Source organism: Microcebus murinus, unplaced genomic scaffold (assembly GCF_040939455.1).
Source record: "Microcebus murinus isolate Inina unplaced genomic scaffold, M.murinus_Inina_mat1.0 scaf020_hap2_Mmur4.0, whole genome shotgun sequence".
NCBI lineage: Eukaryota > Metazoa > Chordata > Mammalia > Primates > Cheirogaleidae > Microcebus > Microcebus murinus.
Window position 1 is genome coordinate 1 of NW_027438966.1, and position 412,472 is coordinate 412,472.

Consider the following 412,472-nt stretch of genomic DNA (forward strand, 5'->3'; position numbering starts at 1 on the left):
CAATCATAGAGGTAAGAGACACTTTTTAAAAATCATGAATCCGAAGAGAAAAGTAAAAGGAGGCCTGTGGAGCAGGTCTGGGTGTGACTCCGGATCCCCCAACATCAGGTGCCACCACCAAAGATTCCTGCGTGTAGCCCATAGAACCCCAAAAGCAACGGGACGAGTTCTGGTCACATACTCCCTCAAAATGACATCCTGGCCTTCTTCTGGAACTCCCTCCCCTCTCAGACTCTCAAGGTTTCCTCCAGCGTGTCGGTTCCCACAGAGCAGACCTTTGGTCTGAGACCTGACAGTCCAGATGCCACGCATGCTGCCGCGTGGCGGCGGTGTCGCGGCTTGGGACAAGAGGAGGCCCCACGGTGAGGGCTGGGGCGCCAGGCACCGCGGGCGGGCGCTGAGGGTGGGGGTGACCCCCACCCCGGGCCGCCGCCGCGCTCCCAGAAAGGGGACAGAACAAGAGGCAAAAAAAAAAAAAAAAAAAAAAAAGCAGCAGCCTGTGGCACCCGGTATTCCCAGGCGGTCTCCCATCCAAGTACTAACCAGGCCCGACCCCGCTTAGCTTCCGAGACCAGACGAGATCGGGGGCGTTCAGGGTGGTGTGGCCCTAGACGGCGGCGGCGGAGGGCGCCCCTGCCCCGCTCAAGAAGCCGAGCCTCTCTGGGCTTCCCCGCCGCCGCCTCCCGCCCCAGGCCCCGCGCCGGGCCGGGCCGGTTGAGTTCGCCGGCCGGGTCCCGCGGGCTCCCAGGGACGGGGGTGATGGGCGGGGCGGGGCGGGGCGGGGGGCTGTCTCTCTATACACACACACACACACTCACACTCACTCACACTCACACAAGATGCGCCTCCACGGCTGGACTCGCCAAGGTGGAGCCCTCCCAGCCCCCCTCGTCTCCTCGCCCGGCCTCCTTCACCTACCCGCTGCCCACCCCCAGCGCGTCGCTGCCTGCCGCTGACTGCGCACGCGCGGGACGCTCGCCCTTTGACCCCAGCCAGGGGCCGCCCTCCCCCACAACCCCTTTCAGCTGCGCCCCCCCCCTCGCCCTGTGGGTGGGCTGCCGCCTATTCCCCCGGGCCAGGGCTGGGGCACAGCCAGTGTATGGGGCGTCTCTCTCTGGGGATGTGTCCCATGGGTGGGGTGGGGTGGCCTGGTTTGGGGGGCGCTGAAGAAATCAGTCCCCTCCATCTCCTACCTCTGGAAAACGCCCAAGCCCGTGGAGAACTGCCGGCACCGCTTCGTGGGGGCCGGGACCCTCCTCCGTGTCCTCCTGTGGCCCAGTCCAAGGGGCCTGGGCCTGGCCGGGGCTGCATTGGACCCCGACCACCCTGGCGTGTGGACTCGCTAAAAATCGGCCATTAGATATTGGATTCCAGCTTCCTGGAGGTCATTTCACTAATGAGTGCACCGGAAAGAGTTTCCTAATCCATCTGTGAGGGTGGCAACTGAAAGAGAATTTTAAAGCTGACAGAATAGGCGAGGGAAGGCATAGGAGATTTCCACACCCAGCAAGGAAGACTTTCCCGAAATGGAAGAAAGAAACGAGCAAACAGAGACACCGGTAGCCCGCCCGGAAAAGAGTCTGCCCCTTAGAGAAAGCACCCTGACCGGGTTCACCCGTGGGTGGGTGGCGAGCTAGCGGCATTCAGAAGAGCGAGGCCCGCAGTCTGTGCGGAAGACACCTGCGCTCGGGTGTGTGTGGCGGCGCGATTCACAAGCAGCTCCAGATGTTAAACCAAGGAGAAGCCAGGGAGTTCCCAACGCCCCAGGTGTCCTCAGCCCACGACTGGCTGCTGTGGGAATGGGAAGCCCGGCTCCTTGTCTCAGAGCGGGGTTCCCAGGAGGATCAGGCTGAAGCTGGGACTTGGCCTCAAAGTGTCCCCTCGCATGGCCACCCCCTTCCCCTTCCTGCTCCTCTACTCCTGGTGCCCCTCCATCCAGGGGCCAGACCTTAAAGAGTCACCGCAAGAGAATCCTGGTCCCAAAGGAGCCTTCTGGGGGACCGGTGCTGAGAGAGGTTGTGGGCATGGCCCGCTGGGGCTCTGCCCGACCCAGGGCTGAGAGATGCCACCTCCCAGCTCTGGGTCCCTGCAGGAAGTGTTGGCAAGCACAGGGCCGGTCCTCCAAAGGCCCAGGTGCAGGGAGCCCAGGCCAAGCAGCCTGTGGAAGAAGCCACTTGCCGTGCCACCCCGGGAACAGGACTGCAGGCCCCGGCCCTTCCCACCTCCTCCTCCTCCTCCTCCTCCTCCCCCCCGCCCCCCCCCACAGGGCACAGGGCTCAGAGACACCTCAGACTCTTGCTACCCAAAGTGCAAAGGGCATCAGTTGCTCCTCCAACCCCCCCGCCCAGCAGACCACGTTGTCCAGCCAGCCCCCGGGCCTCCCTGGGGTGCCCAGCACAAAAGTGCAGACACCCACCGGACCCTCAGTCTCAGTTTTCGGAGGTTTTTGCCACTCTAAGGACCCGCAGGCCGGCTGGGCCTTCGGGCAGGACAGAGAGCCCCGGAATCCGACTTGGAGAGCTGCGTGTACGTCCCCATCAGGAGGCGGTCCCCACCTCCGCGGCTCTCCCCTTGCGGGGAGCGGCAGCCCAGCCGGCAGCCGCAGGGCCTCAGGGAAGACACCAGGCTGGGCCCCCGCGGCACAGCGGGGGCACGTCCCCCGCACTCACGCGACTTAGGGACGGCTGCTGGAGACTGCTGCGGCCACCCTGCTGCCGGGTTTCTGGAGGGCTTCCTGGAAGCAGCGTCCACACCAAGCCCTTGGAAGGCCCAGGCGACGGAGGAGCCGGTCAGGCAGGGGCCGAGGACGGTGAGAGGCCGGGCGGGAAGGAGCATGTCAGGCAGGGGCAGAGGACGGTGACAGGCCGGGCGGGGAGGAGCCGGTCAGGCGGGGGCCCAGGACAGTGACGGGCCTGGCCGGGGAGGAGCGCGTCAGGCAGGGGCAGAGGAGACGGGCTGGGTAAGGGTTAGGGTGACAGTTAGGGCACAATTCACAATCGCAAAGACGTGGAAGCGACCCGAGTGCCCATCCATCCAGGAGTGCATTAATAAAATGTGGCGCGTGGACACCACGGAGTGCCATTCGGCTGTGAGGAGCAGCGGTGAGAGGGCGCCTCTCGTGTTCTCCTGGCCAGAGCTGGAACCCGTTCCAGTAAGCCAGGTATCCCAAGAATGGACACACGAGCACCACGTGAGCGCGCTCACCAGCAAATTGATACGAACGGATGGACGCCTAAGTGGACAGAGAGGAATCACCTTCATCGGGTGGGTGTCGGGCGGGTGGGGGGAGGGGAGGGGCATACACATCCATTAGGCATGGGGTGGGTGCGCACCGACTGGGGGATGGGCGCACTTGAAGCTCTGACCCGAGGGGGGAGGCTTGGAGAGGGCAAGGCACCCGACCTTAACATTGGTACCCCCACAATACCCTGCAACAACATGAGAGGTATATGAATAAGAACACAGGGGGGGCCGGGCGCGGTGGCTCACGCCTGTAATCCTAGCTCTCTGGGAGGCCGAGGCGGGCGGATTGCTCCAGGTCAGGAGTTCGAAACCAGCCTGAGCAAGAGCGAGACCCCCGTCTCTACTAAAAATAGAAAGAAATTAATTGGCCAACTAATATATATAGAAAAACACAGCCGGGCGTGGTGGTGCATGCCTGTAGTCCCAACTACTCGGGAGGCTGAGGCAGCAGGATTGCTTGAGCCCGGAGATTGAGGTTGCCGTGGGCTAGGCTGACGCCATGGCACTCACTCTAGCCTGGGCAGCAAAACGAGACTCTGTCTCAAAAAAAAAAAAAAAAAAAAAAAAAAAAGAACACAGGGGGGAGGGGGGCACGGGCAACACATGTCACCTGAATACTTGTACTCCCATCATCTGCTTGAAAAGAGAGAGAAAAGAAAATGCAATCATAGAGGTAAGAGACACTTTTTAAAAATCATGAATCCGAAGAGAAAAGTAAAAGGAGGCCTGTGGAGCAGGTCTGGGTGTGACTCCGGATCCCCCAACATCAGGTGCCACCACCAAAGATTCCTGCGTGTAGCCCATAGAACCCCAAAAGCAACGGGACGAGTTCTGGTCACATACTCCCTCAAAATGACATCCTGGCCTTCTTCTGGAACTCCCTCCCCTCTCAGACTCTCAAGGTTTCCTCCAGCGTGTCGGTTCCCACAGAGCAGACCTTTGGTCTGAGACCTGACAGTCCAGATGCCACGCATGCTGCCGCGTGGCGGCGGTGTCGCGGCTTGGGACAAGAGGAGGCCCCACGGTGAGGGCTGGGGCGCCAGGCACCGCGGGCGGGCGCTGAGGGTGGGGGTGACCCCCACCCCGGGCCGCCGCCGCGCTCCCAGAAAGGGGACAGAACAAGAGGCAAAAAAAAAAAAAAAAAAAAAAAAGCAGCAGCCTGTGGCACCCGGTATTCCCAGGCGGTCTCCCATCCAAGTACTAACCAGGCCCGACCCCGCTTAGCTTCCGAGACCAGACGAGATCGGGGGCGTTCAGGGTGGTGTGGCCCTAGACGGCGGCGGCGGAGGGCGCCCCTGCCCCGCTCAAGAAGCCGAGCCTCTCTGGGCTTCCCCGCCGCCGCCTCCCGCCCCAGGCCCCGCGCCGGGCCGGGCCGGTTGAGTTCGCCGGCCGGGTCCCGCGGGCTCCCAGGGACGGGGGTGATGGGCGGGGCGGGGCGGGGCGGGGGGCTGTCTCTCTATACACACACACACACACACTCACACTCACTCACACTCACACAAGATGCGCCTCCACGGCTGGACTCGCCAAGGTGGAGCCCTCCCAGCCCCCCTCGTCTCCTCGCCCGGCCTCCTTCACCTACCCGCTGCCCACCCCCAGCGCGTCGCTGCCTGCCGCTGACTGCGCACGCGCGGGACGCTCGCCCTTTGACCCCAGCCAGGGGCCGCCCTCCCCCACAACCCCTTTCAGCTGCGCCCCCCCCCTCGCCCTGTGGGTGGGCTGCCGCCTATTCCCCCGGGCCAGGGCTGGGGCACAGCCAGTGTATGGGGCGTCTCTCTCTGGGGATGTGTCCCATGGGTGGGGTGGGGTGGCCTGGTTTGGGGGGCGCTGAAGAAATCAGTCCCCTCCATCTCCTACCTCTGGAAAACGCCCAAGCCCGTGGAGAACTGCCGGCACCGCTTCGTGGGGGCCGGGACCCTCCTCCGTGTCCTCCTGTGGCCCAGTCCAAGGGGCCTGGGCCTGGCCGGGGCTGCATTGGACCCCGACCACCCTGGCGTGTGGACTCGCTAAAAATCGGCCATTAGATATTGGATTCCAGCTTCCTGGAGGTCATTTCACTAATGAGTGCACCGGAAAGAGTTTCCTAATCCATCTGTGAGGGTGGCAACTGAAAGAGAATTTTAAAGCTGACAGAATAGGCGAGGGAAGGCATAGGAGATTTCCACACCCAGCAAGGAAGACTTTCCCGAAATGGAAGAAAGAAACGAGCAAACAGAGACACCGGTAGCCCGCCCGGAAAAGAGTCTGCCCCTTAGAGAAAGCACCCTGACCGGGTTCACCCGTGGGTGGGTGGCGAGCTAGCGGCATTCAGAAGAGCGAGGCCCGCAGTCTGTGCGGAAGACACCTGCGCTCGGGTGTGTGTGGCGGCGCGATTCACAAGCAGCTCCAGATGTTAAACCAAGGAGAAGCCAGGGAGTTCCCAACGCCCCAGGTGTCCTCAGCCCACGACTGGCTGCTGTGGGAATGGGAAGCCCGGCTCCTTGTCTCAGAGCGGGGTTCCCAGGAGGATCAGGCTGAAGCTGGGACTTGGCCTCAAAGTGTCCCCTCGCATGGCCACCCCCTTCCCCTTCCTGCTCCTCTACTCCTGGTGCCCCTCCATCCAGGGGCCAGACCTTAAAGAGTCACCGCAAGAGAATCCTGGTCCCAAAGGAGCCTTCTGGGGGACCGGTGCTGAGAGAGGTTGTGGGCATGGCCCGCTGGGGCTCTGCCCGACCCAGGGCTGAGAGATGCCACCTCCCAGCTCTGGGTCCCTGCAGGAAGTGTTGGCAAGCACAGGGCCGGTCCTCCAAAGGCCCAGGTGCAGGGAGCCCAGGCCAAGCAGCCTGTGGAAGAAGCCACTTGCCGTGCCACCCCGGGAACAGGACTGCAGGCCCCGGCCCTTCCCACCTCCTCCTCCTCCTCCTCCTCCTCCCCCCCGCCCCCCCCCACAGGGCACAGGGCTCAGAGACACCTCAGACTCTTGCTACCCAAAGTGCAAAGGGCATCAGTTGCTCCTCCAACCCCCCCGCCCAGCAGACCACGTTGTCCAGCCAGCCCCCGGGCCTCCCTGGGGTGCCCAGCACAAAAGTGCAGACACCCACCGGACCCTCAGTCTCAGTTTTCGGAGGTTTTTGCCACTCTAAGGACCCGCAGGCCGGCTGGGCCTTCGGGCAGGACAGAGAGCCCCGGAATCCGACTTGGAGAGCTGCGTGTACGTCCCCATCAGGAGGCGGTCCCCACCTCCGCGGCTCTCCCCTTGCGGGGAGCGGCAGCCCAGCCGGCAGCCGCAGGGCCTCAGGGAAGACACCAGGCTGGGCCCCCGCGGCACAGCGGGGGCACGTCCCCCGCACTCACGCGACTTAGGGACGGCTGCTGGAGACTGCTGCGGCCACCCTGCTGCCGGGTTTCTGGAGGGCTTCCTGGAAGCAGCGTCCACACCAAGCCCTTGGAAGGCCCAGGCGACGGAGGAGCCGGTCAGGCAGGGGCCGAGGACGGTGAGAGGCCGGGCGGGAAGGAGCATGTCAGGCAGGGGCAGAGGACGGTGACAGGCCGGGCGGGGAGGAGCCGGTCAGGCGGGGGCCCAGGACAGTGACGGGCCTGGCCGGGGAGGAGCGCGTCAGGCAGGGGCAGAGGAGACGGGCTGGGTAAGGGTTAGGGTGACAGTTAGGGCACAATTCACAATCGCAAAGACGTGGAAGCGACCCGAGTGCCCATCCATCCAGGAGTGCATTAATAAAATGTGGCGCGTGGACACCACGGAGTGCCATTCGGCTGTGAGGAGCAGCGGTGAGAGGGCGCCTCTCGTGTTCTCCTGGCCAGAGCTGGAACCCGTTCCAGTAAGCCAGGTATCCCAAGAATGGACACACGAGCACCACGTGAGCACGCTCACCAGCAAATTGGTACGAACGGATGGACGCCTAAGTGGACAGAGAGGAATCACCTTCATCGGGTGGGTGTCGGGCGGGTGGGGGGAGGGGAGGGGCATACACATCCATTAGGCATGGGGTGGGTGCGCACCGACTGGGGGATGGGCGCACTTGAAGCTCTGACCCGAGGGGGGAGGCTTGGAGAGGGCAAGGCACCCGACCTTAACATTGGTACCCCCACAATACGCTGCAACAACATGAGAGGTATATGAATAAGAACACAGGGGGGGCCGGGCGCGGTGGCTCACGCCTGTAATCCTAGCTCTCTGGGAGGCCGAGGCGGGCGGATTGCTCCAGGTCAGGAGTTCGAAACCAGCCTGAGCAAGAGCGAGACCCCCGTCTCTACTAAAAATAGAAAGAAATTAATTGGCCAACTAATATATATAGAAAAACACAGCCGGGCGTGGTGGTGCATGCCTGTAGTCCCAACTACTCGGGAGGCTGAGGCAGCAGGATTGCTTGAGCCCGGAGATTGAGGTTGCCGTGAGCTAGGCTGACGCCATGGCACTCACTCTAGCCTGGGCAGCAAAACGAGACTCTGTCTCAAAAAAAAAAAAAAAAAAAAAAAAAGAACACAGGGGGGAGGGGGGCACGGGCAACACATGTCACCTGAATACTTGTACTCCCATCATCTGCTTGAAAAGAGAGAGAAAAGAAAATGCAATCATAGAGGTAAGAGACACTTTTTAAAAATCATGAATCCGAAGAGAAAAGTAAAAGGAGGCCTGTGGAGCAGGTCTGGGTGTGACTCCGGATCCCCCAACATCAGGTGCCACCACCAAAGATTCCTGCGTGTAGCCCATAGAACCCCAAAAGCAACGGGACGAGTTCTGGTCACATACTCCCTCAAAATGACATCCTGGCCTTCTTCTGGAACTCCCTCCCCTCTCAGACTCTCAAGGTTTCCTCCAGCGTGTCGGTTCCCACAGAGCAGACCTTTGGTCTGAGACCTGACAGTCCAGATGCCACGCATGCTGCCGCGTGGCGGCGGTGTCGCGGCTTGGGACAAGAGGAGGCCCCACGGTGCGGGCTGGGGCGCCAGGCACCGCGGGCGGGCGCTGAGGGTGGGGGTGACCCCCACCCCGGGCCGCCGCCGCGCTCCCAGAAAGGGGACAGAACAAGAGGCAAAAAAAAAAAAAAAAAAAAAAAAAGCAGCAGCCTGTGGCACCCGGTATTCCCAGGCGGTCTCCCATCCAAGTACTAACCAGGCCCGACCCCGCTTAGCTTCCGAGACCAGACGAGATCGGGGGCGTTCAGGGTGGTGTGGCCCTAGACGGCGGCGGCGGAGGGCGCCCCTGCCCCGCTCAAGAAGCCGAGCCTCTCTGGGCTTCCCCGCCGCCGCCTCCCGCCCCAGGCCCCGCGCCGGGCCGGGCCGGTTGAGTTCGCCGGCCGGGTCCCGCGGGCTCCCAGGGACGGGGGTGATGGGCGGGGCGGGGCGGGGCGGGGGGCTGTCTCTCTATACACACACACACACACACTCACACTCACTCACACTCACACAAGATGCGCCTCCACGGCTGGACTCGCCAAGGTGGAGCCCTCCCAGCCCCCCTCGTCTCCTCGCCCGGCCTCCTTCACCTACCCGCTGCCCACCCCCAGCGCGTCGCTGCCTGCCGCTGACTGCGCACGCGCGGGACGCTCGCCCTTTGACCCCAGCCAGGGGCCGCCCTCCCCCACAACCCCTTTCAGCTGCGCCCCCCCCCTCGCCCTGTGGGTGGGCTGCCGCCTATTCCCCCGGGCCAGGGCTGGGGCACAGCCAGTGTATGGGGCGTCTCTCTCTGGGGATGTGTCCCATGGGTGGGGTGGGGTGGCCTGGTTTGGGGGGCGCTGAAGAAATCAGTCCCCTCCATCTCCTACCTCTGGAAAACGCCCAAGCCCGTGGAGAACTGCCGGCACCGCTTCGTGGGGGCCGGGACCCTCCTCCGTGTCCTCCTGTGGCCCAGTCCAAGGGGCCTGGGCCTGGCCGGGGCTGCATTGGACCCCGACCACCCTGGCGTGTGGACTCGCTAAAAATCGGCCATTAGATATTGGATTCCAGCTTCCTGGAGGTCATTTCACTAATGAGTGCACCGGAAAGAGTTTCCTAATCCATCTGTGAGGGTGGCAACTGAAAGAGAATTTTAAAGCTGACAGAATAGGCGAGGGAAGGCATAGGAGATTTCCACACCCAGCAAGGAAGACTTTCCCGAAATGGAAGAAAGAAACGAGCAAACAGAGACACCGGTAGCCCGCCCGGAAAAGAGTCTGCCCCTTAGAGAAAGCACCCTGACCGGGTTCACCCGTGGGTGGGTGGCGAGCTAGCGGCATTCAGAAGAGCGAGGCCCGCAGTCTGTGCGGAAGACACCTGCGCTCGGGTGTGTGTGGCGGCGCGATTCACAAGCAGCTCCAGATGTTAAACCAAGGAGAAGCCAGGGAGTTCCCAACGCCCCAGGTGTCCTCAGCCCACGACTGGCTGCTGTGGGAATGGGAAGCCCGGCTCCTTGTCTCAGAGCGGGGTTCCCAGGAGGATCAGGCTGAAGCTGGGACTTGGCCTCAAAGTGTCCCCTCGCATGGCCACCCCCTTCCCCTTCCTGCTCCTCTACTCCTGGTGCCCCTCCATCCAGGGGCCAGACCTTAAAGAGTCACCGCAAGAGAATCCTGGTCCCAAAGGAGCCTTCTGGGGGACCGGTGCTGAGAGAGGTTGTGGGCATGGCCCGCTGGGGCTCTGCCCGACCCAGGGCTGAGAGATGCCACCTCCCAGCTCTGGGTCCCTGCAGGAAGTGTTGGCAAGCACAGGGCCGGTCCTCCAAAGGCCCAGGTGCAGGGAGCCCAGGCCAAGCAGCCTGTGGAAGAAGCCACTTGCCGTGCCACCCCGGGAACAGGACTGCAGGCCCCGGCCCTTCCCACCTCCTCCTCCTCCTCCTCCTCCTCCCCCCCGCCCCCCCCCACAGGGCACAGGGCTCAGAGACACCTCAGACTCTTGCTACCCAAAGTGCAAAGGGCATCAGTTGCTCCTCCAACCCCCCCGCCCAGCAGACCACGTTGTCCAGCCAGCCCCCGGGCCTCCCTGGGGTGCCCAGCACAAAAGTGCAGACACCCACCGGACCCTCAGTCTCAGTTTTCGGAGGTTTTTGCCACTCTAAGGACCCGCAGGCCGGCTGGGCCTTCGGGCAGGACAGAGAGCCCCGGAATCCGACTTGGAGAGCTGCGTGTACGTCCCCATCAGGAGGCGGTCCCCACCTCCGCGGCTCTCCCCTTGCGGGGAGCGGCAGCCCAGCCGGCAGCCGCAGGGCCTCAGGGAAGACACCAGGCTGGGCCCCCGCGGCACAGCGGGGGCACGTCCCCCGCACTCACGCGACTTAGGGACGGCTGCTGGAGACTGCTGCGGCCACCCTGCTGCCGGGTTTCTGGAGGGCTTCCTGGAAGCAGCGTCCACACCAAGCCCTTGGAAGGCCCAGGCGACGGAGGAGCCGGTCAGGCAGGGGCCGAGGACGGTGAGAGGCCGGGCGGGAAGGAGCATGTCAGGCAGGGGCAGAGGACGGTGACAGGCCGGGCGGGGAGGAGCCGGTCAGGCGGGGGCCCAGGACAGTGACGGGCCTGGCCGGGGAGGAGCGCGTCAGGCAGGGGCAGAGGAGACGGGCTGGGTAAGGGTTAGGGTGACAGTTAGGGCACAATTCACAATCGCAAAGACGTGGAAGCGACCCGAGTGCCCATCCATCCAGGAGTGCATTAATAAAATGTGGCGCGTGGACACCACAGAGTGCCATTCGGCTGTGAGGAGCAGCGGTGAGAGGGCGCCTCTCGTGTTCTCCTGGCCAGAGCTGGAACCCGTTCCAGTAAGCCAGGTATCCCAAGAATGGACACACGAGCACCACGTGAGCGCGCTCACCAGCAAATTGGTACGAACGGATGGACGCCTAAGTGGACAGAGAGGAATCACCTTCATCGGGTGGGTGTCGGGCGGGTGGGGGGAGGGGAGGGGCATACACATCCATTAGGCATGGGGTGGGTGCGCACCGACTGGGGGATGGGCGCACTTGAAGCTCTGACCCGAGGGGGGAGGCTTGGAGAGGGCAAGGCACCCGACCTTAACATTGGTACCCCCACAATACGCTGCAACAACATGAGAGGTATATGAATAAGAACACAGGGGGGGCCGGGCGCGGTGGCTCACGCCTGTAATCCTAGCTCTCTGGGAGGCCGAGGCGGGCGGATTGCTCCAGGTCAGGAGTTCGAAACCAGCCTGAGCAAGAGCGAGACCCCCGTCTCTACTAAAAATAGAAAGAAATTAATTGGCCAACTAATATATATAGAAAAACACAGCCGGGCGTGGTGGTGCATGCCTGTAGTCCCAACTACTCGGGAGGCTGAGGCAGCAGGATTGCTTGAGCCCGGAGATTGAGGTTGCCGTGAGCTAGGCTGACGCCATGGCACTCACTCTAGCCTGGGCAGCAAAACGAGACTCTGTCTCAAAAAAAAAAAAAAAAAAAAAAAAAAAGAACACAGGGGGGAGGGGGGCACGGGCAACACATGTCACCTGAATACTTGTACTCCCATCATCTGCTTGAAAAGAGAGAGAAAAGAAAATGCAATCATAGAGGTAAGAGACACTTTTTAAAAATCATGAATCCGAAGAGAAAAGTAAAAGGAGGCCTGTGGAGCAGGTCTGGGTGTGACTCCGGATCCCCCAACATCAGGTGCCACCACCAAAGATTCCTGCGTGTAGCCCATAGAACCCCAAAAGCAACGGGACGAGTTCTGGTCACATACTCCCTCAAAATGACATCCTGGCCTTCTTCTGGAACTCCCTCCCCTCTCAGACTCTCAAGGTTTCCTCCAGCGTGTCGGTTCCCACAGAGCAGACCTTTGGTCTGAGACCTGACAGTCCAGATGCCACGCATGCTGCCGCGTGGCGGCGGTGTCGCGGCTTGGGACAAGAGGAGGCCCCACGGTGCGGGCTGGGGCGCCAGGCACCGCGGGCGGGCGCTGAGGGTGGGGGTGACCCCCACCCCGGGCCGCCGCCGCGCTCCCAGAAAGGGGACAGAACAAGAGGCAAAAAAAAAAAAAAAAAAAAAAAAAGCAGCAGCCTGTGGCACCCGGTATTCCCAGGCGGTCTCCCATCCAAGTACTAACCAGGCCCGACCCCGCTTAGCTTCCGAGACCAGACGAGATCGGGGGCGTTCAGGGTGGTGTGGCCCTAGACGGCGGCGGCGGAGGGCGCCCCTGCCCCGCTCAAGAAGCCGAGCCTCTCTGGGCTTCCCCGCCGCCGCCTCCCGCCCCAGGCCCCGCGCCGGGCCGGGCCGGTTGAGTTCGCCGGCCGGGTCCCGCGGGCTCCCAGGGACGGGGGTGATGGGCGGGGCGGGGCGGGGCGGGGGGCTGTCTCTCTATACACACACACACACACTCACACTCACTCACACTCACACAAGATGCGCCTCCACGGCTGGACTCGCCAAGGTGGAGCCCTCCCAGCCCCCCTCGTCTCCTCGCCCGGCCTCCTTCACCTACCCGCTGCCCACCCCCAGCGCGTCGCTGCCTGCCGCTGACTGCGCACGCGCGGGACGCTCGCCCTTTGACCCCAGCCAGGGGCCGCCCTCCCCCACAACCCCTTTCAGCTGCGCCCCCCCCCTCGCCCTGTGGGTGGGCTGCCGCCTATTCCCCCGGGCCAGGGCTGGGGCACAGCCAGTGTATGGGGCGTCTCTCTCTGGGGATGTGTCCCATGGGTGGGGTGGGGTGGCCTGGTTTGGGGGGCGCTGAAGAAATCAGTCCCCTCCATCTCCTACCTCTGGAAAACGCCCAAGCCCGTGGAGAACTGCCGGCACCGCTTCGTGGGGGCCGGGACCCTCCTCCGTGTCCTCCTGTGGCCCAGTCCAAGGGGCCTGGGCCTGGCCGGGGCTGCATTGGACCCCGACCACCCTGGCGTGTGGACTCGCTAAAAATCGGCCATTAGATATTGGATTCCAGCTTCCTGGAGGTCATTTCACTAATGAGTGCACCGGAAAGAGTTTCCTAATCCATCTGTGAGGGTGGCAACTGAAAGAGAATTTTAAAGCTGACAGAATAGGCGAGGGAAGGCATAGGAGATTTCCACACCCAGCAAGGAAGACTTTCCCGAAATGGAAGAAAGAAACGAGCAAACAGAGACACCGGTAGCCCGCCCGGAAAAGAGTCTGCCCCTTAGAGAAAGCACCCTGACCGGGTTCACCCGTGGGTGGGTGGCGAGCTAGCGGCATTCAGAAGAGCAAGGCCCGCAGTCTGTGCGGAAGACACCTGCGCTCGGGTGTGTGTGGCGGCGCGATTCACAAGCAGCTCCAGATGTTAAACCAAGGAGAAGCCAGGGAGTTCCCAACGCCCCAGGTGTCCTCAGCCCACGACTGGCTGCTGTGGGAATGGGAAGCCCGGCTCCTTGTCTCAGAGCGGGGTTCCCAGGAGGATCAGGCTGAAGCTGGGACTTGGCCTCAAAGTGTCCCCTCGCATGGCCACCCCCTTCCCCTTCCTGCTCCTCTACTCCTGGTGCCCCTCCATCCAGGGGCCAGACCTTAAAGAGTCACCGCAAGAGAATCCTGGTCCCAAAGGAGCCTTCTGGGGGACCGGTGCTGAGAGAGGTTGTGGGCATGGCCCGCTGGGGCTCTGCCCGACCCAGGGCTGAGAGATGCCACCTCCCAGCTCTGGGTCCCTGCAGGAAGTGTTGGCAAGCACAGGGCCGGTCCTCCAAAGGCCCAGGTGCAGGGAGCCCAGGCCAAGCAGCCTGTGGAAGAAGCCACTTGCCGTGCCACCCCGGGAACAGGACTGCAGGCCCCGGCCCTTCCCACCTCCTCCTCCTCCTCCTCCTCCTCCCCCCCGCCCCCCCCCACAGGGCACAGGGCTCAGAGACACCTCAGACTCTTGCTACCCAAAGTGCAAAGGGCATCAGTTGCTCCTCCAACCCCCCCGCCCAGCAGACCACGTTGTCCAGCCAGCCCCCGGGCCTCCCTGGGGTGCCCAGCACAAAAGTGCAGACACCCACCGGACCCTCAGTCTCAGTTTTCGGAGGTTTTTGCCACTCTAAGGACCCGCAGGCCGGCTGGGCCTTCGGGCAGGACAGAGAGCCCCGGAATCCGACTTGGAGAGCTGCGTGTACGTCCCCATCAGGAGGCGGTCCCCACCTCCGCGGCTCTCCCCTTGCGGGGAGCGGCAGCCCAGCCGGCAGCCGCAGGGCCTCAGGGAAGACACCAGGCTGGGCCCCCGCGGCACAGCGGGGGCACGTCCCCCGCACTCACGCGACTTAGGGACGGCTGCTGGAGACTGCTGCGGCCACCCTGCTGCCGGGTTTCTGGAGGGCTTCCTGGAAGCAGCGTCCACACCAAGCCCTTGGAAGGCCCAGGCGACGGAGGAGCCGGTCAGGCAGGGGCCGAGGACGGTGAGAGGCCGGGCGGGAAGGAGCATGTCAGGCAGGGGCAGAGGACGGTGACAGGCCGGGCGGGGAGGAGCCGGTCAGGCGGGGGCCCAGGACAGTGACGGGCCTGGCCGGGGAGGAGCGCGTCAGGCAGGGGCAGAGGAGACGGGCTGGGTAAGGGTTAGGGTGACAGTTAGGGCACAATTCACAATCGCAAAGACGTGGAAGCGACCCGAGTGCCCATCCATCCAGGAGTGCATTAATAAAATGTGGCGCGTGGACACCACGGAGTGCCATTCGGCTGTGAGGAGCAGCGGTGAGAGGGCGCCTCTCGTGTTCTCCTGGCCAGAGCTGGAACCCGTTCCAGTAAGCCAGGTATCCCAAGAATGGACACACGAGCACCACGTGAGCGCGCTCACCAGCAAATTGGTACGAACGGATGGACGCCTAAGTGGACAGAGAGGAATCACCTTCATCGGGTGGGTGTCGGGCGGGTGGGGGGAGGGGAGGGGCATACACATCCATTAGGCATGGGGTGGGTGCGCACCGACTGGGGGATGGGCGCACTTGAAGCTCTGACCCGAGGGGGGAGGCTTGGAGAGGGCAAGGCACCCGACCTTAACATTGGTACCCCCACAATACGCTGCAACAACATGAGAGGTATATGAATAAGAACACAGGGGGGGCCGGGCGCGGTGGCTCACGCCTGTAATCCTAGCTCTCTGGGAGGCCGAGGCGGGCGGATTGCTCCAGGTCAGGAGTTCGAAACCAGCCTGAGCAAGAGCGAGACCCCCGTCTCTACTAAAAATAGAAAGAAATTAATTGGCCAACTAATATATATAGAAAAACACAGCCGGGCGTGGTGGTGCATGCCTGTAGTCCCAACTACTCGGGAGGCTGAGGCAGCAGGATTGCTTGAGCCCGGAGATTGAGGTTGCCGTGAGCTAGGCTGACGCCATGGCACTCACTCTAGCCTGGGCAGCAAAACGAGACTCTGTCTCAAAAAAAAAAAAAAAAAAAAAAAAAGAACACAGGGGGGAGGGGGGCACGGGCAACACATGTCACCTGAATACTTGTACTCCCATCATCTGCTTGAAAAGAGAGAGAAAAGAAAATGCAATCATAGAGGTAAGAGACACTTTTTAAAAATCATGAATCCGAAGAGAAAAGTAAAAGGAGGCCTGTGGAGCAGGTCTGGGTGTGACTCCGGATCCCCCAACATCAGGTGCCACCACCAAAGATTCCTGCGTGTAGCCCATAGAACCCCAAAAGCAACGGGACGAGTTCTGGTCACATACTCCCTCAAAATGACATCCTGGCCTTCTTCTGGAACTCCCTCCCCTCTCAGACTCTCAAGGTTTCCTCCAGCGTGTCGGTTCCCACAGAGCAGACCTTTGGTCTGAGACCTGACAGTCCAGATGCCACGCATGCTGCCGCGTGGCGGCGGTGTCGCGGCTTGGGACAAGAGGAGGCCCCACGGTGCGGGCTGGGGCGCCAGGCACCGCGGGCGGGCGCTGAGGGTGGGGGTGACCCCCACCCCGGGCCGCCGCCGCGCTCCCAGAAAGGGGACAGAACAAGAGGCAAAAAAAAAAAAAAAAAAAAAAAAAGCAGCAGCCTGTGGCACCCGGTATTCCCAGGCGGTCTCCCATCCAAGTACTAACCAGGCCCGACCCCGCTTAGCTTCCGAGACCAGACGAGATCGGGGGCGTTCAGGGTGGTGTGGCCCTAGACGGCGGCGGCGGAGGGCGCCCCTGCCCCGCTCAAGAAGCCGAGCCTCTCTGGGCTTCCCCGCCGCCGCCTCCCGCCCCAGGCCCCGCGCCGGGCCGGGCCGGTTGAGTTCGCCGGCCGGGTCCCGCGGGCTCCCAGGGACGGGGGTGATGGGCGGGGCGGGGCGGGGCGGGGGGCTGTCTCTCTATACACACACACACACACACTCACACTCACTCACACTCACACAAGATGCGCCTCCACGGCTGGACTCGCCAAGGTGGAGCCCTCCCAGCCCCCCTCGTCTCCTCGCCCGGCCTCCTTCACCTACCCGCTGCCCACCCCCAGCGCGTCGCTGCCTGCCGCTGACTGCGCACGCGCGGGACGCTCGCCCTTTGACCCCAGCCAGGGGCCGCCCTCCCCCACAACCCCTTTCAGCTGCGCCCCCCCCCTCGCCCTGTGGGTGGGCTGCCGCCTATTCCCCCGGGCCAGGGCTGGGGCACAGCCAGTGTATGGGGCGTCTCTCTCTGGGGATGTGTCCCATGGGTGGGGTGGGGTGGCCTGGTTTGGGGGGCGCTGAAGAAATCAGTCCCCTCCATCTCCTACCTCTGGAAAACGCCCAAGCCCGTGGAGAACTGCCGGCACCGCTTCGTGGGGGCCGGGACCCTCCTCCGTGTCCTCCTGTGGCCCAGTCCAAGGGGCCTGGGCCTGGCCGGGGCTGCATTGGACCCCGACCACCCTGGCGTGTGGACTCGCTAAAAATCGGCCATTAGATATTGGATTCCAGCTTCCTGGAGGTCATTTCACTAATGAGTGCACCGGAAAGAGTTTCCTAATCCATCTGTGAGGGTGGCAACTGAAAGAGAATTTTAAAGCTGACAGAATAGGCGAGGGAAGGCATAGGAGATTTCCACACCCAGCAAGGAAGACTTTCCCGAAATGGAAGAAAGAAACGAGCAAACAGAGACACCGGTAGCCCGCCCGGAAAAGAGTCTGCCCCTTAGAGAAAGCACCCTGACCGGGTTCACCCGTGGGTGGGTGGCGAGCTAGCGGCATTCAGAAGAGCGAGGCCCGCAGTCTGTGCGGAAGACACCTGCGCTCGGGTGTGTGTGGCGGCGCGATTCACAAGCAGCTCCAGATGTTAAACCAAGGAGAAGCCAGGGAGTTCCCAACGCCCCAGGTGTCCTCAGCCCACGACTGGCTGCTGTGGGAATGGGAAGCCCGGCTCCTTGTCTCAGAGCGGGGTTCCCAGGAGGATCAGGCTGAAGCTGGGACTTGGCCTCAAAGTGTCCCCTCGCATGGCCACCCCCTTCCCCTTCCTGCTCCTCTACTCCTGGTGCCCCTCCATCCAGGGGCCAGACCTTAAAGAGTCACCGCAAGAGAATCCTGGTCCCAAAGGAGCCTTCTGGGGGACCGGTGCTGAGAGAGGTTGTGGGCATGGCCCGCTGGGGCTCTGCCCGACCCAGGGCTGAGAGATGCCACCTCCCAGCTCTGGGTCCCTGCAGGAAGTGTTGGCAAGCACAGGGCCGGTCCTCCAAAGGCCCAGGTGCAGGGAGCCCAGGCCAAGCAGCCTGTGGAAGAAGCCACTTGCCGTGCCACCCCGGGAACAGGACTGCAGGCCCCGGCCCTTCCCACCTCCTCCTCCTCCTCCTCCTCCTCCCCCCCGCCCCCCCCCACAGGGCACAGGGCTCAGAGACACCTCAGACTCTTGCTACCCAAAGTGCAAAGGGCATCAGTTGCTCCTCCAACCCCCCCGCCCAGCAGACCACGTTGTCCAGCCAGCCCCCGGGCCTCCCTGGGGTGCCCAGCACAAAAGTGCAGACACCCACCGGACCCTCAGTCTCAGTTTTCGGAGGTTTTTGCCACTCTAAGGACCCGCAGGCCGGCTGGGCCTTCGGGCAGGACAGAGAGCCCCGGAATCCGACTTGGAGAGCTGCGTGTACGTCCCCATCAGGAGGCGGTCCCCACCTCCGCGGCTCTCCCCTTGCGGGGAGCGGCAGCCCAGCCGGCAGCCGCAGGGCCTCAGGGAAGACACCAGGCTGGGCCCCCGCGGCACAGCGGGGGCACGTCCCCCGCACTCACGCGACTTAGGGACGGCTGCTGGAGACTGCTGCGGCCACCCTGCTGCCGGGTTTCTGGAGGGCTTCCTGGAAGCAGCGTCCACACCAAGCCCTTGGAAGGCCCAGGCGACGGAGGAGCCGGTCAGGCAGGGGCCGAGGACGGTGAGAGGCCGGGCGGGAAGGAGCATGTCAGGCAGGGGCAGAGGACGGTGACAGGCCGGGCGGGGAGGAGCCGGTCAGGCGGGGGCCCAGGACAGTGACGGGCCTGGCCGGGGAGGAGCGCGTCAGGCAGGGGCAGAGGAGACGGGCTGGGTAAGGGTTAGGGTGACAGTTAGGGCACAATTCACAATCGCAAAGACGTGGAAGCGACCCGAGTGCCCATCCATCCAGGAGTGCATTAATAAAATGTGGCGCGTGGACACCACGGAGTGCCATTCGGCTGTGAGGAGCAGCGGTGAGAGGGCGCCTCTCGTGTTCTCCTGGCCAGAGCTGGAACCCGTTCCAGTAAGCCAGGTATCCCAAGAATGGACACACGAGCACCACGTGAGCGCGCTCACCAGCAAATTGGTACGAACGGATGGACGCCTAAGTGGACAGAGAGGAATCACCTTCATCGGGTGGGTGTCGGGCGGGTGGGGGGAGGGGAGGGGCATACACATCCATTAGGCATGGGGTGGGTGCGCACCGACTGGGGGATGGGCGCACTTGAAGCTCTGACCCGAGGGGGGAGGCTTGGAGAGGGCAAGGCACCCGACCTTAACATTGGTACCCCCACAATACGCTGCAACAACATGAGAGGTATATGAATAAGAACACAGGGGGGGCCGGGCGCGGTGGCTCACGCCTGTAATCCTAGCTCTCTGGGAGGCCGAGGCGGGCGGATTGCTCCAGGTCAGGAGTTCGAAACCAGCCTGAGCAAGAGCGAGACCCCCGTCTCTACTAAAAATAGAAAGAAATTAATTGGCCAACTAATATATATAGAAAAACACAGCCGGGCGTGGTGGTGCATGCCTGTAGTCCCAACTACTCGGGAGGCTGAGGCAGCAGGATTGCTTGAGCCCGGAGATTGAGGTTGCCGTGAGCTAGGCTGACGCCATGGCACTCACTCTAGCCTGGGCAGCAAAACGAGACTCTGTCTCAAAAAAAAAAAAAAAAAAAAAAAAAAAGAACACAGGGGGGAGGGGGGCACGGGCAACACATGTCACCTGAATACTTGTACTCCCATCATCTGCTTGAAAAGAGAGAGAAAAGAAAATGCAATCATAGAGGTAAGAGACACTTTTTAAAAATCATGAATCCGAAGAGAAAAGTAAAAGGAGGCCTGTGGAGCAGGTCTGGGTGTGACTCCGGATCCCCCAACATCAGGTGCCACCACCAAAGATTCCTGCGTGTAGCCCATAGAACCCCAAAAGCAACGGGACGAGTTCTGGTCACATACTCCCTCAAAATGACATCCTGGCCTTCTTCTGGAACTCCCTCCCCTCTCAGACTCTCAAGGTTTCCTCCAGCGTGTCGGTTCCCACAGAGCAGACCTTTGGTCTGAGACCTGACAGTCCAGATGCCACGCATGCTGCCGCGTGGCGGCGGTGTCGCGGCTTGGGACAAGAGGAGGCCCCACGGTGCGGGCTGGGGCGCCAGGCACCGCGGGCGGGCGCTGAGGGTGGGGGTGACCCCCACCCCGGGCCGCCGCCGCGCTCCCAGAAAGGGGACAGAACAAGAGGCAAAAAAAAAAAAAAAAAAAAAAAAAGCAGCAGCCTGTGGCACCCGGTATTCCCAGGCGGTCTCCCATCCAAGTACTAACCAGGCCCGACCCCGCTTAGCTTCCGAGACCAGACGAGATCGGGGGCGTTCAGGGTGGTGTGGCCCTAGACGGCGGCGGCGGAGGGCGCCCCTGCCCCGCTCAAGAAGCCGAGCCTCTCTGGGCTTCCCCGCCGCCGCCTCCCGCCCCAGGCCCCGCGCCGGGCCGGGCCGGTTGAGTTCGCCGGCCGGGTCCCGCGGGCTCCCAGGGACGGGGGTGATGGGCGGGGCGGGGCGGGGCGGGGGGCTGTCTCTCTATACACACACACACACACTCACACTCACTCACACTCACACAAGATGCGCCTCCACGGCTGGACTCGCCAAGGTGGAGCCCTCCCAGCCCCCCTCGTCTCCTCGCCCGGCCTCCTTCACCTACCCGCTGCCCACCCCCAGCGCGTCGCTGCCTGCCGCTGACTGCGCACGCGCGGGACGCTCGCCCTTTGACCCCAGCCAGGGGCCGCCCTCCCCCACAACCCCTTTCAGCTGCGCCCCCCCCCCTCGCCCTGTGGGTGGGCTGCCGCCTATTCCCCCGGGCCAGGGCTGGGGCACAGCCAGTGTATGGGGCGTCTCTCTCTGGGGATGTGTCCCATGGGTGGGGTGGGGTGGCCTGGTTTGGGGGGCGCTGAAGAAATCAGTCCCCTCCATCTCCTACCTCTGGAAAACGCCCAAGCCCGTGGAGAACTGCCGGCACCGCTTCGTGGGGGCCGGGACCCTCCTCCGTGTCCTCCTGTGGCCCAGTCCAAGGGGCCTGGGCCTGGCCGGGGCTGCATTGGACCCCGACCACCCTGGCGTGTGGACTCGCTAAAAATCGGCCATTAGATATTGGATTCCAGCTTCCTGGAGGTCATTTCACTAATGAGTGCACCGGAAAGAGTTTCCTAATCCATCTGTGAGGGTGGCAACTGAAAGAGAATTTTAAAGCTGACAGAATAGGCGAGGGAAGGCATAGGAGATTTCCACACCCAGCAAGGAAGACTTTCCCGAAATGGAAGAAAGAAACGAGCAAACAGAGACACCGGTAGCCCGCCCGGAAAAGAGTCTGCCCCTTAGAGAAAGCACCCTGACCGGGTTCACCCGTGGGTGGGTGGCGAGCTAGCGGCATTCAGAAGAGCGAGGCCCGCAGTCTGTGCGGAAGACACCTGCGCTCGGGTGTGTGTGGCGGCGCGATTCACAAGCAGCTCCAGATGTTAAACCAAGGAGAAGCCAGGGAGTTCCCAACGCCCCAGGTGTCCTCAGCCCACGACTGGCTGCTGTGGGAATGGGAAGCCCGGCTCCTTGTCTCAGAGCGGGGTTCCCAGGAGGATCAGGCTGAAGCTGGGACTTGGCCTCAAAGTGTCCCCTCGCATGGCCACCCCCTTCCCCTTCCTGCTCCTCTACTCCTGGTGCCCCTCCATCCAGGGGCCAGACCTTAAAGAGTCACCGCAAGAGAATCCTGGTCCCAAAGGAGCCTTCTGGGGGACCGGTGCTGAGAGAGGTTGTGGGCATGGCCCGCTGGGGCTCTGCCCGACCCAGGGCTGAGAGATGCCACCTCCCAGCTCTGGGTCCCTGCAGGAAGTGTTGGCAAGCACAGGGCCGGTCCTCCAAAGGCCCAGGTGCAGGGAGCCCAGGCCAAGCAGCCTGTGGAAGAAGCCACTTGCCGTGCCACCCCGGGAACAGGACTGCAGGCCCCGGCCCTTCCCACCTCCTCCTCCTCCTCCTCCTCCTCCCCCCCGCCCCCCCCCACAGGGCACAGGGCTCAGAGACACCTCAGACTCTTGCTACCCAAAGTGCAAAGGGCATCAGTTGCTCCTCCAACCCCCCCGCCCAGCAGACCACGTTGTCCAGCCAGCCCCCGGGCCTCCCTGGGGTGCCCAGCACAAAAGTGCAGACACCCACCGGACCCTCAGTCTCAGTTTTCGGAGGTTTTTGCCACTCTAAGGACCCGCAGGCCGGCTGGGCCTTCGGGCAGGACAGAGAGCCCCGGAATCCGACTTGGAGAGCTGCGTGTACGTCCCCATCAGGAGGCGGTCCCCACCTCCGCGGCTCTCCCCTTGCGGGGAGCGGCAGCCCAGCCGGCAGCCGCAGGGCCTCAGGGAAGACACCAGGCTGGGCCCCCGCGGCACAGCGGGGGCACGTCCCCCGCACTCACGCGACTTAGGGACGGCTGCTGGAGACTGCTGCGGCCACCCTGCTGCCGGGTTTCTGGAGGGCTTCCTGGAAGCAGCGTCCACACCAAGCCCTTGGAAGGCCCAGGCGACGGAGGAGCCGGTCAGGCAGGGGCCGAGGACGGTGAGAGGCCGGGCGGGAAGGAGCATGTCAGGCAGGGGCAGAGGACGGTGACAGGCCGGGCGGGGAGGAGCCGGTCAGGCGGGGGCCCAGGACAGTGACGGGCCTGGCCGGGGAGGAGCGCGTCAGGCAGGGGCAGAGGAGACGGGCTGGGTAAGGGTTAGGGTGACAGTTAGGGCACAATTCACAATCGCAAAGACGTGGAAGCGACCCGAGTGCCCATCCATCCAGGAGTGCATTAATAAAATGTGGCGCGTGGACACCACGGAGTGCCATTCGGCTGTGAGGAGCAGCGGTGAGAGGGCGCCTCTCGTGTTCTCCTGGCCAGAGCTGGAACCCGTTCCAGTAAGCCAGGTATCCCAAGAATGGACACACGAGCACCACGTGAGCGCGCTCACCAGCAAATTGATACGAACGGATGGACGCCTAAGTGGACAGAGAGGAATCACCTTCATCGGGTGGGTGTCGGGCGGGTGGGGGGAGGGGAGGGGCATACACATCCATTAGGCATGGGGTGGGTGCGCACCGACTGGGGGATGGGCGCACTTGAAGCTCTGACCCGAGGGGGGAGGCTTGGAGAGGGCAAGGCACCCGACCTTAACATTGGTACCCCCACAATACCCTGCAACAACATGAGAGGTATATGAATAAGAACACAGGGGGGGCCGGGCGCGGTGGCTCACGCCTGTAATCCTAGCTCTCTGGGAGGCCGAGGCGGGCGGATTGCTCCAGGTCAGGAGTTCGAAACCAGCCTGAGCAAGAGCGAGACCCCCGTCTCTACTAAAAATAGAAAGAAATTAATTGGCCAACTAATATATATAGAAAAACACAGCCGGGCGTGGTGGTGCATGCCTGTAGTCCCAACTACTCGGGAGGCTGAGGCAGCAGGATTGCTTGAGCCCGGAGATTGAGGTTGCCGTGAGCTAGGCTGACGCCATGGCACTCACTCTAGCCTGGGCAGCAAAACGAGACTCTGTCTCAAAAAAAAAAAAAAAAAAAAAAAAAAGAACACAGGGGGGAGGGGGGCACGGGCAACACATGTCACCTGAATACTTGTACTCCCATCATCTGCTTGAAAAGAGAGAGAAAAGAAAATGCAATCATAGAGGTAAGAGACACTTTTTAAAAATCATGAATCCGAAGAGAAAAGTAAAAGGAGGCCTGTGGAGCAGGTCTGGGTGTGACTCCGGATCCCCCAACATCAGGTGCCACCACCAAAGATTCCTGCGTGTAGCCCATAGAACCCCAAAAGCAACGGGACGAGTTCTGGTCACATACTCCCTCAAAATGACATCCTGGCCTTCTTCTGGAACTCCCTCCCCTCTCAGACTCTCAAGGTTTCCTCCAGCGTGTCGGTTCCCACAGAGCAGACCTTTGGTCTGAGACCTGACAGTCCAGATGCCACGCATGCTGCCGCGTGGCGGCGGTGTCGCGGCTTGGGACAAGAGGAGGCCCCACGGTGAGGGCTGGGGCGCCAGGCACCGCGGGCGGGCGCTGAGGGTGGGGGTGACCCCCACCCCGGGCCGCCGCCGCGCTCCCAGAAAGGGGACAGAACAAGAGGCAAAAAAAAAAAAAAAAAAAAAAAAGCAGCAGCCTGTGGCACCCGGTATTCCCAGGCGGTCTCCCATCCAAGTACTAACCAGGCCCGACCCCGCTTAGCTTCCGAGACCAGACGAGATCGGGGGCGTTCAGGGTGGTGTGGCCCTAGACGGCGGCGGCGGAGGGCGCCCCTGCCCCGCTCAAGAAGCCGAGCCTCTCTGGGCTTCCCCGCCGCCGCCTCCCGCCCCAGGCCCCGCGCCGGGCCGGGCCGGTTGAGTTCGCCGGCCGGGTCCCGCGGGCTCCCAGGGACGGGGGTGATGGGCGGGGCGGGGCGGGGCGGGGGGCTGTCTCTCTATACACACACACACACACTCACACTCACTCACACTCACACAAGATGCGCCTCCACGGCTGGACTCGCCAAGGTGGAGCCCTCCCAGCCCCCCTCGTCTCCTCGCCCGGCCTCCTTCACCTACCCGCTGCCCACCCCCAGCGCGTCGCTGCCTGCCGCTGACTGCGCACGCGCGGGACGCTCGCCCTTTGACCCCAGCCAGGGGCCGCCCTCCCCCACAACCCCTTTCAGCTGCGCCCCCCCCCTCGCCCTGTGGGTGGGCTGCCGCCTATTCCCCCGGGCCAGGGCTGGGGCACAGCCAGTGTATGGGGCGTCTCTCTCTGGGGATGTGTCCCATGGGTGGGGTGGGGTGGCCTGGTTTGGGGGGCGCTGAAGAAATCAGTCCCCTCCATCTCCTACCTCTGGAAAACGCCCAAGCCCGTGGAGAACTGCCGGCACCGCTTCGTGGGGGCCGGGACCCTCCTCCGTGTCCTCCTGTGGCCCAGTCCAAGGGGCCTGGGCCTGGCCGGGGCTGCATTGGACCCCGACCACCCTGGCGTGTGGACTCGCTAAAAATCGGCCATTAGATATTGGATTCCAGCTTCCTGGAGGTCATTTCACTAATGAGTGCACCGGAAAGAGTTTCCTAATCCATCTGTGAGGGTGGCAACTGAAAGAGAATTTTAAAGCTGACAGAATAGGCGAGGGAAGGCATAGGAGATTTCCACACCCAGCAAGGAAGACTTTCCCGAAATGGAAGAAAGAAACGAGCAAACAGAGACACCGGTAGCCCGCCCGGAAAAGAGTCTGCCCCTTAGAGAAAGCACCCTGACCGGGTTCACCCGTGGGTGGGTGGCGAGCTAGCGGCATTCAGAAGAGCGAGGCCCGCAGTCTGTGCGGAAGACACCTGCGCTCGGGTGTGTGTGGCGGCGCGATTCACAAGCAGCTCCAGATGTTAAACCAAGGAGAAGCCAGGGAGTTCCCAACGCCCCAGGTGTCCTCAGCCCACGACTGGCTGCTGTGGGAATGGGAAGCCCGGCTCCTTGTCTCAGAGCGGGGTTCCCAGGAGGATCAGGCTGAAGCTGGGACTTGGCCTCAAAGTGTCCCCTCGCATGGCCACCCCCTTCCCCTTCCTGCTCCTCTACTCCTGGTGCCCCTCCATCCAGGGGCCAGACCTTAAAGAGTCACCGCAAGAGAATCCTGGTCCCAAAGGAGCCTTCTGGGGGACCGGTGCTGAGAGAGGTTGTGGGCATGGCCCGCTGGGGCTCTGCCCGACCCAGGGCTGAGAGATGCCACCTCCCAGCTCTGGGTCCCTGCAGGAAGTGTTGGCAAGCACAGGGCCGGTCCTCCAAAGGCCCAGGTGCAGGGAGCCCAGGCCAAGCAGCCTGTGGAAGAAGCCACTTGCCGTGCCACCCCGGGAACAGGACTGCAGGCCCCGGCCCTTCCCACCTCCTCCTCCTCCTCCTCCTCCTCCCCCCCGCCCCCCCCCACAGGGCACAGGGCTCAGAGACACCTCAGACTCTTGCTACCCAAAGTGCAAAGGGCATCAGTTGCTCCTCCAACCCCCCCGCCCAGCAGACCACGTTGTCCAGCCAGCCCCCGGGCCTCCCTGGGGTGCCCAGCACAAAAGTGCAGACACCCACCGGACCCTCAGTCTCAGTTTTCGGAGGTTTTTGCCACTCTAAGGACCCGCAGGCCGGCTGGGCCTTCGGGCAGGACAGAGAGCCCCGGAATCCGACTTGGAGAGCTGCGTGTACGTCCCCATCAGGAGGCGGTCCCCACCTCCGCGGCTCTCCCCTTGCGGGGAGCGGCAGCCCAGCCGGCAGCCGCAGGGCCTCAGGGAAGACACCAGGCTGGGCCCCCGCGGCACAGCGGGGGCACGTCCCCCGCACTCACGCGACTTAGGGACGGCTGCTGGAGACTGCTGCGGCCACCCTGCTGCCGGGTTTCTGGAGGGCTTCCTGGAAGCAGCGTCCACACCAAGCCCTTGGAAGGCCCAGGCGACGGAGGAGCCGGTCAGGCAGGGGCCGAGGACGGTGAGAGGCCGGGCGGGAAGGAGCATGTCAGGCAGGGGCAGAGGACGGTGACAGGCCGGGCGGGGAGGAGCCGGTCAGGCGGGGGCCCAGGACAGTGACGGGCCTGGCCGGGGAGGAGCGCGTCAGGCAGGGGCAGAGGAGACGGGCTGGGTAAGGGTTAGGGTGACAGTTAGGGCACAATTCACAATCGCAAAGACGTGGAAGCGACCCGAGTGCCCATCCATCCAGGAGTGCATTAATAAAATGTGGCGCGTGGACACCACGGAGTGCCATTCGGCTGTGAGGAGCAGCGGTGAGAGGGCGCCTCTCGTGTTCTCCTGGCCAGAGCTGGAACCCGTTCCAGTAAGCCAGGTATCCCAAGAATGGACACACGAGCACCACGTGAGCGCGCTCACCAGCAAATTGATACGAACGGATGGACGCCTAAGTGGACAGAGAGGAATCACCTTCATCGGGTGGGTGTCGGGCGGGTGGGGGGAGGGGAGGGGCATACACATCCATTAGGCATGGGGTGGGTGCGCACCGACTGGGGGATGGGCGCACTTGAAGCTCTGACCCGAGGGGGGAGGCTTGGAGAGGGCAAGGCACCCGACCTTAACATTGGTACCCCCACAATACCCTGCAACAACATGAGAGGTATATGAATAAGAACACAGGGGGGGCCGGGCGCGGTGGCTCACGCCTGTAATCCTAGCTCTCTGGGAGGCCGAGGCGGGCGGATTGCTCCAGGTCAGGAGTTCGAAACCAGCCTGAGCAAGAGCGAGACCCCCGTCTCTACTAAAAATAGAAAGAAATTAATTGGCCAACTAATATATATAGAAAAACACAGCCGGGCGTGGTGGTGCATGCCTGTAGTCCCAACTACTCGGGAGGCTGAGGCAGCAGGATTGCTTGAGCCCGGAGATTGAGGTTGCCGTGGGCTAGGCTGACGCCATGGCACTCACTCTAGCCTGGGCAGCAAAACGAGACTCTGTCTCAAAAAAAAAAAAAAAAAAAAAAAAAAAAGAACACAGGGGGGAGGGGGGCACGGGCAACACATGTCACCTGAATACTTGTACTCCCATCATCTGCTTGAAAAGAGAGAGAAAAGAAAATGCAATCATAGAGGTAAGAGACACTTTTTAAAAATCATGAATCCGAAGAGAAAAGTAAAAGGAGGCCTGTGGAGCAGGTCTGGGTGTGACTCCGGATCCCCCAACATCAGGTGCCACCACCAAAGATTCCTGCGTGTAGCCCATAGAACCCCAAAAGCAACGGGACGAGTTCTGGTCACATACTCCCTCAAAATGACATCCTGGCCTTCTTCTGGAACTCCCTCCCCTCTCAGACTCTCAAGGTTTCCTCCAGCGTGTCGGTTCCCACAGAGCAGACCTTTGGTCTGAGACCTGACAGTCCAGATGCCACGCATGCTGCCGCGTGGCGGCGGTGTCGCGGCTTGGGACAAGAGGAGGCCCCACGGTGAGGGCTGGGGCGCCAGGCACCGCGGGCGGGCGCTGAGGGTGGGGGTGACCCCCACCCCGGGCCGCCGCCGCGCTCCCAGAAAGGGGACAGAACAAGAGGCAAAAAAAAAAAAAAAAAAAAAAAAGCAGCAGCCTGTGGCACCCGGTATTCCCAGGCGGTCTCCCATCCAAGTACTAACCAGGCCCGACCCCGCTTAGCTTCCGAGACCAGACGAGATCGGGGGCGTTCAGGGTGGTGTGGCCCTAGACGGCGGCGGCGGAGGGCGCCCCTGCCCCGCTCAAGAAGCCGAGCCTCTCTGGGCTTCCCCGCCGCCGCCTCCCGCCCCAGGCCCCGCGCCGGGCCGGGCCGGTTGAGTTCGCCGGCCGGGTCCCGCGGGCTCCCAGGGACGGGGGTGATGGGCGGGGCGGGGCGGGGCGGGGGGCTGTCTCTCTATACACACACACACACACACTCACACTCACTCACACTCACACAAGATGCGCCTCCACGGCTGGACTCGCCAAGGTGGAGCCCTCCCAGCCCCCCTCGTCTCCTCGCCCGGCCTCCTTCACCTACCCGCTGCCCACCCCCAGCGCGTCGCTGCCTGCCGCTGACTGCGCACGCGCGGGACGCTCGCCCTTTGACCCCAGCCAGGGGCCGCCCTCCCCCACAACCCCTTTCAGCTGCGCCCCCCCCCTCGCCCTGTGGGTGGGCTGCCGCCTATTCCCCCGGGCCAGGGCTGGGGCACAGCCAGTGTATGGGGCGTCTCTCTCTGGGGATGTGTCCCATGGGTGGGGTGGGGTGGCCTGGTTTGGGGGGCGCTGAAGAAATCAGTCCCCTCCATCTCCTACCTCTGGAAAACGCCCAAGCCCGTGGAGAACTGCCGGCACCGCTTCGTGGGGGCCGGGACCCTCCTCCGTGTCCTCCTGTGGCCCAGTCCAAGGGGCCTGGGCCTGGCCGGGGCTGCATTGGACCCCGACCACCCTGGCGTGTGGACTCGCTAAAAATCGGCCATTAGATATTGGATTCCAGCTTCCTGGAGGTCATTTCACTAATGAGTGCACCGGAAAGAGTTTCCTAATCCATCTGTGAGGGTGGCAACTGAAAGAGAATTTTAAAGCTGACAGAATAGGCGAGGGAAGGCATAGGAGATTTCCACACCCAGCAAGGAAGACTTTCCCGAAATGGAAGAAAGAAACGAGCAAACAGAGACACCGGTAGCCCGCCCGGAAAAGAGTCTGCCCCTTAGAGAAAGCACCCTGACCGGGTTCACCCGTGGGTGGGTGGCGAGCTAGCGGCATTCAGAAGAGCGAGGCCCGCAGTCTGTGCGGAAGACACCTGCGCTCGGGTGTGTGTGGCGGCGCGATTCACAAGCAGCTCCAGATGTTAAACCAAGGAGAAGCCAGGGAGTTCCCAACGCCCCAGGTGTCCTCAGCCCACGACTGGCTGCTGTGGGAATGGGAAGCCCGGCTCCTTGTCTCAGAGCGGGGTTCCCAGGAGGATCAGGCTGAAGCTGGGACTTGGCCTCAAAGTGTCCCCTCGCATGGCCACCCCCTTCCCCTTCCTGCTCCTCTACTCCTGGTGCCCCTCCATCCAGGGGCCAGACCTTAAAGAGTCACCGCAAGAGAATCCTGGTCCCAAAGGAGCCTTCTGGGGGACCGGTGCTGAGAGAGGTTGTGGGCATGGCCCGCTGGGGCTCTGCCCGACCCAGGGCTGAGAGATGCCACCTCCCAGCTCTGGGTCCCTGCAGGAAGTGTTGGCAAGCACAGGGCCGGTCCTCCAAAGGCCCAGGTGCAGGGAGCCCAGGCCAAGCAGCCTGTGGAAGAAGCCACTTGCCGTGCCACCCCGGGAACAGGACTGCAGGCCCCGGCCCTTCCCACCTCCTCCTCCTCCTCCTCCTCCTCCCCCCCGCCCCCCCCCACAGGGCACAGGGCTCAGAGACACCTCAGACTCTTGCTACCCAAAGTGCAAAGGGCATCAGTTGCTCCTCCAACCCCCCCGCCCAGCAGACCACGTTGTCCAGCCAGCCCCCGGGCCTCCCTGGGGTGCCCAGCACAAAAGTGCAGACACCCACCGGACCCTCAGTCTCAGTTTTCGGAGGTTTTTGCCACTCTAAGGACCCGCAGGCCGGCTGGGCCTTCGGGCAGGACAGAGAGCCCCGGAATCCGACTTGGAGAGCTGCGTGTACGTCCCCATCAGGAGGCGGTCCCCACCTCCGCGGCTCTCCCCTTGCGGGGAGCGGCAGCCCAGCCGGCAGCCGCAGGGCCTCAGGGAAGACACCAGGCTGGGCCCCCGCGGCACAGCGGGGGCACGTCCCCCGCACTCACGCGACTTAGGGACGGCTGCTGGAGACTGCTGCGGCCACCCTGCTGCCGGGTTTCTGGAGGGCTTCCTGGAAGCAGCGTCCACACCAAGCCCTTGGAAGGCCCAGGCGACGGAGGAGCCGGTCAGGCAGGGGCCGAGGACGGTGAGAGGCCGGGCGGGAAGGAGCATGTCAGGCAGGGGCAGAGGACGGTGACAGGCCGGGCGGGGAGGAGCCGGTCAGGCGGGGGCCCAGGACAGTGACGGGCCTGGCCGGGGAGGAGCGCGTCAGGCAGGGGCAGAGGAGACGGGCTGGGTAAGGGTTAGGGTGACAGTTAGGGCACAATTCACAATCGCAAAGACGTGGAAGCGACCCGAGTGCCCATCCATCCAGGAGTGCATTAATAAAATGTGGCGCGTGGACACCACGGAGTGCCATTCGGCTGTGAGGAGCAGCGGTGAGAGGGCGCCTCTCGTGTTCTCCTGGCCAGAGCTGGAACCCGTTCCAGTAAGCCAGGTATCCCAAGAATGGACACACGAGCACCACGTGAGCACGCTCACCAGCAAATTGGTACGAACGGATGGACGCCTAAGTGGACAGAGAGGAATCACCTTCATCGGGTGGGTGTCGGGCGGGTGGGGGGAGGGGAGGGGCATACACATCCATTAGGCATGGGGTGGGTGCGCACCGACTGGGGGATGGGCGCACTTGAAGCTCTGACCCGAGGGGGGAGGCTTGGAGAGGGCAAGGCACCCGACCTTAACATTGGTACCCCCACAATACGCTGCAACAACATGAGAGGTATATGAATAAGAACACAGGGGGGGCCGGGCGCGGTGGCTCACGCCTGTAATCCTAGCTCTCTGGGAGGCCGAGGCGGGCGGATTGCTCCAGGTCAGGAGTTCGAAACCAGCCTGAGCAAGAGCGAGACCCCCGTCTCTACTAAAAATAGAAAGAAATTAATTGGCCAACTAATATATATAGAAAAACACAGCCGGGCGTGGTGGTGCATGCCTGTAGTCCCAACTACTCGGGAGGCTGAGGCAGCAGGATTGCTTGAGCCCGGAGATTGAGGTTGCCGTGAGCTAGGCTGACGCCATGGCACTCACTCTAGCCTGGGCAGCAAAACGAGACTCTGTCTCAAAAAAAAAAAAAAAAAAAAAAAAAGAACACAGGGGGGAGGGGGGCACGGGCAACACATGTCACCTGAATACTTGTACTCCCATCATCTGCTTGAAAAGAGAGAGAAAAGAAAATGCAATCATAGAGGTAAGAGACACTTTTTAAAAATCATGAATCCGAAGAGAAAAGTAAAAGGAGGCCTGTGGAGCAGGTCTGGGTGTGACTCCGGATCCCCCAACATCAGGTGCCACCACCAAAGATTCCTGCGTGTAGCCCATAGAACCCCAAAAGCAACGGGACGAGTTCTGGTCACATACTCCCTCAAAATGACATCCTGGCCTTCTTCTGGAACTCCCTCCCCTCTCAGACTCTCAAGGTTTCCTCCAGCGTGTCGGTTCCCACAGAGCAGACCTTTGGTCTGAGACCTGACAGTCCAGATGCCACGCATGCTGCCGCGTGGCGGCGGTGTCGCGGCTTGGGACAAGAGGAGGCCCCACGGTGCGGGCTGGGGCGCCAGGCACCGCGGGCGGGCGCTGAGGGTGGGGGTGACCCCCACCCCGGGCCGCCGCCGCGCTCCCAGAAAGGGGACAGAACAAGAGGCAAAAAAAAAAAAAAAAAAAAAAAAAGCAGCAGCCTGTGGCACCCGGTATTCCCAGGCGGTCTCCCATCCAAGTACTAACCAGGCCCGACCCCGCTTAGCTTCCGAGACCAGACGAGATCGGGGGCGTTCAGGGTGGTGTGGCCCTAGACGGCGGCGGCGGAGGGCGCCCCTGCCCCGCTCAAGAAGCCGAGCCTCTCTGGGCTTCCCCGCCGCCGCCTCCCGCCCCAGGCCCCGCGCCGGGCCGGGCCGGTTGAGTTCGCCGGCCGGGTCCCGCGGGCTCCCAGGGACGGGGGTGATGGGCGGGGCGGGGCGGGGCGGGGGGCTGTCTCTCTATACACACACACACACACACTCACACTCACTCACACTCACACAAGATGCGCCTCCACGGCTGGACTCGCCAAGGTGGAGCCCTCCCAGCCCCCCTCGTCTCCTCGCCCGGCCTCCTTCACCTACCCGCTGCCCACCCCCAGCGCGTCGCTGCCTGCCGCTGACTGCGCACGCGCGGGACGCTCGCCCTTTGACCCCAGCCAGGGGCCGCCCTCCCCCACAACCCCTTTCAGCTGCGCCCCCCCCCTCGCCCTGTGGGTGGGCTGCCGCCTATTCCCCCGGGCCAGGGCTGGGGCACAGCCAGTGTATGGGGCGTCTCTCTCTGGGGATGTGTCCCATGGGTGGGGTGGGGTGGCCTGGTTTGGGGGGCGCTGAAGAAATCAGTCCCCTCCATCTCCTACCTCTGGAAAACGCCCAAGCCCGTGGAGAACTGCCGGCACCGCTTCGTGGGGGCCGGGACCCTCCTCCGTGTCCTCCTGTGGCCCAGTCCAAGGGGCCTGGGCCTGGCCGGGGCTGCATTGGACCCCGACCACCCTGGCGTGTGGACTCGCTAAAAATCGGCCATTAGATATTGGATTCCAGCTTCCTGGAGGTCATTTCACTAATGAGTGCACCGGAAAGAGTTTCCTAATCCATCTGTGAGGGTGGCAACTGAAAGAGAATTTTAAAGCTGACAGAATAGGCGAGGGAAGGCATAGGAGATTTCCACACCCAGCAAGGAAGACTTTCCCGAAATGGAAGAAAGAAACGAGCAAACAGAGACACCGGTAGCCCGCCCGGAAAAGAGTCTGCCCCTTAGAGAAAGCACCCTGACCGGGTTCACCCGTGGGTGGGTGGCGAGCTAGCGGCATTCAGAAGAGCGAGGCCCGCAGTCTGTGCGGAAGACACCTGCGCTCGGGTGTGTGTGGCGGCGCGATTCACAAGCAGCTCCAGATGTTAAACCAAGGAGAAGCCAGGGAGTTCCCAACGCCCCAGGTGTCCTCAGCCCACGACTGGCTGCTGTGGGAATGGGAAGCCCGGCTCCTTGTCTCAGAGCGGGGTTCCCAGGAGGATCAGGCTGAAGCTGGGACTTGGCCTCAAAGTGTCCCCTCGCATGGCCACCCCCTTCCCCTTCCTGCTCCTCTACTCCTGGTGCCCCTCCATCCAGGGGCCAGACCTTAAAGAGTCACCGCAAGAGAATCCTGGTCCCAAAGGAGCCTTCTGGGGGACCGGTGCTGAGAGAGGTTGTGGGCATGGCCCGCTGGGGCTCTGCCCGACCCAGGGCTGAGAGATGCCACCTCCCAGCTCTGGGTCCCTGCAGGAAGTGTTGGCAAGCACAGGGCCGGTCCTCCAAAGGCCCAGGTGCAGGGAGCCCAGGCCAAGCAGCCTGTGGAAGAAGCCACTTGCCGTGCCACCCCGGGAACAGGACTGCAGGCCCCGGCCCTTCCCACCTCCTCCTCCTCCTCCTCCTCCTCCCCCCCGCCCCCCCCCACAGGGCACAGGGCTCAGAGACACCTCAGACTCTTGCTACCCAAAGTGCAAAGGGCATCAGTTGCTCCTCCAACCCCCCCGCCCAGCAGACCACGTTGTCCAGCCAGCCCCCGGGCCTCCCTGGGGTGCCCAGCACAAAAGTGCAGACACCCACCGGACCCTCAGTCTCAGTTTTCGGAGGTTTTTGCCACTCTAAGGACCCGCAGGCCGGCTGGGCCTTCGGGCAGGACAGAGAGCCCCGGAATCCGACTTGGAGAGCTGCGTGTACGTCCCCATCAGGAGGCGGTCCCCACCTCCGCGGCTCTCCCCTTGCGGGGAGCGGCAGCCCAGCCGGCAGCCGCAGGGCCTCAGGGAAGACACCAGGCTGGGCCCCCGCGGCACAGCGGGGGCACGTCCCCCGCACTCACGCGACTTAGGGACGGCTGCTGGAGACTGCTGCGGCCACCCTGCTGCCGGGTTTCTGGAGGGCTTCCTGGAAGCAGCGTCCACACCAAGCCCTTGGAAGGCCCAGGCGACGGAGGAGCCGGTCAGGCAGGGGCCGAGGACGGTGAGAGGCCGGGCGGGAAGGAGCATGTCAGGCAGGGGCAGAGGACGGTGACAGGCCGGGCGGGGAGGAGCCGGTCAGGCGGGGGCCCAGGACAGTGACGGGCCTGGCCGGGGAGGAGCGCGTCAGGCAGGGGCAGAGGAGACGGGCTGGGTAAGGGTTAGGGTGACAGTTAGGGCACAATTCACAATCGCAAAGACGTGGAAGCGACCCGAGTGCCCATCCATCCAGGAGTGCATTAATAAAATGTGGCGCGTGGACACCACAGAGTGCCATTCGGCTGTGAGGAGCAGCGGTGAGAGGGCGCCTCTCGTGTTCTCCTGGCCAGAGCTGGAACCCGTTCCAGTAAGCCAGGTATCCCAAGAATGGACACACGAGCACCACGTGAGCGCGCTCACCAGCAAATTGGTACGAACGGATGGACGCCTAAGTGGACAGAGAGGAATCACCTTCATCGGGTGGGTGTCGGGCGGGTGGGGGGAGGGGAGGGGCATACACATCCATTAGGCATGGGGTGGGTGCGCACCGACTGGGGGATGGGCGCACTTGAAGCTCTGACCCGAGGGGGGAGGCTTGGAGAGGGCAAGGCACCCGACCTTAACATTGGTACCCCCACAATACGCTGCAACAACATGAGAGGTATATGAATAAGAACACAGGGGGGGCCGGGCGCGGTGGCTCACGCCTGTAATCCTAGCTCTCTGGGAGGCCGAGGCGGGCGGATTGCTCCAGGTCAGGAGTTCGAAACCAGCCTGAGCAAGAGCGAGACCCCCGTCTCTACTAAAAATAGAAAGAAATTAATTGGCCAACTAATATATATAGAAAAACACAGCCGGGCGTGGTGGTGCATGCCTGTAGTCCCAACTACTCGGGAGGCTGAGGCAGCAGGATTGCTTGAGCCCGGAGATTGAGGTTGCCGTGAGCTAGGCTGACGCCATGGCACTCACTCTAGCCTGGGCAGCAAAACGAGACTCTGTCTCAAAAAAAAAAAAAAAAAAAAAAAAAAAGAACACAGGGGGGAGGGGGGCACGGGCAACACATGTCACCTGAATACTTGTACTCCCATCATCTGCTTGAAAAGAGAGAGAAAAGAAAATGCAATCATAGAGGTAAGAGACACTTTTTAAAAATCATGAATCCGAAGAGAAAAGTAAAAGGAGGCCTGTGGAGCAGGTCTGGGTGTGACTCCGGATCCCCCAACATCAGGTGCCACCACCAAAGATTCCTGCGTGTAGCCCATAGAACCCCAAAAGCAACGGGACGAGTTCTGGTCACATACTCCCTCAAAATGACATCCTGGCCTTCTTCTGGAACTCCCTCCCCTCTCAGACTCTCAAGGTTTCCTCCAGCGTGTCGGTTCCCACAGAGCAGACCTTTGGTCTGAGACCTGACAGTCCAGATGCCACGCATGCTGCCGCGTGGCGGCGGTGTCGCGGCTTGGGACAAGAGGAGGCCCCACGGTGCGGGCTGGGGCGCCAGGCACCGCGGGCGGGCGCTGAGGGTGGGGGTGACCCCCACCCCGGGCCGCCGCCGCGCTCCCAGAAAGGGGACAGAACAAGAGGCAAAAAAAAAAAAAAAAAAAAAAAAAGCAGCAGCCTGTGGCACCCGGTATTCCCAGGCGGTCTCCCATCCAAGTACTAACCAGGCCCGACCCCGCTTAGCTTCCGAGACCAGACGAGATCGGGGGCGTTCAGGGTGGTGTGGCCCTAGACGGCGGCGGCGGAGGGCGCCCCTGCCCCGCTCAAGAAGCCGAGCCTCTCTGGGCTTCCCCGCCGCCGCCTCCCGCCCCAGGCCCCGCGCCGGGCCGGGCCGGTTGAGTTCGCCGGCCGGGTCCCGCGGGCTCCCAGGGACGGGGGTGATGGGCGGGGCGGGGCGGGGCGGGGGGCTGTCTCTCTATACACACACACACACACTCACACTCACTCACACTCACACAAGATGCGCCTCCACGGCTGGACTCGCCAAGGTGGAGCCCTCCCAGCCCCCCTCGTCTCCTCGCCCGGCCTCCTTCACCTACCCGCTGCCCACCCCCAGCGCGTCGCTGCCTGCCGCTGACTGCGCACGCGCGGGACGCTCGCCCTTTGACCCCAGCCAGGGGCCGCCCTCCCCCACAACCCCTTTCAGCTGCGCCCCCCCCCTCGCCCTGTGGGTGGGCTGCCGCCTATTCCCCCGGGCCAGGGCTGGGGCACAGCCAGTGTATGGGGCGTCTCTCTCTGGGGATGTGTCCCATGGGTGGGGTGGGGTGGCCTGGTTTGGGGGGCGCTGAAGAAATCAGTCCCCTCCATCTCCTACCTCTGGAAAACGCCCAAGCCCGTGGAGAACTGCCGGCACCGCTTCGTGGGGGCCGGGACCCTCCTCCGTGTCCTCCTGTGGCCCAGTCCAAGGGGCCTGGGCCTGGCCGGGGCTGCATTGGACCCCGACCACCCTGGCGTGTGGACTCGCTAAAAATCGGCCATTAGATATTGGATTCCAGCTTCCTGGAGGTCATTTCACTAATGAGTGCACCGGAAAGAGTTTCCTAATCCATCTGTGAGGGTGGCAACTGAAAGAGAATTTTAAAGCTGACAGAATAGGCGAGGGAAGGCATAGGAGATTTCCACACCCAGCAAGGAAGACTTTCCCGAAATGGAAGAAAGAAACGAGCAAACAGAGACACCGGTAGCCCGCCCGGAAAAGAGTCTGCCCCTTAGAGAAAGCACCCTGACCGGGTTCACCCGTGGGTGGGTGGCGAGCTAGCGGCATTCAGAAGAGCAAGGCCCGCAGTCTGTGCGGAAGACACCTGCGCTCGGGTGTGTGTGGCGGCGCGATTCACAAGCAGCTCCAGATGTTAAACCAAGGAGAAGCCAGGGAGTTCCCAACGCCCCAGGTGTCCTCAGCCCACGACTGGCTGCTGTGGGAATGGGAAGCCCGGCTCCTTGTCTCAGAGCGGGGTTCCCAGGAGGATCAGGCTGAAGCTGGGACTTGGCCTCAAAGTGTCCCCTCGCATGGCCACCCCCTTCCCCTTCCTGCTCCTCTACTCCTGGTGCCCCTCCATCCAGGGGCCAGACCTTAAAGAGTCACCGCAAGAGAATCCTGGTCCCAAAGGAGCCTTCTGGGGGACCGGTGCTGAGAGAGGTTGTGGGCATGGCCCGCTGGGGCTCTGCCCGACCCAGGGCTGAGAGATGCCACCTCCCAGCTCTGGGTCCCTGCAGGAAGTGTTGGCAAGCACAGGGCCGGTCCTCCAAAGGCCCAGGTGCAGGGAGCCCAGGCCAAGCAGCCTGTGGAAGAAGCCACTTGCCGTGCCACCCCGGGAACAGGACTGCAGGCCCCGGCCCTTCCCACCTCCTCCTCCTCCTCCTCCTCCTCCCCCCCGCCCCCCCCCACAGGGCACAGGGCTCAGAGACACCTCAGACTCTTGCTACCCAAAGTGCAAAGGGCATCAGTTGCTCCTCCAACCCCCCCGCCCAGCAGACCACGTTGTCCAGCCAGCCCCCGGGCCTCCCTGGGGTGCCCAGCACAAAAGTGCAGACACCCACCGGACCCTCAGTCTCAGTTTTCGGAGGTTTTTGCCACTCTAAGGACCCGCAGGCCGGCTGGGCCTTCGGGCAGGACAGAGAGCCCCGGAATCCGACTTGGAGAGCTGCGTGTACGTCCCCATCAGGAGGCGGTCCCCACCTCCGCGGCTCTCCCCTTGCGGGGAGCGGCAGCCCAGCCGGCAGCCGCAGGGCCTCAGGGAAGACACCAGGCTGGGCCCCCGCGGCACAGCGGGGGCACGTCCCCCGCACTCACGCGACTTAGGGACGGCTGCTGGAGACTGCTGCGGCCACCCTGCTGCCGGGTTTCTGGAGGGCTTCCTGGAAGCAGCGTCCACACCAAGCCCTTGGAAGGCCCAGGCGACGGAGGAGCCGGTCAGGCAGGGGCCGAGGACGGTGAGAGGCCGGGCGGGAAGGAGCATGTCAGGCAGGGGCAGAGGACGGTGACAGGCCGGGCGGGGAGGAGCCGGTCAGGCGGGGGCCCAGGACAGTGACGGGCCTGGCCGGGGAGGAGCGCGTCAGGCAGGGGCAGAGGAGACGGGCTGGGTAAGGGTTAGGGTGACAGTTAGGGCACAATTCACAATCGCAAAGACGTGGAAGCGACCCGAGTGCCCATCCATCCAGGAGTGCATTAATAAAATGTGGCGCGTGGACACCACGGAGTGCCATTCGGCTGTGAGGAGCAGCGGTGAGAGGGCGCCTCTCGTGTTCTCCTGGCCAGAGCTGGAACCCGTTCCAGTAAGCCAGGTATCCCAAGAATGGACACACGAGCACCACGTGAGCGCGCTCACCAGCAAATTGGTACGAACGGATGGACGCCTAAGTGGACAGAGAGGAATCACCTTCATCGGGTGGGTGTCGGGCGGGTGGGGGGAGGGGAGGGGCATACACATCCATTAGGCATGGGGTGGGTGCGCACCGACTGGGGGATGGGCGCACTTGAAGCTCTGACCCGAGGGGGGAGGCTTGGAGAGGGCAAGGCACCCGACCTTAACATTGGTACCCCCACAATACGCTGCAACAACATGAGAGGTATATGAATAAGAACACAGGGGGGGCCGGGCGCGGTGGCTCACGCCTGTAATCCTAGCTCTCTGGGAGGCCGAGGCGGGCGGATTGCTCCAGGTCAGGAGTTCGAAACCAGCCTGAGCAAGAGCGAGACCCCCGTCTCTACTAAAAATAGAAAGAAATTAATTGGCCAACTAATATATATAGAAAAACACAGCCGGGCGTGGTGGTGCATGCCTGTAGTCCCAACTACTCGGGAGGCTGAGGCAGCAGGATTGCTTGAGCCCGGAGATTGAGGTTGCCGTGAGCTAGGCTGACGCCATGGCACTCACTCTAGCCTGGGCAGCAAAACGAGACTCTGTCTCAAAAAAAAAAAAAAAAAAAAAAAAAAAGAACACAGGGGGGAGGGGGGCACGGGCAACACATGTCACCTGAATACTTGTACTCCCATCATCTGCTTGAAAAGAGAGAGAAAAGAAAATGCAATCATAGAGGTAAGAGACACTTTTTAAAAATCATGAATCCGAAGAGAAAAGTAAAAGGAGGCCTGTGGAGCAGGTCTGGGTGTGACTCCGGATCCCCCAACATCAGGTGCCACCACCAAAGATTCCTGCGTGTAGCCCATAGAACCCCAAAAGCAACGGGACGAGTTCTGGTCACATACTCCCTCAAAATGACATCCTGGCCTTCTTCTGGAACTCCCTCCCCTCTCAGACTCTCAAGGTTTCCTCCAGCGTGTCGGTTCCCACAGAGCAGACCTTTGGTCTGAGACCTGACAGTCCAGATGCCACGCATGCTGCCGCGTGGCGGCGGTGTCGCGGCTTGGGACAAGAGGAGGCCCCACGGTGCGGGCTGGGGCGCCAGGCACCGCGGGCGGGCGCTGAGGGTGGGGGTGACCCCCACCCCGGGCCGCCGCCGCGCTCCCAGAAAGGGGACAGAACAAGAGGCAAAAAAAAAAAAAAAAAAAAAAAAAGCAGCAGCCTGTGGCACCCGGTATTCCCAGGCGGTCTCCCATCCAAGTACTAACCAGGCCCGACCCCGCTTAGCTTCCGAGACCAGACGAGATCGGGGGCGTTCAGGGTGGTGTGGCCCTAGACGGCGGCGGCGGAGGGCGCCCCTGCCCCGCTCAAGAAGCCGAGCCTCTCTGGGCTTCCCCGCCGCCGCCTCCCGCCCCAGGCCCCGCGCCGGGCCGGGCCGGTTGAGTTCGCCGGCCGGGTCCCGCGGGCTCCCAGGGACGGGGGTGATGGGCGGGGCGGGGCGGGGCGGGGGGCTGTCTCTCTATACACACACACACACACACTCACACTCACTCACACTCACACAAGATGCGCCTCCACGGCTGGACTCGCCAAGGTGGAGCCCTCCCAGCCCCCCTCGTCTCCTCGCCCGGCCTCCTTCACCTACCCGCTGCCCACCCCCAGCGCGTCGCTGCCTGCCGCTGACTGCGCACGCGCGGGACGCTCGCCCTTTGACCCCAGCCAGGGGCCGCCCTCCCCCACAACCCCTTTCAGCTGCGCCCCCCCCCTCGCCCTGTGGGTGGGCTGCCGCCTATTCCCCCGGGCCAGGGCTGGGGCACAGCCAGTGTATGGGGCGTCTCTCTCTGGGGATGTGTCCCATGGGTGGGGTGGGGTGGCCTGGTTTGGGGGGCGCTGAAGAAATCAGTCCCCTCCATCTCCTACCTCTGGAAAACGCCCAAGCCCGTGGAGAACTGCCGGCACCGCTTCGTGGGGGCCGGGACCCTCCTCCGTGTCCTCCTGTGGCCCAGTCCAAGGGGCCTGGGCCTGGCCGGGGCTGCATTGGACCCCGACCACCCTGGCGTGTGGACTCGCTAAAAATCGGCCATTAGATATTGGATTCCAGCTTCCTGGAGGTCATTTCACTAATGAGTGCACCGGAAAGAGTTTCCTAATCCATCTGTGAGGGTGGCAACTGAAAGAGAATTTTAAAGCTGACAGAATAGGCGAGGGAAGGCATAGGAGATTTCCACACCCAGCAAGGAAGACTTTCCCGAAATGGAAGAAAGAAACGAGCAAACAGAGACACCGGTAGCCCGCCCGGAAAAGAGTCTGCCCCTTAGAGAAAGCACCCTGACCGGGTTCACCCGTGGGTGGGTGGCGAGCTAGCGGCATTCAGAAGAGCGAGGCCCGCAGTCTGTGCGGAAGACACCTGCGCTCGGGTGTGTGTGGCGGCGCGATTCACAAGCAGCTCCAGATGTTAAACCAAGGAGAAGCCAGGGAGTTCCCAACGCCCCAGGTGTCCTCAGCCCACGACTGGCTGCTGTGGGAATGGGAAGCCCGGCTCCTTGTCTCAGAGCGGGGTTCCCAGGAGGATCAGGCTGAAGCTGGGACTTGGCCTCAAAGTGTCCCCTCGCATGGCCACCCCCTTCCCCTTCCTGCTCCTCTACTCCTGGTGCCCCTCCATCCAGGGGCCAGACCTTAAAGAGTCACCGCAAGAGAATCCTGGTCCCAAAGGAGCCTTCTGGGGGACCGGTGCTGAGAGAGGTTGTGGGCATGGCCCGCTGGGGCTCTGCCCGACCCAGGGCTGAGAGATGCCACCTCCCAGCTCTGGGTCCCTGCAGGAAGTGTTGGCAAGCACAGGGCCGGTCCTCCAAAGGCCCAGGTGCAGGGAGCCCAGGCCAAGCAGCCTGTGGAAGAAGCCACTTGCCGTGCCACCCCGGGAACAGGACTGCAGGCCCCGGCCCTTCCCACCTCCTCCTCCTCCTCCTCCTCCTCCCCCCCGCCCCCCCCCACAGGGCACAGGGCTCAGAGACACCTCAGACTCTTGCTACCCAAAGTGCAAAGGGCATCAGTTGCTCCTCCAACCCCCCCGCCCAGCAGACCACGTTGTCCAGCCAGCCCCCGGGCCTCCCTGGGGTGCCCAGCACAAAAGTGCAGACACCCACCGGACCCTCAGTCTCAGTTTTCGGAGGTTTTTGCCACTCTAAGGACCCGCAGGCCGGCTGGGCCTTCGGGCAGGACAGAGAGCCCCGGAATCCGACTTGGAGAGCTGCGTGTACGTCCCCATCAGGAGGCGGTCCCCACCTCCGCGGCTCTCCCCTTGCGGGGAGCGGCAGCCCAGCCGGCAGCCGCAGGGCCTCAGGGAAGACACCAGGCTGGGCCCCCGCGGCACAGCGGGGGCACGTCCCCCGCACTCACGCGACTTAGGGACGGCTGCTGGAGACTGCTGCGGCCACCCTGCTGCCGGGTTTCTGGAGGGCTTCCTGGAAGCAGCGTCCACACCAAGCCCTTGGAAGGCCCAGGCGACGGAGGAGCCGGTCAGGCAGGGGCCGAGGACGGTGAGAGGCCGGGCGGGAAGGAGCATGTCAGGCAGGGGCAGAGGACGGTGACAGGCCGGGCGGGGAGGAGCCGGTCAGGCGGGGGCCCAGGACAGTGACGGGCCTGGCCGGGGAGGAGCGCGTCAGGCAGGGGCAGAGGAGACGGGCTGGGTAAGGGTTAGGGTGACAGTTAGGGCACAATTCACAATCGCAAAGACGTGGAAGCGACCCGAGTGCCCATCCATCCAGGAGTGCATTAATAAAATGTGGCGCGTGGACACCACAGAGTGCCATTCGGCTGTGAGGAGCAGCGGTGAGAGGGCGCCTCTCGTGTTCTCCTGGCCAGAGCTGGAACCCGTTCCAGTAAGCCAGGTATCCCAAGAATGGACACACGAGCACCACGTGAGCGCGCTCACCAGCAAATTGGTACGAACGGATGGACGCCTAAGTGGACAGAGAGGAATCACCTTCATCGGGTGGGTGTCGGGCGGGTGGGGGGAGGGGAGGGGCATACACATCCATTAGGCATGGGGTGGGTGCGCACCGACTGGGGGATGGGCGCACTTGAAGCTCTGACCCGAGGGGGGAGGCTTGGAGAGGGCAAGGCACCCGACCTTAACATTGGTACCCCCACAATACGCTGCAACAACATGAGAGGTATATGAATAAGAACACAGGGGGGGCCGGGCGCGGTGGCTCACGCCTGTAATCCTAGCTCTCTGGGAGGCCGAGGCGGGCGGATTGCTCCAGGTCAGGAGTTCGAAACCAGCCTGAGCAAGAGCGAGACCCCCGTCTCTACTAAAAATAGAAAGAAATTAATTGGCCAACTAATATATATAGAAAAACACAGCCGGGCGTGGTGGTGCATGCCTGTAGTCCCAACTACTCGGGAGGCTGAGGCAGCAGGATTGCTTGAGCCCGGAGATTGAGGTTGCCGTGAGCTAGGCTGACGCCATGGCACTCACTCTAGCCTGGGCAGCAAAACGAGACTCTGTCTCAAAAAAAAAAAAAAAAAAAAAAAAAAAGAACACAGGGGGGAGGGGGGCACGGGCAACACATGTCACCTGAATACTTGTACTCCCATCATCTGCTTGAAAAGAGAGAGAAAAGAAAATGCAATCATAGAGGTAAGAGACACTTTTTAAAAATCATGAATCCGAAGAGAAAAGTAAAAGGAGGCCTGTGGAGCAGGTCTGGGTGTGACTCCGGATCCCCCAACATCAGGTGCCACCACCAAAGATTCCTGCGTGTAGCCCATAGAACCCCAAAAGCAACGGGACGAGTTCTGGTCACATACTCCCTCAAAATGACATCCTGGCCTTCTTCTGGAACTCCCTCCCCTCTCAGACTCTCAAGGTTTCCTCCAGCGTGTCGGTTCCCACAGAGCAGACCTTTGGTCTGAGACCTGACAGTCCAGATGCCACGCATGCTGCCGCGTGGCGGCGGTGTCGCGGCTTGGGACAAGAGGAGGCCCCACGGTGCGGGCTGGGGCGCCAGGCACCGCGGGCGGGCGCTGAGGGTGGGGGTGACCCCCACCCCGGGCCGCCGCCGCGCTCCCAGAAAGGGGACAGAACAAGAGGCAAAAAAAAAAAAAAAAAAAAAAAAAGCAGCAGCCTGTGGCACCCGGTATTCCCAGGCGGTCTCCCATCCAAGTACTAACCAGGCCCGACCCCGCTTAGCTTCCGAGACCAGACGAGATCGGGGGCGTTCAGGGTGGTGTGGCCCTAGACGGCGGCGGCGGAGGGCGCCCCTGCCCCGCTCAAGAAGCCGAGCCTCTCTGGGCTTCCCCGCCGCCGCCTCCCGCCCCAGGCCCCGCGCCGGGCCGGGCCGGTTGAGTTCGCCGGCCGGGTCCCGCGGGCTCCCAGGGACGGGGGTGATGGGCGGGGCGGGGCGGGGCGGGGGGCTGTCTCTCTATACACACACACACACACTCACACTCACTCACACTCACACAAGATGCGCCTCCACGGCTGGACTCGCCAAGGTGGAGCCCTCCCAGCCCCCCTCGTCTCCTCGCCCGGCCTCCTTCACCTACCCGCTGCCCACCCCCAGCGCGTCGCTGCCTGCCGCTGACTGCGCACGCGCGGGACGCTCGCCCTTTGACCCCAGCCAGGGGCCGCCCTCCCCCACAACCCCTTTCAGCTGCGCCCCCCCCCTCGCCCTGTGGGTGGGCTGCCGCCTATTCCCCCGGGCCAGGGCTGGGGCACAGCCAGTGTATGGGGCGTCTCTCTCTGGGGATGTGTCCCATGGGTGGGGTGGGGTGGCCTGGTTTGGGGGGCGCTGAAGAAATCAGTCCCCTCCATCTCCTACCTCTGGAAAACGCCCAAGCCCGTGGAGAACTGCCGGCACCGCTTCGTGGGGGCCGGGACCCTCCTCCGTGTCCTCCTGTGGCCCAGTCCAAGGGGCCTGGGCCTGGCCGGGGCTGCATTGGACCCCGACCACCCTGGCGTGTGGACTCGCTAAAAATCGGCCATTAGATATTGGATTCCAGCTTCCTGGAGGTCATTTCACTAATGAGTGCACCGGAAAGAGTTTCCTAATCCATCTGTGAGGGTGGCAACTGAAAGAGAATTTTAAAGCTGACAGAATAGGCGAGGGAAGGCATAGGAGATTTCCACACCCAGCAAGGAAGACTTTCCCGAAATGGAAGAAAGAAACGAGCAAACAGAGACACCGGTAGCCCGCCCGGAAAAGAGTCTGCCCCTTAGAGAAAGCACCCTGACCGGGTTCACCCGTGGGTGGGTGGCGAGCTAGCGGCATTCAGAAGAGCAAGGCCCGCAGTCTGTGCGGAAGACACCTGCGCTCGGGTGTGTGTGGCGGCGCGATTCACAAGCAGCTCCAGATGTTAAACCAAGGAGAAGCCAGGGAGTTCCCAACGCCCCAGGTGTCCTCAGCCCACGACTGGCTGCTGTGGGAATGGGAAGCCCGGCTCCTTGTCTCAGAGCGGGGTTCCCAGGAGGATCAGGCTGAAGCTGGGACTTGGCCTCAAAGTGTCCCCTCGCATGGCCACCCCCTTCCCCTTCCTGCTCCTCTACTCCTGGTGCCCCTCCATCCAGGGGCCAGACCTTAAAGAGTCACCGCAAGAGAATCCTGGTCCCAAAGGAGCCTTCTGGGGGACCGGTGCTGAGAGAGGTTGTGGGCATGGCCCGCTGGGGCTCTGCCCGACCCAGGGCTGAGAGATGCCACCTCCCAGCTCTGGGTCCCTGCAGGAAGTGTTGGCAAGCACAGGGCCGGTCCTCCAAAGGCCCAGGTGCAGGGAGCCCAGGCCAAGCAGCCTGTGGAAGAAGCCACTTGCCGTGCCACCCCGGGAACAGGACTGCAGGCCCCGGCCCTTCCCACCTCCTCCTCCTCCTCCTCCTCCTCCCCCCCGCCCCCCCCCACAGGGCACAGGGCTCAGAGACACCTCAGACTCTTGCTACCCAAAGTGCAAAGGGCATCAGTTGCTCCTCCAACCCCCCCGCCCAGCAGACCACGTTGTCCAGCCAGCCCCCGGGCCTCCCTGGGGTGCCCAGCACAAAAGTGCAGACACCCACCGGACCCTCAGTCTCAGTTTTCGGAGGTTTTTGCCACTCTAAGGACCCGCAGGCCGGCTGGGCCTTCGGGCAGGACAGAGAGCCCCGGAATCCGACTTGGAGAGCTGCGTGTACGTCCCCATCAGGAGGCGGTCCCCACCTCCGCGGCTCTCCCCTTGCGGGGAGCGGCAGCCCAGCCGGCAGCCGCAGGGCCTCAGGGAAGACACCAGGCTGGGCCCCCGCGGCACAGCGGGGGCACGTCCCCCGCACTCACGCGACTTAGGGACGGCTGCTGGAGACTGCTGCGGCCACCCTGCTGCCGGGTTTCTGGAGGGCTTCCTGGAAGCAGCGTCCACACCAAGCCCTTGGAAGGCCCAGGCGACGGAGGAGCCGGTCAGGCAGGGGCCGAGGACGGTGAGAGGCCGGGCGGGAAGGAGCATGTCAGGCAGGGGCAGAGGACGGTGACAGGCCGGGCGGGGAGGAGCCGGTCAGGCGGGGGCCCAGGACAGTGACGGGCCTGGCCGGGGAGGAGCGCGTCAGGCAGGGGCAGAGGAGACGGGCTGGGTAAGGGTTAGGGTGACAGTTAGGGCACAATTCACAATCGCAAAGACGTGGAAGCGACCCGAGTGCCCATCCATCCAGGAGTGCATTAATAAAATGTGGCGCGTGGACACCACGGAGTGCCATTCGGCTGTGAGGAGCAGCGGTGAGAGGGCGCCTCTCGTGTTCTCCTGGCCAGAGCTGGAACCCGTTCCAGTAAGCCAGGTATCCCAAGAATGGACACACGAGCACCACGTGAGCGCGCTCACCAGCAAATTGGTACGAACGGATGGACGCCTAAGTGGACAGAGAGGAATCACCTTCATCGGGTGGGTGTCGGGCGGGTGGGGGGAGGGGAGGGGCATACACATCCATTAGGCATGGGGTGGGTGCGCACCGACTGGGGGATGGGCGCACTTGAAGCTCTGACCCGAGGGGGGAGGCTTGGAGAGGGCAAGGCACCCGACCTTAACATTGGTACCCCCACAATACGCTGCAACAACATGAGAGGTATATGAATAAGAACACAGGGGGGGCCGGGCGCGGTGGCTCACGCCTGTAATCCTAGCTCTCTGGGAGGCCGAGGCGGGCGGATTGCTCCAGGTCAGGAGTTCGAAACCAGCCTGAGCAAGAGCGAGACCCCCGTCTCTACTAAAAATAGAAAGAAATTAATTGGCCAACTAATATATATAGAAAAACACAGCCGGGCGTGGTGGTGCATGCCTGTAGTCCCAACTACTCGGGAGGCTGAGGCAGCAGGATTGCTTGAGCCCGGAGATTGAGGTTGCCGTGAGCTAGGCTGACGCCATGGCACTCACTCTAGCCTGGGCAGCAAAACGAGACTCTGTCTCAAAAAAAAAAAAAAAAAAAAAAAAAAAAGAACACAGGGGGGAGGGGGGCACGGGCAACACATGTCACCTGAATACTTGTACTCCCATCATCTGCTTGAAAAGAGAGAGAAAAGAAAATGCAATCATAGAGGTAAGAGACACTTTTTAAAAATCATGAATCCGAAGAGAAAAGTAAAAGGAGGCCTGTGGAGCAGGTCTGGGTGTGACTCCGGATCCCCCAACATCAGGTGCCACCACCAAAGATTCCTGCGTGTAGCCCATAGAACCCCAAAAGCAACGGGACGAGTTCTGGTCACATACTCCCTCAAAATGACATCCTGGCCTTCTTCTGGAACTCCCTCCCCTCTCAGACTCTCAAGGTTTCCTCCAGCGTGTCGGTTCCCACAGAGCAGACCTTTGGTCTGAGACCTGACAGTCCAGATGCCACGCATGCTGCCGCGTGGCGGCGGTGTCGCGGCTTGGGACAAGAGGAGGCCCCACGGTGCGGGCTGGGGCGCCAGGCACCGCGGGCGGGCGCTGAGGGTGGGGGTGACCCCCACCCCGGGCCGCCGCCGCGCTCCCAGAAAGGGGACAGAACAAGAGGCAAAAAAAAAAAAAAAAAAAAAAAAAAGCAGCAGCCTGTGGCACCCGGTATTCCCAGGCGGTCTCCCATCCAAGTACTAACCAGGCCCGACCCCGCTTAGCTTCCGAGACCAGACGAGATCGGGGGCGTTCAGGGTGGTGTGGCCCTAGACGGCGGCGGCGGAGGGCGCCCCTGCCCCGCTCAAGAAGCCGAGCCTCTCTGGGCTTCCCCGCCGCCGCCTCCCGCCCCAGGCCCCGCGCCGGGCCGGGCCGGTTGAGTTCGCCGGCCGGGTCCCGCGGGCTCCCAGGGACGGGGGTGATGGGCGGGGCGGGGCGGGGCGGGGGGCTGTCTCTCTATACACACACACACACACTCACACTCACTCACACTCACACAAGATGCGCCTCCACGGCTGGACTCGCCAAGGTGGAGCCCTCCCAGCCCCCCTCGTCTCCTCGCCCGGCCTCCTTCACCTACCCGCTGCCCACCCCCAGCGCGTCGCTGCCTGCCGCTGACTGCGCACGCGCGGGACGCTCGCCCTTTGACCCCAGCCAGGGGCCGCCCTCCCCCACAACCCCTTTCAGCTGCGCCCCCCCCCTCGCCCTGTGGGTGGGCTGCCGCCTATTCCCCCGGGCCAGGGCTGGGGCACAGCCAGTGTATGGGGCGTCTCTCTCTGGGGATGTGTCCCATGGGTGGGGTGGGGTGGCCTGGTTTGGGGGGCGCTGAAGAAATCAGTCCCCTCCATCTCCTACCTCTGGAAAACGCCCAAGCCCGTGGAGAACTGCCGGCACCGCTTCGTGGGGGCCGGGACCCTCCTCCGTGTCCTCCTGTGGCCCAGTCCAAGGGGCCTGGGCCTGGCCGGGGCTGCATTGGACCCCGACCACCCTGGCGTGTGGACTCGCTAAAAATCGGCCATTAGATATTGGATTCCAGCTTCCTGGAGGTCATTTCACTAATGAGTGCACCGGAAAGAGTTTCCTAATCCATCTGTGAGGGTGGCAACTGAAAGAGAATTTTAAAGCTGACAGAATAGGCGAGGGAAGGCATAGGAGATTTCCACACCCAGCAAGGAAGACTTTCCCGAAATGGAAGAAAGAAACGAGCAAACAGAGACACCGGTAGCCCGCCCGGAAAAGAGTCTGCCCCTTAGAGAAAGCACCCTGACCGGGTTCACCCGTGGGTGGGTGGCGAGCTAGCGGCATTCAGAAGAGCGAGGCCCGCAGTCTGTGCGGAAGACACCTGCGCTCGGGTGTGTGTGGCGGCGCGATTCACAAGCAGCTCCAGATGTTAAACCAAGGAGAAGCCAGGGAGTTCCCAACGCCCCAGGTGTCCTCAGCCCACGACTGGCTGCTGTGGGAATGGGAAGCCCGGCTCCTTGTCTCAGAGCGGGGTTCCCAGGAGGATCAGGCTGAAGCTGGGACTTGGCCTCAAAGTGTCCCCTCGCATGGCCACCCCCTTCCCCTTCCTGCTCCTCTACTCCTGGTGCCCCTCCATCCAGGGGCCAGACCTTAAAGAGTCACCGCAAGAGAATCCTGGTCCCAAAGGAGCCTTCTGGGGGACCGGTGCTGAGAGAGGTTGTGGGCATGGCCCGCTGGGGCTCTGCCAGACCCAGGGCTGAGAGATGCCACCTCCCAGCTCTGGGTCCCTGCAGGAAGTGTTGGCAAGCACAGGGCCGGTCCTCCAAAGGCCCAGGTGCAGGGAGCCCAGGCCAAGCAGCCTGTGGAAGAAGCCACTTGCCGTGCCACCCCGGGAACAGGACTGCAGGCCCCGGCCCTTCCCACCTCCTCCTCCTCCTCCTCCTCCTCCTCCCCCCCGCCCCCCCCCACAGGGCACAGGGCTCAGAGACACCTCAGACTCTTGCTACCCAAAGTGCAAAGGGCATCAGTTGCTCCTCCAACCCCCCCGCCCAGCAGACCACGTTGTCCAGCCAGCCCCCGGGCCTCCCTGGGGTGCCCAGCACAAAAGTGCAGACACCCACCGGACCCTCAGTCTCAGTTTTCGGAGGTTTTTGCCACTCTAAGGACCCGCAGGCCGGCTGGGCCTTCGGGCAGGACAGAGAGCCCCGGAATCCGACTTGGAGAGCTGCGTGTACGTCCCCATCAGGAGGCGGTCCCCACCTCCGCGGCTCTCCCCTTGCGGGGAGCGGCAGCCCAGCCGGCAGCCGCAGGGCCTCAGGGAAGACACCAGGCTGGGCCCCCGCGGCACAGCGGGGGCACGTCCCCCGCACTCACGCGACTTAGGGACGGCTGCTGGAGACTGCTGCGGCCACCCTGCTGCCGGGTTTCTGGAGGGCTTCCTGGAAGCAGCGTCCACACCAAGCCCTTGGAAGGCCCAGGCGACGGAGGAGCCGGTCAGGCAGGGGCCGAGGACGGTGAGAGGCCGGGCGGGAAGGAGCATGTCAGGCAGGGGCAGAGGACGGTGACAGGCCGGGCGGGGAGGAGCCGGTCAGGCGGGGGCCCAGGACAGTGACGGGCCTGGCCGGGGAGGAGCGCGTCAGGCAGGGGCAGAGGAGACGGGCTGGGTAAGGGTTAGGGTGACAGTTAGGGCACAATTCACAATCGCAAAGACGTGGAAGCGACCCGAGTGCCCATCCATCCAGGAGTGCATTAATAAAATGTGGCGCGTGGACACCACGGAGTGCCATTCGGCTGTGAGGAGCAGCGGTGAGAGGGCGCCTCTCGTGTTCTCCTGGCCAGAGCTGGAACCCGTTCCAGTAAGCCAGGTATCCCAAGAATGGACACACGAGCACCACGTGAGCGCGCTCACCAGCAAATTGATACGAACGGATGGACGCCTAAGTGGACAGAGAGGAATCACCTTCATCGGGTGGGTGTCGGGCGGGTGGGGGGAGGGGAGGGGCATACACATCCATTAGGCATGGGGTGGGTGCGCACCGACTGGGGGATGGGCGCACTTGAAGCTCTGACCCGAGGGGGGAGGCTTGGAGAGGGCAAGGCACCCGACCTTAACATTGGTACCCCCACAATACCCTGCAACAACATGAGAGGTATATGAATAAGAACACAGGGGGGGCCGGGCGCGGTGGCTCACGCCTGTAATCCTAGCTCTCTGGGAGGCCGAGGCGGGCGGATTGCTCCAGGTCAGGAGTTCGAAACCAGCCTGAGCAAGAGCGAGACCCCCGTCTCTACTAAAAATAGAAAGAAATTAATTGGCCAACTAATATATATAGAAAAACACAGCCGGGCGTGGTGGTGCATGCCTGTAGTCCCAACTACTCGGGAGGCTGAGGCAGCAGGATTGCTTGAGCCCGGAGATTGAGGTTGCCGTGAGCTAGGCTGACGCCATGGCACTCACTCTAGCCTGGGCAGCAAAACGAGACTCTGTCTCAAAAAAAAAAAAAAAAAAAAAAAAAAAAGAACACAGGGGGGAGGGGGGCACGGGCAACACATGTCACCTGAATACTTGTACTCCCATCATCTGCTTGAAAAGAGAGAGAAAAGAAAATGCAATCATAGAGGTAAGAGACACTTTTTAAAAATCATGAATCCGAAGAGAAAAGTAAAAGGAGGCCTGTGGAGCAGGTCTGGGTGTGACTCCGGATCCCCCAACATCAGGTGCCACCACCAAAGATTCCTGCGTGTAGCCCATAGAACCCCAAAAGCAACGGGACGAGTTCTGGTCACATACTCCCTCAAAATGACATCCTGGCCTTCTTCTGGAACTCCCTCCCCTCTCAGACTCTCAAGGTTTCCTCCAGCGTGTCGGTTCCCACAGAGCAGACCTTTGGTCTGAGACCTGACAGTCCAGATGCCACGCATGCTGCCGCGTGGCGGCGGTGTCGCGGCTTGGGACAAGAGGAGGCCCCACGGTGCGGGCTGGGGCGCCAGGCACCGCGGGCGGGCGCTGAGGGTGGGGGTGACCCCCACCCCGGGCCGCCGCCGCGCTCCCAGAAAGGGGACAGAACAAGAGGCAAAAAAAAAAAAAAAAAAAAAAAAAGCAGCAGCCTGTGGCACCCGGTATTCCCAGGCGGTCTCCCATCCAAGTACTAACCAGGCCCGACCCCGCTTAGCTTCCGAGACCAGACGAGATCGGGGGCGTTCAGGGTGGTGTGGCCCTAGACGGCGGCGGCGGAGGGCGCCCCTGCCCCGCTCAAGAAGCCGAGCCTCTCTGGGCTTCCCCGCCGCCGCCTCCCGCCCCAGGCCCCGCGCCGGGCCGGGCCGGTTGAGTTCGCCGGCCGGGTCCCGCGGGCTCCCAGGGACGGGGGTGATGGGCGGGGCGGGGCGGGGCGGGGGGCTGTCTCTCTATACACACACACACACACTCACACTCACTCACACTCACACAAGATGCGCCTCCACGGCTGGACTCGCCAAGGTGGAGCCCTCCCAGCCCCCCTCGTCTCCTCGCCCGGCCTCCTTCACCTACCCGCTGCCCACCCCCAGCGCGTCGCTGCCTGCCGCTGACTGCGCACGCGCGGGACGCTCGCCCTTTGACCCCAGCCAGGGGCCGCCCTCCCCCACAACCCCTTTCAGCTGCGCCCCCCCCCTCGCCCTGTGGGTGGGCTGCCGCCTATTCCCCCGGGCCAGGGCTGGGGCACAGCCAGTGTATGGGGCGTCTCTCTCTGGGGATGTGTCCCATGGGTGGGGTGGGGTGGCCTGGTTTGGGGGGCGCTGAAGAAATCAGTCCCCTCCATCTCCTACCTCTGGAAAACGCCCAAGCCCGTGGAGAACTGCCGGCACCGCTTCGTGGGGGCCGGGACCCTCCTCCGTGTCCTCCTGTGGCCCAGTCCAAGGGGCCTGGGCCTGGCCGGGGCTGCATTGGACCCCGACCACCCTGGCGTGTGGACTCGCTAAAAATCGGCCATTAGATATTGGATTCCAGCTTCCTGGAGGTCATTTCACTAATGAGTGCACCGGAAAGAGTTTCCTAATCCATCTGTGAGGGTGGCAACTGAAAGAGAATTTTAAAGCTGACAGAATAGGCGAGGGAAGGCATAGGAGATTTCCACACCCAGCAAGGAAGACTTTCCCGAAATGGAAGAAAGAAACGAGCAAACAGAGACACCGGTAGCCCGCCCGGAAAAGAGTCTGCCCCTTAGAGAAAGCACCCTGACCGGGTTCACCCGTGGGTGGGTGGCGAGCTAGCGGCATTCAGAAGAGCGAGGCCCGCAGTCTGTGCGGAAGACACCTGCGCTCGGGTGTGTGTGGCGGCGCGATTCACAAGCAGCTCCAGATGTTAAACCAAGGAGAAGCCAGGGAGTTCCCAACGCCCCAGGTGTCCTCAGCCCACGACTGGCTGCTGTGGGAATGGGAAGCCCGGCTCCTTGTCTCAGAGCGGGGTTCCCAGGAGGATCAGGCTGAAGCTGGGACTTGGCCTCAAAGTGTCCCCTCGCATGGCCACCCCCTTCCCCTTCCTGCTCCTCTACTCCTGGTGCCCCTCCATCCAGGGGCCAGACCTTAAAGAGTCACCGCAAGAGAATCCTGGTCCCAAAGGAGCCTTCTGGGGGACCGGTGCTGAGAGAGGTTGTGGGCATGGCCCGCTGGGGCTCTGCCCGACCCAGGGCTGAGAGATGCCACCTCCCAGCTCTGGGTCCCTGCAGGAAGTGTTGGCAAGCACAGGGCCGGTCCTCCAAAGGCCCAGGTGCAGGGAGCCCAGGCCAAGCAGCCTGTGGAAGAAGCCACTTGCCGTGCCACCCCGGGAACAGGACTGCAGGCCCCGGCCCTTCCCACCTCCTCCTCCTCCTCCTCCTCCTCCCCCCCGCCCCCCCCCACAGGGCACAGGGCTCAGAGACACCTCAGACTCTTGCTACCCAAAGTGCAAAGGGCATCAGTTGCTCCTCCAACCCCCCCGCCCAGCAGACCACGTTGTCCAGCCAGCCCCCGGGCCTCCCTGGGGTGCCCAGCACAAAAGTGCAGACACCCACCGGACCCTCAGTCTCAGTTTTCGGAGGTTTTTGCCACTCTAAGGACCCGCAGGCCGGCTGGGCCTTCGGGCAGGACAGAGAGCCCCGGAATCCGACTTGGAGAGCTGCGTGTACGTCCCCATCAGGAGGCGGTCCCCACCTCCGCGGCTCTCCCCTTGCGGGGAGCGGCAGCCCAGCCGGCAGCCGCAGGGCCTCAGGGAAGACACCAGGCTGGGCCCCCGCGGCACAGCGGGGGCACGTCCCCCGCACTCACGCGACTTAGGGACGGCTGCTGGAGACTGCTGCGGCCACCCTGCTGCCGGGTTTCTGGAGGGCTTCCTGGAAGCAGCGTCCACACCAAGCCCTTGGAAGGCCCAGGCGACGGAGGAGCCGGTCAGGCAGGGGCCGAGGACGGTGAGAGGCCGGGCGGGAAGGAGCATGTCAGGCAGGGGCAGAGGACGGTGACAGGCCGGGCGGGGAGGAGCCGGTCAGGCGGGGGCCCAGGACAGTGACGGGCCTGGCCGGGGAGGAGCGCGTCAGGCAGGGGCAGAGGAGACGGGCTGGGTAAGGGTTAGGGTGACAGTTAGGGCACAATTCACAATCGCAAAGACGTGGAAGCGACCCGAGTGCCCATCCATCCAGGAGTGCATTAATAAAATGTGGCGCGTGGACACCACGGAGTGCCATTCGGCTGTGAGGAGCAGCGGTGAGAGGGCGCCTCTCGTGTTCTCCTGGCCAGAGCTGGAACCCGTTCCAGTAAGCCAGGTATCCCAAGAATGGACACACGAGCACCACGTGAGCGCGCTCACCAGCAAATTGATACGAACGGATGGACGCCTAAGTGGACAGAGAGGAATCACCTTCATCGGGTGGGTGTCGGGCGGGTGGGGGGAGGGGAGGGGCATACACATCCATTAGGCATGGGGTGGGTGCGCACCGACTGGGGGATGGGCGCACTTGAAGCTCTGACCCGAGGGGGGAGGCTTGGAGAGGGCAAGGCACCCGACCTTAACATTGGTACCCCCACAATACCCTGCAACAACATGAGAGGTATATGAATAAGAACACAGGGGGGGCCGGGCGCGGTGGCTCACGCCTGTAATCCTAGCTCTCTGGGAGGCCGAGGCGGGCGGATTGCTCCAGGTCAGGAGTTCGAAACCAGCCTGAGCAAGAGCGAGACCCCCGTCTCTACTAAAAATAGAAAGAAATTAATTGGCCAACTAATATATATAGAAAAACACAGCTGGGCGTGGTGGTGCATGCCTGTAGTCCCAACTACTCGGGAGGCTGAGGCAGCAGGATTGCTTGAGCCCGGAGATTGAGGTTGCCGTGAGCTAGGCTGACGCCATGGCACTCACTCTAGCCTGGGCAGCAAAACGAGACTCTGTCTCAAAAAAAAAAAAAAAAAAAGAACACAGGGGGGAGGGGGGCACGGGCAACACATGTCACCTGAATACTTGTACTCCCATCATCTGCTTGAAAAGAGAGAGAAAAGAAAATGCAATCATAGAGGTAAGAGACACTTTTTAAAAATCATGAATCCGAAGAGAAAAGTAAAAGGAGGCCTGTGGAGCAGGTCTGGGTGTGACTCCGGATCCCCCAACATCAGGTGCCACCACCAAAGATTCCTGCGTGTAGCCCATAGAACCCCAAAAGCAACGGGACGAGTTCTGGTCACATACTCCCTCAAAATGACATCCTGGCCTTCTTCTGGAACTCCCTCCCCTCTCAGACTCTCAAGGTTTCCTCCAGCGTGTCGGTTCCCACAGAGCAGACCTTTGGTCTGAGACCTGACAGTCCAGATGCCACGCATGCTGCCGCGTGGCGGCGGTGTCGCGGCTTGGGACAAGAGGAGGCCCCACGGTGCGGGCTGGGGCGCCAGGCACCGCGGGCGGGCGCTGAGGGTGGGGGTGACCCCCACCCCGGGCCGCCGCCGCGCTCCCAGAAAGGGGACAGAACAAGAGGCAAAAAAAAAAAAAAAAAAAAAAAAGCAGCAGCCTGTGGCACCCGGTATTCCCAGGCGGTCTCCCATCCAAGTACTAACCAGGCCCGACCCCGCTTAGCTTCCGAGACCAGACGAGATCGGGGGCGTTCAGGGTGGTGTGGCCCTAGACGGCGGCGGCGGAGGGCGCCCCTGCCCCGCTCAAGAAGCCGAGCCTCTCTGGGCTTCCCCGCCGCCGCCTCCCGCCCCAGGCCCCGCGCCGGGCCGGGCCGGTTGAGTTCGCCGGCCGGGTCCCGCGGGCTCCCAGGGACGGGGGTGATGGGCGGGGCGGGGCGGGGCGGGGGGCTGTCTCTCTATACACACACACACACACTCACACTCACTCACACTCACACAAGATGCGCCTCCACGGCTGGACTCGCCAAGGTGGAGCCCTCCCAGCCCCCCTCGTCTCCTCGCCCGGCCTCCTTCACCTACCCGCTGCCCACCCCCAGCGCGTCGCTGCCTGCCGCTGACTGCGCACGCGCGGGACGCTCGCCCTTTGACCCCAGCCAGGGGCCGCCCTCCCCCACAACCCCTTTCAGCTGCGCCCCCCCCCTCGCCCTGTGGGTGGGCTGCCGCCTATTCCCCCGGGCCAGGGCTGGGGCACAGCCAGTGTATGGGGCGTCTCTCTCTGGGGATGTGTCCCATGGGTGGGGTGGGGTGGCCTGGTTTGGGGGGCGCTGAAGAAATCAGTCCCCTCCATCTCCTACCTCTGGAAAACGCCCAAGCCCGTGGAGAACTGCCGGCACCGCTTCGTGGGGGCCGGGACCCTCCTCCGTGTCCTCCTGTGGCCCAGTCCAAGGGGCCTGGGCCTGGCCGGGGCTGCATTGGACCCCGACCACCCTGGCGTGTGGACTCGCTAAAAATCGGCCATTAGATATTGGATTCCAGCTTCCTGGAGGTCATTTCACTAATGAGTGCACCGGAAAGAGTTTCCTAATCCATCTGTGAGGGTGGCAACTGAAAGAGAATTTTAAAGCTGACAGAATAGGCGAGGGAAGGCATAGGAGATTTCCACACCCAGCAAGGAAGACTTTCCCGAAATGGAAGAAAGAAACGAGCAAACAGAGACACCGGTAGCCCGCCCGGAAAAGAGTCTGCCCCTTAGAGAAAGCACCCTGACCGGGTTCACCCGTGGGTGGGTGGCGAGCTAGCGGCATTCAGAAGAGCGAGGCCCGCAGTCTGTGCGGAAGACACCTGCGCTCGGGTGTGTGTGGCGGCGCGATTCACAAGCAGCTCCAGATGTTAAACCAAGGAGAAGCCAGGGAGTTCCCAACGCCCCAGGTGTCCTCAGCCCACGACTGGCTGCTGTGGGAATGGGAAGCCCGGCTCCTTGTCTCAGAGCGGGGTTCCCAGGAGGATCAGGCTGAAGCTGGGACTTGGCCTCAAAGTGTCCCCTCGCATGGCCACCCCCTTCCCCTTCCTGCTCCTCTACTCCTGGTGCCCCTCCATCCAGGGGCCAGACCTTAAAGAGTCACCGCAAGAGAATCCTGGTCCCAAAGGAGCCTTCTGGGGGACCGGTGCTGAGAGAGGTTGTGGGCATGGCCCGCTGGGGCTCTGCCCGACCCAGGGCTGAGAGATGCCACCTCCCAGCTCTGGGTCCCTGCAGGAAGTGTTGGCAAGCACAGGGCCGGTCCTCCAAAGGCCCAGGTGCAGGGAGCCCAGGCCAAGCAGCCTGTGGAAGAAGCCACTTGCCGTGCCACCCCGGGAACAGGACTGCAGGCCCCGGCCCTTCCCACCTCCTCCTCCTCCTCCTCCTCCTCCCCCCCGCCCCCCCCCACAGGGCACAGGGCTCAGAGACACCTCAGACTCTTGCTACCCAAAGTGCAAAGGGCATCAGTTGCTCCTCCAACCCCCCCGCCCAGCAGACCACGTTGTCCAGCCAGCCCCCGGGCCTCCCTGGGGTGCCCAGCACAAAAGTGCAGACACCCACCGGACCCTCAGTCTCAGTTTTCGGAGGTTTTTGCCACTCTAAGGACCCGCAGGCCGGCTGGGCCTTCGGGCAGGACAGAGAGCCCCGGAATCCGACTTGGAGAGCTGCGTGTACGTCCCCATCAGGAGGCGGTCCCCACCTCCGCGGCTCTCCCCTTGCGGGGAGCGGCAGCCCAGCCGGCAGCCGCAGGGCCTCAGGGAAGACACCAGGCTGGGCCCCCGCGGCACAGCGGGGGCACGTCCCCCGCACTCACGCGACTTAGGGACGGCTGCTGGAGACTGCTGCGGCCACCCTGCTGCCGGGTTTCTGGAGGGCTTCCTGGAAGCAGCGTCCACACCAAGCCCTTGGAAGGCCCAGGCGACGGAGGAGCCGGTCAGGCAGGGGCCGAGGACGGTGAGAGGCCGGGCGGGAAGGAGCATGTCAGGCAGGGGCAGAGGACGGTGACAGGCCGGGCGGGGAGGAGCCGGTCAGGCGGGGGCCCAGGACAGTGACGGGCCTGGCCGGGGAGGAGCGCGTCAGGCAGGGGCAGAGGAGACGGGCTGGGTAAGGGTTAGGGTGACAGTTAGGGCACAATTCACAATCGCAAAGACGTGGAAGCGACCCGAGTGCCCATCCATCCAGGAGTGCATTAATAAAATGTGGCGCGTGGACACCACGGAGTGCCATTCGGCTGTGAGGAGCAGCGGTGAGAGGGCGCCTCTCGTGTTCTCCTGGCCAGAGCTGGAACCCGTTCCAGTAAGCCAGGTATCCCAAGAATGGACACACGAGCACCACGTGAGCGCGCTCACCAGCAAATTGGTACGAACGGATGGACGCCTAAGTGGACAGAGAGGAATCACCTTCATCGGGTGGGTGTCGGGCGGGTGGGGGGAGGGGAGGGGCATACACATCCATTAGGCATGGGGTGGGTGCGCACCGACTGGGGGATGGGCGCACTTGAAGCTCTGACCCGAGGGGGGAGGCTTGGAGAGGGCAAGGCACCCGACCTTAACATTGGTACCCCCACAATACGCTGCAACAACATGAGAGGTATATGAATAAGAACACAGGGGGGGCCGGGCGCGGTGGCTCACGCCTGTAATCCTAGCTCTCTGGGAGGCCGAGGCGGGCGGATTGCTCCAGGTCAGGAGTTCGAAACCAGCCTGAGCAAGAGCGAGACCCCCGTCTCTACTAAAAATAGAAAGAAATTAATTGGCCAACTAATATATATAGAAAAACACAGCCGGGCGTGGTGGTGCATGCCTGTAGTCCCAACTACTCGGGAGGCTGAGGCAGCAGGATTGCTTGAGCCCGGAGATTGAGGTTGCCGTGAGCTAGGCTGACGCCATGGCACTCACTCTAGCCTGGGCAGCAAAACGAGACTCTGTCTCAAAAAAAAAAAAAAAAAAAAAAAAAAGAACACAGGGGGGAGGGGGGCACGGGCAACACATGTCACCTGAATACTTGTACTCCCATCATCTGCTTGAAAAGAGAGAGAAAAGAAAATGCAATCATAGAGGTAAGAGACACTTTTTAAAAATCATGAATCCGAAGAGAAAAGTAAAAGGAGGCCTGTGGAGCAGGTCTGGGTGTGACTCCGGATCCCCCAACATCAGGTGCCACCACCAAAGATTCCTGCGTGTAGCCCATAGAACCCCAAAAGCAACGGGACGAGTTCTGGTCACATACTCCCTCAAAATGACATCCTGGCCTTCTTCTGGAACTCCCTCCCCTCTCAGACTCTCAAGGTTTCCTCCAGCGTGTCGGTTCCCACAGAGCAGACCTTTGGTCTGAGACCTGACAGTCCAGATGCCACGCATGCTGCCGCGTGGCGGCGGTGTCGCGGCTTGGGACAAGAGGAGGCCCCACGGTGCGGGCTGGGGCGCCAGGCACCGCGGGCGGGCGCTGAGGGTGGGGGTGACCCCCACCCCGGGCCGCCGCCGCGCTCCCAGAAAGGGGACAGAACAAGAGGCAAAAAAAAAAAAAAAAAAAAAAAAGCAGCAGCCTGTGGCACCCGGTATTCCCAGGCGGTCTCCCATCCAAGTACTAACCAGGCCCGACCCCGCTTAGCTTCCGAGACCAGACGAGATCGGGGGCGTTCAGGGTGGTGTGGCCCTAGACGGCGGCGGCGGAGGGCGCCCCTGCCCCGCTCAAGAAGCCGAGCCTCTCTGGGCTTCCCCGCCGCCGCCTCCCGCCCCAGGCCCCGCGCCGGGCCGGGCCGGTTGAGTTCGCCGGCCGGGTCCCGCGGGCTCCCAGGGACGGGGGTGATGGGCGGGGCGGGGCGGGGCGGGGGGCTGTCTCTCTATACACACACACACACACTCACACTCACTCACACTCACACAAGATGCGCCTCCACGGCTGGACTCGCCAAGGTGGAGCCCTCCCAGCCCCCCTCGTCTCCTCGCCCGGCCTCCTTCACCTACCCGCTGCCCACCCCCAGCGCGTCGCTGCCTGCCGCTGACTGCGCACGCGCGGGACGCTCGCCCTTTGACCCCAGCCAGGGGCCGCCCTCCCCCACAACCCCTTTCAGCTGCGCCCCCCCCCTCGCCCTGTGGGTGGGCTGCCGCCTATTCCCCCGGGCCAGGGCTGGGGCACAGCCAGTGTATGGGGCGTCTCTCTCTGGGGATGTGTCCCATGGGTGGGGTGGGGTGGCCTGGTTTGGGGGGCGCTGAAGAAATCAGTCCCCTCCATCTCCTACCTCTGGAAAACGCCCAAGCCCGTGGAGAACTGCCGGCACCGCTTCGTGGGGGCCGGGACCCTCCTCCGTGTCCTCCTGTGGCCCAGTCCAAGGGGCCTGGGCCTGGCCGGGGCTGCATTGGACCCCGACCACCCTGGCGTGTGGACTCGCTAAAAATCGGCCATTAGATATTGGATTCCAGCTTCCTGGAGGTCATTTCACTAATGAGTGCACCGGAAAGAGTTTCCTAATCCATCTGTGAGGGTGGCAACTGAAAGAGAATTTTAAAGCTGACAGAATAGGCGAGGGAAGGCATAGGAGATTTCCACACCCAGCAAGGAAGACTTTCCCGAAATGGAAGAAAGAAACGAGCAAACAGAGACACCGGTAGCCCGCCCGGAAAAGAGTCTGCCCCTTAGAGAAAGCACCCTGACCGGGTTCACCCGTGGGTGGGTGGCGAGCTAGCGGCATTCAGAAGAGCGAGGCCCGCAGTCTGTGCGGAAGACACCTGCGCTCGGGTGTGTGTGGCGGCGCGATTCACAAGCAGCTCCAGATGTTAAACCAAGGAGAAGCCAGGGAGTTCCCAACGCCCCAGGTGTCCTCAGCCCACGACTGGCTGCTGTGGGAATGGGAAGCCCGGCTCCTTGTCTCAGAGCGGGGTTCCCAGGAGGATCAGGCTGAAGCTGGGACTTGGCCTCAAAGTGTCCCCTCGCATGGCCACCCCCTTCCCCTTCCTGCTCCTCTACTCCTGGTGCCCCTCCATCCAGGGGCCAGACCTTAAAGAGTCACCGCAAGAGAATCCTGGTCCCAAAGGAGCCTTCTGGGGGACCGGTGCTGAGAGAGGTTGTGGGCATGGCCCGCTGGGGCTCTGCCCGACCCAGGGCTGAGAGATGCCACCTCCCAGCTCTGGGTCCCTGCAGGAAGTGTTGGCAAGCACAGGGCCGGTCCTCCAAAGGCCCAGGTGCAGGGAGCCCAGGCCAAGCAGCCTGTGGAAGAAGCCACTTGCCGTGCCACCCCGGGAACAGGACTGCAGGCCCCGGCCCTTCCCACCTCCTCCTCCTCCTCCTCCTCCTCCCCCCCGCCCCCCCCCACAGGGCACAGGGCTCAGAGACACCTCAGACTCTTGCTACCCAAAGTGCAAAGGGCATCAGTTGCTCCTCCAACCCCCCCGCCCAGCAGACCACGTTGTCCAGCCAGCCCCCGGGCCTCCCTGGGGTGCCCAGCACAAAAGTGCAGACACCCACCGGACCCTCAGTCTCAGTTTTCGGAGGTTTTTGCCACTCTAAGGACCCGCAGGCCGGCTGGGCCTTCGGGCAGGACAGAGAGCCCCGGAATCCGACTTGGAGAGCTGCGTGTACGTCCCCATCAGGAGGCGGTCCCCACCTCCGCGGCTCTCCCCTTGCGGGGAGCGGCAGCCCAGCCGGCAGCCGCAGGGCCTCAGGGAAGACACCAGGCTGGGCCCCCGCGGCACAGCGGGGGCACGTCCCCCGCACTCACGCGACTTAGGGACGGCTGCTGGAGACTGCTGCGGCCACCCTGCTGCCGGGTTTCTGGAGGGCTTCCTGGAAGCAGCGTCCACACCAAGCCCTTGGAAGGCCCAGGCGACGGAGGAGCCGGTCAGGCAGGGGCCGAGGACGGTGAGAGGCCGGGCGGGAAGGAGCATGTCAGGCAGGGGCAGAGGACGGTGACAGGCCGGGCGGGGAGGAGCCGGTCAGGCGGGGGCCCAGGACAGTGACGGGCCTGGCCGGGGAGGAGCGCGTCAGGCAGGGGCAGAGGAGACGGGCTGGGTAAGGGTTAGGGTGACAGTTAGGGCACAATTCACAATCGCAAAGACGTGGAAGCGACCCGAGTGCCCATCCATCCAGGAGTGCATTAATAAAATGTGGCGCGTGGACACCACGGAGTGCCATTCGGCTGTGAGGAGCAGCGGTGAGAGGGCGCCTCTCGTGTTCTCCTGGCCAGAGCTGGAACCCGTTCCAGTAAGCCAGGTATCCCAAGAATGGACACACGAGCACCACGTGAGCGCGCTCACCAGCAAATTGGTACGAACGGATGGACGCCTAAGTGGACAGAGAGGAATCACCTTCATCGGGTGGGTGTCGGGCGGGTGGGGGGAGGGGAGGGGCATACACATCCATTAGGCATGGGGTGGGTGCGCACCGACTGGGGGATGGGCGCACTTGAAGCTCTGACCCGAGGGGGGAGGCTTGGAGAGGGCAAGGCACCCGACCTTAACATTGGTACCCCCACAATACGCTGCAACAACATGAGAGGTATATGAATAAGAACACAGGGGGGGCCGGGCGCGGTGGCTCACGCCTGTAATCCTAGCTCTCTGGGAGGCCGAGGCGGGCGGATTGCTCCAGGTCAGGAGTTCGAAACCAGCCTGAGCAAGAGCGAGACCCCCGTCTCTACTAAAAATAGAAAGAAATTAATTGGCCAACTAATATATATAGAAAAACACAGCCGGGCGTGGTGGTGCATGCCTGTAGTCCCAACTACTCGGGAGGCTGAGGCAGCAGGATTGCTTGAGCCCGGAGATTGAGGTTGCCGTGAGCTAGGCTGACGCCATGGCACTCACTCTAGCCTGGGCAGCAAAACGAGACTCTGTCTCAAAAAAAAAAAAAAAAAAAAAAAAAAAGAACACAGGGGGGAGGGGGGCACGGGCAACACATGTCACCTGAATACTTGTACTCCCATCATCTGCTTGAAAAGAGAGAGAAAAGAAAATGCAATCATAGAGGTAAGAGACACTTTTTAAAAATCATGAATCCGAAGAGAAAAGTAAAAGGAGGCCTGTGGAGCAGGTCTGGGTGTGACTCCGGATCCCCCAACATCAGGTGCCACCACCAAAGATTCCTGCGTGTAGCCCATAGAACCCCAAAAGCAACGGGACGAGTTCTGGTCACATACTCCCTCAAAATGACATCCTGGCCTTCTTCTGGAACTCCCTCCCCTCTCAGACTCTCAAGGTTTCCTCCAGCGTGTCGGTTCCCACAGAGCAGACCTTTGGTCTGAGACCTGACAGTCCAGATGCCACGCATGCTGCCGCGTGGCGGCGGTGTCGCGGCTTGGGACAAGAGGAGGCCCCACGGTGCGGGCTGGGGCGCCAGGCACCGCGGGCGGGCGCTGAGGGTGGGGGTGACCCCCACCCCGGGCCGCCGCCGCGCTCCCAGAAAGGGGACAGAACAAGAGGCAAAAAAAAAAAAAAAAAAGCAGCAGCCTGTGGCACCCGGTATTCCCAGGCGGTCTCCCATCCAAGTACTAACCAGGCCCGACCCCGCTTAGCTTCCGAGACCAGACGAGATCGGGGGCGTTCAGGGTGGTGTGGCCCTAGACGGCGGCGGCGGAGGGCGCCCCTGCCCCGCTCAAGAAGCCGAGCCTCTCTGGGCTTCCCCGCCGCCGCCTCCCGCCCCAGGCCCCGCGCCGGGCCGGGCCGGTTGAGTTCGCCGGCCGGGTCCCGCGGGCTCCCAGGGACGGGGGTGATGGGCGGGGCGGGGCGGGGCGGGGGGCTGTCTCTCTATACACACACACACACACTCACACTCACTCACACTCACACAAGATGCGCCTCCACGGCTGGACTCGCCAAGGTGGAGCCCTCCCAGCCCCCCTCGTCTCCTCGCCCGGCCTCCTTCACCTACCCGCTGCCCACCCCCAGCGCGTCGCTGCCTGCCGCTGACTGCGCACGCGCGGGACGCTCGCCCTTTGACCCCAGCCAGGGGCCGCCCTCCCCCACAACCCCTTTCAGCTGCGCCCCCCCCCTCGCCCTGTGGGTGGGCTGCCGCCTATTCCCCCGGGCCAGGGCTGGGGCACAGCCAGTGTATGGGGCGTCTCTCTCTGGGGATGTGTCCCATGGGTGGGGTGGGGTGGCCTGGTTTGGGGGGCGCTGAAGAAATCAGTCCCCTCCATCTCCTACCTCTGGAAAACGCCCAAGCCCGTGGAGAACTGCCGGCACCGCTTCGTGGGGGCCGGGACCCTCCTCCGTGTCCTCCTGTGGCCCAGTCCAAGGGGCCTGGGCCTGGCCGGGGCTGCATTGGACCCCGACCACCCTGGCGTGTGGACTCGCTAAAAATCGGCCATTAGATATTGGATTCCAGCTTCCTGGAGGTCATTTCACTAATGAGTGCACCGGAAAGAGTTTCCTAATCCATCTGTGAGGGTGGCAACTGAAAGAGAATTTTAAAGCTGACAGAATAGGCGAGGGAAGGCATAGGAGATTTCCACACCCAGCAAGGAAGACTTTCCCGAAATGGAAGAAAGAAACGAGCAAACAGAGACACCGGTAGCCCGCCCGGAAAAGAGTCTGCCCCTTAGAGAAAGCACCCTGACCGGGTTCACCCGTGGGTGGGTGGCGAGCTAGCGGCATTCAGAAGAGCGAGGCCCGCAGTCTGTGCGGAAGACACCTGCGCTCGGGTGTGTGTGGCGGCGCGATTCACAAGCAGCTCCAGATGTTAAACCAAGGAGAAGCCAGGGAGTTCCCAACGCCCCAGGTGTCCTCAGCCCACGACTGGCTGCTGTGGGAATGGGAAGCCCGGCTCCTTGTCTCAGAGCGGGGTTCCCAGGAGGATCAGGCTGAAGCTGGGACTTGGCCTCAAAGTGTCCCCTCGCATGGCCACCCCCTTCCCCTTCCTGCTCCTCTACTCCTGGTGCCCCTCCATCCAGGGGCCAGACCTTAAAGAGTCACCGCAAGAGAATCCTGGTCCCAAAGGAGCCTTCTGGGGGACCGGTGCTGAGAGAGGTTGTGGGCATGGCCCGCTGGGGCTCTGCCCGACCCAGGGCTGAGAGATGCCACCTCCCAGCTCTGGGTCCCTGCAGGAAGTGTTGGCAAGCACAGGGCCGGTCCTCCAAAGGCCCAGGTGCAGGGAGCCCAGGCCAAGCAGCCTGTGGAAGAAGCCACTTGCCGTGCCACCCCGGGAACAGGACTGCAGGCCCCGGCCCTTCCCACCTCCTCCTCCTCCTCCTCCTCCTCCCCCCCGCCCCCCCCCACAGGGCACAGGGCTCAGAGACACCTCAGACTCTTGCTACCCAAAGTGCAAAGGGCATCAGTTGCTCCTCCAACCCCCCCGCCCAGCAGACCACGTTGTCCAGCCAGCCCCCGGGCCTCCCTGGGGTGCCCAGCACAAAAGTGCAGACACCCACCGGACCCTCAGTCTCAGTTTTCGGAGGTTTTTGCCACTCTAAGGACCCGCAGGCCGGCTGGGCCTTCGGGCAGGACAGAGAGCCCCGGAATCCGACTTGGAGAGCTGCGTGTACGTCCCCATCAGGAGGCGGTCCCCACCTCCGCGGCTCTCCCCTTGCGGGGAGCGGCAGCCCAGCCGGCAGCCGCAGGGCCTCAGGGAAGACACCAGGCTGGGCCCCCGCGGCACAGCGGGGGCACGTCCCCCGCACTCACGCGACTTAGGGACGGCTGCTGGAGACTGCTGCGGCCACCCTGCTGCCGGGTTTCTGGAGGGCTTCCTGGAAGCAGCGTCCACACCAAGCCCTTGGAAGGCCCAGGCGACGGAGGAGCCGGTCAGGCAGGGGCCGAGGACGGTGAGAGGCCGGGCGGGAAGGAGCATGTCAGGCAGGGGCAGAGGACGGTGACAGGCCGGGCGGGGAGGAGCCGGTCAGGCGGGGGCCCAGGACAGTGACGGGCCTGGCCGGGGAGGAGCGCGTCAGGCAGGGGCAGAGGAGACGGGCTGGGTAAGGGTTAGGGTGACAGTTAGGGCACAATTCACAATCGCAAAGACGTGGAAGCGACCCGAGTGCCCATCCATCCAGGAGTGCATTAATAAAATGTGGCGCGTGGACACCACGGAGTGCCATTCGGCTGTGAGGAGCAGCGGTGAGAGGGCGCCTCTCGTGTTCTCCTGGCCAGAGCTGGAACCCGTTCCAGTAAGCCAGGTATCCCAAGAATGGACACACGAGCACCACGTGAGCGCGCTCACCAGCAAATTGGTACGAACGGATGGACGCCTAAGTGGACAGAGAGGAATCACCTTCATCGGGTGGGTGTCGGGCGGGTGGGGGGAGGGGAGGGGCATACACATCCATTAGGCATGGGGTGGGTGCGCACCGACTGGGGGATGGGCGCACTTGAAGCTCTGACCCGAGGGGGGAGGCTTGGAGAGGGCAAGGCACCCGACCTTAACATTGGTACCCCCACAATACGCTGCAACAACATGAGAGGTATATGAATAAGAACACAGGGGGGGCCGGGCGCGGTGGCTCACGCCTGTAATCCTAGCTCTCTGGGAGGCCGAGGCGGGCGGATTGCTCCAGGTCAGGAGTTCGAAACCAGCCTGAGCAAGAGCGAGACCCCCGTCTCTACTAAAAATAGAAAGAAATTAATTGGCCAACTAATATATATAGAAAAACACAGCCGGGCGTGGTGGTGCATGCCTGTAGTCCCAACTACTCGGGAGGCTGAGGCAGCAGGATTGCTTGAGCCCGGAGATTGAGGTTGCCGTGAGCTAGGCTGACGCCATGGCACTCACTCTAGCCTGGGCAGCAAAACGAGACTCTGTCTCAAAAAAAAAAAAAAAAAAAAAAAAAAAGAACACAGGGGGGAGGGGGCCTGAATACTTGTACTCCCATCATCTGCTTGAAAAGAGAGAGAAAAGAAAATGCAATCATAGAGGTAAGAGACACTTTTTAAAAATCATGAATCCGAAGAGAAAAGTAAAAGGAGGCCTGTGGAGCAGGTCTGGGTGTGACTCCGGATCCCCCAACATCAGGTGCCACCACCAAAGATTCCTGCGTGTAGCCCATAGAACCCCAAAAGCAACGGGACGAGTTCTGGTCACATACTCCCTCAAAATGACATCCTGGCCTTCTTCTGGAACTCCCTCCCCTCTCAGACTCTCAAGGTTTCCTCCAGCGTGTCGGTTCCCACAGAGCAGACCTTTGGTCTGAGACCTGACAGTCCAGATGCCACGCATGCTGCCGCGTGGCGGCGGTGTCGCGGCTTGGGACAAGAGGAGGCCCCACGGTGCGGGCTGGGGCGCCAGGCACCGCGGGCGGGCGCTGAGGGTGGGGGTGACCCCCACCCCGGGCCGCCGCCGCGCTCCCAGAAAGGGGACAGAACAAGAGGCAAAAAAAAAAAAAAAAGCAGCAGCCTGTGGCACCCGGTATTCCCAGGCGGTCTCCCATCCAAGTACTAACCAGGCCCGACCCCGCTTAGCTTCCGAGACCAGACGAGATCGGGGGCGTTCAGGGTGGTGTGGCCCTAGACGGCGGCGGCGGAGGGCGCCCCTGCCCCGCTCAAGAAGCCGAGCCTCTCTGGGCTTCCCCGCCGCCGCCTCCCGCCCCAGGCCCCGCGCCGGGCCGGGCCGGTTGAGTTCGCCGGCCGGGTCCCGCGGGCTCCCAGGGACGGGGGTGATGGGCGGGGCGGGGCGGGGCGGGGCGGGGCGGGGCGGGGGGCTGTCTCTCTATACACACACACACACACTCACACTCACTCACACTCACACAAGATGCGCCTCCACGGCTGGACTCGCCAAGGTGGAGCCCTCCCAGCCCCCCTCGTCTCCTCGCCCGGCCTCCTTCACCTACCCGCTGCCCACCCCCAGCGCGTCGCTGCCTGCCGCTGACTGCGCACGCGCGGGACGCTCGCCCTTTGACCCCAGCCAGGGGCCGCCCTCCCCCACAACCCCTTTCAGCTGCGCCCCCCCCCTCGCCCTGTGGGTGGGCTGCCGCCTATTCCCCCGGGCCAGGGCTGGGGCACAGCCAGTGTATGGGGCGTCTCTCTCTGGGGATGTGTCCCATGGGTGGGGTGGGGTGGCCTGGTTTGGGGGGCGCTGAAGAAATCAGTCCCCTCCATCTCCTACCTCTGGAAAACGCCCAAGCCCGTGGAGAACTGCCGGCACCGCTTCGTGGGGGCCGGGACCCTCCTCCGTGTCCTCCTGTGGCCCAGTCCAAGGGGCCTGGGCCTGGCCGGGGCTGCATTGGACCCCGACCACCCTGGCGTGTGGACTCGCTAAAAATCGGCCATTAGATATTGGATTCCAGCTTCCTGGAGGTCATTTCACTAATGAGTGCACCGGAAAGAGTTTCCTAATCCATCTGTGAGGGTGGCAACTGAAAGAGAATTTTAAAGCTGACAGAATAGGCGAGGGAAGGCATAGGAGATTTCCACACCCAGCAAGGAAGACTTTCCCGAAATGGAAGAAAGAAACGAGCAAACAGAGACACCGGTAGCCCGCCCGGAAAAGAGTCTGCCCCTTAGAGAAAGCACCCTGACCGGGTTCACCCGTGGGTGGGTGGCGAGCTAGCGGCATTCAGAAGAGCGAGGCCCGCAGTCTGTGCGGAAGACACCTGCGCTCGGGTGTGTGTGGCGGCGCGATTCACAAGCAGCTCCAGATGTTAAACCAAGGAGAAGCCAGGGAGTTCCCAACGCCCCAGGTGTCCTCAGCCCACGACTGGCTGCTGTGGGAATGGGAAGCCCGGCTCCTTGTCTCAGAGCGGGGTTCCCAGGAGGATCAGGCTGAAGCTGGGACTTGGCCTCAAAGTGTCCCCTCGCATGGCCACCCCCTTCCCCTTCCTGCTCCTCTACTCCTGGTGCCCCTCCATCCAGGGGCCAGACCTTAAAGAGTCACCGCAAGAGAATCCTGGTCCCAAAGGAGCCTTCTGGGGGACCGGTGCTGAGAGAGGTTGTGGGCATGGCCCGCTGGGGCTCTGCCCGACCCAGGGCTGAGAGATGCCACCTCCCAGCTCTGGGTCCCTGCAGGAAGTGTTGGCAAGCACAGGGCCGGTCCTCCAAAGGCCCAGGTGCAGGGAGCCCAGGCCAAGCAGCCTGTGGAAGAAGCCACTTGCCGTGCCACCCCGGGAACAGGACTGCAGGCCCCGGCCCTTCCCACCTCCTCCTCCTCCTCCTCCTCCTCCCCCCCGCCCCCCCCCACAGGGCACAGGGCTCAGAGACACCTCAGACTCTTGCTACCCAAAGTGCAAAGGGCATCAGTTGCTCCTCCAACCCCCCCGCCCAGCAGACCACGTTGTCCAGCCAGCCCCCGGGCCTCCCTGGGGTGCCCAGCACAAAAGTGCAGACACCCACCGGACCCTCAGTCTCAGTTTTCGGAGGTTTTTGCCACTCTAAGGACCCGCAGGCCGGCTGGGCCTTCGGGCAGGACAGAGAGCCCCGGAATCCGACTTGGAGAGCTGCGTGTACGTCCCCATCAGGAGGCGGTCCCCACCTCCGCGGCTCTCCCCTTGCGGGGAGCGGCAGCCCAGCCGGCAGCCGCAGGGCCTCAGGGAAGACACCAGGCTGGGCCCCCGCGGCACAGCGGGGGCACGTCCCCCGCACTCACGCGACTTAGGGACGGCTGCTGGAGACTGCTGCGGCCACCCTGCTGCCGGGTTTCTGGAGGGCTTCCTGGAAGCAGCGTCCACACCAAGCCCTTGGAAGGCCCAGGCGACGGAGGAGCCGGTCAGGCAGGGGCCGAGGACGGTGAGAGGCCGGGCGGGAAGGAGCATGTCAGGCAGGGGCAGAGGACGGTGACAGGCCGGGCGGGGAGGAGCCGGTCAGGCGGGGGCCCAGGACAGTGACGGGCCTGGCCGGGGAGGAGCGCGTCAGGCAGGGGCAGAGGAGACGGGCTGGGTAAGGGTTAGGGTGACAGTTAGGGCACAATTCACAATCGCAAAGACGTGGAAGCGACCCGAGTGCCCATCCATCCAGGAGTGCATTAATAAAATGTGGCGCGTGGACACCACGGAGTGCCATTCGGCTGTGAGGAGCAGCGGTGAGAGGGCGCCTCTCGTGTTCTCCTGGCCAGAGCTGGAACCCGTTCCAGTAAGCCAGGTATCCCAAGAATGGACACACGAGCACCACGTGAGCGCGCTCACCAGCAAATTGGTACGAACGGATGGACGCCTAAGTGGACAGAGAGGAATCACCTTCATCGGGTGGGTGTCGGGCGGGTGGGGGGAGGGGAGGGGCATACACATCCATTAGGCATGGGGTGGGTGCGCACCGACTGGGGGATGGGCGCACTTGAAGCTCTGACCCGAGGGGGGAGGCTTGGAGAGGGCAAGGCACCCGACCTTAACATTGGTACCCCCACAATACGCTGCAACAACATGAGAGGTATATGAATAAGAACACAGGGGGGGCCGGGCGCGGTGGCTCACGCCTGTAATCCTAGCTCTCTGGGAGGCCGAGGCGGGCGGATTGCTCCAGGTCAGGAGTTCGAAACCAGCCTGAGCAAGAGCGAGACCCCCGTCTCTACTAAAAATAGAAAGAAATTAATTGGCCAACTAATATATATAGAAAAACACAGCCGGGCGTGGTGGTGCATGCCTGTAGTCCCAACTACTCGGGAGGCTGAGGCAGCAGGATTGCTTGAGCCCGGAGATTGAGGTTGCCGTGAGCTAGGCTGACGCCATGGCACTCACTCTAGCCTGGGCAGCAAAACGAGACTCTGTCTCAAAAAAAAAAAAAAAAAAAAAAAAAAGAACACAGGGGGGAGGGGGGCACGGGCAACACATGTCACCTGAATACTTGTACTCCCATCATCTGCTTGAAAAGAGAGAGAAAAGAAAATGCAATCATAGAGGTAAGAGACACTTTTTAAAAATCATGAATCCGAAGAGAAAAGTAAAAGGAGGCCTGTGGAGCAGGTCTGGGTGTGACTCCGGATCCCCCAACATCAGGTGCCACCACCAAAGATTCCTGCGTGTAGCCCATAGAACCCCAAAAGCAACGGGACGAGTTCTGGTCACATACTCCCTCAAAATGACATCCTGGCCTTCTTCTGGAACTCCCTCCCCTCTCAGACTCTCAAGGTTTCCTCCAGCGTGTCGGTTCCCACAGAGCAGACCTTTGGTCTGAGACCTGACAGTCCAGATGCCACGCATGCTGCCGCGTGGCGGCGGTGTCGCGGCTTGGGACAAGAGGAGGCCCCACGGTGCGGGCTGGGGCGCCAGGCACCGCGGGCGGGCGCTGAGGGTGGGGGTGACCCCCACCCCGGGCCGCCGCCGCGCTCCCAGAAAGGGGACAGAACAAGAGGCAAAAAAAAAAAAAAAAAAAAAAAGCAGCAGCCTGTGGCACCCGGTATTCCCAGGCGGTCTCCCATCCAAGTACTAACCAGGCCCGACCCCGCTTAGCTTCCGAGACCAGACGAGATCGGGGGCGTTCAGGGTGGTGTGGCCCTAGACGGCGGCGGCGGAGGGCGCCCCTGCCCCGCTCAAGAAGCCGAGCCTCTCTGGGCTTCCCCGCCGCCGCCTCCCGCCCCAGGCCCCGCGCCGGGCCGGGCCGGTTGAGTTCGCCGGCCGGGTCCCGCGGGCTCCCAGGGACGGGGGTGATGGGCGGGGCGGGGCGGGGCGGGGCGGGGCGGGGGGCTGTCTCTCTATACACACACACACACTCACACTCACTCACACTCACACAAGATGCGCCTCCACGGCTGGACTCGCCAAGGTGGAGCCCTCCCAGCCCCCCTCGTCTCCTCGCCCGGCCTCCTTCACCTACCCGCTGCCCACCCCCAGCGCGTCGCTGCCTGCCGCTGACTGCGCACGCGCGGGACGCTCGCCCTTTGACCCCAGCCAGGGGCCGCCCTCCCCCACAACCCCTTTCAGCTGCGCCCCCCCCCTCGCCCTGTGGGTGGGCTGCCGCCTATTCCCCCGGGCCAGGGCTGGGGCACAGCCAGTGTATGGGGCGTCTCTCTCTGGGGATGTGTCCCATGGGTGGGGTGGGGTGGCCTGGTTTGGGGGGCGCTGAAGAAATCAGTCCCCTCCATCTCCTACCTCTGGAAAACGCCCAAGCCCGTGGAGAACTGCCGGCACCGCTTCGTGGGGGCCGGGACCCTCCTCCGTGTCCTCCTGTGGCCCAGTCCAAGGGGCCTGGGCCTGGCCGGGGCTGCATTGGACCCCGACCACCCTGGCGTGTGGACTCGCTAAAAATCGGCCATTAGATATTGGATTCCAGCTTCCTGGAGGTCATTTCACTAATGAGTGCACCGGAAAGAGTTTCCTAATCCATCTGTGAGGGTGGCAACTGAAAGAGAATTTTAAAGCTGACAGAATAGGCGAGGGAAGGCATAGGAGATTTCCACACCCAGCAAGGAAGACTTTCCCGAAATGGAAGAAAGAAACGAGCAAACAGAGACACCGGTAGCCCGCCCGGAAAAGAGTCTGCCCCTTAGAGAAAGCACCCTGACCGGGTTCACCCGTGGGTGGGTGGCGAGCTAGCGGCATTCAGAAGAGCGAGGCCCGCAGTCTGTGCGGAAGACACCTGCGCTCGGGTGTGTGTGGCGGCGCGATTCACAAGCAGCTCCAGATGTTAAACCAAGGAGAAGCCAGGGAGTTCCCAACGCCCCAGGTGTCCTCAGCCCACGACTGGCTGCTGTGGGAATGGGAAGCCCGGCTCCTTGTCTCAGAGCGGGGTTCCCAGGAGGATCAGGCTGAAGCTGGGACTTGGCCTCAAAGTGTCCCCTCGCATGGCCACCCCCTTCCCCTTCCTGCTCCTCTACTCCTGGTGCCCCTCCATCCAGGGGCCAGACCTTAAAGAGTCACCGCAAGAGAATCCTGGTCCCAAAGGAGCCTTCTGGGGGACCGGTGCTGAGAGAGGTTGTGGGCATGGCCCGCTGGGGCTCTGCCCGACCCAGGGCTGAGAGATGCCACCTCCCAGCTCTGGGTCCCTGCAGGAAGTGTTGGCAAGCACAGGGCCGGTCCTCCAAAGGCCCAGGTGCAGGGAGCCCAGGCCAAGCAGCCTGTGGAAGAAGCCACTTGCCGTGCCACCCCGGGAACAGGACTGCAGGCCCCGGCCCTTCCCACCTCCTCCTCCTCCTCCTCCTCCTCCCCCCCGCCCCCCCCCACAGGGCACAGGGCTCAGAGACACCTCAGACTCTTGCTACCCAAAGTGCAAAGGGCATCAGTTGCTCCTCCAACCCCCCCGCCCAGCAGACCACGTTGTCCAGCCAGCCCCCGGGCCTCCCTGGGGTGCCCAGCACAAAAGTGCAGACACCCACCGGACCCTCAGTCCTCAGTTTTCGGAGGTTTTTGCCACTCTAAGGACCCGCAGGCCGGCTGGGCCTTCGGGCAGGACAGAGAGCCCCGGAATCCGACTTGGAGAGCTGCGTGTACGTCCCCATCAGGAGGCGGTCCCCACCTCCGCGGCTCTCCCCTTGCGGGGAGCGGCAGCCCAGCCGGCAGCCGCAGGGCCTCAGGGAAGACACCAGGCTGGGCCCCCGCGGCACAGCGGGGGCACGTCCCCCGCACTCACGCGACTTAGGGACGGCTGCTGGAGACTGCTGCGGCCACCCTGCTGCCGGGTTTCTGGAGGGCTTCCTGGAAGCAGCGTCCACACCAAGCCCTTGGAAGGCCCAGGCGACGGAGGAGCCGGTCAGGCAGGGGCCGAGGACGGTGAGAGGCCGGGCGGGAAGGAGCATGTCAGGCAGGGGCAGAGGACGGTGACAGGCCGGGCGGGGAGGAGCCGGTCAGGCGGGGGCCCAGGACAGTGACGGGCCTGGCCGGGGAGGAGCGCGTCAGGCAGGGGCAGAGGAGACGGGCTGGGTAAGGGTTAGGGTGACAGTTAGGGCACAATTCACAATCGCAAAGACGTGGAAGCGACCCGAGTGCCCATCCATCCAGGAGTGCATTAATAAAATGTGGCGCGTGGACACCACGGAGTGCCATTCGGCTGTGAGGAGCAGCGGTGAGAGGGCGCCTCTCGTGTTCTCCTGGCCAGAGCTGGAACCCGTTCCAGTAAGCCAGGTATCCCAAGAATGGACACACGAGCACCACGTGAGCGCGCTCACCAGCAAATTGGTACGAACGGATGGACGCCTAAGTGGACAGAGAGGAATCACCTTCATCGGGTGGGTGTCGGGCGGGTGGGGGGAGGGGAGGGGCATACACATCCATTAGGCATGGGGTGGGTGCGCACCGACTGGGGGATGGGCGCACTTGAAGCTCTGACCCGAGGGGGGAGGCTTGGAGAGGGCAAGGCACCCGGGCACCCGACCTTAACATTGGTACCCCCACAATACGCTGCAACAACATGAGAGGTATATGAATAAGAACACAGGGGGGGCCGGGCGCGGTGGCTCACGCCTGTAATCCTAGCTCTCTGGGAGGCCGAGGCGGGCGGATTGCTCCAGGTCAGGAGTTCGAAACCAGCCTGAGCAAGAGCGAGACCCCCGTCTCTACTAAAAATAGAAAGAAATTAATTGGCCAACTAATATATATAGAAAAACACAGCCGGGCGTGGTGGTGCATGCCTGTAGTCCCAACTACTCGGGAGGCTGAGGCAGCAGGATTGCTTGAGCCCGGAGATTGAGGTTGCCGTGAGCTAGGCTGACGCCATGGCACTCACTCTAGCCTGGGCAGCAAAACGAGACTCTGTCTCAAAAAAAAAAAAAAAAAAAAAAAAAAAAGAACACAGGGGGGAGGGGGGCACGGGCAACACATGTCACCTGAATACTTGTACTCCCATCATCTGCTTGAAAAGAGAGAGAAAAGAAAATGCAATCATAGAGGTAAGAGACACTTTTTAAAAATCATGAATCCGAAGAGAAAAGTAAAAGGAGGCCTGTGGAGCAGGTCTGGGTGTGACTCCGGATCCCCCAACATCAGGTGCCACCACCAAAGATTCCTGCGTGTAGCCCATAGAACCCCAAAAGCAACGGGACGAGTTCTGGTCACATACTCCCTCAAAATGACATCCTGGCCTTCTTCTGGAACTCCCTCCCCTCTCAGACTCTCAAGGTTTCCTCCAGCGTGTCGGTTCCCACAGAGCAGACCTTTGGTCTGAGACCTGACAGTCCAGATGCCACGCATGCTGCCGCGTGGCGGCGGTGTCGCGGCTTGGGACAAGAGGAGGCCCCACGGTGCGGGCTGGGGCGCCAGGCACCGCGGGCGGGCGCTGAGGGTGGGGGTGACCCCCACCCCGGGCCGCCGCCGCGCTCCCAGAAAGGGGACAGAACAAGAGGCAAAAAAAAAAAAAAAAAAAAAAAAAGCAGCAGCCTGTGGCACCCGGTATTCCCAGGCGGTCTCCCATCCAAGTACTAACCAGGCCCGACCCCGCTTAGCTTCCGAGACCAGACGAGATCGGGGGCGTTCAGGGTGGTGTGGCCCTAGACGGCGGCGGCGGAGGGCGCCCCTGCCCCGCTCAAGAAGCCGAGCCTCTCTGGGCTTCCCCGCCGCCGCCTCCCGCCCCAGGCCCCGCGCCGGGCCGGGCCGGTTGAGTTCGCTGGCCGGGTCCCGCGGGCTCCCAGGGACGGGGGTGATGGGCGGGGCGGGGCGGGGCGGGGGGCTGTCTCTCTATACACACACACACACACTCACACTCACTCACACTCACACAAGATGCGCCTCCACGGCTGGACTCGCCAAGGTGGAGCCCTCCCAGCCCCCCTCGTCTCCTCGCCCGGCCTCCTTCACCTACCCGCTGCCCACCCCCAGCGCGTCGCTGCCTGCCGCTGACTGCGCACGCGCGGGACGCTCGCCCTTTGACCCCAGCCAGGGGCCGCCCTCCCCCACAACCCCTTTCAGCTGCGCCCCCCCCCTCGCCCTGTGGGTGGGCTGCCGCCTATTCCCCCGGGCCAGGGCTGGGGCACAGCCAGTGTATGGGGCGTCTCTCTCTGGGGATGTGTCCCATGGGTGGGGTGGGGTGGCCTGGTTTGGGGGGCGCTGAAGAAATCAGTCCCCTCCATCTCCTACCTCTGGAAAACGCCCAAGCCCGTGGAGAACTGCCGGCACCGCTTCGTGGGGGCCGGGACCCTCCTCCGTGTCCTCCTGTGGCCCAGTCCAAGGGGCCTGGGCCTGGCCGGGGCTGCATTGGACCCCGACCACCCTGGCGTGTGGACTCGCTAAAAATCGGCCATTAGATATTGGATTCCAGCTTCCTGGAGGTCATTTCACTAATGAGTGCACCGGAAAGAGTTTCCTAATCCATCTGTGAGGGTGGCAACTGAAAGAGAATTTTAAAGCTGACAGAATAGGCGAGGGAAGGCATAGGAGATTTCCACACCCAGCAAGGAAGACTTTCCCGAAATGGAAGAAAGAAACGAGCAAACAGAGACACCGGTAGCCCGCCCGGAAAAGAGTCTGCCCCTTAGAGAAAGCACCCTGACCGGGTTCACCCGTGGGTGGGTGGCGAGCTAGCGGCATTCAGAAGAGCGAGGCCCGCAGTCTGTGCGGAAGACACCTGCGCTCGGGTGTGTGTGGCGGCGCGATTCACAAGCAGCTCCAGATGTTAAACCAAGGAGAAGCCAGGGAGTTCCCAACGCCCCAGGTGTCCTCAGCCCACGACTGGCTGCTGTGGGAATGGGAAGCCCGGCTCCTTGTCTCAGAGCGGGGTTCCCAGGAGGATCAGGCTGAAGCTGGGACTTGGCCTCAAAGTGTCCCCTCGCATGGCCACCCCCTTCCCCTTCCTGCTCCTCTACTCCTGGTGCCCCTCCATCCAGGGGCCAGACCTTAAAGAGTCACCGCAAGAGAATCCTGGTCCCAAAGGAGCCTTCTGGGGGACCGGTGCTGAGAGAGGTTGTGGGCATGGCCCGCTGGGGCTCTGCCCGACCCAGGGCTGAGAGATGCCACCTCCCAGCTCTGGGTCCCTGCAGGAAGTGTTGGCAAGCACAGGGCCGGTCCTCCAAAGGCCCAGGTGCAGGGAGCCCAGGCCAAGCAGCCTGTGGAAGAAGCCACTTGCCGTGCCACCCCGGGAACAGGACTGCAGGCCCCGGCCCTTCCCACCTCCTCCTCCTCCTCCTCCTCCTCCCCCCCGCCCCCCCCCACAGGGCACAGGGCTCAGAGACACCTCAGACTCTTGCTACCCAAAGTGCAAAGGGCATCAGTTGCTCCTCCAACCCCCCCGCCCAGCAGACCACGTTGTCCAGCCAGCCCCCGGGCCTCCCTGGGGTGCCCAGCACAAAAGTGCAGACACCCACCGGACCCTCAGTCTCAGTTTTCGGAGGTTTTTGCCACTCTAAGGACCCGCAGGCCGGCTGGGCCTTCGGGCAGGACAGAGAGCCCCGGAATCCGACTTGGAGAGCTGCGTGTACGTCCCCATCAGGAGGCGGTCCCCACCTCCGCGGCTCTCCCCTTGCGGGGAGCGGCAGCCCAGCCGGCAGCCGCAGGGCCTCAGGGAAGACACCAGGCTGGGCCCCCGCGGCACAGCGGGGGCACGTCCCCCGCACTCACGCGACTTAGGGACGGCTGCTGGAGACTGCTGCGGCCACCCTGCTGCCGGGTTTCTGGAGGGCTTCCTGGAAGCAGCGTCCACACCAAGCCCTTGGAAGGCCCAGGCGACGGAGGAGCCGGTCAGGCAGGGGCCGAGGACGGTGAGAGGCCGGGCGGGAAGGAGCATGTCAGGCAGGGGCAGAGGACGGTGACAGGCCGGGCGGGGAGGAGCCGGTCAGGCGGGGGCCCAGGACAGTGACGGGCCTGGCCGGGGAGGAGCGCGTCAGGCAGGGGCAGAGGAGACGGGCTGGGTAAGGGTTAGGGTGACAGTTAGGGCACAATTCACAATCGCAAAGACGTGGAAGCGACCCGAGTGCCCATCCATCCAGGAGTGCATTAATAAAATGTGGCGCGTGGACACCACGGAGTGCCATTCGGCTGTGAGGAGCAGCGGTGAGAGGGCGCCTCTCGTGTTCTCCTGGCCAGAGCTGGAACCCGTTCCAGTAAGCCAGGTATCCCAAGAATGGACACACGAGCACCACGTGAGCGCGCTCACCAGCAAATTGGTACGAACGGATGGACGCCTAAGTGGACAGAGAGGAATCACCTTCATCGGGTGGGTGTCGGGCGGGTGGGGGGAGGGGAGGGGCATACACATCCATTAGGCATGGGGTGGGTGCGCACCGACTGGGGGATGGGCGCACTTGAAGCTCTGACCCGAGGGGGGAGGCTTGGAGAGGGCAAGGCACCCGACCTTAACATTGGTACCCCCACAATACGCTGCAACAACATGAGAGGTATATGAATAAGAACACAGGGGGGGCCGGGCGCGGTGGCTCACGCCTGTAATCCTAGCTCTCTGGGAGGCCGAGGCGGGCGGATTGCTCCAGGTCAGGAGTTCGAAACCAGCCTGAGCAAGAGCGAGACCCCCGTCTCTACTAAAAATAGAAAGAAATTAATTGGCCAACTAATATATATAGAAAAACACAGCCGGGCGTGGTGGTGCATGCCTGTAGTCCCAACTACTCGGGAGGCTGAGGCAGCAGGATTGCTTGAGCCCGGAGATTGAGGTTGCCGTGAGCTAGGCTGACGCCATGGCACTCACTCTAGCCTGGGCAGCAAAACGAGACTCTGTCTCAAAAAAAAAAAAAAAAAAAAAAAAAAAGAACACAGGGGGGAGGGGGGCACGGGCAACACATGTCACCTGAATACTTGTACTCCCATCATCTGCTTGAAAAGAGAGAGAAAAGAAAATGCAATCATAGAGGTAAGAGACACTTTTTAAAAATCATGAATCCGAAGAGAAAAGTAAAAGGAGGCCTGTGGAGCAGGTCTGGGTGTGACTCCGGATCCCCCAACATCAGGTGCCACCACCAAAGATTCCTGCGTGTAGCCCATAGAACCCCAAAAGCAACGGGACGAGTTCTGGTCACATACTCCCTCAAAATGACATCCTGGCCTTCTTCTGGAACTCCCTCCCCTCTCAGACTCTCAAGGTTTCCTCCAGCGTGTCGGTTCCCACAGAGCAGACCTTTGGTCTGAGACCTGACAGTCCAGATGCCACGCATGCTGCCGCGTGGCGGCGGTGTCGCGGCTTGGGACAAGAGGAGGCCCCACGGTGCGGGCTGGGGCGCCAGGCACCGCGGGCGGGCGCTGAGGGTGGGGGTGACCCCCACCCCGGGCCGCCGCCGCGCTCCCAGAAAGGGGACAGAACAAGAGGCAAAAAAAAAAAAAAAAAAAAAAAAGCAGCAGCCTGTGGCACCCGGTATTCCCAGGCGGTCTCCCATCCAAGTACTAACCAGGCCCGACCCCGCTTAGCTTCCGAGACCAGACGAGATCGGGGGCGTTCAGGGTGGTGTGGCCCTAGACGGCGGCGGCGGAGGGCGCCCCTGCCCCGCTCAAGAAGCCGAGCCTCTCTGGGCTTCCCCGCCGCCGCCTCCCGCCCCAGGCCCCGCGCCGGGCCGGGCCGGTTGAGTTCGCCGGCCGGGTCCCGCGGGCTCCCAGGGACGGGGGTGATGGGCGGGGCGGGGCGGGGCGGGGGGCTGTCTCTCTATACACACACACACACACTCACACTCACTCACACTCACACAAGATGCGCCTCCACGGCTGGACTCGCCAAGGTGGAGCCCTCCCAGCCCCCCTCGTCTCCTCGCCCGGCCTCCTTCACCTACCCGCTGCCCACCCCCAGCGCGTCGCTGCCTGCCGCTGACTGCGCACGCGCGGGACGCTCGCCCTTTGACCCCAGCCAGGGGCCGCCCTCCCCCACAACCCCTTTCAGCTGCGCCCCCCCCCTCGCCCTGTGGGTGGGCTGCCGCCTATTCCCCCGGGCCAGGGCTGGGGCACAGCCAGTGTATGGGGCGTCTCTCTCTGGGGATGTGTCCCATGGGTGGGGTGGGGTGGCCTGGTTTGGGGGGCGCTGAAGAAATCAGTCCCCTCCATCTCCTACCTCTGGAAAACGCCCAAGCCCGTGGAGAACTGCCGGCACCGCTTCGTGGGGGCCGGGACCCTCCTCCGTGTCCTCCTGTGGCCCAGTCCAAGGGGCCTGGGCCTGGCCGGGGCTGCATTGGACCCCGACCACCCTGGCGTGTGGACTCGCTAAAAATCGGCCATTAGATATTGGATTCCAGCTTCCTGGAGGTCATTTCACTAATGAGTGCACCGGAAAGAGTTTCCTAATCCATCTGTGAGGGTGGCAACTGAAAGAGAATTTTAAAGCTGACAGAATAGGCGAGGGAAGGCATAGGAGATTTCCACACCCAGCAAGGAAGACTTTCCCGAAATGGAAGAAAGAAACGAGCAAACAGAGACACCGGTAGCCCGCCCGGAAAAGAGTCTGCCCCTTAGAGAAAGCACCCTGACCGGGTTCACCCGTGGGTGGGTGGCGAGCTAGCGGCATTCAGAAGAGCGAGGCCCGCAGTCTGTGCGGAAGACACCTGCGCTCGGGTGTGTGTGGCGGCGCGATTCACAAGCAGCTCCAGATGTTAAACCAAGGAGAAGCCAGGGAGTTCCCAACGCCCCAGGTGTCCTCAGCCCACGACTGGCTGCTGTGGGAATGGGAAGCCCGGCTCCTTGTCTCAGAGCGGGGTTCCCAGGAGGATCAGGCTGAAGCTGGGACTTGGCCTCAAAGTGTCCCCTCGCATGGCCACCCCCTTCCCCTTCCTGCTCCTCTACTCCTGGTGCCCCTCCATCCAGGGGCCAGACCTTAAAGAGTCACCGCAAGAGAATCCTGGTCCCAAAGGAGCCTTCTGGGGGACCGGTGCTGAGAGAGGTTGTGGGCATGGCCCGCTGGGGCTCTGCCCGACCCAGGGCTGAGAGATGCCACCTCCCAGCTCTGGGTCCCTGCAGGAAGTGTTGGCAAGCACAGGGCCGGTCCTCCAAAGGCCCAGGTGCAGGGAGCCCAGGCCAAGCAGCCTGTGGAAGAAGCCACTTGCCGTGCCACCCCGGGAACAGGACTGCAGGCCCCGGCCCTTCCCACCTCCTCCTCCTCCTCCTCCTCCTCCCCCCCGCCCCCCCCCACAGGGCACAGGGCTCAGAGACACCTCAGACTCTTGCTACCCAAAGTGCAAAGGGCATCAGTTGCTCCTCCAACCCCCCCGCCCAGCAGACCACGTTGTCCAGCCAGCCCCCGGGCCTCCCTGGGGTGCCCAGCACAAAAGTGCAGACACCCACCGGACCCTCAGTCTCAGTTTTCGGAGGTTTTTGCCACTCTAAGGACCCGCAGGCCGGCTGGGCCTTCGGGCAGGACAGAGAGCCCCGGAATCCGACTTGGAGAGCTGCGTGTACGTCCCCATCAGGAGGCGGTCCCCACCTCCGCGGCTCTCCCCTTGCGGGGAGCGGCAGCCCAGCCGGCAGCCGCAGGGCCTCAGGGAAGACACCAGGCTGGGCCCCCGCGGCACAGCGGGGGCACGTCCCCCGCACTCACGCGACTTAGGGACGGCTGCTGGAGACTGCTGCGGCCACCCTGCTGCCGGGTTTCTGGAGGGCTTCCTGGAAGCAGCGTCCACACCAAGCCCTTGGAAGGCCCAGGCGACGGAGGAGCCGGTCAGGCAGGGGCCGAGGACGGTGAGAGGCCGGGCGGGAAGGAGCATGTCAGGCAGGGGCAGAGGACGGTGACAGGCCGGGCGGGGAGGAGCCGGTCAGGCGGGGGCCCAGGACAGTGACGGGCCTGGCCGGGGAGGAGCGCGTCAGGCAGGGGCAGAGGAGACGGGCTGGGTAAGGGTTAGGGTGACAGTTAGGGCACAATTCACAATCGCAAAGACGTGGAAGCGACCCGAGTGCCCATCCATCCAGGAGTGCATTAATAAAATGTGGCGCGTGGACACCACGGAGTGCCATTCGGCTGTGAGGAGCAGCGGTGAGAGGGCGCCTCTCGTGTTCTCCTGGCCAGAGCTGGAACCCGTTCCAGTAAGCCAGGTATCCCAAGAATGGACACACGAGCACCACGTGAGCGCGCTCACCAGCAAATTGGTACGAACGGATGGACGCCTAAGTGGACAGAGAGGAATCACCTTCATCGGGTGGGTGTCGGGCGGGTGGGGGGAGGGGAGGGGCATAACATCCATTAGGCATGGGGTGGGTGCGCACCGACTGGGGGATGGGCGCACTTGAAGCTCTGACCCGAGGGGGGAGGCTTGGAGAGGGCAAGGCACCCGACCTTAACATTGGTACCCCCACAATACGCTGCAACAACATGAGAGGTATATGAATAAGAACACAGGGGGGGCCGGGCGCGGTGGCTCACGCCTGTAATCCTAGCTCTCTGGGAGGCCGAGGCGGGCGGATTGCTCCAGGTCAGGAGTTCGAAACCAGCCTGAGCAAGAGCGAGACCCCCGTCTCTACTAAAAATAGAAAGAAATTAATTGGCCAACTAATATATATAGAAAAACACAGCCGGGCGTGGTGGTGCATGCCTGTAGTCCCAACTACTCGGGAGGCTGAGGCAGCAGGATTGCTTGAGCCCGGAGATTGAGGTTGCCGTGAGCTAGGCTGACGCCATGGCACTCACTCTAGCCTGGGCAGCAAAACGAGACTCTGTCTCAAAAAAAAAAAAAAAAAAAAAAAAAAAAGAACACAGGGGGGAGGGGGGCACGGGCAACACATGTCACCTGAATACTTGTACTCCCATCATCTGCTTGAAAAGAGAGAGAAAAGAAAATGCAATCATAGAGGTAAGAGACACTTTTTAAAAATCATGAATCCGAAGAGAAAAGTAAAAGGAGGCCTGTGGAGCAGGTCTGGGTGTGACTCCGGATCCCCCAACATCAGGTGCCACCACCAAAGATTCCTGCGTGTAGCCCATAGAACCCCAAAAGCAACGGGACGAGTTCTGGTCACATACTCCCTCAAAATGACATCCTGGCCTTCTTCTGGAACTCCCTCCCCTCTCAGACTCTCAAGGTTTCCTCCAGCGTGTCGGTTCCCACAGAGCAGACCTTTGGTCTGAGACCTGACAGTCCAGATGCCACGCATGCTGCCGCGTGGCGGCGGTGTCGCGGCTTGGGACAAGAGGAGGCCCCACGGTGCGGGCTGGGGCGCCAGGCACCGCGGGCGGGCGCTGAGGGTGGGGGTGACCCCCACCCCGGGCCGCCGCCGCGCTCCCAGAAAGGGGACAGAACAAGAGGCAAAAAAAAAAAAAAAAAAAAAAAAAGCAGCAGCCTGTGGCACCCGGTATTCCCAGGCGGTCTCCCATCCAAGTACTAACCAGGCCCGACCCCGCTTAGCTTCCGAGACCAGACGAGATCGGGGGCGTTCAGGGTGGTGTGGCCCTAGACGGCGGCGGCGGAGGGCGCCCCTGCCCCGCTCAAGAAGCCGAGCCTCTCTGGGCTTCCCCGCCGCCGCCTCCCGCCCCAGGCCCCGCGCCGGGCCGGGCCGGTTGAGTTCGCTGGCCGGGTCCCGCGGGCTCCCAGGGACGGGGGTGATGGGCGGGGCGGGGCGGGGCGGGGGGCTGTCTCTCTATACACACACACACACACTCACACTCACTCACACTCACACAAGATGCGCCTCCACGGCTGGACTCGCCAAGGTGGAGCCCTCCCAGCCCCCCTCGTCTCCTCGCCCGGCCTCCTTCACCTACCCGCTGCCCACCCCCAGCGCGTCGCTGCCTGCCGCTGACTGCGCACGCGCGGGACGCTCGCCCTTTGACCCCAGCCAGGGGCCGCCCTCCCCCACAACCCCTTTCAGCTGCGCCCCCCCCCTCGCCCTGTGGGTGGGCTGCCGCCTATTCCCCCGGGCCAGGGCTGGGGCACAGCCAGTGTATGGGGCGTCTCTCTCTGGGGATGTGTCCCATGGGTGGGGTGGGGTGGCCTGGTTTGGGGGGCGCTGAAGAAATCAGTCCCCTCCATCTCCTACCTCTGGAAAACGCCCAAGCCCGTGGAGAACTGCCGGCACCGCTTCGTGGGGGCCGGGACCCTCCTCCGTGTCCTCCTGTGGCCCAGTCCAAGGGGCCTGGGCCTGGCCGGGGCTGCATTGGACCCCGACCACCCTGGCGTGTGGACTCGCTAAAAATCGGCCATTAGATATTGGATTCCAGCTTCCTGGAGGTCATTTCACTAATGAGTGCACCGGAAAGAGTTTCCTAATCCATCTGTGAGGGTGGCAACTGAAAGAGAATTTTAAAGCTGACAGAATAGGCGAGGGAAGGCATAGGAGATTTCCACACCCAGCAAGGAAGACTTTCCCGAAATGGAAGAAAGAAACGAGCAAACAGAGACACCGGTAGCCCGCCCGGAAAAGAGTCTGCCCCTTAGAGAAAGCACCCTGACCGGGTTCACCCGTGGGTGGGTGGCGAGCTAGCGGCATTCAGAAGAGCGAGGCCCGCAGTCTGTGCGGAAGACACCTGCGCTCGGGTGTGTGTGGCGGCGCGATTCACAAGCAGCTCCAGATGTTAAACCAAGGAGAAGCCAGGGAGTTCCCAACGCCCCAGGTGTCCTCAGCCCACGACTGGCTGCTGTGGGAATGGGAAGCCCGGCTCCTTGTCTCAGAGCGGGGTTCCCAGGAGGATCAGGCTGAAGCTGGGACTTGGCCTCAAAGTGTCCCCTCGCATGGCCACCCCCTTCCCCTTCCTGCTCCTCTACTCCTGGTGCCCCTCCATCCAGGGGCCAGACCTTAAAGAGTCACCGCAAGAGAATCCTGGTCCCAAAGGAGCCTTCTGGGGGACCGGTGCTGAGAGAGGTTGTGGGCATGGCCCGCTGGGGCTCTGCCCGACCCAGGGCTGAGAGATGCCACCTCCCAGCTCTGGGTCCCTGCAGGAAGTGTTGGCAAGCACAGGGCCGGTCCTCCAAAGGCCCAGGTGCAGGGAGCCCAGGCCAAGCAGCCTGTGGAAGAAGCCACTTGCCGTGCCACCCCGGGAACAGGACTGCAGGCCCCGGCCCTTCCCACCTCCTCCTCCTCCTCCTCCTCCTCCCCCCCGCCCCCCCCCACAGGGCACAGGGCTCAGAGACACCTCAGACTCTTGCTACCCAAAGTGCAAAGGGCATCAGTTGCTCCTCCAACCCCCCCGCCCAGCAGACCACGTTGTCCAGCCAGCCCCCGGGCCTCCCTGGGGTGCCCAGCACAAAAGTGCAGACACCCACCGGACCCTCAGTCTCAGTTTTCGGAGGTTTTTGCCACTCTAAGGACCCGCAGGCCGGCTGGGCCTTCGGGCAGGACAGAGAGCCCCGGAATCCGACTTGGAGAGCTGCGTGTACGTCCCCATCAGGAGGCGGTCCCCACCTCCGCGGCTCTCCCCTTGCGGGGAGCGGCAGCCCAGCCGGCAGCCGCAGGGCCTCAGGGAAGACACCAGGCTGGGCCCCCGCGGCACAGCGGGGGCACGTCCCCCGCACTCACGCGACTTAGGGACGGCTGCTGGAGACTGCTGCGGCCACCCTGCTGCCGGGTTTCTGGAGGGCTTCCTGGAAGCAGCGTCCACACCAAGCCCTTGGAAGGCCCAGGCGACGGAGGAGCCGGTCAGGCAGGGGCCGAGGACGGTGAGAGGCCGGGCGGGAAGGAGCATGTCAGGCAGGGGCAGAGGACGGTGACAGGCCGGGCGGGGAGGAGCCGGTCAGGCGGGGGCCCAGGACAGTGACGGGCCTGGCCGGGGAGGAGCGCGTCAGGCAGGGGCAGAGGAGACGGGCTGGGTAAGGGTTAGGGTGACAGTTAGGGCACAATTCACAATCGCAAAGACGTGGAAGCGACCCGAGTGCCCATCCATCCAGGAGTGCATTAATAAAATGTGGCGCGTGGACACCACGGAGTGCCATTCGGCTGTGAGGAGCAGCGGTGAGAGGGCGCCTCTCGTGTTCTCCTGGCCAGAGCTGGAACCCGTTCCAGTAAGCCAGGTATCCCAAGAATGGACACACGAGCACCACGTGAGCGCGCTCACCAGCAAATTGGTACGAACGGATGGACGCCTAAGTGGACAGAGAGGAATCACCTTCATCGGGTGGGTGTCGGGCGGGTGGGGGGAGGGGAGGGGCATACACATCCATTAGGCATGGGGTGGGTGCGCACCGACTGGGGGATGGGCGCACTTGAAGCTCTGACCCGAGGGGGGAGGCTTGGAGAGGGCAAGGCACCCGACCTTAACATTGGTACCCCCACAATACGCTGCAACAACATGAGAGGTATATGAATAAGAACACAGGGGGGGCCGGGCGCGGTGGCTCACGCCTGTAATCCTAGCTCTCTGGGAGGCCGAGGCGGGCGGATTGCTCCAGGTCAGGAGTTCGAAACCAGCCTGAGCAAGAGCGAGACCCCCGTCTCTACTAAAAATAGAAAGAAATTAATTGGCCAACTAATATATATAGAAAAACACAGCCGGGCGTGGTGGTGCATGCCTGTAGTCCCAACTACTCGGGAGGCTGAGGCAGCAGGATTGCTTGAGCCCGGAGATTGAGGTTGCCGTGAGCTAGGCTGACGCCATGGCACTCACTCTAGCCTGGGCAGCAAAACGAGACTCTGTCTCAAAAAAAAAAAAAAAAAAAAAAAAAAGAACACAGGGGGGAGGGGGGCACGGGCAACACATGTCACCTGAATACTTGTACTCCCATCATCTGCTTGAAAAGAGAGAGAAAAGAAAATGCAATCATAGAGGTAAGAGACACTTTTTAAAAATCATGAATCCGAAGAGAAAAGTAAAAGGAGGCCTGTGGAGCAGGTCTGGGTGTGACTCCGGATCCCCCAACATCAGGTGCCACCACCAAAGATTCCTGCGTGTAGCCCATAGAACCCCAAAAGCAACGGGACGAGTTCTGGTCACATACTCCCTCAAAATGACATCCTGGCCTTCTTCTGGAACTCCCTCCCCTCTCAGACTCTCAAGGTTTCCTCCAGCGTGTCGGTTCCCACAGAGCAGACCTTTGGTCTGAGACCTGACAGTCCAGATGCCACGCATGCTGCCGCGTGGCGGCGGTGTCGCGGCTTGGGACAAGAGGAGGCCCCACGGTGCGGGCTGGGGCGCCAGGCACCGCGGGCGGGCGCTGAGGGTGGGGGTGACCCCCACCCCGGGCCGCCGCCGCGCTCCCAGAAAGGGGACAGAACAAGAGGCAAAAAAAAAAAAAAAAAAAAAAAAGCAGCAGCCTGTGGCACCCGGTATTCCCAGGCGGTCTCCCATCCAAGTACTAACCAGGCCCGACCCCGCTTAGCTTCCGAGACCAGACGAGATCGGGGGCGTTCAGGGTGGTGTGGCCCTAGACGGCGGCGGCGGAGGGCGCCCCTGCCCCGCTCAAGAAGCCGAGCCTCTCTGGGCTTCCCCGCCGCCGCCTCCCGCCCCAGGCCCCGCGCCGGGCCGGGCCGGTTGAGTTCGCCGGCCGGGTCCCGCGGGCTCCCAGGGACGGGGGTGATGGGCGGGGCGGGGCGGGGCGGGGGGCTGTCTCTCTATACACACACACACACACTCACACTCACTCACACTCACACAAGATGCGCCTCCACGGCTGGACTCGCCAAGGTGGAGCCCTCCCAGCCCCCCTCGTCTCCTCGCCCGGCCTCCTTCACCTACCCGCTGCCCACCCCCAGCGCGTCGCTGCCTGCCGCTGACTGCGCACGCGCGGGACGCTCGCCCTTTGACCCCAGCCAGGGGCCGCCCTCCCCCACAACCCCTTTCAGCTGCGCCCCCCCCCTCGCCCTGTGGGTGGGCTGCCGCCTATTCCCCCGGGCCAGGGCTGGGGCACAGCCAGTGTATGGGGCGTCTCTCTCTGGGGATGTGTCCCATGGGTGGGGTGGGGTGGCCTGGTTTGGGGGGCGCTGAAGAAATCAGTCCCCTCCATCTCCTACCTCTGGAAAACGCCCAAGCCCGTGGAGAACTGCCGGCACCGCTTCGTGGGGGCCGGGACCCTCCTCCGTGTCCTCCTGTGGCCCAGTCCAAGGGGCCTGGGCCTGGCCGGGGCTGCATTGGACCCCGACCACCCTGGCGTGTGGACTCGCTAAAAATCGGCCATTAGATATTGGATTCCAGCTTCCTGGAGGTCATTTCACTAATGAGTGCACCGGAAAGAGTTTCCTAATCCATCTGTGAGGGTGGCAACTGAAAGAGAATTTTAAAGCTGACAGAATAGGCGAGGGAAGGCATAGGAGATTTCCACACCCAGCAAGGAAGACTTTCCCGAAATGGAAGAAAGAAACGAGCAAACAGAGACACCGGTAGCCCGCCCGGAAAAGAGTCTGCCCCTTAGAGAAAGCACCCTGACCGGGTTCACCCGTGGGTGGGTGGCGAGCTAGCGGCATTCAGAAGAGCGAGGCCCGCAGTCTGTGCGGAAGACACCTGCGCTCGGGTGTGTGTGGCGGCGCGATTCACAAGCAGCTCCAGATGTTAAACCAAGGAGAAGCCAGGGAGTTCCCAACGCCCCAGGTGTCCTCAGCCCACGACTGGCTGCTGTGGGAATGGGAAGCCCGGCTCCTTGTCTCAGAGCGGGGTTCCCAGGAGGATCAGGCTGAAGCTGGGACTTGGCCTCAAAGTGTCCCCTCGCATGGCCACCCCCTTCCCCTTCCTGCTCCTCTACTCCTGGTGCCCCTCCATCCAGGGGCCAGACCTTAAAGAGTCACCGCAAGAGAATCCTGGTCCCAAAGGAGCCTTCTGGGGGACCGGTGCTGAGAGAGGTTGTGGGCATGGCCCGCTGGGGCTCTGCCCGACCCAGGGCTGAGAGATGCCACCTCCCAGCTCTGGGTCCCTGCAGGAAGTGTTGGCAAGCACAGGGCCGGTCCTCCAAAGGCCCAGGTGCAGGGAGCCCAGGCCAAGCAGCCTGTGGAAGAAGCCACTTGCCGTGCCACCCCGGGAACAGGACTGCAGGCCCCGGCCCTTCCCACCTCCTCCTCCTCCTCCTCCTCCTCCCCCCCGCCCCCCCCCCACAGGGCACAGGGCTCAGAGACACCTCAGACTCTTGCTACCCAAAGTGCAAAGGGCATCAGTTGCTCCTCCAACCCCCCCGCCCAGCAGACCACGTTGTCCAGCCAGCCCCCGGGCCTCCCTGGGGTGCCCAGCACAAAAGTGCAGACACCCACCGGACCCTCAGTCTCAGTTTTCGGAGGTTTTTGCCACTCTAAGGACCCGCAGGCCGGCTGGGCCTTCGGGCAGGACAGAGAGCCCCGGAATCCGACTTGGAGAGCTGCGTGTACGTCCCCATCAGGAGGCGGTCCCCACCTCCGCGGCTCTCCCCTTGCGGGGAGCGGCAGCCCAGCCGGCAGCCGCAGGGCCTCAGGGAAGACACCAGGCTGGGCCCCCGCGGCACAGCGGGGGCACGTCCCCCGCACTCACGCGACTTAGGGACGGCTGCTGGAGACTGCTGCGGCCACCCTGCTGCCGGGTTTCTGGAGGGCTTCCTGGAAGCAGCGTCCACACCAAGCCCTTGGAAGGCCCAGGCGACGGAGGAGCCGGTCAGGCAGGGGCCGAGGACGGTGAGAGGCCGGGCGGGAAGGAGCATGTCAGGCAGGGGCAGAGGACGGTGACAGGCCGGGCGGGGAGGAGCCGGTCAGGCGGGGGCCCAGGACAGTGACGGGCCTGGCCGGGGAGGAGCGCGTCAGGCAGGGGCAGAGGAGACGGGCTGGGTAAGGGTTAGGGTGACAGTTAGGGCACAATTCACAATCGCAAAGACGTGGAAGCGACCCGAGTGCCCATCCATCCAGGAGTGCATTAATAAAATGTGGCGCGTGGACACCACGGAGTGCCATTCGGCTGTGAGGAGCAGCGGTGAGAGGGCGCCTCTCGTGTTCTCCTGGCCAGAGCTGGAACCCGTTCCAGTAAGCCAGGTATCCCAAGAATGGACACACGAGCACCACGTGAGCGCGCTCACCAGCAAATTGGTACGAACGGATGGACGCCTAAGTGGACAGAGAGGAATCACCTTCATCGGGTGGGTGTCGGGCGGGTGGGGGGAGGGGAGGGGCATACACATCCATTAGGCATGGGGTGGGTGCGCACCGACTGGGGGATGGGCGCACTTGAAGCTCTGACCCGAGGGGGGAGGCTTGGAGAGGGCAAGGCACCCGACCTTAACATTGGTACCCCCACAATACGCTGCAACAACATGAGAGGTATATGAATAAGAACACAGGGGGGGCCGGGCGCGGTGGCTCACGCCTGTAATCCTAGCTCTCTGGGAGGCCGAGGCGGGCGGATTGCTCCAGGTCAGGAGTTCGAAACCAGCCTGAGCAAGAGCGAGACCCCCGTCTCTACTAAAAATAGAAAGAAATTAATTGGCCAACTAATATATATAGAAAAACACAGCCGGGCGTGGTGGTGCATGCCTGTAGTCCCAACTACTCGGGAGGCTGAGGCAGCAGGATTGCTTGAGCCCGGAGATTGAGGTTGCCGTGAGCTAGGCTGACGCCATGGCACTCACTCTAGCCTGGGCAGCAAAACGAGACTCTGTCTCAAAAAAAAAAAAAAAAAAAAAAAAAAAGAACACAGGGGGGAGGGGGGCACGGGCAACACATGTCACCTGAATACTTGTACTCCCATCATCTGCTTGAAAAGAGAGAGAAAAGAAAATGCAATCATAGAGGTAAGAGACACTTTTTAAAAATCATGAATCCGAAGAGAAAAGTAAAAGGAGGCCTGTGGAGCAGGTCTGGGTGTGACTCCGGATCCCCCAACATCAGGTGCCACCACCAAAGATTCCTGCGTGTAGCCCATAGAACCCCAAAAGCAACGGGACGAGTTCTGGTCACATACTCCCTCAAAATGACATCCTGGCCTTCTTCTGGAACTCCCTCCCCTCTCAGACTCTCAAGGTTTCCTCCAGCGTGTCGGTTCCCACAGAGCAGACCTTTGGTCTGAGACCTGACAGTCCAGATGCCACGCATGCTGCCGCGTGGCGGCGGTGTCGCGGCTTGGGACAAGAGGAGGCCCCACGGTGCGGGCTGGGGCGCCAGGCACCGCGGGCGGGCGCTGAGGGTGGGGGTGACCCCCACCCCGGGCCGCCGCCGCGCTCCCAGAAAGGGGACAGAACAAGAGGCAAAAAAAAAAAAAAAAGCAGCAGCCTGTGGCACCCGGTATTCCCAGGCGGTCTCCCATCCAAGTACTAACCAGGCCCGACCCCGCTTAGCTTCCGAGACCAGACGAGATCGGGGGCGTTCAGGGTGGTGTGGCCCTAGACGGCGGCGGCGGAGGGCGCCCCTGCCCCGCTCAAGAAGCCGAGCCTCTCTGGGCTTCCCCGCCGCCGCCTCCCGCCCCAGGCCCCGCGCCGGGCCGGGCCGGTTGAGTTCGCCGGCCGGGTCCCGCGGGCTCCCAGGGACGGGGGTGATGGGCGGGGCGGGGCGGGGCGGGGCGGGGCGGGGCGGGGGGCTGTCTCTCTATACACACACACACACACTCACACTCACTCACACTCACACAAGATGCGCCTCCACGGCTGGACTCGCCAAGGTGGAGCCCTCCCAGCCCCCCTCGTCTCCTCGCCCGGCCTCCTTCACCTACCCGCTGCCCACCCCCAGCGCGTCGCTGCCTGCCGCTGACTGCGCACGCGCGGGACGCTCGCCCTTTGACCCCAGCCAGGGGCCGCCCTCCCCCACAACCCCTTTCAGCTGCGCCCCCCCCCTCGCCCTGTGGGTGGGCTGCCGCCTATTCCCCCGGGCCAGGGCTGGGGCACAGCCAGTGTATGGGGCGTCTCTCTCTGGGGATGTGTCCCATGGGTGGGGTGGGGTGGCCTGGTTTGGGGGGCGCTGAAGAAATCAGTCCCCTCCATCTCCTACCTCTGGAAAACGCCCAAGCCCGTGGAGAACTGCCGGCACCGCTTCGTGGGGGCCGGGACCCTCCTCCGTGTCCTCCTGTGGCCCAGTCCAAGGGGCCTGGGCCTGGCCGGGGCTGCATTGGACCCCGACCACCCTGGCGTGTGGACTCGCTAAAAATCGGCCATTAGATATTGGATTCCAGCTTCCTGGAGGTCATTTCACTAATGAGTGCACCGGAAAGAGTTTCCTAATCCATCTGTGAGGGTGGCAACTGAAAGAGAATTTTAAAGCTGACAGAATAGGCGAGGGAAGGCATAGGAGATTTCCACACCCAGCAAGGAAGACTTTCCCGAAATGGAAGAAAGAAACGAGCAAACAGAGACACCGGTAGCCCGCCCGGAAAAGAGTCTGCCCCTTAGAGAAAGCACCCTGACCGGGTTCACCCGTGGGTGGGTGGCGAGCTAGCGGCATTCAGAAGAGCGAGGCCCGCAGTCTGTGCGGAAGACACCTGCGCTCGGGTGTGTGTGGCGGCGCGATTCACAAGCAGCTCCAGATGTTAAACCAAGGAGAAGCCAGGGAGTTCCCAACGCCCCAGGTGTCCTCAGCCCACGACTGGCTGCTGTGGGAATGGGAAGCCCGGCTCCTTGTCTCAGAGCGGGGTTCCCAGGAGGATCAGGCTGAAGCTGGGACTTGGCCTCAAAGTGTCCCCTCGCATGGCCACCCCCTTCCCCTTCCTGCTCCTCTACTCCTGGTGCCCCTCCATCCAGGGGCCAGACCTTAAAGAGTCACCGCAAGAGAATCCTGGTCCCAAAGGAGCCTTCTGGGGGACCGGTGCTGAGAGAGGTTGTGGGCATGGCCCGCTGGGGCTCTGCCCGACCCAGGGCTGAGAGATGCCACCTCCCAGCTCTGGGTCCCTGCAGGAAGTGTTGGCAAGCACAGGGCCGGTCCTCCAAAGGCCCAGGTGCAGGGAGCCCAGGCCAAGCAGCCTGTGGAAGAAGCCACTTGCCGTGCCACCCCGGGAACAGGACTGCAGGCCCCGGCCCTTCCCACCTCCTCCTCCTCCTCCTCCTCCTCCTCCCCCCCGCCCCCCCCCACAGGGCACAGGGCTCAGAGACACCTCAGACTCTTGCTACCCAAAGTGCAAAGGGCATCAGTTGCTCCTCCAACCCCCCAGCCCAGCAGACCACGTTGTCCAGCCAGCCCCCGGGCCTCCCTGGGGTGCCCAGCACAAAAGTGCAGACACCCACCGGACCCTCAGTCTCAGTTTTCGGAGGTTTTTGCCACTCTAAGGACCCGCAGGCCGGCTGGGCCTTCGGGCAGGACAGAGAGCCCCGGAATCCGACTTGGAGAGCTGCGTGTACGTCCCCATCAGGAGGCGGTCCCCACCTCCGCGGCTCTCCCCTTGCGGGGAGCGGCAGCCCAGCCGGCAGCCGCAGGGCCTCAGGGAAGACACCAGGCTGGGCCCCCGCGGCACAGCGGGGGCACGTCCCCCGCACTCACGCGACTTAGGGACGGCTGCTGGAGACTGCTGCGGCCACCCTGCTGCCGGGTTTCTGGAGGGCTTCCTGGAAGCAGCGTCCACACCAAGCCCTTGGAAGGCCCAGGCGACGGAGGAGCCGGTCAGGCAGGGGCCGAGGACGGTGAGAGGCCGGGCGGGAAGGAGCATGTCAGGCAGGGGCAGAGGACGGTGACAGGCCGGGCGGGGAGGAGCCGGTCAGGCGGGGGCCCAGGACAGTGACGGGCCTGGCCGGGGAGGAGCGCGTCAGGCAGGGGCAGAGGAGACGGGCTGGGTAAGGGTTAGGGTGACAGTTAGGGCACAATTCACAATCGCAAAGACGTGGAAGCGACCCGAGTGCCCATCCATCCAGGAGTGCATTAATAAAATGTGGCGCGTGGACACCACGGAGTGCCATTCGGCTGTGAGGAGCAGCGGTGAGAGGGCGCCTCTCGTGTTCTCCTGGCCAGAGCTGGAACCCGTTCCAGTAAGCCAGGTATCCCAAGAATGGACACACGAGCACCACGTGAGCGCGCTCACCAGCAAATTGGTACGAACGGATGGACGCCTAAGTGGACAGAGAGGAATCACCTTCATCGGGTGGGTGTCGGGCGGGTGGGGGGAGGGGAGGGGCATACACATCCATTAGGCATGGGGTGGGTGCGCACCGACTGGGGGATGGGCGCACTTGAAGCTCTGACCCGAGGGGGGAGGCTTGGAGAGGGCAAGGCACCCGACCTTAACATTGGTACCCCCACAATACGCTGCAACAACATGAGAGGTATATGAATAAGAACACAGGGGGGGCCGGGCGCGGTGGCTCACGCCTGTAATCCTAGCTCTCTGGGAGGCCGAGGCGGGCGGATTGCTCCAGGTCAGGAGTTCGAAACCAGCCTGAGCAAGAGCGAGACCCCCGTCTCTACTAAAAATAGAAAGAAATTAATTGGCCAACTAATATATATAGAAAAACACAGCCGGGCGTGGTGGTGCATGCCTGTAGTCCCAACTACTCGGGAGGCTGAGGCAGCAGGATTGCTTGAGCCCGGAGATTGAGGTTGCCGTGAGCTAGGCTGACGCCATGGCACTCACTCTAGCCTGGGCAGCAAAACGAGACTCTGTCTCAAAAAAAAAAAAAAAAAAAAAAAAAAAGAACACAGGGGGGAGGGGGGCACGGGCAACACATGTCACCTGAATACTTGTACTCCCATCATCTGCTTGAAAAGAGAGAGAAAAGAAAATGCAATCATAGAGGTAAGAGACACTTTTTAAAAATCATGAATCCGAAGAGAAAAGTAAAAGGAGGCCTGTGGAGCAGGTCTGGGTGTGACTCCGGATCCCCCAACATCAGGTGCCACCACCAAAGATTCCTGCGTGTAGCCCATAGAACCCCAAAAGCAACGGGACGAGTTCTGGTCACATACTCCCTCAAAATGACATCCTGGCCTTCTTCTGGAACTCCCTCCCCTCTCAGACTCTCAAGGTTTCCTCCAGCGTGTCGGTTCCCACAGAGCAGACCTTTGGTCTGAGACCTGACAGTCCAGATGCCACGCATGCTGCCGCGTGGCGGCGGTGTCGCGGCTTGGGACAAGAGGAGGCCCCACGGTGCGGGCTGGGGCGCCAGGCACCGCGGGCGGGCGCTGAGGGTGGGGGTGACCCCCACCCCGGGCCGCCGCCGCGCTCCCAGAAAGGGGACAGAACAAGAGGCAAAAAAAAAAAAAAAAAAAAAAAGCAGCAGCCTGTGGCACCCGGTATTCCCAGGCGGTCTCCCATCCAAGTACTAACCAGGCCCGACCCCGCTTAGCTTCCGAGACCAGACGAGATCGAGGGCGTTCAGGGTGGTGTGGCCCTAGACGGCGGCGGCGGAGGGCGCCCCTGCCCCGCTCAAGAAGCCGAGCCTCTCTGGGCTTCCCCGCCGCCGCCTCCCGCCCCAGGCCCCGCGCCGGGCCGGGCCGGTTGAGTTCGCCGGCCGGGTCCCGCGGGCTCCCAGGGACGGGGGTGATGGGCGGGGCGGGGCGGGGCGGGGCGGGGCGGGGCGGGGGGCTGTCTCTCTATACACACACACACACACTCACACTCACTCACACTCACACAAGATGCGCCTCCACGGCTGGACTCGCCAAGGTGGAGCCCTCCCAGCCCCCCTCGTCTCCTCGCCCGGCCTCCTTCACCTACCCGCTGCCCACCCCCAGCGCGTCGCTGCCTGCCGCTGACTGCGCACGCGCGGGACGCTCGCCCTTTGACCCCAGCCAGGGGCCGCCCTCCCCCACAACCCCTTTCAGCTGCGCCCCCCCCCTCGCCCTGTGGGTGGGCTGCCGCCTATTCCCCCGGGCCAGGGCTGGGGCACAGCCAGTGTATGGGGCGTCTCTCTCTGGGGATGTGTCCCATGGGTGGGGTGGGGTGGCCTGGTTTGGGGGGCGCTGAAGAAATCAGTCCCCTCCATCTCCTACCTCTGGAAAACGCCCAAGCCCGTGGAGAACTGCCGGCACCGCTTCGTGGGGGCCGGGACCCTCCTCCGTGTCCTCCTGTGGCCCAGTCCAAGGGGCCTGGGCCTGGCCGGGGCTGCATTGGACCCCGACCACCCTGGCGTGTGGACTCGCTAAAAATCGGCCATTAGATATTGGATTCCAGCTTCCTGGAGGTCATTTCACTAATGAGTGCACCGGAAAGAGTTTCCTAATCCATCTGTGAGGGTGGCAACTGAAAGAGAATTTTAAAGCTGACAGAATAGGCGAGGGAAGGCATAGGAGATTTCCACACCCAGCAAGGAAGACTTTCCCGAAATGGAAGAAAGAAACGAGCAAACAGAGACACCGGTAGCCCGCCCGGAAAAGAGTCTGCCCCTTAGAGAAAGCACCCTGACCGGGTTCACCCGTGGGTGGGTGGCGAGCTAGCGGCATTCAGAAGAGCGAGGCCCGCAGTCTGTGCGGAAGACACCTGCGCTCGGGTGTGTGTGGCGGCGCGATTCACAAGCAGCTCCAGATGTTAAACCAAGGAGAAGCCAGGGAGTTCCCAACGCCCCAGGTGTCCTCAGCCCACGACTGGCTGCTGTGGGAATGGGAAGCCCGGCTCCTTGTCTCAGAGCGGGGTTCCCAGGAGGATCAGGCTGAAGCTGGGACTTGGCCTCAAAGTGTCCCCTCGCATGGCCACCCCCTTCCCCTTCCTGCTCCTCTACTCCTGGTGCCCCTCCATCCAGGGGCCAGACCTTAAAGAGTCACCGCAAGAGAATCCTGGTCCCAAAGGAGCCTTCTGGGGGACCGGTGCTGAGAGAGGTTGTGGGCATGGCCCGCTGGGGCTCTGCCCGACCCAGGGCTGAGAGATGCCACCTCCCAGCTCTGGGTCCCTGCAGGAAGTGTTGGCAAGCACAGGGCCGGTCCTCCAAAGGCCCAGGTGCAGGGAGCCCAGGCCAAGCAGCCTGTGGAAGAAGCCACTTGCCGTGCCACCCCGGGAACAGGACTGCAGGCCCCGGCCCTTCCCACCTCCTCCTCCTCCTCCTCCTCCTCCCCCCCGCCCCCCCCCACAGGGCACAGGGCTCAGAGACACCTCAGACTCTTGCTACCCAAAGTGCAAAGGGCATCAGTTGCTCCTCCAACCCCCCCGCCCAGCAGACCACGTTGTCCAGCCAGCCCCCGGGCCTCCCTGGGGTGCCCAGCACAAAAGTGCAGACACCCACCGGACCCTCAGTCTCAGTTTTCGGAGGTTTTTGCCACTCTAAGGACCCGCAGGCCGGCTGGGCCTTCGGGCAGGACAGAGAGCCCCGGAATCCGACTTGGAGAGCTGCGTGTACGTCCCCATCAGGAGGCGGTCCCCACCTCCGCGGCTCTCCCCTTGCGGGGAGCGGCAGCCCAGCCGGCAGCCGCAGGGCCTCAGGGAAGACACCAGGCTGGGCCCCCGCGGCACAGCGGGGGCACGTCCCCCGCACTCACGCGACTTAGGGACGGCTGCTGGAGACTGCTGCGGCCACCCTGCTGCCGGGTTTCTGGAGGGCTTCCTGGAAGCAGCGTCCACACCAAGCCCTTGGAAGGCCCAGGCGACGGAGGAGCCGGTCAGGCAGGGGCCGAGGACGGTGAGAGGCCGGGCGGGAAGGAGCATGTCAGGCAGGGGCAGAGGACGGTGACAGGCCGGGCGGGGAGGAGCCGGTCAGGCGGGGGCCCAGGACAGTGACGGGCCTGGCCGGGGAGGAGCGCGTCAGGCAGGGGCAGAGGAGACGGGCTGGGTAAGGGTTAGGGTGACAGTTAGGGCACAATTCACAATCGCAAAGACGTGGAAGCGACCCGAGTGCCCATCCATCCAGGAGTGCATTAATAAAATGTGGCGCGTGGACACCACGGAGTGCCATTCGGCTGTGAGGAGCAGCGGTGAGAGGGCGCCTCTCGTGTTCTCCTGGCCAGAGCTGGAACCCGTTCCAGTAAGCCAGGTATCCCAAGAATGGACACACGAGCACCACGTGAGCGCGCTCACCAGCAAATTGGTACGAACGGATGGACGCCTAAGTGGACAGAGAGGAATCACCTTCATCGGGTGGGTGTCGGGCGGGTGGGGGGAGGGGAGGGGCATACACATCCATTAGGCATGGGGTGGGTGCGCACCGACTGGGGGATGGGCGCACTTGAAGCTCTGACCCGAGGGGGGAGGCTTGGAGAGGGCAAGGCACCCGACCTTAACATTGGTACCCCCACAATACGCTGCAACAACATGAGAGGTATATGAATAAGAACACAGGGGGGGCCGGGCGCGGTGGCTCACGCCTGTAATCCTAGCTCTCTGGGAGGCCGAGGCGGGCGGATTGCTCCAGGTCAGGAGTTCGAAACCAGCCTGAGCAAGAGCGAGACCCCCGTCTCTACTAAAAATAGAAAGAAATTAATTGGCCAACTAATATATATAGAAAAACACAGCCGGGCGTGGTGGTGCATGCCTGTAGTCCCAACTACTCGGGAGGCTGAGGCAGCAGGATTGCTTGAGCCCGGAGATTGAGGTTGCCGTGAGCTAGGCTGACGCCATGGCACTCACTCTAGCCTGGGCAGCAAAACGAGACTCTGTCTCAAAAAAAAAAAAAAAAAAAAAAAAAAAGAACACAGGGGGGAGGGGGGCACGGGCAACACATGTCACCTGAATACTTGTACTCCCATCATCTGCTTGAAAAGAGAGAGAAAAGAAAATGCAATCATAGAGGTAAGAGACACTTTTTAAAAATCATGAATCCGAAGAGAAAAGTAAAAGGAGGCCTGTGGAGCAGGTCTGGGTGTGACTCCGGATCCCCCAACATCAGGTGCCACCACCAAAGATTCCTGCGTGTAGCCCATAGAACCCCAAAAGCAACGGGACGAGTTCTGGTCACATACTCCCTCAAAATGACATCCTGGCCTTCTTCTGGAACTCCCTCCCCTCTCAGACTCTCAAGGTTTCCTCCAGCGTGTCGGTTCCCACAGAGCAGACCTTTGGTCTGAGACCTGACAGTCCAGATGCCACGCATGCTGCCGCGTGGCGGCGGTGTCGCGGCTTGGGACAAGAGGAGGCCCCACGGTGCGGGCTGGGGCGCCAGGCACCGCGGGCGGGCGCTGAGGGTGGGGGTGACCCCCACCCCGGGCCGCCGCCGCGCTCCCAGAAAGGGGACAGAACAAGAGGCAAAAAAAAAAAAAAAAGCAGCAGCCTGTGGCACCCGGTATTCCCAGGCGGTCTCCCATCGCACCCGGTATTCCCAGGCGGTCTCCCATCCAAGTACTAACCAGGCCCGACCCCGCTTAGCTTCCGAGACCAGACGAGATCGGGGGCGTTCAGGGTGGTGTGGCCCTAGACGGCGGCGGCGGAGGGCGCCCCTGCCCCGCTCAAGAAGCCGAGCCTCTCTGGGCTTCCCCGCCGCCGCCTCCCGCCCCAGGCCCCGCGCCGGGCCGGGCCGGTTGAGTTCGCCGGCCGGGTCCCGCGGGCTCCCAGGGACGGGGGTGATGGGCGGGGCGGGGCGGGGCGGGGGGCTGTCTCTCTATACACACACACACACACTCACACTCACTCACACTCACACAAGATGCGCCTCCACGGCTGGACTCGCCAAGGTGGAGCCCTCCCAGCCCCCCTCGTCTCCTCGCCCGGCCTCCTTCACCTACCCGCTGCCCACCCCCAGCGCGTCGCTGCCTGCCGCTGACTGCGCACGCGCGGGACGCTCGCCCTTTGACCCCAGCCAGGGGCCGCCCTCCCCCACAACCCCTTTCAGCTGCGCCCCCCCCCTCGCCCTGTGGGTGGGCTGCCGCCTATTCCCCCGGGCCAGGGCTGGGGCACAGCCAGTGTATGGGGCGTCTCTCTCTGGGGATGTGTCCCATGGGTGGGGTGGGGTGGCCTGGTTTGGGGGGCGCTGAAGAAATCAGTCCCCTCCATCTCCTACCTCTGGAAAACGCCCAAGCCCGTGGAGAACTGCCGGCACCGCTTCGTGGGGGCCGGGACCCTCCTCCGTGTCCTCCTGTGGCCCAGTCCAAGGGGCCTGGGCCTGGCCGGGGCTGCATTGGACCCCGACCACCCTGGCGTGTGGACTCGCTAAAAATCGGCCATTAGATATTGGATTCCAGCTTCCTGGAGGTCATTTCACTAATGAGTGCACCGGAAAGAGTTTCCTAATCCATCTGTGAGGGTGGCAACTGAAAGAGAATTTTAAAGCTGACAGAATAGGCGAGGGAAGGCATAGGAGATTTCCACACCCAGCAAGGAAGACTTTCCCGAAATGGAAGAAAGAAACGAGCAAACAGAGACACCGGTAGCCCGCCCGGAAAAGAGTCTGCCCCTTAGAGAAAGCACCCTGACCGGGTTCACCCGTGGGTGGGTGGCGAGCTAGCGGCATTCAGAAGAGCGAGGCCCACAGTCTGTGCGGAAGACACCTGCGCTCGGGTGTGTGTGGCGGCGCGATTCACAAGCAGCTCCAGATGTTAAACCAAGGAGAAGCCAGGGAGTTCCCAACGCCCCAGGTGTCCTCAGCCCACGACTGGCTGCTGTGGGAATGGGAAGCCCGGCTCCTTGTCTCAGAGCGGGGTTCCCAGGAGGATCAGGCTGAAGCTGGGACTTGGCCTCAAAGTGTCCCCTCGCATGGCCACCCCCTTCCCCTTCCTGCTCCTCTACTCCTGGTGCCCCTCCATCCAGGGGCCAGACCTTAAAGAGTCACCGCAAGAGAATCCTGGTCCCAAAGGAGCCTTCTGGGGGACCGGTGCTGAGAGAGGTTGTGGGCATGGCCCGCTGGGGCTCTGCCCGACCCAGGGCTGAGAGATGCCACCTCCCAGCTCTGGGTCCCTGCAGGAAGTGTTGGCAAGCACAGGGCCGGTCCTCCAAAGGCCCAGGTGCAGGGAGCCCAGGCCAAGCAGCCTGTGGAAGAAGCCACTTGCCGTGCCACCCCGGGAACAGGACTGCAGGCCCCGGCCCTTCCCACCTCCTCCTCCTCCTCCTCCTCCTCCTCCCCCCCGCCCCCCCCCACAGGGCACAGGGCTCAGAGACACCTCAGACTCTTGCTACCCAAAGTGCAAAGGGCATCAGTTGCTCCTCCAACCCCCCCGCCCAGCAGACCACGTTGTCCAGCCAGCCCCCGGGCCTCCCTGGGGTGCCCAGCACAAAAGTGCAGACACCCACCGGACCCTCAGTCTCAGTTTTCGGAGGTTTTTGCCACTCTAAGGACCCGCAGGCCGGCTGGGCCTTCGGGCAGGACAGAGAGCCCCGGAATCCGACTTGGAGAGCTGCGTGTACGTCCCCATCAGGAGGCGGTCCCCACCTCCGCGGCTCTCCCCTTGCGGGGAGCGGCAGCCCAGCCGGCAGCCGCAGGGCCTCAGGGAAGACACCAGGCTGGGCCCCCGCGGCACAGCGGGGGCACGTCCCCCGCACTCACGCGACTTAGGGACGGCTGCTGGAGACTGCTGCGGCCACCCTGCTGCCGGGTTTCTGGAGGGCTTCCTGGAAGCAGCGTCCACACCAAGCCCTTGGAAGGCCCAGGCGACGGAGGAGCCGGTCAGGCAGGGGCCGAGGACGGTGAGAGGCCGGGCGGGAAGGAGCATGTCAGGCAGGGGCAGAGGACGGTGACAGGCCGGGCGGGGAGGAGCCGGTCAGGCGGGGGCCCAGGACAGTGACGGGCCTGGCCGGGGAGGAGCGCGTCAGGCAGGGGCAGAGGAGACGGGCTGGGTAAGGGTTAGGGTGACAGTTAGGGCACAATTCACAATCGCAAAGACGTGGAAGCGACCCGAGTGCCCATCCATCCAGGAGTGCATTAATAAAATGTGGCGCGTGGACACCACGGAGTGCCATTCGGCTGTGAGGAGCAGCGGTGAGAGGGCGCCTCTCGTGTTCTCCTGGCCAGAGCTGGAACCCGTTCCAGTAAGCCAGGTATCCCAAGAATGGACACACGAGCACCACGTGAGCGCGCTCACCAGCAAATTGGTACGAACGGATGGACGCCTAAGTGGACAGAGAGGAATCACCTTCATCGGGTGGGTGTCGGGCGGGTGGGGGGAGGGGAGGGGCATACACATCCATTAGGCATGGGGTGGGTGCGCACCGACTGGGGGATGGGCGCACTTGAAGCTCTGACCCGAGGGGGGAGGCTTGGAGAGGGCAAGGCACCCGACCTTAACATTGGTACCCCCACAATACGCTGCAACAACATGAGAGGTATATGAATAAGAACACAGGGGGGGCCGGGCGCGGTGGCTCACGCCTGTAATCCTAGCTCTCTGGGAGGCCGAGGCGGGCGGATTGCTCCAGGTCAGGAGTTCGAAACCAGCCTGAGCAAGAGCGAGACCCCCGTCTCTACTAAAAATAGAAAGAAATTAATTGGCCAACTAATATATATAGAAAAACACAGCCGGGCGTGGTGGTGCATGCCTGTAGTCCCAACTACTCGGGAGGCTGAGGCAGCAGGATTGCTTGAGCCCGGAGATTGAGGTTGCCGTGAGCTAGGCTGACGCCATGGCACTCACTCTAGCCTGGGCAGCAAAACGAGACTCTGTCTCAAAAAAAAAAAAAAAAAAAAAAAAAAGAACACAGGGGGGAGGGGGGCACGGGCAACACATGTCACCTGAATACTTGTACTCCCATCATCTGCTTGAAAAGAGAGAGAAAAGAAAATGCAATCATAGAGGTAAGAGACACTTTTTAAAAATCATGAATCCGAAGAGAAAAGTAAAAGGAGGCCTGTGGAGCAGGTCTGGGTGTGACTCCGGATCCCCCAACATCAGGTGCCACCACCAAAGATTCCTGCGTGTAGCCCATAGAACCCCAAAAGCAACGGGACGAGTTCTGGTCACATACTCCCTCAAAATGACATCCTGGCCTTCTTCTGGAACTCCCTCCCCTCTCAGACTCTCAAGGTTTCCTCCAGCGTGTCGGTTCCCACAGAGCAGACCTTTGGTCTGAGACCTGACAGTCCAGATGCCACGCATGCTGCCGCGTGGCGGCGGTGTCGCGGCTTGGGACAAGAGGAGGCCCCACGGTGCGGGCTGGGGCGCCAGGCACCGCGGGCGGGCGCTGAGGGTGGGGGTGACCCCCACCCCGGGCCGCCGCCGCGCTCCCAGAAAGGGGACAGAACAAGAGGCAAAAAAAAAAAAAAAAAAAAAAAAGCAGCAGCCTGTGGCACCCGGTATTCCCAGGCGGTCTCCCATCCAAGTACTAACCAGGCCCGACCCCGCTTAGCTTCCGAGACCAGACGAGATCGGGGGCGTTCAGGGTGGTGTGGCCCTAGACGGCGGCGGCGGAGGGCGCCCCTGCCCCGCTCAAGAAGCCGAGCCTCTCTGGGCTTCCCCGCCGCCGCCTCCCGCCCCAGGCCCCGCGCCGGGCCGGGCCGGTTGAGTTCGCCGGCCGGGTCCCGCGGGCTCCCAGGGACGGGGGTGATGGGCGGGGCGGGGCGGGGCGGGGGGCTGTCTCTCTATACACACACACACACACTCACACTCACTCACACTCACACAAGATGCGCCTCCACGGCTGGACTCGCCAAGGTGGAGCCCTCCCAGCCCCCCTCGTCTCCTCGCCCGGCCTCCTTCACCTACCCGCTGCCCACCCCCAGCGCGTCGCTGCCTGCCGCTGACTGCGCACGCGCGGGACGCTCGCCCTTTGACCCCAGCCAGGGGCCGCCCTCCCCCACAACCCCTTTCAGCTGCGCCCCCCCCCTCGCCCTGTGGGTGGGCTGCCGCCTATTCCCCCGGGCCAGGGCTGGGGCACAGCCAGTGTATGGGGCGTCTCTCTCTGGGGATGTGTCCCATGGGTGGGGTGGGGTGGCCTGGTTTGGGGGGCGCTGAAGAAATCAGTCCCCTCCATCTCCTACCTCTGGAAAACGCCCAAGCCCGTGGAGAACTGCCGGCACCGCTTCGTGGGGGCCGGGACCCTCCTCCGTGTCCTCCTGTGGCCCAGTCCAAGGGGCCTGGGCCTGGCCGGGGCTGCATTGGACCCCGACCACCCTGGCGTGTGGACTCGCTAAAAATCGGCCATTAGATATTGGATTCCAGCTTCCTGGAGGTCATTTCACTAATGAGTGCACCGGAAAGAGTTTCCTAATCCATCTGTGAGGGTGGCAACTGAAAGAGAATTTTAAAGCTGACAGAATAGGCGAGGGAAGGCATAGGAGATTTCCACACCCAGCAAGGAAGACTTTCCCGAAATGGAAGAAAGAAACGAGCAAACAGAGACACCGGTAGCCCGCCCGGAAAAGAGTCTGCCCCTTAGAGAAAGCACCCTGACCGGGTTCACCCGTGGGTGGGTGGCGAGCTAGCGGCATTCAGAAGAGCGAGGCCCGCAGTCTGTGCGGAAGACACCTGCGCTCGGGTGTGTGTGGCGGCGCGATTCACAAGCAGCTCCAGATGTTAAACCAAGGAGAAGCCAGGGAGTTCCCAACGCCCCAGGTGTCCTCAGCCCACGACTGGCTGCTGTGGGAATGGGAAGCCCGGCTCCTTGTCTCAGAGCGGGGTTCCCAGGAGGATCAGGCTGAAGCTGGGACTTGGCCTCAAAGTGTCCCCTCGCATGGCCACCCCCTTCCCCTTCCTGCTCCTCTACTCCTGGTGCCCCTCCATCCAGGGGCCAGACCTTAAAGAGTCACCGCAAGAGAATCCTGGTCCCAAAGGAGCCTTCTGGGGGACCGGTGCTGAGAGAGGTTGTGGGCATGGCCCGCTGGGGCTCTGCCCGACCCAGGGCTGAGAGATGCCACCTCCCAGCTCTGGGTCCCTGCAGGAAGTGTTGGCAAGCACAGGGCCGGTCCTCCAAAGGCCCAGGTGCAGGGAGCCCAGGCCAAGCAGCCTGTGGAAGAAGCCACTTGCCGTGCCACCCCGGGAACAGGACTGCAGGCCCCGGCCCTTCCCACCTCCTCCTCCTCCTCCTCCTCCTCCCCCCCGCCCCCCCCCACAGGGCACAGGGCTCAGAGACACCTCAGACTCTTGCTACCCAAAGTGCAAAGGGCATCAGTTGCTCCTCCAACCCCCCCGCCCAGCAGACCACGTTGTCAAGCCAGCCCCCGGGCCTCCCTGGGGTGCCCAGCACAAAAGTGCAGACACCCACCGGACCCTCAGTCTCAGTTTTCGGAGGTTTTTGCCACTCTAAGGACCCGCAGGCCGGCTGGGCCTTCGGGCAGGACAGAGAGCCCCGGAATCCGACTTGGAGAGCTGCGTGTACGTCCCCATCAGGAGGCGGTCCCCACCTCCGTGGCTCTCCCCTTGCGGGGAGCGGCAGCCCAGCCGGCAGCCGCAGGGCCTCAGGGAAGACACCAGGCTGGGCCCCCGCGGCACAGCGGGGGCACGTCCCCCGCACTCACGCGACTTAGGGACGGCTGCTGGAGACTGCTGCGGCCACCCTGCTGCCGGGTTTCTGGAGGGCTTCCTGGAAGCAGCGTCCACACCAAGCCCTTGGAAGGCCCAGGCGACGGAGGAGCCGGTCAGGCAGGGGCCGAGGACGGTGAGAGGCCGGGCGGGAAGGAGCATGTCAGGCAGGGGCAGAGGACGGTGACAGGCCGGGCGGGGAGGAGCCGGTCAGGCGGGGGCCCAGGACAGTGAGGGCCTGGCCGGGGAGGAGCGCGTCAGGCAGGGGCAGAGGAGACGGGCTGGGTAAGGGTTAGGGTGACAGTTAGGGCACAATTCACAATCGCAAAGACGTGGAAGCGACCCGAGTGCCCATCCATCCAGGAGTGCATTAATAAAATGTGGCGCGTGGACACCACGGAGTGCCATTCGGCTGTGAGGAGCAGCGGTGAGAGGGCGCCTCTCGTGTTCTCCTGGCCAGAGCTGGAACCCGTTCCAGTAAGCCAGGTATCCCAAGAATGGACACACGAGCACCACGTGAGCGCGCTCACCAGCAAATTGGTACGAACGGATGGACGCCTAAGTGGACAGAGAGGAATCACCTTCATCGGGTGGGTGTCGGGCGGGTGGGGGGAGGGGAGGGGCATACACATCCATTAGGCATGGGGTGGGTGCGCACCGACTGGGGGATGGGCGCACTTGAAGCTCTGACCCGAGGGGGGAGGCTTGGAGAGGGCAAGGCACCCGACCTTAACATTGGTACCCCCACAATACGCTGCAACAACATGAGAGGTATATGAATAAGAACACAGGGGGGGCCGGGCGCGGTGGCTCACGCCTGTAATCCTAGCTCTCTGGGAGGCCGAGGCGGGCGGATTGCTCCAGGTCAGGAGTTCGAAACCAGCCTGAGCAAGAGCGAGACCCCCGTCTCTACTAAAAATAGAAAGAAATTAATTGGCCAACTAATATATATAGAAAAACACAGCCGGGCGTGGTGGTGCATGCCTGTAGTCCCAACTACTCGGGAGGCTGAGGCAGCAGGATTGCTTGAGCCCGGAGATTGAGGTTGCCGTGAGCTAGGCTGACGCCATGGCACTCACTCTAGCCTGGGCAGCAAAACGAGACTCTGTCTCAAAAAAAAAAAAAAAAAAAAAAAAAAGAACACAGGGGGGAGGGGGGCACGGGCAACACATGTCACCTGAATACTTGTACTCCCATCATCTGCTTGAAAAGAGAGAGAAAAGAAAATGCAATCATAGAGGTAAGAGACACTTTTTAAAAATCATGAATCCGAAGAGAAAAGTAAAAGGAGGCCTGTGGAGCAGGTCTGGGTGTGACTCCGGATCCCCCAACATCAGGTGCCACCACCAAAGATTCCTGCGTGTAGCCCATAGAACCCCAAAAGCAACGGGACGAGTTCTGGTCACATACTCCCTCAAAATGACATCCTGGCCTTCTTCTGGAACTCCCTCCCCTCTCAGACTCTCAAGGTTTCCTCCAGCGTGTCGGTTCCCACAGAGCAGACCTTTGGTCTGAGACCTGACAGTCCAGATGCCACGCATGCTGCCGCGTGGCGGCGGTGTCGCGGCTTGGGACAAGAGGAGGCCCCACGGTGCGGGCTGGGGCGCCAGGCACCGCGGGCGGGCGCTGAGGGTGGGGGTGACCCCCACCCCGGGCCGCCGCCGCGCTCCCAGAAAGGGGACAGAACAAGAGGCAAAAAAAAAAAAAAAAAAAAAAAAAAGCAGCAGCCTGTGGCACCCGGTATTCCCAGGCGGTCTCCCATCCAAGTACTAACCAGGCCCGACCCCGCTTAGCTTCCGAGACCAGACGAGATCGGGGGCGTTCAGGGTGGTGTGGCCCTAGACGGCGGCGGCGGAGGGCGCCCCTGCCCCGCTCAAGAAGCCGAGCCTCTCTGGGCTTCCCCGCCGCCGCCTCCCGCCCCAGGCCCCGCGCCGGGCCGGGCCGGTTGAGTTCGCCGGCCGGGTCCCGCGGGCTCCCAGGGACGGGGGTGATGGGCGGGGCGGGGCGGGGCGGGGCGGGGCGGGGCGGGGCGGGGGGCTGTCTCTCTATACACACACACACACACACTCACACTCACTCACACTCACACAAGATGCGCCTCCACGGCTGGACTCGCCAAGGTGGAGCCCTCCCAGCCCCCCTCGTCTCCTCGCCCGGCCTCCTTCACCTACCCGCTGCCCACCCCCAGCGCGTCGCTGCCTGCCGCTGACTGCGCACGCGCGGGACGCTCGCCCTTTGACCCCAGCCAGGGGCCGCCCTCCCCCACAACCCCTTTCAGCTGCGCCCCCCCCCTCGCCCTGTGGGTGGGCTGCCGCCTATTCCCCCGGGCCAGGGCTGGGGCACAGCCAGTGTATGGGGCGTCTCTCTCTGGGGATGTGTCCCATGGGTGGGGTGGGGTGGCCTGGTTTGGGGGGCGCTGAAGAAATCAGTCCCCTCCATCTCCTACCTCTGGAAAACGCCCAAGCCCGTGGAGAACTGCCGGCACCGCTTCGTGGGGGCCGGGACCCTCCTCCGTGTCCTCCTGTGGCCCAGTCCAAGGGGCCTGGGCCTGGCCGGGGCTGCATTGGACCCCGACCACCCTGGCGTGTGGACTCGCTAAAAATCGGCCATTAGATATTGGATTCCAGCTTCCTGGAGGTCATTTCACTAATGAGTGCACCGGAAAGAGTTTCCTAATCCATCTGTGAGGGTGGCAACTGAAAGAGAATTTTAAAGCTGACAGAATAGGCGAGGGAAGGCATAGGAGATTTCCACACCCAGCAAGGAAGACTTTCCCGAAATGGAAGAAAGAAACGAGCAAACAGAGACACCGGTAGCCCGCCCGGAAAAGAGTCTGCCCCTTAGAGAAAGCACCCTGACCGGGTTCACCCGTGGGTGGGTGGCGAGCTAGCGGCATTCAGAAGAGCGAGGCCCGCAGTCTGTGCGGAAGACACCTGCGCTCGGGTGTGTGTGGCGGCGCGATTCACAAGCAGCTCCAGATGTTAAACCAAGGAGAAGCCAGGGAGTTCCCAACGCCCCAGGTGTCCTCAGCCCACGACTGGCTGCTGTGGGAATGGGAAGCCCGGCTCCTTGTCTCAGAGCGGGGTTCCCAGGAGGATCAGGCTGAAGCTGGGACTTGGCCTCAAAGTGTCCCCTCGCATGGCCACCCCCTTCCCCTTCCTGCTCCTCTACTCCTGGTGCCCCTCCATCCAGGGGCCAGACCTTAAAGAGTCACCGCAAGAGAATCCTGGTCCCAAAGGAGCCTTCTGGGGGACCGGTGCTGAGAGAGGTTGTGGGCATGGCCCGCTGGGGCTCTGCCCGACCCAGGGCTGAGAGATGCCACCTCCCAGCTCTGGGTCCCTGCAGGAAGTGTTGGCAAGCACAGGGCCGGTCCTCCAAAGGCCCAGGTGCAGGGAGCCCAGGCCAAGCAGCCTGTGGAAGAAGCCACTTGCCGTGCCACCCCGGGAACAGGACTGCAGGCCCCGGCCCTTCCCACCTCCTCCTCCTCCTCCTCCTCCTCCCCCCCGCCCCCCCCCACAGGGCACAGGGCTCAGAGACACCTCAGACTCTTGCTACCCAAAGTGCAAAGGGCATCAGTTGCTCCTCCAACCCCCCCGCCCAGCAGACCACGTTGTCAAGCCAGCCCCCGGGCCTCCCTGGGGTGCCCAGCACAAAAGTGCAGACACCCACCGGACCCTCAGTCTCAGTTTTCGGAGGTTTTTGCCACTCTAAGGACCCGCAGGCCGGCTGGGCCTTCGGGCAGGACAGAGAGCCCCGGAATCCGACTTGGAGAGCTGCGTGTACGTCCCCATCAGGAGGCGGTCCCCACCTCCGTGGCTCTCCCCTTGCGGGGAGCGGCAGCCCAGCCGGCAGCCGCAGGGCCTCAGGGAAGACACCCCCCCGCGGCACAGCGGGGGCACGTCCCCCGCACTCACGCGACTTAGGGACGGCTGCTGGAGACTGCTGCGGCCACCCTGCTGCCGGGTTTCTGGAGGGCTTCCTGGAAGCAGCGTCCACACCAAGCCCTTGGAAGGCCCAGGCGACGGAGGAGCCGGTCAGGCAGGGGCCGAGGACGGTGAGAGGCCGGGCGGGAAGGAGCATGTCAGGCAGGGGCAGAGGACGGTGACAGGCCGGGCGGGGAGGAGCCGGTCAGGCGGGGGCCCAGGACAGTGACGGGCCTGGCCGGGGAGGAGCGCGTCAGGCAGGGGCAGAGGAGACGGGCTGGGTAAGGGTTAGGGTGACAGTTAGGGCACAATTCACAATCGCAAAGACGTGGAAGCGACCCGAGTGCCCATCCATCCAGGAGTGCATTAATAAAATGTGGCGCGTGGACACCACGGAGTGCCATTCGGCTGTGAGGAGCAGCGGTGAGAGGGCGCCTCTCGTGTTCTCCTGGCCAGAGCTGGAACCCGTTCCAGTAAGCCAGGTATCCCAAGAATGGACACACGAGCACCACGTGAGCGCGCTCACCAGCAAATTGGTACGAACGGATGGACGCCTAAGTGGACAGAGAGGAATCACCTTCATCGGGTGGGTGTCGGGCGGGTGGGGGGAGGGGAGGGGCATACACATCCATTAGGCATGGGGTGGGTGCGCACCGACTGGGGGATGGGCGCACTTGAAGCTCTGACCCGAGGGGGGAGGCTTGGAGAGGGCAAGGCACCCGACCTTAACATTGGTACCCCCACAATACGCTGCAACAACATGAGAGGTATATGAATAAGAACACAGGGGGGGCCGGGCGCGGTGGCTCACGCCTGTAATCCTAGCTCTCTGGGAGGCCGAGGCGGGCGGATTGCTCCAGGTCAGGAGTTCGAAACCAGCCTGAGCAAGAGCGAGACCCCCGTCTCTACTAAAAATAGAAAGAAATTAATTGGCCAACTAATATATATAGAAAAACACAGCCGGGCGTGGTGGTGCATGCCTGTAGTCCCAACTACTCGGGAGGCTGAGGCAGCAGGATTGCTTGAGCCCGGAGATTGAGGTTGCCGTGAGCTAGGCTGACGCCATGGCACTCACTCTAGCCTGGGCAGCAAAACGAGACTCTGTCTCAAAAAAAAAAAAAAAAAAAAAAAAAGAACACAGGGGGGAGGGGGGCACGGGCAACACATGTCACCTGAATACTTGTACTCCCATCATCTGCTTGAAAAGAGAGAGAAAAGAAAATGCAATCATAGAGGTAAGAGACACTTTTTAAAAATCATGAATCCGAAGAGAAAAGTAAAAGGAGGCCTGTGGAGCAGGTCTGGGTGTGACTCCGGATCCCCCAACATCAGGTGCCACCACCAAAGATTCCTGCGTGTAGCCCATAGAACCCCAAAAGCAACGGGACGAGTTCTGGTCACATACTCCCTCAAAATGACATCCTGGCCTTCTTCTGGAACTCCCTCCCCTCTCAGACTCTCAAGGTTTCCTCCAGCGTGTCGGTTCCCACAGAGCAGACCTTTGGTCTGAGACCTGACAGTCCAGATGCCACGCATGCTGCCGCGTGGCGGCGGTGTCGCGGCTTGGGACAAGAGGAGGCCCCACGGTGCGGGCTGGGGCGCCAGGCACCGCGGGCGGGCGCTGAGGGTGGGGGTGACCCCCACCCCGGGCCGCCGCCGCGCTCCCAGAAAGGGGACAGAACAAGAGGCAAAAAAAAAAAAAAAAAAAAAAAGCAGCAGCCTGTGGCACCCGGTATTCCCAGGCGGTCTCCCATCCAAGTACTAACCAGGCCCGACCCCGCTTAGCTTCCGAGACCAGACGAGATCGGGGGCGTTCAGGGTGGTGTGGCCCTAGACGGCGGCGGCGGAGGGCGCCCCTGCCCCGCTCAAGAAGCCGAGCCTCTCTGGGCTTCCCCGCCGCCGCCTCCCGCCCCAGGCCCCGCGCCGGGCCGGGCCGGTTGAGTTCGCCGGCCAGGTCCCGCGGGCTCCCAGGGACGGGGGTGATGGGCGGGGCGGGGCGGGGCGGGGGGCTGTCTCTCTATACACACACACACACACTCACACTCACTCACACTCACACAAGATGCGCCTCCACGGCTGGACTCGCCAAGGTGGAGCCCTCCCAGCCCCCCTCGTCTCCTCGCCCGGCCTCCTTCACCTACCCGCTGCCCACCCCCAGCGCGTCGCTGCCTGCCGCTGACTGCGCACGCGCGGGACGCTCGCCCTTTGACCCCAGCCAGGGGCCGCCCTCCCCCACAACCCCTTTCAGCTGCGCCCCCCCCTCGCCCTGTGGGTGGGCTGCCGCCTATTCCCCCGGGCCAGGGCTGGGGCACAGCCAGTGTATGGGGCGTCTCTCTCTGGGGATGTGTCCCATGGGTGGGGTGGGGTGGCCTGGTTTGGGGGGCGCTGAAGAAATCAGTCCCCTCCATCTCCTACCTCTGGAAAACGCCCAAGCCCGTGGAGAACTGCCGGCACCGCTTCGTGGGGGCCGGGACCCTCCTCCGTGTCCTCCTGTGGCCCAGTCCAAGGGGCCTGGGCCTGGCCGGGGCTGCATTGGACCCCGACCACCCTGGCGTGTGGACTCGCTAAAAATCGGCCATTAGATATTGGATTCCAGCTTCCTGGAGGTCATTTCACTAATGAGTGCACCGGAAAGAGTTTCCTAATCCATCTGTGAGGGTGGCAACTGAAAGAGAATTTTAAAGCTGACAGAATAGGCGAGGGAAGGCATAGGAGATTTCCACACCCAGCAAGGAAGACTTTCCCGAAATGGAAGAAAGAAACGAGCAAACAGAGACACCGGTAGCCCGCCCGGAAAAGAGTCTGCCCCTTAGAGAAAGCACCCTGACCGGGTTCACCCGTGGGTGGGTGGCGAGCTAGCGGCATTCAGAAGAGCGAGGCCTGCAGTCTGTGCGGAAGACACCTGCGCTCGGGTGTGTGTGGCGGCGCGATTCACAAGCAGCTCCAGATGTTAAACCAAGGAGAAGCCAGGGAGTTCCCAACGCCCCAGGTGTCCTCAGCCCACGACTGGCTGCTGTGGGAATGGGAAGCCCGGCTCCTTGTCTCAGAGCGGGGTTCCCAGGAGGATCAGGCTGAAGCTGGGACTTGGCCTCAAAGTGTCCCCTCGCATGGCCACCCCCTTCCCCTTCCTGCTCCTCTACTCCTGGTGCCCCTCCATCCAGGGGCCAGACCTTAAAGAGTCACCGCAAGAGAATCCTGGTCCCAAAGGAGCCTTCTGGGGGACCGGTGCTGAGAGAGGTTGTGGGCATGGCCCGCTGGGGCTCTGCCCGACCCAGGGCTGAGAGATGCCACCTCCCAGCTCTGGGTCCCTGCAGGAAGTGTTGGCAAGCACAGGGCCGGTCCTCCAAAGGCCCAGGTGCAGGGAGCCCAGGCCAAGCAGCCTGTGGAAGAAGCCACTTGCCGTGCCACCCCGGGAACAGGACTGCAGGCCCCGGCCCTTCCCACCTCCTCCTCCTCCTCCTCCTCCTCCTCCCCCCCGCCCCCCCCCCACAGGGCACAGGGCTCAGAGACACCTCAGACTCTTGCTACCCAAAGTGCAAAGGGCATCAGTTGCTCCTCCAACCCCCCAGCCCAGCAGACCACGTTGTCCAGCCAGCCCCCGGGCCTCCCTGGGGTGCCCAGCACAAAAGTGCAGACACCCACCGGACCCTCAGTCTCAGTTTTCGGAGGTTTTTGCCACTCTAAGGACCCGCAGGCCGGCTGGGCCTTCGGGCAGGACAGAGAGCCCCGGAATCCGACTTGGAGAGCTGCGTGTACGTCCCCATCAGGAGGCGGTCCCCACCTCCGCGGCTCTCCCCTTGCGGGGAGCGGCAGCCCAGCCGGCAGCCGCAGGGCCTCAGGGAAGACACCAGGCTGGGCCCCCGCGGCACAGCGGGGGCACGTCCCCACTCACGCGACTTAGGGACGGCTGCTGGAGACTGCTGCGGCCACCCTGCTGCCGGGTTTCTGGAGGGCTTCCTGGAAGCAGCGTCCACACCAAGCCCTTGGAAGGCCCAGGCGACGGAGGAGCCGGTCAGGCAGGGGCCGAGGACGGTGAGAGGCCGGGCGGGAAGGAGCATGTCAGGCAGGGGCAGAGGACGGTGACAGGCCGGGCGGGGAGGAGCCGGTCAGGCGGGGGCCCAGGACAGTGACGGGCCTGGCCGGGGAGGAGCGCGTCAGGCAGGGGCAGAGGAGACGGGCTGGGTAAGGGTTAGGGTGACAGTTAGGGCACAATTCACAATCGCAAAGACGTGGAAGCGACCCGAGTGCCCATCCATCCAGGAGTGCATTAATAAAATGTGGCGCGTGGACACCACGGAGTGCCATTCGGCTGTGAGGAGCAGCGGTGAGAGGGCGCCTCTCGTGTTCTCCTGGCCAGAGCTGGAACCCGTTCCAGTAAGCCAGGTATCCCAAGAATGGACACACGAGCACCACGTGAGCGCGCTCACCAGCAAATTGGTACGAACGGATGGACGCCTAAGTGGACAGAGAGGAATCACCTTCATCGGGTGGGTGTCGGGCGGGTGGGGGGAGGGGAGGGGCATACACATCCATTAGGCATGGGGTGGGTGCGCACCGACTGGGGGATGGGCGCACTTGAAGCTCTGACCCGAGGGGGGAGGCTTGGAGAGGGCAAGGCACCCGACCTTAACATTGGTACCCCCACAATACGCTGCAACAACATGAGAGGTATATGAATAAGAACACAGGGGGGGCCGGGCGCGGTGGCTCACGCCTGTAATCCTAGCTCTCTGGGAGGCCGAGGCGGGCGGATTGCTCCAGGTCAGGAGTTCGAAACCAGCCTGAGCAAGAGCGAGACCCCCGTCTCTACTAAAAATAGAAAGAAATTAATTGGCCAACTAATATATATAGAAAAACACAGCCGGGCGTGGTGGTGCATGCCTGTAGTCCCAACTACTCGGGAGGCTGAGGCAGCAGGATTGCTTGAGCCCGGAGATTGAGGTTGCCGTGAGCTAGGCTGACGCCATGGCACTCACTCTAGCCTGGGCAGCAAAACGAGACTCTGTCTCAAAAAAAAAAAAAAAAAAAAAAAAAAAAGAACACAGGGGGGAGGGGGGCACGGGCAACACATGTCACCTGAATACTTGTACTCCCATCATCTGCTTGAAAAGAGAGAGAAAAGAAAATGCAATCATAGAGGTAAGAGACACTTTTTAAAAATCATGAATCCGAAGAGAAAAGTAAAAGGAGGCCTGTGGAGCAGGTCTGGGTGTGACTCCGGATCCCCCAACATCAGGTGCCACCACCAAAGATTCCTGCGTGTAGCCCATAGAACCCCAAAAGCAACGGGACGAGTTCTGGTCACATACTCCCTCAAAATGACATCCTGGCCTTCTTCTGGAACTCCCTCCCCTCTCAGACTCTCAAGGTTTCCTCCAGCGTGTCGGTTCCCACAGAGCAGACCTTTGGTCTGAGACCTGACAGTCCAGATGCCACGCATGCTGCCGCGTGGCGGCGGTGTCGCGGCTTGGGACAAGAGGAGGCCCCACGGTGCGGGCTGGGGCGCCAGGCACCGCGGGCGGGCGCTGAGGGTGGGGGTGACCCCCACCCCGGGCCGCCGCCGCGCTCCCAGAAAGGGGACAGAACAAGAGGCAAAAAAAAAAAAAAAAAAAAAAAAAGCAGCAGCCTGTGGCACCCGGTACTCCCAGGCGGTCTCCCATCCAAGTACTAACCAGGCCCGACCCCGCTTAGCTTCCGAGACCAGACGAGATCGGGGGCGTTCAGGGTGGTGTGGCCCTAGACGGCGGCGGCGGAGGGCGCCCCTGCCCCGCTCAAGAAGCCGAGCCTCTCTGGGCTTCCCCGCCGCCGCCTCCCGCCCCAGGCCCCGCGCCGGGCCGGGCCGGTTGAGTTCGCCGGCCGGGTCCCGCGGGCTCCCAGGGACGGGGGTGATGGGCGGGGCGGGGCGGGGCGGGGCGGGGCGGGGCGGGGGGCTGTCTCTCTATACACACACACACACACTCACACTCACTCACACTCACACAAGATGCGCCTCCACGGCTGGACTCGCCAAGGTGGAGCCCTCCCAGCCCCCCTCGTCTCCTCGCCCGGCCTCCTTCACCTACCCGCTGCCCACCCCCAGCGCGTCGCTGCCTGCCGCTGACTGCGCACGCGCGGGACGCTCGCCCTTTGACCCCAGCCAGGGGCCGCCCTCCCCCACAACCCCTTTCAGCTGCGCCCCCCCCCTCGCCCTGTGGGTGGGCTGCCGCCTATTCCCCCGGGCCAGGGCTGGGGCACAGCCAGTGTATGGGGCGTCTCTCTCTGGGGATGTGTCCCATGGGTGGGGTGGGGTGGCCTGGTTTGGGGGGCGCTGAAGAAATCAGTCCCCTCCATCTCCTACCTCTGGAAAACGCCCAAGCCCGTGGAGAACTGCCGGCACCGCTTCGTGGGGGCCGGGACCCTCCTCCGTGTCCTCCTGTGGCCCAGTCCAAGGGGCCTGGGCCTGGCCGGGGCTGCATTGGACCCCGACCACCCTGGCGTGTGGACTCGCTAAAAATCGGCCATTAGATATTGGATTCCAGCTTCCTGGAGGTCATTTCACTAATGAGTGCACCGGAAAGAGTTTCCTAATCCATCTGTGAGGGTGGCAACTGAAAGAGAATTTTAAAGCTGACAGAATAGGCGAGGGAAGGCATAGGAGATTTCCACACCCAGCAAGGAAGACTTTCCCGAAATGGAAGAAAGAAACGAGCAAACAGAGACACCGGTAGCCCGCCCGGAAAAGAGTCTGCCCCTTAGAGAAAGCACCCTGACCGGGTTCACCCGTGGGTGGGTGGCGAGCTAGCGGCATTCAGAAGAGCGAGGCCCGCAGTCTGTGCGGAAGACACCTGCGCTCGGGTGTGTGTGGCGGCGCGATTCACAAGCAGCTCCAGATGTTAAACCAAGGAGAAGCCAGGGAGTTCCCAACGCCCCAGGTGTCCTCAGCCCACGACTGGCTGCTGTGGGAATGGGAAGCCCGGCTCCTTGTCTCAGAGCGGGGTTCCCAGGAGGATCAGGCTGAAGCTGGGACTTGGCCTCAAAGTGTCCCCTCGCATGGCCACCCCCTTCCCCTTCCTGCTCCTCTACTCCTGGTGCCCCTCCATCCAGGGGCCAGACCTTAAAGAGTCACCGCAAGAGAATCCTGGTCCCAAAGGAGCCTTCTGGGGGACCGGTGCTGAGAGAGATTGTGGGCATGGCCCGCTGGGGCTCTGCCCGACCCAGGGCTGAGAGATGCCACCTCCCAGCTCTGGGTCCCTGCAGGAAGTGTTGGCAAGCACAGGGCCGGTCCTCCAAAGGCCCAGGTGCAGGGAGCCCAGGCCAAGCAGCCTGTGGAAGAAGCCACTTGCCGTGCCACCCCGGGAACAGGACTGCAGGCCCCGGCCCTTCCCACCTCCTCCTCCTCCTCCTCCTCCTCCTCCCCCCCGCCCCCCCCCCACAGGGCACAGGGCTCAGAGACACCTCAGACTCTTGCTACCCAAAGTGCAAAGGGCATCAGTTGCTCCTCCAACCCCCCAGCCCAGCAGACCACGTTGTCCAGCCAGCCCCCGGGCCTCCCTGGGGTGCCCAGCACAAAAGTGCAGACACCCACCGGACCCTCAGTCTCAGTTTTCGGAGGTTTTTGCCACTCTAAGGACCCGCAGGCCAGCTGGGCCTTCGGGCAGGACAGAGAGCCCCGGAATCCGACTTGGAGAGCTGCGTGTACGTCCCCATCAGGAGGCGGTCCCCACCTCCGCGGCTCTCCCCTTGCGGGGAGCGGCAGCCCAGCCGGCAGCCGCAGGGCCTCAGGGAAGACACCAGGCTGGGCCCCCGCGGCACAGCGGGGGCACGTCCCCCGCACTCACGCGACTTAGGGACGGCTGCTGGAGACTGCTGCGGCCACCCTGCTGCCGGGTTTCTGGAGGGCTTCCTGGAAGCAGCGTCCACACCAAGCCCTTGGAAGGCCCAGGCGACGGAGGAGCCGGTCAGGCAGGGGCCGAGGACGGTGAGAGGCCGGGCGGGAAGGAGCATGTCAGGCAGGGGCAGAGGACGGTGACAGGCCGGGCGGGGAGGAGCCGGTCAGGCGGGGGCCCAGGACAGTGACGGGCCTGGCCGGGGAGGAGCGCGTCAGGCAGGGGCAGAGGAGACGGGCTGGGTAAGGGTTAGGGTGACAGTTAGGGCACAATTCACAATCGCAAAGACGTGGAAGCGACCCGAGTGCCCATCCATCCAGGAGTGCATTAATAAAATGTGGCGCGTGGACACCACGGAGTGCCATTCGGCTGTGAGGAGCAGCGGTGAGAGGGCGCCTCTCGTGTTCTCCTGGCCAGAGCTGGAACCCGTTCCAGTAAGCCAGGTATCCCAAGAATGGACACACGAGCACCACGTGAGCGCGCTCACCAGCAAATTGGTACGAACGGATGGACGCCTAAGTGGACAGAGAGGAATCACCTTCATCGGGTGGGTGTCGGGCGGGTGGGGGGAGGGGAGGGGCATACACATCCATTAGGCATGGGGTGGGTGCGCACCGACTGGGGGATGGGCGCACTTGAAGCTCTGACCCGAGGGGGGAGGCTTGGAGAGGGCAAGGCACCCGACCTTAACATTGGTACCCCCACAATACGCTGCAACAACATGAGAGGTATATGAATAAGAACACAGGGGGGGCCGGGCGCGGTGGCTCACGCCTGTAATCCTAGCTCTCTGGGAGGCCGAGGCGGGCGGATTGCTCCAGGTCAGGAGTTCGAAACCAGCCTGAGCAAGAGCGAGACCCCCGTCTCTACTAAAAATAGAAAGAAATTAATTGGCCAACTAATATATATAGAAAAACACAGCCGGGCGTGGTGGTGCATGCCTGTAGTCCCAACTACTCGGGAGGCTGAGGCAGCAGGATTGCTTGAGCCCGGAGATTGAGGTTGCCGTGAGCTAGGCTGACGCCATGGCACTCACTCTAGCCTGGGCAGCAAAACGAGACTCTGTCTCAAAAAAAAAAAAAAAAAAAAAAAAAAAGAACACAGGGGGGAGGGGGGCACGGGCAACACATGTCACCTGAATACTTGTACTCCCATCATCTGCTTGAAAAGAGAGAGAAAAGAAAATGCAATCATAGAGGTAAGAGACACTTTTTAAAAATCATGAATCCGAAGAGAAAAGTAAAAGGAGGCCTGTGGAGCAGGTCTGGGTGTGACTCCGGATCCCCCAACATCAGGTGCCACCACCAAAGATTCCTGCGTGTAGCCCATAGAACCCCAAAAGCAACGGGACGAGTTCTGGTCACATACTCCCTCAAAATGACATCCTCCTGGCCTTCTTCTGGAACTCCCTCCCCTCTCAGACTCTCAAGGTTTCCTCCAGCGTGTCGGTTCCCACAGAGCAGACCTTTGGTCTGAGACCTGACAGTCCAGATGCCACGCATGCTGCCGCGTGGCGGCGGTGTCGCGGCTTGGGACAAGAGGAGGCCCCACGGTGCGGGCTGGGGCGCCAGGCACCGCGGGCGGGCGCTGAGGGTGGGGGTGACCCCCACCCCGGGCCGCCGCCGCGCTCCCAGAAAGGGGACAGAACAAGAGGCAAAAAAAAAAAAAAAAAAAAAAAAAGCAGCAGCCTGTGGCACCCGGTATTCCCAGGCGGTCTCCCATCCAAGTACTAACCAGGCCCGACCCCGCTTAGCTTCCGAGACCAGACGAGATCGGGGGCGTTCAGGGTGGTGTGGCCCTAGACGGCGGCGGCGGAGGGCGCCCCTGCCCCGCTCAAGAAGCCGAGCCTCTCTGGGCTTCCCCGCCGCCGCCTCCCGCCCCAGGCCCCGCGCCGGGCCGGGCCGGTTGAGTTCGCCGGCCGGGTCCCGCGGGCTCCCAGGGACGGGGGTGATGGGGCGGGGCGGGGCGGGGCGGGGCGGGGCGGGGGGCTGTCTCTCTATACACACACACACACACTCACACTCACTCACACTCACACAAGATGCGCCTCCACGGCTGGACTCGCCAAGGTGGAGCCCTCCCAGCCCCCCTCGTCTCCTCGCCCGGCCTCCTTCACCTACCCGCTGCCCACCCCCAGCGCGTCGCTGCCTGCCGCTGACTGCGCACGCGCGGGACGCTCGCCCTTTGACCCCAGCCAGGGGCCGCCCTCCCCCACAACCCCTTTCAGCTGCGCCCCCCCCCTCGCCCTGTGGGTGGGCTGCCGCCTATTCCCCCGGGCCAGGGCTGGGGCACAGCCAGTGTATGGGGCGTCTCTCTCTGGGGATGTGTCCCATGGGTGGGGTGGGGTGGCCTGGTTTGGGGGGCGCTGAAGAAATCAGTCCCCTCCATCTCCTACCTCTGGAAAACGCCCAAGCCCGTGGAGAACTGCCGGCACCGCTTCGTGGGGGCCGGGACCCTCCTCCGTGTCCTCCTGTGGCCCAGTCCAAGGGGCCTGGGCCTGGCCGGGGCTGCATTGGACCCCGACCACCCTGGCGTGTGGACTCGCTAAAAATCGGCCATTAGATATTGGATTCCAGCTTCCTGGAGGTCATTTCACTAATGAGTGCACCGGAAAGAGTTTCCTAATCCATCTGTGAGGGTGGCAACTGAAAGAGAATTTTAAAGCTGACAGAATAGGCGAGGGAAGGCATAGGAGATTTCCACACCCAGCAAGGAAGACTTTCCCGAAATGGAAGAAAGAAACGAGCAAACAGAGACACCGGTAGCCCGCCCGGAAAAGAGTCTGCCCCTTAGAGAAAGCACCCTGACCGGGTTCACCCGTGGGTGGGTGGCGAGCTAGCGGCATTCAGAAGAGCGAGGCCCGCAGTCTGTGCGGAAGACACCTGCGCTCGGGTGTGTGTGGCGGCGCGATTCACAAGCAGCTCCAGATGTTAAACCAAGGAGAAGCCAGGGAGTTCCCAACGCCCCAGGTGTCCTCAGCCCACGACTGGCTGCTGTGGGAATGGGAAGCCCGGCTCCTTGTCTCAGAGCGGGGTTCCCAGGAGGATCAGGCTGAAGCTGGGACTTGGCCTCAAAGTGTCCCCTCGCATGGCCACCCCCTTCCCCTTCCTGCTCCTCTACTCCTGGTGCCCCTCCATCCAGGGGCCAGACCTTAAAGAGTCACCGCAAGAGAATCCTGGTCCCAAAGGAGCCTTCTGGGGGACCGGTGCTGAGAGAGGTTGTGGGCATGGCCCGCTGGGGCTCTGCCCGACCCAGGGCTGAGAGATGCCACCTCCCAGCTCTGGGTCCCTGCAGGAAGTGTTGGCAAGCACAGGGCCGGTCCTCCAAAGGCCCAGGTGCAGGGAGCCCAGGCCAAGCAGCCTGTGGAAGAAGCCACTTGCCGTGCCACCCCGGGAACAGGACTGCAGGCCCCGGCCCTTCCCACCTCCTCCTCCTCCTCCTCCTCCTCCTCCCCCCCGCCCCCCCCCCACAGGGCACAGGGCTCAGAGACACCTCAGACTCTTGCTACCCAAAGTGCAAAGGGCATCAGTTGCTCCTCCAACCCCCCAGCCCAGCAGACCACGTTGTCCAGCCAGCCCCCGGGCCTCCCTGGGGTGCCCAGCACAAAAGTGCAGACACCCACCGGACCCTCAGTCTCAGTTTTCGGAGGTTTTTGCCACTCTAAGGACCCGCAGGCCAGCTGGGCCTTCGGGCAGGACAGAGAGCCCCGGAATCCGACTTGGAGAGCTGCGTGTACGTCCCCATCAGGAGGCGGTCCCCACCTCCGCGGCTCTCCCCTTGCGGGGAGCGGCAGCCCAGCCGGCAGCCGCAGGGCCTCAGGGAAGACACCAGGCTGGGCCCCCGCGGCACAGCGGGGGCACGTCCCCCGCACTCACGCGACTTAGGGACGGCTGCTGGAGACTGCTGCGGCCACCCTGCTGCCGGGTTTCTGGAGGGCTTCCTGGAAGCAGCGTCCACACCAAGCCCTTGGAAGGCCCAGGCGACGGAGGAGCCGGTCAGGCAGGGGCCGAGGACGGTGAGAGGCCGGGCGGGAAGGAGCATGTCAGGCAGGGGCAGAGGACGGTGACAGGCCGGGCGGGGAGGAGCCGGTCAGGCGGGGGCCCAGGACAGTGACGGGCCTGGCCGGGGAGGAGCGCGTCAGGCAGGGGCAGAGGAGACGGGCTGGGTAAGGGTTAGGGTGACAGTTAGGGCACAATTCACAATCGCAAAGACGTGGAAGCGACCCGAGTGCCCATCCATCCAGGAGTGCATTAATAAAATGTGGCGCGTGGACACCACGGAGTGCCATTCGGCTGTGAGGAGCAGCGGTGAGAGGGCGCCTCTCGTGTTCTCCTGGCCAGAGCTGGAACCCGTTCCAGTAAGCCAGGTATCCCAAGAATGGACACACGAGCACCACGTGAGCGCGCTCACCAGCAAATTGGTACGAACGGATGGACGCCTAAGTGGACAGAGAGGAATCACCTTCATCGGGTGGGTGTCGGGCGGGTGGGGGGAGGGGAGGGGCATACACATCCATTAGGCATGGGGTGGGTGCGCACCGACTGGGGGATGGGCGCACTTGAAGCTCTGACCCGAGGGGGGAGGCTTGGAGAGGGCAAGGCACCCGACCTTAACATTGGTACCCCCACAATACGCTGCAACAACATGAGAGGTATATGAATAAGAACACAGGGGGGGCCGGGCGCGGTGGCTCACGCCTGTAATCCTAGCTCTCTGGGAGGCCGAGGCGGGCGGATTGCTCCAGGTCAGGAGTTCGAAACCAGCCTGAGCAAGAGCGAGACCCCCGTCTCTACTAAAAATAGAAAGAAATTAATTGGCCAACTAATATATATAGAAAAACACAGCCGGGCGTGGTGGTGCATGCCTGTAGTCCCAACTACTCGGGAGGCTGAGGCAGCAGGATTGCTTGAGCCCGGAGATTGAGGTTGCCGTGAGCTAGGCTGACGCCATGGCACTCACTCTAGCCTGGGCAGCAAAACGAGACTCTGTCTCAAAAAAAAAAAAAAAAAAAAAAAAAAAAGAACACAGGGGGGAGGGGGGCACGGGCAACACATGTCACCTGAATACTTGTACTCCCATCATCTGCTTGAAAAGAGAGAGAAAAGAAAATGCAATCATAGAGGTAAGAGACACTTTTTAAAAATCATGAATCCGAAGAGAAAAGTAAAAGGAGGCCTGTGGAGCAGGTCTGGGTGTGACTCCGGATCCCCCAACATCAGGTGCCACCACCAAAGATTCCTGCGTGTAGCCCATAGAACCCCAAAAGCAACGGGACGAGTTCTGGTCACATACTCCCTCAAAATGACATCCTGGCCTTCTTCTGGAACTCCCTCCCCTCTCAGACTCTCAAGGTTTCCTCCAGCGTGTCGGTTCCCACAGAGCAGACCTTTGGTCTGAGACCTGACAGTCCAGATGCCACGCATGCTGCCGCGTGGCGGCGGTGTCGCGGCTTGGGACAAGAGGAGGCCCCACGGTGCGGGCTGGGGCGCCAGGCACCGCGGGCGGGCGCTGAGGGTGGGGGTGACCCCCACCCCGGGCCGCCGCCGCGCTCCCAGAAAGGGGACAGAACAAGAGGCAAAAAAAAAAAAAAAAAAAAAAAGCAGCAGCCTGTGGCACCCGGTACTCCCAGGCGGTCTCCCATCCAAGTACTAACCAGGCCCGACCCCGCTTAGCTTCCGAGACCAGACGAGATCGGGGGCGTTCAGGGTGGTGTGGCCCTAGATGGCGGTGGCGGAGGGCGCCCCTGCCCCGCTCAAGAAGCCGAGCCTCTCTGGGCTTCCCCGCCGCCGCCTCCCGCCCCAGGCCCCGCGCCGGGCCGGGCCGGTTGAGTTCGCCGGCCAGGTCCCGCGGGCTCCCAGGGACGGGGGTGATGGGCGGGGCGGGGCGGGGCGGGGCGGGGCGGGGGGCTGTCTCTCTATACACACACACACACACTCACACTCACTCACACTCACACAAGATGCGCCTCCACGGCTGGACTCGCCAAGGTGGAGCCCTCCCAGCCCCCCTCGTCTCCTCGCCCGGCCTCCTTCACCTACCCGCTGCCCACCCCCAGCGCGTCGCTGCCTGCCGCTGACTGCGCACGCGCGGGACGCTCGTCCTTTGACCCCAGCCAGGGGCCGCCCTCCCCCACAACCCCTTTCAGCTGCGCCCCCCCCCCTCGCCCTGGGGGTGGGCTGCCGCCTATTCCCCCGGGCCAGGGCTGGGGCACAGCCAGTGTATGGGGCGTCTCTCTCTGGGGATGTGTCCCATGGGTGGGGTGGGGTGGCCTGGTTTGGGGGGCGCTGAAGAAATCAGTCCCCTCCATCTCCTACCTCTGGAAAACGCCCAAGCCCGTGGAGAACTGCCGGCACCGCTTCGTGGGGGCCGGGACCCTCCTCCGTGTCCTCCTGTGGCCCAGTCCAAGGGGCCTGGGCCTGGCCGGGGCTGCATTGGACCCCGACCACCCTGGCGTGTGGACTCGCTAAAAATCGGCCATTAGATATTGGATTCCAGCTTCCTGGAGGTCATTTCACTAATGAGTGCACCGGAAAGAGTTTCCTAATCCATCTGTGAGGGTGGCAACTGAAAGAGAATTTTAAAGCTGACAGAATAGGCGAGGGAAGGCATAGGAGATTTCCACACCCAGCAAGGAAGACTTTCCCGAAATGGAAGAAAGAAACGAGCAAACAGAGACACCGGTAGCCCGCCCGGAAAAGAGTCTGCCCCTTAGAGAAAGCACCCTGACCGGGTTCACCCGTGGGTGGGTGGCGAGCTAGCGGCATTCAGAAGAGCGAGGCCCGCAGTCTGTGCGGAAGACACCTGCGCTCGGGTGTGTGTGGCGGCGCGATTCACAAGCAGCTCCAGATGTTAAACCAAGGAGAAGCCAGGGAGTTCCCAACGCCCCAGGTGTCCTCAGCCCACGACTGGCTGCTGTGGGAATGGGAAGCCCGGCTCCTTGTCTCAGAGCGGGGTTCCCAGGAGGATCAGGCTGAAGCTGGGACTTGGCCTCAAAGTGTCCCCTCGCATGGCCACCCCCTTCCCCTTCCTGCTCCTCTACTCCTGGTGCCCCTCCATCCAGGGGCCAGACCTTAAAGAGTCACCGCAAGAGAATCCTGGTCCCAAAGGAGCCTTCTGGGGGACCGGTGCTGAGAGAGGTTGTGGGCATGGCCCGCTGGGGCTCTGCCCGACCCAGGGCTGAGAGATGCCACCTCCCAGCTCTGGGTCCCTGCAGGAAGTGTTGGCAAGCACAGGGCCGGTCCTCCAAAGGCCCAGGTGCAGGGAGCCCAGGCCAAGCAGCCTGTGGAAGAAGCCACTTGCCGTGCCACCCCGGGAACAGGACTGCAGGCCCCGGCCCTTCCCACCTCCTCCTCCTCCTCCTCCTCCTCCTCCCCCCCGCCCCCCCCCACAGGGCACAGGGCTCAGAGACACCTCAGACTCTTGCTACCCAAAGTGCAAAGGGCATCAGTTGCTCCTCCAACCCCCCAGCCCAGCAGACCACGTTGTCCAGCCAGCCCCCGGGCCTCCCTGGGGTGCCCAGCACAAAAGTGCAGACACCCACCGGACCCTCAGTCTCAGTTTTCGGAGGTTTTTGCCACTCTAAGGACCCGCAGGCCGGCTGGGCCTTCGGGCAGGACAGAGAGCCCCGGAATCCGACTTGGAGAGCTGCGTGTACGTCCCCATCAGGAGGCGGTCCCCACCTCCGCGGCTCTCCCCTTGCGGGGAGCGGCAGCCCAGCCGGCAGCCGCAGGGCCTCAGGGAAGACACCAGGCTGGGCCCCCGCGGCACAGCGGGGGCACGTCCCCCGCACTCACGCGACTTAGGGACGGCTGCTGGAGACTGCTGCGGCCACCCTGCTGCCGGGTTTCTGGAGGGCTTCCTGGAAGCAGCGTCCACACCAAGCCCTTGGAAGGCCCAGGCGACGGAGGAGCCGGTCAGGCAGGGGCCGAGGACGGTGAGAGGCCGGGCGGGAAGGAGCATGTCAGGCAGGGGCAGAGGACGGTGACAGGCCGGGCGGGGAGGAGCCGGTCAGGCGGGGGCCCAGGACAGTGACGGGCCTGGCCGGGGAGGAGCGCGTCAGGCAGGGGCAGAGGAGACGGGCTGGGTAAGGGTTAGGGTGACAGTTAGGGCACAATTCACAATCGCAAAGACGTGGAAGCGACCCGAGTGCCCATCCATCCAGGAGTGCATTAATAAAATGTGGCGCGTGGACACCACGGAGTGCCATTCGGCTGTGAGGAGCAGCGGTGAGAGGGCGCCTCTCGTGTTCTCCTGGCCAGAGCTGGAACCCGTTCCAGTAAGCCAGGTATCCCAAGAATGGACACACGAGCACCACGTGAGCGCGCTCACCAGCAAATTGGTACGAACGGATGGACGCCTAAGTGGACAGAGAGGAATCACCTTCATCGGGTGGGTGTCGGGCGGGTGGGGGGAGGGGAGGGGCATACACATCCATTAGGCATGGGGTGGGTGCGCACCGACTGGGGGATGGGCGCACTTGAAGCTCTGACCCGAGGGGGGAGGCTTGGAGAGGGCAAGGCACCCGACCTTAACATTGGTACCCCCACAATACGCTGCAACAACATGAGAGGTATATGAATAAGAACACAGGGGGGGCCGGGCGCGGTGGCTCACGCCTGTAATCCTAGCTCTCTGGGAGGCCGAGGCGGGCGGATTGCTCCAGGTCAGGAGTTCGAAACCAGCCTGAGCAAGAGCGAGACCCCCGTCTCTACTAAAAATAGAAAGAAATTAATTGGCCAACTAATATATATAGAAAAACACAGCCGGGCGTGGTGGTGCATGCCTGTAGTCCCAACTACTCGGGAGGCTGAGGCAGCAGGATTGCTTGAGCCCGGAGATTGAGGTTGCCGTGAGCTAGGCTGACGCCATGGCACTCACTCTAGCCTGGGCAGCAAAACGAGACTCTGTCTCAAAAAAAAAAAAAAAAAAAAAAAAAAAGAACACAGGGGGGAGGGGGGCACGGGCAACACATGTCACCTGAATACTTGTACTCCCATCATCTGCTTGAAAAGAGAGAGAAAAGAAAATGCAATCATAGAGGTAAGAGACACTTTTTAAAAATCATGAATCCGAAGAGAAAAGTAAAAGGAGGCCTGTGGAGCAGGTCTGGGTGTGACTCCGGATCCCCCAACATCAGGTGCCACCACCAAAGATTCCTGCGTGTAGCCCATAGAACCCCAAAAGCAACGGGACGAGTTCTGGTCACATACTCCCTCAAAATGACATCCTGGCCTTCTTCTGGAACTCCCTCCCCTCTCAGACTCTCAAGGTTTCCTCCAGCGTGTCGGTTCCCACAGAGCAGACCTTTGGTCTGAGACCTGACAGTCCAGATGCCACGCATGCTGCCGCGTGGCGGCGGTGTCGCGGCTTGGGACAAGAGGAGGCCCCACGGTGCGGGCTGGGGCGCCAGGCACCGCGGGCGGGCGCTGAGGGTGGGGGTGACCCCCACCCCGGGCCGCCGCCGCGCTCCCAGAAAGGGGACAGAACAAGAGGCAAAAAAAAAAAAAAAAAAAAAAAAAGCAGCAGCCTGTGGCACCCGGTATTCCCAGGCGGTCTCCCATCCAAGTACTAACCAGGCCCGACCCCGCTTAGCTTCCGAGACCAGACGAGATCGGGGGCGTTCAGGGTGGTGTGGCCCTAGACGGCGGCGGCGGAGGGCGCCCCTGCCCCGCTCAAGAAGCCGAGCCTCTCTGGGCTTCCCCGCCGCCGCCTCCCGCCCCAGGCCCCGCGCCGGGCCGGGCCGGTTGAGTTCGCCGGCCGGGTCCCGCGGGCTCCCAGGGACGGGGGTGATGGGCGGGGCGGGGCGGGGCGGGGCGGGGCGGGGCGGGGGGCTGTCTCTCTATACACACACACACACACTCACACTCACTCACACTCACACAAGATGCGCCTCCACGGCTGGACTCGCCAAGGTGGAGCCCTCCCAGCCCCCCTCGTCTCCTCGCCCGGCCTCCTTCACCTACCCGCTGCCCACCCCCAGCGCGTCGCTGCCTGCCGCTGACTGCGCACGCGCGGGACGCTCGCCCTTTGACCCCAGCCAGGGGCCGCCCTCCCCCACAACCCCTTTCAGCTGCGCCCCCCCCCTCGCCCTGTGGGTGGGCTGCCGCCTATTCCCCCGGGCCAGGGCTGGGGCACAGCCAGTGTATGGGGCGTCTCTCTCTGGGGATGTGTCCCATGGGTGGGGTGGGGTGGCCTGGTTTGGGGGGCGCTGAAGAAATCAGTCCCCTCCATCTCCTACCTCTGGAAAACGCCCAAGCCCGTGGAGAACTGCCGGCACCGCTTCGTGGGGGCCGGGACCCTCCTCCGTGTCCTCCTGTGGCCCAGTCCAAGGGGCCTGGGCCTGGCCGGGGCTGCATTGGACCCCGACCACCCTGGCGTGTGGACTCGCTAAAAATCGGCCATTAGATATTGGATTCCAGCTTCCTGGAGGTCATTTCACTAATGAGTGCACCGGAAAGAGTTTCCTAATCCATCTGTGAGGGTGGCAACTGAAAGAGAATTTTAAAGCTGACAGAATAGGCGAGGGAAGGCATAGGAGATTTCCACACCCAGCAAGGAAGACTTTCCCGAAATGGAAGAAAGAAACGAGCAAACAGAGACACCGGTAGCCCGCCCGGAAAAGAGTCTGCCCCTTAGAGAAAGCACCCTGACCGGGTTCACCCGTGGGTGGGTGGCGAGCTAGCGGCATTCAGAAGAGCGAGGCCCGCAGTCTGTGCGGAAGACACCTGCGCTCGGGTGTGTGTGGCGGCGCGATTCACAAGCAGCTCCAGATGTTAAACCAAGGAGAAGCCAGGGAGTTCCCAACGCCCCAGGTGTCCTCAGCCCACGACTGGCTGCTGTGGGAATGGGAAGCCCGGCTCCTTGTCTCAGAGCGGGGTTCCCAGGAGGATCAGGCTGAAGCTGGGACTTGGCCTCAAAGTGTCCCCTCGCATGGCCACCCCCTTCCCCTTCCTGCTCCTCTATCCTGGTGCCCCTCCATCCAGGGGCCAGACCTTAAAGAGTCACCGCAAGAGAATCCTGGTCCCAAAGGAGCCTTCTGGGGGACCGGTGCTGAGAGAGGTTGTGGGCATGGCCCGCTGGGGCTCTGCCCGACCCAGGGCTGAGAGATGCCACCTCCCAGCTCTGGGTCCCTGCAGGAAGTGTTGGCAAGCACAGGGCCGGTCCTCCAAAGGCCCAGGTGCAGGGAGCCCAGGCCAAGCAGCCTGTGGAAGAAGCCACTTGCCGTGCCACCCCGGGAACAGGACTGCAGGCCCCGGCCCTTCCCACCTCCTCCTCCTCCTCCTCCTCCTCCTCCCCCCCGCCCCCCCCCCACAGGGCACAGGGCTCAGAGACACCTCAGACTCTTGCTACCCAAAGTGCAAAGGGCATCAGTTGCTCCTCCAACCCCCCAGCCCAGCAGACCACGTTGTCCAGCCAGCCCCCGGGCCTCCCTGGGGTGCCCAGCACAAAAGTGCAGACACCCACCGGACCCTCAGTCTCAGTTTTCGGAGGTTTTTGCCACTCTAAGGACCCGCAGGCCAGCTGGGCCTTCGGGCAGGACAGAGAGCCCCGGAATCCGACTTGGAGAGCTGCGTGTACGTCCCCATCAGGAGGCGGTCCCCACCTCCGCGGCTCTCCCCTTGCGGGGAGCGGCAGCCCAGCCGGCAGCCGCAGGGCCTCAGGGAAGACACCAGGCTGGGCCCCCGCGGCACAGCGGGGGCACGTCCCCCGCACTCACGCGACTTAGGGACGGCTGCTGGAGACTGCTGCGGCCACCCTGCTGCCGGGTTTCTGGAGGGCTTCCTGGAAGCAGCGTCCACACCAAGCCCTTGGAAGGCCCAGGCGACGGAGGAGCCGGTCAGGCAGGGGCCGAGGACGGTGAGAGGCCGGGCGGGAAGGAGCATGTCAGGCAGGGGCAGAGGACGGTGACAGGCCGGGCGGGGAGGAGCCGGTCAGGCGGGGGCCCAGGACAGTGACGGGCCTGGCCGGGGAGGAGCGCGTCAGGCAGGGGCAGAGGAGACGGGCTGGGTAAGGGTTAGGGTGACAGTTAGGGCACAATTCACAATCGCAAAGACGTGGAAGCGACCCGAGTGCCCATCCATCCAGGAGTGCATTAATAAAATGTGGCGCGTGGACACCACGGAGTGCCATTCGGCTGTGAGGAGCAGCGGTGAGAGGGCGCCTCTCGTGTTCTCCTGGCCAGAGCTGGAACCCGTTCCAGTAAGCCAGGTATCCCAAGAATGGACACACGAGCACCACGTGAGCGCGCTCACCAGCAAATTGGTACGAACGGATGGACGCCTAAGTGGACAGAGAGGAATCACCTTCATCGGGTGGGTGTCGGGCGGGTGGGGGGAGGGGAGGGGCATACACATCCATTAGGCATGGGGTGGGTGCGCACCGACTGGGGGATGGGCGCACTTGAAGCTCTGACCCGAGGGGGGAGGCTTGGAGAGGGCAAGGCACCCGACCTTAACATTGGTACCCCCACAATACGCTGCAACAACATGAGAGGTATATGAATAAGAACACAGGGGGGGCCGGGCGCGGTGGCTCACGCCTGTAATCCTAGCTCTCTGGGAGGCCGAGGCGGGCGGATTGCTCCAGGTCAGGAGTTCGAAACCAGCCTGAGCAAGAGCGAGACCCCCGTCTCTACTAAAAATAGAAAGAAATTAATTGGCCAACTAATATATATAGAAAAACACAGCCGGGCGTGGTGGTGCATGCCTGTAGTCCCAACTACTCGGGAGGCTGAGGCAGCAGGATTGCTTGAGCCCGGAGATTGAGGTTGCCGTGAGCTAGGCTGACGCCATGGCACTCACTCTAGCCTGGGCAGCAAAACGAGACTCTGTCTCAAAAAAAAAAAAAAAAAAAAAAAAAAAAGAACACAGGGGGGAGGGGGGCACGGGCAACACATGTCACCTGAATACTTGTACTCCCATCATCTGCTTGAAAAGAGAGAGAAAAGAAAATGCAATCATAGAGGTAAGAGACACTTTTTAAAAATCATGAATCCGAAGAGAAAAGTAAAAGGAGGCCTGTGGAGCAGGTCTGGGTGTGACTCCGGATCCCCCAACATCAGGTGCCACCACCAAAGATTCCTGCGTGTAGCCCATAGAACCCCAAAAGCAACGGGACGAGTTCTGGTCACATACTCCCTCAAAATGACATCCTGGCCTTCTTCTGGAACTCCCTCCCCTCTCAGACTCTCAAGGTTTCCTCCAGCGTGTCGGTTCCCACAGAGCAGACCTTTGGTCTGAGACCTGACAGTCCAGATGCCACGCATGCTGCCGCGTGGCGGCGGTGTCGCGGCTTGGGACAAGAGGAGGCCCCACGGTGCGGGCTGGGGCGCCAGGCACCGCGGGCGGGCGCTGAGGGTGGGGGTGACCCCCACCCCGGGCCGCCGCCGCGCTCCCAGAAAGGGGACAGAACAAGAGGCAAAAAAAAAAAAAAAAAAAAAAAGCAGCAGCCTGTGGCACCCGGTACTCCCAGGCGGTCTCCCATCCAAGTACTAACCAGGCCCGACCCCGCTTAGCTTCCGAGACCAGACGAGATCGGGGGCGTTCAGGGTGGTGTGGCCCTAGATGGCGGTGGCGGAGGGCGCCCCTGCCCCGCTCAAGAAGCCGAGCCTCTCTGGGCTTCCCCGCCGCCGCCTCCCGCCCCAGGCCCCGCGCCGGGCCGGGCCGGTTGAGTTCGCCGGCCAGGTCCCGCGGGCTCCCAGGGACGGGGGTGATGGGCGGGGCGGGGCGGGGCGGGGCGGGGCGGGGGGCTGTCTCTCTATACACACACACACACACTCACACTCACTCACACTCACACAAGATGCGCCTCCACGGCTGGACTCGCCAAGGTGGAGCCCTCCCAGCCCCCCTCGTCTCCTCGCCCGGCCTCCTTCACCTACCCGCTGCCCACCCCCAGCGCGTCGCTGCCTGCCGCTGACTGCGCACGCGCGGGACGCTCGTCCTTTGACCCCAGCCAGGGGCCGCCCTCCCCCACAACCCCTTTCAGCTGCGCCCCCCCCCCTCGCCCTGGGGGTGGGCTGCCGCCTATTCCCCCGGGCCAGGGCTGGGGCACAGCCAGTGTATGGGGCGTCTCTCTCTGGGGATGTGTCCCATGGGTGGGGTGGGGTGGCCTGGTTTGGGGGGCGCTGAAGAAATCAGTCCCCTCCATCTCCTACCTCTGGAAAACGCCCAAGCCCGTGGAGAACTGCCGGCACCGCTTCGTGGGGGCCGGGACCCTCCTCCGTGTCCTCCTGTGGCCCAGTCCAAGGGGCCTGGGCCTGGCCGGGGCTGCATTGGACCCCGACCACCCTGGCGTGTGGACTCGCTAAAAATCGGCCATTAGATATTGGATTCCAGCTTCCTGGAGGTCATTTCACTAATGAGTGCACCGGAAAGAGTTTCCTAATCCATCTGTGAGGGTGGCAACTGAAAGAGAATTTTAAAGCTGACAGAATAGGCGAGGGAAGGCATAGGAGATTTCCACACCCAGCAAGGAAGACTTTCCCGAAATGGAAGAAAGAAACGAGCAAACAGAGACACCGGTAGCCCGCCCGGAAAAGAGTCTGCCCCTTAGAGAAAGCACCCTGACCGGGTTCACCCGTGGGTGGGTGGCGAGCTAGCGGCATTCAGAAGAGCGAGGCCCGCAGTCTGTGCGGAAGACACCTGCGCTCGGGTGTGTGTGGCGGCGCGATTCACAAGCAGCTCCAGATGTTAAACCAAGGAGAAGCCAGGGAGTTCCCAACGCCCCAGGTGTCCTCAGCCCACGACTGGCTGCTGTGGGAATGGGAAGCCCGGCTCCTTGTCTCAGAGCGGGGTTCCCAGGAGGATCAGGCTGAAGCTGGGACTTGGCCTCAAAGTGTCCCCTCGCATGGCCACCCCCTTCCCCTTCCTGCTCCTCTACTCCTGGTGCCCCTCCATCCAGGGGCCAGACCTTAAAGAGTCACCGCAAGAGAATCCTGGTCCCAAAGGAGCCTTCTGGGGGACCGGTGCTGAGAGAGGTTGTGGGCATGGCCCGCTGGGGCTCTGCCCGACCCAGGGCTGAGAGATGCCACCTCCCAGCTCTGGGTCCCTGCAGGAAGTGTTGGCAAGCACAGGGCCGGTCCTCCAAAGGCCCAGGTGCAGGGAGCCCAGGCCAAGCAGCCTGTGGAAGAAGCCACTTGCCGTGCCACCCCGGGAACAGGACTGCAGGCCCCGGCCCTTCCCACCTCCTCCTCCTCCTCCTCCTCCTCCTCCCCCCCGCCCCCCCCCACAGGGCACAGGGCTCAGAGACACCTCAGACTCTTGCTACCCAAAGTGCAAAGGGCATCAGTTGCTCCTCCAACCCCCCAGCCCAGCAGACCACGTTGTCCAGCCAGCCCCCGGGCCTCCCTGGGGTGCCCAGCACAAAAGTGCAGACACCCACCGGACCCTCAGTCTCAGTTTTCGGAGGTTTTTGCCACTCTAAGGACCCGCAGGCCGGCTGGGCCTTCGGGCAGGACAGAGAGCCCCGGAATCCGACTTGGAGAGCTGCGTGTACGTCCCCATCAGGAGGCGGTCCCCACCTCCGCGGCTCTCCCCTTGCGGGGAGCGGCAGCCCAGCCGGCAGCCGCAGGGCCTCAGGGAAGACACCAGGCTGGGCCCCCGCGGCACAGCGGGGGCACGTCCCCCGCACTCACGCGACTTAGGGACGGCTGCTGGAGACTGCTGCGGCCACCCTGCTGCCGGGTTTCTGGAGGGCTTCCTGGAAGCAGCGTCCACACCAAGCCCTTGGAAGGCCCAGGCGACGGAGGAGCCGGTCAGGCAGGGGCCGAGGACGGTGAGAGGCCGGGCGGGAAGGAGCATGTCAGGCAGGGGCAGAGGACGGTGACAGGCCGGGCGGGGAGGAGCCGGTCAGGCGGGGGCCCAGGACAGTGACGGGCCTGGCCGGGGAGGAGCGCGTCAGGCAGGGGCAGAGGAGACGGGCTGGGTAAGGGTTAGGGTGACAGTTAGGGCACAATTCACAATCGCAAAGACGTGGAAGCGACCCGAGTGCCCATCCATCCAGGAGTGCATTAATAAAATGTGGCGCGTGGACACCACGGAGTGCCATTCGGCTGTGAGGAGCAGCGGTGAGAGGGCGCCTCTCGTGTTCTCCTGGCCAGAGCTGGAACCCGTTCCAGTAAGCCAGGTATCCCAAGAATGGACACACGAGCACCACGTGAGCGCGCTCACCAGCAAATTGGTACGAACGGATGGACGCCTAAGTGGACAGAGAGGAATCACCTTCATCGGGTGGGTGTCGGGCGGGTGGGGGGAGGGGAGGGGCATACACATCCATTAGGCATGGGGTGGGTGCGCACCGACTGGGGGATGGGCGCACTTGAAGCTCTGACCCGAGGGGGGAGGCTTGGAGAGGGCAAGGCACCCGACCTTAACATTGGTACCCCCACAATACGCTGCAACAACATGAGAGGTATATGAATAAGAACACAGGGGGGGCCGGGCGCGGTGGCTCACGCCTGTAATCCTAGCTCTCTGGGAGGCCGAGGCGGGCGGATTGCTCCAGGTCAGGAGTTCGAAACCAGCCTGAGCAAGAGCGAGACCCCCGTCTCTACTAAAAATAGAAAGAAATTAATTGGCCAACTAATATATATAGAAAAACACAGCCGGGCGTGGTGGTGCATGCCTGTAGTCCCAACTACTCGGGAGGCTGAGGCAGCAGGATTGCTTGAGCCCGGAGATTGAGGTTGCCGTGAGCTAGGCTGACGCCATGGCACTCACTCTAGCCTGGGCAGCAAAACGAGACTCTGTCTCAAAAAAAAAAAAAAAAAAAAAAAAAGAACACAGGGGGGAGGGGGGCACGGGCAACACATGTCACCTGAATACTTGTACTCCCATCATCTGCTTGAAAAGAGAGAGAAAAGAAAATGCAATCATAGAGGTAAGAGACACTTTTTAAAAATCATGAATCCGAAGAGAAAAGTAAAAGGAGGCCTGTGGAGCAGGTCTGGGTGTGACTCCGGATCCCCCAACATCAGGTGCCACCACCAAAGATTCCTGCGTGTAGCCCATAGAACCCCAAAAGCAACGGGACGAGTTCTGGTCACATACTCCCTCAAAATGACATCCTGGCCTTCTTCTGGAACTCCCTCCCCTCTCAGACTCTCAAGGTTTCCTCCAGCGTGTCGGTTCCCACAGAGCAGACCTTTGGTCTGAGACCTGACAGTCCAGATGCCACGCATGCTGCCGCGTGGCGGCGGTGTCGCGGCTTGGGACAAGAGGAGGCCCCACGGTGCGGGCTGGGGCGCCAGGCACCGCGGGCGGGCGCTGAGGGTGGGGGTGACCCCCACCCCGGGCCGCCGCCGCGCTCCCAGAAAGGGGACAGAACAAGAGGCAAAAAAAAAAAAAAAAAAAAAAAAAGCAGCAGCCTGTGGCACCCGGTATTCCCAGGCGGTCTCCCATCCAAGTACTAACCAGGCCCGACCCCGCTTAGCTTCCGAGACCAGACGAGATCGGGGGCGTTCAGGGTGGTGTGGCCCTAGACGGCGGCGGCGGAGGGCGCCCCTGCCCCGCTCAAGAAGCCGAGCCTCTCTGGGCTTCCCCGCCGCCGCCTCCCGCCCCAGGCCCCGCGCCGGGCCGGGCCGGTTGAGTTCGCCGGCCGGGTCCCGCGGGCTCCCAGGGACGGGGGTGATGGGCGGGGCGGGGCGGGGCGGGGGGCTGTCTCTCTATACACACACACACACACTCACACTCACTCACACTCACACAAGATGCGCCTCCACGGCTGGACTCGCCAAGGTGGAGCCCTCCCAGCCCCCCTCGTCTCCTCGCCCGGCCTCCTTCACCTACCCGCTGCCCACCCCCAGCGCGTCGCTGCCTGCCGCTGACTGCGCACGCGCGGGACGCTCGCCCTTTGACCCCAGCCAGGGGCCGCCCTCCCCCACAACCCCTTTCAGCTGCGCCCCCCCCCTCGCCCTGTGGGTGGGCTGCCGCCTATTCCCCCGGGCCAGGGCTGGGGCACAGCCAGTGTATGGGGCGTCTCTCTCTGGGGATGTGTCCCATGGGTGGGGTGGGGTGGCCTGGTTTGGGGGGCGCTGAAGAAATCAGTCCCCTCCATCTCCTACCTCTGGAAAACGCCCAAGCCCGTGGAGAACTGCCGGCACCGCTTCGTGGGGGCCGGGACCCTCCTCCGTGTCCTCCTGTGGCCCAGTCCAAGGGGCCTGGGCCTGGCCGGGGCTGCATTGGACCCCGACCACCCTGGCGTGTGGACTCGCTAAAAATCGGCCATTAGATATTGGATTCCAGCTTCCTGGAGGTCATTTCACTAATGAGTGCACCGGAAAGAGTTTCCTAATCCATCTGTGAGGGTGGCAACTGAAAGAGAATTTTAAAGCTGACAGAATAGGCGAGGGAAGGCATAGGAGATTTCCACACCCAGCAAGGAAGACTTTCCCGAAATGGAAGAAAGAAACGAGCAAACAGAGACACCGGTAGCCCGCCCGGAAAAGAGTCTGCCCCTTAGAGAAAGCACCCTGACCGGGTTCACCCGTGGGTGGGTGGCGAGCTAGCGGCATTCAGAAGAGCGAGGCCCGCAGTCTGTGCGGAAGACACCTGCGCTCGGGTGTGTGTGGCGGCGCGATTCACAAGCAGCTCCAGATGTTAAACCAAGGAGAAGCCAGGGAGTTCCCAACGCCCCAGGTGTCCTCAGCCCACGACTGGCTGCTGTGGGAATGGGAAGCCCGGCTCCTTGTCTCAGAGCGGGGTTCCCAGGAGGATCAGGCTGAAGCTGGGACTTGGCCTCAAAGTGTCCCCTCGCATGGCCACCCCCTTCCCCTTCCTGCTCCTCTACTCCTGGTGCCCCTCCATCCAGGGGCCAGACCTTAAAGAGTCACCGCAAGAGAATCCTGGTCCCAAAGGAGCCTTCTGGGGGACCGGTGCTGAGAGAGATTGTGGGCATGGCCCGCTGGGGCTCTGCCCGACCCAGGGCTGAGAGATGCCACCTCCCAGCTCTGGGTCCCTGCAGGAAGTGTTGGCAAGCACAGGGCCGGTCCTCCAAAGGCCCAGGTGCAGGGAGCCCAGGCCAAGCAGCCTGTGGAAGAAGCCACTTGCCGTGCCACCCCGGGAACAGGACTGCAGGCCCCGGCCCTTCCCACCTCCTCCTCCTCCTCCTCCTCCTCCTCCCCCCCGCCCCCCCCCCACAGGGCACAGGGCTCAGAGACACCTCAGACTCTTGCTACCCAAAGTGCAAAGGGCATCAGTTGCTCCTCCAACCCCCCAGCCCAGCAGACCACGTTGTCCAGCCAGCCCCCGGGCCTCCCTGGGGTGCCCAGCACAAAAGTGCAGACACCCACCGGACCCTCAGTCTCAGTTTTCGGAGGTTTTTGCCACTCTAAGGACCCGCAGGCCAGCTGGGCCTTCGGGCAGGACAGAGAGCCCCGGAATCCGACTTGGAGAGCTGCGTGTACGTCCCCATCAGGAGGCGGTCCCCACCTCCGCGGCTCTCCCCTTGCGGGGAGCGGCAGCCCAGCCGGCAGCCGCAGGGCCTCAGGGAAGACACCAGGCTGGGCCCCCGCGGCACAGCGGGGGCACGTCCCCCGCACTCACGCGACTTAGGGACGGCTGCTGGAGACTGCTGCGGCCACCCTGCTGCCGGGTTTCTGGAGGGCTTCCTGGAAGCAGCGTCCACACCAAGCCCTTGGAAGGCCCAGGCGACGGAGGAGCCGGTCAGGCAGGGGCCGAGGACGGTGAGAGGCCGGGCGGGAAGGAGCATGTCAGGCAGGGGCAGAGGACGGTGACAGGCCGGGCGGGGAGGAGCCGGTCAGGCGGGGGCCCAGGACAGTGACGGGCCTGGCCGGGGAGGAGCGCGTCAGGCAGGGGCAGAGGAGACGGGCTGGGTAAGGGTTAGGGTGACAGTTAGGGCACAATTCACAATCGCAAAGACGTGGAAGCGACCCGAGTGCCCATCCATCCAGGAGTGCATTAATAAAATGTGGCGCGTGGACACCACGGAGTGCCATTCGGCTGTGAGGAGCAGCGGTGAGAGGGCGCCTCTCGTGTTCTCCTGGCCAGAGCTGGAACCCGTTCCAGTAAGCCAGGTATCCCAAGAATGGACACACGAGCACCACGTGAGCGCGCTCACCAGCAAATTGGTACGAACGGATGGACGCCTAAGTGGACAGAGAGGAATCACCTTCATCGGGTGGGTGTCGGGCGGGTGGGGGGAGGGGAGGGGCATACACATCCATTAGGCATGGGGTGGGTGCGCACCGACTGGGGGATGGGCGCACTTGAAGCTCTGACCCGAGGGGGGAGGCTTGGAGAGGGCAAGGCACCCGACCTTAACATTGGTACCCCCACAATACGCTGCAACAACATGAGAGGTATATGAATAAGAACACAGGGGGGGCCGGGCGCGGTGGCTCACGCCTGTAATCCTAGCTCTCTGGGAGGCCGAGGCGGGCGGATTGCTCCAGGTCAGGAGTTCGAAACCAGCCTGAGCAAGAGCGAGACCCCCGTCTCTACTAAAAATAGAAAGAAATTAATTGGCCAACTAATATATATAGAAAAACACAGCCGGGCGTGGTGGTGCATGCCTGTAGTCCCAACTACTCGGGAGGCTGAGGCAGCAGGATTGCTTGAGCCCGGAGATTGAGGTTGCCGTGAGCTAGGCTGACGCCATGGCACTCACTCTAGCCTGGGCAGCAAAACGAGACTCTGTCTCAAAAAAAAAAAAAAAAAAAAAAAAAAAAGAACACAGGGGGGAGGGGGGCACGGGCAACACATGTCACCTGAATACTTGTACTCCCATCATCTGCTTGAAAAGAGAGAGAAAAGAAAATGCAATCATAGAGGTAAGAGACACTTTTTAAAAATCATGAATCCGAAGAGAAAAGTAAAAGGAGGCCTGTGGAGCAGGTCTGGGTGTGACTCCGGATCCCCCAACATCAGGTGCCACCACCAAAGATTCCTGCGTGTAGCCCATAGAACCCCAAAAGCAACGGGACGAGTTCTGGTCACATACTCCCTCAAAATGACATCCTGGCCTTCTTCTGGAACTCCCTCCCCTCTCAGACTCTCAAGGTTTCCTCCAGCGTGTCGGTTCCCACAGAGCAGACCTTTGGTCTGAGACCTGACAGTCCAGATGCCACGCATGCTGCCGCGTGGCGGCGGTGTCGCGGCTTGGGACAAGAGGAGGCCCCACGGTGCGGGCTGGGGCGCCAGGCACCGCGGGCGGGCGCTGAGGGTGGGGGTGACCCCCACCCCGGGCCGCCGCCGCGCTCCCAGAAAGGGGACAGAACAAGAGGCAAAAAAAAAAAAAAAAAAAAAAAAAGCAGCAGCCTGTGGCACCCGGTACTCCCAGGCGGTCTCCCATCCAAGTACTAACCAGGCCCGACCCCGCTTAGCTTCCGAGACCAGACGAGATCGGGGGCGTTCAGGGTGGTGTGGCCCTAGACGGCGGCGGCGGAGGGCGCCCCTGCCCCGCTCAAGAAGCCGAGCCTCTCTGGGCTTCCCCGCCGCCGCCTCCCGCCCCAGGCCCCGCGCCGGGCCGGGCCGGTTGAGTTCGCCGGCCGGGTCCCGCGGGCTCCCAGGGACGGGGGTGATGGGCGGGGCGGGGCGGGGCGGGGCGGGGCGGGGCGGGGGGCTGTCTCTCTATACACACACACACACACTCACACTCACTCACACTCACACAAGATGCGCCTCCACGGCTGGACTCGCCAAGGTGGAGCCCTCCCAGCCCCCCTCGTCTCCTCGCCCGGCCTCCTTCACCTACCCGCTGCCCACCCCCAGCGCGTCGCTGCCTGCCGCTGACTGCGCACGCGCGGGACGCTCGCCCTTTGACCCCAGCCAGGGGCCGCCCTCCCCCACAACCCCTTTCAGCTGCGCCCCCCCCCTCGCCCTGTGGGTGGGCTGCCGCCTATTCCCCCGGGCCAGGGCTGGGGCACAGCCAGTGTATGGGGCGTCTCTCTCTGGGGATGTGTCCCATGGGTGGGGTGGGGTGGCCTGGTTTGGGGGGCGCTGAAGAAATCAGTCCCCTCCATCTCCTACCTCTGGAAAACGCCCAAGCCCGTGGAGAACTGCCGGCACCGCTTCGTGGGGGCCGGGACCCTCCTCCGTGTCCTCCTGTGGCCCAGTCCAAGGGGCCTGGGCCTGGCCGGGGCTGCATTGGACCCCGACCACCCTGGCGTGTGGACTCGCTAAAAATCGGCCATTAGATATTGGATTCCAGCTTCCTGGAGGTCATTTCACTAATGAGTGCACCGGAAAGAGTTTCCTAATCCATCTGTGAGGGTGGCAACTGAAAGAGAATTTTAAAGCTGACAGAATAGGCGAGGGAAGGCATAGGAGATTTCCACACCCAGCAAGGAAGACTTTCCCGAAATGGAAGAAAGAAACGAGCAAACAGAGACACCGGTAGCCCGCCCGGAAAAGAGTCTGCCCCTTAGAGAAAGCACCCTGACCGGGTTCACCCGTGGGTGGGTGGCGAGCTAGCGGCATTCAGAAGAGCGAGGCCCGCAGTCTGTGCGGAAGACACCTGCGCTCGGGTGTGTGTGGCGGCGCGATTCACAAGCAGCTCCAGATGTTAAACCAAGGAGAAGCCAGGGAGTTCCCAACGCCCCAGGTGTCCTCAGCCCACGACTGGCTGCTGTGGGAATGGGAAGCCCGGCTCCTTGTCTCAGAGCGGGGTTCCCAGGAGGATCAGGCTGAAGCTGGGACTTGGCCTCAAAGTGTCCCCTCGCATGGCCACCCCCTTCCCCTTCCTGCTCCTCTACTCCTGGTGCCCCTCCATCCAGGGGCCAGACCTTAAAGAGTCACCGCAAGAGAATCCTGGTCCCAAAGGAGCCTTCTGGGGGACCGGTGCTGAGAGAGGTTGTGGGCATGGCCCGCTGGGGCTCTGCCCGACCCAGGGCTGAGAGATGCCACCTCCCAGCTCTGGGTCCCTGCAGGAAGTGTTGGCAAGCACAGGGCCGGTCCTCCAAAGGCCCAGGTGCAGGGAGCCCAGGCCAAGCAGCCTGTGGAAGAAGCCACTTGCCGTGCCACCCCGGGAACAGGACTGCAGGCCCCGGCCCTTCCCACCTCCTCCTCCTCCTCCTCCTCCTCCTCCCCCCCGCCCCCCCCCCACAGGGCACAGGGCTCAGAGACACCTCAGACTCTTGCTACCCAAAGTGCAAAGGGCATCAGTTGCTCCTCCAACCCCCCAGCCCAGCAGACCACGTTGTCCAGCCAGCCCCCGGGCCTCCCTGGGGTGCCCAGCACAAAAGTGCAGACACCCACCGGACCCTCAGTCTCAGTTTTCGGAGGTTTTTGCCACTCTAAGGACCCGCAGGCCAGCTGGGCCTTCGGGCAGGACAGAGAGCCCCGGAATCCGACTTGGAGAGCTGCGTGTACGTCCCCATCAGGAGGCGGTCCCCACCTCCGCGGCTCTCCCCTTGCGGGGAGCGGCAGCCCAGCCGGCAGCCGCAGGGCCTCAGGGAAGACACCAGGCTGGGCCCCCGCGGCACAGCGGGGGCACGTCCCCCGCACTCACGCGACTTAGGGACGGCTGCTGGAGACTGCTGCGGCCACCCTGCTGCCGGGTTTCTGGAGGGCTTCCTGGAAGCAGCGTCCACACCAAGCCCTTGGAAGGCCCAGGCGACGGAGGAGCCGGTCAGGCAGGGGCCGAGGACGGTGAGAGGCCGGGCGGGAAGGAGCATGTCAGGCAGGGGCAGAGGACGGTGACAGGCCGGGCGGGGAGGAGCCGGTCAGGCGGGGGCCCAGGACAGTGACGGGCCTGGCCGGGGAGGAGCGCGTCAGGCAGGGGCAGAGGAGACGGGCTGGGTAAGGGTTAGGGTGACAGTTAGGGCACAATTCACAATCGCAAAGACGTGGAAGCGACCCGAGTGCCCATCCATCCAGGAGTGCATTAATAAAATGTGGCGCGTGGACACCACGGAGTGCCATTCGGCTGTGAGGAGCAGCGGTGAGAGGGCGCCTCTCGTGTTCTCCTGGCCAGAGCTGGAACCCGTTCCAGTAAGCCAGGTATCCCAAGAATGGACACACGAGCACCACGTGAGCGCGCTCACCAGCAAATTGGTACGAACGGATGGACGCCTAAGTGGACAGAGAGGAATCACCTTCATCGGGTGGGTGTCGGGCGGGTGGGGGGAGGGGAGGGGCATACACATCCATTAGGCATGGGGTGGGTGCGCACCGACTGGGGGATGGGCGCACTTGAAGCTCTGACCCGAGGGGGGAGGCTTGGAGAGGGCAAGGCACCCGACCTTAACATTGGTACCCCCACAATACGCTGCAACAACATGAGAGGTATATGAATAAGAACACAGGGGGGGCCGGGCGCGGTGGCTCACGCCTGTAATCCTAGCTCTCTGGGAGGCCGAGGCGGGCGGATTGCTCCAGGTCAGGAGTTCGAAACCAGCCTGAGCAAGAGCGAGACCCCCGTCTCTACTAAAAATAGAAAGAAATTAATTGGCCAACTAATATATATAGAAAAACACAGCCGGGCGTGGTGGTGCATGCCTGTAGTCCCAACTACTCGGGAGGCTGAGGCAGCAGGATTGCTTGAGCCCGGAGATTGAGGTTGCCGTGAGCTAGGCTGACGCCATGGCACTCACTCTAGCCTGGGCAGCAAAACGAGACTCTGTCTCAAAAAAAAAAAAAAAAAAAAAAAAAAAAGAACACAGGGGGGAGGGGGGCACGGGCAACACATGTCACCTGAATACTTGTACTCCCATCATCTGCTTGAAAAGAGAGAGAAAAGAAAATGCAATCATAGAGGTAAGAGACACTTTTTAAAAATCATGAATCCGAAGAGAAAAGTAAAAGGAGGCCTGTGGAGCAGGTCTGGGTGTGACTCCGGATCCCCCAACATCAGGTGCCACCACCAAAGATTCCTGCGTGTAGCCCATAGAACCCCAAAAGCAACGGGACGAGTTCTGGTCACATACTCCCTCAAAATGACATCCTGGCCTTCTTCTGGAACTCCCTCCCCTCTCAGACTCTCAAGGTTTCCTCCAGCGTGTCGGTTCCCACAGAGCAGACCTTTGGTCTGAGACCTGACAGTCCAGATGCCACGCATGCTGCCGCGTGGCGGCGGTGTCGCGGCTTGGGACAAGAGGAGGCCCCACGGTGCGGGCTGGGGCGCCAGGCACCGCGGGCGGGCGCTGAGGGTGGGGGTGACCCCCACCCCGGGCCGCCGCCGCGCTCCCAGAAAGGGGACAGAACAAGAGGCAAAAAAAAAAAAAAAAAAAAAAAGCAGCAGCCTGTGGCACCCGGTACTCCCAGGCGGTCTCCCATCCAAGTACTAACCAGGCCCGACCCCGCTTAGCTTCCGAGACCAGACGAGATCGGGGGCGTTCAGGGTGGTGTGGCCCTAGATGGCGGTGGCGGAGGGCGCCCCTGCCCCGCTCAAGAAGCCGAGCCTCTCTGGGCTTCCCCGCCGCCGCCTCCCGCCCCAGGCCCCGCGCCGGGCCGGGCCGGTTGAGTTCGCCGGCCAGGTCCCGCGGGCTCCCAGGGACGGGGGTGATGGGCGGGGCGGGGCGGGGCGGGGCGGGGCGGGGGGCTGTCTCTCTATACACACACACACACACTCACACTCACTCACACTCACACAAGATGCGCCTCCACGGCTGGACTCGCCAAGGTGGAGCCCTCCCAGCCCCCCTCGTCTCCTCGCCCGGCCTCCTTCACCTACCCGCTGCCCACCCCCAGCGCGTCGCTGCCTGCCGCTGACTGCGCACGCGCGGGACGCTCGTCCTTTGACCCCAGCCAGGGGCCGCCCTCCCCCACAACCCCTTTCAGCTGCGCCCCCCCCCCTCGCCCTGTGGGTGGGCTGCCGCCTATTCCCCCGGGCCAGGGCTGGGGCACAGCCAGTGTATGGGGCGTCTCTCTCTGGGGATGTGTCCCATGGGTGGGGTGGGGTGGCCTGGTTTGGGGGGCGCTGAAGAAATCAGTCCCCTCCATCTCCTACCTCTGGAAAACGCCCAAGCCCGTGGAGAACTGCCGGCACCGCTTCGTGGGGGCCGGGACCCTCCTCCGTGTCCTCCTGTGGCCCAGTCCAAGGGGCCTGGGCCTGGCCGGGGCTGCATTGGACCCCGACCACCCTGGCGTGTGGACTCGCTAAAAATCGGCCATTAGATATTGGATTCCAGCTTCCTGGAGGTCATTTCACTAATGAGTGCACCGGAAAGAGTTTCCTAATCCATCTGTGAGGGTGGCAACTGAAAGAGAATTTTAAAGCTGACAGAATAGGCGAGGGAAGGCATAGGAGATTTCCACACCCAGCAAGGAAGACTTTCCCGAAATGGAAGAAAGAAACGAGCAAACAGAGACACCGGTAGCCCGCCCGGAAAAGAGTCTGCCCCTTAGAGAAAGCACCCTGACCGGGTTCACCCGTGGGTGGGTGGCGAGCTAGCGGCATTCAGAAGAGCGAGGCCCGCAGTCTGTGCGGAAGACACCTGCGCTCGGGTGTGTGTGGCGGCGCGATTCACAAGCAGCTCCAGATGTTAAACCAAGGAGAAGCCAGGGAGTTCCCAACGCCCCAGGTGTCCTCAGCCCACGACTGGCTGCTGTGGGAATGGGAAGCCCGGCTCCTTGTCTCAGAGCGGGGTTCCCAGGAGGATCAGGCTGAAGCTGGGACTTGGCCTCAAAGTGTCCCCTCGCATGGCCACCCCCTTCCCCTTCCTGCTCCTCTACTCCTGGTGCCCCTCCATCCAGGGGCCAGACCTTAAAGAGTCACCGCAAGAGAATCCTGGTCCCAAAGGAGCCTTCTGGGGGACCGGTGCTGAGAGAGGTTGTGGGCATGGCCCGCTGGGGCTCTGCCCGACCCAGGGCTGAGAGATGCCACCTCCCAGCTCTGGGTCCCTGCAGGAAGTGTTGGCAAGCACAGGGCCGGTCCTCCAAAGGCCCAGGTGCAGGGAGCCCAGGCCAAGCAGCCTGTGGAAGAAGCCACTTGCCGTGCCACCCCGGGAACAGGACTGCAGGCCCCGGCCCTTCCCACCTCCTCCTCCTCCTCCTCCTCCTCCTCCCCCCCGCCCCCCCCCACAGGGCACAGGGCTCAGAGACACCTCAGACTCTTGCTACCCAAAGTGCAAAGGGCATCAGTTGCTCCTCCAACCCCCCAGCCCAGCAGACCACGTTGTCCAGCCAGCCCCCGGGCCTCCCTGGGGTGCCCAGCACAAAAGTGCAGACACCCACCGGACCCTCAGTCTCAGTTTTCGGAGGTTTTTGCCACTCTAAGGACCCGCAGGCCGGCTGGGCCTTCGGGCAGGACAGAGAGCCCCGGAATCCGACTTGGAGAGCTGCGTGTACGTCCCCATCAGGAGGCGGTCCCCACCTCCGCGGCTCTCCCCTTGCGGGGAGCGGCAGCCCAGCCGGCAGCCGCAGGGCCTCAGGGAAGACACCAGGCTGGGCCCCCGCGGCACAGCGGGGGCACGTCCCCCGCACTCACGCGACTTAGGGACGGCTGCTGGAGACTGCTGCGGCCACCCTGCTGCCGGGTTTCTGGAGGGCTTCCTGGAAGCAGCGTCCACACCAAGCCCTTGGAAGGCCCAGGCGACGGAGGAGCCGGTCAGGCAGGGGCCGAGGACGGTGAGAGGCCGGGCGGGAAGGAGCATGTCAGGCAGGGGCAGAGGACGGTGACAGGCCGGGCGGGGAGGAGCCGGTCAGGCGGGGGCCCAGGACAGTGACGGGCCTGGCCGGGGAGGAGCGCGTCAGGCAGGGGCAGAGGAGACGGGCTGGGTAAGGGTTAGGGTGACAGTTAGGGCACAATTCACAATCGCAAAGACGTGGAAGCGACCCGAGTGCCCATCCATCCAGGAGTGCATTAATAAAATGTGGCGCGTGGACACCACGGAGTGCCATTCGGCTGTGAGGAGCAGCGGTGAGAGGGCGCCTCTCGTGTTCTCCTGGCCAGAGCTGGAACCCGTTCCAGTAAGCCAGGTATCCCAAGAATGGACACACGAGCACCACGTGAGCGCGCTCACCAGCAAATTGGTACGAACGGATGGACGCCTAAGTGGACAGAGAGGAATCACCTTCATCGGGTGGGTGTCGGGCGGGTGGGGGGAGGGGAGGGGCATACACATCCATTAGGCATGGGGTGGGTGCGCACCGACTGGGGGATGGGCGCACTTGAAGCTCTGACCCGAGGGGGGAGGCTTGGAGAGGGCAAGGCACCCGACCTTAACATTGGTACCCCCACAATACGCTGCAACAACATGAGAGGTATATGAATAAGAACACAGGGGGGGCCGGGCGCGGTGGCTCACGCCTGTAATCCTAGCTCTCTGGGAGGCCGAGGCGGGCGGATTGCTCCAGGTCAGGAGTTCGAAACCAGCCTGAGCAAGAGCGAGACCCCCGTCTCTACTAAAAATAGAAAGAAATTAATTGGCCAACTAATATATATAGAAAAACACAGCCGGGCGTGGTGGTGCATGCCTGTAGTCCCAACTACTCGGGAGGCTGAGGCAGCAGGATTGCTTGAGCCCGGAGATTGAGGTTGCCGTGAGCTAGGCTGACGCCATGGCACTCACTCTAGCCTGGGCAGCAAAACGAGACTCTGTCTCAAAAAAAAAAAAAAAAAAAAAAAAAGAACACAGGGGGGAGGGGGGCACGGGCAACACATGTCACCTGAATACTTGTACTCCCATCATCTGCTTGAAAAGAGAGAGAAAAGAAAATGCAATCATAGAGGTAAGAGACACTTTTTAAAAATCATGAATCCGAAGAGAAAAGTAAAAGGAGGCCTGTGGAGCAGGTCTGGGTGTGACTCCGGATCCCCCAACATCAGGTGCCACCACCAAAGATTCCTGCGTGTAGCCCATAGAACCCCAAAAGCAACGGGACGAGTTCTGGTCACATACTCCCTCAAAATGACATCCTGGCCTTCTTCTGGAACTCCCTCCCCTCTCAGACTCTCAAGGTTTCCTCCAGCGTGTCGGTTCCCACAGAGCAGACCTTTGGTCTGAGACCTGACAGTCCAGATGCCACGCATGCTGCCGCGTGGCGGCGGTGTCGCGGCTTGGGACAAGAGGAGGCCCCACGGTGCGGGCTGGGGCGCCAGGCACCGCGGGCGGGCGCTGAGGGTGGGGGTGACCCCCACCCCGGGCCGCCGCCGCGCTCCCAGAAAGGGGACAGAACAAGAGGCAAAAAAAAAAAAAAAAAAAAAAAAGCAGCAGCCTGTGGCACCCGGTATTCCCAGGCGGTCTCCCATCCAAGTACTAACCAGGCCCGACCCCGCTTAGCTTCCGAGACCAGACGAGATCGGGGGCGTTCAGGGTGGTGTGGCCCTAGACGGCGGCGGCGGAGGGCGCCCCTGCCCCGCTCAAGAAGCCGAGCCTCTCTGGGCTTCCCCGCCGCCGCCTCCCGCCCCAGGCCCCGCGCCGGGCCGGGCCGGTTGAGTTCGCCGGCCGGGTCCCGCGGGCTCCCAGGGACGGGGGTGATGGGCGGGGCGGGGCGGGGCGGGGGGCTGTCTCTCTATACACACACACACACACTCACACTCACTCACACTCACACAAGATGCGCCTCCACGGCTGGACTCGCCAAGGTGGAGCCCTCCCAGCCCCCCTCGTCTCCTCGCCCGGCCTCCTTCACCTACCCGCTGCCCACCCCCAGCGCGTCGCTGCCTGCCGCTGACTGCGCACGCGCGGGACGCTCGCCCTTTGACCCCAGCCAGGGGCCGCCCTCCCCCACAACCCCTTTCAGCTGCGCCCCCCCCCTCGCCCTGTGGGTGGGCTGCCGCCTATTCCCCCGGGCCAGGGCTGGGGCACAGCCAGTGTATGGGGCGTCTCTCTCTGGGGATGTGTCCCATGGGTGGGGTGGGGTGGCCTGGTTTGGGGGGCGCTGAAGAAATCAGTCCCCTCCATCTCCTACCTCTGGAAAACGCCCAAGCCCGTGGAGAACTGCCGGCACCGCTTCGTGGGGGCCGGGACCCTCCTCCGTGTCCTCCTGTGGCCCAGTCCAAGGGGCCTGGGCCTGGCCGGGGCTGCATTGGACCCCGACCACCCTGGCGTGTGGACTCGCTAAAAATCGGCCATTAGATATTGGATTCCAGCTTCCTGGAGGTCATTTCACTAATGAGTGCACCGGAAAGAGTTTCCTAATCCATCTGTGAGGGTGGCAACTGAAAGAGAATTTTAAAGCTGACAGAATAGGCGAGGGAAGGCATAGGAGATTTCCACACCCAGCAAGGAAGACTTTCCCGAAATGGAAGAAAGAAACGAGCAAACAGAGACACCGGTAGCCCGCCCGGAAAAGAGTCTGCCCCTTAGAGAAAGCACCCTGACCGGGTTCACCCGTGGGTGGGTGGCGAGCTAGCGGCATTCAGAAGAGCGAGGCCCGCAGTCTGTGCGGAAGACACCTGCGCTCGGGTGTGTGTGGCGGCGCGATTCACAAGCAGCTCCAGATGTTAAACCAAGGAGAAGCCAGGGAGTTCCCAACGCCCCAGGTGTCCTCAGCCCACGACTGGCTGCTGTGGGAATGGGAAGCCCGGCTCCTTGTCTCAGAGCGGGGTTCCCAGGAGGATCAGGCTGAAGCTGGGACTTGGCCTCAAAGTGTCCCCTCGCATGGCCACCCCCTTCCCCTTCCTGCTCCTCTACTCCTGGTGCCCCTCCATCCAGGGGCCAGACCTTAAAGAGTCACCGCAAGAGAATCCTGGTCCCAAAGGAGCCTTCTGGGGGACCGGTGCTGAGAGAGGTTGTGGGCATGGCCCGCTGGGGCTCTGCCCGACCCAGGGCTGAGAGATGCCACCTCCCAGCTCTGGGTCCCTGCAGGAAGTGTTGGCAAGCACAGGGCCGGTCCTCCAAAGGCCCAGGTGCAGGGAGCCCAGGCCAAGCAGCCTGTGGAAGAAGCCACTTGCCGTGCCACCCCGGGAACAGGACTGCAGGCCCCGGCCCTTCCCACCTCCTCCTCCTCCTCCTCCTCCTCCTCCCCCCCGCCCCCCCCCCACAGGGCACAGGGCTCAGAGACACCTCAGACTCTTGCTACCCAAAGTGCAAAGGGCATCAGTTGCTCCTCCAACCCCCCAGCCCAGCAGACCACGTTGTCCAGCCAGCCCCCGGGCCTCCCTGGGGTGCCCAGCACAAAAGTGCAGACACCCACCGGACCCTCAGTCTCAGTTTTCGGAGGTTTTTGCCACTCTAAGGACCCGCAGGCCAGCTGGGCCTTCGGGCAGGACAGAGAGCCCCGGAATCCGACTTGGAGAGCTGCGTGTACGTCCCCATCAGGAGGCGGTCCCCACCTCCGCGGCTCTCCCCTTGCGGGGAGCGGCAGCCCAGCCGGCAGCCGCAGGGCCTCAGGGAAGACACCAGGCTGGGCCCCCGCGGCACAGCGGGGGCACGTCCCCCGCACTCACGCGACTTAGGGACGGCTGCTGGAGACTGCTGCGGCCACCCTGCTGCCGGGTTTCTGGAGGGCTTCCTGGAAGCAGCGTCCACACCAAGCCCTTGGAAGGCCCAGGCGACGGAGGAGCCGGTCAGGCAGGGGCCGAGGACGGTGAGAGGCCGGGCGGGAAGGAGCATGTCAGGCAGGGGCAGAGGACGGTGACAGGCCGGGCGGGGAGGAGCCGGTCAGGCGGGGGCCCAGGACAGTGACGGGCCTGGCCGGGGAGGAGCGCGTCAGGCAGGGGCAGAGGAGACGGGCTGGGTAAGGGTTAGGGTGACAGTTAGGGCACAATTCACAATCGCAAAGACGTGGAAGCGACCCGAGTGCCCATCCATCCAGGAGTGCATTAATAAAATGTGGCGCGTGGACACCACGGAGTGCCATTCGGCTGTGAGGAGCAGCGGTGAGAGGGCGCCTCTCGTGTTCTCCTGGCCAGAGCTGGAACCCGTTCCAGTAAGCCAGGTATCCCAAGAATGGACACACGAGCACCACGTGAGCGCGCTCACCAGCAAATTGGTACGAACGGATGGACGCCTAAGTGGACAGAGAGGAATCACCTTCATCGGGTGGGTGTCGGGCGGGTGGGGGGAGGGGAGGGGCATACACATCCATTAGGCATGGGGTGGGTGCGCACCGACTGGGGGATGGGCGCACTTGAAGCTCTGACCCGAGGGGGGAGGCTTGGAGAGGGCAAGGCACCCGACCTTAACATTGGTACCCCCACAATACGCTGCAACAACATGAGAGGTATATGAATAAGAACACAGGGGGGGCCGGGCGCGGTGGCTCACGCCTGTAATCCTAGCTCTCTGGGAGGCCGAGGCGGGCGGATTGCTCCAGGTCAGGAGTTCGAAACCAGCCTGAGCAAGAGCGAGACCCCCGTCTCTACTAAAAATAGAAAGAAATTAATTGGCCAACTAATATATATAGAAAAACACAGCCGGGCGTGGTGGTGCATGCCTGTAGTCCCAACTACTCGGGAGGCTGAGGCAGCAGGATTGCTTGAGCCCGGAGATTGAGGTTGCCGTGAGCTAGGCTGACGCCATGGCACTCACTCTAGCCTGGGCAGCAAAACGAGACTCTGTCTCAAAAAAAAAAAAAAAAAAAAAAAAAAGAACACAGGGGGGAGGGGGGCACGGGCAACACATGTCACCTGAATACTTGTACTCCCATCATCTGCTTGAAAAGAGAGAGAAAAGAAAATGCAATCATAGAGGTAAGAGACACTTTTTAAAAATCATGAATCCGAAGAGAAAAGTAAAAGGAGGCCTGTGGAGCAGGTCTGGGTGTGACTCCGGATCCCCCAACATCAGGTGCCACCACCAAAGATTCCTGCGTGTAGCCCATAGAACCCCAAAAGCAACGGGACGAGTTCTGGTCACATACTCCCTCAAAATGACATCCTGGCCTTCTTCTGGAACTCCCTCCCCTCTCAGACTCTCAAGGTTTCCTCCAGCGTGTCGGTTCCCACAGAGCAGACCTTTGGTCTGAGACCTGACAGTCCAGATGCCACGCATGCTGCCGCGTGGCGGCGGTGTCGCGGCTTGGGACAAGAGGAGGCCCCACGGTGCGGGCTGGGGCGCCAGGCACCGCGGGCGGGCGCTGAGGGTGGGGGTGACCCCCACCCCGGGCCGCCGCCGCGCTCCCAGAAAGGGGACAGAACAAGAGGCAAAAAAAAAAAAAAAAAAAAAAAGCAGCAGCCTGTGGCACCCGGTACTCCCAGGCGGTCTCCCATCCAAGTACTAACCAGGCCCGACCCCGCTTAGCTTCCGAGACCAGACGAGATCGGGGGCGTTCAGGGTGGTGTGGCCCTAGATGGCGGTGGCGGAGGGCGCCCCTGCCCCGCTCAAGAAGCCGAGCCTCTCTGGGCTTCCCCGCCGCCGCCTCCCGCCCCAGGCCCCGCGCCGGGCCGGGCCGGTTGAGTTCGCCGGCCAGGTCCCGCGGGCTCCCAGGGACGGGGGTGATGGGCGGGGCGGGGCGGGGCGGGGCGGGGCGGGGGGCTGTCTCTCTATACACACACACACACACTCACACTCACTCACACTCACACAAGATGCGCCTCCACGGCTGGACTCGCCAAGGTGGAGCCCTCCCAGCCCCCCTCGTCTCCTCGCCCGGCCTCCTTCACCTACCCGCTGCCCACCCCCAGCGCGTCGCTGCCTGCCGCTGACTGCGCACGCGCGGGACGCTCGTCCTTTGACCCCAGCCAGGGGCCGCCCTCCCCCACAACCCCTTTCAGCTGCGCCCCCCCCCCTCGCCCTGTGGGTGGGCTGCCGCCTATTCCCCCGGGCCAGGGCTGGGGCACAGCCAGTGTATGGGGCGTCTCTCTCTGGGGATGTGTCCCATGGGTGGGGTGGGGTGGCCTGGTTTGGGGGGCGCTGAAGAAATCAGTCCCCTCCATCTCCTACCTCTGGAAAACGCCCAAGCCCGTGGAGAACTGCCGGCACCGCTTCGTGGGGGCCGGGACCCTCCTCCGTGTCCTCCTGTGGCCCAGTCCAAGGGGCCTGGGCCTGGCCGGGGCTGCATTGGACCCCGACCACCCTGGCGTGTGGACTCGCTAAAAATCGGCCATTAGATATTGGATTCCAGCTTCCTGGAGGTCATTTCACTAATGAGTGCACCGGAAAGAGTTTCCTAATCCATCTGTGAGGGTGGCAACTGAAAGAGAATTTTAAAGCTGACAGAATAGGCGAGGGAAGGCATAGGAGATTTCCACACCCAGCAAGGAAGACTTTCCCGAAATGGAAGAAAGAAACGAGCAAACAGAGACACCGGTAGCCCGCCCGGAAAAGAGTCTGCCCCTTAGAGAAAGCACCCTGACCGGGTTCACCCGTGGGTGGGTGGCGAGCTAGCGGCATTCAGAAGAGCGAGGCCCGCAGTCTGTGCGGAAGACACCTGCGCTCGGGTGTGTGTGGCGGCGCGATTCACAAGCAGCTCCAGATGTTAAACCAAGGAGAAGCCAGGGAGTTCCCAACGCCCCAGGTGTCCTCAGCCCACGACTGGCTGCTGTGGGAATGGGAAGCCCGGCTCCTTGTCTCAGAGCGGGGTTCCCAGGAGGATCAGGCTGAAGCTGGGACTTGGCCTCAAAGTGTCCCCTCGCATGGCCACCCCCTTCCCCTTCCTGCTCCTCTACTCCTGGTGCCCCTCCATCCAGGGGCCAGACCTTAAAGAGTCACCGCAAGAGAATCCTGGTCCCAAAGGAGCCTTCTGGGGGACCGGTGCTGAGAGAGGTTGTGGGCATGGCCCGCTGGGGCTCTGCCCGACCCAGGGCTGAGAGATGCCACCTCCCAGCTCTGGGTCCCTGCAGGAAGTGTTGGCAAGCACAGGGCCGGTCCTCCAAAGGCCCAGGTGCAGGGAGCCCAGGCCAAGCAGCCTGTGGAAGAAGCCACTTGCCGTGCCACCCCGGGAACAGGACTGCAGGCCCCGGCCCTTCCCACCTCCTCCTCCTCCTCCTCCTCCTCCTCCCCCCCGCCCCCCCCCCACAGGGCACAGGGCTCAGAGACACCTCAGACTCTTGCTACCCAAAGTGCAAAGGGCATCAGTTGCTCCTCCAACCCCCCAGCCCAGCAGACCACGTTGTCCAGCCAGCCCCCGGGCCTCCCTGGGGTGCCCAGCACAAAAGTGCAGACACCCACCGGACCCTCAGTCTCAGTTTTCGGAGGTTTTTGCCACTCTAAGGACCAGCAGGCCAGCTGGGCCTTCGGGCAGGACAGAGAGCCCCGGAATCCGACTTGGAGAGCTGCGTGTACGTCCCCATCAGGAGGCGGTCCCCACCTCCGCGGCTCTCCCCTTGCGGGGAGCGGCAGCCCAGCCGGCAGCCGCAGGGCCTCAGGGAAGACACCAGGCTGGGCCCCCGCGGCACAGCGGGGGCACGTCCCCCGCACTCACGCGACTTAGGGACGGCTGCTGGAGACTGCTGCGGCCACCCTGCTGCCGGGTTTCTGGAGGGCTTCCTGGAAGCAGCGTCCACACCAAGCCCTTGGAAGGCCCAGGCGACGGAGGAGCCGGTCAGGCAGGGGCCGAGGACGGTGAGAGGCCGGGCGGGAAGGAGCATGTCAGGCAGGGGCAGAGGACGGTGACAGGCCGGGCGGGGAGGAGCCGGTCAGGCGGGGGCCCAGGACAGTGACGGGCCTGGCCGGGGAGGAGCGCGTCAGGCAGGGGCAGAGGAGACGGGCTGGGTAAGGGTTAGGGTGACAGTTAGGGCACAATTCACAATCGCAAAGACGTGGAAGCGACCCGAGTGCCCATCCATCCAGGAGTGCATTAATAAAATGTGGCGCGTGGACACCACGGAGTGCCATTCGGCTGTGAGGAGCAGCGGTGAGAGGGCGCCTCTCGTGTTCTCCTGGCCAGAGCTGGAACCCGTTCCAGTAAGCCAGGTATCCCAAGAATGGACACACGAGCACCACGTGAGCGCGCTCACCAGCAAATTGGTACGAACGGATGGACGCCTAAGTGGACAGAGAGGAATCACCTTCATCGGGTGGGTGTCGGGCGGGTGGGGGGAGGGGAGGGGCATACACATCCATTAGGCATGGGGTGGGTGCGCACCGACTGGGGGATGGGCGCACTTGAAGCTCTGACCCGAGGGGGGAGGCTTGGAGAGGGCAAGGCACCCGACCTTAACATTGGTACCCCCACAATACGCTGCAACAACATGAGAGGTATATGAATAAGAACACAGGGGGGGCCGGGCGCGGTGGCTCACGCCTGTAATCCTAGCTCTCTGGGAGGCCGAGGCGGGCGGATTGCTCCAGGTCAGGAGTTCGAAACCAGCCTGAGCAAGAGCGAGACCCCCGTCTCTACTAAAAATAGAAAGAAATTAATTGGCCAACTAATATATATAGAAAAACACAGCCGGGCGTGGTGGTGCATGCCTGTAGTCCCAACTACTCGGGAGGCTGAGGCAGCAGGATTGCTTGAGCCCGGAGATTGAGGTTGCCGTGAGCTAGGCTGACGCCATGGCACTCACTCTAGCCTGGGCAGCAAAACGAGACTCTGTCTCAAAAAAAAAAAAAAAAAAAAAAAAAAGAACACAGGGGGGAGGGGGGCACGGGCAACACATGTCACCTGAATACTTGTACTCCCATCATCTGCTTGAAAAGAGAGAGAAAAGAAAATGCAATCATAGAGGTAAGAGACACTTTTTAAAAATCATGAATCCGAAGAGAAAAGTAAAAGGAGGCCTGTGGAGCAGGTCTGGGTGTGACTCCGGATCCCCCAACATCAGGTGCCACCACCAAAGATTCCTGCGTGTAGCCCATAGAACCCCAAAAGCAACGGGACGAGTTCTGGTCACATACTCCCTCAAAATGACATCCTGGCCTTCTTCTGGAACTCCCTCCCCTCTCAGACTCTCAAGGTTTCCTCCAGCGTGTCGGTTCCCACAGAGCAGACCTTTGGTCTGAGACCTGACAGTCCAGATGCCACGCATGCTGCCGCGTGGCGGCGGTGTCGCGGCTTGGGACAAGAGGAGGCCCCACGGTGCGGGCTGGGGCGCCAGGCACCGCGGGCGGGCGCTGAGGGTGGGGGTGACCCCCACCCCGGGCCGCCGCCGCGCTCCCAGAAAGGGGACAGAACAAGAGGCAAAAAAAAAAAAAAAAAAAAAAAGCAGCAGCCTGTGGCACCCGGTACTCCCAGGCGGTCTCCCATCCAAGTACTAACCAGGCCCGACCCCGCTTAGCTTCCGAGACCAGACGAGATCGGGGGCGTTCAGGGTGGTGTGGCCCTAGACGGCGGTGGCGGAGGGCGCCCCTGCCCCGCTCAAGAAGCCGAGCCTCTCTGGGCTTCCCCGCCGCCGCCTCCCGCCCCAGGCCCCGCGCCGGGCCGGGCCGGTTGAGTTCGCCGGCCAGGTCCCGCGGGCTCCCAGGGACGGGGGTGATGGGCGGGGCGGGGCGGGGCGGGGCGGGGCGGGGGGCTGTCTCTCTATACACACACACACACACTCACACTCACTCACACTCACACAAGATGCGCCTCCACGGCTGGACTCGCCAAGGTGGAGCCCTCCCAGCCCCCCTCGTCTCCTCGCCCGGCCTCCTTCACCTACCCGCTGCCCACCCCCAGCGCGTCGCTGCCTGCCGCTGACTGCGCACGCGCGGGACGCTCGTCCTTTGACCCCAGCCAGGGGCCGCCCTCCCCCACAACCCCTTTCAGCTGCGCCCCCCCCCCTCGCCCTGTGGGTGGGCTGCCGCCTATTCCCCCGGGCCAGGGCTGGGGCACAGCCAGTGTATGGGGCGTCTCTCTCTGGGGATGTGTCCCATGGGTGGGGTGGGGTGGCCTGGTTTGGGGGGCGCTGAAGAAATCAGTCCCCTCCATCTCCTACCTCTGGAAAACGCCCAAGCCCGTGGAGAACTGCCGGCACCGCTTCGTGGGGGCCGGGACCCTCCTCCGTGTCCTCCTGTGGCCCAGTCCAAGGGGCCTGGGCCTGGCCGGGGCTGCATTGGACCCCGACCACCCTGGCGTGTGGACTCGCTAAAAATCGGCCATTAGATATTGGATTCCAGCTTCCTGGAGGTCATTTCACTAATGAGTGCACCGGAAAGAGTTTCCTAATCCATCTGTGAGGGTGGCAACTGAAAGAGAATTTTAAAGCTGACAGAATAGGCGAGGGAAGGCATAGGAGATTTCCACACCCAGCAAGGAAGACTTTCCCGAAATGGAAGAAAGAAACGAGCAAACAGAGACACCGGTAGCCCGCCCGGAAAAGAGTCTGCCCCTTAGAGAAAGCACCCTGACCGGGTTCACCCGTGGGTGGGTGGCGAGCTAGCGGCATTCAGAAGAGCGAGGCCCGCAGTCTGTGCGGAAGACACCTGCGCTCGGGTGTGTGTGGCGGCGCGATTCACAAGCAGCTCCAGATGTTAAACCAAGGAGAAGCCAGGGAGTTCCCAACGCCCCAGGTGTCCTCAGCCCACGACTGGCTGCTGTGGGAATGGGAAGCCCGGCTCCTTGTCTCAGAGCGGGGTTCCCAGGAGGATCAGGCTGAAGCTGGGACTTGGCCTCAAAGTGTCCCCTCGCATGGCCACCCCCTTCCCCTTCCTGCTCCTCTACTCCTGGTGCCCCTCCATCCAGGGGCCAGACCTTAAAGAGTCACCGCAAGAGAATCCTGGTCCCAAAGGAGCCTTCTGGGGGACCGGTGCTGAGAGAGGTTGTGGGCATGGCCCGCTGGGGCTCTGCCCGACCCAGGGCTGAGAGATGCCACCTCCCAGCTCTGGGTCCCTGCAGGAAGTGTTGGCAAGCACAGGGCCGGTCCTCCAAAGGCCCAGGTGCAGGGAGCCCAGGCCAAGCAGCCTGTGGAAGAAGCCACTTGCCGTGCCACCCCGGGAACAGGACTGCAGGCCCCGGCCCTTCCCACCTCCTCCTCCTCCTCCTCCTCCTCCTCCCCCCGCCCCCCCCCCACAGGGCACAGGGCTCAGAGACACCTCAGACTCTTGCTACCCAAAGTGCAAAGGGCATCAGTTGCTCCTCCAACCCCCCAGCCCAGCAGACCACGTTGTCCAGCCAGCCCCCGGGCCTCCCTGGGGTGCCCAGCACAAAAGTGCAGACACCCACCGGACCCTCAGTCTCAGTTTTCGGAGGTTTTTGCCACTCTAAGGACCAGCAGGCCAGCTGGGCCTTCGGGCAGGACAGAGAGCCCCGGAATCCGACTTGGAGAGCTGCGTGTACGTCCCCATCAGGAGGCGGTCCCCACCTCCGCGGCTCTCCCCTTGCGGGGAGCGGCAGCCCAGCCGGCAGCCGCAGGGCCTCAGGGAAGACACCAGGCTGGGCCCCCGCGGCACAGCGGGGGCACGTCCCCCGCACTCACGCGACTTAGGGACGGCTGCTGGAGACTGCTGCGGCCACCCTGCTGCCGGGTTTCTGGAGGGCTTCCTGGAAGCAGCGTCCACACCAAGCCCTTGGAAGGCCCAGGCGACGGAGGAGCCGGTCAGGCAGGGGCCGAGGACGGTGAGAGGCCGGGCGGGAAGGAGCATGTCAGGCAGGGGCAGAGGACGGTGACAGGCCGGGCGGGGAGGAGCCGGTCAGGCGGGGGCCCAGGACAGTGACGGGCCTGGCCGGGGAGGAGCGCGTCAGGCAGGGGCAGAGGAGACGGGCTGGGTAAGGGTTAGGGTGACAGTTAGGGCACAATTCACAATCGCAAAGACGTGGAAGCGACCCGAGTGCCCATCCATCCAGGAGTGCATTAATAAAATGTGGCGCGTGGACACCACGGAGTGCCATTCGGCTGTGAGGAGCAGCGGTGAGAGGGCGCCTCTCGTGTTCTCCTGGCCAGAGCTGGAACCCGTTCCAGTAAGCCAGGTATCCCAAGAATGGACACACGAGCACCACGTGAGCGCGCTCACCAGCAAATTGGTACGAACGGATGGACGCCTAAGTGGACAGAGAGGAATCACCTTCATCGGGTGGGTGTCGGGCGGGTGGGGGGAGGGGAGGGGCATACACATCCATTAGGCATGGGGTGGGTGCGCACCGACTGGGGGATGGGCGCACTTGAAGCTCTGACCCGAGGGGGGAGGCTTGGAGAGGGCAAGGCACCCGACCTTAACATTGGTACCCCCACAATACGCTGCAACAACATGAGAGGTATATGAATAAGAACACAGGGGGGGCCGGGCGCGGTGGCTCACGCCTGTAATCCTAGCTCTCTGGGAGGCCGAGGCGGGCGGATTGCTCCAGGTCAGGAGTTCGAAACCAGCCTGAGCAAGAGCGAGACCCCCGTCTCTACTAAAAATAGAAAGAAATTAATTGGCCAACTAATATATATAGAAAAACACAGCCGGGCGTGGTGGTGCATGCCTGTAGTCCCAACTACTCGGGAGGCTGAGGCAGCAGGATTGCTTGAGCCCGGAGATTGAGGTTGCCGTGAGCTAGGCTGACGCCATGGCACTCACTCTAGCCTGGGCAGCAAAACGAGACTCTGTCTCAAAAAAAAAAAAAAAAAAAAAAAAAGAACACAGGGGGGAGGGGGGCACGGGCAACACATGTCACCTGAATACTTGTACTCCCATCATCTGCTTGAAAAGAGAGAGAAAAGAAAATGCAATCATAGAGGTAAGAGACACTTTTTAAAAATCATGAATCCGAAGAGAAAAGTAAAAGGAGGCCTGTGGAGCAGGTCTGGGTGTGACTCCGGATCCCCCAACATCAGGTGCCACCACCAAAGATTCCTGCGTGTAGCCCATAGAACCCCAAAAGCAACGGGACGAGTTCTGGTCACATACTCCCTCAAAATGACATCCTGGCCTTCTTCTGGAACTCCCTCCCCTCTCAGACTCTCAAGGTTTCCTCCAGCGTGTCGGTTCCCACAGAGCAGACCTTTGGTCTGAGACCTGACAGTCCAGATGCCACGCATGCTGCCGCGTGGCGGCGGTGTCGCGGCTTGGGACAAGAGGAGGCCCCACGGTGCGGGCTGGGGCGCCAGGCACCGCGGGCGGGCGCTGAGGGTGGGGGTGACCCCCACCCCGGGCCGCCGCCGCGCTCCCAGAAAGGGGACAGAACAAGAGGCAAAAAAAAAAAAAAAAAAAAAAAGCAGCAGCCTGTGGCACCCGGTACTCCCAGGCGGTCTCCCATCCAAGTACTAACCAGGCCCGACCCCGCTTAGCTTCCGAGACCAGACGAGATCGGGGGCGTTCAGGGTGGTGTGGCCCTAGACGGCGGTGGCGGAGGGCGCCCCTGCCCCGCTCAAGAAGCCGAGCCTCTCTGGGCTTCCCCGCCGCCGCCTCCCGCCCCAGGCCCCGCGCCGGGCCGGGCCGGTTGAGTTCGCCGGCCGGGTCCCGCGGGCTCCCAGGGACGGGGGTGATGGGCGGGGCGGGGCGGGGCGGGGCGGGGCGGGGGGCTGTCTCTCTATACACAAACACACACACTCACACTCACTCACACTCACACAAGATGCGCCTCCACGGCTGGACTCGCCAAGGTGGAGCCCTCCCAGCCCCCCTCGTCTCCTCGCCCGGCCTCCTTCACCTACCCGCTGCCCACCCCCAGCGCGTCGCTGCCTGCCGCTGACTGCGCACGCGCGGGACGCTCGTCCTTTGACCCCAGCCAGGGGCCGCCCTCCCCCACAACCCCTTTCAGCTGCGCCCCCCCCCTCGCCCTGTGGGTGGGCTGCCGCCTATTCCCCCGGGCCAGGGCTGGGGCACAGCCAGTGTATGGGGCGTCTCTCTCTGGGGATGTGTCCCATGGGTGGGGTGGGGTGGCCTGGTTTGGGGGGCGCTGAAGAAATCAGTCCCCTCCATCTCCTACCTCTGGAAAACGCCCAAGCCCGTGGAGAACTGCCGGCACCGCTTCGTGGGGGCCGGGACCCTCCTCCGTGTCCTCCTGTGGCCCAGTCCAAGGGGCCTGGGCCTGGCCGGGGCTGCATTGGACCCCGACCACCCTGGCGTGTGGACTCGCTAAAAATCGGCCATTAGATATTGGATTCCAGCTTCCTGGAGGTCATTTCACTAATGAGTGCACCGGAAAGAGTTTCCTAATCCATCTGTGAGGGTGGCAACTGAAAGAGAATTTTAAAGCTGACAGAATAGGCGAGGGAAGGCATAGGAGATTTCCACACCCAGCAAGGAAGACTTTCCCGAAATGGAAGAAAGAAACGAGCAAACAGAGACACCGGTAGCCCGCCCGGAAAAGAGTCTGCCCCTTAGAGAAAGCACCCTGACCGGGTTCACCCGTGGGTGGGTGGCGAGCTAGCGGCATTCAGAAGAGCGAGGCCCGCAGTCTGTGCGGAAGACACCTGCGCTCGGGTGTGTGTGGCGGCGCGATTCACAAGCAGCTCCAGATGTTAAACCAAGGAGAAGCCAGGGAGTTCCCAACGCCCCAGGTGTCCTCAGCCCACGACTGGCTGCTGTGGGAATGGGAAGCCCGGCTCCTTGTCTCAGAGCGGGGTTCCCAGGAGGATCAGGCTGAAGCTGGGACTTGGCCTCAAAGTGTCCCCTCGCATGGCCACCCCCTTCCCCTTCCTGCTCCTCTACTCCTGGTGCCCCTCCATCCAGGGGCCAGACCTTAAAGAGTCACCGCAAGAGAATCCTGGTCCCAAAGGAGCCTTCTGGGGGACCGGTGCTGAGAGAGGTTGTGGGCATGGCCCGCTGGGGCTCTGCCCGACCCAGGGCTGAGAGATGCCACCTCCCAGCTCTGGGTCCCTGCAGGAAGTGTTGGCAAGCACAGGGCCGGTCCTCCAAAGGCCCAGGTGCAGGGAGCCCAGGCCAAGCAGCCTGTGGAAGAAGCCACTTGCCGTGCCACCCCGGGAACAGGACTGCAGGCCCCGGCCCTTCCCACCTCCTCCTCCTCCTCCTCCTCCTCCTCCCCCCCGCCCCCCCCCCACAGGGCACAGGGCTCAGAGACACCTCAGACTCTTGCTACCCAAAGTGCAAAGGGCATCAGTTGCTCCTCCAACCCCCCAGCCCAGCAGACCACGTTGTCCAGCCAGCCCCCGGGCCTCCCTGGGGTGCCCAGCACAAAAGTGCAGACACCCACCGGACCCTCAGTCTCAGTTTTCGGAGGTTTTTGCCACTCTAAGGACCAGCAGGCCAGCTGGGCCTTCGGGCAGGACAGAGAGCCCCGGAATCCGACTTGGAGAGCTGCGTGTACGTCCCCATCAGGAGGCGGTCCCCACCTCCGCGGCTCTCCCCTTGCGGGGAGCGGCAGCCCAGCCGGCAGCCGCAGGGCCTCAGGGAAGACACCAGGCTGGGCCCCCGCGGCACAGCGGGGGCACGTCCCCCGCACTCACGCGACTTAGGGACGGCTGCTGGAGACTGCTGCGGCCACCCTGCTGCCGGGTTTCTGGAGGGCTTCCTGGAAGCAGCGTCCACACCAAGCCCTTGGAAGGCCCAGGCGACGGAGGAGCCGGTCAGGCAGGGGCCGAGGACGGTGAGAGGCCGGGCGGGAAGGAGCATGTCAGGCAGGGGCAGAGGACGGTGACAGGCCGGGCGGGGAGGAGCCGGTCAGGCGGGGGCCCAGGACAGTGACGGGCCTGGCCGGGGAGGAGCGCGTCAGGCAGGGGCAGAGGAGACGGGCTGGGTAAGGGTTAGGGTGACAGTTAGGGCACAATTCACAATCGCAAAGACGTGGAAGCGACCCGAGTGCCCATCCATCCAGGAGTGCATTAATAAAATGTGGCGCGTGGACACCACGGAGTGCCATTCGGCTGTGAGGAGCAGCGGTGAGAGGGCGCCTCTCGTGTTCTCCTGGCCAGAGCTGGAACCCGTTCCAGTAAGCCAGGTATCCCAAGAATGGACACACGAGCACCACGTGAGCGCGCTCACCAGCAAATTGGTACGAACGGATGGACGCCTAAGTGGACAGAGAGGAATCACCTTCATCGGGTGGGTGTCGGGCGGGTGGGGGGAGGGGAGGGGCATACACATCCATTAGGCATGGGGTGGGTGCGCACCGACTGGGGGATGGGCGCACTTGAAGCTCTGACCCGAGGGGGGAGGCTTGGAGAGGGCAAGGCACCCGACCTTAACATTGGTACCCCCACAATACGCTGCAACAACATGAGAGGTATATGAATAAGAACACAGGGGGGGCCGGGCGCGGTGGCTCACGCCTGTAATCCTAGCTCTCTGGGAGGCCGAGGCGGGCGGATTGCTCCAGGTCAGGAGTTCGAAACCAGCCTGAGCAAGAGCGAGACCCCCGTCTCTACTAAAAATAGAAAGAAATTAATTGGCCAACTAATATATATAGAAAAACACAGCCGGGCGTGGTGGTGCATGCCTGTAGTCCCAACTACTCGGGAGGCTGAGGCAGCAGGATTGCTTGAGCCCGGAGATTGAGGTTGCCGTGAGCTAGGCTGACGCCATGGCACTCACTCTAGCCTGGGCAGCAAAACGAGACTCTGTCTCAAAAAAAAAAAAAAAAAAAAAAAAAGAACACAGGGGGGAGGGGGGCACGGGCAACACATGTCACCTGAATACTTGTACTCCCATCATCTGCTTGAAAAGAGAGAGAAAAGAAAATGCAATCATAGAGGTAAGAGACACTTTTTAAAAATCATGAATCCGAAGAGAAAAGTAAAAGGAGGCCTGTGGAGCAGGTCTGGGTGTGACTCCGGATCCCCCAACATCAGGTGCCACCACCAAAGATTCCTGCGTGTAGCCCATAGAACCCCAAAAGCAACGGGACGAGTTCTGGTCACATACTCCCTCAAAATGACATCCTGGCCTTCTTCTGGAACTCCCTCCCCTCTCAGACTCTCAAGGTTTCCTCCAGCGTGTCGGTTCCCACAGAGCAGACCTTTGGTCTGAGACCTGACAGTCCAGATGCCACGCATGCTGCCGCGTGGCGGCGGTGTCGCGGCTTGGGACAAGAGGAGGCCCCACGGTGCGGGCTGGGGCGCCAGGCACCGCGGGCGGGCGCTGAGGGTGGGGGTGACCCCCACCCCGGGCCGCCGCCGCGCTCCCAGAAAGGGGACAGAACAAGAGGCAAAAAAAAAAAAAAAAAAAAAAAAGCAGCAGCCTGTGGCACCCGGTACTCCCAGGCGGTCTCCCATCCAAGTACTAACCAGGCCCGACCCCGCTTAGCTTCCGAGACCAGACGAGATCGGGGGCGTTCAGGGTGGTGTGGCCCTAGACGGCGGTGGCGGAGGGCGCCCCTGCCCCGCTCAAGAAGCCGAGCCTCTCTGGGCTTCACCGCCGCCGCCTCCCGCCCCAGGCCCCGCGCCGGGCCGGGCCGGTTGAGTTCGCCGGCCGGGTCCCGCGGGCTCCCAGGGACGGGGGTGATGGGCGGGGCGGGGCGGGGCGGGGCGGGGCGGGGGGCTGTCTCTCTATACACAAACACACACACTCACACTCACTCACACTCACACAAGATGCGCCTCCACGGCTGGACTCGCCAAGGTGGAGCCCTCCCAGCCCCCCTCGTCTCCTCGCCCGGCCTCCTTCACCTACCCGCTGCCCACCCCCAGCGCGTCGCTGCCTGCCGCTGACTGAGCACGCGCGGGACGCTCGTCCTTTGACCCCAGCCAGGGGCCGCCCTCCCCCACAACCCCTTTCAGCTGCGCCCCCCCCCTCGCCCTGTGGGTGGGCTGCCGCCTATTCCCCCGGGCCAGGGCTGGGGCACAGCCAGTGTATGGGGCGTCTCTCTCTGGGGATGTGTCCCATGGGTGGGGTGGGGTGGCCTGGTTTGGGGGGCGCTGAAGAAATCAGTCCCCTCCATCTCCTACCTCTGGAAAACGCCCAAGCCCGTGGAGAACTGCCGGCACCGCTTCGTGGGGGCCGGGACCCTCCTCCGTGTCCTCCTGTGGCCCAGTCCAAGGGGCCTGGGCCTGGCCGGGGCTGCATTGGACCCCGACCACCCTGGCGTGTGGACTCGCTAAAAATCGGCCATTAGATATTGGATTCCAGCTTCCTGGAGGTCATTTCACTAATGAGTGCACCGGAAAGAGTTTCCTAATCCATCTGTGAGGGTGGCAACTGAAAGAGAATTTTAAAGCTGACAGAATAGGCGAGGGAAGGCATAGGAGATTTCCACACCCAGCAAGGAAGACTTTCCCGAAATGGAAGAAAGAAACGAGCAAACAGAGACACCGGTAGCCCGCCCGGAAAAGAGTCTGCCCCTTAGAGAAAGCACCCTGACCGGGTTCACCCGTGGGTGGGTGGCGAGCTAGCGGCATTCAGAAGAGCGAGGCCCGCAGTCTGTGCGGAAGACACCTGCGCTCGGGTGTGTGTGGCGGCGCGATTCACAAGCAGCTCCAGATGTTAAACCAAGGAGAAGCCAGGGAGTTCCCAACGCCCCAGGTGTCCTCAGCCCACGACTGGCTGCTGTGGGAATGGGAAGCCCGGCTCCTTGTCTCAGAGCGGGGTTCCCAGGAGGATCAGGCTGAAGCTGGGACTTGGCCTCAAAGTGTCCCCTCGCATGGCCACCCCCTTCCCCTTCCTGCTCCTCTACTCCTGGTGCCCCTCCATCCAGGGGCCAGACCTTAAAGAGTCACCGCAAGAGAATCCTGGTCCCAAAGGAGCCTTCTGGGGGACCGGTGCTGAGAGAGGTTGTGGGCATGGCCCGCTGGGGCTCTGCCCGACCCAGGGCTGAGAGATGCCACCTCCCAGCTCTGGGTCCCTGCAGGAAGTGTTGGCAAGCACAGGGCCGGTCCTCCAAAGGCCCAGGTGCAGGGAGCCCAGGCCAAGCAGCCTGTGGAAGAAGCCACTTGCCGTGCCACCCCGGGAACAGGACTGCAGGCCCCGGCCCTTCCCACCTCCTCCTCCTCCTCCTCCTCCTCCTCCCCCCCGCCCCCCCCCCACAGGGCACAGGGCTCAGAGACACCTCAGACTCTTGCTACCCAAAGTGCAAAGGGCATCAGTTGCTCCTCCAACCCCCCAGCCCAGCAGACCACGTTGTCCAGCCAGCCCCCGGGCCTCCCTGGGGTGCCCAGCACAAAAGTGCAGACACCCACCGGACCCTCAGTCTCAGTTTTCGGAGGTTTTTGCCACTCTAAGGACCAGCAGGCCGGCTGGGCCTTCGGGCAGGACAGAGAGCCCCGGAATCCGACTTGGAGAGCTGCGTGTACGTCCCCATCAGGAGGCGGTCCCCACCTCCGCGGCTCTCCCCTTGCGGGGAGCGGCAGCCCAGCCGGCAGCCGCAGGGCCTCAGGGAAGACACCAGGCTGGGCCCCCGCGGCACAGCGGGGGCACGTCCCCCGCACTCACGCGACTTAGGGACGGCTGCTGGAGACTGCTGCGGCCACCCTGCTGCCGGGTTTCTGGAGGGCTTCCTGGAAGCAGCGTCCACACCAAGCCCTTGGAAGGCCCAGGCGACGGAGGAGCCGGTCAGGCAGGGGCCGAGGACGGTGAGAGGCCGGGCGGGAAGGAGCATGTCAGGCAGGGGCAGAGGACGGTGACAGGCCGGGCGGGGAGGAGCCGGTCAGGCGGGGGCCCAGGACAGTGACGGGCCTGGCCGGGGAGGAGCGCGTCAGGCAGGGGCAGAGGAGACGGGCTGGGTAAGGGTTAGGGTGACAGTTAGGGCACAATTCACAATCGCAAAGACGTGGAAGCGACCCGAGTGCCCATCCATCCAGGAGTGCATTAATAAAATGTGGCGCGTGGACACCACGGAGTGCCATTCGGCTGTGAGGAGCAGCGGTGAGAGGGCGCCTCTCGTGTTCTCCTGGCCAGAGCTGGAACCCGTTCCAGTAAGCCAGGTATCCCAAGAATGGACACACGAGCACCACGTGAGCGCGCTCACCAGCAAATTGGTACGAACGGATGGACGCCTAAGTGGACAGAGAGGAATCACCTTCATCGGGTGGGTGTCGGGCGGGTGGGGGGAGGGGAGGGGCATACACATCCATTAGGCATGGGGTGGGTGCGCACCGACTGGGGGATGGGCGCACTTGAAGCTCTGACCCGAGGGGGGAGGCTTGGAGAGGGCAAGGCACCCGACCTTAACATTGGTACCCCCACAATACGCTGCAACAACATGAGAGGTATATGAATAAGAACACAGGGGGGGCCGGGCGCGGTGGCTCACGCCTGTAATCCTAGCTCTCTGGGAGGCCGAGGCGGGCGGATTGCTCCAGGTCAGGAGTTCGAAACCAGCCTGAGCAAGAGCGAGACCCCCGTCTCTACTAAAAATAGAAAGAAATTAATTGGCCAACTAATATATATAGAAAAACACAGCCGGGCGTGGTGGTGCATGCCTGTAGTCCCAACTACTCGGGAGGCTGAGGCAGCAGGATTGCTTGAGCCCGGAGATTGAGGTTGCCGTGAGCTAGGCTGACGCCATGGCACTCACTCTAGCCTGGGCAGCAAAACGAGACTCTGTCTCAAAAAAAAAAAAAAAAAAAAAAAAAGAACACAGGGGGGAGGGGGGCACGGGCAACACATGTCACCTGAATACTTGTACTCCCATCATCTGCTTGAAAAGAGAGAGAAAAGAAAATGCAATCATAGAGGTAAGAGACACTTTTTAAAAATCATGAATCCGAAGAGAAAAGTAAAAGGAGGCCTGTGGAGCAGGTCTGGGTGTGACTCCGGATCCCCCAACATCAGGTGCCACCACCAAAGATTCCTGCGTGTAGCCCATAGAACCCCAAAAGCAACGGGACGAGTTCTGGTCACATACTCCCTCAAAATGACATCCTGGCCTTCTTCTGGAACTCCCTCCCCTCTCAGACTCTCAAGGTTTCCTCCAGCGTGTCGGTTCCCACAGAGCAGACCTTTGGTCTGAGACCTGACAGTCCAGATGCCACGCATGCTGCCGCGTGGCGGCGGTGTCGCGGCTTGGGACAAGAGGAGGCCCCACGGTGCGGGCTGGGGCGCCAGGCACCGCGGGCGGGCGCTGAGGGTGGGGGTGACCCCCACCCCGGGCCGCCGCCGCGCTCCCAGAAAGGGGACAGAACAAGAGGCAAAAAAAAAAAAAAAAAAAAAAAAGCAGCAGCCTGTGGCACCCGGTACTCCCAGGCGGTCTCCCATCCAAGTACTAACCAGGCCCGACCCCGCTTAGCTTCCGAGACCAGACGAGATCGGGGGCGTTCAGGGTGGTGTGGCCCTAGACGGCGGTGGCGGAGGGCGCCCCTGCCCCGCTCAAGAAGCCGAGCCTCTCTGGGCTTCCCCGCCGCCGCCTCCCGCCCCAGGCCCCGCGCCGGGCCGGGCCGGTTGAGTTCGCCGGCCGGGTCCCGCGGGCTCCCAGGGACGGGGGTGATGGGCGGGGCGGGGCGGGGCGGGGCGGGGCGGGGGGCTGTCTCTCTATACACAAACACACACACTCACACTCACTCACACTCACACAAGATGCGCCTCCACGGCTGGACTCGCCAAGGTGGAGCCCTCCCAGCCCCCCTCGTCTCCTCGCCCGGCCTCCTTCACCTACCCGCTGCCCACCCCCAGCGCGTCGCTGCCTGCCGCTGACTGCGCACGCGCGGGACGCTCGTCCTTTGACCCCAGCCAGGGGCCGCCCTCCCCCACAACCCCTTTCAGCTGCGCCCCCCCCCTCGCCCTGTGGGTGGGCTGCCGCCTATTCCCCCGGGCCAGGGCTGGGGCACAGCCAGTGTATGGGGCGTCTCTCTCTGGGGATGTGTCCCATGGGTGGGGTGGGGTGGCCTGGTTTGGGGGGCGCTGAAGAAATCAGTCCCCTCCATCTCCTACCTCTGGAAAACGCCCAAGCCCGTGGAGAACTGCCGGCACCGCTTCGTGGGGGCCGGGACCCTCCTCCGTGTCCTCCTGTGGCCCAGTCCAAGGGGCCTGGGCCTGGCCGGGGCTGCATTGGACCCCGACCACCCTGGCGTGTGGACTCGCTAAAAATCGGCCATTAGATATTGGATTCCAGCTTCCTGGAGGTCATTTCACTAATGAGTGCACCGGAAAGAGTTTCCTAATCCATCTGTGAGGGTGGCAACTGAAAGAGAATTTTAAAGCTGACAGAATAGGCGAGGGAAGGCATAGGAGATTTCCACACCCAGCAAGGAAGACTTTCCCGAAATGGAAGAAAGAAACGAGCAAACAGAGACACCGGTAGCCCGCCCGGAAAAGAGTCTGCCCCTTAGAGAAAGCACCCTGACCGGGTTCACCCGTGGGTGGGTGGCGAGCTAGCGGCATTCAGAAGAGCGAGGCCCGCAGTCTGTGCGGAAGACACCTGCGCTCGGGTGTGTGTGGCGGCGCGATTCACAAGCAGCTCCAGATGTTAAACCAAGGAGAAGCCAGGGAGTTCCCAACGCCCCAGGTGTCCTCAGCCCACGACTGGCTGCTGTGGGAATGGGAAGCCCGGCTCCTTGTCTCAGAGCGGGGTTCCCAGGAGGATCAGGCTGAAGCTGGGACTTGGCCTCAAAGTGTCCCCTCGCATGGCCACCCCCTTCCCCTTCCTGCTCCTCTACTCCTGGTGCCCCTCCATCCAGGGGCCAGACCTTAAAGAGTCACCGCAAGAGAATCCTGGTCCCAAAGGAGCCTTCTGGGGGACCGGTGCTGAGAGAGGTTGTGGGCATGGCCCGCTGGGGCTCTGCCCGACCCAGGGCTGAGAGATGCCACCTCCCAGCTCTGGGTCCCTGCAGGAAGTGTTGGCAAGCACAGGGCCGGTCCTCCAAAGGCCCAGGTGCAGGGAGCCCAGGCCAAGCAGCCTGTGGAAGAAGCCACTTGCCGTGCCACCCCGGGAACAGGACTGCAGGCCCCGGCCCTTCCCACCTCCTCCTCCTCCTCCTCCTCCTCCTCCCCCCCGCCCCCCCCCCACAGGGCACAGGGCTCAGAGACACCTCAGACTCTTGCTACCCAAAGTGCAAAGGGCATCAGTTGCTCCTCCAACCCCCCAGCCCAGCAGACCACGTTGTCCAGCCAGCCCCCGGGCCTCCCTGGGGTGCCCAGCACAAAAGTGCAGACACCCACCGGACCCTCAGTCTCAGTTTTCGGAGGTTTTTGCCACTCTAAGGACCAGCAGGCCAGCTGGGCCTTCGGGCAGGACAGAGAGCCCCGGAATCCGACTTGGAGAGCTGCGTGTACGTCCCCATCAGGAGGCGGTCCCCACCTCCGCGGCTCTCCCCTTGCGGGGAGCGGCAGCCCAGCCGGCAGCCGCAGGGCCTCAGGGAAGACACCAGGCTGGGCCCCCGCGGCACAGCGGGGGCACGTCCCCCGCACTCACGCGACTTAGGGACGGCTGCTGGAGACTGCTGCGGCCACCCTGCTGCCGGGTTTCTGGAGGGCTTCCTGGAAGCAGCGTCCACACCAAGCCCTTGGAAGGCCCAGGCGACGGAGGAGCCGGTCAGGCAGGGGCCGAGGACGGTGAGAGGCCGGGCGGGAAGGAGCATGTCAGGCAGGGGCAGAGGACGGTGACAGGCCGGGCGGGGAGGAGCCGGTCAGGCGGGGGCCCAGGACAGTGACGGGCCTGGCCGGGGAGGAGCGCGTCAGGCAGGGGCAGAGGAGACGGGCTGGGTAAGGGTTAGGGTGACAGTTAGGGCACAATTCACAATCGCAAAGACGTGGAAGCGACCCGAGTGCCCATCCATCCAGGAGTGCATTAATAAAATGTGGCGCGTGGACACCACGGAGTGCCATTCGGCTGTGAGGAGCAGCGGTGAGAGGGCGCCTCTCGTGTTCTCCTGGCCAGAGCTGGAACCCGTTCCAGTAAGCCAGGTATCCCAAGAATGGACACACGAGCACCACGTGAGCGCGCTCACCAGCAAATTGGTACGAACGGATGGACGCCTAAGTGGACAGAGAGGAATCACCTTCATCGGGTGGGTGTCGGGCGGGTGGGGGGAGGGGAGGGGCATACACATCCATTAGGCATGGGGTGGGTGCGCACCGACTGGGGGATGGGCGCACTTGAAGCTCTGACCCGAGGGGGGAGGCTTGGAGAGGGCAAGGCACCCGACCTTAACATTGGTACCCCCACAATACGCTGCAACAACATGAGAGGTATATGAATAAGAACACAGGGGGGGCCGGGCGCGGTGGCTCACGCCTGTAATCCTAGCTCTCTGGGAGGCCGAGGCGGGCGGATTGCTCCAGGTCAGGAGTTCGAAACCAGCCTGAGCAAGAGCGAGACCCCCGTCTCTACTAAAAATAGAAAGAAATTAATTGGCCAACTAATATATATAGAAAAACACAGCCGGGCGTGGTGGTGCATGCCTGTAGTCCCAACTACTCGGGAGGCTGAGGCAGCAGGATTGCTTGAGCCCGGAGATTGAGGTTGCCGTGAGCTAGGCTGACGCCATGGCACTCACTCTAGCCTGGGCAGCAAAACGAGACTCTGTCTCAAAAAAAAAAAAAAAAAAAAAAAAAGAACACAGGGGGGAGGGGGGCACGGGCAACACATGTCACCTGAATACTTGTACTCCCATCATCTGCTTGAAAAGAGAGAGAAAAGAAAATGCAATCATAGAGGTAAGAGACACTTTTTAAAAATCATGAATCCGAAGAGAAAAGTAAAAGGAGGCCTGTGGAGCAGGTCTGGGTGTGACTCCGGATCCCCCAACATCAGGTGCCACCACCAAAGATTCCTGCGTGTAGCCCATAGAACCCCAAAAGCAACGGGACGAGTTCTGGTCACATACTCCCTCAAAATGACATCCTGGCCTTCTTCTGGAACTCCCTCCCCTCTCAGACTCTCAAGGTTTCCTCCAGCGTGTCGGTTCCCACAGAGCAGACCTTTGGTCTGAGACCTGACAGTCCAGATGCCACGCATGCTGCCGCGTGGCGGCGGTGTCGCGGCTTGGGACAAGAGGAGGCCCCACGGTGCGGGCTGGGGCGCCAGGCACCGCGGGCGGGCGCTGAGGGTGGGGGTGACCCCCACCCCGGGCCGCCGCCGCGCTCCCAGAAAGGGGACAGAACAAGAGGCAAAAAAAAAAAAAAAAAAAAAAAGCAGCAGCCTGTGGCACCCGGTACTCCCAGGCGGTCTCCCATCCAAGTACTAACCAGGCCCGACCCCGCTTAGCTTCCGAGACCAGACGAGATCGGGGGCGTTCAGGGTGGTGTGGCCCTAGACGGCGGTGGCGGAGGGCGCCCCTGCCCCGCTCAAGAAGCCGAGCCTCTCTGGGCTTCCCCGCCGCCGCCTCCCGCCCCAGGCCCCGCGCCGGGCCGGGCCGGTTGAGTTCGCCGGCCAGGTCCCGCGGGCTCCCAGGGACGGGGGTGATGGGCGGGGCGGGGCGGGGCGGGGCGGGGCGGGGGGCTGTCTCTCTATACACACACACACACACTCACACTCACTCACACTCACACAAGATGCGCCTCCACGGCTGGACTCGCCAAGGTGGAGCCCTCCCAGCCCCCCTCGTCTCCTCGCCCGGCCTCCTTCACCTACCCGCTGCCCACCCCCAGCGCGTCGCTGCCTGCCGCTGACTGCGCACGCGCGGGACGCTCGTCCTTTGACCCCAGCCAGGGGCCGCCCTCCCCCACAACCCCTTTCAGCTGCGCCCCCCCCCCTCGCCCTGTGGGTGGGCTGCCGCCTATTCCCCCGGGCCAGGGCTGGGGCACAGCCAGTGTATGGGGCGTCTCTCTCTGGGGATGTGTCCCATGGGTGGGGTGGGGTGGCCTGGTTTGGGGGGCGCTGAAGAAATCAGTCCCCTCCATCTCCTACCTCTGGAAAACGCCCAAGCCCGTGGAGAACTGCCGGCACCGCTTCGTGGGGGCCGGGACCCTCCTCCGTGTCCTCCTGTGGCCCAGTCCAAGGGGCCTGGGCCTGGCCGGGGCTGCATTGGACCCCGACCACCCTGGCGTGTGGACTCGCTAAAAATCGGCCATTAGATATTGGATTCCAGCTTCCTGGAGGTCATTTCACTAATGAGTGCACCGGAAAGAGTTTCCTAATCCATCTGTGAGGGTGGCAACTGAAAGAGAATTTTAAAGCTGACAGAATAGGCGAGGGAAGGCATAGGAGATTTCCACACCCAGCAAGGAAGACTTTCCCGAAATGGAAGAAAGAAACGAGCAAACAGAGACACCGGTAGCCCGCCCGGAAAAGAGTCTGCCCCTTAGAGAAAGCACCCTGACCGGGTTCACCCGTGGGTGGGTGGCGAGCTAGCGGCATTCAGAAGAGCGAGGCCCGCAGTCTGTGCGGAAGACACCTGCGCTCGGGTGTGTGTGGCGGCGCGATTCACAAGCAGCTCCAGATGTTAAACCAAGGAGAAGCCAGGGAGTTCCCAACGCCCCAGGTGTCCTCAGCCCACGACTGGCTGCTGTGGGAATGGGAAGCCCGGCTCCTTGTCTCAGAGCGGGGTTCCCAGGAGGATCAGGCTGAAGCTGGGACTTGGCCTCAAAGTGTCCCCTCGCATGGCCACCCCCTTCCCCTTCCTGCTCCTCTACTCCTGGTGCCCCTCCATCCAGGGGCCAGACCTTAAAGAGTCACCGCAAGAGAATCCTGGTCCCAAAGGAGCCTTCTGGGGGACCGGTGCTGAGAGAGGTTGTGGGCATGGCCCGCTGGGGCTCTGCCCGACCCAGGGCTGAGAGATGCCACCTCCCAGCTCTGGGTCCCTGCAGGAAGTGTTGGCAAGCACAGGGCCGGTCCTCCAAAGGCCCAGGTGCAGGGAGCCCAGGCCAAGCAGCCTGTGGAAGAAGCCACTTGCCGTGCCACCCCGGGAACAGGACTGCAGGCCCCGGCCCTTCCCACCTCCTCCTCCTCCTCCTCCTCCTCCTCCCCCCCGCCCCCCCCCCCACAGGGCACAGGGCTCAGAGACACCTCAGACTCTTGCTACCCAAAGTGCAAAGGGCATCAGTTGCTCCTCCAACCCCCCAGCCCAGCAGACCACGTTGTCCAGCCAGCCCCCGGGCCTCCCTGGGGTGCCCAGCACAAAAGTGCAGACACCCACCGGACCCTCAGTCTCAGTTTTCGGAGGTTTTTGCCACTCTAAGGACCCGCAGGCCAGCTGGGCCTTCGGGCAGGACAGAGAGCCCCGGAATCCGACTTGGAGAGCTGCGTGTACGTCCCCATCAGGAGGCGGTCCCCACCTCCGCGGCTCTCCCCTTGCGGGGAGCGGCAGCCCAGCCGGCAGCCGCAGGGCCTCAGGGAAGACACCAGGCTGGGCCCCCGCGGCACAGCGGGGGCACGTCCCCCGCACTCACGCGACTTAGGGACGGCTGCTGGAGACTGCTGCGGCCACCCTGCTGCCGGGTTTCTGGAGGGCTTCCTGGAAGCAGCGTCCACACCAAGCCCTTGGAAGGCCCAGGCGACGGAGGAGCCGGTCAGGCAGGGGCCGAGGACGGTGAGAGGCCGGGCGGGAAGGAGCATGTCAGGCAGGGGCAGAGGACGGTGACAGGCCGGGCGGGGAGGAGCCGGTCAGGCGGGGGCCCAGGACAGTGACGGGCCTGGCCGGGGAGGAGCGCGTCAGGCAGGGGCAGAGGAGACGGGCTGGGTAAGGGTTAGGGTGACAGTTAGGGCACAATTCACAATCGCAAAGACGTGGAAGCGACCCGAGTGCCCATCCATCCAGGAGTGCATTAATAAAATGTGGCGCGTGGACACCACGGAGTGCCATTCGGCTGTGAGGAGCAGCGGTGAGAGGGCGCCTCTCGTGTTCTCCTGGCCAGAGCTGGAACCCGTTCCAGTAAGCCAGGTATCCCAAGAATGGACACACGAGCACCACGTGAGCGCGCTCACCAGCAAATTGGTACGAACGGATGGACGCCTAAGTGGACAGAGAGGAATCACCTTCATCGGGTGGGTGTCGGGCGGGTGGGGGGAGGGGAGGGGCATACACATCCATTAGGCATGGGGTGGGTGCGCACCGACTGGGGGATGGGCGCACTTGAAGCTCTGACCCGAGGGGGGAGGCTTGGAGAGGGCAAGGCACCCGACCTTAACATTGGTACCCCCACAATACGCTGCAACAACATGAGAGGTATATGAATAAGAACACAGGGGGGGCCGGGCGCGGTGGCTCACGCCTGTAATCCTAGCTCTCTGGGAGGCCGAGGCGGGCGGATTGCTCCAGGTCAGGAGTTCGAAACCAGCCTGAGCAAGAGCGAGACCCCCGTCTCTACTAAAAATAGAAAGAAATTAATTGGCCAACTAATATATATAGAAAAACACAGCCGGGCGTGGTGGTGCATGCCTGTAGTCCCAACTACTCGGGAGGCTGAGGCAGCAGGATTGCTTGAGCCCGGAGATTGAGGTTGCCGTGAGCTAGGCTGACGCCATGGCACTCACTCTAGCCTGGGCAGCAAAACGAGACTCTGTCTCAAAAAAAAAAAAAAAAAAAAAAAAAGAACACAGGGGGGAGGGGGGCACGGGCAACACATGTCACCTGAATACTTGTACTCCCATCATCTGCTTGAAAAGAGAGAGAAAAGAAAATGCAATCATAGAGGTAAGAGACACTTTTTAAAAATCATGAATCCGAAGAGAAAAGTAAAAGGAGGCCTGTGGAGCAGGTCTGGGTGTGACTCCGGATCCCCCAACATCAGGTGCCACCACCAAAGATTCCTGCGTGTAGCCCATAGAACCCCAAAAGCAACGGGACGAGTTCTGGTCACATACTCCCTCAAAATGACATCCTGGCCTTCTTCTGGAACTCCCTCCCCTCTCAGACTCTCAAGGTTTCCTCCAGCGTGTCGGTTCCCACAGAGCAGACCTTTGGTCTGAGACCTGACAGTCCAGATGCCACGCATGCTGCCGCGTGGCGGCGGTGTCGCGGCTTGGGACAAGAGGAGGCCCCACGGTGCGGGCTGGGGCGCCAGGCACCGCGGGCGGGCGCTGAGGGTGGGGGTGACCCCCACCCCGGGCCGCCGCCGCGCTCCCAGAAAGGGGACAGAACAAGAGGCAAAAAAAAAAAAAAAAAAAAAAAGCAGCAGCCTGTGGCACCCGGTACTCCCAGGCGGTCTCCCATCCAAGTACTAACCAGGCCCGACCCCGCTTAGCTTCCGAGACCAGACGAGATCGGGGGCGTTCAGGGTGGTGTGGCCCTAGACGGCGGTGGCGGAGGGCGCCCCTGCCCCGCTCAAGAAGCCGAGCCTCTCTGGGCTTCCCCGCCGCCGCCTCCCGCCCCAGGCCCCGCGCCGGGCCGGGCCGGTTGAGTTCGCCGGCCGGGTCCCGCGGGCTCCCAGGGACGGGGGTGATGGGCGGGGCGGGGCGGGGCGGGGCGGGGCGGGGGGCTGTCTCTCTATACACACACACACACACTCACACTCACTCACACTCACACAAGATGCGCCTCCACGGCTGGACTCGCCAAGGTGGAGCCCTCCCAGCCCCCCTCGTCTCCTCGCCCGGCCTCCTTCACCTACCCGCTGCCCACCCCCAGCGCGTCGCTGCCTGCCGCTGACTGCGCACGCGCGGGACGCTCGTCCTTTGACCCCAGCCAGGGGCCGCCCTCCCCCACAACCCCTTTCAGCTGCGCCCCCCCCCCTCGCCCTGTGGGTGGGCTGCCGCCTATTCCCCCGGGCCAGGGCTGGGGCACAGCCAGTGTATGGGGCGTCTCTCTCTGGGGATGTGTCCCATGGGTGGGGTGGGGTGGCCTGGTTTGGGGGGCGCTGAAGAAATCAGTCCCCTCCATCTCCTACCTCTGGAAAACGCCCAAGCCCGTGGAGAACTGCCGGCACCGCTTCGTGGGGGCCGGGACCCTCCTCCGTGTCCTCCTGTGGCCCAGTCCAAGGGGCCTGGGCCTGGCCGGGGCTGCATTGGACCCCGACCACCCTGGCGTGTGGACTCGCTAAAAATCGGCCATTAGATATTGGATTCCAGCTTCCTGGAGGTCATTTCACTAATGAGTGCACCGGAAAGAGTTTCCTAATCCATCTGTGAGGGTGGCAACTGAAAGAGAATTTTAAAGCTGACAGAATAGGCGAGGGAAGGCATAGGAGATTTCCACACCCAGCAAGGAAGACTTTCCCGAAATGGAAGAAAGAAACGAGCAAACAGAGACACCGGTAGCCCGCCCGGAAAAGAGTCTGCCCCTTAGAGAAAGCACCCTGACCGGGTTCACCCGTGGGTGGGTGGCGAGCTAGCGGCATTCAGAAGAGCGAGGCCCGCAGTCTGTGCGGAAGACACCTGCGCTCGGGTGTGTGTGGCGGCGCGATTCACAAGCAGCTCCAGATGTTAAACCAAGGAGAAGCCAGGGAGTTCCCAACGCCCCAGGTGTCCTCAGCCCACGACTGGCTGCTGTGGGAATGGGAAGCCCGGCTCCTTGTCTCAGAGCGGGGTTCCCAGGAGGATCAGGCTGAAGCTGGGACTTGGCCTCAAAGTGTCCCCTCGCATGGCCACCCCCTTCCCCTTCCTGCTCCTCTACTCCTGGTGCCCCTCCATCCAGGGGCCAGACCTTAAAGAGTCACCGCAAGAGAATCCTGGTCCCAAAGGAGCCTTCTGGGGGACCGGTGCTGAGAGAGGTTGTGGGCATGGCCCGCTGGGGCTCTGCCCGACCCAGGGCTGAGAGATGCCACCTCCCAGCTCTGGGTCCCTGCAGGAAGTGTTGGCAAGCACAGGGCCGGTCCTCCAAAGGCCCAGGTGCAGGGAGCCCAGGCCAAGCAGCCTGTGGAAGAAGCCACTTGCCGTGCCACCCCGGGAACAGGACTGCAGGCCCCGGCCCTTCCCACCTCCTCCTCCTCCTCCTCCTCCTCCTCCCCCCCGCCCCCCCCCCACAGGGCACAGGGCTCAGAGACACCTCAGACTCTTGCTACCCAAAGTGCAAAGGGCATCAGTTGCTCCTCCAACCCCCCAGCCCAGCAGACCACGTTGTCCAGCCAGCCCCCGGGCCTCCCTGGGGTGCCCAGCACAAAAGTGCAGACACCCACCGGACCCTCAGTCTCAGTTTTCGGAGGTTTTTGCCACTCTAAGGACCAGCAGGCCAGCTGGGCCTTCGGGCAGGACAGAGAGCCCCGGAATCCGACTTGGAGAGCTGCGTGTACGTCCCCATCAGGAGGCGGTCCCCACCTCCGCGGCTCTCCCCTTGCGGGGAGCGGCAGCCCAGCCGGCAGCCGCAGGGCCTCAGGGAAGACACCAGGCTGGGCCCCCGCGGCACAGCGGGGGCACGTCCCCCGCACTCACGCGACTTAGGGACGGCTGCTGGAGACTGCTGCGGCCACCCTGCTGCCGGGTTTCTGGAGGGCTTCCTGGAAGCAGCGTCCACACCAAGCCCTTGGAAGGCCCAGGCGACGGAGGAGCCGGTCAGGCAGGGGCCGAGGACGGTGAGAGGCCGGGCGGGAAGGAGCATGTCAGGCAGGGGCAGAGGACGGTGACAGGCCGGGCGGGGAGGAGCCGGTCAGGCGGGGGCCCAGGACAGTGACGGGCCTGGCCGGGGAGGAGCGCGTCAGGCAGGGGCAGAGGAGACGGGCTGGGTAAGGGTTAGGGTGACAGTTAGGGCACAATTCACAATCGCAAAGACGTGGAAGCGACCCGAGTGCCCATCCATCCAGGAGTGCATTAATAAAATGTGGCGCGTGGACACCACGGAGTGCCATTCGGCTGTGAGGAGCAGCGGTGAGAGGGCGCCTCTCGTGTTCTCCTGGCCAGAGCTGGAACCCGTTCCAGTAAGCCAGGTATCCCAAGAATGGACACACGAGCACCACGTGAGCGCGCTCACCAGCAAATTGGTACGAACGGATGGACGCCTAAGTGGACAGAGAGGAATCACCTTCATCGGGTGGGTGTCGGGCGGGTGGGGGGAGGGGAGGGGCATACACATCCATTAGGCATGGGGTGGGTGCGCACCGACTGGGGGATGGGCGCACTTGAAGCTCTGACCCGAGGGGGGAGGCTTGGAGAGGGCAAGGCACCCGACCTTAACATTGGTACCCCCACAATACGCTGCAACAACATGAGAGGTATATGAATAAGAACACAGGGGGGGCCGGGCGCGGTGGCTCACGCCTGTAATCCTAGCTCTCTGGGAGGCCGAGGCGGGCGGATTGCTCCAGGTCAGGAGTTCGAAACCAGCCTGAGCAAGAGCGAGACCCCCGTCTCTACTAAAAATAGAAAGAAATTAATTGGCCAACTAATATATATAGAAAAACACAGCCGGGCGTGGTGGTGCATGCCTGTAGTCCCAACTACTCGGGAGGCTGAGGCAGCAGGATTGCTTGAGCCCGGAGATTGAGGTTGCCGTGAGCTAGGCTGACGCCATGGCACTCACTCTAGCCTGGGCAGCAAAACGAGACTCTGTCTCAAAAAAAAAAAAAAAAAAAAAAAAAAAGAACACAGGGGGGAGGGGGGCACGGGCAACACATGTCACCTGAATACTTGTACTCCCATCATCTGCTTGAAAAGAGAGAGAAAAGAAAATGCAATCATAGAGGTAAGAGACACTTTTTAAAAATCATGAATCCGAAGAGAAAAGTAAAAGGAGGCCTGTGGAGCAGGTCTGGGTGTGACTCCGGATCCCCCAACATCAGGTGCCACCACCAAAGATTCCTGCGTGTAGCCCATAGAACCCCAAAAGCAACGGGACGAGTTCTGGTCACATACTCCCTCAAAATGACATCCTGGCCTTCTTCTGGAACTCCCTCCCCTCTCAGACTCTCAAGGTTTCCTCCAGCGTGTCGGTTCCCACAGAGCAGACCTTTGGTCTGAGACCTGACAGTCCAGATGCCACGCATGCTGCCGCGTGGCGGCGGTGTCGCGGCTTGGGACAAGAGGAGGCCCCACGGTGCGGGCTGGGGCGCCAGGCACCGCGGGCGGGCGCTGAGGGTGGGGGTGACCCCCACCCCGGGCCGCCGCCGCGCTCCCAGAAAGGGGACAGAACAAGAGGCAAAAAAAAAAAAAAAAAAAAAAAGCAGCAGCCTGTGGCACCCGGTACTCCCAGGCGGTCTCCCATCCAAGTACTAACCAGGCCCGACCCCGCTTAGCTTCCGAGACCAGACGAGATCGGGGGCGTTCAGGGTGGTGTGGCCCTAGACGGCGGTGGCGGAGGGCGCCCCTGCCCCGCTCAAGAAGCCGAGCCTCTCTGGGCTTCCCCGCCGCCGCCTCCCGCCCCAGGCCCCGCGCCGGGCCGGGCCGGTTGAGTTCGCCGGCCGGGTCCCGCGGGCTCCCAGGGACGGGGGTGATGGGCGGGGCGGGGCGGGGCGGGGCGGGGCGGGGGGCTGTCTCTCTATACACACACACACACACTCACACTCACTCACACTCACACAAGATGCGCCTCCACGGCTGGACTCGCCAAGGTGGAGCCCTCCCAGCCCCCCTCGTCTCCTCGCCCGGCCTCCTTCACCTACCCGCTGCCCACCCCCAGCGCGTCGCTGCCTGCCGCTGACTGCGCACGCGCGGGACGCTCGTCCTTTGACCCCAGCCAGGGGCCGCCCTCCCCCACAACCCCTTTCAGCTGCGCCCCCCCCCTCGCCCTGTGGGTGGGCTGCCGCCTATTCCCCCGGGCCAGGGCTGGGGCACAGCCAGTGTATGGGGCGTCTCTCTCTGGGGATGTGTCCCATGGGTGGGGTGGGGTGGCCTGGTTTGGGGGGCGCTGAAGAAATCAGTCCCCTCCATCTCCTACCTCTGGAAAACGCCCAAGCCCGTGGAGAACTGCCGGCACCGCTTCGTGGGGGCCGGGACCCTCCTCCGTGTCCTCCTGTGGCCCAGTCCAAGGGGCCTGGGCCTGGCCGGGGCTGCATTGGACCCCGACCACCCTGGCGTGTGGACTCGCTAAAAATCGGCCATTAGATATTGGATTCCAGCTTCCTGGAGGTCATTTCACTAATGAGTGCACCGGAAAGAGTTTCCTAATCCATCTGTGAGGGTGGCAACTGAAAGAGAATTTTAAAGCTGACAGAATAGGCGAGGGAAGGCATAGGAGATTTCCACACCCAGCAAGGAAGACTTTCCCGAAATGGAAGAAAGAAACGAGCAAACAGAGACACCGGTAGCCCGCCCGGAAAAGAGTCTGCCCCTTAGAGAAAGCACCCTGACCGGGTTCACCCGTGGGTGGGTGGCGAGCTAGCGGCATTCAGAAGAGCGAGGCCCGCAGTCTGTGCGGAAGACACCTGCGCTCGGGTGTGTGTGGCGGCGCGATTCACAAGCAGCTCCAGATGTTAAACCAAGGAGAAGCCAGGGAGTTCCCAACGCCCCAGGTGTCCTCAGCCCACGACTGGCTGCTGTGGGAATGGGAAGCCCGGCTCCTTGTCTCAGAGCGGGGTTCCCAGGAGGATCAGGCTGAAGCTGGGACTTGGCCTCAAAGTGTCCCCTCGCATGGCCACCCCCTTCCCCTTCCTGCTCCTCTACTCCTGGTGCCCCTCCATCCAGGGGCCAGACCTTAAAGAGTCACCGCAAGAGAATCCTGGTCCCAAAGGAGCCTTCTGGGGGACCGGTGCTGAGAGAGGTTGTGGGCATGGCCCGCTGGGGCTCTGCCCGACCCAGGGCTGAGAGATGCCACCTCCCAGCTCTGGGTCCCTGCAGGAAGTGTTGGCAAGCACAGGGCCGGTCCTCCAAAGGCCCAGGTGCAGGGAGCCCAGGCCAAGCAGCCTGTGGAAGAAGCCACTTGCCGTGCCACCCCGGGAACAGGACTGCAGGCCCCGGCCCTTCCCACCTCCTCCTCCTCCTCCTCCTCCTCCTCCCCCCGCCCCCCCCCCACAGGGCACAGGGCTCAGAGACACCTCAGACTCTTGCTACCCAAAGTGCAAAGGGCATCAGTTGCTCCTCCAACCCCCCAGCCCAGCAGACCACGTTGTCCAGCCAGCCCCCGGGCCTCCCTGGGGTGCCCAGCACAAAAGTGCAGACACCCACCGGACCCTCAGTCTCAGTTTTCGGAGGTTTTTGCCACTCTAAGGACCAGCAGGCCAGCTGGGCCTTCGGGCAGGACAGAGAGCCCCGGAATCCGACTTGGAGAGCTGCGTGTACGTCCCCATCAGGAGGCGGTCCCCACCTCCGCGGCTCTCCCCTTGCGGGGAGCGGCAGCCCAGCCGGCAGCCGCAGGGCCTCAGGGAAGACACCAGGCTGGGCCCCCGCGGCACAGCGGGGGCACGTCCCCCGCACTCACGCGACTTAGGGACGGCTGCTGGAGACTGCTGCGGCCACCCTGCTGCCGGGTTTCTGGAGGGCTTCCTGGAAGCAGCGTCCACACCAAGCCCTTGGAAGGCCCAGGCGACGGAGGAGCCGGTCAGGCAGGGGCCGAGGACGGTGAGAGGCCGGGCGGGAAGGAGCATGTCAGGCAGGGGCAGAGGACGGTGACAGGCCGGGCGGGGAGGAGCCGGTCAGGCGGGGGCCCAGGACAGTGACGGGCCTGGCCGGGGAGGAGCGCGTCAGGCAGGGGCAGAGGAGACGGGCTGGGTAAGGGTTAGGGTGACAGTTAGGGCACAATTCACAATCGCAAAGACGTGGAAGCGACCCGAGTGCCCATCCATCCAGGAGTGCATTAATAAAATGTGGCGCGTGGACACCACGGAGTGCCATTCGGCTGTGAGGAGCAGCGGTGAGAGGGCGCCTCTCGTGTTCTCCTGGCCAGAGCTGGAACCCGTTCCAGTAAGCCAGGTATCCCAAGAATGGACACACGAGCACCACGTGAGCGCGCTCACCAGCAAATTGGTACGAACGGATGGACGCCTAAGTGGACAGAGAGGAATCACCTTCATCGGGTGGGTGTCGGGCGGGTGGGGGGAGGGGAGGGGCATACACATCCATTAGGCATGGGGTGGGTGCGCACCGACTGGGGGATGGGCGCACTTGAAGCTCTGACCCGAGGGGGGAGGCTTGGAGAGGGCAAGGCACCCGACCTTAACATTGGTACCCCCACAATACGCTGCAACAACATGAGAGGTATATGAATAAGAACACAGGGGGGGCCGGGCGCGGTGGCTCACGCCTGTAATCCTAGCTCTCTGGGAGGCCGAGGCGGGCGGATTGCTCCAGGTCAGGAGTTCGAAACCAGCCTGAGCAAGAGCGAGACCCCCGTCTCTACTAAAAATAGAAAGAAATTAATTGGCCAACTAATATATATAGAAAAACACAGCCGGGCGTGGTGGTGCATGCCTGTAGTCCCAACTACTCGGGAGGCTGAGGCAGCAGGATTGCTTGAGCCCGGAGATTGAGGTTGCCGTGAGCTAGGCTGACGCCATGGCACTCACTCTAGCCTGGGCAGCAAAACGAGACTCTGTCTCAAAAAAAAAAAAAAAAAAAAAAAAAAGAACACAGGGGGGAGGGGGGCACGGGCAACACATGTCACCTGAATACTTGTACTCCCATCATCTGCTTGAAAAGAGAGAGAAAAGAAAATGCAATCATAGAGGTAAGAGACACTTTTTAAAAATCATGAATCCGAAGAGAAAAGTAAAAGGAGGCCTGTGGAGCAGGTCTGGGTGTGACTCCGGATCCCCCAACATCAGGTGCCACCACCAAAGATTCCTGCGTGTAGCCCATAGAACCCCAAAAGCAACGGGACGAGTTCTGGTCACATACTCCCTCAAAATGACATCCTGGCCTTCTTCTGGAACTCCCTCCCCTCTCAGACTCTCAAGGTTTCCTCCAGCGTGTCGGTTCCCACAGAGCAGACCTTTGGTCTGAGACCTGACAGTCCAGATGCCACGCATGCTGCCGCGTGGCGGCGGTGTCGCGGCTTGGGACAAGAGGAGGCCCCACGGTGCGGGCTGGGGCGCCAGGCACCGCGGGCGGGCGCTGAGGGTGGGGGTGACCCCCACCCCGGGCCGCCGCCGCGCTCCCAGAAAGGGGACAGAACAAGAGGCAAAAAAAAAAAAAAAAAAAAAAAAGCAGCAGCCTGTGGCACCCGGTATTCCCAGGCGGTCTCCCATCCAAGTACTAACCAGGCCCGACCCCGCTTAGCTTCCGAGACCAGACGAGATCGGGGGCGTTCAGGGTGGTGTGGCCCTAGACGGCGGCGGCGGAGGGCGCCCCTGCCCCGCTCAAGAAGCCGAGCCTCTCTGGGCTTCCCCGCCGCCGCCTCCCGCCCCAGGCCCCGCGCCGGGCCGGGCCGGTTGAGTTCGCCGGCCGGGTCCCGCGGGCTCCCAGGGACGGGGGTGATGGGCGGGGCGGGGCGGGGCGGGGGGCTGTCTCTCTATACACACACACACACACTCACACTCACTCACACTCACACAAGATGCGCCTCCACGGCTGGACTCGCCAAGGTGGAGCCCTCCCAGCCCCCCTCGTCTCCTTGCCCGGCCTCCTTCACCTACCCGCTGCCCACCCCCAGCGCGTCGCTGCCTGCCGCTGACTGCGCACGCGCGGGACGCTCGCCCTTTGACCCCAGCCAGGGGCCGCCCTCCCCCACAACCCCTTTCAGCTGCGCCCCCCCCCTCGCCCTGTGGGTGGGCTGCCGCCTATTCCCCCGGGCCAGGGCTGGGGCACAGCCAGTGTATGGGGCGTCTCTCTCTGGGGATGTGTCCCATGGGTGGGGTGGGGTGGCCTGGTTTGGGGGGCGCTGAAGAAATCAGTCCCCTCCATCTCCTACCTCTGGAAAACGCCCAAGCCCGTGGAGAACTGCCGGCACCGCTTCGTGGGGGCCGGGACCCTCCTCCGTGTCCTCCTGTGGCCCAGTCCAAGGGGCCTGGGCCTGGCCGGGGCTGCATTGGACCCCGACCACCCTGGCGTGTGGACTCGCTAAAAATCGGCCATTAGATATTGGATTCCAGCTTCCTGGAGGTCATTTCACTAATGAGTGCACCGGAAAGAGTTTCCTAATCCATCTGTGAGGGTGGCAACTGAAAGAGAATTTTAAAGCTGACAGAATAGGCGAGGGAAGGCATAGGAGATTTCCACACCCAGCAAGGAAGACTTTCCCGAAATGGAAGAAAGAAACGAGCAAACAGAGACACCGGTAGCCCGCCCGGAAAAGAGTCTGCCCCTTAGAGAAAGCACCCTGACCGGGTTCACCCGTGGGTGGGTGGCGAGCTAGCGGCATTCAGAAGAGCGAGGCCCGCAGTCTGTGCGGAAGACACCTGCGCTCGGGTGTGTGTGGCGGCGCGATTCACAAGCAGCTCCAGATGTTAAACCAAGGAGAAGCCAGGGAGTTCCCAACGCCCCAGGTGTCCTCAGCCCACGACTGGCTGCTGTGGGAATGGGAAGCCCGGCTCCTTGTCTCAGAGCGGGGTTCCCAGGAGGATCAGGCTGAAGCTGGGACTTGGCCTCAAAGTGTCCCCTCGCATGGCCACCCCCTTCCCCTTCCTGCTCCTCTACTCCTGGTGCCCCTCCATCCAGGGGCCAGACCTTAAAGAGTCACCGCAAGAGAATCCTGGTCCCAAAGGAGCCTTCTGGGGGACCGGTGCTGAGAGAGGTTGTGGGCATGGCCCGCTGGGGCTCTGCCCGACCCAGGGCTGAGAGATGCCACCTCCCAGCTCTGGGTCCCTGCAGGAAGTGTTGGCAAGCACAGGGCCGGTCCTCCAAAGGCCCAGGTGCAGGGAGCCCAGGCCAAGCAGCCTGTGGAAGAAGCCACTTGCCGTGCCACCCCGGGAACAGGACTGCAGGCCCCGGCCCTTCCCACCTCCTCCTCCTCCTCCTCCTCCTCCTCCCCCCCGCCCCCCCCCACAGGGCACAGGGCTCAGAGACACCTCAGACTCTTGCTACCCAAAGTGCAAAGGGCATCAGTTGCTCCTCCAACCCCCCAGCCCAGCAGACCACGTTGTCCAGCCAGCCCCCGGGCCTCCCTGGGGTGCCCAGCACAAAAGTGCAGACACCCACCGGACCCTCAGTCTCAGTTTTCGGAGGTTTTTGCCACTCTAAGGACCCGCAGGCCAGCTGGGCCTTCGGGCAGGACAGAGAGCCCCGGAATCCGACTTGGAGAGCTGCGTGTACGTCCCCATCAGGAGGCGGTCCCCACCTCCGCGGCTCTCCCCTTGCGGGGAGCGGCAGCCCAGCCGGCAGCCGCAGGGCCTCAGGGAAGACACCAGGCTGGGCCCCCGCGGCACAGCGGGGGCACGTCCCCCGCACTCACGCGACTTAGGGACGGCTGCTGGAGACTGCTGCGGCCACCCTGCTGCCGGGTTTCTGGAGGGCTTCCTGGAAGCAGCGTCCACACCAAGCCCTTGGAAGGCCCAGGCGACGGAGGAGCCGGTCAGGCAGGGGCCGAGGACGGTGAGAGGCCGGGCGGGAAGGAGCATGTCAGGCAGGGGCAGAGGACGGTGACAGGCCGGGCGGGGAGGAGCCGGTCAGGCGGGGGCCCAGGACAGTGACGGGCCTGGCCGGGGAGGAGCGCGTCAGGCAGGGGCAGAGGAGACGGGCTGGGTAAGGGTTAGGGTGACAGTTAGGGCACAATTCACAATCGCAAAGACGTGGAAGCGACCCGAGTGCCCATCCATCCAGGAGTGCATTAATAAAATGTGGCGCGTGGACACCACGGAGTGCCATTCGGCTGTGAGGAGCAGCGGTGAGAGGGCGCCTCTCGTGTTCTCCTGGCCAGAGCTGGAACCCGTTCCAGTAAGCCAGGTATCCCAAGAATGGACACACGAGCACCACGTGAGCGCGCTCACCAGCAAATTGGTACGAACGGATGGACGCCTAAGTGGACAGAGAGGAATCACCTTCATCGGGTGGGTGTCGGGCGGGTGGGGGGAGGGGAGGGGCATACACATCCATTAGGCATGGGGTGGGTGCGCACCGACTGGGGGATGGGCGCACTTGAAGCTCTGACCCGAGGGGGGAGGCTTGGAGAGGGCAAGGCACCCGACCTTAACATTGGTACCCCCACAATACGCTGCAACAACATGAGAGGTATATGAATAAGAACACAGGGGGGGCCGGGCGCGGTGGCTCACGCCTGTAATCCTAGCTCTCTGGGAGGCCGAGGCGGGCGGATTGCTCCAGGTCAGGAGTTCGAAACCAGCCTGAGCAAGAGCGAGACCCCCGTCTCTACTAAAAATAGAAAGAAATTAATTGGCCAACTAATATATATAGAAAAACACAGCCGGGCGTGGTGGTGCATGCCTGTAGTCCCAACTACTCGGGAGGCTGAGGCAGCAGGATTGCTTGAGCCCGGAGATTGAGGTTGCCGTGAGCTAGGCTGACGCCATGGCACTCACTCTAGCCTGGGCAGCAAAACGAGACTCTGTCTCAAAAAAAAAAAAAAAAAAAAAAAAAAGAACACAGGGGGGAGGGGGGCACGGGCAACACATGTCACCTGAATACTTGTACTCCCATCATCTGCTTGAAAAGAGAGAGAAAAGAAAATGCAATCATAGAGGTAAGAGACACTTTTTAAAAATCATGAATCCGAAGAGAAAAGTAAAAGGAGGCCTGTGGAGCAGGTCTGGGTGTGACTCCGGATCCCCCAACATCAGGTGCCACCACCAAAGATTCCTGCGTGTAGCCCATAGAACCCCAAAAGCAACGGGACGAGTTCTGGTCACATACTCCCTCAAAATGACATCCTGGCCTTCTTCTGGAACTCCCTCCCCTCTCAGACTCTCAAGGTTTCCTCCAGCGTGTCGGTTCCCACAGAGCAGACCTTTGGTCTGAGACCTGACAGTCCAGATGCCACGCATGCTGCCGCGTGGCGGCGGTGTCGCGGCTTGGGACAAGAGGAGGCCCCACGGTGCGGGCTGGGGCGCCAGGCACCGCGGGCGGGCGCTGAGGGTGGGGGTGACCCCCACCCCGGGCCGCCGCCGCGCTCCCAGAAAGGGGACAGAACAAGAGGCAAAAAAAAAAAAAAAAAAAAAAAGCAGCAGCCTGTGGCACCCGGTACTCCCAGGCGGTCTCCCATCCAAGTACTAACCAGGCCCGACCCCGCTTAGCTTCCGAGACCAGACGAGATCGGGGGCGTTCAGGGTGGTGTGGACCTAGACGGCGGTGGCGGAGGGCGCCCCTGCCCCGCTCAAGAAGCCGAGCCTCTCTGGGCTTCCCCGCCGCCGCCTCCCGCCCCAGGCCCCGCGCCGGGCCGGGCCGGTTGAGTTCGCCGGCCAGGTCCCGCGGGCTCCCAGGGACGGGGGTGATGGGCGGGGCGGGGCGGGGCGGGGCGGGGCGGGGGGCTGTCTCTCTATACACACACACACACACTCACACTCACTCACACTCACACAAGATGCGCCTCCACGGCTGGACTCGCCAAGGTGGAGCCCTCCCAGCCCCCCTCGTCTCCTCGCCCGGCCTCCTTCACCTACCCGCTGCCCACCCCCAGCGCGTCGCTGCCTGCCGCTGACTGCGCACGCGCGGGACGCTCGTCCTTTGACCCCAGCCAGGGGCCGCCCTCCCCCACAACCCCTTTCAGCTGCGCCCCCCCCCCTCGCCCTGTGGGTGGGCTGCCGCCTATTCCCCCGGGCCAGGGCTGGGGCACAGCCAGTGTATGGGGCGTCTCTCTCTGGGGATGTGTCCCATGGGTGGGGTGGGGTGGCCTGGTTTGGGGGGCGCTGAAGAAATCAGTCCCCTCCATCTCCTACCTCTGGAAAACGCCCAAGCCCGTGGAGAACTGCCGGCACCGCTTCGTGGGGGCCGGGACCCTCCTCCGTGTCCTCCTGTGGCCCAGTCCAAGGGGCCTGGGCCTGGCCGGGGCTGCATTGGACCCCGACCACCCTGGCGTGTGGACTCGCTAAAAATCGGCCATTAGATATTGGATTCCAGCTTCCTGGAGGTCATTTCACTAATGAGTGCACCGGAAAGAGTTTCCTAATCCATCTGTGAGGGTGGCAACTGAAAGAGAATTTTAAAGCTGACAGAATAGGCGAGGGAAGGCATAGGAGATTTCCACACCCAGCAAGGAAGACTTTCCCGAAATGGAAGAAAGAAACGAGCAAACAGAGACACCGGTAGCCCGCCCGGAAAAGAGTCTGCCCCTTAGAGAAAGCACCCTGACCGGGTTCACCCGTGGGTGGGTGGCGAGCTAGCGGCATTCAGAAGAGCGAGGCCCGCAGTCTGTGCGGAAGACACCTGCGCTCGGGTGTGTGTGGCGGCGCGATTCACAAGCAGCTCCAGATGTTAAACCAAGGAGAAGCCAGGGAGTTCCCAACGCCCCAGGTGTCCTCAGCCCACGACTGGCTGCTGTGGGAATGGGAAGCCCGGCTCCTTGTCTCAGAGCGGGGTTCCCAGGAGGATCAGGCTGAAGCTGGGACTTGGCCTCAAAGTGTCCCCTCGCATGGCCACCCCCTTCCCCTTCCTGCTCCTCTACTCCTGGTGCCCCTCCATCCAGGGGCCAGACCTTAAAGAGTCACCGCAAGAGAATCCTGGTCCCAAAGGAGCCTTCTGGGGGACCGGTGCTGAGAGAGGTTGTGGGCATGGCCCGCTGGGGCTCTGCCCGACCCAGGGCTGAGAGATGCCACCTCCCAGCTCTGGGTCCCTGCAGGAAGTGTTGGCAAGCACAGGGCCGGTCCTCCAAAGGCCCAGGTGCAGGGAGCCCAGGCCAAGCAGCCTGTGGAAGAAGCCACTTGCCGTGCCACCCCGGGAACAGGACTGCAGGCCCCGGCCCTTCCCACCTCCTCCTCCTCCTCCTCCTCCTCCTCCCCCCGCCCCCCCCCCACAGGGCACAGGGCTCAGAGACACCTCAGACTCTTGCTACCCAAAGTGCAAAGGGCATCAGTTGCTCCTCCAACCCCCCAGCCCAGCAGACCACGTTGTCCAGCCAGCCCCCGGGCCTCCCTGGGGTGCCCAGCACAAAAGTGCAGACACCCACCGGACCCTCAGTCTCAGTTTTCGGAGGTTTTTGCCACTCTAAGGACCAGCAGGCCAGCTGGGCCTTCGGGCAGGACAGAGAGCCCCGGAATCCGACTTGGAGAGCTGCGTGTACGTCCCCATCAGGAGGCGGTCCCCACCTCCGCGGCTCTCCCCTTGCGGGGAGCGGCAGCCCAGCCGGCAGCCGCAGGGCCTCAGGGAAGACACCAGGCTGGGCCCCCGCGGCACAGCGGGGGCACGTCCCCCGCACTCACGCGACTTAGGGACGGCTGCTGGAGACTGCTGCGGCCACCCTGCTGCCGGGTTTCTGGAGGGCTTCCTGGAAGCAGCGTCCACACCAAGCCCTTGGAAGGCCCAGGCGACGGAGGAGCCGGTCAGGCAGGGGCCGAGGACGGTGAGAGGCCGGGCGGGAAGGAGCATGTCAGGCAGGGGCAGAGGACGGTGACAGGCCGGGCGGGGAGGAGCCGGTCAGGCGGGGGCCCAGGACAGTGACGGGCCTGGCCGGGGAGGAGCGCGTCAGGCAGGGGCAGAGGAGACGGGCTGGGTAAGGGTTAGGGTGACAGTTAGGGCACAATTCACAATCGCAAAGACGTGGAAGCGACCCGAGTGCCCATCCATCCAGGAGTGCATTAATAAAATGTGGCGCGTGGACACCACGGAGTGCCATTCGGCTGTGAGGAGCAGCGGTGAGAGGGCGCCTCTCGTGTTCTCCTGGCCAGAGCTGGAACCCGTTCCAGTAAGCCAGGTATCCCAAGAATGGACACACGAGCACCACGTGAGCGCGCTCACCAGCAAATTGGTACGAACGGATGGACGCCTAAGTGGACAGAGAGGAATCACCTTCATCGGGTGGGTGTCGGGCGGGTGGGGGGAGGGGAGGGGCATACACATCCATTAGGCATGGGGTGGGTGCGCACCGACTGGGGGATGGGCGCACTTGAAGCTCTGACCCGAGGGGGGAGGCTTGGAGAGGGCAAGGCACCCGACCTTAACATTGGTACCCCCACAATACGCTGCAACAACATGAGAGGTATATGAATAAGAACACAGGGGGGGCCGGGCGCGGTGGCTCACGCCTGTAATCCTAGCTCTCTGGGAGGCCGAGGCGGGCGGATTGCTCCAGGTCAGGAGTTCGAAACCAGCCTGAGCAAGAGCGAGACCCCCGTCTCTACTAAAAATAGAAAGAAATTAATTGGCCAACTAATATATATAGAAAAACACAGCCGGGCGTGGTGGTGCATGCCTGTAGTCCCAACTACTCGGGAGGCTGAGGCAGCAGGATTGCTTGAGCCCGGAGATTGAGGTTGCCGTGAGCTAGGCTGACGCCATGGCACTCACTCTAGCCTGGGCAGCAAAACGAGACTCTGTCTCAAAAAAAAAAAAAAAAAAAAAAAAAGAACACAGGGGGGAGGGGGGCACGGGCAACACATGTCACCTGAATACTTGTACTCCCATCATCTGCTTGAAAAGAGAGAGAAAAGAAAATGCAATCATAGAGGTAAGAGACACTTTTTAAAAATCATGAATCCGAAGAGAAAAGTAAAAGGAGGCCTGTGGAGCAGGTCTGGGTGTGACTCCGGATCCCCCAACATCAGGTGCCACCACCAAAGATTCCTGCGTGTAGCCCATAGAACCCCAAAAGCAACGGGACGAGTTCTGGTCACATACTCCCTCAAAATGACATCCTGGCCTTCTTCTGGAACTCCCTCCCCTCTCAGACTCTCAAGGTTTCCTCCAGCGTGTCGGTTCCCACAGAGCAGACCTTTGGTCTGAGACCTGACAGTCCAGATGCCACGCATGCTGCCGCGTGGCGGCGGTGTCGCGGCTTGGGACAAGAGGAGGCCCCACGGTGCGGGCTGGGGCGCCAGGCACCGCGGGCGGGCGCTGAGGGTGGGGGTGACCCCCACCCCGGGCCGCCGCCGCGCTCCCAGAAAGGGGACAGAACAAGAGGCAAAAAAAAAAAAAAAAGCAGCAGCCTGTGGCACCCGGTACTCCCAGGCGGTCTCCCATCCAAGTACTAACCAGGCCCGACCCCGCTTAGCTTCCGAGACCAGACGAGATCGGGGGCGTTCAGGGTGGTGTGGCCCTAGACGGCGGTGGCGGAGGGCGCCCCTGCCCCGCTCAAGAAGCCGAGCCTCTCTGGGCTTCCCCGCCGCCGCCTCCCGCCCCAGGCCCCGCGCCGGGCCGGGCCGGTTGAGTTCGCCGGCCGGGTCCCGCGGGCTCCCAGGGACGGGGGTGATGGGCGGGGCGGGGCGGGGCGGGGCGGGGCGGGGGGCTGTCTCTCTATACACAAACACACACACTCACACTCACTCACACTCACACAAGATGCGCCTCCACGGCTGGACTCGCCAAGGTGGAGCCCTCCCAGCCCCCCTCGTCTCCTCGCCCGGCCTCCTTCACCTACCCGCTGCCCACCCCCAGCGCGTCGCTGCCTGCCGCTGACTGCGCACGCGCGGGACGCTCGTCCTTTGACCCCAGCCAGGGGCCGCCCTCCCCCACAACCCCTTTCAGCTGCGCCCCCCCCCTCGCCCTGTGGGTGGGCTGCCGCCTATTCCCCCGGGCCAGGGCTGGGGCACAGCCAGTGTATGGGGCGTCTCTCTCTGGGGATGTGTCCCATGGGTGGGGTGGGGTGGCCTGGTTTGGGGGGCGCTGAAGAAATCAGTCCCCTCCATCTCCTACCTCTGGAAAACGCCCAAGCCCGTGGAGAACTGCCGGCACCGCTTCGTGGGGGCCGGGACCCTCCTCCGTGTCCTCCTGTGGCCCAGTCCAAGGGGCCTGGGCCTGGCCGGGGCTGCATTGGACCCCGACCACCCTGGCGTGTGGACTCGCTAAAAATCGGCCATTAGATATTGGATTCCAGCTTCCTGGAGGTCATTTCACTAATGAGTGCACCGGAAAGAGTTTCCTAATCCATCTGTGAGGGTGGCAACTGAAAGAGAATTTTAAAGCTGACAGAATAGGCGAGGGAAGGCATAGGAGATTTCCACACCCAGCAAGGAAGACTTTCCCGAAATGGAAGAAAGAAACGAGCAAACAGAGACACCGGTAGCCCGCCCGGAAAAGAGTCTGCCCCTTAGAGAAAGCACCCTGACCGGGTTCACCCGTGGGTGGGTGGCGAGCTAGCGGCATTCAGAAGAGCGAGGCCCGCAGTCTGTGCGGAAGACACCTGCGCTCGGGTGTGTGTGGCGGCGCGATTCACAAGCAGCTCCAGATGTTAAACCAAGGAGAAGCCAGGGAGTTCCCAACGCCCCAGGTGTCCTCAGCCCACGACTGGCTGCTGTGGGAATGGGAAGCCCGGCTCCTTGTCTCAGAGCGGGGTTCCCAGGAGGATCAGGCTGAAGCTGGGACTTGGCCTCAAAGTGTCCCCTCGCATGGCCACCCCCTTCCCCTTCCTGCTCCTCTACTCCTGGTGCCCCTCCATCCAGGGGCCAGACCTTAAAGAGTCACCGCAAGAGAATCCTGGTCCCAAAGGAGCCTTCTGGGGGACCGGTGCTGAGAGAGGTTGTGGGCATGGCCCGCTGGGGCTCTGCCCGACCCAGGGCTGAGAGATGCCACCTCCCAGCTCTGGGTCCCTGCAGGAAGTGTTGGCAAGCACAGGGCCGGTCCTCCAAAGGCCCAGGTGCAGGGAGCCCAGGCCAAGCAGCCTGTGGAAGAAGCCACTTGCCGTGCCACCCCGGGAACAGGACTGCAGGCCCCGGCCCTTCCCACCTCCTCCTCCTCCTCCTCCTCCTCCTCCCCCCCGCCCCCCCCCCACAGGGCACAGGGCTCAGAGACACCTCAGACTCTTGCTACCCAAAGTGCAAAGGGCATCAGTTGCTCCTCCAACCCCCCAGCCCAGCAGACCACGTTGTCCAGCCAGCCCCCGGGCCTCCCTGGGGTGCCCAGCACAAAAGTGCAGACACCCACCGGACCCTCAGTCTCAGTTTTCGGAGGTTTTTGCCACTCTAAGGACCAGCAGGCCAGCTGGGCCTTCGGGCAGGACAGAGAGCCCCGGAATCCGACTTGGAGAGCTGCGTGTACGTCCCCATCAGGAGGCGGTCCCCACCTCCGCGGCTCTCCCCTTGCGGGGAGCGGCAGCCCAGCCGGCAGCCGCAGGGCCTCAGGGAAGACACCAGGCTGGGCCCCCGCGGCACAGCGGGGGCACGTCCCCCGCACTCACGCGACTTAGGGACGGCTGCTGGAGACTGCTGCGGCCACCCTGCTGCCGGGTTTCTGGAGGGCTTCCTGGAAGCAGCGTCCACACCAAGCCCTTGGAAGGCCCAGGCGACGGAGGAGCCGGTCAGGCAGGGGCCGAGGACGGTGAGAGGCCGGGCGGGAAGGAGCATGTCAGGCAGGGGCAGAGGACGGTGACAGGCCGGGCGGGGAGGAGCCGGTCAGGCGGGGGCCCAGGACAGTGACGGGCCTGGCCGGGGAGGAGCGCGTCAGGCAGGGGCAGAGGAGACGGGCTGGGTAAGGGTTAGGGTGACAGTTAGGGCACAATTCACAATCGCAAAGACGTGGAAGCGACCCGAGTGCCCATCCATCCAGGAGTGCATTAATAAAATGTGGCGCGTGGACACCACGGAGTGCCATTCGGCTGTGAGGAGCAGCGGTGAGAGGGCGCCTCTCGTGTTCTCCTGGCCAGAGCTGGAACCCGTTCCAGTAAGCCAGGTATCCCAAGAATGGACACACGAGCACCACGTGAGCGCGCTCACCAGCAAATTGGTACGAACGGATGGACGCCTAAGTGGACAGAGAGGAATCACCTTCATCGGGTGGGTGTCGGGCGGGTGGGGGGAGGGGAGGGGCATACACATCCATTAGGCATGGGGTGGGTGCGCACCGACTGGGGGATGGGCGCACTTGAAGCTCTGACCCGAGGGGGGAGGCTTGGAGAGGGCAAGGCACCCGACCTTAACATTGGTACCCCCACAATACGCTGCAACAACATGAGAGGTATATGAATAAGAACACAGGGGGGGCCGGGCGCGGTGGCTCACGCCTGTAATCCTAGCTCTCTGGGAGGCCGAGGCGGGCGGATTGCTCCAGGTCAGGAGTTCGAAACCAGCCTGAGCAAGAGCGAGACCCCCGTCTCTACTAAAAATAGAAAGAAATTAATTGGCCAACTAATATATATAGAAAAACACAGCCGGGCGTGGTGGTGCATGCCTGTAGTCCCAACTACTCGGGAGGCTGAGGCAGCAGGATTGCTTGAGCCCGGAGATTGAGGTTGCCGTGAGCTAGGCTGACGCCATGGCACTCACTCTAGCCTGGGCAGCAAAACGAGACTCTGTCTCAAAAAAAAAAAAAAAAAAAAAAAAAGAACACAGGGGGGAGGGGGGCACGGGCAACACATGTCACCTGAATACTTGTACTCCCATCATCTGCTTGAAAAGAGAGAGAAAAGAAAATGCAATCATAGAGGTAAGAGACACTTTTTAAAAATCATGAATCCGAAGAGAAAAGTAAAAGGAGGCCTGTGGAGCAGGTCTGGGTGTGACTCCGGATCCCCCAACATCAGGTGCCACCACCAAAGATTCCTGCGTGTAGCCCATAGAACCCCAAAAGCAACGGGACGAGTTCTGGTCACATACTCCCTCAAAATGACATCCTGGCCTTCTTCTGGAACTCCCTCCCCTCTCAGACTCTCAAGGTTTCCTCCAGCGTGTCGGTTCCCACAGAGCAGACCTTTGGTCTGAGACCTGACAGTCCAGATGCCACGCATGCTGCCGCGTGGCGGCGGTGTCGCGGCTTGGGACAAGAGGAGGCCCCACGGTGCGGGCTGGGGCGCCAGGCACCGCGGGCGGGCGCTGAGGGTGGGGGTGACCCCCACCCCGGGCCGCCGCCGCGCTCCCAGAAAGGGGACAGAACAAGAGGCAAAAAAAAAAAAAAAAAAAAAAAGCAGCAGCCTGTGGCACCCGGTACTCCCAGGCGGTCTCCCATCCAAGTACTAACCAGGCCCGACCCCGCTTAGCTTCCGAGACCAGACGAGATCGGGGGCGTTCAGGGTGGTGTGGCCCTAGACGGCGGTGGCGGAGGGCGCCCCTGCCCCGCTCAAGAAGCCGAGCCTCTCTGGGCTTCCCCGCCGCCGCCTCCCGCCCCAGGCCCCGCGCCGGGCCGGGCCGGTTGAGTTCGCCGGCCAGGTCCCGCGGGCTCCCAGGGACGGGGGTGATGGGCGGGGCGGGGCGGGGCGGGGCGGGGCGGGGGGCTGTCTCTCTATACACACACACACACACTCACACTCACTCACACTCACACAAGATGCGCCTCCACGGCTGGACTCGCCAAGGTGGAGCCCTCCCAGCCCCCCTCGTCTCCTCGCCCGGCCTCCTTCACCTACCCGCTGCCCACCCCCAGCGCGTCGCTGCCTGCCGCTGACTGCGCACGCGCGGGACGCTCGTCCTTTGACCCCAGCCAGGGGCCGCCCTCCCCCACAACCCCTTTCAGCTGCGCCCCCCCCCCTCGCCCTGTGGGTGGGCTGCCGCCTATTCCCCCGGGCCAGGGCTGGGGCACAGCCAGTGTATGGGGCGTCTCTCTCTGGGGATGTGTCCCATGGGTGGGGTGGGGTGGCCTGGTTTGGGGGGCGCTGAAGAAATCAGTCCCCTCCATCTCCTACCTCTGGAAAACGCCCAAGCCCGTGGAGAACTGCCGGCACCGCTTCGTGGGGGCCGGGACCCTCCTCCGTGTCCTCCTGTGGCCCAGTCCAAGGGGCCTGGGCCTGGCCGGGGCTGCATTGGACCCCGACCACCCTGGCGTGTGGACTCGCTAAAAATCGGCCATTAGATATTGGATTCCAGCTTCCTGGAGGTCATTTCACTAATGAGTGCACCGGAAAGAGTTTCCTAATCCATCTGTGAGGGTGGCAACTGAAAGAGAATTTTAAAGCTGACAGAATAGGCGAGGGAAGGCATAGGAGATTTCCACACCCAGCAAGGAAGACTTTCCCGAAATGGAAGAAAGAAACGAGCAAACAGAGACACCGGTAGCCCGCCCGGAAAAGAGTCTGCCCCTTAGAGAAAGCACCCTGACCGGGTTCACCCGTGGGTGGGTGGCGAGCTAGCGGCATTCAGAAGAGCGAGGCCCGCAGTCTGTGCGGAAGACACCTGCGCTCGGGTGTGTGTGGCGGCGCGATTCACAAGCAGCTCCAGATGTTAAACCAAGGAGAAGCCAGGGAGTTCCCAACGCCCCAGGTGTCCTCAGCCCACGACTGGCTGCTGTGGGAATGGGAAGCCCGGCTCCTTGTCTCAGAGCGGGGTTCCCAGGAGGATCAGGCTGAAGCTGGGACTTGGCCTCAAAGTGTCCCCTCGCATGGCCACCCCCTTCCCCTTCCTGCTCCTCTACTCCTGGTGCCCCTCCATCCAGGGGCCAGACCTTAAAGAGTCACCGCAAGAGAATCCTGGTCCCAAAGGAGCCTTCTGGGGGACCGGTGCTGAGAGAGGTTGTGGGCATGGCCCGCTGGGGCTCTGCCCGACCCAGGGCTGAGAGATGCCACCTCCCAGCTCTGGGTCCCTGCAGGAAGTGTTGGCAAGCACAGGGCCGGTCCTCCAAAGGCCCAGGTGCAGGGAGCCCAGGCCAAGCAGCCTGTGGAAGAAGCCACTTGCCGTGCCACCCCGGGAACAGGACTGCAGGCCCCGGCCCTTCCCACCTCCTCCTCCTCCTCCTCCTCCTCCTCCCCCCCGCCCCCCCCCACAGGGCACAGGGCTCAGAGACACCTCAGACTCTTGCTACCCAAAGTGCAAAGGGCATCAGTTGCTCCTCCAACCCCCCAGCCCAGCAGACCACGTTGTCCAGCCAGCCCCCGGGCCTCCCTGGGGTGCCCAGCACAAAAGTGCAGACACCCACCGGACCCTCAGTCTCAGTTTTCGGAGGTTTTTGCCACTCTAAGGACCCGCAGGCCAGCTGGGCCTTCGGGCAGGACAGAGAGCCCCGGAATCCGACTTGGAGAGCTGCGTGTACGTCCCCATCAGGAGGCGGTCCCCACCTCCGCGGCTCTCCCCTTGCGGGGAGCGGCAGCCCAGCCGGCAGCCGCAGGGCCTCAGGGAAGACACCAGGCTGGGCCCCCGCGGCACAGCGGGGGCACGTCCCCCGCACTCACGCGACTTAGGGACGGCTGCTGGAGACTGCTGCGGCCACCCTGCTGCCGGGTTTCTGGAGGGCTTCCTGGAAGCAGCGTCCACACCAAGCCCTTGGAAGGCCCAGGCGACGGAGGAGCCGGTCAGGCAGGGGCCGAGGACGGTGAGAGGCCGGGCGGGAAGGAGCATGTCAGGCAGGGGCAGAGGACGGTGACAGGCCGGGCGGGGAGGAGCCGGTCAGGCGGGGGCCCAGGACAGTGACGGGCCTGGCCGGGGAGGAGCGCGTCAGGCAGGGGCAGAGGAGACGGGCTGGGTAAGGGTTAGGGTGACAGTTAGGGCACAATTCACAATCGCAAAGACGTGGAAGCGACCCGAGTGCCCATCCATCCAGGAGTGCATTAATAAAATGTGGCGCGTGGACACCACGGAGTGCCATTCGGCTGTGAGGAGCAGCGGTGAGAGGGCGCCTCTCGTGTTCTCCTGGCCAGAGCTGGAACCCGTTCCAGTAAGCCAGGTATCCCAAGAATGGACACACGAGCACCACGTGAGCGCGCTCACCAGCAAATTGGTACGAACGGATGGACGCCTAAGTGGACAGAGAGGAATCACCTTCATCGGGTGGGTGTCGGGCGGGTGGGGGGAGGGGAGGGGCATACACATCCATTAGGCATGGGGTGGGTGCGCACCGACTGGGGGATGGGCGCACTTGAAGCTCTGACCCGAGGGGGGAGGCTTGGAGAGGGCAAGGCACCCGACCTTAACATTGGTACCCCCACAATACGCTGCAACAACATGAGAGGTATATGAATAAGAACACAGGGGGGGCCGGGCGCGGTGGCTCACGCCTGTAATCCTAGCTCTCTGGGAGGCCGAGGCGGGCGGATTGCTCCAGGTCAGGAGTTCGAAACCAGCCTGAGCAAGAGCGAGACCCCCGTCTCTACTAAAAATAGAAAGAAATTAATTGGCCAACTAATATATATAGAAAAACACAGCCGGGCGTGGTGGTGCATGCCTGTAGTCCCAACTACTCGGGAGGCTGAGGCAGCAGGATTGCTTGAGCCCGGAGATTGAGGTTGCCGTGAGCTAGGCTGACGCCATGGCACTCACTCTAGCCTGGGCAGCAAAACGAGACTCTGTCTCAAAAAAAAAAAAAAAAAAAAAAAAAAGAACACAGGGGGGAGGGGGGCACGGGCAACACATGTCACCTGAATACTTGTACTCCCATCATCTGCTTGAAAAGAGAGAGAAAAGAAAATGCAATCATAGAGGTAAGAGACACTTTTTAAAAATCATGAATCCGAAGAGAAAAGTAAAAGGAGGCCTGTGGAGCAGGTCTGGGTGTGACTCCGGATCCCCCAACATCAGGTGCCACCACCAAAGATTCCTGCGTGTAGCCCATAGAACCCCAAAAGCAACGGGACGAGTTCTGGTCACATACTCCCTCAAAATGACATCCTGGCCTTCTTCTGGAACTCCCTCCCCTCTCAGACTCTCAAGGTTTCCTCCAGCGTGTCGGTTCCCACAGAGCAGACCTTTGGTCTGAGACCTGACAGTCCAGATGCCACGCATGCTGCCGCGTGGCGGCGGTGTCGCGGCTTGGGACAAGAGGAGGCCCCACGGTGCGGGCTGGGGCGCCAGGCACCGCGGGCGGGCGCTGAGGGTGGGGGTGACCCCCACCCCGGGCCGCCGCCGCGCTCCCAGAAAGGGGACAGAACAAGAGGCAAAAAAAAAAAAAAAAAAAAAAAGCAGCAGCCTGTGGCACCCGGTACTCCCAGGCGGTCTCCCATCCAAGTACTAACCAGGCCCGACCCCGCTTAGCTTCCGAGACCAGACGAGATCGGGGGCGTTCAGGGTGGTGTGGACCTAGACGGCGGTGGCGGAGGGCGCCCCTGCCCCGCTCAAGAAGCCGAGCCTCTCTGGGCTTCCCCGCCGCCGCCTCCCGCCCCAGGCCCCGCGCCGGGCCGGGCCGGTTGAGTTCGCCGGCCAGGTCCCGCGGGCTCCCAGGGACGGGGGTGATGGGCGGGGCGGGGCGGGGCGGGGCGGGGCGGGGGGCTGTCTCTCTATACACACACACACACACTCACACTCACTCACACTCACACAAGATGCGCCTCCACGGCTGGACTCGCCAAGGTGGAGCCCTCCCAGCCCCCCTCGTCTCCTCGCCCGGCCTCCTTCACCTACCCGCTGCCCACCCCCAGCGCGTCGCTGCCTGCCGCTGACTGCGCACGCGCGGGACGCTCGCCCTTTGACCCCAGCCAGGGGCCGCCCTCCCCCACAACCCCTTTCAGCTGCGCCCCCCCCCTCGCCCTGTGGGTGGGCTGCCGCCTATTCCCCCGGGCCAGGGCTGGGGCACAGCCAGTGTATGGGGCGTCTCTCTCTGGGGATGTGTCCCATGGGTGGGGTGGGGTGGCCTGGTTTGGGGGGCGCTGAAGAAATCAGTCCCCTCCATCTCCTACCTCTGGAAAACGCCCAAGCCCGTGGAGAACTGCCGGCACCGCTTCGTGGGGGCCGGGACCCTCCTCCGTGTCCTCCTGTGGCCCAGTCCAAGGGGCCTGGGCCTGGCCGGGGCTGCATTGGACCCCGACCACCCTGGCGTGTGGACTCGCTAAAAATCGGCCATTAGATATTGGATTCCAGCTTCCTGGAGGTCATTTCACTAATGAGTGCACCGGAAAGAGTTTCCTAATCCATCTGTGAGGGTGGCAACTGAAAGAGAATTTTAAAGCTGACAGAATAGGCGAGGGAAGGCATAGGAGATTTCCACACCCAGCAAGGAAGACTTTCCCGAAATGGAAGAAAGAAACGAGCAAACAGAGACACCGGTAGCCCGCCCGGAAAAGAGTCTGCCCCTTAGAGAAAGCACCCTGACCGGGTTCACCCGTGGGTGGGTGGCGAGCTAGCGGCATTCAGAAGAGCGAGGCCCGCAGTCTGTGCGGAAGACACCTGCGCTCGGGTGTGTGTGGCGGCGCGATTCACAAGCAGCTCCAGATGTTAAACCAAGGAGAAGCCAGGGAGTTCCCAACGCCCCAGGTGTCCTCAGCCCACGACTGGCTGCTGTGGGAATGGGAAGCCCGGCTCCTTGTCTCAGAGCGGGGTTCCCAGGAGGATCAGGCTGAAGCTGGGACTTGGCCTCAAAGTGTCCCCTCGCATGGCCACCCCCTTCCCCTTCCTGCTCCTCTACTCCTGGTGCCCCTCCATCCAGGGGCCAGACCTTAAAGAGTCACCGCAAGAGAATCCTGGTCCCAAAGGAGCCTTCTGGGGGACCGGTGCTGAGAGAGGTTGTGGGCATGGCCCGCTGGGGCTCTGCCCGACCCAGGGCTGAGAGATGCCACCTCCCAGCTCTGGGTCCCTGCAGGAAGTGTTGGCAAGCACAGGGCCGGTCCTCCAAAGGCCCAGGTGCAGGGAGCCCAGGCCAAGCAGCCTGTGGAAGAAGCCACTTGCCGTGCCACCCCGGGAACAGGACTGCAGGCCCCGGCCCTTCCCACCTCCTCCTCCTCCTCCTCCTCCTCCTCCTCCCCCCCGCCCCCCCCCACAGGGCACAGGGCTCAGAGACACCTCAGACTCTTGCTACCCAAAGTGCAAAGGGCATCAGTTGCTCCTCCAACCCCCCAGCCCAGCAGACCACGTTGTCCAGCCAGCCCCCGGGCCTCCCTGGGGTGCCCAGCACAAAAGTGCAGACACCCACCGGACCCTCAGTCTCAGTTTTCGGAGGTTTTTGCCACTCTAAGGACCAGCAGGCCAGCTGGGCCTTCGGGCAGGACAGAGAGCCCCGGAATCCGACTTGGAGAGCTGCGTGTACGTCCCCATCAGGAGGCGGTCCCCACCTCCGCGGCTCTCCCCTTGCGGGGAGCGGCAGCCCAGCCGGCAGCCGCAGGGCCTCAGGGAAGACACCAGGCTGGGCCCCCGCGGCACAGCGGGGGCACGTCCCCCGCACTCACGCGACTTAGGGACGGCTGCTGGAGACTGCTGCGGCCACCCTGCTGCCGGGTTTCTGGAGGGCTTCCTGGAAGCAGCGTCCACACCAAGCCCTTGGAAGGCCCAGGCGACGGAGGAGCCGGTCAGGCAGGGGCCGAGGACGGTGAGAGGCCGGGCGGGAAGGAGCATGTCAGGCAGGGGCAGAGGACGGTGACAGGCCGGGCGGGGAGGAGCCGGTCAGGCGGGGGCCCAGGACAGTGACGGGCCTGGCCGGGGAGGAGCGCGTCAGGCAGGGGCAGAGGAGACGGGCTGGGTAAGGGTTAGGGTGACAGTTAGGGCACAATTCACAATCGCAAAGACGTGGAAGCGACCCGAGTGCCCATCCATCCAGGAGTGCATTAATAAAATGTGGCGCGTGGACACCACGGAGTGCCATTCGGCTGTGAGGAGCAGCGGTGAGAGGGCGCCTCTCGTGTTCTCCTGGCCAGAGCTGGAACCCGTTCCAGTAAGCCAGGTATCCCAAGAATGGACACACGAGCACCACGTGAGCGCGCTCACCAGCAAATTGGTACGAACGGATGGACGCCTAAGTGGACAGAGAGGAATCACCTTCATCGGGTGGGTGTCGGGCGGGTGGGGGGAGGGGAGGGGCATACACATCCATTAGGCATGGGGTGGGTGCGCACCGACTGGGGGATGGGCGCACTTGAAGCTCTGACCCGAGGGGGGAGGCTTGGAGAGGGCAAGGCACCCGACCTTAACATTGGTACCCCCACAATACGCTGCAACAACATGAGAGGTATATGAATAAGAACACAGGGGGGGCCGGGCGCGGTGGCTCACGCCTGTAATCCTAGCTCTCTGGGAGGCCGAGGCGGGCGGATTGCTCCAGGTCAGGAGTTCGAAACCAGCCTGAGCAAGAGCGAGACCCCCGTCTCTACTAAAAATAGAAAGAAATTAATTGGCCAACTAATATATATAGAAAAACACAGCCGGGCGTGGTGGTGCATGCCTGTAGTCCCAACTACTCGGGAGGCTGAGGCAGCAGGATTGCTTGAGCCCGGAGATTGAGGTTGCCGTGAGCTAGGCTGACGCCATGGCACTCACTCTAGCCTGGGCAGCAAAACGAGACTCTGTCTCAAAAAAAAAAAAAAAAAAAAAAAAAGAACACAGGGGGGAGGGGGGCACGGGCAACACATGTCACCTGAATACTTGTACTCCCATCATCTGCTTGAAAAGAGAGAGAAAAGAAAATGCAATCATAGAGGTAAGAGACACTTTTTAAAAATCATGAATCCGAAGAGAAAAGTAAAAGGAGGCCTGTGGAGCAGGTCTGGGTGTGACTCCGGATCCCCCAACATCAGGTGCCACCACCAAAGATTCCTGCGTGTAGCCCATAGAACCCCAAAAGCAACGGGACGAGTTCTGGTCACATACTCCCTCAAAATGACATCCTGGCCTTCTTCTGGAACTCCCTCCCCTCTCAGACTCTCAAGGTTTCCTCCAGCGTGTCGGTTCCCACAGAGCAGACCTTTGGTCTGAGACCTGACAGTCCAGATGCCACGCATGCTGCCGCGTGGCGGCGGTGTCGCGGCTTGGGACAAGAGGAGGCCCCACGGTGCGGGCTGGGGCGCCAGGCACCGCGGGCGGGCGCTGAGGGTGGGGGTGACCCCCACCCCGGGCCGCCGCCGCGCTCCCAGAAAGGGGACAGAACAAGAGGCAAAAAAAAAAAAAAAAAAAAAAAGCAGCAGCCTGTGGCACCCGGTACTCCCAGGCGGTCTCCCATCCAAGTACTAACCAGGCCCGACCCCGCTTAGCTTCCGAGACCAGACGAGATCGGGGGCGTTCAGGGTGGTGTGGCCCTAGACGGCGGTGGCGGAGGGCGCCCCTGCCCCGCTCAAGAAGCCGAGCCTCTCTGGGCTTCCCCGCCGCCGCCTCCCGCCCCAGGCCCCGCGCCGGGCCGGGCCGGTTGAGTTCGCCGGCCGGGTCCCGCGGGCTCCCAGGGACGGGGGTGATGGGCGGGGCGGGGCGGGGCGGGGCGGGGCGGGGGGCTGTCTCTCTATACACACACACACACACTCACACTCACTCACACTCACACAAGATGCGCCTCCACGGCTGGACTCGCCAAGGTGGAGCCCTCCCAGCCCCCCTCGTCTCCTCGCCCGGCCTCCTTCACCTACCCGCTGCCCACCCCCAGCGCGTCGCTGCCTGCCGCTGACTGCGCACGCGCGGGACGCTCGTCCTTTGACCCCAGCCAGGGGCCGCCCTCCCCCACAACCCCTTTCAGCTGCGCCCCCCCCCTCGCCCTGTGGGTGGGCTGCCGCCTATTCCCCCGGGCCAGGGCTGGGGCACAGCCAGTGTATGGGGCGTCTCTCTCTGGGGATGTGTCCCATGGGTGGGGTGGGGTGGCCTGGTTTGGGGGGCGCTGAAGAAATCAGTCCCCTCCATCTCCTACCTCTGGAAAACGCCCAAGCCCGTGGAGAACTGCCGGCACCGCTTCGTGGGGGCCGGGACCCTCCTCCGTGTCCTCCTGTGGCCCAGTCCAAGGGGCCTGGGCCTGGCCGGGGCTGCATTGGACCCCGACCACCCTGGCGTGTGGACTCGCTAAAAATCGGCCATTAGATATTGGATTCCAGCTTCCTGGAGGTCATTTCACTAATGAGTGCACCGGAAAGAGTTTCCTAATCCATCTGTGAGGGTGGCAACTGAAAGAGAATTTTAAAGCTGACAGAATAGGCGAGGGAAGGCATAGGAGATTTCCACACCCAGCAAGGAAGACTTTCCCGAAATGGAAGAAAGAAACGAGCAAACAGAGACACCGGTAGCCCGCCCGGAAAAGAGTCTGCCCCTTAGAGAAAGCACCCTGACCGGGTTCACCCGTGGGTGGGTGGCGAGCTAGCGGCATTCAGAAGAGCGAGGCCCGCAGTCTGTGCGGAAGACACCTGCGCTCGGGTGTGTGTGGCGGCGCGATTCACAAGCAGCTCCAGATGTTAAACCAAGGAGAAGCCAGGGAGTTCCCAACGCCCCAGGTGTCCTCAGCCCACGACTGGCTGCTGTGGGAATGGGAAGCCCGGCTCCTTGTCTCAGAGCGGGGTTCCCAGGAGGATCAGGCTGAAGCTGGGACTTGGCCTCAAAGTGTCCCCTCGCATGGCCACCCCCTTCCCCTTCCTGCTCCTCTACTCCTGGTGCCCCTCCATCCAGGGGCCAGACCTTAAAGAGTCACCGCAAGAGAATCCTGGTCCCAAAGGAGCCTTCTGGGGGACCGGTGCTGAGAGAGGTTGTGGGCATGGCCCGCTGGGGCTCTGCCCGACCCAGGGCTGAGAGATGCCACCTCCCAGCTCTGGGTCCCTGCAGGAAGTGTTGGCAAGCACAGGGCCGGTCCTCCAAAGGCCCAGGTGCAGGGAGCCCAGGCCAAGCAGCCTGTGGAAGAAGCCACTTGCCGTGCCACCCCGGGAACAGGACTGCAGGCCCCGGCCCTTCCCACCTCCTCCTCCTCCTCCTCCTCCTCCTCCCCCCCGCCCCCCCCCCACAGGGCACAGGGCTCAGAGACACCTCAGACTCTTGCTACCCAAAGTGCAAAGGGCATCAGTTGCTCCTCCAACCCCCCAGCCCAGCAGACCACGTTGTCCAGCCAGCCCCCGGGCCTCCCTGGGGTGCCCAGCACAAAAGTGCAGACACCCACCGGACCCTCAGTCTCAGTTTTCGGAGGTTTTTGCCACTCTAAGGACCAGCAGGCCGGCTGGGCCTTCGGGCAGGACAGAGAGCCCCGGAATCCGACTTGGAGAGCTGCGTGTACGTCCCCATCAGGAGGCGGTCCCCACCTCCGCGGCTCTCCCCTTGCGGGGAGCGGCAGCCCAGCCGGCAGCCGCAGGGCCTCAGGGAAGACACCAGGCTGGGCCCCCGCGGCACAGCGGGGGCACGTCCCCCGCACTCACGCGACTTAGGGACGGCTGCTGGAGACTGCTGCGGCCACCCTGCTGCCGGGTTTCTGGAGGGCTTCCTGGAAGCAGCGTCCACACCAAGCCCTTGGAAGGCCCAGGCGACGGAGGAGCCGGTCAGGCAGGGGCCGAGGACGGTGAGAGGCCGGGCGGGAAGGAGCATGTCAGGCAGGGGCAGAGGACGGTGACAGGCCGGGCGGGGAGGAGCCGGTCAGGCGGGGGCCCAGGACAGTGACGGGCCTGGCCGGGGAGGAGCGCGTCAGGCAGGGGCAGAGGAGACGGGCTGGGTAAGGGTTAGGGTGACAGTTAGGGCACAATTCACAATCGCAAAGACGTGGAAGCGACCCGAGTGCCCATCCATCCAGGAGTGCATTAATAAAATGTGGCGCGTGGACACCACGGAGTGCCATTCGGCTGTGAGGAGCAGCGGTGAGAGGGCGCCTCTCGTGTTCTCCTGGCCAGAGCTGGAACCCGTTCCAGTAAGCCAGGTATCCCAAGAATGGACACACGAGCACCACGTGAGCGCGCTCACCAGCAAATTGGTACGAACGGATGGACGCCTAAGTGGACAGAGAGGAATCACCTTCATCGGGTGGGTGTCGGGCGGGTGGGGGGAGGGGAGGGGCATACACATCCATTAGGCATGGGGTGGGTGCGCACCGACTGGGGGATGGGCGCACTTGAAGCTCTGACCCGAGGGGGGAGGCTTGGAGAGGGCAAGGCACCCGACCTTAACATTGGTACCCCCACAATACGCTGCAACAACATGAGAGGTATATGAATAAGAACACAGGGGGGGCCGGGCGCGGTGGCTCACGCCTGTAATCCTAGCTCTCTGGGAGGCCGAGGCGGGCGGATTGCTCCAGGTCAGGAGTTCGAAACCAGCCTGAGCAAGAGCGAGACCCCCGTCTCTACTAAAAATAGAAAGAAATTAATTGGCCAACTAATATATATAGAAAAACACAGCCGGGCGTGGTGGTGCATGCCTGTAGTCCCAACTACTCGGGAGGCTGAGGCAGCAGGATTGCTTGAGCCCGGAGATTGAGGTTGCCGTGAGCTAGGCTGACGCCATGGCACTCACTCTAGCCTGGGCAGCAAAACGAGACTCTGTCTCAAAAAAAAAAAAAAAAAAAAAAAAAAAGAACACAGGGGGGAGGGGGGCACGGGCAACACATGTCACCTGAATACTTGTACTCCCATCATCTGCTTGAAAAGAGAGAGAAAAGAAAATGCAATCATAGAGGTAAGAGACACTTTTTAAAAATCATGAATCCGAAGAGAAAAGTAAAAGGAGGCCTGTGGAGCAGGTCTGGGTGTGACTCCGGATCCCCCAACATCAGGTGCCACCACCAAAGATTCCTGCGTGTAGCCCATAGAACCCCAAAAGCAACGGGACGAGTTCTGGTCACATACTCCCTCAAAATGACATCCTGGCCTTCTTCTGGAACTCCCTCCCCTCTCAGACTCTCAAGGTTTCCTCCAGCGTGTCGGTTCCCACAGAGCAGACCTTTGGTCTGAGACCTGACAGTCCAGATGCCACGCATGCTGCCGCGTGGCGGCGGTGTCGCGGCTTGGGACAAGAGGAGGCCCCACGGTGCGGGCTGGGGCGCCAGGCACCGCGGGCGGGCGCTGAGGGTGGGGGTGACCCCCACCCCGGGCCGCCGCCGCGCTCCCAGAAAGGGGACAGAACAAGAGGCAAAAAAAAAAAAAAAAAAAAAAAAGCAGCAGCCTGTGGCACCCGGTATTCCCAGGCGGTCTCCCATCCAAGTACTAACCAGGCCCGACCCCGCTTAGCTTCCGAGACCAGACGAGATCGGGGGCGTTCAGGGTGGTGTGGCCCTAGACGGCGGCGGCGGAGGGCGCCCCTGCCCCGCTCAAGAAGCCGAGCCTCTCTGGGCTTCCCCGCCGCCGCCTCCCGCCCCAGGCCCCGCGCCGGGCCGGGCCGGTTGAGTTCGCCGGCCGGGTCCCGCGGGCTCCCAGGGACGGGGGTGATGGGCGGGGCGGGGCGGGGCGGGGGGCTGTCTCTCTATACACACACACACACACTCACACTCACTCACACTCACACAAGATGCGCCTCCACGGCTGGACTCGCCAAGGTGGAGCCCTCCCAGCCCCCCTCGTCTCCTCGCCCGGCCTCCTTCACCTACCCGCTGCCCACCCCCAGCGCGTCGCTGCCTGCCGCTGACTGCGCACGCGCGGGACGCTCGCCCTTTGACCCCAGCCAGGGGCCGCCCTCCCCCACAACCCCTTTCAGCTGCGCCCCCCCCTCGCCCTGTGGGTGGGCTGCCGCCTATTCCCCCGGGCCAGGGCTGGGGCACAGCCAGTGTATGGGGCGTCTCTCTCTGGGGATGTGTCCCATGGGTGGGGTGGGGTGGCCTGGTTTGGGGGGCGCTGAAGAAATCAGTCCCCTCCATCTCCTACCTCTGGAAAACGCCCAAGCCCGTGGAGAACTGCCGGCACCGCTTCGTGGGGGCCGGGACCCTCCTCCGTGTCCTCCTGTGGCCCAGTCCAAGGGGCCTGGGCCTGGCCGGGGCTGCATTGGACCCCGACCACCCTGGCGTGTGGACTCGCTAAAAATCGGCCATTAGATATTGGATTCCAGCTTCCTGGAGGTCATTTCACTAATGAGTGCACCGGAAAGAGTTTCCTAATCCATCTGTGAGGGTGGCAACTGAAAGAGAATTTTAAAGCTGACAGAATAGGCGAGGGAAGGCATAGGAGATTTCCACACCCAGCAAGGAAGACTTTCCCGAAATGGAAGAAAGAAACGAGCAAACAGAGACACCGGTAGCCCGCCCGGAAAAGAGTCTGCCCCTTAGAGAAAGCACCCTGACCGGGTTCACCCGTGGGTGGGTGGCGAGCTAGCGGCATTCAGAAGAGCGAGGCCCGCAGTCTGTGCGGAAGACACCTGCGCTCGGGTGTGTGTGGCGGCGCGATTCACAAGCAGCTCCAGATGTTAAACCAAGGAGAAGCCAGGGAGTTCCCAACGCCCCAGGTGTCCTCAGCCCACGACTGGCTGCTGTGGGAATGGGAAGCCCGGCTCCTTGTCTCAGAGCGGGGTTCCCAGGAGGATCAGGCTGAAGCTGGGACTTGGCCTCAAAGTGTCCCCTCGCATGGCCACCCCCTTCCCCTTCCTGCTCCTCTACTCCTGGTGCCCCTCCATCCAGGGGCCAGACCTTAAAGAGTCACCGCAAGAGAATCCTGGTCCCAAAGGAGCCTTCTGGGGGACCGGTGCTGAGAGAGGTTGTGGGCATGGCCCGCTGGGGCTCTGCCCGACCCAGGGCTGAGAGATGCCACCTCCCAGCTCTGGGTCCCTGCAGGAAGTGTTGGCAAGCACAGGGCCGGTCCTCCAAAGGCCCAGGTGCAGGGAGCCCAGGCCAAGCAGCCTGTGGAAGAAGCCACTTGCCGTGCCACCCCGGGAACAGGACTGCAGGCCCCGGCCCTTCCCACCTCCTCCTCCTCCTCCTCCTCCTCCTCCCCCCCGCCCCCCCCCCACAGGGCACAGGGCTCAGAGACACCTCAGACTCTTGCTACCCAAAGTGCAAAGGGCATCAGTTGCTCCTCCAACCCCCCAGCCCAGCAGACCACGTTGTCCAGCCAGCCCCCGGGCCTCCCTGGGGTGCCCAGCACAAAAGTGCAGACACCCACCGGACCCTCAGTCTCAGTTTTCGGAGGTTTTTGCCACTCTAAGGACCAGCAGGCCAGCTGGGCCTTCGGGCAGGACAGAGAGCCCCGGAATCCGACTTGGAGAGCTGCGTGTACGTCCCCATCAGGAGGCGGTCCCCACCTCCGCGGCTCTCCCCTTGCGGGGAGCGGCAGCCCAGCCGGCAGCCGCAGGGCCTCAGGGAAGACACCAGGCTGGGCCCCCGCGGCACAGCGGGGGCACGTCCCCCGCACTCACGCGACTTAGGGACGGCTGCTGGAGACTGCTGCGGCCACCCTGCTGCCGGGTTTCTGGAGGGCTTCCTGGAAGCAGCGTCCACACCAAGCCCTTGGAAGGCCCAGGCGACGGAGGAGCCGGTCAGGCAGGGGCCGAGGACGGTGAGAGGCCGGGCGGGAAGGAGCATGTCAGGCAGGGGCAGAGGACGGTGACAGGCCGGGCGGGGGAGGAGCCGGTCAGGCGGGGGCCCAGGACAGTGACGGGCCTGGCCGGGGAGGAGCGCGTCAGGCAGGGGCAGAGGAGACGGGCTGGGTAAGGGTTAGGGTGACAGTTAGGGCACAATTCACAATCGCAAAGACGTGGAAGCGACCCGAGTGCCCATCCATCCAGGAGTGCATTAATAAAATGTGGCGCGTGGACACCACGGAGTGCCATTCGGCTGTGAGGAGCAGCGGTGAGAGGGCGCCTCTCGTGTTCTCCTGGCCAGAGCTGGAACCCGTTCCAGTAAGCCAGGTATCCCAAGAATGGACACACGAGCACCACGTGAGCGCGCTCACCAGCAAATTGGTACGAACGGATGGACGCCTAAGTGGACAGAGAGGAATCACCTTCATCGGGTGGGTGTCGGGCGGGTGGGGGGAGGGGAGGGGCATACACATCCATTAGGCATGGGGTGGGTGCGCACCGACTGGGGGATGGGCGCACTTGAAGCTCTGACCCGAGGGGGGAGGCTTGGAGAGGGCAAGGCACCCGACCTTAACATTGGTACCCCCACAATACGCTGCAACAACATGAGAGGTATATGAATAAGAACACAGGGGGGGCCGGGCGCGGTGGCTCACGCCTGTAATCCTAGCTCTCTGGGAGGCCGAGGCGGGCGGATTGCTCCAGGTCAGGAGTTCGAAACCAGCCTGAGCAAGAGCGAGACCCCCGTCTCTACTAAAAATAGAAAGAAATTAATTGGCCAACTAATATATATAGAAAAACACAGCCGGGCGTGGTGGTGCATGCCTGTAGTCCCAACTACTCGGGAGGCTGAGGCAGCAGGATTGCTTGAGCCCGGAGATTGAGGTTGCCGTGAGCTAGGCTGACGCCATGGCACTCACTCTAGCCTGGGCAGCAAAACGAGACTCTGTCTCAAAAAAAAAAAAAAAAAAAAAAAAGAACACAGGGGGGAGGGGGGCACGGGCAACACATGTCACCTGAATACTTGTACTCCCATCATCTGCTTGAAAAGAGAGAGAAAAGAAAATGCAATCATAGAGGTAAGAGACACTTTTTAAAAATCATGAATCCGAAGAGAAAAGTAAAAGGAGGCCTGTGGAGCAGGTCTGGGTGTGACTCCGGATCCCCCAACATCAGGTGCCACCACCAAAGATTCCTGCGTGTAGCCCATAGAACCCCAAAAGCAACGGGACGAGTTCTGGTCACATACTCCCTCAAAATGACATCCTGGCCTTCTTCTGGAACTCCCTCCCCTCTCAGACTCTCAAGGTTTCCTCCAGCGTGTCGGTTCCCACAGAGCAGACCTTTGGTCTGAGACCTGACAGTCCAGATGCCACGCATGCTGCCGCGTGGCGGCGGTGTCGCGGCTTGGGACAAGAGGAGGCCCCACGGTGCGGGCTGGGGCGCCAGGCACCGCGGGCGGGCGCTGAGGGTGGGGGTGACCCCCACCCCGGGCCGCCGCCGCGCTCCCAGAAAGGGGACAGAACAAGAGGCAAAAAAAAAAAAAAAAAAAAAAAAGCAGCAGCCTGTGGCACCCGGTATTCCCAGGCGGTCTCCCATCCAAGTACTAACCAGGCCCGACCCCGCTTAGCTTCCGAGACCAGACGAGATCGGGGGCGTTCAGGGTGGTGTGGCCCTAGACGGCGGCGGCGGAGGGCGCCCCTGCCCCGCTCAAGAAGCCGAGCCTCTCTGGGCTTCCCCGCCGCCGCCTCCCGCCCCAGGCCCCGCGCCGGGCCGGGCCGGTTGAGTTCGCCGGCCGGGTCCCGCGGGCTCCCAGGGACGGGGGTGATGGGCGGGGCGGGGCGGGGCGGGGGGCTGTCTCTCTATACACACACACACACACTCACACTCACTCACACTCACACAAGATGCGCCTCCACGGCTGGACTCGCCAAGGTGGAGCCCTCCCAGCCCCCCTCGTCTCCTCGCCCGGCCTCCTTCACCTACCCGCTGCCCACCCCCAGCGCGTCGCTGCCTGCCGCTGACTGCGCACGCGCGGGACGCTCGCCCTTTGACCCCAGCCAGGGGCCGCCCTCCCCCACAACCCCTTTCAGCTGCGCCCCCCCCCTCGCCCTGTGGGTGGGCTGCCGCCTATTCCCCCGGGCCAGGGCTGGGGCACAGCCAGTGTATGGGGCGTCTCTCTCTGGGGATGTGTCCCATGGGTGGGGTGGGGTGGCCTGGTTTGGGGGGCGCTGAAGAAATCAGTCCCCTCCATCTCCTACCTCTGGAAAACGCCCAAGCCCGTGGAGAACTGCCGGCACCGCTTCGTGGGGGCCGGGACCCTCCTCCGTGTCCTCCTGTGGCCCAGTCCAAGGGGCCTGGGCCTGGCCGGGGCTGCATTGGACCCCGACCACCCTGGCGTGTGGACTCGCTAAAAATCGGCCATTAGATATTGGATTCCAGCTTCCTGGAGGTCATTTCACTAATGAGTGCACCGGAAAGAGTTTCCTAATCCATCTGTGAGGGTGGCAACTGAAAGAGAATTTTAAAGCTGACAGAATAGGCGAGGGAAGGCATAGGAGATTTCCACACCCAGCAAGGAAGACTTTCCCGAAATGGAAGAAAGAAACGAGCAAACAGAGACACCGGTAGCCCGCCCGGAAAAGAGTCTGCCCCTTAGAGAAAGCACCCTGACCGGGTTCACCCGTGGGTGGGTGGCGAGCTAGCGGCATTCAGAAGAGCGAGGCCCGCAGTCTGTGCGGAAGACACCTGCGCTCGGGTGTGTGTGGCGGCGCGATTCACAAGCAGCTCCAGATGTTAAACCAAGGAGAAGCCAGGGAGTTCCCAACGCCCCAGGTGTCCTCAGCCCACGACTGGCTGCTGTGGGAATGGGAAGCCCGGCTCCTTGTCTCAGAGCGGGGTTCCCAGGAGGATCAGGCTGAAGCTGGGACTTGGCCTCAAAGTGTCCCCTCGCATGGCCACCCCCTTCCCCTTCCTGCTCCTCTACTCCTGGTGCCCCTCCATCCAGGGGCCAGACCTTAAAGAGTCACCGCAAGAGAATCCTGGTCCCAAAGGAGCCTTCTGGGGGACCGGTGCTGAGAGAGGTTGTGGGCATGGCCCGCTGGGGCTCTGCCCGACCCAGGGCTGAGAGATGCCACCTCCCAGCTCTGGGTCCCTGCAGGAAGTGTTGGCAAGCACAGGGCCGGTCCTCCAAAGGCCCAGGTGCAGGGAGCCCAGGCCAAGCAGCCTGTGGAAGAAGCCACTTGCCGTGCCACCCCGGGAACAGGACTGCAGGCCCCGGCCCTTCCCACCTCCTCCTCCTCCTCCTCCTCCTCCTCCCCCCCGCCCCCCCCCCACAGGGCACAGGGCTCAGAGACACCTCAGACTCTTGCTACCCAAAGTGCAAAGGGCATCAGTTGCTCCTCCAACCCCCCAGCCCAGCAGACCACGTTGTCCAGCCAGCCCCCGGGCCTCCCTGGGGTGCCCAGCACAAAAGTGCAGACACCCACCGGACCCTCAGTCTCAGTTTTCGGAGGTTTTTGCCACTCTAAGGACCCGCAGGCCGGCTGGGCCTTCGGGCAGGACAGAGAGCCCCGGAATCCGACTTGGAGAGCTGCGTGTACGTCCCCATCAGGAGGCGGTCCCCACCTCCGCGGCTCTCCCCTTGCGGGGAGCGGCAGCCCAGCCGGCAGCCGCAGGGCCTCAGGGAAGACACCAGGCTGGGCCCCCGCGGCACAGCGGGGGCACGTCCCCCGCACTCACGCGACTTAGGGACGGCTGCTGGAGACTGCTGCGGCCACCCTGCTGCCGGGTTTCTGGAGGGCTTCCTGGAAGCAGCGTCCACACCAAGCCCTTGGAAGGCCCAGGCGACGGAGGAGCCGGTCAGGCAGGGGCCGAGGACGGTGAGAGGCCGGGCGGGAAGGAGCATGTCAGGCAGGGGCAGAGGACGGTGACAGGCCGGGCGGGGAGGAGCCGGTCAGGCGGGGGCCCAGGACAGTGACGGGCCTGGCCGGGGAGGAGCGCGTCAGGCAGGGGCAGAGGAGACGGGCTGGGTAAGGGTTAGGGTGACAGTTAGGGCACAATTCACAATCGCAAAGACGTGGAAGCGACCCGAGTGCCCATCCATCCAGGAGTGCATTAATAAAATGTGGCGCGTGGACACCACGGAGTGCCATTCGGCTGTGAGGAGCAGCGGTGAGAGGGCGCCTCTCGTGTTCTCCTGGCCAGAGCTGGAACCCGTTCCAGTAAGCCAGGTATCCCAAGAATGGACACACGAGCACCACGTGAGCGCGCTCACCAGCAAATTGGTACGAACGGATGGACGCCTAAGTGGACAGAGAGGAATCACCTTCATCGGGTGGGTGTCGGGCGGGTGGGGGGAGGGGAGGGGCATACACATCCATTAGGCATGGGGTGGGTGCGCACCGACTGGGGGATGGGCGCACTTGAAGCTCTGACCCGAGGGGGGAGGCTTGGAGAGGGCAAGGCACCCGACCTTAACATTGGTACCCCCACAATACGCTGCAACAACATGAGAGGTATATGAATAAGAACACAGGGGGGGCCGGGCGCGGTGGCTCACGCCTGTAATCCTAGCTCTCTGGGAGGCCGAGGCGGGCGGATTGCTCCAGGTCAGGAGTTCGAAACCAGCCTGAGCAAGAGCGAGACCCCCGTCTCTACTAAAAATAGAAAGAAATTAATTGGCCAACTAATATATATAGAAAAACACAGCCGGGCGTGGTGGTGCATGCCTGTAGTCCCAACTACTCGGGAGGCTGAGGCAGCAGGATTGCTTGAGCCCGGAGATTGAGGTTGCCGTGAGCTAGGCTGACGCCATGGCACTCACTCTAGCCTGGGCAGCAAAACGAGACTCTGTCTCAAAAAAAAAAAAAAAAAAAAAAAAGAACACAGGGGGGAGGGGGGCACGGGCAACACATGTCACCTGAATACTTGTACTCCCATCATCTGCTTGAAAAGAGAGAGAAAAGAAAATGCAATCATAGAGGTAAGAGACACTTTTTAAAAATCATGAATCCGAAGAGAAAAGTAAAAGGAGGCCTGTGGAGCAGGTCTGGGTGTGACTCCGGATCCCCCAACATCAGGTGCCACCACCAAAGATTCCTGCGTGTAGCCCATAGAACCCCAAAAGCAACGGGACGAGTTCTGGTCACATACTCCCTCAAAATGACATCCTGGCCTTCTTCTGGAACTCCCTCCCCTCTCAGACTCTCAAGGTTTCCTCCAGCGTGTCGGTTCCCACAGAGCAGACCTTTGGTCTGAGACCTGACAGTCCAGATGCCACGCATGCTGCCGCGTGGCGGCGGTGTCGCGGCTTGGGACAAGAGGAGGCCCCACGGTGCGGGCTGGGGCGCCAGGCACCGCGGGCGGGCGCTGAGGGTGGGGGTGACCCCCACCCCGGGCCGCCGCCGCGCTCCCAGAAAGGGGACAGAACAAGAGGCAAAAAAAAAAAAAAAAAAAAAAAGCAGCAGCCTGTGGCACCCGGTATTCCCAGGCGGTCTCCCATCCAAGTACTAACCAGGCCCGACCCCGCTTAGCTTCCGAGACCAGACGAGATCGGGGGCGTTCAGGGTGGTGTGGCCCTAGACGGCGGCGGCGGAGGGCGCCCCTGCCCCGCTCAAGAAGCCGAGCCTCTCTGGGCTTCCCCGCCGCCGCCTCCCGCCCCAGGCCCCGCGCCGGGCCGGGCCGGTTGAGTTCGCCGGCCGGGTCCCGCGGGCTCCCAGGGACGGGGGTGATGGGCGGGGCGGGGCGGGGCGGGGGGCTGTCTCTCTATACACACACACACACACTCACACTCACTCACACTCACACAAGATGCGCCTCCACGGCTGGACTCGCCAAGGTGGAGCCCTCCCAGCCCCCCTCGTCTCCTCGCCCGGCCTCCTTCACCTACCCGCTGCCCACCCCCAGCGCGTCGCTGCCTGCCGCTGACTGCGCACGCGCGGGACGCTCGCCCTTTGACCCCAGCCAGGGGCCGCCCTCCCCCACAACCCCTTTCAGCTGCGCCCCCCCCTCGCCCTGTGGGTGGGCTGCCGCCTATTCCCCCGGGCCAGGGCTGGGGCACAGCCAGTGTATGGGGCGTCTCTCTCTGGGGATGTGTCCCATGGGTGGGGTGGGGTGGCCTGGTTTGGGGGGCGCTGAAGAAATCAGTCCCCTCCATCTCCTACCTCTGGAAAACGCCCAAGCCCGTGGAGAACTGCCGGCACCGCTTCGTGGGGGCCGGGACCCTCCTCCGTGTCCTCCTGTGGCCCAGTCCAAGGGGCCTGGGCCTGGCCGGGGCTGCATTGGACCCCGACCACCCTGGCGTGTGGACTCGCTAAAAATCGGCCATTAGATATTGGATTCCAGCTTCCTGGAGGTCATTTCACTAATGAGTGCACCGGAAAGAGTTTCCTAATCCATCTGTGAGGGTGGCAACTGAAAGAGAATTTTAAAGCTGACAGAATAGGCGAGGGAAGGCATAGGAGATTTCCACACCCAGCAAGGAAGACTTTCCCGAAATGGAAGAAAGAAACGAGCAAACAGAGACACCGGTAGCCCGCCCGGAAAAGAGTCTGCCCCTTAGAGAAAGCACCCTGACCGGGTTCACCCGTGGGTGGGTGGCGAGCTAGCGGCATTCAGAAGAGCGAGGCCTGCAGTCTGTGCGGAAGACACCTGCGCTCGGGTGTGTGTGGCGGCGCGATTCACAAGCAGCTCCAGATGTTAAACCAAGGAGAAGCCAGGGAGTTCCCAACGCCCCAGGTGTCCTCAGCCCACGACTGGCTGCTGTGGGAATGGGAAGCCCGGCTCCTTGTCTCAGAGCGGGGTTCCCAGGAGGATCAGGCTGAAGCTGGGACTTGGCCTCAAAGTGTCCCCTCGCATGGCCACCCCCTTCCCCTTCCTGCTCCTCTACTCCTGGTGCCCCTCCATCCAGGGGCCAGACCTTAAAGAGTCACCGCAAGAGAATCCTGGTCCCAAAGGAGCCTTCTGGGGGACCGGTGCTGAGAGAGGTTGTGGGCATGGCCCGCTGGGGCTCTGCCCGACCCAGGGCTGAGAGATGCCACCTCCCAGCTCTGGGTCCCTGCAGGAAGTGTTGGCAAGCACAGGGCCGGTCCTCCAAAGGCCCAGGTGCAGGGAGCCCAGGCCAAGCAGCCTGTGGAAGAAGCCACTTGCCGTGCCACCCCGGGAACAGGACTGCAGGCCCCGGCCCTTCCCACCTCCTCCTCCTCCTCCTCCTCCTCCTCCCCCCCGCCCCCCCCCCACAGGGCACAGGGCTCAGAGACACCTCAGACTCTTGCTACCCAAAGTGCAAAGGGCATCAGTTGCTCCTCCAACCCCCCAGCCCAGCAGACCACGTTGTCCAGCCAGCCCCCGGGCCTCCCTGGGGTGCCCAGCACAAAAGTGCAGACACCCACCGGACCCTCAGTCTCAGTTTTCGGAGGTTTTTGCCACTCTAAGGACCCGCAGGCCGGCTGGGCCTTCGGGCAGGACAGAGAGCCCCGGAATCCGACTTGGAGAGCTGCGTGTACGTCCCCATCAGGAGGCGGTCCCCACCTCCGCGGCTCTCCCCTTGCGGGGAGCGGCAGCCCAGCCGGCAGCCGCAGGGCCTCAGGGAAGACACCAGGCTGGGCCCCCGCGGCACAGCGGGGGCACGTCCCCCGCACTCACGCGACTTAGGGACGGCTGCTGGAGACTGCTGCGGCCACCCTGCTGCCGGGTTTCTGGAGGGCTTCCTGGAAGCAGCGTCCACACCAAGCCCTTGGAAGGCCCAGGCGACGGAGGAGCCGGTCAGGCAGGGGCCGAGGACGGTGAGAGGCCGGGCGGGAAGGAGCATGTCAGGCAGGGGCAGAGGACGGTGACAGGCCGGGCGGGGAGGAGCCGGTCAGGCGGGGGCCCAGGACAGTGACGGGCCTGGCCGGGGAGGAGCGCGTCAGGCAGGGGCAGAGGAGACGGGCTGGGTAAGGGTTAGGGTGACAGTTAGGGCACAATTCACAATCGCAAAGACGTGGAAGCGACCCGAGTGCCCATCCATCCAGGAGTGCATTAATAAAATGTGGCGCGTGGACACCACGGAGTGCCATTCGGCTGTGAGGAGCAGCGGTGAGAGGGCGCCTCTCGTGTTCTCCTGGCCAGAGCTGGAACCCGTTCCAGTAAGCCAGGTATCCCAAGAATGGACACACGAGCACCACGTGAGCGCGCTCACCAGCAAATTGGTACGAACGGATGGACGCCTAAGTGGACAGAGAGGAATCACCTTCATCGGGTGGGTGTCGGGCGGGTGGGGGGAGGGGAGGGGCATACACATCCATTAGGCATGGGGTGGGTGCGCACCGACTGGGGGATGGGCGCACTTGAAGCTCTGACCCGAGGGGGGAGGCTTGGAGAGGGCAAGGCACCCGACCTTAACATTGGTACCCCCACAATACGCTGCAACAACATGAGAGGTATATGAATAAGAACACAGGGGGGGCCGGGCGCGGTGGCTCACGCCTGTAATCCTAGCTCTCTGGGAGGCCGAGGCGGGCGGATTGCTCCAGGTCAGGAGTTCGAAACCAGCCTGAGCAAGAGCGAGACCCCCGTCTCTACTAAAAATAGAAAGAAATTAATTGGCCAACTAATATATATAGAAAAACACAGCCGGGCGTGGTGGTGCATGCCTGTAGTCCCAACTACTCGGGAGGCTGAGGCAGCAGGATTGCTTGAGCCCGGAGATTGAGGTTGCCGTGAGCTAGGCTGACGCCATGGCACTCACTCTAGCCTGGGCAGCAAAACGAGACTCTGTCTCAAAAAAAAAAAAAAAAAAAAAAAAAGAACACAGGGGGGAGGGGGGCACGGGCAACACATGTCACCTGAATACTTGTACTCCCATCATCTGCTTGAAAAGAGAGAGAAAAGAAAATGCAATCATAGAGGTAAGAGACACTTTTTAAAAATCATGAATCCGAAGAGAAAAGTAAAAGGAGGCCTGTGGAGCAGGTCTGGGTGTGACTCCGGATCCCCCAACATCAGGTGCCACCACCAAAGATTCCTGCGTGTAGCCCATAGAACCCCAAAAGCAACGGGACGAGTTCTGGTCACATACTCCCTCAAAATGACATCCTGGCCTTCTTCTGGAACTCCCTCCCCTCTCAGACTCTCAAGGTTTCCTCCAGCGTGTCGGTTCCCACAGAGCAGACCTTTGGTCTGAGACCTGACAGTCCAGATGCCACGCATGCTGCCGCGTGGCGGCGGTGTCGCGGCTTGGGACAAGAGGAGGCCCCACGGTGCGGGCTGGGGCGCCAGGCACCGCGGGCGGGCGCTGAGGGTGGGGGTGACCCCCACCCCGGGCCGCCGCCGCGCTCCCAGAAAGGGGACAGAACAAGAGGCAAAAAAAAAAAAAAAAAAAAAAAAAGCAGCAGCCTGTGGCACCCGGTACTCCCAGGCGGTCTCCCATCCAAGTACTAACCAGGCCCGACCCCGCTTAGCTTCCGAGACCAGACGAGATCGGGGGCGTTCAGGGTGGTGTGGCCCTAGACGGCGGCGGCGGAGGGCGCCCCTGCCCCGCTCAAGAAGCCGAGCCTCTCTGGGCTTCCCCGCCGCCGCCTCCCGCCCCAGGCCCCGCGCCGGGCCGGGCCGGTTGAGTTCGCCGGCCGGGTCCCGCGGGCTCCCAGGGACGGGGGTGATGGGCGGGGCGGGGCGGGGCGGGGCGGGGCGGGGCGGGGGGCTGTCTCTCTATACACACACACACACACTCACACTCACTCACACTCACACAAGATGCGCCTCCACGGCTGGACTCGCCAAGGTGGAGCCCTCCCAGCCCCCCTCGTCTCCTCGCCCGGCCTCCTTCACCTACCCGCTGCCCACCCCCAGCGCGTCGCTGCCTGCCGCTGACTGCGCACGCGCGGGACGCTCGCCCTTTGACCCCAGCCAGGGGCCGCCCTCCCCCACAACCCCTTTCAGCTGCGCCCCCCCCCTCGCCCTGTGGGTGGGCTGCCGCCTATTCCCCCGGGCCAGGGCTGGGGCACAGCCAGTGTATGGGGCGTCTCTCTCTGGGGATGTGTCCCATGGGTGGGGTGGGGTGGCCTGGTTTGGGGGGCGCTGAAGAAATCAGTCCCCTCCATCTCCTACCTCTGGAAAACGCCCAAGCCCGTGGAGAACTGCCGGCACCGCTTCGTGGGGGCCGGGACCCTCCTCCGTGTCCTCCTGTGGCCCAGTCCAAGGGGCCTGGGCCTGGCCGGGGCTGCATTGGACCCCGACCACCCTGGCGTGTGGACTCGCTAAAAATCGGCCATTAGATATTGGATTCCAGCTTCCTGGAGGTCATTTCACTAATGAGTGCACCGGAAAGAGTTTCCTAATCCATCTGTGAGGGTGGCAACTGAAAGAGAATTTTAAAGCTGACAGAATAGGCGAGGGAAGGCATAGGAGATTTCCACACCCAGCAAGGAAGACTTTCCCGAAATGGAAGAAAGAAACGAGCAAACAGAGACACCGGTAGCCCGCCCGGAAAAGAGTCTGCCCCTTAGAGAAAGCACCCTGACCGGGTTCACCCGTGGGTGGGTGGCGAGCTAGCGGCATTCAGAAGAGCGAGGCCCGCAGTCTGTGCGGAAGACACCTGCGCTCGGGTGTGTGTGGCGGCGCGATTCACAAGCAGCTCCAGATGTTAAACCAAGGAGAAGCCAGGGAGTTCCCAACGCCCCAGGTGTCCTCAGCCCACGACTGGCTGCTGTGGGAATGGGAAGCCCGGCTCCTTGTCTCAGAGCGGGGTTCCCAGGAGGATCAGGCTGAAGCTGGGACTTGGCCTCAAAGTGTCCCCTCGCATGGCCACCCCCTTCCCCTTCCTGCTCCTCTACTCCTGGTGCCCCTCCATCCAGGGGCCAGACCTTAAAGAGTCACCGCAAGAGAATCCTGGTCCCAAAGGAGCCTTCTGGGGGACCGGTGCTGAGAGAGGTTGTGGGCATGGCCCGCTGGGGCTCTGCCCGACCCAGGGCTGAGAGATGCCACCTCCCAGCTCTGGGTCCCTGCAGGAAGTGTTGGCAAGCACAGGGCCGGTCCTCCAAAGGCCCAGGTGCAGGGAGCCCAGGCCAAGCAGCCTGTGGAAGAAGCCACTTGCCGTGCCACCCCGGGAACAGGACTGCAGGCCCCGGCCCTTCCCACCTCCTCCTCCTCCTCCTCCTCCTCCTCCCCCCCGCCCCCCCCCCACAGGGCACAGGGCTCAGAGACACCTCAGACTCTTGCTACCCAAAGTGCAAAGGGCATCAGTTGCTCCTCCAACCCCCCAGCCCAGCAGACCACGTTGTCCAGCCAGCCCCCGGGCCTCCCTGGGGTGCCCAGCACAAAAGTGCAGACACCCACCGGACCCTCAGTCTCAGTTTTCGGAGGTTTTTGCCACTCTAAGGACCCGCAGGCCAGCTGGGCCTTCGGGCAGGACAGAGAGCCCCGGAATCCGACTTGGAGAGCTGCGTGTACGTCCCCATCAGGAGGCGGTCCCCACCTCCGCGGCTCTCCCCTTGCGGGGAGCGGCAGCCCAGCCGGCAGCCGCAGGGCCTCAGGGAAGACACCAGGCTGGGCCCCCGCGGCACAGCGGGGGCACGTCCCCCGCACTCACGCGACTTAGGGACGGCTGCTGGAGACTGCTGCGGCCACCCTGCTGCCGGGTTTCTGGAGGGCTTCCTGGAAGCAGCGTCCACACCAAGCCCTTGGAAGGCCCAGGCGACGGAGGAGCCGGTCAGGCAGGGGCCGAGGACGGTGAGAGGCCGGGCGGGAAGGAGCATGTCAGGCAGGGGCAGAGGACGGTGACAGGCCGGGCGGGGAGGAGCCGGTCAGGCGGGGGCCCAGGACAGTGACGGGCCTGGCCGGGGAGGAGCGCGTCAGGCAGGGGCAGAGGAGACGGGCTGGGTAAGGGTTAGGGTGACAGTTAGGGCACAATTCACAATCGCAAAGACGTGGAAGCGACCCGAGTGCCCATCCATCCAGGAGTGCATTAATAAAATGTGGCGCGTGGACACCACGGAGTGCCATTCGGCTGTGAGGAGCAGCGGTGAGAGGGCGCCTCTCGTGTTCTCCTGGCCAGAGCTGGAACCCGTTCCAGTAAGCCAGGTATCCCAAGAATGGACACACGAGCACCACGTGAGCGCGCTCACCAGCAAATTGGTACGAACGGATGGACGCCTAAGTGGACAGAGAGGAATCACCTTCATCGGGTGGGTGTCGGGCGGGTGGGGGGAGGGGAGGGGCATACACATCCATTAGGCATGGGGTGGGTGCGCACCGACTGGGGGATGGGCGCACTTGAAGCTCTGACCCGAGGGGGGAGGCTTGGAGAGGGCAAGGCACCCGACCTTAACATTGGTACCCCCACAATACGCTGCAACAACATGAGAGGTATATGAATAAGAACACAGGGGGGGCCGGGCGCGGTGGCTCACGCCTGTAATCCTAGCTCTCTGGGAGGCCGAGGCGGGCGGATTGCTCCAGGTCAGGAGTTCGAAACCAGCCTGAGCAAGAGCGAGACCCCCGTCTCTACTAAAAATAGAAAGAAATTAATTGGCCAACTAATATATATAGAAAAACACAGCCGGGCGTGGTGGTGCATGCCTGTAGTCCCAACTACTCGGGAGGCTGAGGCAGCAGGATTGCTTGAGCCCGGAGATTGAGGTTGCCGTGAGCTAGGCTGACGCCATGGCACTCACTCTAGCCTGGGCAGCAAAACGAGACTCTGTCTCAAAAAAAAAAAAAAAAAAAAAAAAGAACACAGGGGGGAGGGGGGCACGGGCAACACATGTCACCTGAATACTTGTACTCCCATCATCTGCTTGAAAAGAGAGAGAAAAGAAAATGCAATCATAGAGGTAAGAGACACTTTTTAAAAATCATGAATCCGAAGAGAAAAGTAAAAGGAGGCCTGTGGAGCAGGTCTGGGTGTGACTCCGGATCCCCCAACATCAGGTGCCACCACCAAAGATTCCTGCGTGTAGCCCATAGAACCCCAAAAGCAACGGGACGAGTTCTGGTCACATACTCCCTCAAAATGACATCCTGGCCTTCTTCTGGAACTCCCTCCCCTCTCAGACTCTCAAGGTTTCCTCCAGCGTGTCGGTTCCCACAGAGCAGACCTTTGGTCTGAGACCTGACAGTCCAGATGCCACGCATGCTGCCGCGTGGCGGCGGTGTCGCGGCTTGGGACAAGAGGAGGCCCCACGGTGCGGGCTGGGGCGCCAGGCACCGCGGGCGGGCGCTGAGGGTGGGGGTGACCCCCACCCCGGGCCGCCGCCGCGCTCCCAGAAAGGGGACAGAACAAGAGGCAAAAAAAAAAAAAAAAAAAAAAAAGCAGCAGCCTGTGGCACCCGGTACTCCCAGGCGGTCTCCCATCCAAGTACTAACCAGGCCCGACCCCGCTTAGCTTCCGAGACCAGACGAGATCGGGGGCGTTCAGGGTGGTGTGGCCCTAGACGGCGGTGGCGGAGGGCGCCCCTGCCCCGCTCAAGAAGCCGAGCCTCTCTGGGCTTCCCCGCCGCCGCCTCCCGCCCCAGGCCCCGCGCCGGGCCGGGCCGGTTGAGTTCGCCGGCCGGGTCCCGCGGGCTCCCAGGGACGGGGGTGATGGGCGGGGCGGGGCGGGGCGGGGCGGGGCGGGGGGCTGTCTCTCTATACACACACACACACACTCACACTCACTCACACTCACACAAGATGCGCCTCCACGGCTGGACTCGCCAAGGTGGAGCCCTCCCAGCCCCCCTCGTCTCCTCGCCCGGCCTCCTTCACCTACCCGCTGCCCACCCCCAGCGCGTCGCTGCCTGCCGCTGACTGCGCACGCGCGGGACGCTCGTCCTTTGACCCCAGCCAGGGGCCGCCCTCCCCCACAACCCCTTTCAGCTGCGCCCCCCCCCTCGCCCTGTGGGTGGGCTGCCGCCTATTCCCCCGGGCCAGGGCTGGGGCACAGCCAGTGTATGGGGCGTCTCTCTCTGGGGATGTGTCCCATGGGTGGGGTGGGGTGGCCTGGTTTGGGGGGCGCTGAAGAAATCAGTCCCCTCCATCTCCTACCTCTGGAAAACGCCCAAGCCCGTGGAGAACTGCCGGCACCGCTTCGTGGGGGCCGGGACCCTCCTCCGTGTCCTCCTGTGGCCCAGTCCAAGGGGCCTGGGCCTGGCCGGGGCTGCATTGGACCCCGACCACCCTGGCGTGTGGACTCGCTAAAAATCGGCCATTAGATATTGGATTCCAGCTTCCTGGAGGTCATTTCACTAATGAGTGCACCGGAAAGAGTTTCCTAATCCATCTGTGAGGGTGGCAACTGAAAGAGAATTTTAAAGCTGACAGAATAGGCGAGGGAAGGCATAGGAGATTTCCACACCCAGCAAGGAAGACTTTCCCGAAATGGAAGAAAGAAACGAGCAAACAGAGACACCGGTAGCCCGCCCGGAAAAGAGTCTGCCCCTTAGAGAAAGCACCCTGACCGGGTTCACCCGTGGGTGGGTGGCGAGCTAGCGGCATTCAGAAGAGCGAGGCCCGCAGTCTGTGCGGAAGACACCTGCGCTCGGGTGTGTGTGGCGGCGCGATTCACAAGCAGCTCCAGATGTTAAACCAAGGAGAAGCCAGGGAGTTCCCAACGCCCCAGGTGTCCTCAGCCCACGACTGGCTGCTGTGGGAATGGGAAGCCCGGCTCCTTGTCTCAGAGCGGGGTTCCCAGGAGGATCAGGCTGAAGCTGGGACTTGGCCTCAAAGTGTCCCCTCGCATGGCCACCCCCTTCCCCTTCCTGCTCCTCTACTCCTGGTGCCCCTCCATCCAGGGGCCAGACCTTAAAGAGTCACCGCAAGAGAATCCTGGTCCCAAAGGAGCCTTCTGGGGGACCGGTGCTGAGAGAGGTTGTGGGCATGGCCCGCTGGGGCTCTGCCCGACCCAGGGCTGAGAGATGCCACCTCCCAGCTCTGGGTCCCTGCAGGAAGTGTTGGCAAGCACAGGGCCGGTCCTCCAAAGGCCCAGGTGCAGGGAGCCCAGGCCAAGCAGCCTGTGGAAGAAGCCACTTGCCGTGCCACCCCGGGAACAGGACTGCAGGCCCCGGCCCTTCCCACCTCCTCCTCCTCCTCCTCCTCCTCCTCCCCCCCGCCCCCCCCCCCCACAGGGCACAGGGCTCAGAGACACCTCAGACTCTTGCTACCCAAAGTGCAAAGGGCATCAGTTGCTCCTCCAACCCCCCAGCCCAGCAGACCACGTTGTCCAGCCAGCCCCCGGGCCTCCCTGGGGTGCCCAGCACAAAAGTGCAGACACCCACCGGACCCTCAGTCTCAGTTTTCGGAGGTTTTTGCCACTCTAAGGACCCGCAGGCCGGCTGGGCCTTCGGGCAGGACAGAGAGCCCCGGAATCCGACTTGGAGAGCTGCGTGTACGTCCCCATCAGGAGGCGGTCCCCACCTCCGCGGCTCTCCCCTTGCGGGGAGCGGCAGCCCAGCCGGCAGCCGCAGGGCCTCAGGGAAGACACCAGGCTGGGCCCCCGCGGCACAGCGGGGGCACGTCCCCCGCACTCACGCGACTTAGGGACGGCTGCTGGAGACTGCTGCGGCCACCCTGCTGCCGGGTTTCTGGAGGGCTTCCTGGAAGCAGCGTCCACACCAAGCCCTTGGAAGGCCCAGGCGACGGAGGAGCCGGTCAGGCAGGGGCCGAGGACGGTGAGAGGCCGGGCGGGAAGGAGCATGTCAGGCAGGGGCAGAGGACGGTGACAGGCCGGGCGGGGAGGAGCCGGTCAGGCGGGGGCCCAGGACAGTGACGGGCCTGGCCGGGGAGGAGCGCGTCAGGCAGGGGCAGAGGAGACGGGCTGGGTAAGGGTTAGGGTGACAGTTAGGGCACAATTCACAATCGCAAAGACGTGGAAGCGACCCGAGTGCCCATCCATCCAGGAGTGCATTAATAAAATGTGGCGCGTGGACACCACGGAGTGCCATTCGGCTGTGAGGAGCAGCGGTGAGAGGGCGCCTCTCGTGTTCTCCTGGCCAGAGCTGGAACCCGTTCCAGTAAGCCAGGTATCCCAAGAATGGACACACGAGCACCACGTGAGCGCGCTCACCAGCAAATTGGTACGAACGGATGGACGCCTAAGTGGACAGAGAGGAATCACCTTCATCGGGTGGGTGTCGGGCGGGTGGGGGGAGGGGAGGGGCATACACATCCATTAGGCATGGGGTGGGTGCGCACCGACTGGGGGATGGGCGCACTTGAAGCTCTGACCCGAGGGGGGAGGCTTGGAGAGGGCAAGGCACCCGACCTTAACATTGGTACCCCCACAATACGCTGCAACAACATGAGAGGTATATGAATAAGAACACAGGGGGGGCCGGGCGCGGTGGCTCACGCCTGTAATCCTAGCTCTCTGGGAGGCCGAGGCGGGCGGATTGCTCCAGGTCAGGAGTTCGAAACCAGCCTGAGCAAGAGCGAGACCCCCGTCTCTACTAAAAATAGAAAGAAATTAATTGGCCAACTAATATATATAGAAAAACACAGCCGGGCGTGGTGGTGCATGCCTGTAGTCCCAACTACTCGGGAGGCTGAGGCAGCAGGATTGCTTGAGCCCGGAGATTGAGGTTGCCGTGAGCTAGGCTGACGCCATGGCACTCACTCTAGCCTGGGCAGCAAAACGAGACTCTGTCTCAAAAAAAAAAAAAAAAAAAAAAAAGAACACAGGGGGGAGGGGGGCACGGGCAACACATGTCACCTGAATACTTGTACTCCCATCATCTGCTTGAAAAGAGAGAGAAAAGAAAATGCAATCATAGAGGTAAGAGACACTTTTTAAAAATCATGAATCCGAAGAGAAAAGTAAAAGGAGGCCTGTGGAGCAGGTCTGGGTGTGACTCCGGATCCCCCAACATCAGGTGCCACCACCAAAGATTCCTGCGTGTAGCCCATAGAACCCCAAAAGCAACGGGACGAGTTCTGGTCACATACTCCCTCAAAATGACATCCTGGCCTTCTTCTGGAACTCCCTCCCCTCTCAGACTCTCAAGGTTTCCTCCAGCGTGTCGGTTCCCACAGAGCAGACCTTTGGTCTGAGACCTGACAGTCCAGATGCCACGCATGCTGCCGCGTGGCGGCGGTGTCGCGGCTTGGGACAAGAGGAGGCCCCACGGTGCGGGCTGGGGCGCCAGGCACCGCGGGCGGGCGCTGAGGGTGGGGGTGACCCCCACCCCGGGCCGCCGCCGCGCTCCCAGAAAGGGGACAGAACAAGAGGCAAAAAAAAAAAAAAAAAAAAAAAGCAGCAGCCTGTGGCACCCGGTATTCCCAGGCGGTCTCCCATCCAAGTACTAACCAGGCCCGACCCCGCTTAGCTTCCGAGACCAGACGAGATCGGGGGCGTTCAGGGTGGTGTGGCCCTAGACGGCGGCGGCGGAGGGCGCCCCTGCCCCGCTCAAGAAGCCGAGCCTCTCTGGGCTTCCCCGCCGCCGCCTCCCGCCCCAGGCCCCGCGCCGGGCCGGGCCGGTTGAGTTCGCCGGCCGGGTCCCGCGGGCTCCCAGGGACGGGGGTGATGGGCGGGGCGGGGCGGGGCGGGGGGCTGTCTCTCTATACACACACACACACACTCACACTCACTCACACTCACACAAGATGCGCCTCCACGGCTGGACTCGCCAAGGTGGAGCCCTCCCAGCCCCCCTCGTCTCCTCGCCCGGCCTCCTTCACCTACCCGCTGCCCACCCCCAGCGCGTCGCTGCCTGCCGCTGACTGCGCACGCGCGGGACGCTCGCCCTTTGACCCCAGCCAGGGGCCGCCCTCCCCCACAACCCCTTTCAGCTGCGCCCCCCCCTCGCCCTGTGGGTGGGCTGCCGCCTATTCCCCCGGGCCAGGGCTGGGGCACAGCCAGTGTATGGGGCGTCTCTCTCTGGGGATGTGTCCCATGGGTGGGGTGGGGTGGCCTGGTTTGGGGGGCGCTGAAGAAATCAGTCCCCTCCATCTCCTACCTCTGGAAAACGCCCAAGCCCGTGGAGAACTGCCGGCACCGCTTCGTGGGGGCCGGGACCCTCCTCCGTGTCCTCCTGTGGCCCAGTCCAAGGGGCCTGGGCCTGGCCGGGGCTGCATTGGACCCCGACCACCCTGGCGTGTGGACTCGCTAAAAATCGGCCATTAGATATTGGATTCCAGCTTCCTGGAGGTCATTTCACTAATGAGTGCACCGGAAAGAGTTTCCTAATCCATCTGTGAGGGTGGCAACTGAAAGAGAATTTTAAAGCTGACAGAATAGGCGAGGGAAGGCATAGGAGATTTCCACACCCAGCAAGGAAGACTTTCCCGAAATGGAAGAAAGAAACGAGCAAACAGAGACACCGGTAGCCCGCCCGGAAAAGAGTCTGCCCCTTAGAGAAAGCACCCTGACCGGGTTCACCCGTGGGTGGGTGGCGAGCTAGCGGCATTCAGAAGAGCGAGGCCTGCAGTCTGTGCGGAAGACACCTGCGCTCGGGTGTGTGTGGCGGCGCGATTCACAAGCAGCTCCAGATGTTAAACCAAGGAGAAGCCAGGGAGTTCCCAACGCCCCAGGTGTCCTCAGCCCACGACTGGCTGCTGTGGGAATGGGAAGCCCGGCTCCTTGTCTCAGAGCGGGGTTCCCAGGAGGATCAGGCTGAAGCTGGGACTTGGCCTCAAAGTGTCCCCTCGCATGGCCACCCCCTTCCCCTTCCTGCTCCTCTACTCCTGGTGCCCCTCCATCCAGGGGCCAGACCTTAAAGAGTCACCGCAAGAGAATCCTGGTCCCAAAGGAGCCTTCTGGGGGACCGGTGCTGAGAGAGGTTGTGGGCATGGCCCGCTGGGGCTCTGCCCGACCCAGGGCTGAGAGATGCCACCTCCCAGCTCTGGGTCCCTGCAGGAAGTGTTGGCAAGCACAGGGCCGGTCCTCCAAAGGCCCAGGTGCAGGGAGCCCAGGCCAAGCAGCCTGTGGAAGAAGCCACTTGCCGTGCCACCCCGGGAACAGGACTGCAGGCCCCGGCCCTTCCCACCTCCTCCTCCTCCTCCTCCTCCTCCTCCCCCCCGCCCCCCCCCCACAGGGCACAGGGCTCAGAGACACCTCAGACTCTTGCTACCCAAAGTGCAAAGGGCATCAGTTGCTCCTCCAACCCCCCAGCCCAGCAGACCACGTTGTCCAGCCAGCCCCCGGGCCTCCCTGGGGTGCCCAGCACAAAAGTGCAGACACCCACCGGACCCTCAGTCTCAGTTTTCGGAGGTTTTTGCCACTCTAAGGACCCGCAGGCCGGCTGGGCCTTCGGGCAGGACAGAGAGCCCCGGAATCCGACTTGGAGAGCTGCGTGTACGTCCCCATCAGGAGGCGGTCCCCACCTCCGCGGCTCTCCCCTTGCGGGGAGCGGCAGCCCAGCCGGCAGCCGCAGGGCCTCAGGGAAGACACCAGGCTGGGCCCCCGCGGCACAGCGGGGGCACGTCCCCCGCACTCACGCGACTTAGGGACGGCTGCTGGAGACTGCTGCGGCCACCCTGCTGCCGGGTTTCTGGAGGGCTTCCTGGAAGCAGCGTCCACACCAAGCCCTTGGAAGGCCCAGGCGACGGAGGAGCCGGTCAGGCAGGGGCCGAGGACGGTGAGAGGCCGGGCGGGAAGGAGCATGTCAGGCAGGGGCAGAGGACGGTGACAGGCCGGGCGGGGAGGAGCCGGTCAGGCGGGGGCCCAGGACAGTGACGGGCCTGGCCGGGGAGGAGCGCGTCAGGCAGGGGCAGAGGAGACGGGCTGGGTAAGGGTTAGGGTGACAGTTAGGGCACAATTCACAATCGCAAAGACGTGGAAGCGACCCGAGTGCCCATCCATCCAGGAGTGCATTAATAAAATGTGGCGCGTGGACACCACGGAGTGCCATTCGGCTGTGAGGAGCAGCGGTGAGAGGGCGCCTCTCGTGTTCTCCTGGCCAGAGCTGGAACCCGTTCCAGTAAGCCAGGTATCCCAAGAATGGACACACGAGCACCACGTGAGCGCGCTCACCAGCAAATTGGTACGAACGGATGGACGCCTAAGTGGACAGAGAGGAATCACCTTCATCGGGTGGGTGTCGGGCGGGTGGGGGGAGGGGAGGGGCATACACATCCATTAGGCATGGGGTGGGTGCGCACCGACTGGGGGATGGGCGCACTTGAAGCTCTGACCCGAGGGGGGAGGCTTGGAGAGGGCAAGGCACCCGACCTTAACATTGGTACCCCCACAATACGCTGCAACAACATGAGAGGTATATGAATAAGAACACAGGGGGGGCCGGGCGCGGTGGCTCACGCCTGTAATCCTAGCTCTCTGGGAGGCCGAGGCGGGCGGATTGCTCCAGGTCAGGAGTTCGAAACCAGCCTGAGCAAGAGCGAGACCCCCGTCTCTACTAAAAATAGAAAGAAATTAATTGGCCAACTAATATATATAGAAAAACACAGCCGGGCGTGGTGGTGCATGCCTGTAGTCCCAACTACTCGGGAGGCTGAGGCAGCAGGATTGCTTGAGCCCGGAGATTGAGGTTGCCGTGAGCTAGGCTGACGCCATGGCACTCACTCTAGCCTGGGCAGCAAAACGAGACTCTGTCTCAAAAAAAAAAAAAAAAAAAAAAAAAGAACACAGGGGGGAGGGGGGCACGGGCAACACATGTCACCTGAATACTTGTACTCCCATCATCTGCTTGAAAAGAGAGAGAAAAGAAAATGCAATCATAGAGGTAAGAGACACTTTTTAAAAATCATGAATCCGAAGAGAAAAGTAAAAGGAGGCCTGTGGAGCAGGTCTGGGTGTGACTCCGGATCCCCCAACATCAGGTGCCACCACCAAAGATTCCTGCGTGTAGCCCATAGAACCCCAAAAGCAACGGGACGAGTTCTGGTCACATACTCCCTCAAAATGACATCCTGGCCTTCTTCTGGAACTCCCTCCCCTCTCAGACTCTCAAGGTTTCCTCCAGCGTGTCGGTTCCCACAGAGCAGACCTTTGGTCTGAGACCTGACAGTCCAGATGCCACGCATGCTGCCGCGTGGCGGCGGTGTCGCGGCTTGGGACAAGAGGAGGCCCCACGGTGCGGGCTGGGGCGCCAGGCACCGCGGGCGGGCGCTGAGGGTGGGGGTGACCCCCACCCCGGGCCGCCGCCGCGCTCCCAGAAAGGGGACAGAACAAGAGGCAAAAAAAAAAAAAAAAAAAAAAAAAGCAGCAGCCTGTGGCACCCGGTACTCCCAGGCGGTCTCCCATCCAAGTACTAACCAGGCCCGACCCCGCTTAGCTTCCGAGACCAGACGAGATCGGGGGCGTTCAGGGTGGTGTGGCCCTAGACGGCGGCGGCGGAGGGCGCCCCTGCCCCGCTCAAGAAGCCGAGCCTCTCTGGGCTTCCCCGCCGCCGCCTCCCGCCCCAGGCCCCGCGCCGGGCCGGGCCGGTTGAGTTCGCCGGCCGGGTCCCGCGGGCTCCCAGGGACGGGGGTGATGGGCGGGGCGGGGCGGGGCGGGGCGGGGCGGGGCGGGGGGCTGTCTCTCTATACACACACACACACACTCACACTCACTCACACTCACACAAGATGCGCCTCCACGGCTGGACTCGCCAAGGTGGAGCCCTCCCAGCCCCCCTCGTCTCCTCGCCCGGCCTCCTTCACCTACCCGCTGCCCACCCCCAGCGCGTCGCTGCCTGCCGCTGACTGCGCACGCGCGGGACGCTCGCCCTTTGACCCCAGCCAGGGGCCGCCCTCCCCCACAACCCCTTTCAGCTGCGCCCCCCCCCTCGCCCTGTGGGTGGGCTGCCGCCTATTCCCCCGGGCCAGGGCTGGGGCACAGCCAGTGTATGGGGCGTCTCTCTCTGGGGATGTGTCCCATGGGTGGGGTGGGGTGGCCTGGTTTGGGGGGCGCTGAAGAAATCAGTCCCCTCCATCTCCTACCTCTGGAAAACGCCCAAGCCCGTGGAGAACTGCCGGCACCGCTTCGTGGGGGCCGGGACCCTCCTCCGTGTCCTCCTGTGGCCCAGTCCAAGGGGCCTGGGCCTGGCCGGGGCTGCATTGGACCCCGACCACCCTGGCGTGTGGACTCGCTAAAAATCGGCCATTAGATATTGGATTCCAGCTTCCTGGAGGTCATTTCACTAATGAGTGCACCGGAAAGAGTTTCCTAATCCATCTGTGAGGGTGGCAACTGAAAGAGAATTTTAAAGCTGACAGAATAGGCGAGGGAAGGCATAGGAGATTTCCACACCCAGCAAGGAAGACTTTCCCGAAATGGAAGAAAGAAACGAGCAAACAGAGACACCGGTAGCCCGCCCGGAAAAGAGTCTGCCCCTTAGAGAAAGCACCCTGACCGGGTTCACCCGTGGGTGGGTGGCGAGCTAGCGGCATTCAGAAGAGCGAGGCCCGCAGTCTGTGCGGAAGACACCTGCGCTCGGGTGTGTGTGGCGGCGCGATTCACAAGCAGCTCCAGATGTTAAACCAAGGAGAAGCCAGGGAGTTCCCAACGCCCCAGGTGTCCTCAGCCCACGACTGGCTGCTGTGGGAATGGGAAGCCCGGCTCCTTGTCTCAGAGCGGGGTTCCCAGGAGGATCAGGCTGAAGCTGGGACTTGGCCTCAAAGTGTCCCCTCGCATGGCCACCCCCTTCCCCTTCCTGCTCCTCTACTCCTGGTGCCCCTCCATCCAGGGGCCAGACCTTAAAGAGTCACCGCAAGAGAATCCTGGTCCCAAAGGAGCCTTCTGGGGGACCGGTGCTGAGAGAGGTTGTGGGCATGGCCCGCTGGGGCTCTGCCCGACCCAGGGCTGAGAGATGCCACCTCCCAGCTCTGGGTCCCTGCAGGAAGTGTTGGCAAGCACAGGGCCGGTCCTCCAAAGGCCCAGGTGCAGGGAGCCCAGGCCAAGCAGCCTGTGGAAGAAGCCACTTGCCGTGCCACCCCGGGAACAGGACTGCAGGCCCCGGCCCTTCCCACCTCCTCCTCCTCCTCCTCCTCCTCCTCCCCCCCGCCCCCCCCCCACAGGGCACAGGGCTCAGAGACACCTCAGACTCTTGCTACCCAAAGTGCAAAGGGCATCAGTTGCTCCTCCAACCCCCCAGCCCAGCAGACCACGTTGTCCAGCCAGCCCCCGGGCCTCCCTGGGGTGCCCAGCACAAAAGTGCAGACACCCACCGGACCCTCAGTCTCAGTTTTCGGAGGTTTTTGCCACTCTAAGGACCCGCAGGCCAGCTGGGCCTTCGGGCAGGACAGAGAGCCCCGGAATCCGACTTGGAGAGCTGCGTGTACGTCCCCATCAGGAGGCGGTCCCCACCTCCGCGGCTCTCCCCTTGCGGGGAGCGGCAGCCCAGCCGGCAGCCGCAGGGCCTCAGGGAAGACACCAGGCTGGGCCCCCGCGGCACAGCGGGGGCACGTCCCCCGCACTCACGCGACTTAGGGACGGCTGCTGGAGACTGCTGCGGCCACCCTGCTGCCGGGTTTCTGGAGGGCTTCCTGGAAGCAGCGTCCACACCAAGCCCTTGGAAGGCCCAGGCGACGGAGGAGCCGGTCAGGCAGGGGCCGAGGACGGTGAGAGGCCGGGCGGGAAGGAGCATGTCAGGCAGGGGCAGAGGACGGTGACAGGCCGGGCGGGGAGGAGCCGGTCAGGCGGGGGCCCAGGACAGTGACGGGCCTGGCCGGGGAGGAGCGCGTCAGGCAGGGGCAGAGGAGACGGGCTGGGTAAGGGTTAGGGTGACAGTTAGGGCACAATTCACAATCGCAAAGACGTGGAAGCGACCCGAGTGCCCATCCATCCAGGAGTGCATTAATAAAATGTGGCGCGTGGACACCACGGAGTGCCATTCGGCTGTGAGGAGCAGCGGTGAGAGGGCGCCTCTCGTGTTCTCCTGGCCAGAGCTGGAACCCGTTCCAGTAAGCCAGGTATCCCAAGAATGGACACACGAGCACCACGTGAGCGCGCTCACCAGCAAATTGGTACGAACGGATGGACGCCTAAGTGGACAGAGAGGAATCACCTTCATCGGGTGGGTGTCGGGCGGGTGGGGGGAGGGGAGGGGCATACACATCCATTAGGCATGGGGTGGGTGCGCACCGACTGGGGGATGGGCGCACTTGAAGCTCTGACCCGAGGGGGGAGGCTTGGAGAGGGCAAGGCACCCGACCTTAACATTGGTACCCCCACAATACGCTGCAACAACATGAGAGGTATATGAATAAGAACACAGGGGGGGCCGGGCGCGGTGGCTCACGCCTGTAATCCTAGCTCTCTGGGAGGCCGAGGCGGGCGGATTGCTCCAGGTCAGGAGTTCGAAACCAGCCTGAGCAAGAGCGAGACCCCCGTCTCTACTAAAAATAGAAAGAAATTAATTGGCCAACTAATATATATAGAAAAACACAGCCGGGCGTGGTGGTGCATGCCTGTAGTCCCAACTACTCGGGAGGCTGAGGCAGCAGGATTGCTTGAGCCCGGAGATTGAGGTTGCCGTGAGCTAGGCTGACGCCATGGCACTCACTCTAGCCTGGGCAGCAAAACGAGACTCTGTCTCAAAAAAAAAAAAAAAAAAAAAAAAAAAAAGAACACAGGGGGGAGGGGGGCACGGGCAACACATGTCACCTGAATACTTGTACTCCCATCATCTGCTTGAAAAGAGAGAGAAAAGAAAATGCAATCATAGAGGTAAGAGACACTTTTTAAAAATCATGAATCCGAAGAGAAAAGTAAAAGGAGGCCTGTGGAGCAGGTCTGGGTGTGACTCCGGATCCCCCAACATCAGGTGCCACCACCAAAGATTCCTGCGTGTAGCCCATAGAACCCCAAAAGCAACGGGACGAGTTCTGGTCACATACTCCCTCAAAATGACATCCTGGCCTTCTTCTGGAACTCCCTCCCCTCTCAGACTCTCAAGGTTTCCTCCAGCGTGTCGGTTCCCACAGAGCAGACCTTTGGTCTGAGACCTGACAGTCCAGATGCCACGCATGCTGCCGCGTGGCGGCGGTGTCGCGGCTTGGGACAAGAGGAGGCCCCACGGTGCGGGCTGGGGCGCCAGGCACCGCGGGCGGGCGCTGAGGGTGGGGGTGACCCCCACCCCGGGCCGCCGCCGCGCTCCCAGAAAGGGGACAGAACAAGAGGCAAAAAAAAAAAAAAAAAAAAAAAAAGCAGCAGCCTGTGGCACCCGGTATTCCCAGGCGGTCTCCCATCCAAGTACTAACCAGGCCCGACCCCGCTTAGCTTCCGAGACCAGACGAGATCGGGGGCGTTCAGGGTGGTGTGGCCCTAGACGGCGGCGGCGGAGGGCGCCCCTGCCCCGCTCAAGAAGCCGAGCCTCTCTGGGCTTCCCCGCCGCCGCCTCCCGCCCCAGGCCCCGCGCCGGGCCGGGCCGGTTGAGTTCGCCGGCCGGGTCCCGCGGGCTCCCAGGGACGGGGGTGATGGGCGGGGCGGGGCGGGGCGGGGCGGGGCGGGGCGGGGGGCTGTCTCTCTATACACACACACACACACTCACACTCACTCACACTCACACAAGATGCGCCTCCACGGCTGGACTCGCCAAGGTGGAGCCCTCCCAGCCCCCCTCGTCTCCTCGCCCGGCCTCCTTCACCTACCCGCTGCCCACCCCCAGCGCGTCGCTGCCTGCCGCTGACTGCGCACGCGCGGGACGCTCGCCCTTTGACCCCAGCCAGGGGCCGCCCTCCCCCACAACCCCTTTCAGCTGCGCCCCCCCCCTCGCCCTGTGGGTGGGCTGCCGCCTATTCCCCCGGGCCAGGGCTGGGGCACAGCCAGTGTATGGGGCGTCTCTCTCTGGGGATGTGTCCCATGGGTGGGGTGGGGTGGCCTGGTTTGGGGGGCGCTGAAGAAATCAGTCCCCTCCATCTCCTACCTCTGGAAAACGCCCAAGCCCGTGGAGAACTGCCGGCACCGCTTCGTGGGGGCCGGGACCCTCCTCCGTGTCCTCCTGTGGCCCAGTCCAAGGGGCCTGGGCCTGGCCGGGGCTGCATTGGACCCCGACCACCCTGGCGTGTGGACTCGCTAAAAATCGGCCATTAGATATTGGATTCCAGCTTCCTGGAGGTCATTTCACTAATGAGTGCACCGGAAAGAGTTTCCTAATCCATCTGTGAGGGTGGCAACTGAAAGAGAATTTTAAAGCTGACAGAATAGGCGAGGGAAGGCATAGGAGATTTCCACACCCAGCAAGGAAGACTTTCCCGAAATGGAAGAAAGAAACGAGCAAACAGAGACACCGGTAGCCCGCCCGGAAAAGAGTCTGCCCCTTAGAGAAAGCACCCTGACCGGGTTCACCCGTGGGTGGGTGGCGAGCTAGCGGCATTCAGAAGAGCGAGGCCCGCAGTCTGTGCGGAAGACACCTGCGCTCGGGTGTGTGTGGCGGCGCGATTCACAAGCAGCTCCAGATGTTAAACCAAGGAGAAGCCAGGGAGTTCCCAACGCCCCAGGTGTCCTCAGCCCACGACTGGCTGCTGTGGGAATGGGAAGCCCGGCTCCTTGTCTCAGAGCGGGGTTCCCAGGAGGATCAGGCTGAAGCTGGGACTTGGCCTCAAAGTGTCCCCTCGCATGGCCACCCCCTTCCCCTTCCTGCTCCTCTACTCCTGGTGCCCCTCCATCCAGGGGCCAGACCTTAAAGAGTCACCGCAAGAGAATCCTGGTCCCAAAGGAGCCTTCTGGGGGACCGGTGCTGAGAGAGGTTGTGGGCATGGCCCGCTGGGGCTCTGCCCGACCCAGGGCTGAGAGATGCCACCTCCCAGCTCTGGGTCCCTGCAGGAAGTGTTGGCAAGCACAGGGCCGGTCCTCCAAAGGCCCAGGTGCAGGGAGCCCAGGCCAAGCAGCCTGTGGAAGAAGCCACTTGCCGTGCCACCCCGGGAACAGGACTGCAGGCCCCGGCCCTTCCCACCTCCTCCTCCTCCTCCTCCTCCTCCTCCCCCCCGCCCCCCCCCCACAGGGCACAGGGCTCAGAGACACCTCAGACTCTTGCTACCCAAAGTGCAAAGGGCATCAGTTGCTCCTCCAACCCCCCAGCCCAGCAGACCACGTTGTCCAGCCAGCCCCCGGGCCTCCCTGGGGTGCCCAGCACAAAAGTGCAGACACCCACCGGACCCTCAGTCTCAGTTTTCGGAGGTTTTTGCCACTCTAAGGACCCGCAGGCCAGCTGGGCCTTCGGGCAGGACAGAGAGCCCCGGAATCCGACTTGGAGAGCTGCGTGTACGTCCCCATCAGGAGGCGGTCCCCACCTCCGCGGCTCTCCCCTTGCGGGGAGCGGCAGCCCAGCCGGCAGCCGCAGGGCCTCAGGGAAGACACCAGGCTGGGCCCCCGCGGCACAGCGGGGGCACGTCCCCCGCACTCACGCGACTTAGGGACGGCTGCTGGAGACTGCTGCGGCCACCCTGCTGCCGGGTTTCTGGAGGGCTTCCTGGAAGCAGCGTCCACACCAAGCCCTTGGAAGGCCCAGGCGACGGAGGAGCCGGTCAGGCAGGGGCCGAGGACGGTGAGAGGCCGGGCGGGAAGGAGCATGTCAGGCAGGGGCAGAGGACGGTGACAGGCCGGGCGGGGAGGAGCCGGTCAGGCGGGGGCCCAGGACAGTGACGGGCCTGGCCGGGGAGGAGCGCGTCAGGCAGGGGCAGAGGAGACGGGCTGGGTAAGGGTTAGGGTGACAGTTAGGGCACAATTCACAATCGCAAAGACGTGGAAGCGACCCGAGTGCCCATCCATCCAGGAGTGCATTAATAAAATGTGGCGCGTGGACACCACGGAGTGCCATTCGGCTGTGAGGAGCAGCGGTGAGAGGGCGCCTCTCGTGTTCTCCTGGCCAGAGCTGGAACCCGTTCCAGTAAGCCAGGTATCCCAAGAATGGACACACGAGCACCACGTGAGCGCGCTCACCAGCAAATTGGTACGAACGGATGGACGCCTAAGTGGACAGAGAGGAATCACCTTCATCGGGTGGGTGTCGGGCGGGTGGGGGGAGGGGAGGGGCATACACATCCATTAGGCATGGGGTGGGTGCGCACCGACTGGGGGATGGGCGCACTTGAAGCTCTGACCCGAGGGGGGAGGCTTGGAGAGGGCAAGGCACCCGACCTTAACATTGGTACCCCCACAATACGCTGCAACAACATGAGAGGTATATGAATAAGAACACAGGGGGGGCCGGGCGCGGTGGCTCACGCCTGTAATCCTAGCTCTCTGGGAGGCCGAGGCGGGCGGATTGCTCCAGGTCAGGAGTTCGAAACCAGCCTGAGCAAGAGCGAGACCCCCGTCTCTACTAAAAATAGAAAGAAATTAATTGGCCAACTAATATATATAGAAAAACACAGCCGGGCGTGGTGGTGCATGCCTGTAGTCCCAACTACTCGGGAGGCTGAGGCAGCAGGATTGCTTGAGCCCGGAGATTGAGGTTGCCGTGAGCTAGGCTGACGCCATGGCACTCACTCTAGCCTGGGCAGCAAAACGAGACTCTGTCTCAAAAAAAAAAAAAAAAAAAAAAAAGAACACAGGGGGGAGGGGGGCACGGGCAACACATGTCACCTGAATACTTGTACTCCCATCATCTGCTTGAAAAGAGAGAGAAAAGAAAATGCAATCATAGAGGTAAGAGACACTTTTTAAAAATCATGAATCCGAAGAGAAAAGTAAAAGGAGGCCTGTGGAGCAGGTCTGGGTGTGACTCCGGATCCCCCAACATCAGGTGCCACCACCAAAGATTCCTGCGTGTAGCCCATAGAACCCCAAAAGCAACGGGACGAGTTCTGGTCACATACTCCCTCAAAATGACATCCTGGCCTTCTTCTGGAACTCCCTCCCCTCTCAGACTCTCAAGGTTTCCTCCAGCGTGTCGGTTCCCACAGAGCAGACCTTTGGTCTGAGACCTGACAGTCCAGATGCCACGCATGCTGCCGCGTGGCGGCGGTGTCGCGGCTTGGGACAAGAGGAGGCCCCACGGTGCGGGCTGGGGCGCCAGGCACCGCGGGCGGGCGCTGAGGGTGGGGGTGACCCCCACCCCGGGCCGCCGCCGCGCTCCCAGAAAGGGGACAGAACAAGAGGCAAAAAAAAAAAAAAAAAAAAAAAGCAGCAGCCTGTGGCACCCGGTACTCCCAGGCGGTCTCCCATCCAAGTACTAACCAGGCCCGACCCCGCTTAGCTTCCGAGACCAGACGAGATCGGGGGCGTTCAGGGTGGTGTGGCCCTAGACGGCGGTGGCGGAGGGCGCCCCTGCCCCGCTCAAGAAGCCGAGCCTCTCTGGGCTTCCCCGCCGCCGCCTCCCGCCCCAGGCCCCGCGCCGGGCCGGGCCGGTTGAGTTCGCCGGCCGGGTCCCGCGGGCTCCCAGGGACGGGGGTGATGGGCGGGGCGGGGCGGGGCGGGGCGGGGCGGGGGGCTGTCTCTCTATACACACACACACACACTCACACTCACTCACACTCACACAAGATGCGCCTCCACGGCTGGACTCGCCAAGGTGGAGCCCTCCCAGCCCCCCTCGTCTCCTCGCCCGGCCTCCTTCACCTACCCGCTGCCCACCCCCAGCGCGTCGCTGCCTGCCGCTGACTGCGCACGCGCGGGACGCTCGTCCTTTGACCCCAGCCAGGGGCCGCCCTCCCCCACAACCCCTTTCAGCTGCGCCCCCCCCCTCGCCCTGTGGGTGGGCTGCCGCCTATTCCCCCGGGCCAGGGCTGGGGCACAGCCAGTGTATGGGGCGTCTCTCTCTGGGGATGTGTCCCATGGGTGGGGTGGGGTGGCCTGGTTTGGGGGGCGCTGAAGAAATCAGTCCCCTCCATCTCCTACCTCTGGAAAACGCCCAAGCCCGTGGAGAACTGCCGGCACCGCTTCGTGGGGGCCGGGACCCTCCTCCGTGTCCTCCTGTGGCCCAGTCCAAGGGGCCTGGGCCTGGCCGGGGCTGCATTGGACCCCGACCACCCTGGCGTGTGGACTCGCTAAAAATCGGCCATTAGATATTGGATTCCAGCTTCCTGGAGGTCATTTCACTAATGAGTGCACCGGAAAGAGTTTCCTAATCCATCTGTGAGGGTGGCAACTGAAAGAGAATTTTAAAGCTGACAGAATAGGCGAGGGAAGGCATAGGAGATTTCCACACCCAGCAAGGAAGACTTTCCCGAAATGGAAGAAAGAAACGAGCAAACAGAGACACCGGTAGCCCGCCCGGAAAAGAGTCTGCCCCTTAGAGAAAGCACCCTGACCGGGTTCACCCGTGGGTGGGTGGCGAGCTAGCGGCATTCAGAAGAGCGAGGCCCGCAGTCTGTGCGGAAGACACCTGCGCTCGGGTGTGTGTGGCGGCGCGATTCACAAGCAGCTCCAGATGTTAAACCAAGGAGAAGCCAGGGAGTTCCCAACGCCCCAGGTGTCCTCAGCCCACGACTGGCTGCTGTGGGAATGGGAAGCCCGGCTCCTTGTCTCAGAGCGGGGTTCCCAGGAGGATCAGGCTGAAGCTGGGACTTGGCCTCAAAGTGTCCCCTCGCATGGCCACCCCCTTCCCCTTCCTGCTCCTCTACTCCTGGTGCCCCTCCATCCAGGGGCCAGACCTTAAAGAGTCACCGCAAGAGAATCCTGGTCCCAAAGGAGCCTTCTGGGGGACCGGTGCTGAGAGAGGTTGTGGGCATGGCCCGCTGGGGCTCTGCCCGACCCAGGGCTGAGAGATGCCACCTCCCAGCTCTGGGTCCCTGCAGGAAGTGTTGGCAAGCACAGGGCCGGTCCTCCAAAGGCCCAGGTGCAGGGAGCCCAGGCCAAGCAGCCTGTGGAAGAAGCCACTTGCCGTGCCACCCCGGGAACAGGACTGCAGGCCCCGGCCCTTCCCACCTCCTCCTCCTCCTCCTCCTCCTCCTCCCCCCCGCCCCCCCCCCACAGGGCACAGGGCTCAGAGACACCTCAGACTCTTGCTACCCAAAGTGCAAAGGGCATCAGTTGCTCCTCCAACCCCCCAGCCCAGCAGACCACGTTGTCCAGCCAGCCCCCGGGCCTCCCTGGGGTGCCCAGCACAAAAGTGCAGACACCCACCGGACCCTCAGTCTCAGTTTTCGGAGGTTTTTGCCACTCTAAGGACCAGCAGGCCAGCTGGGCCTTCGGGCAGGACAGAGAGCCCCGGAATCCGACTTGGAGAGCTGCGTGTACGTCCCCATCAGGAGGCGGTCCCCACCTCCGCGGCTCTCCCCTTGCGGGGAGCGGCAGCCCAGCCGGCAGCCGCAGGGCCTCAGGGAAGACACCAGGCTGGGCCCCCGCGGCACAGCGGGGGCACGTCCCCCGCACTCACGCGACTTAGGGACGGCTGCTGGAGACTGCTGCGGCCACCCTGCTGCCGGGTTTCTGGAGGGCTTCCTGGAAGCAGCGTCCACACCAAGCCCTTGGAAGGCCCAGGCGACGGAGGAGCCGGTCAGGCAGGGGCCGAGGACGGTGAGAGGCCGGGCGGGAAGGAGCATGTCAGGCAGGGGCAGAGGACGGTGACAGGCCGGGCGGGGAGGAGCCGGTCAGGCGGGGGCCCAGGACAGTGACGGGCCTGGCCGGGGAGGAGCGCGTCAGGCAGGGGCAGAGGAGACGGGCTGGGTAAGGGTTAGGGTGACAGTTAGGGCACAATTCACAATCGCAAAGACGTGGAAGCGACCCGAGTGCCCATCCATCCAGGAGTGCATTAATAAAATGTGGCGCGTGGACACCACGGAGTGCCATTCGGCTGTGAGGAGCAGCGGTGAGAGGGCGCCTCTCGTGTTCTCCTGGCCAGAGCTGGAACCCGTTCCAGTAAGCCAGGTATCCCAAGAATGGACACACGAGCACCACGTGAGCGCGCTCACCAGCAAATTGGTACGAACGGATGGACGCCTAAGTGGACAGAGAGGAATCACCTTCATCGGGTGGGTGTCGGGCGGGTGGGGGGAGGGGAGGGGCATACACATCCATTAGGCATGGGGTGGGTGCGCACCGACTGGGGGATGGGCGCACTTGAAGCTCTGACCCGAGGGGGGAGGCTTGGAGAGGGCAAGGCACCCGACCTTAACATTGGTACCCCCACAATACGCTGCAACAACATGAGAGGTATATGAATAAGAACACAGGGGGGGCCGGGCGCGGTGGCTCACGCCTGTAATCCTAGCTCTCTGGGAGGCCGAGGCGGGCGGATTGCTCCAGGTCAGGAGTTCGAAACCAGCCTGAGCAAGAGCGAGACCCCCGTCTCTACTAAAAATAGAAAGAAATTAATTGGCCAACTAATATATATAGAAAAACACAGCCGGGCGTGGTGGTGCATGCCTGTAGTCCCAACTACTCGGGAGGCTGAGGCAGCAGGATTGCTTGAGCCCGGAGATTGAGGTTGCCGTGAGCTAGGCTGACGCCATGGCACTCACTCTAGCCTGGGCAGCAAAACGAGACTCTGTCTCAAAAAAAAAAAAAAAAAAAAAAAAAAGAACACAGGGGGGAGGGGGGCACGGGCAACACATGTCACCTGAATACTTGTACTCCCATCATCTGCTTGAAAAGAGAGAGAAAAGAAAATGCAATCATAGAGGTAAGAGACACTTTTTAAAAATCATGAATCCGAAGAGAAAAGTAAAAGGAGGCCTGTGGAGCAGGTCTGGGTGTGACTCCGGATCCCCCAACATCAGGTGCCACCACCAAAGATTCCTGCGTGTAGCCCATAGAACCCCAAAAGCAACGGGACGAGTTCTGGTCACATACTCCCTCAAAATGACATCCTGGCCTTCTTCTGGAACTCCCTCCCCTCTCAGACTCTCAAGGTTTCCTCCAGCGTGTCGGTTCCCACAGAGCAGACCTTTGGTCTGAGACCTGACAGTCCAGATGCCACGCATGCTGCCGCGTGGCGGCGGTGTCGCGGCTTGGGACAAGAGGAGGCCCCACGGTGCGGGCTGGGGCGCCAGGCACCGCGGGCGGGCGCTGAGGGTGGGGGTGACCCCCACCCCGGGCCGCCGCCGCGCTCCCAGAAAGGGGACAGAACAAGAGGCAAAAAAAAAAAAAAAAAAAAAAAAAAGCAGCAGCCTGTGGCACCCGGTATTCCCAGGCGGTCTCCCATCCAAGTACTAACCAGGCCCGACCCCGCTTAGCTTCCGAGACCAGACGAGATCGGGGGCGTTCAGGGTGGTGTGGCCCTAGACGGCGGCGGCGGAGGGCGCCCCTGCCCCGCTCAAGAAGCCGAGCCTCTCTGGGCTTCCCCGCCGCCGCCTCCCGCCCCAGGCCCCGCGCCGGGCCGGGCCGGTTGAGTTCGCCGGCCGGGTCCCGCGGGCTCCCAGGGACGGGGGTGATGGGCGGGGCGGGGCGGGGCGGGGCGGGGCGGGGCGGGGCGGGGGGCTGTCTCTCTATACACACACACACACACACTCACACTCACTCACACTCACACAAGATGCGCCTCCACGGCTGGACTCGCCAAGGTGGAGCCCTCCCAGCCCCCCTCGTCTCCTCGCCCGGCCTCCTTCACCTACCCGCTGCCCACCCCCAGCGCGTCGCTGCCTGCCGCTGACTGCGCACGCGCGGGACGCTCGCCCTTTGACCCCAGCCAGGGGCCGCCCTCCCCCACAACCCCTTTCAGCTGCGCCCCCCCCCTCGCCCTGTGGGTGGGCTGCCGCCTATTCCCCCGGGCCAGGGCTGGGGCACAGCCAGTGTATGGGGCGTCTCTCTCTGGGGATGTGTCCCATGGGTGGGGTGGGGTGGCCTGGTTTGGGGGGCGCTGAAGAAATCAGTCCCCTCCATCTCCTACCTCTGGAAAACGCCCAAGCCCGTGGAGAACTGCCGGCACCGCTTCGTGGGGGCCGGGACCCTCCTCCGTGTCCTCCTGTGGCCCAGTCCAAGGGGCCTGGGCCTGGCCGGGGCTGCATTGGACCCCGACCACCCTGGCGTGTGGACTCGCTAAAAATCGGCCATTAGATATTGGATTCCAGCTTCCTGGAGGTCATTTCACTAATGAGTGCACCGGAAAGAGTTTCCTAATCCATCTGTGAGGGTGGCAACTGAAAGAGAATTTTAAAGCTGACAGAATAGGCGAGGGAAGGCATAGGAGATTTCCACACCCAGCAAGGAAGACTTTCCCGAAATGGAAGAAAGAAACGAGCAAACAGAGACACCGGTAGCCCGCCCGGAAAAGAGTCTGCCCCTTAGAGAAAGCACCCTGACCGGGTTCACCCGTGGGTGGGTGGCGAGCTAGCGGCATTCAGAAGAGCGAGGCCCGCAGTCTGTGCGGAAGACACCTGCGCTCGGGTGTGTGTGGCGGCGCGATTCACAAGCAGCTCCAGATGTTAAACCAAGGAGAAGCCAGGGAGTTCCCAACGCCCCAGGTGTCCTCAGCCCACGACTGGCTGCTGTGGGAATGGGAAGCCCGGCTCCTTGTCTCAGAGCGGGGTTCCCAGGAGGATCAGGCTGAAGCTGGGACTTGGCCTCAAAGTGTCCCCTCGCATGGCCACCCCCTTCCCCTTCCTGCTCCTCTACTCCTGGTGCCCCTCCATCCAGGGGCCAGACCTTAAAGAGTCACCGCAAGAGAATCCTGGTCCCAAAGGAGCCTTCTGGGGGACCGGTGCTGAGAGAGGTTGTGGGCATGGCCCGCTGGGGCTCTGCCCGACCCAGGGCTGAGAGATGCCACCTCCCAGCTCTGGGTCCCTGCAGGAAGTGTTGGCAAGCACAGGGCCGGTCCTCCAAAGGCCCAGGTGCAGGGAGCCCAGGCCAAGCAGCCTGTGGAAGAAGCCACTTGCCGTGCCACCCCGGGAACAGGACTGCAGGCCCCGGCCCTTCCCACCTCCTCCTCCTCCTCCTCCTCCTCCTCCCCCCCGCCCCCCCCCCACAGGGCACAGGGCTCAGAGACACCTCAGACTCTTGCTACCCAAAGTGCAAAGGGCATCAGTTGCTCCTCCAACCCCCCAGCCCAGCAGACCACGTTGTCCAGCCAGCCCCCGGGCCTCCCTGGGGTGCCCAGCACAAAAGTGCAGACACCCACCGGACCCTCAGTCTCAGTTTTCGGAGGTTTTTGCCACTCTAAGGACCAGCAGGCCAGCTGGGCCTTCGGGCAGGACAGAGAGCCCCGGAATCCGACTTGGAGAGCTGCGTGTACGTCCCCATCAGGAGGCGGTCCCCACCTCCGCGGCTCTCCCCTTGCGGGGAGCGGCAGCCCAGCCGGCAGCCGCAGGGCCTCAGGGAAGACACCAGGCTGGGCCCCCGCGGCACAGCGGGGGCACGTCCCCCGCACTCACGCGACTTAGGGACGGCTGCTGGAGACTGCTGCGGCCACCCTGCTGCCGGGTTTCTGGAGGGCTTCCTGGAAGCAGCGTCCACACCAAGCCCTTGGAAGGCCCAGGCGACGGAGGAGCCGGTCAGGCAGGGGCCGAGGACGGTGAGAGGCCGGGCGGGAAGGAGCATGTCAGGCAGGGGCAGAGGACGGTGACAGGCCGGGCGGGGAGGAGCCGGTCAGGCGGGGGCCCAGGACAGTGACGGGCCTGGCCGGGGAGGAGCGCGTCAGGCAGGGGCAGAGGAGACGGGCTGGGTAAGGGTTAGGGTGACAGTTAGGGCACAATTCACAATCGCAAAGACGTGGAAGCGACCCGAGTGCCCATCCATCCAGGAGTGCATTAATAAAATGTGGCGCGTGGACACCACGGAGTGCCATTCGGCTGTGAGGAGCAGCGGTGAGAGGGCGCCTCTCGTGTTCTCCTGGCCAGAGCTGGAACCCGTTCCAGTAAGCCAGGTATCCCAAGAATGGACACACGAGCACCACGTGAGCGCGCTCACCAGCAAATTGGTACGAACGGATGGACGCCTAAGTGGACAGAGAGGAATCACCTTCATCGGGTGGGTGTCGGGCGGGTGGGGGGAGGGGAGGGGCATACACATCCATTAGGCATGGGGTGGGTGCGCACCGACTGGGGGATGGGCGCACTTGAAGCTCTGACCCGAGGGGGGAGGCTTGGAGAGGGCAAGGCACCCGACCTTAACATTGGTACCCCCACAATACGCTGCAACAACATGAGAGGTATATGAATAAGAACACAGGGGGGGCCGGGCGCGGTGGCTCACGCCTGTAATCCTAGCTCTCTGGGAGGCCGAGGCGGGCGGATTGCTCCAGGTCAGGAGTTCGAAACCAGCCTGAGCAAGAGCGAGACCCCCGTCTCTACTAAAAATAGAAAGAAATTAATTGGCCAACTAATATATATAGAAAAACACAGCCGGGCGTGGTGGTGCATGCCTGTAGTCCCAACTACTCGGGAGGCTGAGGCAGCAGGATTGCTTGAGCCCGGAGATTGAGGTTGCCGTGAGCTAGGCTGACGCCATGGCACTCACTCTAGCCTGGGCAGCAAAACGAGACTCTGTCTCAAAAAAAAAAAAAAAAAAAAAAAAAAGAACACAGGGGGGAGGGGGGCACGGGCAACACATGTCACCTGAATACTTGTACTCCCATCATCTGCTTGAAAAGAGAGAGAAAAGAAAATGCAATCATAGAGGTAAGAGACACTTTTTAAAAATCATGAATCCGAAGAGAAAAGTAAAAGGAGGCCTGTGGAGCAGGTCTGGGTGTGACTCCGGATCCCCCAACATCAGGTGCCACCACCAAAGATTCCTGCGTGTAGCCCATAGAACCCCAAAAGCAACGGGACGAGTTCTGGTCACATACTCCCTCAAAATGACATCCTGGCCTTCTTCTGGAACTCCCTCCCCTCTCAGACTCTCAAGGTTTCCTCCAGCGTGTCGGTTCCCACAGAGCAGACCTTTGGTCTGAGACCTGACAGTCCAGATGCCACGCATGCTGCCGCGTGGCGGCGGTGTCGCGGCTTGGGACAAGAGGAGGCCCCACGGTGCGGGCTGGGGCGCCAGGCACCGCGGGCGGGCGCTGAGGGTGGGGGTGACCCCCACCCCGGGCCGCCGCCGCGCTCCCAGAAAGGGGACAGAACAAGAGGCAAAAAAAAAAAAAAAAAAAAAAAAAAGCAGCAGCCTGTGGCACCCGGTATTCCCAGGCGGTCTCCCATCCAAGTACTAACCAGGCCCGACCCCGCTTAGCTTCCGAGACCAGACGAGATCGGGGGCGTTCAGGGTGGTGTGGCCCTAGACGGCGGCGGCGGAGGGCGCCCCTGCCCCGCTCAAGAAGCCGAGCCTCTCTGGGCTTCCCCGCCGCCGCCTCCCGCCCCAGGCCCCGCGCCGGGCCGGGCCGGTTGAGTTCGCCGGCCGGGTCCCGCGGGCTCCCAGGGACGGGGGTGATGGGCGGGGCGGGGCGGGGCGGGGCGGGGCGGGGCGGGGCGGGGGGCTGTCTCTCTATACACACACACACACACACTCACACTCACTCACACTCACACAAGATGCGCCTCCACGGCTGGACTCGCCAAGGTGGAGCCCTCCCAGCCCCCCTCGTCTCCTCGCCCGGCCTCCTTCACCTACCCGCTGCCCACCCCCAGCGCGTCGCTGCCTGCCGCTGACTGCGCACGCGCGGGACGCTCGCCCTTTGACCCCAGCCAGGGGCCGCCCTCCCCCACAACCCCTTTCAGCTGCGCCCCCCCCCTCGCCCTGTGGGTGGGCTGCCGCCTATTCCCCCGGGCCAGGGCTGGGGCACAGCCAGTGTATGGGGCGTCTCTCTCTGGGGATGTGTCCCATGGGTGGGGTGGGGTGGCCTGGTTTGGGGGGCGCTGAAGAAATCAGTCCCCTCCATCTCCTACCTCTGGAAAACGCCCAAGCCCGTGGAGAACTGCCGGCACCGCTTCGTGGGGGCCGGGACCCTCCTCCGTGTCCTCCTGTGGCCCAGTCCAAGGGGCCTGGGCCTGGCCGGGGCTGCATTGGACCCCGACCACCCTGGCGTGTGGACTCGCTAAAAATCGGCCATTAGATATTGGATTCCAGCTTCCTGGAGGTCATTTCACTAATGAGTGCACCGGAAAGAGTTTCCTAATCCATCTGTGAGGGTGGCAACTGAAAGAGAATTTTAAAGCTGACAGAATAGGCGAGGGAAGGCATAGGAGATTTCCACACCCAGCAAGGAAGACTTTCCCGAAATGGAAGAAAGAAACGAGCAAACAGAGACACCGGTAGCCCGCCCGGAAAAGAGTCTGCCCCTTAGAGAAAGCACCCTGACCGGGTTCACCCGTGGGTGGGTGGCGAGCTAGCGGCATTCAGAAGAGCGAGGCCCGCAGTCTGTGCGGAAGACACCTGCGCTCGGGTGTGTGTGGCGGCGCGATTCACAAGCAGCTCCAGATGTTAAACCAAGGAGAAGCCAGGGAGTTCCCAACGCCCCAGGTGTCCTCAGCCCACGACTGGCTGCTGTGGGAATGGGAAGCCCGGCTCCTTGTCTCAGAGCGGGGTTCCCAGGAGGATCAGGCTGAAGCTGGGACTTGGCCTCAAAGTGTCCCCTCGCATGGCCACCCCCTTCCCCTTCCTGCTCCTCTACTCCTGGTGCCCCTCCATCCAGGGGCCAGACCTTAAAGAGTCACCGCAAGAGAATCCTGGTCCCAAAGGAGCCTTCTGGGGGACCGGTGCTGAGAGAGGTTGTGGGCATGGCCCGCTGGGGCTCTGCCCGACCCAGGGCTGAGAGATGCCACCTCCCAGCTCTGGGTCCCTGCAGGAAGTGTTGGCAAGCACAGGGCCGGTCCTCCAAAGGCCCAGGTGCAGGGAGCCCAGGCCAAGCAGCCTGTGGAAGAAGCCACTTGCCGTGCCACCCCGGGAACAGGACTGCAGGCCCCGGCCCTTCCCACCTCCTCCTCCTCCTCCTCCTCCTCCCCCCCGCCCCCCCCCACAGGGCACAGGGCTCAGAGACACCTCAGACTCTTGCTACCCAAAGTGCAAAGGGCATCAGTTGCTCCTCCAACCCCCCCGCCCAGCAGACCACGTTGTCAAGCCAGCCCCCGGGCCTCCCTGGGGTGCCCAGCACAAAAGTGCAGACACCCACCGGACCCTCAGTCTCAGTTTTCGGAGGTTTTTGCCACTCTAAGGACCCGCAGGCCGGCTGGGCCTTCGGGCAGGACAGAGAGCCCCGGAATCCGACTTGGAGAGCTGCGTGTACGTCCCCATCAGGAGGCGGTCCCCACCTCCGTGGCTCTCCCCTTGCGGGGAGCGGCAGCCCAGCCGGCAGCCGCAGGGCCTCAGGGAAGACACCAGGCTGGGCCCCCGCGGCACAGCGGGGGCACGTCCCCCGCACTCACGCGACTTAGGGACGGCTGCTGGAGACTGCTGCGGCCACCCTGCTGCCGGGTTTCTGGAGGGCTTCCTGGAAGCAGCGTCCACACCAAGCCCTTGGAAGGCCCAGGCGACGGAGGAGCCGGTCAGGCAGGGGCCGAGGACGGTGAGAGGCCGGGCGGGAAGGAGCATGTCAGGCAGGGGCAGAGGACGGTGACAGGCCGGGCGGGGAGGAGCCGGTCAGGCGGGGGCCCAGGACAGTGACGGGCCTGGCCGGGGAGGAGCGCGTCAGGCAGGGGCAGAGGAGACGGGCTGGGTAAGGGTTAGGGTGACAGTTAGGGCACAATTCACAATCGCAAAGACGTGGAAGCGACCCGAGTGCCCATCCATCCAGGAGTGCATTAATAAAATGTGGCGCGTGGACACCACGGAGTGCCATTCGGCTGTGAGGAGCAGCGGTGAGAGGGCGCCTCTCGTGTTCTCCTGGCCAGAGCTGGAACCCGTTCCAGTAAGCCAGGTATCCCAAGAATGGACACACGAGCACCACGTGAGCGCGCTCACCAGCAAATTGGTACGAACGGATGGACGCCTAAGTGGACAGAGAGGAATCACCTTCATCGGGTGGGTGTCGGGCGGGTGGGGGGAGGGGAGGGGCATACACATCCATTAGGCATGGGGTGGGTGCGCACCGACTGGGGGATGGGCGCACTTGAAGCTCTGACCCGAGGGGGGAGGCTTGGAGAGGGCAAGGCACCCGACCTTAACATTGGTACCCCCACAATACGCTGCAACAACATGAGAGGTATATGAATAAGAACACAGGGGGGGCCGGGCGCGGTGGCTCACGCCTGTAATCCTAGCTCTCTGGGAGGCCGAGGCGGGCGGATTGCTCCAGGTCAGGAGTTCGAAACCAGCCTGAGCAAGAGCGAGACCCCCGTCTCTACTAAAAATAGAAAGAAATTAATTGGCCAACTAATATATATAGAAAAACACAGCCGGGCGTGGTGGTGCATGCCTGTAGTCCCAACTACTCGGGAGGCTGAGGCAGCAGGATTGCTTGAGCCCGGAGATTGAGGTTGCCGTGAGCTAGGCTGACGCCATGGCACTCACTCTAGCCTGGGCAGCAAAACGAGACTCTGTCTCAAAAAAAAAAAAAAAAAAAAAAAAAAAGAACACAGGGGGGAGGGGGGCACGGGCAACACATGTCACCTGAATACTTGTACTCCCATCATCTGCTTGAAAAGAGAGAGAAAAGAAAATGCAATCATAGAGGTAAGAGACACTTTTTAAAAATCATGAATCCGAAGAGAAAAGTAAAAGGAGGCCTGTGGAGCAGGTCTGGGTGTGACTCCGGATCCCCCAACATCAGGTGCCACCACCAAAGATTCCTGCGTGTAGCCCATAGAACCCCAAAAGCAACGGGACGAGTTCTGGTCACATACTCCCTCAAAATGACATCCTGGCCTTCTTCTGGAACTCCCTCCCCTCTCAGACTCTCAAGGTTTCCTCCAGCGTGTCGGTTCCCACAGAGCAGACCTTTGGTCTGAGACCTGACAGTCCAGATGCCACGCATGCTGCCGCGTGGCGGCGGTGTCGCGGCTTGGGACAAGAGGAGGCCCCACGGTGCGGGCTGGGGCGCCAGGCACCGCGGGCGGGCGCTGAGGGTGGGGGTGACCCCCACCCCGGGCCGCCGCCGCGCTCCCAGAAAGGGGACAGAACAAGAGGCAAAAAAAAAAAAAAAAAAAAAAAAAGCAGCAGCCTGTGGCACCCGGTATTCCCAGGCGGTCTCCCATCCAAGTACTAACCAGGCCCGACCCCGCTTAGCTTCCGAGACCAGACGAGATCGGGGGCGTTCAGGGTGGTGTGGCCCTAGACGGCGGCGGCGGAGGGCGCCCCTGCCCCGCTCAAGAAGCCGAGCCTCTCTGGGCTTCCCCGCCGCCGCCTCCCGCCCCAGGCCCCGCGCCGGGCCGGGCCGGTTGAGTTCGCCGGCCGGGTCCCGCGGGCTCCCAGGGACGGGGGTGATGGGCGGGGCGGGGCGGGGCGGGGCGGGGCGGGGCGGGGGGCTGTCTCTCTATACACACACACACACACACTCACACTCACTCACACTCACACAAGATGCGCCTCCACGGCTGGACTCGCCAAGGTGGAGCCCTCCCAGCCCCCCTCGTCTCCTCGCCCGGCCTCCTTCACCTACCCGCTGCCCACCCCCAGCGCGTCGCTGCCTGCCGCTGACTGCGCACGCGCGGGACGCTCGCCCTTTGACCCCAGCCAGGGGCCGCCCTCCCCCACAACCCCTTTCAGCTGCGCCCCCCCCCTCGCCCTGTGGGTGGGCTGCCGCCTATTCCCCCGGGCCAGGGCTGGGGCACAGCCAGTGTATGGGGCGTCTCTCTCTGGGGATGTGTCCCATGGGTGGGGTGGGGTGGCCTGGTTTGGGGGGCGCTGAAGAAATCAGTCCCCTCCATCTCCTACCTCTGGAAAACGCCCAAGCCCGTGGAGAACTGCCGGCACCGCTTCGTGGGGGCCGGGACCCTCCTCCGTGTCCTCCTGTGGCCCAGTCCAAGGGGCCTGGGCCTGGCCGGGGCTGCATTGGACCCCGACCACCCTGGAGTGTGGACTCGCTAAAAATCGGCCATTAGATATTGGATTCCAGCTTCCTGGAGGTCATTTCACTAATGAGTGCACCGGAAAGAGTTTCCTAATCCATCTGTGAGGGTGGCAACTGAAAGAGAATTTTAAAGCTGACAGAATAGGCGAGGGAAGGCATAGGAGATTTCCACACCCAGCAAGGAAGACTTTCCCGAAATGGAAGAAAGAAACGAGCAAACAGAGACACCGGTAGCCCGCCCGGAAAAGAGTCTGCCCCTTAGAGAAAGCACCCTGACCGGGTTCACCCGTGGGTGGGTGGCGAGCTAGCGGCATTCAGAAGAGCGAGGCCCGCAGTCTGTGCGGAAGACACCTGCGCTCGGGTGTGTGTGGCGGCGCGATTCACAAGCAGCTCCAGATGTTAAACCAAGGAGAAGCCAGGGAGTTCCCAACGCCCCAGGTGTCCTCAGCCCACGACTGGCTGCTGTGGGAATGGGAAGCCCGGCTCCTTGTCTCAGAGCGGGGTTCCCAGGAGGATCAGGCTGAAGCTGGGACTTGGCCTCAAAGTGTCCCCTCGCATGGCCACCCCCTTCCCCTTCCTGCTCCTCTACTCCTGGTGCCCCTCCATCCAGGGGCCAGACCTTAAAGAGTCACCGCAAGAGAATCCTGGTCCCAAAGGAGCCTTCTGGGGGACCGGTGCTGAGAGAGGTTGTGGGCATGGCCCGCTGGGGCTCTGCCCGACCCAGGGCTGAGAGATGCCACCTCCCAGCTCTGGGTCCCTGCAGGAAGTGTTGGCAAGCACAGGGCCGGTCCTCCAAAGGCCCAGGTGCAGGGAGCCCAGGCCAAGCAGCCTGTGGAAGAAGCCACTTGCCGTGCCACCCCGGGAACAGGACTGCAGGCCCCGGCCCTTCCCACCTCCTCCTCCTCCTCCTCCTCCTCCTCCCCCCCGCCCCCCCCCCACAGGGCACAGGGCTCAGAGACACCTCAGACTCTTGCTACCCAAAGTGCAAAGGGCATCAGTTGCTCCTCCAACCCCCCAGCCCAGCAGACCACGTTGTCCAGCCAGCCCCCGGGCCTCCCTGGGGTGCCCAGCACAAAAGTGCAGACACCCACCGGACCCTCAGTCTCAGTTTTCGGAGGTTTTTGCCACTCTAAGGACCCGCAGGCCAGCTGGGCCTTCGGGCAGGACAGAGAGCCCCGGAATCCGACTTGGAGAGCTGCGTGTACGTCCCCATCAGGAGGCGGTCCCCACCTCCGCGGCTCTCCCCTTGCGGGGAGCGGCAGCCCAGCCGGCAGCCGCAGGGCCTCAGGGAAGACACCAGGCTGGGCCCCCGCGGCACAGCGGGGGCACGTCCCCCGCACTCACGCGACTTAGGGACGGCTGCTGGAGACTGCTGCGGCCACCCTGCTGCCGGGTTTCTGGAGGGCTTCCTGGAAGCAGCGTCCACACCAAGCCCTTGGAAGGCCCAGGCGACGGAGGAGCCGGTCAGGCAGGGGCCGAGGACGGTGAGAGGCCGGGCGGGAAGGAGCATGTCAGGCAGGGGCAGAGGACGGTGACAGGCCGGGCGGGGAGGAGCCGGTCAGGCGGGGGCCCAGGACAGTGACGGGCCTGGCCGGGGAGGAGCGCGTCAGGCAGGGGCAGAGGAGACGGGCTGGGTAAGGGTTAGGGTGACAGTTAGGGCACAATTCACAATCGCAAAGACGTGGAAGCGACCCGAGTGCCCATCCATCCAGGAGTGCATTAATAAAATGTGGCGCGTGGACACCACGGAGTGCCATTCGGCTGTGAGGAGCAGCGGTGAGAGGGCGCCTCTCGTGTTCTCCTGGCCAGAGCTGGAACCCGTTCCAGTAAGCCAGGTATCCCAAGAATGGACACACGAGCACCACGTGAGCGCGCTCACCAGCAAATTGGTACGAACGGATGGACGCCTAAGTGGACAGAGAGGAATCACCTTCATCGGGTGGGTGTCGGGCGGGTGGGGGGAGGGGAGGGGCATACACATCCATTAGGCATGGGGTGGGTGCGCACCGACTGGGGGATGGGCGCACTTGAAGCTCTGACCCGAGGGGGGAGGCTTGGAGAGGGCAAGGCACCCGACCTTAACATTGGTACCCCCACAATACGCTGCAACAACATGAGAGGTATATGAATAAGAACACAGGGGGGGCCGGGCGCGGTGGCTCACGCCTGTAATCCTAGCTCTCTGGGAGGCCGAGGCGGGCGGATTGCTCCAGGTCAGGAGTTCGAAACCAGCCTGAGCAAGAGCGAGACCCCCGTCTCTACTAAAAATAGAAAGAAATTAATTGGCCAACTAATATATATAGAAAAACACAGCCGGGCGTGGTGGTGCATGCCTGTAGTCCCAACTACTCGGGAGGCTGAGGCAGCAGGATTGCTTGAGCCCGGAGATTGAGGTTGCCGTGAGCTAGGCTGACGCCATGGCACTCACTCTAGCCTGGGCAGCAAAACGAGACTCTGTCTCAAAAAAAAAAAAAAAAAAAAAAAAAAGAACACGGGGGGAGGGGGGCACGGGCAACACATGTCACCTGAATACTTGTACTCCCATCATCTGCTTGAAAAGAGAGAGAAAAGAAAATGCAATCATAGAGGTAAGAGACACTTTTTAAAAATCATGAATCCGAAGAGAAAAGTAAAAGGAGGCCTGTGGAGCAGGTCTGGGTGTGACTCCGGATCCCCCAACATCAGGTGCCACCACCAAAGATTCCTGCGTGTAGCCCATAGAACCCCAAAAGCAACGGGACGAGTTCTGGTCACATACTCCCTCAAAATGACATCCTGGCCTTCTTCTGGAACTCCCTCCCCTCTCAGACTCTCAAGGTTTCCTCCAGCGTGTCGGTTCCCACAGAGCAGACCTTTGGTCTGAGACCTGACAGTCCAGATGCCACGCATGCTGCCGCGTGGCGGCGGTGTCGCGGCTTGGGACAAGAGGAGGCCCCACGGTGCGGGCTGGGGCGCCAGGCACCGCGGGCGGGCGCTGAGGGTGGGGGTGACCCCCACCCCGGGCCGCCGCCGCGCTCCCAGAAAGGGGACAGAACAAGAGGCAAAAAAAAAAAAAAAAAAAAAAAAGCAGCAGCCTGTGGCACCCGGTATTCCCAGGCGGTCTCCCATCCAAGTACTAACCAGGCCCGACCCCGCTTAGCTTCCGAGACCAGACGAGATCGGGGGCGTTCAGGGTGGTGTGGCCCTAGACGGCGGCGGCGGAGGGCGCCCCTGCCCCGCTCAAGAAGCCGAGCCTCTCTGGGCTTCCCCGCCGCCGCCTCCCGCCCCAGGCCCCGCGCCGGGCCGGGCCGGTTGAGTTCGCCGGCCGGGTCCCGCGGGCTCCCAGGGACGGGGGTGATGGGCGGGGCGGGGCGGGGCGGGGGGCTGTCTCTCTATACACACACACACACACTCACACTCACTCACACTCACACAAGATGCGCCTCCACGGCTGGACTCGCCAAGGTGGAGCCCTCCCAGCCCCCCTCGTCTCCTCGCCCGGCCTCCTTCACCTACCCGCTGCCCACCCCCAGCGCGTCGCTGCCTGCCGCTGACTGCGCACGCGCGGGACGCTCGCCCTTTGACCCCAGCCAGGGGCCGCCCTCCCCCACAACCCCTTTCAGCTGCGCCCCCCCCCTCGCCCTGTGGGTGGGCTGCCGCCTATTCCCCCGGGCCAGGGCTGGGGCACAGCCAGTGTATGGGGCGTCTCTCTCTGGGGATGTGTCCCATGGGTGGGGTGGGGTGGCCTGGTTTGGGGGGCGCTGAAGAAATCAGTCCCCTCCATCTCCTACCTCTGGAAAACGCCCAAGCCCGTGGAGAACTGCCGGCACCGCTTCGTGGGGGCCGGGACCCTCCTCCGTGTCCTCCTGTGGCCCAGTCCAAGGGGCCTGGGCCTGGCCGGGGCTGCATTGGACCCCGACCACCCTGGCGTGTGGACTCGCTAAAAATCGGCCATTAGATATTGGATTCCAGCTTCCTGGAGGTCATTTCACTAATGAGTGCACCGGAAAGAGTTTCCTAATCCATCTGTGAGGGTGGCAACTGAAAGAGAATTTTAAAGCTGACAGAATAGGCGAGGGAAGGCATAGGAGATTTCCACACCCAGCAAGGAAGACTTTCCCGAAATGGAAGAAAGAAACGAGCAAACAGAGACACCGGTAGCCCGCCCGGAAAAGAGTCTGCCCCTTAGAGAAAGCACCCTGACCGGGTTCACCCGTGGGTGGGTGGCGAGCTAGCGGCATTCAGAAGAGCGAGGCCCACAGTCTGTGCGGAAGACACCTGCGCTCGGGTGTGTGTGGCGGCGCGATTCACAAGCAGCTCCAGATGTTAAACCAAGGAGAAGCCAGGGAGTTCCCAACGCCCCAGGTGTCCTCAGCCCACGACTGGCTGCTGTGGGAATGGGAAGCCCGGCTCCTTGTCTCAGAGCGGGGTTCCCAGGAGGATCAGGCTGAAGCTGGGACTTGGCCTCAAAGTGTCCCCTCGCATGGCCACCCCCTTCCCCTTCCTGCTCCTCTACTCCTGGTGCCCCTCCATCCAGGGGCCAGACCTTAAAGAGTCACCGCAAGAGAATCCTGGTCCCAAAGGAGCCTTCTGGGGGACCGGTGCTGAGAGAGGTTGTGGGCATGGCCCGCTGGGGCTCTGCCCGACCCAGGGCTGAGAGATGCCACCTCCCAGCTCTGGGTCCCTGCAGGAAGTGTTGGCAAGCACAGGGCCGGTCCTCCAAAGGCCCAGGTGCAGGGAGCCCAGGCCAAGCAGCCTGTGGAAGAAGCCACTTGCCGTGCCACCCCGGGAACAGGACTGCAGGCCCCGGCCCTTCCCACCTCCTCCTCCTCCTCCTCCTCCTCCTCCCCCCCGCCCCCCCCCACAGGGCACAGGGCTCAGAGACACCTCAGACTCTTGCTACCCAAAGTGCAAAGGGCATCAGTTGCTCCTCCAACCCCCCCGCCCAGCAGACCACGTTGTCCAGCCAGCCCCCGGGCCTCCCTGGGGTGCCCAGCACAAAAGTGCAGACACCCACCGGACCCTCAGTCTCAGTTTTCGGAGGTTTTTGCCACTCTAAGGACCCGCAGGCCGGCTGGGCCTTCGGGCAGGACAGAGAGCCCCGGAATCCGACTTGGAGAGCTGCGTGTACGTCCCCATCAGGAGGCGGTCCCCACCTCCGCGGCTCTCCCCTTGCGGGGAGCGGCAGCCCAGCCGGCAGCCGCAGGGCCTCAGGGAAGACACCAGGCTGGGCCCCCGCGGCACAGCGGGGGCACGTCCCCCGCACTCACGCGACTTAGGGACGGCTGCTGGAGACTGCTGCGGCCACCCTGCTGCCGGGTTTCTGGAGGGCTTCCTGGAAGCAGCGTCCACACCAAGCCCTTGGAAGGCCCAGGCGACGGAGGAGCCGGTCAGGCAGGGGCCGAGGACGGTGAGAGGCCGGGCGGGAAGGAGCATGTCAGGCAGGGGCAGAGGACGGTGACAGGCCGGGCGGGGAGGAGCCGGTCAGGCGGGGGCCCAGGACAGTGACGGGCCTGGCCGGGGAGGAGCGCGTCAGGCAGGGGCAGAGGAGACGGGCTGGGTAAGGGTTAGGGTGACAGTTAGGGCACAATTCACAATCGCAAAGACGTGGAAGCGACCCGAGTGCCCATCCATCCAGGAGTGCATTAATAAAATGTGGCGCGTGGACACCACGGAGTGCCATTCGGCTGTGAGGAGCAGCGGTGAGAGGGCGCCTCTCGTGTTCTCCTGGCCAGAGCTGGAACCCGTTCCAGTAAGCCAGGTATCCCAAGAATGGACACACGAGCACCACGTGAGCGCGCTCACCAGCAAATTGGTACGAACGGATGGACGCCTAAGTGGACAGAGAGGAATCACCTTCATCGGGTGGGTGTCGGGCGGGTGGGGGGAGGGGAGGGGCATACACATCCATTAGGCATGGGGTGGGTGCGCACCGACTGGGGGATGGGCGCACTTGAAGCTCTGACCCGAGGGGGGAGGCTTGGAGAGGGCAAGGCACCCGACCTTAACATTGGTACCCCCACAATACGCTGCAACAACATGAGAGGTATATGAATAAGAACACAGGGGGGGCCGGGCGCGGTGGCTCACGCCTGTAATCCTAGCTCTCTGGGAGGCCGAGGCGGGCGGATTGCTCCAGGTCAGGAGTTCGAAACCAGCCTGAGCAAGAGCGAGACCCCCGTCTCTACTAAAAATAGAAAGAAATTAATTGGCCAACTAATATATATAGAAAAACACAGCCGGGCGTGGTGGTGCATGCCTGTAGTCCCAACTACTCGGGAGGCTGAGGCAGCAGGATTGCTTGAGCCCGGAGATTGAGGTTGCCGTGAGCTAGGCTGACGCCATGGCACTCACTCTAGCCTGGGCAGCAAAACGAGACTCTGTCTCAAAAAAAAAAAAAAAAAAAAAAAAAAGAACACAGGGGGGAGGGGGGCACGGGCAACACATGTCACCTGAATACTTGTACTCCCATCATCTGCTTGAAAAGAGAGAGAAAAGAAAATGCAATCATAGAGGTAAGAGACACTTTTTAAAAATCATGAATCCGAAGAGAAAAGTAAAAGGAGGCCTGTGGAGCAGGTCTGGGTGTGACTCCGGATCCCCCAACATCAGGTGCCACCACCAAAGATTCCTGCGTGTAGCCCATAGAACCCCAAAAGCAACGGGACGAGTTCTGGTCACATACTCCCTCAAAATGACATCCTGGCCTTCTTCTGGAACTCCCTCCCCTCTCAGACTCTCAAGGTTTCCTCCAGCGTGTCGGTTCCCACAGAGCAGACCTTTGGTCTGAGACCTGACAGTCCAGATGCCACGCATGCTGCCGCGTGGCGGCGGTGTCGCGGCTTGGGACAAGAGGAGGCCCCACGGTGCGGGCTGGGGCGCCAGGCACCGCGGGCGGGCGCTGAGGGTGGGGGTGACCCCCACCCCGGGCCGCCGCCGCGCTCCCAGAAAGGGGACAGAACAAGAGGCAAAAAAAAAAAAAAAAAAAAAAAAGCAGCAGCCTGTGGCACCCGGTATTCCCAGGCGGTCTCCCATCCAAGTACTAACCAGGCCCGACCCCGCTTAGCTTCCGAGACCAGACGAGATCGGGGGCGTTCAGGGTGGTGTGGCCCTAGACGGCGGCGGCGGAGGGCGCCCCTGCCCCGCTCAAGAAGCCGAGCCTCTCTGGGCTTCCCCGCCGCCGCCTCCCGCCCCAGGCCCCGCGCCGGGCCGGGCCGGTTGAGTTCGCCGGCCGGGTCCCGCGGGCTCCCAGGGACGGGGGTGATGGGCGGGGCGGGGCGGGGCGGGGGGCTGTCTCTCTATACACACACACACACACTCACACTCACTCACACTCACACAAGATGCGCCTCCACGGCTGGACTCGCCAAGGTGGAGCCCTCCCAGCCCCCCTCGTCTCCTCGCCCGGCCTCCTTCACCTACCCGCTGCCCACCCCCAGCGCGTCGCTGCCTGCCGCTGACTGCGCACGCGCGGGACGCTCGCCCTTTGACCCCAGCCAGGGGCCGCCCTCCCCCACAACCCCTTTCAGCTGCGCCCCCCCCCTCGCCCTGTGGGTGGGCTGCCGCCTATTCCCCCGGGCCAGGGCTGGGGCACAGCCAGTGTATGGGGCGTCTCTCTCTGGGGATGTGTCCCATGGGTGGGGTGGGGTGGCCTGGTTTGGGGGGCGCTGAAGAAATCAGTCCCCTCCATCTCCTACCTCTGGAAAACGCCCAAGCCCGTGGAGAACTGCCGGCACCGCTTCGTGGGGGCCGGGACCCTCCTCCGTGTCCTCCTGTGGCCCAGTCCAAGGGGCCTGGGCCTGGCCGGGGCTGCATTGGACCCCGACCACCCTGGCGTGTGGACTCGCTAAAAATCGGCCATTAGATATTGGATTCCAGCTTCCTGGAGGTCATTTCACTAATGAGTGCACCGGAAAGAGTTTCCTAATCCATCTGTGAGGGTGGCAACTGAAAGAGAATTTTAAAGCTGACAGAATAGGCGAGGGAAGGCATAGGAGATTTCCACACCCAGCAAGGAAGACTTTCCCGAAATGGAAGAAAGAAACGAGCAAACAGAGACACCGGTAGCCCGCCCGGAAAAGAGTCTGCCCCTTAGAGAAAGCACCCTGACCGGGTTCACCCGTGGGTGGGTGGCGAGCTAGCGGCATTCAGAAGAGCGAGGCCCGCAGTCTGTGCGGAAGACACCTGCGCTCGGGTGTGTGTGGCGGCGCGATTCACAAGCAGCTCCAGATGTTAAACCAAGGAGAAGCCAGGGAGTTCCCAACGCCCCAGGTGTCCTCAGCCCACGACTGGCTGCTGTGGGAATGGGAAGCCCGGCTCCTTGTCTCAGAGCGGGGTTCCCAGGAGGATCAGGCTGAAGCTGGGACTTGGCCTCAAAGTGTCCCCTCGCATGGCCACCCCCTTCCCCTTCCTGCTCCTCTACTCCTGGTGCCCCTCCATCCAGGGGCCAGACCTTAAAGAGTCACCGCAAGAGAATCCTGGTCCCAAAGGAGCCTTCTGGGGGACCGGTGCTGAGAGAGGTTGTGGGCATGGCCCGCTGGGGCTCTGCCCGACCCAGGGCTGAGAGATGCCACCTCCCAGCTCTGGGTCCCTGCAGGAAGTGTTGGCAAGCACAGGGCCGGTCCTCCAAAGGCCCAGGTGCAGGGAGCCCAGGCCAAGCAGCCTGTGGAAGAAGCCACTTGCCGTGCCACCCCGGGAACAGGACTGCAGGCCCCGGCCCTTCCCACCTCCTCCTCCTCCTCCTCCTCCTCCCCCCCGCCCCCCCCCACAGGGCACAGGGCTCAGAGACACCTCAGACTCTTGCTACCCAAAGTGCAAAGGGCATCAGTTGCTCCTCCAACCCCCCCGCCCAGCAGACCACGTTGTCAAGCCAGCCCCCGGGCCTCCCTGGGGTGCCCAGCACAAAAGTGCAGACACCCACCGGACCCTCAGTCTCAGTTTTCGGAGGTTTTTGCCACTCTAAGGACCCGCAGGCCGGCTGGGCCTTCGGGCAGGACAGAGAGCCCCGGAATCCGACTTGGAGAGCTGCGTGTACGTCCCCATCAGGAGGCGGTCCCCACCTCCGTGGCTCTCCCCTTGCGGGGAGCGGCAGCCCAGCCGGCAGCCGCAGGGCCTCAGGGAAGACACCAGGCTGGGCCCCCGCGGCACAGCGGGGGCACGTCCCCCGCACTCACGCGACTTAGGGACGGCTGCTGGAGACTGCTGCGGCCACCCTGCTGCCGGGTTTCTGGAGGGCTTCCTGGAAGCAGCGTCCACACCAAGCCCTTGGAAGGCCCAGGCGACGGAGGAGCCGGTCAGGCAGGGGCCGAGGACGGTGAGAGGCCGGGCGGGAAGGAGCATGTCAGGCAGGGGCAGAGGACGGTGACAGGCCGGGCGGGGAGGAGCCGGTCAGGCGGGGGCCCAGGACAGTGACGGGCCTGGCCGGGGAGGAGCGCGTCAGGCAGGGGCAGAGGAGACGGGCTGGGTAAGGGTTAGGGTGACAGTTAGGGCACAATTCACAATCGCAAAGACGTGGAAGCGACCCGAGTGCCCATCCATCCAGGAGTGCATTAATAAAATGTGGCGCGTGGACACCACGGAGTGCCATTCGGCTGTGAGGAGCAGCGGTGAGAGGGCGCCTCTCGTGTTCTCCTGGCCAGAGCTGGAACCCGTTCCAGTAAGCCAGGTATCCCAAGAATGGACACACGAGCACCACGTGAGCGCGCTCACCAGCAAATTGGTACGAACGGATGGACGCCTAAGTGGACAGAGAGGAATCACCTTCATCGGGTGGGTGTCGGGCGGGTGGGGGGAGGGGAGGGGCATACACATCCATTAGGCATGGGGTGGGTGCGCACCGACTGGGGGATGGGCGCACTTGAAGCTCTGACCCGAGGGGGGAGGCTTGGAGAGGGCAAGGCACCCGACCTTAACATTGGTACCCCCACAATACGCTGCAACAACATGAGAGGTATATGAATAAGAACACAGGGGGGGCCGGGCGCGGTGGCTCACGCCTGTAATCCTAGCTCTCTGGGAGGCCGAGGCGGGCGGATTGCTCCAGGTCAGGAGTTCGAAACCAGCCTGAGCAAGAGCGAGACCCCCGTCTCTACTAAAAATAGAAAGAAATTAATTGGCCAACTAATATATATAGAAAAACACAGCCGGGCGTGGTGGTGCATGCCTGTAGTCCCAACTACTCGGGAGGCTGAGGCAGCAGGATTGCTTGAGCCCGGAGATTGAGGTTGCCGTGAGCTAGGCTGACGCCATGGCACTCACTCTAGCCTGGGCAGCAAAACGAGACTCTGTCTCAAAAAAAAAAAAAAAAAAAAAAAAAGAACACAGGGGGGAGGGGGGCACGGGCAACACATGTCACCTGAATACTTGTACTCCCATCATCTGCTTGAAAAGAGAGAGAAAAGAAAATGCAATCATAGAGGTAAGAGACACTTTTTAAAAATCATGAATCCGAAGAGAAAAGTAAAAGGAGGCCTGTGGAGCAGGTCTGGGTGTGACTCCGGATCCCCCAACATCAGGTGCCACCACCAAAGATTCCTGCGTGTAGCCCATAGAACCCCAAAAGCAACGGGACGAGTTCTGGTCACATACTCCCTCAAAATGACATCCTGGCCTTCTTCTGGAACTCCCTCCCCTCTCAGACTCTCAAGGTTTCCTCCAGCGTGTCGGTTCCCACAGAGCAGACCTTTGGTCTGAGACCTGACAGTCCAGATGCCACGCATGCTGCCGCGTGGCGGCGGTGTCGCGGCTTGGGACAAGAGGAGGCCCCACGGTGCGGGCTGGGGCGCCAGGCACCGCGGGCGGGCGCTGAGGGTGGGGGTGACCCCCACCCCGGGCCGCCGCCGCGCTCCCAGAAAGGGGACAGAACAAGAGGCAAAAAAAAAAAAAAAAAAAAAAAAAGCAGCAGCCTGTGGCACCCGGTATTCCCAGGCGGTCTCCCATCCAAGTACTAACCAGGCCCGACCCCGCTTAGCTTCCGAGACCAGACGAGATCGGGGGCGTTCAGGGTGGTGTGGCCCTAGACGGCGGCGGCGGAGGGCGCCCCTGCCCCGCTCAAGAAGCCGAGCCTCTCTGGGCTTCCCCGCCGCCGCCTCCCGCCCCAGGCCCCGCGCCGGGCCGGGCCGGTTGAGTTCGCCGGCCGGGTCCCGCGGGCTCCCAGGGACGGGGGTGATGGGCGGGGCGGGGCGGGGCGGGGCGGGGCGGGGCGGGGCGGGGGGCTGTCTCTCTATACACACACACACACACACTCACACTCACTCACACTCACACAAGATGCGCCTCCACGGCTGGACTCGCCAAGGTGGAGCCCTCCCAGCCCCCCTCGTCTCCTCGCCCGGCCTCCTTCACCTACCCGCTGCCCACCCCCAGCGCGTCGCTGCCTGCCGCTGACTGCGCACGCGCGGGACGCTCGCCCTTTGACCCCAGCCAGGGGCCGCCCTCCCCCACAACCCCTTTCAGCTGCGCCCCCCCCCTCGCCCTGTGGGTGGGCTGCCGCCTATTCCCCCGGGCCAGGGCTGGGGCACAGCCAGTGTATGGGGCGTCTCTCTCTGGGGATGTGTCCCATGGGTGGGGTGGGGTGGCCTGGTTTGGGGGGCGCTGAAGAAATCAGTCCCCTCCATCTCCTACCTCTGGAAAACGCCCAAGCCCGTGGAGAACTGCCGGCACCGCTTCGTGGGGGCCGGGACCCTCCTCCGTGTCCTCCTGTGGCCCAGTCCAAGGGGCCTGGGCCTGGCCGGGGCTGCATTGGACCCCGACCACCCTGGAGTGTGGACTCGCTAAAAATCGGCCATTAGATATTGGATTCCAGCTTCCTGGAGGTCATTTCACTAATGAGTGCACCGGAAAGAGTTTCCTAATCCATCTGTGAGGGTGGCAACTGAAAGAGAATTTTAAAGCTGACAGAATAGGCGAGGGAAGGCATAGGAGATTTCCACACCCAGCAAGGAAGACTTTCCCGAAATGGAAGAAAGAAACGAGCAAACAGAGACACCGGTAGCCCGCCCGGAAAAGAGTCTGCCCCTTAGAGAAAGCACCCTGACCGGGTTCACCCGTGGGTGGGTGGCGAGCTAGCGGCATTCAGAAGAGCGAGGCCCGCAGTCTGTGCGGAAGACACCTGCGCTCGGGTGTGTGTGGCGGCGCGATTCACAAGCAGCTCCAGATGTTAAACCAAGGAGAAGCCAGGGAGTTCCCAACGCCCCAGGTGTCCTCAGCCCACGACTGGCTGCTGTGGGAATGGGAAGCCCGGCTCCTTGTCTCAGAGCGGGGTTCCCAGGAGGATCAGGCTGAAGCTGGGACTTGGCCTCAAAGTGTCCCCTCGCATGGCCACCCCCTTCCCCTTCCTGCTCCTCTACTCCTGGTGCCCCTCCATCCAGGGGCCAGACCTTAAAGAGTCACCGCAAGAGAATCCTGGTCCCAAAGGAGCCTTCTGGGGGACCGGTGCTGAGAGAGGTTGTGGGCATGGCCCGCTGGGGCTCTGCCCGACCCAGGGCTGAGAGATGCCACCTCCCAGCTCTGGGTCCCTGCAGGAAGTGTTGGCAAGCACAGGGCCGGTCCTCCAAAGGCCCAGGTGCAGGGAGCCCAGGCCAAGCAGCCTGTGGAAGAAGCCACTTGCCGTGCCACCCCGGGAACAGGACTGCAGGCCCCGGCCCTTCCCACCTCCTCCTCCTCCTCCTCCTCCTCCTCCCCCCCGCCCCCCCCCCACAGGGCACAGGGCTCAGAGACACCTCAGACTCTTGCTACCCAAAGTGCAAAGGGCATCAGTTGCTCCTCCAACCCCCCAGCCCAGCAGACCACGTTGTCCAGCCAGCCCCCGGGCCTCCCTGGGGTGCCCAGCACAAAAGTGCAGACACCCACCGGACCCTCAGTCTCAGTTTTCGGAGGTTTTTGCCACTCTAAGGACCCGCAGGCCAGCTGGGCCTTCGGGCAGGACAGAGAGCCCCGGAATCCGACTTGGAGAGCTGCGTGTACGTCCCCATCAGGAGGCGGTCCCCACCTCCGCGGCTCTCCCCTTGCGGGGAGCGGCAGCCCAGCCGGCAGCCGCAGGGCCTCAGGGAAGACACCAGGCTGGGCCCCCGCGGCACAGCGGGGGCACGTCCCCCGCACTCACGCGACTTAGGGACGGCTGCTGGAGACTGCTGCGGCCACCCTGCTGCCGGGTTTCTGGAGGGCTTCCTGGAAGCAGCGTCCACACCAAGCCCTTGGAAGGCCCAGGCGACGGAGGAGCCGGTCAGGCAGGGGCCGAGGACGGTGAGAGGCCGGGCGGGAAGGAGCATGTCAGGCAGGGGCAGAGGACGGTGACAGGCCGGGCGGGGAGGAGCCGGTCAGGCGGGGGCCCAGGACAGTGACGGGCCTGGCCGGGGAGGAGCGCGTCAGGCAGGGGCAGAGGAGACGGGCTGGGTAAGGGTTAGGGTGACAGTTAGGGCACAATTCACAATCGCAAAGACGTGGAAGCGACCCGAGTGCCCATCCATCCAGGAGTGCATTAATAAAATGTGGCGCGTGGACACCACGGAGTGCCATTCGGCTGTGAGGAGCAGCGGTGAGAGGGCGCCTCTCGTGTTCTCCTGGCCAGAGCTGGAACCCGTTCCAGTAAGCCAGGTATCCCAAGAATGGACACACGAGCACCACGTGAGCGCGCTCACCAGCAAATTGGTACGAACGGATGGACGCCTAAGTGGACAGAGAGGAATCACCTTCATCGGGTGGGTGTCGGGCGGGTGGGGGGAGGGGAGGGGCATACACATCCATTAGGCATGGGGTGGGTGCGCACCGACTGGGGGATGGGCGCACTTGAAGCTCTGACCCGAGGGGGGAGGCTTGGAGAGGGCAAGGCACCCGACCTTAACATTGGTACCCCCACAATACGCTGCAACAACATGAGAGGTATATGAATAAGAACACAGGGGGGGCCGGGCGCGGTGGCTCACGCCTGTAATCCTAGCTCTCTGGGAGGCCGAGGCGGGCGGATTGCTCCAGGTCAGGAGTTCGAAACCAGCCTGAGCAAGAGCGAGACCCCCGTCTCTACTAAAAATAGAAAGAAATTAATTGGCCAACTAATATATATAGAAAAACACAGCCGGGCGTGGTGGTGCATGCCTGTAGTCCCAACTACTCGGGAGGCTGAGGCAGCAGGATTGCTTGAGCCCGGAGATTGAGGTTGCCGTGAGCTAGGCTGACGCCATGGCACTCACTCTAGCCTGGGCAGCAAAACGAGACTCTGTCTCAAAAAAAAAAAAAAAAAAAAAAAAAAGAACACGGGGGGAGGGGGGCACGGGCAACACATGTCACCTGAATACTTGTACTCCCATCATCTGCTTGAAAAGAGAGAGAAAAGAAAATGCAATCATAGAGGTAAGAGACACTTTTTAAAAATCATGAATCCGAAGAGAAAAGTAAAAGGAGGCCTGTGGAGCAGGTCTGGGTGTGACTCCGGATCCCCCAACATCAGGTGCCACCACCAAAGATTCCTGCGTGTAGCCCATAGAACCCCAAAAGCAACGGGACGAGTTCTGGTCACATACTCCCTCAAAATGACATCCTGGCCTTCTTCTGGAACTCCCTCCCCTCTCAGACTCTCAAGGTTTCCTCCAGCGTGTCGGTTCCCACAGAGCAGACCTTTGGTCTGAGACCTGACAGTCCAGATGCCACGCATGCTGCCGCGTGGCGGCGGTGTCGCGGCTTGGGACAAGAGGAGGCCCCACGGTGCGGGCTGGGGCGCCAGGCACCGCGGGCGGGCGCTGAGGGTGGGGGTGACCCCCACCCCGGGCCGCCGCCGCGCTCCCAGAAAGGGGACAGAACAAGAGGCAAAAAAAAAAAAAAAAAAAAAAAAGCAGCAGCCTGTGGCACCCGGTATTCCCAGGCGGTCTCCCATCCAAGTACTAACCAGGCCCGACCCCGCTTAGCTTCCGAGACCAGACGAGATCGGGGGCGTTCAGGGTGGTGTGGCCCTAGACGGCGGCGGCGGAGGGCGCCCCTGCCCCGCTCAAGAAGCCGAGCCTCTCTGGGCTTCCCCGCCGCCGCCTCCCGCCCCAGGCCCCGCGCCGGGCCGGGCCGGTTGAGTTCGCCGGCCGGGTCCCGCGGGCTCCCAGGGACGGGGGTGATGGGCGGGGCGGGGCGGGGCGGGGGGCTGTCTCTCTATACACACACACACACACTCACACTCACTCACACTCACACAAGATGCGCCTCCACGGCTGGACTCGCCAAGGTGGAGCCCTCCCAGCCCCCCTCGTCTCCTCGCCCGGCCTCCTTCACCTACCCGCTGCCCACCCCCAGCGCGTCGCTGCCTGCCGCTGACTGCGCACGCGCGGGACGCTCGCCCTTTGACCCCAGCCAGGGGCCGCCCTCCCCCACAACCCCTTTCAGCTGCGCCCCCCCCCTCGCCCTGTGGGTGGGCTGCCGCCTATTCCCCCGGGCCAGGGCTGGGGCACAGCCAGTGTATGGGGCGTCTCTCTCTGGGGATGTGTCCCATGGGTGGGGTGGGGTGGCCTGGTTTGGGGGGCGCTGAAGAAATCAGTCCCCTCCATCTCCTACCTCTGGAAAACGCCCAAGCCCGTGGAGAACTGCCGGCACCGCTTCGTGGGGGCCGGGACCCTCCTCCGTGTCCTCCTGTGGCCCAGTCCAAGGGGCCTGGGCCTGGCCGGGGCTGCATTGGACCCCGACCACCCTGGCGTGTGGACTCGCTAAAAATCGGCCATTAGATATTGGATTCCAGCTTCCTGGAGGTCATTTCACTAATGAGTGCACCGGAAAGAGTTTCCTAATCCATCTGTGAGGGTGGCAACTGAAAGAGAATTTTAAAGCTGACAGAATAGGCGAGGGAAGGCATAGGAGATTTCCACACCCAGCAAGGAAGACTTTCCCGAAATGGAAGAAAGAAACGAGCAAACAGAGACACCGGTAGCCCGCCCGGAAAAGAGTCTGCCCCTTAGAGAAAGCACCCTGACCGGGTTCACCCGTGGGTGGGTGGCGAGCTAGCGGCATTCAGAAGAGCGAGGCCCACAGTCTGTGCGGAAGACACCTGCGCTCGGGTGTGTGTGGCGGCGCGATTCACAAGCAGCTCCAGATGTTAAACCAAGGAGAAGCCAGGGAGTTCCCAACGCCCCAGGTGTCCTCAGCCCACGACTGGCTGCTGTGGGAATGGGAAGCCCGGCTCCTTGTCTCAGAGCGGGGTTCCCAGGAGGATCAGGCTGAAGCTGGGACTTGGCCTCAAAGTGTCCCCTCGCATGGCCACCCCCTTCCCCTTCCTGCTCCTCTACTCCTGGTGCCCCTCCATCCAGGGGCCAGACCTTAAAGAGTCACCGCAAGAGAATCCTGGTCCCAAAGGAGCCTTCTGGGGGACCGGTGCTGAGAGAGGTTGTGGGCATGGCCCGCTGGGGCTCTGCCCGACCCAGGGCTGAGAGATGCCACCTCCCAGCTCTGGGTCCCTGCAGGAAGTGTTGGCAAGCACAGGGCCGGTCCTCCAAAGGCCCAGGTGCAGGGAGCCCAGGCCAAGCAGCCTGTGGAAGAAGCCACTTGCCGTGCCACCCCGGGAACAGGACTGCAGGCCCCGGCCCTTCCCACCTCCTCCTCCTCCTCCTCCTCCTCCTCCCCCCCGCCCCCCCCCACAGGGCACAGGGCTCAGAGACACCTCAGACTCTTGCTACCCAAAGTGCAAAGGGCATCAGTTGCTCCTCCAACCCCCCCGCCCAGCAGACCACGTTGTCCAGCCAGCCCCCGGGCCTCCCTGGGGTGCCCAGCACAAAAGTGCAGACACCCACCGGACCCTCAGTCTCAGTTTTCGGAGGTTTTTGCCACTCTAAGGACCCGCAGGCCGGCTGGGCCTTCGGGCAGGACAGAGAGCCCCGGAATCCGACTTGGAGAGCTGCGTGTACGTCCCCATCAGGAGGCGGTCCCCACCTCCGCGGCTCTCCCCTTGCGGGGAGCGGCAGCCCAGCCGGCAGCCGCAGGGCCTCAGGGAAGACACCAGGCTGGGCCCCCGCGGCACAGCGGGGGCACGTCCCCCGCACTCACGCGACTTAGGGACGGCTGCTGGAGACTGCTGCGGCCACCCTGCTGCCGGGTTTCTGGAGGGCTTCCTGGAAGCAGCGTCCACACCAAGCCCTTGGAAGGCCCAGGCGACGGAGGAGCCGGTCAGGCAGGGGCCGAGGACGGTGAGAGGCCGGGCGGGAAGGAGCATGTCAGGCAGGGGCAGAGGACGGTGACAGGCCGGGCGGGGAGGAGCCGGTCAGGCGGGGGCCCAGGACAGTGACGGGCCTGGCCGGGGAGGAGCGCGTCAGGCAGGGGCAGAGGAGACGGGCTGGGTAAGGGTTAGGGTGACAGTTAGGGCACAATTCACAATCGCAAAGACGTGGAAGCGACCCGAGTGCCCATCCATCCAGGAGTGCATTAATAAAATGTGGCGCGTGGACACCACGGAGTGCCATTCGGCTGTGAGGAGCAGCGGTGAGAGGGCGCCTCTCGTGTTCTCCTGGCCAGAGCTGGAACCCGTTCCAGTAAGCCAGGTATCCCAAGAATGGACACACGAGCACCACGTGAGCGCGCTCACCAGCAAATTGGTACGAACGGATGGACGCCTAAGTGGACAGAGAGGAATCACCTTCATCGGGTGGGTGTCGGGCGGGTGGGGGGAGGGGAGGGGCATACACATCCATTAGGCATGGGGTGGGTGCGCACCGACTGGGGGATGGGCGCACTTGAAGCTCTGACCCGAGGGGGGAGGCTTGGAGAGGGCAAGGCACCCGACCTTAACATTGGTACCCCCACAATACGCTGCAACAACATGAGAGGTATATGAATAAGAACACAGGGGGGGCCGGGCGCGGTGGCTCACGCCTGTAATCCTAGCTCTCTGGGAGGCCGAGGCGGGCGGATTGCTCCAGGTCAGGAGTTCGAAACCAGCCTGAGCAAGAGCGAGACCCCCGTCTCTACTAAAAATAGAAAGAAATTAATTGGCCAACTAATATATATAGAAAAACACAGCCGGGCGTGGTGGTGCATGCCTGTAGTCCCAACTACTCGGGAGGCTGAGGCAGCAGGATTGCTTGAGCCCGGAGATTGAGGTTGCCGTGAGCTAGGCTGACGCCATGGCACTCACTCTAGCCTGGGCAGCAAAACGAGACTCTGTCTCAAAAAAAAAAAAAAAAAAAAAAAAAAAGAACACAGGGGGGAGGGGGGCACGGGCAACACATGTCACCTGAATACTTGTACTCCCATCATCTGCTTGAAAAGAGAGAGAAAAGAAAATGCAATCATAGAGGTAAGAGACACTTTTTAAAAATCATGAATCCGAAGAGAAAAGTAAAAGGAGGCCTGTGGAGCAGGTCTGGGTGTGACTCCGGATCCCCCAACATCAGGTGCCACCACCAAAGATTCCTGCGTGTAGCCCATAGAACCCCAAAAGCAACGGGACGAGTTCTGGTCACATACTCCCTCAAAATGACATCCTGGCCTTCTTCTGGAACTCCCTCCCCTCTCAGACTCTCAAGGTTTCCTCCAGCGTGTCGGTTCCCACAGAGCAGACCTTTGGTCTGAGACCTGACAGTCCAGATGCCACGCATGCTGCCGCGTGGCGGCGGTGTCGCGGCTTGGGACAAGAGGAGGCCCCACGGTGCGGGCTGGGGCGCCAGGCACCGCGGGCGGGCGCTGAGGGTGGGGGTGACCCCCACCCCGGGCCGCCGCCGCGCTCCCAGAAAGGGGACAGAACAAGAGGCAAAAAAAAAAAAAAAAAAAAAAAAGCAGCAGCCTGTGGCACCCGGTATTCCCAGGCGGTCTCCCATCCAAGTACTAACCAGGCCCGACCCCGCTTAGCTTCCGAGACCAGACGAGATCGGGGGCGTTCAGGGTGGTGTGGCCCTAGACGGCGGCGGCGGAGGGCGCCCCTGCCCCGCTCAAGAAGCCGAGCCTCTCTGGGCTTCCCCGCCGCCGCCTCCCGCCCCAGGCCCCGCGCCGGGCCGGGCCGGTTGAGTTCGCCGGCCGGGTCCCGCGGGCTCCCAGGGACGGGGGTGATGGGCGGGGCGGGGCGGGGCGGGGGGCTGTCTCTCTATACACACACACACACACTCACACTCACTCACACTCACACAAGATGCGCCTCCACGGCTGGACTCGCCAAGGTGGAGCCCTCCCAGCCCCCCTCGTCTCCTCGCCCGGCCTCCTTCACCTACCCGCTGCCCACCCCCAGCGCGTCGCTGCCTGCCGCTGACTGCGCACGCGCGGGACGCTCGCCCTTTGACCCCAGCCAGGGGCCGCCCTCCCCCACAACCCCTTTCAGCTGCGCCCCCCCCCTCGCCCTGTGGGTGGGCTGCCGCCTATTCCCCCGGGCCAGGGCTGGGGCACAGCCAGTGTATGGGGCGTCTCTCTCTGGGGATGTGTCCCATGGGTGGGGTGGGGTGGCCTGGTTTGGGGGGCGCTGAAGAAATCAGTCCCCTCCATCTCCTACCTCTGGAAAACGCCCAAGCCCGTGGAGAACTGCCGGCACCGCTTCGTGGGGGCCGGGACCCTCCTCCGTGTCCTCCTGTGGCCCAGTCCAAGGGGCCTGGGCCTGGCCGGGGCTGCATTGGACCCCGACCACCCTGGCGTGTGGACTCGCTAAAAATCGGCCATTAGATATTGGATTCCAGCTTCCTGGAGGTCATTTCACTAATGAGTGCACCGGAAAGAGTTTCCTAATCCATCTGTGAGGGTGGCAACTGAAAGAGAATTTTAAAGCTGACAGAATAGGCGAGGGAAGGCATAGGAGATTTCCACACCCAGCAAGGAAGACTTTCCCGAAATGGAAGAAAGAAACGAGCAAACAGAGACACCGGTAGCCCGCCCGGAAAAGAGTCTGCCCCTTAGAGAAAGCACCCTGACCGGGTTCACCCGTGGGTGGGTGGCGAGCTAGCGGCATTCAGAAGAGCGAGGCCCGCAGTCTGTGCGGAAGACACCTGCGCTCGGGTGTGTGTGGCGGCGCGATTCACAAGCAGCTCCAGATGTTAAACCAAGGAGAAGCCAGGGAGTTCCCAACGCCCCAGGTGTCCTCAGCCCACGACTGGCTGCTGTGGGAATGGGAAGCCCGGCTCCTTGTCTCAGAGCGGGGTTCCCAGGAGGATCAGGCTGAAGCTGGGACTTGGCCTCAAAGTGTCCCCTCGCATGGCCACCCCCTTCCCCTTCCTGCTCCTCTACTCCTGGTGCCCCTCCATCCAGGGGCCAGACCTTAAAGAGTCACCGCAAGAGAATCCTGGTCCCAAAGGAGCCTTCTGGGGGACCGGTGCTGAGAGAGGTTGTGGGCATGGCCCGCTGGGGCTCTGCCCGACCCAGGGCTGAGAGATGCCACCTCCCAGCTCTGGGTCCCTGCAGGAAGTGTTGGCAAGCACAGGGCCGGTCCTCCAAAGGCCCAGGTGCAGGGAGCCCAGGCCAAGCAGCCTGTGGAAGAAGCCACTTGCCGTGCCACCCCGGGAACAGGACTGCAGGCCCCGGCCCTTCCCACCTCCTCCTCCTCCTCCTCCTCCTCCCCCCCGCCCCCCCCCACAGGGCACAGGGCTCAGAGACACCTCAGACTCTTGCTACCCAAAGTGCAAAGGGCATCAGTTGCTCCTCCAACCCCCCCGCCCAGCAGACCACGTTGTCCAGCCAGCCCCCGGGCCTCCCTGGGGTGCCCAGCACAAAAGTGCAGACACCCACCGGACCCTCAGTCTCAGTTTTCGGAGGTTTTTGCCACTCTAAGGACCCGCAGGCCGGCTGGGCCTTCGGGCAGGACAGAGAGCCCCGGAATCCGACTTGGAGAGCTGCGTGTACGTCCCCATCAGGAGGCGGTCCCCACCTCCGTGGCTCTCCCCTTGCGGGGAGCGGCAGCCCAGCCGGCAGCCGCAGGGCCTCAGGGAAGACACCAGGCTGGGCCCCCGCGGCACAGCGGGGGCACGTCCCCCGCACTCACGCGACTTAGGGACGGCTGCTGGAGACTGCTGCGGCCACCCTGCTGCCGGGTTTCTGGAGGGCTTCCTGGAAGCAGCGTCCACACCAAGCCCTTGGAAGGCCCAGGCGACGGAGGAGCCGGTCAGGCAGGGGCCGAGGACGGTGAGAGGCCGGGCGGGAAGGAGCATGTCAGGCAGGGGCAGAGGACGGTGACAGGCCGGGCGGGGAGGAGCCGGTCAGGCGGGGGCCCAGGACAGTGACGGGCCTGGCCGGGGAGGAGCGCGTCAGGCAGGGGCAGAGGAGACGGGCTGGGTAAGGGTTAGGGTGACAGTTAGGGCACAATTCACAATCGCAAAGACGTGGAAGCGACCCGAGTGCCCATCCATCCAGGAGTGCATTAATAAAATGTGGCGCGTGGACACCACGGAGTGCCATTCGGCTGTGAGGAGCAGCGGTGAGAGGGCGCCTCTCGTGTTCTCCTGGCCAGAGCTGGAACCCGTTCCAGTAAGCCAGGTATCCCAAGAATGGACACACGAGCACCACGTGAGCGCGCTCACCAGCAAATTGGTACGAACGGATGGACGCCTAAGTGGACAGAGAGGAATCACCTTCATCGGGTGGGTGTCGGGCGGGTGGGGGGAGGGGAGGGGCATACACATCCATTAGGCATGGGGTGGGTGCGCACCGACTGGGGGATGGGCGCACTTGAAGCTCTGACCCGAGGGGGGAGGCTTGGAGAGGGCAAGGCACCCGACCTTAACATTGGTACCCCCACAATACGCTGCAACAACATGAGAGGTATATGAATAAGAACACAGGGGGGGCCGGGCGCGGTGGCTCACGCCTGTAATCCTAGCTCTCTGGGAGGCCGAGGCGGGCGGATTGCTCCAGGTCAGGAGTTCGAAACCAGCCTGAGCAAGAGCGAGACCCCCGTCTCTACTAAAAATAGAAAGAAATTAATTGGCCAACTAATATATATAGAAAAACACAGCCGGGCGTGGTGGTGCATGCCTGTAGTCCCAACTACTCGGGAGGCTGAGGCAGCAGGATTGCTTGAGCCCGGAGATTGAGGTTGCCGTGAGCTAGGCTGACGCCATGGCACTCACTCTAGCCTGGGCAGCAAAACGAGACTCTGTCTCAAAAAAAAAAAAAAAAAAAAAAAAAGAACACAGGGGGGAGGGGGGCACGGGCAACACATGTCACCTGAATACTTGTACTCCCATCATCTGCTTGAAAAGAGAGAGAAAAGAAAATGCAATCATAGAGGTAAGAGACACTTTTTAAAAATCATGAATCCGAAGAGAAAAGTAAAAGGAGGCCTGTGGAGCAGGTCTGGGTGTGACTCCGGATCCCCCAACATCAGGTGCCACCACCAAAGATTCCTGCGTGTAGCCCATAGAACCCCAAAAGCAACGGGACGAGTTCTGGTCACATACTCCCTCAAAATGACATCCTGGCCTTCTTCTGGAACTCCCTCCCCTCTCAGACTCTCAAGGTTTCCTCCAGCGTGTCGGTTCCCACAGAGCAGACCTTTGGTCTGAGACCTGACAGTCCAGATGCCACGCATGCTGCCGCGTGGCGGCGGTGTCGCGGCTTGGGACAAGAGGAGGCCCCACGGTGCGGGCTGGGGCGCCAGGCACCGCGGGCGGGCGCTGAGGGTGGGGGTGACCCCCACCCCGGGCCGCCGCCGCGCTCCCAGAAAGGGGACAGAACAAGAGGCAAAAAAAAAAAAAAAAAAAAAAAGCAGCAGCCTGTGGCACCCGGTACTCCCAGGCGGTCTCCCATCCAAGTACTAACCAGGCCCGACCCCGCTTAGCTTCCGAGACCAGACGAGATCGGGGGCGTTCAGGGTGGTGTGGCCCTAGACGGCGGTGGCGGAGGGCGCCCCTGCCCCGCTCAAGAAGCCGAGCCTCTCTGGGCTTCCCCGCCGCCGCCTCCCGCCCCAGGCCCCGCGCCGGGCCGGGCCGGTTGAGTTCGCCGGCCGGGTCCCGCGGGCTCCCAGGGACGGGGGTGATGGGCGGGGCGGGGCGGGGCGGGGCGGGGCGGGGGGCTGTCTCTCTATACACACACACACACACTCACACTCACTCACACTCACACAAGATGCGCCTCCACGGCTGGACTCGCCAAGGTGGAGCCCTCCCAGCCCCCCTCGTCTCCTCGCCCGGCCTCCTTCACCTACCCGCTGCCCACCCCCAGCGCGTCGCTGCCTGCCGCTGACTGCGCACGCGCGGGACGCTCGTCCTTTGACCCCAGCCAGGGGCCGCCCTCCCCCACAACCCCTTTCAGCTGCGCCCCCCCCCTCGCCCTGTGGGTGGGCTGCCGCCTATTCCCCCGGGCCAGGGCTGGGGCACAGCCAGTGTATGGGGCGTCTCTCTCTGGGGATGTGTCCCATGGGTGGGGTGGGGTGGCCTGGTTTGGGGGGCGCTGAAGAAATCAGTCCCCTCCATCTCCTACCTCTGGAAAACGCCCAAGCCCGTGGAGAACTGCCGGCACCGCTTCGTGGGGGCCGGGACCCTCCTCCGTGTCCTCCTGTGGCCCAGTCCAAGGGGCCTGGGCCTGGCCGGGGCTGCATTGGACCCCGACCACCCTGGCGTGTGGACTCGCTAAAAATCGGCCATTAGATATTGGATTCCAGCTTCCTGGAGGTCATTTCACTAATGAGTGCACCGGAAAGAGTTTCCTAATCCATCTGTGAGGGTGGCAACTGAAAGAGAATTTTAAAGCTGACAGAATAGGCGAGGGAAGGCATAGGAGATTTCCACACCCAGCAAGGAAGACTTTCCCGAAATGGAAGAAAGAAACGAGCAAACAGAGACACCGGTAGCCCGCCCGGAAAAGAGTCTGCCCCTTAGAGAAAGCACCCTGACCGGGTTCACCCGTGGGTGGGTGGCGAGCTAGCGGCATTCAGAAGAGCGAGGCCCGCAGTCTGTGCGGAAGACACCTGCGCTCGGGTGTGTGTGGCGGCGCGATTCACAAGCAGCTCCAGATGTTAAACCAAGGAGAAGCCAGGGAGTTCCCAACGCCCCAGGTGTCCTCAGCCCACGACTGGCTGCTGTGGGAATGGGAAGCCCGGCTCCTTGTCTCAGAGCGGGGTTCCCAGGAGGATCAGGCTGAAGCTGGGACTTGGCCTCAAAGTGTCCCCTCGCATGGCCACCCCCTTCCCCTTCCTGCTCCTCTACTCCTGGTGCCCCTCCATCCAGGGGCCAGACCTTAAAGAGTCACCGCAAGAGAATCCTGGTCCCAAAGGAGCCTTCTGGGGGACCGGTGCTGAGAGAGGTTGTGGGCATGGCCCGCTGGGGCTCTGCCCGACCCAGGGCTGAGAGATGCCACCTCCCAGCTCTGGGTCCCTGCAGGAAGTGTTGGCAAGCACAGGGCCGGTCCTCCAAAGGCCCAGGTGCAGGGAGCCCAGGCCAAGCAGCCTGTGGAAGAAGCCACTTGCCGTGCCACCCCGGGAACAGGACTGCAGGCCCCGGCCCTTCCCACCTCCTCCTCCTCCTCCTCCTCCTCCTCCCCCCCGCCCCCCCCCACAGGGCACAGGGCTCAGAGACACCTCAGACTCTTGCTACCCAAAGTGCAAAGGGCATCAGTTGCTCCTCCAACCCCCCCGCCCAGCAGACCACGTTGTCCAGCCAGCCCCCGGGCCTCCCTGGGGTGCCCAGCACAAAAGTGCAGACACCCACCGGACCCTCAGTCTCAGTTTTCGGAGGTTTTTGCCACTCTAAGGACCCGCAGGCCGGCTGGGCCTTCGGGCAGGACAGAGAGCCCCGGAATCCGACTTGGAGAGCTGCGTGTACGTCCCCATCAGGAGGCGGTCCCCACCTCCGCGGCTCTCCCCTTGCGGGGAGCGGCAGCCCAGCCGGCAGCCGCAGGGCCTCAGGGAAGACACCAGGCTGGGCCCCCGCGGCACAGCGGGGGCACGTCCCCCGCACTCACGCGACTTAGGGACGGCTGCTGGAGACTGCTGCGGCCACCCTGCTGCCGGGTTTCTGGAGGGCTTCCTGGAAGCAGCGTCCACACCAAGCCCTTGGAAGGCCCAGGCGACGGAGGAGCCGGTCAGGCAGGGGCCGAGGACGGTGAGAGGCCGGGCGGGAAGGAGCATGTCAGGCAGGGGCAGAGGACGGTGACAGGCCGGGCGGGGAGGAGCCGGTCAGGCGGGGGCCCAGGACAGTGACGGGCCTGGCCGGGGAGGAGCGCGTCAGGCAGGGGCAGAGGAGACGGGCTGGGTAAGGGTTAGGGTGACAGTTAGGGCACAATTCACAATCGCAAAGACGTGGAAGCGACCCGAGTGCCCATCCATCCAGGAGTGCATTAATAAAATGTGGCGCGTGGACACCACGGAGTGCCATTCGGCTGTGAGGAGCAGCGGTGAGAGGGCGCCTCTCGTGTTCTCCTGGCCAGAGCTGGAACCCGTTCCAGTAAGCCAGGTATCCCAAGAATGGACACACGAGCACCACGTGAGCGCGCTCACCAGCAAATTGGTACGAACGGATGGACGCCTAAGTGGACAGAGAGGAATCACCTTCATCGGGTGGGTGTCGGGCGGGTGGGGGGAGGGGAGGGGCATACACATCCATTAGGCATGGGGTGGGTGCGCACCGACTGGGGGATGGGCGCACTTGAAGCTCTGACCCGAGGGGGGAGGCTTGGAGAGGGCAAGGCACCCGACCTTAACATTGGTACCCCCACAATACGCTGCAACAACATGAGAGGTATATGAATAAGAACACAGGGGGGGCCGGGCGCGGTGGCTCACGCCTGTAATCCTAGCTCTCTGGGAGGCCGAGGCGGGCGGATTGCTCCAGGTCAGGAGTTCGAAACCAGCCTGAGCAAGAGCGAGACCCCCGTCTCTACTAAAAATAGAAAGAAATTAATTGGCCAACTAATATATATAGAAAAACACAGCCGGGCGTGGTGGTGCATGCCTGTAGTCCCAACTACTCGGGAGGCTGAGGCAGCAGGATTGCTTGAGCCCGGAGATTGAGGTTGCCGTGAGCTAGGCTGACGCCATGGCACTCACTCTAGCCTGGGCAGCAAAACGAGACTCTGTCTCAAAAAAAAAAAAAAAAAAAAAAAAAAGAACACAGGGGGGAGGGGGGCACGGGCAACACATGTCACCTGAATACTTGTACTCCCATCATCTGCTTGAAAAGAGAGAGAAAAGAAAATGCAATCATAGAGGTAAGAGACACTTTTTAAAAATCATGAATCCGAAGAGAAAAGTAAAAGGAGGCCTGTGGAGCAGGTCTGGGTGTGACTCCGGATCCCCCAACATCAGGTGCCACCACCAAAGATTCCTGCGTGTAGCCCATAGAACCCCAAAAGCAACGGGACGAGTTCTGGTCACATACTCCCTCAAAATGACATCCTGGCCTTCTTCTGGAACTCCCTCCCCTCTCAGACTCTCAAGGTTTCCTCCAGCGTGTCGGTTCCCACAGAGCAGACCTTTGGTCTGAGACCTGACAGTCCAGATGCCACGCATGCTGCCGCGTGGCGGCGGTGTCGCGGCTTGGGACAAGAGGAGGCCCCACGGTGCGGGCTGGGGCGCCAGGCACCGCGGGCGGGCGCTGAGGGTGGGGGTGACCCCCACCCCGGGCCGCCGCCGCGCTCCCAGAAAGGGGACAGAACAAGAGGCAAAAAAAAAAAAAAAAAAAAAAAAGCAGCAGCCTGTGGCACCCGGTATTCCCAGGCGGTCTCCCATCCAAGTACTAACCAGGCCCGACCCCGCTTAGCTTCCGAGACCAGACGAGATCGGGGGCGTTCAGGGTGGTGTGGCCCTAGACGGCGGCGGCGGAGGGCGCCCCTGCCCCGCTCAAGAAGCCGAGCCTCTCTGGGCTTCCCCGCCGCCGCCTCCCGCCCCAGGCCCCGCGCCGGGCCGGGCCGGTTGAGTTCGCCGGCCGGGTCCCGCGGGCTCCCAGGGACGGGGGTGATGGGCGGGGCGGGGCGGGGCGGGGGGCTGTCTCTCTATACACACACACACACACTCACACTCACTCACACTCACACAAGATGCGCCTCCACGGCTGGACTCGCCAAGGTGGAGCCCTCCCAGCCCCCCTCGTCTCCTCGCCCGGCCTCCTTCACCTACCCGCTGCCCACCCCCAGCGCGTCGCTGCCTGCCGCTGACTGCGCACGCGCGGGACGCTCGCCCTTTGACCCCAGCCAGGGGCCGCCCTCCCCCACAACCCCTTTCAGCTGCGCCCCCCCCCTCGCCCTGTGGGTGGGCTGCCGCCTATTCCCCCGGGCCAGGGCTGGGGCACAGCCAGTGTATGGGGCGTCTCTCTCTGGGGATGTGTCCCATGGGTGGGGTGGGGTGGCCTGGTTTGGGGGGCGCTGAAGAAATCAGTCCCCTCCATCTCCTACCTCTGGAAAACGCCCAAGCCCGTGGAGAACTGCCGGCACCGCTTCGTGGGGGCCGGGACCCTCCTCCGTGTCCTCCTGTGGCCCAGTCCAAGGGGCCTGGGCCTGGCCGGGGCTGCATTGGACCCCGACCACCCTGGCGTGTGGACTCGCTAAAAATCGGCCATTAGATATTGGATTCCAGCTTCCTGGAGGTCATTTCACTAATGAGTGCACCGGAAAGAGTTTCCTAATCCATCTGTGAGGGTGGCAACTGAAAGAGAATTTTAAAGCTGACAGAATAGGCGAGGGAAGGCATAGGAGATTTCCACACCCAGCAAGGAAGACTTTCCCGAAATGGAAGAAAGAAACGAGCAAACAGAGACACCGGTAGCCCGCCCGGAAAAGAGTCTGCCCCTTAGAGAAAGCACCCTGACCGGGTTCACCCGTGGGTGGGTGGCGAGCTAGCGGCATTCAGAAGAGCGAGGCCCGCAGTCTGTGCGGAAGACACCTGCGCTCGGGTGTGTGTGGCGGCGCGATTCACAAGCAGCTCCAGATGTTAAACCAAGGAGAAGCCAGGGAGTTCCCAACGCCCCAGGTGTCCTCAGCCCACGACTGGCTGCTGTGGGAATGGGAAGCCCGGCTCCTTGTCTCAGAGCGGGGTTCCCAGGAGGATCAGGCTGAAGCTGGGACTTGGCCTCAAAGTGTCCCCTCGCATGGCCACCCCCTTCCCCTTCCTGCTCCTCTACTCCTGGTGCCCCTCCATCCAGGGGCCAGACCTTAAAGAGTCACCGCAAGAGAATCCTGGTCCCAAAGGAGCCTTCTGGAGGACCGGTGCTGAGAGAGGTTGTGGGCATGGCCCGCTGGGGCTCTGCCCGACCCAGGGCTGAGAGATGCCACCTCCCAGCTCTGGGTCCCTGCAGGAAGTGTTGGCAAGCACAGGGCCGGTCCTCCAAAGGCCCAGGTGCAGGGAGCCCAGGCCAAGCAGCCTGTAGAAGAAGCCACTTGCCGTGCCACCCCGGGAACAGGACTGCAGGCCCCGGCCCTTCCCACCTCCTCCTCCTCCTCCTCCTCCTCCTCCCCCCCGCCCCCCCCCACAGGGCACAGGGCTCAGAGACACCTCAGACTCTTGCTACCCAAAGTGCAAAGGGCATCAGTTGCTCCTCCAACCCCCCAGCCCAGCAGACCACGTTGTCCAGCCAGCCCCCGGGCCTCCCTGGGGTGCCCAGCACAAAAGTGCAGACACCCACCGGACCCTCAGTCTCAGTTTTCGGAGGTTTTTGCCACTCTAAGGACCCGCAGGCCGGCTGGGCCTTCGGGCAGGACAGAGAGCCCCGGAATCCGACTTGGAGAGCTGCGTGTACGTCCCCATCAGGAGGCGGTCCCCACCTCCGCGGCTCTCCCCTTGCGGGGAGCGGCAGCCCAGCCGGCAGCCGCAGGGCCTCAGGGAAGACACCAGGCTGGGCCCCCGCGGCACAGCGGGGGCACGTCCCCCGCACTCACGCGACTTAGGGACGGCTGCTGGAGACTGCTGCGGCCACCCTGCTGCCGGGTTTCTGGAGGGCTTCCTGGAAGCAGCGTCCACACCAAGCCCTTGGAAGGCCCAGGCGACGGAGGAGCCGGTCAGGCAGGGGCCGAGGACGGTGAGAGGCCGGGCGGGAAGGAGCATGTCAGGCAGGGGCAGAGGACGGTGACAGGCCGGGCGGGGAGGAGCCGGTCAGGCGGGGGCCCAGGACAGTGACGGGCCTGGCCGGGGAGGAGCGCGTCAGGCAGGGGCAGAGGAGACGGGCTGGGTAAGGGTTAGGGTGACAGTTAGGGCACAATTCACAATCGCAAAGACGTGGAAGCGACCCGAGTGCCCATCCATCCAGGAGTGCATTAATAAAATGTGGCGCGTGGACACCACGGAGTGCCATTCGGCTGTGAGGAGCAGCGGTGAGAGGGCGCCTCTCGTGTTCTCCTGGCCAGAGCTGGAACCCGTTCCAGTAAGCCAGGTATCCCAAGAATGGACACACGAGCACCACGTGAGCGCGCTCACCAGCAAATTGGTACGAACGGATGGACGCCTAAGTGGACAGAGAGGAATCACCTTCATCGGGTGGGTGTCGGGCGGGTGGGGGGAGGGGAGGGGCATACACATCCATTAGGCATGGGGTGGGTGCGCACCGACTGGGGGATGGGCGCACTTGAAGCTCTGACCCGAGGGGGGAGGCTTGGAGAGGGCAAGGCACCCGACCTTAACATTGGTACCCCCACAATACGCTGCAACAACATGAGAGGTATATGAATAAGAACACAGGGGGGGCCGGGCGCGGTGGCTCACGCCTGTAATCCTAGCTCTCTGGGAGGCCGAGGCGGGCGGATTGCTCCAGGTCAGGAGTTCGAAACCAGCCTGAGCAAGAGCGAGACCCCCATCTCTACTAAAAATAGAAAGAAATTAATTGGCCAACTAATATATATAGAAAAACACAGCCGGGCGTGGTGGTGCATGCCTGTAGTCCCAACTACTCGGGAGGCTGAGGCAGCAGGATTGCTTGAGCCCGGAGATTGAGGTTGCCGTGAGCTAGGCTGACGCCATGGCACTCACTCTAGCCTGGGCAGCAAAACGAGACTCTGTCTCAAAAAAAAAAAAAAAAAAAAAAAAAAGAACACAGGGGGGAGGGGGGCACGGGCAACACATGTCACCTGAATACTTGTACTCCCATCATCTGCTTGAAAAGAGAGAGAAAAGAAAATGCAATCATAGAGGTAAGAGACACTTTTTAAAAATCATGAATCCGAAGAGAAAAGTAAAAGGAGGCCTGTGGAGCAGGTCTGGGTGTGACTCCGGATCCCCCAACATCAGGTGCCACCACCAAAGATTCCTGCGTGTAGCCCATAGAACCCCAAAAGCAACGGGACGAGTTCTGGTCACATACTCCCTCAAAATGACATCCTGGCCTTCTTCTGGAACTCCCTCCCCTCTCAGACTCTCAAGGTTTCCTCCAGCGTGTCGGTTCCCACAGAGCAGACCTTTGGTCTGAGACCTGACAGTCCAGATGCCACGCATGCTGCCGCGTGGCGGCGGTGTCGCAGCTTGGGACAAGAGGAGGCCCCACGGTGCGGGCTGGGGCGCCAGGCACCGCGGGCGGGCGCTGAGGGTGGGGGTGACCCCCACCCCGGGCCGCCGCCGCGCTCCCAGAAAGGGGACAGAACAAGAGGCAAAAAAAAAAAAAAAAAAAAAAAGCAGCAGCCTGTGGCACCCGGTATTCCCAGGCGGTCTCCCATCCAAGTACTAACCAGGCCCGACCCCGCTTAGCTTCCGAGACCAGACGAGATCGGGGGCGTTCAGGGTGGTGTGGCCCTAGACGGCGGCGGCGGAGGGCGCCCCTGCCCCGCTCAAGAAGCCGAGCCTCTCTGGGCTTCCCCGCCGCCGCCTCCCGCCCCAGGCCCCGCGCCGGGCCGGGCCGGTTGAGTTCGCCGGCCGGGTCCCGCGGGCTCCCAGGGACGGGGGTGATGGGCGGGGCGGGGCGGGGCGGGGGGCTGTCTCTCTATACACACACACACACACTCACACTCACTCACACTCACACAAGATGCGCCTCCACGGCTGGACTCGCCAAGGTGGAGCCCTCCCAGCCCCCCTCGTCTCCTCGCCCGGCCTCCTTCACCTACCCGCTGCCCACCCCCAGCGCGTCGCTGCCTGCCGCTGACTGCGCACGCGCGGGACGCTCGCCCTTTGACCCCAGCCAGGGGCCGCCCTCCCCCACAACCCCTTTCAGCTGCGCCTCCCCCCTCGCCCTGTGGGTGGGCTGCCGCCTATTCCCCCGGGCCAGGGCTGGGGCACAGCCAGTGTATGGGGCGTCTCTCTCTGGGGATGTGTCCCATGGGTGGGGTGGGGTGGCCTGGTTTGGGGGGCGCTGAAGAAATCAGTCCCCTCCATCTCCTACCTCTGGAAAACGCCCAAGCCCGTGGAGAACTGCCGGCACCGCTTCGTGGGGGCCGGGACCCTCCTCCGTGTCCTCCTGTGGCCCAGTCCAAGGGGCCTGGGCCTGGCCGGGGCTGCATTGGACCCCGACCACCCTGGCGTGTGGACTCGCTAAAAATCGGCCATTAGATATTGGATTCCAGCTTCCTGGAGGTCATTTCACTAATGAGTGCACCGGAAAGAGTTTCCTAATCCATCTGTGAGGGTGGCAACTGAAAGAGAATTTTAAAGCTGACAGAATAGGCGAGGGAAGGCATAGGAGATTTCCACACCCAGCAAGGAAGACTTTCCCGAAATGGAAGAAAGAAACGAGCAAACAGAGACACCGGTAGCCCGCCCGGAAAAGAGTCTGCCCCTTAGAGAAAGCACCCTGACCGGGTTCACCCGTGGGTGGGTGGCGAGCTAGCGGCATTCAGAAGAGCGAGGCCCGCAGTCTGTGCGGAAGACACCTGCGCTCGGGTGTGTGTGGCGGCCCGCAGTCTGTGCGGAAGACACCTGCGCTCGGGTGTGTGTGGCGGCGCGATTCACAAGCAGCTCCAGATGTTAAACCAAGGAGAAGCCAGGGAGTTCCCAACGCCCCAGGTGTCCTCAGCCCACGACTGGCTGCTGTGGGAATGGGAAGCCCGGCTCCTTGTCTCAGAGCGGGGTTCCCAGGAGGATCAGGCTGAAGCTGGGACTTGGCCTCAAAGTGTCCCCTCGCATGGCCACCCCCTTCCCCTTCCTGCTCCTCTACTCCTGGTGCCCCTCCATCCAGGGGCCAGACCTTAAAGAGTCACCGCAAGAGAATCCTGGTCCCAAAGGAGCCTTCTGGGGGACCGGTGCTGAGAGAGGTTGTGGGCATGGCCCGCTGGGGCTCTGCCCGACCCAGGGCTGAGAGATGCCACCTCCCAGCTCTGGGTCCCTGCAGGAAGTGTTGGCAAGCACAGGGCCGGTCCTCCAAAGGCCCAGGTGCAGGGAGCCCAGGCCAAGCAGCCTGTGGAAGAAGCCACTTGCCGTGCCACCCCGGGAACAGGACTGCAGGCCCCGGCCCTTCCCACCTCCTCCTCCTCCTCCTCCTCCTCCCCCCCGCCCCCCCCCACAGGGCACAGGGCTCAGAGACACCTCAGACTCTTGCTACCCAAAGTGCAAAGGGCATCAGTTGCTCCTCCAACCCCCCCGCCCAGCAGACCACGTTGTCCAGCCAGCCCCCGGGCCTCCCTGGGGTGCCCAGCACAAAAGTGCAGACACCCACCGGACCCTCAGTCTCAGTTTTCGGAGGTTTTTGCCACTCTAAGGACCCGCAGGCCGGCTGGGCCTTCGGGCAGGACAGAGAGCCCCGGAATCCGACTTGGAGAGCTGCGTGTACGTCCCCATCAGGAGGCGGTCCCCACCTCCGCGGCTCTCCCCTTGCGGGGAGCGGCAGCCCAGCCGGCAGCCGCAGGGCCTCAGGGAAGACACCAGGCTGGGCCCCCGCGGCACAGCGGGGGCACGTCCCCCGCACTCACGCGACTTAGGGACGGCTGCTGGAGACTGCTGCGGCCACCCTGCTGCCGGGTTTCTGGAGGGCTTCCTGGAAGCAGCGTCCACACCAAGCCCTTGGAAGGCCCAGGCGACGGAGGAGCCGGTCAGGCAGGGGCCGAGGACGGTGAGAGGCCGGGCGGGAAGGAGCATGTCAGGCAGGGGCAGAGGACGGTGACAGGCCGGGCGGGGAGGAGCCGGTCAGGCGGGGGCCCAGGACAGTGACGGGCCTGGCCGGGGAGGAGCGCGTCAGGCAGGGGCAGAGGAGACGGGCTGGGTAAGGGTTAGGGTGACAGTTAGGGCACAATTCACAATCGCAAAGACGTGGAAGCGACCCGAGTGCCCATCCATCCAGGAGTGCATTAATAAAATGTGGCGCGTGGACACCACGGAGTGCCATTCGGCTGTGAGGAGCAGCGGTGAGAGGGCGCCTCTCGTGTTCTCCTGGCCAGAGCTGGAACCCGTTCCAGTAAGCCAGGTATCCCAAGAATGGACACACGAGCACCACGTGAGCGCGCTCACCAGCAAATTGGTACGAACGGATGGACGCCTAAGTGGACAGAGAGGAATCACCTTCATCGGGTGGGTGTCGGGCGGGTGGGGGGAGGGGAGGGGCATACACATCCATTAGGCATGGGGTGGGTGCGCACCGACTGGGGGATGGGCGCACTTGAAGCTCTGACCCGAGGGGGGAGGCTTGGAGAGGGCAAGGCACCCGACCTTAACATTGGTACCCCCACAATACGCTGCAACAACATGAGAGGTATATGAATAAGAACACAGGGGGGGCCGGGCGCGGTGGCTCACGCCTGTAATCCTAGCTCTCTGGGAGGCCGAGGCGGGCGGATTGCTCCAGGTCAGGAGTTCGAAACCAGCCTGAGCAAGAGCGAGACCCCCGTCTCTACTAAAAATAGAAAGAAATTAATTGGCCAACTAATATATATAGAAAAACACAGCCGGGCGTGGTGGTGCATGCCTGTAGTCCCAACTACTCGGGAGGCTGAGGCAGCAGGATTGCTTGAGCCCGGAGATTGAGGTTGCCGTGAGCTAGGCTGACGCCATGGCACTCACTCTAGCCTGGGCAGCAAAACGAGACTCTGTCTCAAAAAAAAAAAAAAAAAAAAAAAAAAGAACACAGGGGGGAGGGGGGCACGGGCAACACATGTCACCTGAATACTTGTACTCCCATCATCTGCTTGAAAAGAGAGAGAAAAGAAAATGCAATCATAGAGGTAAGAGACACTTTTTAAAAATCATGAATCCGAAGAGAAAAGTAAAAGGAGGCCTGTGGAGCAGGTCTGGGTGTGACTCCGGATCCCCCAACATCAGGTGCCACCACCAAAGATTCCTGCGTGTAGCCCATAGAACCCCAAAAGCAACGGGACGAGTTCTGGTCACATACTCCCTCAAAATGACATCCTGGCCTTCTTCTGGAACTCCCTCCCCTCTCAGACTCTCAAGGTTTCCTCCAGCGTGTCGGTTCCCACAGAGCAGACCTTTGGTCTGAGACCTGACAGTCCAGATGCCACGCATGCTGCCGCGTGGCGGCGGTGTCGCGGCTTGGGACAAGAGGAGGCCCCACGGTGCGGGCTGGGGCGCCAGGCACCGCGGGCGGGCGCTGAGGGTGGGGGTGACCCCCACCCCGGGCCGCCGCCGCGCTCCCAGAAAGGGGACAGAACAAGAGGCAAAAAAAAAAAAAAAAAAAAAAAAAGCAGCAGCCTGTGGCACCCGGTATTCCCAGGCGGTCTCCCATCCAAGTACTAACCAGGCCCGACCCCGCTTAGCTTCCGAGACCAGACGAGATCGGGGGCGTTCAGGGTGGTGTGGCCCTAGACGGCGGCGGCGGAGGGCGCCCCTGCCCCGCTCAAGAAGCCGAGCCTCTCTGGGCTTCCCCGCCGCCGCCTCCCGCCCCAGGCCCCGCGCCGGGCCGGGCCGGTTGAGTTCGCCGGCCGGGTCCCGCGGGCTCCCAGGGACGGGGGTGATGGGCGGGGCGGGGCGGGGCGGGGGGCTGTCTCTCTATACACACACACACACACTCACACTCACTCACACTCACACAAGATGCGCCTCCACGGCTGGACTCGCCAAGGTGGAGCCCTCCCAGCCCCCCTCGTCTCCTCGCCCGGCCTCCTTCACCTACCCGCTGCCCACCCCCAGCGCGTCGCTGCCTGCCGCTGACTGCGCACGCGCGGGACGCTCGCCCTTTGACCCCAGCCAGGGGCCGCCCTCCCCCACAACCCCTTTCAGCTGCGCCCCCCCCCTCGCCCTGTGGGTGGGCTGCCGCCTATTCCCCCGGGCCAGGGCTGGGGCACAGCCAGTGTATGGGGCGTCTCTCTCTGGGGATGTGTCCCATGGGTGGGGTGGGGTGGCCTGGTTTGGGGGGCGCTGAAGAAATCAGTCCCCTCCATCTCCTACCTCTGGAAAACGCCCAAGCCCGTGGAGAACTGCCGGCACCGCTTCGTGGGGGCCGGGACCCTCCTCCGTGTCCTCCTGTGGCCCAGTCCAAGGGGCCTGGGCCTGGCCGGGGCTGCATTGGACCCCGACCACCCTGGCGTGTGGACTCGCTAAAAATCGGCCATTAGATATTGGATTCCAGCTTCCTGGAGGTCATTTCACTAATGAGTGCACCGGAAAGAGTTTCCTAATCCATCTGTGAGGGTGGCAACTGAAAGAGAATTTTAAAGCTGACAGAATAGGCGAGGGAAGGCATAGGAGATTTCCACACCCAGCAAGGAAGACTTTCCCGAAATGGAAGAAAGAAACGAGCAAACAGAGACACCGGTAGCCCGCCCGGAAAAGAGTCTGCCCCTTAGAGAAAGCACCCTGACCGGGTTCACCCGTGGGTGGGTGGCGAGCTAGCGGCATTCAGAAGAGCGAGGCCCGCAGTCTGTGCGGAAGACACCTGCGCTCGGGTGTGTGTGGCGGCGCGATTCACAAGCAGCTCCAGATGTTAAACCAAGGAGAAGCCAGGGAGTTCCCAACGCCCCAGGTGTCCTCAGCCCACGACTGGCTGCTGTGGGAATGGGAAGCCCGGCTCCTTGTCTCAGAGCGGGGTTCCCAGGAGGATCAGGCTGAAGCTGGGACTTGGCCTCAAAGTGTCCCCTCGCATGGCCACCCCCTTCCCCTTCCTGCTCCTCTACTCCTGGTGCCCCTCCATCCAGGGGCCAGACCTTAAAGAGTCACCGCAAGAGAATCCTGGTCCCAAAGGAGCCTTCTGGGGGACCGGTGCTGAGAGAGGTTGTGGGCATGGCCCGCTGGGGCTCTGCCCGACCCAGGGCTGAGAGATGCCACCTCCCAGCTCTGGGTCCCTGCAGGAAGTGTTGGCAAGCACAGGGCCGGTCCTCCAAAGGCCCAGGTGCAGGGAGCCCAGGCCAAGCAGCCTGTGGAAGAAGCCACTTGCCGTGCCACCCCGGGAACAGGACTGCAGGCCCCGGCCCTTCCCACCTCCTCCTCCTCCTCCTCCTCCTCCTCCCCCCCGCCCCCCCCCACAGGGCACAGGGCTCAGAGACACCTCAGACTCTTGCTACCCAAAGTGCAAAGGGCATCAGTTGCTCCTCCAACCCCCCAGCCCAGCAGACCACGTTGTCCAGCCAGCCCCCGGGCCTCCCTGGGGTGCCCAGCACAAAAGTGCAGACACCCACCGGACCCTCAGTCTCAGTTTTCGGAGGTTTTTGCCACTCTAAGGACCCGCAGGCCGGCTGGGCCTTCGGGCAGGACAGAGAGCCCCGGAATCCGACTTGGAGAGCTGCGTGTACGTCCCCATCAGGAGGCGGTCCCCACCTCCGCGGCTCTCCCCTTGCGGGGAGCGGCAGCCCAGCCGGCAGCCGCAGGGCCTCAGGGAAGACACCAGGCTGGGCCCCCGCGGCACAGCGGGGGCACGTCCCCCGCACTCACGCGACTTAGGGACGGCTGCTGGAGACTGCTGCGGCCACCCTGCTGCCGGGTTTCTGGAGGGCTTCCTGGAAGCAGCGTCCACACCAAGCCCTTGGAAGGCCCAGGCGACGGAGGAGCCGGTCAGGCAGGGGCCGAGGACGGTGAGAGGCCGGGCGGGAAGGAGCATGTCAGGCAGGGGCAGAGGACGGTGACAGGCCGGGCGGGGAGGAGCCGGTCAGGCGGGGGCCCAGGACAGTGACGGGCCTGGCCGGGGAGGAGCGCGTCAGGCAGGGGCAGAGGAGACGGGCTGGGTAAGGGTTAGGGTGACAGTTAGGGCACAATTCACAATCGCAAAGACGTGGAAGCGACCCGAGTGCCCATCCATCCAGGAGTGCATTAATAAAATGTGGCGCGTGGACACCACGGAGTGCCATTCGGCTGTGAGGAGCAGCGGTGAGAGGGCGCCTCTCGTGTTCTCCTGGCCAGAGCTGGAACCCGTTCCAGTAAGCCAGGTATCCCAAGAATGGACACACGAGCACCACGTGAGCGCGCTCACCAGCAAATTGGTACGAACGGATGGACGCCTAAGTGGACAGAGAGGAATCACCTTCATCGGGTGGGTGTCGGGCGGGTGGGGGGAGGGGAGGGGCATACACATCCATTAGGCATGGGGTGGGTGCGCACCGACTGGGGGATGGGCGCACTTGAAGCTCTGACCCGAGGGGGGAGGCTTGGAGAGGGCAAGGCACCCGACCTTAACATTGGTACCCCCACAATACGCTGCAACAACATGAGAGGTATATGAATAAGAACACAGGGGGGGCCGGGCGCGGTGGCTCACGCCTGTAATCCTAGCTCTCTGGGAGGCCGAGGCGGGCGGATTGCTCCAGGTCAGGAGTTCGAAACCAGCCTGAGCAAGAGCGAGACCCCCGTCTCTACTAAAAATAGAAAGAAATTAATTGGCCAACTAATATATATAGAAAAACACAGCCGGGCGTGGTGGTGCATGCCTGTAGTCCCAACTACTCGGGAGGCTGAGGCAGCAGGATTGCTTGAGCCCGGAGATTGAGGTTGCCGTGAGCTAGGCTGACGCCATGGCACTCACTCTAGCCTGGGCAGCAAAACGAGACTCTGTCTCAAAAAAAAAAAAAAAAAAAAAAAAAAGAACACAGGGGGGAGGGGGGCACGGGCAACACATGTCACCTGAATACTTGTACTCCCATCATCTGCTTGAAAAGAGAGAGAAAAGAAAATGCAATCATAGAGGTAAGAGACACTTTTTAAAAATCATGAATCCGAAGAGAAAAGTAAAAGGAGGCCTGTGGAGCAGGTCTGGGTGTGACTCCGGATCCCCCAACATCAGGTGCCACCACCAAAGATTCCTGCGTGTAGCCCATAGAACCCCAAAAGCAACGGGACGAGTTCTGGTCACATACTCCCTCAAAATGACATCCTGGCCTTCTTCTGGAACTCCCTCCCCTCTCAGACTCTCAAGGTTTCCTCCAGCGTGTCGGTTCCCACAGAGCAGACCTTTGGTCTGAGACCTGACAGTCCAGATGCCACGCATGCTGCCGCGTGGCGGCGGTGTCGCGGCTTGGGACAAGAGGAGGCCCCACGGTGCGGGCTGGGGCGCCAGGCACCGCGGGCGGGCGCTGAGGGTGGGGGTGACCCCCACCCCGGGCCGCCGCCGCGCTCCCAGAAAGGGGACAGAACAAGAGGCAAAAAAAAAAAAAAAAAAAAAAAAAGCAGCAGCCTGTGGCACCCGGTATTCCCAGGCGGTCTCCCATCCAAGTACTAACCAGGCCCGACCCCGCTTAGCTTCCGAGACCAGACGAGATCGGGGGCGTTCAGGGTGGTGTGGCCCTAGACGGCGGCGGCGGAGGGCGCCCCTGCCCCGCTCAAGAAGCCGAGCCTCTCTGGGCTTCCCCGCCGCCGCCTCCCGCCCCAGGCCCCGCGCCGGGCCGGGCCGGTTGAGTTCGCCGGCCGGGTCCCGCGGGCTCCCAGGGACGGGGGTGATGGGCGGGGCGGGGCGGGGCGGGGGGCTGTCTCTCTATACACACACACACACACTCACACTCACTCACACTCACACAAGATGCGCCTCCACGGCTGGACTCGCCAAGGTGGAGCCCTCCCAGCCCCCCTCGTCTCCTCGCCCGGCCTCCTTCACCTACCCGCTGCCCACCCCCAGCGCGTCGCTGCCTGCCGCTGACTGCGCACGCGCGGGACGCTCGCCCTTTGACCCCAGCCAGGGGCCGCCCTCCCCCACAACCCCTTTCAGCTGCGCCCCCCCCCTCGCCCTGTGGGTGGGCTGCCGCCTATTCCCCCGGGCCAGGGCTGGGGCACAGCCAGTGTATGGGGCGTCTCTCTCTGGGGATGTGTCCCATGGGTGGGGTGGGGTGGCCTGGTTTGGGGGGCGCTGAAGAAATCAGTCCCCTCCATCTCCTACCTCTGGAAAACGCCCAAGCCCGTGGAGAACTGCCGGCACCGCTTCGTGGGGGCCGGGACCCTCCTCCGTGTCCTCCTGTGGCCCAGTCCAAGGGGCCTGGGCCTGGCCGGGGCTGCATTGGACCCCGACCACCCTGGCGTGTGGACTCGCTAAAAATCGGCCATTAGATATTGGATTCCAGCTTCCTGGAGGTCATTTCACTAATGAGTGCACCGGAAAGAGTTTCCTAATCCATCTGTGAGGGTGGCAACTGAAAGAGAATTTTAAAGCTGACAGAATAGGCGAGGGAAGGCATAGGAGATTTCCACACCCAGCAAGGAAGACTTTCCCGAAATGGAAGAAAGAAACGAGCAAACAGAGACACCGGTAGCCCGCCCGGAAAAGAGTCTGCCCCTTAGAGAAAGCACCCTGACCGGGTTCACCCGTGGGTGGGTGGCGAGCTAGCGGCATTCAGAAGAGCGAGGCCCGCAGTCTGTGCGGAAGACACCTGCGCTCGGGTGTGTGTGGCGGCGCGATTCACAAGCAGCTCCAGATGTTAAACCAAGGAGAAGCCAGGGAGTTCCCAACGCCCCAGGTGTCCTCAGCCCACGACTGGCTGCTGTGGGAATGGGAAGCCCGGCTCCTTGTCTCAGAGCGGGGTTCCCAGGAGGATCAGGCTGAAGCTGGGACTTGGCCTCAAAGTGTCCCCTCGCATGGCCACCCCCTTCCCCTTCCTGCTCCTCTACTCCTGGTGCCCCTCCATCCAGGGGCCAGACCTTAAAGAGTCACCGCAAGAGAATCCTGGTCCCAAAGGAGCCTTCTGGGGGACCGGTGCTGAGAGAGGTTGTGGGCATGGCCCGCTGGGGCTCTGCCCGACCCAGGGCTGAGAGATGCCACCTCCCAGCTCTGGGTCCCTGCAGGAAGTGTTGGCAAGCACAGGGCCGGTCCTCCAAAGGCCCAGGTGCAGGGAGCCCAGGCCAAGCAGCCTGTAGAAGAAGCCACTTGCCGTGCCACCCCGGGAACAGGACTGCAGGCCCCGGCCCTTCCCACCTCCTCCTCCTCCTCCTCCTCCTCCCCCCCGCCCCCCCCCACAGGGCACAGGGCTCAGAGACACCTCAGACTCTTGCTACCCAAAGTGCAAAGGGCATCAGTTGCTCCTCCAACCCCCCCGCCCAGCAGACCACGTTGTCCAGCCAGCCCCCGGGCCTCCCTGGGGTGCCCAGCACAAAAGTGCAGACACCCACCGGACCCTCAGTCTCAGTTTTCGGAGGTTTTTGCCACTCTAAGGACCCGCAGGCCGGCTGGGCCTTCGGGCAGGACAGAGAGCCCCGGAATCCGACTTGGAGAGCTGCGTGTACGTCCCCATCAGGAGGCGGTCCCCACCTCCGCGGCTCTCCCCTTGCGGGGAGCGGCAGCCCAGCCGGCAGCCGCAGGGCCTCAGGGAAGACACCAGGCTGGGCCCCCGCGGCACAGCGGGGGCACGTCCCCCGCACTCACGCGACTTAGGGACGGCTGCTGGAGACTGCTGCGGCCACCCTGCTGCCGGGTTTCTGGAGGGCTTCCTGGAAGCAGCGTCCACACCAAGCCCTTGGAAGGCCCAGGCGACGGAGGAGCCGGTCAGGCAGGGGCCGAGGACGGTGAGAGGCCGGGCGGGAAGGAGCATGTCAGGCAGGGGCAGAGGACGGTGACAGGCCGGGCGGGGAGGAGCCGGTCAGGCGGGGGCCCAGGACAGTGACGGGCCTGGCCGGGGAGGAGCGCGTCAGGCAGGGGCAGAGGAGACGGGCTGGGTAAGGGTTAGGGTGACAGTTAGGGCACAATTCACAATCGCAAAGACGTGGAAGCGACCCGAGTGCCCATCCATCCAGGAGTGCATTAATAAAATGTGGCGCGTGGACACCACGGAGTGCCATTCGGCTGTGAGGAGCAGCGGTGAGAGGGCGCCTCTCGTGTTCTCCTGGCCAGAGCTGGAACCCGTTCCAGTAAGCCAGGTATCCCAAGAATGGACACACGAGCACCACGTGAGCGCGCTCACCAGCAAATTGGTACGAACGGATGGACGCCTAAGTGGACAGAGAGGAATCACCTTCATCGGGTGGGTGTCGGGCGGGTGGGGGGAGGGGAGGGGCATACACATCCATTAGGCATGGGGTGGGTGCGCACCGACTGGGGGATGGGCGCACTTGAAGCTCTGACCCGAGGGGGGAGGCTTGGAGAGGGCAAGGCACCCGACCTTAACATTGGTACCCCCACAATACGCTGCAACAACATGAGAGGTATATGAATAAGAACACAGGGGGGGCCGGGCGCGGTGGCTCACGCCTGTAATCCTAGCTCTCTGGGAGGCCGAGGCGGGCGGATTGCTCCAGGTCAGGAGTTCGAAACCAGCCTGAGCAAGAGCGAGACCCCCATCTCTACTAAAAATAGAAAGAAATTAATTGGCCAACTAATATATATAGAAAAACACAGCCGGGCGTGGTGGTGCATGCCTGTAGTCCCAACTACTCGGGAGGCTGAGGCAGCAGGATTGCTTGAGCCCGGAGATTGAGGTTGCCGTGAGCTAGGCTGACGCCATGGCACTCACTCTAGCCTGGGCAGCAAAACGAGACTCTGTCTCAAAAAAAAAAAAAAAAAAAAAAAAAAGAACACAGGGGGGAGGGGGGCACGGGCAACACATGTCACCTGAATACTTGTACTCCCATCATCTGCTTGAAAAGAGAGAGAAAAGAAAATGCAATCATAGAGGTAAGAGACACTTTTTAAAAATCATGAATCCGAAGAGAAAAGTAAAAGGAGGCCTGTGGAGCAGGTCTGGGTGTGACTCCGGATCCCCCAACATCAGGTGCCACCACCAAAGATTCCTGCGTGTAGCCCATAGAACCCCAAAAGCAACGGGACGAGTTCTGGTCACATACTCCCTCAAAATGACATCCTGGCCTTCTTCTGGAACTCCCTCCCCTCTCAGACTCTCAAGGTTTCCTCCAGCGTGTCGGTTCCCACAGAGCAGACCTTTGGTCTGAGACCTGACAGTCCAGATGCCACGCATGCTGCCGCGTGGCGGCGGTGTCGCAGCTTGGGACAAGAGGAGGCCCCACGGTGCGGGCTGGGGCGCCAGGCACCGCGGGCGGGCGCTGAGGGTGGGGGTGACCCCCACCCCGGGCCGCCGCCGCGCTCCCAGAAAGGGGACAGAACAAGAGGCAAAAAAAAAAAAAAAAAAAAAAAGCAGCAGCCTGTGGCACCCGGTATTCCCAGGCGGTCTCCCATCCAAGTACTAACCAGGCCCGACCCCGCTTAGCTTCCGAGACCAGACGAGATCGGGGGCGTTCAGGGTGGTGTGGCCCTAGACGGCGGCGGCGGAGGGCGCCCCTGCCCCGCTCAAGAAGCCGAGCCTCTCTGGGCTTCCCCGCCGCCGCCTCCCGCCCCAGGCCCCGCGCCGGGCCGGGCCGGTTGAGTTCGCCGGCCGGGTCCCGCGGGCTCCCAGGGACGGGGGTGATGGGCGGGGCGGGGCGGGGCGGGGGGCTGTCTCTCTATACACACACACACACACTCACACTCACTCACACTCACACAAGATGCGCCTCCACGGCTGGACTCGCCAAGGTGGAGCCCTCCCAGCCCCCCTCGTCTCCTCGCCCGGCCTCCTTCACCTACCCGCTGCCCACCCCCAGCGCGTCGCTGCCTGCCGCTGACTGCGCACGCGCGGGACGCTCGCCCTTTGACCCCAGCCAGGGGCCGCCCTCCCCCACAACCCCTTTCAGCTGCGCCTCCCCCCTCGCCCTGTGGGTGGGCTGCCGCCTATTCCCCCGGGCCAGGGCTGGGGCACAGCCAGTGTATGGGGCGTCTCTCTCTGGGGATGTGTCCCATGGGTGGGGTGGGGTGGCCTGGTTTGGGGGGCGCTGAAGAAATCAGTCCCCTCCATCTCCTACCTCTGGAAAACGCCCAAGCCCGTGGAGAACTGCCGGCACCGCTTCGTGGGGGCCGGGACCCTCCTCCGTGTCCTCCTGTGGCCCAGTCCAAGGGGCCTGGGCCTGGCCGGGGCTGCATTGGACCCCGACCACCCTGGCGTGTGGACTCGCTAAAAATCGGCCATTAGATATTGGATTCCAGCTTCCTGGAGGTCATTTCACTAATGAGTGCACCGGAAAGAGTTTCCTAATCCATCTGTGAGGGTGGCAACTGAAAGAGAATTTTAAAGCTGACAGAATAGGCGAGGGAAGGCATAGGAGATTTCCACACCCAGCAAGGAAGACTTTCCCGAAATGGAAGAAAGAAACGAGCAAACAGAGACACCGGTAGCCCGCCCGGAAAAGAGTCTGCCCCTTAGAGAAAGCACCCTGACCGGGTTCACCCGTGGGTGGGTGGCGAGCTAGCGGCATTCAGAAGAGCGAGGCCCGCAGTCTGTGCGGAAGACACCTGCGCTCGGGTGTGTGTGGCGGCCCGCAGTCTGTGCGGAAGACACCTGCGCTCGGGTGTGTGTGGCGGCGCGATTCACAAGCAGCTCCAGATGTTAAACCAAGGAGAAGCCAGGGAGTTCCCAACGCCCCAGGTGTCCTCAGCCCACGACTGGCTGCTGTGGGAATGGGAAGCCCGGCTCCTTGTCTCAGAGCGGGGTTCCCAGGAGGATCAGGCTGAAGCTGGGACTTGGCCTCAAAGTGTCCCCTCGCATGGCCACCCCCTTCCCCTTCCTGCTCCTCTACTCCTGGTGCCCCTCCATCCAGGGGCCAGACCTTAAAGAGTCACCGCAAGAGAATCCTGGTCCCAAAGGAGCCTTCTGGGGGACCGGTGCTGAGAGAGGTTGTGGGCATGGCCCGCTGGGGCTCTGCCCGACCCAGGGCTGAGAGATGCCACCTCCCAGCTCTGGGTCCCTGCAGGAAGTGTTGGCAAGCACAGGGCCGGTCCTCCAAAGGCCCAGGTGCAGGGAGCCCAGGCCAAGCAGCCTGTGGAAGAAGCCACTTGCCGTGCCACCCCGGGAACAGGACTGCAGGCCCCGGCCCTTCCCACCTCCTCCTCCTCCTCCTCCTCCTCCCCCCCGCCCCCCCCCACAGGGCACAGGGCTCAGAGACACCTCAGACTCTTGCTACCCAAAGTGCAAAGGGCATCAGTTGCTCCTCCAACCCCCCCGCCCAGCAGACCACGTTGTCCAGCCAGCCCCCGGGCCTCCCTGGGGTGCCCAGCACAAAAGTGCAGACACCCACCGGACCCTCAGTCTCAGTTTTCGGAGGTTTTTGCCACTCTAAGGACCCGCAGGCCGGCTGGGCCTTCGGGCAGGACAGAGAGCCCCGGAATCCGACTTGGAGAGCTGCGTGTACGTCCCCATCAGGAGGCGGTCCCCACCTCCGCGGCTCTCCCCTTGCGGGGAGCGGCAGCCCAGCCGGCAGCCGCAGGGCCTCAGGGAAGACACCAGGCTGGGCCCCCGCGGCACAGCGGGGGCACGTCCCCCGCACTCACGCGACTTAGGGACGGCTGCTGGAGACTGCTGCGGCCACCCTGCTGCCGGGTTTCTGGAGGGCTTCCTGGAAGCAGCGTCCACACCAAGCCCTTGGAAGGCCCAGGCGACGGAGGAGCCGGTCAGGCAGGGGCCGAGGACGGTGAGAGGCCGGGCGGGAAGGAGCATGTCAGGCAGGGGCAGAGGACGGTGACAGGCCGGGCGGGGAGGAGCCGGTCAGGCGGGGGCCCAGGACAGTGACGGGCCTGGCCGGGGAGGAGCGCGTCAGGCAGGGGCAGAGGAGACGGGCTGGGTAAGGGTTAGGGTGACAGTTAGGGCACAATTCACAATCGCAAAGACGTGGAAGCGACCCGAGTGCCCATCCATCCAGGAGTGCATTAATAAAATGTGGCGCGTGGACACCACGGAGTGCCATTCGGCTGTGAGGAGCAGCGGTGAGAGGGCGCCTCTCGTGTTCTCCTGGCCAGAGCTGGAACCCGTTCCAGTAAGCCAGGTATCCCAAGAATGGACACACGAGCACCACGTGAGCGCGCTCACCAGCAAATTGGTACGAACGGATGGACGCCTAAGTGGACAGAGAGGAATCACCTTCATCGGGTGGGTGTCGGGCGGGTGGGGGGAGGGGAGGGGCATACACATCCATTAGGCATGGGGTGGGTGCGCACCGACTGGGGGATGGGCGCACTTGAAGCTCTGACCCGAGGGGGGAGGCTTGGAGAGGGCAAGGCACCCGACCTTAACATTGGTACCCCCACAATACGCTGCAACAACATGAGAGGTATATGAATAAGAACACAGGGGGGGCCGGGCGCGGTGGCTCACGCCTGTAATCCTAGCTCTCTGGGAGGCCGAGGCGGGCGGATTGCTCCAGGTCAGGAGTTCGAAACCAGCCTGAGCAAGAGCGAGACCCCCGTCTCTACTAAAAATAGAAAGAAATTAATTGGCCAACTAATATATATAGAAAAACACAGCCGGGCGTGGTGGTGCATGCCTGTAGTCCCAACTACTCGGGAGGCTGAGGCAGCAGGATTGCTTGAGCCCGGAGATTGAGGTTGCCGTGAGCTAGGCTGACGCCATGGCACTCACTCTAGCCTGGGCAGCAAAACGAGACTCTGTCTCAAAAAAAAAAAAAAAAAAAAAAAAAAGAACACAGGGGGGAGGGGGGCACGGGCAACACATGTCACCTGAATACTTGTACTCCCATCATCTGCTTGAAAAGAGAGAGAAAAGAAAATGCAATCATAGAGGTAAGAGACACTTTTTAAAAATCATGAATCCGAAGAGAAAAGTAAAAGGAGGCCTGTGGAGCAGGTCTGGGTGTGACTCCGGATCCCCCAACATCAGGTGCCACCACCAAAGATTCCTGCGTGTAGCCCATAGAACCCCAAAAGCAACGGGACGAGTTCTGGTCACATACTCCCTCAAAATGACATCCTGGCCTTCTTCTGGAACTCCCTCCCCTCTCAGACTCTCAAGGTTTCCTCCAGCGTGTCGGTTCCCACAGAGCAGACCTTTGGTCTGAGACCTGACAGTCCAGATGCCACGCATGCTGCCGCGTGGCGGCGGTGTCGCGGCTTGGGACAAGAGGAGGCCCCACGGTGCGGGCTGGGGCGCCAGGCACCGCGGGCGGGCGCTGAGGGTGGGGGTGACCCCCACCCCGGGCCGCCGCCGCGCTCCCAGAAAGGGGACAGAACAAGAGGCAAAAAAAAAAAAAAAAAAAAAAAAAGCAGCAGCCTGTGGCACCCGGTATTCCCAGGCGGTCTCCCATCCAAGTACTAACCAGGCCCGACCCCGCTTAGCTTCCGAGACCAGACGAGATCGGGGGCGTTCAGGGTGGTGTGGCCCTAGACGGCGGCGGCGGAGGGCGCCCCTGCCCCGCTCAAGAAGCCGAGCCTCTCTGGGCTTCCCCGCCGCCGCCTCCCGCCCCAGGCCCCGCGCCGGGCCGGGCCGGTTGAGTTCGCCGGCCGGGTCCCGCGGGCTCCCAGGGACGGGGGTGATGGGCGGGGCGGGGCGGGGCGGGGGGCTGTCTCTCTATACACACACACACACACTCACACTCACTCACACTCACACAAGATGCGCCTCCACGGCTGGACTCGCCAAGGTGGAGCCCTCCCAGCCCCCCTCGTCTCCTCGCCCGGCCTCCTTCACCTACCCGCTGCCCACCCCCAGCGCGTCGCTGCCTGCCGCTGACTGCGCACGCGCGGGACGCTCGCCCTTTGACCCCAGCCAGGGGCCGCCCTCCCCCACAACCCCTTTCAGCTGCGCCCCCCCCCTCGCCCTGTGGGTGGGCTGCCGCCTATTCCCCCGGGCCAGGGCTGGGGCACAGCCAGTGTATGGGGCGTCTCTCTCTGGGGATGTGTCCCATGGGTGGGGTGGGGTGGCCTGGTTTGGGGGGCGCTGAAGAAATCAGTCCCCTCCATCTCCTACCTCTGGAAAACGCCCAAGCCCGTGGAGAACTGCCGGCACCGCTTCGTGGGGGCCGGGACCCTCCTCCGTGTCCTCCTGTGGCCCAGTCCAAGGGGCCTGGGCCTGGCCGGGGCTGCATTGGACCCCGACCACCCTGGCGTGTGGACTCGCTAAAAATCGGCCATTAGATATTGGATTCCAGCTTCCTGGAGGTCATTTCACTAATGAGTGCACCGGAAAGAGTTTCCTAATCCATCTGTGAGGGTGGCAACTGAAAGAGAATTTTAAAGCTGACAGAATAGGCGAGGGAAGGCATAGGAGATTTCCACACCCAGCAAGGAAGACTTTCCCGAAATGGAAGAAAGAAACGAGCAAACAGAGACACCGGTAGCCCGCCCGGAAAAGAGTCTGCCCCTTAGAGAAAGCACCCTGACCGGGTTCACCCGTGGGTGGGTGGCGAGCTAGCGGCATTCAGAAGAGCGAGGCCCGCAGTCTGTGCGGAAGACACCTGCGCTCGGGTGTGTGTGGCGGCGCGATTCACAAGCAGCTCCAGATGTTAAACCAAGGAGAAGCCAGGGAGTTCCCAACGCCCCAGGTGTCCTCAGCCCACGACTGGCTGCTGTGGGAATGGGAAGCCCGGCTCCTTGTCTCAGAGCGGGGTTCCCAGGAGGATCAGGCTGAAGCTGGGACTTGGCCTCAAAGTGTCCCCTCGCATGGCCACCCCCTTCCCCTTCCTGCTCCTCTACTCCTGGTGCCCCTCCATCCAGGGGCCAGACCTTAAAGAGTCACCGCAAGAGAATCCTGGTCCCAAAGGAGCCTTCTGGGGGACCGGTGCTGAGAGAGGTTGTGGGCATGGCCCGCTGGGGCTCTGCCCGACCCAGGGCTGAGAGATGCCACCTCCCAGCTCTGGGTCCCTGCAGGAAGTGTTGGCAAGCACAGGGCCGGTCCTCCAAAGGCCCAGGTGCAGGGAGCCCAGGCCAAGCAGCCTGTGGAAGAAGCCACTTGCCGTGCCACCCCGGGAACAGGACTGCAGGCCCCGGCCCTTCCCACCTCCTCCTCCTCCTCCTCCTCCTCCTCCCCCCCGCCCCCCCCCACAGGGCACAGGGCTCAGAGACACCTCAGACTCTTGCTACCCAAAGTGCAAAGGGCATCAGTTGCTCCTCCAACCCCCCAGCCCAGCAGACCACGTTGTCCAGCCAGCCCCCGGGCCTCCCTGGGGTGCCCAGCACAAAAGTGCAGACACCCACCGGACCCTCAGTCTCAGTTTTCGGAGGTTTTTGCCACTCTAAGGACCCGCAGGCCGGCTGGGCCTTCGGGCAGGACAGAGAGCCCCGGAATCCGACTTGGAGAGCTGCGTGTACGTCCCCATCAGGAGGCGGTCCCCACCTCCGCGGCTCTCCCCTTGCGGGGAGCGGCAGCCCAGCCGGCAGCCGCAGGGCCTCAGGGAAGACACCAGGCTGGGCCCCCGCGGCACAGCGGGGGCACGTCCCCCGCACTCACGCGACTTAGGGACGGCTGCTGGAGACTGCTGCGGCCACCCTGCTGCCGGGTTTCTGGAGGGCTTCCTGGAAGCAGCGTCCACACCAAGCCCTTGGAAGGCCCAGGCGACGGAGGAGCCGGTCAGGCAGGGGCCGAGGACGGTGAGAGGCCGGGCGGGAAGGAGCATGTCAGGCAGGGGCAGAGGACGGTGACAGGCCGGGCGGGGAGGAGCCGGTCAGGCGGGGGCCCAGGACAGTGACGGGCCTGGCCGGGGAGGAGCGCGTCAGGCAGGGGCAGAGGAGACGGGCTGGGTAAGGGTTAGGGTGACAGTTAGGGCACAATTCACAATCGCAAAGACGTGGAAGCGACCCGAGTGCCCATCCATCCAGGAGTGCATTAATAAAATGTGGCGCGTGGACACCACGGAGTGCCATTCGGCTGTGAGGAGCAGCGGTGAGAGGGCGCCTCTCGTGTTCTCCTGGCCAGAGCTGGAACCCGTTCCAGTAAGCCAGGTATCCCAAGAATGGACACACGAGCACCACGTGAGCGCGCTCACCAGCAAATTGGTACGAACGGATGGACGCCTAAGTGGACAGAGAGGAATCACCTTCATCGGGTGGGTGTCGGGCGGGTGGGGGGAGGGGAGGGGCATACACATCCATTAGGCATGGGGTGGGTGCGCACCGACTGGGGGATGGGCGCACTTGAAGCTCTGACCCGAGGGGGGAGGCTTGGAGAGGGCAAGGCACCCGACCTTAACATTGGTACCCCCACAATACGCTGCAACAACATGAGAGGTATATGAATAAGAACACAGGGGGGGCCGGGCGCGGTGGCTCACGCCTGTAATCCTAGCTCTCTGGGAGGCCGAGGCGGGCGGATTGCTCCAGGTCAGGAGTTCGAAACCAGCCTGAGCAAGAGCGAGACCCCCGTCTCTACTAAAAATAGAAAGAAATTAATTGGCCAACTAATATATATAGAAAAACACAGCCGGGCGTGGTGGTGCATGCCTGTAGTCCCAACTACTCGGGAGGCTGAGGCAGCAGGATTGCTTGAGCCCGGAGATTGAGGTTGCCGTGAGCTAGGCTGACGCCATGGCACTCACTCTAGCCTGGGCAGCAAAACGAGACTCTGTCTCAAAAAAAAAAAAAAAAAAAAAAAAAAGAACACAGGGGGGAGGGGGGCACGGGCAACACATGTCACCTGAATACTTGTACTCCCATCATCTGCTTGAAAAGAGAGAGAAAAGAAAATGCAATCATAGAGGTAAGAGACACTTTTTAAAAATCATGAATCCGAAGAGAAAAGTAAAAGGAGGCCTGTGGAGCAGGTCTGGGTGTGACTCCGGATCCCCCAACATCAGGTGCCACCACCAAAGATTCCTGCGTGTAGCCCATAGAACCCCAAAAGCAACGGGACGAGTTCTGGTCACATACTCCCTCAAAATGACATCCTGGCCTTCTTCTGGAACTCCCTCCCCTCTCAGACTCTCAAGGTTTCCTCCAGCGTGTCGGTTCCCACAGAGCAGACCTTTGGTCTGAGACCTGACAGTCCAGATGCCACGCATGCTGCCGCGTGGCGGCGGTGTCGCGGCTTGGGACAAGAGGAGGCCCCACGGTGCGGGCTGGGGCGCCAGGCACCGCGGGCGGGCGCTGAGGGTGGGGGTGACCCCCACCCCGGGCCGCCGCCGCGCTCCCAGAAAGGGGACAGAACAAGAGGCAAAAAAAAAAAAAAAAAAAAAAAAAGCAGCAGCCTGTGGCACCCGGTATTCCCAGGCGGTCTCCCATCCAAGTACTAACCAGGCCCGACCCCGCTTAGCTTCCGAGACCAGACGAGATCGGGGGCGTTCAGGGTGGTGTGGCCCTAGACGGCGGCGGCGGAGGGCGCCCCTGCCCCGCTCAAGAAGCCGAGCCTCTCTGGGCTTCCCCGCCGCCGCCTCCCGCCCCAGGCCCCGCGCCGGGCCGGGCCGGTTGAGTTCGCCGGCCGGGTCCCGCGGGCTCCCAGGGACGGGGGTGATGGGCGGGGCGGGGCGGGGCGGGGGGCTGTCTCTCTATACACACACACACACACTCACACTCACTCACACTCACACAAGATGCGCCTCCACGGCTGGACTCGCCAAGGTGGAGCCCTCCCAGCCCCCCTCGTCTCCTCGCCCGGCCTCCTTCACCTACCCGCTGCCCACCCCCAGCGCGTCGCTGCCTGCCGCTGACTGCGCACGCGCGGGACGCTCGCCCTTTGACCCCAGCCAGGGGCCGCCCTCCCCCACAACCCCTTTCAGCTGCGCCCCCCCCCTCGCCCTGTGGGTGGGCTGCCGCCTATTCCCCCGGGCCAGGGCTGGGGCACAGCCAGTGTATGGGGCGTCTCTCTCTGGGGATGTGTCCCATGGGTGGGGTGGGGTGGCCTGGTTTGGGGGGCGCTGAAGAAATCAGTCCCCTCCATCTCCTACCTCTGGAAAACGCCCAAGCCCGTGGAGAACTGCCGGCACCGCTTCGTGGGGGCCGGGACCCTCCTCCGTGTCCTCCTGTGGCCCAGTCCAAGGGGCCTGGGCCTGGCCGGGGCTGCATTGGACCCCGACCACCCTGGCGTGTGGACTCGCTAAAAATCGGCCATTAGATATTGGATTCCAGCTTCCTGGAGGTCATTTCACTAATGAGTGCACCGGAAAGAGTTTCCTAATCCATCTGTGAGGGTGGCAACTGAAAGAGAATTTTAAAGCTGACAGAATAGGCGAGGGAAGGCATAGGAGATTTCCACACCCAGCAAGGAAGACTTTCCCGAAATGGAAGAAAGAAACGAGCAAACAGAGACACCGGTAGCCCGCCCGGAAAAGAGTCTGCCCCTTAGAGAAAGCACCCTGACCGGGTTCACCCGTGGGTGGGTGGCGAGCTAGCGGCATTCAGAAGAGCGAGGCCCGCAGTCTGTGCGGAAGACACCTGCGCTCGGGTGTGTGTGGCGGCGCGATTCACAAGCAGCTCCAGATGTTAAACCAAGGAGAAGCCAGGGAGTTCCCAACGCCCCAGGTGTCCTCAGCCCACGACTGGCTGCTGTGGGAATGGGAAGCCCGGCTCCTTGTCTCAGAGCGGGGTTCCCAGGAGGATCAGGCTGAAGCTGGGACTTGGCCTCAAAGTGTCCCCTCGCATGGCCACCCCCTTCCCCTTCCTGCTCCTCTACTCCTGGTGCCCCTCCATCCAGGGGCCAGACCTTAAAGAGTCACCGCAAGAGAATCCTGGTCCCAAAGGAGCCTTCTGGGGGACCGGTGCTGAGAGAGGTTGTGGGCATGGCCCGCTGGGGCTCTGCCCGACCCAGGGCTGAGAGATGCCACCTCCCAGCTCTGGGTCCCTGCAGGAAGTGTTGGCAAGCACAGGGCCGGTCCTCCAAAGGCCCAGGTGCAGGGAGCCCAGGCCAAGCAGCCTGTAGAAGAAGCCACTTGCCGTGCCACCCCGGGAACAGGACTGCAGGCCCCGGCCCTTCCCACCTCCTCCTCCTCCTCCTCCTCCTCCTCCCCCCCGCCCCCCCCCCACAGGGCACAGGGCTCAGAGACACCTCAGACTCTTGCTACCCAAAGTGCAAAGGGCATCAGTTGCTCCTCCAACCCCCCAGCCCAGCAGACCACGTTGTCCAGCCAGCCCCCGGGCCTCCCTGGGGTGCCCAGCACAAAAGTGCAGACACCCACCGGACCCTCAGTCTCAGTTTTCGGAGGTTTTTGCCACTCTAAGGACCCGCAGGCCGGCTGGGCCTTCGGGCAGGACAGAGAGCCCCGGAATCCGACTTGGAGAGCTGCGTGTACGTCCCCATCAGGAGGCGGTCCCCACCTCCGCGGCTCTCCCCTTGCGGGGAGCGGCAGCCCAGCCGGCAGCCGCAGGGCCTCAGGGAAGACACCAGGCTGGGCCCCCGCGGCACAGCGGGGGCACGTCCCCCGCACTCACGCGACTTAGGGACGGCTGCTGGAGACTGCTGCGGCCACCCTGCTGCCGGGTTTCTGGAGGGCTTCCTGGAAGCAGCGTCCACACCAAGCCCTTGGAAGGCCCAGGCGACGGAGGAGCCGGTCAGGCAGGGGCCGAGGACGGTGAGAGGCCGGGCGGGAAGGAGCATGTCAGGCAGGGGCAGAGGACGGTGACAGGCCGGGCGGGGAGGAGCCGGTCAGGCGGGGGCCCAGGACAGTGACGGGCCTGGCCGGGGAGGAGCGCGTCAGGCAGGGGCAGAGGAGACGGGCTGGGTAAGGGTTAGGGTGACAGTTAGGGCACAATTCACAATCGCAAAGACGTGGAAGCGACCCGAGTGCCCATCCATCCAGGAGTGCATTAATAAAATGTGGCGCGTGGACACCACGGAGTGCCATTCGGCTGTGAGGAGCAGCGGTGAGAGGGCGCCTCTCGTGTTCTCCTGGCCAGAGCTGGAACCCGTTCCAGTAAGCCAGGTATCCCAAGAATGGACACACGAGCACCACGTGAGCGCGCTCACCAGCAAATTGGTACGAACGGATGGACGCCTAAGTGGACAGAGAGGAATCACCTTCATCGGGTGGGTGTCGGGCGGGTGGGGGGAGGGGAGGGGCATACACATCCATTAGGCATGGGGTGGGTGCGCACCGACTGGGGGATGGGCGCACTTGAAGCTCTGACCCGAGGGGGGAGGCTTGGAGAGGGCAAGGCACCCGACCTTAACATTGGTACCCCCACAATACGCTGCAACAACATGAGAGGTATATGAATAAGAACACAGGGGGGGCCGGGCGCGGTGGCTCACGCCTGTAATCCTAGCTCTCTGGGAGGCCGAGGCGGGCGGATTGCTCCAGGTCAGGAGTTCGAAACCAGCCTGAGCAAGAGCGAGACCCCCGTCTCTACTAAAAATAGAAAGAAATTAATTGGCCAACTAATATATATAGAAAAACACAGCCGGGCGTGGTGGTGCATGCCTGTAGTCCCAACTACTCGGGAGGCTGAGGCAGCAGGATTGCTTGAGCCCGGAGATTGAGGTTGCCGTGAGCTAGGCTGACGCCATGGCACTCACTCTAGCCTGGGCAGCAAAACGAGACTCTGTCTCAAAAAAAAAAAAAAAAAAAAAAAAAAGAACACAGGGGGGAGGGGGGCACGGGCAACACATGTCACCTGAATACTTGTACTCCCATCATCTGCTTGAAAAGAGAGAGAAAAGAAAATGCAATCATAGAGGTAAGAGACACTTTTTAAAAATCATGAATCCGAAGAGAAAAGTAAAAGGAGGCCTGTGGAGCAGGTCTGGGTGTGACTCCGGATCCCCCAACATCAGGTGCCACCACCAAAGATTCCTGCGTGTAGCCCATAGAACCCCAAAAGCAACGGGACGAGTTCTGGTCACATACTCCCTCAAAATGACATCCTGGCCTTCTTCTGGAACTCCCTCCCCTCTCAGACTCTCAAGGTTTCCTCCAGCGTGTCGGTTCCCACAGAGCAGACCTTTGGTCTGAGACCTGACAGTCCAGATGCCACGCATGCTGCCGCGTGGCGGCGGTGTCGCGGCTTGGGACAAGAGGAGGCCCCACGGTGCGGGCTGGGGCGCCAGGCACCGCGGGCGGGCGCTGAGGGTGGGGGTGACCCCCACCCCGGGCCGCCGCCGCGCTCCCAGAAAGGGGACAGAACAAGAGGCAAAAAAAAAAAAAAAAAAAAAAAAAGCAGCAGCCTGTGGCACCCGGTATTCCCAGGCGGTCTCCCATCCAAGTACTAACCAGGCCCGACCCCGCTTAGCTTCCGAGACCAGACGAGATCGGGGGCGTTCAGGGTGGTGTGGCCCTAGACGGCGGCGGCGGAGGGCGCCCCTGCCCCGCTCAAGAAGCCGAGCCTCTCTGGGCTTCCCCGCCGCCGCCTCCCGCCCCAGGCCCCGCGCCGGGCCGGGCCGGTTGAGTTCGCCGGCCGGGTCCCGCGGGCTCCCAGGGACGGGGGTGATGGGCGGGGCGGGGCGGGGCGGGGGGCTGTCTCTCTATACACACACACACACACTCACACTCACTCACACTCACACAAGATGCGCCTCCACGGCTGGACTCGCCAAGGTGGAGCCCTCCCAGCCCCCCTCGTCTCCTCGCCCGGCCTCCTTCACCTACCCGCTGCCCACCCCCAGCGCGTCGCTGCCTGCCGCTGACTGCGCACGCGCGGGACGCTCGCCCTTTGACCCCAGCCAGGGGCCGCCCTCCCCCACAACCCCTTTCAGCTGCGCCCCCCCCCTCGCCCTGTGGGTGGGCTGCCGCCTATTCCCCCGGGCCAGGGCTGGGGCACAGCCAGTGTATGGGGCGTCTCTCTCTGGGGATGTGTCCCATGGGTGGGGTGGGGTGGCCTGGTTTGGGGGGCGCTGAAGAAATCAGTCCCCTCCATCTCCTACCTCTGGAAAACGCCCAAGCCCGTGGAGAACTGCCGGCACCGCTTCGTGGGGGCCGGGACCCTCCTCCGTGTCCTCCTGTGGCCCAGTCCAAGGGGCCTGGGCCTGGCCGGGGCTGCATTGGACCCCGACCACCCTGGCGTGTGGACTCGCTAAAAATCGGCCATTAGATATTGGATTCCAGCTTCCTGGAGGTCATTTCACTAATGAGTGCACCGGAAAGAGTTTCCTAATCCATCTGTGAGGGTGGCAACTGAAAGAGAATTTTAAAGCTGACAGAATAGGCGAGGGAAGGCATAGGAGATTTCCACACCCAGCAAGGAAGACTTTCCCGAAATGGAAGAAAGAAACGAGCAAACAGAGACACCGGTAGCCCGCCCGGAAAAGAGTCTGCCCCTTAGAGAAAGCACCCTGACCGGGTTCACCCGTGGGTGGGTGGCGAGCTAGCGGCATTCAGAAGAGCGAGGCCCGCAGTCTGTGCGGAAGACACCTGCGCTCGGGTGTGTGTGGCGGCGCGATTCACAAGCAGCTCCAGATGTTAAACCAAGGAGAAGCCAGGGAGTTCCCAACGCCCCAGGTGTCCTCAGCCCACGACTGGCTGCTGTGGGAATGGGAAGCCCGGCTCCTTGTCTCAGAGCGGGGTTCCCAGGAGGATCAGGCTGAAGCTGGGACTTGGCCTCAAAGTGTCCCCTCGCATGGCCACCCCCTTCCCCTTCCTGCTCCTCTACTCCTGGTGCCCCTCCATCCAGGGGCCAGACCTTAAAGAGTCACCGCAAGAGAATCCTGGTCCCAAAGGAGCCTTCTGGGGGACCGGTGCTGAGAGAGGTTGTGGGCATGGCCCGCTGGGGCTCTGCCCGACCCAGGGCTGAGAGATGCCACCTCCCAGCTCTGGGTCCCTGCAGGAAGTGTTGGCAAGCACAGGGCCGGTCCTCCAAAGGCCCAGGTGCAGGGAGCCCAGGCCAAGCAGCCTGTGGAAGAAGCCACTTGCCGTGCCACCCCGGGAACAGGACTGCAGGCCCCGGCCCTTCCCACCTCCTCCTCCTCCTCCTCCTCCTCCCCCCCGCCCCCCCCCACAGGGCACAGGGCTCAGAGACACCTCAGACTCTTGCTACCCAAAGTGCAAAGGGCATCAGTTGCTCCTCCAACCCCCCCGCCCAGCAGACCACGTTGTCCAGCCAGCCCCCGGGCCTCCCTGGGGTGCCCAGCACAAAAGTGCAGACACCCACCGGACCCTCAGTCTCAGTTTTCGGAGGTTTTTGCCACTCTAAGGACCCGCAGGCCGGCTGGGCCTTCGGGCAGGACAGAGAGCCCCGGAATCCGACTTGGAGAGCTGCGTGTACGTCCCCATCAGGAGGCGGTCCCCACCTCCGCGGCTCTCCCCTTGCGGGGAGCGGCAGCCCAGCCGGCAGCCGCAGGGCCTCAGGGAAGACACCAGGCTGGGCCCCCGCGGCACAGCGGGGGCACGTCCCCCGCACTCACGCGACTTAGGGACGGCTGCTGGAGACTGCTGCGGCCACCCTGCTGCCGGGTTTCTGGAGGGCTTCCTGGAAGCAGCGTCCACACCAAGCCCTTGGAAGGCCCAGGCGACGGAGGAGCCGGTCAGGCAGGGGCCGAGGACGGTGAGAGGCCGGGCGGGAAGGAGCATGTCAGGCAGGGGCAGAGGACGGTGACAGGCCGGGCGGGGAGGAGCCGGTCAGGCGGGGGCCCAGGACAGTGACGGGCCTGGCCGGGGAGGAGCGCGTCAGGCAGGGGCAGAGGAGACGGGCTGGGTAAGGGTTAGGGTGACAGTTAGGGCACAATTCACAATCGCAAAGACGTGGAAGCGACCCGAGTGCCCATCCATCCAGGAGTGCATTAATAAAATGTGGCGCGTGGACACCACGGAGTGCCATTCGGCTGTGAGGAGCAGCGGTGAGAGGGCGCCTCTCGTGTTCTCCTGGCCAGAGCTGGAACCCGTTCCAGTAAGCCAGGTATCCCAAGAATGGACACACGAGCACCACGTGAGCGCGCTCACCAGCAAATTGGTACGAACGGATGGACGCCTAAGTGGACAGAGAGGAATCACCTTCATCGGGTGGGTGTCGGGCGGGTGGGGGGAGGGGAGGGGCATACACATCCATTAGGCATGGGGTGGGTGCGCACCGACTGGGGGATGGGCGCACTTGAAGCTCTGACCCGAGGGGGGAGGCTTGGAGAGGGCAAGGCACCCGACCTTAACATTGGTACCCCCACAATACGCTGCAACAACATGAGAGGTATATGAATAAGAACACAGGGGGGGCCGGGCGCGGTGGCTCACGCCTGTAATCCTAGCTCTCTGGGAGGCCGAGGCGGGCGGATTGCTCCAGGTCAGGAGTTCGAAACCAGCCTGAGCAAGAGCGAGACCCCCGTCTCTACTAAAAATAGAAAGAAATTAATTGGCCAACTAATATATATAGAAAAACACAGCCGGGCGTGGTGGTGCATGCCTGTAGTCCCAACTACTCGGGAGGCTGAGGCAGCAGGATTGCTTGAGCCCGGAGATTGAGGTTGCCGTGAGCTAGGCTGACGCCATGGCACTCACTCTAGCCTGGGCAGCAAAACGAGACTCTGTCTCAAAAAAAAAAAAAAAAAAAAAAAAAAGAACACAGGGGGGAGGGGGGCACGGGCAACACATGTCACCTGAATACTTGTACTCCCATCATCTGCTTGAAAAGAGAGAGAAAAGAAAATGCAATCATAGAGGTAAGAGACACTTTTTAAAAATCATGAATCCGAAGAGAAAAGTAAAAGGAGGCCTGTGGAGCAGGTCTGGGTGTGACTCCGGATCCCCCAACATCAGGTGCCACCACCAAAGATTCCTGCGTGTAGCCCATAGAACCCCAAAAGCAACGGGACGAGTTCTGGTCACATACTCCCTCAAAATGACATCCTGGCCTTCTTCTGGAACTCCCTCCCCTCTCAGACTCTCAAGGTTTCCTCCAGCGTGTCGGTTCCCACAGAGCAGACCTTTGGTCTGAGACCTGACAGTCCAGATGCCACGCATGCTGCCGCGTGGCGGCGGTGTCGCGGCTTGGGACAAGAGGAGGCCCCACGGTGCGGGCTGGGGCGCCAGGCACCGCGGGCGGGCGCTGAGGGTGGGGGTGACCCCCACCCCGGGCCGCCGCCGCGCTCCCAGAAAGGGGACAGAACAAGAGGCAAAAAAAAAAAAAAAAAAAAAAAGCAGCAGCCTGTGGCACCCGGTATTCCCAGGCGGTCTCCCATCCAAGTACTAACCAGGCCCGACCCCGCTTAGCTTCCGAGACCAGACGAGATCGGGGGCGTTCAGGGTGGTGTGGCCCTAGACGGCGGCGGCGGAGGGCGCCCCTGCCCCGCTCAAGAAGCCGAGCCTCTCTGGGCTTCCCCGCCGCCGCCTCCCGCCCCAGGCCCCGCGCCGGGCCGGGCCAGTTGAGTTCGCCGGCCGGGTCCCGCGGGCTCCCAGGGACGGGGGTGATGGGCGGGGCGGGGCGGGGCGGGGGGCTGTCTCTCTATACACACACACACACACTCACACTCACTCACACTCACACAAGATGCGCCTCCACGGCTGGACTCGCCAAGGTGGAGCCCTCCCAGCCCCCCTCGTCTCCTCGCCCGGCCTCCTTCACCTACCCGCTGCCCACCCCCAGCGCGTCGCTGCCTGCCGCTGACTGCGCACGCGCGGGACGCTCGCCCTTTGACCCCAGCCAGGGGCCGCCCTCCCCCACAACCCCTTTCAGCTGCGCCCCCCCCCTCGCCCTGTGGGTGGGCTGCCGCCTATTCCCCCGGGCCAGGGCTGGGGCACAGCCAGTGTATGGGGCGTCTCTCTCTGGGGATGTGTCCCATGGGTGGGGTGGGGTGGCCTGGTTTGGGGGGCGCTGAAGAAATCAGTCCCCTCCATCTCCTACCTCTGGAAAACGCCCAAGCCCGTGGAGAACTGCCGGCACCGCTTCGTGGGGGCCGGGACCCTCCTCCGTGTCCTCCTGTGGCCCAGTCCAAGGGGCCTGGGCCTGGCCGGGGCTGCATTGGACCCCGACCACCCTGGCGTGTGGACTCGCTAAAAATCGGCCATTAGATATTGGATTCCAGCTTCCTGGAGGTCATTTCACTAATGAGTGCACCGGAAAGAGTTTCCTAATCCATCTGTGAGGGTGGCAACTGAAAGAGAATTTTAAAGCTGACAGAATAGGCGAGGGAAGGCATAGGAGATTTCCACACCCAGCAAGGAAGACTTTCCCGAAATGGAAGAAAGAAACGAGCAAACAGAGACACCGGTAGCCCGCCCGGAAAAGAGTCTGCCCCTTAGAGAAAGCACCCTGACCGGGTTCACCCGTGGGTGGGTGGCGAGCTAGCGGCATTCAGAAGAGCGAGGCCCGCAGTCTGTGCGGAAGACACCTGCGCTCGGGTGTGTGTGGCGGCGCGATTCACAAGCAGCTCCAGATGTTAAACCAAGGAGAAGCCAGGGAGTTCCCAACGCCCCAGGTGTCCTCAGCCCACGACTGGCTGCTGTGGGAATGGGAAGCCCGGCTCCTTGTCTCAGAGCGGGGTTCCCAGGAGGATCAGGCTGAAGCTGGGACTTGGCCTCAAAGTGTCCCCTCGCATGGCCACCCCCTTCCCCTTCCTGCTCCTCTACTCCTGGTGCCCCTCCATCCAGGGGCCAGACCTTAAAGAGTCACCGCAAGAGAATCCTGGTCCCAAAGGAGCCTTCTGGGGGACCGGTGCTGAGAGAGGTTGTGGGCATGGCCCGCTGGGGCTCTGCCCGACCCAGGGCTGAGAGATGCCACCTCCCAGCTCTGGGTCCCTGCAGGAAGTGTTGGCAAGCACAGGGCCGGTCCTCCAAAGGCCCAGGTGCAGGGAGCCCAGGCCAAGCAGCCTGTGGAAGAAGCCACTTGCCGTGCCACCCCGGGAACAGGACTGCAGGCCCCGGCCCTTCCCACCTCCTCCTCCTCCTCCTCCTCCTCCTCCCCCCCGCCCCCCCCCACAGGGCACAGGGCTCAGAGACACCTCAGACTCTTGCTACCCAAAGTGCAAAGGGCATCAGTTGCTCCTCCAACCCCCCCGCCCAGCAGACCACGTTGTCCAGCCAGCCCCCGGGCCTCCCTGGGGTGCCCAGCACAAAAGTGCAGACACCCACCGGACCCTCAGTCTCAGTTTTCGGAGGTTTTTGCCACTCTAAGGACCCGCAGGCCGGCTGGGCCTTCGGGCAGGACAGAGAGCCCCGGAATCCGACTTGGAGAGCTGCGTGTACGTCCCCATCAGGAGGCGGTCCCCACCTCCGCGGCTCTCCCCTTGCGGGGAGCGGCAGCCCAGCCGGCAGCCGCAGGGCCTCAGGGAAGACACCAGGCTGGGCCCCCGCGGCACAGCGGGGGCACGTCCCCCGCACTCACGCGACTTAGGGACGGCTGCTGGAGACTGCTGCGGCCACCCTGCTGCCGGGTTTCTGGAGGGCTTCCTGGAAGCAGCGTCCACACCAAGCCCTTGGAAGGCCCAGGCGACGGAGGAGCCGGTCAGGCAGGGGCCGAGGACGGTGAGAGGCCGGGCGGGAAGGAGCATGTCAGGCAGGGGCAGAGGACGGTGACAGGCCGGGCGGGGAGGAGCCGGTCAGGCGGGGGCCCAGGACAGTGACGGGCCTGGCCGGGGAGGAGCGCGTCAGGCAGGGGCAGAGGAGACGGGCTGGGTAAGGGTTAGGGTGACAGTTAGGGCACAATTCACAATCGCAAAGACGTGGAAGCGACCCGAGTGCCCATCCATCCAGGAGTGCATTAATAAAATGTGGCGCGTGGACACCACGGAGTGCCATTCGGCTGTGAGGAGCAGCGGTGAGAGGGCGCCTCTCGTGTTCTCCTGGCCAGAGCTGGAACCCGTTCCAGTAAGCCAGGTATCCCAAGAATGGACACACGAGCACCACGTGAGCGCGCTCACCAGCAAATTGGTACGAACGGATGGACGCCTAAGTGGACAGAGAGGAATCACCTTCATCGGGTGGGTGTCGGGCGGGTGGGGGGAGGGGAGGGGCATACACATCCATTAGGCATGGGGTGGGTGCGCACCGACTGGGGGATGGGCGCACTTGAAGCTCTGACCCGAGGGGGGAGGCTTGGAGAGGGCAAGGCACCCGACCTTAACATTGGTACCCCCACAATACGCTGCAACAACATGAGAGGTATATGAATAAGAACACAGGGGGGGCCGGGCGCGGTGGCTCACGCCTGTAATCCTAGCTCTCTGGGAGGCCGAGGCGGGCGGATTGCTCCAGGTCAGGAGTTCGAAACCAGCCTGAGCAAGAGCGAGACCCCCGTCTCTACTAAAAATAGAAAGAAATTAATTGGCCAACTAATATATATAGAAAAACACAGCCGGGCGTGGTGGTGCATGCCTGTAGTCCCAACTACTCGGGAGGCTGAGGCAGCAGGATTGCTTGAGCCCGGAGATTGAGGTTGCCGTGAGCTAGGCTGACGCCATGGCACTCACTCTAGCCTGGGCAGCAAAACGAGACTCTGTCTCAAAAAAAAAAAAAAAAAAAAAAAAAAGAACACAGGGGGGAGGGGGGCACGGGCAACACATGTCACCTGAATACTTGTACTCCCATCATCTGCTTGAAAAGAGAGAGAAAAGAAAATGCAATCATAGAGGTAAGAGACACTTTTTAAAAATCATGAATCCGAAGAGAAAAGTAAAAGGAGGCCTGTGGAGCAGGTCTGGGTGTGACTCCGGATCCCCCAACATCAGGTGCCACCACCAAAGATTCCTGCGTGTAGCCCATAGAACCCCAAAAGCAACGGGACGAGTTCTGGTCACATACTCCCTCAAAATGACATCCTGGCCTTCTTCTGGAACTCCCTCCCCTCTCAGACTCTCAAGGTTTCCTCCAGCGTGTCGGTTCCCACAGAGCAGACCTTTGGTCTGAGACCTGACAGTCCAGATGCCACGCATGCTGCCGCGTGGCGGCGGTGTCGCGGCTTGGGACAAGAGGAGGCCCCACGGTGCGGGCTGGGGCGCCAGGCACCGCGGGCGGGCGCTGAGGGTGGGGGTGACCCCCACCCCGGGCCGCCGCCGCGCTCCCAGAAAGGGGACAGAACAAGAGGCAAAAAAAAAAAAAAAAAAAAAAAGCAGCAGCCTGTGGCACCCGGTATTCCCAGGCGGTCTCCCATCCAAGTACTAACCAGGCCCGACCCCGCTTAGCTTCCGAGACCAGACGAGATCGGGGGCGTTCAGGGTGGTGTGGCCCTAGACGGCGGCGGCGGAGGGCGCCCCTGCCCCGCTCAAGAAGCCGAGCCTCTCTGGGCTTCCCCGCCGCCGCCTCCCGCCCCAGGCCCCGCGCCGGGCCGGGCCAGTTGAGTTCGCCGGCCGGGTCCCGCGGGCTCCCAGGGACGGGGGTGATGGGCGGGGCGGGGCGGGGCGGGGGGCTGTCTCTCTATACACACACACACACACTCACACTCACTCACACTCACACAAGATGCGCCTCCACGGCTGGACTCGCCAAGGTGGAGCCCTCCCAGCCCCCCTCGTCTCCTCGCCCGGCCTCCTTCACCTACCCGCTGCCCACCCCCAGCGCGTCGCTGCCTGCCGCTGACTGCGCACGCGCGGGACGCTCGCCCTTTGACCCCAGCCAGGGGCCGCCCTCCCCCACAACCCCTTTCAGCTGCGCCCCCCCCCTCGCCCTGTGGGTGGGCTGCCGCCTATTCCCCCGGGCCAGGGCTGGGGCACAGCCAGTGTATGGGGCGTCTCTCTCTGGGGATGTGTCCCATGGGTGGGGTGGGGTGGCCTGGTTTGGGGGGCGCTGAAGAAATCAGTCCCCTCCATCTCCTACCTCTGGAAAACGCCCAAGCCCGTGGAGAACTGCCGGCACCGCTTCGTGGGGGCCGGGACCCTCCTCCGTGTCCTCCTGTGGCCCAGTCCAAGGGGCCTGGGCCTGGCCGGGGCTGCATTGGACCCCGACCACCCTGGCGTGTGGACTCGCTAAAAATCGGCCATTAGATATTGGATTCCAGCTTCCTGGAGGTCATTTCACTAATGAGTGCACCGGAAAGAGTTTCCTAATCCATCTGTGAGGGTGGCAACTGAAAGAGAATTTTAAAGCTGACAGAATAGGCGAGGGAAGGCATAGGAGATTTCCACACCCAGCAAGGAAGACTTTCCCGAAATGGAAGAAAGAAACGAGCAAACAGAGACACCGGTAGCCCGCCCGGAAAAGAGTCTGCCCCTTAGAGAAAGCACCCTGACCGGGTTCACCCGTGGGTGGGTGGCGAGCTAGCGGCATTCAGAAGAGCGAGGCCCGCAGTCTGTGCGGAAGACACCTGCGCTCGGGTGTGTGTGGCGGCGCGATTCACAAGCAGCTCCAGATGTTAAACCAAGGAGAAGCCAGGGAGTTCCCAACGCCCCAGGTGTCCTCAGCCCACGACTGGCTGCTGTGGGAATGGGAAGCCCGGCTCCTTGTCTCAGAGCGGGGTTCCCAGGAGGATCAGGCTGAAGCTGGGACTTGGCCTCAAAGTGTCCCCTCGCATGGCCACCCCCTTCCCCTTCCTGCTCCTCTACTCCTGGTGCCCCTCCATCCAGGGGCCAGACCTTAAAGAGTCACCGCAAGAGAATCCTGGTCCCAAAGGAGCCTTCTGGGGGACCGGTGCTGAGAGAGGTTGTGGGCATGGCCCGCTGGGGCTCTGCCCGACCCAGGGCTGAGAGATGCCACCTCCCAGCTCTGGGTCCCTGCAGGAAGTGTTGGCAAGCACAGGGCCGGTCCTCCAAAGGCCCAGGTGCAGGGAGCCCAGGCCAAGCAGCCTGTGGAAGAAGCCACTTGCCGTGCCACCCCGGGAACAGGACTGCAGGCCCCGGCCCTTCCCACCTCCTCCTCCTCCTCCTCCTCCTCCTCCCCCCCGCCCCCCCCCACAGGGCACAGGGCTCAGAGACACCTCAGACTCTTGCTACCCAAAGTGCAAAGGGCATCAGTTGCTCCTCCAACCCCCCCGCCCAGCAGACCACGTTGTCCAGCCAGCCCCCGGGCCTCCCTGGGGTGCCCAGCACAAAAGTGCAGACACCCACCGGACCCTCAGTCTCAGTTTTCGGAGGTTTTTGCCACTCTAAGGACCCGCAGGCCGGCTGGGCCTTCGGGCAGGACAGAGAGCCCCGGAATCCGACTTGGAGAGCTGCGTGTACGTCCCCATCAGGAGGCGGTCCCCACCTCCGCGGCTCTCCCCTTGCGGGGAGCGGCAGCCCAGCCGGCAGCCGCAGGGCCTCAGGGAAGACACCAGGCTGGGCCCCCGCGGCACAGCGGGGGCACGTCCCCCGCACTCACGCGACTTAGGGACGGCTGCTGGAGACTGCTGCGGCCACCCTGCTGCCGGGTTTCTGGAGGGCTTCCTGGAAGCAGCGTCCACACCAAGCCCTTGGAAGGCCCAGGCGACGGAGGAGCCGGTCAGGCAGGGGCCGAGGACGGTGAGAGGCCGGGCGGGAAGGAGCATGTCAGGCAGGGGCAGAGGACGGTGACAGGCCGGGCGGGGAGGAGCCGGTCAGGCGGGGGCCCAGGACAGTGACGGGCCTGGCCGGGGAGGAGCGCGTCAGGCAGGGGCAGAGGAGACGGGCTGGGTAAGGGTTAGGGTGACAGTTAGGGCACAATTCACAATCGCAAAGACGTGGAAGCGACCCGAGTGCCCATCCATCCAGGAGTGCATTAATAAAATGTGGCGCGTGGACACCACGGAGTGCCATTCGGCTGTGAGGAGCAGCGGTGAGAGGGCGCCTCTCGTGTTCTCCTGGCCAGAGCTGGAACCCGTTCCAGTAAGCCAGGTATCCCAAGAATGGACACACGAGCACCACGTGAGCGCGCTCACCAGCAAATTGGTACGAACGGATGGACGCCTAAGTGGACAGAGAGGAATCACCTTCATCGGGTGGGTGTCGGGCGGGTGGGGGGAGGGGAGGGGCATACACATCCATTAGGCATGGGGTGGGTGCGCACCGACTGGGGGATGGGCGCACTTGAAGCTCTGACCCGAGGGGGGAGGCTTGGAGAGGGCAAGGCACCCGACCTTAACATTGGTACCCCCACAATACGCTGCAACAACATGAGAGGTATATGAATAAGAACACAGGGGGGGCCGGGCGCGGTGGCTCACGCCTGTAATCCTAGCTCTCTGGGAGGCCGAGGCGGGCGGATTGCTCCAGGTCAGGAGTTCGAAACCAGCCTGAGCAAGAGCGAGACCCCCGTCTCTACTAAAAATAGAAAGAAATTAATTGGCCAACTAATATATATAGAAAAACACAGCCGGGCGTGGTGGTGCATGCCTGTAGTCCCAACTACTCGGGAGGCTGAGGCAGCAGGATTGCTTGAGCCCGGAGATTGAGGTTGCCGTGAGCTAGGCTGACGCCATGGCACTCACTCTAGCCTGGGCAGCAAAACGAGACTCTGTCTCAAAAAAAAAAAAAAAAAAAAAAAAAAGAACACAGGGGGGAGGGGGGCACGGGCAACACATGTCACCTGAATACTTGTACTCCCATCATCTGCTTGAAAAGAGAGAGAAAAGAAAATGCAATCATAGAGGTAAGAGACACTTTTTAAAAATCATGAATCCGAAGAGAAAAGTAAAAGGAGGCCTGTGGAGCAGGTCTGGGTGTGACTCCGGATCCCCCAACATCAGGTGCCACCACCAAAGATTCCTGCGTGTAGCCCATAGAACCCCAAAAGCAACGGGACGAGTTCTGGTCACATACTCCCTCAAAATGACATCCTGGCCTTCTTCTGGAACTCCCTCCCCTCTCAGACTCTCAAGGTTTCCTCCAGCGTGTCGGTTCCCACAGAGCAGACCTTTGGTCTGAGACCTGACAGTCCAGATGCCACGCATGCTGCCGCGTGGCGGCGGTGTCGCGGCTTGGGACAAGAGGAGGCCCCACGGTGCGGGCTGGGGCGCCAGGCACCGCGGGCGGGCGCTGAGGGTGGGGGTGACCCCCACCCCGGGCCGCCGCCGCGCTCCCAGAAAGGGGACAGAACAAGAGGCAAAAAAAAAAAAAAAAAAAAAAAAAGCAGCAGCCTGTGGCACCCGGTATTCCCAGGCGGTCTCCCATCCAAGTACTAACCAGGCCCGACCCCGCTTAGCTTCCGAGACCAGACGAGATCGGGGGCGTTCAGGGTGGTGTGGCCCTAGACGGCGGCGGCGGAGGGCGCCCCTGCCCCGCTCAAGAAGCCGAGCCTCTCTGGGCTTCCCCGCCGCCGCCTCCCGCCCCAGGCCCCGCGCCGGGCCGGGCCGGTTGAGTTCGCCGGCCGGGTCCCGCGGGCTCCCAGGGACGGGGGTGATGGGCGGGGCGGGGCGGGGCGGGGGGCTGTCTCTCTATACACACACACACACACTCACACTCACTCACACTCACACAAGATGCGCCTCCACGGCTGGACTCGCCAAGGTGGAGCCCTCCCAGCCCCCCTCGTCTCCTCGCCCGGCCTCCTTCACCTACCCGCTGCCCACCCCCAGCGCGTCGCTGCCTGCCGCTGACTGCGCACGCGCGGGACGCTCGCCCTTTGACCCCAGCCAGGGGCCGCCCTCCCCCACAACCCCTTTCAGCTGCGCCCCCCCCCTCGCCCTGTGGGTGGGCTGCCGCCTATTCCCCCGGGCCAGGGCTGGGGCACAGCCAGTGTATGGGGCGTCTCTCTCTGGGGATGTGTCCCATGGGTGGGGTGGGGTGGCCTGGTTTGGGGGGCGCTGAAGAAATCAGTCCCCTCCATCTCCTACCTCTGGAAAACGCCCAAGCCCGTGGAGAACTGCCGGCACCGCTTCGTGGGGGCCGGGACCCTCCTCCGTGTCCTCCTGTGGCCCAGTCCAAGGGGCCTGGGCCTGGCCGGGGCTGCATTGGACCCCGACCACCCTGGCGTGTGGACTCGCTAAAAATCGGCCATTAGATATTGGATTCCAGCTTCCTGGAGGTCATTTCACTAATGAGTGCACCGGAAAGAGTTTCCTAATCCATCTGTGAGGGTGGCAACTGAAAGAGAATTTTAAAGCTGACAGAATAGGCGAGGGAAGGCATAGGAGATTTCCACACCCAGCAAGGAAGACTTTCCCGAAATGGAAGAAAGAAACGAGCAAACAGAGACACCGGTAGCCCGCCCGGAAAAGAGTCTGCCCCTTAGAGAAAGCACCCTGACCGGGTTCACCCGTGGGTGGGTGGCGAGCTAGCGGCATTCAGAAGAGCGAGGCCCGCAGTCTGTGCGGAAGACACCTGCGCTCGGGTGTGTGTGGCGGCGCGATTCACAAGCAGCTCCAGATGTTAAACCAAGGAGAAGCCAGGGAGTTCCCAACGCCCCAGGTGTCCTCAGCCCACGACTGGCTGCTGTGGGAATGGGAAGCCCGGCTCCTTGTCTCAGAGCGGGGTTCCCAGGAGGATCAGGCTGAAGCTGGGACTTGGCCTCAAAGTGTCCCCTCGCATGGCCACCCCCTTCCCCTTCCTGCTCCTCTACTCCTGGTGCCCCTCCATCCAGGGGCCAGACCTTAAAGAGTCACCGCAAGAGAATCCTGGTCCCAAAGGAGCCTTCTGGGGGACCGGTGCTGAGAGAGGTTGTGGGCATGGCCCGCTGGGGCTCTGCCCGACCCAGGGCTGAGAGATGCCACCTCCCAGCTCTGGGTCCCTGCAGGAAGTGTTGGCAAGCACAGGGCCGGTCCTCCAAAGGCCCAGGTGCAGGGAGCCCAGGCCAAGCAGCCTGTGGAAGAAGCCACTTGCCGTGCCACCCCGGGAACAGGACTGCAGGCCCCGGCCCTTCCCACCTCCTCCTCCTCCTCCTCCTCCTCCTCCCCCCCGCCCCCCCCCACAGGGCACAGGGCTCAGAGACACCTCAGACTCTTGCTACCCAAAGTGCAAAGGGCATCAGTTGCTCCTCCAACCCCCCAGCCCAGCAGACCACGTTGTCCAGCCAGCCCCCGGGCCTCCCTGGGGTGCCCAGCACAAAAGTGCAGACACCCACCGGACCCTCAGTCTCAGTTTTCGGAGGTTTTTGCCACTCTAAGGACCCGCAGGCCGGCTGGGCCTTCGGGCAGGACAGAGAGCCCCGGAATCCGACTTGGAGAGCTGCGTGTACGTCCCCATCAGGAGGCGGTCCCCACCTCCGCGGCTCTCCCCTTGCGGGGAGCGGCAGCCCAGCCGGCAGCCGCAGGGCCTCAGGGAAGACACCAGGCTGGGCCCCCGCGGCACAGCGGGGGCACGTCCCCCGCACTCACGCGACTTAGGGACGGCTGCTGGAGACTGCTGCGGCCACCCTGCTGCCGGGTTTCTGGAGGGCTTCCTGGAAGCAGCGTCCACACCAAGCCCTTGGAAGGCCCAGGCGACGGAGGAGCCGGTCAGGCAGGGGCCGAGGACGGTGAGAGGCCGGGCGGGAAGGAGCATGTCAGGCAGGGGCAGAGGACGGTGACAGGCCGGGCGGGGAGGAGCCGGTCAGGCGGGGGCCCAGGACAGTGACGGGCCTGGCCGGGGAGGAGCGCGTCAGGCAGGGGCAGAGGAGACGGGCTGGGTAAGGGTTAGGGTGACAGTTAGGGCACAATTCACAATCGCAAAGACGTGGAAGCGACCCGAGTGCCCATCCATCCAGGAGTGCATTAATAAAATGTGGCGCGTGGACACCACGGAGTGCCATTCGGCTGTGAGGAGCAGCGGTGAGAGGGCGCCTCTCGTGTTCTCCTGGCCAGAGCTGGAACCCGTTCCAGTAAGCCAGGTATCCCAAGAATGGACACACGAGCACCACGTGAGCGCGCTCACCAGCAAATTGGTACGAACGGATGGACGCCTAAGTGGACAGAGAGGAATCACCTTCATCGGGTGGGTGTCGGGCGGGTGGGGGGAGGGGAGGGGCATACACATCCATTAGGCATGGGGTGGGTGCGCACCGACTGGGGGATGGGCGCACTTGAAGCTCTGACCCGAGGGGGGAGGCTTGGAGAGGGCAAGGCACCCGACCTTAACATTGGTACCCCCACAATACGCTGCAACAACATGAGAGGTATATGAATAAGAACACAGGGGGGGCCGGGCGCGGTGGCTCACGCCTGTAATCCTAGCTCTCTGGGAGGCCGAGGCGGGCGGATTGCTCCAGGTCAGGAGTTCGAAACCAGCCTGAGCAAGAGCGAGACCCCCGTCTCTACTAAAAATAGAAAGAAATTAATTGGCCAACTAATATATATAGAAAAACACAGCCGGGCGTGGTGGTGCATGCCTGTAGTCCCAACTACTCGGGAGGCTGAGGCAGCAGGATTGCTTGAGCCCGGAGATTGAGGTTGCCGTGAGCTAGGCTGACGCCATGGCACTCACTCTAGCCTGGGCAGCAAAACGAGACTCTGTCTCAAAAAAAAAAAAAAAAAAAAAAAAAAGAACACAGGGGGGAGGGGGGCACGGGCAACACATGTCACCTGAATACTTGTACTCCCATCATCTGCTTGAAAAGAGAGAGAAAAGAAAATGCAATCATAGAGGTAAGAGACACTTTTTAAAAATCATGAATCCGAAGAGAAAAGTAAAAGGAGGCCTGTGGAGCAGGTCTGGGTGTGACTCCGGATCCCCCAACATCAGGTGCCACCACCAAAGATTCCTGCGTGTAGCCCATAGAACCCCAAAAGCAACGGGACGAGTTCTGGTCACATACTCCCTCAAAATGACATCCTGGCCTTCTTCTGGAACTCCCTCCCCTCTCAGACTCTCAAGGTTTCCTCCAGCGTGTCGGTTCCCACAGAGCAGACCTTTGGTCTGAGACCTGACAGTCCAGATGCCACGCATGCTGCCGCGTGGCGGCGGTGTCGCGGCTTGGGACAAGAGGAGGCCCCACGGTGCGGGCTGGGGCGCCAGGCACCGCGGGCGGGCGCTGAGGGTGGGGGTGACCCCCACCCCGGGCCGCCGCCGCGCTCCCAGAAAGGGGACAGAACAAGAGGCAAAAAAAAAAAAAAAAAAAAAAAAGCAGCAGCCTGTGGCACCCGGTATTCCCAGGCGGTCTCCCATCCAAGTACTAACCAGGCCCGACCCCGCTTAGCTTCCGAGACCAGACGAGATCGGGGGCGTTCAGGGTGGTGTGGCCCTAGACGGCGGCGGCGGAGGGCGCCCCTGCCCCGCTCAAGAAGCCGAGCCTCTCTGGGCTTCCCCGCCGCCGCCTCCCGCCCCAGGCCCCGCGCCGGGCCGGGCCGGTTGAGTTCGCCGGCCGGGTCCCGCGGGCTCCCAGGGATGGGGGTGATGGGCGGGGCGGGGCGGGGCGGGGGGCTGTCTCTCTATACACACACACACACACTCACACTCACTCACACTCACACAAGATGCGCCTCCACGGCTGGACTCGCCAAGGTGGAGCCCTCCCAGCCCCCCTCGTCTCCTCGCCCGGCCTCCTTCACCTACCCGCTGCCCACCCCCAGCGCGTCGCTGCCTGCCGCTGACTGCGCACGCGCGGGACGCTCGCCCTTTGACCCCAGCCAGGGGCCGCCCTCCCCCACAACCCCTTTCAGCTGCGCCCCCCCCCTCGCCCTGTGGGTGGGCTGCCGCCTATTCCCCCGGGCCAGGGCTGGGGCACAGCCAGTGTATGGGGCGTCTCTCTCTGGGGATGTGTCCCATGGGTGGGGTGGGGTGGCCTGGTTTGGGGGGCGCTGAAGAAATCAGTCCCCTCCATCTCCTACCTCTGGAAAACGCCCAAGCCCGTGGAGAACTGCCGGCACCGCTTCGTGGGGGCCGGGACCCTCCTCCGTGTCCTCCTGTGGCCCAGTCCAAGGGGCCTGGGCCTGGCCGGGGCTGCATTGGACCCCGACCACCCTGGCGTGTGGACTCGCTAAAAATCGGCCATTAGATATTGGATTCCAGCTTCCTGGAGGTCATTTCACTAATGAGTGCACCGGAAAGAGTTTCCTAATCCATCTGTGAGGGTGGCAACTGAAAGAGAATTTTAAAGCTGACAGAATAGGCGAGGGAAGGCATAGGAGATTTCCACACCCAGCAAGGAAGACTTTCCCGAAATGGAAGAAAGAAACGAGCAAACAGAGACACCGGTAGCCCGCCCGGAAAAGAGTCTGCCCCTTAGAGAAAGCACCCTGACCGGGTTCACCCGTGGGTGGGTGGCGAGCTAGCGGCATTCAGAAGAGCGAGGCCCGCAGTCTGTGCGGAAGACACCTGCGCTCGGGTGTGTGTGGCGGCGCGATTCACAAGCAGCTCCAGATGTTAAACCAAGGAGAAGCCAGGGAGTTCCCAACGCCCCAGGTGTCCTCAGCCCACGACTGGCTGCTGTGGGAATGGGAAGCCCGGCTCCTTGTCTCAGAGCGGGGTTCCCAGGAGGATCAGGCTGAAGCTGGGACTTGGCCTCAAAGTGTCCCCTCGCATGGCCACCCCCTTCCCCTTCCTGCTCCTCTACTCCTGGTGCCCCTCCATCCAGGGGCCAGACCTTAAAGAGTCACCGCAAGAGAATCCTGGTCCCAAAGGAGCCTTCTGGGGGACCGGTGCTGAGAGAGGTTGTGGGCATGGCCCGCTGGGGCTCTGCCCGACCCAGGGCTGAGAGATGCCACCTCCCAGCTCTGGGTCCCTGCAGGAAGTGTTGGCAAGCACAGGGCCGGTCCTCCAAAGGCCCAGGTGCAGGGAGCCCAGGCCAAGCAGCCTGTAGAAGAAGCCACTTGCCGTGCCACCCCGGGAACAGGACTGCAGGCCCCGGCCCTTCCCACCTCCTCCTCCTCCTCCTCCTCCTCCTCCCCCCCGCCCCCCCCCCACAGGGCACAGGGCTCAGAGACACCTCAGACTCTTGCTACCCAAAGTGCAAAGGGCATCAGTTGCTCCTCCAACCCCCCAGCCCAGCAGACCACGTTGTCCAGCCAGCCCCCGGGCCTCCCTGGGGTGCCCAGCACAAAAGTGCAGACACCCACCGGACCCTCAGTCTCAGTTTTCGGAGGTTTTTGCCACTCTAAGGACCCGCAGGCCGGCTGGGCCTTCGGGCAGGACAGAGAGCCCCGGAATCCGACTTGGAGAGCTGCGTGTACGTCCCCATCAGGAGGCGGTCCCCACCTCCGCGGCTCTCCCCTTGCGGGGAGCGGCAGCCCAGCCGGCAGCCGCAGGGCCTCAGGGAAGACACCAGGCTGGGCCCCCGCGGCACAGCGGGGGCACGTCCCCCGCACTCACGCGACTTAGGGACGGCTGCTGGAGACTGCTGCGGCCACCCTGCTGCCGGGTTTCTGGAGGGCTTCCTGGAAGCAGCGTCCACACCAAGCCCTTGGAAGGCCCAGGCGACGGAGGAGCCGGTCAGGCAGGGGCCGAGGACGGTGAGAGGCCGGGCGGGAAGGAGCATGTCAGGCAGGGGCAGAGGACGGTGACAGGCCGGGCGGGGAGGAGCCGGTCAGGCGGGGGCCCAGGACAGTGACGGGCCTGGCCGGGGAGGAGCGCGTCAGGCAGGGGCAGAGGAGACGGGCTGGGTAAGGGTTAGGGTGACAGTTAGGGCACAATTCACAATCGCAAAGACGTGGAAGCGACCCGAGTGCCCATCCATCCAGGAGTGCATTAATAAAATGTGGCGCGTGGACACCACGGAGTGCCATTCGGCTGTGAGGAGCAGCGGTGAGAGGGCGCCTCTCGTGTTCTCCTGGCCAGAGCTGGAACCCGTTCCAGTAAGCCAGGTATCCCAAGAATGGACACACGAGCACCACGTGAGCGCGCTCACCAGCAAATTGGTACGAACGGATGGACGCCTAAGTGGACAGAGAGGAATCACCTTCATCGGGTGGGTGTCGGGCGGGTGGGGGGAGGGGAGGGGCATACACATCCATTAGGCATGGGGTGGGTGCGCACCGACTGGGGGATGGGCGCACTTGAAGCTCTGACCCGAGGGGGGAGGCTTGGAGAGGGCAAGGCACCCGACCTTAACATTGGTACCCCCACAATACGCTGCAACAACATGAGAGGTATATGAATAAGAACACAGGGGGGGCCGGGCGCGGTGGCTCACGCCTGTAATCCTAGCTCTCTGGGAGGCCGAGGCGGGCGGATTGCTCCAGGTCAGGAGTTCGAAACCAGCCTGAGCAAGAGCGAGACCCCCGTCTCTACTAAAAATAGAAAGAAATTAATTGGCCAACTAATATATATAGAAAAACACAGCCGGGCGTGGTGGTGCATGCCTGTAGTCCCAACTACTCGGGAGGCTGAGGCAGCAGGATTGCTTGAGCCCGGAGATTGAGGTTGCCGTGAGCTAGGCTGACGCCATGGCACTCACTCTAGCCTGGGCAGCAAAACGAGACTCTGTCTCAAAAAAAAAAAAAAAAAAAAAAAAAAGAACACAGGGGGGAGGGGGGCACGGGCAACACATGTCACCTGAATACTTGTACTCCCATCATCTGCTTGAAAAGAGAGAGAAAAGAAAATGCAATCATAGAGGTAAGAGACACTTTTTAAAAATCATGAATCCGAAGAGAAAAGTAAAAGGAGGCCTGTGGAGCAGGTCTGGGTGTGACTCCGGATCCCCCAACATCAGGTGCCACCACCAAAGATTCCTGCGTGTAGCCCATAGAACCCCAAAAGCAACGGGACGAGTTCTGGTCACATACTCCCTCAAAATGACATCCTGGCCTTCTTCTGGAACTCCCTCCCCTCTCAGACTCTCAAGGTTTCCTCCAGCGTGTCGGTTCCCACAGAGCAGACCTTTGGTCTGAGACCTGACAGTCCAGATGCCACGCATGCTGCCGCGTGGCGGCGGTGTCGCGGCTTGGGACAAGAGGAGGCCCCACGGTGCGGGCTGGGGCGCCAGGCACCGCGGGCGGGCGCTGAGGGTGGGGGTGACCCCCACCCCGGGCCGCCGCCGCGCTCCCAGAAAGGGGACAGAACAAGAGGCAAAAAAAAAAAAAAAAAAAAAAAAAGCAGCAGCCTGTGGCACCCGGTATTCCCAGGCGGTCTCCCATCCAAGTACTAACCAGGCCCGACCCCGCTTAGCTTCCGAGACCAGACGAGATCGGGGGCGTTCAGGGTGGTGTGGCCCTAGACGGCGGCGGCGGAGGGCGCCCCTGCCCCGCTCAAGAAGCCGAGCCTCTCTGGGCTTCCCCGCCGCCGCCTCCCGCCCCAGGCCCCGCGCCGGGCCGGGCCGGTTGAGTTCGCCGGCCGGGTCCCGCGGGCTCCCAGGGACGGGGGTGATGGGCGGGGCGGGGCGGGGCGGGGGGCTGTCTCTCTATACACACACACACACACTCACACTCACTCACACTCACACAAGATGCGCCTCCACGGCTGGACTCGCCAAGGTGGAGCCCTCCCAGCCCCCCTCGTCTCCTCGCCCGGCCTCCTTCACCTACCCGCTGCCCACCCCCAGCGCGTCGCTGCCTGCCGCTGACTGCGCACGCGCGGGACGCTCGCCCTTTGACCCCAGCCAGGGGCCGCCCTCCCCCACAACCCCTTTCAGCTGCGCCCCCCCCCTCGCCCTGTGGGTGGGCTGCCGCCTATTCCCCCGGGCCAGGGCTGGGGCACAGCCAGTGTATGGGGCGTCTCTCTCTGGGGATGTGTCCCATGGGTGGGGTGGGGTGGCCTGGTTTGGGGGGCGCTGAAGAAATCAGTCCCCTCCATCTCCTACCTCTGGAAAACGCCCAAGCCCGTGGAGAACTGCCGGCACCGCTTCGTGGGGGCCGGGACCCTCCTCCGTGTCCTCCTGTGGCCCAGTCCAAGGGGCCTGGGCCTGGCCGGGGCTGCATTGGACCCCGACCACCCTGGCGTGTGGACTCGCTAAAAATCGGCCATTAGATATTGGATTCCAGCTTCCTGGAGGTCATTTCACTAATGAGTGCACCGGAAAGAGTTTCCTAATCCATCTGTGAGGGTGGCAACTGAAAGAGAATTTTAAAGCTGACAGAATAGGCGAGGGAAGGCATAGGAGATTTCCACACCCAGCAAGGAAGACTTTCCCGAAATGGAAGAAAGAAACGAGCAAACAGAGACACCGGTAGCCCGCCCGGAAAAGAGTCTGCCCCTTAGAGAAAGCACCCTGACCGGGTTCACCCGTGGGTGGGTGGCGAGCTAGCGGCATTCAGAAGAGCGAGGCCCGCAGTCTGTGCGGAAGACACCTGCGCTCGGGTGTGTGTGGCGGCGCGATTCACAAGCAGCTCCAGATGTTAAACCAAGGAGAAGCCAGGGAGTTCCCAACGCCCCAGGTGTCCTCAGCCCACGACTGGCTGCTGTGGGAATGGGAAGCCCGGCTCCTTGTCTCAGAGCGGGGTTCCCAGGAGGATCAGGCTGAAGCTGGGACTTGGCCTCAAAGTGTCCCCTCGCATGGCCACCCCCTTCCCCTTCCTGCTCCTCTACTCCTGGTGCCCCTCCATCCAGGGGCCAGACCTTAAAGAGTCACCGCAAGAGAATCCTGGTCCCAAAGGAGCCTTCTGGGGGACCGGTGCTGAGAGAGGTTGTGGGCATGGCCCGCTGGGGCTCTGCCCGACCCAGGGCTGAGAGATGCCACCTCCCAGCTCTGGGTCCCTGCAGGAAGTGTTGGCAAGCACAGGGCCGGTCCTCCAAAGGCCCAGGTGCAGGGAGCCCAGGCCAAGCAGCCTGTGGAAGAAGCCACTTGCCGTGCCACCCCGGGAACAGGACTGCAGGCCCCGGCCCTTCCCACCTCCTCCTCCTCCTCCTCCTCCTCCCCCCCGCCCCCCCCCACAGGGCACAGGGCTCAGAGACACCTCAGACTCTTGCTACCCAAAGTGCAAAGGGCATCAGTTGCTCCTCCAACCCCCCCGCCCAGCAGACCACGTTGTCCAGCCAGCCCCCGGGCCTCCCTGGGGTGCCCAGCACAAAAGTGCAGACACCCACCGGACCCTCAGTCTCAGTTTTCGGAGGTTTTTGCCACTCTAAGGACCCGCAGGCCGGCTGGGCCTTCGGGCAGGACAGAGAGCCCCGGAATCCGACTTGGAGAGCTGCGTGTACGTCCCCATCAGGAGGCGGTCCCCACCTCCGCGGCTCTCCCCTTGCGGGGAGCGGCAGCCCAGCCGGCAGCCGCAGGGCCTCAGGGAAGACACCAGGCTGGGCCCCCGCGGCACAGCGGGGGCACGTCCCCCGCACTCACGCGACTTAGGGACGGCTGCTGGAGACTGCTGCGGCCACCCTGCTGCCGGGTTTCTGGAGGGCTTCCTGGAAGCAGCGTCCACACCAAGCCCTTGGAAGGCCCAGGCGACGGAGGAGCCGGTCAGGCAGGGGCCGAGGACGGTGAGAGGCCGGGCGGGAAGGAGCATGTCAGGCAGGGGCAGAGGACGGTGACAGGCCGGGCGGGGAGGAGCCGGTCAGGCGGGGGCCCAGGACAGTGACGGGCCTGGCCGGGGAGGAGCGCGTCAGGCAGGGGCAGAGGAGACGGGCTGGGTAAGGGTTAGGGTGACAGTTAGGGCACAATTCACAATCGCAAAGACGTGGAAGCGACCCGAGTGCCCATCCATCCAGGAGTGCATTAATAAAATGTGGCGCGTGGACACCACGGAGTGCCATTCGGCTGTGAGGAGCAGCGGTGAGAGGGCGCCTCTCGTGTTCTCCTGGCCAGAGCTGGAACCCGTTCCAGTAAGCCAGGTATCCCAAGAATGGACACACGAGCACCACGTGAGCGCGCTCACCAGCAAATTGGTACGAACGGATGGACGCCTAAGTGGACAGAGAGGAATCACCTTCATCGGGTGGGTGTCGGGCGGGTGGGGGGAGGGGAGGGGCATACACATCCATTAGGCATGGGGTGGGTGCGCACCGACTGGGGGATGGGCGCACTTGAAGCTCTGACCCGAGGGGGGAGGCTTGGAGAGGGCAAGGCACCCGACCTTAACATTGGTACCCCCACAATACGCTGCAACAACATGAGAGGTATATGAATAAGAACACAGGGGGGGCCGGGCGCGGTGGCTCACGCCTGTAATCCTAGCTCTCTGGGAGGCCGAGGCGGGCGGATTGCTCCAGGTCAGGAGTTCGAAACCAGCCTGAGCAAGAGCGAGACCCCCGTCTCTACTAAAAATAGAAAGAAATTAATTGGCCAACTAATATATATAGAAAAACACAGCCGGGCGTGGTGGTGCATGCCTGTAGTCCCAACTACTCGGGAGGCTGAGGCAGCAGGATTGCTTGAGCCCGGAGATTGAGGTTGCCGTGAGCTAGGCTGACGCCATGGCACTCACTCTAGCCTGGGCAGCAAAACGAGACTCTGTCTCAAAAAAAAAAAAAAAAAAAAAAAAAAGAACACAGGGGGGAGGGGGGCACGGGCAACACATGTCACCTGAATACTTGTACTCCCATCATCTGCTTGAAAAGAGAGAGAAAAGAAAATGCAATCATAGAGGTAAGAGACACTTTTTAAAAATCATGAATCCGAAGAGAAAAGTAAAAGGAGGCCTGTGGAGCAGGTCTGGGTGTGACTCCGGATCCCCCAACATCAGGTGCCACCACCAAAGATTCCTGCGTGTAGCCCATAGAACCCCAAAAGCAACGGGACGAGTTCTGGTCACATACTCCCTCAAAATGACATCCTGGCCTTCTTCTGGAACTCCCTCCCCTCTCAGACTCTCAAGGTTTCCTCCAGCGTGTCGGTTCCCACAGAGCAGACCTTTGGTCTGAGACCTGACAGTCCAGATGCCACGCATGCTGCCGCGTGGCGGCGGTGTCGCGGCTTGGGACAAGAGGAGGCCCCACGGTGCGGGCTGGGGCGCCAGGCACCGCGGGCGGGCGCTGAGGGTGGGGGTGACCCCCACCCCGGGCCGCCGCCGCGCTCCCAGAAAGGGGACAGAACAAGAGGCAAAAAAAAAAAAAAAAAAAAAAAGCAGCAGCCTGTGGCACCCGGTATTCCCAGGCGGTCTCCCATCCAAGTACTAACCAGGCCCGACCCCGCTTAGCTTCCGAGACCAGACGAGATCGGGGGCGTTCAGGGTGGTGTGGCCCTAGACGGCGGCGGCGGAGGGCGCCCCTGCCCCGCTCAAGAAGCCGAGCCTCTCTGGGCTTCCCCGCCGCCGCCTCCCGCCCCAGGCCCCGCGCCGGGCCGGGCCGGTTGAGTTCGCCGGCCGGGTCCCGCGGGCTCCCAGGGACGGGGGTGATGGGCGGGGCGGGGCGGGGCGGGGGGCTGTCTCTCTATACACACACACACACACTCACACTCACTCACACTCACACAAGATGCGCCTCCACGGCTGGACTCGCCAAGGTGGAGCCCTCCCAGCCCCCCTCGTCTCCTCGCCCGGCCTCCTTCACCTACCCGCTGCCCACCCCCAGCGCGTCGCTGCCTGCCGCTGACTGCGCACGCGCGGGACGCTCGCCCTTTGACCCCAGCCAGGGGCCGCCCTCCCCCACAACCCCTTTCAGCTGCGCCCCCCCCCTCGCCCTGTGGGTGGGCTGCCGCCTATTCCCCCGGGCCAGGGCTGGGGCACAGCCAGTGTATGGGGCGTCTCTCTCTGGGGATGTGTCCCATGGGTGGGGTGGGGTGGCCTGGTTTGGGGGGCGCTGAAGAAATCAGTCCCCTCCATCTCCTACCTCTGGAAAACGCCCAAGCCCGTGGAGAACTGCCGGCACCGCTTCGTGGGGGCCGGGACCCTCCTCCGTGTCCTCCTGTGGCCCAGTCCAAGGGGCCTGGGCCTGGCCGGGGCTGCATTGGACCCCGACCACCCTGGCGTGTGGACTCGCTAAAAATCGGCCATTAGATATTGGATTCCAGCTTCCTGGAGGTCATTTCACTAATGAGTGCACCGGAAAGAGTTTCCTAATCCATCTGTGAGGGTGGCAACTGAAAGAGAATTTTAAAGCTGACAGAATAGGCGAGGGAAGGCATAGGAGATTTCCACACCCAGCAAGGAAGACTTTCCCGAAATGGAAGAAAGAAACGAGCAAACAGAGACACCGGTAGCCCGCCCGGAAAAGAGTCTGCCCCTTAGAGAAAGCACCCTGACCGGGTTCACCCGTGGGTGGGTGGCGAGCTAGCGGCATTCAGAAGAGCGAGGCCCGCAGTCTGTGCGGAAGACACCTGCGCTCGGGTGTGTGTGGCGGCGCGATTCACAAGCAGCTCCAGATGTTAAACCAAGGAGAAGCCAGGGAGTTCCCAACGCCCCAGGTGTCCTCAGCCCACGACTGGCTGCTGTGGGAATGGGAAGCCCGGCTCCTTGTCTCAGAGCGGGGTTCCCAGGAGGATCAGGCTGAAGCTGGGACTTGGCCTCAAAGTGTCCCCTCGCATGGCCACCCCCTTCCCCTTCCTGCTCCTCTACTCCTGGTGCCCCTCCATCCAGGGGCCAGACCTTAAAGAGTCACCGCAAGAGAATCCTGGTCCCAAAGGAGCCTTCTGGGGGACCGGTGCTGAGAGAGGTTGTGGGCATGGCCCGCTGGGGCTCTGCCCGACCCAGGGCTGAGAGATGCCACCTCCCAGCTCTGGGTCCCTGCAGGAAGTGTTGGCAAGCACAGGGCCGGTCCTCCAAAGGCCCAGGTGCAGGGAGCCCAGGCCAAGCAGCCTGTGGAAGAAGCCACTTGCCGTGCCACCCCGGGAACAGGACTGCAGGCCCCGGCCCTTCCCACCTCCTCCTCCTCCTCCTCCTCCTCCTCCCCCCCGCCCCCCCCCACAGGGCACAGGGCTCAGAGACACCTCAGACTCTTGCTACCCAAAGTGCAAAGGGCATCAGTTGCTCCTCCAACCCCCCCGCCCAGCAGACCACGTTGTCCAGCCAGCCCCCGGGCCTCCCTGGGGTGCCCAGCACAAAAGTGCAGACACCCACCGGACCCTCAGTCTCAGTTTTCGGAGGTTTTTGCCACTCTAAGGACCCGCAGGCCGGCTGGGCCTTCGGGCAGGACAGAGAGCCCCGGAATCCGACTTGGAGAGCTGCGTGTACGTCCCCATCAGGAGGCGGTCCCCACCTCCGCGGCTCTCCCCTTGCGGGGAGCGGCAGCCCAGCCGGCAGCCGCAGGGCCTCAGGGAAGACACCAGGCTGGGCCCCCGCGGCACAGCGGGGGCACGTCCCCCGCACTCACGCGACTTAGGGACGGCTGCTGGAGACTGCTGCGGCCACCCTGCTGCCGGGTTTCTGGAGGGCTTCCTGGAAGCAGCGTCCACACCAAGCCCTTGGAAGGCCCAGGCGACGGAGGAGCCGGTCAGGCAGGGGCCGAGGACGGTGAGAGGCCGGGCGGGAAGGAGCATGTCAGGCAGGGGCAGAGGACGGTGACAGGCCGGGCGGGGAGGAGCCGGTCAGGCGGGGGCCCAGGACAGTGACGGGCCTGGCCGGGGAGGAGCGCGTCAGGCAGGGGCAGAGGAGACGGGCTGGGTAAGGGTTAGGGTGACAGTTAGGGCACAATTCACAATCGCAAAGACGTGGAAGCGACCCGAGTGCCCATCCATCCAGGAGTGCATTAATAAAATGTGGCGCGTGGACACCACGGAGTGCCATTCGGCTGTGAGGAGCAGCGGTGAGAGGGCGCCTCTCGTGTTCTCCTGGCCAGAGCTGGAACCCGTTCCAGTAAGCCAGGTATCCCAAGAATGGACACACGAGCACCACGTGAGCGCGCTCACCAGCAAATTGGTACGAACGGATGGACGCCTAAGTGGACAGAGAGGAATCACCTTCATCGGGTGGGTGTCGGGCGGGTGGGGGGAGGGGAGGGGCATACACATCCATTAGGCATGGGGTGGGTGCGCACCGACTGGGGGATGGGCGCACTTGAAGCTCTGACCCGAGGGGGGAGGCTTGGAGAGGGCAAGGCACCCGACCTTAACATTGGTACCCCCACAATACGCTGCAACAACATGAGAGGTATATGAATAAGAACACAGGGGGGGCCGGGCGCGGTGGCTCACGCCTGTAATCCTAGCTCTCTGGGAGGCCGAGGCGGGCGGATTGCTCCAGGTCAGGAGTTCGAAACCAGCCTGAGCAAGAGCGAGACCCCCGTCTCTACTAAAAATAGAAAGAAATTAATTGGCCAACTAATATATATAGAAAAACACAGCCGGGCGTGGTGGTGCATGCCTGTAGTCCCAACTACTCGGGAGGCTGAGGCAGCAGGATTGCTTGAGCCCGGAGATTGAGGTTGCCGTGAGCTAGGCTGACGCCATGGCACTCACTCTAGCCTGGGCAGCAAAACGAGACTCTGTCTCAAAAAAAAAAAAAAAAAAAAAAAAAAAGAACACAGGGGGGAGGGGGGCACGGGCAACACATGTCACCTGAATACTTGTACTCCCATCATCTGCTTGAAAAGAGAGAGAAAAGAAAATGCAATCATAGAGGTAAGAGACACTTTTTAAAAATCATGAATCCGAAGAGAAAAGTAAAAGGAGGCCTGTGGAGCAGGTCTGGGTGTGACTCCGGATCCCCCAACATCAGGTGCCACCACCAAAGATTCCTGCGTGTAGCCCATAGAACCCCAAAAGCAACGGGACGAGTTCTGGTCACATACTCCCTCAAAATGACATCCTGGCCTTCTTCTGGAACTCCCTCCCCTCTCAGACTCTCAAGGTTTCCTCCAGCGTGTCGGTTCCCACAGAGCAGACCTTTGGTCTGAGACCTGACAGTCCAGATGCCACGCATGCTGCCGCGTGGCGGCGGTGTCGCGGCTTGGGACAAGAGGAGGCCCCACGGTGCGGGCTGGGGCGCCAGGCACCGCGGGCGGGCGCTGAGGGTGGGGGTGACCCCCACCCCGGGCCGCCGCCGCGCTCCCAGAAAGGGGACAGAACAAGAGGCAAAAAAAAAAAAAAAAAAAAAAAGCAGCAGCCTGTGGCACCCGGTATTCCCAGGCGGTCTCCCATCCAAGTACTAACCAGGCCCGACCCCGCTTAGCTTCCGAGACCAGACGAGATCGAGGGCGTTCAGGGTGGTGTGGCCCTAGACGGCGGCGGCGGAGGGCGCCCCTGCCCCGCTCAAGAAGCCGAGCCTCTCTGGGCTTCCCCGCCGCCGCCTCCCGCCCCAGGCCCCGCGCCGGGCCGGGCCGGTTGAGTTCGCCGGCCGGGTCCCGCGGGCTCCCAGGGACGGGGGTGATGGGCGGGGCGGGGCGGGGCGGGGCGGGGCGGGGCGGGGGGCTGTCTCTCTATACACACACACACACACTCACACTCACTCACACTCACACAAGATGCGCCTCCACGGCTGGACTCGCCAAGGTGGAGCCCTCCCAGCCCCCCTCGTCTCCTCGCCCGGCCTCCTTCACCTACCCGCTGCCCACCCCCAGCGCGTCGCTGCCTGCCGCTGACTGCGCACGCGCGGGACGCTCGCCCTTTGACCCCAGCCAGGGGCCGCCCTCCCCCACAACCCCTTTCAGCTGCGCCCCCCCCCTCGCCCTGTGGGTGGGCTGCCGCCTATTCCCCCGGGCCAGGGCTGGGGCACAGCCAGTGTATGGGGCGTCTCTCTCTGGGGATGTGTCCCATGGGTGGGGTGGGGTGGCCTGGTTTGGGGGGCGCTGAAGAAATCAGTCCCCTCCATCTCCTACCTCTGGAAAACGCCCAAGCCCGTGGAGAACTGCCGGCACCGCTTCGTGGGGGCCGGGACCCTCCTCCGTGTCCTCCTGTGGCCCAGTCCAAGGGGCCTGGGCCTGGCCGGGGCTGCATTGGACCCCGACCACCCTGGCGTGTGGACTCGCTAAAAATCGGCCATTAGATATTGGATTCCAGCTTCCTGGAGGTCATTTCACTAATGAGTGCACCGGAAAGAGTTTCCTAATCCATCTGTGAGGGTGGCAACTGAAAGAGAATTTTAAAGCTGACAGAATAGGCGAGGGAAGGCATAGGAGATTTCCACACCCAGCAAGGAAGACTTTCCCGAAATGGAAGAAAGAAACGAGCAAACAGAGACACCGGTAGCCCGCCCGGAAAAGAGTCTGCCCCTTAGAGAAAGCACCCTGACCGGGTTCACCCGTGGGTGGGTGGCGAGCTAGCGGCATTCAGAAGAGCGAGGCCCGCAGTCTGTGCGGAAGACACCTGCGCTCGGGTGTGTGTGGCGGCGCGATTCACAAGCAGCTCCAGATGTTAAACCAAGGAGAAGCCAGGGAGTTCCCAACGCCCCAGGTGTCCTCAGCCCACGACTGGCTGCTGTGGGAATGGGAAGCCCGGCTCCTTGTCTCAGAGCGGGGTTCCCAGGAGGATCAGGCTGAAGCTGGGACTTGGCCTCAAAGTGTCCCCTCGCATGGCCACCCCCTTCCCCTTCCTGCTCCTCTACTCCTGGTGCCCCTCCATCCAGGGGCCAGACCTTAAAGAGTCACCGCAAGAGAATCCTGGTCCCAAAGGAGCCTTCTGGGGGACCGGTGCTGAGAGAGGTTGTGGGCATGGCCCGCTGGGGCTCTGCCCGACCCAGGGCTGAGAGATGCCACCTCCCAGCTCTGGGTCCCTGCAGGAAGTGTTGGCAAGCACAGGGCCGGTCCTCCAAAGGCCCAGGTGCAGGGAGCCCAGGCCAAGCAGCCTGTGGAAGAAGCCACTTGCCGTGCCACCCCGGGAACAGGACTGCAGGCCCCGGCCCTTCCCACCTCCTCCTCCTCCTCCTCCTCCTCCTCCCCCCCGCCCCCCCCACAGGGCACAGGGCTCAGAGACACCTCAGACTCTTGCTACCCAAAGTGCAAAGGGCATCAGTTGCTCCTCCAACCCCCCAGCCCAGCAGACCACGTTGTCCAGCCAGCCCCCGGGCCTCCCTGGGGTGCCCAGCACAAAAGTGCAGACACCCACCGGACCCTCAGTCTCAGTTTTCGGAGGTTTTTGCCACTCTAAGGACCCGCAGGCCGGCTGGGCCTTCGGGCAGGACAGAGAGCCCCGGAATCCGACTTGGAGAGCTGCGTGTACGTCCCCATCAGGAGGCGGTCCCCACCTCCGCGGCTCTCCCCTTGCGGGGAGCGGCAGCCCAGCCGGCAGCCGCAGGGCCTCAGGGAAGACACCAGGCTGGGCCCCCGCGGCACAGCGGGGGCACGTCCCCCGCACTCACGCGACTTAGGGACGGCTGCTGGAGACTGCTGCGGCCACCCTGCTGCCGGGTTTCTGGAGGGCTTCCTGGAAGCAGCGTCCACACCAAGCCCTTGGAAGGCCCAGGCGACGGAGGAGCCGGTCAGGCAGGGGCCGAGGACGGTGAGAGGCCGGGCGGGAAGGAGCATGTCAGGCAGGGGCAGAGGACGGTGACAGGCCGGGCGGGGAGGAGCCGGTCAGGCGGGGGCCCAGGACAGTGACGGGCCTGGCCGGGGAGGAGCGCGTCAGGCAGGGGCAGAGGAGACGGGCTGGGTAAGGGTTAGGGTGACAGTTAGGGCACAATTCACAATCGCAAAGACGTGGAAGCGACCCGAGTGCCCATCCATCCAGGAGTGCATTAATAAAATGTGGCGCGTGGACACCACGGAGTGCCATTCGGCTGTGAGGAGCAGCGGTGAGAGGGCGCCTCTCGTGTTCTCCTGGCCAGAGCTGGAACCCGTTCCAGTAAGCCAGGTATCCCAAGAATGGACACACGAGCACCACGTGAGCGCGCTCACCAGCAAATTGGTACGAACGGATGGACGCCTAAGTGGACAGAGAGGAATCACCTTCATCGGGTGGGTGTCGGGCGGGTGGGGGGAGGGGAGGGGCATACACATCCATTAGGCATGGGGTGGGTGCGCACCGACTGGGGGATGGGCGCACTTGAAGCTCTGACCCGAGGGGGGAGGCTTGGAGAGGGCAAGGCACCCGACCTTAACATTGGTACCCCCACAATACGCTGCAACAACATGAGAGGTATATGAATAAGAACACAGGGGGGGCCGGGCGCGGTGGCTCACGCCTGTAATCCTAGCTCTCTGGGAGGCCGAGGCGGGCGGATTGCTCCAGGTCAGGAGTTCGAAACCAGCCTGAGCAAGAGCGAGACCCCCGTCTCTACTAAAAATAGAAAGAAATTAATTGGCCAACTAATATATATAGAAAAACACAGCCGGGCGTGGTGGTGCATGCCTGTAGTCCCAACTACTCGGGAGGCTGAGGCAGCAGGATTGCTTGAGCCCGGAGATTGAGGTTGCCGTGAGCTAGGCTGACGCCATGGCACTCACTCTAGCCTGGGCAGCAAAACGAGACTCTGTCTCAAAAAACAAAAAAAAAAAAAAAAAAAGAACACAGGGGGGAGGGGGGCACGGGCAACACATGTCACCTGAATACTTGTACTCCCATCATCTGCTTGAAAAGAGAGAGAAAAGAAAATGCAATCATAGAGGTAAGAGACACTTTTTAAAAATCATGAATCCGAAGAGAAAAGTAAAAGGAGGCCTGTGGAGCAGGTCTGGGTGTGACTCCGGATCCCCCAACATCAGGTGCCACCACCAAAGATTCCTGCGTGTAGCCCATAGAACCCCAAAAGCAACGGGACGAGTTCTGGTCACATACTCCCTCAAAATGACATCCTGGCCTTCTTCTGGAACTCCCTCCCCTCTCAGACTCTCAAGGTTTCCTCCAGCGTGTCGGTTCCCACAGAGCAGACCTTTGGTCTGAGACCTGACAGTCCAGATGCCACGCATGCTGCCGCGTGGCGGCGGTGTCGCGGCTTGGGACAAGAGGAGGCCCCACGGTGCGGGCTGGGGCGCCAGGCACCGCGGGCGGGCGCTGAGGGTGGGGGTGACCCCCACCCCGGGCCGCCGCCGCGCTCCCAGAAAGGGGACAGAACAAGAGGCAAAAAAAAAAAAAAAAAAAAAAAGCAGCAGCCTGTGGCACCCGGTATTCCCAGGCGGTCTCCCATCCAAGTACTAACCAGGCCCGACCCCGCTTAGCTTCCGAGACCAGACGAGATCGAGGGCGTTCAGGGTGGTGTGGCCCTAGACGGCGGCGGCGGAGGGCGCCCCTGCCCCGCTCAAGAAGCCGAGCCTCTCTGGGCTTCCCCGCCGCCGCCTCCCGCCCCAGGCCCCGCGCCGGGCCGGGCCGGTTGAGTTCGCCGGCCGGGTCCCGCGGGCTCCCAGGGACGGGGGTGATGGGCGGGGCGGGGCGGGGCGGGGCGGGGCGGGGCGGGGGGCTGTCTCTCTATACACACACACACACACTCACACTCACTCACACTCACACAAGATGCGCCTCCACGGCTGGACTCGCCAAGGTGGAGCCCTCCCAGCCCCCCTCGTCTCCTCGCCCGGCCTCCTTCACCTACCCGCTGCCCACCCCCAGCGCGTCGCTGCCTGCCGCTGACTGCGCACGCGCGGGACGCTCGCCCTTTGACCCCAGCCAGGGGCCGCCCTCCCCCACAACCCCTTTCAGCTGCGCCCCCCCCCTCGCCCTGTGGGTGGGCTGCCGCCTATTCCCCCGGGCCAGGGCTGGGGCACAGCCAGTGTATGGGGCGTCTCTCTCTGGGGATGTGTCCCATGGGTGGGGTGGGGTGGCCTGGTTTGGGGGGCGCTGAAGAAATCAGTCCCCTCCATCTCCTACCTCTGGAAAACGCCCAAGCCCGTGGAGAACTGCCGGCACCGCTTCGTGGGGGCCGGGACCCTCCTCCGTGTCCTCCTGTGGCCCAGTCCAAGGGGCCTGGGCCTGGCCGGGGCTGCATTGGACCCCGACCACCCTGGCGTGTGGACTCGCTAAAAATCGGCCATTAGATATTGGATTCCAGCTTCCTGGAGGTCATTTCACTAATGAGTGCACCGGAAAGAGTTTCCTAATCCATCTGTGAGGGTGGCAACTGAAAGAGAATTTTAAAGCTGACAGAATAGGCGAGGGAAGGCATAGGAGATTTCCACACCCAGCAAGGAAGACTTTCCCGAAATGGAAGAAAGAAACGAGCAAACAGAGACACCGGTAGCCCGCCCGGAAAAGAGTCTGCCCCTTAGAGAAAGCACCCTGACCGGGTTCACCCGTGGGTGGGTGGCGAGCTAGCGGCATTCAGAAGAGCGAGGCCCGCAGTCTGTGCGGAAGACACCTGCGCTCGGGTGTGTGTGGCGGCGCGATTCACAAGCAGCTCCAGATGTTAAACCAAGGAGAAGCCAGGGAGTTCCCAACGCCCCAGGTGTCCTCAGCCCACGACTGGCTGCTGTGGGAATGGGAAGCCCGGCTCCTTGTCTCAGAGCGGGGTTCCCAGGAGGATCAGGCTGAAGCTGGGACTTGGCCTCAAAGTGTCCCCTCGCATGGCCACCCCCTTCCCCTTCCTGCTCCTCTACTCCTGGTGCCCCTCCATCCAGGGGCCAGACCTTAAAGAGTCACCGCAAGAGAATCCTGGTCCCAAAGGAGCCTTCTGGGGGACCGGTGCTGAGAGAGGTTGTGGGCATGGCCCGCTGGGGCTCTGCCCGACCCAGGGCTGAGAGATGCCACCTCCCAGCTCTGGGTCCCTGCAGGAAGTGTTGGCAAGCACAGGGCCGGTCCTCCAAAGGCCCAGGTGCAGGGAGCCCAGGCCAAGCAGCCTGTGGAAGAAGCCACTTGCCGTGCCACCCCGGGAACAGGACTGCAGGCCCCGGCCCTTCCCACCTCCTCCTCCTCCTCCTCCTCCTCCTCCCCCCCGCCCCCCCCCACAGGGCACAGGGCTCAGAGACACCTCAGACTCTTGCTACCCAAAGTGCAAAGGGCATCAGTTGCTCCTCCAACCCCCCAGCCCAGCAGACCACGTTGTCCAGCCAGCCCCCGGGCCTCCCTGGGGTGCCCAGCACAAAAGTGCAGACACCCACCGGACCCTCAGTCTCAGTTTTCGGAGGTTTTTGCCACTCTAAGGACCCGCAGGCCGGCTGGGCCTTCGGGCAGGACAGAGAGCCCCGGAATCCGACTTGGAGAGCTGCGTGTACGTCCCCATCAGGAGGCGGTCCCCACCTCCGCGGCTCTCCCCTTGCGGGGAGCGGCAGCCCAGCCGGCAGCCGCAGGGCCTCAGGGAAGACACCAGGCTGGGCCCCCGCGGCACAGCGGGGGCACGTCCCCCGCACTCACGCGACTTAGGGACGGCTGCTGGAGACTGCTGCGGCCACCCTGCTGCCGGGTTTCTGGAGGGCTTCCTGGAAGCAGCGTCCACACCAAGCCCTTGGAAGGCCCAGGCGACGGAGGAGCCGGTCAGGCAGGGGCCGAGGACGGTGAGAGGCCGGGCGGGAAGGAGCATGTCAGGCAGGGGCAGAGGACGGTGACAGGCCGGGCGGGGAGGAGCCGGTCAGGCGGGGGCCCAGGACAGTGACGGGCCTGGCCGGGGAGGAGCGCGTCAGGCAGGGGCAGAGGAGACGGGCTGGGTAAGGGTTAGGGTGACAGTTAGGGCACAATTCACAATCGCAAAGACGTGGAAGCGACCCGAGTGCCCATCCATCCAGGAGTGCATTAATAAAATGTGGCGCGTGGACACCACGGAGTGCCATTCGGCTGTGAGGAGCAGCGGTGAGAGGGCGCCTCTCGTGTTCTCCTGGCCAGAGCTGGAACCCGTTCCAGTAAGCCAGGTATCCCAAGAATGGACACACGAGCACCACGTGAGCGCGCTCACCAGCAAATTGGTACGAACGGATGGACGCCTAAGTGGACAGAGAGGAATCACCTTCATCGGGTGGGTGTCGGGCGGGTGGGGGGAGGGGAGGGGCATACACATCCATTAGGCATGGGGTGGGTGCGCACCGACTGGGGGATGGGCGCACTTGAAGCTCTGACCCGAGGGGGGAGGCTTGGAGAGGGCAAGGCACCCGACCTTAACATTGGTACCCCCACAATACGCTGCAACAACATGAGAGGTATATGAATAAGAACACAGGGGGGGCCGGGCGCGGTGGCTCACGCCTGTAATCCTAGCTCTCTGGGAGGCCGAGGCGGGCGGATTGCTCCAGGTCAGGAGTTCGAAACCAGCCTGAGCAAGAGCGAGACCCCCGTCTCTACTAAAAATAGAAAGAAATTAATTGGCCAACTAATATATATAGAAAAACACAGCCGGGCGTGGTGGTGCATGCCTGTAGTCCCAACTACTCGGGAGGCTGAGGCAGCAGGATTGCTTGAGCCCGGAGATTGAGGTTGCCGTGAGCTAGGCTGACGCCATGGCACTCACTCTAGCCTGGGCAGCAAAACGAGACTCTGTCTCAAAAAAAAAAAAAAAAAAAAAAAAAAAGAACACAGGGGGGAGGGGGGCACGGGCAACACATGTCACCTGAATACTTGTACTCCCATCATCTGCTTGAAAAGAGAGAGAAAAGAAAATGCAATCATAGAGGTAAGAGACACTTTTTAAAAATCATGAATCCGAAGAGAAAAGTAAAAGGAGGCCTGTGGAGCAGGTCTGGGTGTGACTCCGGATCCCCCAACATCAGGTGCCACCACCAAAGATTCCTGCGTGTAGCCCATAGAACCCCAAAAGCAACGGGACGAGTTCTGGTCACATACTCCCTCAAAATGACATCCTGGCCTTCTTCTGGAACTCCCTCCCCTCTCAGACTCTCAAGGTTTCCTCCAGCGTGTCGGTTCCCACAGAGCAGACCTTTGGTCTGAGACCTGACAGTCCAGATGCCACGCATGCTGCCGCGTGGCGGCGGTGTCGCGGCTTGGGACAAGAGGAGGCCCCACGGTGCGGGCTGGGGCGCCAGGCACCGCGGGCGGGCGCTGAGGGTGGGGGTGACCCCCACCCCGGGCCGCCGCCGCGCTCCCAGAAAGGGGACAGAACAAGAGGCAAAAAAAAAAAAAAAAAAAAAAAGCAGCAGCCTGTGGCACCCGGTATTCCCAGGCGGTCTCCCATCCAAGTACTAACCAGGCCCGACCCCGCTTAGCTTCCGAGACCAGACGAGATCGAGGGCGTTCAGGGTGGTGTGGCCCTAGACGGCGGCGGCGGAGGGCGCCCCTGCCCCGCTCAAGAAGCCGAGCCTCTCTGGGCTTCCCCGCCGCCGCCTCCCGCCCCAGGCCCCGCGCCGGGCCGGGCCGGTTGAGTTCGCCGGCCGGGTCCCGCGGGCTCCCAGGGACGGGGGTGATGGGCGGGGCGGGGCGGGGCGGGGCGGGGCGGGGCGGGGGGCTGTCTCTCTATACACACACACACACACTCACACTCACTCACACTCACACAAGATGCGCCTCCACGGCTGGACTCGCCAAGGTGGAGCCCTCCCAGCCCCCCTCGTCTCCTCGCCCGGCCTCCTTCACCTACCCGCTGCCCACCCCCAGCGCGTCGCTGCCTGCCGCTGACTGCGCACGCGCGGGACGCTCGCCCTTTGACCCCAGCCAGGGGCCGCCCTCCCCCACAACCCCTTTCAGCTGCGCCCCCCCCCTCGCCCTGTGGGTGGGCTGCCGCCTATTCCCCCGGGCCAGGGCTGGGGCACAGCCAGTGTATGGGGCGTCTCTCTCTGGGGATGTGTCCCATGGGTGGGGTGGGGTGGCCTGGTTTGGGGGGCGCTGAAGAAATCAGTCCCCTCCATCTCCTACCTCTGGAAAACGCCCAAGCCCGTGGAGAACTGCCGGCACCGCTTCGTGGGGGCCGGGACCCTCCTCCGTGTCCTCCTGTGGCCCAGTCCAAGGGGCCTGGGCCTGGCCGGGGCTGCATTGGACCCCGACCACCCTGGCGTGTGGACTCGCTAAAAATCGGCCATTAGATATTGGATTCCAGCTTCCTGGAGGTCATTTCACTAATGAGTGCACCGGAAAGAGTTTCCTAATCCATCTGTGAGGGTGGCAACTGAAAGAGAATTTTAAAGCTGACAGAATAGGCGAGGGAAGGCATAGGAGATTTCCACACCCAGCAAGGAAGACTTTCCCGAAATGGAAGAAAGAAACGAGCAAACAGAGACACCGGTAGCCCGCCCGGAAAAGAGTCTGCCCCTTAGAGAAAGCACCCTGACCGGGTTCACCCGTGGGTGGGTGGCGAGCTAGCGGCATTCAGAAGAGCGAGGCCCGCAGTCTGTGCGGAAGACACCTGCGCTCGGGTGTGTGTGGCGGCGCGATTCACAAGCAGCTCCAGATGTTAAACCAAGGAGAAGCCAGGGAGTTCCCAACGCCCCAGGTGTCCTCAGCCCACGACTGGCTGCTGTGGGAATGGGAAGCCCGGCTCCTTGTCTCAGAGCGGGGTTCCCAGGAGGATCAGGCTGAAGCTGGGACTTGGCCTCAAAGTGTCCCCTCGCATGGCCACCCCCTTCCCCTTCCTGCTCCTCTACTCCTGGTGCCCCTCCATCCAGGGGCCAGACCTTAAAGAGTCACCGCAAGAGAATCCTGGTCCCAAAGGAGCCTTCTGGGGGACCGGTGCTGAGAGAGGTTGTGGGCATGGCCCGCTGGGGCTCTGCCCGACCCAGGGCTGAGAGATGCCACCTCCCAGCTCTGGGTCCCTGCAGGAAGTGTTGGCAAGCACAGGGCCGGTCCTCCAAAGGCCCAGGTGCAGGGAGCCCAGGCCAAGCAGCCTGTGGAAGAAGCCACTTGCCGTGCCACCCCGGGAACAGGACTGCAGGCCCCGGCCCTTCCCACCTCCTCCTCCTCCTCCTCCTCCTCCTCCCCCCCGCCCCCCCCCACAGGGCACAGGGCTCAGAGACACCTCAGACTCTTGCTACCCAAAGTGCAAAGGGCATCAGTTGCTCCTCCAACCCCCCAGCCCAGCAGACCACGTTGTCCAGCCAGCCCCCGGGCCTCCCTGGGGTGCCCAGCACAAAAGTGCAGACACCCACCGGACCCTCAGTCTCAGTTTTCGGAGGTTTTTGCCACTCTAAGGACCCGCAGGCCGGCTGGGCCTTCGGGCAGGACAGAGAGCCCCGGAATCCGACTTGGAGAGCTGCGTGTACGTCCCCATCAGGAGGCGGTCCCCACCTCCGCGGCTCTCCCCTTGCGGGGAGCGGCAGCCCAGCCGGCAGCCGCAGGGCCTCAGGGAAGACACCAGGCTGGGCCCCCGCGGCACAGCGGGGGCACGTCCCCCGCACTCACGCGACTTAGGGACGGCTGCTGGAGACTGCTGCGGCCACCCTGCTGCCGGGTTTCTGGAGGGCTTCCTGGAAGCAGCGTCCACACCAAGCCCTTGGAAGGCCCAGGCGACGGAGGAGCCGGTCAGGCAGGGGCCGAGGACGGTGAGAGGCCGGGCGGGAAGGAGCATGTCAGGCAGGGGCAGAGGACGGTGACAGGCCGGGCGGGGAGGAGCCGGTCAGGCGGGGGCCCAGGACAGTGACGGGCCTGGCCGGGGAGGAGCGCGTCAGGCAGGGGCAGAGGAGACGGGCTGGGTAAGGGTTAGGGTGACAGTTAGGGCACAATTCACAATCGCAAAGACGTGGAAGCGACCCGAGTGCCCATCCATCCAGGAGTGCATTAATAAAATGTGGCGCGTGGACACCACGGAGTGCCATTCGGCTGTGAGGAGCAGCGGTGAGAGGGCGCCTCTCGTGTTCTCCTGGCCAGAGCTGGAACCCGTTCCAGTAAGCCAGGTATCCCAAGAATGGACACACGAGCACCACGTGAGCGCGCTCACCAGCAAATTGGTACGAACGGATGGACGCCTAAGTGGACAGAGAGGAATCACCTTCATCGGGTGGGTGTCGGGCGGGTGGGGGGAGGGGAGGGGCATACACATCCATTAGGCATGGGGTGGGTGCGCACCGACTGGGGGATGGGCGCACTTGAAGCTCTGACCCGAGGGGGGAGGCTTGGAGAGGGCAAGGCACCCGACCTTAACATTGGTACCCCCACAATACGCTGCAACAACATGAGAGGTATATGAATAAGAACACAGGGGGGGCCGGGCGCGGTGGCTCACGCCTGTAATCCTAGCTCTCTGGGAGGCCGAGGCGGGCGGATTGCTCCAGGTCAGGAGTTCGAAACCAGCCTGAGCAAGAGCGAGACCCCCGTCTCTACTAAAAATAGAAAGAAATTAATTGGCCAACTAATATATATAGAAAAACACAGCCGGGCGTGGTGGTGCATGCCTGTAGTCCCAACTACTCGGGAGGCTGAGGCAGCAGGATTGCTTGAGCCCGGAGATTGAGGTTGCCGTGAGCTAGGCTGACGCCATGGCACTCACTCTAGCCTGGGCAGCAAAACGAGACTCTGTCTCAAAAAAAAAAAAAAAAAAAAAAAAAAAGAACACAGGGGGGAGGGGGGCACGGGCAACACATGTCACCTGAATACTTGTACTCCCATCATCTGCTTGAAAAGAGAGAGAAAAGAAAATGCAATCATAGAGGTAAGAGACACTTTTTAAAAATCATGAATCCGAAGAGAAAAGTAAAAGGAGGCCTGTGGAGCAGGTCTGGGTGTGACTCCGGATCCCCCAACATCAGGTGCCACCACCAAAGATTCCTGCGTGTAGCCCATAGAACCCCAAAAGCAACGGGACGAGTTCTGGTCACATACTCCCTCAAAATGACATCCTGGCCTTCTTCTGGAACTCCCTCCCCTCTCAGACTCTCAAGGTTTCCTCCAGCGTGTCGGTTCCCACAGAGCAGACCTTTGGTCTGAGACCTGACAGTCCAGATGCCACGCATGCTGCCGCGTGGCGGCGGTGTCGCGGCTTGGGACAAGAGGAGGCCCCACGGTGCGGGCTGGGGCGCCAGGCACCGCGGGCGGGCGCTGAGGGTGGGGGTGACCCCCACCCCGGGCCGCCGCCGCGCTCCCAGAAAGGGGACAGAACAAGAGGCAAAAAAAAAAAAAAAAAAAAAAAAAGCAGCAGCCTGTGGCACCCGGTATTCCCAGGCGGTCTCCCATCCAAGTACTAACCAGGCCCGACCCCGCTTAGCTTCCGAGACCAGACGAGATCGGGGGCGTTCAGGGTGGTGTGGCCCTAGACGGCGGCGGCGGAGGGCGCCCCTGCCCCGCTCAAGAAGCCGAGCCTCTCTGGGCTTCCCCGCCGCCGCCTCCCGCCCCAGGCCCCGCGCCGGGCCGGGCCGGTTGAGTTCGCCGGCCGGGTCCCGCGGGCTCCCAGGGACGGGGGTGATGGGCGGGGCGGGGCGGGGCGGGGCGGGGCGGGGCGGGGGGCTGTCTCTCTATACACACACACACACACTCACACTCACTCACACTCACACAAGATGCGCCTCCACGGCTGGACTCGCCAAGGTGGAGCCCTCCCAGCCCCCCTCGTCTCCTCGCCCGGCCTCCTTCACCTACCCGCTGCCCACCCCCAGCGCGTCGCTGCCTTGACTGCGCACGCGCGGGACGCTCGCCCTTTGACCCCAGCCAGGGGCCGCCCTCCCCCACAACCCCTTTCAGCTGCGCCCCCCCCCTCGCCCTGTGGGTGGGCTGCCGCCTATTCCCCCGGGCCAGGGCTGGGGCACAGCCAGTGTATGGGGCGTCTCTCTCTGGGGATGTGTCCCATGGGTGGGGTGGGGTGGCCTGGTTTGGGGGGCGCTGAAGAAATCAGTCCCCTCCATCTCCTACCTCTGGAAAACGCCCAAGCCCGTGGAGAACTGCCGGCACCGCTTCGTGGGGGCCGGGACCCTCCTCCGTGTCCTCCTGTGGCCCAGTCCAAGGGGCCTGGGCCTGGCCGGGGCTGCATTGGACCCCGACCACCCTGGCGTGTGGACTCGCTAAAAATCGGCCATTAGATATTGGATTCCAGCTTCCTGGAGGTCATTTCACTAATGAGTGCACCGGAAAGAGTTTCCTAATCCATCTGTGAGGGTGGCAACTGAAAGAGAATTTTAAAGCTGACAGAATAGGCGAGGGAAGGCATAGGAGATTTCCACACCCAGCAAGGAAGACTTTCCCGAAATGGAAGAAAGAAACGAGCAAACAGAGACACCGGTAGCCCGCCCGGAAAAGAGTCTGCCCCTTAGAGAAAGCACCCTGACCGGGTTCACCCGTGGGTGGGTGGCGAGCTAGCGGCATTCAGAAGAGCGAGGCCCGCAGTCTGTGCGGAAGACACCTGCGCTCGGGTGTGTGTGGCGGCGCGATTCACAAGCAGCTCCAGATGTTAAACCAAGGAGAAGCCAGGGAGTTCCCAACGCCCCAGGTGTCCTCAGCCCACGACTGGCTGCTGTGGGAATGGGAAGCCCGGCTCCTTGTCTCAGAGCGGGGTTCCCAGGAGGATCAGGCTGAAGCTGGGACTTGGCCTCAAAGTGTCCCCTCGCATGGCCACCCCCTTCCCCTTCCTGCTCCTCTACTCCTGGTGCCCCTCCATCCAGGGGCCAGACCTTAAAGAGTCACCGCAAGAGAATCCTGGTCCCAAAGGAGCCTTCTGGGGGACCGGTGCTGAGAGAGGTTGTGGGCATGGCCCGCTGGGGCTCTGCCCGACCCAGGGCTGAGAGATGCCACCTCCCAGCTCTGGGTCCCTGCAGGAAGTGTTGGCAAGCACAGGGCCGGTCCTCCAAAGGCCCAGGTGCAGGGAGCCCAGGCCAAGCAGCCTGTGGAAGAAGCCACTTGCCGTGCCACCCCGGGAACAGGACTGCAGGCCCCGGCCCTTCCCACCTCCTCCTCCTCCTCCTCCTCCTCCCCCCCGCCCCCCCCCACAGGGCACAGGGCTCAGAGACACCTCAGACTCTTGCTACCCAAAGTGCAAAGGGCATCAGTTGCTCCTCCAACCCCCCCGCCCAGCAGACCACGTTGTCCAGCCAGCCCCCGGGCCTCCCTGGGGTGCCCAGCACAAAAGTGCAGACACCCACCGGACCCTCAGTCTCAGTTTTCGGAGGTTTTTGCCACTCTAAGGACCCGCAGGCCGGCTGGGCCTTCGGGCAGGACAGAGAGCCCCGGAATCCGACTTGGAGAGCTGCGTGTACGTCCCCATCAGGAGGCGGTCCCCACCTCCGCGGCTCTCCCCTTGCGGGGAGCGGCAGCCCAGCCGGCAGCCGCAGGGCCTCAGGGAAGACACCAGGCTGGGCCCCCGCGGCACAGCGGGGGCACGTCCCCCGCACTCACGCGACTTAGGGACGGCTGCTGGAGACTGCTGCGGCCACCCTGCTGCCGGGTTTCTGGAGGGCTTCCTGGAAGCAGCGTCCACACCAAGCCCTTGGAAGGCCCAGGCGACGGAGGAGCCGGTCAGGCAGGGGCCGAGGACGGTGAGAGGCCGGGCGGGAAGGAGCATGTCAGGCAGGGGCAGAGGACGGTGACAGGCCGGGCGGGGAGGAGCCGGTCAGGCGGGGGCCCAGGACAGTGACGGGCCTGGCCGGGGAGGAGCGCGTCAGGCAGGGGCAGAGGAGACGGGCTGGGTAAGGGTTAGGGTGACAGTTAGGGCACAATTCACAATCGCAAAGACGTGGAAGCGACCCGAGTGCCCATCCATCCAGGAGTGCATTAATAAAATGTGGCGCGTGGACACCACGGAGTGCCATTCGGCTGTGAGGAGCAGCGGTGAGAGGGCGCCTCTCGTGTTCTCCTGGCCAGAGCTGGAACCCGTTCCAGTAAGCCAGGTATCCCAAGAATGGACACACGAGCACCACGTGAGCGCGCTCACCAGCAAATTGGTACGAACGGATGGACGCCTAAGTGGACAGAGAGGAATCACCTTCATCGGGTGGGTGTCGGGCGGGTGGGGGGAGGGGAGGGGCATACACATCCATTAGGCATGGGGTGGGTGCGCACCGACTGGGGGATGGGCGCACTTGAAGCTCTGACCCGAGGGGGGAGGCTTGGAGAGGGCAAGGCACCCGACCTTAACATTGGTACCCCCACAATACGCTGCAACAACATGAGAGGTATATGAATAAGAACACAGGGGGGGCCGGGCGCGGTGGCTCACGCCTGTAATCCTAGCTCTCTGGGAGGCCGAGGCGGGCGGATTGCTCCAGGTCAGGAGTTCGAAACCAGCCTGAGCAAGAGCGAGACCCCCGTCTCTACTAAAAATAGAAAGAAATTAATTGGCCAACTAATATATATAGAAAAACACAGCCGGGCGTGGTGGTGCATGCCTGTAGTCCCAACTACTCGGGAGGCTGAGGCAGCAGGATTGCTTGAGCCCGGAGATTGAGGTTGCCGTGAGCTAGGCTGACGCCATGGCACTCACTCTAGCCTGGGCAGCAAAACGAGACTCTGTCTCAAAAAAAAAAAAAAAAAAAAAAAAAAGAACACAGGGGGGAGGGGGGCACGGGCAACACATGTCACCTGAATACTTGTACTCCCATCATCTGCTTGAAAAGAGAGAGAAAAGAAAATGCAATCATAGAGGTAAGAGACACTTTTTAAAAATCATGAATCCGAAGAGAAAAGTAAAAGGAGGCCTGTGGAGCAGGTCTGGGTGTGACTCCGGATCCCCCAACATCAGGTGCCACCACCAAAGATTCCTGCGTGTAGCCCATAGAACCCCAAAAGAAACGGGACGAGTTCTGGTCACATACTCCCTCAAAATGACATCCTGGCCTTCTTCTGGAACTCCCTCCCCTCTCAGACTCTCAAGGTTTCCTCCAGCGTGTCGGTTCCCACAGAGCAGACCTTTGGTCTGAGACCTGACAGTCCAGATGCCACGCATGCTGCCGCGTGGCGGCGGTGTCGCGGCTTGGGACAAGAGGAGGCCCCACGGTGCGGGCTGGGGCGCCAGGCACCGCGGGCGGGCGCTGAGGGTGGGGGTGACCCCCACCCCGGGCCGCCGCCGCGCTCCCAGAAAGGGGACAGAACAAGAGGCAAAAAAAAAAAAAAAAAAAAAAAGCAGCAGCCTGTGGCACCCGGTATTCCCAGGCGGTCTCCCATCCAAGTACTAACCAGGCCCGACCCCGCTTAGCTTCCGAGACCAGACGAGATCGGGGGCGTTCAGGGTGGTGTGGCCCTAGACGGCGGCGGCGGAGGGCGCCCCTGCCCCGCTCAAGAAGCCGAGCCTCTCTGGGCTTCCCCGCCGCCGCCTCCCGCCCCAGGCCCCGCGCCGGGCCGGGCCGGTTGAGTTCGCCGGCCGGGTCCCGCGGGCTCCCAGGGACGGGGGTGATGGGCGGGGCGGGGCGGGGCGGGGCGGGGCGGGGGGCTGTCTCTCTATACACACACACACACACTCACACTCACTCACACTCACACAAGATGCGCCTCCACGGCTGGACTCGCCAAGGTGGAGCCCTCCCAGCCCCCCTCGTCTCCTCGCCCGGCCTCCTTCACCTACCCGCTGCCCACCCCCAGCGCGTCGCTGCCTGCCGCTGACTGCGCACGCGCGGGACGCTCGCCCTTTGACCCCAGCCAGGGGCCGCCCTCCCCCACAACCCCTTTCAGCTGCGCCCCCCCCCTCGCCCTGTGGGTGGGCTGCCGCCTATTCCCCCGGGCCAGGGCTGGGGCACAGCCAGTGTATGGGGCGTCTCTCTCTGGGGATGTGTCCCATGGGTGGGGTGGGGTGGCCTGGTTTGGGGGGCGCTGAAGAAATCAGTCCCCTCCATCTCCTACCTCTGGAAAACGCCCAAGCCCGTGGAGAACTGCCGGCACCGCTTCGTGGGGGCCGGGACCCTCCTCCGTGTCCTCCTGTGGCCCAGTCCAAGGGGCCTGGGCCTGGCCGGGGCTGCATTGGACCCCGACCACCCTGGCGTGTGGACTCGCTAAAAATCGGCCATTAGATATTGGATTCCAGCTTCCTGGAGGTCATTTCACTAATGAGTGCACCGGAAAGAGTTTCCTAATCCATCTGTGAGGGTGGCAACTGAAAGAGAATTTTAAAGCTGACAGAATAGGCGAGGGAAGGCATAGGAGATTTCCACACCCAGCAAGGAAGACTTTCCCGAAATGGAAGAAAGAAACGAGCAAACAGAGACACCGGTAGCCCGCCCGGAAAAGAGTCTGCCCCTTAGAGAAAGCACCCTGACCGGGTTCACCCGTGGGTGGGTGGCGAGCTAGCGGCATTCAGAAGAGCGAGGCCCGCAGTCTGTGCGGAAGACACCTGCGCTCGGGTGTGTGTGGCGGCGCGATTCACAAGCAGCTCCAGATGTTAAACCAAGGAGAAGCCAGGGAGTTCCCAACGCCCCAGGTGTCCTCAGCCCACGACTGGCTGCTGTGGGAATGGGAAGCCCGGCTCCTTGTCTCAGAGCGGGGTTCCCAGGAGGATCAGGCTGAAGCTGGGACTTGGCCTCAAAGTGTCCCCTCGCATGGCCACCCCCTTCCCCTTCCTGCTCCTCTACTCCTGGTGCCCCTCCATCCAGGGGCCAGACCTTAAAGAGTCACCGCAAGAGAATCCTGGTCCCAAAGGAGCCTTCTGGGGGACCGGTGCTGAGAGAGGTTGTGGGCATGGCCCGCTGGGGCTCTGCCCGACCCAGGGCTGAGAGATGCCACCTCCCAGCTCTGGGTCCCTGCAGGAAGTGTTGGCAAGCACAGGGCCGGTCCTCCAAAGGCCCAGGTGCAGGGAGCCCAGGCCAAGCAGCCTGTGGAAGAAGCCACTTGCCGTGCCACCCCGGGAACAGGACTGCAGGCCCCGGCCCTTCCCACCTCCTCCTCCTCCTCCTCCTCCTCCCCCCCGCCCCCCCCCACAGGGCACAGGGCTCAGAGACACCTCAGACTCTTGCTACCCAAAGTGCAAAGGGCATCAGTTGCTCCTCCAACCCCCCCGCCCAGCAGACCACGTTGTCCAGCCAGCCCCCGGGCCTCCCTGGGGTGCCCAGCACAAAAGTGCAGACACCCACCGGACCCTCAGTCTCAGTTTTCGGAGGTTTTTGCCACTCTAAGGACCCGCAGGCCGGCTGGGCCTTCGGGCAGGACAGAGAGCCCCGGAATCCGACTTGGAGAGCTGCGTGTACGTCCCCATCAGGAGGCGGTCCCCACCTCCGCGGCTCTCCCCTTGCGGGGAGCGGCAGCCCAGCCGGCAGCCGCAGGGCCTCAGGGAAGACACCAGGCTGGGCCCCCGCGGCACAGCGGGGGCACGTCCCCCGCACTCACGCGACTTAGGGACGGCTGCTGGAGACTGCTGCGGCCACCCTGCTGCCGGGTTTCTGGAGGGCTTCCTGGAAGCAGCGTCCACACCAAGCCCTTGGAAGGCCCAGGCGACGGAGGAGCCGGTCAGGCAGGGGCCGAGGACGGTGAGAGGCCGGGCGGGAAGGAGCATGTCAGGCAGGGGCAGAGGACGGTGACAGGCCGGGCGGGGAGGAGCCGGTCAGGCGGGGGCCCAGGACAGTGACGGGCCTGGCCGGGGAGGAGCGCGTCAGGCAGGGGCAGAGGAGACGGGCTGGGTAAGGGTTAGGGTGACAGTTAGGGCACAATTCACAATCGCAAAGACGTGGAAGCGACCCGAGTGCCCATCCATCCAGGAGTGCATTAATAAAATGTGGCGCGTGGACACCACGGAGTGCCATTCGGCTGTGAGGAGCAGCGGTGAGAGGGCGCCTCTCGTGTTCTCCTGGCCAGAGCTGGAACCCGTTCCAGTAAGCCAGGTATCCCAAGAATGGACACACGAGCACCACGTGAGCGCGCTCACCAGCAAATTGGTACGAACGGATGGACGCCTAAGTGGACAGAGAGGAATCACCTTCATCGGGTGGGTGTCGGGCGGGTGGGGGGAGGGGAGGGGCATACACATCCATTAGGCATGGGGTGGGTGCGCACCGACTGGGGGATGGGCGCACTTGAAGCTCTGACCCGAGGGGGGAGGCTTGGAGAGGGCAAGGCACCCGACCTTAACATTGGTACCCCCACAATACGCTGCAACAACATGAGAGGTATATGAATAAGAACACAGGGGGGGCCGGGCGCGGTGGCTCACGCCTGTAATCCTAGCTCTCTGGGAGGCCGAGGCGGGCGGATTGCTCCAGGTCAGGAGTTCGAAACCAGCCTGAGCAAGAGCGAGACCCCCGTCTCTACTAAAAATAGAAAGAAATTAATTGGCCAACTAATATATATAGAAAAACACAGCCGGGCGTGGTGGTGCATGCCTGTAGTCCCAACTACTCGGGAGGCTGAGGCAGCAGGATTGCTTGAGCCCGGAGATTGAGGTTGCCGTGAGCTAGGCTGACGCCATGGCACTCACTCTAGCCTGGGCAGCAAAACGAGACTCTGTCTCAAAAAAAAAAAAAAAAAAAAAAAGAACACAGGGGGGAGGGGGGCACGGGCAACACATGTCACCTGAATACTTGTACTCCCATCATCTGCTTGAAAAGAGAGAGAAAAGAAAATGCAATCATAGAGGTAAGAGACACTTTTTAAAAATCATGAATCCGAAGAGAAAAGTAAAAGGAGGCCTGTGGAGCAGGTCTGGGTGTGACTCCGGATCCCCCAACATCAGGTGCCACCACCAAAGATTCCTGCGTGTAGCCCATAGAACCCCAAAAGAAACGGGACGAGTTCTGGTCACATACTCCCTCAAAATGACATCCTGGCCTTCTTCTGGAACTCCCTCCCCTCTCAGACTCTCAAGGTTTCCTCCAGCGTGTCGGTTCCCACAGAGCAGACCTTTGGTCTGAGACCTGACAGTCCAGATGCCACGCATGCTGCCGCGTGGCGGCGGTGTCGCGGCTTGGGACAAGAGGAGGCCCCACGGTGCGGGCTGGGGCGCCAGGCACCGCGGGCGGGCGCTGAGGGTGGGGGTGACCCCCACCCCGGGCCGCCGCCGCGCTCCCAGAAAGGGGACAGAACAAGAGGCAAAAAAAAAAAAAAAAAAAAAAAGCAGCAGCCTGTGGCACCCGGTATTCCCAGGCGGTCTCCCATCCAAGTACTAACCAGGCCCGACCCCGCTTAGCTTCCGAGACCAGACGAGATCGGGGGCGTTCAGGGTGGTGTGGCCCTAGACGGCGGCGGCGGAGGGCGCCCCTGCCCCGCTCAAGAAGCCGAGCCTCTCTGGGCTTCCCCGCCGCCGCCTCCCGCCCCAGGCCCCGCGCCGGGCCGGGCCGGTTGAGTTCGCCGGCCGGGTCCCGCGGGCTCCCAGGGACGGGGGTGATGGGCGGGGCGGGGCGGGGCGGGGCGGGGCGGGGGGCTGTCTCTCTATACACACACACACACTCACACTCACTCACACTCACACAAGATGCGCCTCCACGGCTGGACTCGCCAAGGTGGAGCCCTCCCAGCCCCCCTCGTCTCCTCGCCCGGCCTCCTTCACCTACCCGCTGCCCACCCCCAGCGCGTCGCTGCCTGCCGCTGACTGCGCACGCGCGGGACGCTCGCCCTTTGACCCCAGCCAGGGGCCGCCCTCCCCCACAACCCCTTTCAGCTGCGCCCCCCCCCTCGCCCTGTGGGTGGGCTGCCGCCTATTCCCCCGGGCCAGGGCTGGGGCACAGCCAGTGTATGGGGCGTCTCTCTCTGGGGATGTGTCCCATGGGTGGGGTGGGGTGGCCTGGTTTGGGGGGCGCTGAAGAAATCAGTCCCCTCCATCTCCTACCTCTGGAAAACGCCCAAGCCCGTGGAGAACTGCCGGCACCGCTTCGTGGGGGCCGGGACCCTCCTCCGTGTCCTCCTGTGGCCCAGTCCAAGGGGCCTGGGCCTGGCCGGGGCTGCATTGGACCCCGACCACCCTGGCGTGTGGACTCGCTAAAAATCGGCCATTAGATATTGGATTCCAGCTTCCTGGAGGTCATTTCACTAATGAGTGCACCGGAAAGAGTTTCCTAATCCATCTGTGAGGGTGGCAACTGAAAGAGAATTTTAAAGCTGACAGAATAGGCGAGGGAAGGCATAGGAGATTTCCACACCCAGCAAGGAAGACTTTCCCGAAATGGAAGAAAGAAACGAGCAAACAGAGACACCGGTAGCCCGCCCGGAAAAGAGTCTGCCCCTTAGAGAAAGCACCCTGACCGGGTTCACCCGTGGGTGGGTGGCGAGCTAGCGGCATTCAGAAGAGCGAGGCCCGCAGTCTGTGCGGAAGACACCTGCGCTCGGGTGTGTGTGGCGGCGCGATTCACAAGCAGCTCCAGATGTTAAACCAAGGAGAAGCCAGGGAGTTCCCAACGCCCCAGGTGTCCTCAGCCCACGACTGGCTGCTGTGGGAATGGGAAGCCCGGCTCCTTGTCTCAGAGCGGGGTTCCCAGGAGGATCAGGCTGAAGCTGGGACTTGGCCTCAAAGTGTCCCCTCGCATGGCCACCCCCTTCCCCTTCCTGCTCCTCTACTCCTGGTGCCCCTCCATCCAGGGGCCAGACCTTAAAGAGTCACCGCAAGAGAATCCTGGTCCCAAAGGAGCCTTCTGGGGGACCGGTGCTGAGAGAGGTTGTGGGCATGGCCCGCTGGGGCTCTGCCCGACCCAGGGCTGAGAGATGCCACCTCCCAGCTCTGGGTCCCTGCAGGAAGTGTTGGCAAGCACAGGGCCGGTCCTCCAAAGGCCCAGGTGCAGGGAGCCCAGGCCAAGCAGCCTGTGGAAGAAGCCACTTGCCGTGCCACCCCGGGAACAGGACTGCAGGCCCCGGCCCTTCCCACCTCCTCCTCCTCCTCCTCCTCCTCCCCCCCGCCCCCCCCCACAGGGCACAGGGCTCAGAGACACCTCAGACTCTTGCTACCCAAAGTGCAAAGGGCATCAGTTGCTCCTCCAACCCCCCCGCCCAGCAGACCACGTTGTCCAGCCAGCCCCCGGGCCTCCCTGGGGTGCCCAGCACAAAAGTGCAGACACCCACCGGACCCTCAGTCTCAGTTTTCGGAGGTTTTTGCCACTCTAAGGACCCGCAGGCCGGCTGGGCCTTCGGGCAGGACAGAGAGCCCCGGAATCCGACTTGGAGAGCTGCGTGTACGTCCCCATCAGGAGGCGGTCCCCACCTCCGCGGCTCTCCCCTTGCGGGGAGCGGCAGCCCAGCCGGCAGCCGCAGGGCCTCAGGGAAGACACCAGGCTGGGCCCCCGCGGCACAGCGGGGGCACGTCCCCCGCACTCACGCGACTTAGGGACGGCTGCTGGAGACTGCTGCGGCCACCCTGCTGCCGGGTTTCTGGAGGGCTTCCTGGAAGCAGCGTCCACACCAAGCCCTTGGAAGGCCCAGGCGACGGAGGAGCCGGTCAGGCAGGGGCCGAGGACGGTGAGAGGCCGGGCGGGAAGGAGCATGTCAGGCAGGGGCAGAGGACGGTGACAGGCCGGGCGGGGAGGAGCCGGTCAGGCGGGGGCCCAGGACAGTGACGGGCCTGGCCGGGGAGGAGCGCGTCAGGCAGGGGCAGAGGAGACGGGCTGGGTAAGGGTTAGGGTGACAGTTAGGGCACAATTCACAATCGCAAAGACGTGGAAGCGACCCGAGTGCCCATCCATCCAGGAGTGCATTAATAAAATGTGGCGCGTGGACACCACGGAGTGCCATTCGGCTGTGAGGAGCAGCGGTGAGAGGGCGCCTCTCGTGTTCTCCTGGCCAGAGCTGGAACCCGTTCCAGTAAGCCAGGTATCCCAAGAATGGACACACGAGCACCACGTGAGCGCGCTCACCAGCAAATTGGTACGAACGGATGGACGCCTAAGTGGACAGAGAGGAATCACCTTCATCGGGTGGGTGTCGGGCGGGTGGGGGGAGGGGAGGGGCATACACATCCATTAGGCATGGGGTGGGTGCGCACCGACTGGGGGATGGGCGCACTTGAAGCTCTGACCCGAGGGGGGAGGCTTGGAGAGGGCAAGGCACCCGACCTTAACATTGGTACCCCCACAATACGCTGCAACAACATGAGAGGTATATGAATAAGAACACAGGGGGGGCCGGGCGCGGTGGCTCACGCCTGTAATCCTAGCTCTCTGGGAGGCCGAGGCGGGCGGATTGCTCCAGGTCAGGAGTTCGAAACCAGCCTGAGCAAGAGCGAGACCCCCGTCTCTACTAAAAATAGAAAGAAATTAATTGGCCAACTAATATATATAGAAAAACACAGCCGGGCGTGGTGGTGCATGCCTGTAGTCCCAACTACTCGGGAGGCTGAGGCAGCAGGATTGCTTGAGCCTGGAGATTGAGGTTGCCGTGAGCTAGGCTGACGCCATGGCACTCACTCTAGCCTGGGCAGCAAAACGAGACTCTGTCTCAAAAAAAAAAAAAAAAAAAAAAAAAAGAACACAGGGGGGAGGGGGGCACGGGCAACACATGTCACCTGAATACTTGTACTCCCATCATCTGCTTGAAAAGAGAGAGAAAAGAAAATGCAATCATAGAGGTAAGAGACACTTTTTAAAAATCATGAATCCGAAGAGAAAAGTAAAAGGAGGCCTGTGGAGCAGGTCTGGGTGTGACTCCGGATCCCCCAACATCAGGTGCCACCACCAAAGATTCCTGCGTGTAGCCCATAGAACCCCAAAAGCAACGGGACGAGTTCTGGTCACATACTCCCTCAAAATGACATCCTGGCCTTCTTCTGGAACTCCCTCCCCTCTCAGACTCTCAAGGTTTCCTCCAGCGTGTCGGTTCCCACAGAGCAGACCTTTGGTCTGAGACCTGACAGTCCAGATGCCACGCATGCTGCCGCGTGGCGGCGGTGTCGCGGCTTGGGACAAGAGGAGGCCCCACGGTGCGGGCTGGGGCGCCAGGCACCGCGGGCGGGCGCTGAGGGTGGGGGTGACCCCCACCCCGGGCCGCCGCCGCGCTCCCAGAAAGGGGACAGAACAAGAGGCAAAAAAAAAAAAAAAAAAAAAAAAGCAGCAGCCTGTGGCACCCGGTATTCCCAGGCGGTCTCCCATCCAAGTACTAACCAGGCCCGACCCCGCTTAGCTTCCGAGACCAGACGAGATCGGGGGCGTTCAGGGTGGTGTGGCCCTAGACGGCGGCGGCGGAGGGCGCCCCTGCCCCGCTCAAGAAGCCGAGCCTCTCTGGGCTTCCCCGCCGCCGCCTCCCGCCCCAGGCCCCGCGCCGGGCCGGGCCGGTTGAGTTCGCCGGCCGGGTCCCGCGGGCTCCCAGGGACGGGGGTGATGGGCGGGGCGGGGCGGGGCGGGGCGGGGCGGGGGGCTGTCTCTCTATACACACACACACACTCACACTCACTCACACTCACACAAGATGCGCCTCCACGGCTGGACTCGCCAAGGTGGAGCCCTCCCAGCCCCCCTCGTCTCCTCGCCCGGCCTCCTTCACCTACCCGCTGCCCACCCCCAGCGCGTCGCTGCCTGCCGCTGACTGCGCACGCGCGGGACGCTCGCCCTTTGACCCCAGCCAGGGGCCGCCCTCCCCCACAACCCCTTTCAGCTGCGCCCCCCCCCTCGCCCTGTGGGTGGGCTGCCGCCTATTCCCCCGGGCCAGGGCTGGGGCACAGCCAGTGTATGGGGCGTCTCTCTCTGGGGATGTGTCCCATGGGTGGGGTGGGGTGGCCTGGTTTGGGGGGCGCTGAAGAAATCAGTCCCCTCCATCTCCTACCTCTGGAAAACGCCCAAGCCCGTGGAGAACTGCCGGCACCGCTTCGTGGGGGCCGGGACCCTCCTCCGTGTCCTCCTGTGGCCCAGTCCAAGGGGCCTGGGCCTGGCCGGGGCTGCATTGGACCCCGACCACCCTGGCGTGTGGACTCGCTAAAAATCGGCCATTAGATATTGGATTCCAGCTTCCTGGAGGTCATTTCACTAATGAGTGCACCGGAAAGAGTTTCCTAATCCATCTGTGAGGGTGGCAACTGAAAGAGAATTTTAAAGCTGACAGAATAGGCGAGGGAAGGCATAGGAGATTTCCACACCCAGCAAGGAAGACTTTCCCGAAATGGAAGAAAGAAACGAGCAAACAGAGACACCGGTAGCCCGCCCGGAAAAGAGTCTGCCCCTTAGAGAAAGCACCCTGACCGGGTTCACCCGTGGGTGGGTGGCGAGCTAGCGGCATTCAGAAGAGCGAGGCCCGCAGTCTGTGCGGAAGACACCTGCGCTCGGGTGTGTGTGGCGGCGCGATTCACAAGCAGCTCCAGATGTTAAACCAAGGAGAAGCCAGGGAGTTCCCAACGCCCCAGGTGTCCTCAGCCCACGACTGGCTGCTGTGGGAATGGGAAGCCCGGCTCCTTGTCTCAGAGCGGGGTTCCCAGGAGGATCAGGCTGAAGCTGGGACTTGGCCTCAAAGTGTCCCCTCGCATGGCCACCCCCTTCCCCTTCCTGCTCCTCTACTCCTGGTGCCCCTCCATCCAGGGGCCAGACCTTAAAGAGTCACCGCAAGAGAATCCTGGTCCCAAAGGAGCCTTCTGGGGGACCGGTGCTGAGAGAGGTTGTGGGCATGGCCCGCTGGGGCTCTGCCCGACCCAGGGCTGAGAGATGCCACCTCCCAGCTCTGGGTCCCTGCAGGAAGTGTTGGCAAGCACAGGGCCGGTCCTCCAAAGGCCCAGGTGCAGGGAGCCCAGGCCAAGCAGCCTGTGGAAGAAGCCACTTGCCGTGCCACCCCGGGAACAGGACTGCAGGCCCCGGCCCTTCCCACCTCCTCCTCCTCCTCCTCCTCCTCCCCCCCGCCCCCCCCCACAGGGCACAGGGCTCAGAGACACCTCAGACTCTTGCTACCCAAAGTGCAAAGGGCATCAGTTGCTCCTCCAACCCCCCCGCCCAGCAGACCACGTTGTCCAGCCAGCCCCCGGGCCTCCCTGGGGTGCCCAGCACAAAAGTGCAGACACCCACCGGACCCTCAGTCTCAGTTTTCGGAGGTTTTTGCCACTCTAAGGACCCGCAGGCCGGCTGGGCCTTCGGGCAGGACAGAGAGCCCCGGAATCCGACTTGGAGAGCTGCGTGTACGTCCCCATCAGGAGGCGGTCCCCACCTCCGCGGCTCTCCCCTTGCGGGGAGCGGCAGCCCAGCCGGCAGCCGCAGGGCCTCAGGGAAGACACCAGGCTGGGCCCCCGCGGCACAGCGGGGGCACGTCCCCCGCACTCACGCGACTTAGGGACGGCTGCTGGAGACTGCTGCGGCCACCCTGCTGCCGGGTTTCTGGAGGGCTTCCTGGAAGCAGCGTCCACACCAAGCCCTTGGAAGGCCCAGGCGACGGAGGAGCCGGTCAGGCAGGGGCCGAGGACGGTGAGAGGCCGGGCGGGAAGGAGCATGTCAGGCAGGGGCAGAGGACGGTGACAGGCCGGGCGGGGAGGAGCCGGTCAGGCGGGGGCCCAGGACAGTGACGGGCCTGGCCGGGGAGGAGCGCGTCAGGCAGGGGCAGAGGAGACGGGCTGGGTAAGGGTTAGGGTGACAGTTAGGGCACAATTCACAATCGCAAAGACGTGGAAGCGACCCGAGTGCCCATCCATCCAGGAGTGCATTAATAAAATGTGGCGCGTGGACACCACGGAGTGCCATTCGGCTGTGAGGAGCAGCGGTGAGAGGGCGCCTCTCGTGTTCTCCTGGCCAGAGCTGGAACCCGTTCCAGTAAGCCAGGTATCCCAAGAATGGACACACGAGCACCACGTGAGCGCGCTCACCAGCAAATTGGTACGAACGGATGGACGCCTAAGTGGACAGAGAGGAATCACCTTCATCGGGTGGGTGTCGGGCGGGTGGGGGGAGGGGAGGGGCATACACATCCATTAGGCATGGGGTGGGTGCGCACCGACTGGGGGATGGGCGCACTTGAAGCTCTGACCCGAGGGGGGAGGCTTGGAGAGGGCAAGGCACCCGACCTTAACATTGGTACCCCCACAATACGCTGCAACAACATGAGAGGTATATGAATAAGAACACAGGGGGGGCCGGGCGCGGTGGCTCACGCCTGTAATCCTAGCTCTCTGGGAGGCCGAGGCGGGCGGATTGCTCCAGGTCAGGAGTTCGAAACCAGCCTGAGCAAGAGCGAGACCCCCGTCTCTACTAAAAATAGAAAGAAATTAATTGGCCAACTAATATATATAGAAAAACACAGCCGGGCGTGGTGGTGCATGCCTGTAGTCCCAACTACTCGGGAGGCTGAGGCAGCAGGATTGCTTGAGCCCGGAGATTGAGGTTGCCGTGAGCTAGGCTGACGCCATGGCACTCACTCTAGCCTGGGCAGCAAAACGAGACTCTGTCTCAAAAAAAAAAAAAAAAAAAAAAAAAAGAACACAGGGGGGAGGGGGGCACGGGCAACACATGTCACCTGAATACTTGTACTCCCATCATCTGCTTGAAAAGAGAGAGAAAAGAAAATGCAATCATAGAGGTAAGAGACACTTTTTAAAAATCATGAATCCGAAGAGAAAAGTAAAAGGAGGCCTGTGGAGCAGGTCTGGGTGTGACTCCGGATCCCCCAACATCAGGTGCCACCACCAAAGATTCCTGCGTGTAGCCCATAGAACCCCAAAAGCAACGGGACGAGTTCTGGTCACATACTCCCTCAAAATGACATCCTGGCCTTCTTCTGGAACTCCCTCCCCTCTCAGACTCTCAAGGTTTCCTCCAGCGTGTCGGTTCCCACAGAGCAGACCTTTGGTCTGAGACCTGACAGTCCAGATGCCACGCATGCTGCCGCGTGGCGGCGGTGTCGCGGCTTGGGACAAGAGGAGGCCCCACGGTGCGGGCTGGGGCGCCAGGCACCGCGGGCGGGCGCTGAGGGTGGGGGTGACCCCCACCCCGGGCCGCCGCCGCGCTCCCAGAAAGGGGACAGAACAAGAGGCAAAAAAAAAAAAAAAAAAAAAAAGCAGCAGCCTGTGGCACCCGGTATTCCCAGGCGGTCTCCCATCCAAGTACTAACCAGGCCCGACCCCGCTTAGCTTCCGAGACCAGACGAGATCGGGGGCGTTCAGGGTGGTGTGGCCCTAGACGGCGGCGGCGGAGGGCGCCCCTGCCCCGCTCAAGAAGCCGAGCCTCTCTGGGCTTCCCCGCCGCCGCCTCCCGCCCCAGGCCCCGCGCCGGGCCGGGCCGGTTGAGTTCGCCGGCCGGGTCCCGCGGGCTCCCAGGGACGGGGGTGATGGGCGGGGCGGGGCGGGGCGGGGCGGGGCGGGGGGCTGTCTCTCTATACACACACACACACTCACACTCACTCACACTCACACAAGATGCGCCTCCACGGCTGGACTCGCCAAGGTGGAGCCCTCCCAGCCCCCCTCGTCTCCTCGCCCGGCCTCCTTCACCTACCCGCTGCCCACCCCCAGCGCGTCGCTGCCTGCCGCTGACTGCGCACGCGCGGGACGCTCGCCCTTTGACCCCAGCCAGGGGCCGCCCTCCCCCACAACCCCTTTCAGCTGCGCCCCCCCCCTCGCCCTGTGGGTGGGCTGCCGCCTATTCCCCCGGGCCAGGGCTGGGGCACAGCCAGTGTATGGGGCGTCTCTCTCTGGGGATGTGTCCCATGGGTGGGGTGGGGTGGCCTGGTTTGGGGGGCGCTGAAGAAATCAGTCCCCTCCATCTCCTACCTCTGGAAAACGCCCAAGCCCGTGGAGAACTGCCGGCACCGCTTCGTGGGGGCCGGGACCCTCCTCCGTGTCCTCCTGTGGCCCAGTCCAAGGGGCCTGGGCCTGGCCGGGGCTGCATTGGACCCCGACCACCCTGGCGTGTGGACTCGCTAAAAATCGGCCATTAGATATTGGATTCCAGCTTCCTGGAGGTCATTTCACTAATGAGTGCACCGGAAAGAGTTTCCTAATCCATCTGTGAGGGTGGCAACTGAAAGAGAATTTTAAAGCTGACAGAATAGGCGAGGGAAGGCATAGGAGATTTCCACACCCAGCAAGGAAGACTTTCCCGAAATGGAAGAAAGAAACGAGCAAACAGAGACACCGGTAGCCCGCCCGGAAAAGAGTCTGCCCCTTAGAGAAAGCACCCTGACCGGGTTCACCCGTGGGTGGGTGGCGAGCTAGCGGCATTCAGAAGAGCGAGGCCCGCAGTCTGTGCGGAAGACACCTGCGCTCGGGTGTGTGTGGCGGCGCGATTCACAAGCAGCTCCAGATGTTAAACCAAGGAGAAGCCAGGGAGTTCCCAACGCCCCAGGTGTCCTCAGCCCACGACTGGCTGCTGTGGGAATGGGAAGCCCGGCTCCTTGTCTCAGAGCGGGGTTCCCAGGAGGATCAGGCTGAAGCTGGGACTTGGCCTCAAAGTGTCCCCTCGCATGGCCACCCCCTTCCCCTTCCTGCTCCTCTACTCCTGGTGCCCCTCCATCCAGGGGCCAGACCTTAAAGAGTCACCGCAAGAGAATCCTGGTCCCAAAGGAGCCTTCTGGGGGACCGGTGCTGAGAGAGGTTGTGGGCATGGCCCGCTGGGGCTCTGCCCGACCCAGGGCTGAGAGATGCCACCTCCCAGCTCTGGGTCCCTGCAGGAAGTGTTGGCAAGCACAGGGCCGGTCCTCCAAAGGCCCAGGTGCAGGGAGCCCAGGCCAAGCAGCCTGTGGAAGAAGCCACTTGCCGTGCCACCCCGGGAACAGGACTGCAGGCCCCGGCCCTTCCCACCTCCTCCTCCTCCTCCTCCTCCTCCCCCCCGCCCCCCCCCACAGGGCACAGGGCTCAGAGACACCTCAGACTCTTGCTACCCAAAGTGCAAAGGGCATCAGTTGCTCCTCCAACCCCCCCGCCCAGCAGACCACGTTGTCCAGCCAGCCCCCGGGCCTCCCTGGGGTGCCCAGCACAAAAGTGCAGACACCCACCGGACCCTCAGTCTCAGTTTTCGGAGGTTTTTGCCACTCTAAGGACCCGCAGGCCGGCTGGGCCTTCGGGCAGGACAGAGAGCCCCGGAATCCGACTTGGAGAGCTGCGTGTACGTCCCCATCAGGAGGCGGTCCCCACCTCCGCGGCTCTCCCCTTGCGGGGAGCGGCAGCCCAGCCGGCAGCCGCAGGGCCTCAGGGAAGACACCAGGCTGGGCCCCCGCGGCACAGCGGGGGCACGTCCCCCGCACTCACGCGACTTAGGGACGGCTGCTGGAGACTGCTGCGGCCACCCTGCTGCCGGGTTTCTGGAGGGCTTCCTGGAAGCAGCGTCCACACCAAGCCCTTGGAAGGCCCAGGCGACGGAGGAGCCGGTCAGGCAGGGGCCGAGGACGGTGAGAGGCCGGGCGGGAAGGAGCATGTCAGGCAGGGGCAGAGGACGGTGACAGGCCGGGCGGGGAGGAGCCGGTCAGGCGGGGGCCCAGGACAGTGACGGGCCTGGCCGGGGAGGAGCGCGTCAGGCAGGGGCAGAGGAGACGGGCTGGGTAAGGGTTAGGGTGACAGTTAGGGCACAATTCACAATCGCAAAGACGTGGAAGCGACCCGAGTGCCCATCCATCCAGGAGTGCATTAATAAAATGTGGCGCGTGGACACCACGGAGTGCCATTCGGCTGTGAGGAGCAGCGGTGAGAGGGCGCCTCTCGTGTTCTCCTGGCCAGAGCTGGAACCCGTTCCAGTAAGCCAGGTATCCCAAGAATGGACACACGAGCACCACGTGAGCGCGCTCACCAGCAAATTGGTACGAACGGATGGACGCCTAAGTGGACAGAGAGGAATCACCTTCATCGGGTGGGTGTCGGGCGGGTGGGGGGAGGGGAGGGGCATACACATCCATTAGGCATGGGGTGGGTGCGCACCGACTGGGGGATGGGCGCACTTGAAGCTCTGACCCGAGGGGGGAGGCTTGGAGAGGGCAAGGCACCCGACCTTAACATTGGTACCCCCACAATACGCTGCAACAACATGAGAGGTATATGAATAAGAACACAGGGGGGGCCGGGCGCGGTGGCTCACGCCTGTAATCCTAGCTCTCTGGGAGGCCGAGGCGGGCGGATTGCTCCAGGTCAGGAGTTCGAAACCAGCCTGAGCAAGAGCGAGACCCCCGTCTCTACTAAAAATAGAAAGAAATTAATTGGCCAACTAATATATATAGAAAAACACAGCCGGGCGTGGTGGTGCATGCCTGTAGTCCCAACTACTCGGGAGGCTGAGGCAGCAGGATTGCTTGAGCCCGGAGATTGAGGTTGCCGTGAGCTAGGCTGACGCCATGGCACTCACTCTAGCCTGGGCAGCAAAACGAGACTCTGTCTCAAAAAAAAAAAAAAAAAAAAAAAAAAAGAACACAGGGGGGAGGGGGGCACGGGCAACACATGTCACCTGAATACTTGTACTCCCATCATCTGCTTGAAAAGAGAGAGAAAAGAAAATGCAATCATAGAGGTAAGAGACACTTTTTAAAAATCATGAATCCGAAGAGAAAAGTAAAAGGAGGCCTGTGGAGCAGGTCTGGGTGTGACTCCGGATCCCCCAACATCAGGTGCCACCACCAAAGATTCCTGCGTGTAGCCCATAGAACCCCAAAAGCAACGGGACGAGTTCTGGTCACATACTCCCTCAAAATGACATCCTGGCCTTCTTCTGGAACTCCCTCCCCTCTCAGACTCTCAAGGTTTCCTCCAGCGTGTCGGTTCCCACAGAGCAGACCTTTGGTCTGAGACCTGACAGTCCAGATGCCACGCATGCTGCCGCGTGGCGGCGGTGTCGCGGCTTGGGACAAGAGGAGGCCCCACGGTGCGGGCTGGGGCGCCAGGCACCGCGGGCGGGCGCTGAGGGTGGGGGTGACCCCCACCCCGGGCCGCCGCCGCGCTCCCAGAAAGGGGACAGAACAAGAGGCAAAAAAAAAAAAAAAAAAAAAAAGCAGCAGCCTGTGGCACCCGGTATTCCCAGGCGGTCTCCCATCCAAGTACTAACCAGGCCCGACCCCGCTTAGCTTCCGAGACCAGACGAGATCGGGGGCGTTCAGGGTGGTGTGGCCCTAGACGGCGGCGGCGGAGGGCGCCCCTGCCCCGCTCAAGAAGCCGAGCCTCTCTGGGCTTCCCCGCCGCCGCCTCCCGCCCCAGGCCCCGCGCCGGGCCGGGCCGGTTGAGTTCGCCGGCCGGGTCCCGCGGGCTCCCAGGGACGGGGGTGATGGGCGGGGCGGGGCGGGGCGGGGCGGGGCGGGGGGCTGTCTCTCTATACACACACACACACTCACACTCACTCACACTCACACAAGATGCGCCTCCACGGCTGGACTCGCCAAGGTGGAGCCCTCCCAGCCCCCCTCGTCTCCTCGCCCGGCCTCCTTCACCTACCCGCTGCCCACCCCCAGCGCGTCGCTGCCTGCCGCTGACTGCGCACGCGCGGGACGCTCGCCCTTTGACCCCAGCCAGGGGCCGCCCTCCCCCACAACCCCTTTCAGCTGCGCCCCCCCCCTCGCCCTGTGGGTGGGCTGCCGCCTATTCCCCCGGGCCAGGGCTGGGGCACAGCCAGTGTATGGGGCGTCTCTCTCTGGGGATGTGTCCCATGGGTGGGGTGGGGTGGCCTGGTTTGGGGGGCGCTGAAGAAATCAGTCCCCTCCATCTCCTACCTCTGGAAAACGCCCAAGCCCGTGGAGAACTGCCGGCACCGCTTCGTGGGGGCCGGGACCCTCCTCCGTGTCCTCCTGTGGCCCAGTCCAAGGGGCCTGGGCCTGGCCGGGGCTGCATTGGACCCCGACCACCCTGGCGTGTGGACTCGCTAAAAATCGGCCATTAGATATTGGATTCCAGCTTCCTGGAGGTCATTTCACTAATGAGTGCACCGGAAAGAGTTTCCTAATCCATCTGTGAGGGTGGCAACTGAAAGAGAATTTTAAAGCTGACAGAATAGGCGAGGGAAGGCATAGGAGATTTCCACACCCAGCAAGGAAGACTTTCCCGAAATGGAAGAAAGAAACGAGCAAACAGAGACACCGGTAGCCCGCCCGGAAAAGAGTCTGCCCCTTAGAGAAAGCACCCTGACCGGGTTCACCCGTGGGTGGGTGGCGAGCTAGCGGCATTCAGAAGAGCGAGGCCCGCAGTCTGTGCGGAAGACACCTGCGCTCGGGTGTGTGTGGCGGCGCGATTCACAAGCAGCTCCAGATGTTAAACCAAGGAGAAGCCAGGGAGTTCCCAACGCCCCAGGTGTCCTCAGCCCACGACTGGCTGCTGTGGGAATGGGAAGCCCGGCTCCTTGTCTCAGAGCGGGGTTCCCAGGAGGATCAGGCTGAAGCTGGGACTTGGCCTCAAAGTGTCCCCTCGCATGGCCACCCCCTTCCCCTTCCTGCTCCTCTACTCCTGGTGCCCCTCCATCCAGGGGCCAGACCTTAAAGAGTCACCGCAAGAGAATCCTGGTCCCAAAGGAGCCTTCTGGGGGACCGGTGCTGAGAGAGGTTGTGGGCATGGCCCGCTGGGGCTCTGCCCGACCCAGGGCTGAGAGATGCCACCTCCCAGCTCTGGGTCCCTGCAGGAAGTGTTGGCAAGCACAGGGCCGGTCCTCCAAAGGCCCAGGTGCAGGGAGCCCAGGCCAAGCAGCCTGTGGAAGAAGCCACTTGCCGTGCCACCCCGGGAACAGGACTGCAGGCCCCGGCCCTTCCCACCTCCTCCTCCTCCTCCTCCTCCTCCCCCCCGCCCCCCCCCACAGGGCACAGGGCTCAGAGACACCTCAGACTCTTGCTACCCAAAGTGCAAAGGGCATCAGTTGCTCCTCCAACCCCCCCGCCCAGCAGACCACGTTGTCCAGCCAGCCCCCGGGCCTCCCTGGGGTGCCCAGCACAAAAGTGCAGACACCCACCGGACCCTCAGTCTCAGTTTTCGGAGGTTTTTGCCACTCTAAGGACCCGCAGGCCGGCTGGGCCTTCGGGCAGGACAGAGAGCCCCGGAATCCGACTTGGAGAGCTGCGTGTACGTCCCCATCAGGAGGCGGTCCCCACCTCCGCGGCTCTCCCCTTGCGGGGAGCGGCAGCCCAGCCGGCAGCCGCAGGGCCTCAGGGAAGACACCAGGCTGGGCCCCCGCGGCACAGCGGGGGCACGTCCCCCGCACTCACGCGACTTAGGGACGGCTGCTGGAGACTGCTGCGGCCACCCTGCTGCCGGGTTTCTGGAGGGCTTCCTGGAAGCAGCGTCCACACCAAGCCCTTGGAAGGCCCAGGCGACGGAGGAGCCGGTCAGGCAGGGGCCGAGGACGGTGAGAGGCCGGGCGGGAAGGAGCATGTCAGGCAGGGGCAGAGGACGGTGACAGGCCGGGCGGGGAGGAGCCGGTCAGGCGGGGGCCCAGGACAGTGACGGGCCTGGCCGGGGAGGAGCGCGTCAGGCAGGGGCAGAGGAGACGGGCTGGGTAAGGGTTAGGGTGACAGTTAGGGCACAATTCACAATCGCAAAGACGTGGAAGCGACCCGAGTGCCCATCCATCCAGGAGTGCATTAATAAAATGTGGCGCGTGGACACCACGGAGTGCCATTCGGCTGTGAGGAGCAGCGGTGAGAGGGCGCCTCTCGTGTTCTCCTGGCCAGAGCTGGAACCCGTTCCAGTAAGCCAGGTATCCCAAGAATGGACACACGAGCACCACGTGAGCGCGCTCACCAGCAAATTGGTACGAACGGATGGACGCCTAAGTGGACAGAGAGGAATCACCTTCATCGGGTGGGTGTCGGGCGGGTGGGGGGAGGGGAGGGGCATACACATCCATTAGGCATGGGGTGGGTGCGCACCGACTGGGGGATGGGCGCACTTGAAGCTCTGACCCGAGGGGGGAGGCTTGGAGAGGGCAAGGCACCCGACCTTAACATTGGTACCCCCACAATACGCTGCAACAACATGAGAGGTATATGAATAAGAACACAGGGGGGGCCGGGCGCGGTGGCTCACGCCTGTAATCCTAGCTCTCTGGGAGGCCGAGGCGGGCGGATTGCTCCAGGTCAGGAGTTCGAAACCAGCCTGAGCAAGAGCGAGACCCCCGTCTCTACTAAAAATAGAAAGAAATTAATTGGCCAACTAATATATATAGAAAAACACAGCCGGGCGTGGTGGTGCATGCCTGTAGTCCCAACTACTCGGGAGGCTGAGGCAGCAGGATTGCTTGAGCCCGGAGATTGAGGTTGCCGTGAGCTAGGCTGACGCCATGGCACTCACTCTAGCCTGGGCAGCAAAACGAGACTCTGTCTCAAAAAAAAAAAAAAAAAAAAAAAAAAAGAACACAGGGGGGAGGGGGGCACGGGCAACACATGTCACCTGAATACTTGTACTCCCATCATCTGCTTGAAAAGAGAGAGAAAAGAAAATGCAATCATAGAGGTAAGAGACACTTTTTAAAAATCATGAATCCGAAGAGAAAAGTAAAAGGAGGCCTGTGGAGCAGGTCTGGGTGTGACTCCGGATCCCCCAACATCAGGTGCCACCACCAAAGATTCCTGCGTGTAGCCCATAGAACCCCAAAAGCAACGGGACGAGTTCTGGTCACATACTCCCTCAAAATGACATCCTGGCCTTCTTCTGGAACTCCCTCCCCTCTCAGACTCTCAAGGTTTCCTCCAGCGTGTCGGTTCCCACAGAGCAGACCTTTGGTCTGAGACCTGACAGTCCAGATGCCACGCATGCTGCCGCGTGGCGGCGGTGTCGCGGCTTGGGACAAGAGGAGGCCCCACGGTGCGGGCTGGGGCGCCAGGCACCGCGGGCGGGCGCTGAGGGTGGGGGTGACCCCCACCCCGGGCCGCCGCCGCGCTCCCAGAAAGGGGACAGAACAAGAGGCAAAAAAAAAAAAAAAAAAAAAAAGCAGCAGCCTGTGGCACCCGGTATTCCCAGGCGGTCTCCCATCCAAGTACTAACCAGGCCCGACCCCGCTTAGCTTCCGAGACCAGACGAGATCGGGGGCGTTCAGGGTGGTGTGGCCCTAGACGGCGGCGGCGGAGGGCGCCCCTGCCCCGCTCAAGAAGCCGAGCCTCTCTGGGCTTCCCCGCCGCCGCCTCCCGCCCCAGGCCCCGCGCCGGGCCGGGCCGGTTGAGTTCGCCGGCCGGGTCCCGCGGGCTCCCAGGGACGGGGGTGATGGGCGGGGCGGGGCGGGGCGGGGCGGGGCGGGGGGCTGTCTCTCTATACACACACACACACTCACACTCACTCACACTCACACAAGATGCGCCTCCACGGCTGGACTCGCCAAGGTGGAGCCCTCCCAGCCCCCCTCGTCTCCTCGCCCGGCCTCCTTCACCTACCCGCTGCCCACCCCCAGCGCGTCGCTGCCTGCCGCTGACTGCGCACGCGCGGGACGCTCGCCCTTTGACCCCAGCCAGGGGCCGCCCTCCCCCACAACCCCTTTCAGCTGCGCCCCCCCCCTCGCCCTGTGGGTGGGCTGCCGCCTATTCCCCCGGGCCAGGGCTGGGGCACAGCCAGTGTATGGGGCGTCTCTCTCTGGGGATGTGTCCCATGGGTGGGGTGGGGTGGCCTGGTTTGGGGGGCGCTGAAGAAATCAGTCCCCTCCATCTCCTACCTCTGGAAAACGCCCAAGCCCGTGGAGAACTGCCGGCACCGCTTCGTGGGGGCCGGGACCCTCCTCCGTGTCCTCCTGTGGCCCAGTCCAAGGGGCCTGGGCCTGGCCGGGGCTGCATTGGACCCCGACCACCCTGGCGTGTGGACTCGCTAAAAATCGGCCATTAGATATTGGATTCCAGCTTCCTGGAGGTCATTTCACTAATGAGTGCACCGGAAAGAGTTTCCTAATCCATCTGTGAGGGTGGCAACTGAAAGAGAATTTTAAAGCTGACAGAATAGGCGAGGGAAGGCATAGGAGATTTCCACACCCAGCAAGGAAGACTTTCCCGAAATGGAAGAAAGAAACGAGCAAACAGAGACACCGGTAGCCCGCCCGGAAAAGAGTCTGCCCCTTAGAGAAAGCACCCTGACCGGGTTCACCCGTGGGTGGGTGGCGAGCTAGCGGCATTCAGAAGAGCGAGGCCCGCAGTCTGTGCGGAAGACACCTGCGCTCGGGTGTGTGTGGCGGCGCGATTCACAAGCAGCTCCAGATGTTAAACCAAGGAGAAGCCAGGGAGTTCCCAACGCCCCAGGTGTCCTCAGCCCACGACTGGCTGCTGTGGGAATGGGAAGCCCGGCTCCTTGTCTCAGAGCGGGGTTCCCAGGAGGATCAGGCTGAAGCTGGGACTTGGCCTCAAAGTGTCCCCTCGCATGGCCACCCCCTTCCCCTTCCTGCTCCTCTACTCCTGGTGCCCCTCCATCCAGGGGCCAGACCTTAAAGAGTCACCGCAAGAGAATCCTGGTCCCAAAGGAGCCTTCTGGGGGACCGGTGCTGAGAGAGGTTGTGGGCATGGCCCGCTGGGGCTCTGCCCGACCCAGGGCTGAGAGATGCCACCTCCCAGCTCTGGGTCCCTGCAGGAAGTGTTGGCAAGCACAGGGCCGGTCCTCCAAAGGCCCAGGTGCAGGGAGCCCAGGCCAAGCAGCCTGTGGAAGAAGCCACTTGCCGTGCCACCCCGGGAACAGGACTGCAGGCCCCGGCCCTTCCCACCTCCTCCTCCTCCTCCTCCTCCTCCCCCCCGCCCCCCCCCACAGGGCACAGGGCTCAGAGACACCTCAGACTCTTGCTACCCAAAGTGCAAAGGGCATCAGTTGCTCCTCCAACCCCCCCGCCCAGCAGACCACGTTGTCCAGCCAGCCCCCGGGCCTCCCTGGGGTGCCCAGCACAAAAGTGCAGACACCCACCGGACCCTCAGTCTCAGTTTTCGGAGGTTTTTGCCACTCTAAGGACCCGCAGGCCGGCTGGGCCTTCGGGCAGGACAGAGAGCCCCGGAATCCGACTTGGAGAGCTGCGTGTACGTCCCCATCAGGAGGCGGTCCCCACCTCCGCGGCTCTCCCCTTGCGGGGAGCGGCAGCCCAGCCGGCAGCCGCAGGGCCTCAGGGAAGACACCAGGCTGGGCCCCCGCGGCACAGCGGGGGCACGTCCCCCGCACTCACGCGACTTAGGGACGGCTGCTGGAGACTGCTGCGGCCACCCTGCTGCCGGGTTTCTGGAGGGCTTCCTGGAAGCAGCGTCCACACCAAGCCCTTGGAAGGCCCAGGCGACGGAGGAGCCGGTCAGGCAGGGGCCGAGGACGGTGAGAGGCCGGGCGGGAAGGAGCATGTCAGGCAGGGGCAGAGGACGGTGACAGGCCGGGCGGGGAGGAGCCGGTCAGGCGGGGGCCCAGGACAGTGACGGGCCTGGCCGGGGAGGAGCGCGTCAGGCAGGGGCAGAGGAGACGGGCTGGGTAAGGGTTAGGGTGACAGTTAGGGCACAATTCACAATCGCAAAGACGTGGAAGCGACCCGAGTGCCCATCCATCCAGGAGTGCATTAATAAAATGTGGCGCGTGGACACCACGGAGTGCCATTCGGCTGTGAGGAGCAGCGGTGAGAGGGCGCCTCTCGTGTTCTCCTGGCCAGAGCTGGAACCCGTTCCAGTAAGCCAGGTATCCCAAGAATGGACACACGAGCACCACGTGAGCGCGCTCACCAGCAAATTGGTACGAACGGATGGACGCCTAAGTGGACAGAGAGGAATCACCTTCATCGGGTGGGTGTCGGGCGGGTGGGGGGAGGGGAGGGGCATACACATCCATTAGGCATGGGGTGGGTGCGCACCGACTGGGGGATGGGCGCACTTGAAGCTCTGACCCGAGGGGGGAGGCTTGGAGAGGGCAAGGCACCCGACCTTAACATTGGTACCCCCACAATACGCTGCAACAACATGAGAGGTATATGAATAAGAACACAGGGGGGGCCGGGCGCGGTGGCTCACGCCTGTAATCCTAGCTCTCTGGGAGGCCGAGGCGGGCGGATTGCTCCAGGTCAGGAGTTCGAAACCAGCCTGAGCAAGAGCGAGACCCCCGTCTCTACTAAAAATAGAAAGAAATTAATTGGCCAACTAATATATATAGAAAAACACAGCCGGGCGTGGTGGTGCATGCCTGTAGTCCCAACTACTCGGGAGGCTGAGGCAGCAGGATTGCTTGAGCCCGGAGATTGAGGTTGCCGTGAGCTAGGCTGACGCCATGGCACTCACTCTAGCCTGGGCAGCAAAACGAGACTCTGTCTCAAAAAAAAAAAAAAAAAAAAAAAAAAAGAACACAGGGGGGAGGGGGGCACGGGCAACACATGTCACCTGAATACTTGTACTCCCATCATCTGCTTGAAAAGAGAGAGAAAAGAAAATGCAATCATAGAGGTAAGAGACACTTTTTAAAAATCATGAATCCGAAGAGAAAAGTAAAAGGAGGCCTGTGGAGCAGGTCTGGGTGTGACTCCGGATCCCCCAACATCAGGTGCCACCACCAAAGATTCCTGCGTGTAGCCCATAGAACCCCAAAAGCAACGGGACGAGTTCTGGTCACATACTCCCTCAAAATGACATCCTGGCCTTCTTCTGGAACTCCCTCCCCTCTCAGACTCTCAAGGTTTCCTCCAGCGTGTCGGTTCCCACAGAGCAGACCTTTGGTCTGAGACCTGACAGTCCAGATGCCACGCATGCTGCCGCGTGGCGGCGGTGTCGCGGCTTGGGACAAGAGGAGGCCCCACGGTGCGGGCTGGGGCGCCAGGCACCGCGGGCGGGCGCTGAGGGTGGGGGTGACCCCCACCCCGGGCCGCCGCCGCGCTCCCAGAAAGGGGACAGAACAAGAGGCAAAAAAAAAAAAAAAAAAAAAAAGCAGCAGCCTGTGGCACCCGGTATTCCCAGGCGGTCTCCCATCCAAGTACTAACCAGGCCCGACCCCGCTTAGCTTCCGAGACCAGACGAGATCGGGGGCGTTCAGGGTGGTGTGGCCCTAGACGGCGGCGGCGGAGGGCGCCCCTGCCCCGCTCAAGAAGCCGAGCCTCTCTGGGCTTCCCCGCCGCCGCCTCCCGCCCCAGGCCCCGCGCCGGGCCGGGCCGGTTGAGTTCGCCGGCCGGGTCCCGCGGGCTCCCAGGGACGGGGGTGATGGGCGGGGCGGGGCGGGGCGGGGCGGGGCGGGGGGCTGTCTCTCTATACACACACACACACTCACACTCACTCACACTCACACAAGATGCGCCTCCACGGCTGGACTCGCCAAGGTGGAGCCCTCCCAGCCCCCCTCGTCTCCTCGCCCGGCCTCCTTCACCTACCCGCTGCCCACCCCCAGCGCGTCGCTGCCTGCCGCTGACTGCGCACGCGCGGGACGCTCGCCCTTTGACCCCAGCCAGGGGCCGCCCTCCCCCACAACCCCTTTCAGCTGCGCCCCCCCCCTCGCCCTGTGGGTGGGCTGCCGCCTATTCCCCCGGGCCAGGGCTGGGGCACAGCCAGTGTATGGGGCGTCTCTCTCTGGGGATGTGTCCCATGGGTGGGGTGGGGTGGCCTGGTTTGGGGGGCGCTGAAGAAATCAGTCCCCTCCATCTCCTACCTCTGGAAAACGCCCAAGCCCGTGGAGAACTGCCGGCACCGCTTCGTGGGGGCCGGGACCCTCCTCCGTGTCCTCCTGTGGCCCAGTCCAAGGGGCCTGGGCCTGGCCGGGGCTGCATTGGACCCCGACCACCCTGGCGTGTGGACTCGCTAAAAATCGGCCATTAGATATTGGATTCCAGCTTCCTGGAGGTCATTTCACTAATGAGTGCACCGGAAAGAGTTTCCTAATCCATCTGTGAGGGTGGCAACTGAAAGAGAATTTTAAAGCTGACAGAATAGGCGAGGGAAGGCATAGGAGATTTCCACACCCAGCAAGGAAGACTTTCCCGAAATGGAAGAAAGAAACGAGCAAACAGAGACACCGGTAGCCCGCCCGGAAAAGAGTCTGCCCCTTAGAGAAAGCACCCTGACCGGGTTCACCCGTGGGTGGGTGGCGAGCTAGCGGCATTCAGAAGAGCGAGGCCCGCAGTCTGTGCGGAAGACACCTGCGCTCGGGTGTGTGTGGCGGCGCGATTCACAAGCAGCTCCAGATGTTAAACCAAGGAGAAGCCAGGGAGTTCCCAACGCCCCAGGTGTCCTCAGCCCACGACTGGCTGCTGTGGGAATGGGAAGCCCGGCTCCTTGTCTCAGAGCGGGGTTCCCAGGAGGATCAGGCTGAAGCTGGGACTTGGCCTCAAAGTGTCCCCTCGCATGGCCACCCCCTTCCCCTTCCTGCTCCTCTACTCCTGGTGCCCCTCCATCCAGGGGCCAGACCTTAAAGAGTCACCGCAAGAGAATCCTGGTCCCAAAGGAGCCTTCTGGGGGACCGGTGCTGAGAGAGGTTGTGGGCATGGCCCGCTGGGGCTCTGCCCGACCCAGGGCTGAGAGATGCCACCTCCCAGCTCTGGGTCCCTGCAGGAAGTGTTGGCAAGCACAGGGCCGGTCCTCCAAAGGCCCAGGTGCAGGGAGCCCAGGCCAAGCAGCCTGTGGAAGAAGCCACTTGCCGTGCCACCCCGGGAACAGGACTGCAGGCCCCGGCCCTTCCCACCTCCTCCTCCTCCTCCTCCTCCTCCCCCCCGCCCCCCCCCACAGGGCACAGGGCTCAGAGACACCTCAGACTCTTGCTACCCAAAGTGCAAAGGGCATCAGTTGCTCCTCCAACCCCCCCGCCCAGCAGACCACGTTGTCCAGCCAGCCCCCGGGCCTCCCTGGGGTGCCCAGCACAAAAGTGCAGACACCCACCGGACCCTCAGTCTCAGTTTTCGGAGGTTTTTGCCACTCTAAGGACCCGCAGGCCGGCTGGGCCTTCGGGCAGGACAGAGAGCCCCGGAATCCGACTTGGAGAGCTGCGTGTACGTCCCCATCAGGAGGCGGTCCCCACCTCCGCGGCTCTCCCCTTGCGGGGAGCGGCAGCCCAGCCGGCAGCCGCAGGGCCTCAGGGAAGACACCAGGCTGGGCCCCCGCGGCACAGCGGGGGCACGTCCCCCGCACTCACGCGACTTAGGGACGGCTGCTGGAGACTGCTGCGGCCACCCTGCTGCCGGGTTTCTGGAGGGCTTCCTGGAAGCAGCGTCCACACCAAGCCCTTGGAAGGCCCAGGCGACGGAGGAGCCGGTCAGGCAGGGGCCGAGGACGGTGAGAGGCCGGGCGGGAAGGAGCATGTCAGGCAGGGGCAGAGGACGGTGACAGGCCGGGCGGGGAGGAGCCGGTCAGGCGGGGGCCCAGGACAGTGACGGGCCTGGCCGGGGAGGAGCGCGTCAGGCAGGGGCAGAGGAGACGGGCTGGGTAAGGGTTAGGGTGACAGTTAGGGCACAATTCACAATCGCAAAGACGTGGAAGCGACCCGAGTGCCCATCCATCCAGGAGTGCATTAATAAAATGTGGCGCGTGGACACCACGGAGTGCCATTCGGCTGTGAGGAGCAGCGGTGAGAGGGCGCCTCTCGTGTTCTCCTGGCCAGAGCTGGAACCCGTTCCAGTAAGCCAGGTATCCCAAGAATGGACACACGAGCACCACGTGAGCGCGCTCACCAGCAAATTGGTACGAACGGATGGACGCCTAAGTGGACAGAGAGGAATCACCTTCATCGGGTGGGTGTCGGGCGGGTGGGGGGAGGGGAGGGGCATACACATCCATTAGGCATGGGGTGGGTGCGCACCGACTGGGGGATGGGCGCACTTGAAGCTCTGACCCGAGGGGGGAGGCTTGGAGAGGGCAAGGCACCCGACCTTAACATTGGTACCCCCACAATACGCTGCAACAACATGAGAGGTATATGAATAAGAACACAGGGGGGGCCGGGCGCGGTGGCTCACGCCTGTAATCCTAGCTCTCTGGGAGGCCGAGGCGGGCGGATTGCTCCAGGTCAGGAGTTCGAAACCAGCCTGAGCAAGAGCGAGACCCCCGTCTCTACTAAAAATAGAAAGAAATTAATTGGCCAACTAATATATATAGAAAAACACAGCCGGGCGTGGTGGTGCATGCCTGTAGTCCCAACTACTCGGGAGGCTGAGGCAGCAGGATTGCTTGAGCCCGGAGATTGAGGTTGCCGTGAGCTAGGCTGACGCCATGGCACTCACTCTAGCCTGGGCAGCAAAACGAGACTCTGTCTCAAAAAAAAAAAAAAAAAAAAAAAAAAAGAACACAGGGGGGAGGGGGGCACGGGCAACACATGTCACCTGAATACTTGTACTCCCATCATCTGCTTGAAAAGAGAGAGAAAAGAAAATGCAATCATAGAGGTAAGAGACACTTTTTAAAAATCATGAATCCGAAGAGAAAAGTAAAAGGAGGCCTGTGGAGCAGGTCTGGGTGTGACTCCGGATCCCCCAACATCAGGTGCCACCACCAAAGATTCCTGCGTGTAGCCCATAGAACCCCAAAAGCAACGGGACGAGTTCTGGTCACATACTCCCTCAAAATGACATCCTGGCCTTCTTCTGGAACTCCCTCCCCTCTCAGACTCTCAAGGTTTCCTCCAGCGTGTCGGTTCCCACAGAGCAGACCTTTGGTCTGAGACCTGACAGTCCAGATGCCACGCATGCTGCCGCGTGGCGGCGGTGTCGCGGCTTGGGACAAGAGGAGGCCCCACGGTGCGGGCTGGGGCGCCAGGCACCGCGGGCGGGCGCTGAGGGTGGGGGTGACCCCCACCCCGGGCCGCCGCCGCGCTCCCAGAAAGGGGACAGAACAAGAGGCAAAAAAAAAAAAAAAAAAAAAAAGCAGCAGCCTGTGGCACCCGGTATTCCCAGGCGGTCTCCCATCCAAGTACTAACCAGGCCCGACCCCGCTTAGCTTCCGAGACCAGACGAGATCGGGGGCGTTCAGGGTGGTGTGGCCCTAGACGGCGGCGGCGGAGGGCGCCCCTGCCCCGCTCAAGAAGCCGAGCCTCTCTGGGCTTCCCCGCCGCCGCCTCCCGCCCCAGGCCCCGCGCCGGGCCGGGCCGGTTGAGTTCGCCGGCCGGGTCCCGCGGGCTCCCAGGGACGGGGGTGATGGGCGGGGCGGGGCGGGGCGGGGCGGGGCGGGGGGCTGTCTCTCTATACACACACACACACTCACACTCACTCACACTCACACAAGATGCGCCTCCACGGCTGGACTCGCCAAGGTGGAGCCCTCCCAGCCCCCCTCGTCTCCTCGCCCGGCCTCCTTCACCTACCCGCTGCCCACCCCCAGCGCGTCGCTGCCTGCCGCTGACTGCGCACGCGCGGGACGCTCGCCCTTTGACCCCAGCCAGGGGCCGCCCTCCCCCACAACCCCTTTCAGCTGCGCCCCCCCCCTCGCCCTGTGGGTGGGCTGCCGCCTATTCCCCCGGGCCAGGGCTGGGGCACAGCCAGTGTATGGGGCGTCTCTCTCTGGGGATGTGTCCCATGGGTGGGGTGGGGTGGCCTGGTTTGGGGGGCGCTGAAGAAATCAGTCCCCTCCATCTCCTACCTCTGGAAAACGCCCAAGCCCGTGGAGAACTGCCGGCACCGCTTCGTGGGGGCCGGGACCCTCCTCCGTGTCCTCCTGTGGCCCAGTCCAAGGGGCCTGGGCCTGGCCGGGGCTGCATTGGACCCCGACCACCCTGGCGTGTGGACTCGCTAAAAATCGGCCATTAGATATTGGATTCCAGCTTCCTGGAGGTCATTTCACTAATGAGTGCACCGGAAAGAGTTTCCTAATCCATCTGTGAGGGTGGCAACTGAAAGAGAATTTTAAAGCTGACAGAATAGGCGAGGGAAGGCATAGGAGATTTCCACACCCAGCAAGGAAGACTTTCCCGAAATGGAAGAAAGAAACGAGCAAACAGAGACACCGGTAGCCCGCCCGGAAAAGAGTCTGCCCCTTAGAGAAAGCACCCTGACCGGGTTCACCCGTGGGTGGGTGGCGAGCTAGCGGCATTCAGAAGAGCGAGGCCCGCAGTCTGTGCGGAAGACACCTGCGCTCGGGTGTGTGTGGCGGCGCGATTCACAAGCAGCTCCAGATGTTAAACCAAGGAGAAGCCAGGGAGTTCCCAACGCCCCAGGTGTCCTCAGCCCACGACTGGCTGCTGTGGGAATGGGAAGCCCGGCTCCTTGTCTCAGAGCGGGGTTCCCAGGAGGATCAGGCTGAAGCTGGGACTTGGCCTCAAAGTGTCCCCTCGCATGGCCACCCCCTTCCCCTTCCTGCTCCTCTACTCCTGGTGCCCCTCCATCCAGGGGCCAGACCTTAAAGAGTCACCGCAAGAGAATCCTGGTCCCAAAGGAGCCTTCTGGGGGACCGGTGCTGAGAGAGGTTGTGGGCATGGCCCGCTGGGGCTCTGCCCGACCCAGGGCTGAGAGATGCCACCTCCCAGCTCTGGGTCCCTGCAGGAAGTGTTGGCAAGCACAGGGCCGGTCCTCCAAAGGCCCAGGTGCAGGGAGCCCAGGCCAAGCAGCCTGTGGAAGAAGCCACTTGCCGTGCCACCCCGGGAACAGGACTGCAGGCCCCGGCCCTTCCCACCTCCTCCTCCTCCTCCTCCTCCTCCCCCCCGCCCCCCCCCACAGGGCACAGGGCTCAGAGACACCTCAGACTCTTGCTACCCAAAGTGCAAAGGGCATCAGTTGCTCCTCCAACCCCCCCGCCCAGCAGACCACGTTGTCCAGCCAGCCCCCGGGCCTCCCTGGGGTGCCCAGCACAAAAGTGCAGACACCCACCGGACCCTCAGTCTCAGTTTTCGGAGGTTTTTGCCACTCTAAGGACCCGCAGGCCGGCTGGGCCTTCGGGCAGGACAGAGAGCCCCGGAATCCGACTTGGAGAGCTGCGTGTACGTCCCCATCAGGAGGCGGTCCCCACCTCCGCGGCTCTCCCCTTGCGGGGAGCGGCAGCCCAGCCGGCAGCCGCAGGGCCTCAGGGAAGACACCAGGCTGGGCCCCCGCGGCACAGCGGGGGCACGTCCCCCGCACTCACGCGACTTAGGGACGGCTGCTGGAGACTGCTGCGGCCACCCTGCTGCCGGGTTTCTGGAGGGCTTCCTGGAAGCAGCGTCCACACCAAGCCCTTGGAAGGCCCAGGCGACGGAGGAGCCGGTCAGGCAGGGGCCGAGGACGGTGAGAGGCCGGGCGGGAAGGAGCATGTCAGGCAGGGGCAGAGGACGGTGACAGGCCGGGCGGGGAGGAGCCGGTCAGGCGGGGGCCCAGGACAGTGACGGGCCTGGCCGGGGAGGAGCGCGTCAGGCAGGGGCAGAGGAGACGGGCTGGGTAAGGGTTAGGGTGACAGTTAGGGCACAATTCACAATCGCAAAGACGTGGAAGCGACCCGAGTGCCCATCCATCCAGGAGTGCATTAATAAAATGTGGCGCGTGGACACCACGGAGTGCCATTCGGCTGTGAGGAGCAGCGGTGAGAGGGCGCCTCTCGTGTTCTCCTGGCCAGAGCTGGAACCCGTTCCAGTAAGCCAGGTATCCCAAGAATGGACACACGAGCACCACGTGAGCGCGCTCACCAGCAAATTGGTACGAACGGATGGACGCCTAAGTGGACAGAGAGGAATCACCTTCATCGGGTGGGTGTCGGGCGGGTGGGGGGAGGGGAGGGGCATACACATCCATTAGGCATGGGGTGGGTGCGCACCGACTGGGGGATGGGCGCACTTGAAGCTCTGACCCGAGGGGGGAGGCTTGGAGAGGGCAAGGCACCCGACCTTAACATTGGTACCCCCACAATACGCTGCAACAACATGAGAGGTATATGAATAAGAACACAGGGGGGGCCGGGCGCGGTGGCTCACGCCTGTAATCCTAGCTCTCTGGGAGGCCGAGGCGGGCGGATTGCTCCAGGTCAGGAGTTCGAAACCAGCCTGAGCAAGAGCGAGACCCCCGTCTCTACTAAAAATAGAAAGAAATTAATTGGCCAACTAATATATATAGAAAAACACAGCCGGGCGTGGTGGTGCATGCCTGTAGTCCCAACTACTCGGGAGGCTGAGGCAGCAGGATTGCTTGAGCCCGGAGATTGAGGTTGCCGTGAGCTAGGCTGACGCCATGGCACTCACTCTAGCCTGGGCAGCAAAACGAGACTCTGTCTCAAAAAAAAAAAAAAAAAAAATCTGTCTCAAAAAAAAAAAAAAAAAAAAAAAAAAAGAACACAGGGGGGAGGGGGGCACGGGCAACACATGTCACCTGAATACTTGTACTCCCATCATCTGCTTGAAAAGAGAGAGAAAAGAAAATGCAATCATAGAGGTAAGAGACACTTTTTAAAAATCATGAATCCGAAGAGAAAAGTAAAAGGAGGCCTGTGGAGCAGGTCTGGGTGTGACTCCGGATCCCCCAACATCAGGTGCCACCACCAAAGATTCCTGCGTGTAGCCCATAGAACCCCAAAAGCAACGGGACGAGTTCTGGTCACATACTCCCTCAAAATGACATCCTGGCCTTCTTCTGGAACTCCCTCCCCTCTCAGACTCTCAAGGTTTCCTCCAGCGTGTCGGTTCCCACAGAGCAGACCTTTGGTCTGAGACCTGACAGTCCAGATGCCACGCATGCTGCCGCGTGGCGGCGGTGTCGCGGCTTGGGACAAGAGGAGGCCCCACGGTGCGGGCTGGGGCGCCAGGCACCGCGGGCGGGCGCTGAGGGTGGGGGTGACCCCCACCCCGGGCCGCCGCCGCGCTCCCAGAAAGGGGACAGAACAAGAGGCAAAAAAAAAAAAAAAAGCAGCAGCCTGTGGCACCCGGTATTCCCAGGCGGTCTCCCATCCAAGTACTAACCAGGCCCGACCCCGCTTAGCTTCCGAGACCAGACGAGATCGGGGGCGTTCAGGGTGGTGTGGCCCTAGACGGCGGCGGCGGAGGGCGCCCCTGCCCCGCTCAAGAAGCCGAGCCTCTCTGGGCTTCCCCGCCGCCGCCTCCCGCCCCAGGCCCCGCGCCGGGCCGGGCCGGTTGAGTTCGCCGGCCGGGTCCCGCGGGCTCCCAGGGACGGGGGTGATGGGCGGGGCGGGGCGGGGCGGGGCGGGGCGGGGGGCTGTCTCTCTATACACACACACACACACTCACACTCACTCACACTCACACAAGATGCGCCTCCACGGCTGGACTCGCCAAGGTGGAGCCCTCCCAGCCCCCCTCGTCTCCTCGCCCGGCCTCCTTCACCTACCCGCTGCCCACCCCCAGCGCGTCGCTGCCTGCCGCTGACTGCGCACGCGCGGGACGCTCGCCCTTTGACCCCAGCCAGGGGCCGCCCTCCCCCACAACCCCTTTCAGCTGCGCCCCCCCCCTCGCCCTGTGGGTGGGCTGCCGCCTATTCCCCCGGGCCAGGGCTGGGGCACAGCCAGTGTATGGGGCGTCTCTCTCTGGGGATGTGTCCCATGGGTGGGGTGGGGTGGCCTGGTTTGGGGGGCGCTGAAGAAATCAGTCCCCTCCATCTCCTACCTCTGGAAAACGCCCAAGCCCGTGGAGAACTGCCGGCACCGCTTCGTGGGGGCCGGGACCCTCCTCCGTGTCCTCCTGTGGCCCAGTCCAAGGGGCCTGGGCCTGGCCGGGGCTGCATTGGACCCCGACCACCCTGGCGTGTGGACTCGCTAAAAATCGGCCATTAGATATTGGATTCCAGCTTCCTGGAGGTCATTTCACTAATGAGTGCACCGGAAAGAGTTTCCTAATCCATCTGTGAGGGTGGCAACTGAAAGAGAATTTTAAAGCTGACAGAATAGGCGAGGGAAGGCATAGGAGATTTCCACACCCAGCAAGGAAGACTTTCCCGAAATGGAAGAAAGAAACGAGCAAACAGAGACACCGGTAGCCCGCCCGGAAAAGAGTCTGCCCCTTAGAGAAAGCACCCTGACCGGGTTCACCCGTGGGTGGGTGGCGAGCTAGCGGCATTCAGAAGAGCGAGGCCCGCAGTCTGTGCGGAAGACACCTGCGCTCAGGTGTGTGTGGCGGCGCGATTCACAAGCAGCTCCAGATGTTAAACCAAGGAGAAGCCAGGGAGTTCCCAACGCCCCAGGTGTCCTCAGCCCACGACTGGCTGCTGTGGGAATGGGAAGCCCGGCTCCTTGTCTCAGAGCGGGGTTCCCAGGAGGATCAGGCTGAAGCTGGGACTTGGCCTCAAAGTGTCCCCTCGCATGGCCACCCCCTTCCCCTTCCTGCTCCTCTACTCCTGGTGCCCCTCCATCCAGGGGCCAGACCTTAAAGAGTCACCGCAAGAGAATCCTGGTCCCAAAGGAGCCTTCTGGGGGACCGGTGCTGAGAGAGGTTGTGGGCATGGCCCGCTGGGGCTCTGCCCGACCCAGGGCTGAGAGATGCCACCTCCCAGCTCTGGGTCCCTGCAGGAAGTGTTGGCAAGCACAGGGCCGGTCCTCCAAAGGCCCAGGTGCAGGGAGCCCAGGCCAAGCAGCCTGTGGAAGAAGCCACTTGCCGTGCCACCCCGGGAACAGGACTGCAGGCCCCGGCCCTTCCCACCTCCTCCTCCTCCTCCTCCTCCTCCCCCCCGCCCCCCCCCACAGGGCACAGGGCTCAGAGACACCTCAGACTCTTGCTACCCAAAGTGCAAAGGGCATCAGTTGCTCCTCCAACCCCCCCGCCCAGCAGACCACGTTGTCCAGCCAGCCCCCGGGCCTCCCTGGGGTGCCCAGCACAAAAGTGCAGACACCCACCGGACCCTCAGTCTCAGTTTTCGGAGGTTTTTGCCACTCTAAGGACCCGCAGGCCGGCTGGGCCTTCGGGCAGGACAGAGAGCCCCGGAATCCGACTTGGAGAGCTGCGTGTACGTCCCCATCAGGAGGCGGTCCCCACCTCCGCGGCTCTCCCCTTGCGGGGAGCGGCAGCCCAGCCGGCAGCCGCAGGGCCTCAGGGAAGACACCAGGCTGGGCCCCCGCGGCACAGCGGGGGCACGTCCCCCGCACTCACGCGACTTAGGGACGGCTGCTGGAGACTGCTGCGGCCACCCTGCTGCCGGGTTTCTGGAGGGCTTCCTGGAAGCAGCGTCCACACCAAGCCCTTGGAAGGCCCAGGCGACGGAGGAGCCGGTCAGGCAGGGGCCGAGGACGGTGAGAGGCCGGGCGGGAAGGAGCATGTCAGGCAGGGGCAGAGGACGGTGACAGGCCGGGCGGGGAGGAGCCGGTCAGGCGGGGGCCCAGGACAGTGACGGGCCTGGCCGGGGAGGAGCGCGTCAGGCAGGGGCAGAGGAGACGGGCTGGGTAAGGGTTAGGGTGACAGTTAGGGCACAATTCACAATCGCAAAGACGTGGAAGCGACCCGAGTGCCCATCCATCCAGGAGTGCATTAATAAAATGTGGCGCGTGGACACCACGGAGTGCCATTCGGCTGTGAGGAGCAGCGGTGAGAGGGCGCCTCTCGTGTTCTCCTGGCCAGAGCTGGAACCCGTTCCAGTAAGCCAGGTATCCCAAGAATGGACACACGAGCACCACGTGAGCGCGCTCACCAGCAAATTGGTACGAACGGATGGACGCCTAAGTGGACAGAGAGGAATCACCTTCATCGGGTGGGTGTCGGGCGGGTGGGGGGAGGGGAGGGGCATACACATCCATTAGGCATGGGGTGGGTGCGCACCGACTGGGGGATGGGCGCACTTGAAGCTCTGACCCGAGGGGGGAGGCTTGGAGAGGGCAAGGCACCCGACCTTAACATTGGTACCCCCACAATACGCTGCAACAACATGAGAGGTATATGAATAAGAACACAGGGGGGGCCGGGCGCGGTGGCTCACGCCTGTAATCCTAGCTCTCTGGGAGGCCGAGGCGGGCGGATTGCTCCAGGTCAGGAGCTCGAAACCAGCCTGAGCAAGAGCGAGACCCCCGTCTCTACTAAAAATAGAAAGAAATTAATTGGCCAACTAATATATATAGAAAAACACAGCCGGGCGTGGTGGTGCATGCCTGTAGTCCCAACTACTCGGGAGGCTGAGGCAGCAGGATTGCTTGAGCCCGGAGATTGAGGTTGCCGTGAGCTAGGCTGACGCCATGGCACTCACTCTAGCCTGGGCAGCAAAACGAGACTCTGTCTCAAAAAAAAAAAAAAAAAAAAAAAAAAAGAACACAGGGGGGAGGGGGGCACGGGCAACACATGTCACCTGAATACTTGTACTCCCATCATCTGCTTGAAAAGAGAGAGAAAAGAAAATGCAATCATAGAGGTAAGAGACACTTTTTAAAAATCATGAATCCGAAGAGAAAAGTAAAAGGAGGCCTGTGGAGCAGGTCTGGGTGTGACTCCGGATCCCCCAACATCAGGTGCCACCACCAAAGATTCCTGCGTGTAGCCCATAGAACCCCAAAAGCAACGGGACGAGTTCTGGTCACATACTCCCTCAAAATGACATCCTGGCCTTCTTCTGGAACTCCCTCCCCTCTCAGACTCTCAAGGTTTCCTCCAGCGTGTCGGTTCCCACAGAGCAGACCTTTGGTCTGAGACCTGACAGTCCAGATGCCACGCATGCTGCCGCGTGGCGGCGGTGTCGCGGCTTGGGACAAGAGGAGGCCCCACGGTGCGGGCTGGGGCGCCAGGCACCGCGGGCGGGCGCTGAGGGTGGGGGTGACCCCCACCCCGGGCCGCCGCCGCGCTCCCAGAAAGGGGACAGAACAAGAGGCAAAAAAAAAAAAAAAAGCAGCAGCCTGTGGCACCCGGTATTCCCAGGCGGTCTCCCATCCAAGTACTAACCAGGCCCGACCCCGCTTAGCTTCCGAGACCAGACGAGATCGGGGGCGTTCAGGGTGGTGTGGCCCTAGACGGCGGCGGCGGAGGGCGCCCCTGCCCCGCTCAAGAAGCCGAGCCTCTCTGGGCTTCCCCGCCGCCGCCTCCCGCCCCAGGCCCCGCGCCGGGCCGGGCCGGTTGAGTTCGCCGGCCGGGTCCCGCGGGCTCCCAGGGACGGGGGTGATGGGCGGGGCGGGGCGGGGCGGGGCGGGGCGGGGCGGGGGGCTGTCTCTCTATACACACACACACACACTCACACTCACTCACACTCACACAAGATGCGCCTCCACGGCTGGACTCGCCAAGGTGGAGCCCTCCCAGCCCCCCTCGTCTCCTCGCCCGGCCTCCTTCACCTACCCGCTGCCCACCCCCAGCGCGTCGCTGCCTGCCGCTGACTGCGCACGCGCGGGACGCTCGCCCTTTGACCCCAGCCAGGGGCCGCCCTCCCCCACAACCCCTTTCAGCTGCGCCCCCCCCCTCGCCCTGTGGGTGGGCTGCCGCCTATTCCCCCGGGCCAGGGCTGGGGCACAGCCAGTGTATGGGGCGTCTCTCTCTGGGGATGTGTCCCATGGGTGGGGTGGGGTGGCCTGGTTTGGGGGGCGCTGAAGAAATCAGTCCCCTCCATCTCCTACCTCTGGAAAACGCCCAAGCCCGTGGAGAACTGCCGGCACCGCTTCGTGGGGGCCGGGACCCTCCTCCGTGTCCTCCTGTGGCCCAGTCCAAGGGGCCTGGGCCTGGCCGGGGCTGCATTGGACCCCGACCACCCTGGCGTGTGGACTCGCTAAAAATCGGCCATTAGATATTGGATTCCAGCTTCCTGGAGGTCATTTCACTAATGAGTGCACCGGAAAGAGTTTCCTAATCCATCTGTGAGGGTGGCAACTGAAAGAGAATTTTAAAGCTGACAGAATAGGCGAGGGAAGGCATAGGAGATTTCCACACCCAGCAAGGAAGACTTTCCCGAAATGGAAGAAAGAAACGAGCAAACAGAGACACCGGTAGCCCGCCCGGAAAAGAGTCTGCCCCTTAGAGAAAGCACCCTGACCGGGTTCACCCGTGGGTGGGTGGCGAGCTAGCGGCATTCAGAAGAGCGAGGCCCGCAGTCTGTGCGGAAGACACCTGCGCTCGGGTGTGTGTGGCGGCGCGATTCACAAGCAGCTCCAGATGTTAAACCAAGGAGAAGCCAGGGAGTTCCCAACGCCCCAGGTGTCCTCAGCCCACGACTGGCTGCTGTGGGAATGGGAAGCCCGGCTCCTTGTCTCAGAGCGGGGTTCCCAGGAGGATCAGGCTGAAGCTGGGACTTGGCCTCAAAGTGTCCCCTCGCATGGCCACCCCCTTCCCCTTCCTGCTCCTCTACTCCTGGTGCCCCTCCATCCAGGGGCCAGACCTTAAAGAGTCACCGCAAGAGAATCCTGGTCCCAAAGGAGCCTTCTGGGGGACCGGTGCTGAGAGAGGTTGTGGGCATGGCCCGCTGGGGCTCTGCCCGACCCAGGGCTGAGAGATGCCACCTCCCAGCTCTGGGTCCCTGCAGGAAGTGTTGGCAAGCACAGGGCCGGTCCTCCAAAGGCCCAGGTGCAGGGAGCCCAGGCCAAGCAGCCTGTGGAAGAAGCCACTTGCCGTGCCACCCCGGGAACAGGACTGCAGGCCCCGGCCCTTCCCACCTCCTCCTCCTCCTCCTCCTCCTCCCCCCCGCCCCCCCCCACAGGGCACAGGGCTCAGAGACACCTCAGACTCTTGCTACCCAAAGTGCAAAGGGCATCAGTTGCTCCTCCAACCCCCCCGCCCAGCAGACCACGTTGTCCAGCCAGCCCCCGGGCCTCCCTGGGGTGCCCAGCACAAAAGTGCAGACACCCACCGGACCCTCAGTCTCAGTTTTCGGAGGTTTTTGCCACTCTAAGGACCCGCAGGCCGGCTGGGCCTTCGGGCAGGACAGAGAGCCCCGGAATCCGACTTGGAGAGCTGCGTGTACGTCCCCATCAGGAGGCGGTCCCCACCTCCGCGGCTCTCCCCTTGCGGGGAGCGGCAGCCCAGCCGGCAGCCGCAGGGCCTCAGGGAAGACACCAGGCTGGGCCCCCGCGGCACAGCGGGGGCACGTCCCCCGCACTCACGCGACTTAGGGACGGCTGCTGGAGACTGCTGCGGCCACCCTGCTGCCGGGTTTCTGGAGGGCTTCCTGGAAGCAGCGTCCACACCAAGCCCTTGGAAGGCCCAGGCGACGGAGGAGCCGGTCAGGCAGGGGCCGAGGACGGTGAGAGGCCGGGCGGGAAGGAGCATGTCAGGCAGGGGCAGAGGACGGTGACAGGCCGGGCGGGGAGGAGCCGGTCAGGCGGGGGCCCAGGACAGTGACGGGCCTGGCCGGGGAGGAGCGCGTCAGGCAGGGGCAGAGGAGACGGGCTGGGTAAGGGTTAGGGTGACAGTTAGGGCACAATTCACAATCGCAAAGACGTGGAAGCGACCCGAGTGCCCATCCATCCAGGAGTGCATTAATAAAATGTGGCGCGTGGACACCACGGAGTGCCATTCGGCTGTGAGGAGCAGCGGTGAGAGGGCGCCTCTCGTGTTCTCCTGGCCAGAGCTGGAACCCGTTCCAGTAAGCCAGGTATCCCAAGAATGGACACACGAGCACCACGTGAGCGCGCTCACCAGCAAATTGGTACGAACGGATGGACGCCTAAGTGGACAGAGAGGAATCACCTTCATCGGGTGGGTGTCGGGCGGGTGGGGGGAGGGGAGGGGCATACACATCCATTAGGCATGGGGTGGGTGCGCACCGACTGGGGGATGGGCGCACTTGAAGCTCTGACCCGAGGGGGGAGGCTTGGAGAGGGCAAGGCACCCGACCTTAACATTGGTACCCCCACAATACGCTGCAACAACATGAGAGGTATATGAATAAGAACACAGGGGGGGCCGGGCGCGGTGGCTCACGCCTGTAATCCTAGCTCTCTGGGAGGCCGAGGCGGGCGGATTGCTCCAGGTCAGGAGCTCGAAACCAGCCTGAGCAAGAGCGAGACCCCCGTCTCTACTAAAAATAGAAAGAAATTAATTGGCCAACTAATATATATAGAAAAACACAGCCGGGCGTGGTGGTGCATGCCTGTAGTCCCAACTACTCGGGAGGCTGAGGCAGCAGGATTGCTTGAGCCCGGAGATTGAGGTTGCCGTGAGCTAGGCTGACGCCATGGCACTCACTCTAGCCTGGGCAGCAAAACGAGACTCTGTCTCAAAAAAAAAAAAAAAAAAAAAAAAAAAGAACACAGGGGGGAGGGGGGCACGGGCAACACATGTCACCTGAATACTTGTACTCCCATCATCTGCTTGAAAAGAGAGAGAAAAGAAAATGCAATCATAGAGGTAAGAGACACTTTTTAAAAATCATGAATCCGAAGAGAAAAGTAAAAGGAGGCCTGTGGAGCAGGTCTGGGTGTGACTCCGGATCCCCCAACATCAGGTGCCACCACCAAAGATTCCTGCGTGTAGCCCATAGAACCCCAAAAGCAACGGGACGAGTTCTGGTCACATACTCCCTCAAAATGACATCCTGGCCTTCTTCTGGAACTCCCTCCCCTCTCAGACTCTCAAGGTTTCCTCCAGCGTGTCGGTTCCCACAGAGCAGACCTTTGGTCTGAGACCTGACAGTCCAGATGCCACGCATGCTGCCGCGTGGCGGCGGTGTCGCGGCTTGGGACAAGAGGAGGCCCCACGGTGCGGGCTGGGGCGCCAGGCACCGCGGGCGGGCGCTGAGGGTGGGGGTGACCCCCACCCCGGGCCGCCGCCGCGCTCCCAGAAAGGGGACAGAACAAGAGGCAAAAAAAAAAAAAAAAGCAGCAGCCTGTGGCACCCGGTATTCCCAGGCGGTCTCCCATCCAAGTACTAACCAGGCCCGACCCCGCTTAGCTTCCGAGACCAGACGAGATCGGGGGCGTTCAGGGTGGTGTGGCCCTAGACGGCGGCGGCGGAGGGCGCCCCTGCCCCGCTCAAGAAGCCGAGCCTCTCTGGGCTTCCCCGCCGCCGCCTCCCGCCCCAGGCCCCGCGCCGGGCCGGGCCGGTTGAGTTCGCCGGCCGGGTCCCGCGGGCTCCCAGGGACGGGGGTGATGGGCGGGGCGGGGCGGGGCGGGGCGGGGCGGGGGGCTGTCTCTCTATACACACACACACACACTCACACTCACTCACACTCACACAAGATGCGCCTCCACGGCTGGACTCGCCAAGGTGGAGCCCTCCCAGCCCCCCTCGTCTCCTCGCCCGGCCTCCTTCACCTACCCGCTGCCCACCCCCAGCGCGTCGCTGCCTGCCGCTGACTGCGCACGCGCGGGACGCTCGCCCTTTGACCCCAGCCAGGGGCCGCCCTCCCCCACAACCCCTTTCAGCTGCGCCCCCCCCCTCGCCCTGTGGGTGGGCTGCCGCCTATTCCCCCGGGCCAGGGCTGGGGCACAGCCAGTGTATGGGGCGTCTCTCTCTGGGGATGTGTCCCATGGGTGGGGTGGGGTGGCCTGGTTTGGGGGGCGCTGAAGAAATCAGTCCCCTCCATCTCCTACCTCTGGAAAACGCCCAAGCCCGTGGAGAACTGCCGGCACCGCTTCGTGGGGGCCGGGACCCTCCTCCGTGTCCTCCTGTGGCCCAGTCCAAGGGGCCTGGGCCTGGCCGGGGCTGCATTGGACCCCGACCACCCTGGCGTGTGGACTCGCTAAAAATCGGCCATTAGATATTGGATTCCAGCTTCCTGGAGGTCATTTCACTAATGAGTGCACCGGAAAGAGTTTCCTAATCCATCTGTGAGGGTGGCAACTGAAAGAGAATTTTAAAGCTGACAGAATAGGCGAGGGAAGGCATAGGAGATTTCCACACCCAGCAAGGAAGACTTTCCCGAAATGGAAGAAAGAAACGAGCAAACAGAGACACCGGTAGCCCGCCCGGAAAAGAGTCTGCCCCTTAGAGAAAGCACCCTGACCGGGTTCACCCGTGGGTGGGTGGCGAGCTAGCGGCATTCAGAAGAGCGAGGCCCGCAGTCTGTGCGGAAGACACCTGCGCTCGGGTGTGTGTGGCGGCGCGATTCACAAGCAGCTCCAGATGTTAAACCAAGGAGAAGCCAGGGAGTTCCCAACGCCCCAGGTGTCCTCAGCCCACGACTGGCTGCTGTGGGAATGGGAAGCCCGGCTCCTTGTCTCAGAGCGGGGTTCCCAGGAGGATCAGGCTGAAGCTGGGACTTGGCCTCAAAGTGTCCCCTCGCATGGCCACCCCCTTCCCCTTCCTGCTCCTCTACTCCTGGTGCCCCTCCATCCAGGGGCCAGACCTTAAAGAGTCACCGCAAGAGAATCCTGGTCCCAAAGGAGCCTTCTGGGGGACCGGTGCTGAGAGAGGTTGTGGGCATGGCCCGCTGGGGCTCTGCCCAACCCAGGGCTGAGAGATGCCACCTCCCAGCTCTGGGTCCCTGCAGGAAGTGTTGGCAAGCACAGGGCCGGTCCTCCAAAGGCCCAGGTGCAGGGAGCCCAGGCCAAGCAGCCTGTGGAAGAAGCCACTTGCCGTGCCACCCCGGGAACAGGACTGCAGGCCCCGGCCCTTCCCACCTCCTCCTCCTCCTCCTCCTCCTCCTCCTCCCCCCCGCCCCCCCCCACAGGGCACAGGGCTCAGAGACACCTCAGACTCTTGCTACCCAAAGTGCAAAGGGCATCAGTTGCTCCTCCAACCCCCCAGCCCAGCAGACCACGTTGTCCAGCCAGCCCCCGGGCCTCCCTGGGGTGCCCAGCACAAAAGTGCAGACACCCACCGGACCCTCAGTCTCAGTTTTCGGAGGTTTTTGCCACTCTAAGGACCCGCAGGCCGGCTGGGCCTTCGGGCAGGACAGAGAGCCCCGGAATCCGACTTGGAGAGCTGCGTGTACGTCCCCATCAGGAGGCGGTCCCCACCTCCGCGGCTCTCCCCTTGCGGGGAGCGGCAGCCCAGCCGGCAGCCGCAGGGCCTCAGGGAAGACACCAGGCTGGGCCCCCGCGGCACAGCGGGGGCACGTCCCCCGCACTCACGCGACTTAGGGACGGCTGCTGGAGACTGCTGCGGCCACCCTGCTGCCGGGTTTCTGGAGGGCTTCCTGGAAGCAGCGTCCACACCAAGCCCTTGGAAGGCCCAGGCGACGGAGGAGCCGGTCAGGCAGGGGCCGAGGACGGTGAGAGGCCGGGCGGGAAGGAGCATGTCAGGCAGGGGCAGAGGACGGTGACAGGCCGGGCGGGGAGGAGCCGGTCAGGCGGGGGCCCAGGACAGTGACGGGCCTGGCCGGGGAGGAGCGCGTCAGGCAGGGGCAGAGGAGACGGGCTGGGTAAGGGTTAGGGTGACAGTTAGGGCACAATTCACAATCGCAAAGACGTGGAAGCGACCCGAGTGCCCATCCATCCAGGAGTGCATTAATAAAATGTGGCGCGTGGACACCACGGAGTGCCATTCGGCTGTGAGGAGCAGCGGTGAGAGGGCGCCTCTCGTGTTCTCCTGGCCAGAGCTGGAACCCGTTCCAGTAAGCCAGGTATCCCAAGAATGGACACACGAGCACCACGTGAGCGCGCTCACCAGCAAATTGGTACGAACGGATGGACGCCTAAGTGGACAGAGAGGAATCACCTTCATCGGGTGGGTGTCGGGCGGGTGGGGGGAGGGGAGGGGCATACACATCCATTAGGCATGGGGTGGGTGCGCACCGACTGGGGGATGGGCGCACTTGAAGCTCTGACCCGAGGGGGGAGGCTTGGAGAGGGCAAGGCACCCGACCTTAACATTGGTACCCCCACAATACGCTGCAACAACATGAGAGGTATATGAATAAGAACACAGGGGGGGCCGGGCGCGGTGGCTCACGCCTGTAATCCTAGCTCTCTGGGAGGCCGAGGCGGGCGGATTGCTCCAGGTCAGGAGCTCGAAACCAGCCTGAGCAAGAGCGAGACCCCCGTCTCTACTAAAAATAGAAAGAAATTAATTGGCCAACTAATATATATAGAAAAACACAGCCGGGCGTGGTGGTGCATGCCTGTAGTCCCAACTACTCGGGAGGCTGAGGCAGCAGGATTGCTTGAGCCCGGAGATTGAGGTTGCCGTGAGCTAGGCTGACGCCATGGCACTCACTCTAGCCTGGGCAGCAAAACGAGACTCTGTCTCAAAAAAAAAAAAAAAAAAAAAAAAAAAGAACACAGGGGGGAGGGGGGCACGGGCAACACATGTCACCTGAATACTTGTACTCCCATCATCTGCTTGAAAAGAGAGAGAAAAGAAAATGCAATCATAGAGGTAAGAGACACTTTTTAAAAATCATGAATCCGAAGAGAAAAGTAAAAGGAGGCCTGTGGAGCAGGTCTGGGTGTGACTCCGGATCCCCCAACATCAGGTGCCACCACCAAAGATTCCTGCGTGTAGCCCATAGAACCCCAAAAGCAACGGGACGAGTTCTGGTCACATACTCCCTCAAAATGACATCCTGGCCTTCTTCTGGAACTCCCTCCCCTCTCAGACTCTCAAGGTTTCCTCCAGCGTGTCGGTTCCCACAGAGCAGACCTTTGGTCTGAGACCTGACAGTCCAGATGCCACGCATGCTGCCGCGTGGCGGCGGTGTCGCGGCTTGGGACAAGAGGAGGCCCCACGGTGCGGGCTGGGGCGCCAGGCACCGCGGGCGGGCGCTGAGGGTGGGGGTGACCCCCACCCCGGGCCGCCGCCGCGCTCCCAGAAAGGGGACAGAACAAGAGGCAAAAAAAAAAAAAAAAGCAGCAGCCTGTGGCACCCGGTATTCCCAGGCGGTCTCCCATCCAAGTACTAACCAGGCCCGACCCCGCTTAGCTTCCGAGACCAGACGAGATCGGGGGCGTTCAGGGTGGTGTGGCCCTAGACGGCGGCGGCGGAGGGCGCCCCTGCCCCGCTCAAGAAGCCGAGCCTCTCTGGGCTTCCCCGCCGCCGCCTCCCGCCCCAGGCCCCGCGCCGGGCCGGGCCGGTTGAGTTCGCCGGCCGGGTCCCGCGGGCTCCCAGGGACGGGGGTGATGGGCGGGGCGGGGCGGGGCGGGGCGGGGCGGGGCGGGGGGCTGTCTCTCTATACACACACACACACACTCACACTCACTCACACTCACACAAGATGCGCCTCCACGGCTGGACTCGCCAAGGTGGAGCCCTCCCAGCCCCCCTCGTCTCCTCGCCCGGCCTCCTTCACCTACCCGCTGCCCACCCCCAGCGCGTCGCTGCCTGCCGCTGACTGCGCACGCGCGGGACGCTCGCCCTTTGACCCCAGCCAGGGGCCGCCCTCCCCCACAACCCCTTTCAGCTGCGCCCCCCCCCTCGCCCTGTGGGTGGGCTGCCGCCTATTCCCCCGGGCCAGGGCTGGGGCACAGCCAGTGTATGGGGCGTCTCTCTCTGGGGATGTGTCCCATGGGTGGGGTGGGGTGGCCTGGTTTGGGGGGCGCTGAAGAAATCAGTCCCCTCCATCTCCTACCTCTGGAAAACGCCCAAGCCCGTGGAGAACTGCCGGCACCGCTTCGTGGGGGCCGGGACCCTCCTCCGTGTCCTCCTGTGGCCCAGTCCAAGGGGCCTGGGCCTGGCCGGGGCTGCATTGGACCCCGACCACCCTGGCGTGTGGACTCGCTAAAAATCGGCCATTAGATATTGGATTCCAGCTTCCTGGAGGTCATTTCACTAATGAGTGCACCGGAAAGAGTTTCCTAATCCATCTGTGAGGGTGGCAACTGAAAGAGAATTTTAAAGCTGACAGAATAGGCGAGGGAAGGCATAGGAGATTTCCACACCCAGCAAGGAAGACTTTCCCGAAATGGAAGAAAGAAACGAGCAAACAGAGACACCGGTAGCCCGCCCGGAAAAGAGTCTGCCCCTTAGAGAAAGCACCCTGACCGGGTTCACCCGTGGGTGGGTGGCGAGCTAGCGGCATTCAGAAGAGCGAGGCCCGCAGTCTGTGCGGAAGACACCTGCGCTCGGGTGTGTGTGGCGGCGCGATTCACAAGCAGCTCCAGATGTTAAACCAAGGAGAAGCCAGGGAGTTCCCAACGCCCCAGGTGTCCTCAGCCCACGACTGGCTGCTGTGGGAATGGGAAGCCCGGCTCCTTGTCTCAGAGCGGGGTTCCCAGGAGGATCAGGCTGAAGCTGGGACTTGGCCTCAAAGTGTCCCCTCGCATGGCCACCCCCTTCCCCTTCCTGCTCCTCTACTCCTGGTGCCCCTCCATCCAGGGGCCAGACCTTAAAGAGTCACCGCAAGAGAATCCTGGTCCCAAAGGAGCCTTCTGGGGGACCGGTGCTGAGAGAGGTTGTGGGCATGGCCCGCTGGGGCTCTGCCCGACCCAGGGCTGAGAGATGCCACCTCCCAGCTCTGGGTCCCTGCAGGAAGTGTTGGCAAGCACAGGGCCGGTCCTCCAAAGGCCCAGGTGCAGGGAGCCCAGGCCAAGCAGCCTGTGGAAGAAGCCACTTGCCGTGCCACCCCGGGAACAGGACTGCAGGCCCCGGCCCTTCCCACCTCCTCCTCCTCCTCCTCCTCCTCCTCCCCCCCGCCCCCCCCCACAGGGCACAGGGCTCAGAGACACCTCAGACTCTTGCTACCCAAAGTGCAAAGGGCATCAGTTGCTCCTCCAACCCCCCAGCCCAGCAGACCACGTTGTCCAGCCAGCCCCCGGGCCTCCCTGGGGTGCCCAGCACAAAAGTGCAGACACCCACCGGACCCTCAGTCTCAGTTTTCGGAGGTTTTTGCCACTCTAAGGACCCGCAGGCCGGCTGGGCCTTCGGGCAGGACAGAGAGCCCCGGAATCCGACTTGGAGAGCTGCGTGTACGTCCCCATCAGGAGGCGGTCCCCACCTCCGCGGCTCTCCCCTTGCGGGGAGCGGCAGCCCAGCCGGCAGCCGCAGGGCCTCAGGGAAGACACCAGGCTGGGCCCCCGCGGCACAGCGGGGGCACGTCCCCCGCACTCACGCGACTTAGGGACGGCTGCTGGAGACTGCTGCGGCCACCCTGCTGCCGGGTTTCTGGAGGGCTTCCTGGAAGCAGCGTCCACACCAAGCCCTTGGAAGGCCCAGGCGACGGAGGAGCCGGTCAGGCAGGGGCCGAGGACGGTGAGAGGCCGGGCGGGAAGGAGCATGTCAGGCAGGGGCAGAGGACGGTGACAGGCCGGGCGGGGAGGAGCCGGTCAGGCGGGGGCCCAGGACAGTGACGGGCCTGGCCGGGGAGGAGCGCGTCAGGCAGGGGCAGAGGAGACGGGCTGGGTAAGGGTTAGGGTGACAGTTAGGGCACAATTCACAATCGCAAAGACGTGGAAGCGACCCGAGTGCCCATCCATCCAGGAGTGCATTAATAAAATGTGGCGCGTGGACACCACGGAGTGCCATTCGGCTGTGAGGAGCAGCGGTGAGAGGGCGCCTCTCGTGTTCTCCTGGCCAGAGCTGGAACCCGTTCCAGTAAGCCAGGTATCCCAAGAATGGACACACGAGCACCACGTGAGCGCGCTCACCAGCAAATTGGTACGAACGGATGGACGCCTAAGTGGACAGAGAGGAATCACCTTCATCGGGTGGGTGTCGGGCGGGTGGGGGGAGGGGAGGGGCATACACATCCATTAGGCATGGGGTGGGTGCGCACCGACTGGGGGATGGGCGCACTTGAAGCTCTGACCCGAGGGGGGAGGCTTGGAGAGGGCAAGGCACCCGACCTTAACATTGGTACCCCCACAATACGCTGCAACAACATGAGAGGTATATGAATAAGAACACAGGGGGGGCCGGGCGCGGTGGCTCACGCCTGTAATCCTAGCTCTCTGGGAGGCCGAGGCGGGCGGATTGCTCCAGGTCAGGAGCTCGAAACCAGCCTGAGCAAGAGCGAGACCCCCGTCTCTACTAAAAATAGAAAGAAATTAATTGGCCAACTAATATATATAGAAAAACACAGCCGGGCGTGGTGGTGCATGCCTGTAGTCCCAACTACTCGGGAGGCTGAGGCAGCAGGATTGCTTGAGCCCGGAGATTGAGGTTGCCGTGAGCTAGGCTGACGCCATGGCACTCACTCTAGCCTGGGCAGCAAAACGAGACTCTGTCTCAAAAAAAAAAAAAAAAAAAAAAAAAAAGAACACAGGGGGGAGGGGGGCACGGGCAACACATGTCACCTGAATACTTGTACTCCCATCATCTGCTTGAAAAGAGAGAGAAAAGAAAATGCAATCATAGAGGTAAGAGACACTTTTTAAAAATCATGAATCCGAAGAGAAAAGTAAAAGGAGGCCTGTGGAGCAGGTCTGGGTGTGACTCCGGATCCCCCAACATCAGGTGCCACCACCAAAGATTCCTGCGTGTAGCCCATAGAACCCCAAAAGCAACGGGACGAGTTCTGGTCACATACTCCCTCAAAATGACATCCTGGCCTTCTTCTGGAACTCCCTCCCCTCTCAGACTCTCAAGGTTTCCTCCAGCGTGTCGGTTCCCACAGAGCAGACCTTTGGTCTGAGACCTGACAGTCCAGATGCCACGCATGCTGCCGCGTGGCGGCGGTGTCGCGGCTTGGGACAAGAGGAGGCCCCACGGTGCGGGCTGGGGCGCCAGGCACCGCGGGCGGGCGCTGAGGGTGGGGGTGACCCCCACCCCGGGCCGCCGCCGCGCTCCCAGAAAGGGGACAGAACAAGAGGCAAAAAAAAAAAAAAAAGCAGCAGCCTGTGGCACCCGGTATTCCCAGGCGGTCTCCCATCCAAGTACTAACCAGGCCCGACCCCGCTTAGCTTCCGAGACCAGACGAGATCGGGGGCGTTCAGGGTGGTGTGGCCCTAGACGGCGGCGGCGGAGGGCGCCCCTGCCCCGCTCAAGAAGCCGAGCCTCTCTGGGCTTCCCCGCCGCCGCCTCCCGCCCCAGGCCCCGCGCCGGGCCGGGCCGGTTGAGTTCGCCGGCCGGGTCCCGCGGGCTCCCAGGGACGGGGGTGATGGGCGGGGCGGGGCGGGGCGGGGCGGGGCGGGGCGGGGGGCTGTCTCTCTATACACACACACACACACTCACACTCACTCACACTCACACAAGATGCGCCTCCACGGCTGGACTCGCCAAGGTGGAGCCCTCCCAGCCCCCCTCGTCTCCTCGCCCGGCCTCCTTCACCTACCCGCTGCCCACCCCCAGCGCGTCGCTGCCTGCCGCTGACTGCGCACGCGCGGGACGCTCGCCCTTTGACCCCAGCCAGGGGCCGCCCTCCCCCACAACCCCTTTCAGCTGCGCCCCCCCCCTCGCCCTGTGGGTGGGCTGCCGCCTATTCCCCCGGGCCAGGGCTGGGGCACAGCCAGTGTATGGGGCGTCTCTCTCTGGGGATGTGTCCCATGGGTGGGGTGGGGTGGCCTGGTTTGGGGGGCGCTGAAGAAATCAGTCCCCTCCATCTCCTACCTCTGGAAAACGCCCAAGCCCGTGGAGAACTGCCGGCACCGCTTCGTGGGGGCCGGGACCCTCCTCCGTGTCCTCCTGTGGCCCAGTCCAAGGGGCCTGGGCCTGGCCGGGGCTGCATTGGACCCCGACCACCCTGGCGTGTGGACTCGCTAAAAATCGGCCATTAGATATTGGATTCCAGCTTCCTGGAGGTCATTTCACTAATGAGTGCACCGGAAAGAGTTTCCTAATCCATCTGTGAGGGTGGCAACTGAAAGAGAATTTTAAAGCTGACAGAATAGGCGAGGGAAGGCATAGGAGATTTCCACACCCAGCAAGGAAGACTTTCCCGAAATGGAAGAAAGAAACGAGCAAACAGAGACACCGGTAGCCCGCCCGGAAAAGAGTCTGCCCCTTAGAGAAAGCACCCTGACCGGGTTCACCCGTGGGTGGGTGGCGAGCTAGCGGCATTCAGAAGAGCGAGGCCCGCAGTCTGTGCGGAAGACACCTGCGCTCGGGTGTGTGTGGCGGCGCGATTCACAAGCAGCTCCAGATGTTAAACCAAGGAGAAGCCAGGGAGTTCCCAACGCCCCAGGTGTCCTCAGCCCACGACTGGCTGCTGTGGGAATGGGAAGCCCGGCTCCTTGTCTCAGAGCGGGGTTCCCAGGAGGATCAGGCTGAAGCTGGGACTTGGCCTCAAAGTGTCCCCTCGCATGGCCACCCCCTTCCCCTTCCTGCTCCTCTACTCCTGGTGCCCCTCCATCCAGGGGCCAGACCTTAAAGAGTCACCGCAAGAGAATCCTGGTCCCAAAGGAGCCTTCTGGGGGACCGGTGCTGAGAGAGGTTGTGGGCATGGCCCGCTGGGGCTCTGCCCGACCCAGGGCTGAGAGATGCCACCTCCCAGCTCTGGGTCCCTGCAGGAAGTGTTGGCAAGCACAGGGCCGGTCCTCCAAAGGCCCAGGTGCAGGGAGCCCAGGCCAAGCAGCCTGTGGAAGAAGCCACTTGCCGTGCCACCCCGGGAACAGGACTGCAGGCCCCGGCCCTTCCCACCTCCTCCTCCTCCTCCTCCTCCTCCCCCCCGCCCCCCCCCACAGGGCACAGGGCTCAGAGACACCTCAGACTCTTGCTACCCAAAGTGCAAAGGGCATCAGTTGCTCCTCCAACCCCCCCGCCCAGCAGACCACGTTGTCCAGCCAGCCCCCGGGCCTCCCTGGGGTGCCCAGCACAAAAGTGCAGACACCCACCGGACCCTCAGTCTCAGTTTTCGGAGGTTTTTGCCACTCTAAGGACCCGCAGGCCGGCTGGGCCTTCGGGCAGGACAGAGAGCCCCGGAATCCGACTTGGAGAGCTGCGTGTACGTCCCCATCAGGAGGCGGTCCCCACCTCCGCGGCTCTCCCCTTGCGGGGAGCGGCAGCCCAGCCGGCAGCCGCAGGGCCTCAGGGAAGACACCAGGCTGGGCCCCCGCGGCACAGCGGGGGCACGTCCCCCGCACTCACGCGACTTAGGGACGGCTGCTGGAGACTGCTGCGGCCACCCTGCTGCCGGGTTTCTGGAGGGCTTCCTGGAAGCAGCGTCCACACCAAGCCCTTGGAAGGCCCAGGCGACGGAGGAGCCGGTCAGGCAGGGGCCGAGGACGGTGAGAGGCCGGGCGGGAAGGAGCATGTCAGGCAGGGGCAGAGGACGGTGACAGGCCGGGCGGGGAGGAGCCGGTCAGGCGGGGGCCCAGGACAGTGACGGGCCTGGCCGGGGAGGAGCGCGTCAGGCAGGGGCAGAGGAGACGGGCTGGGTAAGGGTTAGGGTGACAGTTAGGGCACAATTCACAATCGCAAAGACGTGGAAGCGACCCGAGTGCCCATCCATCCAGGAGTGCATTAATAAAATGTGGCGCGTGGACACCACGGAGTGCCATTCGGCTGTGAGGAGCAGCGGTGAGAGGGCGCCTCTCGTGTTCTCCTGGCCAGAGCTGGAACCCGTTCCAGTAAGCCAGGTATCCCAAGAATGGACACACGAGCACCACGTGAGCGCGCTCACCAGCAAATTGGTACGAACGGATGGACGCCTAAGTGGACAGAGAGGAATCACCTTCATCGGGTGGGTGTCGGGCGGGTGGGGGGAGGGGAGGGGCATACACATCCATTAGGCATGGGGTGGGTGCGCACCGACTGGGGGATGGGCGCACTTGAAGCTCTGACCCGAGAGGGGAGGCTTGGAGAGGGCAAGGCACCCGACCTTAACATTGGTACCCCCACAATACGCTGCAACAACATGAGAGGTATATGAATAAGAACACAGGGGGGGCCGGGCGCGGTGGCTCACGCCTGTAATCCTAGCTCTCTGGGAGGCCGAGGCGGGCGGATTGCTCCAGGTCAGGAGCTCGAAACCAGCCTGAGCAAGAGCGAGACCCCCGTCTCTACTAAAAATAGAAAGAAATTAATTGGCCAACTAATATATATAGAAAAACACAGCCGGGCGTGGTGGTGCATGCCTGTAGTCCCAACTACTCGGGAGGCTGAGGCAGCAGGATTGCTTGAGCCCGGAGATTGAGGTTGCCGTGAGCTAGGCTGACGCCATGGCACTCACTCTAGCCTGGGCAGCAAAACGAGACTCTGTCTCAAAAAAAAAAAAAAAAAAAAAAAAAAAGAACACAGGGGGGAGGGGGGCACGGGCAACACATGTCACCTGAATACTTGTACTCCCATCATCTGCTTGAAAAGAGAGAGAAAAGAAAATGCAATCATAGAGGTAAGAGACACTTTTTAAAAATCATGAATCCGAAGAGAAAAGTAAAAGGAGGCCTGTGGAGCAGGTCTGGGTGTGACTCCGGATCCCCCAACATCAGGTGCCACCACCAAAGATTCCTGCGTGTAGCCCATAGAACCCCAAAAGCAACGGGACGAGTTCTGGTCACATACTCCCTCAAAATGACATCCTGGCCTTCTTCTGGAACTCCCTCCCCTCTCAGACTCTCAAGGTTTCCTCCAGCGTGTCGGTTCCCACAGAGCAGACCTTTGGTCTGAGACCTGACAGTCCAGATGCCACGCATGCTGCCGCGTGGCGGCGGTGTCGCGGCTTGGGACAAGAGGAGGCCCCACGGTGCGGGCTGGGGCGCCAGGCACCGCGGGCGGGCGCTGAGGGTGGGGGTGACCCCCACCCCGGGCCGCCGCCGCGCTCCCAGAAAGGGGACAGAACAAGAGGCAAAAAAAAAAAAAAAAGCAGCAGCCTGTGGCACCCGGTATTCCCAGGCGGTCTCCCATCCAAGTACTAACCAGGCCCGACCCCGCTTAGCTTCCGAGACCAGACGAGATCGGGGGCGTTCAGGGTGGTGTGGCCCTAGACGGCGGCGGCGGAGGGCGCCCCTGCCCCGCTCAAGAAGCCGAGCCTCTCTGGGCTTCCCCGCCGCCGCCTCCCGCCCCAGGCCCCGCGCCGGGCCGGGCCGGTTGAGTTCGCCGGCCGGGTCCCGCGGGCTCCCAGGGACGGGGGTGATGGGCGGGGCGGGGCGGGGCGGGGCGGGGCGGGGCGGGGGGCTGTCTCTCTATACACACACACACACACTCACACTCACTCACACTCACACAAGATGCGCCTCCACGGCTGGACTCGCCAAGGTGGAGCCCTCCCAGCCCCCCTCGTCTCCTCGCCCGGCCTCCTTCACCTACCCGCTGCCCACCCCCAGCGCGTCGCTGCCTGCCGCTGACTGCGCACGCGCGGGACGCTTGCCCTTTGACCCCAGCCAGGGGCCGCCCTCCCCCACAACCCCTTTCAGCTGCGCCCCCCCCCTCGCCCTGTGGGTGGGCTGCCGCCTATTCCCCCGGGCCAGGGCTGGGGCACAGCCAGTGTATGGGGCGTCTCTCTCTGGGGATGTGTCCCATGGGTGGGGTGGGGTGGCCTGGTTTGGGGGGCGCTGAAGAAATCAGTCCCCTCCATCTCCTACCTCTGGAAAACGCCCAAGCCCGTGGAGAACTGCCGGCACCGCTTCGTGGGGGCCGGGACCCTCCTCCGTGTCCTCCTGTGGCCCAGTCCAAGGGGCCTGGGCCTGGCCGGGGCTGCATTGGACCCCGACCACCCTGGCGTGTGGACTCGCTAAAAATCGGCCATTAGATATTGGATTCCAGCTTCCTGGAGGTCATTTCACTAATGAGTGCACCGGAAAGAGTTTCCTAATCCATCTGTGAGGGTGGCAACTGAAAGAGAATTTTAAAGCTGACAGAATAGGCGAGGGAAGGCATAGGAGATTTCCACACCCAGCAAGGAAGACTTTCCCGAAATGGAAGAAAGAAACGAGCAAACAGAGACACCGGTAGCCCGCCCGGAAAAGAGTCTGCCCCTTAGAGAAAGCACCCTGACCGGGTTCACCCGTGGGTGGGTGGCGAGCTAGCGGCATTCAGAAGAGCGAGGCCCGCAGTCTGTGCGGAAGACACCTGCGCTCGGGTGTGTGTGGCGGCGCGATTCACAAGCAGCTCCAGATGTTAAACCAAGGAGAAGCCAGGGAGTTCCCAACGCCCCAGGTGTCCTCAGCCCACGACTGGCTGCTGTGGGAATGGGAAGCCCGGCTCCTTGTCTCAGAGCGGGGTTCCCAGGAGGATCAGGCTGAAGCTGGGACTTGGCCTCAAAGTGTCCCCTCGCATGGCCACCCCCTTCCCCTTCCTGCTCCTCTACTCCTGGTGCCCCTCCATCCAGGGGCCAGACCTTAAAGAGTCACCGCAAGAGAATCCTGGTCCCAAAGGAGCCTTCTGGGGGACCGGTGCTGAGAGAGGTTGTGGGCATGGCCCGCTGGGGCTCTGCCCGACCCAGGGCTGAGAGATGCCACCTCCCAGCTCTGGGTCCCTGCAGGAAGTGTTGGCAAGCACAGGGCCGGTCCTCCAAAGGCCCAGGTGCAGGGAGCCCAGGCCAAGCAGCCTGTGGAAGAAGCCACTTGCCGTGCCACCCCGGGAACAGGACTGCAGGCCCCGGCCCTTCCCACCTCCTCCTCCTCCTCCTCCTCCTCCCCCCCGCCCCCCCCCACAGGGCACAGGGCTCAGAGACACCTCAGACTCTTGCTACCCAAAGTGCAAAGGGCATCAGTTGCTCCTCCAACCCCCCCGCCCAGCAGACCACGTTGTCCAGCCAGCCCCCGGGCCTCCCTGGGGTGCCCAGCACAAAAGTGCAGACACCCACCGGACCCTCAGTCTCAGTTTTCGGAGGTTTTTGCCACTCTAAGGACCCGCAGGCCGGCTGGGCCTTCGGGCAGGACAGAGAGCCCCGGAATCCGACTTGGAGAGCTGCGTGTACGTCCCCATCAGGAGGCGGTCCCCACCTCCGCGGCTCTCCCCTTGCGGGGAGCGGCAGCCCAGCCGGCAGCCGCAGGGCCTCAGGGAAGACACCAGGCTGGGCCCCCGCGGCACAGCGGGGGCACGTCCCCCGCACTCACGCGACTTAGGGACGGCTGCTGGAGACTGCTGCGGCCACCCTGCTGCCGGGTTTCTGGAGGGCTTCCTGGAAGCAGCGTCCACACCAAGCCCTTGGAAGGCCCAGGCGACGGAGGAGCCGGTCAGGCAGGGGCCGAGGACGGTGAGAGGCCGGGCGGGAAGGAGCATGTCAGGCAGGGGCAGAGGACGGTGACAGGCCGGGCGGGGAGGAGCCGGTCAGGCGGGGGCCCAGGACAGTGACGGGCCTGGCCGGGGAGGAGCGCGTCAGGCAGGGGCAGAGGAGACGGGCTGGGTAAGGGTTAGGGTGACAGTTAGGGCACAATTCACAATCGCAAAGACGTGGAAGCGACCCGAGTGCCCATCCATCCAGGAGTGCATTAATAAAATGTGGCGCGTGGACACCACGGAGTGCCATTCGGCTGTGAGGAGCAGCGGTGAGAGGGCGCCTCTCGTGTTCTCCTGGCCAGAGCTGGAACCCGTTCCAGTAAGCCAGGTATCCCAAGAATGGACACACGAGCACCACGTGAGCGCGCTCACCAGCAAATTGGTACGAACGGATGGACGCCTAAGTGGACAGAGAGGAATCACCTTCATCGGGTGGGTGTCGGGCGGGTGGGGGGAGGGGAGGGGCATACACATCCATTAGGCATGGGGTGGGTGCGCACCGACTGGGGGATGGGCGCACTTGAAGCTCTGACCCGAGGGGGGAGGCTTGGAGAGGGCAAGGCACCCGACCTTAACATTGGTACCCCCACAATACGCTGCAACAACATGAGAGGTATATGAATAAGAACACAGGGGGGGCCGGGCGCGGTGGCTCACGCCTGTAATCCTAGCTCTCTGGGAGGCCGAGGCGGGCGGATTGCTCCAGGTCAGGAGCTCGAAACCAGCCTGAGCAAGAGCGAGACCCCCGTCTCTACTAAAAATAGAAAGAAATTAATTGGCCAACTAATATATATAGAAAAACACAGCCGGGCGTGGTGGTGCATGCCTGTAGTCCCAACTACTCGGGAGGCTGAGGCAGCAGGATTGCTTGAGCCCGGAGATTGAGGTTGCCGTGAGCTAGGCTGACGCCATGGCACTCACTCTAGCCTGGGCAGCAAAACGAGACTCTGTCTCAAAAAAAAAAAAAAAAAAAAAAAAAAAGAACACAGGGGGGAGGGGGGCACGGGCAACACATGTCACCTGAATACTTGTACTCCCATCATCTGCTTGAAAAGAGAGAGAAAAGAAAATGCAATCATAGAGGTAAGAGACACTTTTTAAAAATCATGAATCCGAAGAGAAAAGTAAAAGGAGGCCTGTGGAGCAGGTCTGGGTGTGACTCCGGATCCCCCAACATCAGGTGCCACCACCAAAGATTCCTGCGTGTAGCCCATAGAACCCCAAAAGCAACGGGACGAGTTCTGGTCACATACTCCCTCAAAATGACATCCTGGCCTTCTTCTGGAACTCCCTCCCCTCTCAGACTCTCAAGGTTTCCTCCAGCGTGTCGGTTCCCACAGAGCAGACCTTTGGTCTGAGACCTGACAGTCCAGATGCCACGCATGCTGCCGCGTGGCGGCGGTGTCGCGGCTTGGGACAAGAGGAGGCCCCACGGTGCGGGCTGGGGCGCCAGGCACCGCGGGCGGGCGCTGAGGGTGGGGGTGACCCCCACCCCGGGCCGCCGCCGCGCTCCCAGAAAGGGGACAGAACAAGAGGCAAAAAAAAAAAAAAAAGCAGCAGCCTGTGGCACCCGGTATTCCCAGGCGGTCTCCCATCCAAGTACTAACCAGGCCCGACCCCGCTTAGCTTCCGAGACCAGACGAGATCGGGGGCGTTCAGGGTGGTGTGGCCCTAGACGGCGGCGGCGGAGGGCGCCCCTGCCCCGCTCAAGAAGCCGAGCCTCTCTGGGCTTCCCCGCCGCCGCCTCCCGCCCCAGGCCCCGCGCCGGGCCGGGCCGGTTGAGTTCGCCGGCCGGGTCCCGCGGGCTCCCAGGGACGGGGGTGATGGGCGGGGCGGGGCGGGGCGGGGCGGGGCGGGGGGCTGTCTCTCTATACACACACACACACACACTCACACTCACTCACACTCACACAAGATGCGCCTCCACGGCTGGACTCGCCAAGGTGGAGCCCTCCCAGCCCCCCTCGTCTCCTCGCCCGGCCTCCTTCACCTACCCGCTGCCCACCCCCAGCGCGTCGCTGCCTGCCGCTGACTGCGCACGCGCGGGACGCTCGCCCTTTGACCCCAGCCAGGGGCCGCCCTCCCCCACAACCCCTTTCAGCTGCGCCCCCCCCCTCGCCCTGTGGGTGGGCTGCCGCCTATTCCCCCGGGCCAGGGCTGGGGCACAGCCAGTGTATGGGGCGTCTCTCTCTGGGGATGTGTCCCATGGGTGGGGTGGGGTGGCCTGGTTTGGGGGGCGCTGAAGAAATCAGTCCCCTCCATCTCCTACCTCTGGAAAACGCCCAAGCCCGTGGAGAACTGCCGGCACCGCTTCGTGGGGGCCGGGACCCTCCTCCGTGTCCTCCTGTGGCCCAGTCCAAGGGGCCTGGGCCTGGCCGGGGCTGCATTGGACCCCGACCACCCTGGCGTGTGGACTCGCTAAAAATCGGCCATTAGATATTGGATTCCAGCTTCCTGGAGGTCATTTCACTAATGAGTGCACCGGAAAGAGTTTCCTAATCCATCTGTGAGGGTGGCAACTGAAAGAGAATTTTAAAGCTGACAGAATAGGCGAGGGAAGGCATAGGAGATTTCCACACCCAGCAAGGAAGACTTTCCCGAAATGGAAGAAAGAAACGAGCAAACAGAGACACCGGTAGCCCGCCCGGAAAAGAGTCTGCCCCTTAGAGAAAGCACCCTGACCGGGTTCACCCGTGGGTGGGTGGCGAGCTAGCGGCATTCAGAAGAGCGAGGCCCGCAGTCTGTGCGGAAGACACCTGCGCTCGGGTGTGTGTGGCGGCGCGATTCACAAGCAGCTCCAGATGTTAAACCAAGGAGAAGCCAGGGAGTTCCCAACGCCCCAGGTGTCCTCAGCCCACGACTGGCTGCTGTGGGAATGGGAAGCCCGGCTCCTTGTCTCAGAGCGGGGTTCCCAGGAGGATCAGGCTGAAGCTGGGACTTGGCCTCAAAGTGTCCCCTCGCATGGCCACCCCCTTCCCCTTCCTGCTCCTCTACTCCTGGTGCCCCTCCATCCAGGGGCCAGACCTTAAAGAGTCACCGCAAGAGAATCCTGGTCCCAAAGGAGCCTTCTGGGGGACCGGTGCTGAGAGAGGTTGTGGGCATGGCCCGCTGGGGCTCTGCCCGACCCAGGGCTGAGAGATGCCACCTCCCAGCTCTGGGTCCCTGCAGGAAGTGTTGGCAAGCACAGGGCCGGTCCTCCAAAGGCCCAGGTGCAGGGAGCCCAGGCCAAGCAGCCTGTGGAAGAAGCCACTTGCCGTGCCACCCCGGGAACAGGACTGCAGGCCCCGGCCCTTCCCACCTCCTCCTCCTCCTCCTCCTCCTCCCCCCCGCCCCCCCCCACAGGGCACAGGGCTCAGAGACACCTCAGACTCTTGCTACCCAAAGTGCAAAGGGCATCAGTTGCTCCTCCAACCCCCCCGCCCAGCAGACCACGTTGTCCAGCCAGCCCCCGGGCCTCCCTGGGGTGCCCAGCACAAAAGTGCAGACACCCACCGGACCCTCAGTCTCAGTTTTCGGAGGTTTTTGCCACTCTAAGGACCCGCAGGCCGGCTGGGCCTTCGGGCAGGACAGAGAGCCCCGGAATCCGACTTGGAGAGCTGCGTGTACGTCCCCATCAGGAGGCGGTCCCCACCTCCGCGGCTCTCCCCTTGCGGGGAGCGGCAGCCCAGCCGGCAGCCGCAGGGCCTCAGGGAAGACACCAGGCTGGGCCCCCGCGGCACAGCGGGGGCACGTCCCCCGCACTCACGCGACTTAGGGACGGCTGCTGGAGACTGCTGCGGCCACCCTGCTGCCGGGTTTCTGGAGGGCTTCCTGGAAGCAGCGTCCACACCAAGCCCTTGGAAGGCCCAGGCGACGGAGGAGCCGGTCAGGCAGGGGCCGAGGACGGTGAGAGGCCGGGCGGGAAGGAGCATGTCAGGCAGGGGCAGAGGACGGTGACAGGCCGGGCGGGGAGGAGCCGGTCAGGCGGGGGCCCAGGACAGTGACGGGCCTGGCCGGGGAGGAGCGCGTCAGGCAGGGGCAGAGGAGACGGGCTGGGTAAGGGTTAGGGTGACAGTTAGGGCACAATTCACAATCGCAAAGACGTGGAAGCGACCCGAGTGCCCATCCATCCAGGAGTGCATTAATAAAATGTGGCGCGTGGACACCACGGAGTGCCATTCGGCTGTGAGGAGCAGCGGTGAGAGGGCGCCTCTCGTGTTCTCCTGGCCAGAGCTGGAACCCGTTCCAGTAAGCCAGGTATCCCAAGAATGGACACACGAGCACCACGTGAGCGCGCTCACCAGCAAATTGGTACGAACGGATGGACGCCTAAGTGGACAGAGAGGAATCACCTTCATCGGGTGGGTGTCGGGCGGGTGGGGGGAGGGGAGGGGCATACACATCCATTAGGCATGGGGTGGGTGCGCACCGACTGGGGGATGGGCGCACTTGAAGCTCTGACCCGAGGGGGGAGGCTTGGAGAGGGCAAGGCACCCGACCTTAACATTGGTACCCCCACAATACGCTGCAACAACATGAGAGGTATATGAATAAGAACACAGGGGGGGCCGGGCGCGGTGGCTCACGCCTGTAATCCTAGCTCTCTGGGAGGCCGAGGCGGGCGGATTGCTCCAGGTCAGGAGCTCGAAACCAGCCTGAGCAAGAGCGAGACCCCCGTCTCTACTAAAAATAGAAAGAAATTAATTGGCCAACTAATATATATAGAAAAACACAGCCGGGCGTGGTGGTGCATGCCTGTAGTCCCAACTACTCGGGAGGCTGAGGCAGCAGGATTGCTTGAGCCCGGAGATTGAGGTTGCCGTGAGCTAGGCTGACGCCATGGCACTCACTCTAGCCTGGGCAGCAAAACGAGACTCTGTCTCAAAAAAAAAAAAAAAAAAAAAAAAAAAGAACACAGGGGGGAGGGGGGCACGGGCAACACATGTCACCTGAATACTTGTACTCCCATCATCTGCTTGAAAAGAGAGAGAAAAGAAAATGCAATCATAGAGGTAAGAGACACTTTTTAAAAATCATGAATCCGAAGAGAAAAGTAAAAGGAGGCCTGTGGAGCAGGTCTGGGTGTGACTCCGGATCCCCCAACATCAGGTGCCACCACCAAAGATTCCTGCGTGTAGCCCATAGAACCCCAAAAGCAACGGGACGAGTTCTGGTCACATACTCCCTCAAAATGACATCCTGGCCTTCTTCTGGAACTCCCTCCCCTCTCAGACTCTCAAGGTTTCCTCCAGCGTGTCGGTTCCCACAGAGCAGACCTTTGGTCTGAGACCTGACAGTCCAGATGCCACGCATGCTGCCGCGTGGCGGCGGTGTCGCGGCTTGGGACAAGAGGAGGCCCCACGGTGCGGGCTGGGGCGCCAGGCACCGCGGGCGGGCGCTGAGGGTGGGGGTGACCCCCACCCCGGGCCGCCGCCGCGCTCCCAGAAAGGGGACAGAACAAGAGGCAAAAAAAAAAAAAAAAGCAGCAGCCTGTGGCACCCGGTATTCCCAGGCGGTCTCCCATCCAAGTACTAACCAGGCCCGACCCCGCTTAGCTTCCGAGACCAGACGAGATCGGGGGCGTTCAGGGTGGTGTGGCCCTAGACGGCGGCGGCGGAGGGCGCCCCTGCCCCGCTCAAGAAGCCGAGCCTCTCTGGGCTTCCCCGCCGCCGCCTCCCGCCCCAGGCCCCGCGCCGGGCCGGGCCGGTTGAGTTCGCCGGCCGGGTCCCGCGGGCTCCCAGGGACGGGGGTGATGGGCGGGGCGGGGCGGGGCGGGGCGGGGCGGGGGGCTGTCTCTCTATACACACACACACACACACTCACACTCACTCACACTCACACAAGATGCGCCTCCACGGCTGGACTCGCCAAGGTGGAGCCCTCCCAGCCCCCCTCGTCTCCTCGCCCGGCCTCCTTCACCTACCCGCTGCCCACCCCCAGCGCGTCGCTGCCTGCCGCTGACTGCGCACGCGCGGGACGCTCGCCCTTTGACCCCAGCCAGGGGCCGCCCTCCCCCACAACCCCTTTCAGCTGCGCCCCCCCCCTCGCCCTGTGGGTGGGCTGCCGCCTATTCCCCCGGGCCAGGGCTGGGGCACAGCCAGTGTATGGGGCGTCTCTCTCTGGGGATGTGTCCCATGGGTGGGGTGGGGTGGCCTGGTTTGGGGGGCGCTGAAGAAATCAGTCCCCTCCATCTCCTACCTCTGGAAAACGCCCAAGCCCGTGGAGAACTGCCGGCACCGCTTCGTGGGGGCCGGGACCCTCCTCCGTGTCCTCCTGTGGCCCAGTCCAAGGGGCCTGGGCCTGGCCGGGGCTGCATTGGACCCCGACCACCCTGGCGTGTGGACTCGCTAAAAATCGGCCATTAGATATTGGATTCCAGCTTCCTGGAGGTCATTTCACTAATGAGTGCACCGGAAAGAGTTTCCTAATCCATCTGTGAGGGTGGCAACTGAAAGAGAATTTTAAAGCTGACAGAATAGGCGAGGGAAGGCATAGGAGATTTCCACACCCAGCAAGGAAGACTTTCCCGAAATGGAAGAAAGAAACGAGCAAACAGAGACACCGGTAGCCCGCCCGGAAAAGAGTCTGCCCCTTAGAGAAAGCACCCTGACCGGGTTCACCCGTGGGTGGGTGGCGAGCTAGCGGCATTCAGAAGAGCGAGGCCCGCAGTCTGTGCGGAAGACACCTGCGCTCGGGTGTGTGTGGCGGCGCGATTCACAAGCAGCTCCAGATGTTAAACCAAGGAGAAGCCAGGGAGTTCCCAACGCCCCAGGTGTCCTCAGCCCACGACTGGCTGCTGTGGGAATGGGAAGCCCGGCTCCTTGTCTCAGAGCGGGGTTCCCAGGAGGATCAGGCTGAAGCTGGGACTTGGCCTCAAAGTGTCCCCTCGCATGGCCACCCCCTTCCCCTTCCTGCTCCTCTACTCCTGGTGCCCCTCCATCCAGGGGCCAGACCTTAAAGAGTCACCGCAAGAGAATCCTGGTCCCAAAGGAGCCTTCTGGGGGACCGGTGCTGAGAGAGGTTGTGGGCATGGCCCGCTGGGGCTCTGCCCGACCCAGGGCTGAGAGATGCCACCTCCCAGCTCTGGGTCCCTGCAGGAAGTGTTGGCAAGCACAGGGCCGGTCCTCCAAAGGCCCAGGTGCAGGGAGCCCAGGCCAAGCAGCCTGTGGAAGAAGCCACTTGCCGTGCCACCCCGGGAACAGGACTGCAGGCCCCGGCCCTTCCCACCTCCTCCTCCTCCTCCTCCTCCTCCCCCCCGCCCCCCCCCACAGGGCACAGGGCTCAGAGACACCTCAGACTCTTGCTACCCAAAGTGCAAAGGGCATCAGTTGCTCCTCCAACCCCCCCGCCCAGCAGACCACGTTGTCCAGCCAGCCCCCGGGCCTCCCTGGGGTGCCCAGCACAAAAGTGCAGACACCCACCGGACCCTCAGTCTCAGTTTTCGGAGGTTTTTGCCACTCTAAGGACCCGCAGGCCGGCTGGGCCTTCGGGCAGGACAGAGAGCCCCGGAATCCGACTTGGAGAGCTGCGTGTACGTCCCCATCAGGAGGCGGTCCCCACCTCCGCGGCTCTCCCCTTGCGGGGAGCGGCAGCCCAGCCGGCAGCCGCAGGGCCTCAGGGAAGACACCAGGCTGGGCCCCCGCGGCACAGCGGGGGCACGTCCCCCGCACTCACGCGACTTAGGGACGGCTGCTGGAGACTGCTGCGGCCACCCTGCTGCCGGGTTTCTGGAGGGCTTCCTGGAAGCAGCGTCCACACCAAGCCCTTGGAAGGCCCAGGCGACGGAGGAGCCGGTCAGGCAGGGGCCGAGGACGGTGAGAGGCCGGGCGGGAAGGAGCATGTCAGGCAGGGGCAGAGGACGGTGACAGGCCGGGCGGGGAGGAGCCGGTCAGGCGGGGGCCCAGGACAGTGACGGGCCTGGCCGGGGAGGAGCGCGTCAGGCAGGGGCAGAGGAGACGGGCTGGGTAAGGGTTAGGGTGACAGTTAGGGCACAATTCACAATCGCAAAGACGTGGAAGCGACCCGAGTGCCCATCCATCCAGGAGTGCATTAATAAAATGTGGCGCGTGGACACCACGGAGTGCCATTCGGCTGTGAGGAGCAGCGGTGAGAGGGCGCCTCTCGTGTTCTCCTGGCCAGAGCTGGAACCCGTTCCAGTAAGCCAGGTATCCCAAGAATGGACACACGAGCACCACGTGAGCGCGCTCACCAGCAAATTGGTACGAACGGATGGACGCCTAAGTGGACAGAGAGGAATCACCTTCATCGGGTGGGTGTCGGGCGGGTGGGGGGAGGGGAGGGGCATACACATCCATTAGGCATGGGGTGGGTGCGCACCGACTGGGGGATGGGCGCACTTGAAGCTCTGACCCGAGGGGGGAGGCTTGGAGAGGGCAAGGCACCCGACCTTAACATTGGTACCCCCACAATACGCTGCAACAACATGAGAGGTATATGAATAAGAACACAGGGGGGGCCGGGCGCGGTGGCTCACGCCTGTAATCCTAGCTCTCTGGGAGGCCGAGGCGGGCGGATTGCTCCAGGTCAGGAGCTCGAAACCAGCCTGAGCAAGAGCGAGACCCCCGTCTCTACTAAAAATAGAAAGAAATTAATTGGCCAACTAATATATATAGAAAAACACAGCCGGGCGTGGTGGTGCATGCCTGTAGTCCCAACTACTCGGGAGGCTGAGGCAGCAGGATTGCTTGAGCCCGGAGATTGAGGTTGCCGTGAGCTAGGCTGACGCCATGGCACTCACTCTAGCCTGGGCAGCAAAACGAGACTCTGTCTCAAAAAAAAAAAAAAAAAAAAAAAAAAAGAACACAGGGGGGAGGGGGGCACGGGCAACACATGTCACCTGAATACTTGTACTCCCATCATCTGCTTGAAAAGAGAGAGAAAAGAAAATGCAATCATAGAGGTAAGAGACACTTTTTAAAAATCATGAATCCGAAGAGAAAAGTAAAAGGAGGCCTGTGGAGCAGGTCTGGGTGTGACTCCGGATCCCCCAACATCAGGTGCCACCACCAAAGATTCCTGCGTGTAGCCCATAGAACCCCAAAAGCAACGGGACGAGTTCTGGTCACATACTCCCTCAAAATGACATCCTGGCCTTCTTCTGGAACTCCCTCCCCTCTCAGACTCTCAAGGTTTCCTCCAGCGTGTCGGTTCCCACAGAGCAGACCTTTGGTCTGAGACCTGACAGTCCAGATGCCACGCATGCTGCCGCGTGGCGGCGGTGTCGCGGCTTGGGACAAGAGGAGGCCCCACGGTGCGGGCTGGGGCGCCAGGCACCGCGGGCGGGCGCTGAGGGTGGGGGTGACCCCCACCCCGGGCCGCCGCCGCGCTCCCAGAAAGGGGACAGAACAAGAGGCAAAAAAAAAAAAAAAAGCAGCAGCCTGTGGCACCCGGTATTCCCAGGCGGTCTCCCATCCAAGTACTAACCAGGCCCGACCCCGCTTAGCTTCCGAGACCAGACGAGATCGGGGGCGTTCAGGGTGGTGTGGCCCTAGACGGCGGCGGCGGAGGGCGCCCCTGCCCCGCTCAAGAAGCCGAGCCTCTCTGGGCTTCCCCGCCGCCGCCTCCCGCCCCAGGCCCCGCGCCGGGCCGGGCCGGTTGAGTTCGCCGGCCGGGTCCCGCGGGCTCCCAGGGACGGGGGTGATGGGCGGGGCGGGGCGGGGCGGGGCGGGGGGCTGTCTCTCTATACACACACACACACACACTCACACTCACTCACACTCACACAAGATGCGCCTCCACGGCTGGACTCGCCAAGGTGGAGCCCTCCCAGCCCCCCTCGTCTCCTCGCCCGGCCTCCTTCACCTACCCGCTGCCCACCCCCAGCGCGTCGCTGCCTGCCGCTGACTGCGCACGCGCGGGACGCTCGCCCTTTGACCCCAGCCAGGGGCCGCCCTCCCCCACAACCCCTTTCAGCTGCGCCCCCCCCCTCGCCCTGTGGGTGGGCTGCCGCCTATTCCCCCGGGCCAGGGCTGGGGCACAGCCAGTGTATGGGGCGTCTCTCTCTGGGGATGTGTCCCATGGGTGGGGTGGGGTGGCCTGGTTTGGGGGGCGCTGAAGAAATCAGTCCCCTCCATCTCCTACCTCTGGAAAACGCCCAAGCCCGTGGAGAACTGCCGGCACCGCTTCGTGGGGGCCGGGACCCTCCTCCGTGTCCTCCTGTGGCCCAGTCCAAGGGGCCTGGGCCTGGCCGGGGCTGCATTGGACCCCGACCACCCTGGCGTGTGGACTCGCTAAAAATCGGCCATTAGATATTGGATTCCAGCTTCCTGGAGGTCATTTCACTAATGAGTGCACCGGAAAGAGTTTCCTAATCCATCTGTGAGGGTGGCAACTGAAAGAGAATTTTAAAGCTGACAGAATAGGCGAGGGAAGGCATAGGAGATTTCCACACCCAGCAAGGAAGACTTTCCCGAAATGGAAGAAAGAAACGAGCAAACAGAGACACCGGTAGCCCGCCCGGAAAAGAGTCTGCCCCTTAGAGAAAGCACCCTGACCGGGTTCACCCGTGGGTGGGTGGCGAGCTAGCGGCATTCAGAAGAGCGAGGCCCGCAGTCTGTGCGGAAGACACCTGCGCTCGGGTGTGTGTGGCGGCGCGATTCACAAGCAGCTCCAGATGTTAAACCAAGGAGAAGCCAGGGAGTTCCCAACGCCCCAGGTGTCCTCAGCCCACGACTGGCTGCTGTGGGAATGGGAAGCCCGGCTCCTTGTCTCAGAGCGGGGTTCCCAGGAGGATCAGGCTGAAGCTGGGACTTGGCCTCAAAGTGTCCCCTCGCATGGCCACCCCCTTCCCCTTCCTGCTCCTCTACTCCTGGTGCCCCTCCATCCAGGGGCCAGACCTTAAAGAGTCACCGCAAGAGAATCCTGGTCCCAAAGGAGCCTTCTGGGGGACCGGTGCTGAGAGAGGTTGTGGGCATGGCCCGCTGGGGCTCTGCCCGACCCAGGGCTGAGAGATGCCACCTCCCAGCTCTGGGTCCCTGCAGGAAGTGTTGGCAAGCACAGGGCCGGTCCTCCAAAGGCCCAGGTGCAGGGAGCCCAGGCCAAGCAGCCTGTGGAAGAAGCCACTTGCCGTGCCACCCCGGGAACAGGACTGCAGGCCCCGGCCCTTCCCACCTCCTCCTCCTCCTCCTCCTCCTCCCCCCCGCCCCCCCCCACAGGGCACAGGGCTCAGAGACACCTCAGACTCTTGCTACCCAAAGTGCAAAGGGCATCAGTTGCTCCTCCAACCCCCCCGCCCAGCAGACCACGTTGTCCAGCCAGCCCCCGGGCCTCCCTGGGGTGCCCAGCACAAAAGTGCAGACACCCACCGGACCCTCAGTCTCAGTTTTCGGAGGTTTTTGCCACTCTAAGGACCCGCAGGCCGGCTGGGCCTTCGGGCAGGACAGAGAGCCCCGGAATCCGACTTGGAGAGCTGCGTGTACGTCCCCATCAGGAGGCGGTCCCCACCTCCGCGGCTCTCCCCTTGCGGGGAGCGGCAGCCCAGCCGGCAGCCGCAGGGCCTCAGGGAAGACACCAGGCTGGGCCCCCGCGGCACAGCGGGGGCACGTCCCCCGCACTCACGCGACTTAGGGACGGCTGCTGGAGACTGCTGCGGCCACCCTGCTGCCGGGTTTCTGGAGGGCTTCCTGGAAGCAGCGTCCACACCAAGCCCTTGGAAGGCCCAGGCGACGGAGGAGCCGGTCAGGCAGGGGCCGAGGACGGTGAGAGGCCGGGCGGGAAGGAGCATGTCAGGCAGGGGCAGAGGACGGTGACAGGCCGGGCGGGGAGGAGCCGGTCAGGCGGGGGCCCAGGACAGTGACGGGCCTGGCCGGGGAGGAGCGCGTCAGGCAGGGGCAGAGGAGACGGGCTGGGTAAGGGTTAGGGTGACAGTTAGGGCACAATTCACAATCGCAAAGACGTGGAAGCGACCCGAGTGCCCATCCATCCAGGAGTGCATTAATAAAATGTGGCGCGTGGACACCACGGAGTGCCATTCGGCTGTGAGGAGCAGCGGTGAGAGGGCGCCTCTCGTGTTCTCCTGGCCAGAGCTGGAACCCGTTCCAGTAAGCCAGGTATCCCAAGAATGGACACACGAGCACCACGTGAGCGCGCTCACCAGCAAATTGGTACGAACGGATGGACGCCTAAGTGGACAGAGAGGAATCACCTTCATCGGGTGGGTGTCGGGCGGGTGGGGGGAGGGGAGGGGCATACACATCCATTAGGCATGGGGTGGGTGCGCACCGACTGGGGGATGGGCGCACTTGAAGCTCTGACCCGAGGGGGGAGGCTTGGAGAGGGCAAGGCACCCGACCTTAACATTGGTACCCCCACAATACGCTGCAACAACATGAGAGGTATATGAATAAGAACACAGGGGGGGCCGGGCGCGGTGGCTCACGCCTGTAATCCTAGCTCTCTGGGAGGCCGAGGCGGGCGGATTGCTCCAGGTCAGGAGTTCGAAACCAGCCTGAGCAAGAGCGAGACCCCCGTCTCTACTAAAAATAGAAAGAAATTAATTGGCCAACTAATATATATAGAAAAACACAGCCGGGCGTGGTGGTGCATGCCTGTAGTCCCAACTACTCGGGAGGCTGAGGCAGCAGGATTGCTTGAGCCCGGAGATTGAGGTTGCCGTGAGCTAGGCTGACGCCATGGCACTCACTCTAGCCTGGGCAGCAAAACGAGACTCTGTCTCCAAAAAAAAAAAAAAAAAAAAAAAAAGAACACAGGGGGGAGGGGGGCACGGGCAACACATGTCACCTGAATACTTGTACTCCCATCATCTGCTTGAAAAGAGAGAGAAAAGAAAATGCAATCATAGAGGTAAGAGACACTTTTTAAAAATCATGAATCCGAAGAGAAAAGTAAAAGGAGGCCTGTGGAGCAGGTCTGGGTGTGACTCCGGATCCCCCAACATCAGGTGCCACCACCAAAGATTCCTGCGTGTAGCCCATAGAACCCCAAAAGCAACGGGACGAGTTCTGGTCACATACTCCCTCAAAATGACATCCTGGCCTTCTTCTGGAACTCCCTCCCCTCTCAGACTCTCAAGGTTTCCTCCAGCGTGTCGGTTCCCACAGAGCAGACCTTTGGTCTGAGACCTGACAGTCCAGATGCCACGCATGCTGCCGCGTGGCGGCGGTGTCGCGGCTTGGGACAAGAGGAGGCCCCACGGTGCGGGCTGGGGCGCCAGGCACCGCGGGCGGGCGCTGAGGGTGGGGGTGACCCCCACCCCGGGCCGCCGCCGCGCTCCCAGAAAGGGGACAGAACAAGAGGCAAAAAAAAAAAAAAAAAAAAAAAAGCAGCAGCCTGTGGCACCCGGTATTCCCAGGCGGTCTCCCATCCAAGTACTAACCAGGCCCGACCCCGCTTAGCTTCCGAGACCAGACGAGATCGGGGGCGTTCAGGGTGGTGTGGCCCTAGACGGCGGCGGCGGAGGGCGCCCCTGCCCCGCTCAAGAAGCCGAGCCTCTCTGGGCTTCCCCGCCGCCGCCTCCCGCCCCAGGCCCCGCGCCGGGCCGGGCCGGTTGAGTTCGCCGGCCGGGTCCCGCGGGCTCCCAGGGACGGGGGTGATGGGCGGGGCGGGGCGGGGCGGGGCGGGGCGGGGCGGGGGGCTGTCTCTCTATACACACACACACACACTCACACTCACTCACACTCACACAAGATGCGCCTCCACGGCTGGACTCGCCAAGGTGGAGCCCTCCCAGCCCCCCTCGTCTCCTCGCCCGGCCTCCTTCACCTACCCGCTGCCCACCCCCAGCGCGTCGCTGCCTGCCGCTGACTGCGCACGCGCGGGACGCTCGCCCTTTGACCCCAGCCAGGGGCCGCCCTCCCCCACAACCCCTTTCAGCTGCGCCCCCCCCTCGCCCTGTGGGTGGGCTGCCGCCTATTCCCCCGGGCCAGGGCTGGGGCACAGCCAGTGTATGGGGCGTCTCTCTCTGGGGATGTGTCCCATGGGTGGGGTGGGGTGGCCTGGTTTGGGGGGCGCTGAAGAAATCAGTCCCCTCCATCTCCTACCTCTGGAAAACGCCCAAGCCCGTGGAGAACTGCCGGCACCGCTTCGTGGGGGCCGGGACCCTCCTCCGTGTCCTCCTGTGGCCCAGTCCAAGGGGCCTGGGCCTGGCCGGGGCTGCATTGGACCCCGACCACCCTGGCGTGTGGACTCGCTAAAAATCGGCCATTAGATATTGGATTCCAGCTTCCTGGAGGTCATTTCACTAATGAGTGCACCGGAAAGAGTTTCCTAATCCATCTGTGAGGGTGGCAACTGAAAGAGAATTTTAAAGCTGACAGAATAGGCGAGGGAAGGCATAGGAGATTTCCACACCCAGCAAGGAAGACTTTCCCGAAATGGAAGAAAGAAACGAGCAAACAGAGACACCGGTAGCCCGCCCGGAAAAGAGTCTGCCCCTTAGAGAAAGCACCCTGACCGGGTTCACCCGTGGGTGGGTGGCGAGCTAGCGGCATTCAGAAGAGCGAGGCCCGCAGTCTGTGCGGAAGACACCTGCGCTCGGGTGTGTGT

At 62.9% G+C, this 412,472-nt stretch overlaps 78 non-coding genes and 28 pseudogenes across 78 annotated transcripts; all 106 read right to left on the reverse strand.

Moving 5' to 3' along the window:
* Positions 1 to 494: 494 nt before the first annotated feature.
* LOC142867751 (5S ribosomal RNA) lies at positions 495 to 613 on the reverse strand. The gene has a single exon (XR_012917108.1). It is a non-coding gene; the product is annotated as a 5S ribosomal RNA (ribosomal RNA).
* Positions 614 to 4,399: 3,786 nt separating this feature from the next.
* On the reverse strand, positions 4,400 to 4,518 carry LOC142867818 (5S ribosomal RNA). Its single transcript, XR_012917150.1, has one exon. It is a non-coding gene; the product is annotated as a 5S ribosomal RNA (ribosomal RNA).
* Positions 4,519 to 8,304: 3,786 nt separating this feature from the next.
* LOC142867829 (5S ribosomal RNA) lies at positions 8,305 to 8,423 on the reverse strand. Its single transcript, XR_012917161.1, has one exon. It is a non-coding gene; the product is annotated as a 5S ribosomal RNA (ribosomal RNA).
* Positions 8,424 to 12,211: 3,788 nt separating this feature from the next.
* Positions 12,212 to 12,330, reverse strand: LOC142867840 (5S ribosomal RNA). The gene has a single exon (XR_012917172.1). It is a non-coding gene; the product is annotated as a 5S ribosomal RNA (ribosomal RNA).
* A 3,784-nt stretch (positions 12,331 to 16,114) lies between these two features.
* On the reverse strand, positions 16,115 to 16,233 carry LOC142867851 (5S ribosomal RNA). Its single transcript, XR_012917183.1, has one exon. It is a non-coding gene; the product is annotated as a 5S ribosomal RNA (ribosomal RNA).
* Positions 16,234 to 20,021: 3,788 nt separating this feature from the next.
* LOC142867757 (5S ribosomal RNA) lies at positions 20,022 to 20,140 on the reverse strand. Its single transcript, XR_012917114.1, has one exon. It is a non-coding gene; the product is annotated as a 5S ribosomal RNA (ribosomal RNA).
* A 3,785-nt stretch (positions 20,141 to 23,925) lies between these two features.
* LOC142867768 (5S ribosomal RNA) lies at positions 23,926 to 24,044 on the reverse strand. Its single transcript, XR_012917125.1, has one exon. It is a non-coding gene; the product is annotated as a 5S ribosomal RNA (ribosomal RNA).
* A 3,786-nt stretch (positions 24,045 to 27,830) lies between these two features.
* Positions 27,831 to 27,949, reverse strand: LOC142867779 (5S ribosomal RNA). The gene has a single exon (XR_012917138.1). It is a non-coding gene; the product is annotated as a 5S ribosomal RNA (ribosomal RNA).
* Positions 27,950 to 31,735: 3,786 nt separating this feature from the next.
* LOC142867790 (5S ribosomal RNA) lies at positions 31,736 to 31,854 on the reverse strand. The gene has a single exon (XR_012917142.1). It is a non-coding gene; the product is annotated as a 5S ribosomal RNA (ribosomal RNA).
* A 3,788-nt stretch (positions 31,855 to 35,642) lies between these two features.
* LOC142867801 (5S ribosomal RNA) lies at positions 35,643 to 35,761 on the reverse strand. The gene has a single exon (XR_012917144.1). It is a non-coding gene; the product is annotated as a 5S ribosomal RNA (ribosomal RNA).
* A 3,786-nt stretch (positions 35,762 to 39,547) lies between these two features.
* Positions 39,548 to 39,666, reverse strand: LOC142867812 (5S ribosomal RNA). Its single transcript, XR_012917145.1, has one exon. It is a non-coding gene; the product is annotated as a 5S ribosomal RNA (ribosomal RNA).
* A 3,788-nt stretch (positions 39,667 to 43,454) lies between these two features.
* LOC142867814 (5S ribosomal RNA) lies at positions 43,455 to 43,573 on the reverse strand. The gene has a single exon (XR_012917146.1). It is a non-coding gene; the product is annotated as a 5S ribosomal RNA (ribosomal RNA).
* Positions 43,574 to 47,361: 3,788 nt separating this feature from the next.
* On the reverse strand, positions 47,362 to 47,480 carry LOC142867815 (5S ribosomal RNA). The gene has a single exon (XR_012917147.1). It is a non-coding gene; the product is annotated as a 5S ribosomal RNA (ribosomal RNA).
* A 3,790-nt stretch (positions 47,481 to 51,270) lies between these two features.
* Positions 51,271 to 51,389, reverse strand: LOC142867816 (5S ribosomal RNA). The gene has a single exon (XR_012917148.1). It is a non-coding gene; the product is annotated as a 5S ribosomal RNA (ribosomal RNA).
* A 3,777-nt stretch (positions 51,390 to 55,166) lies between these two features.
* Positions 55,167 to 55,285, reverse strand: LOC142867817 (5S ribosomal RNA). Its single transcript, XR_012917149.1, has one exon. It is a non-coding gene; the product is annotated as a 5S ribosomal RNA (ribosomal RNA).
* A 3,784-nt stretch (positions 55,286 to 59,069) lies between these two features.
* On the reverse strand, positions 59,070 to 59,188 carry LOC142867819 (5S ribosomal RNA). Its single transcript, XR_012917151.1, has one exon. It is a non-coding gene; the product is annotated as a 5S ribosomal RNA (ribosomal RNA).
* A 3,779-nt stretch (positions 59,189 to 62,967) lies between these two features.
* Positions 62,968 to 63,086, reverse strand: LOC142867820 (5S ribosomal RNA). The gene has a single exon (XR_012917152.1). It is a non-coding gene; the product is annotated as a 5S ribosomal RNA (ribosomal RNA).
* Positions 63,087 to 66,844: 3,758 nt separating this feature from the next.
* Positions 66,845 to 66,963, reverse strand: LOC142867821 (5S ribosomal RNA). The gene has a single exon (XR_012917153.1). It is a non-coding gene; the product is annotated as a 5S ribosomal RNA (ribosomal RNA).
* Positions 66,964 to 70,761: 3,798 nt separating this feature from the next.
* On the reverse strand, positions 70,762 to 70,880 carry LOC142867822 (5S ribosomal RNA). The gene has a single exon (XR_012917154.1). It is a non-coding gene; the product is annotated as a 5S ribosomal RNA (ribosomal RNA).
* A 3,804-nt stretch (positions 70,881 to 74,684) lies between these two features.
* On the reverse strand, positions 74,685 to 74,803 carry LOC142867823 (5S ribosomal RNA). Its single transcript, XR_012917155.1, has one exon. It is a non-coding gene; the product is annotated as a 5S ribosomal RNA (ribosomal RNA).
* A 3,785-nt stretch (positions 74,804 to 78,588) lies between these two features.
* Positions 78,589 to 78,707, reverse strand: LOC142867824 (5S ribosomal RNA). The gene has a single exon (XR_012917156.1). It is a non-coding gene; the product is annotated as a 5S ribosomal RNA (ribosomal RNA).
* A 3,786-nt stretch (positions 78,708 to 82,493) lies between these two features.
* Positions 82,494 to 82,612, reverse strand: LOC142867825 (5S ribosomal RNA). The gene has a single exon (XR_012917157.1). It is a non-coding gene; the product is annotated as a 5S ribosomal RNA (ribosomal RNA).
* A 3,784-nt stretch (positions 82,613 to 86,396) lies between these two features.
* LOC142867826 (5S ribosomal RNA) lies at positions 86,397 to 86,515 on the reverse strand. The gene has a single exon (XR_012917158.1). It is a non-coding gene; the product is annotated as a 5S ribosomal RNA (ribosomal RNA).
* A 3,778-nt stretch (positions 86,516 to 90,293) lies between these two features.
* Positions 90,294 to 90,412, reverse strand: LOC142867827 (5S ribosomal RNA). Its single transcript, XR_012917159.1, has one exon. It is a non-coding gene; the product is annotated as a 5S ribosomal RNA (ribosomal RNA).
* Positions 90,413 to 94,214: 3,802 nt separating this feature from the next.
* Positions 94,215 to 94,333, reverse strand: LOC142867802 (uncharacterized; annotated as a pseudogene).
* Positions 94,334 to 98,155: 3,822 nt separating this feature from the next.
* LOC142867813 (uncharacterized) lies at positions 98,156 to 98,274 on the reverse strand (annotated as a pseudogene).
* Positions 98,275 to 102,061: 3,787 nt separating this feature from the next.
* Positions 102,062 to 102,180, reverse strand: LOC142867828 (5S ribosomal RNA). The gene has a single exon (XR_012917160.1). It is a non-coding gene; the product is annotated as a 5S ribosomal RNA (ribosomal RNA).
* Positions 102,181 to 105,965: 3,785 nt separating this feature from the next.
* On the reverse strand, positions 105,966 to 106,084 carry LOC142867830 (5S ribosomal RNA). Its single transcript, XR_012917162.1, has one exon. It is a non-coding gene; the product is annotated as a 5S ribosomal RNA (ribosomal RNA).
* A 3,796-nt stretch (positions 106,085 to 109,880) lies between these two features.
* Positions 109,881 to 109,999, reverse strand: LOC142867831 (5S ribosomal RNA). Its single transcript, XR_012917163.1, has one exon. It is a non-coding gene; the product is annotated as a 5S ribosomal RNA (ribosomal RNA).
* A 3,787-nt stretch (positions 110,000 to 113,786) lies between these two features.
* LOC142867783 (uncharacterized) lies at positions 113,787 to 113,905 on the reverse strand (annotated as a pseudogene).
* Positions 113,906 to 117,713: 3,808 nt separating this feature from the next.
* Positions 117,714 to 117,832, reverse strand: LOC142867832 (5S ribosomal RNA). The gene has a single exon (XR_012917164.1). It is a non-coding gene; the product is annotated as a 5S ribosomal RNA (ribosomal RNA).
* Positions 117,833 to 121,632: 3,800 nt separating this feature from the next.
* Positions 121,633 to 121,751, reverse strand: LOC142867806 (uncharacterized; annotated as a pseudogene).
* A 3,800-nt stretch (positions 121,752 to 125,551) lies between these two features.
* LOC142867833 (5S ribosomal RNA) lies at positions 125,552 to 125,670 on the reverse strand. Its single transcript, XR_012917165.1, has one exon. It is a non-coding gene; the product is annotated as a 5S ribosomal RNA (ribosomal RNA).
* Positions 125,671 to 129,473: 3,803 nt separating this feature from the next.
* On the reverse strand, positions 129,474 to 129,592 carry LOC142867807 (uncharacterized; annotated as a pseudogene).
* A 3,798-nt stretch (positions 129,593 to 133,390) lies between these two features.
* On the reverse strand, positions 133,391 to 133,509 carry LOC142867834 (5S ribosomal RNA). The gene has a single exon (XR_012917166.1). It is a non-coding gene; the product is annotated as a 5S ribosomal RNA (ribosomal RNA).
* A 3,791-nt stretch (positions 133,510 to 137,300) lies between these two features.
* On the reverse strand, positions 137,301 to 137,419 carry LOC142867784 (uncharacterized; annotated as a pseudogene).
* Positions 137,420 to 141,223: 3,804 nt separating this feature from the next.
* LOC142867808 (uncharacterized) lies at positions 141,224 to 141,342 on the reverse strand (annotated as a pseudogene).
* A 3,797-nt stretch (positions 141,343 to 145,139) lies between these two features.
* LOC142867835 (5S ribosomal RNA) lies at positions 145,140 to 145,258 on the reverse strand. Its single transcript, XR_012917167.1, has one exon. It is a non-coding gene; the product is annotated as a 5S ribosomal RNA (ribosomal RNA).
* A 3,787-nt stretch (positions 145,259 to 149,045) lies between these two features.
* On the reverse strand, positions 149,046 to 149,164 carry LOC142867809 (uncharacterized; annotated as a pseudogene).
* A 3,798-nt stretch (positions 149,165 to 152,962) lies between these two features.
* Positions 152,963 to 153,081, reverse strand: LOC142867785 (uncharacterized; annotated as a pseudogene).
* Positions 153,082 to 156,877: 3,796 nt separating this feature from the next.
* On the reverse strand, positions 156,878 to 156,996 carry LOC142867786 (uncharacterized; annotated as a pseudogene).
* Positions 156,997 to 160,793: 3,797 nt separating this feature from the next.
* On the reverse strand, positions 160,794 to 160,912 carry LOC142867787 (uncharacterized; annotated as a pseudogene).
* Positions 160,913 to 164,709: 3,797 nt separating this feature from the next.
* On the reverse strand, positions 164,710 to 164,828 carry LOC142867788 (uncharacterized; annotated as a pseudogene).
* Positions 164,829 to 168,624: 3,796 nt separating this feature from the next.
* LOC142867789 (uncharacterized) lies at positions 168,625 to 168,743 on the reverse strand (annotated as a pseudogene).
* A 3,798-nt stretch (positions 168,744 to 172,541) lies between these two features.
* On the reverse strand, positions 172,542 to 172,660 carry LOC142867791 (uncharacterized; annotated as a pseudogene).
* Positions 172,661 to 176,459: 3,799 nt separating this feature from the next.
* LOC142867792 (uncharacterized) lies at positions 176,460 to 176,578 on the reverse strand (annotated as a pseudogene).
* A 3,797-nt stretch (positions 176,579 to 180,375) lies between these two features.
* LOC142867836 (5S ribosomal RNA) lies at positions 180,376 to 180,494 on the reverse strand. Its single transcript, XR_012917168.1, has one exon. It is a non-coding gene; the product is annotated as a 5S ribosomal RNA (ribosomal RNA).
* Positions 180,495 to 184,280: 3,786 nt separating this feature from the next.
* Positions 184,281 to 184,399, reverse strand: LOC142867810 (uncharacterized; annotated as a pseudogene).
* Positions 184,400 to 188,188: 3,789 nt separating this feature from the next.
* Positions 188,189 to 188,307, reverse strand: LOC142867793 (uncharacterized; annotated as a pseudogene).
* A 3,796-nt stretch (positions 188,308 to 192,103) lies between these two features.
* On the reverse strand, positions 192,104 to 192,222 carry LOC142867794 (uncharacterized; annotated as a pseudogene).
* A 3,797-nt stretch (positions 192,223 to 196,019) lies between these two features.
* On the reverse strand, positions 196,020 to 196,138 carry LOC142867811 (uncharacterized; annotated as a pseudogene).
* A 3,798-nt stretch (positions 196,139 to 199,936) lies between these two features.
* On the reverse strand, positions 199,937 to 200,055 carry LOC142867795 (uncharacterized; annotated as a pseudogene).
* A 3,799-nt stretch (positions 200,056 to 203,854) lies between these two features.
* Positions 203,855 to 203,973, reverse strand: LOC142867837 (5S ribosomal RNA). Its single transcript, XR_012917169.1, has one exon. It is a non-coding gene; the product is annotated as a 5S ribosomal RNA (ribosomal RNA).
* A 3,786-nt stretch (positions 203,974 to 207,759) lies between these two features.
* Positions 207,760 to 207,878, reverse strand: LOC142867838 (5S ribosomal RNA). The gene has a single exon (XR_012917170.1). It is a non-coding gene; the product is annotated as a 5S ribosomal RNA (ribosomal RNA).
* Positions 207,879 to 211,663: 3,785 nt separating this feature from the next.
* LOC142867839 (5S ribosomal RNA) lies at positions 211,664 to 211,782 on the reverse strand. The gene has a single exon (XR_012917171.1). It is a non-coding gene; the product is annotated as a 5S ribosomal RNA (ribosomal RNA).
* Positions 211,783 to 215,569: 3,787 nt separating this feature from the next.
* On the reverse strand, positions 215,570 to 215,688 carry LOC142867796 (uncharacterized; annotated as a pseudogene).
* Positions 215,689 to 219,489: 3,801 nt separating this feature from the next.
* LOC142867797 (uncharacterized) lies at positions 219,490 to 219,608 on the reverse strand (annotated as a pseudogene).
* Positions 219,609 to 223,405: 3,797 nt separating this feature from the next.
* Positions 223,406 to 223,524, reverse strand: LOC142867841 (5S ribosomal RNA). The gene has a single exon (XR_012917173.1). It is a non-coding gene; the product is annotated as a 5S ribosomal RNA (ribosomal RNA).
* Positions 223,525 to 227,311: 3,787 nt separating this feature from the next.
* On the reverse strand, positions 227,312 to 227,430 carry LOC142867798 (uncharacterized; annotated as a pseudogene).
* Positions 227,431 to 231,237: 3,807 nt separating this feature from the next.
* On the reverse strand, positions 231,238 to 231,356 carry LOC142867842 (5S ribosomal RNA). The gene has a single exon (XR_012917174.1). It is a non-coding gene; the product is annotated as a 5S ribosomal RNA (ribosomal RNA).
* A 3,800-nt stretch (positions 231,357 to 235,156) lies between these two features.
* Positions 235,157 to 235,275, reverse strand: LOC142867799 (uncharacterized; annotated as a pseudogene).
* A 3,800-nt stretch (positions 235,276 to 239,075) lies between these two features.
* LOC142867843 (5S ribosomal RNA) lies at positions 239,076 to 239,194 on the reverse strand. The gene has a single exon (XR_012917175.1). It is a non-coding gene; the product is annotated as a 5S ribosomal RNA (ribosomal RNA).
* A 3,812-nt stretch (positions 239,195 to 243,006) lies between these two features.
* LOC142867844 (5S ribosomal RNA) lies at positions 243,007 to 243,125 on the reverse strand. Its single transcript, XR_012917176.1, has one exon. It is a non-coding gene; the product is annotated as a 5S ribosomal RNA (ribosomal RNA).
* A 3,808-nt stretch (positions 243,126 to 246,933) lies between these two features.
* Positions 246,934 to 247,052, reverse strand: LOC142867845 (5S ribosomal RNA). The gene has a single exon (XR_012917177.1). It is a non-coding gene; the product is annotated as a 5S ribosomal RNA (ribosomal RNA).
* A 3,804-nt stretch (positions 247,053 to 250,856) lies between these two features.
* Positions 250,857 to 250,975, reverse strand: LOC142867846 (5S ribosomal RNA). The gene has a single exon (XR_012917178.1). It is a non-coding gene; the product is annotated as a 5S ribosomal RNA (ribosomal RNA).
* Positions 250,976 to 254,762: 3,787 nt separating this feature from the next.
* On the reverse strand, positions 254,763 to 254,881 carry LOC142867847 (5S ribosomal RNA). Its single transcript, XR_012917179.1, has one exon. It is a non-coding gene; the product is annotated as a 5S ribosomal RNA (ribosomal RNA).
* A 3,784-nt stretch (positions 254,882 to 258,665) lies between these two features.
* Positions 258,666 to 258,784, reverse strand: LOC142867848 (5S ribosomal RNA). Its single transcript, XR_012917180.1, has one exon. It is a non-coding gene; the product is annotated as a 5S ribosomal RNA (ribosomal RNA).
* A 3,809-nt stretch (positions 258,785 to 262,593) lies between these two features.
* On the reverse strand, positions 262,594 to 262,712 carry LOC142867849 (5S ribosomal RNA). The gene has a single exon (XR_012917181.1). It is a non-coding gene; the product is annotated as a 5S ribosomal RNA (ribosomal RNA).
* A 3,788-nt stretch (positions 262,713 to 266,500) lies between these two features.
* On the reverse strand, positions 266,501 to 266,619 carry LOC142867850 (5S ribosomal RNA). Its single transcript, XR_012917182.1, has one exon. It is a non-coding gene; the product is annotated as a 5S ribosomal RNA (ribosomal RNA).
* A 3,782-nt stretch (positions 266,620 to 270,401) lies between these two features.
* LOC142867800 (uncharacterized) lies at positions 270,402 to 270,520 on the reverse strand (annotated as a pseudogene).
* Positions 270,521 to 274,317: 3,797 nt separating this feature from the next.
* LOC142867852 (5S ribosomal RNA) lies at positions 274,318 to 274,436 on the reverse strand. The gene has a single exon (XR_012917184.1). It is a non-coding gene; the product is annotated as a 5S ribosomal RNA (ribosomal RNA).
* Positions 274,437 to 278,222: 3,786 nt separating this feature from the next.
* Positions 278,223 to 278,341, reverse strand: LOC142867853 (5S ribosomal RNA). Its single transcript, XR_012917185.1, has one exon. It is a non-coding gene; the product is annotated as a 5S ribosomal RNA (ribosomal RNA).
* Positions 278,342 to 282,172: 3,831 nt separating this feature from the next.
* On the reverse strand, positions 282,173 to 282,291 carry LOC142867854 (5S ribosomal RNA). The gene has a single exon (XR_012917186.1). It is a non-coding gene; the product is annotated as a 5S ribosomal RNA (ribosomal RNA).
* A 3,788-nt stretch (positions 282,292 to 286,079) lies between these two features.
* LOC142867855 (5S ribosomal RNA) lies at positions 286,080 to 286,198 on the reverse strand. Its single transcript, XR_012917187.1, has one exon. It is a non-coding gene; the product is annotated as a 5S ribosomal RNA (ribosomal RNA).
* Positions 286,199 to 289,981: 3,783 nt separating this feature from the next.
* Positions 289,982 to 290,100, reverse strand: LOC142867856 (5S ribosomal RNA). The gene has a single exon (XR_012917188.1). It is a non-coding gene; the product is annotated as a 5S ribosomal RNA (ribosomal RNA).
* Positions 290,101 to 293,931: 3,831 nt separating this feature from the next.
* On the reverse strand, positions 293,932 to 294,050 carry LOC142867752 (5S ribosomal RNA). The gene has a single exon (XR_012917109.1). It is a non-coding gene; the product is annotated as a 5S ribosomal RNA (ribosomal RNA).
* A 3,788-nt stretch (positions 294,051 to 297,838) lies between these two features.
* LOC142867753 (5S ribosomal RNA) lies at positions 297,839 to 297,957 on the reverse strand. The gene has a single exon (XR_012917110.1). It is a non-coding gene; the product is annotated as a 5S ribosomal RNA (ribosomal RNA).
* A 3,789-nt stretch (positions 297,958 to 301,746) lies between these two features.
* Positions 301,747 to 301,865, reverse strand: LOC142867754 (5S ribosomal RNA). The gene has a single exon (XR_012917111.1). It is a non-coding gene; the product is annotated as a 5S ribosomal RNA (ribosomal RNA).
* A 3,783-nt stretch (positions 301,866 to 305,648) lies between these two features.
* LOC142867755 (5S ribosomal RNA) lies at positions 305,649 to 305,767 on the reverse strand. The gene has a single exon (XR_012917112.1). It is a non-coding gene; the product is annotated as a 5S ribosomal RNA (ribosomal RNA).
* Positions 305,768 to 309,553: 3,786 nt separating this feature from the next.
* On the reverse strand, positions 309,554 to 309,672 carry LOC142867756 (5S ribosomal RNA). The gene has a single exon (XR_012917113.1). It is a non-coding gene; the product is annotated as a 5S ribosomal RNA (ribosomal RNA).
* A 3,788-nt stretch (positions 309,673 to 313,460) lies between these two features.
* LOC142867758 (5S ribosomal RNA) lies at positions 313,461 to 313,579 on the reverse strand. Its single transcript, XR_012917115.1, has one exon. It is a non-coding gene; the product is annotated as a 5S ribosomal RNA (ribosomal RNA).
* A 3,787-nt stretch (positions 313,580 to 317,366) lies between these two features.
* On the reverse strand, positions 317,367 to 317,485 carry LOC142867759 (5S ribosomal RNA). Its single transcript, XR_012917116.1, has one exon. It is a non-coding gene; the product is annotated as a 5S ribosomal RNA (ribosomal RNA).
* Positions 317,486 to 321,274: 3,789 nt separating this feature from the next.
* LOC142867760 (5S ribosomal RNA) lies at positions 321,275 to 321,393 on the reverse strand. The gene has a single exon (XR_012917117.1). It is a non-coding gene; the product is annotated as a 5S ribosomal RNA (ribosomal RNA).
* Positions 321,394 to 325,176: 3,783 nt separating this feature from the next.
* LOC142867761 (5S ribosomal RNA) lies at positions 325,177 to 325,295 on the reverse strand. The gene has a single exon (XR_012917118.1). It is a non-coding gene; the product is annotated as a 5S ribosomal RNA (ribosomal RNA).
* A 3,787-nt stretch (positions 325,296 to 329,082) lies between these two features.
* On the reverse strand, positions 329,083 to 329,201 carry LOC142867803 (uncharacterized; annotated as a pseudogene).
* A 3,800-nt stretch (positions 329,202 to 333,001) lies between these two features.
* Positions 333,002 to 333,120, reverse strand: LOC142867804 (uncharacterized; annotated as a pseudogene).
* Positions 333,121 to 336,922: 3,802 nt separating this feature from the next.
* LOC142867805 (uncharacterized) lies at positions 336,923 to 337,041 on the reverse strand (annotated as a pseudogene).
* A 3,804-nt stretch (positions 337,042 to 340,845) lies between these two features.
* Positions 340,846 to 340,964, reverse strand: LOC142867762 (5S ribosomal RNA). The gene has a single exon (XR_012917119.1). It is a non-coding gene; the product is annotated as a 5S ribosomal RNA (ribosomal RNA).
* A 3,793-nt stretch (positions 340,965 to 344,757) lies between these two features.
* Positions 344,758 to 344,876, reverse strand: LOC142867763 (5S ribosomal RNA). The gene has a single exon (XR_012917120.1). It is a non-coding gene; the product is annotated as a 5S ribosomal RNA (ribosomal RNA).
* A 3,790-nt stretch (positions 344,877 to 348,666) lies between these two features.
* LOC142867764 (5S ribosomal RNA) lies at positions 348,667 to 348,785 on the reverse strand. Its single transcript, XR_012917121.1, has one exon. It is a non-coding gene; the product is annotated as a 5S ribosomal RNA (ribosomal RNA).
* Positions 348,786 to 352,577: 3,792 nt separating this feature from the next.
* On the reverse strand, positions 352,578 to 352,696 carry LOC142867765 (5S ribosomal RNA). Its single transcript, XR_012917122.1, has one exon. It is a non-coding gene; the product is annotated as a 5S ribosomal RNA (ribosomal RNA).
* Positions 352,697 to 356,487: 3,791 nt separating this feature from the next.
* On the reverse strand, positions 356,488 to 356,606 carry LOC142867766 (5S ribosomal RNA). Its single transcript, XR_012917123.1, has one exon. It is a non-coding gene; the product is annotated as a 5S ribosomal RNA (ribosomal RNA).
* A 3,792-nt stretch (positions 356,607 to 360,398) lies between these two features.
* Positions 360,399 to 360,517, reverse strand: LOC142867767 (5S ribosomal RNA). Its single transcript, XR_012917124.1, has one exon. It is a non-coding gene; the product is annotated as a 5S ribosomal RNA (ribosomal RNA).
* A 3,792-nt stretch (positions 360,518 to 364,309) lies between these two features.
* Positions 364,310 to 364,428, reverse strand: LOC142867769 (5S ribosomal RNA). The gene has a single exon (XR_012917126.1). It is a non-coding gene; the product is annotated as a 5S ribosomal RNA (ribosomal RNA).
* A 3,792-nt stretch (positions 364,429 to 368,220) lies between these two features.
* LOC142867770 (5S ribosomal RNA) lies at positions 368,221 to 368,339 on the reverse strand. The gene has a single exon (XR_012917127.1). It is a non-coding gene; the product is annotated as a 5S ribosomal RNA (ribosomal RNA).
* Positions 368,340 to 372,131: 3,792 nt separating this feature from the next.
* On the reverse strand, positions 372,132 to 372,250 carry LOC142867771 (5S ribosomal RNA). The gene has a single exon (XR_012917129.1). It is a non-coding gene; the product is annotated as a 5S ribosomal RNA (ribosomal RNA).
* Positions 372,251 to 376,063: 3,813 nt separating this feature from the next.
* On the reverse strand, positions 376,064 to 376,182 carry LOC142867772 (5S ribosomal RNA). The gene has a single exon (XR_012917130.1). It is a non-coding gene; the product is annotated as a 5S ribosomal RNA (ribosomal RNA).
* Positions 376,183 to 379,969: 3,787 nt separating this feature from the next.
* LOC142867773 (5S ribosomal RNA) lies at positions 379,970 to 380,088 on the reverse strand. The gene has a single exon (XR_012917131.1). It is a non-coding gene; the product is annotated as a 5S ribosomal RNA (ribosomal RNA).
* Positions 380,089 to 383,880: 3,792 nt separating this feature from the next.
* Positions 383,881 to 383,999, reverse strand: LOC142867774 (5S ribosomal RNA). Its single transcript, XR_012917132.1, has one exon. It is a non-coding gene; the product is annotated as a 5S ribosomal RNA (ribosomal RNA).
* Positions 384,000 to 387,792: 3,793 nt separating this feature from the next.
* LOC142867775 (5S ribosomal RNA) lies at positions 387,793 to 387,911 on the reverse strand. The gene has a single exon (XR_012917133.1). It is a non-coding gene; the product is annotated as a 5S ribosomal RNA (ribosomal RNA).
* Positions 387,912 to 391,706: 3,795 nt separating this feature from the next.
* Positions 391,707 to 391,825, reverse strand: LOC142867776 (5S ribosomal RNA). Its single transcript, XR_012917135.1, has one exon. It is a non-coding gene; the product is annotated as a 5S ribosomal RNA (ribosomal RNA).
* Positions 391,826 to 395,617: 3,792 nt separating this feature from the next.
* LOC142867777 (5S ribosomal RNA) lies at positions 395,618 to 395,736 on the reverse strand. Its single transcript, XR_012917136.1, has one exon. It is a non-coding gene; the product is annotated as a 5S ribosomal RNA (ribosomal RNA).
* Positions 395,737 to 399,528: 3,792 nt separating this feature from the next.
* Positions 399,529 to 399,647, reverse strand: LOC142867778 (5S ribosomal RNA). Its single transcript, XR_012917137.1, has one exon. It is a non-coding gene; the product is annotated as a 5S ribosomal RNA (ribosomal RNA).
* A 3,789-nt stretch (positions 399,648 to 403,436) lies between these two features.
* Positions 403,437 to 403,555, reverse strand: LOC142867780 (5S ribosomal RNA). Its single transcript, XR_012917139.1, has one exon. It is a non-coding gene; the product is annotated as a 5S ribosomal RNA (ribosomal RNA).
* A 3,789-nt stretch (positions 403,556 to 407,344) lies between these two features.
* On the reverse strand, positions 407,345 to 407,463 carry LOC142867781 (5S ribosomal RNA). Its single transcript, XR_012917140.1, has one exon. It is a non-coding gene; the product is annotated as a 5S ribosomal RNA (ribosomal RNA).
* Positions 407,464 to 411,254: 3,791 nt separating this feature from the next.
* On the reverse strand, positions 411,255 to 411,373 carry LOC142867782 (5S ribosomal RNA). Its single transcript, XR_012917141.1, has one exon. It is a non-coding gene; the product is annotated as a 5S ribosomal RNA (ribosomal RNA).
* Positions 411,374 to 412,472: the final 1,099 nt, after the last annotated feature.